Source organism: Lepisosteus platostomus, chromosome 8 (genome assembly GCF_059453375.1).
Source record: "Lepisosteus platostomus isolate fLepPlt1 chromosome 8, fLepPlt1.hap1, whole genome shotgun sequence".
NCBI classification, from domain to species: domain Eukaryota; kingdom Metazoa; phylum Chordata; class Actinopteri; order Semionotiformes; family Lepisosteidae; genus Lepisosteus; species Lepisosteus platostomus.
The window spans coordinates 10,975,243-11,462,829 of NC_142618.1; the positions used below are offsets into that span (position 1 = coordinate 10,975,243).

Here is a 487,587-nt window from a genome sequence, read left to right on the forward strand (position 1 = left end):
TATTGTCTTTTGATGTCACACCTTTTCTGCTCATGAAAGGATATTTTCGATTTGTATTTTTTTTTCTGGTTATGCACTTAAAGGTTAAGGCACTGCACTAACTAGAGTATTAACACAATAGGATTGAAGTCAAAAGCAATCACTTTCAATCACAAGTATCTGTGAAAATGATATTGCACATACAATTTGGGCTTGAAGAAAGGAGTTAAAGTATGGAAAAAATGAATCTGGGGAATTATTTAATCTTTATTGGCTTCGGGGAATTAATTAGAAAGATCTAATTAAACTGATTTTAGAGATGAATATTAATTTGGAGAAGAAAGTAAAAGGCAGATAAAAATGTCATTTTCTACAAAGGCTTTATTCATGTTAATTTTTTTTTAATTTCACAACCTTTACAGTACATTATCATCTAGAGACAGTTTTTTTCAAGTCTTTTCTAATCTGCATTTTATTGCCTGTGACTCTGCAATGTACATATGCATTTATATATCATATTATGTTCTGAATAAGATAACAGATTTTCAGACTCTCAAGTTTATGTCGAAGAGCAAGTCCCCAAAGCTGGCTGATGGATTAGAGGTGATATGTGTACAAAGTACTAATTTCCAGCTGTCAGTTGAAAGAAAATAATATTTTCTTCTTCTTTTCTTTACTCTAACTACCTCTGTCCTCGATGAATTGTTTTCAATTTAGTGGAAATGGCAACAGTGTCATCAGAAATCACACAATGGAGGCACAAAGGCTGAAATGATTCCCCTGGGCATTTAGCTTATTTCCTGCAATGTTGGTAAATTGAGGGGACTGAAAATGTAAGGCAAGATGGCAGTCTGTTTTAGGTGAGTAATATGCGCCTATCACTGAATTGATTTTTATTCCTTTTAAATTCTAGCCCCATGATTAATTTGTCATATGATATCCTTTAAGCAAGAAGAGCTTAAAAGATTTTCACATTTTATTAACCACCTCTGTAAAACTGATATCAGTGGAGCTCTATGGTTCTCATTATGTCACTCAGCTTGGCAAGGTCAGTACACGCAGATCATCATCTTTACTTTAGTATTTATCAGTTCCAGATAACCTGGCTAACTGTGACATGATACGTCAAAGCCTTGTCTTAGAGCAACACATTTTCTAACAGTGCAATATGTAAATGACTTTAATTCAAATTTCACACTGTTGCAAGAACTGTCGGATCTTCCTGAGGACATACCTTAGTAAGAGTTTCCGCTCCCTAATGAAGACCTTACGTGAAAACACATAAAGACATGTTCTTGAAAAAATAACATTTTTAAGCTTCTCCGTCATCTGAAAAGGTTTTGATGTCAGTTAAGCTATTCAGCCATTTCAAATCGCATGACCTAGAATTTACCAAGGAAACCCAGCCAATTGATTGCCTGCTCTTAGTTCTGCCTGTTATTATTTTAGCATTTTTATGTAAATAAGTTGAAAATTATTTAAAATACCCTGCATTCAAGCACAACTATATATAATAGTAATTGTTGTTCAATCTTTTTTCAATGCCTCATTTCAGTGCATCATTATTACTGTTCAATTCTGGCACGGCTCTTGTAAGGCAACTTGCTGTGATATGAGGGCAGGATAAATACAGCTGCTACTGGGCAGACGTGGACTCGTTTTTGTGTTAAAAAGTCTTGTTTCCATCTGTAACATACTCACAACCACTTTAGGAGAACTGGGTTTATGTCCTTACCGTCTTGTGTTCTGAAGAATTCCAGGGCAAACTTACCAATCACGATATTATCATTGCCTGGCACCTAAAGGAGAATGGCACTGTACATTTAAACTAAACTGAGTTGAGAAAGCTTCCTCTGAAATCTTTAAAGTGTGGAGAAGAAAGGAAAGGCTATGAACAAATGGAATCCTTTTAGACCAACTGGATTCATTGGTTTCCTGTGGCTATTCGATCCAAGAATCTCCTCTAGAAAGTTTTTGAAAGAAGCAAGGGATTCAACAACTTGACGTGGTAGCTTGATTCAGACTCCCCAAAGCCTCTGTTAAAATAACTAACACCTGTTTTCAGTTCTAAATGCATTCCCACATATATATATATACTGATGGAAAAAAGAAACGCAACATATTCTGAGAATACTTTTAATTTTCATGAGAATACTATAGTTATAGCTTATGTACTTTCACAAAAGTTGTCAATTTGTTTTAAGCCCTCTGACCAACAATACAGCTTGTGCAGTAAAAAGGCCTTAATTCAAAGCCTAGGTCACTGCAAGAAAAAGGTCACACTTAGTCAGTGCATTCCATAATGCTTTGAATGTCACCAGAAGCAAGGGAGAGGGCCATTGGCATGCTGCAGGCCGGCATGTCATGTGCCAGCATTGCCAGACACTATGGAGTAAGCCCACACACACATAGAGGGGGAATTTAGAGACACTAACTAACCTGGACAGCATATCTCTGGACTGTTGCAGAGAGCTACTGTAAACCAGATTGGGCATGGAGAGAACCAGCAAATTCCATACAAGGAGACTTTAACTGTGCATTCGAACCCAGGAACCAAGAGCTGTGTAACAGTACTGCTTATCACTGTCACACCATATTTCTCCAAGTATCTTCTCTCTTAAGTCAAATTAAATAATGAATTGAGGTCCTTTTTACTCAACCTTTATTGCATTTACATGCACTATCTATAGGAAAATAATCATTGTGATCTACCAAGCTGGCAGAAGGAATGCTATTTAAATGCAATTATAATTTGGCCTAAGGGCCTGGAGTCAAAATAATTCTAGAAACTGCATCGATGATAAGTTAAAACAGAAAGTACTGTATTTGTTTTTGTGAATTAAATGATATTTCATTTCATGACCTTTATGTCTATTATAATGAAACTGTTTTGTTTACAATGCTAATTTAGCTTAAATATAATTAAGCCAAATTATTTTGCATTAAACAAGACAGATAATGCAAAATAACAAGGAAAGAATACTGTGAAAGTATTCCCTGTCTAGCATACTGACCATGTCAGTATCCCATCACTATTATTTAAATTCAGACCTTTAAAGTATATAATACTTTATTTAAAAAAAATATTTGGTAGACACTTGCTAGTATTTATGAAAGTGTAATGTTTATAATTGTCTTCTGCATAAGCATACACACAAACTGAATTCACAGAACCTGATATTGCATCACATCATTTTATATCTATCACATTACAAGGGCACACTCAGATTTTCTAAAGGCTAAGACATTCCATATACTTAAAGGCTGCGAAATATGTAAGACAACACATATTTACAAGTAGACTATCAGATCATAATTTGCCATGGTTAATAGAAAATGTTGTTTTCAAAATGTATGCGGTAACTACACTATGTATATTAATAATTGTACCTTTGAGAATAATCCTTGAAATTGTAAACTTTCAGTCATAACATAGAACCAAGAAATTCCGAAAAGTTGTTCTTCTGTTTGTGGACTAAACTTTAGTCTTACCACTTTTGGTAATTTTAGAACATTAAAAAGGTTTTAATAAAAGAAAACATTGTGATTGCAGACACTATTTGTGACAATCCTCATCCCTCCTCTTAAGGGCGCTCCGACCCTTTCGTATTTTAGTACATTACGTGCACCTGCCCCGTTTGTCTCTCATTATTTGAAGTGGGCGCTCCGGCTACGCCTCGCTCAGCATTGGGAGATGGACACCCGGAAGTCTGCCTAACAGCGGGCTGAGGAGAGACCCAACGGCATAGGATTCATCACAGCATCCTGACCATTTGAGTCCGGGGCTCTGAGCACCTGGCCTCGTAACCCTGGTTTTATTCCCTGTCCCTGTTCTGGATCCTGTTCCAGATTTTAACCTTGTTTGTCTCGTCTTGGAAGAATCCCCCGGTTCCTGGACTTCGGACTGCGATCTCCCCCTTGGACTGTCTGGATCCGTATGCCCTTGCCATGCCACCCGAGCACCGGATCATAGCCATCACACCCCCCAACCCGTCCTGATCCTGTTGTACCTTTCCCTGATGTCCTTCTCCACTGACTTCCGGATTATACCGTCTGCATAGGGTCCTGAACTACACTTCACGGGAGCCTGGATCGGCTCCCTTTACACTATTGTACTGAAGACTCTGCAACTGTATCTAAAACACTTGAGCTAGCTGTAAAATTTTCTTTATATTCAATAAATGTTCTTTGTAAGAAAAATACTCCTCTGCCTGAATTACAAAACATTCCATTTCACTTAGCCAATTTTGGCTTATAATACTTGGGTGTTTAAGAATGATTTTAAAAAATACATTTTAGGAATTTATCATGTACAATGGAAAATGATACTGTATGTACTTATAGCAATCAATATCTTTTCTCCTAATGAGTTAAACTGAATTTTGAGTTTTGTTTAATCAACCACACAATGTGAACATCCAGATCATGGATCTAAATGCTTGCAACAAGGACTCCCTGGCAGCAGTACTTCTAGTAGTTGAATTTGCTAAATCAGTGGTAGAAATCAGTGGAGATTTGTCATGTGTTTAAAAAGTACTCGTATTAAATTTTTCCAAAAAGAGAAAAAATGTTTGTACTATTATCTAGATTCTGCTGTATCTGTGAAAATGAAAACAATTGTTTAATATAAGTAATTCTTAGAGTTTCAAACCTTGAGTAATCGCTAATTAGGCAATACTAAATGTCATGTTGATGATCAGTTGTGACTAACAGTGTGAAGTAGAAAATAATTTTTAATGCATTGATTATTTTTGTTAGAAATTGGTTTTGTAGAGGGTGGAGGGTATTTTATTATTTGTATATTATTAACAATGTTGCTACTCGCACGCAGGCAAATGTAACTTGTAACTTTTAACACATTTAAGATGTAACTGGTGATGAGATTTTTTTCTGCTTCCCTTATTATCAATGTGAAAACCTTCCACTGTTTATTGAAGGGGAAAGAAATCAAGAGCCTGATGTTTTTCCTAATTGCATGGAAGCAATGACTTACAAATTAACACTGCAAGACAGCTTCTTAGCACAATTTGCATATTTGCAAAGTATAGCATATTAGCAATGCAGTTTTTAATCAGCATCATCTGATTAATGATAATGTCTAATGCTGCTGTTGCACTCAGTGTTTCTATGATATAACATTCATGGGGTCTTTAGTAGGCTTGCATTGACATTTTTTAACAAATTAATATACTGTATAAGTACACTTTCTGTAAAAAGAAATATTTAAACTGTTGACCCAGTATTTGGAAAGCACTTTTTTCACCATCTTTGAGCTAGTCATGTATTATCTGTAAACACTCCCTTTCAAGATGGGCATGTTGTTGTATATTCCAGGGAATTGAAGGTTTTCTGGGAGTTAAACTAAAATGTTCAATATCACACGCATTTAATTGCAATTTTATAAAAATTACACTTCTTTATCCTTCCCTCTCCCTTACAGCTGCATCTGAAAAATGCAGATAATTTTTTTAATATACAGCATATCCTGTAACTGCAATATTGTTCTGCATTTAGTCTAAATTGGTTTTCATAAATTATACTATCTTTTGAATCTAGTTTTTAGTATTCATTATTTAAGACCCTATAGATGTTATTGTTACTCTATGAAGGATACAACATTTTACTGTTTTTCAAAATTATAACCCTTTTTAAGTCACCTTGGATAAATACATCAACCAGCTAATAACAAGTTTGTAAAATAATGTGGGAGTCCAGAAAAGAAAATCTGACAATAAATGAGACGTATGCATTCTGTCAAATACACCATGTGATTGTGAGTCACACAAAAATAATTTTGGTCATATTTAATTGACAGAAGGTAAAATTAAATGCATTGTAAACAAGCAAATTATAGGCTTGGAAGTAAAAAAAATCCAGGTGCCACAAAGGAGAAAGTCCTGTGTAATTCTGAATTTCAGCATGATATGTGATCTTGAGTACCTTGTATACAGGTGCACAACAAAAAACTGCTAAATTCATTACATTTGAAATAGCAAGCAGGCATGTCTGATTGTTTTAGTGGTATTTGTGGGACAAAGAACTGATCTCACGTCATGTGATCTTCATTAAAATGCTACAGCAGGTGTTAGTGTTTGAGTATTGGAGTTCATTTATAAAATGCGAGAACAGGTTGTTTGTGAATCTGTATAAATAGACATTCAAGAAGGCAAGATTTTAATTAAAGCAAGAACAGCAAAATATAGGATCCACACCCTGCTTCACCATGGTTTGTGGCTGGGGAGAGTGGTCTTGGAATTATCTGTGCTCAGCATGACATAAGCCTCCTTTTTGAAGAACACATAGAAGAAAGTGATAGAATCCATCTTGATTGAACTGAGCTCTCCACTAGTCTGTGGGGAATTAAGGCACCTTTTTTCCCTGTATTTCCATGTCTGTTCACTTGTTTCCTGTTTCTGTACTGCCCTGCACAGTGCTAAACAATGTTTTACTGATTCTAATTGCACCATATTCACATTCTTTTATCGCAGCTGTAGTAAATGAATGCAGTTGTTTACATCTATTGTACTTTATTTTTAACATTCCTAGTGCATCAGCACATTCTACTAGTTGTAAATCTTCCTTGTATCCCACATGGTCTCAGTCAATCACGGTGTGCTGCAAGGTTCAGTCCCGGGCCCTTTGCTTTTTATTATGTATATGCTTCCTCTAAGTCAGATTATTTTGCAAACCTGGGCTTCAGTTTCATGGTTATGCAGATGATACTCAGAAGATACTTTTTGTGCGTGCAGATCCCCAGGACAGTCCTAGGGATCTGCACGCACAAAAACTCACAACAACTACAGGAGTAAAGTGTAGCATGATTTATTGTAGATTTTTCTCACAACCTTCCTTCTATCTACTACTACCACTCCACAGACTTTTCAGCCTTCTTTTTACTCCAGTGCCTATATTACCTATACCATGCCAGCCCTTTATATTTCAACCCCTTACCTACAATCTAATTACCTACTTTTCACCCATTGAGACAATCTGCCATTACAAACCTTTTGATGGCCCCTTCTGCTGGGTTAGCCACTATTACTGTCTCTTTGTAGCCAACCAGCCACAAGGTGATTTTTAAATTTAAGAGATAGATGATTAGTGCAAACCTTCGATCTTTATTCAAAAAGGCAAAATCAAGATAATATCCCTTCTGCATCTGTCCCCACTGTGCGTTATATTGCTTATTCGTCATTGATTCATTAAGGAACAATACCTCTGTTCGACAAACATATTTCGGTTATTCCTCAACTAATCATTAATCTTTGTGACAGCCAGGGGTCCACCTTATTCTTTGCCACTGTGTTTAATTATTTTCAGATTATATCCCTCTTTCAGGAAGGAACAGTTTTCAGTTTCCTTTGATCTTTTCTGAACGTATGTGTTTTTTTTATGTGAAAGGTACGAGGTGGGGATCAATGAAAACTGCTGCTCGCGTTTTGGAGTGGGTGAAGCGACGAGAATGTATGGAGAAAGAGCAAAACGTTTTTAAAAAGCTTGTGTTTTAAATGTGTTACTATACATACAGATGCTGAAGTCGTTAAGTATGTGAAATGGTACTGTATTTGTATGATGAAATTGTGAAACCTACAGTAACAATCATTTAGTCCATTGTTCATTATGGCATAAAATATCATGAAGGTGCAAAGATCATTCAAAAAGTTCATCAGAATGTACAGTATCTTCTTTTAATTACATTAATTCTAATGCGAAATAAATCCCTGTTATATGTATTTTTGCATTTTCTCACCCTTTTCTCGACAGGATTTATGACAAACAATGAGGAACCTGTCATGATCGCTACTCCCCCTCTTAAGGGCGCTCCAGACCTTCTTCGTTTTCCCCCCATTGCTTACACCTGTTCCTTTGCCCAGCCCCTCTTTAGTTCCACCTTTAACGCGAGACGCAGGCGTTTGCCCGAGGCTTCTCATTGAATCCTGCTTCGTGAGAGCCCGGGGTCCTGCTGCGTCTGGCTCTGTCATGGTTTTAGTTTCCTGTTCCTGATTCCCTAGCCCGCTGGTTCCGACCCGGTCTTTAATTACTTCGGATGGATCCCCTGGCGTTGGATTCAACCTCCCGTTTTGGACTCCCCCTTTGGATATACCCTTGGATTGTTCGCCTTGGATTCACTCCCCCTGGACACCTGCACTCCTCGGACACGCCCCCCGTCTCCAGACCCTTCTCCTGCATGACTATTTTCCCTATTGTATCCTCACAATTCCGGATCGTGTCATCCACATAGGGCTCCGAAAAGGACTGTTCTAAAACGTCATTGTTATTTTACAACACATAATTGCATTTTGTTCTAATGGGTGTAAGTCATATAGCAGGCAGTAGGAATTATATTTGTGGACCCATGTGTTTGTGAAGTGATGCTGCAATTTTATGGAGTTGAATGTTTCCAGCTTTGGCTATGCGTATCGTGGCCCATGCGGTTATCACCCCCATGAACCACATTCCAATCTGTGCACAAACCTTTAAAAGCAATTTAATTTAAAATTATGGTTGTTTTGTTTGTTCGCTCCTTTTAGATCAAAAATTCGTTGATATAAAACGAAAACATTAATTAAATGCCATCACTCCAAATGCTCTGTGTTAATCTTTCTACAAAGACAATGACAAACAATGCTCTGGTTTGCTTAGATGTGTCTCATCTATCTTTACTGAGAGGGCTTGAGTAATTGCCACTGGAGTCTATTTGGATATAAGTTTTTCCTTTTTTTCTTCTACTTAAAGCTTATGTTTAGATTTCCTAATACATCTTGCCAGATACAACTCTCAAGAAACTGTCATGTCCTTGAATTTGACTTTACACTGAAGCCAAAACACAAAGGGCTAACAAATCTATTTTTAACTAAATATAACACTTTTAGCACATTGATTTGTTTATCCTGCTGCTATATGCTAATATAATAAATAAACACTGTTACTATCAAAATGATTTGCTTTTAGTCAAGAGTTCTTAAGATGCTTTGAAGAGAGAAACTATGATAATGTGAATTCTTTTCTGATGTGATTTAAACATTCATAGTGTGCTCAAGGAGATTTAATGGTCAAGCAGATAATTCAATGCAATCAACTGAAATTTGTGTACAGCTTTTTCAGTTAAACCTTGTTCACCTGTAAGGCTCATTAGTTGCAAGAAAAACTTCACTGTTTAAAGTACAAGAGAGGAAAAGAGAACTGTTAGAAATAAATGCCCATTGGAGCTTACAGTAGATTGGCCTCTTGTTACTTTGGAGATAAGTACCAACCTTTTACTGTGATGGACTTGTTAATAATGATCAAAATACATCTTAAGTAGTGCTCAAGGCCTTAGTTACAAAGCTGTTTTGAATTAAAATTTAGGACTTAGGACAAAATGATAAAGCTTTTTTTTTAGCTTCTGCATATTAAATAAATGTTTCAGGCAGTTTAAAGATATTATTAGAAGTTAATTTTATTGCAATACTAAACGTCTTTCCTCTCAAAAAAGCAATTTAACTTACTACTAGTATATTACAGTTCTTGAAAATGGTTGTATTCGATATTTATGATTAGATTTAAAAAAGCTACTTTCATACAGTACTGTACTGTATATGAAATTCCAAGGATCAGAACAAATAAATAATTAGCTTGTGCTATAATTCCCCAACACTTTAAGACATACCAAACTAGCTTGGCATCACATGCATTTCAGTATTGATACTTTCTTCTAGCCTGAAAAAATTCAAACATGAATGCTTCACGCCTGAAGAAGGCTCCACAGCTGAAACGTTGTGTCTCTTTTTTCTTTTCCTTTCAGCATGGAATAAACCTTTTCCTGTTCCTTTGCAGCCTACGCATGCTGAGTTGGCTACCTACTTGAACAATAAGTCATAAGAAGGAAGATTAACACATTGAACCTTGCAGCAGGTAAGCTGAGAGGAGACATGATTGAGGTCTTGTTTGTTTAAATAATTTTAAAATTGACTGTAGAACATTCAAACATGCAGCAGAATGAGAGAACTTGCGTGGGAATAGTAATAGTTTAATAGTGTATTAAATACCAGTGCAAGGTTATGTTGATGTTTAAACAGAGAAGATACAGTGATATTTGAAATAATCATCAAGAAACAGTTAGATGAATCAGAATCACCCATTTTAAAAGAAGGGGGGGTGTTGAATTAGACCAATATAACTGCTCTCATCTTAGCATATTCTTAAGCCTTAATGTCAGCCTGTGGCTTTGGAGTATGATAACTTTACAAAATCCATTTAAGGATCTTAAATTAATGGGGTGTTCATTATATTAACATCCCATTATGTGTCAGTATATTCTATATTTGAATAAAACTGACTCTGACATGGGTTTACTGTATGTGATTTGGAACCACAAAGTGCACCAGTCAAATGCAAACTGGCACTGTTAATCAAATTGTTTGAACAATCACACTTTATAGTTATTAATTATTGACACTTCTATAGTCAACATTTCAATTTCCTGTCTGGCATGGTGCAGTTAATTAAAAACATTCAAGGGATGATAGTAACTAGTTGCTACAGAGCTGAACAAAGAAATAAAGAGAAATAAAGTTCAGAATAGCTGCTCTTTCAAAAATCTTTAGAAATGCCATGAAGTGAAAAGAACAAAAATAAGTGAAAGAAGTAAAAGAAGTTGACTTGTGTTAATAAGGTTGCTTCTTAGTATCATTTTTGTTAGGGTCTTTATAAGGTCTTTATTAGGGTCTCCGCAGGAATGCAATAGCATACCTTAGAGATTATCACGATTCCTCTTCTAATGTGACTCAGTGTGGATCCCATATTTCATTCAACTGGAAAATGTGTAAGATTGCCTAGGGGGAAGTCTTACAATTAAGCTTTTACGGAGATTATATGAAAAAGCCACAAATGAGAATTAAAATATTATGTAAAATGTTAATCTTTCTGCAACCACATAAGTAACATCAGGTCATTACAGAAAATAACAAGGAATCGTGAAAAACAGGATAATTTGCAACACCTTCATATACAGTATGATAAGGTGCTCACAAATAAGAACTGTGTAACAACTTGAAAGGCCTCATTTAGAAATTATCTACAAATGTGGTCGATATGCTATAGAAAAGATTTAAACGTGCTATAGAGGCACGTTTTTACTTCAAGGATGAGAGGAGTGAAACAAGTTACCAGGCAAGTTTGTTGAATCTGTTACCCTGGTTTCTTTCGCGAAATGGCTGGATTAAAATCGTTGGATCAATTAAGCACTGACTAACAGATGGACGATATGGGCCGAATGACCTTCTCTCATGTGTGGTTCTTATTTTACCCAAAATAAAATACTCGTCATTTGTTTTACATAAAAGTTGTTGTTTTATTTAATTGTAAAGGGGATGTTCTCAAATGTTCTTGAAGTTAATTTTAGAACTAGCCATGATTCATGCATGGTAAAAAAAAGTACTTGAATAGGTGAGAGGCTGCAAATTGTGTGGTTCAACGTGGTATGGCTCTTTATGAAAATGTGGTATTTTGTGATGAACTGCAATTTGTCATTTTTGTTGTTTGACAAGTCATCTGGCTTTACCTTGAGCCTGCAGTCTTCCAATAGATCTCTGATTATTGCACATCTTTTAAAATTAAAATTCCAGAGAAAACATGAAACGTTACCAGCAAAGTCCATTCTTGTTTAATAGATGATCAGATTGCATTTGTGATCATGGATTAATTTAAATGATAAGTACAATATTAGCTTTAACCTAACCTTCCTTCAGTCTTTCAAAGTGGACTGGGTCCAAGCTGCAATGCATTATAGACCGTCTGTGCTCTTTTAATTTGCTTGAATTTATTTCAATTACACAATAACAAAAACCTTACCAGCAATAGATACAATACCTGTCAGATAATACTCCCAATAATGTTACTCCTTCCATATAAAGAGGTTTAGTACTATAATTTTGTTTAATTGACCCAAGATGGTAGAACTGAATTCACTTCATTTTTTATAAAATACTGAGGAGTTCTACTTTTTTTAAAGCAATTCTTATTCATTGTGTTGAGAATGAAAATCCCACTATAGACCTCACAATTCCAATACTTTCTGAGGGGTATGTACGGTATATTATAATATTTCAGCATAAACTGTGAAGCAGCATAACTAAGCATGTTACATTGCACATGTAGAGGAGATAAATAAAATGACTTGAGCACATATTTTTTAATGAATCCCATCTGTTCAATTATCATTTCAAAAGCAGTCTCAATATGCTTTTTTCAATTGGCAGTGAATACAATAACAACCTCTCTCACATCTGCCCAGCATTTCTTTAACCTGAACCTGAATCTTTCGCCCACCATTATCTTCACCTCAGGAGAAAACCCACCCATCTACCCTTTTCTTAGAAACTGCTTTATTCTGGAGCCTAAACCAGCCAGAGCAGTGCACAAGCTGGGACTACATTCACCAGTACAATTTAGAAATATGCATTAACCTTCCCAGCATGCTTCGGAACAGTGGAAGGAAACCAGAACACATGGAGAAAACTCCTGTGGACCAGAGGATCACCCAGAAGATGCTCCAGGGTGCAAGCAAACCCAGGAAGCAGCACTAACTACCCTACCCCTTAGAAAACACAAAGCTTTCATTTATAAGCGATCATTTTGGATTGCAAAAGAATTTAAAACCAACTCTCCCAATTATCTTGCAATAAAACTTCATAAGGTGCAAGATAACACTAGAGTTAGAAAGTTTTAATTAAAAAAATATATTTTTTAATTAAATTAAAGTAAATTAGGTGGAAAAAAAGATAAAAAAACAGAGGTAATACAAGGTGAGTTTGCATTTGAAACTGCAACTATATTAATGAGTCACAAATCATGTTTAATGTTAAAACACTTTGGGCTTCCTACCTCCAATTAATTCAATGATTATTTTTTAAAGGCTACAAGAATGTACAGGAACATTTTTCTCCATGTGCAATACCAGTTCATATTTGCTGATATATCACTGTACAGTTATTGACATATTTTGGAGACCTGCAAATAATGAGAAAGTAAGTAATCAAGCATAATATAATTAATGTAAGATAATCAAAAATGTCATGCAAAATAAATCACATTGCACCAATGTTTTTGATAAAGGAAAATTGGGAATCCCTCCTAGTTGAAAAATTTAATTTTAAATTTCTACCGCCAAAGATATGTGAATGATATATTGTGAAATATACTGTACAGTATGATATACTGTGTAGTATGAAACTTTCCACTCCAGCAGTTGTGAAAGTATGTAGTTCCACTTTTGTATGTACTGTATATGCTGAACTGTCATGTCTGTCGTAATCGCAAGGCATAACTGTGATATGTTCCTGACAGTGTTACAAAAACAGAAACTTGCTTAACTGTTTCTTCATGTGCACAGCCAATGTCTAATCGCTTTTATGGACATGTTTTACAGCCTTTCCTGTATAAAGAGACCACTCTTTGGAATACTTCTTTGAGTCTGGCCTGCAAGAGCTAGGCTCCCATATGCATATGTAATAAAGAAGACTTCTGCTACACGGACACCCAAATTGTTGTCATTTGTTTGACACAACACTTCATACTGTAGCAATAATAATCATTAACACCTCTACGTAACACCTCTCAAATTTGTTATGTCATAATATTGATAAAAAGTGTTCAAAAGTAAATATATTTAACATAGAATGATAGAACTATATCCTGAAACTGTTTTAATTGCTTATGGGTAAGTTACTCCTTATTCATGCCACAATGGCCTATTGGTCTCGAGATTATTTTAGTTTCCATAGGACTAACAGAAAAGAGAGCACGTCCCCACCTTGGACACACCACTCGATTACAGACCCTACCCTGAGCAAGCTGGGTGAAGTTGAAAACTAGAGCACAACGGTAGTGGGGACTTCAACCTACAATACACCAGTCATGAACTCATACAATTACCCCTACACTACACAGCTCCTAATGCAATTATTTATAACCCCTTCATCATTCACGAAAAGAGGAAGCATCTTGCACGAGGTTCTTTTTAGGTAAATTTCTGTGATTACAGGTATTTTTACAATGAAGTTTTACATAAGAAATATTACAATTGCCACTTTTCACTTGAATTTATGTGGGGTAATATTTTACCTGAGTCTAGCAACAACAAAAATAAAAACAGTTAAGTCGTGTAGTGAAGTCATGGAATTTAATGCTTTCATGTCAAATTAATTTCTTTTTCTAAGAGTGCTTGTGTTTTTAGAAACCCTTCAGCTATTTTAAGCAACTGTTAATTGTTGATATGCTTATGCATGCCTTTGTTATCTGCATCAGATAACACTCTGTTTGCTTCCAACTCTTCCCCACATTCAGTTGTACCAGGATCAGCCCTGGGATGCATTATGATGATGAATGTTAAACGGCTGAGATGTGGGGATTTTCAAATGAGCTGCATTTTACTGTTAAGTTGACACTGACTTGATTTCTAATTCAACTATGAATTAGGCTCATTAATAAGTGCATCAAATGATCTCACACATTCATCTAATTAATCTAAAGACGTATGCTAATTCAAAAACAAACCAACGTTAAACGTTGTAAGTCATTAAAATATTGTTCTTATGCCAAAGTGAGCAGATTTAAAGATCACTGTTCATTTTATATTATTGTGTACTGGGGGTACACTACTTATATAAATATGGATAATGACATAGCCATTTTAACCTTCTGTAACATTTAGATAATACAGGCCAGTAAATGATGAGAGAACACATACAGTATACATGGAGCTCACACCTGAAGAAGGCTCCACGGCCGAAACGTTGTGTTCTCTTTCTTCTTTTTTTCATGGAATAAACCTATTACTTGTTCCTTTACATGGAGCTCGTTCAGGCCACCTGCTTTGTAGCTTTCAATGTCTAAAGAGCTATGCAAAGAGGTAAACTGTCATGAGCTACAAAATAAAACAATGGTGCTGATCACACCTAGCCATCCTAACCTTAGGGATCACCTCTGTGACTAAATCTACAGCATAAACTGTATTGGGATGCTAAAACTCTCAACCTTACAAAGCCTGAACCTGCTGACACAAATTCAGATTGTCCAAAACCCAGTAATTAAAACCGGATGTAGCCTGGAGTCTGGTTGGGTTTTTTTAAGAAGCTTAACAGCCACTGAATTTCAGTATGCACAAATTGAAAGAGAAGCCTTAGCAGTGACTTTGACAAGCATAAAATTGAGTGCAATATGCTGAGACTTCATTTCCTCAGCAAGATAGACTATAGACCTTTGATCATCTTGTCGCTTCCAAGACAGTTGACTCACAACCAAGAATCTTGAGATTCAGTCTCTGATTGCTTAGATTCAATTGAATAGATCCAAGTCTTGAATACAGCAGACATGGTGTCAATAGCAATATGCAACATGATGGAAGAAAAACCCAAGGGAAATGAATTCCAGGCTGATGCTTCACTTCACATTTCTGCAACCACAAATTGCTGGAACAGCTCAGAGATGAAGGTAAAACATACACAAACTGTAACCACCTGAAGAGACACACAAATCAAGGATGTCCATTGACTGGGAGTGGAGTGCCAATTCAGTATATCTCCTCCCATGCTGACAAAAGGGAGTGTATACTGTATATAAACAACAGGTAATCTGTTGATGAAATGAGACTTTTGGCGAGAGCTGCTGGCAAAACTCCATGAAGGTCATCAGGGAATAAACAAATGCTTCAGCAAGAACAAGAGAATAATGTACGGCTTTTCCCGAGCACAGTTACTTATGGGGAGGATTTAAAACACACAGGTAGCTCAAGCCATGATGGGCACAAATCAGGGTTATCAGACAGAGAAACAGGAGGCTAAATGAGAAACACAATAAAGGCTGACAGGACAAGATTTCCTCGCCAAAGCTCATACCTTACCAAAAATATTTACTGAGGAGAAGATGGTACTATTAATTCAAAGTCACAATGAGTGTTTAGAGAATGTAGCATACTTTCCGCACCTTGGAAGCTACAGAACCTTTGAGAGATGGTTGATATTGATGAAAAAACCCTGCATCACCTGAAATCTTCAGGTCCAGCTTTTTGTTGCCTGAGGGTTTGGATATTTGAGAATTGCAATATTAAAACTGAACTCCTCATTCCTACTTTACTGTATAAGTCTGAACCATGGACAGCATGACAGGAGACACTTAAAAATAAATGGAGTTGTAACACTATCACTGTTCGCAGATGAATTGCATATTGCTTAGTAGGTCAGACACACCAGCCTTAGTGTTCTCTCACAGACTGGGACCACAAGCATTGGAGCTGTGATCTTTTGCCATTAAGCTACTAAGTTGATCAACGTTGACCAACGTTGCGTTGGCTGTGTTGTTCAGGTCTCAGTCTCCAATCTCTCAAAGAAGAGTTGACCTCTCTTTGTGTAGCCAAGTCAATTGCGCCAGTGGCAGAGCAAACATGAAACACACAAACACGAAACACACGAAGGAAAACAGCATCAATAATATCTCCTGGGAGATTATGGCCCTTGACTGAACCAGACGGAAGACGGATATCTTGGAAAGAGTCCATTTCTTTGAGACCCCAATGGTGTCAGAATGAAGAAGCAAAGCATCATTTATAAACATTTATACAGTAAGAAGTCCTTTCTCCCCTCTGCAATAAAACTACTCAATGAAAGGAAGTAAATGTATCCCCCCCCTCTACCTATTTATTTATCCATCTATTTATGTATCAAATACAGTACTGTTGTTGTGATTTCATGTGATTTTATGTGACTCTTGCTTGTGTGTTTTGTACTTTTGTGGGAGAAGCCAAAGACAGATTTCCACAACAGTGGACAATAAAGCATCTATCTGTCAAGGACAGCTCACCATCACTGGATTGCACAGTACACCAGTTGATATCTCCTGAGACTATGCTTTCTCAGTCTGCCAAAGTGTACGTCCCATAATGGTCTTAACATTCACCTTTCCATTCATTGATGACACATCTTCAGTTTCAAGGGATAGCCAAGAAATTAATTTTAAGGCTGTATTTTTATGTATTTAAAAATTCATAATATATTTTGGATTGTATACTTTTGAAGAGTATGTATGAATATTTTATTCTTCTATATGTCAATATAACTGACCACTCTTGCATATGTCCCTGTGCAGTCAGGGGTTATTGTGGTGAAATGACACTTTTTTAATTATTTTTATTTTTGTGTCCATATCAAGTGTAAGCAAATAGTTCAAATCAACATTATTTGAATGTTTTACATTTCTAGATTATTAGACTTGAAATTAAATGCCTGGTGAAAAACTGACCAAAAATATTTATATTAATAACATGAATATTGACTGACAAAGGCTATCACACAGGTTACTGAATGGAGGCATGGCTCAGAAACATAATTTTTCCAAATAAACCACCATTATGAGCATCCAGCAGAAGAGTTGTTACAGTACCTACAGCTAAAATAGCTAATAACACTGTGTCTCTATCTTACACAGCTGCTGAATCATGCAATTATCTTGACCCATCCTGTCATGACAGCAATTGATGGGGCTAATTTGTTTTAACAATCAGCGATCTAGCAAACTAGTTCTTCAAACAGTTCTTGCAATAAATCATTTAAATACCGTCTGTTGCTCTTAAATTTTATCCTTTCACTAAAGATGTCCTTATCACTAGCTCATCTGTGTTTTAATAAACCTTTTATAAGCAGAAAAAATGAGAATATATTGGATGTGCAATATTGAACCTCTTAGTTCATTTGTACACTAATCCTTTTAAATGTAATTTTGCTGTAGGCTTGAGTCAACAGAACAGAATTAAGACTACAGGAAACTTTATTTGTAGTAAAAAAAAGTGATTTAAGCAAGACAAGTTACTGTAGTTCAATTCAAGTTAATTATCCCTAGGAATTTGTCATACAGATTATCCTCTGGTTTATTTATAATTATCGTTTCCATAACTTTAATGTAATATTCATCTTCTGTTTTAGTCTTCTTATTATTTACTGTAGAACATATGAATCGTCTATGATTACTTAATTCAATTTGTCTGTGTGCTTAGTCTGAGGCGTATTGTGTGTTCCTTCCTTGGAAAACACCTGAGTGAAATATTAATTTAATACATCACCCATTTCCCTGTTACCACCTAAACATGCCTGTTTTTATCTCTGAGTTACTGTACTTCATCCTTTACTGTTTATTTTTCACTGCTGTAATATCTCTCTCCATATATTAATTTTGGCTCCATTCATATATTCCTTTCTCTCTTCTGTCCTTTTTAAAATCCTTTTCAACCTGGGTTTGTGCAGTCTATAATAGTCATTTTCATTAACTGTTCTTCTTAAATGCTTTGTAAAGGTCTTTAATTATAATAAATTTAAATAATATCATATTAATAATCAATTAACTGATTCATTAAGAAGAACCCCCACTTGGGTCACCTGTGAAAGGTATGTCATTTCAGCCCCGCTACATAACAGCGCATAGAAGGGAGAAATTGCTTCACCAATTGAATTCATATATTATACAGTATATCTATATTGCACAAGAGCTGACTTTAGCCAGTTCACAAGTGTTAACACCCTGTAGCAGTGCACATATTGGGAGCACGGGTGAATCACCAAGGGGCGGGGTCATCTCATTTAGACGAGCCACATTCTTCGAATTCTCACCGGGAAATCACTGAATTGGCTGCATATGATGTCTGTAGCTTCCTATAAGAGCAGTTCTTGATGCAGTCAGACCTAGCTGTTTAATGAGAGCAGTGGTTTGAGCGATCTTCTTATACAGCAGGATTATAGCTCGATAATATTGGTAGCAGTTTCAGTTGTTTTCTGGGTCAGGATGCTGGTGAACAAGAAGGCAGTTAATGAGCTTACCTGGTCAACAGAAATTGACCAAGTGATGCTCTTGCCACTGCTATCTGGGGAATTATACAGTTCATGTGGAAAACCCCTTGCCATGCTATCAGAAAGTAGGGGTGTATAAAAGATCCCCCCCCTTTTGAAAACTGTGATGGGGGTCTTTATTTGTCCAAGTATGCAGGATGTTGTTTTACTGTGTCATGTGATGGATGGCACCCATTTTAGAACAGTGTATTAGTTTAACAATTGTGTTCCAGAGGGAAGAAGCACCACCAGCCCACAACCACTACTTGCTACAACAACCTGTCACTGGAGAACTTTCACAGTGACCATAGTGACCAGTGCCAGCCTTGCTGAGTCTGTGATATCAGATGAGATCAGGCTGCAAGGTGGTAACACTGCTTTAAAATGAATATAATCAACATGGCTGTGAATTGCTAGAATATATTTAGCCTTTCACTTTGTGGAAAATACAAAAAAATAATATCAAGTGTATTGTACTCCCACCCTACTGTTTCTGTTATTTCATCTTGATTTTAGAAGAGGATGATGAAGGGAAGGAGAACAGCACCTGAGCCACATACACACCAAGTGGGTTTTACTTCTTATTGAAGTGCCATGTAGGATACAGTTTGGTGAATGGAACACTTACAGATATTCTGCTAAAGGAGAAATTCACATGCTGCTGCAAAACGTTTGGATGTAGGAATACAGCCCAGTGGAATATACCAACACAATGTAATTAAACATCTGCACTATACTGTCTGTTATGTTCTTGTGTTAATAATGTAGCACAAATACTATCTTCTGTGGAGGTTTTTTGTTGGTATTCCCTGTTATAAGCGAATGGTGGTCTATATTCTTTTATATTTTCTGTGGTCTATATTTTCTGTTTCTCATAACATTTTTTTGTTTTTCAGGGTTTATGGAAATAATCTTCAGATTGTGCTATTTTCCAATAAAGAATGTTTGAAACTGTTTCCATTGTAAGGTTTAAAGGGTTCAAAATAATCAAATCTGTTGGTAGTCTTTCATTTCTGTTTTCTTTCTATGAGATGTTAAATTGTCAACAGGCTTAATCCCTTGTTCTCCTAATATAAACCATTAAATTAATTGAATTAATATGAAGTCTGTTCACTTCATTGCATTCATTTTTGGATTATTGTGAATATTTTCAAAACCCACTGAAAACATCTGATGATGTTTTGTATAAATTGGTTGAATTCATTCAGAACCAATGCTACATTCAATTAATTCTGCTCAATCTTAAAAGGCATCATTTTGTAAGATTCCATCCTGATGAGTGCAGCAGGTAAGAATTTCCCAGTATGCTTCTGACCCTACAGTAGGTGACCACAAGGGTGGCACTGAAAATGTACTCTTGATTGAGTCGTGTACTGTCTAGGAGACAGTTTCCGTGACTACCAGAATTATTGCTATCAGGGCTGACAAATGTTTCTGAACTTTCAGAATGATTACCAAGACTAGAAAACCACATGCGGCATTTTTTAAATAAATAATACAAAATGTATTTTCAAGCCACAGTTATTTTCACAATTTTCCTTTGAAAGCATGCTTTCCTTTTCCATATAACCCTTACAGTACAGATGAAATACTGATTTCTATGCTTTAACTTTAATGTTAGAATACATTTTATCTGCCAAGAAAGTGTCATTTCACATTCAGTTGAAAAATCAGAAGATACCAGTGAAACTTTGCCTGAAATCGTGCTCAGATATGGCAAACACATGGTAGAAGATAGAACTAGTTTTGCAAGAAAATCTTGCATCGTCTAAGTCTGACAAAAACATTCTTATGAAAAAAACAACAATGCAGATGAAGTAGAGATGTTGATATTTTTCCCTTAAACATTCATATACTATGTAATAAAATATATTTGGTTTAATTAATATGAATATATATATAGTATAAACAAATGTGTATTTCATATACCATGCATCTTATGTTAGTTGTACAAAACATTTGCCATATTATATAATAACATTTATATAGTTGATCACTGAGTATCATGCATGATGTTTGCACTGTTTTTTTATGTGATTGTTCTGCTTAAATATCTTAAATCCTTTCAGCTATCAAGTTGCTCTTACTCTCACAAAGCGAAAATTCTTTCTTTTCAGTCTCCTAAAAAAGTAGCAATAAGATTGATTACCATTTAGATAACTGTACCTTCAATTAAATATGAGACAAGGTTTAAAAATTCACTGATAGATTTTAGATGTTTTCTGCTTTATATTTCTAAAGGTCCTATACTGGAACATACTTCGGCTTGCATTTCATCATTAAACTCTGCCTCAGTACGTTCCCATTTGCAGGCCCATGAACTTTAAAAGGAGGTAAAGGTGGCATTGAATATGCTAATTAATGCCATCTTGTGATGGGACTTTTAAAGACATGGAGGACAGGCTGCATTACAGCATCGCTGCTTAGTTTCCTCAGTTAAAAAACATTGTTGCAAAAAGAGTGGCTGAACATTCAAAATTAACTGTTCAAATATTTAGCAAAGACAGCTATTGGTAATTGAACTCAAATCAATTATGTATGAAATTATAAAGCAATAACATTTAGCAGCCACTGTTAAATTTATACTTTATCATTTTTTAATCAATATATAATTTTCCTTCTAAGAGGTTTACAGCTTGCCCTTGAAAATAATTATGGTAATCTATTCTATATCATTACTTATGTAATGAAATACTGTACTTGCGCCACAGTCGTTTCGTTATTTTTCATTGTTTGTCATTTTGGTTTCTTTTCCAACTTCTGAAGCTATGTTTTCAGAATTCAAGAAATGAAAATATCTCTGAAGCATCACCTCCCCGTGTTCATTAAATTAGATTCCTGTTAAGGCACAGTTGTCAGAAAATGCAAGAATGACATAAAAAAAACTTTTCCTATCTTATTCCTCCTTGCCCAGTTGTTGACTTTTCAAAGATTTGAATCCAGAAATGCTTGAAATGACCTGGATATATTAACATTTTGAATATGAGAAAGTCATTTGGTTTAAAAGATTTGCGTTGCTCGGTTTAAGGTTTATATTTTTTAATGGTTTATGTTTTGGTTTATATTTCTGGTTCTGTATTCTACACTTTCTTCACATTCACTCTGTTTTCTAAGCTGCATCTGTCCTTTGAATATCAGGACGTTTACACCCAGTTATGGTCAAGACATTCGGGAGCCTGTTTGTTTTAGAGACAGATCATAAAGCCTTGAAATGACTGTTTTACACTTTATCATGAAGTTGTATCCATCCATCCGATTCAGTTTGTGGTGGAGCTGGAGCCTGTCTTGGCAAGCTACGGATCCAAGGCAGGACACACGTTGGACAGGACACCAGTCCATCACAGAGCACATACACACACTCACACCTGAACCAGTTTTATTCCAGAAGCCTATTTACCTACCAGTATGTCTTTGGACTGTGGGAGAAAACCCATGCAAACAAATAACAAAAACACTCCAAGCAGACAGCGCCTTAGGTCTGCAATTTAACCCAGGGCCCCAGTGCTGCGAGGGATCAGGAAGTGAAATATCTTTCATTGCAACTCTTTGATTTTCAAGTTCATGATAAGACTGGCTCACCCAATATCAGCACAGATGATGTATCTCAGCTCCCGGGTTCTGAGATTCCAGATGTTGAGGATATTCTCAGATGGATCCCTTGGTGACTTCTGATTGTGAAACATGCTGAAGAATTCATGCAGAGCTATCAGAATGTGCCAGCAGGGATTTTGGGGTTGCTGGGAATTAATTCGTTTTATATGAGGGACACACTCACATGTGTGCATTTTTGTAGACGTACAGTAAGTGTGGGGTGGAAATTGGTATTGTGCAATTACTGACAGTGTAATGGACTGGAGTGGGGCAGATTGATCAATTTATTTTGCTGATAATTTATTGCATCTGTGTGATTGGGAAGAAATACACGGATGTGGCAGAAAACACAAACTCCTCATAATGGCCATTCTGGAACAGAGCTCAGGTCTCAGATGTAGAACTCGCAGCCATTGCTGAAACTTGTTTGAAAAAGCTACTCCTTTTTCAAATGGGTTCAATGTAAAGCTAATACTTTACAATGTTGTGATAGTAGCACCTATGACAACAATATCTTAAGAAATTGGAACAGTGGAACAATACCACTGAATAAAATGATAACTTGGGTGGAATGAAGTAAATATTCTCATGTACTACAAAGACAAGACTGCATTTTCAGTTTAAACTGCATTCATTCGTTGTCTGTCGTTTATTTAATTTCAACACTACCATTGCATCTTCCATTGCTTATTGCGTTATTTAGAAAAATGAATTGTGCAACACAAACAAAAAGTTGTCATATGAAGCGTTCGGTTCCTAAAGTTCACTAAAAAAAAACAAAAGAAAATAGCTAATCCAAACTGAAGACAGCACTGAAATCACAGAGCCACTAATTTATGTTTAGTCACGGAAGCTTCTGGACTGCTGGTCAGGATGCCTTAAACTACAGGAACTCTCCTGGCCAATAATGGTGAGAGCTGCGTGATATTTAAATTGACTGTTTAAAAAATAGGATTTTCTAGAAATTTCTAAATACTTGTATTGATGTCATTGGTCGTTTGATACAGTAAAGAGACTAGCGCTCATTATAGATAGAATTGACGACTTTTATAATAGTCAGGTAATTAATTCAGTTAAATGTTTTCTGTCACTTCCAGCTAGGGCATATAAAATGTTTAAAATTGCTGGACATGCTATTGTAAATTTTCTGAAAGGCCTAACTCAATTCGAAAGGATGATTCGCGCTCAATGACAAATCATGCGTTAAGTACAAAACCTTGAAGAAATGAGTTCCTCACAAATCTTTTGGTTTGAGACTCGCATACTGTAAGTCAAAACATTCTCTTCCAGCTGCTTTCTTGAAGATTACAAAACTAGGTTTTGCTTATCACTGAGATTATGTGCAAGGCGAGACTCCGCTCACTACAATCCTTCAAGATTTACACTTAACACTCATTTTGTTTTCTAATTCATTTATCACTGCGTTACCGCTGATACTACTAGCATGTTTGTGGCAAGTTCAAAATTGTCTTTAAAAAAATAAATTGGTATTTTCTTTTAGACTTCTTCACTGAGCTTACCGAAACAGAGCAGCTGCCTTGGCTTGGTAATTAGTATGTGGATGATAAACCATGCTTTCATCATTTTTACAAAGCATCGTGTTCACTGTTTCTGCCATGTTTTCCTGCAAGCTTTTTTTGTCCGTATACGGACAAATTACTCTGCAACAATCTCACCCCATAAAAAGTGCCTTCAGTGCAACACCTCAATCTCCGTGCACATTCCAGTGCTTATAATGAAATTTTATTGAAAATTGTTAATTATATTTGACAGAATTTAACATCACAAACACACTGACAGTCATCGGTATTAAGTTAGTGCTGGTTTTTATCTATCGTACTAATTAAAAGTTGTTTACATAGCTCATTGGCTGCACTAAATATACGTAATGGACACATAGAGGAAAATCTTTGAATTACCAAATGAAGAGTAATTACTGTCCTTAACACCAGTTAGTTCCCCATATTCCAATTCTTACAGTTCACGATAACCCCAATCGCCGGTGTTTTGTGTGCGTCACCATACGTCAGAAACACTTTTAAACATCCCTGCATGTGTCCCCCACTCCCCTTCTCGTTAAGTATATAAATATTTACGACCCTTCTTCATCTTCAGTTTTAGTCCATTCAATTGTGCATAAACATTACCGACACTGCAAAGTGTGTGTGTCTTTCACATGACAGCTCTTCGTCTGGTTTTTACATAGAGAAGACGTCAGACAGTAAGATTTAGTAGTATTTTAGTTTAATTGCGGGTCATTTCTCTTACTAGATTTTCTCTAGAGGGATTGGCTGGCTCCTGTATAAATATTTGTTGCGCAGCGCAGTTGCTGTCAGTGCAGCTTGAAACTTCGAAGGGTTTGGCTATCTGGCGCGCAAAGGAAAGGTAAGCGCTGAATAGAGCTACAGTATGTTAGCAGAACAGGGTGATTTATAAAAGCGTATTTAAGGTTTTGATTTTAAAAACATTATTTTTTTTCCAAGAGCGTATTTTGCTACACTTTTACTGTTTTACTGTTTCAGTTACAGTGCAGTTGCAGTGTATTGAGTGACTTAAAAGGATTAATACCATTGAATAATGTGTTTCAAAGAACTTTGATTTCACACTAATTTAACTTTTTAAAAGGGTCGAAAACCTAAAATTGAACAGAACATTTGATCTTGGTTCGATTTTTATTATTGAATTCTGAATAAACAGCGTTAAATGACAGGTCGCAGACCTGTTCCAAAACGGTGTTCACATTCAGGAAAACTTTGATGAAGCTCTTGCTGATTTCCAGAGAAATCGTACAGATACACGGCAGGCTGTTAGCGTTATCAGTGTCATTAACTTTTTTCCTGTTTCCTTCTTTTCTTTTTTCCAGCCCATGGCGTTAACAGTAAAATGTTCCTGTTGGATGCTGGTTATGAGTGTCTGTCTCATCCTGTCGGTAAAAGCTGAATGTGGCAAAGATTGTGCGTATTGCGCATACCACCTTCAAGAACACCAGGCAGAAATAAACGCTGTTGTAAGTAAACTTACCACAAGGATAACTGTTATTATTTAAAAAGTTGTCAACTCCAAAAGAAAGCTGTCCTTCAAAATTGTACCCTTTGTATCCCTTTTTCTAACTGTGGTGCGGTGGAGGATCGGCATTGTAGTAGCAGTGATACTTTGTAGTTCCTCGGTATTTTTTCCTCCCGATGACGGTGAAAAGAATTAGAAAGTAACTCGATTTCGTGAATGCCGCTGTCTTGTTGTCGTCTCTTAACATCAATTTCAAAGGCACATTTTAATGAGAAGTAGTTGAAACTAAAACAAGACACGTGGGGTGGGGGGGGCGGAAGCTGGCGATGAAAAAAAACAGTGCATTCGGAGTACTTCATGTTTCAGGACCAAGGGCAGCGTCGATCAAGCGTTTTCTGCTGATCAGTATGGGCGAGAATGGGTAGGGTTTTTACAAAAAAACTAATTGACCTCAATATTAATTGGATCAATTACAAAAATATAAAGCACTATCATGTAAAACTAGCAAAAAAAAAACCTCAGCTCCTTTTTCAAGTTCTGTTTCGAGAGATGTGTTTTATCTCGTGCTACAACTTCAATATGTTGCGCCTATCGACTGTACTTAGACTTTTTTTCACTCAATTACATATTCATTTAATAGTTCAGGTGGGTAGCTGCGTCAGCATGCGTAGGCTGCAAAGGAACAAGTAATAGGTTTATTCCATGCTGAAAAGAGAAGAAAGAGAACACAACGTTTCGGCCGTGGAGCCTTCTTGAAGAAGAAGCACCTGAAGAAGGCTCCACGGCCGAAACGTTGTGTTCTCTTTCTTCTTTTTTTCAGCATGGAATAAACCTATTACTTATTCATTTAATAGCCGAATGACAAACGTGAAGCGTCTAAGAGCTTCTGATGGTGGTCTGTATAAAGGTGAAAAAGCCGATAAAATGTTTCTATGTATGTCGCTGTTTCATTTTAATGATGCTGATCTTCTGCTGTATGGAGAATACATAAATTGTACTTTCTCAGCTCTTTAAAAAAAAAAAAAGCATTGGTAACAGATGAACGGTCGTGCAATTCCTAAAGTGCTTCATAAAATATTTTAAATCTTTTCATGTTCTAATATGTTGTCAGTCAGTGTCTCTTTTATGTGTTTGATGCTAAGCTTTTCTTGAATGCTCGGACGTTTTCAACGTTTATTTTCTATTAGACTGTTTAGATATCAAAGATTTTTTGTTTTGCTTTAAGATTTGCATCTTAAAGATCTATTATTTTTCAGTTGACTTTAATTGGAATTCACAGTGACACCAGCTCTCAAAGGAATGCAAAGATGTTTAATATAGGAGTGGAATTATAAAGACTTGGCTGGAACAAATATAACAGGTATAAGACTTTTAGGTGACTTTAATTTTATAAGAAAACTAAGAAAACATGGTAGTACAGTGATCTTCCGCTTCTAGTAAATGACTAAAACAAAAATTGTAATAGAGTAGAATGTAAAAAAAAAGTTCTAGGATATTTCTAACCACTAGATGGCCCTATATCATTAACAATAGGTTTTCGAGGTAATACGGTTACAAACGTGAAATCACTTTTTAAGTTTCCATTACATTATTTTTAATGCTTTTTCGCGGTAAGCTTTACTGTTTGAAAAGTTCCCTTTTTCTTAATAAAAAGGTAGATGTGCACATAGTGAAAGGAAATTAAACCTATGAACTAAAGCAAAACAGATACATTTTAAATGTTTGGTTTTTTCTAATCTGTTACCTGTTTTCCAAATGTTTGTGTTATTATAACTAGGAAGACCTACTGAGCTAATGCTGTTGTTGTTCATGGTTTAAAACATGCTTCGTTTTGTGATATAACTAGTCTTTATGGAAATGTTAGGATCAGCCTGAATATTGATTGCAAAAAGCTCTATATTCGCAGGAGTTAATCTATACAGTATGTCTTATTAGGTGCAGGCTATCCCTGTGCAATCAATTAAGACCCCTTTTATAGCTTTTGGCTAAACATGTGAACAAGGGGAAAAAAACTGAGCAAGATTGCATTTTTTGTGACAGTTAAGAAAAGGGTTTCATATAAAGATAGAACTCTCATGGATTTCAACAGAAATTGTACCCAACGGAAATAAAATATGATATTTGATCTTTAATATATGATATATGAAGTTTTACAAAACAGAGCAGTCTAATACTTGGATTGACCCTATGGTGATTTGAGCAAGATCCTTAAATATCGCATTCCTAATTTTTTTCCGGTCCGTTCCTATCACAGGGCCACCCTGTTCTATTACATTCCTAGGATTTTAATTGTATCATCAGTTTGAAGAGTGGCCAGATTGTCATTGCATGAACATGAAGCTAATCCGGACACAGAAAAACATTAAACTCATCGCATTCAACTTTCATGGAAATTGTTTTATCAATATGTGTGCATTATGATTAAATGTTAGAAAATTTGAACTGGCAGCTGCTTAAATCGCAGTGGATTGGAGCTCATCTCACATTTTCACATGTGTGAAATCGATTCAATAACAGCACTTTAGGCATTTGATTATTTGCATTCATTCCCTGACAGCTTACCCAGAGGGCTGTGGGGGATTTGAAATGGCATTTATAAAAAAATGTACAGAAAGCACTTTGCTAATCCCAGGCACTGTTCCACCACGGGCCTGTTTAATAAATTGGCCACATGTTTAAGAACAGCTAATGCGGAGCAAAAACTGGCATCAGCAATGAAGTCTTGGGTGATTGCACACAACAATACTTTGTGCTTATGGGCTCTGGCACTACCTGAAATAAAAGCGTGTTTTTCACACTGTTTACAGTTTAAGGGAAAAAACTGCTTCAGAAATTTCGTAAAACCGTGTTTTTGCATGAGGAAGTAACTTCGTCTCTGTCTTAGAAGTGATTGTGAACTTTATTTTACATAGTGCCCTGTGGTCGTAATTTCTCAAAGCACTTTACAATGAGAGAAAAAAAGTTAACAAGGAGAAGGGGTCACAGTATTAGTATGATTAAAGACAAGGGTTTAGTTTGCAGAAGAAGATGCAAGGGGTAGACAGAGAACAGATTAAGTAAAAGCCTTTCTGCAGAAGAAGGTTTTGAGACTGGGTGTGAAAGCATTCAGGGAAGCTGGCTCCTTGGGGACGGAATTGCAGAATTCCATTCTTTGCAGCACAGCGGGAAACGGGCAAAAGTAGCAGAACCTGAGTTGAATTAACAGAAATGTAAATAAAGCCTGTATCGTTCATTCTGTTCACGGCTACGCTGACCTGATTTTCTTTCAGACCTGTACATTAGAATGCGAAGGGAGGCTGGGCCCTACCAAGTTTTGGGACCTGTGCCGAGACGTTCTGGCGGGGAAGAAGGCCGACGCGTCGACGGAGGCCGAACGCGTCGCCCTCGAGACTGACGACCAGGAGAACGACGACCACCAGCTGGCGAAGAAGTACGGCGGCTTCATGAAGCGCTACGGCGGCTTCATGAAGAAAACGGCCGAACTCTACAACCTGGAACCGGAGGACGAGAGCCGCAGCCGAGAAATTCTAGCCAAGAGGTACGGCGGATTTATGAAGAAAGACGCGGAGAGCGGAGTGGACACCGTCGGCCTTTTAAAGGAGATCTTGAACGGCGGTGGCAGAGAGACGGAGAGTCATGGAGACCGTGATGGCGAGACCATGAAAAGGTATGGAGGATTTATGAGAAGTGTCAGAAGAAGCCAGGACCTAGAAGATGGGATAAAAGAATTACAGAAAAGATATGGTGGCTTCATGAGAAGGGTCGGCAGACCTGAATGGAAAGAAGACCAAAAAAGGTATGGAGGATTTCTCAAAAGATCCAGGGATGAAGATGGTGAATCTAACTCTGAAGATGTGCCAGATATGGAAAAGAGATATGGAGGATTTATGGGCTATTAGTTTCCAAATCAAAAGACTTTCTCACAAATCATACTTTATCGTTCTACTGTCTTGCTTGCGATGTACAGTTTTTTACTGTCGAAGGTTAAAGAAGATTTACAAGTTTATCTTTTCTCTTTCTGTTCATCGTGAACTGCAAACCACTGTTGATTGAAATAGATCCTTCCTCTCCCGTGCTTTAAGATCAATGCAGTTTTCATTACATGTTACAAACTGGGTTGTCTCAGACCTGCACGTCGTCTTTATTTTATCTGGTGCTTTCACAGTGTAACTTCAGCATATCAAAATATGTTAAGTTGTCCTTTTATTCCAGCACCATCTTTTTCACTTCCAGATCAGCAAACTGTGTAAGAAACGCTGTGATGTTTCATTCTGTGGACTGTGTTAGTTTAAAATTTTAAATACAATGCATTTCCTTCCCAAAAAAGCAATGTATTTTTCATTTCATGAGAGGGGTTGCAGTAGGCTGCTGAAACAGATTTGTTCATATCCCTATGTGTATGTAGTTCTTGAAGCTTGAACTGTATTTTGTTATATGCTCTCTATTTTTTCATTTGAATCAAAACTGTACCTCCTACTGCTTAGCTTGTACAGATTATAATAAATTCATTTTAACTGCAGAATCAAACTTGTTTGTCATTAGTAATCACTCTTGGCATAAGCTTTTTGAAAAATCCTCAGTATCACAGACTGAAATTTCAGTTTATTAGAATGGCTTCCATTTTCAAATGAAGGTTTTATTTCCTTTTATGAGAGATACTGTATTTCATATACTTTACAGTGAAACCTGCATGGAGCAAATCATTCAGCTGGGAGGTATCTCTTTGATAATAAATGCGTAAGTTCTTTATACTTTGGCTTCACTGATCCAGACGAAAGGCTCAATATAGTCATTGCCACTTGAACAGCTTGTTGAAACTTAAAGTTGTAGTTGAACATTTCATTATACCATAACAGCCACAGCATAAGCATTTGATTTTAAATTAATCGGGACAATGGCACATAGTCCAAAAGAAAATGTTTAGTAATTCCATATTAAAAACAATCTAGGTTTCAAATATGTGGCATATCGTCACAAATCAATGTTACATGTTACAAAAGGAAACTTTTCAACAATCCTGTCTGAAATTGTAAAGCTTTATCTTTCACACCAGGAAAACCAAACACCTGTGAGATACAGTATGCATCACTGCAGCTCTCCTATGCCGCCATTTTATTAATTCGATTTTCTGTATTCTGGTCAATCCTGCAGCATCTCTTTCTTTCTTTTGTAACACCACTAATATTATTCTTTCAATTATCACATTTGACAAAAAAGTTGTGGTGCTTTCTTTTAAACTCTTAATTTCCTTACATCTTGTGTAAGGTGTATAAACATTACATGATACAGAAATAACTTAGCACATACTGTCTACATTTTAAATTGTCCATGTTAGCATCTTAGTATTTTGCTCTCGCATATCAAAGTGTAACCAAAGCAAGACCTTTTGTTGCGTTTGGATCTTGACACGTCATCACAACTGAGTGATCATGATTTCCCAGACTTGTGACTGTTTGAACTGAAATGAGAAAACCACCCAACACCTATTTTGTGAAAGAAAGAAAAACAGAAATTGACTTATGTAAATTTGTCAGACTGCAAACATGAAGTGCCTGATGCTACCAAAAAATATATAATAATTGCTTACACTTATATAGCGCTTTTCTGGACACTCCACTCAAAGCACTTTACAGGTAATGGGGACTCCCCTCCACCACCACCAATGTGCAGCATCCACCTGGATGATGCGACGGCAGCCATAGTGCGCCAGAACGCTCACCACACATCAGCGATCAATGGGGAGGAGAGCAGAGTAATGAAGCCAATTCATAGATGGGGATTAATAGGAGGCCATGACTGGTAAGGGCCAAAATAAATTTGGCCAGGATGCGGGGGTTACACCCCTACTCTTTTTGAGAAACGCCCTGGGATTTTTAATAACCACAGAGAGTCAGGACCTCGGTTTTACATCTCATCCGAAGGACAGTGCCTGTTTACATTATAGTGTCCCTGTCACTATACTGGGGCATTAGAACCCACATGGACTGCAGGGTGAGTGCTCCTGCTGGCCCCACTAACACCTCTCCCAGCAGCATCCTTAGTTTTTCCCAGGAGGTCTTCCATCCAGGTACTGACCAGGCTCACACCTGCTTAGCTTCAGTGGGTTGCCAGTTGTGAGTTGCAGAGTGATATGGCTGCTGGCCATATCAGTTAAAAAAATCCACTTTTATCTGCTTCTATTCTATTGAAAGCCAGAATTGTGAGGCGTTTATAAATACGTAAATATGCCTATCTTGGAAAGTGCAATTCTATTACTCAACATTGTTGCTTCTGCTCTGGCCTGCTCTGCCAATGGGACAGTGGCCGGTGCAAAAGCTCGAGAAGAGCACAATGCTGGCATTGCACTACAGAGACGCAATGCAAAGTGCTCTTCTGATGTCCCCAAGCAATGATTTGCTTAACTGTCATTCCCGAGGCTGTCTGCAATTGTCACGAGGAACCCACTGTTTTGGAACAAGATAAGAAATAAACTGTAAAAGCACACATGGAAACAAAAGTAAGAGCTCAGTTTATTCTTTTTTCCCCTTTAACAAACATGAACAGCACATACAGTACATTTTCACCAAGGTGTACAAATGCCTTTCTGTGACATACTGAACACCTAACAATGAATTTGAGTCTCTTATTCAGTCATTTTTTAATGTGTCACAGCTGTTCACCTCTGCAGAAACCTGTATAACCAGACAATAAGAATACAAAATCTATAAAAATGTACCTTTTAATGAAATATTTTACAATTTCAATCTTGAAGAATATAAAACTGGGAATTTTAGACCATTCTGAAAATGCAAATGTTTTTAAAGCAAGCACAGAAACAATACAATATATATTTACAAATATCCCAGTTCATTTAGAATGTAATGTACTATACCTGCTGGGCTCATCCCCAAAAAACTTTTGTTTTGGAGGATAAAGATTTATATTCAATGAGACTATGGAAATTTGCATATTAGAAATTTAAGTAAAGAAAGGTATATCGTGCTTCCTTTTGCAACAAACTATAACATATTTCATACAGTAGGTAACATATACTGTATAGTTTGTACTGTTTGAACCAGATAAAAAAACTAAACTAAAATAAAAACTATCACAAAATGGCCATTTCACTTATAAGTAACTGTTCATTTATTACTCTTTAATTTTTTGTTTTATTAACTGAACAGGTTTTTTTGCTAATAGATCTCTCTGACATTTAATCTGATTAATGAAAACAGAGTATAGGACTATTTTATCATTTATGAATTACAATATCTCTATCTTGACAATTCATCTTGGTTTTTTTTTAAATTTCATTAATTAAAATGGATCATATTGTTTTTGTAATGGCAATCTGGTTCCTGAAGAAAATGCATTCACCACACCAGCACTTTAAATATAACAAACAATAATTAACCACCTTATCATTGAACACTAACAGTCTTTGTCATTCTTTTCAATGATTGCAATCTCATTGTGCATTTTACACGGAATTTTAAATGTGCAGCTTAAGCAGATCCTCCAGAGAAAGTAGAAGAATTTTATGTCACTACTAAAATGCTCGGCATCTGCTGTGAGCAGAACTGTTAATTTGTAAATTTTAATCACTCTGTTGAAGAAGGATTTAAGTAACATCTGTACAGCACCCCACATTCCATTAGATTTAAGCCATAAATGAGCACTAATGTGCAATGCTGTTCCACTCATTATCATCCAGTGTGACATATAAGAACAGATACCTCTCAAAAGGGGCCGATTATTGTCATTGAAAGTTATTTTTTGGATTGGATAAACAAGGCCTTAATGGAGAAAAAAAGTAATACATCCTACAAAATTTACTTTGCATGTGTTCTCCTGACTCAAAAGCATAGGGATTTTGTTACTAAATAACATTACAGATCTAATTTTGAAGTTTTGACATGCTGTAATTAGTAATCATTGCTAAGATTTGTGCATTTATGCATTTATGCTTTTTTCTTTACGAGTTGGTAATAATGCATGTCAGTAAATCAAATTGATCCTTGATTTGAAAATGTGTGTGTTAGCCTCTATGTGTGTGTTTGAAGTAAATGAGCAAAAAATTGGTAATGATTTGACTCATGGCAGCAGGAGAGTGTCAAACCTAACAATGTAGAAAATGAGATGTTTTTCTGTTTGCAGTTTTGATATTTGGTTTTGTACCTCTTTATTTTTGCTTTTATCTTGTTTTTTGGTTGTTGTTTTTTTTTCCCCCTTTGCAAGAGCATAGATCTAACATGGTAGCCCACAAAGTATTCTGACCTCTCCTTGACCTCTAACAAAAGAGAAATAATCCACAAGACATTTAGTCATCCTCTTTTAAAACTAATGTCTGTATGTTATTCTTCATGAGAAATTATTTTGATGAATTTGTGATCGCATCTTTGGATGTAAGTCATCTACAAAATTACAAAACTCTTTGACATTCATATGAAATGATGCAGCTGCTGTGTTCCTTATAAGCTACAGTATGGTATTCCAAAATCTGTTTCATAGGTATGCAGTTGTGTTGGAATTGTTGTTGTTTTACTGAAAAAATCAATTGTTCCAACTGTTCTCCAGTTGGCTGATTACTGTATGTTAACTGAAAGCTGCAAACCATGAAATCAGTCTTTTTGTGTCTGTGATTACCTTTACTGCCAAACTGTATATTTCAAACCAAGGTCCCTTGTGCCACATACAGTATAGCTTCTTATCCTTTGGTTTAATCTACAGTACATACTGTATAACAAAGATCTGAAAGTAACTTGAAATCACACCTTAGTTGTCATGACAGAAGCAGCTAGAGCACATAATTACCATTATAAGCGCCATAACAGTATTTTTTATCAAATGTTTAGAAAAATATAACAAGATCGAGTCTGTTGTATTGCACATTTTGCTGTTGTCTGATGTGCACTTCTTAATGTCCTTTACTCAAAGTCAATGATCAGTCTTGAAAGCTGCAAATTTATATCATTATATTATTTAGAAAAAAACATTCAGTTCAAAATTAGTAGTAACTTTTCTGATAATGTTGGTATGATTAAAGTATACAGTATATGTTTGTAACCTAAAACAGCCTTTGCAGTGCATATGGAATGCTGAGTATTTTTTTTAATATTTGCAATTTTCTGCTAGTCTGAACTTGTTTTCTTCATCTTGATGGGGAGCCACTGTGTCCTAAGGAACACACTCAAGAATTCAACAAAGCAGATGTCTTACGTTCTCTACAATATGTTTTAAATATGTTTTAATATGTTTTAAAGATCCAAATGTCATACTCTTCTTACTTTCTTAAATAATTTCTGTTCGTTTGTCTCTGGCTCACAGTTTTTATGTTTTTGCTTAAAGTTGTTTACAACACAGTTGTTTATAACTATGCATTGAATGGTGTAATGATATAATTGTAATTATATTGATTTTGATTATTATCAATTGAGTAGATGCACTTATCAAAGACAACTTACGTTAAAAGGAGCTATAAAATATACTCAAAATATTTAAAACAGAGAAGCACAAATTCCACTGAGCATAATAAAATGAACCACACCTGAAGAAGGCTTCACAGCCAAAACGTGATTTCTCTCTTCTCTTTTCAGCATGGAATAAACCTATTACTTGTTCCTACAATAAAATGACCATAAAAACATGTCAAGAGTCATTAAAAATTATAAATTAAAGAGATTACAAGAATAATTTTGTGTTATGCTGTACATCTCACAATGGAGAGGCACAGCCTGGAGAGGTGAGTGTTACTAAGGCGCGAACGGGCGGTCAGATTTCATGTGGGCCTGACGTTTCATGGTGTCTTGTTCAAAAACTGAGGTGAAGAGAAGGACCACGTAAGCACCCAGCATTAGATGATGAGAAGATGAGCGGGGACATAAGGAGAAATGAGGAGTTGGGGACTGAATAGGACATTGTGATGAAGGGAGTGGTAGGTTAATTAAAGCACATGAAGAGGTGTGAGGTTGCATGGGAGACAGGGAGCGGAGAGCTTACAGTAAATTAGCTGCAGAGGTTGGCTTGTTGATACGGGCGGGACAGCTTAACGTTACAGGAGCCTACTCCACAGAGGACAGCTTGAAACCTGAGCGGACGGAAAATGATGTGCATTCACTGAGTGTTGTGTTTCAGTTTCTTATTATTATTTATCAGAAATGAAGGGGATTTGATGGTTTTACAAACAGCAGTTCCGCAACAATAGAATAACATCCACAAACAGATGAAGAAATGATGTTGTGTTTGATAGGAGCAATAGCACAATCCTTAAAAGTTACACGTTAATGAAGAAAAACCATAAATGTAGCTGTCACCATGAAAGACTTGTCCTAATTGTGTTTGACTGGGACCTTTTCTTTACCAGTGCATTTAAACACACCAGTCATAACACTTCAGTACTTAGGCATTTGCGGTTTGACAATGAATTCAGAAGGCAAAGCATCCCTAATAAATTGATAGTTTTTCCCCTGAGTTCCACAAAGGTATCTTCCACAATTACTACTAACTCCCATTGTTTGCTAGTTTACAACACGTTTTCGATGTGTGTACAGAGATTTTTCTCTGCATTTATAAAAAACACACCTCCAGTTATACATTAACCAATGGTAAGGTTTATTGATTTCATTGCATTATCATTGGTGAGACTCCGTACCTGGAGAAATGGTATTGACATTTCACATATATTTGTATTTCTTCTCACTTGTTTGCCAAGTGAAGTACAACCAGATAGGAAATATTTTATCAGGCGAAGCTCGATTGCCCGTTTCCTTTCAACTCATGGGAATAGCTCTTTAGTGGCCATTTTGTCTCAGATAAACTACTGATCGAATGTTTCTTTCACTGCCTTAACAATAGTTTTTTTGTGTCCAATATTACATGAAAATCCTAAGAACAGTATTTTACAACTGTACATCAGTCTTTATACTTACTGTACGTTTTCACCTTTGAATTCTCTAATTTTTTCTTAATACGAAGAAAAACAATCATGCGGTATAAATGGAACTATTATCTAAATGAAGCATTTGAACTTGAAGATGTTCCTTATTGGTTTAAAATAAGTGACTTCTCATCCTTACGATGATTTCTCATACACGAAAATGTCAAAGAAAGGTTTTTATCCACCATAGCTATGAGCACAGTCTCCTCCCTATTGACCTCGGGAGAGGGGGGGCGGAAAGCTCACAGAAAGACGAGTTGTTTCATTTGGGAACGGGGAACATCCCAAACGGGTGTGAAAGGTGAATACAGGTGTAAAATAGAGAAACCAGATGTCTATGTGTCGGTTTCATTCGCACTTTATTTATTATATTAGCAGAAATCTAACCATATAGCAAGAGATAATTCATTTTACTTCAGGATCAGTAAAGGGACGCGACCTCACTGAACGTAAAAAGGGTATGATGCATAACCCACAAAGACTTTTCCAGCAAGACAATGTAAAAGCAGACAATCGAAGCGAAAGCATTCGATAAAAGACCAGATACTAAAAAAAAATGTATGCATAAATCGTATTGACTATTCTCATTCCATATTGATTTGCTGTAAATCCCGATGCTGGTTTAACACATTTCACAAGTCGCTCAAAACCGCACGACTTCAGCTGGTTAAATAACGCCAGCTGAAAAAATAAAAATAATTACTGTTTGATGAAAAAACAACAACTTTAGACACACAAGTTTAGATTAAGATTTATGTTTTGTTTACAGAACAGAAACTTCTTTCACTAATAACGGCAGATCATCTGCTTCCGAGTGCCCACAATGCTGTGCGCCGCAGCGCACTTAGTGTTGACGTAAGGATAGCAGGGCTGTGTGTTCATGGTCATTTCGATTAGTTGTACTGGTGTTATAAAAAGCCTGACGCTCGCAGGCACTAAAAAGAAATATGATTAGGTTTAATTCTAGCCATGTAGCCGAAATCCACACTTGATTGTGTAGTGGTGTGCGCCGTCACATAGATGCAATAAGGCAAATTACTCTCTCATGCTGCATATGAACTTTGATTTGGTTTGAACTCGATAACGCAACGGGCTATTTGCCTTGAACAAAGGTTGTTCTTTTTTAAAAAAAAACACACACACCACTAGTTTGTGTCACTCCGTGTAGCCTGCACCGGTCGTTTGCTACTGGAACGGGAGAAAACTGAAGCACTTGAAATTTGAAGTTTGAAGTCCTGTAGGTTGGTGAGTTTACGAGCACGTTGGCTGTGCGCACAGAATCTATGATTTATTTTAGTTTTTCCAATAATCCGGACATGTAATTTCTTAGAAACTAATCACTGGATTTAAGAGTGGCGGTAATGTAACTTTTACTATGATAGTCACGGCAGGGCTGGTGGAACTTAACCAACTTAAATGTGTTGGTTACATGTTCGCTCACAACCTTTTTTCATTTAAAGCGTTTGGTAATGAAAGCCAACGGACATTTTAAAAAAAAAACTTTGTCCTCTTGATTTGTGCTGTCTGAAAGACAAAGATAAGATTTACTTTTTGGAATAGTTGTCGGAACGTGTAACAATGTCATCCTAATTCTGTGAACTGGGTGTGAATGTGTTCTCTCCAGCAGAAGGCTCAATAGTGCACAAGAGCAGGCATTGACCTCGCTGCACCATGTCCCAACGAGATGTGCTTTTTATTTTAACTTAAAATGTAAGTCCAGAATGAAAAAGTCAGGCTGTTTATATCTGTTTGGTTCCCATAGGCGTTTCGAGACTCGCACAATGAATTTCCTACTGGAGACGCTGCAAGTGCTATTCCTGTCAATATATTACCTCCTGGAGGCATTCGTGATGCTGTTCATCCCTGTTCGGAGGAAAAATGTGGCCGGAGAGATAGTGCTGATCACGGGCGCCGGCAGTGGCATTGGTAGGCTGATGGCACTAGAGTTTGCGAAACTGGGCGCCGCGCTTGTTCTGTGGGACATCAGTAAAGAAGGGAACAAGGAGACGGCCAGATTAGCCAAAGAGAAAGGAGCCTCCAGAGTACATTCCTACCTGTGTGACTGCAGCAATACCGCTGAAGTCTATAGAGTCGCTGATCAGGTAAGTCACTAACTTCAAGTTTTGTTTTTTGTCCTTCTCCACTCAGTTAGAAAACCCGTGAAACTCGTGTTACGTAACCCTTAGAAATCCGCATCCTGTGTATGAGAAGCATCCCTGCCAGGATTCTGGCAAATGAAATGAATAAATGAAATGCTTATAATGTGCCAATTCGAGCTCTGCCTTGCACTGCCGCTGGGGGGCAATTGTAGCGAAAGGCAAAACGTGAGCAAAAAAACAAAAGTCACGGTTTATAATTCCTGAAACGTCCTCATCCTAGATGACAAGGAACTGTACAGTCTAACAAGTGGCAGTTGGTCTAAAATTACTACAGGTCCCTTTTCTTAATGTTTCAGTGCTGAAAAGTCCAGCATGATTTCAGCTGTCAGAATTTCTGTGCAGCATGTCTCTTACATTGTTCAACTGGTTAAACTGAAATGTCAGGTGTCATTGACTAATCAAATCTGAACAAATTTAAGTAAACAAATACACTGACAGGCAGAAACCAACAACCCAAAGGTAAAAACAAATTATTTTCATGGGCCTCTTAAATTGTCTGTTTTCTTTTGAAATTAACAAGGTTTTCATTAAATGTGCAACATGATGACATCTTTGAGGAGGTCAAATGATTTTCTTCTTTTCCAGGCCGATTTCAGTTGACAAAATGCTAAGAATGTACCGTTTGTTTTAAACATTCCATTGCCTCTGCTGTTGTAATTTGGCCAGAAATATGCATAGTGTTTAAAATAGATTTTCTGGAGGCATTCTTAGTAATTACTATGTGTTTAGCTACAGTATGTGTTGCCTTTAGCTTCACGCGACATTGGTTGCCATGGCAGTGTTTTAGCAACTTTCTGCCACGTGTTTGTGTATTGTTACTCATGGAGCCTTTGTGGCCGAAGAGAAGCCATGAAACTGTAGTACAGACCTAAAGTACTGAAAAAGAGGTTTTAAAGACCTTTTCAAAGAAAACTGCAGCTGTAAACCTAAGCAAAACATTTTGCTTCAGTACTGCACCATGAAAGAAATTATGGAAAGGGAAAACCAGTTTTTCCCAAGACAATCCTTGGGAAACTTAATGCATTTATTGTCATAGAACTGGGCTTCTCCTGCTGATTTTATTCCTAACATTGGGAAAGTCATTGCTTTCGATGATTAGTCCTAAAAATGGCTTGTAACAGATTGCTTAACTTAAGGTATAATTTTAACTTCAAAATTGTTTTTAGATTCTAGTTCACTAAGTACATTTTAAAATTATCTTCTTCCATCTAACGTTTTTTCTTCATACAGTTTTATGCATTTAATACATGGGAAAAAATGACATCTTACATTTCTATTGAAATCACAAGATATTCATGTATAGAAATATCTGAATATTAGTGAGTTTTGAGAGGGAGATGTGTGCTTAATATTTGCTGATTTACTTAAAATCTTTCCCATTTTCAAATATTTTTATTTATTTTTCAGAATTATTCACGCTCAAATGTTTTTTTTAATAATTCATTTAGTCACACACAGTACTTTCTATTTGTGTCATATGCACAAATAAATGGTCTTGGGAGCAGGAAGTGCTTGCTTGCCACTAAACTGAAGAAGTGTACTGCCTTGAAACCCGATCCCACTAGCTCTAGCCTAAGGCTGTTTTGCCAGTTTTTATTTAAATCCCTAACAAACACTAGGACAAAACAGAAGAATGTCAGAACAATGTGTTATATAGAATGTGAAGTTAACAAAAAACTGCTTAACAGCTATGAGCCCTTTTAATACAGTACATTATATTATAATTTGCCAGAAGGAACTGCAAGAACCTGATACCTTAAAGTGAGCAGATATTCCTCGACACCCTTGAGTATATTTTTTTCAGCACCATGGACAGATAAGGGGGCAAAGGAAGGTGATCAAGATAGGTTATTTATCTGCGAATTGTAAACAAGTACAAGATCACTCCAAGGTTTATCAAGGAGATAGATGTTACCTGGGCTCTGTGTTTAAAGGTCAAGTGTTTAAGCTGTAGAGAACGTTTATCAATATCAATACCTGCATGTCAAGTTGCCATGTCTGCTCTTTAACTTGTCATGTGTTGTTGGTAAAGGCCTTAGAACACATGGCCACATGGAACTTTCTGAGTGGCACTTGCTGATATATGGCAGGCCAGAATGAAAATGCTATGTCTCAATCCTGCAAAACTGCCATTTAGAATAAAAATGCAAATGTGACAAGGGATAATCATAAAATGGCATTTGCAGTCATTAACATTTAAGATTTGTTTCACAGGGCTCCTGTTTGATCTTCAGTGTATTATAACTTGTGCTAAACGAGTAGGACTGCATTTTGTCTTTCATGTCTAATTTGCTCATCTCTCTCTGACTGTGTTATTTGGAAAGACTCCTTTGCATATCGCGCCCACATATTTGATGGAAACTCTTACACAGAATTCTCAATTCCTCTAGAACAAAGCAGGGTAGGCTGCTTGTGATTTTGGTGTATCCTGTCACTTTTTCTTCTAGGTTGCGTAATATCTGCGCCTATAATTCCAAAAATTAAAAAGAAAATAAAAATGCCAGTTGAGGCCAATTTAAAATATTTTCAGAAAATGGAAAATAATAGCTTATGCTCTTCCTCAAGACACACGCAGCAAAGTTCTTTGTGTTTTATGAAAAACTGGTGGAACTGTTTATGGAACTGTTTTTTTCCTCTTTTTACCCACAGACCAGCAGCTAATCTGAGCAAATGAAAGTAGACCAACGTTAATTCACTTTAATGTTAGTTCCTTGTATAAAGGAAGCAGCACTGACTCACTGTCTGAGATTATAGCTGCACTGGATGGATGCCGTTTTAACTTGTGTTCTAAGTGAATGCTTCTTTTCTGTATTCTCTAGGTCAAAAGAGAAGTTGGTGATGTTAGTATTCTAATAAACAATGCTGGAATTGTGACTGGAAAAAAATTCATTGAGTCACCAGATAACCTTATAGTAAAAACCATGGAAGTGAATACAATGGCTCACTTCTGGGTAAGTTGTCTGCCCCTCCAATATTTCTCCCACCATTCATTAACACCGTCATAACATAATCTGTGATTACAATGTAGTATATATGTAGTATAACAATGTAGTTTTTTAGAAACTTTTCATTATCAGCATAATCTAAAGTATCTCTCACAGAATATTTTGCCACTTGAAAAAAATTTGAAATTTAAATTTCACAAAAGACAGCCTTCACTGTAATTTAAGATTTATTGAAGAAAATAAACAGTTAGAATTTTGAATAATTTTCTGATAATCAAGTTTAGTGTATCAGTATACATTTACAAGATTCATGTTGTTGACTTGTTTATCAAAAATACTTAGTTTATCCCTTTATTTAAAATGAATTAAAATTTTAGGGGTCTCAAATTAAACCTTACAAACGCAGAACAATGTTATTAAAATTGAAATGTCCATTTATATTTGTATGCATTTATATGGGAGAGTGGTCTGACATTAACAGTTGAGCTTTAATTCCTTTCAGGTTGCTAAGATCCTGTTAATGTTTTCTTAATGAGCTACATTTTATAAAGGCTTTATAAATGTAATTTGAAGCCTATTAACTAAAGAGTTCATCCAAATTATGTGTTGTACTCCACTTGGCTTTATCAGCATCAATCTAAATCACATAATTTCAGCAAATTTTAACATTTTATGGTAAAAATAAAAACATCTGTTTTTACTTAATGTTCACTGTTGTGCTTAAAAAACAAATGATATAGTTTGATGCTCTTTTCTCCTTTGTTCACTCAAATGAATGCCCTTGCGTGGCTTTTGCAAGTTAGCGAGTTGTTCCTTATTTGTGGAATGACGTGCAACACAAAATGGCGCAGTGGTTAGCTTTGCTGCCTCGCCCTGCGTTGAGTTCCTGGGGTGCTATCTGTGTGGAGTTTGCATGTGGGTTTCCTCCAGGTGCTCCAGTTTTCTCTCACAGACCAAAGACATACCGGCAGGGTAAATTGGCTTCTGGAAAAATTGGCCCCGTTTAGAAAATGGATGGCCGAACAACCCAATATTTTAGAGATCGAACTCTCTTTTCTGTTTTTTATGTCTGTGGTAGAATTTCACAGCTGTAACATTAACTCCAAATGTCTGTTAGTCTTAAATACTTGTTTGGTGTGTCCCCATGATTGTCAAATTGTAGTTCTTGAGAAACATGCCTTTCTAAAATACGTGTAATGTTAATGAAATTGAAAAGAAAGCTAAACTTTTTTTACATGGTTACTGTGTGTCCGTGCTGCTGATTCCTAATGTACAGTGCCTACTGTATTCGTTTTCATATTTTTTAGAAGATCCTTGTTTTTGCAAACAACATCAAATGACATTTGTGGAATAGTACATATACCATACCTCAGTTTCTAAATACCTTCAGCAATATTTGCCCTTACTTGCTGTTATTATGTACTTTTTTGTCTTATTTTCAGACTTATAAAGCATTTCTGCCTGCAATGATTGCAAGCAACCATGGACATCTTGTCAGCATTGCTAGTTCTGCTGGGATGATTGGTGTAAATGGGCTGGCAGGTAAGACTATTTCACTTAGAGGAAGAAAGTGACTATTTTTCATCTTTCTTCTTGTACTTTGGTTCCTTTTACTGTTTATTCATCAGTGGTACACCTCTGGAAAGGATATCTTAATTTTTACTGTGATATTAAATCCTGAGTTCGTACTCAGTTTTCTAATGTCTCATATTACCTTTGGCAAGTAAGCAGGCTAAACTAGTAGACAAAAAGACAAAAGTACATCCAAATTCTTAAATGGTAGAAGTTCTTTAATAAAAATGTAATAGCTTCAACTTGTCTAAGAATTTTAAATGTTCAGCATTACACAGAGTCAAGGTTTCATTGGTCAAGATATCTTCATTAAGATTCATTAAGTGTACAAAAGAGAATCCGTCCTAAGTATGCTGTTCATGCTTTCTGCACATATTTGTAAAAGTAGATGAACTATTTAACGCTGCAGTATTAAATATTTTGCATACTCGTTAACATTTTAGGTGTGGGTTTGATTTCAATGTTAAAAGACAAGTGGCTTGAAGGTGAGCAGGTTGGAGGGGTCTGCTTGGTGTTTGTAGCCACAAGCTTTTTTTGTTTCTTTTTTTAAGGGTAGTTATTGTAACTACCTTACTAATTGCAGAAATTAACTGTGCTTATAAAGGCTTGCTGGTGTGAGCCTGGGTTATGCAATTACTGTAACTGAGAGTCCTCAAGTGGCGTTGAGCAGTGCTGGATGTCAGATGGGTGACAGTGCCCACACGGCAGGGAGTTCTAAGGACTTGTAGGTTCCATGTGAACCTGCAGCGATGCCAGTGAGAGATGTTCTGCTCCTTCAGCTGGTGCAGACTCACCTGTAAGGCATAGGTGGAAATCATGCAGTACATGCACAGATCCCTCTTCTCCCTTCCTGGTCTGACCCCGAACTTCTCTCCCTGCCTGTGTGCCTCACGGAGAGCAAGTTGGGGTATGCGAAAAGACAAATTCCTAATGAAAGAAATTGTATATGGCCAATAAAGTGATCTGATCTTTTCTTGTCTGATAGGAGTTATAGCAACAGGCAAAGTCTGTCAGTTGAGCCGATTTACAGTTGGCCCTTCCAGATTTAGTTGAGATAAAATCATTATTCTCTTTTTTTCCAAAGACATTCGTATTATTAACACCCCTACAAATGCATATACCCTTAATACTACTGGTTATTTCTATGTAGTAATACACAAAGAAGGAGAATTCTGTTATTTCATTAATGTGTATGGGCTTCTTTGTATAGATTATTGTGCCAGTAAATTTGCTGCTGTTGGCTTTGCTGAGTCTGTGGCTTTGGAGCTGGAGGCAAAAAAGAAGAATGGAATTAAAACCACAATTGTTTGCCCCTATTTCATAAATACTGGAATGTTCGATGGCTGCAGTACCAAGTAAGTCAATTCTCATTCTGCTGACGCTTGCTTGTTTCACGATGTCACAATCCTGTCATGCTGTTCGGGCGTGCTACTTGTCGTGGAATTTTATAAAAGAAGAGTTAGGAGAGGGGTTCTCATTCACTCAGTAAGGTCTTTATTTATATTGCAATATGGGGGAAAAGCCATCACCCGTCTGTGCAGAGAAGTGAAAGCTGATTCAAAAGCAAGCAGGGAGAGCCCTTGTTTTATATCTTTTTTTTAAGCTGATGCAATACTTCAAGGACAGGCAAAGCAATAATTTTCCATTCCTTATAGGTATTTGCTTTAAGCAAAGAAGAGCAGTTATTCAAATAGTTTCTCATACTCCCTTTTTCAAGCAGCAACTTGACGAGTTGGGTGCTATCACACTTTGTATCCAGTATCCAGCTGCTTCTGCAGCACAGCTCTGTCCGGAAACAACAGTTTTAGGATAAAACACTTTTTCTCAGTAACTTTCCATTACATACTCAAGTTACTGTACTCTTTGAAATATGTTTGCTTCTTTGATGCATGAGTTTTGTCAAACCTCAATTCAAATTTAATATTAAAACAATTTTCAAAATGGGTTGTTCCAATATAGAATCTAGCTAGAACCCCATACACTGCTGTAGGTTTGCAAATTGTTTGTGAAGAAGGGGTGCCGAAAGAGAGAACTGTTACAAAGTGTGCTTTGTTCTGGTAGTAAAGTCGTGCGAGTCTGGTGACGTGGTGCCTGTATGGCCTTATTCCCCCCGCACCATCCCTAGGGCCTGCCTGTGAGGCGTCATCGCTACAAAATGTTTGCCCATATCAGCTGATCAATACTGAGCGCCTTGGAACCGTTTTTTAGACTGCAAACTAATACATCCTTTATACAGCCCAATACTTTCTGTTAAATTGGCTGCACTGTCCTAGTTCTCACATTTTACTCCTAAACTCGCCTGCGTGGAGGTATGCCTTTCATCCCGTTGAACACTGGTAGGATTATTCAGAGACTAATGTTTTGCCATTTTGTTTGTACAGTTATATAGGAATGCACATTTTTTTTTCCCAGATTAATTAAAGGCATGGGAGTGGTGAAGACATCCCAAAATACAGCGCTTAACAAATAGAAAATATTCCTCTTTGCGCAGGTGGCTGGGGGGGGCAATGACGGGCCCTTCAGTATGTTTGGCTTCGTAATTTGAACCGGTCAAGATGTATGGTTTCAATCCACATTTGAACAAAAAGGAACTGAAAACTGCATTTAATTCATAGAAGTCTACTGCTATGTCCCCAGATTGTAGAACTACAATTGCTTTTCATCTGTATTTCCTGTAGCTCATGTAATCCAATCTACTAAAGAGTAAATTAAAGTTTACTAAAATGTTTTTTTTTATAAATAGATGGCCCTACTTGCTTCCTATCTTGAATCCCGATTATGCGGCAAGAAAAATTGTGGATGGAATACTGAAGGATCAAGTCTATATTCTATTACCGAGGACCCTGTACCTCTTAATGGGCTTGAAAAAGTAAGTGTTTTTGCTTTTTGTTTCTTAATAAATCGACTGTCTTGTTCATTTGACCTTTTCTTGCAGCTCTTCCTCCACTAGTAATGGATTTGTTTAAAAAAGATCTTCCAAAGGTAATTCTAGAATTAAAAGAATTGGAACTTGTGTTTTTCAGCAATGTTCAAAAAATCAATCCATTTTCAGTTCACTTATCCTGGTGACAGTCATGTTAGTACCTAAATGCATTTAGCTGTCCATTACAAAATGCAAAGGCTTGTGCTTTTTTCATATTTTGATCTTGCTAAATTGGTGCCGTTATTGATGTGAAATGTGGGTAATTACAGAATAAAAACAAAATGAGTTGTATATGATCCCCCCAGGAGTTCAGTTGACATGGAGGTTTTTCATGTTGCTTTAAAGTAGGCTTGATCTAAGATTAAATCAGTTTGAAATCTTAAAGCTGACCATTTGCATTTAATTAACTTAGGGGGTTTAGGAATGATCAAAGGAGGAATAATTACAACTAAGTAGAAGAAATTAACAGCTTTACTCTTTAGATCAGTGGATACTATATAGTTCTGATTATGCATTTGTAAGATAACTTCCTGCTGTTTTCAGGTGTTACTTTTTGGAAACTAAAATGTATTACATTTGTTAATTTTATTCGATTATTAATTGATCTACATTTATTGTAAAATCTACAGGTATGTTTACTCGTCTGCTTCACTGGTTCTTTGACTGTGACCCTTAAGATTGTTGGCACCCTGTTTTGTGTGCCAAATTCCATCTGGAGAATTAATTCCAGTTTTTTTAATTAAAGTTTTTTTTGTTGTGATTCAGTAAAACATCTAGTTTGCTTGTGCTGATTCTCAATCTACTTATCAGGCATGGTTCTGGCCACAGCTCTCTGCGTGGGGCTGGTTTCCAGCATGCCCAGCTCTTCTATATAAAGCCTAATTTACTCTGCAAATTATATAATCCAATACCTATTGATATTCTGAACTATTGTCTGCTTTTGTAATTCAATAAGCAACATGTGTTGAAGACCACATCTGCTGAGTAGATCAGTGTGCTTTTGTGCAGAACAGCAACATTGGATGTTGTTATGGACACAGATTTAGATGTTTGACTCCAACACCAGGTTTTACCTTTCTTAATATGTAACAAATACTTTAGACCACCTTTCTCTTTGTTAATTTGGATTTAATCTGTTTACCTGTGTAAAACGGAGCTGCTTATTCAGGCAACTAATCTTACATTTTCCTCATCTTTTTTTTGGGGGGTGGGTTGTCCCTGCAGTGCTAAAAGTTTAGCATTTCCATTACAGTTAAAACATAGTGTGTTACATGATGTTCCTGTATTATCCATAAGACAAGGTTATCTGCACATTAGAGTTGTTTTCAGTCCACATTGACCTACAACAGTCTTATAAAACTTTTCAGCAATGTCCCCAACTGCCCTGTAAAAGTTGTATGGGCATACCTGCCTTAAGACACTATGGTCATTTTTTTTAATGCGGGAATTTCATGCTCGTCTCCCCTTTTATAGCTTTAAAAACAAAGTGAGTTCATTTAACAAGCAAGAGGACAATTATAATACAGTTAATACAATTAACTCATCTTGCTCGTACGCATATGATCAATGACCAAGATTCAGTAAAACATAGGAAACCTCATATAAAGTTTCTTAATTATCTCCAGGTGGAATGACTAAGTTAGATGACAATGACTACTGAATGTGCATTACAGTATCATTTTAAATAGGAGTTTTTTTAAACACTATACAATTGAATGTTTATCATTAGGGGATCATCAGGAATAAGAAGGCATTATCTGCATTACCACTTACAGTAACCTCTAGTCAATTCTGTTCTTCTCATAGCTGCATTCACTGGAAGTTTGGAGTTCTCCTGGGAAGATATTTTGGTGTTTTTGAAAGCCCAAATCATTGTGAAAGTCATACCAAGCATCATTGAACTCTGTGCTTAGCAGGGGAATGAGGTTGAACTGCAGTTGAAGTTTAACAGCATATGTGCATTATTGCTACCAATAGACCAAATCTGTAGTTTACAGGGTGAAATACGTTATTGGCTGACACGCACTTAAAACTTTAATGACTACTGCAACTACTACTGTTGCCGAAGCTTTTTGTAAAGGGGAAGATATGCTACTTTTCTGAATGTTTCTTCTTCTCCGGGCTGCTTTTTGCACATCTTTGTGTAATTTATAATATATATATATATATGCATGGATTCAGCCTCTGATGGATTTAAATGTATACAATTCACTGAGCAATTATGCTAATGTGCACTTGATGTAACTCACACCATCATTTTCATGTATAGATACATTAGTAGTCTGGATATATAATGAATATTTTGTATGAAATATGTTCCTGGAAATGATATTGTACATTTTGTTATTGTACAACATTAAATTATTAGTTCACATTGGCAAAATATTCACATTTACTGTGTGTGTTCAGTTGATGCTGGGTAATGATTGGCTCATGACATATTATAGGTAACATGCTGTGTAAGAAGCTAATGTGCTTTTATAATAAAAAAAAAGCTGGTAGACATTAGAAAGGTACAGTAACTTAATTAACAAGACCCCAGCTTGGACTTGATATTTCAGTATGCAAATCCTGTCCATGGCTTTTGCAGGAAAGCTGGTATGCTTTTCTCATAATATGGTTTGCTAACTATTTAGAGCTTTCTGAGTTCTACTGTATATGGACAGGTAAACCTTTTGTGGGTATTATGCTAGAATAGATTAATAATTTATTGTGAAAGCTCAAAATTCTGAGGCAAATGGATAAATTTTTTTAAAATGGGAATCATCTTTTTCTTTTTTCATATTACATCTAAATACACAATCATACTAGTCTCGACAAGTACCTGGAAATGCAATATATGTGGTTTATGTGAGTCCACGGAGCTTGTCATAAGCAGAGGAGGTCCTTCAGTTTCCCAGATGTGGGCTAGTTTTCAAGAGAAATGTCAGAAATTTCAAATTAAATGCAACGTTACAAGCGTAGGAGGTGCTTTTACACATTACCTGTGAATGAGCCAGATGTAAATGTTCTTTTTCATGAAATAAATAACATCAGAAATCACTTTACAATATATAAATATTTAAAATAAAGCACTGTGCTTCAAAAGAACATCTTTTAATTTTAGTAAATCTTTTTTGGATTGACTTTCAGGAACTTTGTATCTGGCTTCATATGTATTTATTCATGTAAGAGCATTTCCTAATGTGCTGTTGGATGATTTTGATTCTATGTTCTTTTGACATTTTCTGATAAGCTTTCAGGCATAAAATCCCAGAATTTATATATCAGATCTAAATAATAGTGACATGTTGGTTGTGCAGGGGATTAAAAACATAAGAGTGTGTAATTTTGAAGACTCCACTGTCCTGTAAAAGCAGGAGACAGACTTCTAAGAAAATTCAGTGTTAAAATGAAATGATATTCAGGAGGTCTAAATTTCACTGGTCTGTAAAGATTTCAGGACGATGTGTTAAGGTCACTTTTAGTCTCCGGTTAATCAGCCTTACATTTGCCTTTGATTTACATTACATTAATCTTTACACAATCTGAATTGTGTTTTTTTTTTATTCCCCAATTTCAAATCCCCAGTTGTTAATCGGCTTGACACAGTTGTACGTCTCTCATATCTCGGCACAGGAAGAAGAAGAGCTGTGTGTGCTATCTTTTGAAACATGCAAGGTCACAGTCATGTGCGTCTTATCCACACTGAGTCACGCAGTGTCCACAGCTGAGTTAAGCCAAGATTGGAGCACTAATGCACATTTTAACACATTTGCATTCATGTTTTTATATATTTATAGAAAGTTAGTTAGTTCTGGTTGCTTTATAAGCAGTGATCTGCTAATGAATTCAGTAGAGATGTGAAGGAGTAAATGTATAAAATATGCAGACCTGGGGGAAACTCAGTGACTCCTATACTCCCCTCAGCTGTAGTTGTGCCTCTTTACAGATGACAAGCTTTTGTCAGGAGCTGGGCTCTATTTCTGTCTGTAGGCTGGCAATCAGATATGGTTTCAAATCCTTTGAGCACATCGACTCAGTCACGCATCCAGGAAACTGTTTCCCAAACACAGAATAATCCAACTTAAACCTCCGCTTCACTTACATTAGACTGCTTTAGATCCCACGTTCAAGCTCTTCTCTACCTGAACATGTCTCATTATCAAGAAGAGACTGAAGAAGATATTATTGGGATATGTTTACTGTAACATTAACTTCCCCGTTTGTAGGAAAAAAAGAAACTGTTTTGGTTAATCTGTTTTCTAATTTATTATTTCTTGCTACTTTCTGTTTTGTAAATTAAAAATGTATTAGTTTTAGGACCTCTGGCCTAGCTAAATGTCATTCGTTGTCTTTCAGTAAAGGCTTACAGCTGAGAAAATCAGTTACTTAAATGAGAGGTTTTAAGGTTTTCTAGTCTGATGGTTTGTTCACTTCTGCCTTGTCCACTATTGCTTTACAAATTACACTTATTTAAAGGCCAAAAATACAAATATGTATCATGCTTGTTTACATAATCCAATTAGCATCTGTACTTATTCAAATTGTAAGGCACTCCAAGGGCAGATGTTCTAACCTACTTCCAGCAGGGATCCTGCTGTGTTGACATTAATACAGACGCTACCATCACAGCTGAAGAAAACAGAACCAAACCGGTTGTTTTCTCACTTGCAGAATATATACTTAAGCTAGCAGGTGAAAATCTACTACTTCTGGTGTATAATTTAACAAGTGGAAAAAGAGTGAAAGGTTATGTTAAATATATGGAAATAACTCTAATATGTTTGTATGTTGCAGTTTCGTTACAATGCCTTTGTGTAAATAGGTAGGGGGACACTAGATTATTTTATTCATTTGTGCAGTTAGGTATATGCATGTTATTTCAAAAATAATGTTTTAAAATTAGATGGCACAGCGGCGTGCTGCAGCTTTTGCGTCCAGGATTTGATCCCAAACTTGGGGGACGTCTGTATGGAGTATGCATCCCAATTTTTCTCCAGGTACTCCTGTTTACTGCCACCCTCCATGGACATGCTGCCTACATTATGTGGTGTCTCTCTAGTCTAAACTTTCCTTTGCGCTCATGTGTGTACCCAGTGTATTGTCTAATAGCCTTGTGACCCATGCTCCCAGGAAAGACTATGGGTTGCTACTGTCCTTAACAGGACTACATGGCTGTGAGATGTGTAAAGCTTGTGAAGCAATTAAGTAGATTAAAATACATTGTGTTAATAGAGAATATTTAAATATTTATAAAGAGCAGCACTGTTATTTTAAATACTTTAAATGCAAAGGAAACTTCAGAAATGTATAATAGAAGAGACTTTGTTAAAAGTACAGTACTTTATTCTGAGTCACGTTGACATTTTCCACATGACAAAACGTGTAGGATTAAACATTGTATTATCTGAAGGGGTACTGATGACATGATAGGACTTCTTAAGAAATTATTTTTTTACAATTAATTTACAAGTGGCACTGACAAAAGCATTGTACTCAATGTATTGCATTTACTAATTACTCCTAAGAACAGTAAATGAGAACATGTTTAGTCTAAGAAAAAATGCACATTTCAGGTAAATTCATTATGAGCTGCAGAAAAATAGTGCTGTATTTAAATTATTTTGTTAATTAGCCTTCATATAGAACATTTATTGACCGGACTGTTAATATCAAAACGTGCAGCTTGATAAATGAGGAATGATGATACTTGGTTTAGATTGTTCCCTATAGCAATATCAAATGAGCACATTATTTATATTGGTTTTCTTTTAAATAAGAATATAATGATGTTATACAGATCTTGTTAACAATACAACTTGTATTGCAGGTGCAATTTTTTTATATCTACAGTCACTGGGTACTGAAATGTTGGTACCAATGTTTGAGAATTTGCGCGAGTCTCAAACTGAGGTTGCGATTTTTGTTTCCATTTTCAATATTCTTCTGGATTAACTGCCTGAGGAATGATGTGACAGCTCCATGTTGATAGCTTTCATGCCAGAAAATACTTTTCTTTTAGGATATTTACATAAGATGATTATAAATGCATTTAGGAACCTGAATAAGTAACTCGTTCTGCAAAAGAGCACCACAACAGTAGTCGGTGGCATTTCCTTCTGTTTCTTTCTCTACTCAGCATGTTTAGATGCCAAGTTATTATAAACACTGACTCCTATGTAACCAGCTATCTGGGTCAGGTCCTATCCCCTCATTTAACTTAACGTCCATTGTTTGCCCAGCGGGCATGGACTGGGTGGGATCCAGTAGTGTTATCAGACTGACGTTTTTTAAATGAGCTTTCTTTGTAAGTTAAATGTCTCCACCCGAAAATTACATCTGTGTATTGCAGTAACCTTCTGTTATTTGTAACTAATAAATATTGTGTTTATTCTTATTTGGTTTTGTCTTGTATATACAGTACACTTGAAGTGCAATTCTGTTTTCAAATCATGTGATATCCGCTGGTTAAATGCAAAACTGTCTAAAAGTTCATCTTTACATGTAACTGTATTAAAACATCTTGATCGTTTATGTGCTATTGAAAAATAGGTTTAATTGAAAATAAGTCAAAATAAAATACAGCACATTTACAACAAATGCTTTTTAAATACCCATTATATCCATGATGCATATTGTGAAGTGCTGCATAACACAAATGTTTTTTTTTTCTTACCTCACAATCCACTAGGTCTGTTTTCATTAGAAACACTTATGTTTGAGGTAATTACAAATCAGGTGTGAGAACATAAATGGGAATAAAGTGTGTGTGTGTTTCAGACTGAGGTAGCAAGCACACCTTTACTACAAAAACTGAAGATTTTTTTTTTTTTAGACGTCTCCAGCATTTGAACTGGAAATGAATTCCATCACTGCTTGTAGCCTGCTTACTGAGGTGGACTGCATCATTATTTAGGAATCTGCTTCTGATTAAACACTGCTTTTTGGCCAAATTGATCCTTTTATACTTTAGATTCAAACAGAATAATGTTATGTGAAATACAAACCTCTGTGCACATTAGCCAGATAGACAGAGTTTGAATGACCTGATCAATAAGCCCTCCCTACCACATTTGACATTTGTTTTCATGTGGGTTAGCATTGCTTCACCAATAAACTATGTAGTCCCTCTGTTCTATTTGGGATACGGCACATGTTAGTCATTAATTAAAATAATGGACTTGGTGCCACTTGCACCAGTGTGATCAAAAGCCTAACTTGTAAGGTTATAACAGTATTGTGCCTTTCCATGAAGGCTAGTTCAGAACAGAGGGCTGGTTTGAAAGAAGACCTTGTCCTAGCATGTTGACCACTTTCGTAGAACGACTGATAAGGATGGGATTTATTATCCTTACTACCTACACAGTTTCATGTTTTTCAAAACAAACTGATTACACAAAGGAGTGATTATGAGAATTTCTAAATAACATTTACATGTTGTCGTGGAGTTTTATCAAAGAAGAGCCGGGAGAGGTGTTCTCATTCACTCAGTAAGGTCTTTATTCATATTGCAATATGGGAAAAAGCCATCACCCGTCTGTGCAGAGAAGTGAAAGCTGATTCAAAAGCAAGCAGGGAGAGCCCTTGTTTTATATCTTTTTTTTTTAAGCTGATGCAACACTTCAAGGACAGGCAAAGCAGGTTTTTGCTTTAAGCAAAGAAGAGCAGTTATTCAAATAGTTTCTCATACTCCCTTCTTCAAGCAGCAGAGATAAACATTATTAAAACATCCCGTGCCCTTGACGAGTTGGGTGCTCTCACACTTTGTTCTAAGTATCCAGCTGCTTCTGCAGCACAGCTCTGTCCAACCTTGGGTGGTGCAAATGTGAAAATGTAGTTGAAATATTGTATTAAATATTAAATAAATAGTTAAGTACATCGTTAGTGCCCATTTCCTCTGTCTTTTCTCACCACAACTACATTTTCACTTCCACAAACCACTGTTATTCTTGTAATTCTGTATCTTGTCAATCAAGTTTGTTTAGTGCTTTTTTTTCATTTTCTTTTATTGTAATAAATAGCATTAAAAACCACAATAGCATTCAGCAGTTAGATGTCATCAGATGACTCTCATGATGTAGGTCAGGAGCAGTGCCTCCAGTGTGGTATAGAATGAACTAACTAATGAATTGTATAAGTTGCAGTAGGACCACATATTTGACGGAGAATTGGTAAATATACCAAGCAAATAGTTGCAGGGCTCTGTGAAAATGCTGTAAACCCATAAGAGAAAGGATAGCATAAATTTATATTCATTTCACAGGAAAGAAAAGAAAAACTCTGCAAGACTATCTGTGCTGGAGATTTTTATGTGAAAATATGGTATGCAATAAGAAATAATTTAATAGCCTTCGTGGATAATAAAGTTCAGGAGCATAAAATAACTGAAGCAGTTTTATTATGTTTGTTGAGTTATACCAAACAATGAATTCTTCTTTTTTAATACCAACTCAAGAAACGGTAATTATAATAGATTTGGGGGTCACCGTGATAATAAAATGAAGCACATTTTAAATGTGTAGCCATTAGAGACCTGAAGCAGTAAAGAAGGAAATGTAGGCTAAAATACTAGTGGGATTTGTTACTATCATTATTTTAAAAAATAGGCAATTTTCAGATATAATTATCTGCTGTTGAAGAGTAATTGTGATTTGTTACTTTTATGATGGGTAATTATAATTATGATTGACCTGAGTTGAAATATGCTTAAAACACTGTGTTTATTGACATGGAAGTGTTCTGTTAATAGAATACATTCTTAACGTTATTCATAAAGAGTAGTAAGAACTATATGCATTTTTAATTACAAAAAAAGCACACAAGAGCATTTCAAGTATGTGAAGGCATGGTTATCAATAGTGTCCAGATATAAACTGAGACCTTTATAATAAGCTGGAAACTCATATCAATCTGCACCTGTTTTCTTCTCACACTGATTCAGAGATTCAGTTTTCTGATTACCATTATGATTATTAAACTAAATACTGTATGTTCAGATTATACCAATGTTTTTTTTTTAGTTTCCAAATGCATATACAATATTTGATAAAGCCCTAAACAAACATCACACACCATTTCTATAACTGGTGTAAAATAATCAGAAACAGGGTGAATTTATATTTTAATTCAAATTTAAATTCATTATTGTGTTTGGTCCTGGAACCAAACCATTTGTTAATTTTCTCAACTGTTCCATTTTCCTTATTATAATGTACTTCATAAAGTGACATAACATCTTGTTGCATATGATTGCAGAACTGAAAATAAGTTTCTTCTTTTTTCGATAAAACCAAATAGATCCAGCCGTTCGACCAAATCAGGCAGTTCCTGTTTTCAACTCCTGTTCGAAAAGCGCATTTTGTACTCAAGTTCTCCAGCTGTTTCCTTTATAACACATGTGATTCTCCCGTGTTGTCAGTACTAATTTGTCCAGCGTAAGTAACTCTTGGAAAGATGTCGAAAGTGACTAAGAAAATCAAAATGTGGTTAGGAGGGTGGATCAGTCTTGCACAATTCTTTTACACTCAGATCAAAGGACAGTGCATTTCTTACAACTTCAACCTCACTTGTTAAACCGCATGCTCTGCATACTTACAGATCGGATTTTTAGTTTAAAGGTTTTCACATTCTATTCAAATATTTTGAGCATTGTAAAAAAACTAGAATGAAACATTGACATTTTAAACAGGGTATTTATCGTACTTCCCTTTTGCGTAGAAAGATAAGATAATGCCTGCTGTTTCTCGTGCCCTTTATTACTGCGATGTTGGAGGTTGCTCTGGCAATGTTCTGACGTTGTCTTTATTTTTCTTACAGCATTATACCTGTAAAGCTTGGACTTCTCCTGGGTGAATATTTGGGAGCTTTCAACTTCATGGACCACTTCAAAGGCCGCACAAAGAAGGATTAGCTTTGGAGATAACATCAGAAAGACGTTTCAAGTTTCGGCTATTGCTTTGAGTCTAGTTTAACGCAAGCTTGGTAATTAATGGAAAAAAAGGATATTGATACAAATATAAAAATGTGTTAATTATAGTAATTCTAATATTACAAACTATTGTAATATATTATTTTTGTAATATTACGGCTACTTTACATGCTGACATTGGCTTCAACCATTAAGGCCACTGTGATCATGTAAAGTTCTCTAATTTTACACATTCTCTGTATTTTATGTCCTATGTGTGGACACTCACCTTAAGTGCATTTTAAGATATTTGATTTAATAGGATAAACATTTGGTTAACACCTTTTGGATTACAAAACCAAATTGGATGCCATTGCTTAAACTACTGTTGTACAATTTACAGTACTTAGGTAACGAAGACAGTGACTGTGGAGTACAAAGTTGATATTTTTCTTAACTTTCACAGTTAGATAAAGTGAACCACTAAGGTAGATGAAGACTCGGCCTGTATTCAAATTGAAGGCATCTGGTTTGATTAGCCGATCCCCTGTCAGGTGGCACATATTTTGTCACGCACCAGTTGTAATTGGTTTTAAACTGTCAGAAACTGAGAACGAAAGAAGAACAGTGTAATAGAATGACATTTCCAACCATCTCCTCCCCCGGCATTGGTGCTGACCTCTCTCCAGGTTTCTAATCAAAGAACCTGTGACCACAAATCAGACACCTGTGACAGAAACATGACACAGTCACAACGACCATCTCTGCCACCTCCCCCAGCGTCATGGACTCAAACTCAGTAAAAATGATATGAAAGCAGGACATTTTGGAAATGGCAGAGGAAGGGATGTGGAGGTTTCAAAGAGTACAAAGGTTGAGGACCGGGAATATAATTCATTATTTGCTACAGTAGATAAAGAAGGACAAAACGTAACCAAATCTAGACACTCCCTAAACACACAAAGCAGTACCCACAGTGTCCACTGGATAGAGCATAACACAAGGGACTGGAAACTAGCTGCATATGATGGCGTCTGCGAGGGGCTAAGTTCATTTTGTGAAGAAAATTTAAATGGATCGTCTGATGGTTAGGATTTTTGGAAGATAATTTCCCGTGATAACATTTGGGATAATATACATTTTCTTCATATGTAACGTTCAAGTCCCAGTTTTAAATAGTATGCTAAGATGAAAGTGAACCCACTACAGAAAACATTGATAGAACAAGCTAATCCCCTTGTTTCTACAATGATGTCCAGCAGTTTATGCTTTAATTGTGTAAACTGCCTCACCTCTCAGGCAACGCCATAGGGACACAATGAAGTCGTAAGTGAAAAAGGAAAGAAGAGCCAGGTAGATTATGTTGAGAATTCCATTCCTGGAATAAGAGTGAATACCGTCATTATTAATGCGTTACAAATATCTCCTGTGTATGAAGTTTAACATAAAGTCAAGTATTCATTTTTACCTGCACCTATGTAATTATTGTTAGATTAATGTTATTATTGCAAAATTAAGTTTTTAAGCTGATTTGTTCACTGTTAATATTGCTTGTTTGTGACAAGAAATTATTCCTAACCATGTTCAGTTCAGAAGTTGTTTTTGATCCATGGAGTTACTTAAATTTGAGAATTCTGGATTTTTTTCCAAGCGATGGGTATTTTGTTTTGGTTGCTGTGTTCCATTTCATGTGTCCACAGTGCTCAAAGGCTATTTTCCTCACTAAATAGAAACTTTAATTACCTTTTCTGTTTTTCCTGGTCTCACAGGATAATGAATCACTGTGGCATAAATCCATCTACCTCACCTAGTGGACTTGTCATCGGATAGGACTTATTTCTACCTGTGAGATAAGGTTTTAATCTTGCCTATTGCAATTTTATTTTTTTTACTTTTAATTTAGTTTATAACAAGCTTGATTCAGTGTCACAAAATGTGTGCTTATTAATATTTTGCTTTGTTCATCCTACTACTTGATAGTTCAGGTGGGTAGCTGCGTCAGCATGCGCAGGCTGCAAAGGAACAAGTAATAGGTTTATTCCAAGCTGAAAAAAGAAGAAAGAAAACACAATGTTTTGGCCGTGGAGCCTTCTTTAGGTGTGAGAGAGACAGGGCAGTAAGCAAAGGTAATGGAGCGGGAGAACAAAGGCAGGGAGAGAGGAGGAGCGAGGGGCGAGAGCAGGGGACAGAGAGAGAGGCCAATCAAGAGGTGTGAAGTCAGGATAGGTGTAGAGAGGTGTGAAATTAACTACTTGATGCTTTGTTCTCTGTTTAATTTGAGGTCTAAAACATTTCACGTTTTGCATGATGAAAAGTGTATGTATTTTAAAATGTAGATAACCTTGTAACAAATTACTGTTTTTTTTAATTTACCAGATCAATTATAAGGCAGTATAAAGCTTTATTTTTGTTTTACAAAATGCATTTTGCAGCACTATGTTACAGTGCATGAAAATGCACATTCCATTTTAAATACCTATTAGCTTAAATGCTTGATTTGTATAAAAAAGTAATAACTATTTTAATAATGCCTCCTTAATGCTTTTCTCAATATTTTTTCCACATATTTGCAAAGATGTGCAACATACAGTGTCTTAATATACTGTACATTCTAAAAATCTCACAGTAAATGAATGTGTCATCAAATCTTGAAGCACTGTGATATCAATAGACTGTGAACATTCACAGTGTGAAATGTGTTCCTTGAATGATATTTGCCTTATGCATTTCAGTTTTGATTTTAAAAGATGAGAATGTTTGAGCACTTGATTGTTAATCTACATTAACAGTACGTTGATAGCATTAAAATAATCTTGACGACTCATTTTTGTGTTGTATTACTGTATAATGGTCTTTTAATATCTTTATAAGTCACAGAATTGTTTCACTCTTCTTCGGTTAGTGGGATTATCATTGTCAAAGCTAATCTCTTCTCATGTTAGCAAGGCTGGGGCTTTTTACAGTAAAGTGTACCAGTCACTATACTGGGACATTTGGACTCACATAGCACATTAAGCTATTACAATTACAACATTATTACAACATAGTAGCAGAAAGTATAGTAATACCTTTAGGAGCTTTTATTGGTGTGCATCAGTATTCATTCCATACTTTGCTCCTTTATTTTACAACTAAACAGCTTTTTTAACTATTTTGAATTTTGAAATTTGAATTGACACTTAGTGGAACTGGCTTTCTAAAAATACAAAAGCTTATTGAAAATTAACTGAAATCCTGGTTTATCCTTCACAAAATGCAGTAAAAATAGTACTGAACAATTAACCATGTTTTTTTAGTGACGTCTGCAAACTACTACAGTACTTTCTGTGCAATGTGAAGATTGACACACACAAAAGCCGGTTAGAGGGACCCCTGCTGGCAAAGTAGAGGCACACCAAGTTGGTATAAGAATCTGAAAGGATGAACCAGAGCCTCTTCAGAGGATGTTGGTAATTTTTGATGGTGACAGCACATATGCCCCCTTGTGATGCTGCAGAATGACAGTTGCCATTAGTGCTTGGTCGTTTATCTGTGCATGTTCATAGCCAATAGCTTGCTTAGAGTCTGACATAAAAAAAATATACAAAGGAATCAATTCTGCTTTGCCACGGCAAATTTGTATACCAGCAGGATTTGCAGAATGGAAATGATGGGAAGAGACACCCATATTTGATTAAACTCTGCTTATGCTGGAATCATGCACTAAATATTGGATGACATCAGCAATCCTGATGTGTGGAATCGCAGTGTTTTCTGAAGGTTCACCCAAAATAAACTGAAATCTTGGCCAGTGTATATGAAACAATAAAAATGCATACTTAGTAAATATTGTGGTATTATAGATTGGTTCGTCTATTTTTACAAAACGCTGTAGATATGTTGTGCCTAGTTGACTGAATTGGACAATTCTTATAAATCGATATTCATATATGTTTTTCTGCTGTGCAAAATACACCTTTGAGCTTTTGCAAAGTGAAGTAATACTGCAATTGTTTATTGATTTATATATCTATTTACAGATTCATATATCTCAATAACATGAAAAACCCACCTTCCTTTGCAATTGATTAAGTATGGAAGCATAGAATAATCTCATCCTATAAATTCTATTTATGCACAGTCTTCACTTGAGCACCTATGGTGTTGTGCTGGTTGGTGTACAAAACTTAATTTCTAAAAAAGTCATTCCATTGCCCAGTCAAAACGTCAAAACATTTCCAAAGACACTTAGAATATTTGTCCAATGTTGGCAATATTGGCTGAATTGGCTTCATCACTCTGCTCTCCTCCGCACTGAGAGCTGGTGTGTGGTGAGCGTACTGGCGCACTATGGCTGCCAATGCATCATCAAGGTGGGGCTGCACATTGGTGCTGGTGGAGGGGAGTCCCCATGACCTGGAAAAGGGCTTTGAGTGGATAGTCCAGAAAGCGCTATATAAGTGCAAGGAATTAATATACTGTAGATGCCTCATATTACCACTTCCTGTGCTCCATCTTTCTAGTGATGGTTTGACTGACATGTCAGGTGCTGTCTATGTGTTGATCCTGTTCATGAAGAAAGGTGTAAGAAGGCTTAGATTCATTTCTCATTCCTTAAATCATGCCATTTGTATCAGTCCTGGCATTCGATGTGACAGATTTTAAACTGGGAAAGCCGAAACATTTAAGAAGACTCGTGTTTTCCAGCCATTTATTTTCTAACAGCTTAATCTATTTCAAGGCCAGGTGTAGCTGGAGCCTGTACAGGAAAGCAATGGGCACAAGGCGGGGTACACCCTGAACAGGACGCCAGTCCATCCTAAGGCACACCCAGAAGCAGACACATATACTCACACTAGGGCCAATTAATCTACCGATCTGTCTTTGGACTGTGGGACAAAACCCATGTGAACACAGAGAGAACACACTGTACAAACTTAATGCAGATACTATAGTACCCCAAGTCCAGAATTGAAGCCAGGGCCCCAGCATTTCAAGGTAGCATTGCAAACCACTGTACCACCATGCTGCCCAACTATTCAGGTTTTGTGAGCTTAAAATCCACCACGTGCAAAAAGGTTAAAAAAATGAGCATATACCACAAATTGATACAAGTAATCACAACACAAATCCAATGTTATAACAGGTAGTCTACCTCTCTGCCTTTCAAACATGCAGGAGTTCAGTTTGAATACAAAAACTACATGTTCATGGAGTGATATGTTCATTACAGGTCAGAGGGTTCTTCCAACAGATAGAAACATGCATATTCTACACAGTAATTTTGTTGCAAACACACATATGAGTTATTTATGACTTTGAAACAAAGGTGCCAAAGAAAGCTTTGGTGCAATTTGTGTTGCTGTTGCATAATACTTTGCCAAAGTGAAATAATTCTCTTAACACCATTTTGGAATTTTTTATGGGAATGATAAACCACTTGATCTTTCAAAATTAATCTGTTTAAAGGTTTTACATTCTGAAGCATGTTAAAAAGCTGAATCCAGACCTCCCACTCTTGATAACAACCTGTCTAATCATAACATTGTCTATTGCTGCATGCACATTAAAAATTTTATTATACAGATGAAACTTGACAGAAAACATTACTCACTGGTCTACATGACAGATGAGTAGGTGGGTAGTTTTTTTTTGCATCACCATAGACAACGCTACTTTACAATAAACTACCCGTCATTTAATTGTATATATTATAGAAGTTTATTATTAATTGTATGTATGTAGATTATGATTAAATAAGCCGTGGAAAGTCAGAATATATATTCAAAATATGGTTTATAAATCGGGGTCTATCCTTTTCCTCCACTTGAAGTGATTTGTTATTAATTCCACTCTACAACCACAGCCTCTCGAGCTGGCAGGATTGGTGAAACGAGGGTCGTGCATGTTTTCCTCAAAATGTTGAGGAAACTGTCAACTGACTGTCAAGCCGTCTTCGTCTTATTTACTTTGCAAGACCCACAGAGTCTACAGTGGAGTCGGCACCCAAAGGAGGGATAATACTTCCCTCTCGACAGACTGCAGGCTCAGAGGCTCTCAGGAAGTCTAAGAGATCTGTGACAGAATGCTCTATCCCCTGTGCACTGCAACACTCCCACACACAACCACATGCACTTTACAACTAGGCTATTATTTAAATATACAAACTTTTAATGTATTTCACTAACTTTTACTGCTCCGAATCTAGTGGCTCACGTAATTAATTATACACTTAATACCACTGGAATGTAAGAGTTAACCCAACACACATTACACACATACTTACATGAGAAACAGCATTCCACCATTTTGTAAAAACCCTGGCTTAGACCCCAGGTCCACAGACCCTCCATAGAGGCTGGATTTGTTGCTGCCTGCATAAAAAAATGCTCTTTCTTCCGAAGGGCTTAATGTTTTGAAGGGCCTGCACTCTGGTAACAGAGAGTGGCTTCAGTTTGGATCTCAGGGTAGTGTATTGTAGTGTTGTGTAGTGTGACAAGATCACTGTTGCACAGGAAGCCAAGGAGATCCTGGTCAACTCTGGCGATACTCTGCCAGCTCAGAAACAACTCTTGTGGAATTGTGGTCACATATGGCAAAGGACATAGCTCACACTTTAGCCAGTGAGATCCAGACCTTCCAAAGATGTGCATTTAAAGACTGAAACACTTAACCTCTACCTTAGAATTTCTGGGATGGCACATTAAACTCGGACTAAGCCTTGAGGCTTAAGACCTTGGGACAGTGGGAGATGGGGAAAGTGTTATTTGCATAAACGAGTGGATAACCGTTGATTTATCACTTTTCTAACTACTTTATCCCATACAGGGTAGTGGAGGAGCCTGAGCCTATCTTGGCAAGCAATGGCCAGAAGTCAGGATACACCCTGGAAGAGACACCGATCCATCACAGGGCACACACACACACACACACACACACACACACACACACACACACACACACACACACACACACACACACACACACACACACACACACACACACACACACACACACACACACACACACACACACACACACACACACACTGGAACACCTGGAGAAAACCCACACAAACACAGCGAGAACAAACAAACTCCGGGCAGATAGCATGCCAGGAACTGAACCCGGGTTCTGTGACGGCAGACATAGAGCCAGTACGCTCCTCACACATCAACTATCAGTGGAATAGTAGAGCACTTCTATTTTTCATGAGCCTCCCTTATACAATCTGCTTGCAGTTTGTGGTTTAAAGCAACAGCCCCCTCGGCGCTGGCGATTGTGATTGCTGTGGGCTTCCCGGCTATTGTCTTTGCTTAGCATGCTTCCCTCTTCCCTCTTTTCGCCTTTATTTCCTACTAAGTGCATGGGCAAAGACTCTCGAGGAGCCCCTGGAGACCTTTTATCCATTAATGGAGCTGTAACAGCTATTTCTTGAAAGAACCCCGGGTATTGGCTTCAACAACAAGGCTGTATAGCTTCTTCCTTACTCTCACCACCATAAAGAAGAAGATGTGTAGAATAGTTAAAATAACAGGAGGCGATCTGACTTGTGTCGCTAGTTTGGTAGTTAGTAGTTAAGTGATACAAGGATCTCTTCCAGCTGTTTCTTGAAAGAAGCCTGGGTATTGGCTTTGGAATGGCTGGCTAGCTAGTTCCAAAGCACCACAACCCTTTGAGTAAAGAATTGGCTCTGGTTCCTGATTTTGAATACATTTCCATATACAGTAGTTTCCAATTATGCCCTCTGATTTATGTGTTCCTGTCCATCACAAAGAACGTCATCAAAAGCCTTCTGAAATTCTAAATAAATCATATCACACACCCTGTGTGTATCCATTACTGCTGAAGCTTGTTCAGAGAACTGCATAAAACTGCAACTAAAGGATTTTTTCAAATTTAACTGTAAAATTAAAGTGCACTGCTGGAAAGAAACCTTTTTAGCAATTACAGGTTGTACAGTTGGTGCTTTGGATGTAGGCAAATGGTGCCATCTTCCTGCAGCTTCAGTGTTTAGAACAGAACAATTGTAAAATGAGGCTCTTGAAAAAAATAAAATAACCTATGTAATTTAGACTAAACCAATGTAAATGAGATTCATATCAGATATAATTTGATGAGTATGAAGACTGTTCAGAATCAAATAAATTCAATAAATTAGACTTTACTGTAAAATGTACAATGAAAGGGCAAAGGTAAGCTGTGAACAGTATAGTGGATAAAAATGTAGGGTTATACACTAATTGTAAACTACCACATTGGTATGTACTGTATATGTATGAAACCATACTTGTTATAATAAGACTGTATATTATAATACAGTACACTGTATTTTATAGTTCTGTGCAAGGCAACAAAAATACACTAATTAACATTAGGGCACTGCTCTCTTTTAAGCTTATAAAATATAACTGCATGCAAGTTCTATAAACTACTGATGCAAATTCACTATACAGCCACAAATACACATTTTACAAGGATTTTACAATTACCTTTTAATATATGTAATCTAAGGAACAAAGATTAGAAGTCAAAGTTTTAATCTCATTTTAAATTTCAAGAAAAAATATATTTCACTCCCCCATAACCACTCACAACATAACAGGATTATTAAGATTTAGGTCAATCCCACAACATTGATCTTTTTACTGTTTAGAGATCATTTTTGTTATTTCTCTGTGTGATTCAAATTGGTGTTATGTTAAAATGTGAAGTGGCGTTTAAATATCTAATCATTCGAATGTGTAGGCTCTTGAATGGGCATGTTTCCTTCAATTCTGGGAACATCTGTAGTCCTTCAAAGTAGGTCCTTTAAGCTGTTAGACAAGGAAATTTAAATTTGAATTTTGGAAATTTCCTTTTGAATGTTTATGCTTGGTCCGGAAATCCATTAATCTAATTTTTGGCAGTCTGTTGGTTCTTGGTTTTGAGTTTTCTTTAAAACAAGTGTGCACCTTGAAAAATTGACTACTGTTCAGGTTCCTTGTTCAGGTTTTCAAGTTATACAGCCACGACATTCTATTCTTGCTTGTTTACTCTAGGATTTTAGAGAGGCCTTTTAACATATTTTTCTTCTTTTTAAAATGTTTTACTTCTCAGTAGTTGATCTGTCTGCTCAGAGTAACATTTGATCCATGCTTGTAAAAGATTTGCTTTAATTTGTAGCTACACTTGTCAGTGTATAATTATATTTTGAATAATGGAGTTCAGTTAAAAATATTAGAAACATTTTGATGTCATTTTTTTAATATAACTGAACGCCTTATACATGCAATACTATGTATTTTTTTATTTTCAATTATTGTATAAAACTTTTATAAATCAACACAATATTGTTTCAAAAAAGAATCTTAAAATATTATAAACAGGACAAATAATTCCAAATAATGGTACTGTCTAGGGGGAAATACGTCAATTTCCAAACCAATAAACAGCACATAATTGTTAGTGCTCGGAAGGCTTTACCATCTCTTACTTACAAATCCTAAACACTTAGTTGCTAAAAGGGAATTAAAATGATCTTAAAATCAATTGGTTATATTAAATTGCGTGTTCCGTTGGTACTTCAAAATGTACCATTGCAAACATTCAATTTCACGAGGTAACAGCTCCATCTAGTGTTCACAAAAGACGAAACGTATTTTACATGTTATTATGCGTAGTCTTAGTAATTCGTTTGTAATGACCAAACTCAAACAAGTCAGTCCACCCGAAAACAATAATTTCCAAAGATGTCACTTGACGGTAGATTATGAGGTCTCTGTAATGGCAAGCTACCAATAGTAGATGAACTTAGAATATGTGAAAATTGTGTGTACCTGTTCTTTTTGAGATCTTCTGAATATACAGTACACTGTGCTTTATGAACCTCAGCGTAAAACTACGATTTTCAAATCTGGCGTCCCGTCTATCGTGTACCCTGCGTTGTGCTCGTTGCTTGCAGGGATAGGCTCCAACCCTGACTTGGTTAGAACATTAATCACACATAATTATAATATTGTATTAAATTAACATACTGCACATCAAAGCAGTTTGTAAAATATCTTTAAACACTAGAAACCCATGTCCTGTTTGAAAACATTTTGAGCACGTCTTGTTCCTTGGTCAATATTCAGAGACATTCTCCAAACAATCAGACTCCAAACAATCAGACTCCACCGTCCATTAAACCTGAACAATTTCAGGTGAAATCGATAAGCTTGTTGTTGCGTTTCTGCTTTTAAATCTTTGGTGGTGTGCCAGTCGTCCAACGTGAATGCAAGGGAATTCATTTGAAAGAACTCAGGTGAATTTCATGTCCAAGTTTGTCTTTTCAAATTCTCAACAGAATTCCTGCTTGGATATTAAGAGTGTGTGTAGTATCAAGATAGATACTTGTACCTATCGTCTGTAAATAAGAACAATAAGAAATGTGTCCATAAAAAGGCATAGCATAAAAGGCACACAACAGAAAGTTTCAATCATCAATTTGCTGTAAGCATTCATGGCTAGTGTATGACTTCAGAAGCTCAATAATCATTAGTGAGTGAAAATGTTCTATTGTTAAATAATAAAGAATTTAATAATTACCAATGACAGCAAATAAACCTGCAAGTGATCTATGGTTTTTGAAAACATGCAAAGGCCCCGTTGTGTTCCTGTAAGTGTGTAGAACACCCTTTGCCTCAAGGGTGCTGTTCAGGTTGTTTTTGAAACGTTTTTTATATGTGGTCACGACCAGTGGCAAAACCGTAAGGGGTGTTGGAAACATTAATTGTGGTAATCCAGATTGGTAATGCTAATTTGCAAGACAAATGTAAGAGTTTGCAATAAAGAACATTTTTTTACTGAATTGTATGTCAATAAGAAAAATATATTTAAATGACCCTGGATGGGCTCATTCTTCACAGCAGTAAACTGTAACACCCTGAAGTGAACAGAACAGCGCTGGATACATGCTCCACAAGCAGCACGAATCGCCCTGAATTAGGCATGAATTTGATTACATTTGAATTGCACTCCATACAACGTGCTATAGCTGTCCCTCACCCTTCCCTGCAGGGTGGACTCGTATGTGGAATGTGGGTATGTTATTCACAATTTTAATTTAACATTTCTGTAACTATGAATATCAGGTATGATTTAAAGGGATTAATTCAATCATGCTATCAAGGCAATGTATTCAAAGTAAGAGCACAGGAAGGGTTTAGAACAACAGTGTGCAATTTATCATTTGCTTCATCCACTTGGTATTGTTCTGCGAGCCCAAAGCCATTTTCCTGAAGGACCCAGGTGATTCAGCTTCTGCACTGATATGATAGCATGTTTCTGACCCATAAAGGTGATGGGATTAAAAAGAAATGGTTGTTCTTATTTCTATCTCCACTTCTGATTACATTATGGATGCCCAGTGGCAGGTTCTCATACCAAGTATGATGAAGTGGGTTGGGGTTGCATGTCTCTGTCATTCTCAGGATCTTGAATAAGTCACTCAGATTTCCCAAGTGTTTCTAATTCCAAGTCAGAATGATTCATTTTTTCCCTACAGGTTTTTACAGGTCATATCTTTTGCTAGTGTTGTTCTGATCACTCTTATACTTTCCTCTGCATTACAGAATTGCACATTTGCTGTTTTTTTTAAACCTTCAGTTAACTAGACAAGTGACGTGAAAACAAATTCTTGGTTGTTTGGCAATCTGGATGAGGGTACTCATCTACAGCATGCAGCTGTGTTTAAATGGAATATTCTGATTGACGTTTCTTGCCCAACGGTACAAAGGCAGTGTCTCACCCAGGATTTGAACCCACAACAATTGCAATTTCAAGAAATTACAAATAGCAGACAATTTAGCCTATCTGCTCTAATTGTTAATTCATCCAGGTGGAAGCTGCACATTGGTGGGGGTGGAGGAGAGTCCCCATTACCTGTAAAGCACTTTGAGTGGGGTGTCCAGAAAAGCACTATAGAAGTGTAAGCAATTATTATTCATCCATTTCTTAAAAGTAGTCTGGATACCAGCTTCAACAATGCTGATAAGAGTCCTAACCACCATATTTTAGTATTGAAATTTTGTTAACCACTAAATCAATGCAGTGATCAATTAGTACAAGAAGATAGGTCTAACAACTGTGGTTCAGTAGTCATGGTTAACTGGTATGAAAATCTTATCCAGCCTTTTCTTCAAAGAACCTACTGTAGGTCATCACTTTCAACAACATGGCTGGGGTGCGTGTTCCACGCTCCCACAATCCTCTGTGTACTTACAGTAAGTGCCGCCTGTTCTCACTTTTAAATGCACTTCCCTGTAGTTTCAACCCGTGTTGTCTGGTTGGTGTTTCACTCTTCTTTCTGATTGAAATCCACTAGCTGTGTCCATGCCTTTGAGGATTCCCAAGACTCAAATTAAGACTATTCCTGTTTTTTGTGTGTTCTCACGGCTCTTATGTGGACCCAGAGCAGCAATATTTTTATTATGGTGAACATATTATTTATAAAAGTGATCTTACTAGCGTACTGTACAGTTTTAACAAAGCATTCTTTGATTTCAGTTCTGCATTTTTAACAACATAAGCTTGCGTTCCATCCAATATTGTCTGCTTACAGTGTCTAGATTTCCTACAGTATCTAAATACATACATGCGTTTATGTATACATATTATTTCTATTGAAAATAATATGACAACAGAAACATCTACATTTTTCTCCTTACTAGCCTTACTGGCTTCAAGCTCAGTGTTAAATATTTTTTTAACTTTCTGTTATCATTATATGGTGCCACAGGGGAGCAATGGTTAACAACGCTGGGGCCCCGGGTTCAATTCTTGGAATACTGTACTATTCGCATGGAGTTTGGATGTTCTCCCCATGTCCACTGGAGAAAAACTGGCCCTGGTGTGAGAGCGTGTGTCTATGTGTGTGTACCCTGCAATGGACTGGCGTCCTGTCCAGAGTGTATCCTGCCTTGCTGGAAAAGACTCCTGCTCAACCGCGACCTCATAATAATATGAGGTAAAATAATGAATGGATGTTAGCATGGTTGTGGTTTACCATTTTACTATCCCTAAGAATCTGATTGCCACAAGTACATTCCTTTAATTTAGTATTCTTCTGCAACCTCACCTGTAAGAAGAACTGGGAGTTTGGTCTTGTAAGTGCATGCTACATTAGCAATTTTATTTAGACAGATCTCCCCGCTCTGCTGTTACACCTGCAAAAAGGTCACCCATATCTCTATTAATGCCTGCTCATTGATATACACTTTTGCATTCATTAAAAAAGTCTTTATTTCAATTAGGTCTTTTAATTGCCCTCAGTTATTTATTGTCATTTGTAGAATCCTGAAGAAGTCTCGCAAATGTACAGTGAAGGGCACACTGCCATTTTTTAGAGCCATTATTGGCAAAATAACATGGGTACATCATAATTGTTTGTTATATATCTCCAGAGTCAAACTACCACATGTGGCACGCAAAATTGATAGACCCACACTCTATGAATGCATTTGGTGTCATCACAGAACCCAGTTGTAAAAACTAAAAAAAAAAAACAACAAAACCCAGAAACTAATATGGTTTCCCTCCCAAGGCTTCTAAAATTTTCTGTCTCTCTTCAGCAGCAGGCATGTCAGGTTTCACTCCATCACGTCTCCTCTGAATCATTATGTTGTGCTGGGAAACAGGTGAGAAAACTGTGGTCAAGTCTCTGATTAATCATAATGCCACAAAGCACTTTACTTGTAATAGTAACCATAGCATTCTGATAGTGCTGATCACAGTTGTTTTTTGAATCTCATAAGATCAGTCATAACTGATAACTATATTACCAATCAAGAAAGTATACTATGAATAAAGATAATTTACAACAGCTGCAACTGGTAATATATGGATATATAAATAAATCTACAAAACTGAAATTGCTCATTAGGAAATAACCAAAATGTACACATACAGAGTATTCCTGGCAATATTAAAACGCTACATATAAAAACCATAGAGTACACCACATGCAAGTATATTTCAAACAGACCAGAAATACTTACCCAGAACTTTCTGCAGTTTTTGTATCTTAGGAAATAAGCTGAACACATGTCTCTATTGTAGTTATTTGCATCTAAACATTTTCTAGAACCATCAGTTTCCTTGGATAAAACATAAGACAAAATCACATTTTAAAAGGACAACTATATATTGTACAGTTGTGAGAAAATCTGTTATATGGATTTCTGCATGGAGGCGCCTAAAATAAATAAAATCAATGATCTTGGTTGTTTAAACTATTTGTTCAATAAAGATATGGCAATATACAATGTTGTGTGTGTTGCTTGTTAAATAAGACTGTCTTTATTTAGTATGACTAAGATGAAGATCAGATCACATTTTGGGACCCATTCATTCAGAAATCCATATAATTCAAACCTTCATTCAATTCAAAGGACACTTTTTCTGTTTTCCTTACACATTTCAGTATTTACCTCTATACATGGATTGGTGTCCTGATCTCTAAGTTTGCGTGCATTAGGAGACATCTTCTGTACCATCTGATAAAAGTCTGAAACTAAAAAAGGGAAAAACATCTGTACTAATAAAAGCAAGATTATTAATGGTCACTTCACTCACACTGCTAACACTGAGAGCTTGTGTTTGTAGACCTTATCTAGACACATGAATGCTATGAAGACATGAAGACACATTGACACCTGAAGAAGGCTCCACGGCCGAAAAGTTGTGTTCTCTTTCTTCTTTTTTTCAGCATGGAATAAACCTATTACTTGTTCCTTTGCAGCCTACGCATGCTGACGCAGCTACCCACCTGAACTACATGAATGCTATGCTACCACAGCTATGCCTAGTTAATACATCTATTAAAAATATAATCAATAGACTAAGATTAATATAGATATGCTGATATTTCCGGATGTATAAGGGAAAGTTAGAAGTTTTTGAATGAGCAAGTCGACAGAGTTTCAGAATAAACTAACTCTTTCATTCAAGGTATGAATAAGGCAACAGACAACAGAGATACTCCAAATCCATCAGTGATTTTACAGAGCCATCATACTCTTTCGACAGCACAAATCCTTTAACTCTGATTGCTGCTATCTCTCTCGTTCACTTTATTCTGCACCTTCACTGACCTGCATTATCTGACTCTTCGTATGAGCTCTATAATGCAGCTACATTCCATACAAACTCATAGCCAGGCCGCAGTACCCAACTTGGCAACTCAACCACAATGTTTCCAAGCAGACCAGATTGTCTGAACCGACTCCAGTACTGCCTCACCCGGAGCTGTAAAGGAATTACACAAGGCAGACAGTGGACACTGGTTTTCCACCGATCCTCAGGTATAGGACACTCAAGGACATTCACTTTCTTATTTTTAAGCCACGCCAGTGTTGCTTTGGCCTTGTGCTTTTGATCACTGGCTCCTTGAAAGGTGAGGTTTTTGTTTTTTTTACCAGGGTGTCCTCTACTATTTGCCTGTTCTTTGCTCCGTCCATTTTCCTAACCAGCTTTCTGGGTCCTGCTCAGGAGAAGCAGTCCTATTGCAAGATGCTCTCCTCCACGCTTGACTGTAGGGTTGGTGCTGACAGGGCTGGTTCTGCGTCAGATGACACTTTGCAATCACACCAAGAAGTTCCAGTTCTGTCTCATCACACCACAAAGCCACATGTCTGCAGCATTAGAAATGCCCTGAAGCAACCTACATGTGGGATTTGAGATGGCTTTGCCATTCAAGCCAGATTTCTGGAGTGACTGGGATATCGTTAACTGATGCTCACTTTCTCCCCTCTCAGCCATTGAACTCTGTAGCTCTTTCAAATTTGCTGTTGGCCTCAGTTACCTCCTTGCCTGCTATTCGGTTTGGAGGGAGATCCTGATCTAGGCAGCATCTGGGTGGTACCGTACAATCTTCCTTCCAATTCTTAATGGTTAATTAGATTGTTCTCGTAGGAAAATTCAGAAACTTGCATATCTTTTCAATATTATCCTTCTCCAGAGCTGTGTTTTCAATGACTATCTCTAACCTCCTTTAAAAGCACCTTAGTGTTCATGGTTGAGTCTTTGCTTGAAATACACTATCTGACCAAGGAACCTCACAGACGGGTGTTTTTATTCTGAAATAATGAGAACCATTACCATTGCACACAGAGGTCATTCCACTGATTGTGTCTCATTAAGGTAATTTTGTACCTACATTAATACAGGCCTCCAATGGCACAGGGTTTGAATACTTACACAATAATGAATTTAAAATTTTTATGTATTAATTATCTTTCTTTTTTACTAATTATTGAATTATGTACTTTGCTTTGAATGTGTGGAGTAGGTGGTGTTATTACTCGTTTCTACTTCTAAGTTATGTAATGCCAGGACTGCAAGTTTTAAAGCTGTGCAAGAGTCTGAATACATTCGCAAGGCCCTGTTCATGCTCATGTATTACGAAGCATGGCAGCAATTAACATACTGTACGTCCAATTCATGGATCTCCTAGCAGGTTGTTACCATTGAATTTTCTTAGAAAATACAACAAACCTGTGGTAAATTACAAGACACTAATGTCACAAATAGGTTTCTGTCTCTTTAGGGAAAACAGTAACTTTTAAGTAACTTCTCATTCTTCAATCCCAGGGCAGTGTGGGGTGGTTGTTAAGGCTCATAAATGGAAGAACGTCAGCTCTCCTCATGGATGGAACAGTCTTTTTGTACCCTTGAGCAAGCTAGCTCACCCAATGTCCAGCTGCATAAACTGTTAGAACTACACAGTAAGCTCAGCACATAGGTGTCAAACAGTTTAATAATATGTTTTACACAAGCGATATATGTGTATGTGCTGTGTCAATTACAAGATGGCAGGACCTGTCCATGTTTGTGAAACTTTTCGGAAAAGCAGAAATTGTAGGACAGCTCAATGTTATGGGTCTCTCCAAGCTCAGGGGTTATAATATTTGCAGTTTCTGGAAATATTTGCGGTGCTAGGGTTCAGTGCGACGATCTTGCCAAGTGTCCTTGGAGGGACACTTAACCGCCGGGGCCACCACCAGAGGCTGCGGGTTACCTGCTCATCAGAAAGACCGCAAACTGCCTCTAGTACAAATCACGCGATTAAAGCCCTCTCAGATGGGCAAATAAACTGGAGTACCTGAACACAGCCTACTGTACATGCCAGTTTCCCGTCTTCCACTATCGGCCTTCATTGCACACCGTGTGCCGCGTCTCCTCTAACGCAATCCTGCCGGTTTTCAACACTGTAACCTGCGAGCCCGACAAATCGGATCGCAAAATATCGTCCGATTACCTATTTTTCCGCTCTAATTTAAATTGCATATTGCCTTGGAGATCGGCGAAGTCCACGCAAATGCTGTATTTTTGGAGAGCGCAGCCGACTGTTGTTATCGAACTGATTTCAACGACGGTCGCGGAATTTCACGACAAGGACCATCTTAATTCGCACGAATGGTTGAAATCGTATCGGTAACGAATTATCCGTGTTTGCTTTACAGAACTCGACCTCTGCAACACTGTATTTCAATACTCACGTTCAAACCACACTCAGGACGTCATTTACCAACACAACCACCAGACTTCGCCTTAGATCTGCCCCCTTTTTCAGTGACAGTAACAAGCGCCAACCGCGGTTTGATCAAATTGGAGACTGACAGCCATTAACGTGATTGAAAGGCCTAACAGCCACAAGCGGCTCGCAGCTCCTCTTCTTCTCCCGCCTTTCGCCGCCAATGATCGCAGCGATGCTCAAGTTTGATTGACATGCCCGAGGACGAGTCAGAAGCCAGTGTCGCCGCAACCGTGCCCGCTGTAAATGGCGAAAGTGAAGACTGACAGCACTGTGAGCGAATCAATAAGGCGTGATGGGTGGAGCTACGGGTGGGCGTGGTCTAGAGCCCACGCTAGGTTGCACCGCAGCGCATACACAATGGCTGCTGGAAAGAGGGGAAAGCAAACAATTTTCAGGCCCGCCGCGTCCAGCAAAAAATATGAGAAAAAAATTATTAAAAATTCGGAAAATACTTCAAAGTTAAGAAAAAGACCGTAGAAAGGATGTTAAGGCTCCCGCGGTGAGTTTGAAGCAATTTTAGTAAATTGTTATCTCCATCTTGAATTAAAATATCAGGGTTATTTAAATTATGGTAGAGGGGTGAGCAAGGGGGAAAAAAAAGTTTGTGTTAATCAGCCCCCTGTTTGGGACCTCAGAGAAAGGCAAAGGAAGATCTGAAAAATAAGGAAAAAATGTAAAAAAATATCTAATTAATTGGTGTCATGTCAGGTTACTCAAAAATATAAATCAAGCATCAAGGAAAATTGGTGGAGCAGGAAAAAAAGTTGCAAAAAGTTTTGGAAAGTTAGTTAAATACAATACTTTTCCTTAATATAATCACTGCAGTGCTGGGAAGGGGTCCGGTGGAGAATGCAAACCAAATTATCGGGAAAAATATTTAAAAATGCACGCTGCGTGCATAGCGTTTCAATTTTGACATGTTATGTGTGGTGAACCGAACGAGTATGCAATACTCTATCGATTGAAGCAAGTTGGTATTTTCTTAAGTTTAGCCAAGATGTTTGGTTTCTGTGTTTTAATTTAAATAAAGCGTCTAGATCAAGTAAAAAAATCATTTTATGTGGTGAAAGTTGCACATGAGCAATATTTTGAGACTAGTAATGTTAACAGCAGCTTGGAGTAAAATAGATTAAGAACGAATAAGAGAAGTTGATTGTCAATATCCTAAACAACCAAAATGGAGGCAGACCTGAGGGGAAACTAATTAGGCTAAACATTTGCCTTGAAAGGTGTACGTTTTAAATCTTATTCTGTCACGAAGTATCCCCTGGAACAATACTTCCACACAGCAAGAAAAATCTAGCGGTGTTTTTCAAGTTACTGACGTTTATGCCTCCCTCATCCATACTCTGATTCTTTTATTGCTTGGTTTATCATCTTGGGAAAAAAAGCCCAATTAAATAAGCTGCTTCAAAAGCATTTTTCTAATGCCCTGCATGATGTAATGTTTTATTTTTATCGGTTTCCTAACACTGGTCGAAGTGTTCGTGTCCCGGTGCTTGGTAGAGAAGTGTGCAGGTTCTCAAGGTTGTGTTGCTGCATTTTTAGGTTTTAAGAAAGGATCCGAGATCACTGTGGGGTCGATGTAACATCATGTATATGTACGTTGATTTGGTAGATAAAAGGGTTTAAATGCTAGGTTTCTGTGGTTTGAATTAACATGCATTGTACTACACAACGCGCCCAGTTGCACGCGTTTTGGAGCCACGCTTCCTACAGCCAGTATGCGTACAATCTGTGCTTAAGCTTGTACTTGCATTTAATTTCTTTTGGTGCAATTAATTTTCCGTAAGGTGCCAAAAATATTAAGATATATGGTTTTGTTTTCAATACTTTGAAGTGTGGTGATGTTCATTTCACGTGGGAACGAGCAGAGTTTGGCATCTTAAAGAGACAGCAGCCTCTGAGGGCTACCCTGCACTACTCGGGCCACTTTTAGTTGATCAAGGCTTAATTGTAATTAATTTTAAATGGGAACCTAGAAACGTCTCCGCATTTCCACAGCTACAGAGAATTTTCGGGATGTCCCCAAAACGTTTTAATCTGGAAATAGGCTGAATCGATTTTAAAAAAATGTGTGTAAGGTTCTTTAAAACGAGTTTGAGAATGACAAATACCATCATCTTAATCTGAGGCCTGTTTTTTGCTTGAACATTTATACTTTCAGACGGTGTAAAGTATTGGTTATGTATTTACTCAGTCTTTTCGGTATCGTTTACATATTTCTTCCTTTTTTTGTTAAAAGCTAATAGGTGTTTTTTGAAAGAATAAAATGCATGTCAAAATCCAATACAAAACAGAGGATACACATTTGTGTAATATTTTAACATTTTCATAAGTTTCATTTCTTGTCAATATTGTTTTTCACTTAATTGTAGTTAGAGTTTTTCTTCTAGAATCACAAAGTTTGAAAACATTTAAAAATGTTGACAATCCCTATTGCCCTTATCCACTGTTTTTTGTATTATGACTGAGATAAGAATGATCAATTTTGCAAGCCCTGTAAAAGCTATTTTCATGTTTTAATAAGGTTCCATTGATCTACAAATTTCTTTACATTTTTCAACAGTAAGAAAAACGTTTTAAAATTGTGCATAGTTAATTTTTGATAAATAGCATGTTAATCTATTTGTAGTGTGAAATTTAAGAACTGAAGAATAAAATACTGTTTTTTTCACAGACATTTAACTCCAAATTAATTTCCTGTTTGTGTTGTGTTTTCCATCTGTGTGATATGTTTATATGAAATATTCAAAGGAGTTTGTTGGTCTAGTGGAAATAAGTTTGTTAGAGAGTGAATCAAATATTGGTTAAAGGAAATTGTTCAATAAAGGTACAGACTTTGTTATACAGATTTTGCATTTATAAACACATTTGCTTAGTTTTGCTTTTCCCAAAATATATTCATTTTTTAGATTGGAGATCTAATTAAGTTTGAGGTTCCTTAATTCACTTGTTGAAAATGTCAGAAAAGCTTTTTTTCCCAAGTTTATATAATCTGAAATCACTTTTTTTCCACAGCAGATGGAAATTTGCCTCAATTTGTTATACATTTGTTTTACAAAGATGTTTAAAACAAAACATTAGGGAGACAGATCACTCTTGAAAGAAATGTTAGATACACCAAAATCTAATTCTAATACATTTGCTTATTCTTTTACTCTTAAACATTTTTTTTGTGCTACAGAAGAACCTAACATTTTCTTGTGTATTCTAATTTTCTGAATAAAAAAAGTGAACTGTGTTCTTTCAAAACATAATACAAGTTCTGTCTTATTAATATTCTTGTGAATGTTAACATTCCTACTTTTTTTTATTAAATTTAAAATTGTAGTCATTAACATTTTAAATTATGGAAAAAAATTGTGTGTTAAATGTGCTGCTTAAAGCAGGTTTACATTAAGATCTTGGTGTTTTCTTCTTGGTCATAAAAAATGTGCGACTGTTTTGTTCAGGGATGTAACTTCTTGAGACAGCAGATTCTCATGTGTTGTCTAGTTTTCAAAGTCTTTTTTTATAAAAGCTTTCATTCTTCAACGCAACTAATAGACCTGTTTGTCGATACAGAAATTGTCTGGATAAAATACTCCCAACATAAATTGTGAATCCCGGCTCAGAATTAGTTCTGCATTTCACTGTCAGGATAGCATTTTACAGATAACTGTACAGTAATGTTAATAACAGCATTGCCATTTCTTACTGTAGTCCTGTAGAGGTAGTCCTAGTTCATTAATTCTGTGCTTTTTAAAATGTAATATTTTCATTTAAAGTAACTGGTTGCATTATGAGTCTTGTTAACTTAATAGTAAACAATAAAGTGACGAATCCCCCTTGTATTTTTTTAAGTACCTTATCTGCTTTATTAAAGATTACAAATAGAAGGTATTCATTTTAATTGCTTAGATACATTATTTAGCTTGGACATAAGTTATACATTTCATTAACGCCTGTAGTATCTTTACATGGTGAAGAAGAATGCATTTTAGAAATATTTCAAAAAGGAGCAACAATTAATTTCTCTTGAAAGATTTAAATTTTAATACCTCAGGTGATAGTAATGTAAGATTTCAGAGGACCTAAAATATACAGTCTTGCTTAATAGTCCCAAAAGAATAGGAACATTTATCAGAAAATGATTTGAGTAAACTGCTTCAACACATTTCTGTTCAGACACATGATGAATTGTTTAGAATATGTTTCTCTCTGGGGCAATATTTTATTGCTGTCTTCAGAAATGTAACCAAAATATTCCTAATTAAATCGAACCTTTTAAAGCAAGTTTGCTACATGGCCAGTAGTGATAACTTTGTCAGTTGTCAGCTATGCCTAGTTGATAATTAAAAACTGCATGTTCAAGAAAACACCTCACCTAAACGCCTTTCTTGAAGTCATGTATAGGCTGCACATCGGGATTAGACGTTGAAGTAGGATGAGGCTGATTTTTTTTATCGTTGTTTTAGTAGCAGGTGAGCATTCCTCTGCTTAATGTTCTTTTGTGCCCTCAAAAGCCCTCACTCTGCTCAATTAATTTGACTTGTACAGAGCAAAACACTGGGTTTGTTTTCTTTCTGTTTCTAACCCACAAATATTTGAAATTATTTTTTACCACTTTTGAACTCTTCTTTTATGGGAGATGTTATTTGTTGTGTCATTTCATATTCTAGCCACAAACCATCCTCGATACAACGTATAACGGTTGTTGGAAACTTCTTCTCATTTGGTTGAAGAATGGACTGTTTAGAATAAGGGAATTGGTTAAACTGGGATGGAATGAGAAATGTCACAAGCTCAGTCATGTTTCAGGCCGACTTGCTAAATTTGTCTAAGAGGTTATGATATATGATAGGTAGTTTTGCCAAGAGTGACTGGACTTCAGAGACATCTATGTTGAAGCTGGGTTTGATCCCTACTTTGACATTTAAAGAAGCTAAAGACCACAGAGTTTAGAGCATGGGTTACAGGCATCTTAAGTCTCAGCTGAAATGTCCCAACACAGTTTAATTTGTTTCTGTAGCACCTTTGTAGTTGAATGGTAAGTTTTTGTTTCTATAATGTTAGACTTCATCCTTTTTCTGTTGTAAATTATATGTAGAAATCCTGAAATATTAGCCTAATTCAATATTCAAGTCTTTCTCCTTCATACATTGGGATAAAGTCTTGTAAACACATTTAAAAGAAATATATTAACCATTTTCAGAATGCTACTCGAAGCTCTGATAATATTTTTATACAGTAACTCAAGAAATATTTGTTGGTTTTCAGTAAAAAGCTCTTTGATTTATACTGTCACCGATGTTATTTGGTTGTTGATGTTGCAGGGGCACATAAATAACTAGTTTATATTTATTAAATATAAAAATTTTAGACTGTTTAGACATGCCTACTACTAAGGAATAGAGCTTATTTTAAAAATATTATCAGTAAATTTGTGGTTTAGTTATTTGAATGTTTTATCATTTAAAAAACAATTCTGCAACAATTCTTAATTTTATAATCAGTTTCAAAAGACATGCAGTTGCTTTTTGAGCTGGATTTTATTACTGTAATGAAACATCTATTGTTTTCTCACTTAGCTTCTCCAATACACATTTTATGAATTGGTACTTATAGGCAACAACAAAAAACACCAAAATCTAATATTATGCTGATTTGCAAGACTCTGTTGTCATGATCAAAAGTAAATTGTTAATCTTGAAATATTACATCTGTTAGTGCTTTTTTCAGATTTTGTTCTAGTAAGTTAATTAAAAAAATTACACATTGTTACAAAAAACTTCTTTGAGACATTTATTTAATTGCAAATATGTAATAGCTTTAGAAATTCTTTTTTTTTCAGAATTTTTGTTGTGAAAGAATAATGCAAATGTCTTAGGTTTTTGACATTTTGTGTAATATTACATTTGAATGCATTTTGGAGAATTTTAAATCGGTCTTAATTTAATAGATTAAATTAATCTTTAGGCATTCAATCTGAATTTAAACTCAATTTAAGCATTCATTTATTGTTGCTCTGTTAGAATAGTATTTGGGGAAAAAAATCCCAAAAGCAATCTGAAATTCCAAGTTTTTATAAAGGTTTGAAAAATCTGGTCCAAGTTAATAGTGAAGTAACACCTCAAAATTGCTACTCAAAGAACTCTCAAGCTAACAGTATCAATCTGTTATCAATTATTTTGCATTCATGTACAAAAAAATACTAATTAATGCACGATCGATTGAAGGAAACTTAGATTTGAAAATAAGAATGAATAGTGGGGAAAATGTGGAGATCCTTTTTTTTCCATTTTAATTATGTAGCCATATTAACAGTACTTTGAGTCCAATGGTAACGATTTCATAGTGAAGTAGGTTGGGTGCAGCTTTTCTGATAGGATGAGATTTGATTTTTTTTTTGTCCTTCTTTCTCCCAGTTGCATGTCCATATATGGACATGCTAAAAGTCCCCAGTTGTGTTGCTTTTAAGTAAAATGAAAATGCATTTTTGAATAAGTTTAACATTTCTTTTTTGGCTTTTTGCGAGATCCAGCAGTTGTTATGCCGTACACAACTGTGTTGTGTATTATCAGAAGCATGAAAAGTTCAGCATTTATGTTAAGATGATAGAGAGAACGGGCGGCAGCTCCTTACACTAAATGTTGTGGGAGTCAGGAACAATGTCACTCAGTCTCTCTGTAGAAACTAACATCCTGGGATAATTAAAGAAATGGCTGAATAATTTCCTTGGGTTATTTAGCTACTGCCATTTAACTGCAAAATGTATTTCGTTGAGTGGCCCGTTATTTTTCATGTTGCTGTACATATTTGTCTGGTTTTGCACAGTCAGTGTTAGATCATGACCCCAGGATTGTAATACTTTCCGTGAATACCTTACTGAGATTGGTGTAAATCATAAACTATTAATAATAAACTAATAAGCTACCAATTTGTTACATCTTTAAATAGCTACTAATTTATAATGCATCTAAATAAATCATTATTATTTCATGTAAGTTGTCTTGGATAAGAGTTTAATAATACAGTTGAGTTATTCATGTTTAATAGGAAAATAATCCAGTTTGAAATTTGATTCTTGAATATCTTGATGTTTGAGCTATTCAGGAGAGTACATAATTATAGCCACTAGACTGAATTAATTACAATTTCTAAAAAATATTTATCTTTTTTCTAAATAGCACTCGATTTTATGTAATAAATTGATTAGGCTACACTTCTAAGTAGAAACTTTGTATAATTTTATTTCAGTTCTAAAGACATCACATCTTCTGAAGTTACTGATAGTCTCAGCTGAAAAAAACAAATTTATTCTAAATTAATCTTGTAAAAGTTTGCAAGTATATAGCAAATTCGTTATATTCTTAGTATTGTGTAACTCTGCTTTGTAAGCAGTGAACATTTAAAACCATGAAAATAGATCACCCTTGAAAGAACTTAGATCCCCAAAGATCTAATTCTGATACCTTTGTCCAATTCTTTCTGTATCTGTGTTTGCTTAATGTCGAGTAATCCTTCCTCTTCTGGACTTTGGTTGTCCATAAAATATTTTTAACATTATATTTTTACATTACCATATTATTGGTAAGACAAATTAATTTCCTATTTAAAAAAATTAAAATACTAATTGAACTACAGTTTTCTTAAAAGGTGAAGGGGTACTGTATGCTGGTTTCATGCAGGGAAAACTATTCTGTGAAATTTTAAAGTGAATAAAGAGATGTATATTCTGCCAGTCCCTTTAATTTATGGCATTTTAAGGCATTCTTTGACAAGTGCGGTATTAACCCCATTAATTATGCTAGCTAACTTTTGGCTAACCTGTTTTTGCCACCCTGATTTAAAGAAACAATTTCTAACTTCTAATTCCTTATTTATTTGGCTGATTGCTTTATACAAATCCCCTCACATTTGCTGTTATTCCTACAGTGAAGTATCTTCACTCAAGGATATAAGAGCAGTGTCTCGCCTATGATGTGAACTCAAGTGCTTTCTGTTACCCTGATGTTCCCAAAGGTCTTTGGGAGTCATTGGTATAGAAAGCTTTTTAGAAAAATAAGTTATTTTGAGTGCCTTACAAGTTAAAAAGCCCCATTCTTGACCGTGAAAGGCTTGTATTCTAGTTCCCAGTGGTGTATCAGCTGAGTACAAAGGGGTGTGCACTATTGTGGAATGTGTAAATATTGCTGGAAAATAACATTTTAAGAAACCTAAATGTTACTCATTGCCATTTCTTCTTCCCCCATACACATACACAAAAAAAACGAACTCTAATTTTTTTGTCTCCGCCAATTAGAAATTGAGTCTTAGGTCCATCAAATTTGAAATTAGTCTTTTCAACTAGTGTTGAAAAGATTCAAAGTTAAAGCATGGACCTCTGAATAACTATTTGCATTGTTAGAGGGTGAAAAACGTTTTTCCACATTGTAATATATACAATATAAGTGTTAAATATTGGAAGATACTGTCCCACCCCATTCCCAGTATATTTTAACAGTTTCATTGGCTTTTGACTCTATGAAGGATGCTATCTTTCAGACAGGATACAGAAAATTTACATTGACCATGAAAGTACTGAGAAACCTGCCATAGTTTACATTATGTGCAAATTTCTGCTTTTTTAATGTTAAAATGCCTTCAACAGTATGAATGTAATGGACTATATAGCATTAGAAACATCTGTACAAAAACCACTTAAACTGAATTTACTTGAAGCAGTATTTACTGAAGTCATTAACAATTGTTGTTATTTTTTTTCTTAGATTCACAGACATGGGAAGTGTTACTTTCTGGTCATCATCAAGAATATTTAGGTGAACCGGTTAACACAACACAGAAGAGTGCATTGTTCTGCCATCAGGTGTGCCTTAAACAAATGGTACTATGAATGCAAAAATGTTTGATCATTATTTTTAGTACTGCATTAGTGGTGTATCTCTTAAAATAGGAGAAGCTGAAGAGTACCGATTGTCAGGGTTAAAAAAATGACATTGACAGGACCATTAAATTATTTCAAAACCCTTCGTTTTATTTTTTCCCCCATGGATAAAGTGGTTTGGGGGAAACGCTGGAAGAGTGGTTTGTGTTATATTTCATGCTTCCAGCTGCATCTAAAATGAGACCCGGATGCTTTTATGGAAACAGAATGGCCATTTCAAAGTTGAATGTTAACCTGCCGTTACTAGTCCCCATCTTGTTTTAACTTTTACAGAACTTGTTCATATTATTTTTCCGTAAAGTAGTATTTAAATCGCCTTGTTCCTGCACCCTCTTTGATTTGTATTTTTAATATTGAAGTAAGCTTTTGTTGGTCTAGTTTCATTTATAATGCTTATTTGTCTTTTTCTTTCAGGCCCCCAGTGCTTGCTGTGTTGACCACATGAAACTGGAGAATTGTTCCAGAGCAGAACGATTGTTTGTTGGGCATTGCTTAGCTGTCCAACGTAAAGGCCTGCCTTAGGCTGCGATGGCCACGGTAATACCTGGGGATTTAGCAGAAGTTAAGGATACCCAGAAGGTCCCGTCATCCACGGGGAAACGGAAGCGAGGTGAAAGCAAGCCCAGGAAAAACTTTCCGTGCCAGCTGTGTGATAAGGCCTTTAACAGTGTCGAGAAACTGAAGGTGCATTCTTATTCTCACACAGGAGAAAGACCATACCAGTGCTCACACCAAGACTGCACCAAGGCCTTTGTTTCTAAGTACAAGCTGCTAAGGTACTGCGTTCTCTTTGAAGCTCTGCTTCAGTAACTAGTGCTTGATAGGCATACTGTATGTACCACAGATTAGTCATAATTTTTTATATGGTGAGAAGGGTGCATTTTAATTATGGGCAGAATTCTATGAGTTGTTTTTTCTCCCAGATACAATATTTAGCAACCTAAGACCTACCTCTTTGTGATACATTAGTCGATTTTCTAATGTTGAAACAATTAACAGTTGAAAGAGCAGAAGTATTGTGTTCATTAAAAAGTACTGTATAGCGTTTTGATGTAGGTATGTTCTTTGTCTTGGAATTTTTTTAGTTAATTTTATAAATCATAGTTTTACACTTGATATTAGTGCAGCTGTTGCTTAAGTTTATCAACTGGTACTTTTAAGTGGTTTCTATCTTAAAGACTAGTTAACTACATAGGTTTTCTTTCTAGCTGACTTGCAGAAAGCATGGATGTCTATTTCCACTTAAATGCACACTGCATATATATTTTTTAAACAATAAATGAATAATTGCTCGAATATAACTGCTTACAGAATATATCTGTGTTTAAAGGCATATGGCTACTCATTCTCCTGAGAAAACCCACAAGTGTAATTATTGTGAGAAAATGTTTCACCGCAAGGATCACCTAAAGAATCACCTTCATACGCATGATCCAAACAAAGAGGCGTTTAAGTGTGAAGAGTGTGGCAAGAATTACAATACAAAGCTTGGCTTCAAGCGTCATTTGGCCTTACATGCTGCAAACAACGGTGACCTCACTTGCAAGGTCTGTTTGCAGACGTTTTCGAGCACAGGAGTGTTACTGGAGCATCTGAAGAGCCACGCTGGGAAATCTTCAGGTGGGACCAAAGAGAAGAAGCACCAGTGTGAACACTGTGACCGCCGTTTTTATACCCGCAAGGACGTTCGCAGGCACATGGTGGTGCACACCAGGAGGAAGGACTTTCTCTGCCAGTACTGTGCCCAGCGGTTCGGCCGGAAGGACCACCTAACCCGCCACATGAAGAAAAGCCACACACAGGAACTACTAAAGGTAAAAACGGAGCCGATGGACCTTTTAGACCCCTTCACTTGTAACATCACTGTGCCGATCAAAGACGAGCTCCACTCAATGATGTCGATATCTTCCAGTGAACTTGCCTCCAAGCCATTTGCCAACACGTTGCAGTTGAATATCTACAACACTCAGATCCAGTCCATGCAGAACAGCGGCCCGCCGCACCAAATGGTCTCGACGAGCCTGCCGTTGGGAATGACGTGCCCCCTTGACATGGAGTCTGCTGTCCATCCTTCCCACCAGTTCTCTTTAAAATACCAGCTTGGTTCTACCTCATATGCCATTTCTATGCCAGAAAAAGAACAGCCATTAAAGGGAGAAATAGAAAGTTATCTGATGGAATTACAAAGCAATATGCCCTCTTCATCGCAGGATACTCAAGGCTCGGGTCCTAAATTAGACTTAGAGTCCCAGGTTGGGGCGCTGGATGAAACATCTGATGTTTCTCTGACAAAAATCTCTGGCTCCGCCTCTGCAAGTGAACCTCTTAACTCCTCTTCCTTAGACTTCTCTCAACTCTTTAACTTCCTGCCTTTAAATGGCCCTCCATATAACCAGTCTATTTCTGTGGGAGGCCTAGGGATCAATTACACTCAAGAGGAAGCTCTTTCTTTGTCCCAGCTGCCTTCACAGTCCCAGGAGTCTCAGGACCCTGGGAGTGGTGTGGGCATCGGCCCACTGCATGGGCTGTCTTCATCCAACTTTACATCCAACTTAAGCACAGCTACCACCCTGCCTCGATTTCACCAAGCCTTTCAGTAACCCCTTGAGGCCCCTTGCCAGAAAAAAAGCTATTTTATCAGCCAAACGCATTTAATAAATGTTATATATTTTTTAAGCCAGTAAGAAATTTTAAAATGTTTGTTTAAAATATTTTTTCTTAATCTTTCTTTTTTTAAATGGAAATGCGCTTTGGCTGAAAGGTACAATGCATAGATTGTTTTACATCATCCTAAGAAAGTCTGCCTTTAAACTGGCAGGTCAATACCCTTTTGAAAGGCTTTAATGACGAAAAGCCACCACTACCTGTTACTTAAGAGGGAGATGCCTTTTCAAGGTAGATCTCGGCCGGTAAAATACATGGATTTGTGATTAACTTTGGATTTGGAGAGGTTTCCGATAAAAATGAATGCCCCCACAAATACGATTGCCGTGAAAAGATTGCTACAGGTATCAGCCTCCCTGCTTTTCAGTAGCTTTGCGCTAGAGAAAGTTAATTTTATTTAGTTCGCGCTATTTTCTGATATAGCACTTTGAACTTTGTGTGGCCTAAATGCACTTCACTTTTTGCAGTTTTAGAGCTTATTATATCTTCTGAATGTTAGAGGTTAGTTGTATGAAAGTGTAACTTTTAAGCCCTGTGTGACATTTTAAAACCTATTTGGTAAGCCTCTTCAAAACCAAAGCAAAAATGTATATGTATTATAACCAAGTAGAATGTTCTGCTTTGTTTTTGATTCATTGTTATATATGATGCTGCTCAATTTCCTCAGACACTTAAATTTTGAAATATGATAGCTTAGTAGAAACAATATGATTGCTGTGCTTTTACATTTCAATATAGAGCTATACAGAGACTAGACATTAAGTAGACGTATAAGCTTAGAAGGAGATCCTGCTTGTTCTGGAGCTGTCTCATGCTGTTAAAATGAGTACGAGAAGTTTATCCTTTATGGTGTCATTCATCAAACTATGCAAGGCGGCAAAGTGCTTGCCTTCTGTGTGGACAAGATCAGCAATTCTGACATGTCCTTTTGCAGCCTTTACCTGGCAGATGAATTGCAAGAGGTAGTCGGAGTCAATGAAAGCTTCCATCTTTTTAGGCTGTTTTCTGTGGGGTCACTGCCCAGGCTGTGGCAGAGTGGCGATGTCCCGGCACTGTTTGGTGAAGGTTCATTTTGAGCCATTTGGTGGAGATGGTTGCCAGTCTGTGAAGAAGCTGTGTAACTTCAGCGTTTATCAGCGTGGGATGGATTTTCCAGGTCTAATCTAAAAAGAGAGCAGTGTTTTTGTGGAAGGCGGTTCCCCTAATAGCTCGCACCTTTTGTGGAGCCAGTCCCTGAAGACAGACCCTATTGGGGATAATTGTGGCTTTCATTAACTGCTGCCCAGAAAATACCCCAGTACGCCTTCTTTCCGACAGTGCCTTGTACCGATTCTGGGCCGGAAACAGACCGCATAGCATTGCTTATCTAGTCTGAGCAACGTTGAAGCATTTTGCTACCTTGTGTAAGATAGGTGGCAGAGGGCAGTGCCACACCGTTGACCTCTACTCGCGCTTTGCCAGTGTTGTGTGTAGTTCCAGGATAACCAAGGGTTAATTCCTCAAGAGATCACTTAATAACGTCTCTCCTCTCGTGCAGAGAGAGGTTTATTTTTTTATTAAGTTGGAAAAGTTATAAAATGTATACAGAAATGCTGATCCCACTATTAACATTTGGGAGAATGTGCAGAAGGTTGCAAAACTGTGGTTTGGCCTACCTGCAGTCACTTAGTTTGTGCATGTATGTGTCTGTGTGGGGTGTTTGTGCTTAACCATACACATAAACAGTGGGGGGGGGGAAAGAGTCCCTTTTTTAATTGTTCAACCTGTATTCAGCTAGATATTAATATGTGGGTAGTGTCATCACTACATTCGGACATAGGCAGCACTGCGTACACAGTCATTTGACTGCCTTTTTGCAGTCAAATGACTGCAAATGCTGAATGTTGTTCCATACCCAGGTAGGGTCCACCTGCGTCATACGAGAATTGCGCGTGTGTTCCAAAACACAAGCAGACCAACTTGTGAAGGCAGAGCGCAGGAAACTATGAATTCAAAACACACATGCCCATCACTAAAACGGGCAATTGTAAGCACTATTTTTATAGTGTAAATAGTTTATTTATAATGTTTGCTTTTGAAGTTTAGCACTTTTTTCCCCAGATGGTTGACATAAGTCTGAAAAGACCCGTAGGAAGTGAATTTGGTATTTTCCGAATTTGTTTCTCTGACTTACTGTGTCACTCTTATTATTCAATTAAATAAGCAATATAATGACTATTTTTAAATCAGAATATATCTATTTAAAATGGCATCAGTTGACACTGACATTCTAGTTTCCCTGATGTTAGTCTGTAAATGTAACAAAGTAATAACTAGCGCAAGACAATTTATGGGCCAACATGAAATTATGCATTAAAAATGCAGCTAACAGAATTAATGAAGGATGTTACCTCATAAAGCGTTCAGCTTCTTATTATGTTTTTAAACAGAAAATGATAACAATTTTGATGTTACCAGTTGCATCTGCAGGTTCTCTCCCAGGCTTTGCTCTGAGTTTGTTGTACATCCCTGGCCACTCCTCAGAAAAGGGCCTTTGGGCTGAATGTTTGCCTTTTAAGAGGATTCCTCTGAATAAAGCTCTTTCACTGTTTGTATATCGGAGATCTCAATGACACCCAAACAGTTTTTTAAATTCATTTACATTTGCATTTGTATCAATACATGTGCAAAAAGTGATTCACCGTATCTCACAAAAAAGCAAAAGGGGGGCAGAAGCAAAATGATGCCACACATAAATTAGACCACTGCTTGCACCGAGATACCACATAATAGTTTGTCTAGATCTATCGGAACAGTGAAATAAAATAACTGTCGGTTGATGACACTGCCTAAATACTAATATTCTGCACGTCTATGGGTGGTTATTTACAGGTCCCAAAGGAGCCAGCTTTGTACAGATGAGTTAAAATTGCTTTTGGAAAATGGGTTCCATACCATCGTATCTGCAGCCAAGCAGTAATTAAAAGATTAAAATATTGTTAAAAGGTTTTGATGGCAGAAATTCAGGAACCATGTTTGCTCTGAATCTGAATTTATTTTTTAAGAATCTCTTAATTAGAATAGGAGAGACACTGTAAGAGGACCATTGCTCACTAATGGGTCTTTATAGGGATTGTACTAATGCAAGTTTCAATTAGTAGGTTTTAGATGTTTTCCTGGGAGATTGAAAGTTATTAATTCTTCACTATACTAGTACAGTTCTGCTGTATTTGAGTAAATTGAATTAATCACTTTCCCCAGTAACAGTGATGCCAATTTAGGAAAAAAAAAACATCCTGCCAATAAAGTCCCGTATATCCATCCATAACCAGAAGTCCAGTTATTCCCCAGTAAGAGTCTTGGAAACTCATGTCTATCTTGGAAGCACAGGGCACAAGGGATCCAGTCCTTTGCAGGGTCCACACAAATGGCAAAAATAGCATAACGTCTACAAATCTATTGAGTATTCTGTTTGGGGACTAGTAGAATCTTATTTTTTCAGGCCTCACAGAAAATCTCTCTAACCTATAAATGGCTTAGTAACTTGGCTGTTTTGTGCTTGTAAGAGACATGATGTTTGACTTCCCTGGTCTTTCTTGTGTGAGATACAGTAAGTGACAAATGTACAGCAGGTTCTGCCATCAGACTCCTAAAATTGGAATTGGGCAACAATTTCTGTTTAATTCAGTTGGCTCCTGCTGGATCGTGCCAATTTACATGCCAGAAATATCTGGTACTTCAGGCTGCTATAGTGTTGATCATGCTTTTTTTTTTATTTGCTCACTCTAAAGTTTGTCTGTGTGTGTCTAGATGTTTGTGATTGTTACCTAGCCAGATAATGGCACCTGGGAGACCCAGTGTTTCTGCTTGCAAAATATATATTTTTTTCTTTTTAAATGTATATAACATAATTTCTTTGCAAGAAACATTGCATTGGTAGGTAAATATATAATCAGTCAATTTTTTGCAGTGATTAAATATGAAAATTGTAATATGAATACAATAATTTGACCATTATGTAAAAGTTCATAGAACATGAGATACCCTAACCTGGATTTGGTACTTTTTAAGCTGTTATAGTGTGGTATTTATCCTGTAATGATCAATATTCTGTGTTATCAATGCCATTTGTCAGTGTCTTAGCTTAATATAAAGGGAGGAGGGTTTGCAGGTGATCTGCAAAGAAGGACCTCATACACAACTCTGAACCTCATTCACTTTTAGTGCAGTGGCACAGATCTCACTGTCTGTGCTCTTAGCTTTGCATAAATTTCAGGAAATTGGCAAAAGCAACTTTCTTCTTCCTTTAGGTTTTTCCATGTACAGTACTTTGTTTCTGTTGAACAGATAACAGTAACTTACCACATTCATGTGTATGTGTGTATACAGGTTTAGTAACATGTACACGCACGTCTGTAGTATGCAGGGTAATTCTTAATTAAAAGAGCACTTGTTGGGATCCCGTTCCTGTAGAGGGAACAATGTAGAAAACATTGATGCTTTTTTATTTTGGATGTTTTCATGGACAAATATCTTTCAACATTAAGGATAATATGGCAAGAAAGGGGAGTGTCACTGTAAGGATACTTCTCAGTCATTCTTGAATGACCCTTATGTGTGTAGATTTCTAAATGTTTCATCATCCAGGCAGTATTGTTAATCTAGCACAGCTAAAGGATAACATTACACCATCTATAGCAGGCAGTCAGACTCTCTGCAAGTACAGCTCAACATCCCTAGACTAGTTTCCTCTGAATCTATTACACTTATTCCTTCATGTTCAGAACTCATGTCCTGATTAAATGTTTCTATGTTGTCCCTGTATAAGGTTTTTTTATATGTGTATATAATGAGCCACATCTCTATTTTTAGAAAGGTTTTGATGAATGTTTTTTATTGTATGTTTTTAAAGTGGGTTTTAAATGTGCTATAAGTGTATCTTGTTGAGAGTATGTGGTTTTACAAAAATGCTTGGTAATCCTCTATATAAGGCATATTTAAATTATAGCACTTTCTGAAATCAGATGCCTCATAGGCTTTTAAGAAAAAATAAGATCCTTTATTCTAAATGTTATGTGCCATTAGATTTGGTATATTTAGCTCTTTAGAAAGTTAACATTTGTATATAAAATGCTAAAACTTTTTTTACAGGTACAGGTTTTACAGTGTTTTTACTATCAAAGTGTCATTTTGCTTAACTTGCACAAAACTTCTGTCTCTCTCACTTGAGGCTTTAAAAGTGTATGCTCAAGGTAACCTTTCTCTCCCCATTTAACCAGTTGAAAAGTGAAACAATTTAAGTATAAAATTGTTTAATTTTCTCTGTGCATGAGAAAAGTACATGAAAGTGTTTTATAGCAAAATAGAGAACACAACATTTTTAATGAATAAAAATGGCAGGTTAAAATATTCTGATTTTACATTTATGAATATTCAATCCACAGATTCTTCACTTGAAAGTATCAAATATTTGTCATTTTAATTATTTTACAAATTTCAGTTTTCCTTGCTCCTCTGAAGGGTGCAGTTGGGGATAATCGACTTTGGCACATGGATTCCCAGTCATTACTATATTTTACTGCAGCTAACTAATCAATCGGTGATATGCAGCCCCTGGGTGAATTAAGCAATTGACGATCTGTTCAGTTCTTAGGTTATTGAATAGTTTAAAGTCCTTTAATGGCATGAAATCAGAAGTCAAGTCTACTTCCATCTGTGGGTGAACTTCTGATTATCTCATCATGAAGTGAACTTGGAGAAGCAACATTTGAATTCCAGAATACTAGGACATAATTATAGTGCTTATTGTGTGTCTAGTGTAATGACACCTTCAGATTATTTTCTCTTATTAAATTATTCTTTTTCATTTTACCTTCCTCTCTTCTGTTAGCCTGTCTCTAGAGAAAACTGCCTGAAAGTGTTTATTCTTGCTTTGTGTGTTAGTCGTCTGAACTGTTGCCTCAAAGTTCAGGCAGACTCTGTGGGCTGTCAAGAGTCCTCACACCTTTTTAGTAAGATTGTTTTTACTTTTCACTTTCAAATACATTTTTTAATGTAGATGGTAATGGACAACCCTTAAAAATTAACATTGCTTATCAAAGTCCATGCTGTCTGGAGAAGTATTAAGCAAACAGTTATAGAATTTGGTTTAAGAAATGCAAAGTTTGTTTGGTCTCTAGGTGCTTTTAATAATGCCATGAAAGATCTTAATAAGTTGTCTAATTAGAAGTATGACATTTGGGACTATTTTGTCACATTTCATGTGCTTGTTCTCATGTGAAGCTGAAGTGTTGTCATGAGTTAGAATTAGACTCATCAAAACAGTACTTGTGTAAATTGAAAGAGCAGTGATAAAGATTGGTCATATAATACAAAGTGTGAGATGTCAAATGAAGTGCTACACTTTGGTATTTATTAAAATTATGATCAATGCCTGACTTATGAAAAATTCCAAAACTGCTAAGAAAATTCAGAGGTGAAAAAGGTTTATTTTTTGGAAGATTGTAAGTGAGTTTCACGAAAGAAAATGAACTCGCTTATTTCATTGTGGAGTTCAACCTATCTGAACACTCCTACTAGATTATACTTTGAAAAAATTGGGAAATGTATGTGTTCTGCAGTATAAAGTTATATAATTATTTACAGTTTTAATCGCAGAGCTTTGTGTATCATGCTTTTTGCAAGAATATAGCTTTTTAAAATATTGTGAGCCTCATGTGAGTTACACAGACCTTTAGCAATTCATTAAAACTTTCAGTATAAGCTTCAGTGGTACACGTGAACCATATTGAATGTGTATCTTAGAAACACTCCTGCAATATATTGGTATTGGATCAAGCTGCTAATGTATACTTCAGAATGCTCCTTGTGGTGCTACAGACCTCTTTTTCTTGTTCAGAACTTTATTTTTACAAAATATCAAATTAAGCTGATTGGACAGAGATTGTGCTTAGTTGTATCATATATTTTTGTACTGTGACTTCTTGTAGTCTACTATGGACTTATCTGTAATATCACAATATATCCTTGTACACTTGAGAGGACATCTGTGCATACTGCCCAAAAAGGCTGGGTGTCTGCAAATGGATTCCCTGTTGAAGCCGTTGTCAGGAGGGAATGAGATGGGGATTATTGTGCTAAAGAACTCCTTGAAGAAAATTGAATGAAAGCTTCAAGAAGACCTGATACATGAACATTTCATGGAGTTTGAGAAAACAATTGTGAGATGCAGAGCAATTGATTTAAGAGGGAAACTGCATTCCAGCTGCGTTTTTACTCATCACATTTCAGTAATGCCATCCTGTGATAATGGACTTGTTGCTACTCATGTATATTTTACTTAAATGTATTTTACAAACTACTGTTGTATTTGTACAAATATAGACAAAAGAATTCATATATATTTGTGTATAAGCTGTGTAAAATAGAAATTACATTATAACGCTGCAGCTTTTCATCAACTTCCTAACATTTACATCATCCAAAGAGACAGATTATTTATTGTCTGGCGAATAACATGTTTTGTTTTTGGTTTTTATATAGTATTTTGCTGCTATTAAACAATAGAGCTGCAGATTTTTACAGCCTACAGTGTTCTCACTGTATATACAGTATATGAAATGTTTAAATAAATATACCAGAAGGATTTAGTTAACATGCAGATGTGAAATTGTGCTGTTTGTAGAAAACATTTTTTATGTTTTGTGTACTTGTGCTATTTAATGATCTCCCCCATCAATTACAAATCCATAAAGAGATTACAGAAGGCTCAGCTACTGTTAGGAGAAATTTAAACTTTTTAATCCAATACAAATTAAACTTGAACAAATGAAAGCAATCATCAACGTAATTAGTTTAGAATTGAGCATCTTTTTTTATGTACAAAGCTCATCTCATCAGATGGGAAGTGTTTGATTTTTTTAGAAAAATTAAATTTCTGACAATTCACTGTTATATTTTAAAAAGCTTATAGTTTCTTATTCAAAAACTAGGCTTTCACATAGATGGGAAATTAAATTTAGCTGTTTCGCTGAGAGGAATAATGAGGCCACCAACAAAAAGAAACACATTTAAACAAAGTCACAGTTCACTGAATTGCATTCTAAGCACTGTCAGATAAATTGAGAATGTGATTTCTGAGAGGATCACACTATCAACCAACTAATATCTTGCCTTAAAAGGAGAATATTGTAAGTGTACTTTTAATGTGCAATAAATTTTGAAGAATAGATTGCAATACTAAACATGTCAATTTTTATCAGATGTTACCATGAAGTGTATTAAATTAGTATGTTTGGCAACAAGTATAATTTGACTTTTTTCTGCCTCATAGAAGAATTACTTGCTTCACTTGACAGTGTGTTGCTCTTTGAGTTAAGGAAGTCTTAATTACCATTTGGTTTCTAAATTAACAAAAAATAAGCATAACTTTATTATGTATTAGAATTTCAGTGGTTTCATATTTAACATTTTACAGTAAGTTTAAATTAAGAAAATGATAATGCAAGGTGAATTTGTGTACTTGACAGCACAAAAATGGGGCATTTTGCAAAACAAAACTATTCAGGGTTAATTCACTTTAGTATTACTGATTTAGATAAATGTGTTCTTGTAGGCATGTTTCGAGATATTGGTAAAAGATTTGATGTTAAACATTGAACAGACTGTTTTTTTTTAAGGTTTAGTCTCTTGTAGTTTTGTGCTCTGTTTTTTTTTTCCCTGAATGAGGTAGTTAATTGTCAAAGGAAGCATTGAAATGTTAATTCAGGTAAGTTAATCTAGTTGTCTAATGTCTCAGATTTACAATTTCATGAAGATACTGAAAGTAAATTCAGTTAAAATACAACTAGTTTACATGCATTCTGAAATTCTGAAATAAATAACAATTTAAAAAAATTAACCAGTTTTAAAAAAATAGTATTCCAGTGATTTTGGTGTGGACATTATTTTGCAAAAGGTATTGTTTAGTGAACACACCTTTTCAAATCAATTCTCTTCAAGGTTTTGGTTCTCAAACTTTAGAATGTGAATTCATGTAAACATCTTTTGAACAATAGATTAGTGAGTGTCATACATACCTACTACTTTATAAAATCTGTCAATTATTAATAGCAAAAAACTTGCAAAGATAAACCAAATTGCAAACAAACCTTTGGTCCTTGCAATTTTCTTCAGTTGAGAAATTATCCATTCAACGCACCATTTTGTTGACTATAGTTTTTGTTTCACAATTATAGCTTGGTGCAGTATTATAGATGGTATAGTGTGCTGCAATATTGATATTAATGAATCTGCGTCAATTACTTTGTTTTTTCTAGTTATTCAAATATCCGTTTATTAACTGGTAATTCTTAGCATATATGTAATGTCCCTTGCAATTTTTTTAGATCTAGACACTTTTATGTTGGTTTCTGCCCTAACTGCAGAATAAATAAAATCTATAACTTGTTGATTCTGATTTATATAATGTAGAGTTAAAATTGAACCATTTTGAGGAAGAATTAAACAAGTCACAGAAGGGATTTTCAATCTCTCAGGTAAACAAATTAATAGCTCTTACATGTGAAAGTATCAAATAATCATTATTTGTGGTTTCAATTTTTTGTTTTACACCTACTCTGTATATTAACTGGCTTCAGTTCAAGATCTTAAAAATCATGGCAAATTTATAGAATTTTGTGAGAATTGATTTACTGTTTTACAAAAAAAGTTTCCAGATTTTTGAAAGTATCCTTGCTTGGAAACCCAGGCTTCCTAAGAAAGAGGATTTATTTAGCCTATTTTAGTTTCTTATATGTAATATGTCTTACAAAGTGCGGCAGATATGATGAAGTCTTGATTTCCTCTTCCACAGTGGAATCTGGACATCCCCTTGGGTGGATTCGAATTTCCTGTTCTGACATAATCGCAGTTTAAGGACAGCTGAGGACAAGTTCCTTTGCTGAAGAAGAATGTGGCTTTACTTATCCTCACTTCTTTCTCAGTTAATGTTTTATAACCAAAGTGTACATGGTTGTTTTTCATGGGTATAACTATTGCAGATTTGCAAAGATATTGGCGGTGAAGGTGTTGGGACAACCTGTTACTCTTACCAATTACTGCAAACTTTTCTTGAGCAAACATTTTTCAGATGACAGCATTCATCAATGGCTTTCGTGCCACTGTGTAGAGGTTGCAAGAAGTTATAGTGCCGTTTTCCAAGCAAAGCTTTGAACTGAGCTTAAATTTATGAAAAAGACCACTTTCCGGGGAATATCCATGGAAACGCACATAAGGTGTATCCCCCCATAGTGTTCTGAATCCAATCATGATTTCAATATTTCGTAGTCTTAAGTACAGCTATAGTTATTTTCTATTACTACCATGGATGGATGTTTAGACATGATCATTGCAAAATACAAAATATTTGCACACATGGCACACTGTTGCTGATAAGATGACCCCCACCTTTCAGTTATTCCAGAAAATGTTTCATACAACAGGTGTCTGTTAATTTAGAATGCAGTCAGGTCAGGTCCTACATCCATTACTGCCATGAAACGAGTGTACTATGGTTTACTATTTACTGTTGGTGTAAACAGCTGAAGACTTTGACATTACCGTTTCAAGACAGACACAATGATCTGGCACCCAAAAGCTGGTTGTCGTGGCTCAAAGATGGTTTGCTTTTAATTACACTACATTAAAAAATGTAATCTGGGAAGAAAACTGAAAACCATGGAGTAAAGGACAGAATTGGGTCACTGTACAGACAATACTTGCAGAAAGGGAAATGACAGATGACTCTAAAAGTACAAAACAGGATGGTTTTTAGGGGGGGAAAAAGGTGTGGTGCTATTTTATTTTTTGACGACAATCAATTTTGTTCAATTATTCTGATTCTTCAGTTCTCGTATACAATTGGCATAAGGGTAATGGGTAGCTGTTCATGTTTGTCCGTCTGTGGACACGTGTCTGGATACTTTTACCAATATAAATACTGTGGCAAGAGCAATTTAAGCTGAATAAAAGTGTTATTGAATCGAAATAATTAAATCAAGTGTTTTAATTCAGAAATGTTATTGGAAGTCTCTATAATAATGTGGACTAATACAGATTTTAATAATACACAAAACAAAATATATTCTAATTATGCATTCAATATTTTTTTCTCATTTGAATCGTACCATTTTCACATCACATGAATTAAGTAATTTAAAAATCACTGAATACCAAAAAACAAAGCTTTTGAATATTAATCCTGGAAATGGTACCCAGGACTTAGAACCTAGATTCAGGAAAGTAAATGTTGATGTTGGGAATGATATGGGCACACGGTAGAATTTACACAATAGAATAGCAAAGCACAGGGGTTCTGTGAATCAGAAAGGCAAACAATTGTACTATTCAAATGGGGTGTAGAAGCTAAAGGCGATTTAAAACGACCTGTCAAACCGGAAGTCAAAGGAAACTATTTGACTGGGAGTTTGTGGAATCGGTGTGTTACAAAACATGGACATTTTTAATAATGAGCAGCTCGATGCCAAAAGAGTATTTGCTGGAAACTGCTCTTGGAAGAAAAAAAAAAGCTTCTAAAAACTTCTTTTATCATATTGGCCCATTGAGGGTCAAATTGGAAGTAAAGCCCACAGTCTGTGATGGGGGGGGGGGGAGAGTGGTACTTATTATCATGGATGGAGGTAATTCTATAACAATTAAATTGTAACGGCACAGGGTGTGGAGTCTAGATGCATGTTCTTCTAACACCTGCCTGCAGTGCAGCCAGAAATCACAGCTGATCCCACACTTTAATAGATTGGTTAGGATTTAACATTCCAGCAGAAATGTAAAAAAATAGTGATAGTGTTGAGAAAATTGGTGTGAATACCTTTTTTTTTTTGCTAATATAGTAATTATATTAATGTTTTTTATTCATACAAATTAAATGTGTTTGAAGTGTTAATACCCAATTATTGAGTCCTGTTCAATTGGCTTGCATTCTGTCATATACAGCACACAGTACATATTCTGTGTCATATGTACACAGCACTGCCATCATCATGTTCTGCTTTAATGTTGCATTGCAAAGATGAAGTTCTCACCAGCATTTTTTAGATATTTTCATCCTTCTGGTTACTGACAATGTGTTTAATCTTATAATGGTGCAAGAGGTCCACATGTTCAATTCATTTTAATTTCCTGATCAGTATTTGATCAGTCCAATAATAGTTCATATGTATTGTAAAGAACGTACTACAGTTAGCGCCAAATCAATTCTCATCCATAACTACAATGTCATTGAAATTGGGATTTTTTGGAAAAGATATGGAAGTATGCATTCACTATATGTTACATAAAAATGTTTTAAAACTAGAAATAATTACATATTATTCTAAACTGATGCTGTTCAAAGCTATTGACACTGTAGGGGTTTTGTGCATTTACTGGGACAATTATTAATTGTAGCAGTAAGTCACAAAATGATTCTTTGATGGCTATTAGAAAACCGACCTTGCGGGATGACTCAGCAACACACACACACGGATACTAATACACGACAATACATTAATTAATACATATAAAATGTGCATATAAACATAACAGATCTTAAGAGTGAGGGTTAGCAGAATACAAAAGGTATATATTCAATCACGAAGAGTTACAAATACCAAGAGGGACATACAGTCAGTATACCATTCATTTATACCATTTCATAAATGAACTTTGATTACAACTTCTACACTAGAAATGTAGCGGCAAGGCTTCTTAAAAATACAGGAATTAAGTTTGCTGCTCCTTTGCCAGTCTCTCTCTCTGTATCCCACACCACTGAGATGAGGGAGAGAGAGACTGGCAAGGGAGCAGCAAACTTAATTCCTGTATTTTTAAGAAGCCTTGCCGCTACAACACCAAGGCTATCAGTAATTTGGCTTGAATAGCAATGACAAGGCTCTGCTCAATAGGGAATTTTCATTCTTTCATGCAGAATTTTCCCAGCTCCTGGATATTTTGCAGTTAGTGATTTATTACCTATAGTTAAGGCACAAATGTTCTATTGGATCCAGGTCTGGAGGTGGTGATGCCAATCAATAATTTTGATCATATGCTCCTTTAACCAGTCAATTGGGAGGCATACAGCATGGCATGGTGGTGCAGTGGTTTGTATTGCTTCTTTGCCTCACGGCACCTTGGGTTCAACTCCTGCCAATGCAATCTGCATGGAACTTGTAGACTCTGTTCTCCCAATGGAAGAGTGTTTTTCTTCCGGCTACTCCGGTTTCCTCCCACATTCCAAAGAGGTGGGTTAATTGGTATGAGTGTACTGTATGTGTGTGTCCACCAATGGGCAGGTGTCCCATCCAGGCATCTTGTGCCCGTTGTCTGCCAGATTAGGCTCCAGCATTCCCCTTGATGCTATACTGGATAAAGTGGCTTAGAAAAATGGATGAATGGATTTTGAAGTATGCTTTATGCCAATTTCCTGTGGCAAAGTTCATTTGTGGCCGAATGTGAGCTTCTTAGCAGCTGAATCACGTATTTTGATAAAGTAAAAAAGGAAAAAAACAACATTTCTGTGCTAATCACATAACTGGGCATAATGTACAAAACTCAAATTGTGCTTCATTCAGTTACAGTCGTGTTGTCCCACTTATCATAGGAGCCAGTTAGTTGCTGTTATGTGTCTGTTGTTTCCATGTTGCCATGGAACTTTGCCACAGACACCAAATTCATGAGGTCAACCTCAAACAGCAGTGTTAGAAACATTGCATCCCAGAGATGCCAGAGATTTTGAAAATTCTTCGTTGTTGCTCTTGGGTGTGAGTTTGCCTCCTAAACCACTTTCTAACTTCAAATTTGAGTTAAACTTTCTTATGGCAACTAAACAGTTGGATACACCATTCAAAATTACAGTGCTTTATGGACTTTATGGACTAGAATTGTTGAGGTTGAAAGCTTTTCTCTTCAGACAACCATCTGACTCATGCCATGAAGACATGGTCCTCACTGTTTTACTTCTGTATTAAGCCTATTTTAATATTCTGAGATAATCAAGGTGACTCTTAGAAGTTTCAATACAATTTCTGAGGCTTAGTAAAACTTCCACGTGACCTAAAAATCATCAAAGGATTATATTTACAGTATTTTCAACATGTATACAGACAATGTACTGTTTAACGAAACTTTTCATGTATGCTAGCAATATATTCAGTATCACATTTAATGTTTTTTTACATCTTAAGTCAGAATGATTTAATTCATTTTAAATCAGAAATTTTCATTAATAATTTTTCTTTTGCTAAATGAAATATTAGTGGCAATTCAAGGGAATAAATAGGCTTCTGTATGTATATACTGTATATTCATCCTGATATACATTTAAACTAATTTTGAATTATTCATTTTACATCACTAACCCTTACAGTCAGTGTATCTACAGTATGCCCATCTTTACACATCACAAACATCTTTCAATCACAGCTTTCTATGTTGTGGGAGTTGTTTTTGTAAGAATGCCTGAGGTTTTGCTTTTTGTTGCAGCTGCTTCTGTTTATGTGAATTTGAGGGTTATATATACCAAACCTTCTGGGTTGTTGCAAATACTACAAGGTTTATTGATGTGGGTTTTTAAAAGACTTTAATTTACCACTAAAACACAAAAAGCTGTCTCCAATAAATCATGTGATTTATACGTTTGTTGCACTGGCTTACAATGTACCAGAGAAGCTTTGTTTTTTACACTATAGAAACATGAATGAAAGTGTCTGCAAGTCACTTACAAGCCCCGATACTATGATGAAAGAGAAACCTTCATAACAGCCTTCAGGAATCTCAACGCAGGCCAACAACAAATACAAAGACAGGTAAAAAGTGTTGCACTCTGGTACTGTATGTCTGTAGGAATGTATTTTTATCAAAGGGAAATATAAATGAACTGAAAATGTACTAAAAATAATAAAGTGGAATTATTCCTCAATTATTCCTCAATCACTAGCCCCTGTTTCTTCCTGTAAAAGACCAAGGATGACAGGATGGAAGTAATCTCAATAAAATAGTTTTTTGTAAAATACTGAGCTATATAATATAGTATGCAGTGTATCTCAAAATAATAGTAATCCCTTAAATTATTACATATTTTTTTGAGTAGCAAATAGACTGGAGTAGCTCTACTACTTGATCTTTGTGATCATAAGTTTTTATATTGTAAAGTTTCAGGTTATTCAGATTATGCGGTCAAAAACATTAGAAAAATACTTCTGTCCAGAACCAGAAACACCATGAAAGACATGCAGTATCAGTCCAAGGTTAAAGAATCAACTGTGCAATAGCTGTCAATCACTTTCAAGTTAGCAACAGCATTTCCTTAAAGAGAGTGGGGGCTATTTTGTTCTGTAATAATGTGGTTTTTAACTTTTTAGATAAAGTGATATTTACTGTATCCCACTGATGAAGTTGGTATTTTCGTCCATTCACCCTAGATTGCGTGGTCATCCTAATCTGTGGATAAAAGGAAGGCTTCATTACTGAACACACACACTCCTGTTTGTTTGATTAAACAGATATCAGTGAAGCCAAAAATGTCCAAAAACATTAGCACAGTAATTTTTATTAGTGTCATGTTAAAGGTTATGCCTACAAATAGTGGTTAGTTATCAAATGAAATAACATCCAGTTCAGGGACATTCTCGGCTATTCAATTTAGTCAATCTTTGTTTGTCTGATTGTGGTCTCTTGTTTGTCCACGAAGCTTGCTAACGCTTCATGAGTGATAGAGCCTCCGACTGTGCCCTAGAGCTCAGGCATTCTATCCCCAAGGATATCAGTCACTTGTCCTAATCGACTTAAAACCTTACTCAGAAAGATTGTTCTGTAATTGCTGCCTATTATTATTATTATTATTATTATTATTATTATTATTATTATTATTATTGAATGACTTTTGGAACCATAAATACAACCTAATGGTGTGATTTTCCTTCCTTGATATTAAAACACAGATGCATTTTCACAGATTATTTAAATGAATCACAAAATTAATCAAAATGAATGTCAGAGAAAACCATGATACTCTAGAGGAAACAAATCCACACAAAAGTACATTGCTCCACCTCTTGTGGAACATACCGAAGCACAAAATAAGAAAACAATTTTAAATTTAAAAAACTATATTTTATACAGTGCAAATCAAGGTTTAAGTGTGGTTTTCCTATTCTTGAATTTACAGCAATTACAAAACCAGTTGCTTATAGCTATAGTAGAAATACTTTAAGTATGTGTGCCTGTGCTGTCAGTCATTCCTGTTACAAGGACTTGCATCATGTCATTGCTCTCTAGCACTGATTAAATCACTGGGGTGTATGAGTTGGCACTGACTATATGAATGAGAGGCTCACAGAATTGGACAGTGTTTTCTGTCTTTGATTGATACCTTCTTGATTAGATGCTTCTCTTGCTATCATCGATAAAGTATCTATCTCTTTTATAGGAATGTAACAATTCACAGCCATTACCAGTACATTTAACTGGGCTGTTGAGATTTGTCAAGGAACTTTCCTTTAAATGAAATCTTTTATGATGAACTCCCCTCAGATGTTTTTTTTTTTACTGCGACACAGTCCCTTTCCATTATTAAAGCTATCTGTGTAGATATTGTAAAAACGTTATTAAACTTAACCAATAAAATTATGCTTTTCGAATAACCCAGGTGGAGCTTTAAAATAACCGAATAGGTTCAATGAAAACGTTCAAGACAACATCTTGTTTGAAAAGGGGTATATCATACTATGGTCCCATCATACGGAGACAGACACCATTCTTAAAACATTTCTTAAGATGACTTTCTCCTCTTGAACTGTCACATATATTACTGTACTCTTTATAAAATCCGTTTCAGTGTCGATTTTACATTTTGGGGAAAGAGGCGCGTGTAAATTCATTTGTATTTTTCTGTGCTGTAGACCGCCGAAAACAACGTTTTTGCATACATGCAATTTAGTTTTATAAAGAGACTGAACGTATTCTACGCGATGTATACAAAACTAGAATTAAAGTCTTACCCGTGATAATATTTAAAATTGTAACATATTACAATGTTGAAATATAATTAGAAATGATTATAGATAATTATTATATATTATAAAACGTAATAATGTTACAAAACACACAGTTAAAATTAGGGAGAATAAAGTAAAATAGCAGGATTAAGACAAAAACGACGCAGATTAAAAGATGTGCCATCTTTCTGAAAATGTTTCCATGACAGCTAATCAGACACACGTGTCACCGTATTTTACACGAACCACAATATGGGTACCGACCGCTTTGTCGCTGCCGCTACCTTTCTCCTATTGGTTGAAAATCATCATTTAATTGGATTAACCTGGGAGGAAAACAGCAGCAAGCGGGGCTAGGTTTTTTTTTTCCCTTTAACCGAGTTTTGCTAGATGGGTTTCAAACGATGAATGCTTTTCTGACGGGTTAACGACCAGGGTGACCAGACCGCACAGATGACAGATATTTGTGTGTTTGGGGGATAACAATGCCTTCTCCGATTCCGGTTAGCCGTTTGTTGCCAAAGGAATTTTACCCAAGCATTGACCTAGGACCATGTAGTAGCCCCTTAGAGAAGCATGTGAAAGACTCGACTCTACATTTACCATCGCAAGGTTTTAAAGCTCGGAATGCGCTGAAGCTCTGGTCCTGTGTCATACAGTGGAAACAACTGCGGCTGCTTCATCCCCTCGGCTCGGGTGGCTTTGGGTCGGTATATAAAGGAACCTACTACGGGAAGACGGTAGCGGTGAAGAAGGTCAAGAAATGCACTAAGAACAGGCTAGCCTCACGACAGAGCTTCTGGTCTGAACTGAATGCCGCCCATCTGCAGCATGAGAATATTGTCAGGATTGTGGCAGCGACCACCTGCATTCCCGAAAGCGTGGAAAACCAAGACAACATAGGCACCATCATAATGGAGTTTGCGGGAACAGCCACCTTGCATCATGTTATATATAATCACGCACCTCCCCTGGAAACAGAAACGTGCTTTCGGTTTTCCAAGGATATTGCTAACGGCTTACATTTCCTGCACTCGCATTGCATCATTCATTTGGATCTGAAGCCTGCGAATGTACTGGTCACTGATGGCAACATCTGCAAAATTGCAGACTTTGGCTGTTCCCAGAAAGTGGACAACTACAACGACATATCCCCTGCAAAACCCCAGAATTGTCACCTGGGCGGTACATACACTCACAGGGCGCCTGAACTTCTAAAGGGTGAAAATGCATCTTTCAAAGCAGACATCTATTCGTTTGGTATCACCTTCTGGCAACTGATGACTAGAGGCCAGCCATATACTGGCGACCGCCAAGCTGTGCTGTATGCTGTTGTTGCGTATGACTTACGCCCCGCTGTCACAGACGGTGTGTTTAACGAAACCCCTTTGGGACAAACTTGTAAAGCCTTCATGTGCAGGTGCTGGAACAAGGACCCTAGGGAAAGACCTAGCGCCAAAGAACTGATAGGTAAAGTTGAAACGTTACAGGACCTATTGACGACAATGTGAAAATAAAAGGCGCGATAGCTGGTGTAAGTCGACACCGTCTTGTTTACTGTGAATTGTTAACTTTTTAAATGTCTTTTATTACTAGAATGATGTTATCTCGTTTAAATAAATTATAAAATGGAACACGTGGACCGTTTTGTTTACCTAGGTTTTAACGCATTTCTTTATATTTTCTGTACGGCAAGATTGCTACTGTATATCTTTACACCTTAATAATGTTGTTCTGGGTTTCTGTCCTACGTAATTGTGGCAGATTTATAGTAGAAATTCCAGAAGAGGGCGCAATGCTGTTTTACAAACGGCTCAGCCTTCTTTGCAGCGATTTTAACCAAATTATGGGATGGACGCTTTGCTGCATAAGGAATACAAAAATAACGTTAATTTATGTTAATATTAACATTTAATTCCCTTGGGAAAAGTAGTATTTTTGGTACTATGGGTAGATTGCATCTGTATTTAAATTAGCGTGACTTGTCTTATTCAAAACTAATTTTTAAAACCAATTTATACAGCGATAAAAAAGGTTTTTAAATGTATATTTAAAAAAAGATTTAATAAACCAGTAAGGAACAGGACATACTTTAAGCTTGGGGTTTGCCTTGAAACCACCTCTATAAAGTAGGGTGTCTATACTGTATAACTCGAAGTCTGGCTAAAATGTGATTAAATAAAATAATCGAATCTGCTACTGGAGAAGATGAAACGGGACCCAAGCTGATGGCCAACTTTACTACCTTGCCTAGCATGGTATATTATGTTCTATTAAGAGGAAAGTTCTCCCCACATTTTATTTCTTTTTGCATGCATTCCAATGTGTACTACAAACTATTTTCTTCAAAATGATTAGACCAAATCATTACATATTTTATTTAGAAGAATAACTATCAAAACGTGTTTGAATTAGTTTTAGGAGCATGTATTAAAAGGGGGGCTTGAACTCCCTTCAACATCTTTTAGAAACCGTGCCTGCTTGGTCAAAAACAGACATGTTATCTCTTGAATTCTCCTTGTCTTCTACTCCCCTCCATATTGTCCCATTTGTTTTAGTTCTAACTTTCTAGTCAGACACTACACCAGGGACCTGGATACAGACTAGGTAATTATTACCTTGGTCTCTGCTCTGCATTGCTCTATAGGTTCCAGTTACTTTTTCCCATATTGAAAAATGCCATAACGTTTTGTCTGAGGGAGGAGTGGTATTCAATCTCTTAATGAAGTATACATGCACAAATGCTTAAAGACTACTTTAAGAGAGTCAATGGTTTTGTATTAGAGCAGGGGTCTCCTCAGGGCTATGTGCTGTCCCCCATCCTGTATATTCTTTACACAGGTGGCTGTAGAAGTCCTTTTGAGGACCAACACATCATTAAGTGTATTGATGACTGCCATTGTTAATCTCCTGCAAGGTATAAACACTGGTCATAGGCCTGCTGTGGATTATTTTGCTGACTGGTGTAACTAGTCCTCTCTTCACCTTAATGTGTCAAAACCCAAAGATATAGCATGAACTTTGACTTTAGAAAGCAACCACCTGTGGCAAAATCAGCAGTTGTTGAGGAGCAAGAAATTGAAATTGTTAATGGTTACAAATATCTTGATTACAAACTAATCTTTGAGGAAAATATGGATGCCATATGTGAGAAGAGCCAAAAGTGATTGTTTTTCTTGAGAAAACACTGCTCTTTTAATGTGTGTACTACAACAGTAACTTTATTCTATAGAACCTTTATTGAATCTGTTCTAACATTCACTGCAGTCTCCTGGTTTACCTTAATAGACGCAATAAAAACAAATGATAGTGAAGGTAGCGAACAAAATTATCGGTGTACAACAGCTGCAACTGTCAGGCATTTACATCAAACGAATAGCGTACAGTAGAAGGCCAATATGCAGGAATTATTGACTTTCATGACCACGCCTTGCACAGCAAAGTTGAGCTTCTTCCATCAGGGCATCTTAGAATAGGACTAAGTTATCCTTTATCACCACAGCTATAAAGCTGCTTAATGTGGACAAATGATTGTATATTTTACATGGGTTTTTTTATTCTTATTTGTTCATGGGTTCATATTGTTTTAAATATAAACTGCAAAGGAACCCCTAATGTTAATTCTGTGCTAAAAATAAAAAAAACAAACGTTTTCTCCTGTGAAGCCTTTCTCTTGTGTATAAAGGAAAAAAATAAAAATTGTAATGAGAGTTTTGAAACTTGTTTTCAAAAACATTTTTCTGTTATTTACATGTCTGTAGTGTAATTAGCAGTAAGAGCTCTGAATAGTAGTAGTTGCCTCTGATACAGTACATGCAAAATCCCACACTGAGCTATAATTGAACTTACAGTATTCCTGGTCTTTCCAAAATTTGCACAGTAATCCTCTCGTGAGAGAACTCATTCGGTTTCTTATTAAAAATATAATGGGTGTTTTTAATGGATGTTTTTTGTATTTCACCATCTGTTTGAAACTACTGTATATCTGTGAAAACCTAATAAACATTGATTAAAAACATAATGGAAACAGCAGCTAAATATATTATTTGATGCGACATTACACACACTTGTTCAATCTGTAGCAGATGTGGTCTATTTCAGTTTGCATACATTCATATAAGGTTAAAATTGACTAAGATTGATTTGAACATATGATCTTCATGTGACAGTCGTACTGTAATCAGTATTGATACTCCAAGTCATATGTTTAAATCTTGTTTTATCCTTGTCCCAAAATGGTGCTGTCCTGAAGCTCTTCTTTCAAAGTGTTGAAAAAATATTATTTTCCCCTTGACTCCACACTCACTGCACAGTGTGTTTACAACACACTGGGGTCTATTCGGGGAGTTACACTCTGATAGGGCGGCACTTGCGTACAACTATAACAGGGGTGCGAAACCAGGTAACTATTTACAAGAATCCGGCCGATGTCACCAGACTGTACGCCCATTTTGCAGCGGGTCAGCTGCACTGGTGATCGGCTTTCCTCGTCCCCGCCCTGACCACTGCTACTCCCGTCCTGCCCCTCGCCGCGTACCCCAGGCGATTGCGCTTCAGTACGCTCGCCTCCATTCATCAATGTGTCATAGCCGGCATCAGCTGCAGTGACAACACGCCTGCTGCTTATATACCACTGTTTACACTACACCCGAAGAAGGCTCCATAACCGAAACGTTGTTTCTCTTCTCTTTTCAGCATGGAATAAACCTTAACTTATTCCTATATATACTAGTATTTATTCGTGAGTTGCTATGTGGTTTATTTTTTTCTTTTACTGTAAGGTTACTATTTATTTTTCCATTTCTTTGTCGTATTTGTGTATAGATCTATACATTATCCTAGCTAGCATTATCGCAGCTACCCACCTGAACTATTATCCTATCCGTATCTGCCTTTGTGTTTGTTATTTTTCTTTTCTGTATTAAGTCTTACAATGTTTAAACCTAAGCCTGTGAACAACACCTAATGAATAAGACTTGTAAAACCGTGTCTTTGGATGTTTCGTGCCTCCTGTGACAACGCCAGCCGCCGACAGCGGCACCCGCTGAAAAACTAACCCTGTGCAACTCCCACTAGTGCGCATGACCGGTAACCGGGCTTGGTTTTGGTTCCCTGTTTCCGCGCCCGAAGCGCCTACGTCACATTCCAGACTCCCGCGGTCACCAATAGGCTGAATTGGAACAGCGGCTGACAGAGGACACGGCCGCCGCTATTGGCTCTCCTCGGCGGGAGGGGTCAAAGGTTGCCCAGTGCCCGTATGTGTTGTATAAAACCCTTGGCAGGCCTGCGCTCTTTCCTTTTCTGCAAGCCCGCGTTCTTGTGTCGGGTTACTTTCTGCTTCCTGGCTCACCGCTGTTCGCTTGGATTTCTTTCGAATAAGTCGGTCAGGAACATTAAAACATGGTGAGGACGATGGTTTCGTGTTTTTGTTCATGCAGCTTACTACAATAAACAATTTTGTGTGAGCTTTACAGTTCGAGGCGGCGTGATGAAGGCCTGCTTTCAGTAGCGACACGTGTGGTTTGAGACGAGCCTCCAAAGTTATAATAGCAGAAATGGGTGCAGAAGCTAGGCTTTATCAGTATTAGCGTTATTATGTGGGGTCCCTAGATCGCATGTTGGCAGTATTGTCCGCTGATTAAAAAAAGAAGAAAAACATGGTTATACGTTTTCTGTAAGTTTTGTTTTGAATCCATTCGCGCTAATTTTGTTGTACTCCATGCTTTCTTTTAGTAACTTCTCTCCGATGGGATGTTTTCCCCCGATATAAGAAGTTTTGTCCCTTCTCTCCCTGTAGCGATGTTCTGAAAAGTACGAAACTGGCCTAAGCGTTCGTTAACTCGCAAGCAGTCGGGAATCGCTCGGTCCCACACATCCTTCATACACGTGTTGAAGATGCCTGTCTTTTAAAACAGGCATTCAAGGACACTGGCAAGGCGCCTGTTGAGGCTGAGGTTGCGATCCACCGCATCAGAATCACGCTGACCAGCCGCAATGTGAAGTCTTTGGAGAAGGGTAAGTGAATTGGGTCTGCTCGAGAGGCAGTACAGACCGGAGTGTAGCTGTCAACGGGTGTCAGTGAAATGCATGATGACTGGTTGACTGTTTTTAAATACCAAACTGCTGTAGTTTTGTGATCCGTTCTGTGGGGTTTAGCGTTATTTGCTGTAATGCTGTTGTCTTGGCTATGAGGATAATGTTTACAAATGACATACACTGATTGTGTTATACGCTATTCTGAGCCATTCTCGTATGTTCCTGCCGCCACGTTGGTTGGCGCAGACAGAGGTCTGAAAGCTGTTCCCCCCGTCTTTTTCATGATGTCTAGTGTGTGCTGACCTGATCCGTGGTGCCAAGGAGAAGAACCTGAAAGTCAAGGGACCTGTCCGCATGCCAACCAAGGTACCAGCCAGCTGCCTGCACTGCATACTGGGGTTCCTTGCTTTCCTGTATTGGTGTACAGCCAAGTGGGGAGCAAGGCGTTTGTGCAGGAGAATTAACTTCTCCTAATTTTGTGAGGAATTAGACAGTGGCCTATCTATTTGTGCCATATATTTGAATGTCGTGCAGCACCAATGCATTGCTTGATTGAAAGCTATTCTCATAAGGTGCTGAGCACTTACTGTAATGCTTTCCCTTCATTTTGTGAACTGTTTTGATGGAGAAGGATGTATGAAATAAAGATCCTAAGAAAAGGCATTCATTAAATGCATTGTTGACATCTCTCTTGATTGGATTAAAAGTATAGCACTAAGTTTTAGCCTAGAAAGTTATTCTGTAAATGAGTTAATTGGTGCCAGATTCATACTAAACTTCTATTATTGGTACTGGAGATTTTGGAGAAAAAATCTACACTAAAACTTAATGTAGTAAATCAAGATATTTCTTAATGAACCTCTTCACAATTTCTGAACGGTAATCAGGTTGTGAAGGGCTGTTCTTCATCCTGGGGGTTAACTAGAGAATTTAAACTAAAAAGGGTTGTCGGTGTGTACATTTGATTTGAACAATTTACTGTGCTTATGTATAGTGATCCCTGAAAGGATGAAAGATTTTTCAAATACTCCCTCAAATTGTGAAAATACTAACACGTGGGTATATACCAGGAGCTTGATACTGATTTCAGTTTTTTATTTAACCTTTAGACTCTGCGGATCACAACTAGGAAGACTCCTTGTGGTGAAGGTTCCAAAACCTGGGATCGTTTCCAAATGCGTATCCACAAGCGTCTCATCGATCTTCACAGCCCGTCCGAGATTGTCAAGCAGATCACCTCCATCAGTATTGAACCTGGTGTGGAGGTTGAGGTCACAATTGCAGATGCATAAGGTTGTTTTGGAACTGTAATAAAGTTTTAAAATGAATGGCCTGGGTGTTTTCTTTTTAGTCCGGAGAGATGCTTACTGATACCAAGGGCTCTTAGTTCCTTGCCTTAGAATAAAGGATCTCGATGCATTTTACTTATTGGTGAAGGGGGAGTGGGGGGCGCTTGACCTACTTTTATCAGGTCCACTTCAGTGACCTGAAGCAGGCATTTTGTGCTGACAAACCTATTACACTACAAGATAGTGTGAAATTGCTTCACCAATTCTGTTCAAGTGGCAAGCCCTTACTGTGGGGGAAGTGTGTAGGTATTCCAAGAATTCCACTTACAATACCAATGCAGTTTGCCTTTGAAGTCTAGATCCAGCTTTGGTCACCTGAGATCTGATGAGTGATGGAGATCCCTGAAAGGCTGGAAGAATATGGAGGGTGGGTGTTGAATTTTGAACAGTGCAGTTGTTTTAAATGCCCATAAATTTCAATCCTAGATTTTTTTATTTTAAAAATTGCATTTGCTTTGGTTTAATGTATAACCTTTACAATAGTAAAAACAATTCAACTAGTCTTAATTTGTATGTTAAAATCATGGTTCACTTGAGATGTGGTGCAACAAAAACGAGCAGCTAGGGTTATCAGGAGGCCTTGGGCTAGGAAACCGTGCATGTCAGGCTCGAACTATCAGGTGGAATTTTAAGACTTTTTAATCCTAATAGTATATTATAACATTTCAACAAGTAATAGGTTTATTCCATGCTGGAAAAGAAGAAAGAGAACACAACGTTTCGGCTGTGGAGCCTTCTTCAGGACACACCTGAAGAAGGCTCCATGGCCGAAACGTTGTGTTTCTTTTTTTCAGCATGGAATAAACCTATTGTTCCTTTGCAGCCTACGCATGCTGACTCAGCTACCCACCTGAACTATTATATTTCTCCGAATTACCAATGTTTTCATTTGCTAAACTAAAATTCCCAAAGCATGGAGGTCCGTGACTGTTTTGGTCTAGGTAGGAGTTCTGAAGTTCAGTTTGTCATGCATGCACACGTGCAATGAAATACTTAAACTTTAAACGCTATTTTAAATTTTTGAATTCTACATTTTATTCTTGGATGGATTAAATACCTCACAAATTAACGAAGCTAGCCAAATTGAATCCATTGCACAGAGTAAATTTAAATTTAAGATGTAGTAATCTATTTTACATTAGGAACTATCTACTGTAATTTTCAACGTACTAATTACTGCACTAGGAAAAATACATTTTCTAGCCGCCTCCTCAGGTTCAGGGTCGTTGCTGAACCAATCAACGGGTGCAAAGCGGGGTACATCCTGTACGGACGCCAGCCCATTAGAAAATTATAAATTTGTCGAATTAAATACGTTGCACTTGGTTTAAAATAAGAACGGGATACTATTCAATCTTTGAGAAAAGTATACCGGATTAATTACCCGACTATATTGTGTTTTATTTACTTGAATAAAAAGGTTCATTTTAAAAGTCTGAAGGGGAGTTGAGCGTTAATCGAGGACACTGAGGAAGCAGATGTAAAAAAGTTGTTCAAAGTGGGGCTTATATTGGGAAATGACCTTGCGCACTCAAGACAAACAGTTGTTAGATGACAACACCTGCCTAGTCCTGCAATTACTTAATCTTGAAAAAAACAACTAGGTCAACAAATATTATACACACACTATTTCGAATTAAACACGAAACGAAAGTTATCACATTAAAACAAAAGTAGATTTCACAATCTTTTTGGGACCGTAAATATCTTATAGCCCTTAATATAAGATAATATTGGACAGTCATGTAATTGATGTTGTCAGCTCACGCCTGGAGCCAGGGACGTCGCTCACCTGAATTTAATTTTGCTTATCGTGGGATTTTGGAGCTTGAGGTTCTAAGGTTTGGCTCATTCAATTACATTGAATCGCTTCTCGGAGCAGGAGTTATAACCTCTTTTGTATTTAGATGACAACGCTGAACTTCTTAGAAACCACAGATGAAGGTGAATCGTTCTTTATTTTGTTCGCATATAGCGTATAAATAAGTTTTAAAGTTTTAGATATAGTACAGCAGTGTCTCGTCATTCAAGCTGAGCCATAAAGGGACGTTCGGCGTTTTGTAATTTAATCTGGACTCAATATATTGGTTTTCTTAGAGATGTCCGCGAAAATCGACTTTACTGATGAAAGCTCTGTACTTGCGCATCCAGATAGGGACGCCATGGAATCCACACCGCATGACCATCACTTTGACAATCTTCACAGAGGTGTGCTGTCCGAGCTATCTACAATATCTGTAACGACAGTATCGGCACAGGTGGGTCTTGCTCCAGTCGTTAAAGCTTTAACCTCTTATTGTGTACTTGCGTGATGTATTAATTTAAATACCCAAAATAAAGTTGTTCTGCGGTTTAATCATCTACATGCAATGCCACGTGGAATACATTTATATCACCAAAATTGATGTGGTTTACGCATACAATGTTTTTTTTCCACCCAGAGTATTAGTGTTGCATAGCATAATAAAGAGACAAATTTAAATAACTTTTATTGCTGTCTCATCCCACTGTATTTTATTATGATGATGATATGAGACGTTCATTCTGTTTGTGAAACCTACTGTGTCAACCTTTTACTTCTATCGTGCTTGTATTTGAAGTATTTTTTGCAAATGCATAAAACAAGACTGCCACAACAGCATATTTAACACATTTAAGACCCTTTTCCCTTGTATTTCTTTTAATTTGCAATTAAAATTGCTTGGGTTTTCCTAAGTTAATTTGTTACCGTTTTTTAGCCAGCAAATTGAAAGCTTTTCTGAAACCTAGGAATTTGATTTGAGCTAATTGATGTAGCAGAGGGGTGACAAGACCACCCACTACTGTAATCTTCTTTTGTCTAGCTCTTTTTTTTTGTCCACTTGTTGGGGGGGGGGGGAATTTAAGACCATTTACTGAATGTCCTTCTCCTGATGAGTTTAGGTTGAGTCAGGAGGCAATTTGGAAGAACAGCAGCTGAAAGTCTACCTGCGAGTGAGGCCATTTTCCAAGGAAGAGCTCTCAAACAATGAGGATCAGGTAAAATGGGTAGAAATACAAACGTGCACAGTAAGTTATTTGAATATTATGTTTCGAGTTGTAAGTAGCAGCCTATGCTTTTTCTCCTAGGGTTGCGTGGTTTTGGAAAACTCTGAAACTGCAGTACTGCAGGCTCCTAAGGACTCATTATCAATGAAGAACAGTGAGAGAGGGATTGGCCAAGCTGCGCATAAGTTTTCATTTTCTCAGGTGCTTTTATTGTAAAATCTACACTTCCAGATTTGTAGATTGATGACTAGATTGAGCATGTTCACCAAGAATAAATCTGCATTCCTTTTTTTTTTTAGTGTGCTCTTTTAGTGAAAGAGCACACTGCAGTAGATTTCATTGCAGTGTTCCTTTTGCTCATCTTGTTTTTGTTTGTCTAGATCTTTGGGCCAGAGACAACCCAGACCCGTTTCTTTGAAAACACAGTGAGAAGCCTTGTGTATAGTTACCTAGAAGGACAAAATTCTTTGGTGTTCAGCTATGGGGTGACCAATGCAGGAAAAACCCATACAATCCAAGGTATATAACATTAATATACGTGTTGTGTGTGTGTGTGTACAGTATATATAGTGTACATGAGAGACTGTTGTTAGAGGAGAATGTCGTAATTAAATCAAGTATTTTATGAACAATGAAGGGTAAGACTACTGTTAAGTTATTTAAATTGTCAAACACCAAATGACTACTTTGTAGTATCCGACACCTTATATCTATATATAGGATGACCAGTTTAATCCGCTGTTGAAATTAATTGAAAGTCCTATGATTTTTAATATCATTCTAGAATTCAAGTGGATATTTTTTTTTTTGGGCAGGATCATCAAATGACCCTGGCATTTTGCCACAAGCCCTTGATGTGATCTTTGACCATATCAAAGGGAGGAAATACGAGCACATGGATTTGAAGCCTTATCTTAGCAATGATGTCCAGTATCTAGATCATGATCAGGTCAAGCAGGAGAAGTGCACAAAAGCTGCTGTGTTAGCATTGCTGAAAGAGGTTTGTTGTGCTTTACCTTCCTCATATAGGCATTTTTGGAAAGATAAATTGAATACAGTCTGAGTAAGTGCATTCAATAAAATGTTGTATGACCACTTATACTGTATGTCCTGTAGTTTGTGACCCAAGTGTAATACTGTTTTTGTTAATAGGGCTTTGTGGATGGTGATGGTGCTCTAGAGCCTAACGGTGCTACTCATGAATTCATACTCATTAACAACCCCTCACTAATCTGTAGCTCTTTCCAGTTTCTATCCACAGCTGCTTTGATATACTGTAGATGTATAATGATGCAAAATATTTGGATATAGCTTCTTTATAGTTAGCATGGTGTCTCGCAACAAGCGTAATTGAAAGAGTGATTTCTTAACACAGTTGTTTTTTGAATTTTCCATGTATAAATATTATCTTCGAACATTTGGCACCAAAAATGAAGCAGTTAATTGTTTTCAGTCACCAATGCTGTCGACTTTTTTTAAAGGCAGAAGCGTTAATCTTTATTTTTCTCTACAGTTGTGACTGATTTTGACCTAAATTCTTTTTTTATGTTAAATTAAAAGTTTTACAGGAGGTGTTCCCTAAAACCTCCCACAGTAAGTGGATATGCTTCTAAGGATATCTTACCATCGCGGGGAGACTTGCTTTTTTATGGAGGCACTAGTATACTGCAATGTCAAGGAACAATGTTGACATCCAGAAGTACTTATGGAGGATCTATCAGATTTTGATGATGGTGAAAAGGAACTGCCATTCCAAAATATATTCATTTAGTTAATTTTTAATGTGTCTCTTCAAAACTGAGTTTTCTCCTATGTCTTAACAGTTCTTTGCATTTTTAGAATTTTAAATGCAGCTTGTTCTTAATTCAGCTTTTTCTTTTGAGCATCTAGGAAAATGAACAATCTACAAAAGCCACCAGAAGCACTACCAATCTTAAAGGCATTTTAAAATCTCAACCTGAAGCCAGTTTCTCCTTTTCGTCAGTATCCTATGATCAGACAGGTAGTGCAAGGATTCTTCTTTCTAGGAGGCTAAATATTGCCCGAACTTTGCTTTTGAATTGTACTTTAATCAATTTGTACATGATTTCTCTGTGCTTGTTTCCCCCAATCAGCTGGTCCCTTTGACATGACTGATTCAGCCGCTGAAACAGATTCAAGCCTGTTCTCTGTGTGGGTCTCTTTCTCTGAAATCTACAATGAAAGTGTGTATGACTTACTTGAACCCATCCCCACTTCTAAAAACAAGAAGCGGATTGCCTTGAGGGTGTGTGAGGACTCTTCTGGAAACTCGTATGTGAGAGGCAAGTTCTTTGAATGCATGTCTTTGGAAATACAGGAACTTCTTGCTTCATTTAGAACTTGATTTCAATTTACATTTTTTTTCCCCCCGTTACCTCCTTCTATGCTTTAAACCGTTTTGATGCACTATATACCTTTTAAGGTTAAACTGGGGATTTGATCAGTTATGAGATCTATTGTACTTCATTTGCTTTTAAAATGTTGGAATATATGACTAAAGTAAAAGTGTCTGCTTTGATATTTGTGAGTACATACTGCAAACATTAAATCAAAATGTATTGCATGGGAGAGTATGAATACCTCCAAAAAGACTTTTCCTGGAATTTATAGTGTGGTATTTGTGCAAATATCAGAACTGCTCTGCACTACAACATACCGTATCAAAGTACTGTACTTCTTTAGGTTTGAATTCTGCTGTTAAGCATAATGAAAGATCTCATTTGCTGGTCCTGTAAATAAGGTGCTGAAAATCTCATTAGTGGCATCAGTCAAGTAGTACGTGCCCATTATTGAAGAGTAATTTGTATTAATTTCTGCAGGTTTAAAGTGGATTAATGTCCAGAGCACTGAAGAAGCCTGCAAGATCTTGAGAGTAGGAAATAAAAATCGAAGTGCTGCCTCTACAAAGATGAACCATTCATCAAGCCGAAGGTATGAGGCTTTTACTTAAAACATTTATGGGAACAATTTTTCTTCCTTTTCATATAAAAATTGATGGCCCCCATGCTGTGGTTTTAATAATGACCGATTAACTTATAATTTACCGTATTGTAGTAGCTGTACTAAAATCTGTATACAGTTATTCTTACCTACTCATTTGTACATTCATTTATTTATTTGATCTCCTAGACTACCCTTTTCTCATTTCTCATTTTCTCAGTGTCCTCCCCAACTCTTCCATGCTCCTGATGAGGCTCCATGGTGCTTTTTTGTTTTAAAAAACATCACACATGGATGCAGCTTCTTTGTCAAGCATCTTACAGTTGTTTTATGGAAGCCCTGTCATTCTTCTAGAACACTTTTTAAAAGTATTTTGCACAGCTGTGCGAGAGGTGTTTTTTGTGACCACATCATGCGGTGCAAATAAGTGTTCATAGAGCAGGACTTCAATTGTATCACTAGGGTTGTTCCCAGATGTGTTGGGCGATTGGTTTGACCACCTGTGTCACTTGGAATTCTTTTTTTTCCTTGTGATAAAAGTAATTTTCCACGCCTTATCAATCAGTGGATTGGAGCAAATTAATTGCTAACATCTGTACATTTATTCTGAAACATCTTAAGTTGTTAAAAGATTACAACTGTGTAATAGTTAATTTCTCGAGGTTGGTTTTCTCTTCATCTGTTGACCTGTTGCAATATCAAATGTTTGTCACACCTCCCCTTCTGACTCCTGATTCTTGATTAATTTTGTTAGCCACAGCATATTTACTATCAAACTGATGAAAATTCATGGAACTGAAGTCCGCAGGATGTCTGAGTAAGTCTGGGCAAATTATTTAAAATGGCATATACTGTACTTTTAAAAGGCTATGTGTCAAGTAACTTTTTTTCCCCCCTTGCCTTAGACTTTCTCTTTGTGACTTGGCTGGTTCGGAACGCTGCAACAAAACTAAGACCTTTGGAGAGCGCCTGAAGGAGGCTGGAAATATTAATAATTCACTGCTTATTCTGGGAAAGTGCATAGCTGCATTGCGTCAGAACCAGAACGCCAAGTAAGTGATTTGTGTTGAAGGTTTGTGGGACATTCAGACAAGATCTTACTTTATTCGATGAAATGGATGCAAAATTACATTGGCTTGTAATCTCTTATGCATGCGATGGGTTTCTGAAAGGGCTGCACAGGAAAAATGAGCTTCTTCATGGTTTTCTTTCATTCAGCTTCTACAGTACTTGATTAATAGCCACACAAAATTCAAAGGTTTTAAGATTGTCTTGAATTGACAAATCACTTAAACTGGTATCTTTGCAACTGGATAATGAATAACTTTATGAAGAACGTGGCATTTGAATCCTCTAACTAGCAGTTTCAAATAAGGAATCTGAAATTTACAGCAAATGACTTTGAACAGGAGCCAAATGACAGCCACAGGTACTGGCTCCAGATCACAAGACAGAATAAAGTTAGCAAAAGAAACTTGAACAACCTGTCACCTCATTCTAGTGAAGATGTCCAAGATGTCAGGCTTTTAGTGCTAGTAATGTAACTTTACCCTCAAATTGTTATCGGTTTGAATGAAAATGGGAAGTTTTTTTTCCCTACTTGGAATGCAGTTTTTGACTTCTTTGAAGTCTGGATTTAAAGATTTTGTAGTAATTTCAAAGAGTTATAATCAAAGAATTTTAATCCAGTTAAATACATCACAATTGGAAGGCAGTGCCGATCTTGAACAAAAGAGCATGTTTGTGATTAAGTGTGAAATTGTTTTTCAGTTGTTTGATTGCGCTTCTATTCCTGTTTAAACAATTTATTTTTTTCTCTCCCCTTGGAAGAAGGAATGGTTATGTCCCCTTTCGCGAGAGCAAACTGACACGTCTGTTTCAGTCCATTTTCTGTGGGAAGGGCAGAGCGTGTATGATTGTGAACATTAACCAGTGTGCTTCCACCTATGATGAAACTCTCCACGTGATGAAGTTCTCTGCTGTGGCCAAACAGGTGTGTTGCTCTACTCTAGCCAGTGGAATTCTATTGGCATTGGTTTTGAACAAAACCTTTTCTTCCTTTCAGAGAAGCATCTGGTTTGTGACTCAGCTGTTTTTTTTACCTGCTGTATTTGTTGATCAGCAGCAGTCTGGTTTATCTGAGGTTACATTTCTAAGTTCATTCTAAATTAGGGATGGTAACTGGGTCCTTTAGTAATTACAAAGTAACTGATTTTCTAGAATTTTAAATGTTTAGAATATATTTTATACAATTTGGAGAATACAGAGGTCTTAAGAAAAAGGTTGTCGTCTTTTTTTTTAAGTTGTGGTCTGCTTTTGTTAACGTTGAGCTAATCGAAGACCACTTTATTTCTAATCCACTTGTGGACTGTGTAGGAGCTGCTATTTCGTGCACTCTGATTAACTGTAGCTTACTTATGTGATTGTAGGTTTAACACATGGTAGTATAGTGCTAAACTCCTGGTATTTTTTCATGTGATGCATTCTTTATTCATTTCAGGTGGTTCAAATAATACCTTCCAAAACCCTGGAGAGTATAGCCCCCCGATTGGTGGGGAAGGATGGAAAGCCCCTCATCAGAGATGGAGTGATTGATAATGAAGCTCTTGAGATGTACTTGTCAGAAGAAGAATTGCTTGATGATGATGATGAATCTGACATGTCAGTCCTGCCTCAAGAGGTATTTGTCTTGCTGCCAAGTGTGGTGAAATGCTAAATCATTGAAGGGAAGCGTGAGGAAGGTTTCTCCTTGCTCATCTTCCACCCTTAAAACCTCTTTTGAGGCTTTAGGCTGCAATGTGGTATTTTTCAAAATGGAAGTTAGACTTGTGCAGATTACATGGTTACTTCTTTGCAAAATTATTGGGTGAATTTGATGGATAATCATGTTATCAAAGTTTGAGGTGAAATCAGTTTAAGGAGTAATTAAGTACAGTGCCCAATTACAAACTTTTCCAATGTTATTTTTCCATACCTACTGTATATATATATAGAACCTTGTTAAGCTGTAGTATACTGTATATCACAAGGGCTACTGATGATTGTAATAGATTTAAATTGTTGCATCTTATGCAGCAGTTCATTTACACTTGTATACTTCTGGTATATTATAACACTATATTGAACAAAGGCATGGGCACTGAATATGAAGCCATTTTTTTTTGGAATTGCTGTACAAGTAGCTTTTAATCCTCAAAGACACGGTAGTAATGGTCGACTCTCTGCGCTCCAGACTTTCAGACCTGTCCTCAATTCCTTTCCAGCACCATTAGATGGCAACTACTTCTTCAGTGTTCTTTTTATGGAGTAGTACACCTGCAATTAATTTTCAATAGTCTAATTAACTTTGATCTAAAAAAGACTTTGTTGCCAAATACTAGAAAAACCTGGTTTGCCTTTTTTACCCCCCACCCCCCCTTTCCCCCCAAGGAACTTCTGAATATTATCGAGACCCTTAAAGAGAAGCTGCTTGCTGAACGGCGTAAAAATGTCGTCCAGGAGATTGAAATCCGTAAAGAGATGGGAGACGCAATGCTTCAGCAGCTCTTGGAGAGTGAAGAGATCAGAAAGTAAGGGATGTAAATGATCCTGAATGAGTTTCAGAAAGGGTCCTGTCAAATTCTGTCTAGTTATGTGGGGGGGGGAATACATTGATTTTAGTGTCAGAAGTGGATTTCGCTGGTTTTAATAAATTAATTTCTAATGTGGATATAAATCGTTCACGATTGTGGCAATTTCATTACCACAATATGCTGCGAGCACTGATTTCAGCTCTGTATTAAAGCGCTCATAAATTATTACTGTATGTTTTCACAGCAGCCAGTTCCATAAGTCATCTGAAAAAAGTTTGTTTCCTGTACAAAATGTTAAAGAGAAAACCATTCATTGACTGAGTAACCTGGATTAATACTATACAAGAGCAGAATGTTCACAAACCCACATACAATAGAATTCATTGGACTGTCTCTTTCTCATTTAAAAGACAGTGGCAGAAGCAATCTTTATAGGCTTGAACTGCATGATCCATGTTTCATTGGTTTTCAAGAAGTTTGAAATCTGGGGGATGTTTTGACTAGTTTTATAACAATATGCAATGTAAATGACATGTTCGTATCCTTTCCAGTTAGAATAACTATGAACCTGTTCCCCTTTTTTTTTTACAGTAGGCAGATTGAAGAGCTTAAGGACAGCTACGAAGAAAAACTGGAGAATACTTTTGAAATGTACAAAGATGCCATCAAAGAGCACGCCTATCAGTGTGCTTTAGAAAGAGTAGAAGAGGAGTATGTACCTGTGGATGAATTTCTTGCTGAACAAGAGAGAGTTCAGGTACCTTTGGCTTCACCCAGCCCTTTTCTGTTCAGGCAATCTGTACTTGAAAGAACATAGGTGATTTTTTTTTCACCTTCTGAAAATCTCTTTCCTGATTCTGTTTAAGGTTTATTTGAGATTTGTTTGGTTCTTTTGCTTGTACCACTAGGTTTTTCCATGAGTGTACTTCACTTTACCTTGTTCTAATGGTCTAATAATTTTCTTTACTCCTTCTGTGGTCCTTTGCTTAATAACTGGGCTCTCCGATAAGGAACACCACAAAGGATGTTTGAACGAATACTGAGATTTCAATGTTTTTTTTGATGAATTACTTAAGATGACAGAACATTTTAGATTTTGGTGTGCTGTGTTCTTTTTTTTTGTTGTAGAATTTGACGAAAAAGCTTGCTGAAATGGAGCAAAAGCTTAGAAGTTTCCAGAGCAATCCTTCTGATCCACAGACCATGACAAGTTCAAACCAGTATTCTCTCGAGTTTGAGTCTGGCTCCTCAGGTAATATATTAAAAGTGCAGTTGTGGTGTAAGGTTTTCACATCCTTTGCTGAAGATGGGGGTTGCATATAGTACTACAAATATTCATGGTGCTGGAGAAGCTGTTAATAGGAATGACCTTAGTGTAAGAAGGTATGTTTTATTTACAGCTGACAGATTTAAGAGTAGTGCAAGATTTATTCTTTGTTTTGGCTGTAGCATTTTATTCCCAAATAGCTTTCTGGTGGACACGGCTGAATTTTAAGAAGGTTATTCTCATGAAAGTGATCAGGACCACACATTGTTTCAGTGTGTGCACAACTTTATATTTATCTCTCGTTTCTTCAGACGTGTTATTTCTCCGACAGAGCTCTTATCGGAGATATTCCTTTGTTATTTGTAGTGTACTCATTTTGGCAGAATTATTCACCTCTCTGTACATAGGTGTCACCTTTTGGATAGGATGTTAAACAGAGACCACTTCCTTCACTATGGGGTGTCCTGGTTAAATTCCACTATGGACTAATTTCTCCCTTGGTTCACTGTTTAATGGGGTTGCACTGGTGGTACAGTAGATAAAGTAGATTTATTCCTTTATGCAACACATTATACTTTAATACAGCAAAAAATGTTTAATTTCATCCAGAAGGAAAAAAGGACTTATATGTTCTATAAATAAAAAAGAAAGCATATTATAAATCCATGATTTGTTTTTTGAAAGAGTCAAAGAGAAACGATGCACTTCCTGAGGCAAATGCCTTGTCTGAAAAGCTGCAAGAAGAGAAAAACAAGGTAATTGTTTTTGTAGAAGTTCAAGTGTGAAGCTGCATCAGCAGACTTGACTGCAAAGGAACAGGAAAAGGTTAATTTCCAGCTGAAAGCTGGCAAGATTTTTCAGCAAGGGATTAATCCATCCGTTTTGTGTATGGCTGCCCTAGAACAACTGTTTTAAATCAGGTATTATTTATCCTGAATAAATCAGCCAAGGTTTTCAATTTGTTCTGAAGAGAAGTTAGTTTCCTTCTTTGAAGAAGTGTTAAGAGTAATGTAATGGTTCAGTCACTCAAGTGATGTTGTGGTATTAGGAATCAATGTGTGAAGGATCTTGTATTGTTAAATAACTTCTCATAATGTGATGTAAGCTTACAAGCAAGTTTTCCATTGCCTTAGACAATGGTATGCATTCTCCAGATTAAAACCCTGAGTCTTATCGTATGCCTAAACGCATTTTCAATTAATGAATGAGATTTTCAATGTGCTTTTATTCACTATAACAAGTCTTCTTTCCTTCTTGTTTCATTTACATCCTTTTATATTAGGTAATTAAATCTTTGGAAAAAAAGGTTGTAGAACTGAATAAAACCCTTCAGGAAGCTGCAGAAAGCTTTATGAAAAAACAGACAGAAATTAAGGTCCTGCAACAGAAAATTACTGACCAGGTAAGTGCTTCTTTTCATTTAAGGTTATACTGTCTAATTAATGAGCCGAATTGGATTATGAATTAATTCTAAATCTTCAAGATGATGAAAAGTGCCTTTAAATAATGCATTTAGTCTGATATAGCTTGTCCGATTTTAACAGACGTTCCAGCATGACGGCATGTCCCAAAACGCATGTCCGATTTAATAGAGAAATGGTTAATTGCGCCCTAATTTTTTTCCACTTGCAAAAGTTCCCAGACTTCAGTCCAATTAAAAATGTCATTTAGGAAAGAAATGGAAACTTCAGGGTCTAAAGGATCTTGAGAAATAGTAAAAAAAAAAAATCTGAGCCCCTCGGATGCTACAGGATGTTTTCTAGGTGAAACCCCACCAGAGGGTGCGAGTGAAAATGACCCTTGTGTTTTCTGGATTTGGACGAATATTACTTTGCTCACGGCAGTGCTAATTAGAATGACCTTGTCATCACTAGGTCCCATTATCTAGTCCATAACTCAATTTTTTCAAGACAGAGCAGTGGCTCCCAGTCCAGGTTTTGCTGGTTTTCATTCCAGCTGAGCTCATCTCCAGTGTTAATTTGGGACTTATTGTCTAAATAAGCAAGGAGGTCAATTTAGTCAGCCCCCAAGTGTCACAAATACTCCACTTCAAGCAATAAAAGTGCATGTGGGCACTTCTGAAACTGGTACAGGGTTGATACCAATTACAAATCCCATTTGACCATTAAGGGCTATATCAAATGTACACATATGGCCTGATTTAGAAAACAAACCAGTTAGCCTGTGGTTAAGAACTTAACTATAGCAAAAATAAAAAAAGAACAGACTCTATACCTCCAGGACAAGGATTGGGAACTACTGATCAAGAGCTTTTTTGCTTTAATTCCTCTTGCATGCTTGAGTATCGTAATTCAGAATTTTTGTATGCATTCCACAGGACCAGGAGATCGAAAAACTGCAGAATACCACCTTGGAACTAGAGACTTTGGTGTCACGACTTAGAGAAGAACTTGAGCAGCTGAACAGGATTTCAAAAGAGGCCCCAGAGCAGCCCAAGCCCAAGAAAGGCCTGCTTGCAAATATAAAGGCATCCGTTTCCTCTCCTGTTAAACTGAGCAGAACGTTGAAGAAATCTGCTAAGAGCACTCAGAGCTCCTCACGGAAGAGAGCCTTGTGAAGAATTTGTTGCTGTGAATGTTTTTAGAAATGTTAAAAAGTATTAAAGAATATTAATGTCAAATATTTTATTTTAAATAAAGACCAAACAATGAAATGTGTTGTCGGTTTAGTCTTGTTGCCCCGTCAGTCCTGGAAAGTCCTTTTCTTAACCTGTTTTGCTCTGTTAGATGTGCTACAGCATGAATCCTTGCTCACCTCTTTATTCAACTTAACTGGAGTGATGAAAATACCCGAATGCTTTGGGGGGGGGAGATGAAAACCATAGACCTGTAGTCTAAAATGAGACATCAGACGGTGCTAGAAGTAAAGAAAATTGGTGGCATCTGTGATTCAAGGAAATCTGAATTTTGAAGTTTGCGCTTCAATCTTCCCCCCCCAGAACAACAGTAGAGTTTTAAAATTAGAACAAGAGTGATTACATGAAGCCATTTGACTACCTGGCTGTTTGTTTAAACTGTGAAGCAGCTACTGTACATTTTGCGAGTATCTCCAAAAACAAAATTAGAAAAAGCCTCTTTATTGAAATATTTTTGAGTTCTTTATACTGTGTGCATATTACATTTAGCTCTTCATTTTAAAGTAAAAAATCACCAATATTTACATACATATTTATATAATGACAAACTTGATAACATGAGTAATTTTAGTACAAACTGGAATTTACAATTGTTAAAACAAGGCAGATTAAGCAAACTTTATTAGGTTGGCAATCTCTGCTAATGTGGTAGTCGGAAATGTGAGTCCAAGGCAACTTTTAACAGCAGTATAAAATTAAATAGAAAGTCACCTGTCTTTAATGCACTCCAAGAGGAAGTTACTGTACATACCATTGCTACTGTATATTGGAGGATACTGTGCCAGCCCAGTGGGTTACAGTATACAAGTCCTAAATCAAAAAGCTCTCTCAGGTGTATTTTTGCTCTATTTCAGAAAACTGTAGTGGGTTAATTGTGACATAAGGCGGTTTTGACTTGCTGCTAATGTCGTACATTCCAATTCAATGGTTCCTTATCTAATTAGTATCTAAAGGTTCTCCGGCTTCTGAAACACAGCTGGTGAATTAATGTGGACATAAGACATCACATCACAGATTAGTTGTACAGATGGACAACTTTCTTCTCTCCGGGCAGGATGTTTATCTTTCAAGTGGTCCAAAAAACTTTTGTTCTGGGATTATTATTAGGTCCACTAAAGTATGGTAAGACCCTTTGGGAGTTTTTCTTGGTAGTACAGTATTCGAATTTCCCTTAGTAGCTAATTATTGGAGTATGCTATATTTTTTAAAAAATTAGTCAATAGCCATGCTTCACATGATTCTGGTGCAAATGTAGACATTATCTCTGTTGTGCTTAAAACAATAGGCCTCAGCTGTTGCATAATATCACAAATGTAGACCGCAAGACAGATGAATGATAAACTTTTTGCCACTCAATCTTAAAGTTGTTTGATCTAGCTGTCCTTAAACTTTTTTTTTATAACAGAGTTGAGGGCCCAGTTGTCTCCGTAGGAATGAAATGTAAAAAAAGGCACAGGCTTCATAGTCTTAACTTGGTGTAAAATACAACTCGAACAAGGAAATTCATGTTAAATTAACTTCAATTTGAAGTAGGAAAACCAGCCTCTTTTTTTTTCCAAAAAATGCTTCAAGTAAGCATTAGATTGACTGTCAGGGCTGTCACTGTGAGCCTGCTGCATCACTGAAAGTCACTTCTCCCATTCGTGGCTGTAGCCAGACCATTAAACATCAGAAACCGCAGAGTAAAGCTCAATCACTTTAAGGCTGTTGCTGGTATTGCCCTTCGGTTGCTGTGTAGAAATCATCAAGTACACTCTGCATGTAGTCAAACGTTGGCCTGTCTTCGGGTTTAGTCTTCCAACAGGAAGACATTATGGCATAGAGCTCTTTCGGACAGTTTTCAGGCTGAGGCATTCGATATCCACGCTGGACGGAAGTCATCACATCACTGTTGCTCATTCCTGCAAAAAATAAAGCAATTTTTCATTCGTATCACAAAAAGTTCGAAACTTTGCACAGGACCTGTTTAGCAAAGCAAGGCATTTGAAGTAGTTTCCTTTTAAAGCAAGAAATTAAGCTGTACTAAACGTCTATCAGGCGTTACAGGAAATATGAAAAGACTGAGGCACAGACTTTTAACAGATTGTATGGACATGTTTTTCTGCTCAAAAGTGTAATAATTATTGTATTTTTTATATGTATAAAAAAATTTGCATGGACAATCATTGATCCAGTGCATGTGACATTTTCTCAGGGAAGGACGGACCACAAAACAGTTCAGATTTTAACCACTAGATGGTAATCAAGGACAATGCTAAACAATGTTCTTGTTCCAATTATTTTGCCTGACCAAGTCGATATGAAATATGTTTATGAAATATGTTTATGCAACACCAATATGGCATTGTATGAATGTACCTTAGTAGTATTAAACACAATTAATTAAGGATTCTCACAAAAGCCGTCCAATCTTTCCACACTGGCAAGTATATCTGTCTAAGATACTGTCAAACATAAATTACTATTACTATTACTATTTAGCGATTCTTTGAATGTACCTTGTATGATAATGCTCAAATCTTAAAGAGCAGTTTTCAATAACAAATTAGAAAAAAAAAAAATCAAATTTAATTGGTCCCCTCCCACATATTCTCCTCACTCCAATATCACTTTCTGGTTATTTGAACAAGGAAATGAAATTTTGCTTGTAAGAATTAAACATGCCTTATGAAAAAAATGACTAGCGTTTTGGATACTCATAAAATTAGTTTCTTGACACAAGGAGGGATGAACAATGATTGTTGTAATATGATAAAGCATTTAACAATTAAAGGAATAATTAGCAGAGAACAACAAACAGCATTGGGAAATGATGGAATAAAGTTTCTGAAGTCTTTTTGAAATTACACTTAAATGTTTTCTTATTGTAACGTATGTGACAAAACATTAATCTCTTTCTCTCTACACACTGAATACGATCCCCCTGTAATGTTTTTTAGTGAGTCATTTCACTTAGTTCTTAACATAAAGAGAAACTCTGAAATTAAAATAACAAAATTTACTTCTCATTCAGACGTTTCATATTTAAAAGACTAAGTGAATATGTTAAAACATCAAGCATGCATAAATATAGAATAATTGTTAACAAAAGGGAGAGGTTATAAACAATCCATTAAACATTTAGGTTTCTTATTGATGGAATTGATTTAGGCCTATTTGTGCTTCTAATAAATCACAACAAAGATGTGCTGTTTAACTGATCAAATCGATCACTAAAAAGAAACGAGGAGTGGATAGAAGTTATGCTAAAGGAACAGTTTTGTCTAAAACAAACTCCTTGACATTTTTAACACTTGAAGAGGTTCACTTTATTTCTGCGGATCAGTGCCAGAAAGGCTTATTTAACCTGATGCTAAGGAAAGAATACTAGTTCAAAATCTGCTGTAGGTATGGACAGCTCCTGAGACAAAGTGTCCTTTTCACTTACTAAGTATAGATAAAAACAAAACAGAAGGCCTTAAAGAAAACAAACCATTAGGAAAAACATAAGGAGCTTTCTGAATATATAAAATGAGGTTGCAGTGCAAATAAAGGGAATTAGTTACGTGGATTAGAAAACAAATTGTCTTAGAAGCCAATAGTATCTTCACTATCTGGGCACATAGCAAATAAAGCGGCAAAACATACTGGATTTAAATAAGGACTGTTTTATGACAGAACTGTTCTTAAGGAAACTGTCTTATCGGGACCCTGAATCGGGCTACTACCGGTGAGTCCGAAAGACAGAGAAATTTGGGCATCGGCATGCAAAATAATCCTATATGAAAGTACAATTCTTCATACTATAGAGTACAGAAATATTGTCCGATGAAGCAAGCATAACCTCAGACCTCCAGTCTAGATTGACTATTTTGCTTAGACGTTATTTGGTGCCGTGTTTCCATTTATTCAAATTTCAAATTTGAATGCAAGAGTTTAGTCACAACATCACAGTGTTCTGAGTTCCGCCATGCATACGAAAGCTACGGCAATTTGAATACTCTGTAAATACTGTAGGTGCTGCAGTCAATGTATGTAGCTACGAAATATGCTTTATCTCAACGTGTGCTGAGTGCAGGTCTGCCTGCAATGAAATCAAGGGCTGCCCACAGGCAGGGTCTTGAAGCCTCCCAGTGAATTCTGCTATGCTAAAAGCCCAGCTCTCTTGCTGAGGAAGACTTCAGTGTTATCCAGGTTCCCAGGAGGTGACATCACCTTCTATAACAGGTGTTCCACTGAGTCACTATAGATTTGTGACATTCAATGCACATTCAATGCACATTCAGTCGAGAAATGTGGTTCTACTGTACTTTACAGTATGTTTCGTGGCATGAAAACTTACCAATTTAACCTTAAGTAATGGACTTATACAGAAAGAAAATGCTGGATGAGAATACTGTCTTACAATGTTGGTATATCTGCTAAGCAGCCACTTTTAAAGTCACATGGTCTCCTCCTGTAGCCATGCTAAATACAACTATAGGCAACCAGGCCTATCCAGCATTTACAGTATATACACGACGTTCAGCATGCTGGGATATTCAAGTAGGTAGCTGCAAAGGAACAGCCTTCTTCAGGCTCCACAAACTAAACCTTGTATCTCTTTTCTTTTCCATTCAGCATGGAATAAACCCATTCCTGTTCCTATACTGGGATGGTATTTGCTTAGAACCACTCCTGAGTGGAGCCCATGCTTTCAATATACCTGCGGTCCCTCAGTTGTCTGGGTTCTCTCATGTTTTCTTCATTACCAGCTTATTAACACGAGGGGTGTTTGTAATAGAAGTTAGGAGTTTCTCACGTAACTATGATATTTTTAAAAATTAAATTTGGAAAACAGTTACAATCTTTAAACGTGTTGTGAAAAATTTAGAGCAGTGAATCGGGCCACCAAGATTGCTGCAGATCCCTCACACCCGGGAGATCATTTATTACAAAAGCTTCCCCCTGGAAAGCGCATCAAGGTAATCAAAACCGAACCCAACAGACACTTGAACAGTTTCTTTCCCAATGCCATATTTCTGCTTCACTAGCATCCTCTGCCTACAACTCCCCATTTCAGCTGAAAAACATTGGATTAGTATTATTGCCAACTTGGTTCATACAGTACATCTTGTACATTTTGCATTTAAGAAGTGGTGCATTTTCCCAACATGTTTACATAGTTAGTGCAAAATATACAAGATGTACTGTATGAACCAAGTTGGCAATAATACTAATCCAAAGTTTTTCATCTGAAATGGGGAGTTGTAGGGAGAGGATGCTAGTTAAGCAGAAATATGGCATTGGGAAAGAAATGCAGCTACCCACCTGAACTACTAGTTCTCTTCAGTTACAGTTTTTCATAGGCTTCAGTGTATATAAACAATGTACACTACAGAGCTATTAACAATCTTAAAGATAAGAGAGTTGGATATTCTCACTACACAGCATAGATGCAGTTGCCTGAGCAACAGGGCTGGAATAAGGGAGTGAAACGTTGTTATACTGATGGTAAATTTCACCAAGACAGTTGCCTTGCATTACAAGGGAAATCTGTATAAAAGAAGATGTAAAAATCAAGACATAATTCCTGTGTTTCCGAATTGTGTGGGAACAGATATAACAGAGCCTTTACAAACCTGATGTCCAGAAGGTTACTCATAATTAGACTGTTGTCAAACGTTTTGAAAGCAAGCTTTCACCAAAAGAGCAAATGAATAATACATTTCAACTCTGTAAATCTGAAATGTTTGTCACCGTGCTAAATGGAATTGCAAATGCTCAGTCTTGTGTCATTTATATGGCATGTTCATTAATTGGTGAAAAGAAAGAAAGAGGAAGCTCTTGAATTCAAGTGCAAGGACAACCTCTCATCTCTCTGTGCAGCTGCACACTGTCTTTGATGCACTATATGTAAACATGGGTGTGATCACACTGATGACCTTGAACTGGTATATTGTGTACTGTATTATAGAGTAATAATTTGAACAGTATACAGAATGATTTGCAAGAAGTGACTGGCTAAGCAAGAGCAATTATTTGACAATTTTGTCAGATATTGGTAATAATCATTTTCCCTTAACTGTATTGGATATTTTGCAATATACTGTATGAATGCTGTCAGTGTCCTAATGGCAATGTCTGAAAATAATGCAGTGACTAGGAAAGGGTTAGCTCATCATTTCTGTCCTGTAAGTGGATAAAGTGTAGCCAGTACTGTTATTAAATGGGTTTGTTGCAACATTAAATTTTGTCTGTTTCTCTGAATTCTGCACATGTTGGTGCCATTATATCCTTAATATTGTTATGACATATTGACATATCACAATATGATACACAATATTGTAGGTGACATGATTACAGACATAATGATAAAGAGTGTCCTTACATTTGTGCTACTGAGTGTGTGTGCTGCACTATGTGTGGCAAAGATTATTTTATGAAACTGGTCAACATTATATTATTTTCTGTTATATACAGTATTATTATTATTATTATTATTATTATTATTATTATTATTATTATTATTATTATTATTATTATTATTATTACCTGGATAGGGAATTTTTCCATATGTGATGATTTCATACAGGAGGATTCCAAAGGACCACATGTCTGATTTAATAGTGAATGATCCATAGTTAATGGCCTCAGGTGCAGTCCACTTGATTGGGAACTTGGCGCCTGCAACACAAACATTTGACGGGATTAAACATAAAGGGAAGCTTTAATAAAAACAACCACAACAATAGAAACTGAAAATATACACCAAAGAAAAAAGAAACCTGGGGTTAGATACTTTATGGGCTGCAATTGTGTAGAACGTGCAGCTGCACAAACAGTGTTTGTGTTCATCATTTGCATAAACATCTGTTTTTGGCTTTACTTTTGACAGTCGCTGTGGTGTTTCAGATACTGGGGGCAGAATATGACCACCAGCTCACAAAATACATGTATAGACCGTGATCTCTAGAAGATGATGTGAAATTCAGATGCGTGAAGTCTATTCTGTGATCAAGGTTTGGTATTGATTTTTTCAGAGTTGCTTAGTAACCAGTGTTGCTGAACATTTGAATACAAAGGCAACTTGATCAAAGAAAAACACTCTAGACAGAGACATGGTCAGGACTAGATAAATGGTTCTATGTCATGTCATTATTGCTGAATTAAATGTATTTGATTGAGCATTCTTAAGAAGTATTTATATTATTATAGAATTAATGGAAGAATATTTCAGAATATATTCTGTATTCATTGAACTCATGAATGATGTTCTCAGGAAAAGGAAGCTTTAGCTATGTAGTATACCCTGCATGGGACACCAGTCCACCACAGGGCACACACAGACACACGCTCACTGACACTAGGGCTAATTTTCCAAGAAGCCAATCAATCTACCAGTATGTCTTTTGAGGAAAGTGGAGCACCTGGAAGAAACCCACGCAAACACAGGGAGAACATACAAACTCCACACAGACAGCCGAGGGCCCAAGCACTGTGAGGCAGCATTGTTTATAACTGGGATTCTGTGCCACCTGGATTTCCGATATTGCCAACACTAATTAATACTTTACATACATAAAACCATGAAAACATTAAACATTACAAAGCTTCAAAGTTTTTTGTCCAGTGAAATTTCTCATTAATAATAGGAAATCCATCTTACAATAACTTGAATACTTATGGTTAATGCTGGAAAACTGAATGTTTTGCAGAACATTCCAAATTCTTCTTTAACCAGTTTCTGCACTACTTAGTCTTACCTTCCCTTGCTGTATACTGGTCATCCTCAATAACACGTGCTAAGCCAAAGTCAGCAATTTTGCACAGCAGACTCTCAGAAACAAGCACATTTGCTGCTCTGAGATCCCGGTGGATATAATTCTTTTTTTCAATGTATGCCATCCCTTCAGCGATCTGCAACAAAGCCATAGTGAGTGTTCTTGCATTCATATATTTACATATCTGCTGTAATTCAACAAACTTCCTTGATTCACCTATTGACAAAGATAAACAGGCCAGGATTTACATGGCATTAGGATGCTTTAGTCATCTCACTCAATAATACAACAATTTCAACAATGACTAGCCCATTTTAGCAGTTTTTTTTTCATTTTCTGTCACAAAGAACATTATTGATCCAATTAGACAAAGAAAAAAGAAAGCAAAACAAAACAGTTCTTATACCAAAATTGAAACTGCAAAAAATTTGACAATTCATTTAAAAGGTTAATTTGAAACACCAGGATCACATCTGGGTAAAGTGCTTTTTTTCACTTGGCATAGCAGGGGACTGGAGATGTCCACAGATCAGCCACCCCAAAACACAAAACATCTACGATTTGCTGCTTTCTGTAACTGACAACACCAACTTAAAAGTTAAAAATGTAAAGAGAAATAGAAGCTGATTCAGCAGGAGATAAAATTCAGAAACAGTGTCCTGGACACGCTGAGCATTATACCAAAGGTGGTGATACTTGGTATTAATATTGACCAATGCTGATGACTTTACAGCACTGTACACATACACAAAGAGGCCTGCAAGAACTGATGAAAGTGACTTTAATAACAGCAGAAGTTACTGTGAGTCGCTGGGTATGTTTTTGTCTCTGGATCGCTGGATGTGAATTCTAATCTAAGCTCTTAAACAATCACAGATATATATTGTATATATATATATTGTTTCTGACTATGCTCTGAAGTCGTTTAAGGTCTTAAATAAATTTCCTTTCAATTCCGATACAGTTAGTTAAGGGGGCTGATAACTTTGCAATTCCAAATGGAAATGCATTTTAAGAAAGAATATTAACGATTAAGAGAAAACATAATCAATATAACCTTACTGCAGGTCAACAGCACCAAACACATTTTAGAATTAATTTCACCATAAATCCAACAAAAAAGAGAAGTGACATTCTAATTATAGGAGTTGTATACACTAAGAAAATTTCATCTGGGTTTCAATGTGTCATGAGAAATATCATGTCCTCTTTCAGGTCTGCTTTTCGGTAAATTGAATACACGGTATTCAGACATTAAAAATATTTTTAAGACATCATTAACAGAATTATTGAATAAATCTTTACTCCTGTTTTTGTAATTCTAAATAGTGTACCTACCCATTATGTACTTATTTATTTAAGCCTACACTGCAAAAGTTTGCTCATTTGAAGTGAACTTTTATCAACTCTGCAGCAAAGTGCTTTATAAACGTAAAACGAATGACAGTTGTTGTAGCACTCTTTGAAATGCTGTCAAAGTTCATTAGCCTAGTTCTATAAAAAGATCTTCCTTTTGCAAAAGTCAAGCTGCTATACAGAATGGTTAAAGACTAAAAAAGTAACGAGCATTTGGACAGAGTAGAATGTGCTTAGTGAGTAAAAGCAATTACCAGTTTCTCATCAGTGAATAATGGCCTGGCAGAATGGCTCAAACAGTCCAGTTTATTTACACAACCCCTTATCATTGTACATAATCTCCTATTATCTGCATTTACTGAATTGTAAGATTCTAAAATTAAAAATGTATTTACAAGCTTTTTTATACTAACTGTGTTGGTGTGTTATAAAGAGAAAAACAAACCTGGTCCTTTTTGGACCAAAAAAGGAAAAAAAATAAAATATTGTACCAATACTGGTTTCACTATAATTAAGAGAAACCATTACTGATGTAATATAACACACTATAATTTAGTGTATTGAGAATGTTTATTAAGTGTTTGTACATTTTTTGCCTTAACCTGATTGGCTGAGGGCCAACCCCCTGGATGAATGATTTCTGTTTAGAGCACTTGAGGTTGACTGATATTGGCTGTTGTCTTTTCTCCCAAACATTTGCTGTTATACTGCATACAGTATGTGACAGATCCTATATCAGAGTAGACTCATGAAAAAAATAGAACACACCTACAGAAATTTAAATCAAAAGCTCATCTTCTTATTAAAAATCCCAGGGTGTTTCTCGAAAAGAGTAGGGGTGAACCCCGGCATCCTGGCCAAATTCCCCATCGGCCTTAATCAATCATGGCCTCCTAACAATCTCCCTCTATAAATTGGCTTCATTACTCTGCTCTCCTCCCCACTGATCGCTGATGTGTGGTGAGCGTTCTGGCGCAATATGGCTGCCGTCGCATCATCCAGGTGGATGCTGCACATTGGTGGTGGTGGAAGGGAGTCCCCATTACCTGTAAAGCGCTTTGAGTGGAGTGTCCAGAAAAGCGCTATATAAGTGTAAGCAATTATTAATTATTATTATTATTATTATTATTATTATTGTAAAAGCTGCAAATGCTTTATGTTGTGCGAAGACTTACTGTAAGCTTACTGTCTTCCGTTTAAAGTTCACACTATAATCCTTGCTTAGCTCTACCAACCCACTCCTCTGCCCCGTCTCTCCTGTACCTCAGTCACCTTTGCCTCTGGCTGGTGATGAGTAACCCTTTCCAATGGATGGGAGATGTTGACAAAACACAGACTGCAACCTCTACACCTTTGACAGAACCCTTGCAAAAAAATCTGCAGACGTCCACTGGCATACTAAATTAACTCAATCCTAGCCAAAGACTACTCTCCACTGACTAATTGCAAGAAAGGAAGCTCTGAATCTCACCACAATTCCCACAGATACTGTACTGTGGCAATTCCATGTTGCAAAACCAAATGAAAACTAAATTAAACTGAGTTATAAGTGGAGTATGATCTACAGTAACTTGAATGACTAGATTAGTTATGATCTAACCTACAATTTATTCCCTATGACTAGCCTATAAGATTATAATGAAACTGGTAATTAGGTCCCTTTAAGTGAACGACAAGTGCACTATAAATCCATTTTGGTGCAGATATAACTGCTTTAAAATCTTCATAACTAAAGGTTTATGAAAATAAATGCAGGGTTGTAACACTGGTATAACTACAGTATATTGATCTTTTGGGTTTAAATGTCTGCTATTTTTTCATTCTGCAACACCAAACAGGAGCAGGGAATTTGACTTCATCATGTATTTTCTGACAAAATGTATAGACTCTTCATAATTATGTTTTCATAACAGATAGGTGGTAATGCCTTTTTGGGGCATAAGGGTTTCTTTATTAAAAAGGAATACATCTAATTTATCATATTTCCATTTTTAATTTCATTTGCTCTTCAGATACCGATGTTTAAAATGGACTTTTCATCCCCTTTACAAACAATTATTCTGTAATAACAAGGCTGGACGAATCATAAAATAACTAGAAATACAATTGTGCAAATTGATGTTCCTCTTTTTGGTTTACCAATGGAAAAACTGACATCACAAGCTTCTCTTTGTGAAACACTTCTTTTAAAATAGGAACTTTCTTGGCTATTTCACTCAGAGTGTTCAAAATGGCTCTACTATATTATGTGCCCTATATTTTAAGAAACAACTAAAATATGATTTCTTACCTGAGCAGAAAAATCTATGAGCTTCGGTAGCTGTACTTTATTTCCAGCTTCACTTTTTAAAAAATCTAGCAAGCTGCCTGAAAGAGAAAGAACATAAAACACGTCAAGCAGAATGGTTTTGCAATCAACTACACTGATACTTTTTTTAAGTAAAGAAATCTTATTTTGATTTCTCTCACGTGAAAAAGAAATTAATCATGGTAACCAATATTTTTGCTAAAAAAGAGAAGATGAGACATGTTTTATTTATAATATCTTAGCATGTTCTGTGGTAATATTAAGAATGTTTTTTTTAGTTTATAATATATTCTTTTATATAGTTTATAATAACATTTTGATATAAGAAGGGAAGGACAGAAAAGTATCTATCTATGCAATCAGTAATGAGGTGAGGTTCTCTGCTCCCTCTCTCATGGGGCTTAGGAACTGAACCCTAATGTCTATTCCACATGTCTTCTGGAGGTGTAAACTATCTAGATTACCCAGAGAAAACCTGAAAGAACACGTGGAATGAGCCTACAAACTTCACAGGAACCCAAGGCTGAATTAAATCCCTAGTCACAGCTAGGCATCAGCACCAACCACCACTACACTGTCACACGGTAGGAATATGGATATGCAGTTAAGTTACACAGCATAAAGAAGTTTTTTGAGGTACTACTGAAACAAGCACTTGAGAAAATGGGTACTGTATATTTAGGAAAAAAGAAATAAAGGTAAAAACAACGACTGAAGTACCTTAATGATGCTGAAATGACATTTTTATTTTTAATAAAGTTCTCGTTCTCTCATTCGCATTTACAAAATCCTAATAAGGCCTATCTCTGATTGAACTGATTACTTCCATATATTATGACAAGGTGGGAAGCTGCGCCAGCATGCGTAGGCTGCAAAGGACCAAGTAATAGGTTTATTCCATGCTGGAAAAACGCAACGTTTCGGCTGTGGAGCCCTCTTCAAATGTTCTTCTTCAAGACACTTGAAGAAGGCTCCACAGCCGAAACGTTGTGTTTTCTTTCTTTTTACAGCATGGAATAAACCTATTACTTGTTCCTTTATTATGACAACATCACTTACCATTGGCCATGTATTCAGTTATGATATAAATGGGCTCGATCTTTGTGACGACTGCATAAAGTCGGACTAATCTGTCATGCTGAAGTGTTTTCATGAGGTTGGCTTCTTCAAGGAATGCTTCTACCGACATGGTCCCGGGCTTTAAGGTTTTCACTGCTACTTTTGTTGTGTTGTTGTAGTAGGCTATAATAGAAGAAAGGGAAACACTCACTTCAGAAAGTCAGCTCTAACAAATCACGAATGAAGCAAATTAATTAATTAATTAATTAATTAATTAAAATTCCGATGAACAAGAACATTTGGGGAGGTCAAGGTCTTGTCCTTTAAGAGCAGACCACACTGTTCTAAAACAGAAAAATAAAAAAATATATATACAATGAATAGAAAAGAACAAAATGATTAAATAAAAGCAGTTCAGAGAAAGCATCTCTTTCAGCTTGTAATAAATGTGGTCTGTGCTATTTACAGTTTTGTAAACATATAACACAATAATCAGCAGAAAAACAGAAAATGTTGGTGCTTCCTTTACATTCACAAAGTAACAATGTCATTGAGATTAGATGTATTCTAAGTCGCACACAGATGCACACAGAGGATGGGTGGGGGAAGAGAGTGGATTACACAGAGGCAATTGCTAAAACAGAGTTATTTGCAACAGGATCTCTGCTATACATTGCATGTGTTAGACCGAGCACAAAAATGCAACAGTGAAAGATCTTGGTATCAAGACAGAAATCACCTGGCAACTAGCCTTTACTTTCAGCCACTACACTATTCACAGCCCGCATACAGCACAGGTATGGACATGCAGTTCTGTTTAAAGTCCAGTCCCTTACTTATGGCCATCAGCACACAACTACATTATAAAAACAGGCTTTGTCTAGTTCCTTCTTTGTTATTCAGCAAGTCCTTGGCAACTAAGGATTTAACTGGGTTACATTGTCTTTCAGTGGCTACAGCACAGTAAAACAGGAAGCAGGCTAAGAAAATGATCCACACTTTACATGCTTTGTCAGTAACATAGAACTGGCCATTATTTGTTTTCTGGAAACGGAACTCTGTTCTTAAGCAATCGTACAATGAAAATGATACTTATTCAAATCCCCTGAAACAGCATGTTTTTTACATAAATTAGTGCAAGTGACATTTATATAAACATAAGCAAATGTATACCTGTTATTTGCTTCAGAGAAACATTAAGTACTGTAGGTTAATATGTTTAGAAAAAATAATATGCAGATAATTTTCTAAATGCGTTAGAATGTTAGTTTTATGAGTGGCACACATTCACATTTAAAGTGTAAACCTCACCTTGAGGCCTTGGAGTTACGTGGGAATATTATATTGTGAAGTCTCTTGTTTTCCAGAGAAAAAAAAGCCTGAGCGAAAAAGTAAGAAAGGAAATAGACTGTGCAGTTGCACGGTCCACAGATTTCCTCACCGCGGAGCAGAGGAAAGCATTTCACTTGAAACTAACGTCAAGGGGACTAAATAAACAAGAGGAAACATCTTGAACTCAAAATCCCCTGAACCATTTGTATATTTGCAAAACTGGTTACTTCCTGGAATTCATGGGCAACATGGGTGATCATAAAGCATGAATACTAATGACATTTACTCACTCTATTTTCTTATGTAAGTGAATATGTGTTTTGAGCCCTGTCATAGTGACCTGATACATGTAAGGTCTCTAACTTTGGTCCTGGGAAGCCCCATTCAAATTAGACATATCTGTCACCCTAGATGATTCAAAAGACTGGGAACACTCAATGTGCTCAATTTACTGAATCGTGGATCTTGATGGATACATTTTTGCTCAAAATTCTCTCTAAATTACTTAATTTAAAAAATCGTCTGCAATTGACCACAATTAAGTTGTTCCAAGGATTTGGTTAAAGGGTAACCTATTAAAACCGCTGGATTGAGATTCTCCAGGAGCAGGGGCAGACATTAAATGCATGTAATTGGTTTTGACTCGTATGGGGTTTTCATTGGTAAGTGTAGTCTATAACTGTATAGTTAATACATTAAATTAAATTTCTGCAGATGCTAATTAATTATCGTATCTTCTCAAATAACTAAAAGGCCTGCCAATCCACACATGAACGTAAATATTAGTTTCTCAGAAACAAGAGGAGGATACCATTAGACTAAAAAGGGTCTCAGAAGGTCTCAGTAAGATTCATACTTTAAATTCTGAAAGTTACTTCTTACAAACAGAGGGTGATCCAGATTTTTTTAAAAGTGATTCAGAATAAAAAAAAAAAGTATTTCACTGTTTTAAAATATGAAACTGTGTTCCAGGGCCTGTTTTTTAGCTGACAGGTGTTCCTCCCAGTCACAGGCTCAAAAACATTCTACTGAATAATACTGACCTCAATTATTTTAAACAGTGCGTTTGGATAGCAAATACTGACAGCCCTTAAATGTTGATTCTTTTATTCCGACTGGACACAAATGTATTCTTTTGAGTTGAATTGTCTGAATTGCTAACATTACTATTCAGCTTCTTCTGAATAGCATAACCTTACTTACTACGGACTGTTTAATAGATTTCTTTTAGATGAAAAATATTCAAAGACAAATACATATACACATACACTGAATATTGTAAGACATGTCTGAGGTACACTCACCCATCCACACTTCCCCAAACTGCCCTGCTCCCAGTTTCTTCACCATCTTTATAGACTCCTTCGAGATCTCCCAGGCATCTTTATCCCAAGGTTTCTGTGCTTTGGGTTTAACACAAGGCTTGTCCAGCTTTCTGCAGAGGCCATCAGCTTGTTCTAAAACAGCAAGCAAAGTTTACTGCACTCTGCAGTTTAGAATTTGGGCAACTTTCAAAAGTAATTCCGATAAAGGAACAATAATGGCAACTACACATACTACATTAGTCTATTTTCTAAATGAGTTACCCAGTATAGGGTCGCAGGGGAGTCAGTGCCTATACTTGCAATCAACATTTGACATTTTACCACGTTACTAAATCTGATTTAACGTTTCCATTGTGAACAGATGCAATGACTCTAGATCTGTTGTACAAATTCAGTTACTGAATTCACCAACGCATTCTTTTTGAAAGCAATCTGTGAACAACAGTAAATAACATCGCGTGGCTTAAATTTTAGACTACAGAGTATCTTTGTGCTGTCTGCCGATGGACAATTGGCAGACGTAAATTCAGAAAGGGCCCTTTAATATTGTACTTGTTATAGAACTGGGGTCTTCTTAAAGAGTGTGTACAGATTATTTCATTTGTTTCCTATTTCTGAAAAAACAGATGTATTTGCATGTCACCAACTGTAGCAATGTAAGACACATTTAATTCCAAACAACTGGAATTCAGTTAATCATCTGAACAGGAAAAGAAAAAAAAGACTTACTCTGATAATGCTTTATCATGCTTGTGATGTCAGGGAATGTAATTTTGGGAGAGATGTAGTAACCTCCATTATCCAGAGTCCGTATCTTGTAATGTTTAACTGCATCTGCACCCTGGGCATCAATATCTCTGATTGATAGAGAGTAACTCCCTAAAGGCAAATACAGCATGGTTTTTCATTGTCATTTACAGATCTTTTAACAGGTTACAACACTTTTAAAATCTACAAATGTATATTGTATTAAATGAAACAACACATAATGATAGCTATTTAAAAAATGAGTGAGGTAAAAATGTATGCAGCTACTGTATATATACAGTGGTCACCTCTAGTTTATAACTTTCTAATATTCTTCTCTTCAGTCACCACTAATGTGTTATTGAAAAATAATCTGCAGCATGCAGCACTGCAGAAAAATTTAGAAACTTAGAACACAATAAAGGCTGGGAACAGAGGACGGAGTAAATTGAAAACTAAAATCTGTGAGCCTAAAATAGTGTGCTGCAAGACTTGCACCTTTTGAAGTTTCACTTTCTCGGATGAGAAAATATCCCAGTTTATTTGCTGGTGCTAGAAGCTGTCTCTCAGCATCTTTTCTTGTGATTTCTTTGAAGAACCATCTACATGAAAGAGAAAAAAAAAGTTAACTTCTGCAGTGATTCTCAACACTCGTGCACAAGCTCAGAAAAGGGGAAATTCAACTTAAGGAAAGGAAACCTGTCCCAGTCTGTCCCAGGGATACAGTGAAGTGGAGTCCCACATACGAAATGTAACTTCACTCAACTTACTCCTCAGTTTCCATGGTGTTGACTTGTGCAACATAGTTTGAGGGAATAAATCCCTCTTTCTTGCTTGTGAGAGACTTCGCCTTCCACCATTCCCCATGTCTGAAACAATGAGCAAAGACCAAATAAGTATAAGCAGTTAAATATTAAAACATGACTATTTAACTAACAGCATAGATAGAAACATCAGAAGACCCTGAAGACTGTATGGTACTCTTTGAGAAGGCAAATATCCCCCAGTTTGCAATACTGATGTTAATTTTTTTCAGCCTTACCAGAGTTCTCTCTCTGCTGTCCCAGGATTGGGATATAATCCACCTCTGTCAGCTTTTAGTATCTGTTAGTTTCTAACTGATTACAGAGAAATCATTCGGCACCTAACTGAGCGATTGGGAACTTATATCACGCTGCAACTCACAACTGGCAACCCACTGAAGCTAAGCAGGTGTGAGCCTGGTCAGTACCTGGATGGAAGACCTCCTGGGAAAAACTAAGGTTACTGCTGGAAGAGGTGTTAGTGGGGCAGGGGGTACTCACCCTGTGGTCTGTGTGGGTCCTAATGCCCCAGTATAGTGACAGGGACAACATACTGTAAAAAGGCGCTGTCCTTTGGATGAGACATACTGTAAAACTGAGGTCCTGACTCTCTGTGGTGATTAAAAATCCCAGAGTGTTTCTCAAAAAGAATAGAGGTGTTATCCTGGTGTCCTGGCCAGATTCACCCCTGACCTTTACCAATCATGGCCTCCTAATAATCTCCATCTCTGAATTGGCATCATCACTGTGCTCCCCACTGATAGCTGGTGTGTGGTGAGTGTTCTGTCGCACTATGACTTGTTGTTTCTTAAATGTCTTCATCTGTATTTTCTACTCTAAACAATTTCCCTAGGAAAACAATTTTGTGCCACTCAAAATTATACTTGTAAATTCAAGTTAAAAGAAATGTTAATAATACATAGTTTGGGGTTATTTGAGACTTATCTTTTCCCATATACTAAACAGTATAACTGTAATTGATGCAATAAGTAAGTACTTCAAAAACTCAACAAGGACCTAAAGCAAAGCATTTAGTCAGCAAAGCAAATGTACAGTCTAACAGAATATCATTTTTGACACAGGAAGCAAGCACAATAACAAAAATGGTTTAAACCACAGTAACATAATGTGCTATAATAATCTTAAAAGAGAAGTTCTAATTCAAGTCAAATTAAAGTATATTTAGGTGGAAGAACTCTAGTTTGTACTCTGCATATTGAGAAGACGGTTTATATATGTATAAAAAAACTTCAAGTTAGTACAGTATGATGACTTAATACAAACAGTTTTAAAAAGTAATAATAATTGAAATTTTTGCAACAATGAAAAATGATTTTTATTCCTTGGACTGGTCTATATTTTTAATTATGTGATTAAAGGATTGTATTGCTAAAATAACCAGTGATAATCCAGTTCTCCAGACTTGTGGAAATGATAGATTACACTGTACTGGACTTCTCCAGAGTTAAAGCTATGTAAATTTAACTTAACAAAATCATTCAACAGTCATGTTTGGGAAAATGTTTATGGAGTGAAATGCAATGCAGTATAGTACTTTCAAAATATTTTTTCTGTCATAAACATTGTTAAATTAGTTTAAAGCAAAGAAGGTTCAATTTGCTTCAGTCTGTGCTGTAAAGAATTGTTATGGCTATAATATACTGTACGACTATCATACTGACACATAAAGGCAATGATTTAAATTGCTACACTTACTCCTCAAGCACTTTAAGTTTTTCTCCTTTCTTGAATCCCAAGTCATCCTGATGAATAGCTTCATATGGGTAAAGTGCCACCACTATCTTCCCTGTCTCCTGTTGCTCTGTTGGAGAAAACATATTTTTAAGATCCGCATATTCATGTTCCTTCACTGAATGTGGTTAAATGTCCAATGTAAACAAGAGAAAGAACCTTACCTTCAAGTTTTTGAAATACTTGGCCAGGCAGTAGGCGACTATCTGGGTTTGAAGAATTCTATAAGAAAACATGTTCCACTGAGAACCAGAATATGGTTGAGATGCAGTGTTACAGTGCACTCTTCACGCCACCTTACTGTACTGTATCACTGTATCGCACAGACCTGCTATCTTTCATATGTGAATGGGTATTACACAGCTATCTTTCATGTGGAAATGTATTGGTAACTTGAAACCTGCATTACAAACTAGAAATGCTGCTTCGGCATTATCCGAGTATCTTAGTCGACAGCTTGCAAGACTGCTTCCATAATAGAAAATCATATCTTGCCATATGTGAGCAACATGTGAAGAAAAATGCAGAGCGTTACACCCTTGTTTACTGAAAATACAGTATTTTATGTCTAAAAATCCTCACTATACATTCAAGAAACCATCCCTTTCAATGGCTTGCATAGCCATAATTATCATTTGAGAGTTACAGTGAACAGGTTTATCAGCAAAATCTCCCATAAGTAACACGAGAGGGGTAATTCTCAGGATTATCTCCATGGTTACTGGGCGATTTCCTTTCAGACTCAGGGAAAGTATCTCACCTATATTATTACTGGAACTCATGAATGAGATAGCATGATTTTTTCAAGATTTTTTCAAACACCAAATGCAATTTTCTCTGTGACATTTAGTACAGTATATCAGTATTCAGACAAATGGGACCTAAGTGTTGTTCTGAAGTTGACTAACACACAATTTCAGTCATCATTCAGCAAATATTATAACAAACACATGGACATGATAAGTAAAGACTTATTATTCATCCATTATCTTATCGGCTTCTTCCAATTCAGGTTTGGGGGGGACCTGGAGCCTACCAGCAAGCCAGGGGCGCAAGGCAGGATATACCCTGGATGGGACGCCAGTCCATCACAGGGTAGACAGGCACAAGCACCCACTTACTCCAGGGCCAATTTTCACATAAGCCAATTAACCTGCAAGTATGTTTTAAGACTATGGAGGAAATCGGAGCACAGAGAGAACATACAAACCACACAAAGACAACACTTCAAATAGAAAAGATTCAAAGACAGCATAAGTGTGAGTATAGAGTTACTGTAAACAAACATTTTTAGATAAACTCAATGTATGTATGACTACCCAGAAGTTAAGAAAAGACAAAAAAGACACCAGGCTAACATGGAAGGAAAGAAAACGGAATAGTTTAAAGAACTTCGTCATCATGCAGATCATTAATATGCAGAGGTCATTTTCTCACAATGAAATCCAGCTCATGCAATTAGACTTTTCAAACAGGTGCTGTTCAGAGTTAGTGAAGATTATCTTCCTAACTACAAAACTGTTGGAGGGGATAATTCACTCCCCAGTATAACTCACTACTTACTATCGCATGTTGTTTATTGGAGGTTGGATCTCTCACATATATAGTTCGATCAGTACGTACTGATTGGTTTTTCTTCACAAGTCCACCACCAGTCTCCGGGCCTGTCAGCTTGGATTTTTTACATCCCATATTTTCTATGAAGAAAAGAAAACATAAAATATTAAAAATACTATTAAAGTATTAAAACCAAAATCAGTTAGTGAAGTGGATTGTGGCATGGGAGAAATGCTGTTTTGTGTGTAACTTTGATTTTTTTCTGGCAGATTAAAATTAATGAAAGTAAGAAAGCTTTTTAAACCTTAGTTTAAAAGGCAAAATACACTTTTCCCTTTATAATATTGTGTAAACAGGCCAAGTGTTAGTGTGCCTTTCACTCACTCAAATGCTGGGCTAAGTGCTACTGAATATAGATCATTATTATTGCATAATATTATATTATTGTTATTTTACAAAGAGCAAGGAATATACTCCAAAACAGTAACAAGATCTGAATTGATCATTTTTAAAGTGTAAATGTAAAAATCTACAATCAATGTGCATATACTGTAGTTTCTAAGGAAAAAAAAACTGCCATTTGTTTCTTTCATTTACTGTATATTACTTTCAAATGATCAAAGTAATAAATACATCAAGATGGATTTACACACTAAGTATGTTACTTATTCTCTGGGATTGCTACTTAAAAGTCTTGCTTAATATACTGATTAATGTGCTTAATTTTCATTGTTAAAACTATAAACTATAAACACGCGAAACAAAGAAAGCTGTTCTGTTTCGGGTGGGGATTTATACTCGTGTTAGTGGTACATATGACAATTCTGGCTCTGGAGTGTTCTTAAAAGGAGAGGAAAGTTACTTTATTTGAAAGTGTTCCAGCGCCGCTGTTACTCATCTCACAAGAAAGGCTTTGCTTGAATTAGAAACTAATCCACCATGATGCAGTAAAAACAGCCGCGTAATACGGAGGAGCGCTATTTCAGTTTGGCCAAATTCTAATAACGACTAAACGGGGTGATGAATTAAGTGCTAGTGTGACCGTCGCCACCCGTTTCATCCCACAACAGCTGGGGCGCGAACCCGGGTCTCCGGCGTGATGCAACAGGGAACCAGCCTGAGGCGACCTCCCTCAGGCCAGGCAGCCGAGGTCCCTGCGGCGCGCAGGGAGGGCGGTGACGTCACCGTATCCGAACTAGCTCCGCTACACTAGCGCACTTGATACTTTGACTTGAACTTCGCCTCGCTGAGGAAAGGACAGCCCGCCCTGGTCAGAAATCACATTCCCCCCTTTACTTATGAGGAATAATGCAGGGAGACCTGCTGCAATACTGATGTTGGGGTGGCGGGAGGGAAGCTAGAAAGATTTGCGTTGCGCCGTAGTCAGTCAGGAAGCATTTACGCGCAGAGAAGCGGTAGTACAAGACTACAATTTGACCTCCACATGCAAGTCTTTTCAACAACACCATTTAATGTTCAGTTGGATCCACAGACCTTCGAGCATTTCATTACTCATTGGATTATAGATCCAACGAAAAAAGAAAGCATCTCTCTGCTTATTAATTTGTTCGCTGTTAAATTATCGTGCACTTCCACTTAGGTGCCGCGTCCCCTTTACTCACATGGTCTCTAGCACCCCTGCCTCCACTCCATCTTCACCCTTGTAGCAGACTCTTTGGCTCATTCCAATTGTGGCCATTTCCTCAGCCAAGCGGGAAAATGTCTCCTTGTGTCGTCCCATCTCGTTCGGAATTAGAATTTGACTGAACTGCAGACATTATAAATGATGGTACCACTACTCCAATACTGAGGGAAAGTTTTCACATACTTTGGAGAGATTCTCAAAGAACCTGAGCATCTGATTTGTCAATAATTTTTGTTCTGCAAAATGAGTAAAAATTGTGATGGCGGCTTCCAAAATGTTTAAATCTGTAGCTTGAAAGGCTAACCGTGTGAGATACAGTAAGTGGATTTCTCCAGTCTGTAGTGAAAAGCTGCACTGTGAACCTCGTTTAGGGTTTATGATATGATACTGTTCACCAGGACAGTTTTGGACAGGATGGGATTTTAAAATAGCCTTTAAACCAGAAGAAAGTAATGTAAAAATTAGACTCAGAAATCTAAGATGAAATGCTAATACAGAATCAATGACACTATGCTTAGAACCAAAAATGAGGAAGATATAGAAGGAAAGGTCAGCTAATATAAGATTGACTCTAGGTGTGATTATGCAGCATACTGAGAGAGTTCACTTCACTGGACTGGATTATTAACACTGGCTGTTAAAATTTCAACTTGTTGCAATTGTTTAACAAGGACCTACATGCAATATTCCCCCTTGATTGGCACATTCAAAAGTTATTGTTCATTTATCTTGCTTTGTTTACTCATTTTAATTATGTTAAAAGGATGCAATAGGTATGGACAGATTTATATTGCATCTGATCCTTCTAGGCATTTGCTCTTAATTGAATGAAGTATCTTATAAACTGTCATTCATATCAATGAGAATGCATTACTGAATAATTACATAAATAAAATTCACTAAACTAATGGGTTGTGTATTGTGGCTTCTTCTAAACAAGTTACCTACAGTATTCTTTTCTTAAAACCTACATAATTCTTAAGACCAATTTACTGTATTTACCAAGATTCTAGAACAATATTTGTGTGCAAAATAAAGTATGAGAAAGTTACATTTATGTATTAATATTCCAAAGAAAGGTTACACATGAGATCAGGTTATTGTGATAAAGATATTTTTTCTCATTTTAATACATGATCACCAGAAAAGTGTTAAGAAAGGCAGATTATACATTATTAAAGACTACTGATATAAGCATTACTGTATATTCCTATGACTGTACATTCCCTTCTGATTTATGATATACAACCACATATGTTTCTTTTCTGTCATTCCAATTGATAATTCTTTTTGATAAAGAACATTACAGAAGATAAAAATGCAAAAAGAAACACTGAACCTGCCTTTAACCTAACATACTGAATAAATGACACTGTGCATTATTTTCTTCATAAGAAAAAAATGATGCAACAATACTGTATAGTGTTCAAACAGAACTTTTTTAAACTTTCTACAAAATGGCTAAAAATAGATTTTTGCAAGATAAAAGAAACCATTTCCAAAACTATTACAACTACATCAGTGCAAAGTTCACATGTCCTGATACAAATTAGATACAAACCATCTTATAACTCAGCTATGGGAGTAGAGAGTAATAAGGAAGTCAGGCATGTTTAAACAAATAAAAATCTTTCTTCTTGCTCAGAAACTCAATGTAAGATCCAATTACACTGTTACTTTAAGCAAGTTGGGTCTCAGAAATTCTAAACACTGGAATGTTAGGAAACAGCCTGAGACAATCAAGTTGATGTTTTGGTGTGTTAAGTACCAGTAAATGTCCACTCATGTAAATAAATGCTTTATTATTGTGATTTAAATAGGCAACTTCAATCTACAACAATACATTCAATGGACAACATCAATCAGTTGCAATGTTAAAAGATCTGGCTCAATTCCAACAGGCTGCAAATTATTGGACTGTCAGCCTTTGAAGTTTCAAAGATTTGAAAGATATGAATAAAATAACCCACACAGTCATGTATTTTAAGAATTATAATGATGGTCATCATCTTTGTCAAAGAAACTGGTTCCATATTTAATTTCTAAATCTACTCAACTTGAAAACATTTGTGTGCAATATAGAGAAGGTCAGGGTGTTTCCTACTGTCAGTGCTGAAGCATTCATATTACAAGCACCCACTAATGAAACTAACAAATAAGTAATGCTGCCCTGTTTACTTTTACCAATGTCTTAAAATATACACTTACAATACTGCAAATAAACCTATTTGATTTATACAAAACCCTTTGTGATTTATACAAAAAGATTTTACCTTTCGTATAGGCTCTTTAAAGACTTGGTCAATATTAAAAGACAATCATAACAGGTCAAGACCATATGCAGTACTTTGGGGTTTTTTGTTGGCCACCGATAATTTTATATTATTATTTCTTATCATATTTAATTTATTATCTTATTTCATAGTCACCACAAGTAAATGTTCATTGCTAAGGTGTTTGCTTTGTGAGGTGTTAATAGGACGATTATAGCACAGGTCATTTACTGTAAGTTAACGCTATCAGTTCAGTTTTATTTGACTTTGGTAATAAACGACAAGAGGGCTCTTTGTGAGGTCGAGTGGTACTTGGTAAGGAAAAACATTTTTTTCAAAATTTAAAATACAGTGTTGGTTGAATCATGTGCCCTGTGCCTATTTGAATAGCTATTATTTTTGTTTTTAAAGGCATTTTTTAGTGGTCTGGTTCACACACCAGTGCTCTATCACTGACACACCTGCAGGACTGAGAACACAGACAGCAAATGAAACAGACTGGTGATTTACAGTTGAAGTAAATTTAAAGATTTGACTTCCTGCTGAATGCAGAACAGCCTGCACACAACTAGCTTCACCCCATTCCACATGTAACAAATGGTAACAGAACTACTTGTATATGTTGTGACCTGCATAACAACAAGGTGGAAACTGTATATGGCTCCACAATTGTACAGTCTGAATTTTTCATCTTTATGCAATTGACATTCAGTTAGAAGTTATTCTTCTTTCGCACCCTGTTGATCCATTTCTGTGGTCTTATAAGGCAGATGTGCTTTCAGTGAAGCAGATACCCTACAAGACTGTCCTTGTTTTTCACAAAAGATCATAATCTTTGTACAAAAGCTCAGCATCAACCAAGAAAAAAAACAGACTTGCCCAAAACTAGACAGGACTCACAAATAACAAGGTCTAATGACTTCAGTTGAGTACAAAATTCAGAAATCAATCGCATGGTACAGTATGAGAAAATGAAAAATGGTAGGGGGTTTCCCTGTGTTATGTGTAATGGCTGGTGATTTCAAGCGTAAATGTAGCCATTTGCAGCGTCTCAGGCTGGCCACTGTACCACGAGGAAAATTGTTTTATGGAGAAAAAAGGGGGACTCGGCGAATTGTGAATTTCGAAAGGGGCCACTACACAATTAGTCCAGTTTTCAAGACCTGTTTTCACTGTGCATTATATAGGCATACATACTGTTCTACACTAAGTTTTGACATGGCTGAACAACACTGGGTGGAGTTCCCTTTTGAAAACAGTCCCTGGTGTTTATTTACAAGTTCTGAATTATGATTAGTGATTTAAGGAAAACGCTGTGCTTTTCCTTTTTTGTGGGACGTATATGAAATGAAAGAAGGGGGCGGCATGGTGATGCAGTGGTGAGCATTGCTGCCTCGCAGCCCTAAGGACCTGGAGTGCTGTCTGTGTGGAGTTTGTATGTTCCTCCAGGGCCTCTGGTGTCGTCCCACAGTCCAAAGACATTCTGGTAGGTAAACTGGATTCTAGGAAAACATTTTGGCAATGTGTGTGTCTCTATCTGAGTTTGTGCCTGTACATGTATATGCCCTGCAAAGGACTGGCATCCTCTCCAGGATGTATACTGCCTTGCACCTGTTACTTGTCTGCATTTATTTATTTACTGTGTATTTATTAACACTGGCTTGGAGTGTAATGGACATTTACTGGTACTTAACACAGTAATGGAGATTTAGAGCTTAGCTGCAATGAAAACCAGGAGACACAGTGTTTCTCCGGGAACAGGATTAGGAACCACTCGTCTAAGGAGCAGTGCTGCACACACTCTGAGCCAGAGAATGACCACGATGGACCCAGGGCAAAGACCAGAGCTACTCTTGTTACATAACCTCACAGAAGCCTGTCGGAGGACAGAGGCCTTCCATTGCGTCGCAAGGAAAGGAGACTGGTCAGCTCAAGTCCACCGCTTTCCCCACGGCACACATCTCACAATATTTGATAGAGATACTGACATTGGACCTGGTTTAGGGCAAGTGAATGAATAATTACAAAATAAAATCCAAACACATTTCACAGATTACAGTCAGAACAGACAACTTACCAATGTTTAATATGCAGTTGTATTAATGGTCAAATGTTATGGGCTAGATTTGCCATTTAAAAAGAAAAAAATATTGTAAGTACCGTATATTTGTACAGTATACGACACTGAAGATTGGAACTGTGCAACCTCGACAGAACGTGCTTAGTTTATCGCAGTTTTGTATACAATGTGACTCAAATACAGAAATGGAGGGCAATATGTTGTTGAGTATTCTGTATTTGTGAAGTTTTTTATTAACTCGTCCACTGGACACTAGTTCTGTGCACAGAAGCTTTTTACAGCTTTGGACAGAACCCTTTTAAATATATAAAGATATCATAAGCAAACATTTTCTCCTTCGCATTCGTCTTTTGCATCGCTCATCCAAAACATCTGCACCATTGCAGCCCCCCTTGGCTCTCCCTGCATGGGGGTCCCAGCCTCCTGGTTCAATTGTCAAGGGGCTGTTCCTCAGCTAAACGGGTTAATTCAAATCTCACGGTGACTAAGCACTCACAATAAATACATTCATTCTTGGGTGTTGTTATTCCTTGCAAAATAAGATTGGCAGCAAGTTAGCAGAGCCGCAGTAAAGACCAGCAAAAGAAAAAAGTCAACACAAAAGTTGAAGATTACTGAAATAGCTAAAAGGTATAATGTGTGGTAGGATGTAAAAGAAGAAAAAATATATTTTGAGCAACGAATACTGTAGTTCGTTGACTATTTAAGAAAGGATGCAAAAAACATATCTATGTACAGTACATTAGTTGCATGTTTATCAAAATCAATAAAATTTAAAGGGAAAACATTCCTTTTTGTTGTTTACTACAGACTTATATAATAAAATAATTTTTTTTGTCCCAACAGTGTTACACTACTCATTGTACTGTATTAGTTTGGTGATTTTTTTAAAGTAGCATAAATTTGTTTGGACTTCTACAGAGGAATATTATACTGAGAGAGACGCTCCGTTCAAGGAAAGTGTTTTCCTTTGGATTCGGACTCACAACATTGCAGTTATAATTTCAAAGCCTCTAATTACACCTTACTGCTTCCGAATTGTGATCCAGATTGAAACATAATAACACATCAAGACTGGTGTTAAAAACAGAGCTAATATATTGCTCAGATCACTGCAGAGAAAAAAAAATCAGTGACCATTTTTTTTAAATAAGAGGAAGCTCCAGCTGTAGTTTTTAAATACATGTTCTAAATACATATTTTTAGTATGTCAGTCTGTTTCTATGGTGTCACTCTGGCTTTTAAACAATAGGAACAGCACGCTATTTTTATGTCACAGAATAAAAACTCTTGATGTTCAGTAACATTTTCATATTTAGAAGTGGAAAATTTCTGAATCTCCTTGGCAAATAGTAAACATTTGAATATAAAAATACAATTGACAAATACCAAATCGGTTGACCTCAGAGACCCAAACTAGGTCACACTGGGGAACCCTGCTAGTAAGTATACAAAATTAACAGTAATACCTTTGTGAAAGCTTTTTTTTTTGGTGACTTTATGGCTGAATAAAATAAACCAGAAAACGGAAACAGAATATGTGTCAGAGTCTCCTTTAAAGACAGGCTTAGGTCTTCAAGTTCTCCCTCATGTTTTACTAAGCTCTTGACATGAACAAGGTATTAAATTCACACACTGTGTTTGGAAACATTTGGGATTCTGCCAAGTGATTGTGTTTCCTTTACCTCATGTGTACTTGAAAGCATACAGTATAGCTCTCCCTGGAGCTGTATGTGAACATGTATGGAGAAATTTTAAACATTACATTGACACAAGGCTTTCTGAGAATTTACAGCTCAAATGCATGACATATTTAACTGGTTGTTTATTTCCCTTAGCAACAACACTTCCACATGAAACTGAAACGTTTCCAAAGTAGCAAGAACAAGGTAACAAGAGAATAATAAATAACCAGTAAGTTATCTGGCTAATATGCATTATACAATACAAATAAAACTATGAAGGTGCTTTGCACAAGGGAGACAGGATGAACCAGGTGTAGGAAACCACATTCATAGTGTGCAGGACAGAACAATTATTGTGATGTCACTTCCTGCACTGAAGTCTCCCTTGCAAACAGGCTAGCCTTTAAGCATAGAGGATGTTTCCACTGTTGCTGAACACCAGCTGCTTGGAGTTGGGAGAGGCTTTAGTGGTAGTGATGTCTGGCTGTTGATGAGACACACATGCCCAAGTGACAGTGGAAATGCTGTTCACTGTGTCCTTTCTCATTTTCACACACAGCATAAATTCAAAAATGATGTTCCAGGATGTAAATTCATTAATTAAAGTAAAAGTATAACCATTAATTAGCTAGAGTCCTTTCACATTGCTAAGTTGTTATGCACATTTTGTTAACATAATTCACAGGTACAGTATGCTGTGGTGCATCTTCCCTCCATGTTCCCAGGAGGCCTGTATAAATGCCCCTGATAAACGATGATGCCTCTTAGTGTCAGCAGTCATTATATCATCCACCTTCTCCCTCCTCGTAGATTGCAGTTTGCAAGCTATGATACTTTAAAATTCCACAAAGAGCCTTACTGCCACCTGCTACGCACATATAAACTATTATGCAAGAGCAGTAAATCATACAAAAAGACAGAAGCCTGTCTAACCAAATGCTATTTATTTTTCCCATAGAGTTTTATCTTTACTCAGGCAAAAATGAATTCTCTTTAAAGCATATAAAAAATCTAAACATGCTACTATTGGAGGAAATTCCCCTTATGATATGAAAGCCATGATTGACTTAGGCAGGGCAAATGTCTGCTCAGATATTATCAATCTTTAAACAAACATTTTTGTTCCCCAAGGAAACCTCAGCACTGTTACCACTAGGGTATTATTTCCTTAAAAAGTTTGAGGAAATGTTCAGCAATTTTGCTTCCGAGCCAGTTTTCCCTCTAAGAAGGATGTTATACAGGTTCATGCATGAGAAATTAACTGACACCAAACCTCTTTCCAAAACAAAAGGACTGTCTTGCTTCTTAAAGATGATGATAACAAGAAATCAATCATCATAGAGCAAGTGTGTAAATTACACACTTCCACTTTAAATAATGATAAGAATAATTGCTTTTTACATTTAATATTTACATAATTACATCACTGTAACAATACACAATAAAGAATATTTCAACATAGAGCACAAAATTCTATCAATGCTAGGGATGAGATTTAACGTACAGTATATAGCATGTACGTTATTGATAATCAGCCTGAATTATAAAAGCACTTTTTTGCAATATACTGTAAGTGTAAGTCTTGCAAGGTAAGTCTACATGCCTACTTGTCCCCCTACCCCTAAAAAACAAACCAACCCCAGGTCTTACTAAACAAAGTACCAAATTGTTAGACACAAGAGGATTTTTATTTACAGAAAATATGTAATTTAACTCTGTGTTCAACACATGGATTCTGTATCACTGCAAGAGCATAGTAAATAACCTACCGACCAGCAACTGTTGGCAGATCTCTTTGCCATCACTTAACTAAGGCAATCGGTGCAAATACATACACAACACCGTGTCTTAACTAACTAGTAGGGTGATTTCTGAAAACAAGGGGCACAAAACACAAAACATGGTCATCACACATCTGAGAAATTCACTCTTCTGCAAAAAGATCTAGATCTTACACACATTTTTTTTGGTAAACACTGACCGGAATATCTCCTTCCAAATGTATGAGTAATCTTTCCTGTCCCTTTCAAGGCTGCTTGTTAGCTTCCTAAATTATGTTTGATTTTAAAACTTTAACAGATCCATCCATCCATTTTCTAAACACTTCTTCCCATTCAGGGTGGCTGGGGAGCCTGAGCCTAACCTGGCCAGCAATGGGCACAAGGCAGAGTACACCCGGGACAGGATGCCAGTTCACTGCAGGGCAGACACACACTTGCCCTACAGACCATTTTCCCAGAAGCTAACGTACTGTACCTATCAATATGTTATTGGAATGTGGGAGGAAACCCCCCTGAACATGAGGAGAACATACAAACCCCACACAGAAAGCACCCCAGGTCAGAAACTGAACCAGGGCCCCAGCTCAGCGAGGCAGCAATGCTCACCACTGCATCACTTTCATGCCTGACTATAACAAATGTAGATACAGTAAATAATCATTTTGGTCTGTAAGAAGTTGAAAAACTGTAATTGAAATCTTGTAGCTGAGTGTTTTGGATATATGAGAATTGTCTAGGTACTTTTTAAACATTGCCTTTGTAAATTATAATAAAACAATTAAAAAGTATAGAATGTTCCTCGTTACTAATTAAGGTCACTTTGACATTGTTTAAGAGAGTATGACTCCTATCTTTAAAAAGGAGGGCCCCATTGTTAATTTGAACTGCTGAAGGCTTGTAAAGTCTAAATGCCCATTGTTCCAATGCACTTATTGCCATGAACATTATGAAAGCACCTGAATGGAAAATAATGTTGGGGGCTGTTTCACCTTGCTGAAGATTTGAGTAAATCACTCACTTTTTGATGCAGCTCACTGGCTCACTGAATCCACACCCAAAACACTTTAAATTGTTACATCAGTGTTAACGCCCCGGTGACTTGGACAAATTTCCCCCTGGCCTCCTAATAATCCCCATCTATGAACTGGCTTCATTACTCAGTGTCCCCATTACCGGTAAAGTGCTTTATATTTACAGAAAAGTGATATATATATAGAATATATTCTTCTTCTTATTATTATTAAATTGCAGTTATGGAATCTGTCTGCCTTTATTTACACAAAGAGATACAGTCCCAAAGACATCTACTGTACAAAGAAAAACGTATTCCAACAAGAACATCGATCCCCACCACTTCAATGAGCTGAACCTTACCACTGTTCTTATACCAAACTACTACTAACAAACCTACTTCTCAGTGATGCACCTTTAAATTAAAAAAAAAACATCTGAAAATGTGTTAATGCTGACTGTAAGCCTACAATACCATTGCAGCCTTGTGTACTATACACACCACTATCTTTGAGGATATTTTTGGCTTTATGCAGTAGCAGGCCCATGGTTGCTGCAGCCCTTTCAAGAGACAACCGGCCACAATACCGATAAATTAAAATATATGGTTTTCACATTTAGTTAAATTCCAAATATTAATTCGAATTTAGTTTTTCTAGCCTGATCTGTGATTGGAGTACTTACTGTAGAAATCATCTCACATGGATGAGCACAGAAACAAACAATCCACGATTTATCTTATGCTCTATGACAACTTGTAAGATAAAGAACTGAATTACCAACTATGAATCAGGCCAGTTTTCCAAGAAATACTAGGAATTGTGACGAGAAAGAAAAACTGACAGTCATGAAATCTTAAAATATAAAGTCAAGGTGTCAAAACACTTCTCAGAAGGCACCAAAATGTCTGGAAACCACTTCTTTTTTCTGTCTTAATAAAGAACTGTTACCTCATTACAAAGGGAAAGAAAAGAAAAACTGCAGAGTGCCATTTTAGACTTAGTGTGTATCTTTCAACAACAACACCAGATTGTTCTGTCTCACGTCAAATATGTGATATTTATTATATAAAATGTGGCAGAAGCTGCAATTAAATGCTTACAACATTAATTAAAAGCTAAAAGCACTCCCCCTGTTTCTCTCACTTTATGTTTCTCTCACTGTAAAATTTATTAAGCATTCCCCCAAAAGGAGCATTTATGGACATTTTTAATAGAAAGTTACAATACTGGACATTACTACAGTTATTAAAAAGTGGTCAAAAAAGCCCACAAAATCTGTGCAAACACATATTTATTCTCTCAAATTTCATTTGAGACCAAAGAGAAATGCTCAACGTTTTTAAAAAAATAATAATTGTAGGAACCCAAATAAACTGTCACATCAGAAAGAACAATAAAAAGCCTCAAAGAAAATAGACCTCATAGTTTCTAAACAAAGCTGTTCAAGAGACGATGAAACCACTGACAGAGCTGGACTTTAGATTGAGAAATGCTGGAGCTGAGACGTCACTGTATTTTTAGATGAGAGACAGGAAACAGGCAGGGAGTTATGGTCAGATTATCATGGTAACCCTTCTGCAATTGATGTGCTGTATTTCCTCCTCTGAGCTGGGCCATTTGTGCAAGAACTCTGACATGTCAGGGGAAGACTGCTGATTCAGATAGTGAGCAGGGTCTTACTACATACAGTAGATAACATGCTGTTTAATGTCCAATAAAATAAAAGCTTATGTAGATAACCACCTGAGAGCTAACACCATCATCAACACGTTTTGTCTCTTTTCAAATGCTAATCCCTATTCTTAATGGCATTTTAGCAAGCATTTTCAAGGAACAATGACAGATGACATTCAACTTGTTTGGACATTTTAATGTATGTTTTAAACAAATGGGCACACCTCACAAATGTCACAACGGCACAGTTCTTCTTGCAAAAAGGAAATTCTCCATTTGACACACATTAGCTGTTTAGGACCTTGCAAATCATCAAACTCAGCATTTATAAACTTGGCACTACAGAGGGTGATTGGTACCTCCACTCTTAAACTGTCTGGTTTTGATTTATGTGGCTTATAGTTAAATAAAATGGACACAGAACCAAATTGTAAGGTTTTACTGCTATCTGCATTAATGTAATACTGTATGTGCAGTAAGTGCGTCACAAATTGTGCTGATTGTTTAAGACATCCTCTTATGTCTTATACTATGTTCAAAACACACAAAGTCAAAGCTAAAACTCAAAACATTACTGCAGCCCCACGGCAGAGGACAACCAGCTCAGTCTGAAAATGATAATCCTGCCAAACCAACAAATTAAGACTTGTTCGACGAACGACCCCTGCTACTACAACACATAAAGTAGTATGACATGAAGCGTCTGTACAAAAAGATTTAGACAAAACAAGATACAGGTAGATAAGGTAAATTATTTATTTAAATTGTAGCGAGAATTCAAAGTAGTTGCCCAATATGCAAACTGAGATGGTATATTGATATAGAATACATTGTATATGTAGGCATTGCTTCCATACTTCAGCAAGGTATTCAGCAGCACAAACTAAAAACAGGATTCATTCTTTATCTTATCTGTGGAAGTGATGCTTATGAAAGTACTGAACTAGTGTTAAACTATCAGACAGCACAAACATTTATTATACAATACTATCGTATAGAAAAGTCAATGTGGTTTAGAAAAGATACCAAGCTAAAAGTGTTGAAAACCATCTCTGGGCATCTGTCGCTACATTCTGTTTTTAATCCGCAATGCGTGTCTAAAACACATGACCACCTGTTTTCTTGCATTTCCTGTGAAGTATGTGGGTTTTGCATTAGGAGTTCTAAGCTACTCTCCATTGTTGAAAGGCAAATAATAAGCTACATACTAAAAATTTTACAGAAATATAATACATGACATATTTAAAAACAACTTTGCTGATAAAGTCCACAATATATTTTTAATAAAAGTATCATTCTGCATGCTTGTAAATAATTCATGATGGCATGAATAAAAAACAACCAAAATCCTGAAAGCTATGGTATCTTTCCTTAAATACACAACAAGTATGACACAAAAATTATACTATTTGTGTTTTAGTTTAGCCAGCATTTATTAAAGTACATCTCTAACATTAATTTACCCCATAAAAGTAAAACAATAAAACGTGAACTTAAAAATTAACAAAAGAAGAGTTTCTAAAATATTAACATTGCCCAGAATTCGCTATATTTTGTTGTTTTAAAAAAAAAATCATACGTTGTTTGTTCCATAGAGAAACCCATGATATTAAAAATCTGAAGCACTTTGCACAGTCATAGAAATACAATCTTATTCTGGTAACATATCTAGAAACATACGTGTTGGGAGGCACACACATCGACACCTACAAATGGTTTCAAGACAGCCCTCTACTTCAGTGCTGATTCACGGACTGTACATTAAGTCAGATAAAACACACGCTGCTCCTAGAAGACGTTTATTGCATTTTACTTGGGTTTAGAAACTGTTGCGTTATTAAAAAACGGTAAAAGAATGTACTTTACACGTACAGTGCTTTAAAGATATGGAGCATAATATTTCCATGAAAGATGACAATGATTATGGAGATGATGCAAATACTGTCTTTATTAATAGACTGTAAAAACCAACGGGAAAACAAACAGCTGAACCGAAGTAACGTTTTTTAAAAACTGTATCAAATAGAACTCTTACCACCTTAATTTCAGGTACTATTATTGAAAGAAAATATATATTTTTTTAAATGTCAAGAATTGAGTACAGAATGGTGTTACCACCAAACTAAGTATATTAGTAAATGTTTAGGACTATAACAAAATAATTGACTTACTTTTGTAAATTATAGATCCTTGTTCTGTCCAGTAATTGGCGCCTTTAAATTGTCGCAGATCAACTATTTTTCGAATTTCACGCGTACTGTTTACACATTTATTCTTCTGAAAAATGAAGTCCAGTTTTAATTTCTGCTGTTAACATCCAGCCCACAGAATGAGGAACTTGGTTTTCAGAAATGGTTTGGGAGTTTTTAGTGCAACTTCCTGGTACAATGTTCAGTATGTTTAGCATTTATTTGCATAATACCACTGCGCTCTTCAAATGTCCGGTCTCTGGAGACCTTTATGTTATCTTGAACACAAGCAAAATTTCTGGGGAAAGGAAGAATACTGGAGTTGCAAGTGCCAACCATTAAAAAAGCATTTCAGGAATTAATGCACTTTTTTTTTTAGAGGAGCAAGTTATTAATACTATTTGTAAAAGGATTGTGTGACCGATTACAAAGCGTTCCTCTCTGAAAGTAACGAAATAGTTTTTTTAATGCTACAACAAATCCACGAATTTGACTTCTACAAAATCAGACAAAAACTCATTTTTTTTCTCCCAGTGGCGCATATCTGTAGTGATATAATATTGATACCGCATTGAGAGGTTTTAGAATATGAGATAATTACAATAGGTTACAGCCAAGTAAACTTTGTATGGATTGTAAAATGGATGGAAATTTAAATACCTATTATAAATTATATAAATTAGGAAACACGTGTTATGCTTTTATGTCCAAAATTCAAAGAAAACCTTAGAGATAAAGGATAATTTTTTATAAAAATACCTATTAATTTATTTTTTCGGAATGCTGCAGCAAACTGTTATTTGCTTTTCTGCAAATTTATATTAGGTATAAGTAAGCTGAACAATCGATATAATAAATAGAGTAAACAAAAGCGCCAATCGGAAAACGTACTCATAATGGCCAAAGGCCATAAAAGCAACTACTGTATATGTTCTTCTCTTACAAAACCCTTACGAAGACGAGAGGTCAGCTGGTCTGCTCAGATTTATTGCCACACAACTCAAGAATCTGGTAATTAACGAAGTGAGTAACAAAACTCGAACCGCCTGTTTTGCTTTGTTACTTTATTAAAAACGTTGAAGTCGCTCTATGTAATATGACAGTCTCCTGGAGTGAGAGCGAAGGCGATGGAGTTATAATTCTAAAAATAAATTAACAGACACTGTATGGAACAAACAAGCAACAACGTTTTTAAATATTGATTTATCTGTTACCATCCATAACAGGCACCTTTTTTTTTCTGCTGTAACAGAAGCTGTTGAATCACCAGCATATGCGTGTGTCCAGTACCACACATTTCAAAATCACTCAGAAATGTATCTAGTAATCTCATTTACTGCATCTCTTGCTTCTCTTACATCGGTGAGACAAGAAGAAAACTTGCTAACCGTTTCAGGGAGCACATCAGAGTTGTAAGGATGAAAAATCTCTCCACCCAAATAGTTCTCCATTTCACCTGTCCTGGCCATGATTTCACTGACCGTTTTGTCTGCATCCTTTTACAGGGGTTTCAATACTACTGCTTCAGAAAAAAAACAAGATTATCCTTAAATTTGGATGTCTTCCTACCCCTTTTAATGATAGACTGATTTCTTTTTGAGCCATATCCATTCCGATTTTGTCACCTCTCCCCCGGATCTCTGTTTGTTTGGACACTTTTCCTCACCTGCTCTGTGCATGTTTTAATTTGCTCCTTCCTTTTGTTCTCCTGTTCTTTATATCCTTTCTACCTGTCTTCTCTCTTTCTCACACTAGAAGACAGCTCTACAGTCAGAATCCTCTCTTCTATTTAAGAATGGAACTAACCTTTACTTGTAACTTTAATTATTAATTTCAGTGAAAAATCCTACTGGATAACCTACTGTATGTAGCAGCTGAGGGATTTTTAGCCTCTTGTAGATAGCTATGTGTTAATCACTTGGGTTCACAGTCTCTTTAACGCAGTGGCTTTCTCATGAGTCAGGCTCTTGATGTGGCTTACAGGGGGTTCTATGACTGCTTAGACCCTGATCAATCAGTGACAGAAGTGGCAGCCGATGATTCTTCTAGCACATCACTTGTAGGAGGAGCCTTCTTCCTGACCTCTTCCTCTTCCTAAGAGACCTCAGATGTTGTCTGTTCCAGCAGAAGATGTACTTTACTGGATAGAATAAGTTCTTGGAGTGTTACTCTGGCCCAGTGTAGAAGCTATGATTGGCCATGCATGCTCTCTATCCAATTTCACAGCCACTTCTTCTCTGGGCTGTGCTGACAAGTCTTTAGCAGAAGGCACTGCTTGTAGAAGTGCCTGGGTTGTAGAATTCAGCTTCTTTCATTCACCTGCCCATGCTTCCCTGAGGCTAGGACGTTTTGGACACAGATGTCCTTGCCATGTATGAACACTTGCCTTGGACTCTCTGCCAAACATGAGCTCTGCTGCTTGTTGCAAAACAGGATATGTAGTTATTCCTATCCGACACCTTACAATAATTCTTTTGTTGCTTGTTCCATACAATTAAACTCAACATACAAGCTCAACTGCGACCAGATATCTTCTGCTGATATGCATGAGCAGATTTCCCAAACTGTGCCATTGATCAAACAACTTACTGTGTTCTAAACAAAGGCAGTGAGGGGTTCAAAAGACACAAATATCTGAAAAACACCACCTGCGATCAGCTGATTGATCAGCAGTTACCAGGTCAAAGTCATCCGTGCAATGTTATCAGTAGCACATTGTCTAGCCTTATTGCGCATCTTGCATTCTTGTATTTGTTGTTGATCAGATTGATGAAGGTCTGTTTCAATAAAACTAGTGTTTATAACAGATATAACATGATATAAATGAACAGGTAAAAGCAGAAAGAAGAAACATGATGTTTTGGCTGTGGAGCCTTCTTTAGGTGTGAAGGCTCCACAGCTGAAAAGTTGTGCATCTTCTTTCTGCTTTTCAGCATAGAAAAGAAGAAAGACATCAATGCACTTATGTTGTAATGTTAGTGAACTGTTGCAAATCTCATTTACATATGAGCAACAATTTCCATTACAAGTGCGGACTTCCTAATTCTGGATGGACGTATTGCAAATTACAAAACGAAAGTTATAAATAAGACTGTTACAGTATGTGGCTGTCAGAAAATAAAGCCTGTTTTGCCAGGCAGGCAAATTGTTTAGAAATGGAACCATCTATATCCAGCTGGACATGGGGGTCTAGTTCTCTCCTTCATGAAAACCATTCATGGATTTTCCATTCCTAAGCACAGAACATAACTGCATTAGCAACTATTCATCACACCACAGTGTGACACGTGCCAGCCCACCAGAGTATGTTTATGTGGTTTATCTCTTCTGGGATCCTATCTTATCTTTTAAACATCGGTCTCTTGCAGTCTTCCTAATTCCTCCTGCTCTTCCCTGCTCTTCTTTTCTTCATTGGGTACGTTCAGCTGCACTCACTAACTCTAACCACTCCACCTCCATGGCACCTGCAACCAGAAATCTGATAAATAGTAAATGCCTCCACTGACAGCCTATGCCATGGTGAAGAGAAAGTAAAGATTTTGATGAAGTTTTCCCTGACTAGAGTGAAAAACAGCTGGGAATGAGGAGGAAACAGGCTGCCTACACTATGCCCTGTACTGGTCTGAAAACAATGCACACAGAGATTGGGTGGAAAGTGGATCTGGAAGACAGACGGGGGTTAGACATTCATCGACAAACTAACGTTTGAGGAAAACACGGATGCTGTATGTAAGAAGAACCAATGGCATTTGCTTTTCCTGACTTAACTCCGCTCTTTTAACGTGTTGTACTACAGCAATGACATTATTCTACAGAATGTTTACTAAATGTGTTGTCACCTTCACTGTAGCGACCTGGTTTGGTAACCTGGATACACACGTTAAAAACAGAGTTAAAAAGCAGGAAGGTGGAGGCAGCTAGCAAAGCCAATGGTGTACAACATCTACAGATGGCAGACGTCTACACCAAGCAAGTTATGCGGTGGCACAGAGCTGACAGTCAAAGCCCAGTGATAGGACACTGACACACTGAAATTGTATTTCTTTGCTGTAAGGCAGGGTTTATAATACCTGTCAAATCCAGAATAAACAACATCAATGGCAGTAGAATAGTCATTGTAATATGCAGGCTTGATGCTCCTGAAAAAGGTGCTTAAATCTTTAAAGGCTGATTTGAAACGGTAAGATTATAAATAACAAAGCTGGCAACATCGAAGCACAATGTTGAAAAATCAATGCACGCGAACTACATCCACACAAAGCATCCACTTTGTAGCACGTGGCTTCTGTCCTATATGTCCATGACTGTGAATGGCGTACAGCTCTGGTGGACTGCCAAACAACATGAAGATATTACACACACAGCCTGTGCTAACACAAAGTTTCTCATGTTCCTCCACTGTGCCATCTCTCCTGCTTTAAGTAGAAAACTTACAGCGGTGATGAGATCCTTAAAATAAAACCAATTAAAAAGAATCCAATAGTTTATTCTAAAGACACTTCTGTTATTGAATATGTAAGATTTTTTATCAAATGGAAAAAAAAACTAAAAAATGAAATAGTCCTTTTTTAAAACATGGAATAACGTGTTGGCTATTTCTGGTGCTACATCTATACACACCCCAAAAAATAACTTTTTTTCTTCCATCTCTTTGATCCATTTCAAAAAGACTTGTGAAAAAGCTGGTCTTTGCTAACTTAGTGCTTTTTCCAAAGTCACAAAAACTCACATCCTTAAATTGTACAATGAAAACGTTTTGCGTAGCAACAAATCTAGCTGTTAACATCTGACAACTGAAATATGCTCCACCAGTGAACAAACTACTAGTATTAAGAAAATCTACAAAAATAGTTATGGAATATAATGTTTTAATAGGAACTTTGATCGATATGCCTCAAAAAATATATAACACTGCCAACAGTATAATTCAAGCTTTGTTACCATATACTGTACATGAATATGGGTTCAAAAATCCAATAATCTTTAAAATAATAAAAAAAACAATAATGGGATATAGCATGAGCATTACTGATTCACTTTTATAGAAAAGGTACTTTACACAACAAATACATGATAGTTTCAATATTAAACGCTTCTGAAGCACTTAACAGAACAGGTTTAATATTCACAATTCATCAAGAACACTGGTAACATTTCTCAAAATACTTGTAGGCATCTTCTGAAAAATGTATGTAAAATTAAGTCTTAATATATGACAGTTGTCAAGAAAACAGGCTATTGTAAAGTAATAAACACATTAATAATTAACAGTGCATGTATGCACTTAACCTACGTAGAATAATCAGCTGACACTTCACAGTCAGATCTGATCAAATTGCCAAAGTAAGCAGTGATGGTTTTTAACTTGTTGTTGAGAAAATTCTGCTCCACTTCCACTTTTCCACCAGGTCCTGCTAATGAAGCTATCTGTAAGAGAACAGAAATTGAATTTAATCCCACTGAAAGTTTCACTTTCATTATCATTCATTTCCTCAAATGTGAGTTATTTCTTTTACTTCACATCTTTTCTCATATTGGGCTCATCAACCAATCTGATGCATCTCTTCAGAGAGAAAAAAAAAGGATCTCAGTGATTCTGCTGAAAGCTTTTTCGCACAAAGTCGTGAAACTAAAAGCAAATGTTGAACATCTGAGTAAGGCTTGCATCTGAAACATTTTTTTTCTGTTGTCCAGCATAGCATTAACCTCTGCTTGTTCCTGTGCAGTACATGCAGTGCCCCACTTGAGCCTTAATTTTTAAAACTGCAACTTATGTTAGGGATAATCAGCTGAAGCAGAAATAAAGACAACCCCTACATGACAGTAATCCCTTATGCAAACACTATGCAACACAACTTTCGAAACCCCCTTAAGTAAAGTTCAAGTGCATTTCAGAATCACAGAGGCTCTCTGCGCCAGAGCTCATCCTGTTTCTGGTAGGATTAAGACTAGAGAGCACGTGACTTCCTCTAGGGATGGGACGCTGGTCCATCTCAGGGATGACCCCCAGCAGTGCAGGTCCCTATACAGTATATACTGCTGGGTGGACTGGAGCAACTGTGGATAAAGTATCTTACTTAAGGGTTAGATAGCTAGGACTTGAATCCACATCCTGTCAGTCATCCGGCAATTAAAGGCACACCCACTACACTATGGCACCACCCTTACACAGTGAGTGTAAGGAATATTCAGAAGGTTTTGCCGCTCGGGTATTTAAAGATTTATTTGTGTTTTAAACCAGAGATCCTCAACTACAGATCTCTTCTGTTGGCTTCTTCAACCATTCCTGAATGTCAGGATCCAAGGAATTCTTGAAACTGTAACATGTAGAAAAGACGTCAGATGTCAAAACAAATGTGGTACTTGGGGCTGAAGTTAATAATTAATCTGCTTAAGAGGTACCTCACTGGTGAGGTAGCTTGTGAACCATACAGTAGGTCAACATAACACAGAATTATGTGTTACAGCATAATTTATGGATGATTTTACAAAGGTGGTCCAGGAAGTCAGCATAACATTAACCAGTGATTGTAGTTTTTTCCCTGTGGCTCATAATTGCATAGCACTGTGCTCCTTTTTTGAAGGCCACAGCCTTCTGGCTATCTGAGGCTGTGGTGTGGAACACATCAGATTGGGAATGGAAATTCTAGGTGCTAGCCAGCAGCTATACTGTATTACCCTGCAACTCAAAATGAGTAACCCTCTGAAGCTCAGCAGGTGTGAGCCTGGTCAGTACCTGGATGGGAGACCTCCTGGGAAAAACTAAGATTGCTGCTGAAAGTGGTGTTAGTGGGGCCAGTAGGGGGCAGTCTGTGTGGCTCCTAATGCCCCAGTACAGTGATGGGGACGCTATACTGTAAAAAGGCATTGTCCTTTGGAGGAGAAATAAAACTGAATGAGATGAGAGGGCCTGACTCTCTGTGGTAGTTAAAAATGTTCTTTTCAAGAAGAGGAGTGGTGTTAACTCTGGTGTCCTGGCTAAATTTCCACCTGGCCTTTATCAATCATTGCCTCCTAATAATCCTCATAATCCTCTTTAAATTGGTTTCATTACTTTGTTCTCCTCCCCACTGATGATGCAAACACTTGAATTGCAAGTACAGAATACAGTATGTGCTGTTTTCAGTAATGTGTATGAACCGTACAATAGCCATTATGTTTTAAGTATGTGACTTGCACAACTGTGAACTCAAACCCCTCTTACTTCCCAGCACAACTGCTCAATATAATTTTTTATAAAAAGAAATATACATTTCTGAGATATTTATGAGATGTGGGGATTTTTTGAAAGCCTGTTGTCAAAGTAGGATTTTGTAACATGTGCATTGCGTTTATTATAAGATAGGTCAAAAGAACACATCTGTGCAAAGTTTGCAACCAAATGTGCAAGTCACCTTTTAGTTTAAGCTTAACTTACAGCATACTGTATATAGAGTACATGTTTCTCTTACTAAGTTGTTTTATGCCCTCAAGAAAAGAACAAATTATTCAAACTTACTTGTAAAAATATCCCAAGATCCCACTGAATTTCAGTGGAACATGATATAGCATTAGAACTAGCTGAACTGGCTATGTATATTTTATGCATATTTTTGACTGTTTTGACTGAAGTCATTCTGGTGGGGAAGTGTGATTTCATAGCAATTTGGACTTGGTTTTGCACATCTGACATACTGTACTTATAAACAAGCTTAAATAGCAGTAATCCTCTTATACAGTACATAACTAAGTTAACAACATAGACCGTCACTAATGAAAGGAACAGTATATTTGTGCCGTAATCACATTGTGCATGCATTCATAATGTTTTCCTTATCTACTGAAAACTAAATGCAATATTTTCAGCCCATAATTATACTTTTAACTTCCTCTTTTCTCATTAACAGACATTTTATCATGGAAATATTTAACAAGATGTGTGATCAACCCTGAAACCATAGTATATTTCAAGAAAAAAATGTTTCCCACAAGACATTTTGTAAATTACATACAGTAGCTTTAAACTTGAATTTTTTTGTGCAAATTCCATTATCAGTTGTTTTCTTGAGATGAACTTTAATTCATCTCTAAACTATGGGCTAGTTATACTGTATATTTCAAAATATGTATTTCCTTTGTCCTACAATGACATGCATCTTTATATTTTAAGTAAACTATCAAAAACCAAAATTTTAATATTAGCATGTTGGAACTAAACCTGGGCATTAATGGGAGTAATTTTGATTTAAAATTATTCAGCATGGAATAAACCTTTACCTGTTCCTATGCAGCCTACGCATGCTGATGCAGCTACTTACTTGAGAGTTTATAACTGCCTACTGATATTTTTTAGTTGTTCTGGATTTCTCTAACAAACTATTAATTGTGTTATATTTACAGTATATTCTAAATGCTGGACAGAAGAAATACAGAATCCCTTTCATTTCTTACTTTCAATACATTATTGACTTGATGTCAGAACAGAATCGCACTGTCATGCCTCTATTCATTAACCTTTAGGAGGTGAAACTTAAGAGACAACTTGTTCCAGCCCTTCACCATTCTAGTTCAGAAATACAGAACCATTGCAGAACCACAGCCAGAAAGGGGAACCATTAACACAGCAAACAATCGGCTTGCAATTCAATGAAGAAAATAAAACAACAATTTTGTTTCTCTTTCAACAGACTATAGTGTTCACAGAAGAGGGTGTCATTGGGACTCCATTTAACCTGGTTAGGTTCTCTGTTAAAGCAGAATGTTTGAAAAAATGGGAATAAATTATTGCTTAAATTACTACCTCAAATGAAAGAGAACAATAATAATAATTGCTTACATTTATATAGCGCTTTTCTGGACACTCCACTCAAAGCGCTTTACAGGTAATGGGGACTCCCCTCCACCACCACCAGTGTGCAGCCCCACCTGGATGATGCGACAGCAGCCATAGTGCGCCAGAACGCTCACCACACATCAGCTATCAGTGGGGAGGAGAGCAGAGTAATTAAGCCAATTTATAGAGGGGGATTGTTAGGAGGCCATGATCGATAAAGGCCGATGGGAAATTTGGCCAGGACGCCGGGGTACACCCTACTCTTTTCGAGAAACACCCTGGGATTTTTAAAGACCACAGAGAGTCAGGACCTCGGTTTTACATCTCAGCCGAAGGACGTCGCCTGTTTACAGTATAGTGTCCCCGTCACTACACTGGGGAATTAGGACCCACATGAGCCGCAGGGTGAGCGCCCCCTGCTGGCCCCACTAACGCCTCTTCCAGCAGCAACCTTAGTTTTTCCCAGGAGGTCTCCCATCCAGGTACTGACCAGGCTCACACCTGCTGAGCTTCAGTGGGTTGCCAGTTGTGAGAACAGTATCAGCATAACCATTTGAAGCACTTTCCCATCTAATGTCTCACTGAGAAATGAAAAGCACACTGCTTATAGAACAATGCCAAACTCAGTGGAATACTATAACAATTACAGCATAAAGCATTACAGAATAAAGCACTTTGGAAATATGTTATTCTATGGCATAATTCAACAGTGTTCCGAGGCATCATTTAAAAATATACCATATTTCTAGGTGTATGTGTACTGTATAATGTGCCATATAGGAAGTGTGTGAGGCATAACATTTTGCACTTAGACCAAAAAGTGACATCATATCCTCTGACCATAAAACATCCTGCCACATGTCTGCAGTTGAATATTTAAGGAGAGTCTTTTTTGATAAAGGCTCCTTTTTAGCCACTCAGCTATACAGACCAGCTCTATGTAGCGTGACGGCACAGCACAGCTTACACTTAAGGGAACTGATCCAGGCAGACCGTTCACAGGCCTACCACAAACTGTTGGGTAAATTTTTTCGCCATAACATGAGCTAACTTCCCCTTTTCATGTACTCTTCTCCGAAAGTACATGGCCCCCTTCCGGGGTAATATGCCAAAATTTAAGGTGACTGTGTTTTAATCAAGTTGCTTCCAAATAATTTGTCTAAACTCCATCTGAGCTCTTTGCTCGTGGTTACCCAGGCCCAGAGACGCATCTGCCAAGCTACACCACCCTTGGCAGCATGCCACAACTCTTTCATTTACTCAGCACTAGCTTGTATGTCCCCCTCTGGGGTCATGCTCGAGGTTGAAATATGGGATCACTGAGCCCTTCGCTCACGGTATCCCAGCAACTCATGCACCAATTCCTAGCTTTCGTTGAGTTTGACACTGTCTACACCCCGCAGACCCTCACTCATAGACTTCAGGCATCAGGATACAAACAGCTGTCTCAAACTCTGCTCCCTCATTGGAAGCAGCAGTGGAAACCCTGACACCCGGTCTTTCCCTGTTGGCTGGAATGGCTCTACTGCTTTCTTTACCTTACATCAGTCTGACACGGCAATGACCTACTAGATTTTGGAGCACTGAGTCCCCTAGCGTATTAAATTTGGAGTGCTCAAATCTGAGGTGACTTTACTGAGAACACCCTGCTCCACAATCTAACACCACTTGCCTTAGCAGCTACTGGTTCACCTGATCTTCTACCAGGCTGCCCCTCAACTTCGTGTCGCCATGCGTCCATCAGATCAGACTCAGAAGTTCGTAAATCTTTCAAAGTCAATTCTGACTTCCCAGTTGCAAACCTAACCAGTTTCCTGCTTGCCTAGCTGCTCGGTATGGAAGGGCAGCCTGATGGAGACACTATGTGGGTGGTGTGATGCACAATCCACTCCTTAATGATGGACTTCAAAGTACTCATGGGGACAAGTCATCATCTCACGATCTGTGCTTCTCTACCATTTTATTCCTGATTTGTTTTGAAAGCTCCTTGGTCTTCATGGTTGACTTGTCATATCTTTCTATGAGCTGTCACTTGGAATTCTGTATCTGAGGGAACTAACAGATGTATTTAATCTGATATCAAGTTAAACCACATTGAATTCACAAGGAAACAATTTAGCTATGCTTTTGTACCTGAACCAATTTAGTATTAATGTAGGAAAGGGGCTAAATACTTAATTGAAAGATTTTTTTTGATTTTCTTTAAAAATATAATTGAATTATATACTATCACCATCTATAGCTTTACAGGTTTGGAGAATTGTGTAGATTCTAAATATAAAGTCATATTTAAAAGTTTCATTATTGCTAGCTCAGATAGCAATAGCAAAATGTAGAAACTTTGCAGAAGGGTGAATACTTTTGCAGCGCACTGTATAATAATAATAATAATAATAATAATAATAATAATAATAATAATAATAATAATTCAGGTGGGTAGCTGCGTCAGCAAGCGTAGGCTGCAAAGGAACAAGTAATAGGTTTATTCCATGCTGAAAAAAATAAGAAAGAGAACACAACGTTTCGGCCGTGGACCCTTCTTCAGGTGTGAGGCTCACACCTGAAGAAGGCTCCACGGCTGAAACGTTGTGTTCTCTTTCTTATTTTTTTCAGCATGGAATAAACCTATTACTTGTTCCATAATAATAATAATGTTTCTTTATTAGCCCTATACAATTTCTTGCATTAGGAATTCGTCTTTTCGCATACCCCAGCTTTTCTCCATGGAGACACAGACACAGACAGGGAGAGAAGCTTGGGGTCAGAGCGCAGGGTCAGCCATTGTATGGCGCCCCTGGAGCAGTTAGGGTTAAGGGCCTTGCTCAGGGGCCCAACGGAGTAGGATTAGGCCGCGGGATTTGAACCGGCAACCTTCCAGTCACAGCGCAGATCCTTAGCCACAGAGCCCCAAAATTGCAGGACTAGCCATTAAATTAATATTGTAACGAATTTCTCAGGGCATGTGCCCTCACCGCTCCACCGCCGGGGCTCGAACCCGGATCTCCGCCGTCACGCAACAGGGAGCTTGTCAGCTGAGCCAAAGGTGAACTCCCTTAATATAATATGTAGATCATTAATTATCACAACGTAAGTTATTTCCTAAAGTGTTTGCAGATAATATGCATCATAAATACCAGAGAACTATGTAAATAACACTTGCCTTTGGATAAGATGCAGGATATTTCAGTTTTCTTGCTCATTACTTTCTAGGCCTGTGAAACTTTCCTTGAAGCAGTTAACACTGATCGTACATGCAGAAAGAAAATAGCCCAAGGATGTTTTAGGGATTTTAAAGGACATCTTGTATAGACTGAAAACCTTGAGAAAAGCGTGTAATCCTTTGCCATTTGTGAATATTACCACTAGTCATTAAAACTTGTCTATGCTTAGGAATGATTTGACTATACGACAGTTTGCATTTGATCAGACTGCCTAAGGGCAACTAAACAATCACAGAGTTTCAAAGTACATCTTTTCTAATAATGTGCTTTGTAACATTTTCCCTTAGGGAGCTAAATGAAAATGGACAGTACTGAAAGTATGTGCAGATAACACTCAGAAATTCCTCTGATGTTCAGAGGGAATTTGTCACTATCCTGTTACATTTGTCAATAACTATCCAAAAGGATAAGGGAACTTGAAACAAAATGTCTTTAGGACATCCTTATGATGTAAAACGAGAGAAATCTAACTTCACAAATAAAATGATTATCTGATAGCTATGTGCAGTCGCTTATGAGAAAATGTAACTATTCCTTGGAAAACCTTCATGACTGTGGACCACACAGCGAGAAGGAAAGTTAATAAGTAGACATGCTGCATAATTTCCAAACTTATTGAGACATTGAAGCGTAAACTGGGATTTTCCCTATGAATCCCACTAATTATCATTTCTTAGGAACAATAAAACACGATGAGTACATTGCTTATTTTATTTTTAATTAAGTCAATACAGGTCTACTTTATTCTAAGCTCAATAAAACAAATCAATAATGTTTAAATCTCTTAATTTTGAAGAAGCAAAAGTATTAGGACAATTGACTGACAGGTGCGTCTTTTTGGTGAGGTATTTGTTATTGGGCAGTTGTGTATTCAACTGAAAAAACGAAGAACTGTTAACAAAAAGTTGGCAAATCTGAAGATTAAAGAATAGAAAAAATATTTAATTACAACACAGAGATAAGGCTCTATATCTAATATACTTAAGAAAACATAGGTATAATTACCAATCAGCCAAGACTAGGTTGGCCAAGAAAAACATCTGCAATTCACGACAGGAAAAACTCAGAGCTATCAAGAAAAACTCTAAACCAACTGCCAGTGTAATTACCAACAACGTCCAGAGTGCAAGGGTGAAGGTAAAAACATAGTTCCCCTAAAGACTATGGAATTACAAAGACTACACTGCACAAAGTAAACCTCTCATCATAAGAGAAGTCAGAGTAAAATCTACACCCAAGGTGACCAATAGGATAAAAAAAGTAGAAAGTCTTAGATGCGCCAAGTCAATCTCCATTGTTAAAATCCAATTAAGCATGAGTTTTACATAATAAAGAAAAAAAAAACTGAGTCAGAACACCTGTGCCAAATATGTCAAATATGTCTGTACTTATTGGACTCAGGTATGGGCATACTGTATAATTCACCAAACACATCAACAAAATACAGATGTGAAAGAAGAAAAAAAGAAAATGCAGAAATGATATTTCAAAGATGTCTATATATTTGTTAACCATAGACTAAAATTTAGTGTTTTAAGTTTGCTTTTACAGGAAGGAGACAATCTGAGTTCTTTGAAAACACATGAAAGAATACCCTGAATCCTAACATTGAGGTGTGTTAAAATCAAATGACTCACATTCTGAAGAATTTATGTTCTACACTGTACATCACCTTACATTCTTCACAAGTTAAATTAGTTCAAAGTCAACATTTTACTTTATCAGTTGACTGTGCAAGAAGCAATGGAAAGTTCTGACAGTCTCTAAAAAACCCTTTAATTTAAAATGGTAATTTAACAGGAAACAAAATAATGCTAGCGTAAAAAGGGAGTAGCCTGATTTGGAGGATAATTTTGGGTGATTGCAATTATCTATAGATCTGCAATATTCTTCCACAGCCAAGAAAATATCACATTTTCACTACATTTGAAATTTAGGTGTTTAGACTTACTAAACAACAAAATGTATTAATTTTTTTATTAATTAATAATGTCTTATTTACATACTGTATGAGTCTGGAAAAATATTTGTTTGATATCAACAATGATGTCAGCAGCCTCTTTCAAACAAATTGCTTCTTGAAACCAAGATGTAACACATCTTATCACTTAAACTCAGGTGGGTTAAATTTTGTTTATCATGATCAAAACGATGCCGACTATTTAAAGTAATTTTCAAGGGTAGCCTTTAGAACGAGACTTTTGAGCTTTAACAAGCAACAGTCAAAACACCATACACAACAGAGGAGACACAAACAATACTATACCCTAACACAAGACAGACCTACTGCAAATAAGTCATATCCAAGGCTCACAACTGAACCATGGTTTGGAAATGTAATATTACTGGCGTGTTGATCCTTTTTCCCTACCCACTTCCTTTAATTTTGAAAACCAAAAGATCCTCTGACAGTCTGACTTTTTTGCAGATCTTTCAATTGTTCCGGTTCCAGAACAATGAAGAGTTCTCAGTTTTGCTTGTTCTTAAATTCTTGTCAGCCATTCTTGTGATGCTACAGATACAGTTTACTGGTTTTCTTAAAAAATGTAACAGCATTCTTGCTATTTCATAGTAAAATTAGTGAGACATTTTATATTTTCTATCAAATGAATGGTATGGATATATTTAGTGGCATAATATTCCCTGAACTTGATGTGATGAAATGAAGCACCTACAACCACCCATAGCTGTACAGTAATGAAGCTGAGTCGTACCTTAAATTGCAGAACAGAATGGGCCTAGTTATTGGCAACAGGAAAAAGACAATAATAACTGAGGGTAAATACTTCCTCTGGAGAGAGATGGGTTTCAAATGTTTGAATCTTTTCATTCTGAAGCCACGTGCAACGTATGTAGAGATGTTACAGAATGTAAAACGTAGAGGAAAACAAAAAAAAGCTTGTTAAATTAAAGCTCTTTTGTTCCTTTACATTATTATAATTCTTTATGCACTACAAAATGCTTAAGAAAGACTAAACACCAAAATCAGCATTGTATTAAACAACAAAACCAGCACCTCCCATGTTGACAGATCTAAAAATGACTCCTATAAGAATTTTGATGATTAACATTATAGAGTATACAGAATTGAAAACCTTATAACTTTACATCACACACACCTGAGGTTTAATAACCACATTTCCAAATTCCAGGGTCACAGTGGCCTGGAGCCTATCCCAGCAAGCTTAGCGTGCAAGGCAGGACACTCTGGACAGGACCCCCGTCCATCACAGGGCACACACAGACACAAAAACAAATACTGTACACTCACACCATGGACAATTTTCCCTGAAGGCAATCCTCCCAGCATGTCTTTGGACTGCGAGAGGAAATCAGAAAATCTAGAGGAAACCTTTGCCAACACGGGGAGAACATACTAACTCCACACAGACAGCACCCCAGGGACTGGGTCCCAGCGCTGCGAGGCAGCTACGCTAACCACTGTGTTACTGTGCCTCCCCAAAACCTACATAGCACAAAGACATTTTTCTATGTATGGAACAGTTTGAGCATTTGTTAAGAAAGAAGTCATTCCAACCTGTTTTATATTATAATTACTATTATTTCGTTTCAGCGTAGTTCTCAGCAAGCCACAAACTTGCAGATCTGTATAGTGCTTTGTTTTGGGGATAGATCTCAACAACAATATGGCACAGAAGATAGGGAAGCTGACCTTTAGAGAGAGTAGGTGGAGTGCACTAACAAATGAAACTTTAAAAAGCTCCCCAGCAAGAAATACCTGCATTATTATACAGAAGCATCACAAGAGATCAAATTTGCATGGTTTTCTGTTTGTAGAACACTGTATGTGGTGCAATGATTTTCTTCCTCATAACACACAGAATTATGATATCAAATAATTTGAATTTTAAAGAAGTATTGTTTTTTCCATCATGATTCTAGTAGTAGTTTGAATGCAGAATCTGAACCTATTGCATTCTCTCTACATAATTTACAGTTTATAGTTTTCCTGGCTAAAACATTCCTAAATGTCTCAGTTATACCTTTCTATTACAAAACTGTGCACACTGGTTGGATTAATTCCAAGTTTAAAATAGTTAACAATTTTGTGCTTTAAAAGCATTTCAGTAAAAGCACATATTATAAAGAACGTCAAAGCTTTTTCTTAATATTCAATCTTTAACCATTTTCCTCTTCTGACGAAATACTGCACTACAGTGTATGTTGACACTGTAACCAGCTGGAGAAACAACTCCTCCTAGTGGCCAAAAACCCTTAGACACAAACCAGAACATTTGCGAAAGCGTTTAGCTTGATGTTTTTTTTTCCAGTGTAAAGATAAGGTGCTTACCATGACTTTCATCCATGTGTAAAATAAGCTTTAAAAAATATCAGTGGTATAAATAAATCAAAAGTGTATGTTTTTCCATAAATCACAAAATCAGAACACTCTGCATGTGAGGCTTTTTTTTGTGGTTTTGACAGGCTTGGCTGTTTTTTTAAAGAACAATTTATTCCTAACATTCGGAAAACATAGACCTGCTGCCCCCGATGCTGGTGAATTTGCCTGTCCTCTCAAGTAAAACGAATGCAGATCCCAGTAAACAACAAATAAAAAACGAAACACATATAAATATAACAAAATAACAGAAAGGGTTATTACATACCTGGTCAAAATCAGCATTTCGAGGCAGAAAATAAACAATGTTATCTGAAATCAGTTTGGACAATCTGAAAATTTCAAAAGTAAAACTGTTAAGGAAAACACAATTTTACCATGCTTACACCATGGATTGTAATGCAGCTTCTCGTTGCTAATGTTTCTTTCTTAATATATCGGTATATAAAATGCAGTTCCTCTTAGGGGATTGAGTAAGCTAAGAATAAATGTTTATATGAAATGTATAAAATGTACAAAATAATCACAAAACAAGGAAAAGAGTACATTTAAACTGATAAGTGTTGTTTGTTGTATACTATTGGGGCATAGTTAAGTTACTGGAATGATATGTCCTTATTTCAAAAAGTTTCCTGGAATCTTTAATGTCACTGACAGTCAGAATTCACCATCTCAGCCGATCAACACTATTTCTAGCAGCACATAGGAAATCCACACTGAATGATGAAGCAGGCCCAGTGCAGCAGCTGCTTTTTGTGGCGTCTATCCACCTATCCTTTCTTTGTAGCGGACTGACAGATTAAAAGGTGATAATCCTCATGTACTTCCATGTATTTCCAAGAGCTGTAGCGTTTGCAGGTCGATGTGTTAATGTACAATTGGAATTATGTCCATTCAGTAGCTTTGTCATGATAAAGGTATTATATGACATTAGATGCAAAACATGGGTGACTATGAAATAAGTGTAATACATGCCAAACACTGCTGAATTTGACAGCTTTCAAGTGAAAAAAGCAATGAAACCAAGCAAAGCCCTGCTCTGAAAACAAAGGGGATTTTCATTGTTTCTTTTCATAATGAGTTTTTCCACTTTTTTATGTGTGTCTCTTTTAAAAAAGGAACCTTTGTAATAACTATGATTTTTTATTTTTTATGCATACTCTGCTTTAAAAATAGAGCAAACTTTGCATTGCCAATTCTTAATGTGCTAGATGAATTTCCATTTGTCGTAAACTACTGGAATGCTGGTTACATCGCTCTGAAGTAATTGTAATACATACTGACAGCTAGAGGAATGCAGAACGGGAAATGGAGAACAAGAACAAGAGACTGCAGAACAAGAAAAATGACTGAGATTATCTGATGCTGTTGAGCAAATTGTGTTGCTAAGAAACAAATGCAGCAAAAAACATAAAAGAACACTGTGTACAAAGAACAGGATTTAAAAAAAAAATCAATGGTGACAATGTTTAAAACCGGGCAAAACAATAGTACTGAAAATCCACTGGTAAAGGCATTTAAGCCTTCAGCTCCCTCTCTCAGACTTTTTGTATTTTAACATAACCAAAAGAAGCTTTCATATAGCAGATGCAGCCTACATTTTCAGAAATAGCACCTGTTAAGGGAAGTTTAGTTTTGTTAAAAGAATGGACTTTATCTTAATAAAAGGATATCCATCTGGAGACATCATGGTCTTAATATCAAAAACATCAGCTGTCAGGTAGTCTGGGCCCCCCCATGGGGGACTGAGGAACACAATATCCGCTTTTATGTCCACAGCCAGCTCCATGAAGTCCCCCTGGATGAACTCAATCTGTTGTGCTACTCCATACACCTTTGCGTTGTTCTGAGCCAGGGCTATCCGAACAGGATCGATGTCAACGGCAATAACTGTAAAACATTCAAATCAAGCCGGTGTGCATCATTAAAGCCGAAGACAGTTAGTTACCAACAGTTCATACCTCTCATATACTGGTCTGACTTGTGAATGCCTTAAACAATAAGAGCATTTCTGCTTTCTTAAAATCCTAAAACAGGATAAGATGCATTTTTACTTAGGGCTTACAAAGGTCCTGTCCAACAATCACGAAATTGTAAATGTAACTGTTAATGACAGTACTGCGTTTCCTAAGATTTCAAAACTGTTATAGATGGTATACATGCTGATTAATTCATATACCTGAACCTTTTCATATACCCTTTTACACTCCATTTGCCTTGACTGGACAGCAACAAAAAGAAAAAAGAAACTAAGAAGTTGCCATGGGGTATAGTTTTATACATGATAAAAAAAACAGCATGCTGGGTTACAATGAAAAAGCACAGAAAAACAATTGAGGCAATAAAAATGAAATTCAACATCTGGATCTGAAAAGGAATAGACATTTCACGTCATACTCCCAGGACCCAATAAATAACACAAGAATACACAGTTCCTAAAAACTGGCATTATGATAGAAAAATGTTTCTGAATGACAGAAGAAATTCAGCTTATATACAGTATAGCCTACATCAATGCCTGTGTAAATAACCATGATATACACTGCAGTATTAGGTTATATCAATGCAAATTCTTTACACACACGTGAGTCCACAAGTTGCTGGAGACAGCAGAAGGCATGTAATGCATTATTTTACATTACGCTGCACAATGAAGAACTAAATTTAAAGACAATTACATTCTATCCTAATGTGTGATGTCCAAGTAGCTATCGCAAAACTGAGTCCCTGCTAGCACTTTGACTGTCATTTCAAATCGGGTCATAACAGAATGAAAAACAACAGAACGTCTTGATTAAAAAGTACAACACTCTCGGTGATTGTACAAATATATTAAAATGATGTATTTTGATACAAGAATATAACATCTCATTTTGATAAAAGATTTTCATTAACAATTCCTGAAGAACAGGTGCTAAATTTCTGCACTGTGTCTCTTTTATAATTCCAGACATGGTATAAATCTTCAAAAAAAATATTTTCATCCACCCTTGAATGTACAGTGCTGCCGAAATATCACATAAAAGTACCTCTTTTTCCCGTCAAAGCAAACTGGATAGCATTGCCTCCTACACCGCAGAAAGCATCTACAATGACATCGGAGTGGAAGCTGTTTTGGACTCGCAGAGCAATGTGCTTCGCAATCTTCTCAGGAGTGACAGAAAACCAGCCCTCTGAGGAAGAGAAGGGGAAAAAGCTACACTTAGAAAAATGATCAATTGCCTTTCATTGAAGCCTCTTTTATAGACAACTTCTCACACAACGCTACAAGCCAAACATAAATGGGAAGATTTATTTTGTTCAAAGACGTATAAATCATTATTGGTATGGTGGAGCTCCCAAAATGGCAGAACACCAAAATTAAATATTTTATTCTAAAATAATTATAGCTGCCTTGAATACAAGGTTTAGAATCTGCAGATGCTTGTTTCACCTTCATACAAATATTTTGATTTTGTGGTATCACTGACATGTTCTCTAGCCTTAAACATCAGTAGTTTGAACTTGAACACGTCACAACTTAACCATAGATGTTTAGTCAAAATCATAAAATAATGACAAACCTGGGAACAATATTTCACAACAGGAGTACTGTCTGCTGATGATTCATATGGAGAAGGAGTTACTCAAATCTAAAATATAATCTATTACTTCTAGGAAATAGTTCCTATGACCTTTAGGTTCTTATAGAACCATCACTATTTTAACAATAAATGTATTTCCTGTGATAAGCTCAACAGCAACGTAACAGTAACGCTGACATTGTTCTAAAAGCTGTAGCAATCCACAAAAGATAATCTTCTTATAAATGTATGGATTGTTAAAGATTAAAGAATCATTTCGAAGAATAAGGGAAAGGCTTTAGGATATTTTTAATTGTCAGAAAAAAAACCCTATCTGCACAGAACAACTGTCGACTATGTAACTAAGCAACAGTCACATCTTATTTTACTACCACGAAAAGGGGCAGACGCATTTTATAATTCATTATTTCCCTTGCTTATCAACTAATGGAAAAGGGGCGTAGGTGGCGAGGCAAAGATCCCGATAGTGATAGTGAATAACCATTTATCATACATTTTAGTGATTAGGAGAAAGGGGAAGAAAGACACAGCTACACATTATGCAACACTGTTGTGCTCTGTGCTGCTGGAATGTGGTCACGTAAGATGAGCCACAGAAAGGGCAGAAGGTGAGGTCCCAGGGCCCGATAACTGTAGCCTAGTATAGTCAGGTTGCCATCAATCACTGCCAGTGGATTTCTGTAGCGACTCAACACTCTGCCCAAAGCAGCACACTTGAATCTCCCCATCTACTGGTCTGTTGCACACAACAATTAGTGCATCATTGAGCATGTATGTGTCACTATTAGAGTGATGTGTTTCTGCTGATACTCATATATCAAAGCATGTATCCGATCTTTCACTCAAATAACTGTATGTGTCAACACTTAAAACACAGAACGTCACTATACAGAAGATTTTTTTTTATTTATTGGCTCTTACAAAGTACCTCCAAATGGGATTTTCTACCAGTAAATTGTGGTGTGCGCAAATACTGAGACTTACAAGGGACAAAATTCCTAAGAAACTGATCTCATTTTTATTTACCAGCGAGACCTGTACCATCTGCTTTTATTTTCTTCACGCCATTTCCATTTTCTTGCCTCTTATATTTGGACTTTCCTTTGAGAGCACAACACCTGCCAGCTCATCCCAGGGGAGGTACTTCCTTCTCTCCAGCTCGTTTTAATCATTCTTTGCTCGGTAAACATAAATCTTGAGCATTTATGTTTTGATTAAAATATTTACTTCCCAAAAATGTGTATACAGTATATCATTGGTGATTAATCAATACAGGATATCATTGGTAGGAGTGAATACTTTTGGAAGGTACTGAACATACATCACATGAAAGTTGATGGCAGATGTGGTTTGTGTTTTGCCTGTTTTGAAATTATGCTATTGTAGTTTTCTAATTTTGTGATCTGACTCTTTCACCGTGATTACACTCACCTTTTGCTTTTATTTGTCACTGCTCCCATCTTCTTTTATGACCATTCAAATAAAGTATTTAGATCTAAAATTATATGTATTCATCAGTTTCCTTAAGTTCACAGTATGTACTGCATAGGTATAGCATATAATTGCAGGGTCAAGAGCTACAAATAAGTTTTTGAGAGATTTTGTCTTTTGTTACTTGGAAAATGTAACTCCTGCCATGCGTGATTCCCAAATAGACAGTCTTAGGGGGTACATAAATCAAGGGTTACTCCACAAAACTACTAGATCTAAACAATACTTCATAATTCCTTTTTTTATTTTATGTTTTTATATGCGACTTTTCTAAAATTCTGTGTCTCCCCCGTTAATGGCTGGACAACGGCCAAGAAACGTTGGTTTATGGCAGCAGAGCAAAAAAACGAAAGAGATGCGTGACTGAAAGAAGGGTGTGAAGGAGCAGATACAGAGGGGGTAGTGAGGGCAGAACAAGCTGAAAGAGGCCGGGGTGGGGGGTGAGGAGGGGGGTAAGAGGGTCACTGCAGAGGTCTGAGACTTAGGAGCAGAAGAAGTTCGGAAGGCTGTTGGATGAGACAGATGTAGGGGGAAGAGGGATGTGAGAGGAAGAGAAAAGGGAGAAGAGTTTACAAGGACTGCTGGCAGAAGACGGGATGATAGATTGAAAATCGCTTGACAGAGCTGAGTGCTGAAGCAAGCATGAAAGATACCTACAACAGAACGTTTGGAATACGGGAGGCTTATGAATCACTATTGAACAACATGGAGAATATAATAAAAAACACACTTTATGGATGACACCCTTCTGAGTCCTCATGGAGCCTCATGTTTTAGACAGGCTGGCAAAAAGATATTTCTCTTTAAAAAAAAAAACCTGACAAACATTTTTAACTTGGAAAATGACAACTTGTGAAGGCACACAAATGATTTACTCTTCAGAGTCCAGTGACATGAATTATGTTGCAACTATCATTTTACTGTTGTCAGCACATCTTCCAGGAGATTCTCTCAACTCAAAATCACTGTGCATACACAGAAAGCTTCAACAGGACACATCATTTTTCATTTTCGATCTTTTGACATCAACATGATGGTAGTTAACCTCCTTCATATATTTATACACACACACATATATATATATAATTCTTACATTCATTGACAAGTGGGTTTAACTGAATTGACAAACTTGACCAGATTCCAAAAAAGGATATAACAGTTATTTTGTGGTAAACTGATAGAATGGAATTCCTAAATGTGTTTTGGATGTGGTTACAGCTGCAGTTGCAATTGACAATTGGCAAAAAAACAAAAATGGAAGACCAAAACTGGTCTATTTCCAGAACTTGAACAGATCTTCTCAAGTGATAATTTCATCAGAAATACAGTAGCTCCGTCTCATTATTTTTGGTCACACTCACTTCCTTTCCTTTAAGGTACATTATATTCTCTCTGAAGTCTACGTTTTTCTTAGCGTGAAAGAAAAAGGTTCTTAAAAAAGATTCAACAAATTTGATCATTTGAAATCTCATTCCTGCTGCTCTTAAAGAACAACGACTCCAACAAAAACATAAATACTACAAAAAAAATTAACATGATTGAAATTTGTTTCTATGTTTTCTTTTGTTTCTGTGTTTGATACCCTTCACGCTGTGTGCTAAGTCATCAGTTGACTCAGACGATGAGCACTTACCATAATCGAGCTTGATGCCCTTGTCGAACCTCGAGAAAAGTCGGTATCTCTGCGCCCAGTATTTTGCCAGTTCAGGCTTGGCTGCTATTTCAGGTGGCACTTTGTGGGCCTTCTTTTTTCTCCTCTTCTTCTCCTTTCTGGAAACCTTTGAACTTTCCGCTGGAAGGTAAAAGACAACCGTTAATCTTTCTGTGCTAAATTCATATTTCCCATCTACCAACTATATATCCAACAACATACATATTCATTTATCATGTACTTATCATGCTCAGCATTTGCATTGTAAAAACACGTTTCAAAGGGTGCTTTACTAAATAGTGTATTTAAAAATAACACCTGAAATACGTGTAGTCGTAGTTTTTCCCAAAAATACTCTCAAATATTTGCATGTAAAATTGGAATGCAGGATGTCAACTCCAATGCAAACTCATAACTTACTCATTTCTTCCAAGGTAATTCTTAAATAACAGAATATAATATGCATCACTCTCTTTTGTATTTGTTCAGCATTTTTTCCATATTATATTAATATTAATTCATTTTCTGACTGCTTAACCCCATTCAGGGCTGTGGGGAGCCAGAGCGGATCCCGGCACGCAATGGAATACACCCTGGATAGGATACTCGTCCACAGCAGGGCAGACAAAGACACACACACACACACACACACACCAGGGCCTATGAACCTATAGTATGTCTTTAAACTGGGAGGAAGCAGAAGCATCTGGAAAAAACCCATGTAAACACAGGGAGAACGTACTAATACACTATCAATATAATACCGAAATGGAACAATCTTTTATGTTAATACATATAATAAAAGAAAACTGGAACCATATCTACGTGCTTATCAGACAATCCATATTCTGAGCAGTGTTCTCTTGATTCTGTCACTCTCTCTCCCTCCTCATATTATATTCAACATACTCTTGCCTTAGTCTTTTAGTACATTTACAGCCACCCCCTGCCAACAACATATTTCTTCCTGACTCTGGTCCACACCCCTTGTCTCCTGACTGGGCGTTATTTACTCATGTTCTCACCAACTGAGTCTTTATCTGCTTCAGGCAGAAGATAGGCTGGTATTTCCAGCGACGATGGCTCTCTCTCGAATCTGTTCACTTCAGTCTTTGCGCTGGTCTCTTCTTCAGACTCGCTGCTTCCAGCCAGCTCTACCTCGAGAGACCTTTCCGCCTCATCACTCCCCTGAACCTCTTTTAAAAATTTCTGAACCTGAAAAGTCAACATTATAAAAAGAACAATGATATTTTCTTGCAATACACACATGTAAATACTTATGCAACTGAAGAATATTTTATTTTGTACGGTCCCCCCCCGAAAATAATTCCTAAAACACTGTCTATTCAAATCACATACAAAGAAAAATAACAATGCATAAATATGTTACAACGAGGGATACTCTGTAATATGTTGTGACTTTGTATATACCGAAACCCTATAGATACCAAGAAGCATTATAAGCACAATTCTCTGAGAATAATAATGGCTTGATTACACAAAATCCATGACAAATATATTGCTTGGTTAATCTTAAGAATAAAAGACGCAGAGGGAACACCCATAGTCCATGCTGGTATGGGTTGGATGTGAAGTAAGCAATGTCATGAGGACATACCGTGATCACCAATGCCTAGTAATGCCTTATATCAAGAGGTATCAAACCAAAGTTTTCATATGTCTGTGGGCAGGTTTCCAATGATACTGAAAGACGTGCAAAAACTCTGAGATGTTTTGTGGCTGAGGATATTGCCGACGATCACGCTAACTGTAACCTGTTACACAGATGTTCAGTTGAGTTAGTAATAGGTGACTATAAAGTCCATGAAAGCTTGGGTATTAACAAAAAAAAAGGCCAGCATAACCCTGGATCTGCCAAAACGAGCAGTCTGTGTGTGCCTGGTTCTATTAACAGTGCAAAGAAGAATGGCCCCCAAGATGTTGTCTATATAGGCAGTGAAAATACCCAGTGGAACCACAAGTTCTGATTAGAATAATTTACGTAACTGCTATTTAAGTTCATATTTACAATGTTACCCAGGCCAAGACTTTAAGATGATGTGCAATTAAACCAGCATTCTGTACACCATGTACCTAGCTCCTTACCACATTTTGTGCAGATGAATGACAGAACTCACTTACGTATTGTTGTATAGGACTGTCACATGCACAACAGACATACATCCTGACATCCTTGCATTGAATGACTGAAATTCACGCCCAATAGCATTCATTGCACACCTTTCAAAAATTTTAGAAACAGAGGCAGAGATCTTTTTCCACCAACAAAAACATTGTCTTAGCTTTCACTTTTAATTCAGATTGGTGACAAATGACATGAGAATTTTCAGCATGATTTACCTTATCTACCTCATTGTAGCCAAAATGAATCATGAATCAAACTATTCTGCTCAGTTTGTTTAGTGCTTCCATCTTTTACACCAAATTGGTAATATTAAAGTCTGCTTCTTTTCAAACTTAAAATCTGCAGAAACATTGGCTGTTTTTTTTCTTAGAAACCATTCATTCTCCTGCTGAGATTCCACTTTGCAACGTTTGTAACTACCTACAGGAAGATCAGTATCACAGTGGTACTGTCTGCCTTTTTGTTTCTTGACGGCTAAGGTAAGAAAAAAAAATCTTCAATATCTTCAAAATCAAATGGTTTTTCTCCATCAGAAGCTGAATTTCAGTCACTGCACAAACCTTTTACTGAGTAAAAGCATTTTTACAAGCTGTGATGAAAGCTAAAGAACACTGGTTAGACTGTATTATAAACTGAGGTTCAGGTTAAATGACAAATTCTTGATTACTAATTCACACTTAATGATGACTGAATGTCTTACCTTTTATGGTAAGGACTGACTGGAGAAAATAAATTAAAGAACAAACACCACCAAATGCACCTTTACCAGCTCACAAGATGCTGTTACTCACATTTGTGTGAAATATACTGAAAATCAAAAGATTTAATGGTTTAATGTTAGTTCACGAATATATTTCTTTCGGTCATTCACCAAGTCTATAGGGTGTCGACATCTTTATACAAATGTCTGTGGTAACTGTCTCGTTTTGGCGGGATTCAAGTCTGAAGGACCCATATGGTAACATACCTGCTGCTGTCAACATACTCCTAATATCAAAGATATGTGGACTGCATGGTAAAGACACAAAGCTGAAATTTTCAAAGTCATCTAATTCTTATAATAAAATGTATCATTTTAACCTATGAGCCTAAAGAAATACATTATTGCCTATGTATTAAATGTGTTTGACAATGCTCCTTTAACAACACAGATCAATCATGAAATGAAGTGCACACAAAATCCTGCAAAATAAATCTCTATATTCTAATGAACACTTGACAGCTGGTTTCAGTAACAGACAGTTAATGCAGTCTAACACATTCATGCCAGGAAAGCTCCACTGCTGGAGAGAGACAAGAAGCACAGTTTCTAGACAAGACCCCCTGTGGGGACAGGAGGGCAGTGATTTAAGATGCTAGATTTCCTTTTACCTGACAGAAATCACAGGAGAGTTCCAGAGACTACTGGAGCATGCACACTTAGAAAATGCAGAGTTTCAGAAGAACTTAAAAACAAGTCGGTTAAATTAAAGTATCCTTTATAAAATGATGATCTTGTTGATCATAGTGGTCTACAAAGCCTTTTCAAATCTTAACACATTTAATCAAAATGTGTATATAGGCTTATGTGAAGGTTTAACAATCTGTTTTGAAAGCAAACAGAACAGTATATAGATGTTTCTGATATTCCACCCCAGTAACCCCCACATAATTGTCACGATTGCTGCAGACAGCTTTGAAAACATACACCAACAGATTACAGAACTCCATGTGAAAATCTACGAGAATCTAGCTGTCTGACTGGACAGCTGTTTGAACCAGTCTGTGAGACAGTAGTTGAACGTATGGTACGGTACTGTCTGTCAATTATGACAACTTCAAAGATGATGAGGATAAAATACAATGGACGAGTATTTGAAACTTACCACCGCTGCAAAAACAGTCTGGAAACAAAACCGTCAAAGTCAATATCTGAACAATCGAGACCTGTTCTACAAACTTTAAAGAAAAGGTAGAAAACAAGACCAAAGCTAACCATCTCTAACCTCACCATGTAAAATCAGTTACTGCTGACTTTAACCCCACGCAAAATCTCATATCAAAGGGAAACAAGCAACGGCAACATTTAGAGCAGGCGGAAAAGTGAATATGTTCTTCCACAACTGAATTAAGGGGGAACTTTGGGAAGGCCAGAGACAGGACATACAGTACGGTTTGGACTAGCCTGTGCCAAGGGATCTTCAACGGCCAAGAAGTCAAGACCTCAACTTAAAATGTCTCATCAGAAGGATGGCACTTCCTACAGCACAGTTCCCCGTCTCCACACTGTGGCACTTGATTGGCCATTCAGGTCTAAAGTTCAGAGCACCTCCTACTGCCCCATAAGGATTACAACTCCAGCACACATTGAAAGTTTCCACTGCAAAGAAATAAGTAGCCTGTGGCATACACAAGATTCCATTATGAAGCAGATTTGTAATTTCAAACTGGCACCTTAACTTATGTTTTTTATTTAATAAAGGCCTCAGCTGTATTTCTGTTACGTTTTTTACTATAAGGGTGGCAACCTAAGTATAGAAAGAAGAAATGCTGAGTGAGAGGTTTTGTTTTTTAGTCAGTAATAGCACAAAATCTGACCCACAGAAATAAAAGCTTACTTAGCTTTCAATCCATCCGCTCCAAAATGCTGCCTTTAGACACACTTTTAACATAAAGAAGCAGCTCTTGGCAAATGTCAGCAAAATGTTTTGTGAACATAGTTAACAGTATAACCACCAGTTTTAAAATCTACTGCGTCTTAAAATAACATTCCCCAGTATTAGGTTAGATTTCTCTCTTGCATAAATTATCACAAGATGCTGCATTAAGCAGGTGGAAATGGATTTATTATCTGTTTAAAATCTACAATGCCTTACAAACAGTATTTAGACCCTTGTAAAATGTTTCATGTTTATTGCTTTAAAGCTTGCTGTCATGATACTGAAGTAGCATTTGTTTCATATACACCTACTCCACTCATTCAAAGCAAAAAAAACAACATTTTTAGGCAAAGTAAAGTAAGAAGTAAATAGATTATTAACATGAAATGATAAATGGAAAAGTCATTATTGTCTAGGTATTTAAACTTATTGCTGTAACTTATTTTGTATCAAACCTCAGTTGATTTAGGCACACAAAATGACCTTAATGAGCAATTAATACACAATTAGCTGAATGGCCTCTATCTGTGTACACAATTTCACATGAATTCAGAACACATACACCTATCTGTGTAAGGTTCCTCATTCAGGTAGTAATGTCTAAAGCAAAGCAGCAAGTTTTGAAACGGAGCACTGAGTGTGAAATGAATGGCCTGTTAGTGGAACTGCCTCATTAACTGAATACTGTATGAGTCTGAATGAATGCCTGGGGCATCCGGCTCCATTCATGGTAAAAAGGAGCCTCTTCATTGCCAAATATGCAATGGCAGTGAATAATGCTCTGGATGACGTCCAGGTAATCCCAACAGCATACGACCAGTTCCCCACTAAGGGAGAAGCCTGGCTAAGGAAATGCTGGGATACACAGACACTTCAGGATCGCAGGTGTTCTCTGTTTTGGCAGAAAATGTGCAGAGCCTAATGATGTCAGAAAAACAGTCACATAGTCTCTGCTATCACACCAGAGAGGCCATCTTCTCAATTAAAACGTCCTCTCTGAATAGTCATACAGCAGCAGCAAGCAAGGGTTTAACTGAGAGGCTGTTGTCTTCAAGTGTGGTAACTCAAGGTGGACCCCAACAAGGGAGGTCTCTTAGCAGGGCTTGTTGCAGTCCAACGGTGTCAACAGATTACATCTTGTAGCCTCGGATGCCTCAGTTCTCTGCTTTCGTGTACAGGGTCTCCCTAAGATGTGTAAGGGTTGCCTTCTACACTACTGTGCTGAATTATATCAATTAGATTGGTCCCACAGAGAGACACCTTCTTCTATGTTCTCTTCATATTTAGAGAAACCTATCTGGAACCAGCTACTTTCTCTGTAACAGTTGTGTGCAAATGCCTGACTTTAACCCATGTACACTTATACCTTTCCTCGCCTCCAGTGGCCAAGCTGTCAAAGACACCTCAGAGAGACAGCTGCTCCATTACACTAATAAGTATAGCGCTATCTACAGTGCACAATGAGTAACTATTTTGCACTTTATTCTCCATTTGGGTGTTGACAGCATGCAGATTAGACAAGTTAGCACAAATGTGCAGTGTTACAGAAAGACAGGTTTCTGTTAAAAAGACCAAAATGACAATTCAGTGTTAATCGTGATTTTAATCCTTCTTCTAGCCTTGTATAACCCCTATCAACCTTGAACCCAATTAAATGTTTGAGAATAATTAAATCATTTTTTGTTTTTCTTTGGGGGACTTTCAGAAATTAAAATACTACTCAGAAAATAAGACACCGAGTAGCACTGTCTGTTAAATATGTCTCACAACAGATTCACCTACAGTGGTAACTAAAATTAGCACACACTAAAATAGGATAGTTTCAGTCAGGCAGAGACTTTACACTTCCCGTTGTACCCACCTGCTTGGTCACAACCAAATCATTCCAAAAACACAAAAGAAAGAAGATTGCTTACTTTATCACATGTTTTGCTCATCTTAGGTGCCAGAACTTCTCCTTCTTCTGTAAAGAAGATATGCTTATTTTTACTGCAGGCATGCCTATGTCTGCCCAGGAGTTTTGATTTCAGTTCAGAATCCCTTTCACGCAGGCGGGCTTTGTAAGATTTAATGTGCAGAGTGCTTCTAGATCCGGGACAAAAAAAAGATGTACTTTTAGTCTGGTAGAAATATAAAATGATAAAACATCCACATATATGAAAATAACCTCATATAGTTTAAAAGATTATACCAAGAAAATAACCAGAGAGCAAACCAATGTATAGGCCTACTTACTTTAAAACAACCAATAAGACTTTTTGTATGTCAGCACCAGGCATTTCTTAGAGAAAATAGTGCATGAAAATCCCATTAGACCTGCCTGTATGTTATCGGCACATCTCAGCAGAGGCAGTCATGCTGTGAAAATGATACTTGTGAATAGGTGCTGTAGATGCTGTAGAGTAGATCACAAACTGCCAGAAGCATTTTCAGGTATTCTCATGAGGTATTGATGGTTAACATGTTTTTTTTACAATATAACAATTTTTGGTGCAGTCTTTTCATTTTTGTTAAAAATGCTTCACGCCACTCAGGACAACTGGACACGTAGGAAACATGCAAGTTATTTTTGGGATTGGTGATGAAAATAGACGAAAAGATGAAAATAATGTAAATTATTTATAAAAAAAATAAACAATACTGACAGTTCAGTTATCTCTTATCTCTCTCAATTCTGACAGTTCTATACCTTGCATTATAACACAAATAACCACAATGATACATAATAGTGTCATATTAGAAGAGCGCTTAAAAATATATAAATCACATTAAAAAGTCAACACAGAGAATTTTTTGCAGTAACAACTGTATCAAGATACAAAAGCTACGGGATATTAAGCAGGAGAGTATGAAATGAAAGAAAATACTATTGTTCATTAACCGTTTTCAAAATGTACTACAAAACGTTTAAGCAGCAGTTCTTAGTGTAAAGAAAACTAATGGTCCTGAGGAAAAGGTTACTGAAAAGTACAATATCTGCATGTTCAGTTTTCAGAACTGGTAGAGTGGATTTAAGAGTTCTGTATTGAAAATAGTCATCTATAGCTGTAAATACACCACAAACAAAAAGAGCTACTTTTGAGGGGAATTGACAAATGCCCAAATTCTGCAAATCAGCAACACATCTTTAGCATCATTTTAATGCTTTCAGATATCACAAAGCAGCACCACTTAGTTTCTGTTCTACGGTGCACAACTTCCGTTAACATCATGGTGTATAAAAAAAAGTTCCGAAAATTTGTGTTGGTTTAAAAGTCTGTACTTTTTACACCATCATTCACCAAAGACAGTTCAAAAATTTTTTAAAGAAAATGTAATGCTTTTAAAAATAAAGAGGGTAATTTAAAACTAAATGTCTGCCTCAACACAGAACAAAACAACATTTCATACGTTGCCCACCCTTACGATTCAGCTCTCATAATAAAGCTTTTTTTTTCTTTCAATAGCAAAAGCAGACAACAGTGTGTTCTTATTTACATACCTATCTTTTTCCTTCCTTAAAATTTGCATAGCATACCAGGCACCTAGGACGCCGAGGGATCCTATTAGATGGTTAGCCAAGGATATCCTGGCTGACACCTGTGCACCACCTTCTGGAGAATCACTGTCACAGCAGACTAATTAAGCAGGGCCACTACAATTCCCTTCATCAACTTGCTTTACAAATGGAATTTACTGAAACAAATGTATAAATGCTAGTACCTTATAGTTTTAGGTTAAATAACTCCGACTACAAATATGTTGACAAATATTAATTCACTAAAAGCTCCCTCCCATCCAAAAAATAAAACCAAAACTAAAGAAACTTTAATTACTACTTTAAAATTAAAAAAGTTTAATTACTACTTTAAATCTCCTTTTATCCGATTCTCAAAAATAATGGATCCCACCTTCGGAAATCTGAATGACAGCTGCTAGATATGAATCCTCCCTCCCCATAACTGTGAATCTTTCAAAGATGTACTTAGTGTCAGTTTGCACAAAACCAAAATGTTTTTGCTGCACTGTAAACCACCAATGTGTGAAAAACAACGGCCTGAAAATTAGGGCAAAGAACTTTCAACAGGATTATAAAGAATGCAACAGAAGTGGTTTCACAGAGTTTTGTCATAATTGGAATACACAGAAAAGAACACCCATCCTTACTTTTCTTTTCTGCCACACTTCAAACCCAGCGTTTCACAGGCTTCTTTTAAAGACAACGCAGGGTTTTCTTCAGGATCCAGTTCATGGCTACGGGAAGAGTAATAATAAATCACACACATTAGGGCTGTACTGAATACATCTATCCAGATGGATTCCTTCATGCTGTTTTCATGATTGACACACTGCAATTTAAAGAGGGTTTTGCTTTTTTTTTATAACCCAATTATGCGCTGGGGGGTTCTGTCACCTCCTGGCTTGCTAATTACTAAAAGTAACATTGAATATTTATATTGCGCAATGATAACCAGGTGTGTTGCATCTCAGTCTGGTGCTACATTAAGGTTTGAAAATCAAGATGAATAATAATAGCCATGAATAAAAACTGTGAGAGGGGGAGGTCTTTACTAATCAAATGTTTTAAGTAGAATCATTCTCATCACTGAGAGAATGGTGCAGTATTTAACATGTAGAGTAAATGTAACAAAAAGTGCCAGGTGCTCTATTCTGTTACTGATATTACAAAAAATAATTTAAAAAGTCCCCTAAGTCTCCTTTTACAGATTCTACTATCTGTAACATTTTGTTTGAATTCTGGAGCCTTACATAAAATCATCTAAAAGAAAAACAAACTTTAAGATACAACTTGAAATCTTTCCTTCTTCTTGATTAATAGCAGGTCATATCATTATTATAACACATTAAAATGCCATTAAGACAAAAATAAGCAAAAACAAAATCCAAACAAATTTGCATTCAAGTGCAACACTCCTTCAAGGTAACATGCACCTTACTTCAGGACAGGGCAGCACTGCGAAGAAAAAGTCATCTGACTTCTTAAAAAAAAGCCTGGAGTGCTAAGAATAGACTATTCTTCTTAGAAAAGATTGTTCAATTTATCACTTCCGAAAGCCCATAAATTTGTCAAGCATAGAGCTGCTGAACCATGATGCTTTTATGAGCTTTAGAATTCCAGCATAGAACTCTGACATTAGACATCTTAACACAATTTAGACTTGCATCAGATCAGAGAGATGAGTTAGATAATTATGCACTTCCACAAATCATGTTCTTCTATTACAGATTCTGTCTACTTAACTTATAACAGACAACATTTTCAGTCCTGTACAATCAGGACTTCGAAAACAAACTGCTTTACAATCCTAATTTATAATTCCACTACCTGAGCAAGAGATGTTCTTCTTTCACTTAGAAGTATGGATTTAGTGCATTATTATTGTTGGTTATTGTGGGCTTTTAATTGAATCTATAAAATCTTTGGGAAAAAAAGATGATGTGACTGAGATGAAGTGAACTAACAACACTAAAGAATGCCGTGCACATACATACTTTGTACAGTGAATACGTTTAGTCACATTTTGAAGACAACTATGACACAAACCCATTTCTGTACATTTTCCACAAAGTAGGGAGGACAAGGAAGCATTCAATTTCTGGTTCATTGCAAGCACAATTGAATCCACATAGAATATAAATGTGACTTCTATTTTAAGAAGCTTTGAAATATTTTAAAAGTGCAAAATAATTAGAAAAAGGCAAATCTTAACAATGTCCCAGTGCTTCTGAGAAGAGCACAGCTCAAAATCTAAGGCGACATCTAAATCCCCATGGCTTTGTTTGCAGGAAAAAAAATGTTCATTTTGCTATAAATAAGATTTTATTTCCTTAAATTACAATGCCAATAACAGAAAATGCCCCTTTTAAGTACTTAAAAAAGCATACATACAAACAAATGTTTTGTCATGAAATGTGTCCGATCTGCCTGTATGCAAGTTAAATCAACTTGGCTCAGCACAATAATGCCCACAAGAAAACAACATACACATTCCTCCAAAATATGCACGTTTAGGCTATTTGATACTTTTTACATCACAACCTAGGAACACCAGGAGAAAAACCTGGACCTGAATGTAGGGCTTAGGCACATCAAGCCAACTGAAATCTGTTGGGTCATGTTTGGCCACTTTAATCTGTTTTAAGAGACTTATTCTGTCTGAGAACAAAATCCACTTCAGTATTTCTCTTAATCTGGGGTAAATAGTGCAACATACTACAGTATGAGGTGCTGTAGGACATTGGGAACTCTTTTTATCTGTAGTACTTGCCTCCTTCTTATCTTGACTTGTCTTTGATCTGGTGGGTCATCATCGTCGTTCTCTTCATCCTTTCGAGAACTTTCCCCCACTGAACCACTCTTGTTCTCTGGCTCACTCTGTCTTGACTCTAGTACAAACATCAAGCAGAATTTCAGGATGATTAAACCATGGGAATGGAAGATCATGAACATGCTTTATCACCAACAGATCCTTTGCAGGTAAAAACGACTCAGACAGCACTTGCTTGTAATGTCGGGTCCCTCTCCTTCACAGAATTTTGTTCACTTGAAATGAGGAATTTTCAATAAACAATTTAAAATACAAAATAAAACCAAACCAGAAAACCACAAGCAAATCCCTACCTACTTAAACTGGTTGCATGAAATTCACTCACACAAAGGGAAAACTAAAAGCACCCTTGCAAATGGGAATTGTATAGGAGTTCAAACAGTTTTTAAACAGCAAGTATAAAGTGTTAACAGCTTTGTATCCACAATGAGGAAAATAAATGGTGGTTAGGTAGCCAACTTGATACCTGGAAGTATGCTATTTTCACATACAGTACGTTCATCATCCTGTTGAACGTACTGAACGTACTATAAGAGTTATCTGGCCTAACAGTTTTTGTACTAGAGAAGCTATCGGAATAGGATGTGTTTTGTTAAGCCTTTGGCTGCTTGGTAAGGGCATTAAAAGTATAGCTGCAACACCCAAGGTGCAGTTCTGAAGCAGGCCATGGTACAACGAAGCTAGCCAAGCTTCAGTTAGTGAAATGCTTTTAGGACACTGGGGATTTGAATTTTGCACGCAAAATGGCAGTCAGACAGCCACTGTAATACCTGAAGAAGGCTCCACGGCCGAAACGTTGTGTTCTCTTTCTTCTTTTTTTCAGCATGGAATAAACCTATTACTTGTTCCTTTGCAGCCTTCGCATGCTGACACAGCTACCCACCTGAACTACTACTGTAATATACTGATGACAATGGAAATTCAATTTCACCATATCCTGTGTTGTCAGTCCTAGGTTTGGAGGTGATTAGCCATACAGAACTGGAACAGGAACATTTTGAAATAGAGACTGGCAGACATTCCAGGCAGCTGATGATCTGCCATGGTTGGGCAAATGATAATAGAATCATGCAAGATGCATGTTAGAAGTACATTGCCTGCTCATAACATCTACTAAGTTGCAATTCAATTGGTGTTTCTTAAGCCAAAGGCATCTTGAATCAGAATAAAATGGCAACCCCACAACCATCATGTGGAAGACCACCAGATCATCCAGATGCCAATGTTATACTCACCAGACCTGTTGTAAGTTAAAAACTAATGCAACAAAGAAAAAACCTGTTTCAGCCTGCTAAAGAGTTAACTCTGTTAACAGAGTTGGTAGAGATTTACCCAAAATAAAAAGACTTGTGTCTGTAATTGCTGCCAAAGATGGTTCCACCAAATATTGAGTTCAAAAGTTCAAATGCTTACGCCGTCCACATATTTCAGTTTCATGTATTCAGGGTTTGAATAAAACATTAAATTTTAAAAAATAGTATTAATAATTTTGTAATTGCAAACCATAGAAAGGTTCTGAATGGCTAAGCACTGTTCCTTATGTCTAGTTTTAAAAGAACACACTATTCAAATTGATAATAAAATAATGCATTTTTAATACCTAAGTAAAGAAGTATAACACATTTTGTCTTATAGATGTCCTCATTAGCATTTAATTAGTAGACATACACAGTCAATCCAAACCCTAAAATGACCTCATTTTAATCACTCACGTCAACATTTTCCTTAACATGTAAGATTCCTGTCACAAGCGTGTGTATTTAAGATACTGTAAACAAATCAGAAAACCAAAAGAAAGGTAGTAATATACTCTTTCACTTTTGTTCTTCAGTGGAAAAAATATTTTTCTTTCAAAGACTATATAACCTAGTGCTTGATGTTATGAAGTACAGACCTAATTCCAAGAACCATTTATATAATATGGTTTTGTGTTGATTTCACATAAACTCTAATGTTCTTTTTATTGCTAATTTATGCACAAACAGACTGTAACTGTTTCCGTTTGAAGCACTAATAGATTCCCAACACAGCTAAAGTGGAAGGGAGCTGAAGACACAACGAGCAGACAGTTCAAGGAGGCCAAAACACAAGCCCTCTGGTACAGTCTGCACAGCAAAATCCTTTCAACTTGTACTGGCCTTGCTTTCCATTTATGTAATGACATTTTAAAAGCCAAATTATTAGTTATATTTTCTAGTGCTTTAATGCCTCTTTCAATTCCATAGTTCAGTGAATGCTTAAGGCTATAATTCTTAACATCATGCTATCTATGGAAGTCACTTTAAGAGCAATTTTTACTTATTTCCCAGTATTACTGGAGTTACTTTGCCTTTTACTGCTTACAACTGTTTCTTCTCCAAAAGCACACTGTTTCCCAACTTTGTAAGCCATGTCTCCTGTATTATTTATTTAGTGGCAATATTTAACCAAGGTGGAACATCAGGACATTTCTGTCTGTTACAGTGAACCCTTGAGAAGAGAAGAGCAAACACTAATCTTTTGAATTATATCACGGCAAACACATTTTAGCTTTATCATTATTAAATAATACAAGCCCAGGTAAAGCACAGATATGACAGGTAAACACATTTAAGAAAAGTAATTGTAGAGATACATTATTTTTTTTAAAGAAAAACTTCTTTTAATAGCAGAATAAATTTTTTCATGAAAAAAATGCTTGAGGCTAATGCTAATTCTAATCTGCTGTTAGCCAGCAGCTATATCACCCTGTAACTCACAGGTAGGAACCCACTGAAACCGAGCAGGTGAGTGGGGTAAGTGGGGCCAGCAGGGGGCGCTCACCCTGCAGTCTCTGTGGGTCCTAATGCCCCACTCACTCAATGGTGAGTGGTCTGCCGCAACATGGCTGCTGTTGCTTCATCCAGGTGGGGCTTCGCATTGGTGGTGGTGGAGGGGAGTCCCCATTACCTTTGAAGGACTTTGAAAAAGGACTTTGTCCAGAAAATCACTAATTATAAGGACTATTATAATAGAATTGTACTCTATGCAGTGGCAAAAGGTATTTTATACTTAACAAAGCAACATTACAGATCAAAGACCAGATTCTTTTGCCATTTCAGGGTCACATCTTTTTTTCAAGTAAAAAAGCTCTACTGCTGTAAAATAGCTCCACATTCTCAAACTGCATTTGTCCAATTTTCCTTCTAATTATTTTTAGTCATAACAGTTTCAAGGCAGCAGCTTAATAGTGGTTAGGGCTCTGAACTCCTAACACGAGGATTGTGGGTTCCAATCTCAGGAGGGACATTACTGTTGTAGCCTTGAGAAAAGTACTTCTCTCAAATTACTTCAATAAAAATGCCCAGCTGTATAAATGACTTCTCTGCAGGTTGTCAGTGTAACCCCCCATCTTCTCTGATTAAATAAAAGGTTACAAAATCACATTGTTCAATAAAGTCAGACTGAATAAACTGGCACATCCATTTATCATCAGAAAGCTTGTTTATTTTTGCTGTTTTTATTCCTTGTAAGTCCGCCCTGGTCAAGGAGGGAACCAGGAACCTATCTTGGAAACAATGGGAAAATGTGCAGGAATGTCTGTTGACAGGATCTTTCTACTTCACTGGAGCAATATAGAGACATGAGTTAAGAAAGTCAAGTCAAGAAAGTCTACAAAGAAGGCACCCTGGTCTTAAAACTCAGGACTCACGAGCTGTGAGGAGGTAGCAGTCTTTAAAAATCCCTCTACACATCCTGAAAAAATAAATATAACATGCAAGTAAAATTGTGCCAGCATCTATTATTTTAACAATACATTCTGTAAGAGACTGTACACAAGGACTGATATAAAGACAGATCCTATACAGTACCAATCACAGCAGAGAATTTAACACTTAGCCTTCTAAGTGTCTGGCGGAGCGGTGGCACTGTGGCTAAGGATCTGCGCCTGTGGCTGGAAGGTTGCTATTTCAAATCCCACGGCCGGCAGAGGAATCCTACTCTGTTGGGCTCCTGAGCAAGGCCCTTATCCCCAACTGCTCCAGGGGCCCTGTACAATGGCTGACCCTGCGCTCTGACCCCAAGCTTCTCTCTGGCTTTGTGCCTCATGGAGAGCAAGCTGGGGTATACGAAAAAGACAAATTCCTAATGCAAGAAATTGTATTTGGCTAATAAAGTGATCTTATCTTATCTTCTAGCTCTAAGTGAAGACCAGTTTTTTAGGCAATAGGAATGTGGTCATTACTAACCCTGGTATTTGCTCACTTATCACATGTTTGCCTGGTAATCTATTGAAATGTAAAAGTAAGTTATAGGTTGAAATGGGAAATACTGACCTCCTGTTCCACTGGGGCTAGCACCAGAAGAAGCTGCCCTCTTCCGCTTATCTCCGTCACAAGGCTCGTTTCTGTCAGAACAGGAGACCACAGAGAGATCCTCATGAGTCCGACTTGACCCTGAGCAGGTGCCCTCATTTTGCGACACAGCTGACCCGCTTGCTTCCCCTTCGTCCAAATTGAGAGTTATCTTTTGAATCATATCTGCTGCCTCTCCTGTAAGATCTTCTATCTCTTCCGGATTTCTTCCGGTTTCAAAGTCTCTAGTTTCCCTGGGAGGAAGCTCCCCGCTTACGTCCCCGCTTTGCTCCGAGACAGCAGCCTGCTGCGTTTCACTTGGCACCACCTTCTCCTCGGCAGCACTGCTGCAGGAATCGTCCACAGTCCACCCCTGGGAGGCCCAGTACTGGAACTGTTCCCAGTAGCAGAAGTACACTTCATTAGCATGCCTCTCCCATTCGTTTTTACTGGTGGGGTGATCCCATGGTGGCAGTGACTCGCCTTTGGAATCTCCAGGATGTGCTTCCAGCCAGCTTTGCCAAAGAAGCTCTTCTCCATGCCGTTCCCAGTATCTCTTCCAGTCCAGAGACACGGGATTCCCAGCGGATGAGGCTCCCCCGTCACCTGCAATCTCATCTTCACTCTTTGGCTCACCCATGGTTTCTGAAGTGCACTGCGCATCTCCTCCTTGCACAGCGACATACTCGTTATGACTTTCAGAGTTTGCATGGTTGTATTCCCTGCTCTTCCTGTTTCTTGTGCATTTTGAAGCATCTTGACCGTCGCCACCTTCATCATATACCACCTTATAATAAAATTAAAAAAAACGGTTTTGAGTCCACAGCATGAGCGCTTTGTTGCGAAATATACTTAGATGAAAATGTATCATGCATCTAGAACAGACATTAAAGAGCATGATTCTAGCACGGTACAGCACATTAGTAGAGGGGAAAAAAAAGCCATCAATACAAAGAAAACTCATTATTTACCTGAAGTGTTCTATAACAATAACTACATGTCACTTAAATATTTTTCAATATTTCAACTCAAATATTTTTACTCAGAAAACATACAATTATCAATTCACACAGGATCATAGCTACTCAACCTCAATAAAATACACAATAAAAGTTTGCAAGGCAAGATGGCCTTATGAATGAATAATACAGAATAATTATGAAGAATAAAGCTTTCTTGTCCACTAAGGTCATCGCATTATCTCAGGAAGTATTACAGAGCAAGAACCAGCTCATCCCTCAGATCCATAACTGAAGTACTAATGCAAAGGATCTGAATAATAGATTTAAATTATTTCAAAATATTTACAGTATTTCTAATCCTATATTGTACCCGAGATCCTGTAGTCTTTTTTTATTTCAAATGTCTAAAACAGACATTATAATCCAAAATATAATATAATGTCATTCAAACATGATGCCAAAGTGATAATGTTTTTCAAAAGATTGAGACTGAAATTCGGGAAAGTTTATTTTTGACACTTTGAAACTTTTCTCTTCAGAACAACCTCATTTTCCATGAAAACCAATTACAAAACATTTCAAGATTAGAGTAAGCATATTTTAATTAAAATTTCAAACATAATCTGATTATTTTTTAAAAGAACAAAGCCTAGTCAGCAGTAAAATATGATTAAAAATGAATGAAGAAACCATCAATTACAAAAAAGCACAAACGTAATAAATGCATTGCCGCATATTACAATAAAATGAAGATACGGCGAGATATCCAGAGCAGGAAGCTTGTTCAAAAGACTCCAAATGCAAGGTCTCCTGTTCACTCAATTTCTATCCAATTAAACAAGAACTGCAGATTTTGATGTGATCAGACACCAAAATGTCAGAATGCAAATTCATTGTTTTTCAAACTTGCCACATAGCTTTTAAGATACAACCTTCTGATGGGATGAGACATTTCTTCTGCATGTGGCACAGCTGTTTAAAACGATATGCTATTCACTGCTGACAACAGACAAATCAACAGGAAGCTCCAAGTGTGAAGCTCTCAGCTATAGAACTAGTGACTAATGGTAACCAGAATATACAATACTACACTGATCAAGTCTTTGGACCTCATCTATTATAATCTGATATTCTGGAGAGACAATGCACATCCTTATGGTGCTCAAGTAACAACGGCTTTCTTGCGAGACGACAGTGTTTCAGTTATGCTATGTAAATCCTACCCAATAGCCTTAAGCCTCACTGAACATTTATTAGATGAGCTGGGATAGTATGTGGTATCTAGGGCTCAGGGAGCAGTAACAAGGCACAGTCTTGTCCAGGCATGAGAGAAATGGCCAGTATCCCATAAACAGCATCTGTATCTCAGTCATCACATATGTACAGCCTGCATTGCTTAAAATAGTGACCCCACATGCTAGTAGCCTGAGACTTTCACAGTAGGTACCACATTGATCAATTCTCTTGATGAGAAAAAGTTGATAATTATAATGAATTTTAAATGCCATGTCTATTCACTGTCAGTGCACCTGCTACAAAACTACCATTTTCCTAAAACCTCGGTGAATATGTTACAGTCCAAAGTGCTAAAATTGTTTTGATGCACAATGTACTAATAAACACTGCTAAATAATGTGTTGGGCCCCTATAAGCAGTGACTGAATTTTACGAGGTTTTTAAATTATTTGATGTCTTTGCTTTAGAAAGATGGCCTTCAGCTGAGGCTGTGGTGAGGGTAATGATGTGTAGCATTAAATTTCACATTCCACCGGACTGAGATCTAGAGACTGATCAGCCTGGGGAAAGCAATGAAAATCTGGCTCATACTCATCAAGTCAACCAAACACTGCCTACCATAAAGGTGCCAGTGCATGTTGAGGCTATACTTGTCTACTGCTGTGTCTTCATGTACTATGTATTTATTTAAATCATTACAATATGGTAAGGTTTTGAATGCAAGCAAACCTGGTTATATACATGTAAGACTTTTGTTTTGTATATACAAAGTTGCTTTTTATTATTTTCACATTTAGCATCATAAGGAACTTTTGACTTCAGGCCTTTGTCTCAAACTGAATTCTGTTTTCCTAATTCTAATTCTGAAGTGATCATTATTTTTTAAAAATGCCAGTGTTTTTGGTAACTGTATATTTTTAGGATTCTATGTTGCAGGGGATTACACCTTGGGTGGCTTGCGTTCAAAGACTAGACAGCCACATTTGGGCCGCAAACAGTATCTGGCGTCAGCCAATATAGAGGCCTGACCCACATATTCAAAAACCTTTTGCAAATCTTTTTTTTATCAGCAATTCTACCAGCGGAGTTGAAATTAGCTTATTTCATCAGAAAACTTTTTTCACGTTTGCACCTGCAAATTGTTCTAATTTTTACATCGGCCGTCAGTAATGAAATACGTTTGGAGATATGCTTCAAAACTGTGCCTGATCAAAAACTGTTGGGACAATCAACTCCACGTTTCATTAACGGTTCTAGTGCCAACAAGACAAAGATTTAAATGAGATTCCTTTCTAAAACAAGATGGCAGCCTGATCGTTATTGCATTTTGACTGCTGTTAGAAGGTTGCCCGTAACGCCTTTTGGCCAAAACCTGTGGCCAGTGTCATTTGAGTGTGTGTGCTTTTAACAACTGATGCACTGATATTCCTGCATATACCAAGAGGGCTGCCACTCTTTCTTCAATCACATTATATTATTCTGTCTGAAATATCCTTGTTCACATGAATTAGGATGTCTGTTTCATGAATCGGGCAGTATTTACAGTAATACCCATTTTCATTACATCATAAAACAGTCAAAAATAACAACTTACTGTGCACTGCTTCTTAGTTGAGGAGCTACCAAACTGGAGTGGCAACCCCATGCTGATCATAAGCATGGCCTCCTCATCCAGTTCTTCATTAACCTCTTGCTGTGCTTCATCTACAGGAGACACAACTGGCTCCTCATCATTTCCTTCCAGACCTGAAAAGAAAACGGTTCCTAATTCACATTCTCTCTTTTACATTTATGACGGATACAACAGTGCTGAGATTTCCCTAAATAAAAAATACTCCATTTAAAAACATCAGCAGTGTTGGGCATGATGGTTTTGATTAAAGCTTGCTGCAGCAGAAACAGTGTTTTAAATATTACCACTGTTTTCAACATTTATCAGTCTACAAAAAGACATTTGTGATCAAATTGGGTCAGTTTGAATTAGGTGTTTCTTTTCAGGAAGACAACAGCTGAAGAAATGACTGTCAACTGACTTAATAAGGAATACTTTCCAATGAAATTATTTTTCATTATACCATATATCTGATCCCTTTATTCTAACTTGCCTTTACATGAACAATATTTTAAGTCAGACAGCCACACCTTTACATGTATTACCTAAGTGAAATAAGGGAGAATGTCATAAATATGTGTGGTCGTAGAAGCCGAAACAGAACATGAAACATCACAGAAACAATGCTGATTTGCTGCTTACATTCAAAACTGAATGTTCTCAAAAATGTTCTCAAAATCAGGTAAAAATAACTTAATAACATGACATGACGCATTTTTGACCAGGGGTTTGCAACTTACAGTACTTTCAAATTACAGTACTTTCACAAAGTTTATGAATTTGTGCTCAATGCGAAATTTAATACAATTCTGCTATACCGTCAATGAATATATTTGGTTATCGAGATTTAATAACCGGTCTTTGAAATTGGGACCGCACATCCCCTTAAAATACTACTGCCTGTGTTCGTGCGTGATGCATGTTGCAGCCAAAAGTCAACTTCCTGAGGGTACTGAAGGGCTCACAAGAACAGAATCTGTTGTACTGCAGGAAAGTCCCACAAAAAATACACACTAAAAAGCCACGTAAGATCAACAAAATTTACAACATCATACGAAGCTTGTGCATCACCACAGTTTAACATTAAAGTCTGATCACACGACAAGGGAATCCTTCTTTATTCTCAATTATTATTGTTATTAATTTAGTAGGGGGCCTTGCATTTGTACTCATTTCTAAATCTAGACATTTTCTGAGAAGCGCCATGCTTAATTGTATAATAACAGTGTCCTACCTGGAATGTGCACTCTAGACCTTCAAGTTCCAAGTGCAAATCCCTAACCACTACCCTAGGTTGACCTCTAACCTCCTGGAGCTGCAAGCCACACCAGTCTGCTTATAACCTCTTATGACTGTATCTTTAGCAGTATAATCTGGCTTCTTCGCAGCATTTATATAACAATTGGATAGATTTAAGCTTGTGAAGCACAATATTCTTTCTCACATCACTTCTTGGGTTATTTCTGTCCAAATCAGATCTTTAAAAATGAACTTAAATGTATAATGAATCATATTACTCTAGCATACCTTAGAGCGTACTGGGAAATATTTGACTAATATAACAATGATTCTTGTAGTTCTCAACTGAAGCATTTATAAAAAATGAATGGATAACATAACCTTTAAAACAACTCAATTTTGCCTCATACTGCATTGTTTTGTTTATTTATTATTCAGTCTAGAAGTAGGATATTTTCTGTTGAGCTTGTAAGTTATATATTGGATGTGCTGCCATTACTGAAAGCTAAACCTCTTCAATCACTACTGCAATAAATAAAAATGTCCATTCCTTTCAGTATGGTTCATCGAGGTTTGATTTTTCTTACCTTCAGGCTTGTTTTCTGCAAAGTCCGTGCTCTCACAGAAGTCCTTTAAGCTATACCAGCACAGCTCTTGATCTCTGTGAGATCAAGCAAAAAAAAAAACTATTTCAGGAACCAAGAACAAGTATTTCAAAGAAAAATATTAGAAAGTGAACTAACAATCTCACTATTCTTAGAATCTTGTAATGGTATCTTTCAATAAGGGGTATGTAAACATAAAGCACATATTCATTTCTTTCACAAACCCACACAGTGCATTCCAGTGTAGCTGATATTTCTTTTCCCACAGTATGTCAAATTTACAACATCACTCATTTATTTCATATAGGACATTGTTTTTTTGACAACACATTCTCTGTAGAAAGGCTAAGACACAGAAACTACCTTTGTGTGTGGGGTTCAAGACAAGGGATTATCTAAAGCCTTCTTTAGACACCTGAAGAAGGCTCCACAGCTGAAACGTTGTGTTTTCTTTCTTCCTTTTTTTCAGCATGGAATAAACCTATTACTAGTTCCTTTGCAGCCTACGCATGCTGACGCAGCTACCCACCTGAACTTATATTCTTGGATCCGACTACGCACCAAACAACATTGCAGGATTCTTAAGGGTGCTGATAAGCCCAGTTACTACTACTTTCCCTGAGCTGTCAGTCCTAACTCTTCAGGTGAAGTGTATGAATGAGGTCACAAACCAAGTAAAACAATGATAAACTGTTAATCCATATCTCAGATTCTTTTTACTTTCAGTTTAATTAAAAATTACTCTCAAATATGGACTCTTTGACTACTGTTCAAAGAGGTACAGTTTCCAAATTACTCTACAACCTCAGCAGTCCTTCATTCTATGGCATCACAGAAACGATTATGGTCTGGAATGACTTTTTGTCCGTCCCTGGTGTACAGCATGAGTGTTTTATCTAATAATCTATGTGACAGGAACATTATTAAATTACATTTCCCATTAAACAGTATAATATGCTGTGCGGTTATTAAAGGTTGTTTTCTTAAATGGTTTTATGGAATCTCAGATATACTCTCGACAAACAGAAATGTTGAACAAGTTGAGGGGCTCATGTTATTTGTGCACTTGGCAAAAGATCAGATTCTGCTTCAGAGACACAAGTGTACATCACCAGCTTCAAAAAACAATTTGTGAGTGGAATGCCAATGTGATTCAGATTACTAATACAGTAGTAATCAGTACCTAACTGTTCAAGGATCTAGCTTGATCCAGCTGGTACTTGCAAGATTGGTTTTGAGAGCATGGTTGAATAGTTCGCTCCAGATACCCACAATCCTTTGAGCAAGAAAAGGCCTCCTGTTCTCAGATTTAAACGCACTTCTTCTTGGTTTCCATTTGTGTCTTCTGTTTCAGGTTTCATGTTAATCCTGCAGAAGTCCAGTGGATCAACCGTGCCAGTACGTTCGAGAATTAGAACACCTGAATCACATGCCCTTACAGTCTTCTGTGATAAAAACTGAAGACATTACTTTTTAACTGGTACATACCAGGTTGCTCTTCTGCAGACTGATGACAGAGAAGCAATATATTTTTCTATACTGTGTTGATAAAAAATGCACATAGTATTCTGAAGTGAGGTTTCACTGGTGCATTGTAAAATGTTAAAACACCCATTCTTGATTTAAAAATTATTCTTTAAACAAAACATCTTAACACTCTTTGTCTTTACTTTTTTTCTGAACATTCACTGAAAGGTGAAAATGATGAAGACATATTGTTGTACAGCAGCATTTTTGTTTTTATTGAAACAAATTCCAAAATTAAATAAAAGCAGATCTAATATTGTACAAAAAAGCTGACTTAAAAAGAGAAAAATCAGATGAACACACCATTTTGGTTTTACATTTTCCTTTACTTGCATCCACGTTAAGCCCTACTAATACTGCACAAATCTCTGGGTCTTGGTTCAGGATGTGTGAACTCAGCCCTAATCCCGTCATGCCACCAGAATGAAACTTTTTAAGTAGATTATAAAACCTACTGGCTTCTGCCTGCCCTAACCTTAAAACAATAGAAAACTCCAGAATGGCCCTTTTAAGAGAATATAAACACCTGTCACTGAAGAAATTCATTTATTTACTGCTCAGCAACATATTCACCCACATTACACAAGTACAGGCTTATATTACATCTTAAGTTTTTATAAGGGCAGAATATAATTATCCCGTTGTAAACCGTAAATGCAAAAACTCATTTCAAAACTAAGTGGCCATGGACAACCTGTTCCAATGTATTTAAATATCTTATTATAAGAACCAAGCAAATCATGAGTACATTTAGCTTCAAGCTCCAAGGAAGTAAAAACATTTTAATAAAAGATAAAGAGAAAAGGGACAGATTGGTTTTTTGGAAACCTTTACCTGTTGCCTAATTTTGCTTAATAATTCCATCTATGCAGCATTGAAAATCTCATTAGCTGTATTTAGATTTGCTCTGTTCAGGAAGATGAAATATGTTTGGCACCGAAAATGAAGAAGATTTCTTACAAGCAAATAAACAATTACCATTAACGCAAATTAAAGTAATAATAGAATCTCAAGGAAAATGAGTTATAACAATAAACAAAATGTACCAATGTGTAAACAAGAAGGTTTTGGGTCAAGTACAAAACTATAACAATGCCTAAGTATGTTTATGTGGCAGGTTACAAAGAAGTAATGCATTGACGTATGTCAGGAGAGGACAAAAAAGTGACATGGCACTACAGATTTGTAGTGCGTGACTAAAATTACCCTAATTACACTATCTTACACACACAGCAATAGAAATACTATATATTTCTTCTCAATTACACACAAAGGCCTTGTGCAAGGGAATAGAGAATCATTGGCTTAGAACTCTCTCCTTAAATCCCTTGAACAGGAAAAGTGATGCATAATACTGACTGCTGATAGTGAACAAGCAATACAGTTTTTCAATAGACAGATTCATTGCTCAGCCTTTGCCTAAGAATAAATGTATGATTAAGTTTCAAAACACACACAATCCTAATTCAAGTATACAGGACTTACAAGGTTTAGCAGTACTGTTAACAAAAACACCTACTGTCATAAAGTATATTCCCGGATGTTACTACAAGTCCTAAACCAGTCTTAATTGAATTTTTCTTTCTGTTATGCACATTCATAAAGCTTTTGTACTTTGAGGTCCACCACTTTAGATGTCTACTTTCATTTGTTTGTAGAGGACAACAGGGCTGATGGAACATCTACAAAATTACGAACCATATCATCTGCCTTAAAGGTAGGTGATTAAGGCTTCCAGATGCTCATTCTATTTCAGCCTTATTGAGAGGCACTGCACTATCCACATTCACCTTTTTTCACGCTTGATAAAATGTTTGAACCAGTTCATAAGTCTGCCCTTCCTTCCTGTACTGAATAAAGTGAATACATTTATCCTCCACTACAAAATACTTAATATTAGCTGCTAACCTCACCTTCTACAGTAACATCATCCATGCCCAAAAGTATTCAAACTGTATGTTTGCGAAGAAAAATATTTCAAGGCGCTCAGGGCTGATTTTGAAATTCTGAAAAACCACAATAAATACTACTCAATACAACAATCTGTACACACTCTACTCTGGTCAATCTGTGACAAACTAGAAAACCTGAACTCTGTCCCTGTGACACAGTAAAATCTCATTTCATGTTTTAGACAGTGCATTATGTCTGCTGCTGTTTCAGACTAGAGGTGAAATAGACCTGCGGTGTTTTATTTAATATAGAGTACATTAACTTAATATAGAATTCCTCAATGCAGATTAACAACATTTGGTATTTCTTTATCCTAATTTAAATCAAACTACTCCATCAATAAATGAGCATGGGTTATGGGCAAGTGCAATCAGAAGTTATATGCAAAATGAAGGGATATAGTCCAATGAGAGGCACTCAGGATGACAGTGGAAATGTACAGGTTCTGGAAAGCTCTGCGAATTCAAGCGGAAGAAGGGTGTATAATGATTATGTAAAGGCTTTTGACTTTTTGATTAACTGAAGTTGATGTCTTTTATCATGTCATATTATATTTATTTTAAAGTAAAGCTTATGTAGACTGTTTATATATTTTTATATATCTGTGTGTGCGCGAGACATAGCTGCTTGAATGCAAAATACAATTTGGGCAAATACAAGTATTGTCATATCATCAATGTACAGTACACCTATAAACTACGAGCTATAAACCGTAGCTTGGCATTTAAAAGTGAAAGACCCTCAACTTTGACCATTGAATCGGACTTTCAAAATCAGAATAAAACACCAAAACTGAATAAAGGATCTGAAAAACAAAATGTATTTTGTAACTTGACAAGGATCATAAACTTAACAGTTTCACAATTGTTTAAAAAATCGTGTTTGACTTACACTGTGCTCCCAGAAAAAAACACAACACTGTAAATCAATTTATAAAATGCTGAGAAGGATACCATCTTATTTTCTCTGGCCAATGATAAAGTAAAAAAGCAAATTTCATTTAACTTCTCTAGCACTACAAAACAGAAACTGTGGTACACACAGGACAAAAATGGTCCCTAATTCTCCTGGTGCTGAGCACCAGCCTTCACAAGCAAGATGAAATCAATAAGCTTTCGCTTATGAACCATGCTTTATGAATTCACAACAGTACCAATGATTTGTTGATTCATGAAGAAAGAACCTCAAAACTGAAATGTAATCCTTTTCATAAACCTAACCATGCTGCAAGTATACGTTTAGACCCGGCTGAAAACTTCCATAGTTAACACTGTCTGACACTAAATAGTAAATGTTGTCTCAATTATGGGCAAACAAACATCAAATCATAAGATTGTTGTCACTTACTGTACAAAGGCTCTCGAGCAAAGACAGTGAATAGTATTATCGCCATCCAATCCATCGATGCTGAGAAAAATGTCAGCAATCAAACTGCACTTTCCACTTATCATATTGTAGTTTTTACACTTTCTTCTGGAGAATGAAAAAACAGAATGAGAACTAAACAGAACACAGTGTTGAATTAAACACTGAAACGTGCACATATTAATTTACATGTCCAGTAAGGTAAGTAAGGTAACTTAACGCAACAAATGTCTAACGTGACCAGGCATCAGATATGAAAAGATTTGTAAATAGAGGTAAGTCATAGCAATCTTACGAAAAAAACATTTCCAACAGAAACTTCTGCATGTTGTCGCTATCTGTTGTAACTATCGTACTCTGTTTCGACATTCATTTTAATTTTGTCATTCAACCTTTTCCTTTCCCTAAACTGCGTTATAAATTTATTCTCTGAATCCTCACATCAACAAGAATGACAATTAAACCTTACTGAAATTCTGTCTCGCATACAAATGTTCAATCGTTGCTTTAAAATGCAACATACAGCAACACAACCACCACCACACCATCTATGAACGTCACTCACATGTTTTCAAAAGTAGGAAATCAACACTCCAACAACTTCCTCTTGGTGTCACACTGATCGCCAACCGGTCAGAGAAGGAACTAAAATAAGTTACACTTTCAGGTTCCTAACAGTGCGATGGGGCTATGAATCTTAAGAGCGTTTTGGGTTTAGCCGGTGTTACAGCTGTATTGATGATTTCCCCGATTTTTACAATGTGACAAGCCTGAGGTAATAAAACACTTAACCGCGAGTTGATGTGGGGTAGTATTGCTTTGTTGTCTCTGTTCACTGTATCAGGTCAAATGCCTGCGATCTCCTTGTCGTCGTGTTTCGGGTCTCGGTGCCTTTGCTCCTATAGTATTACTAAAAGGCTTGGGTTTTAAACGAAAACAAAAAGTATTTAGAAAAATACTTTTTCTCATTTCTTTAACACTTTATAAATATAGTCATGTACGTTACTGTTTAGAGACTTGAAAAAACATTTATGTTTAAAACGTATAGAATGCAAGGCTTAAAAAAGTAGCAGGGGTGATGTACTTTATGTTAACAATGGTGAAATATTTTCATATCCCATGATGTTTTTGGCAACTTATTAATTTAGCTCATTTGTTATTGATATTTACGTGAGCTCTGTTCGCGAAAGGTTTGTCATGAGCTCCGAGTTTAAACAGATCTCGCGATTAGTTCTGTTAACGAGATCAAGTGGTTAAACCCGGCGAGTTTCCAGACAGGAGCTTTGCACGGCTATACCGTAGCTGTACTGTATGTGTCAGCCAGCCATCTCTTCTCTCTCACTCTCTGGACATTTGTTTTGTGTCCATTTTAGGTCTGAGAACAAAGAGTTTACTTCTCACGGCAGGTGGGAGGTTAATGCTGCTTAAGAAATCCCTTAACCAAGGCTGTGAGGTGCTCGTTCGTTAACCAGTACCAGGGAAACTGTCAATCAAACGCGCTATCTAGTCGGCGGAAAATGGGACAGAATGCCGCCGGTCAGTCAGGTTTTATTCAAAAGATGCCTTTCTTGGATAAACCTGAAGATAGTAATTTGATTCCTTTCCTATGTGTAAGAGGCGATTGGACTGGTAAAAAAAATAAATTGACGCAAGTGATTTTTAATATTCTATCGCACAAATGCCTCTGGAAATGTTCCAAGACTGATTTACGTTTCTGTTCGTCATTGCGTGCCCCAATTTATCCCTTTATTGTTAGTATACAGAAGAGATCAGAAGCGCTGTATTAAAGTACTTGATTGTACTTAATGTTAACCTAGGCCGTCTGTAATTTAGTAGAAATGGTCAATTCAAATATTCCACAAAAGTTTGGAAATGGGGTCATTCTGTTTCAAATAAAAAAAAACAGGAGACACCTCTGCCTCAGGATTCCCACGGTACTTCTATTTTTCGTAGTGAAAGATAGTCGACAGGTGTGAAACAAAGGCAGATATTAAAGCCCAGTGACACCTGTATTATATCTAATATCGGAATAATTTTGTGGATCTTTCTAAAAACATATATTTGCAACAACAATTGCTCTTTAAATGCTTCTGCATTGATAGTTGAGTGTAATGTCAGCAGAACTGATCATAAGTGCCGTAGTTTTACCGATATGCAACTGGGGACCTTACATTTATAAATTGTCCGTTTGTCATTTTTTTCTTGATTTTAAGAACCCTTTCCTTATAAAAATCCAATATCAATTTTACATTTTACATTTACATTTAAGAAGTTTAAAATTTCTTAATCTTAGGTTTGCTCTTCATTAACTTTCTGTAAGCAGTTATACGGCTGTCTATGTGCTCTGTTTGGGCAAAAAAAACATGACCCCATCCTTTAAAGGACTGAACCACTAGTGGAGCATAAGTTAACTGAATCTTGGTGGTCTTGTTATTGAAGCTAAGCAAGTATGAGCCTGGATGGGAGACCTAGGAAAGGTTGGACCTAGGTTGGAAGCAACCAGTAGGGACCACTCACACTGTGATCTGGGAAGGTCCTAGTGCCTCAGTATAGTGATGGGGACGTTATATTGTAAAAAAGGTGCTTTCCTGACTCTCTGTGGTCATTAAAAATCCCAGGGCATTTCTCCAAAAGAGTAGGGATGTTTCCCTGGTGTCCTGGCCAGATTTCCCCCTTTCTTTTACCAATGAAGGTAATTGCCTACTAAATATCCCTGTCTTTGAATTGGCTTCATCACTCTTGTCTACTCCCCACTGATATTTGATGTGTGGTGAGTGAACTGTCTCACTTTGACTACCTGGTATTATTAGTATAAGTATTAATAATAATATCTGTCACTTTCAGAGTTTAATAAACGTTCAAAGACGATCAACACACTGTTGTTGTGTTGGTTTTATTGTATAGTACTGACAATTAACTTCAGTTTAAACCAAGTGGAAACATGAAAAATAAAGTTGAATTTTGATACTGATGAATATCAACAAAATAAAGTCCGTTTTGATTTTTCACCTCTGTGACAGTGCCGTTGCTGTGTATGTGTTAAACTACGTTAATTTCCGCGGTAGAGTTTTACCCTTCCTGGGCATCTCATATATTCCAGTTTTAGGCTAATGCTTTATTCACAAAGGAAGAAACCAGTAATTAGGAATAAACCCTAAAGTTAACCTGTTTTTACAAGACCATTATTTTTTATTTCGGAAATCCATGTCAAAATGCATTACGAGCATGTCCTGCAGTCATACGTCTGTTAAATATTAACTGTTGAGGGGAGGAAACTTCTTTGTATTGTTTGAGATTTTAAACTCTTTAGTTTACTTATAGGAGGATGAGGCAAGATTCAGCTTTCCGCTAGTGTTGTCCTCTTGCACCTGAGAGGGATTTATTGAAGGTCTTTAAATGAATGTAGTGAAAAGCAGCAAGTAAAACGAGCTTTAAAGCCGACAAAGAGTAAGGATTGAGATTGTAGGGAGAATTTTAATGTCTTGCTGTGACACCTGTTTTTTATTTATTTAAATCTTAGATCTGCCCTTTGGCAGAAGTACAGCGGTCAGAATCTTGATGCCAGGCTGTGGGGGAAACTGGCACGCTCTCCAGCAGAATGCCAAATGGCAATGACTCGTGCGTGAAGGGGCAGGAATCGGGCAGTTACTTGTCCTGCATGTTTCACCTCTGGGAGGAGTGGATCGGGCTGGGAAACCTGGAAGATTACCTCAACTACCTGGACTACCTGGTGTGGGTTTTCACCCCTCTAGCCGTCGTCTTCATCCTGCCCCTCTTCATCCTGCTCTTCCTCTACCTCTCCATCCTCTTCCTCCACGTCTACAAGCGGAGGATTGAGCTCAAGGAGGCCTATTCCAACAACCCCTGGGATGGTGCAAGGAAAACGCTGGCGACCCTGTGGGACGGGCATGCAGCTATATGGCACGGTAGGTATTTTTGTGGTTTCAGCTTTGTGTGTGTGTGTGTGTTTGTGTGTGTGTGTGTGTGTGGGGGGGGGGGTGCTGTCATATGCTTTATTAATTGGTCACAAAATAATCCTGGAGCTCACCAGTGGATTTAACATGGAGTGTTTTACTCATGTGTGTGACAGCCTGGCAGGAAGACTTTAAAAGCTAGTTTGTTCGAAGCACCTCATAAATACAGATTCTTCTGTGCGCATGATTAAGAGCTTCAATCTGTTCACTGTTTTACCACTGGATGGGGTATACTCATACATGGAGGGGCGATTTGGATGTGTCAGTTAACCTAGCTGGCATTGGAAGGAAAACTGGAGCACCAGGAGAAATCCAAGCATACTTGGGGAAAACGTGCAGACTCCACTCAGAAGACACCCCAGCCTAGAGTTGACTGCAAAATCCAAGAGCTGTGAGGTGGCTCACTTGGTTTTTAATGCACAAATTATATGTCTTCATTAAAATAAAACAAAAGTACCCCTTTATATTTAGTGACAGTTTCTGTAGTGGCTGAAGTGTTATGCACAAACTGCTTCTGATGTTACTATTGCCTGCTGCACTTATTTCTTACATGTGCCTTAATGTGCCTCATTGATTTTCCTGCAGTGATTTTAACTGGCCTCAAAACAATATTCTTTATCAATTTCAAAGGTTCAAGTGGGGACCCATAACTGATGAAGGCTTGGCCGCTGAAACTGAAACTTTTTAGCATTTATGTGTTTCTGTATCACTTGTTAATCTTGTTATTCTTCTTTTCAAAAGCTTGTTCATCCTTTTCTAACAGAAGATACAAAACAGTTCTCAGCAGAATACAAAATGCTCAGTGCACTTTATTAAACAATATATTTTGGAAAATGAAAATTAGAAGTGGCATGAATACATTTACATTTAAGTATTGCTATACAATGTGAATTTCATTTAACACATGGAAAGTGGTCTCTTAGCCTTATTAGGCTTTACTGGTGAGTAATAGTCAAATAAATATAAATAAAAATACTGTTTTATTGTTTCATTGTAAGTAATGCTTTTGTACGTTAAAGTTGGAAAATTATTGTCTGATTTTTCTAAGATTCCGGAACAAATCAGAGGGATTTACATATAATCATCAGGAAATTAATTTTTAATTTACAAATATTTGCCTTATGAACAGTTTTTGTGGAACGAGTTACATTTGGAAAATAAACCACATTAAAATAAAAACAAAGGTTTTCCAGTTTTTAGGTCATACGGTAAATGTGAAAAATGTCTCAGTTGTTGTTCATAACAAAACCTACAGTAGCTCAAAGAGTTTCACAACAATAGTTTTTAATACCTGTACTACACATCAAATGAAATATATCACTTTGTACATGTGGGTTTTAAAAATAACTATACTGGTTTTGATATTGATTGATTGTTATGATATAATTTGATTAATTGATGATTTATAGTTGACCATTATACAATCAAACTACTTTTACTGCAGTGTTAAGTATAAATCACGCCATGGACACAGGTGATATGGTTATCTAACTTGTTGAATGTCAAGCCTGGTAAACATCAAGAATGAATAATTTAAAAATGATCTGATCTACCCTGATTACTAAGAGAACCACATCTTTTTGTCATGAGTATGCTGGAGGCTGGTCTGTCAGCATACTGTTTTTTGCTGGCTGTGGTGTTCACAAGATCGCGGGTCAGCTGGAGCCTATCCCAAGCAAGCAAAGGGATGCCAGTCCATCTCAGGGCATGCATACAGTCACACCAGGGCCAATTTTCCTAGAAGCCAGTTAACTTAGAATTATGTCTTAGGACTGTGGGAGGAAAGCAGAGCATCCAGAGGAAACCCATGCAAACATGGGGAGAACATACAGTACAAACTGCATGCAGATAGCACCCCAGGGCCCCACAGCGACACCGTGTTGCCCTCTCGTTATCTTATACTGTATACTAAAGAAACCTTTTATTACTGTGTGTACATAAGCTTAAGCACACATTTAACAGAATCAGTGGTGTAATAAGTCATTTTTCTGAAACATATAAAACATCGGTGTGGAAGTGTGCGTATATTTGAGTAGCCAGTTTTTCTGACTGAAGGCAGCCTGTAATCACCTGGAAAGAAACAGTGCAGGGAAAATGCAAATGTATCATTTAGCATTGCAGCAAATGTGCCTAAGGCTGCATCTTAAAATAGGCTTCTGCTTAATGATTACAAAGGCTTACCTATAATGTGATACAGTCATTTCCTCATTAAGTCGAGACACATAATGGATTTTTAAGAATGAGCAGTGCACCAAAACATACTCTGCTTCTGTTGTTCATTAATGTAGGAAAATGTTTTGACAGCTGCCTTCAGCACCCTGACAGCACAGTATAATGAATGATTGGGAACATTTATAAGGTGCAGTTTTTTGCAGATATATTTAAAATGGTACCTTTTGTAAATTGTTTAAATTTTGATTAATAATAAGATGTAATGTTCTGTAGCATCTCATTTCTATTAATGAAAATCATGTTTCACTGAATTCTTTTTGGAAGTAACCCTAGCACATGCGAGATAACATTTCTTGCATCATATTCACCATACAGTATGATACATTGTGACCCGATCCTGTAGCATATGCTCACAAAAAAAGTGTTAGAAGCTATTGTGATAACGTCAAAAATAAGCATTGATAAAAAGGAGAAGAAGAGTCCAACCATGATTAAAAAAGTTAAACTTTGAAGGAAATTGTGAAAATTCAGTTACAACAAATCTTTTAAAAATGTGTTTACACAGAATCCACTTTAGAGCTGTTAAAAAGACCATGAACAATAGTTCTTTTTCAGATCAGTATTGAAAAACGTGTTGTTAGCAACCAACCTCAGAATGTGATGCTATGGTCTAAATATAAGACTGGTAGTAAGCTTGTAGTTAATTCTATTAATTATTATTATAATATAATTATAAGACTAGGAAACTATAAAAATGCTGCTTGTGGGTATAAAGTATTTTAGAAGAGTTCAGGAGGATGAAAGAATAGACCTTGATTGTCTATGTAGCATCATGGTGTAAAATTGTTAAAGACTCGATTATCTGCCTTTTGCTCATTCAAGTAGTCCAGCTTTAATTTTAGATATAGAAGTTAGACACCCATTGCACATCTGTTGGATCCATACCAGGTTTTATGAAAAGTACCAAATTGGACTGATTTATTTTTTCATATTTTGAAATTATTGACAGCTGTATGAAAGTGAAATTCTATTACAATAATTTATGCCTTTATGCTGCACCATTAAACTTTGCACAAGAGAGTGAAGCTGTTTAAACTTGAATTGGATCCAACTGGTGTACATCCTTGAACTTCGCAAAGTACATTACAGGTCATTAGCAGACATGCACCTTTAGAGTTCAGCAGTTAATATGTGAACCTCTTACACAAGACCTATGACTACTGTAGTGCTGCCTTTATTCTGCTGAAGCTTGAGGTTCTTCATAAGGTACAATTTCATCTAAACATTTCTCTGTATGGGATAATATGGTACATACCATATACCACAAGATCTTTAAACATTAGGAATGTACAGCTGCCTTTTCAAATTTTAAATATCAGTGTTGCAGATATACAGGGGGAGTTTCTTAGCATTTTCCTTCTAATTTCCTGAAATTACTGCAATTATTGATGTATGAAGACTGTAAGAACTGAAATCAACAACATTATTACAATCTTTTCCACTTAAGCAAACATTTGGATTTTAAATTAGTTTTATTTAGATCCATCAACCGTACATAGCGGTTACAAAGCATCAACACTTTGGCTCAGATTGGCTCTAGTGTGAGTATTTTTTTATGTCTGCTTTTTAAATTTCTTTCATAGCATTTACTTAGGTTTGCTAGCTATTTCCCTATTGATTATTATTTATCAGCTCTAAAATAAGACTGTTAGAGATCACAGAGATCTTTATTTAAGCTGAAGGTAATATTTGGATACAGAAACCTGCAGGCACCTTCAAAGCAATATCTCATACTGCTTCTTTGGGTACTCTCCTTATCCTGGTTTCTTTTCCAGCAGGATGTCACATTTTTCTAATAGCCAATGGGGCAAGCACTAGTATCCTCACTTCTGTACGGTTATTTTCAGAACAGTCTAGCTTACCGAAGTCTGCTTACCTGCTTCAAAGAGACGATAAACGGTCCGACACAAGAATGTCTTCACCACCATGCTTCAGCCAAGTTAAACAGATTTTAACTTGTTCTATTGCAGCAGGTTGTATGAATGAAAGTATGCAGTAATAATGTATATAGATGGCTCTGTTTAAGCCTCACTGAATTTGAAAATTCCTGTTTTACACATGGCTGCTGTCCTGCTGTGCTACTCACTGTTAGCTGAATACGTTTTTTGAGGGGATTAGCAAAGAGAAGAGTTTTGACCTGTCATTCTTCCTTTCTTTCAACAGGTTATGAAATCCATGGCTTGGAAAAGATACCAGACAAAGGGCCAGCCCTCATTGTCTATTATCATGGAGCGATCCCGATAGATTATTACTACTTTTTAGCTAAAGTCATCATTCACAAGGGCAGGACCTGCCACTCTGTTGCTGATCACTTTCTCTTCAAGTTGCCAGGTAAATTAGTTGGTGTTATTTTAAAGCCTGCAAAGAAGCAGGTTTGTCTTGATTAAGATTGTGTTAATCCAGGTGAAAAAAGCAGATCAGTTCAGAATAGAATAGAATGAATTTATTGAAAACGCAGTCATTTAGGCCAGCAGTCTCCCATGAACTTTGATAAGAACCTGAATGATGAGCACGGATTGGGTTGGCATGTTTATTATGACACTGCAGAGTCCATGGGGCAGCTGCTGTCCCCATGAGTAAGAGGAACAGGATTTCTAATGTTTTGTGTGAAGGCCCAGATCATGACATTGACAGATATCTGCTATGAGGCAGCTTCTAATTACAGACTCCAGTGATGTGATGCCATCTGGCACTGACATCAGCAATTACATGGGTTAGTGCATGCATATAGGCAGAGATCTTGCTGAGTGTTTATTTTCTTTATTTTTGTTGTTTGTACAGTTTATTAAACAAATAGAAAAGTGCTTAATTTTACAACAGAAAAAAACCATGTCCGATTACCATAATGGTATGGGCTTCCCAGAAAGTTTGTTCTAATTTTTGTCTCTCAGCTGATTTATACCCCAGAGTATCTACAAATATCAGCAGATCAAAATATGTACAATATAGTCTACGGAAGTAGGTACTAGTTTTGTGGTAGACACAGCAGTGTATTCTATAACAACTAAATGTTAAGAATGTGGACTCTAAAGAGCAATAGGCTTTACTCTGCTGATTCAGTGTGTGATTAATTATTTGACATGTATTCTCTAGGCATTCTTACAGTCTGTCACTGTGTTCTTTTTCATTACTAATAGATTCAGATTTAAATAATCTCAGTAGGTGGAAGGTTGTTTGATATGATCTCCTGATCTTCCACTCAGACTCTGAGGGGTTTTCACAGGCATTGACCTGTCTGTGGCCTCCCGTCTTTCTGAAAGAGCTGTCTCTGCCCCAGAAGGGGTGGCCCAAAGTCAACAGCAATGGGGTGAAGGTCCTTGATTTCCAGCAAAAATCTGTTAAGAATCTACAAGTCTGCAATAAGTATAATAACTGCAGGAGCACTGCTGCTTAGCCTTTTAGATGACTATTTAATCAGGTTGTGAATTTCTTAAACATGGGACACCGAGTTTTAGAAAAAAGGTGATCTTTTATGCAAGCAGCACTAAAAAATACAACAGAATCTCTCAAAGAGGCAGATTCATTTTTGTTGTTGTTTTTCATTATACACATCAGCTCCTTGCCTTGTAGTATTAGAATTCATTCCCAAGGTGTACTGATGAGACACTTGCAGTATGTTATTTATAACATCTACAAGGTTTCGCAAGTGCTTTATAATTTCCTCGTATGTATGGAAATCAGAGGCACTTATTTTGAACAGAGGCTGCCCTAATAAAACAAAATAATAAACCAATCCATTGGACTGGTCCTGTTAGTGTGTGTGCCACATGTTTAAAATGATCTGTGTACCTGTACCTTTTGTGTGCTTTGCTCAGAAAATTGTATAATTGTATAATGTGCACCCAAAGAAGAATTGCAACTTAAAAAAATGCTTAATGCTCTTAAGCTTTATACTTTCTTAGATGTTACTCTAAAAAAGAGGTGTGTGCATCTAAAGGGAGGAATAAGAAAAACACTGGTATGTAATGTCAAGCGACCAGAAGCTGCTGTCAAAACTGCTGAAGCTTTGTGCCCTCCCTGCCAGGGTTCAAACTGCTCCTGGAGGTGTTCAGTGTGATGCATGGGCCCCAGGAGGAGTGTACAAAAGCCTTGAAGAACGGACATCTCCTTGGTATCTCACCCGGTGGGGTGCGTGAAGCCCTCTTCAGCGACGAAACTTATGTTCTGTTGTGGGGGAACCGCAAAGGTTTTGCTCAAGTGGCTCTTGATGCCAAAGTGGTGAGTGATTTTGTGTCTGCTGCGGTTGACTGTGTTGTCCATTCGCCTCATTAAATACAAAGGGATTTATGATACTGCAGACTTAGAATGTTTCACTTTTCTAATGTAGCCCACAGATTTTCATGACAGAGTGGATTAATTTATGTTCTTGACAATTTAGAGTTAATTATTAACAGAACAGACAGGTGTTTCTGGTGCTTGGTTTTACAATGTTGATAATTCTTGCTTTTCAAGGTAATAAGATCCAAAGTCTTGAAGCAGGGAATCCAAATGCTCTTATATTAAATTAAAGATGGTCCCACAGGGTTACATCTGTGAGAATAATTAGGGTTATAAGCTATGGTTTGTAGAAATTTTTGTTAACACAAAATGAATAAAAACATCATTACTCATTTTGTAAAAAGGCCTGAGTTAACTTTAAAAAAGATGGGAGATTGACCTCCTAATTTATATCATAATCGATCAATTAAAAAAAATGCCACATTATTTAGTACAGTTTGTATTTGAGATTTTCTCAGAAAACGGAGCCAATATTTGGCAGGATTTAAGAACTGTACTTCTCCCTTGATTGCTCAAAATGTTTCCTAACCAGAGGCAGAAATAGCATCAAAACAATCATACAGGACCATGAGTTTAAACTACTGTATCAGATTATGTATTAATACAGTATTTGCAAAGGTAATGTGTGTTTGTTTCTGTACTCCTTATGCAATCAAAATTTGAAAAGAAATGTTCTGCCCTTTTCTGGTGAAGGATGTTACACTTCAAATAAGTGCATTGACTCAAAATAGCCAAACGACAGTGGTGTCTCTCTTCCAGGACCAATTTAGCCTCCCTCCTATGGCTATATTTCCATTTCAGTAGTCTTTGTATTTCTCTGAATCTGCTAAAGATTTACACATCTCCAATGACCTAAAACATTTCTCAATTCCTTATCAGCATTGGCTGTGACCTTGGTGGTATGTCTTGTTTACTGATCTGTGATCAATCACCATAACCAGCCTCTGGTGTGCAAGTATTCTTTTAGGAATGATTTCTGAGCCTGCATTCTTATCCCTTGAATTCTTATTCTGCATGGTTTGTGATGCACCATGCAGAAAAACTCTCACGGAGAAAAGCCTGAGATGGTGAAGTGTTCATTCAGCTCGACATACTGTACGTAGTTTTCGTGTTTCAGAGTGTTATGTTTATATTTACCTGCTCAGACATACAATTTGTCTGTGCCTAGAAAGAATGCAAGATCCTACAATTGGTTTGTAATCAGACATAACATACAAAATGTGAAGACTTTTATGCATTATTCTCTTTCTCTTAATTACATCCATCCACTTGCCACGGTAATATCAGGAAGATGCTCGTTCCTGCTAAAGGTCACAATTTAGAGACACTAATGAGTGAATTAGCTCAGCTGTTTGGACAATGGATGAAGAAGGAGTTAAGAATTACTATGATGTAAGTGATTAACTTGTCCGATTAAAGAAAAGCTGTTAACAAGTCAGCACTCTGGGGAGAAATGAAATTTATTATCCGGTGAGAGAGAAAGAAGAGTCTATAAAGCCTTGTATAAAGTGTATAAAGCCTTGTTATTAAAGTTGATTTGTAGGTTCTAATCATATGGAAAACACGTTACAGTAAATTTGACTAGATTTCATATTTGAAATAACTTAATAATACTGTAATTTACAGGGAAATCTATGTGATCTATGTTTTAACACTTGCTCCAAACCCATCCCCCAGGCTAAGTAAAAAAATATGCATTTTATGCTGTTTTTGACAGAGACTTTAGAAAGTTTTAGTGGTGGGTTTGTGTGTTTCATTAAAAAAACATTCAATGACAGATGAATTTGCAACCATTCTCTGAGAAGGTAAGTGTTTAGAGTGGAAGGGGAGCGGGGTACAGTGTGTGTGACAGCAGGATAAGAGCCATAGACATAGATAATGAGTGGTGCTTTTTCTAACAAAATATGCATGAAAAGATTTCTCTTCATGGCTACAGTATATGATCATTTTTAGTACTGTTTTCACTTTTTATTTTGCATTGGACACATTTGTTTTTGCAGTTTCTAATACTGATAGTCTTACATTTTGTATGTTTTCATTTACTGTATACAGTATATGCAACAATTAATGTCAACTTGCATTGTTTAGCTAAAACCAATTTTTAGATACAGAGCATCAACCGTATGAATATACAGTAGGGTCTCCACCTTACTTATTCGCAATTCGGTCTGACCTACATGGTCTGGGATGAGAGAAGAGCAGAGCGGGGTGAAACCGAGCCTGAGGTTGTTAACTGCAACATTCAAATTAGTGACATAACAGACTAGGACTGTGAGACGAATCTAGCTAGCGAGTGAGCCTCTCCCTGCAAAGACCCACTACCCAGCACCCGCAGCTCAATGTGCTGCTGTTTCTGTAATGTGTAACACTCCAGGTTCTGTGTCGGCAGTGTGGGGAATGACAGACTGGAGATGACTTTACAGGCCCACTGACAGTTTTATTGCCTGTCTTATTACAGTGGGGTCTTCTAATCACAGAGCCAGAGAGAGAAAGTTCAGGCATCCGCTGGACACAGAGGAGCGGTTCATGTTGTTGATTTTAGCTGTTTACTTTGTTGTCTGATGTTGTTTAAATTAACTTAAAGCCAGGGCATAAGAACTTCAGTTATCATAAACGGAATGGTTGCTCATGTTTTTAAACCATACCTACTCTATACAGTAGTACATTAGGCAACAGTAAAAGGGTGAACTAAGTTATAGTTGAATTTGGCTATTCGCGATGGTTCTCTGCAGTGAACCCTCATGAATGCCAAACCCTACTGTAGTAGTAGCCAACTAAACATAGAAACTGTGTATCCACAACCTAAGAGTTTATTGTGAGAAACTCAGGACAGAGAGACACTCATGTGTGTTCAAAAACCCAAAGCAAAAATTTTCACTATCCAAAGCCCTGTTGTTTTGGGCTAGCTGTGACATTGAGAGAAATCACCATAATTGTAAAAGTAATTTCTTTACCTTCGATGATTAGGAGATTCATTATCAAAATGTGCTTACTGTACTTGCAGCTCATTAGCTCCTACACAAGTAACGAACTAAAAATAACCTTTCTGAAGATGATTCTTTATTTTCCTATTCCAGCCCATAATTCCTATGTTTACACAAAATGTCCGAGAAGGATTCCGATCACTTGGAAGTATTAGTAAGTGATACGTGTTTTTCTTTTTTGGGTGAGAAATGACACGAAGCAAAAAGAAACATAATATCAATGTGTAGCCCATTTGCTGAGAAGCCGATGCATTTTTTCAGTGACAGAAATGCAGTGTTGAGAAAGAAATGTGAGACTTTTTATGGAATGTTGGCAGTATTTAAGATGGAAACTTTCAAAATAGGTAATGTGCTTTTCTTATTACACTTAGAGTCATCTTTCATGAAAGTGATAATGTATGTGGAATAATCTTTAGTATTTTGTGGTTGTGGAGTAATATTGATAGGGGTATAATCATAGATTTACAATAATATACAGTACCCTTGTTCTGTGTTGTATTTTACATTTTAAGGGCTGTATCGATGGCTGTATGAGAAGTTTAGATTACCAATTGTGCCCATCTATGGAGGTTTTCCAGTGAAGTTCCGCACTTACTTGGGTGATCCCATTCCATATGATCCTAACTTAACTGCAACCGAATTAGCACACAAGGTAAGTGTACGGCATTTTTCAGTCCTGCGTTTTACATAGATACATAAAGTTTGATTTCTTAAAAATCTTTCTGATGATGTATCATTTAAGTACTGTATGTGTATAAAAACTAAACATTTGATGTCAAATCAAACATCATTACTAACCATTACTAACAGAGTGCTCTCTGAACATTTGATAACACCATATAAAGACTGAGAGAGAACGGTGTTGTTAATTCTTTTTCACTGTATTACTTCATTAACTAACGTCATCTGTGGCCTTGAACTGAGAACTCCATTATCCTTTATAATATGCTAAAGACATTGATGAAACCTATAGAACTATACTTATAAGAAAGTAATGTCAAAAAACTTTGTGAACTAATATATGTGATTACAAATATTCATAATTTGTTCTCAATTAGTTTTTCTTTCTCCAAACATATTTGAAAAAGGATTTATTCATGCAGACTGTAGAAAACATCTGCTTTAGATATTTCTGCCCGTTTCTTACTTCCTTTTTTGCTTTGTAGTTAAAGAGATACAAGCACATATAGGTGCAGGAAGTTGGATTACTCAGTGTGCATAAAGTATGATATTTTCATTTGGATTGAAGGGAAAAAGTTTGTCCTGGTTTAGTCCTGTTACTGGTGATGAAATAGGTTAAGACATGTTATACATGCCCTTCCGACAAGTACAGTCGATTACCTTCATTTCAGGATTATTTATCATGTGGTTCCTAAATACAGATAACTGAAACTTGGATTTAATGTTTCAACAGAGTAGCTATCTTCATCAGGCCTTAAAATCGAAGGAACAGATCACAGGGACATAAATAATCTTAATTTATTGAAATTGAACGTAATTCATGTCTCTTAGTATGATTATTTCACTTTAAATAGTAAATATACGTAACTGAGAAGCTCAGTTAAGCAATAAAAATAATAAAACAATAACACGAAATAAAATAAATTCAAATTATTTTATAGTATACTTGAATAAAAAAAAATATATATATAAAACAAAAAGCAAAAATGTATGTTATAAAGTTTGGTAGGTTAGTTAAGCACTGTAAACAGTGTTGTTCACAGAACACCTGTCTAAGAAATATCATTTACAATTTACATTATAATTAGTAATATGTAAAGTATATACAAAATATATTTTATGTATGTACAGCATTTGTTTGTGTGCTGGTGAACCAATATCACTTTGTTCGTATGGCATTTGTATTTGAATGTCTTTAGCTTGTTTCTGAGAACTTTTGCCACTTATCTCACGAAAAGGACATACCACTGCACCTTGTGGTGTTTAACATGAACACATCTATGTGGAAATCAGAAATGTTCTAAAAAACGATAAACAACACTCAGAATTTAACTATAGTTAATTTTTTGCTCTGCAGCCAGACTTTGGTATCCTACTGAGTACTCAGTTTATTATTATTATTGATTAAACTGGCTGCTTGTACCCCAGGTTAAATTTGAAGTTGCTCGCCTGTTTTCCCTTGCACTTTGAATGAATGCACTGATGTCATGATCCTGAAGCATGCACTGATGATGTCTTTCCCTTGGAGTTTCATGCTGGCATCACCTTAAACATCTTTGCTCGTGAAATATCAGCAAGTTGAGCTGTCTTGATTGCAAAAGCTCATGCCAAATGCACCACACTCTTTCAGAATCACTGAGGTCGCCTCCTACACACACGCTAGCCATAATTATAGGCAACCTGAGATTTCTTGAGTCATTGCTTAATTAATACATGAGTCACACCTGTATGCAAGCTCTTGCTTTCAATGTACTCTGTGTCCCTCATTTACATGTGTGTTTCCACTTTTATCTACTACCTGTATTGCTTGTTATATAGAACACCATGGATTTTGCACTGTGGTCTAATGCTAGGATGCTATCAATATCATACATTTGTGATGTACATCTCTGCTGGTGAGTGGTTGTGCTACCTATATGCCTAGAACACTCATGATCTGCAGAGGAAGTCAGAGCTGTAGTTGATTTGCCTCACAGCACCAACACAATTAAGCAAACACCTTTCATCCAAACTAAACTTTGTTTTACTGCATTCACTAGTTATACAAATGTCTATGTAAGAGGGGCATGTGGTGAAAACAGGACTTTACAAACTCACGAGATTGGAGGACACTCCAGTTTCAGTCTCCTTTTCAAGATAAGAGGGGACTGTTCTGGAACAACAAATCCCTTATTGTTTGTACATGGCTCCAGTAACTCCTCACCTCACTTACAGTATTAAATTAATTGTGTTTTAATTTTCACCTTCTGGTTTATTTGCAGATGTGTAGACTGCTAAAATACAAAGCTTAACATTTTAAATTGAGAGAAAAAAATGAACGATTTTTGTGTAACAAGTTAGTATTATATATTATGTTGGTCCATTTTTTCAGGCTTTGTCTGGAAAGGTTTGGTAGATCTTTAGAATACTGGTACTTGTATAACAGCTATTTGCAGTGTAAATAGCTTGTCACCTGTCCGTATAATTGTATTTTGCATCAGCCTCAGGATCAGTCTCTAACTCATTCCTTTCAATTCCAGGTGCAGCAAGCTGTGCAGTCTCTTATAGACAGACACCAAAAAATACCAGGAAACATCCTCCGGGCTCTGTTAGAACGATTTCAAAGACAGAAAGAAGACTAGTTTTTAAAGACTGTCAATAAATATAAGAAAACTTTCCAGTGATCAGAATTCTTATAATAAGGTATGATCCTATTCCTAGTGTTAGATGATTTTATTTCATTATCCCTCTGTAGAATATGGTGTTGCATAAATTTAAGGACAGAAATCACAGAACAAAAGCAAAACTTTGTCTGTTCTGATTTTGTGTCTATGTGTGTGTGTGTTTTCTTTAATATGAATTTTAAATTATTAAGTGAATCTAATTAATACTTTTACACCAATTTCAGAAATGGTTTTCAGAGTTGTTGTTGTGTGTACATGCATTTCTAGATGTAAACCCCATTGAAATATTATGACAGGACCTGAAACAAGCTGTCCATGCAAGGCAGCCCTCGAACGTCACAGAGTAAAAGGCATTCTATAAGGAGGAATGGGACAAAATTCCTAAACACTCGTGTTATAGGCTAATCAACTGTTGCAGGAAACATTTAGTTGCAATCATTGCTGCTCAAGGTGGAGCCACCAGTTACTGAATCTAAAGGTTCACATACAGTACTGTTTCACACAAGGATAATAAATGTTGCATCATTTGGGGGTATATCAATGCTGAAAGAGTATCATGTTTTGAGTCATTTGTTAAGTTTGTGTATTATTAGGTGTTAGATCAGGATCTAATAATTTGTTAGGTTCCAAATATGTGAAGTGCATGATAATTGTTCCTAATTGTTTAGCACTATACTGTAGATGCTTTTTGGGGTGAATAAGCAGCCAACATGTTTCTCTAAGCATCAGAATTCATTCTGCAGCTTCCAACAGGAGTTACATCATGTGTGAGACAGGTGCAGACATGACTCTGCATGCACATAGTCTTTTAGGCCAGTGGTCCTCCATTCTGGTCCTGGAGTACCCTTGTGTTTTCTTTTTTTAATTCTAATGGGCCCCTAAACACTAATGCTAATTGGTGTCTGTAATGGATGTGCTTATTGGTTTAGACTTTCTGTACTCTATCTATTGAGTAGCAAAAATACCCTTATTAAAATGCATTATTTCCAACAACTCCAGCACAAATTATGAAGTCTCTGAAGTCATCTTAGGAATTAAAATTACTCCCTTTTTTGACCAAACTGCTCTAAATAGGAGATCAATTGGTGATAAATAGACACAGGTGGGAATGACACTGTTTTAGTAATCTCTCACAGTGAGTCAGTGTTTTTCTTTCTGCTTAACTCCAATTACATGTAGTTATATTTTCAGCTAGCAGGCATGAAAGAAGGCTGTCCTGGAGCTCACTAATTAGCTCAGGGTTCATACCAATTCCAAATCACATTCAGCTTTTTAAGAGCTGAAAGCATTTTTTTGGAACCAATATCTGAATGCAGAACAAAAGCCTAAAAAACAAACAGATTAATTAATGGTGTCATTTAATACTGGTGTTTAAGGGCATAGATGTAACACAAACCAGCAGACACAGAAATACTCTAGGATCAGGATTGTAAATCACTGCCTTAGCTTACAGCAGCCTTAAATTTAGATGTATAAGAATAGTTTAAAATTTCACAAAATTAGTGTAACGGTCTACTTTAATCAAAGTGGTTTAACTTGGCTTCAGTTTAAATGTATCTCTCCCTGTAAGTTACATAAGATGTTGAATTTCAGGGCACAAGTCACATAGTTGTAGGACAAACTGACCATGAAGATCAAGGATTTTCTTTTAAACAAATCGGGGGGAGATAATGGGAGAGAGGCACACTTTGGGATAAAGTAACTTACCCCGGTCACTGAATTTAATGTTCATCTCATGGTTAGGGATGCCAATGTGAAACCAACAGTCTCTCTTTTGGAGACAGGGGTCACTGCTCATATACCAATTAATTCCAGTCCCTACACAACGCTTGCCCTTATGGGTGAGTGGCAAGAAAGAAGACTTTAGTGAAAACAAACTCATCTTCAATTTCATATGAGATGTACTGAAGACAACTGGCAGAAAGTGTGCTGATTCTAGGAGACATAAAGTGAACCTTATGGCCTCAATCCAAAGCCTTAGGTCTGTCACACACTCAACACAATACTGTACATTACCCAGTCAGAGCCATCCCAATCCAAATGTCAAGGATGGTAGCGTCATGTTAATATCCCTAACGCGTGACTAGAACAAAAAGGCAAATATTCCAATGAAGCAACTTCTTAGATGAAGTAAGACTTATTTAATTATTGTGGGATGGAATAAAAACCAGCAGGGTCACCTTAACCAGGATTGGGAACCACTGTGTTAGGGGAAGACCTCTGATCAGCAGAGAGTAGGAAGATGTTAGAAATGATGGAAAAATGGAAGGTGCAAAGGATAGACAAATCAGAGAGGAAAATCTTCTTGAGGCACCCAAAAATCTAAAACTCAGTTTTATTTTTTCCGCGCTAAGCCCAAGCTATGCTGACATTCAAACGAGAGATTGAATGTCCTTAAGTGATTCAGTCAAAGTCCCGATTTGAATGCAATAGAAAATTGATAGAGAATTGATTGCAATCTATCAACGATTCCCATCAAGCATGTCTGAACTGGAGCATTTTAACTTGGAAAATAGGCAGAATTGCACCATACCACTGTGTGCACTGTGTCCAAAAGAACGGATAGCAGTATTTGCTGTTGTAGGTGCTTTGACCAAATACTGGCTTTGGGGGTACGTGTGATCAGTTTCTGTATTTACTTTAAAGAAAGGACTTACCTGCATGTACAACTGGTATACTGTACAGATATAACTTCGAATGTGCCCTTTCTCATCTGGAAAATTACTTGTCTTCTACAAAACACATTGCTCTACAATCACAGGAGTGCAAGAATGTAACTTAACACAGGGGACCTACAGTATAATCAAATAATACAATATGGTAACCATGGTCAGTTTTATTTTGTATTGTTATGAATTTGTATATTTGCTGACAATCTGTATCATAATATACAAAGCCTGTGATGATTTCAGCAATTTTTCTCTCCCTAAGCTATCATTTGATGTTTTTTATATGTGTGATTCTGAAATGTCTCAAAAGCAGGGATAATAATAAATAGATTAGTAAGCTTTCACAACCTTTTCCATAAATATGACTCCAAAATACACGTAGATAAAATAGCTTATATTTTTACAATTACTAATTGTCTGAGACAATCATTTATATTTTGTTGCAGTTCCCTAAATCCTAATACAATTGAGCTTTTAATATGATATGCACATTTTATCTTCAAATAATGACAGTTGTTTGTTTGACAAGTCTGATTAATGATGATAAGATCTTGTACAGTAATCTGATTTATGTTTATTTTGAATACAATCTGCATGCAAATTGGATGCCTACATTTTCTGTTTTTTGGCATTCTGGATGTATATAAAAGTGTAAGAGATTTACAAGATGATGTTTTCTTATGTAATGTTTGTGGCATATGTCAAGTTGCAGCTTCTACGTATTGTGCAACAGATGTACAGAATCTTTTCAAGACAATTATGTTAATTAAAATAAAAACATATTTATGTATTTAATAAGTACAAAAGAGAGGACTGCAGGGAAATGGGGCATAGTGTACAGTATGTACTGTACTTTAGAAAAAGCATAATTCTCTCCAGAACCACAGAGGTGAGAAGTAATTTTCTGTATGTGCATTCACCAGAAAAAGAAAAAAGCATGGTGCAGTTTATAATGGACCATTCTGATCTTTTTCATTGTTATGCATTCCAGTGTTCTTGTATTCCTCAATCAGCTTATTTTTGCCTATATAATCATTTAATATTACACATCTGACACTTTGTCCCCCTTCAGAAAACAATGTAACTTCTGTAATTGGCATTGTTTGAGTCTTACTGATCTGCTTACCATTGCTGATATTCTGCTGAGTATTAGAGCCAACAGACCAGAAATGTGGCAGATTTGCTGCCAAATGAAAATAAATTTAAGTTTGCACATTGTAAGTAAACTTTACTTGGTCAATCACTTTTTGTTATGATTTACGAAACGCAGTATCCAGGGCTGGTTTCATGTTCTTTTAACATTTTGCTACAGTATATTCTGAATTAGTAACCTCATATTGTTACAGAACACAGACAGAATCGTTTGAATTCAAACTGCTGTCACAAACAAGATCTTATCCCCCTTAATTTCCTGCCATGGAAATTCATGCTGTTGACTTTTATCAGTGTGCATTTATACAGTATGTGTGTCTTGATATAAAATCGTGTGGAACATTTAGCTCACCCTGCTCTTCAGTCAAAGCAGAATGCTTTATTACTTCACATTAATGATACCACCACTTTGGAAATGTGAACGAGTAATTACTGTATTTAAAATTTTCTACTCAGTACTTTGGAATGGTGCTAATAACTGTTATGTACAGTTTTTGAATTTAAAATTCTGAAGCGGGTCATTTTTCTTCTGACACCAGTAATGTGATGATCTGCTGTTGGCAGCGCACCATCTCATGTCCAGAAAGAGTCAATCCAGCTGCACCGCTCTAAAGTCGTGACATTGAAGGTGACGGAAAGATAGTTTCACTAACACTATTTTTCAAGTGTACAAATTGTATCAATTTCAAATTGTATCAATCATTTTGTGGCTGATGAATGGAAGTGTTTGGTGGTGATGTGTTCAATTGCAATCTTTTATAGAGTATCCCCTCTGCGCACACAGACATGCACACACAGGTGTAGACACTCAGAGATTTGTCTTTACACACATCTTATACAGTATACTGTATATATATTTCCTAATCCTGTTTGTTCAGTAAAATTGCCAGCTGTATTTCCGCCCGCAGAATAAAATTCTGTCCTTTAACGACATGGCCCACTGTTATTTTTTGTTGCGTGTTTTCTAATTTTGTACTCACTCTTCCCAAACACTCCCATTTTTAGATTTTCTTATACAGTAGGTCACCAGCTGAACTTTTTGTCCTCTTTTACTTGTGTTTTAGGTAACCAGCATATGAGAAGTCGTTTTATTTCTTGGCTACTAAACAAATATAACCACCATGGCATACATTGAAGACATTATGAGCCTTGTGACCTCTGTATTAGTTGTCTTTTCTTTCTACGGGTTATCAGATATGACCACAGTATGGCATTTCAGCCTTTCAATGATCCATTAGGTTTCTGGTAACAACGTTTGGGCAAATAAATGACCAAACTGTATCATTGACGTTTCTTTGAAACTAGGATTTTAGAACATACCTGGATTGCTGTCAAAGCTGAAAGGAAAAAAAGTCCAGGAAAAGCTGGTCATGTATGAAAGAAAGCATTTGGAAAATCGACTGTGGTTTGCACAATACTTTAAAAGTTGTCTTGTCAATATTTAGTAGCTTTTTATTTGCGGCAGTGACAGCTAAGACCTCTTGGGACATGTTTGTCACAAGATGCATAAGGTTGCACAACCAGTCTTGTTCTATTCTTCTACTTAAGTTAGTAGCAGACAGTGAGATAACATCCTACACCCACCACCAAATCCGACAGCTGGTACAATTCATCCATCCATCCATTTTCTCCCAGGGGAGCCGGAGTCTATCCCAGCAAGCAATGGGTCCAAGGTGCGATACAAGAGGATGGAATGGCAGTCCACAGGACATACACAGACACACACACCAGGGCCAATGTTCCCAGAAGCCAATTAACCTATTATTGTGTAGTTGGACTATGGGAGGAAACCGAAGCACCTAGAGGAAACCCACACGAATATTGAGAGAACATCAGATTCCATGCAGATAGCACCCCAGGTCTGGAACTGAACCCAGAGCCCCAGTGCTGAGAGGCAACAATGTTAACCACCTGGTACAGTTCAATGCAGATAAAATGCTTCATCTGCATTCCTCCTTATAATGCCCAGTGTTGGAGTTCCAAAGGTCTTTAAAAAAAACAACCCTCAGATTTATCTGTACAGGAAAATTTGGTACAGCAGTTTCTCAAAGCAGTTTCTCAAAGCAAAGGTATGACCATTGTGATTGGTTTAATTTTTCCTTCAGTCTCCACAGTTGCACTTTTTCCACCACTTAGCTCATGCTAACTCCTTTCAGTGGAAGTCAACAAAAAGTTATTTTTTACTACATGTTCTATGAAGTCATGCATAGATGTATAGATTTTTGCATTTCCTTATACCTTTCACCACGCTCCTCATTAAAAAACCAAAGGGATGACAAATAATATAATTTGACTATGATATTTTGAAAGTTTCTCTCTTCTTCCTGAGTATGAAGTGAGAAAAGTGTTGTCACAGCAACACACGCGTCAGTGTAGTCCCTTAATGATTTAATGTAATCTTCTGCCAATATCTGGAATTGGTTTCATGTACTGGCCTGCTGTGTTGACAGATTTCAACACAATCTGGCACCTGAGTAAGGCAGTCATGAACGTTAATGTCAACCACCACCAAAAATGAAATGTGGCTTATTTACACTTTTAAATGCTGGAACATATAGCACATAAGGTGTTCAGATATGTGACTTTTGAAAGTTAACATTAGAAAGGTGTTAAAAATTATGTGAAAGCCAAATCCAAATAGCGCAAATCTAGCTTTATCCTTTCTGATGTTGTTTTGAAGCTCAAGTTGTGTTTCTACTGTGTTTAAGTATGTTTTTGAGCTCTTTGGTCATTTTCCTTGTCATTGGCATTTCCAAATTATGGAGATAAAACTTTATCAACATTCATCTTGTGTAATTTGTTCCCCAGAGGATCTTAGTTGTAAAGTTAAACACACACTGCTGAATATGAAAAAGCCATCAAGCACAAAACAATATTCTCACTTTGAAGAAAGTGCTGAAGAATAAAAACAACCTTCACCACTAAATCTTGTCAATAACACATATTTTACCATCGTGTAAAATTTTACTTTCATTCAGTAAATCACTGATTTTTAATCAGCCTTTATATCTGTTAACACTACAGTGCAAATGATCCCATCGGGAATCATTCCTTAGGTGATTGTTAAAATCTCTCAAAATAAAGGTTTTAGTTTAAATTGGGGATTTAAACACATATATGATGGGATGTGAAACTATGACACATAATTTATAATTCTGCTTGCTTTTAAAAACACCATAATCTTGAATGATGTTTCATATATATACAGTATACAGTATATGTGTGTTAGAATCTAGAATAGAGCATAGTTATGGAACAAATAAACTAGGTATGAAATGCAAATGACATGACAGAATCCCACCTCGTGTAAAACTGAAATGCACTGAAGAATCATCAGTTGATTTATACAGAACTATGACTTGTTGTCAAGAAATCTGAAAGAGCAACACCCTCTTAAAGAACTATGATGATATATATCACATTAAAAGTACGTCCATCCAAGCAACACTGACAAGCAATTGCAAAACTAGTACTGTTGATTGAAATGATTGTAGCAGAAAGCCAAAGCTTTCTATTAGTTATGTGAAACACTCAGTGTATGTTCTGAATTGTAAATGGCAACCCAGCACAGATCTTGCTAATGATCCAGGTGCAAGTGCTCATGTTATTATTGGGATAGTAAGGTATACTTACTGTAGATACAAAGTGGTCGCAGTGTGATGGAAGTGTTTTTTTCTCCTGCCTGCTTACACTTTCTTGTTTAGCTTCCTCTCCACAAAGGTTTTCAGGCAGTTACACACGTGTTGTGATCACCTTGTGCAGATCAATGAAATTTGTCAATTGTTGTTGTAGTTTTTTGCAAAATGGAAAATTAGTTATTCATTATTTTTATGTATGTTCTTTTGTTTTACTATACATTTTTGTCGCAACTTGGCAACAGGAAATTATTTATACTTTTTTTCTTCTTTTATAATTTCCCAGATGCTTTTATCAGAGATGATCAAGCATATGACTGTGGAATAAATATGATGTGTTTGTTTTATTTTTTTAACATCCAATTATGAATAATGATAATTCATTCTAGTCTGCTACATAAAGACTTAAAAATGGTCTTTAATGTGACAAGCAATCAGCACTTTGTTGATCTTACAATCAAGTAATAAAGAACAGATTTATTATCCTCTCTTTGTCGTAATATTTAAACATGGCATTGTATTGTCAGACTTTGGAGAAAATTGTTTTTAAAATGTTTTATAAAATATAATGAGTGTTATGTAAGTTAACAAATATGATCGGTTTGTAAAAATACGAATAAACTTCCACAAATAACCTGGTTTTCTTGACTGTGTCATGGTCCAAGGAGTATGGAATACTTTGTCTTCAGCACTGTGAAATTTCCAAATATAGAATTGTTGGATGTGTTCATCAATAGAGACCTCCACTGTGTTAATCGCCCATAAATAATAGAGTATGAGATGTATCCAATTATCATTATAGGAAAGGAACGAGTCTCTTACAAAGCCAAATTATTATGTCCACATAAATTACACTGATGAGTACAAGAGAAGGTTTAGAGATGGGGATTGTAATGAACTAGATGGACTGAGGCAGCAGACTGTCTTTTAATTATAAGCAGTCTTGCCAAAGGCTCTCCTGCTATCTTTGAGGCATCATCAGTTATACAATTCTATATCAGGAAAGTGAGGTTCATGCATCAGATTGAGCTATTGACTGCCCTCTAGATTTATTCATACCCCCACTGAAATATGAACAAAATTTGTTGAATATCAGAAAGACTCAGAGGTCGGATCTTTTTGGATACATTTTACATCTAAAAACGTGGTACTGTATTCTTAATGGTGCTGCACAAAGCGACTCCAGCCAGATTTGAAGAGCAGATCCATGATTTATTATAAGGAATTATAATTATTTGAATTAATGTATCCAAAGCTCATTACCTGGAGTTGGGGTAGCCATTTGGCCTGGGACCCCCAGAAGTTTATTTTCATCTACTGGTAGCTTTTGCACAACTGCACCCAGGACAGCCCTCTTTCCTGCCCTCTATGTCCATGCTTTTGCTCACCCTGTCCAACCTTGTACTCTTCCCATAAGAGCCTGTCTGACCAGCAGTGCTTGCTCTCTCTCAACTGGTCTCCAAGATGGTGAGGTGTCGGACCCCAATTCTCCTGCTCCAGACTGCAGTTTAGAAATGACTGATGCCAGACATGCTCCGCTCCTCCTTCTCTTCTAGCTCCTCCGGATGACGTCAATTCTCCTCAGTACTCCAATACATCTGTGCCACTGGTGCTGCTTCCCATCCCCTCCTCCATGCCCATAACGTCTCTCTCTTTGTCTTTCACTATTTCTGTGTCCACTGCACTCGTTTTGATCCCCATTCCACTTTTTCATCATCAGGGAATTTGAGCCCCAGCAATATCTGTCACGCCCTCTGCAGCCAGAGGGCGCTCCTTCTCTGTCCTGTCCCTAGTTTCCTGCCTGGTGTCCTTCCGGTCCCTCTCTTTCCCTTGGGCTATATATTTCCGGGTCTTGCACTCTGCCCTCGCTCAGCATTGACGTGTGGATGCCCTGAGACCCGCCTAGCACGAGGTCGCCCCACGTCCGCTACCTGAGGGCATAGGTTTCTATACGGCACTCCTGAACTCTTTGCACTAACGAGCCCGGGGCTTTTTCCCGTTCTGCCGCTACGCATATGGGTCTTTTTCTGCTCTCCTGCCTCTCCACGGTTAGTCCCTTTGGACGTCCGTGACAATATCTTTTGGATTTTCCCCCTTCCCTAATCCTCTGTTTCTGCTGCCCCCACAGGAGTGCTCTTAGCTGCTAACGCTCAGTCCGCCAGCCTCTGCATTGAGTCTGGACTCCTCATTCAGCCCTCGCTGCCCTTACCACCCAAATGGCACCCATGGCCCAGACAGTGGTGACAACAAGCCTCTTTTTCCCCTGCTAACATCCAGTCAATAGTGGTGTTAGAAGACCCCACATTTTCCACCTGTAGCCTCAGTGGTCCAGGGACATGAACTTTTTTCACCAGTGCATCAGATTCCTATGAGTACTGTACCCTTGCCCCCTCTCTTCTCATCGCTCCCAAATCTCTCCATTCTCACTGGGTCTCAGAAGGGTTTCTATAGATATCTGCCTCCCTGCAAGATCATCTGTTCAGCTCCTACTCAGCACTCCGTACATCTGAGCAAGGCCACCGCTCACTGGCACCAACAGAATGACCACGCCACCCTTGGCTCTGGCTCCACGCCCTCTCCTTTTACCTCTGGCTGCTGCCCACCTGCATCAATGGATGGAGTCATCGCACACCTTTCTTCTCCAGCTCTACACCCCTGACGTTGTATCAGGGCCATTGCCTGCTTGCATTAATGGAATCACTGCACACCTCTTCCCTTTCAGTGTTTTGCTCCAGCAGGATCTCGCCTGGCACCTCATGCTGCTTCCCTGCTTACTCACCTCAGAATTACCCTCTGCAACAGATTCCTCTCAGATGGTAGTGTAGCATGGGGAACCTGCACATAAATCTCTCCCTTTACGTGGGAAACAGATCAGCTCTGATGTTAAAATACCTTCCCAACTCTGTTCCTGTCCATATGCAAAACTAACTCACACTAAAGAAGGTAAGAAGCAGTGGAATGGACTAGGTTGTACTGTGTAGGCCAGTCCGCTCTACCAGTCTTCTTTTTTACCAGCAGCCTTTGTACAGCAAACGATCAATGCTACTACTTAAGGTGAGTCTTAGTTTTTGTTTAGGTGTTAACCCAACCTGAATTTTGAAAATTTTAAATTGCCACAACAGATCTCACCCTGATATTTTGTGTCTCACCATCTGCAAGACTGTGAGGGCCTGGCAGATAACCTCTGTCTGTTCTCCTAGACTATTCATAGGGATTTGCCTTCATTCAGGTGCCCTGATAACCTAGTGAAAACTTCCAATTTTCCTGTTTTAGAAGTCTCTCAATGTCACCTGCTGGTGGCTCAACCTTGATTTTACACTGCCTTTCTGACTGCCTTGTTACATCCCCTTACGTATGGCCTTTTACATATATTCAGGTTCAACATGCCTTTTCATTGAACTCTTTGCTTCCTAACTTACATGTTTCTGACACTAATAAGTCTACTGCCTATCTTCACCTTCATTAACCTTGTTATACCTATACAAACCTACAGGACTAAATGCTTAGCTCACAACGTCAGCACTGTCGATGCCTTCAGATTTATATTATCCTTAAACCTCAAGCACTTCATAGGTTTGCCTAGTATGCAGATGAGATGGCTGCATTTAGATGATTCTCGACTGATTCCTTGTATTGATGTTGCAAGCTCTTAAACCTCCACAGTTACACACATCCTTCACTTATCTACTTGATGTTGCTTCTTCTGCAAAATCTCTTGCCATTTTAACCTGGACGCCAGCTGCCAGAGGTGCAGACTCCACAGAGCCATAATGTCCATAGGCTTTAGTGTTTGACAGAGAAGAAACAGTTCAGATGATTGGTGTAGCGTCCTTCTGCTCATCCCTTGGGCACTGATCTTCAGAGGGTCAGAAGGTTATATCATATTCAAACCTAATCCTCTTTTATGCACCTTGTTCTGCAAATCAGGATTCTGCTTGTGTGATCACGAGTTCTCACGCATTCCTTATTTGGCGTGAACCCTTACTCAAACACTTCTTCAGAGCACTTTTCAAACTTTTCTCTCACGGGTCAATTTGGAAATGCTATCAAAACGCCTTTTGGATCTTTTATTTCTTTCTCACACATTCCGTCAGCTAAATGGTTCCTCAATCACTTTAGGATTCTGCATCAATGTTATGGGCTCTCTTCATTCTTTCGGAGGTTTATGACAGGCTGTTGTTCTGTGCCAGGAGATTTACCCGAATAAAGCTCACAATTAGACTCATAAATATTCACCTAAATGAGGGTTTGACCAAATAGTCGTAGGTGCCTTCTGTAATCAAAATGGCTATGTATTAGAATATGAAATATTTATTTGCACAAGCATCTTCTTACCAAACAGTGGTATAGCACGAGAACAGTTGCTTCACCATCCTCATCTCATATAGATCTCATGTAACATCTTATACAAATTGTAAATACACTTCTTATTTAAGTGTGCCAGTTTGTACTCTTCAACTTCCACAGTCTAGGTTTGCATCAATTTTTTGTTGGATATGTAATCAATTTTATAGTCCATGTAATCATTAATCCAGATCTCCATCCATCCTGTAATGCTTCAATTTGCATCTAAAATAATGTAATGGATTTCAGTGTTTATGTACTGTATATGACCTGTATTCATTGCACTTGTTTACTGGTGTTTAATATTGTATGTATAATTACAGCAGACAGGAAACACTTATACCGTATGTACAGTATGCATGTTTCTAGCATTCTCTTGATTAACAGGATTGTTAGAATGCAAAGAAACAGAAGGGGGGAGGGGGAGGCTATATAGAAAATAGGTCTATCAGCCTATTTCCTTTATGGTTAAATGTATTTGAATTAACTGAGCAGTAGAGGCCGGTAAAATGACCACAGTGTACTTTATTTAATGAATTTGGTACCTTGTGTTGCAGTAAAATAAAAAATGTACAAGATATACAAAATTTTAAGGTTCTTTTGTTTAGAGTTTAATTTTACAACAAAAGTAACCAATAAAATGTGTTTTTAAGCACAAATTCAGACTTTCATCACAAAATGCAACTTACTCAACAGACCAAAAATAACCATGGTAATTTTTTCCTTTTTTTGTTTTTTTCTTGTTTAAATACATCACATACATCACACTAGTTTTATCTTTACTATATCATATATAGCAGCCATCTCCTGGCCACTGCCTCTAGTCAATAGACACCCTTCACAACCAGGATTCAGAAAGGAATGTTGTTGTTCTTTTAACATGGAAATTTGCATACATTTATATACAGTTAAAATATTTTTCAATTACTATTTCAATCTTCCATTGCAAAGAAAATACCAAATACATTTGTACATTATGTTTACACTTCAAGCACAATTTAATGCCATTGTTCCCAGTTTATTAGTTACTGTGCTTGTACTACTGACAGGTGTATATCACAGCTGATATAAATATTCTACGTTTGGGTGCATACTACTACTATACAAAACCAAGAAATAAAGTCCCAAACAATTTACATAAGAAAGTAAAAGATTCTTCATATTGATGCCTTGTTTCCAAACTTTTCTCACCCTGAGCAAAATCACCATTCCATTTTTCCAGTCTCTGGCAACAACCTAAACCAACATTTGGTTACCAATGGGTGCATCTGCAGACAAAAGTCAGTGAAAATAATATAGCTCCCTTATAAAAAAAGGAACGCAAGATTTTCCTGAAGTGGTAAGAGCATTCACAAAAAATGGACAGTTGAAATTTTAATTGGATAAAATGACGTGTGAGGCAGCTGCATTTTTAAAGTCTTCCTGGCTGACACAAAGAAAACGCTGCTCATTTATAATTCTCTGTGTGCAGACTGAACCATGATGCATGACACAAGCCAGCCTCCTACAGACATCAATAGTTATGACCTTCATTTTTCTCTTTCAATTGCATGCTTTGGTGTGCACTGCATGCACCTAACCCAGTCTTGTGTAAGCCAGTTAGGGGGAAATAAACATAAATGTACAAAAGCAACTTCATACTGCAGTCCAAAATCAGGTTACACCTCCTGGGCTCCTTGTTTATGACCTTCTCTTTTGTATCTGGTGGTTGAATGTTTGCTTTTTTATCAGGCATGTTATACAAATTGAACAACTGGAACATAGTATAAACACAGTAACCATCCTGAAACACAATCAATATCACTGAACAGTTTTACACAGAAAAACCGAGAAATCTATCGACTTACTCTGTTCCACATAGCATCAACCATGCCATCAGGGATACTTCAACGAAATGAAAGTGTTTACAAGACAAAAGAGAGACAAGAGCATAAAAGTCTTTTTAAGGCAAATTAAACAGATATAAGCAGCTTATTGTAACAGCAGGATTGCATGGTTCTCTCTAACCAAGAAGTGATCTTGTCCTTAAGTGCAGGTTTCCTGGTTTTTGACAATTTTTGGATGCACTTATATAAATTGACAGAATACCCTTCAGCATGAAAGTCATGTTGACCTTTTTGCATTACCTGTATAATTTTTAAGTTTGGTATTAATTGTATTCAAAACTGAGAATCATTTTATGCATAAAACCTCTGATTAAAGTACTGAATGATAGAATGAAGGATATTCTGTCACTACAAACCAAGTTGAGGTAGATACACGCACAACATACTGTATTAAACTTTCTCCTTAAAACTGCAGACACAAAAGCAAAGCGAAATGTTATAAGAAGACGGACAACTGAGGTGATTAAAAACAAAATTAGCAAAGTAAATAAATTCTATCTTGATAAAATATTTGTATGGTGGTTGACACATTTCTGGTTGATTAAAGAGCTCTGAATGCTGTACAAGTTGAAGTCCAAGTTTGGTAGGATGTATAGTGTTAGTGTTATGTTCCTAATTGTTGTAATGACAATAATTAACAGTGACATTAATTAACTACTCTGCATGAAGAAAAAAAATAATCTGACATTTTCTATCCCGATATTACTCTTGAAAACCATGTGAATTGGCCTGGTTTAGTTCTTCCTTTCCACTGGCTGGATCAAAGCGACTTGGGCTTGTTCCATGGATGCGGTGATTGAGCTCACAAAATGTTTTTGGCAGCAGAACAGACCTAGCCATGTGTTGCAATTTTGAAATGGAAATGTATCTATAATATTGCCATCACATAGGCCTACAAGTCTAGCCCTCATTATGCTCTGTGGTAGCAGCACTAAGAGAAGAGAGGCTGAAATATAATTTTAAACCCTCAGAGTTGTTGTATTTATAGGTACACCCAAGTATTTTGTGAAATATTAAGATATGACAGATTAGAACCTGATTCCTGTAGATATTATGAAGTAAAACTATTCAGTAGCACCCAAAAACAAAAGAAGAAAATGAAGTGATTCAAAATTACCTTGGTTCAGGCTTGACTACAGTCATTATTTTAAATGACAGATTGAGTGCACAAAAACACTTTGAAAATGTATAAATATTGACTGTATGAATCTGTGTGCCATTTGTTCTGTATCACATATTATGAAGCAAAAACATGAGGATGGAGGTATTTAAGTGTGTATAAAACATAATGTAGTTCACAGAAAAACGGCACTTCTTGGTACCATAGCCTTTTTTGTTTTATATTTTATGTTCAGTTTCACTCATTTTCTATTTGACATAAATCAGCTCAAATGCCTAATAAATATATTCATCCTATCCATCTGTATCCATCCTGGAGTCTCACACTAAACATTCAGGGACAGATTGACATTTTGTAAATATATCAATAGCACATCTGTTGAAGTAAAAATAATATAATGACAATTAATATAATATATAATATAGTATATATAATATATTACAGTATATAATATATAATATATAAAATATATACGAGATTGAGCTATACTCTTTTTTCATTTTATGACATGCCCTGACAGTGTTGGAGTTTATTATTAAAAGCACACACCCTTTTCTCTTACCAGTAACAGTATCAGCATATCAGTATACCAGTATTTTCCAAAAAGTATCAGACTGCTGAGTGTGAGTTAAAGTTCTCATATTACAACACCATATGAAGCAGTGATCTAGCTTTAGAAATTAACTGCAATGTGCTGGGGATTCAATCAGATTGACTGCTAAGTAAAATGTGTAAGGGAAAGCACCAGATATACTATTACATAAGAAAAAGAAAAAGAATAAAATTGAGAATAAGAATGTAGCAATGCCATGTTACCACTAGACAAATATTTAGATACACTAATGCTAAAATATGCTTTCACACATGCTAAGTGGGAATTTTGCAAGGTGCACATGCAGACACATTTGTCTGGAGAGCTACAATCCAGCATGTTACTGCTCATACAGTACAGGTCAATGGAGCATTTCTGCATCTCTCCTGCTCACATACTCTTGCAGAACCACTGGAATGGTCAGGGCAGGGCAGAGCAGAAGAAACGAAAAACCTTCGTCCGACAAACACAAAAAGATAAATATGTAATTGTAGCCCTCGAAACTTATCCTTTTGCTTGTCGTAGGAGTCATCCAGACTCATGACTCGTGAGCTCAACATCTTCCAAACACCGACAGGAATAGAACGATATCCCATTCAGCCATTTGACCTGATGTTCTTTGAAATATACTGTACAACAGAATTGAATTATATTAAACCCGTTACTAGTTTGCTTCCAAGTATATCAGTTTTGTTATTGTATATTCTAGATCGGTGGTAGCAGAATACTATCAATAGAATACCAGGTGCTGCTACCACTACTGTTAGTTTTATGTGTTTGTTGATTATTTAATTTGAATTCCTAGCCACTGGGACTGGCACACACCTTCAGCTAATTAGGTAACAGAAATGAAAATTTCCTAGACTAGCTAAGGAAATTTCTGAGCTGCATAAAAAAAATCTATTTTTTTATTGCAACATTCAGATTCTTTGTCACTAACTCATAGGCAACAGATCAGTGCATTGAAAAAATTAAAGTGTCATATTTTGGCCATTTGAAATGTTATGGGATGTGTTTCCAAGTGATGCAGGGAGACTCTAGATTGGCTACTTCTCATTGGCTCTATTGCAGTGAATCCTGGAGTCACTGAGCTTCCAGGCACACCTTCAAACATGTAAAATCCACACACCAGAGACCTATGCATGACTTATTATGATTGGTTATTGAGGATTAGAAAGCAGGAAACATATAGCTTTAGGTGACTATAAAAACAAGTAAAGATCACTGTAACGAACAGTTCTTTCCGGACCCTATGCGGACGACACAGTCCGACGGAGTGGGGAAACACTAGGGAAACGTCATGCAGGAAAACGGGGCTGAAGACAGGGGGGCGTGTCCAAGGTGCGCTGGTGCACGGGGGAGGTGTGGCCGAGGCGAACAATCCAAAAGAATAATCCTTAGGGAATATCCAAAACACAAGGGTAAATCCAAAACCAGGAGATCCATCAGAACAAAGAATTAAAAACCACGAAGGGCGGGTCGGAACCGGCGGACGGGGAACGGGAACGGGAACAGAGGTTAAAACCTTAACGAGACCAGGCGCTTCCAGGTCCCGGACTCGCACGATATGGAAATCAGATGCAGAGCCCGGATGAGCGTCAGCGCCTGGCTTTTAAGGTGGGCTGGGAATAGGGAGCAGGTGCACAGAATAAGGTCTCACGTGAAAGGGCTGGAGCACCCTTAAGGAGGGGGGACTAATATCGTGACAATCACTGGAAACTGTAAGGGTTTACTTTAGTCAGTGCCTTTAATGATGTGCAAAAGTAGAAAAAAAAAGTATTTTTATCATTCCCAGAAAAAATCACCATCAACTTTCTTGTCATTATAATAATGGCCATTACAGAAACAGGATAATACAGAGTTCACTGCACTAGTAAATGACTCTGACATCCTGCACAGTGCCTACGAATATTAAGAGATTATCAGTATCAGAAGGAATAATTTGTTTCTGTTTCTTTTGATTATGTGGCATGGACTCATCCTTTGATACCTAATAAACAGTATTTTAAGCCACTTAAAATTAAAACTACATCAAACATTTTGATATACCCAATGTATAATTTATCACAGCAGTAGCTAAATGCCAACAACAAAAGCCATTTTATTTAGATATTTATTAATCTTAATCAGCCAGGAATTACTGAGAGAAATGTTTCCATACAATGATGTGTGGGGCTGTGGTGTCTGAACACAGATTTGTAGCAGTACAGAACCTGGCAAATTATTCACAACTAGTAATTCAGTCTTATGTCGGAGACAGACTGGGATCTGAACAGTTTGGAAAAAAATATATGGTGTCTCAGATTTTCATACAAAGCAAGATTCAACACTATTTAATTCAGTCAATTGAAAAAAAAAAAACAATGACCTGAGTGAATGTTAAAACAAATACATTGTCAGTATTGCACTGTCAAATGAAAAATGCATAATTCTCAGTCTTTGTGCATTAGCAGGAGCCAACAATGTAACATTACAGAAAACCTTTTCAGTGTACAAACATGACCTCATACTACACTGCTCTGAAGCCGAAATTTCAAAACTAAAATATGTTTTAAAACGGCGTGCAAGAAAGCATAAATATTTGTTGTTCTCTATGATCCTCAGGGTTTTGTGTCTACTTCCTGTTTCTAGCACCCTAACTTCCTCTATACTGTGAAGGCAGCAACCTACTATTGCCCCTGTGCATCAGCAGGTGAAAAGAACAGATCAAACTGCAAAAATAACAGTGCAGAACCTGGCCCTCCCGAAACCTTTGACATACAGTTTGCACTGCAGTCTGCTCCGCTGTGCTTACAAAGCTTTATAGGAGAGCTCTTTTGGTTTCATTTCTGTTTGTTAAAGAAGGCAAGCTGTCACCAGTATCTATCAATCAAAGGTACAGTAAGTAAAAATGACAAAGCTCTCCATTTTTTAGAAGGAGCAGTTTATTTGTCCAGACTTTAAAAAATGAAGAAGCCATCACATGGCAGAGAACTGATAAGGAATGTGTGGCCTTTTGTAATGCATTGGATTACAATGATATGACACGGAACAGGAAGTTTTACTAAGAACTTTTAGGGTCATGATGGAAAAACCAAATTACAGGTAGATGTTTTAATACAGAGTATGTATAATTATATGTACTGTACATATTACCATTAAAGCTGCTATTTGCTCAACCACAGAACAGCAACCTAAGAATGTAAAGGAACAAGTGTAAAGTGTTTTCTCTCTTCTTTTTTTCAGCATGGAATAAACCTATTACTTGTTCCTTTGCAGCCTACGCATGCTGACGCAGCTACCCACCTGAACTACTACAACCTAAGAATGGGACACTTCTAGATACTGGAGATACGTTCTGCTCACTTTCTCCTTTTTTTGGGGGGGGGGCGTTCTGCCAGGTTGATCATGCAGTGTAAACTGAAGTTTATCATAGGAGTGACTTGATATGTGTGTGTGTTTATGCAAATATTAGTGCTGCAGTGTCTGTTGTCTGCTTGTGGAGTGATTTTCTCTTTCTGGTACATTCTTGCAGTATGCGCTTCTCACAAGATGTCATTTTTTGCGAAACACCTGTACGTTGCAACCTACGGAGACCGCAGATTCGAAACCCGATATCCCCAAACCAGCATATTAGAAATACAAGGCAAAGAGGATCGCAGGGTGGTATATATCTTACCCACAACCAGTCCTGGTTCTCACTGAAAGGCATTTGCATGCATTATTTGTGCCACGAAGAGACATTTAGTATGCCCACAAAGTAGAGGATGAGTTTATGAAATACATGTATATTATATTATTCCTCCAAAAACAGTACCTTTCTGAAGAAAAACATTTTGTTTTACAGAAATTTAGCTGGATATTTTCCTGACATTAGATATGTATCGTATGTACATACTTTCTGTGCCTTATCCATATCACATTAACTGGAACCCGATCCACCCTTAGTTCTTTGCATATTTCTCTGGAAAGAGTGTCGCTTGGGCCAAGCACTGATACGTAGAGACTATTATAACCAGGCTGAGTGAATTCTCCAAAAATTAGGCACCAATATTAAAGTAGATAGTCATGATGGGCCAGAGACATATTAATTCAGGTGTAGCAGTTGTTTGTATCTTAAAAAATAAATTATTTTGTTCACATATCAGAATAAAGGTTAGCATCTTGTTTTTAATTTTATAGTTTATGGAACAACTGGGAAACATTACAAAGCCAATTCTTATTCTTCACAAAATGCTTTATGCCTTGATAATAAATGCCTTGTGAGAGGGAACACGACCCTGGTTGGTGTCAATGTGAATGGTCTTTTTGAGGCTCAGACACTTGATTGTTGAACATACAGTACCTGCGTGGAATCAGAGGAAAAATAATGTAATTCCACAAACAAGCAGGCTTAACAGCAGAACGATGTTAAGTTCAACTTTGCAGGGACACCAACAGAGCAATTGTAATGATTTATTGAGCATCACAATACTTCACAGCTTGTAATGCATTTTTAATCCAGCAAACGTTTTGAATTTACAATGCAGTAGGTTACTTCATCACACCTCTATTCCCGGCATACTGTAGGCTCCCATTATATGCAGCCTTAGTGGGCAGTGCAGACTGTCTAAAGTAATAATGTTATGTGCTTATTTTCTTACCTGTTTGAAATGTCAGATAAGGCACAAAGAAATTAATCATCAGTAAAGAATATCTCCAAAGGAAATAAAACATTGCTCATACTGTTGGCTATACGAACCAGCAAGAAATTTGCCACAAAACTAAAGATAGGGTAGAAATGAATAAGAAAGGCCACAGATGAGAAGAGGTCATTTGTCCCATCTTGAGTGCTTTTTAGTTCAGTAGCTAAGTGAATATAAACATTTGTCCAGAGATGAAAGAAGCCCAAAGATTTGGCCTCAGCAACCCAACTAGGAAGCCCACAGTTCAACACAACAGGACATAGAACAGTATTTCCTGTTCTCAGTCTAAAATGAAATTCACTTTTATGGCCCACTAGATACAAAAGAGGATAGCCTAATTGAAAAAAAAAAATCTACTCATCTAATTCATATTTCATGAGGAATAATAATACCCAAGAATTAAGTGTACTGAAAGGATTATTGAGCGTTTAGTGAAAATTTGGCTTAACCCACTTGGCTGAAGGCCGACCTCCGGGCCACAGGACGAGGGGGCTAAACCCCCATATACAGTGAGGGGTGACCCAAGGGCAGATGCAGAGGTGGAGATGGGGTGGAGGTGGGATGTATGCGAGGGAGAGAAGGGGAACACGTACATTATTTATAAAGTTTGAGGTGGGGAAATTACGTTAGGATTGATTATGAATTACAGGCAGCTGAGCCTGATTGAACCTGGCTGTTGTCATCCCTCCTGAACGGTCATTATAAACTTCATTATACTGTATATAAGAAAAGGATTCTAAGAGCATTATATATATCACAATATGGAAATAGTCTAATGACTGACAAAAATGCCAGTTATTTTGGGAATGCACCTCACTGCCTTGTATAAAATATCAGAAATGGTAAATTTACACTAAACTTATTGGAGAGCTCATTGACAAGTCTGTTATTGGAGAAGATGTTTTTATGCTGGTGGAATACAGAGCTAATATGTATGCAAAAGCATGCTGTCACTGACCTCTAAAAGGAATTATGTTAAAAAAGCTGAATCAGGTCATGCAGAGACTACGAGTTAAAATGAGGATCTTTTTGGAAAGTCTGGCTTTAATGGCAGTCAGTGGAGTCCTGGCTGTGTTTAAACAGTTTTATTCAGGAGAAGAGCATATGGTTGCTTTCTTTTTTCTTCTTTTCAGAAGACTGAACACATCTTTTTCTCTAAAAAATACACAGTCACAGGAAATAAGATTTTTCAATAGCACTCCTCCCTGCCACACACACACAACACTGAAACACACACACATTTTTGTTAGCGTTGATCTATTATTAACTGGATTTTGAGATTTGACAAACCTAGGCGCTTCATCTGAAGTTAAAACCATTACTTTAATCACTCAGCATGTCCAAGGATTGCTCTGGCACAACAATGGTTCCTCAATGGTAAACTAGGGTCATGACATTACACATACTGTATGCCTTGGCTCAATTTCATGTTATCATACAACTCTGGAGTTTGAGGCTGATCATGAGTGCTACAAGACAGGCTATTGTAGATCAGAACCATGTAGCAAAGAAGAAGACTACTGAAGTACTATTGAAAATGTAGTTTACAATTCTGTAATAGCCTGTGACTCTACTATAGTATTTTTTGGTGTGGAAAACATTGGTCATTCAGGAGAATAATTTATACTAAAGCACCAAAGGAATTTAATTCACCAAGGAAAGTTTCAGTGTAAAAGAACTCTATGTAAAATATTAATGAAATATAAAAACACTAACTCTCTGTGATTTATTATTTTCTGAGCTGTTGTTTACAGTAGGTCATTTTTCATTGTTTAGTCACAATGAAAGGCCACAGATATTACAAAAAGGTTATGGCCTCCACTGACTTCTCACAACATAAAGTTCCTATATTATATTTGTAAAATAAAAATCTAAACCAAATTATTACTGTTGTATTTTTTCATAACATAATATTTCCATTATTTCATGTTATTTTTTTAAAAGAAAGCAAACATTCATTCTTATTCAGTTAAAACTGCCAATAGAAATGTACCTGTGGATTGTAAACCCTTTTGTTGAATATAGGAATGGTGCTGGAATAAACAATAAATCAGTTGCCCAACAAATACTCATTTTCACTTATTTTATCAGTCTTTGCCATTTTTACAGTGAATGGCCTTATTGTTTAAAATAAACATGAAATATTCAAGTCCAGTAGATTTAGTTTCCTGCTCTTCTTCATAATCATTCCTGATGCAACAATTTAAGGTTGTTTTTTATTATTTTTTAGTAAATCTTTTCATAGGTGTTTCTGAAGACACATACTGTAATAATCTGTTAATGCTGCCACCAGAAACCTCTGAATCATTGACTCTTGAATCAGGAAAACTCACTTTTTAATTTGTATAACTTTTAACTACTGTTCCTGTTTCCCCAAGTTTGTCTTGTTCCTTTAAGGAACCTCTGGGAGTTGTGACTGTTACACCACAGCAGTTCCTAAGACAAAGAACCATATGTTCCTTGATAACATTCTCATGGCCACTGGCTTTAATTGGTCAATTGGGATACATAAATCTCAAGTCTACACTTAAAGGGAAAAGAAGATACATTGCTAGTAAATAATTTTTCAAAAGGGATATTTCTTCTTTCGAACAGAACACCCAATGAGTACTTTTTTCACAGCTAGATCTATCACAACATGGTAAGATCTTTCTACAAAATGGTGATATTAAACTAAAAAAAGAACTGAAATTTATGGAAATTTACATATAATATTATGGTTAATAACTGTATAATTATCATTTGTAATGCAGTACACCGTCAGGACAACTTCCTGCTCCACTGCAAAATCTTCCAACTAAAATACCGATACCACCTCAAATCTCAATACAAGCCCAAAACAATATTTAAATGCATATATATTCTGTATATCTCCATACCATTTTACACATTTAAACATCCACAATTTATTTTAGAGAATTAGGAGAAAATTCAAATGAAGAGTGAAATGTTTTGAAAAGCACCCTGAATTTGTCATATAATACTGTGGTTTGAAGAAAACATTTCCAGAAAATATAACGGTCTTCTCTCCCACTCAAACACAAATGTGAGAAAGGAAGAACTGAAATTCAACTTCTGTTGTTTGTGAGTAATAAAGGACAGAGCTTCTGCTGGTCATGTAGAGCAAGCCCCCTTTCAAAACTGCTTTTTCAACACCTGTACCGATGTGCTTTTCACTCAGTGGAAATATTTACCCTAGAGATGACTGAGAAATGCCCCAACCTAATCAACAGATCTTTTGCAGAGTTTTCATTCACTCTGTGCTACATACTTAAGGTTTCTGTCATGCTAGTTGACTTCTTAGGTGCAGGCAGAAAAACATTAGTCTTATCTTAGGTATTAGTCTTCTTCTTTCTCTTTTTTCTATATAGTAGGATGTACAGAACTAAATCACCTATTAAACAATTGTCTGCTTCACATTTCCAGGTTTAAAAATTATCATCACGTACAAAAAAGTAAAATGGATTTAATCAGCACCCTGTAAGGATACAGTACCACCAAAAGACAAATCTTTGATATTTCCTTTCATTACTGCAAACAAATCCATTAACAAGAAGCACGTCAAGGCAAATTGTGTTGGTTTCTTGTCAGTCTACAGTATATAAACATGAATGTAAAATGCTATTCAGAATTAGGATGTGCAAGGAAAAAATGCAAAACAATTACTAGGAAATCAGGGAAATATGCAACTTAATTTGGTGCGACTAGTTCACATAAAGAGTTTAGAAAAGACTTTGAATTCTGCCTTGTGCATATTTAGACAAGTCAGGCAGCCACGAACGCTCTTATTTCACCCTTAATTCTATCTGCGACAGCTTGCCTTGACTAAATATGTGTAAAAAAGAAGTAAAACTGTTTTCAGACAGTTCTGTTTCTGAAATTGTGAAAGGTTCATACTTGCATATTTCCTATTATTTGTATGTTTGCAACAGGTAATTCATCCAAATCAATATCCACAGTTTGCCTGCCACATGGACAGCAGGCACTGCACATCTGATTTAATCACTGCCACTATAAGTGAAGAAAACTGTTGTTTTTTATTCTTTTCAATTCACATTGAACTGATTGACAAGACAAAGACAACAATAACAGCGCTATGATTTCTCCTTCCGACAGATTTTTGTGCTTGTTTTCCTTCCTTGTGTCACTTTTTTCTGAGTTGGCATCTCAGCACACTAAGCTAAAACGCAGCTATGGAACAAAAGGAAGGTTCCAACAGTTTCAGAATCTTCCTCAGTGTTAAAGATGCAGCATTCTTTTTATGTATATATATATCCAAAACAGTCCTGCTTGGAATTGTATTTATTTGAGTCTCCAATGATTACTCTGTGCTGCATATTCTCTTCCTGTTGGCTACAATCCATCCTCACTTGAAATGATTGCTTTTAAGATTGATGGCTGCAGACAGTCACAATGACATTAGTGCTTTCAGCCCTATGCTTGTTCTTGGCTAAAATAGAGCAGCAAGTTGCACAAAAGTGCTTCAAAATGCATAAGATATTATCATTTGTTTTTTGTACTTAATGGCGGTCCTATACAGTATATATCCTACCAAATGCTTTCAGAATTGCATACCAGGTAAAAAGGAATGTTGCATCTTTAGTCCTACTGTACATGTTTCTGTTTTTGTTATGAGTGTAGTTAGGCCAGTTAGTTAAAAAGACACTTTCCTTGCTCTTGTGTTTTCTGTACACTTGTGGTCTGATTCCAGTAGTCCAGGCCAGGCTGCAGTTAGACAAATGAGGCTTTAATGTATATTCAAGCTGCCAAAAGGTTTCATCTGTCTGCTCCTTTCTTCCAATGTACAGTTAGTACCATGATGAAGTCTGCCCTTGAGCCAGTTCATATAGGCGTTGTATTTTGCGTAGTATCTCCTCAGGACCTTGACCAAGTTGTTAATTCAAGTAATTGGTAATCCAGTCCTACTTTAAGTAGCAGTACTCCATGACAACCCAGTACAGAAATTCCAACAGTAAGAGAACTTTTGGCACTAGTAGTAGAGTGTGGCCGATAGTGTCTTGACAACACACATAGACTGGCCAGCGCAATGAGTCTTGCAAGAAGGACAGAGTAACTATAGTTAACGTTTTTACATACACATTTTCTTTTTATGAATTTGGTCCCCTGTTAGTTTCAAATAACAGTTTTTTTGTTTTGTTGCGTTAGAGTTATCACATTTATAATTCTATCACCATATACTTGCAACTACAGGGATGAGGTTGTAGTGTTTCTGTGCCTCTACTGAGGGTCGAGATGGGGGTAATCCCGATCTGTTTTCACAGAACAACAAGCATCTTGGGTTCTCTGTTATATAAAGAAGATAGCTGGAGTTTGGGCTTCCAAGCTATGGCTTGTGATCTGTAGGAATGACCCTTGTTCTAACTCCCAGGATCACAGAAACACAGGGTCCAACGGAGGGAAACTGCTATGCCTTCCTTTTATCTGGAGTTTTAGGAGGGTGTACTGTATGTATGGATGTGATGGCCTCTTACTGGTTTAAGTATTCCCTGACAGACATATTTTTTAATATTAAAAAAACAGAAAACTAAATTTTAAAAAACCGCTAAAAAAACACCAAGAAATCCTTCAAATCAACTAAGAATTCGTGCCTATTTTTAGTCCATGACAATCAACATCACGGACCAATGCTATGTATAGAGAGAGCTAGTAACTTATTGCCACAGTCCTGCTGTTAACCCAAGTTGATCGTCTAGTGTTTCTTCTATGTTTCTTAAAGTAATTTTCCAAAGTAGGTTTATCCCCAGGGGCTACAGTGTGGTCTCGTACTCCAGCCGCTCTTGAACCAGAGCATCATCTTTGTACTGCAGCCGGGGAGGAGCCGGTGAGCATTCAAAGGCGAGGATGGCCTTCCGTATACTCCTGTCCAACACGTGCCTCTCCCAGGCTGGATACCTGTTCCGGAACAGGTCTATTTTAATGACGGTCTCCTCTATCCGCGGAGCACGGGAAGATGGCGTGGAGGGGGCAGTGGGCCTCACCTGAAACACCGGCACGCAGCCGTCCCTCTCGGTGTATTTGGGATCCCTATCGGGCACCATGACCGGTGGCCCCCGATTGTGTGAAACTGCCCGGAGAGTGTTGGCGGCCGCCTCGGACGGCAGCGTGAAGGCGGCTGCAGGGTCCTCGAGGGTGCAGCTTGGCGACTGCCCGAACCGGGGTCCGTTGGGGTGAAAGAAGGCATAGTACATGAGCATGAAGACTATTCCGGTCAGGAAGCTGCTGAAGATGACACAGAGCGCGGGGATGGCGAAGGCGTCAGTACTCTGTGGCACTCGGTACAAGTACCAGAGGGCACTCAAGGCGGTGTTCTCTAAAAGGATGACAAAGTAGTAGATGAACAATCGGCAGCGGGTCCTCCCCTCCTTCACGTTGAACCAGCTGAAGATGTAGATAATTCCAACCACCATATCGAAGACAATCTCCTCCCACTTGGTGATGCAGAACTCTGTCTCACAGTGGACGATCCAGAAAGTCATGATGCACCAGTGCAGGACGATGAAGATCCCAAAGTAGAGCTGAAACACGGAGGCAAACAGCGCGAAGGTGATGACCCGTGCCGCAATGGTAAAGAAATGCCAGCAGAACTGGATGATGACGGCCAGGTAGCTGATGGGCTTTTTGTCATCGCGAGAGTCACGGAGCGCTTTCTGGTAGGATGCCAAGGCCCAGGCCAGGGATACCAAGGAAGCTGCTGCTGTGAGACCTGGGAAAAAGAAAGTAATGACAACCAGTGAAAATCTCCATACGTGAAACTGGCAGAAATATAGAATCATTTAACATTTTAGTAAAAGTAAGAATAAAGAAGTGATAAAAGTTCTTGGGCTGCATGGTAGTGCAGTGGTTAGCATTGCTGCCTCACGACACTGGGGCCCTGGGATCTGGTCCTGAGGTGCTGTTTGTGTGGAACTCATATATTCTCCCCCTGTTCGTGTGAGTTTCCTCCGGGGTGCCCCAGTTTCCTCCCACAGTCAAAAGTCATACTGGTAGGTTAATTCAAGGTTAATTTTCTGGGAAAACTGGCCCTGGTGTGAATGTATGTGCGTCTGCGTCTGCCCTGTGATGGACTGGCATCCGCTCAGGGTGTATCCTATGTCCGTCGTTGCAAATAGGATTTAAGAGAAATGTATAACCTAGTTAAATACAATGTTAAATAGCAATAATTGTTAAATAGCAATGCCTCAATGTAATTTAATTTCAATAAGCCTTCATAGCCAATATCCTTAATTTATTATATTGCCATGAATTGTTTGTCCTTAAATGCTCATTTAAAGTTATTAACCACCTAAACCACACTTAGTGACAAAGCTCCTACTTAAAAATCCAATAACAATAACAATACTATAATTACTACTCATAATGAATTTGTTCAGTCAATTGTAAAACACTAAACGTTTTATTATGTTATTTTATTTATTTTGCTTTCATCTACCTACTGTACTGTACCATCTTGCAGATCTAAAGACTCAGTCATGTTTCCAACACACATCAGAACAAGAAGCTGGGGAAAAATAATTGTACAAATCATCAGTCACAGCGTATGCAGAGTGTGTATATTTACTAAGTGACAAGACACTTTACATCTTAACAGGAATTCTCTCCAACTTCTTATTAATTAAAAAAAGTTATCCCTTACACATGTAACTGTAATAGATTATTGTACTTTTTAATGATAAATTTTCCCAACACTGCTTTTAACACACAGCAGAAACGTAAAGATACTAAATACTAAGTTCCATACTAAATGGTGCAGTTACTCTACAAATTTTTGCTGCTATGAATTTCAGTTTTTACAGTTAATACTGTAAAACTTAATACACTTTACAACTCTCTAACTCCTTCTATGGAAGTAAAATACCATAAGACAGACCATAAAAAATTACTCACTTTGGGAAATTGAACCGATAAAATGTCCCTATAAACTAATAATTTTAATACTATTATAGTAAAGTACAGTGTAAAATAGACATTTGTGTTAAATACTATGAGATTTAAGATTTAAATTGAATCAGACAAGTTCAATTTGATACAGTTTTAAAAATGTACTTTGTACATGTACTCAAATCTTGACTCCTTAAACTAGAGTTACTTTCCATTATTTTGCACTTTAATACTTATTAAATCTGGACAAAATTCAAGTAAACTATTACTAATCTCAGTCTCATTTGAATGGGAAAGTGCACTTAATAATTATAAAAAAACAGTCTTGGCAAAAAATCATACACAAATGTTGCTGTTGTATCTTAAGTGTATTCTTGCCAGACTCATAATGCAAAACTGAAAAAAAGGTTAAAACGTTTTCAGAGAGTGGGAAGAATATTTTATGGAAAAAACATTCAAACTCTTTAAGAGGTGATAACGTATTGAGTTATAAAGCTGTGTTTTTTGGCAGAAATATATAAATTACATTATTCAAAAAAGAATGTTTTCATGACGTTCAGAGATGTCATCAGAGCAGAGAATCCTCCCATACAGTAAGGAGCATTATAATTACGGCAGGGAATTTAAAGAAGATAATGACCCTAATCACACTTCACACTTGAAGGGTTTCCCGTAGAAGAAGATCCCAAAACTTGAATGACCAGCTCAACAGTCTGATGCAAGTCCTAAAGAATATAACGTACAATAGAACAATGGTTAATTTCACATTAGAAAATTCAGTGCTTTGGCAGTGGAGTCCTCTACCTGAAGTAGGCTGAACTTATAATTATAGTATTTTTTCTCTTTCTTTCTACGTTTCATTGAGAAATTAACCTCTACTTGATCCTTTGCAACTCAGAGACTGATGAAGATTGCCACTTGAACTTCATTATACTCTGTTCAAGAGCTGAAAATAAGGCTTACAGTACCTAAAAGTTACAAGCAAAGAACAATGGCAGACCTGAAACTAATCAACAAATTACTGTGTTTCATCATTGGAGAAATTCATTTAGACCATTCCAAAGAGTCCGTTTCACCCATCCATCCTTTTTCTAATTTCTAACTGCTTTTCCCCGATTCAGGGTCCTGATTCGGGGTTTGTGTTGCCTATCCCGGCAAACAATGAAAGCACGAGGCAGGGGAAACCCTGGATGGGACAAAAGTCCATTGCAGAGCACACACGGACACAAATACAGACACGCACACTCACACCGGGGCCAGTTCTCCCAGAAACCACTTATCCCACCAGTGTGTCTTCAGACTGTGGGAGGAAACAGGCACACCTGGAGGAAACCCACACAAACATGCAAATAGCACAACTAGTCTTGAGTTGAACCCAGGGCCATTGCAGGATGATGAAATCCTTACCAGTGCTTTCTGCAGTAGTAACATCCCTTGATTTAAATTCTACAGTACACCCAGCATTGACATTGATCTTCACATCAGTTCAGTCTGTATGTCCAATAACAGAAGAAAATGTCCCATGACACAAAAGTAATGCAAAGCATATTTATGTTCTACACATGTAACAGAGCTGTAAAGGGGGGAGTAAATACTTTACAATTTAATAGGCAATTAATAATAGAAGATGACAATTTAACATATGGCAGGTTTTAGTTTCAGCTGACCTGCCACTAGAGGTTGTTTAGGCCTCGGTTTTGTGTAAATAGATTCATAAGCGGTGCATTATTGATTAACTAAATAGCTCCTGAAGGGCAGAGTGACATTCTCATATGGGTTTAATTTAGACTAAGTTTAGTACATAAAATAATTTATGTTGTTAGTGGCTGTTGGGTTGGTTGGAATAGGGTCGTTTTTGGTGTCTGTCTTGAAGAGCTTTGCTAGAATCAAATCTCCTTGCACAGTATTTCTGTCATGGGTTTGCAATGTGCTCTGGCCTCATGAGCCCCCTGGGGTGAGGTAGGCCTGTCACAATGATAAAGACATAGTAAACATGTTAGGTGAATAGTCAGTGAAAGTTTTTACAATAGATATCAATAACATGTCCCACGTTAATATACTGCAGAACATGCTCCCTTGGTATTGAGTGGTTTAGCATTAATTACCACAAGTTCCAGAGGGCCTTTTGTGGCTAAAACCAATAAATACCATATCACATTTAAGGAAATGTGGTATAATATTTATAGAGCCCTAGCTAGGATATGTCATCTATTATGCAGAATAGGAGTCACTATTGTAACACCAACTTATAAGAATGTGAAGATCAGCAATGTTTCTACAATTCTACTAATAAACAACAAAAGGATAGTGGATAAAACTAAAGCGTACAGCACAAAATGAGAAATTCAGACCAAAAGTCAGTCAGTCCTCCATGAAAAGTCAGTTCTCAAATCTCATGAAATGTCATAGGAATTCAAGGTCATGTATACAAGTGGATCGAGAACTGCTTAGCTAATGTCAAGATGGTAGCAGATTATACAAAAATAGGGGAGTGGCTAACATAAATAGCAACAGGGGAATTACAGAACAAAATGTATTATTTTAGAAAAAATGTAGTTATAGACACATGACAAATCAAATATAAGGTGAAGAAGTAAAAAAGTTATCCACACTGGCAATAGGAACATATATTACAAACATGTAAGAAACCACCTCTGAGCTCTACATAATGGAGAAGACCCAGTATTTTAGCATGGCTGAAATACTCCTGTGGGCAAGAACATGTCTACAGAGCAGTGCTGTGAATTCTGAGTTTCTGTGCTTTCAAATTCTGCAGCAGCACAGAGTTCTGCACTCATTGGTTTGGAATTCTCATGCTGGTGTCTATCAGGTGCTGTAAAAAAGACTTGCCATATAGGTTAAGGAAGTTCAACTTCCTTTCTAGAACTAAGGTGATGGACAGAAGGTTTGTTCCAGCTAGGAAGATCCTTAGAGGGAAAGATACGGTTAACTCAGGAAACGATTTCACAATCAGTAGCAAAAGCAAGGAACAGGGTTCCCAAACAGGTGGTTGAGGCCCAAACTCTGAGCACTTTAAATTTCATCCAGCTGTTTCTTAAGATTCACGTAGATACTAAATTATCAGACAAGCAAGGTGATATGAATGACTGTCTCTGTAACGAACAGTTCTTTCCGGACCCTATGCGGACGACACAATCCAAAGAAGTGGGGAAACACTGGGAAAACGTCATGCAGGAATACAGGGCTGAAAACAGGGGGGGCGTGTCCAAAGTGCGCTGGTGCACGGGGGAGGTGTGGCCGAGGCAAACAATCCAAGAGAGTAATCCTTAGAGGGTATCCAAAAACACAAGAGTAAGTCCAAAGCCAGGAGATCCATCAAAACAAGGAATTCAAAACCATGAACCGGGTCAGAACCGGCGGACAGGGAACGGGAACAGAGATTAAAGCCTTAACGGGACCAGGCACTTCCAGGTCCCGGACTCGCATGGTGCGGAAACCAGATGCAGAGCCAGGATGAACGTCAGCGCCTGGCTTTTAAGGTGGGCTTGGAAAAGGGGTCAGGTGCACAGAATTAAGTCTGAAGTGAAAGGCTTGGAGCACCCTTAAGGAGGAGGGACTATAATCGTGACAGTCTCTCGATTTGAATTGTAATCTAATTTGTTCTGTAGAACAAAATCATTTTTTATTCTGAGAAAAAAGAGGGAACTGTTATGAAAGGAGAATAAATATACCTCAAAGACATTTTTAGTCCACCAATATTGCTGCATCAACTTCTGTTATTTTTTTCCAAAAACCTGCTGTATTCCTTTATGTTTAATATTTAAGGTAACCACTTTGAAAATATCTTGTTGAACAACTAATTTTAATACAGTAACTTACAGAAACTCTAGAATAGATGGCAGTATGTCTCTTAATTACAAAGTGAGTTCATGACTCTGTTAGATGGACGAGTGTCTTCTTTCTTCAATCTGAATCTAAGGTATGTACTGCAAATAAGTGACATGTAGCAGCTGATGTTTAGACTGGAGTTAGTGGACCAACAGCTTTACTCTCCAAGCAAAGTCTTCACATTCAAATAGGTCAAAGAAGCCCTTAAATGCTAATGGAAAGTACTGTAATAGGAAAGACTGATGAGGAAATCCAGCCAAAATAATATGTATAATTTAATTCACTGTAATGCACTCTATAAATAATCTGGTATCTGTAATTGAATGTCAATATCAATAGTGAAGCTAACCTCGGCGTTATTAATTACAAGACATGATCCCGGGTAGGGTTCATAGTCATATAAAGAGCATCCAACACTGTGATTATTTCCCTAGTGACTCCCCATTAAAAGGAAAAGACTTCAGGTGAAAGCAGGACCAAGCTGAAACTTATTTGCTTGTTTCCTTATCTAAAACTGTCAGTTCCAGCTACCCTCTACCACAGCACATCTAAGTAATTTTGCAATGTGCCCATTTTAAAAAATGCAATGGAATGAATGTCTAAGCATTCCCCCCCCCAAAGCATCATTCCTTGCTATCAGTTTCAAAGAAGTTCATTTTGATTCAAAATATATTTTTATGATGATGTAAATTGTACACCAAAGTGCATTTTTTTCTTTAAAAAGTGTTTGGATAAAATGTATTATCATTAAGTGCTCCCTTCAATTTTGGATTTATTTTCCATTACATTTCATTACATTTAATTTCCAGCTTGACTAAAACTAGTAAAACTGTCTAAACAACCAATGAATTCTACCACATACAGTGCATATAACACATTATTGTAATCCTGCTGCAGTTTTCTGGCACTTCCAGGTAATTCTTTAATTTCTTTCTCATTGCGCCAAAGCATATTTTTTCTCACTATGCCACAGCTGACTGAAGTTTTGATTCGACTGAAATATCATATCTGTGGGGACTTTCCTGACTTACACTTGATTAAGTGCAATAAAGACTTGAGGTTTCAGTACAGAACAGAAAAGCTCCAGCTTAAAGCAATGAATTTCTAACTTCCTTTGAGGAACCTGGCACCATGGTTACTAAGCAGTGGTGTCGCATCGTCCTCAGACAGAGCTTACAGGGTCTGCCTTTTCAAACCAGAAACAGAAATGATCATTAACCAAACCTGCCGTCTGAGATTTGTTTTGAACAGCAGAATCCAGGGAAAGAAAATCTCCTTAGTATCCGTATTTTAGCTGTAAAAGCACCAAGAGGAATAAAAAGGTTAAAGGAACCTAAACATTTCAGACACACAAACTAAAGAGAATTTGCTTAAAAGGTATAGAAAAATGTCAGGTCTGTGAAAATAGCTGTTCGATTAATTAAAAGCCTTATTGTAAGACAAAATTATTTTAAGGTACAAATGATTGGTCTGATGCTGTCCTACTTACAGCACCTACTGTATTGATGCTAGGAAGTCATTAGGAAGAGTCAGACTATGACACTCTGAGTTTCAATACTATTCCCAAACGTTAACATACAGTACATGATGGTTTTTACTACACGAACTGCAGAGAACTTTGCACAGGAAGGCACACAGCAAAGTAACGGTGAAAAGAGGGAATAACTAAAGTTTCATGGCAGATGTCATGGTTATCTATACAAGAGGGTATCTAGAAAGCAACACTGGGTCAACATAAAGGCACACAAAGACACAGACAAGCACACATTCACACCAGGGCCAGTTTTCCCAAAAGCCAGATAACCTTCCAGTATGTCTTTGGACTGTGGGAGGAAACCCACACAAACTCAATGCAGATAGCGCTCAAGGACTGGAATTGAGCCCAAGGCCCCAGCACTGTGAGACAGCAATGCTAACCGTTGTGCCACTGAGCCCTGGTAGTGGCATTTATTTTAAGCCCAATTTGTTCTTTTATTTTTGAGACAAGCTTTCCTCCATGCTCCTTTTTGTAGCAAAGTTTCTAAAGGGGGAATTAAATGAATAAGAACATAGAATTGTTCTTATTCATTTAAGCTAGGAGAGGTAGTGCCATGCTGTAAATGAGACGTTTATTAAATTGAATGTAAAAAAGAAATGGTACAGATGATGTTTGATTTGTAGATACAAAATCTGTTTATAAAAATCTGTGGATTTTGAGAATAGTGAGAGTTGAGAACTTGGATGAGGCCCCTAACAATTGTCTGTGTTCAAGAATAAAATGGTTCAGTGCAGCAATATCTTTTTCACAGTAATGTGGAGATCAAAATATTAGACAATATTCCAAATGAGGTCTTACTAAACCCTGGAATTCATCTGATTTTAAAGAAACAATATCCTTTTTGGAACCTTTTGACAAAATTGTACACAATGTTATAAAGGTGATCTTATCAGCGCATGGTACAATTTTAGCACAATATTCTTTTATTTCTACCTGTTTAAACATATATTGGGAAATAGTATTTATTTTTTATAATGCTTACCCACATTATCTAGAAGATGTTTATGTTGACACATCATTTACACCTATATCTTTTTAAAATATCATCTTCTAGGTGACTGTTTCCAAGTATGTATTTATAGCGTTATTTTTCTTTAAATGTTTGTGATGTTGCTACCTGCATATAATATCCAGCATTTACGCATATTAAATGTCTTGTGTGAGGTGTTTGCCCAGTCTTCAACTTTATTCAAATCTTTTTTAACTTCATTTGCTTCTTCTATAGCATTAGCTAATCTTCTTCTTTTGGTATTATCTGCAAAATTCTTTAGTTTAAAAACTATACCATCATCTAGATCATTGATATAAATGAGTAAAAATAGCAGATCTGGTACAGATCCCTGCCATATACCAATAATGACATGAACCAATCTGAACATTCACCTCTTATTTGAACTGTTTTCTATTAACAAATTCTCAGTCTAAACACTTGTTTTTCCCTGAATGACAGCTGACTGTCATTTGAGAATTAATCTTTTATAATGACGTTCAAAAAAGCTTCTAAAAATCTCAATAGACCAGAGTGTATACTCAGTGTGTGCTACTTGTTTAAAGAACTGTAACAAGTTAGTTAAGCAAGACATACCTTTTCTAAATACTGTACATGCAGACTACCTCCTACAATACTGTTTCCTTATACAGTAGGTGATCCTTCAGTTTAGTTCTAATAGTTGTTTACATAAACTTACAGATAACAGTATTACAGTACATTCCATAACCTTCTATCTAATCCAATCTAACGTCTGACAGAGATCTGTGCACCTCCCTCCCGGGAAGGAGCACTTCATTAAATCAAATCATGCGGACACCAAAACAGAAATACAATGAACAGCAAAACTATCTGCTATTCCCCTCTCCTGTCTGAATGACATTGGTCCATGGTGAACACGCAGTCCTATGAATCACAGATATTCTGAACAACACTCCCCGAACAAAGAGAAAGAGGAAAGCAGCAACTAATTACAACCACCACTACATACCCACGGTTAACCACAAACCAACAGTGGAAGAGAAAGAAATCACACATTTGAAAGTAGCAGAAAAAGTTGGTTTTTGTGGCAGCCAAAACAGCATCAATCACAGACACCCCCACTGCATATACTTGTTAAAGTTCCATTTGACAATAGAAGAAAAAGACATAACACATTTTGACTTGTAACAAAACCAGAGTCCTTTTCTGTGGCAGCGAAACATCAACATTTTACGCCTCAAGATTCGAACTGTCATGCGATGCAAACTGGATCTCAACGCAAAGTGCCTCCTAGCAGGGTCTCTAGAGTCTTGGATAGGCAAACAAGACAGTTCACCACTTACATGGAGGACTCAAATAAGAGCATTTCATTGACCAGTCATTTCTGGTGGAATGTGGCCTTCAACACAGAAAAGAAAACAGATTTTCACTGCCATTAGATGGGATTAAGGAAGATTCCTAGGCAGGACGGTTTTTATAAGAACTTGGTAGAATTAATAGACATTGCATATCAATTTTTGCCTAAAAGTTCAGTAATTTCATGTATTTTCTGAAGAATGGAACATCCTATAGCACACTTTCCTTGGTGACTGTACTGGATCACTGCTTTGGAAATTCTAGGGCATAGGGAAGAGTGCTAGTTATTGGCCCACCAACACTTCATGCAATTTACTAGTGCTTAATCTGAGGATCGCTTCTGGGAATTTTATTGAAAGTTGCCAAGGTTACCAAAACCATCCACTTCATCAACTGCGATTTTCACAAGCCTTGTAAAATGGCCTGTGAATATGGTGGAGAAGCATCAGTGTTTGGGTTGATTAGAATTAGCCAGAGACCCACCACAGATCCTGTCAATCTGAGTCATATCTGAGTCAATAAGAATTAGCTGAGAGATGGATCCTTCAAATAGTCAGGTTTTGTAGTGGTATGATGTGTCTTCAAGATCATTTAGCTAGTCCTGAAATTCTGGACAGAGAGGTCAACATCTTTTTTAGAGTGACGCAGTTCATCACACACAATAAGATTTAATGGAGATAGGCTAGGTTCAAACTAAGTTACAATAGTTATAAAATAAGAGCTAAATTCACATGGAAGACATACAGTATGGAGGGCACTGTATGACACAGTATATTTCATGACTATATTCTTTCTCCAAGCATATCTTTTAAGCTAAATTTATCATCATTTAATTACTCTTTAATAAAGAATTTCAGTTATCTTGACATTTACAACACTGTACAGCTTTAGTATCAGCAGCGCATCAATATATTACACCCTCTAGGTGTGTAAAAATTCTTTGAAACAGAAGACTAAACTTTAATGACACAAATTGGACCAGGCTTCTCTTTTCTTTCCTTTTTTAAAGATAGATTGAACAAATTCTTTATTAATATGATACTAAAGAATTACTGACATTTATTTCAGAGCACATTTTTGGATCACTATTAAGAAATTCCAAAGGAACTCCCTGTGCATTGTGAATACATAGTTCAGATAAAATTGCATTATTGTGAACATACTTTAATGTAAATAAAAACAGCAAACCTCATCTTAGCGGCACTTGTGTTTGCACAAGATACACATGAAATTAAAATTGAAACAAACTTCCAAGACTGTGTTCTTATCCATACTGCAAATATCGTTTCCTGGGGCAAATTTTATTTTAACTGTATGTACAGCCTATGTTCTATGGGCTAGTAGTGCACTATGACACCAGTAGAGATTGTAAAGTATTCCTGTCATGCCCCACACTCTCCTTCGCAAACGGCAATGCATTCCCAAACCCACTGTTTCACAATCTCATTCCTAATTGTACCCATCACATTCCCACATGCACTAGATTCCACAAATTCTCACTCCCGAACCAATTATTCAACCACATCCCTTTCGTTTCAGTATTTAAACATCACTCACACACCTACCCATGCCAACTATTGAGAAGCCTCTAGTAGTATTCTCCTGTGTGTTTCTAAACCTTTTGACTGATCTCCTGGTACCAAATCTTTGCTCTTGCCTTTTGACCATGCCTTTGGATTTTGTTTTTTAATCTTTTACATTTATTACTTGTATTATTCTAGGAAGGGTTGTACAGTTGTTAACTATATAACAATCTCAGGTCATCTTTATGAGAACTATTCTTATTTGCGGTCTCAAAAAAACCTTAAGCATACCTCCACTTTTTCTACAATCATGATAGCATTTGGACAGCAGTGTGAAAATGTATATGATAACATGCTATCATGCACAGACATAAATGCACATATGAAGATCTAACTGTTTTTCCTTTTACTTTTAAAATGAACATGTGAAGTTTACAGTATGACACAACTGAACAAGGCAAGGCAGAATTAATTATTGGACATGAATGTTTATAAATTAAATGAATACACTAAATAACACTTCTCATCTATGGATCCAGGTCTGTGTATAGGGTAATAAAATTGTAATACAGGTGAATGCAGAAGATTATCTGTAACATTAGAACTCAGCAGAAGGGACATTTTTTATCTCTCCAGTATAAGAGGAGAACTACTTTTGGTTTCTAAGCTTGTTGAATATAAAAGAAACTTTTGAAAACAAATAACCTACTACCTGTGGCTGTTACCACTTCCTGGGTGTAACTGATGTAATTATGTGTTCCAATTCAGTAACTAATTTGAAAACAAAACAAAAATTAACAAAGATAGAAGAATATACTGTATAATTATCGCAGTTGAGGTTTTCATGAGCTGCTTATCCTGTTGTTAGTATTAATTGCAGCTCATGTCAATGGAGAAACTTTATTTGTGTTTTATTTCAACTTCAATGCAACTTATAATATTCTCTGTACAATTACTGTACTGCGTATCTGACTAACATCTAAGCTAAGGATTGTTTTGGATTCTGTTTTCTTCAAACGGAGGTGTGACACAGGGATATTTGCCTTCACAGACAATTAACAGCTGCTTTAGTAAGCCACTTCACATTTTTTAAGATTTTGGCACATGATTGTATGATAAATTCTTGGATGGTACCTTCTGTAGAACTCAGATTTAACCAAATGTATAGAAATAAACTTTGGATGATATTAATGTAGGAGGCATACAAACAAAGATCATAAAACATACCAAAATTTACTGGTACAGTACATACAAAATGGTTTATTTCTCACCCAGTGTGAATTTCTGATATAAATAACAAAAATACATCACGACTTTCACATAGCAGATATCATGGGCATATTGCATTTCTTGAGTGAGAATCGCACGTTACAGGGGGTAAAGGAAACTATTTTTATACTTCTATACATGCAGTTCAGAAGCTATCCAAGATACTGTATGGAGTACTTTAAAGCAGGTTTTAGTTGGTGCTGTTTACAGCAGCACTTAAACACACCATTGTTTTGATTTGTAAAAGCTAGATTTGATTTACTGAAGTGAGTCCTCTGTACAAATAAGGTGGAACAGATGTTTTTGAAGGACCTTAGATTGTTAGAATATCTCTAAATTTAGTAAATGTGTTAGTGGTTATATTTTTGTCTTTTGTGGAGAAATACAGTAGGAGTTTTGGTAAATCTGCAGGGTGAATTATACAGTGTTGTTTCTCTGTAAAGCAACCCCTGCACTATATTTCACAGATCAGAACCTGAACAAAGAATATCAGTATCCCACAGTCCTGATCCTGTCCGGGCACATGACCACAACAATATTGTATGTGTTAAAAATGGAATAAATTAAAAAATACCGCACCAAAGAGAAGAAGTACATAAAATTCAATGTCTCCTTCTGTCACTATCTTAATTGAGATTTTAAAATATGTATTACCATTACGATGAGATGTTCAAGTATGAAATATCGACAATTATTTCGCTACCAGAATTCCATTGCAGGGCTTTAATCAATTACACTGAAAAAAACTGTACAATACATCCTAACGAGAATGTAGACATTCCCTGCAAAATGGAAAAAACAAACATTTAAGATTATTTACATTTATTTCATTATATTACAAAAAAATGAGCAGTAAATGGATATTCTATTGCAACGTCTCTCGGAAATTACATTCTGTATTCTCTTGTCATAAAAATAACAGAATTTTATATCTGAAGGATGAAGGAAGCTGAAGGAAAGCTTTTATGCAGATGTATTTTTAGATATGCATTTGAAACAAAAAGCTAGCTGGTATTCCATTTCCCTTGGGAGAGATATTCAATATCATGTTGTTTCCAGGACCTCAATCATACAGATTTATATTTTATAACAGCAATGTCTAGTCGTCTTGTATATATTGACAGTGGTACAACATCATAGCTATGGTGATGAGCAAGGCTATACATTATGCATGCTAAATCTAGTTTTAGTTATATTTATCTCAGATTCCTGCCCTTTAACACTGGGGACCACTACAGTCAATTGCATTGTTATCAGGCTCAAACATATGGCTGACTCTGCCATGTACTTTAATTACTTTAAATTCAAAGCCATACTGGATGGACTTAGAAAAATCTTGCCGTCTCTTTGACTTCTAGGACACCAGAAAGAACTACATGATTTTGCATGACACCCATTAAACAAAGGCAGGGAAACATTTGCAGTTCAACATTTAGTTCACCACAGGCTGATTATCAAATGAGCATGTTCAGAATGGTATTTTGAAAAGTTTTAAAAGAATGTTTGCCTGATAGCTTGTTTGCAGCCTAGAGCAAATGACAGGAGTCTCTTGTGGAAACATTCTATCAGGTTTGGTCTTTACAGGAGAAACACAGAAGTGAGACAGCCTTAAGGAACTCCTTACAGAGTTTCCCAAGGTATGAAAATAACTGTAACTTAAAAATAGTTCCAAAGACTATGTGCTCAAAGAAAGACTTATTCAAGGTAAATAATGAAAACAAGGTAAAAATAATGACACTGTTACACTTTCAGGGGTTCTGTTGTGTGGTAAGTAACCTGTTTCAGGTTTTCACCCTCATGAACACTAAAATATTCTAGCTGCCTGAATTTGGAAAGGTTTGCCAGCATTTATGTATGGTGACCTCAAAATTATTGACAATTCAGAAGAAACATACTCACACAACCCACAGAATCAAGAGTTCTCAATGCAGGTACTGCTAAGATCATTTAAAAAAAAGTAATTCATGACATTTTATAAGGTGCAATGAGACCCTCGAATCAGATACTTTGTGAATGTTTATTGAGTGTTTAAGTGATTATATATTCTGGCTTAGCCCTCTTGGTTAAGGGGTTACTTCCTGGCCATAGGATGAGGAGTCTTGGAACCCAATTCAGAGAAAAGAGCTAAACAAGCGGTAGCTGCAAAGGTGGAGATGGGATAAGGCAGTCTGAAAGCATGAAAAATGTAAGAAGAGATGTGCACAAGATACTGTATATATATATATCTTAAATATTAAATTATACATAGTAAAGGAACAAGTAAAGGTCTATTCCATGCTGAAAAGAAGAAAAGAAACATTACATTTCCGCTGTGGAGCTTCTTCGGGTGTCTCCACAGGTTGACACCCGAAGAAGGCCCCACAGCCAAAACGTTGTGTTTCTTTTCTTCTCTTTTCAACATGGAATAAAACTTTACTTGTCCCTTTGCAGCCTAACAATGCTGACCCAGCCACCTACTTGAACTATTATATATAGTATATTAGTACATAAAGTCCCTAAACTGTTGTGTAATGAACTACAGTATATAGTTGTGTGGTTAGAATACATAAGTAACCCCCCCCACACCCTTATATGATAATCAAAGTACTAATGCATTGGTTTTAATTAAATTTAAATAATATTGATCACCTAAAAGAAACAACAGTCATCACAAACTTACAGTAATTAGTTAAAATTAACAACATGAATCCCTCCCAGTGTCCAGTGGATGCCCGCACTTTCTCTGCCTCAGTGAATAGCACACCCCACTGTAATCAAATGGACAATAAGACTGTCAGTGGGCCTGTAAAGCCGTCTTCAGCCTGACATTCTACATGCTGCTGACACAGAACCTGGAGTGTCTGTTGTAATATAAAAAAGACCACGTAGATGTAGATGCTGCCTAATGGGTAACTGAGCAGGGGGCAGGGAAAGATCTTTGATATCTCACTAGAATTTATATCCAGTCAGTTAATTACACCTTGCAAAAAAATGTTTCATTCTGTTTCATTCAATTTTCATTCTGGTTTTGATTGGACACCTGCAGATAGTTTTTAGAACCTAAATTGGGATACAGAACCATATGAATGTCTGGAACAAGTCAGCTACTGTGCCAGAAATTACCATTATTGGAACTGGATAATAATTATGACTTAGCAATTACTAATTAAATATGTGAGAATGTGCACATGTGTAGAAATTTCATAAATAATTATGGAAATAACTACCACTTATTAACTACCAATTATGAATGTAAGTATAAGAAATGTACTTGATAACAGCCTTTTGTGTTTCTAAAATTAATTTTGGGAGTTTGTGCTCTGCAGGTATTAAAGTAAATAAACACAAAGGGACATATCAATTCATGCTGAGCAGAACTAATACAATTTTCAAGTTCCCAAGGAAAACCTTTTGCTTCATTATTGAAAAATTATTGTGACTCATAGCAAAAGCCTTGCCCTGCTACTATCTCTTTTATGAGTTTTGTTTTTTCCCTTTAGATTTTATGAAGCACCGGCGTTCAAGCCTTTTTCTTAACATAGCTGAGTGCTATTACTCATGAAAGCTTGCAAGGTGTAAAAAATGCTGACAAGTATGAAAAAGGTAATTCAACAGATACTGAGAAACATGCAAAGTTTTAGTTAAGCAATGTCAATACATACACGTTTTGACTTGTCATTTAACACCACAGTCATCTTCACATATGAAGTGAATTACATTATCATTGCATGTTAGAGAATATACAATATACAATATGTACGATATACTCTACATTGTGAGAAGTATGCACTGTCTAGATACTCTTCCAACTTGTTAAGGGAGCAGAGCGTTCAGGAACAGAGAACTATGTGTGGGTTTGTAATTAAGACCCTGTGCGAGGCAATTTATCTGGAAAGTTCAGGAGACAGGCTTCGGGGAAGACACACAAGGTTTATTGTGACAATAGTGATACAGTGGTAATCTGTGCCCTAGTGAAAAGGGGAAAGATCCGATAACATCCAAATCATGGTACAAGAAACACAGAATACTGTAATTAGTTTCACACAAAGAGTTTTTGCAGATTAGCTCACATACTTTAACAGGTTGGTTACAGATTCACGCTTAAACACATTGCTTACATTTAGCAATACTGGATGCAGAAATCACCTGCTTCGCTTGAAAATATTTACAGTAAGTGCCAAATTGGATTTATTCTATAGTGCTTCTTCGCAAAATGGTTCATGTCCATCATGTAACTAAAATGATTGATTCAAGGGGATTTGTTTTGCCATATAAATCTACTAAATTAGATAATAAGAAATTTAATATTGCAAGACAAAAGGGGCAACTGTCTTTTATGATGGATTGAACATATTGATGCTTGGGTATTCCTAGCCCTCCTCGTTGTCGCCAAACAATATTCCATGTTCAATCCAAGAGGCTTTTGATGCAGTCCATCAACTTCAAGACTGATATTCAAAATAAATAGAAATTTCAAGTAGATCAATCTTCAAGGTCAGGCAATAAATAATGTAAAAGTAAAAAAAAAATCAGAGATACATCTCTCCAGAGATTTATTTCTTTTCCCATGCAGCCTATTTCATATAAAACAAGTGGAATTATATCTCAGCATGAAAATCCTGCTGATGCAGTGAAGACTCCTCATTATGAGATAACTTGTTACAGCACTAATCAGATATTACAGGGAGAGCATGTAAAATGATAAAACATGCCATTAGTCACGAAAATGGGAACAATGAAGATATCAGCCAACAAAAGAGAAAGGAAATGCCAAAGCTTGAGCTCTGCTCCCTGTTTGAACAATACCATTACAAATTCATATTTTGTCTTGTTTCAATTTGAGAGATGACATTACTGCACAAGGCTATTACAATTACACAAATCCCAAAATGTCTCCAATCCATTAAAGGCACAAAACTCTGATTCTCTCATTAAAACTATGGCTCCTCAGGCCACCTTTTACAAATACATTCTTAGATTCCATTGGCAGCTTACAAGCTTTAATAAGTTTAGAGCAATCTCATAATTTGCCCTTGCCTTCACATGTACCTCCAATACTTCCTATTACAAATGAAACACTGTTAGCAATGAAAACACAAATATACCTACTCTTTATTGCTAACTGCCTGCTACCTGCAAAAACACCCCAACAAAGCCTCGGATCTCATTATGGCCTTCCTGTGCTCTTAAAGTTGGTGAAATTAATATGCGTAGCCATATTCATTTATACCCATTATCTATACCCATTCTAGATAATGGGTAGCGTTATCTATACCACAGATGAAAAATGTGGTACGCAAATTCTCCACATAAACAATATGAAAGCATTAACTTTGGTTGTGGTTTGGGAAAATCAGTATTTCACTAGTTTTGGAAATACAAAAAAATTAAATTTGAAAGAATTCATGGTAGCATAGAATGGGGTGTCTTCTGTATGTTTTAAATGGAGTAACAGTTTTATTAACAAACATCTAACTCAAATCAAGAGAAGACATTTGTACCCGGATTCCAACATAGTACATGCTATAGAGACTATCAAAACAAGCAATGGGCACAAGGCAGGATACACCCTGGGCAGGATGCCAATCCATCGTAGGGCACACACACTCCCACATAGAACCAATTTTTCACAGAAGCCAGTTATTTCCATAAATAATTTCATTTAGAAAGTTTATAACTATAATCTGCAATTACTCCTATTTCTATATCTGCTTAATAAGAGTACGTACTTCCATTAAGAAGACACGCGAAAAGTATTTGCATTATCATAGTACAACAGTTCTGACAAAATTAACAACTCTTACACTTCTAACGTAAATAGGTGCTTTAAAACGAATAAAAGTTGTTTTACAGTTAATGGTAGGTCCCTTTTTACAGAGCTGCCTTTTAACATTTTGTTTGCTGTTCAACATTATCTGTGTAACATGAAAAGCTGAAATTGGCTTTCATTAAAAAATGAAAACTGTTAATACTAATGACTATTGTGGTCCAAATCAGAAACAAAAAGCATACAGTATGTTCAAGAATAAAAAGAAGAAAGCAACAAATCTACAAAATATCCCATTCTTAGATTACTAAATTGTGCCTTTTGTGCTATAATTACTTCCATGTACTATACACAACTACCATAAACACTATTTGTGCAAAGCTGGTATAATAATTAAATATGTAGTAGCACTGTAAATGCACCTCACATACCCCCTTTAGCATTAATTGCCACTGCTTTGTACAGTATACAAGTACAGCAGCACACAGTTCAGGAATCTGGCTCAACTGCCAATGACTGAGTGGCAATCAAGTTAATCAAAGCGATGTGATTTAACTAAATTATATTCAGCCCATTATATGGTGGAACAAGAAAAAGAATTGAATTGCAGCTTTGTAAAAATACAAAAATAAGGTGATGGAGCTTAGCCATGGCAGGAGACAACAGCTGTGGTTCTTTGTGCAAGGGTTGTTTCCCTTCGACTCCAGTTCGCACATGAATCTGTCTTCATGTGCATGTGTGGTGCATGCTGCAGAGGCTTTTTCAGAGACCTGCTGTGGATGAGTGTGCTGGTTAGTGGGCTGTATAATCAGCTGGTGATGTAATGCTCCTTCGCAGCTCCAGCTCAGAAAGGCTGCAGTAATTTGGGAGAGAAGTTACATAACCATCGCAAACCTCAGCAATGTCTTGATCTCTTTGAACATCCTTGACAGTGAACTTTATAAACATTTACACAGAGGGACTCTTTCGCCCTGTGATCACTTGATTGTCTGAATAAACACTGCAGTTTTTTTTTCCCTTTCAGTCTAATGAAACAAACGTTGCAGTCATTTACAGTACCTCAAAAGTGTGAGATTAGTTGAAAGGCATGTTTCTTTTGATTTTGCTCCACATAGAGTAAATTTTGTTCTTTTTTAAAGCTGAAAGTCTTTTCATTAGCACACATGGAATCTACCTCTTTCTTATATATATTCATTAACACTTTCAATAACCACTTATCCAATTCAGGGTCACAGTGGCCCAGGGCCACTTGGGAAGTATTGGGCACAATGTGGGATACACCCTGATCAGGACACTAGTCCATCACAGGACACACAAACACTCACACACTCACACCAGGGTCAATTCACCCTGCAGCTCATAGCTGGCAGCCCACTGCAGCTCAGCAGGTGTGAGCCTGGTCAGTACCTGGATAGGAGACCTCCTGGGAACAACTAAGGTTGCTGTTGGAAGAGGTGTTAGTGGGGCCAGCAAGGTATGCTCACCCTGCAGTTCATGTGGTTCCTAATGCCTAATTACTGTAAGGCATTTACTGTAAAAAGGTGCCATCCTTTGGGTGAGACGTAAAACCGAGGTTCTGACTTTCTGTGGTCATTAAAAATCCCAGGGCATTTCTCGAAAAGAGAAGGGGTGTAACCCTGGCGTCCTGGACAAATTTCCCATTGGCCCTTATCAATCATGGCCTCCTAATGACTTCTATTACAAGTCTTGGTCCATCATTAATGTTGCTTACATGCAATATACTGTGCTTGGTTTTCATTGATGCCAGCGGTTATGTGCCTATGACATATTCCTCTGCATTTTATTTTGTTGTCTGAGTTTTGCCGAAAAGATTATTTACAGCACCCCAGTTGATGTAAGGTGAAGCATCGTGTTTTATCCATTGTGAACAGAGTGAGGACAGTTACATTGTTTTTACTGTAGATCTCTAATAAACATGATTTTTTTAACAAATGTCTCTCATATTACATATCTTTATTATTTCATCTCTTGTAAATATGCACTATAAAATATTATAAGCTGGGGTATACAGATGCACTACAGAAAGCACACTGACAGGTTGCATCACAGTGTGGTATGGCAACTGCAGTATTGCTGACCGCAAAGCCCTACAGCGGGTGGTGAAAACTGCCCAGTCCATCACTGGGGTTGCTCTCCCATCCATACAGGACGTTTATGACAGACGGTGCTTGAGGAAAGCACTAAGCATCATCAAAGACCCCACACACCCCAGCTACAGACTGTTTGACCCTCTACCGTCTGGAAAACGGTACCGGAGCATTCCGGCAATTTTTACCCCCACACTATCAAACTATTAAACTCCCAGCCTCTCTCACCTACGATCTGAACCTCACAGTGCCTTCTTTCTTACCAAAAACTCACACATTGAAATCTACCTCTACCTCACATGTCAAGAAGCTCACTCCTCATAATTTTCTATCATTCATTTCATTCTGTTGATGTATGATTTTTGCACATCTGATGTTGTTTTGCACATTACCTTTTACCTGTTGTTGTTTTGCACATTGCCTGTTGTTGTTTTGCACACTGCCTGTTGTGCCTGTCTTTCTTTTCTTATACAATTGTATTGTTGTTTTTTGTGCTACTTATCGTCTGAGAGCTAGCTAAATACAGTAGCATTTAGTTATACCATGTACCTGTATATGAGTATAATGACAACAAACTTGAACTTGAACTTATAAATATTAAAGTATAAAAAGTACAAAATAAAGAACTGTGAATAATAAAAAGGGGACCTTATTCAAAGATTCATAGGACTGACAAAGTCAGAAAATAATGAAACACGAACCAGAAGACACAAGTCGAAACTACAGTATGTGTGATAGAAACTAGTGTGTTGACTGTAGTAAGTGTAGTAGTACTTGTGTAGTAACTGTGGATGAGTCTTCTCTGTTGTTTTTTAATTTCTCTCCTTTAGTATAGTTTTTATTTTTATTATACTGCCACACAAAAGAAGCCCTTTAGGAACATTTCACTGTCAGCTTCAATTATATTTCCTGGTGCAGCACCTTCTGAAGAGTTTCAACTTCCTTAAAAGTCTAAACTACACAGTTTACACATTTTGTTGCTTTAAGGCTTGAAGTCATGACACTTTGAAGTAGCACTAAGAATATGAAAGAAAAACAGAAAAGTCATAATTACATAAATATTCAAATCCTTTTCTCTGGCAAGTCTAAATTTTAGGCTGAACAAAATTACCTTAATGAGCCATACAATTAAAAAAATGTATTTTGTTCAAAATAAAGACTATTAAATATGTTTGGAAACAAATCTCAAAATATTGTAGCTAACAAAGCTAATACGGCAAATAAGAAGTTATTTTATAAAGCACAGCATATTTACTCCTTTTGGTACAAAGTATTGCATGGAAGGTTTCTGGCATAGCAGGACAGGGGAAATCTGAACAGGAAAAGCACTTTAAATTCAACTAGGAGCCTGCCCTTAGGGCATGCCAAGTCAGTCTGTAACCAGACTGCACTTTGACTGTGAATATAGCAGTTCTGTGAAAATCTGCCATGATGGATCTGGATGTATCTAAACAGACTATTAAGATGGACTCCTTGAGCCCATGAGACACAGGTTATGTTCTTTTGTGAAGTGAGCACATTGCTCTATTCTAATACTTACTAAAAACTATTTGACACTTCACATTTCTGTTTAACTTACTGTATGGCAGGAATATGACACACACCACAGCATGGTTTATACTGTACTTAATTCTTTCAGAGGATTCTATCAAAGCATTTGAACATATAGTATATTCACAACAATGTGTATGGTTTAATTCTTATATTTTTTTTAAACTGTATACTCATTTTAAGGGGAAATGGCAAAATACAGGGTACCTGTTTCCAAGCATGGATGAACACATACAGTACAATAATTTGCCAGTTTAATATGGCCATGTACTGCAGTTATGTCTTCTTTGCACAAGAATTTCAATTGCTAGGGTGTACATGCCACAGCATGTAATGAGAGAAAAGCAACACAAAATAAAATGTATTGTTCTTTGCCTCATTAAATGAGAAACTGCTAGCCCTAGGCTCAACTGTTCTTTTTCATGAGGATTAAGAGGAAATTTTATTCTGATGATTTACCTTGCAATGTTTTGGACAAACGGGATAATTTTCTCATTGACATTTAATTGGTCTCATTTTCCAGGAGTGGTTGACTTCCCATTAGGGTATACTTTTTGTAAAAAAGATATTAGAGGGCTTGTATTTTATTTGCATTCATAAATACCTATGCCATAATAAGCCTAGTTACTAAAGAACAAAATCATTGGTCAAATGCATTAAATAATAATATTTACAGTCTTAAAATAGGTTAAAAAGTAGAACAGATTGGAATAAATTATTGCATTGTTATCATCAGGTAATCATCAGGTTCAAGATCAGTGTTCATGTTATGTGTACTGTATACTGTATGTAAGAGTGCTGGGATGTGATGAGCTTTAAGTTAAAGCTGTTGATCATTCAATGGCAAAGAATGCAGCCCCCACATTATATAGTTTGATAGAATAGTTCAGAAAACATATCAGGCCTCATAACAATAAAAAAGTCACTGAGGTAGAAACCAGAAAATGAGCACACAAAAAAAACAAGTAGAAAGGGAGATTTAACAAAGGCTGCATGTCAGTATTCTTCAATTACCAAAATGTAACATGCCTAATTTTACCAGCTGGGAGTTTCTTTGGTTGTCAAATCATATTAAATAATGTAATTGACTTAATTTTGCTTATGCAGATGATATAACAAATAGGTTGAAAATTGGGTTTTCTAGCTGTCAAAATCCTTCACTTTGCATTTCTTCCATTGAGATGGTTCCTTCATCCTCACATTTTGTTTAAACAGGAAAAATAAATATATCCAAGGAGACAGATTATAAATTATATTATAAAACATACAGTTATGATTTGGGATTACAAACACAAAATAAAATTAATAATACCATAAACATTTGACTGTGAAGAAGGGAATGCAAAAAAAAGAACCTTCCCATAGGAGGGACTAGAGTGACCACTCAGATTAAAATTTGGACACTTGGGGAAGAAGTACAATCCAAAAGGTTCTTGCCACCACAGGTGGAAAAGTAGAAATGGCAGATATTCAATCCCGTTTAACTCCACAGAAAGAGGAAGAAGCTTATTGAAACTGCAATGGAGGAACGATACCGGGCTGACAGAATGTCAACAGGCAAAAGCAACGGTCTCCATGGTTACTTTGTGGAAAGAGGAAAAGCACACCTAAGAGTTTTCTAACAGAAATTTCTAACCCTGAAAGTGCAGCAATACACAGCAAACACTGCCAGTATGGGAAATCTTATATGATACAGGTGTTAATGTTGAAACTCCCTTTATCTAAAAAAACTAATATTTCCTACCTATTTTGCTAATTATTTTTAAGTTAAACTTAAATGAATTTTTAAGCCAGGACAATTGAGGCCAGCCTTTAAACACAGCCTTTGAACACCTTTGAATTTGAACACAGAAACTGTAGGGTGACATATAAGTCCAATTGTTACTGTAACATACAGTATGCTGTAAAAATACAGAAGAACGCTCAACTGACTGTCTAATCCAACTCTTTTTTTTGTACTCTGAGTTTAAGGTCGTGCATTTTACTCAAATGCCAACCTTTTAAATGTTTACATTTACTTTCAATTTTGAAACACAATAACAACTGAATAGTAAAAGGAAAAAAATACAATTTTTTACTTAAGAGGTCTAGCTGGACGAGATCCTCTGATCAATTCTCTCCCACCAAACAAATAGGGTTCATAGATTGAATGGCCATTTTTTGGATCATTTGGTTTTTATGTTCTGATTCAATTCAAAATTTTTAATCCATCAAATTAAAACTGTGGAATTCAGAGGAAGTATTCTTTGCCAATCAAATGACAAATCAACAACAACAACAACAACAACAACAACTGTATATATTTTATTTTTTATATTTATCCGTCCGTCCATTTTCTAACCACTTCTTCCAATTCAGGGTCGCGGAGGAACTGGAACCTATCCTGGCAAACAACAGGCAGAAGACAGAAGACACACTGAATGGGGCGCCAATCCATCACAGTTCTTTAAATTCAGCTGGATGCAAGTGTATTTCAACATACAGGTAGTGGACAAAAAAATTGAAAAACCCTTGTGAAGTCAATTAATAGAGAGGTAGGGGGAGTATGAGCTATTTGTGTCATGCCACTAATGTCTGATAAGATAAGATCACTTTATTGGCCAGATACAATTTCTTACATTATGAATTTGTCTTTTCACATACCCCAGCTTGCTCTCCATGAGACACACAGACAGGGAGAGAAGCTGGGGGTCAGACCACAGGGTCAGCCATTTATATGTGTCCCTGGAGCAGTTACTGTAGGTTCAGGGGCCCTACAGAGTAGGATGCCTCTGCCAGCTGTGGGATTTGAACCTGCAACCTTCCAGCCACAGGCACAGAGCCTTAGGCACAGTGCCACCGGTCCTCCCATGTCTGGAATTCTGCAGAAGGGATGCAGCCCCATTCTTCCATGAGCATGTCTATCAACTCACACCTGTTGATGGAGGTGGAAAATTCTCTCTCAGGGCTCATTTCTCAATATACCCCCAATGATCAATTGGGTTCAGATCTGGCGACTGAGAAGTTCATGACCCATGGATAACATGGGGGTCTTGCTCATTAAATCACTGGGCAAACACATGTGCTCTGTGGAGGGGGGTATTGTCATTCAATCTTCATTTAAAAAAAAATTGTGAACACATGCTTTTTAATTTACCAAAATGGGACATTAATTGGAAAGGGGTGGATACTTTTGCAAGGCAGTAAGTACAAAAATGTAAAGATAAAGACAGCTTCATTTTAACAGATTGACAAGCAGAACAGAACAGAAGCAAGAGCTTGCTTCCTTTAACCTGACTGAGTGAAAGCACAAAATCCCATAAAACCATATCATTCTAAATCTTCTATTTTTATATGAAGACAATAGTGACAACGGGTTTGCAGATGATATATTTGTATGGAATAAAATATTAAAAAAGCATAAATAAAACCATGCAGGTAGGATTACATCATGTTAAGTCTCTCATTATTCTAGTCTTCCATCTGTTACATTGTCAAGTTTCAAGCTGTACTTTCAATAATGATGGTATATACAGGTACTGTATTTGTCTATGCTTTATTATATGCAAACATCATAACAATTATCAGTAACAAAATGAATTGAAAAATATTAAGAGGAGGTAACCAGAGTCAAGGCTTTAAGCCAACGTTTTTGTAAAATTATATTTTTAAGTGACCTAGAATGCTGACATAATGTAAACTATGCTGTATGAAAGTAAAGTAGCTGTCCTTCAATTGGTGAATGCTCTCAGAGGAGTTTAATGTTTGTTTGTAGAAGTGCTCATAATGGATGTTTTCCGGTTGTTAAAGAACTAATGTTATTGCTCTTTCTGTGTGCTCCAATATTAAATAGATTATAATGCAAATTTTACAAGGGATAAAAAGATAACTTACAACTTCCTGACAACCTTTCCTTTCTACTTACAGATCATGTTATCTTTAGGAAACGCTTAACAGAAGTATCCTGAAAATTGTTTACATAATGTTTTTATCATTTTGATCTCTTCTGATTGATAAAATTATTTCTCTTTCTTGCACTGAGTACTTGACAGACATTAAGGCTACATAACTATTTTAAATATAGCCACCTTCCAAATAAAACAGAAACATTCAGTTACTTCTGCACTATATGCTCTGGAAAAGGTTCAAATCAAATATCTAAATCTTTTTGCCCTGTTTCAATCTTAACAATAAAAACTAAGCTGTTCCACAGATGGAATGTCAGAATTACAAGTATGAAGTTACTGTACCTTGCTAAATGGTTCTACTTCCAAAAATTAAAAACTACACTCACAATATGTCCACCACTTACAACTACTACTTAAACAAAAAAGACTCTGCTATAGTACTGTAGGCATACAGTGTTTTGAGCAATCAAGCATCTTGTATTATCTAGGCTAAAATAGTTCAATTACTGGAGGCATATTTAAAGGTTTCACAACATATCCTGTTTGGGTACTGTAGGCCAGCAGTCAGGTATTCCCAGGAGAAAACCACTCACACTGGCAAGGAAATACATAAAAATAAGACGTCCTGGTTTATTCAGGGTTATATCCTCAGCTAAGCACCCAAACCACCTCTGGGTCTTTCCCCAGGGAAAAATACAAAATAAAAAAAAACTGTGCTCCTCAAAAATTCTCTATCCTTATTGCAAACTGGGTTTTTCCTGCATGCAAAATCAAAGATAAGGTGATTTTTTTTCTTCCGTCTACCTCTATTAGCACTCATTATCTGGTCAGAATACGGTCTTTTATAGTTTCCCCTCTAATCCCTCTCTTTTTTTACAACCCGCGTGTGCACCTACTGGCTGCGAAACGAACCGGTAGCACCAACACATTTCCACCCGCGCCTTAAAAAAAAACCAATCCGCGATCTGAACCAACCTTGTCTGTACGCGTTTAGTTAGAAACAGTAATAGACTACTCTGTCACAACAGGTTTATACCTTTAGTAATTATTTTTTTTCCTGTTCCTCTTATGTGTTTGAGCCGATTGGCATATGTCCGGGAGAGTTCAGTATAACAGTGAAATATTATTAAGGACATCTCTTGAGAGAGGCACATTTCCAGAATGGATCCAGAAGCTTTAAAAAGGAAAATTAAAAGTGATTGGGCTTTTTTTGTTTGGGGTGGGTAATTCGTTTAACAATCCCCTGTACTCTATCTTTTTAATAGAACAAATTCAGAGAAATCGAAATATTTGTGTAGTAAAAGTACGAAGAAGGGGACTGGGAGACAGGCCCTGTAATCTGCAAAACAGTCCTCAATAACTTGTCCACTACAGACTTAAATTCCATACAACAGTTAACAGCAAGGTCTTACCGTAGGATTTGGCTTTTCTTTGCGGGTAATGGTTCCCCAGAGGTGAGAAAGCACTGACAACCTGTGTCCCAAACTATGTGTATAGAATGCAAGTCACCATTAATATCACATCCGCTTTGTTCCAGATTTTTCTGATCTCATTTTCCAGTTTTAATCGGTGCTCCTAGCAATGGGATTTAACCATGGGCTAACTTGATGCGTTGCTCTGGACTTCCAACCTACTGTATGTAACAGTTGCCAATGGCCAAGAAGCTTAAAATGCACTCACTGTATCTGAAATTACTAATGTACCATCTGCTGTATCTCATGTGTTTTCATATGTGTTCACATGTTTAAAGTAATTTTACATGCATTTTGGGTATTTCAACTGCGGTGCCTTTTGTGTTGTATGTAGCGCTGTCCTGATCGAGTCACTGCTACTACAGGTCTTGGCTGGGGCTCCAGCAAGTGATTGGTTGCTGACACAACCTTCTCTGGAAGCCTGCTGTGATTATTGCGGACCTGAAAGATGATTCTCCTTATGCAAGTGCTTGTAGGAAATGGATAGCTGACAGGAGAGTCAGCAAAAACCCGCGGGATGTGGACAAACACGCACCATGAAGCAGAACCAATTCTGCAGATGACATCCGATTCTGGTAAAAAAAATGACATTCTTTCAAGGGAAAACACAAGAATGACTTGCTCAACACAAGGCCACTGCCCTGCTTGCTGTCGCTGTTCTCAAGAGGGAGCAAACCTAGTAACCTGGCAACAGCTCTGAAATTGGAATAATTGGTAAATGTGTACATTTAGAGGAGACTAAAATAAGTCTAAAATAAATATACGTTCGAAGTTTTCCGTATGTAATGTACAGTACCTGCCTGGGGACTCGTGCAGTATGGTTTTACAAAAATCATTTCCAAAAAACTAAAAATAATTCCAGGGGTGTAAAACAGCAGAATAAGGAATACATCAAATATATGCTGTACCAAATAATAATGGAATTTCTTGCAATCAAATGAAGATGTGCTATAATCTTCAAATAACATTAAAAAGTAGTCCTTCACATTGGGAAAAAAAATCAGTGGAGTTAGAGCCGTCAGTTCAATTCCTGACCTGGGGTGCTATCTGCATGGAGTTTGTATGTTCTGCCCGTGTTTGTGAGGTTTTTCACTGGGTATGCCCGTTTCCTCCCACAGTCCAGAGACATACTGGTGGGTTAACTAGCTTCTGGGAAAACTGGCCTGGTGTGAATGTGTTCGTGTCTGTGTGTGTGCCCTGCGATGGACTGGCGGCCATTGCTTGCTATGATAGGCTTCAGCCCAAAACTGTGGCCTTCAGAATGTTTGAGCATTTGTTCTTCACTGGTGGTTTGTGTACTACAATGTGTAAATAATGGTAAAATAAATTCAGCTTTATTGTAACGTATCTTGATTTCAGGCTGTATGTTGGAAAGGGTGTGTTTTCCACTTTCTATAGGTACTGTAACTTCACTGAGTTTACATCTGCTCTATAGGTTGTACTTTATTAGAACACATACAAAAGGCACATCTGATCTGACGGAATATTTGATCTGTTCTATATTTTCAAGTTACAATTGAAATCTACTGTACTGACAAATTCTGATGTCGTGCTTTGCATATGCATCTCAGACTTTGATATATGTTTTGCAAAAAGAGAACTCAGATTATTGTCCTTTTAGACACTGTATTATTATTACCTACTACATTTTACCATAGGTTTTTACAAAGGATTCACAAAGGTTTACTCTTTGTGATGTGCCTCATGATATACTTTTTATGTTCAGTTGGTTTATTGGGTTTTCAGAGAAAACAAAGAATATCTCATGATACCATGTACAATAATGAACAAATGTGAACACTCATCGTGGTATGACAGGCATGGTACCTAAACAAACTGTATAAATCCAACAATAATATAAAAACGGGAACAAAGGACAAGGACAAAAAGGAAACCAGACGTGTGAAAGAGAGTCGAAGGGAAAAAAAAAGTAGTGAAAGGACAGAAGAGATCTACAAGGTCTTCCATAGGTCCGGCTCAAACTGCAGGCTCTTCAAGAAGTTTAAAATGGCCTGCCAGCCAGAATAAAATTTTGCAATTGAGCCACAGAGGGAAAACCTAATTTTTTAAGGTGGCAAAATTACATTACATCCCGGTATATTATATGTTTTTTTTTTAATGAACAATTTATTATGATGCTAATATACTAACATTTCTGTTCAAGGGGTTGTCGTTCTGATTGTGCATGTGGGGTATTTTATGTGATATACCTACTGGATTAAAGATGTTTACAAATCTTTGTAATACCCAAAATGTATTGAGCTGGGATGAACATTTTAAAATAAAACAGGTTATTATCCTGTTGCCAAAGAATACTAAAGTAGTACAGTACTATCAAAGCACCACTAATGTGAACAGTAAAGGGGTATGGTTTACACATCTGTAAAAATGCAGGTGAATATAAAAGCTCCAGATGTATAAAGATGTTTATGGTCACAGAAGGGCTTGCAAAGAACATGCTTCCTAAATAAATTTCTTTCTACCTCTCTCGTGAAAAATGTTATGGTACACCATGCATATTGAACAATCCCTCTAAATATTAGTTCTTTATAAAGAACAGTATTTTTTCCATTGTGTTAGATCTGAAACCCTTGGTAATTATACATTACTGTAAAAGCCTAGAGTAATTCTCAACTACTCTTGATGTGCTTTGATTTTCCAAACTGACGTGTTTGGGTTAACATCTGATCTTTGTCTTCTGCACTACATAACTGAGAATAAACAAAATATACTAACACTAATTCATTCATTCATTACAAACAAGTAATGTAAATGCTCTCACTTTCAGCAACAATCTGTGTTGTAATATTAGGAATATTAGGAACATACAGTACTGTATGTGTTTAACAATTTTGTTGTTATGAAATTACACTACAAACCCACTTGTTTGTTAAATCCATTAACATTTATCCATTGTTCAATGGATAAATTGCTTTTCAGATATGAGGAAATATCTGCTTCATACTGTTAGTATGAGTCCCTTATAAAAGCATGCCTTAATTTCAGTCTGATTAATTAAATTTAATTTTTTTAAGTAATAAAAAAAATCTTATTAAATAAGACACTATTCTTTTAAGTGGGCTTATGCACAGATAAAAGCACATTTCATTTTTTTAATAAATCTCTTATCCAAAATTATTCCGATTCCTATGGTCTGGATGAAAGTCCTACAAACTGACAATCTCTATAGTCCTGTGGCTAAACACAGAAGTGTTAGTAATATTTCGATTAACAGACCTGCAAATCTTCATTAGTGCATGACCCAGGGAATGAACTTACAACCCTTCTCTTCAGGAACTTTTCATTCATTCAGATGGAAAGCAGGGTGGAGGGTAATTGCAGTGTTACTGTTGGAAGGATTGGGGAAAAAGCCTTCACTGCTTATCTTGGTTGAACTGCTTCACAATGTGAATTGCTTGAAGAACTGAGTTAAACAGAGTTAATGATTTTCTCTTGGTATTGTTCCCCCTCAAGTGCCTTGGCTGTCAAAGTAAGTCATAAATTCCAGAAGACAAGAGGTTGATAAATACGCCGGCCAGGAGATTCTTCTAGTCTCTTTTGTCACTTCTGATCTTCATACTTTTTTGCTTCCTCATACTGTAACTCCAGAAGGTCTTATGTCTCCCTGAAAAGATCAGGGAATCTAGGTCTTTGACAGCTCGATCTAATCCACAGCTGATTTTTCTGGAGCACTCTGTTTCAGTAACAAATAAGATGACAGTAGTTCCTGGGTTGGCATTGTCGATAGCTGTCAACTTCTACAGTTGTACCCAAATAAGGTACGATATCATAGGTTTACCAAAAATCACCATACAGTATACAGCTGCCCTACACAACATGCCCATAAACTACTATACAGTACCAAGGACACTGCAACATTTCAAAATCAAATTTAAAAATACCTTTATGGCAAGGTATTCTGATACCTTAAGCTTTGTAAAATGTCATTAGTTGGAGAACTATTAAAAAACTGGATGGACAGATGCCTGCATATAGTATATTCCGAAATCAGGTTCACAACATTTACAATATCATGGATAAACATGGATTGTTTATCCCTAAAATGTCAGGATATTTATTTTGATGGTTTAAATATTTCGTGAAAAGGGGCATTACATGGAAAAAAGATTTAATGAACGTACACTATAAACCAGGCTTTTGTAATTGGAGGACAACATACAAAAAAAACTTACTTCAAATATACAGGAAGTACACATGGGAAATGTTATGTGGTGGTTGCTGTATAATACTCTGTTCATTTCATGCAGATCAGTAAGACTTATGTTTAACATTTGCATGTTAAAATTAAAGTAATAATAACTAACAAACCTTGAAAACATTAATGAAGAATGCCACTATATTCTTGGGGGCTTTGGAAATACTGTACCTTTGTGTAATTCAGTGTTCCTGAGGGCTGCACCACAGGTAAAGTCTATCATGCGATTTATTTTCCCTTAATGAATCAGGAAGTAGTTCTGGTAACAGTGAAAGTAGAGAGCTCCATTAACCATCCTGTATTAATTCCCTTTTTATAAGGCAGAATTCCCAAGATTGTAATTCAACCTGTGCCCATCAGCGTGACAGGCAGCTACTGTACTTAAGAGCTGTGTTTATGCTAAAAACAAAAAAAAGCTTCACAGCATGCTTTGAACGGGATCTTTCATTTTCCACAGAGGAAAAGTAAATTCACCATTTATATGTCTTTGCTCTTTTACTGTCACAACTGATTCTATATTTTTCACATACACTACACTGTTTTCTTTAGAACACAATTCGACTGTCATTTGTCCCATGAAAATGTAGGTGACAACGAATTATCTGCCTGTTTATTCAAATAATAGAAAGGTTTCTAATTCTTTTAAAAATTGATACTATGATTGATGGATTTGCTGAGTGGGATTTGTGGCTGGTTGTTCATTTTTCCAATTATCTAATTTGAAAATTGTATAGTACGTCACCGGAGATGCAGCATGACTGAGCAGTGGTGCGTGCTGTGTGTGAGTGCAGTCGCCAGAGATGCAGCATGACTGAACGTGGTGGGTGCTGTGTGTGAGTGCAGTCGCTGGAGATGCAGCATGACTGAGCAGTGGTGCATGCTGTGTGAGTGTAGTCGCTGGAGATGCAGCATGACTGAGCAGTGGTGCATGCTGTGTGAGTGCAGTCGCCGGAGATGCAGCATGACTGAACGTGGTGGGTGCTGTGTGTGAGTGCAGTCGCCGGAGATGCAGCATGACTGAGCAGTGGTGCATGCTGTGTGAGTGTAGTCGCTGGAGATGCAGCATGACTGAGCAGTGGTGCATGCTGTGTGAGTGCAGTCGCTGGAGATGCAGCATGACTGAGCAGTGGTGCGTGCTGTGTGTGAGTGCAGTCGCCGGAGATGCAGCATGACTGAGCAGTGGTGCATGCTGTGTGAGTGCAGTCGCCGGAGATGCAGCATGACTGAACGTGGTGGGTGCTGTGTGTGAGTGCAGTCGCCGGAGATGCAGCATGACTGAGCAGTGGTGCATGCTGTGTGAGTGCAGTCGCCGGAGATGCAGCATGACTGAACGTGGTGGGTGCTGTGTGTGAGTGCAGTCGCCGGAGATGCAGCATGACTGAGCAGTGGTGCATGCTGTGTGAGTGCAGTCGCTGGAGATGCAGCATGACTGAGCAGTGGTGCGTGCTGTGTGAGTGTAGTCGCTGGAGATGCAGCATGACTGAGCAGTGGTGCATGCTGTGTGAGTGTAGTCGCTGGAGATGCAGCATGACTGAGCAGTGGTGCATGCTGTGTGAGTGCAGTCGCCGGAGATGCAGCATGACTGAACGTGGTGGGTGCTGTGTGTGAGTGCAGTCGCCGGAGATGCAGCATGACTGAGCAGTGGTGCATGCTGTGTGAGTGCAGTCGCCGGAGATGCAGCATGACTGAACGTGGTGGGTGCTGTGTGTGAGTGCAGTCGCCGGAGATGCAGCATGACTGAGCAGTGGTGCATGCTGTGTGAGTGCAGTCGCCGGAGATGCAGCATGACTGAACGTGGTGGGTGCTGTGTGTGAGTGCAGTCGCCGGAGATGCAGCATGACTGAGCAGTGGTGCATGCTGTGTGAGTGCAGTCGCTGGAGATGCAGCATGACTGAGCAGTGGTGCGTGCTGTGTGAGTGTAGTCGCTGGAGATGCAGCATGACTGAGCAGTGGTGCATGCTGTGTGAGTGTAGTCGCTGGAGATGCAGCATGACTGAGCAGTGGTGCATGCTGTGTGAGTGTAGTCGCTGGAGATGCAGCATGACTGAGCAGTGGTGCATGCTGTGTGAGTGCAGTCGCTGGAGATGCAGCATGACTGAGCAGTGGTGCGTGCTGTGTGTGAGTGCAGTCGCCGGAGATGCAGCATGACTGAGCAGTGGTGCATGCTGTGTGAGTGTAGTCGCTGGAGATGCAGCATGACTGAGCAGTGGTGCATGCTGTGTGAGTGTAGTCGCTGGAGATGCAGCATGACTGAGCAGTGGTGCATGCTGTGTGAGTGCAGTCGCTGGAGATGCAGCATGACTGAGCAGTGGTGCGTGCTGTGTGTGAGTGCAGTCGCTGGAGATGCAGCATGACTGAGCAGTGGTGCATGCTGTGTGAGTGCAGTCGCCGGAGATGCAGCATGACTGAGTAGTGGTGCATGCTGTGTGAGTGCAGTCGCCGGAGATGCAGCATGACTGAACGTGGTGGGTGCTGTGTGTGAGTGCAGTCGCCGGAGATGCAGCATGACTGAGCAGTGGTGCATGCTGTGTGAGTGTAGTCGCTGGAGATGCAGCATGACTGAGCAGTGGTGCGTGCTGTGTGTGAGTGCAGTCGCCGAAGATGCACGTTGGCTCAGCAGCAGTGCACACTGTGTGTTGGCTTATATCCTAGCATATAACCTATTCTACTCCTAGGGAATTAAAGGTACAGATAGATTCCTGGTTTTATGTAACTTACAAAAACAAAATGAAACAAACTGAAAACTAACACGCTTAGGCACCTACTTATAACTTGCTTACATAGTATCAGATCTTTTCTAACCTTCCTGGAGGTACTGTACCATCAACATGTCCAACATCCCAATCCATTAGCACTACAATTTCTGATTCCAGATTTAATATAGTCAACCAATTTAGTCAGTGTCTTTGTGGTCTTCCTTTGAGCCCCACTGTCAGTTGTTCCCAGGGACTATCTCACATTTGGAAACATAGTGGTTAACCAAAAACAAAATACCACAAGAGTGCTTACTGAAACACTGTTTTGAGTTTATTTAAGAAACATGTCTGGTGTCGATGCCTTTCATTATAAGCAATCGAGTTCATTCCAAATCCCAGTAGGTTCCAAATGTCAAATTCCAAATTTCTACAGTAGGTTGTTTAAAATGCATAATGTGTACAATCAACTAAAACAAACCACAATCTTTCCCCTGTAAATAACCAAAGTTATTTATAGGGGAAAGCGCTGCATTATAATTGAAAATCAATCTTTAAGAAAGCTGAGGTGTATTTGTTGTGGAAGAGCTGATACACATTATTCTTACCTTGGATTGCCTGTAACCTGCGGGTCTGGATGATGATGCAGAGCTGCAGAACAAGCTGGGGAGCACTCTCTAGAAAGGTGGCCAACAAATGCAGCATACTGACGTCCGCATATTCGTACACCATTTTCCAATAAAAGCGCCATCGGTCATGATCTCCACTCCGACGGCTCCGTATGCCAAGGTATATAGTGTGGAAATACCTATAAAACAAACGAATTGACCTTCTCAACATGATACTTGCAGCAGTTTTATGTTATACACATTGTATGTAATTTCTACATTTGTTCAGAATAACAATTTTGTAATAAACTAGAATAAACAGTACTCCAACACCAAACTATTTTCGCAAGTTAAAGTGTACACAGATTACTATTCAATCTTGGCAGCCACTGACAACTTGCCACTATTACAATTATCAATACTATAGCATCTTCAGCATTTATAGCAGAAAAAAATACTCCAGGCTTTCAGGTTCAGAAACTGGCATCATCAATGAGGTGATGCTGTATGCTGTGCTGAAACTGCCACTTACACATTTAAGACATTCCCCAGTACAGACAAGTCACAATTTAACATTTCTGTATGATTAATATTCCAAGGTGTATAAAATTACAGCCTTGCACAGTACATCAGTACAGCTTCTCCACAATTATCTCCATATCCCCCTGAATCTTAGAATTATTGTTATGTTATTATTTTTTATACTTTCACTCTACAGAGAACTGGGAACCTCTTTCCAGTGTATATAAATGCTCCAATAAATGACCTTATAGCTTCTCTCTAAGGCCAACCAGTGCAATGAGGCAGGTATAGGATTTATGCGTCCCAAGGTGTATCTTTTAAAGCTTCTAACTTAATGTAAACAAATGATGCTTACGCTGGCCTTGAGAGTCACATTGACCAGCATTAATAGACCCCAATTCCAACTGGATGGCAATATTGACTTCCAGCTAAAGGCCCACGTAGATTATCTTTCAGCAGTTATAGCAAATCAATCTATTTGCACCAAGAGATTGGGGATTACAATGATTCTACCAGCACAATGCCTTTGTTCTGCTAAACCTTCTCTTTCAAATCAAGTGAAAGCACAGAACATGAGAATGAAAGGAGAGCAGGCCATTTAACTCGCCATGCTTATTTGTTTTCTAAGTAGCTTATTGATCGGAGGTTCTCTTCCAGCCACTTCTTGTCTTGAGTTTGTAAGGGAACTGGCTTCCATTAAATGGCTGGCAGTTTGTTCCAGACTCCTGCCACCCATTGAGTATCTTTCTTAGGGTCTTCATTATGGGTATGGTTACATATATCTCCTCTATGAGCTTGGCTAGAAATATTACAATTCTGCAACTGTAAATAATTAGACCAACTATGTGGAACAAAAATCAGAAGATTAAATGAGTTGAGGAGCCCTGGTCTAAATTGAGGGGTCTAAAGAAAGCATGACCTCTTTATTATCTTAATGTAAGCTTCATAAATAAATAGTAAGTTGAGGTGGAAAAGGGCATCTACTAAGCAAATAATAATAACAATGTTGCTTCTGCTGACTTCAAAATCTGTCTATTATTGTTTGGAAAAAAGTATTTCTTTATACTCGTATACATTAGTTTATACATTTGCACATACTGTTCATGTCTGTGCAAATGCATATGCAATGCATTATACATGTCTCCACAGTCTTAAATTGTGTCTAAATCTTTTTGTACAAAGGTCTTTGTAGAGCTTCCCTATATTAAAATGCAGTTTGGAAGTCTGTGCTTCAGAGTTAAAAACAGCACCTATGGATACTGGTATCTACAGTATTCACCCCCCTTTCAGCGGTTTTCCTTATTCATGCAATGCAAAAGAAGTACACACATTTTTAAAATGAATATTTTAACACAAAACTGAGCCATTGTATGGGTGAAAGAAGTCAAATTGCAGCAAATACCAACAAAAAAACAAAAGAACTAAAATATTTTGATTGCATAAGATTTTTATCTTCCTTACTACGGTAGACCTAATTTAGTTCATGGGTACAAAATTGCTTTGAGTTGCACAGTTAAGATGAATGGCCTCTGTCTGTATGCAACAATAGTGGATATTAGTAGATAGTGGTTAGATCTCTTTAAAGTCCCTCAGTCAGTGAATTTCATGTAAAGATTCAACCATGAAGGAGGACCAAGGAGCTTTCAAAACAACTCAGGTAAAGCTGTAGAAAGGCACAAATTAGGAGAAGAGTATAAAACACTTTCAAAGACATGGAATATTCCACTGGGAACTCTATAGATGATCATTAATAATAATAATAATAATTGCTTACACTTATATAGCGCTTTTCTGGACACTCCACTCAAAGCACTTTACAGGTAATGGGGACTCCCCTCCACCACCACCAATGTGCAGCATCCACCTGGATGATGCGACGGCAGCCATAGTGCGCCAGAACGCTCACCACACATCAGCTATCAGTGGGGAGGAGAGCAGAGTAATGTAGCCAATTCATAGAAGGGGATTATTAGGAGGCCATGATTGGTAAGGGCCAATTGGAAATTTGGCCAGGACACCGGGGTTACACCCCTACTCTTTTCGAGAAGCGCCCTGGGATTTTTAATGACCACAGAGAGTCAGGACCTCGGTTTTACGTCTCATCCGAAGGACGGCGCCTGTTTACAGTATAGTGTCCCCATCACTATACTGGGGCATTAGGACCCACATGGACCACAGGGTGAGCGCCCCCTGCTGGCCCCACTAACACCTCTTCCAGCAGCAACCTTAGTTTTTCCCAGGAGGTCTCCCATCCAGGTACCGACCAGGCTCACACCTGCTTAGCTTCAGTGGGTTGCCAGTTGTGAGTTGCAGGGTGATATGGCTGCCAGATAAGAAATGGAAGCTGTATTGTTCTACTCAAACACTGCCGGGGATCAGGTTGTACCTCCAAACTTAGCACCCAGGCTATAGACAAGGACATAACTGGTAAGAGATTGCACTTTGAAGCCACCAGTGACTTTGGAAGAACTGCAATGGCTAACTACTTAGCTCAATGGCTAAGATGGGAGGCACTGGCCATGAATCAGCTCATTAAGCCGGCAGCCATATATACATAGCCAGCAGCCATATCACCCTGCAACTCACAACTGGCAACCCACTGAAGCTAAGCAAGTGTGAGCCTGGTCAGTACCTGGATGGGAGACCTCCTGGGAAAAACTAAGGTTGCTGCTGGAAGGGTGGGGCCAGCAGGGGGCGCTCACCCTGCAGTCTATGTGGGTCCTAATGCCCCAGTATAGTGACGGGGACACTATACTGTAAACAAGCGCCGTCCTGCGGATGAGACGTAAAACGGAGGTCCTGACTCTCTGTGGTCATTAAAAATCCCAGGGCGTTTCTCGAAAAGAGTAGTGCAACTCCGGTGTCCTGGCCAAATTTCCCATTGGCCCTTACCAATCATGGCCCCCTAATAATCCCCATCTATGAATTGGCTTTATTACTCTGCTCTCCTCCCCACTGATAGCTGATGTGTGGTTAGCGTTCTGGCGCACTATGGCTGCTGTCGCATCATCCAGGTGGATGCTGCACATTGGTGGTGGAGGGGAGTTCCCATTACCTGTAAAGCGCTTTGAGTGGAGTGTCCAGAAAAGCACTATATAAGTGTTAGCAATTATTATTATTAAAACAGACCCATCTTAATTCCCACATGGAGTTTGTAATAAAGCACTTATACGATACTGCAAATATCTGTTGAATATGTCAGCAGATGAGAGAAGACTTGAACTCTTAACTGCAGTAGAGTGATGGGGACACTATACTGTAAAAAAGGCGCCAGCTTTCAGATGAAACAAAAAACGATGTTCTGACTCTCTGTGGTAATTAAAAATCCCAGGGGCTTTCTTGAACTGATTAGGGGTGTTACCCTGGTGTCCTGGCCAGATTTCCCTCTGATTTCATGAATTGACATCATACATTTCCCTACGGGATTAATAAAGTATTATCTATCTATTTTATCAATCATGGCCTCCTAATAATCCATTGGCTTCTTTACTCTGTTCCCCTCCCCAGTGACCGCAGATGTGTGCTCATCATGCTGGCGCACACTGACTGCCATCAAATCATCCAGGTGGAGCTACACATTGGGGAGTCCCCATTACCTGTAAAGCGGTTTAAGTAGAGTGTCTAGAAAAGCACTATATAAGTGTAAGGATTGTTGTTATTAGTAGTAATAGTGCAATGTTTTGCAAACCCAACATATTTAATCAACTAGTCAACCATCTCTACTAACAGGTGTGGTGGTGAGAGATACTGTATATGCTGTGGGGTTGCCTCACATTTTCGGGGACTGGAAAGTTGTTTTATATTTTCAAATTATACATATGCTTAAGTATATTTGCATTAGAAGAAAAAATTAGCATGAGGGCAGCATGGTAGTAAAGCGCTGGGGTCCTGGGTTGAATTCTGGACCTGGGGTGCTATCTTGTGCAGGGTGTTTGTGTTCTCCACGTCTTTGCATGAGTTTCCTCTGTGTGCTCCAGTTTCCTCCCACACTCCAAAAACATACTGGTACTGTAGGTCAATTGGCTTATGGGAAAACTGCTGTGAGTGTGTATGTTCCTGCCTGATGGACTGGCTTCCTGTCCAGAGAGTTTCTCACCTTGTGCTCGTTGGTTGTATTGGAAAAAGCAAAATGGATGGATTAATTCAGGACTTCTAACCGATACCAATATCTACAGCCTGTAAGATACTCATGGCGACACTGATATTTTATGAAAATATTGAACACATTTATGCTAGCAAGACCTAATTTAAATGCTCCAGTATGATTATTTTATATGTATTAACATTAAAAAGTAAACAGAGCTTTGAGGTTACAGCCCACCCCCACTGTCAAACATCACATTCATTTTTACATGAATGCTAAATATATATATTCACAGCAACGCACTGAGATGTGAGGAATCATCATGAGGAAAGCATCATGAAAGCTTACTTTTCCTGCGTGCTGTTTTATGTGGAAGGTTGGAACACATCATTAAAAGATAAAATGGAACCATGTCATTCTCATGGGGCTTAATGACAAGCATTCATTTGATATTAAAAATAATTGGGAATTCCCAATAATGCATTATAGCTTACTTGTTTACATACAGTATATCTACCTTATATTATGGGTATTAGCAATATACTCAAGCAAGTAATATTTTTTGCAAAAATCCTACAGATTAAGTTGCCCACTATAGTTTTCTAGTTTTCTGGCTGGCAAGTACAGAATTAACAGGGTTAGTATGCATTGTGTTAAGTAACAAATTCAAAAACACATTAAATGCCAATATATGTATATACAGTTCTAGATATTATTCGATTAATCGATAGTAAGAAACTATGCAGAGGGACTAATTCACATATTAATTGAAACAATTCAAGTTCTTGTGTGTCTTGTGTGTGAAAATATTTAAGAATATATAAAAAGAGTATAAATAACAGGAGGCTGTTTAGGTCCTTTGCCTGCAAACAGCTAAGTGATATGAGGATATTAATACTGTTTCTTATAACATAACAAAGTAACTTTAACCATAATTCCACAACACTTTGTCTAAAGAAGTTCCTTCTATTCTCAGTTTTAAAAGCACATTCTGACAATATATTTTCTGTTAAGTGCTGACAAAAATTGTACACAATATTCTGAATGAGGTTTTACAAGTACTGTAACTTGTACAATTTGAACACTCCTTGAGATCATTTCTACACTTTCCATATTTTAACCCATTCCATGTTTGTTATTGCTTCCTCATGTTGTCTAGAGAGTTGTTAACATACACACCTTACCCTTTTTTCAGAAAAAGCTTCTTCAAGCTCAGTGTTTTCCGAAAAAAAGAAATATAAATCTGTGAAAATATATGGAGAATGAAATAATACTTTTTATACATGTATCTGAACACAAATATCAAAAATGTCAATGTACAGTATATCAGAAACTAACAGTTGAGAGAATACAAAGCAAATATTATCAATCAATATTATCAGATCAATTAGAGGTCATCCAGTAGAAGAGGTAGGACGTGTGGTGTGAGAATTGTACTGGTATAAACCATTCTCCATCTCTGATGCCCACTACTACCAGTTTGTGACCATCAACCAATGAACATTCAAATGAATATACTGTAATTTCATTGAGATAATTGAAAAAACAAACAGGGTTTGTTGTAACATTAATTTATATATAATGTTTAGCTGAGGTCGCAGTAGTTACAGCTCTTGGGTACTGGGTTTGATCGTGATTGGAGTTTGCATGTTCTTTCCCTCTTTGCACTTTTTTTTGTCGTTAGGTATTGCAGTTTCCTCCACTTTTCAAAGACAAGCTGCAAAGGTTAACTTGCATGTCTTAATTGTTTCTATGGGCTTGCAAGTGCCCTGTCATTTCTCGTCCAACGTGTGGTGTTCTCATGCTCTGTGGTTCTAGGTTAGGCTGCAGTCGACCTGAACCTCACTAGGATTAAACAGCTTGTTGACTATGAACGGATGGATATTTAGCTGTAAATCCTCCACTGATAGACGAAGGCCTTTGTCAGATTTTTCCACTGTCCTCCCCACTCTGTCTGGCCCTTTGATACTTTAGACCCTAAATGCTTATAACAATATCACTTACTCTTTGTGCTCTGTTTTATTACTCTTTGAAAACAAAAGTTATACAGAATTTAATAATTATGCTATCCCCACTGATGTAAATAACATTAACTTACAAGAGGCCAGCAATTATATGTATTTAGTTTGGATAACATCACCAACAGAAAAGTGCATAACAGGCTGGATTGTTTTGGGAAGACTACAGTAGCTGTGATTCTAATGGAGAAAACAACTGTGCACATCAAATGTAAGGTTGAATCCTGACCCTTTGAAGGTGAGACAAAGCACACGCAAGAAGCATGTAAAGAAGAACAAGAACAGACACATACTGTTGTGTGAATAGTCTGCTGAGTGCACAATGCAGCCACAGCAGAATTCATAACAATAAAGTATGAAGCAGTGAGGAGGCCAGGGCTGTCACGGTAGGAACCAGACTATAATGAGTTGACATACAGAATGAGTTAAGGGCTAGATTTGGAAGTGTCACTTGTCTAATGTAATTATAATTCTTTTAATAAACCTAAAACAATATGTGATATGCGTATGGCAGTCGGCCAAAAGTGTTTTAAGATTTGTCAAAAAAAGGAAAGCATACTGTAAATACAATGTAGTTATACAGTACTTTCCTTTTAACATATGAAAACGAGAGCCATTTACCATTTTCATAAATATAAACTGTCAACGTTTGTAAGACCTTCACCTCAATCTATGCAAAACACAAGTCTCTGAATATTTATAAGTAATGATGTAGAGCTAAGCTTGTTTCTGTGAATGTTATGTGTAATATATTATTTGTTAATACAGCATAAGTCTTTAGACTGACAAGTTTAATAAAACCTTTCCCTTTCGTGTCTTTAGAATGCTTTAACATTTTACTGTTTACAAGCAAGTAATTTTTTTACATTTGAAGGGTCTCAGAAATATCAAATTACAATACAACTTTTGTTAAAGTACAGTGCATACAGGTACAGTACTTCTCTCTATAGCTGAAAAAAGCATATGAGATGCTCAGTCACATCTTTTGAAACTTAAGTCACATGTTTTAAAATCCCAAACTCAGGCCAAACTGAATGTACTGTAGCATATCCCTTACAGAAAGGCTTGATAATGAAGACAGTATTATTGCAAATCATGAAGAGATCACTTACTGTACACCACTTTAAAATTAGACATTAAGAATGTGTGAAGTTCTTGCCGAATCAGCACTCAGTAGATATTGTATCCGTCAACAAATCATTTTCAAACCACACACAGTAACACTGATATTGAAAGAAACTCATTAAACAGAGGTTTTCATTGTTTTCATTCATATTCATAAGCCATGAAAAGCACAGCAGTATACACTTGTTTTTAACACGTGTGATGAAACAAAAGATGCTTAAGAGGTGAATGGTGGAGCAGGGCACCCTGAACAGTGCATTCACGCCACAGAATGAAAGGATGCCACCCAGCTCTCACGAGGAATTATGGAGATTGTTAACACTGCGGGAGAGAGGATTTCCTCGTACATAAATTGAGTAAAGCCAGATAGCACCTGTCATCGACATTAGCTTGAAGACCTGTAAAGTGACGGGTGCAACAACATCTGAGAAAAACGCAAGAGCAGGGAACAGTTTATGAGAAATTTACAAGCTAGAGATGACAGTCATCCAGTCAGTCTGAGAAACTCAGTCAGGTCTTTTAATTCCGCAAGGATCTGTGACACAGGTCAACTTAAGAAACCGCAAATTAACATTCTTTTCTAAGAAAAAGCTCTCTTCATGCTAGTTGTACCATTACTTCAGGGCAGGAATGTTCTCTTCTTGGTTGAGTGGCAATGCTTCAACCAAATGACCATCCCTGTTGACAATTGTTTTGATTAGCTTTGGAGCTTTTCTTAATTCTACTTGTGATTGGTCATGGTCGTAACAGGGTTTATATGAGTCAACATAACGTTTGTCTGTCAATTCCCGAGCTGCTGTCAGCATGGAGTGAGTATGATCTCTCCATGTTCACATGTGTCTCTCTGGGTGCTCCAGTTTTCCAGAGTTCAGAAACATGCTGGTAATGTAGGGTCATTGGCTTCTGGCTAAGCTGGTGCTGGTGTGTGTATGTACTGTATATGTGTCCTGCACTGGACTGGTGTTCCTTTCATCTTGCCTTGTACTTGTTACTTGCCAGGATAGGCTTTTGCTTGTTCTTGGCCTTATATTGGTTAAACCGGTTAGAAAATGGTTGAATATCTACAATGGCTGAAAAATGAAAAAACAATAGGGAAATGCCTGGAGGCGCTGGGAGATGTTTTAGGCTTTTGAGAAAAAAGCTAATTACGCTGTGCACATAATCCACCAGCACATAGTACATAATATACACATGACCTCCATGCTACCTTTATTTTTTTAGTAAGTAATAAATCCCTAAATTACAGTAAACATTCCTTTGAGTAGTGATTGCCTTTTGTATTGATATTGTTGTCATCATATCTAATGCTATCTTTTCTTTTTGCAAAAATCAATGTGAAATTGTAACTTTTCAGTAACTGCACCTGTTCTTAATTTTATAAGTAAGGTGAACAAAATAGTGAGCAAATATAGGTAAGAATATTACCTTTCATCTAATCCTACTACTGATTTCTCTTTCCATTTTTTCACACATCAAGTCAAAGGCAGCCATTATATAGATATTATATCCACAAAAAAGCAGAATGAGAATGTCATAAGACATTTCCGTGTAGTGCTCTGACTCGAGGAGAGCTAATTAACACCAGTGAACTCATCACAACTGCATGTTTTTAACATAATCTAACTTGAAAGGGTGGTATTTACTCTACAATACACACTAGAGTAGAGGAAAACTCTAATTTAAAACCTTGTTTACACTGAATTTTTTGTCTTGCTTTGCAGCCCAAGGAAACGTATTGGACCTTCCATTACCATTTCTCAGGAAAATTATAAAAATATCAATAAAAATATCAAATATAAAATTATCTTATTGTACCAGAAAGATATCGGGCAAAGACAAAGACTTCTCAGACAGAATTTTCTCCTCTGAGACCTAACCAGTTTAAGTTGAAAAAGCAGACATTTTTAATTTAAAAAATAACACAACTTAAAGTTATGTGCCATTGAATATCTCATCTCAATATTGTAAAAAAATATCTAAATGTAAGCCTTTTTGTTTTTTAGATTACTATAAGCCAAACCTTTTCACCATGGAAGACAAGTTTATTTTATTTTTTTACAAATCATGGATAAAGAGGGCAAAGTGTAAAGAAATATAGCTCCAGTTACAGTATGACACCAATGTAGTCTACATTGGAAAATTAGTCAAATATACCTTCATGCATTCAAACATAACAAAAACTAATATTTTTATTAGGTTTCTCTGAAAATATTTCATCACTGTTTAATAAAAGTCCAGCTTGCATCAATCACACTATGAAATATTAATGATGTTTGTTCACCTTTACATCTTTACCTTGTCAATCAAAAGGCCCCAATTAATAATGTCTAGGTTTACTGACAAAAAGATACATCAAAGACATGCTGAATGACATACATTTAAAAGGAACCCCCTGGTTACAAGATGCATATATAAATCTTATGCAACATGACACTGATTATACAAAAGGTTGATGACAGCCCAGCACCACCCAAACAATTCAGAAACAAATGTCCAGTTCTTTAGTTTGGTAACATTGTAGTGAGTGTGTGAGAGAGGTGAGATAGAGCCAGCAGCTACATCACCCTTCAACCTACTGAAGCTCAGCGGGTGTGAGCCTGGTCAGTACCTGGAGACCTCCTGGTAAAAACTGAGGTTGCTGCTGGAAGAGGTATTTGAGAGGCCAGTAGGGGGTGCTCACCCTGGGGTGAGTCACGGGGACACTGTACTGTAAAAAAGCATTGTTCTTTGGATGAGACATAAAACCATAAAACCTTGGTTTTGTGTGGTCATTAGAAATCACTATGGGTGTTACCCTGGTGTCCTGACCCATTAGTGTTCACCAGTCATGGCCTTCTTATAATCCCCTTCTATGAACTGGCTTCATCACTCTGTTCTCCTCCCCACTAATAGATGATGTGTGGTGATCGTACTGGTGCACTATGGCTACTGTCACATCATCCAGGTGGATGCTGCACATTGGTGGTGGTGGAGGGGAGTCCCCATTACCTGTAAAGCGCTTTGAGTGGAGTGTCCAGAAAAGTGCTATATAAGTGTGAGGAATTATTATTATGCAAAGGGACAAGTAATAGGTTTATTCCATGCTGAAAAGAAGAACATGCTGTTTTCTTTCTTCTCTTTTCAGCATGGAATAAACCTTTTACTTGTTCCTTTGCAGCCTACGCATGCTGACATAGCTACCCACCTTTATTACTATGTCCAGTTCCGTAGTTTGGTTGGATCCTAATGAATGTCAGAGAGAGGAGAGAAACAATGTATGAAGTTTTGGGCGTGACTCTCCTAGTTTAGGGAATCCAAGAGAATAGGCAGCCCAACCCCCCTCCTTTCTCTCACTATTGGGGTGAGAGAAAGATGCAAGATAGGAAGTCCTTTGTGTGAGATTCGGGTGAGAGACTAGGATCTACAGTACCCTTCCTCCCAAACTTCTCTTATGAGTTCCATAGAGCACCAGACTCTTGTCTATCCTAGATTGGACGCATCAGCCAACTCTGGACACATAGTTTAGTTGGTCATGGGACACAATCATCTCTGACTACAAGAGATACCAAAATAAAATAATCTGGGACATCATACGAAGAGTATTATACTGAATCATACTGCATTCACTTTTTTTCATTTAACATTGTTAAATAACCTCTTGAGATGCAACAACTCAATACAACATCTTTCTTATAAGGACACTGGATTAGTTAACAGATCAGCAATCTAAACTCTGGTTTTCTGGTTTTGATCTTAATATAAAATGAATCCAGAGAGACATTCATTAATGATAATATGTCAAAATTCATTTCTAAACTTGTTACTTTTGAGAGAAGACAATCTTGCTGATAAAAAAAAAATAGTTTCTTTTGGTAACAAAGATATTTCGCCTATTATTACTGTAGTTCACATTTTGAATATACAAAACATTATTACATTTTGTGTTTCAGCTTCCTTTTTAGGTGTATAGATCATTTTAAACATAAAAGTGGGTGGGAATCATTTTAATTTTTCACTATTAGTATATGAAAATATTAATTGTTCACACTTCTATGTGTTAAAAATAAACTTACAAACTTAACTGTTTATTTGCTGTATGTTTGCTCTACGTTTGTTATTTTAATCCTGTTTATTGGGTAATGTCAATCTGTATATTAGGGTAATATAATAAGTTGATTATCTTTGTCAATACTGTGTTTCATCAGGGAAAGTAGCTGTAAAAAATCTTTAAATTTCTATTTAAAGTATTTAAGATGAAGAGAAACTTCCGGAACATGACAAGATCAGGATAAGTATTTGAAGTACTGTAGTTATGATCCTTCCCAGACAAACTAAACAACAACACATTTAAAGCCAAGCAGTCAGAACAGCTGCCCCAAAAGAAAGCAAGTTTCAGTATTTTGCTGAAGTGCAGACAGAGCAGTGGGCATCAGAATAACAGAATGCCACAATAACATTTCTGCTTTGTCAGATTTTCAGGGACAGATCTGAACAACACAGTGATGAAAGAAATATAAAGGGTGATGACGCATTTTGCCAATGCATGTTACTAGTAACTTGTCATGTTCACAATTTGTATCCTTAAAAATGTGATAACAATTCACTGTGACCTTGTAAATCACCAATTTAGTTTTAAAGAGGTAAAAATAAAACTCTTCATGTGTTAACATACTGCACCATAATATACCTTTATAGGCATGGCTGGTGTTGTAACAGACGAACAAGTTCTGGATCCCGAGATGAAATTTAAACAACTGAGTTTATTGCATGCAAGGAACAATAAGATCAAAGAAGTGTTCAGAGAATCGTTGTAAAGCTCCAGTTTAAATAGCAAATTTCAGCCATTTCTGATGCAAATTGTTATTATGATAATGGTGGGAGGTCACCTGTGTTCGGACATTCTCCAGACCTTGAACACTTTTAGTGGCTGGTCTCTGCTTCCCATGGTTAGGGAGTCTCTAGCTCACACTTGGAATCTCTTATCAGTTAACTCCTGTACCTGCCATAACTCAAAAGTGCTAAGCATGGAATGTCTTGTACCAAAAGAAGTCTTTGTGAAGAAAGAAATCAGTTTTTTCACATCTTACTGTGTATCTTTCTTCAGCTGGTAACCCCAACATTTTCTCAGCTTCAAATCTCCACAAATTAACACATTCAGATACCTGACGCCAACATGCTCTTCAGCAAAGCAGCTTATTAATGCTAAATTAAAGTGAACTTTGGAAATTTGGATCCATATTGTACATATCTGTGCACTCAAGTAAGTATAACAATATTTGGAATTGAAACTACACTATTTAGAAATAAAATGACACAAAGATACACCTTATTGATTTTCCAGGCAACAACCCAAAAGTCCACAAAAATATAGGATACTGTATATCACTCCAACCTAAGGGTATTTGAACAACTTTAAACTGTTAAGAAGTTCTACAACATTAGAAGAGAATGTATTTAGGCAAGCTACCAACATTAAAAAAGGAGCCCAATTAGTGTGTCTGTAGCTTAGGGCTCTACTTAATTTCCACTTCACACTACAAAACATTTTATGTGCAATTCATTTGCTTAAAACAGTGTCTTGCTGTTCAGTCTTATGTTTTTAATGAACAAAATCAAAATAGCAGTTAAGGATTGCGTATGTAAAATGTAATCCTTTAAATGAGAAAAACAATGCACCTGCTTGTTTGTATTACAAAAATAAATAACTTAATGGCATAAAATTGTTTTATGTATTATAAACGTAATCAATTTAATGGCATATAAATCCAAACTGTGTTCGACAGAGGGCAATTTAGAAGGTAAAAGAATGACAAACGGAATAAGGTAAGGGTAAAGTTAGTAAATTATAGTATTTAGTAATTTCTAATTTTTCATAGCAAGTACATTTTTAATCCTCAAATTAAGGTATAAACAGACTTTTGTTTGTTATTTTTATGCCAAATACTGGAAGTTGTGTATTGGATGTTATTTATTAAAATAAAATTAATCACAGTGAGGAATTAAACATACACAGCATACAAATACTATACTGTTACTGTTTGTTAGTATTCATATTTGCAGTAGTGGAAATGGTGGTGGTGTTGATAGTATTATGTTTGTGTCTGTAATCAAAGCACATGCCTTTCCATTATTCTATAAAGAGGAGATCTCCCTCCCTGGTCCTAGAGAGTCCCAGTCCACTAGGTTCTGTAGGTCATCACTAAACCATAAATTTCTAAAGTTCTGGAAAAATTCCAGTGTGGTGAATATTAACAGGTGATTTGATAAATTAGTTGATATACAGATCAGCTTGGACTAAATTGTAAGTACTCTTCGGCTTTCAAGAACCAGAATTCTCTCTATTGATCAGATAATGTCAATTTATATGGGACCAATAGTTTTCCGAAATAGCTGCCAATTTCAGAAAACAGCTGACCTATAAAACTAACCAGGTTGAGGCTAATGACGTATTCTTTGCTGTGCAGACTGGCATTAACTAAAAGAATATTATACTATAAAGAGGAAAATATACTATGGATTTATTTAGCAGAAAAAACATATTATTTCTCTGCATTATTATTATCCACATTAACAGCTTCTTTGATTAAATGTGGGCAGCAGTGTTTTTTTTTTTAGAAAGGTGAAGCTTTTGAAAGATGAGCCAAACATGGAATGTCTTTGCTTGTACTCTAAGTTGACTGCAAAGCCCACCTCAACCGAAAAAAATGCAGAAGAAAATGTGACTCGGGAAATTCCTTACATGGACTTGAACCTAAAGGTGCATCTATTTAATATACCCAGGTAGTGTGCAGCATTAACTAATCTCCAGATATTCAGTGAATACTATAATAATGAGTCCCTATTTGGCAGAGGTAGCTAGGGGTAATCATATCATAGTTCCATAAAACTAGGCAGTGGAAAACAGTATTTAACTAAAACCACATAAAAAACATTGTAGAGCAAGCTCCTAGAAGTGATAAACACCCTAACAGGAGAAATGGCCTAGATTCTTATTTTTATATAACAGATGGATGACAAACTGAAACAATGCAACACTATGCACATAAATCTGAAGGTTGACTATGAATAGAATGACAAACAAATACGAAGTAATTCAGTACCATTGTCCTTAAAAGGGCCATTCACACTTGTGGCCATTTAGCCAAACACAACAGCCAAAGGATGATTTGGGGCTTGTACTGTATATCTGGGAGTCAGTGACTGTGAGTTTCTTACTTGCTGGTTAGTTCAGTGGATGTCTTTGGTCTAATTTGTAGTGATGTGATGGTTTGAATTTACTGGAACAATTAGAAATTGTAACAGTAAATTAAGTGCTTTTATGGCAACTAGGAATCGATCAATATTGGCATGTGGATTGAAAATAGACAAAATGCAGTTTGTTAACACAACAGCTAAATGTATTAAACAAACCAACTAGAGTTTTAATAATATATATGTGAGTCAATCTGTCTTGATACAAGTGGCTGATCATTCACTCAGGGATTGCATTGATTTGATCATTTATATTCATATTATATCATTTTATACTCGTATACTTCACAAGTCAATATCGAGTTACATTTGTGAACAAAACTGTATCATATGTGTTTGGAATAGCGGTTTATTTCATGATTTCTAATGAAGGGCTCTTAAATTATCCAACAACATGGTGTGGAGAATCCTGTGAGGCAGGCCTGGGCTGGGTTCACTGCTGCTGTGTCCAGTCTTATTCTGCTTGCCTGTGGCACAGGGAAAAGAATAACGTTCATTGCCATCCCCATGCTAAGATTTCCTTGCATTTCCTTGCATCCACTTACAGTAGATACAATCTTAGGCAGCTTTCCAACAGTTGGTGCACAAAGTCTGTGCACTGACTGACAAAACTGGGGAGATAAAATGCGACTACTACAGTAAATATACCGTTACTCAGGCTTGTTGACAAAAAGTCCAACTTCATTACTATCTTTAATCAGGCAATATTACTGGTTTGCAAGTTGCAAAATTTCTTTCAGAAAGTCTCGGGTAAAATTCCTTTTTTTTTCTATATAGACTCATTCTCTTAGCCTGGTGTTTCTGGAAGCTTGGACAATGGTGGCCTCAGACACATGGTTGAAGAGCTTGTCAGGTTGCCAGGTCTCAAGTGAGAGAATGAGCACATTTTATGGCTAGGTGATAACTGGTAATCACAGATATTGGTTATGATGTCATCAGGTGTAGTGGTCTTCTCCAACCTGCAGTCATCTTTTGGATGACTGACCAGTGACCCCGAGTTAAGATCCCAGTCCAGATACCCCTCTTTGTGAAGCAGACTGAGAGGTGCTGGGCACCAATCGCTGTAGATGTCAAAGATGGACCCAGCTGATGACATCCTAGATTGTTTCAGAGTGAGGGCATGCCCCTTGTCAGAGGGCTTGATGTCTTCACATTTTTAAGGCCTGGAATCTGAGCTGTGCTGTGCCAGTGTTTTTGTCCATTCAAGACAACAGAAAAAGTATAAAAATGTTTATGAACACTTTGCTCTTAGTGTAAAAACAAGTCTTACTGCTACCCCTTATCTCTTCCTGTATCTGTTGGAGTCCCAGCACCTGACACTAGCCCCTGTGGAGTTCTTCTGAAGCATGTGGAGTCGTACATATGACCCAGATGGGCAGACAGCCAACGCTAAGCCAATAGGCCTGCTAAAGTTGTATTCAGTATTGTCATACACTGCAAATGATATCCAAAGGTATAGAAAAAGTAGTGTGATTTTTATTAAAACAAGTTCCCACACCAAACAACTTGTGGTTATTTGAAACCTTTGTAACATTATTCTACTGACAGATATCCCTTTATTTGTATGAGTTGGTAGTATAACATGAGAAAATGAAATGTCTCCTATATATAACCAAAGAAGAAGGAAGCGCCTGTTCAGTCAGGAAGCAGGGTGATTAAATTAAATATTCATACGAGCCTGACAGAATTAAATATTCATATGAAGCATGACCTTATACAATAGCAGATTAGTGGAAGATCATGCCTATTCCAGATTTTATTTGCCTCAGTCTGTTGTTCTAATAGGCTTTACATTAATTTTAGGATCTTATTTTTCAATGAAGACTGTATTGCTTTAGCATAGTTGATGAATACTGTATATGCATGGTCACAAAATCTCATGATCAGAAAAGGGTTGTGTTACTAACTATACAGGAAAGCACTGAAAGAACTCACTGATCTGTTTCTTATATGCTAACGACATCTCATTTTAAAACAGTGAGGAAAAATATCTGCTTTTGCAGTCTAATGCAAAAGCAGTTGTTTCCTAATCTTGAAAGACGATAAAGATGACCTCGTGTAGCCTGGTCCTTTTCATTACAGGGTTTAATTTTCAAAGAGGAAAATCCCCATAAGGGCTTATACTTAAACTGTAATGTGATATATGAGGCCCACCATCAAGCTCTTCTATTCTGAAATTGTAATTCCTGACAGTGAATTAATCTTATTATGGAGGCAGCATCCCCACTGATTCTTCATCTGAATAAATGCTTGAGTCCCTGCTTTTCTATACTAATAGGATTTGTAAAACTTTTACTGAAATTTACCTTTTTTGGATGGACTGTGTATGAATACAATGGAATGAGCTCTTAACGGATTCCACCACAAGATAGAGGAGCTCAAGAAAGCTTATTGTTTCTTTGTCACTGTCAACTGCCATTTACTCAGTATTGTGCAGTCCTTCAATTTCTTGTCACTGACACAATTTTAGATTCACAGTAGTTAGGTCTGTCACATTCCGTTGAATCCAGGCTGAAATACAAACTTTATGTGTGGGGAAAAAAGATGCCAGCATAGTGTGAGATGTGCAAGATGGAAAATGATTCTAAAATGGTCCCTTAAGGAACATTAAATGTTAAAATGATTAGGAATTACATATTTTAAGGTATCTTTCAATGACAGAGAAGGAGCACACACGCTTACTAATGATAAAGAACATTGTAACTCCGAAACTAATAAAACAGCGGACTTAAAATACATGCTCTGTAACATTGAGCAAATTGCAGGTTTTGCATCCAAAATATCCATCATCATCTCCACAGGAGACTGAGGACTTGTACCAAATGACAGGTGTCTATGTAGTAAAGCACAAATACCCAGAGCCATTAATTAATATCTCAGCTGGAAATTCCACCAGACACAGACTAACCTAGATGTTCTGTATTTCAATAGGTGCAGGTGTCACTAAATAAATAAGAGACTACGGTACATGTTTGAAAACTGTTCCTATTAAGTGTTAATTCTACATTTTGTCTATAAACTAGTTTGTCTTAAACAAGCATAATAATTATGATAAATTATACTATTATAAATAAAACCACTTGATCAATTTATATGGCAATGAAACAAAGGAATCAATACCAAAATGCAGAGATTTAGTATGTACTGTATGGGAATGTAAATTAATGAAAATGTTTAATACTGGGCAAATATTTTATATGGCATCAAAACTCCTTACATATTTGGTGTGACATATTAACCATTATCACATTTACCATTCCCAAAAGCGTAAACACAAAGAGCAGAGTAGATTGAAATGTTTTACATTTTTCCTTTTAGTGTAGACTCATGTAGCAACATTTAAAATGTTAGCTTTGCTTTAGCTAAAAGATGTGAAAAATGGTGTTTATTTTTAGTCAAAATGAAAAGGAAAATTGAAAGTAGATTTTGTATACTTCAAATATGCTATATTTTTTAACATGAAAAAAATAGACATTGTCCTTGCACAGTATATTCATAACTGGAAAAATCAATCTAAAATGAAGCAATAACTCTCACATGGTGTCTGCTTTTAATTTGCATAGGCATAGTTACAAAGAAAAGTAATTCTTATGTTCAGCAATTTACATCATAAACCAGTAGCTGGAATTCCAGGAATGCCTTTCAAATGAAAACATTGTCACGTGAAATGTCAATTCAAGTGATGCATTCTAAAAAGAGTCTGATTGGCAATTTAAGCAGTAATAAGAGGTTGTGAATTAAGATCAAATTTGTCAAAATGTCACAAAATTCTACACAAATGATTTAATCAATTTCCAAAAATCAACTTTGTGATTTTATTGCAGTTATACAGTATAAATGGGACGGTTCTTTTGATGTGATATATGCGCGAGTTAATAAATAGAATTCAAGGAAATACACACAATGGAAACACATCTCTATAGATGAAGATTCTTAATTTTTACTTTTCAGTGTGGAATTAACCTCTGCTTGTTCCTCTGTAACTCACACACTTATGCAGCCACTCTACCCTGTCTAGAATAAGCCATACCTGAATAATGAAACTGTTGCTGTTTCTGTCTGGCATGCCAGCATGCCAGATCAATTGCTAAATAAAATGAAATAAAATTTCCTTTTGGTTTCTAGAAGTTTAGTTCCTTTACTGGTGATATACATTAACACATAATCTGAACACAATCTTAGTCTAATGAAATACAGGTCTGGTAGATTTGAAGCTTTTAAAATCTACCGCATTGGCACTCTTAAAGATATACCTTGACATTGTCTATGTTTCCTATCGTCACAAAAGTCCCCTAAGAGACAGACGCAGATATAGGAATGGTGGTTTATAAAACTACAGAAAAAAAAGGCAGAACTACTAAAGACACCTTTTTTGCCATTAAAAAAAATAATTTCATGGTCTTAAAAATGGAAATTTCTTAGAAAGTAAGCAGGATTTCAGCAAAAATCATTAGCTTAACTTCATATCTCCTTAGTTATTTGTCCAACTGGTATTACAATTTTAACCAACAGTTTATGAATGTGCACAAATTATGGGACGTCTCCCAAATTAATCCTACTGTGCCACAAGCATACATCCTATTTGTGACATACTTCTGAAGCCATGCAAAACCAACTCATTATTCTTTCACTTAGTGCATTTAATCATAGCTGTTCGAATGTCGAGATATCTGAAGCCTGCCAACCATCTGTGAATATCTAAATGAAGGAGAACTGGACCAAATTAAAAACACCCTGATGTCTCCAGATAAACTCAAGCCAAGACAGATTAAATTAAATCTGCTGATACTCTGTAATACAGTAGCCTTCTTATATAATCAATTAAATAATGCAAACATCTTAATAACTCACATTCTCTTCTGCAGTGTCTTGCTAATCCAGTAAAAGACTCTATTCACTGTATTACAACAGAAGTCAAACAACACTTCCTCACCCACTGAGACACACACACAAACACAAAATAAACTGGAATGAGACAATAAACACTGACTGAGTAACTGACCAGGGTAAGAAACAGCAAAGAGAAGCAAGCCCTGATGAAGTACAGGCACAGTGGCCACAATTCGGCCATAGAAACCAGGCAAGAGAAGCAGATTTAGCTGCTTGGGGAGGACAGTGCTCCCATTGCCAGTGGGGAGAAACAGAAACACTTTCTGCACTGTGAGAAATACTCTGGAATTCAACAAACACTCTTCCCTAAAATAACAAATCTAATCCCAGAATTCTCACATCAGCCAGAATCAGAACAGCTCCTATTCCCACAGAGAACTTGGTGGAGCTGGCAGCCCAGAATATGATCACCTGTCATAGCCTGAGGAATAGAGAGTGAGCCTCTCTATCAATAGTTTTATATGTGTTATACTGTATGGTGTATGTACAGTAAATATCCCATGATGTGTTTACATTGTAAATGTCTATAGATGTTGTATTGAGCGTATATGCTTTGTCAACACCGTAATTCATCGATCGTGCAAGTAAAGATGTTTGCATTTGAAATCTGAATTTGAGAGAAACAAAGACACAGGGAGAGAGAAGAAAGTGTGTAGCAGCTGAGACATCCTTGCTCCGATCAGCCTTTAACAGCAGATTCAAAAGAGATATTTGTACCTTGTTAAGAGAACTTGCCATTCTGTTATTTTTGGAAACTCTGACACTTCCCTCATACTTCCTGTATGGAGAATTCCTAGATTAAAATGGCTGATCCTAGTTAGTAGATGCATTTTTAGAATAGGAAGATACATTTCCCATCTACTTTGTAGATTTATGGAGAAGGATTAGCTGTAGGTCATATTCAGTTTAATTTAGAAGACAACTTTATCTCTCTTGTAGGCATGTGTACGTGTTATATACTGTAGGAGCTGAATACTTGGTAGCAATCTGGTATTTTTCTGTTTGGTCATATGCCTCTGTGATGCCTCATTTGGAAATAGAGTAGCTTATATGTTTTATTTTGTGTTGTATGTTCTAACTGTGTGTTATTGCATCATTAATAAATATTTGTTTAACTTAGTGTGCCTGAAATATTAGTATTTTTACCAAAGCTGTGCCAGAGAATAAATAATTCAAATGCCTCTAATTATACCAACAGCATAACCGCTCAAATATTTCCTTGACATTTAATATAATTTATTTAATTATTGATTAATCCACTCAATCACTTTGTGGTACTGTAAATCTCTATTTTTGTAACCTCTATTTTTAACAATATGTTAGCTGTCTGCACTGTATACTCACAGTCTGTCTCATTACTGCATCATTAAATAAAATAATCTGTGAACTGTACAGTTTATAATTAATTTCACTCAAACAATGAGTTTAATAATAAAAAGAATATTGTTTCAAAAGACAAAGAAATATAACTTTGCTCAGACTGTTTGAAGTAATAAGACTTTTGGCAGAGTTTAGACGTTATGAGCACATTAATGCAAGACAAGTAAAACTTTCCTATGAAATTTTGACAATTTTTTTCTTACTTTCTGTAAGAATTCAGGTGTTTAAAAACGTCCAGAACTATTTCATCACTTAAGATTTGTCATTTTTCCAACAGAGGCTTGGATACATTGGTAAGAACATAATGAAAAACTATATACTGACACATTATTATTTTAATAGATTTATTTTTTCTCTTGTACAAAGTGACATAAATCAATTGCTTGGTTTGGGGATATTAATATTAAATATAATAATATTTATATTAAATATCAAAATATCAACATTAAAATCTGCAGAAATTGTCCAGCATTTGTGGCTTTATATGGTTTAATCAGGGAACTCTTGTTCAGAGACCTCTAATATCATGCCACAAAGCTTATAACCACTTTAAAAAAGAAAATAAGGTAAAAGTTAGCTACACTCAGAAGTGCAGCTAAGTCAAGCAGCCAAGTAGCATTCATTATCTACATAGAAATCTAATTCAGCCAGCTGGCGTTTCATTTAGCTTGACTTACTACAGTACATTTATAGCCAGGGAACTGTTTAAAATTTTTTGAACAATGTTGAACTGTGTCCAGCAAGGTTTCACTATAGACTGTATTTCTTTTTTTAAGCAAATTACAGTTTTTAGGAATTACAGGTCTTAAAATTGCTATTGAATGTCAGATTGCTTCTAAGTCAATAGAAGCAAGAAGACTTCTATTTTAATTAGCATTCATCAATGACCTGCAAATAGCTGACTTAATAGATTATGTGAAACTGGTGCAGTACATAGGACACACAGATTTAAGTGTTGTTGTCTAACAAATTGTAAAGATACCAAACATTTGAATGGAGACACCACATTGTGTACACAAATGCAGAGAATGTGAAGGATGTTCATCATCTATGCACTATTAACAGCAATAAACTGCAGCATCTCTATTGCTTTCACATTTTCATTTTAAAAAGTCAAGACTCCACTTTCCATTAACAGAGATGTGCTCAAACAAGCGAGTTTCCATGGTGAAATGCAGAGTAACTAGCAAGGCAGGTAGCGCAATATCACATGACCTCAGATACTCAGGCAATAAGTGGTAATAAGAAAACCAATTCGAACAGACATATAATACAGTATGTTAACTGCTATATAGCAAGATTTTATTTTAACATTAAACTGTCAATCAGCAAAGCATTTCCTTAAGCCACAAGGTTTTTTTTAAAGCACAGGGAATAAGATCAATGACTTGCTGGAAGACATTTGCACAGTTAAACCACTCATCTTCATAGTTTTTTCTCGAATTGTTTTTCGAGTAAGAAGAAAAATGAAATTCTCACATTCTTAATGAGGAAGTCTGAGTCTTGGGGAAACTCATAATGTTAGTTTACAAAATACAATTTTTATAACAGTAAACTTCATACAGTTAACAACAGTGAACACTGCCTTTTTTGCAATGTTTTGTTTATTAAATTGTAATGGCAGCACATTGCTTAGGCTTTTAAGTTTCCTGTGAAGCCTGCAGCAGATAGGAAGTCCAGCCCCAGCAATGTCACTTGCACTAGGCAATACCGACTGAAGGTATAGAAAGCAGTGATACTGTGACATTCTGGCTTAATATTTGTTTCCATTAAAAAAAGAATTTTAAGATCATAAAATAGTATTTTTTTCTGCAATTAGAATACATAACAGGTTTCTACTACAGAATAAAAATAAATGTTATATACTTATTTTAATATTAGTTATTGTATGTGATTAATGTTGATCATTGTAATGATTTAATTATAGTAAGTACATACATGCCTGTTTTATGTGCTATTTTATCATTAATCAAACGGGAATATTTTCTAAGTTGGTCTGCATTCTCTTTGTCTGATAGCATGTACTGTATCACAGCAATAATGACAATGATGATCTCGACTTATAATTTTCCACAGGCATCTGTGGGAAGACGGAAGGATTCAGTCTTCTTAAGCTTGTAAATACCAGGTGTTAGATATTACGTACTGTAGTTAGTAGCTGCATAATGGGCAAGATGATCCAAGGATCTTATACAGCCTTTTCCTGAAATAAGCCAGGATATCAGCTTCAACAGCATGGCAGGGTCTTGACATTAACAAGACAGATGAAGTGAAATTTACTTCTAAGGAAATTCAAGGCACAGCCATAAATACTCAATTATAAAAATAACCCAGAATCTAATGCAGGGCTATGACTGGGATGACTTTACTACACATTAAACACAGGCAATTATAGACTGGCCTATTGATGTGCCAGTTAGCAGACGAAATGATTGTTAAATTACTCTTGATTTTACTTTGTTTCTATTACACATGGCTGGAATGTTTGTCGAAACAGAAGTTCTAATTAATGTTGGCTATATTTGCACATGCTTTACACATATATACTGTACTTATTTCCAAATAACTCTCTTGTGCCACACATAAAAATGAATGCATTTTGAATGTATAAAACCTTGTATTTGCAATGTTACCAAAACATTAAAACTCAGTTACTCTGACAGTCTTGACAGTAAAATTACTTTACTTCAAATAAAAACATATGAAAGTACACAAATAAGAGGAGGTTTATTTGGCCCACTTAGGCAGTCTCGTGTTTAGTAACTAATTGATCAGAGGATCTAATCCAGCCACGTCTTTAAAGAAGCCGACTAACCCACTTCAACAACATGGCTGGGAAGCTTCTTCCAGACTCCTCCTGTATAACCTTTTTGTTACGAACCGCCTCCTATTCTTGATTTCAAGTGTAATTCTACATAGTTTCTACTTGTGTCCTTTTGTTTCATTTTTCACACAATTTCCATTTAATTGACATTGTTTATGCCTTTGAAGATTTTGAATACTTGAAGTAGGTCATTGCTCTAGACTAAAAAGTGTTAACAAAACATTCCTTGATTTTAATTACATACTTACACTATATATCTTAACATTTCCATTGCCTTTTATTGCTTTCTCAGTTTATCTAGAAGATGTAAATGAAGTATCTGCGCCTAAGCCTTTTTAACAAGCAACCTCTTCAAGCTCAGCTTTCCAGTTGCATATTCATAATTCACATTTTACTACCTGCATGCAACATCCTGCGCTTGTTAACATTAAATGAGATCTGCCAGGTGCTTGCCCTGTGTTCAGTTTTATCTGAATCTCTTTTAATTTTTTGCTTCTACAGTGTTTGCTATTAAATTAAATTCAAACTCCATCCATCATCCATCCATTTTCTAACCACCTTATCCAATGCAAGGCTGCAGGGGGGCTGGAGCCTATCCCAGCGAGCAACACACCCTGCAAGGCAGGATACACTCTGGATGGGACGCCAGTCCATTGCACCATCACAGACACAGACACAGGCACACCATGAAAGGGGCACCAATCCACAGGGCAGACAAATAGAAGACCTTTATGAAATTAATTAATAAGAGTTGTTACGACCCCGTGTCTAGGGGTAAAGGGGTGTAACATTTAGGATAATTCTTTTGGAAGCAGATGGGTTTTGGTGAGGGACTAGGAAGCGTGATAACGAGGATAAGGAACGAGAGTGGTGCCAAAGGAAAGAAAAAAACAAACAAAATGGAGCTGGCTAGGACAGTGAGGGAAAGCTAATCTGACTACAAAAGAAAACCCGAAACACACGGTCTTCGGCGTCTTCAACACCCTAGCTAACCTGCACTGACTACCCAAAACCATACAAGACAAACAGCACTCACCCATACTAAACTAGTGTACTAATACAAAGTCAACTAAGTGTATAAAGTTTACCCAACAACCTAAACTAACCTTATATACAAAAGTTCACACAAAAACACAAGTGAACCAGGAATACAAAAAGGAAAACAAGAGTAATCAACAGGAGCAGGGTACAAAAGAACACAAAAGTTGAACATGTAACACTTGGGCAAGGTAATGGCAAAGAAGGATGAACACACAAACAAACAAAAGTACAAAGAAACTCACAAAAAACCAACAAAACAACAAAGCCAAAGCTATACGAAAATACACACACACAAAGCAAAACAAACCAACAAACGAAGCCGAAGCAATAACCAGAAGCGAAGCGAAAACCAAAACCAAACAGGACCAAAGTCAAACGAAAGGCCTTTTCTTCCTGAAAGCCTCCATGGTATATAGTGAATAAAATGAGTTCTGATTGGCTGAGAGCTAATTGATGATGACGTCATACGGAAAGTGTGGTGTAATGGTGGGCCAATGGGGAAGGGAGAACAATCAAGGGTCAGCAGTGTGGACATAACAGAAAAAAAAACACAGAGAACACACACTGGAACGTAACAAGAGTAGAATTAATTATAAAAAGTTATGTACATCACTAAAACTGAGTTGTGTACTCTAAATTATTAAAAGAGAGAATCTCTCTTTAAAATAAAAATTAGATAACATTAAGCAGGTTGCCCAGGCCTGGTCCTGAAGGGTGTGTCTGATGGTCTTCTAAGTCTCTTTACAGCAGCAGCACTTGAAGAGCTGAGAGAAATTCTTAGAGTTAAGTTAGAGTTGAGCTGATTTACCTCATGAAGGTACTGTAGTGATTCCCAATCTCTGGTGACCTCGTGACCCTGTTGGTGTTTATTCTTAGACAAGCCCTCTGTTACACAGTCAAACTGACTTAACAATCAGATGAATTTCACCTGTTTGTTCCCAGCTCTTCAACATGTTGGAGCTTTAACCGTTGTGTTTTGTAACTGAGGCTTCAATTTTGTTTTGAGAAACAGAATGCAAATATTTAACTGAAGCAACTTCATAGATCAAGCAAGGCTTTGATTATCTAATGAAGTGGGATGAGATGAAAACCAGCAGGTGAGTGGGGGTGGGCCACCAGGGCCAGGATTGGGAACTGCAGCACTGACCTGCATTGAAAGCTTGCAGGATCCATACTGCCCGAATCTGATGTAAAGTGAGAAGGTAAAATTCAATCTCATCTTCTTGGGGAGCGTGTGAAGAGAGAACCAACGACTATGGTCCTGGAGTATACAAACCCCACTCAGAGAATGAAGTGTGTCACTCAGCACATGACATCCTTATTTAGTCAGGAGTGGGAGTTTTAAGTGGGACATTGATAACTAGCATTAAAATGGGATTAGACAGATGTTGATTTTCTTCCCCTCTTTGATGGGATTATAACTGTGTCTCAGATATTTATAGTCTAGGAGATGACCAGAATATGTGCTGTGCATGTTGTTGCATAATAACACCAAGATTCAGAATACCAATGACTCAATAACACCCATTTTTAATATGTGAAAGCCTGGAAACATTGTACAGTCTCAAAATTCTAATGCCTGACTTTACTGCACAGGAAATCATTTTGCATAACTTGACAACGTGCTTACGTTTTCTATAATAATCATCGTATTCAAAAGAACAGTAAATTGATTATTTTAAGGATTACTTTCAAAACCTCCAGAATATTTTTTTTCCACTGGGACACTTACTGTACGTCCCATTTCTATTTAGATATACAGTATAGCCCTCCATGATCAGAATAAATTTCTAAATTGTAAGAGTTTTGCCTTATTTATCATAATTTATCTTAGCAACAGTCCATGTACAGTAGATGTTTTCTAAACACATTTTATGTTCTCTGCAATAGTTGATGATGTCATTGAATTGTTTCCAGTTTCACTTGAGTTGTTTAGTAGTGACAGGACAGTGCTTTAATTTTTACATCTTCTCCTTCTAAGCTCCTCAAACACTTGTTTTTCTGTGTATTATGAATCTACAGTATGTGCTTTACCTGTGCATGCTAGTGTTAAACCTATTCATTTTATAATAAACTAAAACTGTTATGAACAATACAGGTATTACAAAACTGAAATAAATATTTATAAAGCAGGGCCACAGGCTGTCCTGGAGGTTCAATATCTGATCCAATGTTTATCAAAGTTGTTGTACACTATCGTAAAATATTTTTAAAGAGCCACAAATCTGAACAATGGTATTCTGTAGCTGTCCAAATGTTAAAAAAATCACTTTTGATTTTCACTATACTCAGTGATTAAGGATACGGTATGCTAACCAATAATTCATTTTTATCATTTTATTAGGCAAATTGCCTAAAAATAAAAAAGGAAACGATTTAGAATTATGTTCTGACTTCTGCTTAATGCTGTGACCTTGCAAATGTTTAACTTTCAAGTGAACAAAAACTAACAAAATCAAGCTAATGGACTAAACTACTGAAGCACTTAAACTCAAACATTTTAGTATAAAGATACACTTTCTATGTTCAAAACATGATAAACATGCATTTACAAAATATAAGAAATCAGTCATACGGAAAAGAGTTTTGAAGGCACTTTTTTTTGTCCAGTATTTCATCAAAACTTAACTTTGATTAACTCAAATTAAATACTGTAAATGATTGTTTTGATTCAGACATCAATAACAAAATATTTATTTAAAAAAGTATTACTCAGTGGTCGTAACTTTTTGTACACCAACATTGAGACTACTACAGTAGTATTCCTGAACTACGTAGTATTTATTTTTACATTATTTTACTATTTGTGTATTTTACAGAGCTTCTTAAAGATTTTGTAAGCATTTAAGTGTTTTTTTTTAAATCGCTAAAACATACAAAACTCAAACAACCATCGTAAGCAATTCGCTTACCGGTATTGTAGGGAAAGCCCGGCATTTACACAAAATTCCCTTTTTTAGATTTTGTACGTTAAACCTTAGCTCCGTTAAAACGAAGTCTCTTAAAACAAGGAATTAATGTACTACTTCAGGTGGGTACCTGTCAGCATGCGAAGGTTGCAAAGGAACAAGTAATAGGTTTATTCCATGCTGAAAAAAAGAAGAAAGAAAACACGTTTCGGCCGTGGAGCCTTCTTCAGGTGTGAGAAAGACAGGGCAGTAAGCAGAGGTAATGTAGCGGGAGAACGTCATCCACTGTCACCGACCGCACCGCAAACCTGAAGTGGAGTAGCTGCCATTTTGCAACGAGCTTGAAAAGCCCGCAAAATAATGTTTATTTTTAGAAAAGTGCAACATACTGTACAACCTTTAAACACACACCCCATCCCGCCGCATTATTTGAGGCAGGAGGTTATAAGTTATTATACATTATTTTCTGCATTTGTTTTCGTGTTGTTTGAAACGATACTGAACAAACACCCTTTAAGAATCTCGCAACAGAAGAGACAGGTTGAGCCGTTAGGTTAAACCGCTAATTTGACTGTTTAATCTATGCGTTTTTTCCTCCCTAGTCATCTACACTAACACGTGAAATATGGAGAGCTGTCCTTGGTCCTGAGTACGCTATCTTCGTGATTGTCACCTCCTTAACTCCTGTTAGGCAAGCACTAGAACTTGCTAATACCATTTCAAGTGAAGAGAAACCACGTGTGCAACTACCGTGTAGGCAACTGCATATTTTTGTTTTAATACTGCTCTTTATGCACTGCTATGCTGAAGCCTTTCAAGCACAGAAATACATTCTGGGGAATTCTTTTTGTATTGTACAATTTTCATACGGTAAAAACGAAAAACACAACACAAAAAAAAACAAGGGTTTTATTTACCCTTAATGTGTTTTCAACTAAATAATAAATTGTTTAACAATGACAAAGAGCCAAGTGTTTGCATAAAAGCCTGTCTTTATTGATTACATGGGTGCTGTGATTTATGAAGCTGTGTGACAATGAAGAACACTATCCTTTAGCTGTGTACTTTCTTTAAGAGATGATTCTAGCAGCAATTATGTGAGAATAACATTGGTAACTAAGAGCTTATTTCTTGCACAGGTACACCTAACTCTGTTAAAAAAGTCCAACTATTACAAAAAAGTCACACATCACTTTTCCATGATTGCTCCAGAAATCGTTATGAATCTTTTGTTTCCCAATCAACCATTTCCTGCATACTGTTTACTTCAAAGTCACAACTAAGTTTTTAGGTATTCTCATTAATATGCACTATTGACATTTACCTAGGCAGTACATTATCACTTGATTATCAAGTTTGAATCTCTAAAATAATCCTGAATTTAGAAAAAAAATCAAAAGTACTAAACATAGTACAATAGTGCACTACATTGACTTAAAGTAGTTACAATGCAAAATGCAATCAAAATACCGGACCTTTCTCTGATGGTACTGACAGCAATGACGGTGTGATCTTAAAATAATGAGATGTATTTTTCTGTAATCAGATTCAATGTGGTAAGTTCACATTAAATGTGATTTCTAAAATGTGAGAATCCTGCCTTTCCAAAATAGCTACAAAATATTGTAGCTAAATACTGTCTACTCAGTAGTGGTATTATCTCTGTCATTCAGTGATAATTATGTCACACTGAATAGTCAAAAGTTTAAAGAGGCAAAGGATTCAAGACCATAAAATATGGATATAATTTGCATTTGGAATTCCAAGAAGTATATTTTTGCAACATACTACTGACAATTCAAGAATCCCGTTGTTTAATAAATTATTAATTAAATCCACCAACAGCATCAAGTAAGCAGAGGAAGAGAGAAATCTAATCTGTCAAATCTAAACTTGTTAGATGAAGTTAAAATTAGTGAACATGCTTATTTTAATATATAGCCTGCACAAACATTTGCAACAACATGGGCTTTGGACAAGGAACTTTCTAGGTTTGGGTTACAAAATTATTTTTCTAATTTTTGTTATAAAACGTTGCTAGAGAACATCTATTGTTTAGTGAAACGGAGGAATGGGTTAAAAGAAGATATCTGTAACTGGCAGATTCTGTTCATATTGCTGGCAAGGACTTTTCAACAGTGAGTTCTGCAGATGATACATGCTCTTGATCTGCTGCCAAGAGGAACTAACATATTCTAAATCAATTGAGCAATTACTAAAAGTTTAGTTTTTTTATGATGCTGTAGAAGAAGGTCAATAGGATACACAATCATAAATAAAAGTAATTGTTGCTAATTTTCTGCTCTTAATTCTTGGCAACAGTATCGTTCTTGCTTTTGCTAATCTCTGCAAAGTCTCACTTGTATGCCTAAGGGAAGAATGTATTTTGAACTTGATTGATAAGACAGCATAAAAAGTGACTTTCAGATATGAATGGAAGGTAATGAATCACAGGAATGAATTACAAAATATGACAAATACTTACTAGTCTAATTACGTTGGTGTTTTCTGGTAATTTTTCTGTCAGTCAGCTCTTTTATTTTTTTCAAAAATGATACATCCTAAACCCATTTACCCATGTATCCAGATAGCATAATGCAAAAAGTGAGGCACAATATTATTTTAGGTGACAACCATATTTTCTTTTTCCTTTTATTCGAGGTTATATAACATTTCCATGAGTTATAAATTGTCTATGTCAAGCATATGGATTGAATGAAGCTTAAGGCCTTGCCTCTCAAAAAATCACCTGCAGTTTTTAAAATTACATTACAAAGAAAACTTACAAAACTTAGCCCTTAAAATCTAGACCCTTTTTCTACTGATTTATTCCTGTTTTTATATTATTGTTTCATTTACACAATTAAGTACTCATTATTCATATTGTATATGGTACCATGTAATATTCTTTCTTTTCCCTGAAAAAAACAATAAACAAATTGAACATAAAATGTGGTCTTTAGAAAAACTGGATATATCACACAGCATTCACAAGACCCTCACCATAGCCAAAAATGGTCCTTAGAACATCCATCTTAAACCAAGAAACACTATTCCTATTTTACACTAAAATCTTTTCTATTCCTAACGCTATTGCGCAAATGTCTTTAGCAGAATGATGTTTTAACTGCACACCTCTTTTCTGAGATCCTCAAATCATCTTACACCGCTGAGCACCTATTTTACACATCTTTCTTTCCTTAACCTCCACTTCCACCAACCATAACAACAGAATTGTATTGCAACAGAGTGGTCTTACATGAATACATACCCAGTACTGTGCATATACAGTACAAGCCCTCTGTGGCCTTTTCAAGATCACTCAGAGGACATTTTGTTTGTCAAGTAATCTCATTTATTGCCACGCTTGCAGAAAGTGCCCTGTCACTTACTTTGGCAGAACAGGAGGAAGAACGGCAGACACTTGCAGAGAAGACATCAGAGCAGTGAGGAACACAGATCTTCCCAAGCCGGTATTTGTTCGGTTTACCTTTCCAGACCATAGTAACTGTACGTTGGCCTTCCTGTCTGCATCTCATTCACAGAGAATCAAAACCTCCTACACCAGAAGGACATAGGAATTATCCTTAAACTAGGTTCACACAAACCACCAACACTAAATGAAGGACTAATTTGTTTTGAAATCTTTCCACTTACAGACAAACTTCCCATGGAATTTGTCAACCAGCTGTCTCATTAGCTCAATTTCTCCTACGCATTCCCAAATTTTCCTTTTTTTGTCATCCTTAACATTACCCTCATCTCTCCCACATTTCCCCACACACTTGAGAATCCCTCCGCAGCTGAAGATGTGTTTTTCTTCTTTCCCCTTGGTTTCCACAGCTGATGACTCCAACCACTTCGTTTTGGAATAAAAACATCCCAAAAGTCTATTTTGTGCTGCTGTGGTGCTTTTAGAATTTTTCCGTTTTTGGTAAACTTCATATCGAATTGGTTTGTACATTTACCTCCCATTTGAGATGTACTGTAAGCGGGGCACAAGAGGTCAAACTAAACTAGATTTAAGAGGTAGAACTGTTTGCAAAAGTACAAGTAAATCAGAACTATTGAAAAGGCAGGGATCTTTGACCTCTGGCCCTGGGTTAGTTGCCTCCAATAAAACTTATTCTTAACCCCAAAAGGGCTGTCTCTAAATTAAATAAAGTCTTCAGTACAAAATTGATTAATAAAAGCCAAGCTGTCAGCCAGTGGGGTCCGACTGCAAATTAGCCTACAGAGTTCTCTGGTGTGTCATGTTGTGTTAACCTCAGTTTTACTGTGCTGTTCTTAAAGGGGGTACTGACATTCCAAAGCAAGCCTGAATGCTTTTTTTTAAAACCTGTGAATCAGACACGGGATTGTGCTGTTGAGTTTCTGCCTCCGGGCCACAGTGACTCAACAGAGACCACAGTGAAAGCTCAGAACAAATATCCCAAAGAACTGGCTGCTGGGAAATTGTTTTCCCCAGCTAATGTGCTCCTCATTAGACACATGGAGCGCCTGCCTCCCAGGATAGTGTCACAAAGAGACATGAAAATATGTGTGCTTGGCTTCCATGCCATATGTAAGAATAACTGATGCTACTACTCCTCACAGTCTACTACTCACAGTCCAGCCCCTCCTCTTATTTGTTGTAGTTGTGGTAATAGTTTCTGTATAAGTATGTAAATGCTTGTATGTAATCTATAATCAAATAAAAATATATACATCAGTCAATTAAGACACCCTGAGAAGGAGACAGCCAGGAAATAATGTGCCAGTTACTAAGAACTGTAATTTTAATACTTCAGCTTCACTGAAAAGTCTTTGTGATATCCAATTTAGGAATGTTTTAATGAAAGTACTGTACGCACTATCTATGCAAGAGATTGATTTTAATTTCTTTCAAACCCAAACCCGTTATTTCTACAAAACAGCCCCTGAAAACCCGGTCTGAATATGACAAAGGGTATCTTATAACATCCTAATCTTGATTTAATTTAGTTAGAATTAATGTGTTTGGCTTTTCATATCATAGTAATTTAAACTGCCTTCCAGATCATAAACAGAGGAAGTGGCTTGGCAGAAGAATAATGTTTTATCTATGAGCTAAAGGATGTCATATTTACAATACCATTTTTAAATGCATTTATTTATTATTCTTTCATTGACATCTTGTATTACCGTGAGTCAGCTGGGATGAAGACGTCTGCCAGAGACATTTATCACAACCATCCAGAACTAGGCCCCAAGGGAAGTACTACACCCAGGGAACTTTAGAGATCCCAACTAGCCAGCCAGCATGTCCCTTAGAGGTGGAAGATAACTGGAAAGGACCTATACAGATCCTGGGAGAATATGAACAGTAATCATATTTCTTTAAAAGAAAGAAGAGGAGTAGTCTAGCTATGGAATCTACTATATTGCTGCAGGATGCTGAAGCTTTCAACTGTAAAGGTGTTAAAAGGCTTGCTGACTAGTCAGACAAGGTAAGGTTATGAATGTCACCCAATTTTCCATTCTCGATGCTTCAGATACCCTGCTAGCTCACTTATGCTTCATCTTGCACACAGTAGGTTGTTCCCTTGATAATTTCTGCACATACACTATCTTTCCAATTAGCCTAAATCACAAGTAAACCAGCAAGAGGTAAAGCAGATTATGGTGTTCAAATGTATACATGACATGCTGTATATATATATAAAATACAGATGGAAGCTAATAGCACACCTGGAGTTTGCAAGAATAAATGGGGCAGGCCCTGAGACTATGTGGCAAAACACTCCTTGGTCTGATGAAACAAGAATGGAACTATCTGGGTAAAATGCAGAGCACTATGACAGGCACAAACTGAACACAGGTCATCACTGTTGTAACACCATCCCTACCATGAAGCATGTTATGTAAATGCTTTTCAACAGCAGGGACTGGGACGTTTGATGGCACAGAGGGAACAATGAATGGAGCCAAAAAAAGGCAAGTCCGTGAGCAGAACCTGCTTCAAGTCAGCAAAGGACATTAGACTGGGACAAAGATTCATGTTCCAACATGAAGGACAATGACTGCAAACATACAGTCAAAATGACACTGAAGTGGCTTTAGAACAAGAAGGTGAATGTCCTTGAGCGGCCTCTGACATGCTTCCCAGTGAGAATCTGTGGAAAAACATGAAGATTGTGGTTCGCCACTGCTCCCCATCCAACCTGACAGCTTGAGCAAAACTGCAAGGAACAACCCTCAAGATCCAGCAAAAGGTGCTTCTACACAGTATTGACTCAGAAGGCTGATTTTTTCATCTTCATAAATGTGTTACTCAGTATTTTATTTTCCTTTACATTGTTATGTATGTTGTATGTACCAAGGGAAAAACAATTTAAATACATTCAAACTTCTGGTCATAAGAATTTCTGCAATTGTTCAGGAGGGGTGAATACTGCCTGAAGGGACAGTACAGTATATGTGTAAGAATAAACTAGACGAGAGTTCTTCACCTCTAGTCTTCGAAGGCTTTAGACTCTTCCAGTTTTAAATCCTCTACATTCTTTTACATAACCTTTTCTAGGTAAATTAATTGACACTAACAGGCTAAAAGAGCAGAACATTTTTGTCTGAAATAGAGACAACTACATGGTTCTTCAAAATCAACAGTAAAATACAGAACACAGTGCACAAATGGAGACTAAAGGGAAGTGCTTTTAGACCCAAGAACGGGAGGCACATTTTTACTCAAAGGGCTGTGAGAGTATGGTACCTTACATCCAAGGCTGATACCTTGGATGGAGGATGTGGATCAATTAATTGCTATCAAACAGGCTAGATGGTCCAAGTGGTCTCCTCTTATTTCCTAATTCTCTAATATCTTTATTTTACTGTTCCCATCAAGTCAATCAATAACATCATCACTGAGTTTTCTGGGAAATGTAGTGTTTTGTCCTGGCCTACAGTCCCAATCCTTCAGTAAAACGCAGGCTGCCTGTACTGACATACCGTGTATCCATGATTTTGCGACACTCAGGACTAACATGTTATTAAAACAAATTTGTTCCTACCTTCATATACAGAATGTGCTTGAATATACAGGCCTCATTGTCTAATGCTTGTATTGTGGCATGTGTTTGCATTTTCACTTGCAAAGTCCAAAAGAATTTGTTCTTCCTCTGACAGTCACTGGGTTGTACAAATCAAGTGTATTCTTTTTGAAATCTTTATAAGATTTTTTAGATCTTTCTGTTCTTTCCTCACCACCCATTCTGAGCAGATGAATTAAGACCTCAAGATCATTTTTATTAAAATAAAGTTACATAATTGTATTTAGTAATATCAGTTTCTTACTATGACTGAAACAGGAAGTGTTCATATCTGCAAGATTACAAGTTGTTAGGGTCCTAAAACATTACAAGGGAGAATTTCAGTGATTGTGCATGTTACCAGTGCAAAATAATTTAATTAAAAATTAGAATAATTATCTAACGGTCTACAGTGAATCTCTTCATTATATTTCATACAGATGTACTGCACATGGATTCAATTTCTACAATAATAATTTTATCAAATTCATGCTCTTTGGAAATGCCACCATGAAGCTTTCTAACACACTACACTGTGCTATAAGGGTGCAGGAAAATCTGTGCTTGCTTAGCTCACAACTGGCTGAAATGCAAACCAGCTTATTAATAACACTTGAGAGGCTATAAATGGAAAGATTCCCTGCGGTTCTCACAAACATAGCTAATCAGAGACATCATTAATATTGCAGGGTGTTGGGGGAGGGGCAGGTGGAAAGCCAGAGGCAAAATTGTTTGGTCTACAGGATGATGCGATTTTGGAGATTTGGGTTATAACTGTCATGAATAATGTAAACGCTTGGTGCTTGCACTAATTTCATTCCATGTACCTGTGTATTTCACATCTATCCTGTCACATATGTTAAACATGTTTAAATTGGCCTGTGTCAGTGACCCTGTGTGACAGACTGGGCCCCTGTCAGTCTAAAGTAGAATCCTGTTCTCTCTTGGCTGTGATGAGATACACACTCACACATATACTCCATACATGCAGGCTTGCAAGGGGCTGCTTTGTTTAAATAAATTACATAATCCAAATATTGCTTTTGGTTTTTGCTTCTGAATCATTGTGTTGGCCATTAAAAACATGTTCATTTCCTTCTGGGACAAATACTGTACCCGAGATAAAAAAAAAATATATATTTTATTCCATACAGTGTCAAGCATGGCAAAAGACTTTTGCACATGAACAAGAACAAGAACAAGTGCACAACACAACAGTATAGTGAATTCACTGTCTAATTTACTGCCTAAAACAGAACCCATTTATTAAATTACTGCTGGAAGCGAGTGTATTGCTGATCATAAACTTCAGTTCTAGTATCATCGTGTCTCCTTGTTCATAAATATTCAATATTATTTTATTGCTTGTGTATAATAGATCAGGAACGTTCATAAAATACTGATCTTTCTTGAAATAGTGTACTAAGAGATAAAAAGCTCACGACTAAATTAAAAACATGACGCTTTGGTTCTACTAATTAATTAAAAAAGATTTCTGCAAAATAGTTAAACATGTAGAAGTGTCATGTATGCTACAGTATGTGTCCAATTTCGATTTGATCTTCTGTCTATCAGACATCCCTTAGGCCTGAGAACAACACAGTGCACAGGTAGGCAAACAAACCTGGTGAGGTGAGAGGCTGGTCTTTCTCTAGATTTTGTTTTTTTGCCAGGTTTTGGGTCATAAGGGTTTTGGTTGCGGTGTGATGCCTATTAAATGATAGATCGAATCCTGGCCAAGGACTGACTGGTCCTTAGACAAAAGGAAACATGACTTTTAGAAATCACAAAAAATGAAGTGGGGGGAAAAACTTTACAAGAAGTTGGATGCTTTGCTTCCTCCGCAGTAAAAAAAAAATGGTGCAGTTACGTTTAAAATGAACCCCCCAGCTTGTGCTCATCACAGATACAGTATATATTCCTTAGAACATGACATGACTTTTAAAAGCTACAATAATGTGATGTGACATGGAGAACTGACCAAACATAGTACTGAACTAATGTGATGTCGTGTTATCTGACCTGTAAAAAGCCCAAATCCACAGTGTCCAATTTTCCAGAATGCTGAAAGCACTGCTCAGATATAAATGAGACATGTCACTTCCAGTTTTAACAGCCTTGTTGTTCCGTAGAATGATTCCCGTTTCAGATTTACAGTTTCTTCTCCAGGATGAAATAAATCAATTCTTTAACGTTTTCATTTCTGTGTATGCTGACACACAGTTAAAGCTGTAACACTCAAAACAGCAGGCTGTAGCCTGTCTTTCCCACTGATGTGTCTTCTCCCACATTATGAGCAATAATAGAACTCGTCCTATGTATAATTGCCTTTTAATTATTATGCTATTAAGACAGAACAACATGTTGACAATTGTTTGTCTGTCATTAATGCACTGACTACCAAGCTCAAAACCAGGCCACCACGTTGTAGAAGCGTCAACATCCATAATGTTGCAAAATGTAGCTACAACTAAACAAGGAAATGGTCAGTGAAGACAAGCTGCTGTGTAGAAGCAGTCATTCAGCGTTTGTAAATGACCTATGCAGAAACACAATTTTGTTGTGAACTGAGTAGAGTTTGTAGCTTGTCCCTGTGTTTGTGTGGGTACTCCACTTTCCTCCCACAGTCCAAAGACATACTGGTAGGTTAATTGGCTTCTGTAATATATGTTTGGTATTTGTATTCTGTATTTATCTTCTGTGCCATGCTATGGAATGGTGTTCTGTCCAGGGTGTATCCTATCTTGTGCCCAGTGCTTCCTGGGACAGGCTCTAGGCCACCCCAACCCTCAATTGGATAAGCGATTATTGAAGGTGATGTGATGAGGTGATGTTGATTGAAGTTTCCATGTGCAGAAGTGATGGTTTTCATTCATAAAAGACACACATGCATGTCAGGTTTCATGAGACTGCAATTATACAGTATCTCACACTATCTTTTAGACCACAAATAACTACTCATTTTGGGCAAACTGAGAGACTGCCTAAGCACATTTAAAAAAATGAGAGAACAGAAGGGCATATCTTTTATGAAAAAAGTGCTTATCAAAAAGTTATTGTTAATCAATTTTTTTTTTGCTCTTCACAACTTGGACCTACGAGAGTTCATATTATTTTGACTTTTAATAAATCTAACAAAAGAGTTATGTGGGAAGGCACTGTACATACTACCTCCTCCCCTCCATAAACACACATACAATATATTTAAAAAACGTGTCTACTGATTGATGAATTTCATTGTACTACAAATCAAGAAAGAAGTTGGATGATAATTGAAAGAACACTTAAATGCATGTTTTAATAGCACATGTATTGACATTAAAACAAACCATGTGTAAAAACAAAAACAAAGTCCCTTCATTTTTGTGGTATGAAAATGACAAACCCTCTCATTCTCCATGCCTTCCTTTGACATATTAAGTAAGCCCATGTTCAGTGGCTCTGAAGAGACAGCTAATGAAAATCAATGTGTCGTGAGGAGCAGAATAAGGTACTTTCACAGCAGGAAAGAAAATTGTTATAGCATGCAGATTGACTTTCACATTGAGCTGGACACCTACCAACTTGTCTTGTTATCCTTCCATTGACTAACTTGACTTGACTGATCCTGTGGTGTTAATATTGAATATTCCTTCCCCTTTCTGCAACAAATGCACACGTGCGGTGTTTCGCTCAGTTTTTATTTAAAGATGCTGAAGGACGACTGTGAGATTTAAAGGGGGTAATACCAATTTGTTTTTATGATCTGTTTTGTGTACTGGAACATGAAAAAATACATATTCTAAAAGAATCCTTCAATGAGGATCTCTGTGTATTATCACACAAGGGTTAAATCTAGTTAAAAAAAATCAAGCTTGGTGTAACTACAGATGATTCCACCAGCGATTAATTGGTTATTAAACACTAATGCAGTTCCAGCCATCAAACTAAGATCTAAACAAACCAACAGAAAACATAAAATAAATAAAACATCTGTTCAAATAAATCTGTGGTCGAGGAGCCCTCTGAAAAGCTAACAGAAATATAGGGACTAATTTGTAAGGTTAAAATATTCACAGCAGTCAGCATTTCTAGGTTTTGTAAAATACAGTGCAACATCTGTTTGCCAAATGGAACTGAAGAGCCCTTCAGCATTTTTTTATTTATTGTAATACTGGTACTGGAACATAAATTACAACTATTTCAAACTAGGTTGACATAAACAACAGAACATCTAGGAATTTACTGAATGGGTTTGCCATTAAGAGGTTCTGCTGGAAACTTGTATAAAACAGATAATCAAAAATGATTTAAACAGTATATATTTAGCCCACCTCATGAGAAAAACACATTTGAATTCAAATGTAAAATTAGGCATGGCCGATACTGATAAAGGATTGTTTTTTATACATCTTTTATATAACCCCATAAGCTCAAAATCATTCCCCTTACTTTACAACACTTTAAAACCTTAACCCTGCACTCGGAGCACTGATGATCTTCTGTAAAACGTTGTTTGCATTCGAAACACTTCTTTTGTTAACAAAATGTCCTTCTGACATAATGCGTAGACGACAGGTATCCACAAATTAAGTTTCTGATAACAGAGAAGCAAGAAAGGAAAGACATGCAGCTGCTGGAATAGGAGGCTGCGTGGGAAAGAGAATGGCAACTTCTGTTATTTGTCTGTAAAAAAGAGCTCTGCCAGAGTAAACGAGCAGAGAAAGAAAAAAGGAGAGAAAAACTTTTTCTTCCTCTCATGCTGCTGTATTGTGTCTTATGTTCAGCTGAAACAAAGGCCTGATGATCGCCTCAGCACTGTAGCCTGGAGCCCTGAATCTTTCCCCGGTCTCCCGAAGAGAGGATTCCCTCACCCATCTGCCTTCGAAGAAAAGAAATATGGCTTTGGATATCTTGGGTATATTTTCGGGTCACCGAGGATTTATGATTGTGAGAGAAGAACACAGCTGGAAATGCAGCATCACATTTTTGTGGCTAATTTTGGAGCAACATACAGTATATTGTGGCAAACCCTGGGATGAACCACAGACGGGTGATAACACCACCGGGCACAACGCAGTAGCATGCCATTTCATGTGAGAATGTAGGTAAGTGAAACAATACTCGTGTGGAATTAGCCATTGCTGCGTAGCTACTTGGGAAGTGTAATGGAGTATGTGGAGACAAGAGCAGGAGCTTTTTTCAAGCCTCAGCCAAAGAAGATGCTAATCTTTAAAGGCTCCAAACCAGAGAACCCCTGCAGGCAGGCATGTCATGTGTCAGTGTTGCCAGACACTATGGAGTAAGCCGCTCTGCTGTGTCCCGACTGCAGAGAAGGTTTCAGCAGACCAGCAGGACAGATGACCGTCCAAGATACAGTCACCCTTGAGTGACCACACCAGAGCAGGACCGACACATCAGACTGGTCCATCTGAGAGACCGTTTCAGATCTGCTACCCGTACTGCTGCTGAAACTGCCAGCAGACACAATGCCTGCATCAGTGACAGGACAGTGAAGCTTTATACTGCTGCCTTAGAGCAAGGCGACCTGTCAGAGGCCTTCTGCTCACACCTCCTAGTCGTCACACCCGACTGGCTTGGGCCAGACAGAGGCTGCGATGGACTCGTCAGCAGTGGCATCAGGTCCTCTTCACGGACGAGTCACTCTTCAGCCTGTTCCACGCAGACGGGAGGGCCAGAGTGTGGAGGAGGAGGTGTTTCTTTTTGCCATCAGTATACACAATGTATACAACACACACACACACATATATTAAAAATTAACCCGTGCTGTACTAACGAAAAATATTTTATAGTCTGAAGTTTATCAGTTCTCCAGCCCTGCCAAATAGAATACAGAAACAGTTTGCCTGCACTTCCACAGAGACCACTTTAACTCCAAACTGCTAAGAGCAGTTTGCAGTAATACAGTCTCAGCATTTTCACTCCAGAAAGTGAACATTTAGTTCTTGTTTACTCTCCAGCACTTCTGTCTCAGATGTGCTGGCTTCTTCATCTTTACTAAACAAGCCAAGAACGCTGCATGGTGTTCTATACTGTATATGATAATAAACCGTATTCATAAATACCTTGAGACTAATGCATATTTACTTTGTGGCATTAATTTTGTATGTATATGATTGCATACTCTTTGATAATCTTGTGTTATGTACAGTATTTGTTGGCACAATGAGCATTCAGCTTTATCATAAAGCAAGCTAAGTCTTGGCAAGCCCATTGTACAGTGTTCAATGGGAGAGGATTGTCTGTAAGCTGCCATGAAATATCACTGTCCCATTGGCACTTTGGATCTGACAGCTTCCTAAGGGGCTTTTCATGGCTGCAATGTTTGATTGCTTGGTCAGATCATATTTTGCCAGCTTTACATTTCTATGTTCTTTGTTTTTTTCAGCGCTAAACCTAAGTGAAAACATATTACTTAAAAGTAAGTACAATGTCACTTTCCAGTTTCAGAAAACTTGTTTTCTTTCATGTATACCATATCCAAAGAATCACGGAAATATTTATTTTTAGAAAGAACTCAGCAACTAACCCACTGCAGGTGGCAACTTATTTAAAATGCACGAACAGGATTACAATTCTAATAATATCAGGTTAACAAAACAAACATGTTCTTCAAACAGTTCTCGTTTATGATAGCAGCAGTGTGTAGCTAGCCTTTATGACCTATTCTCGCAGTGGAAACTTGTTAAAACAAGACAAGATGAAAATGTCAATAACATTAAAGAAGTGGATGTGTTAAAATTTCACAGTCTTGAGTTTACTCCCTGCAAGCCTCTCTGCTCCTTAGTAAGATGTCAGTCTTCAGCAAAGCCACGAATCTCCGATCCCTAAATGCAGGCTAGGAAGTAATAAATGTATCCAGTCCAGGGCCTTGGGGGAGTGGAAGCCTGTGCTGGGAAGCGACAGATGGAAGGCAGGATACACCCTGGATGGGATGCCAGTCCATTGCAGGGCACACACAGACACAAAGACACCAACTCGTTTGCACTCACACCAGGACCAATTTTACAGAAGCCACTTAACCTACCAGTATGTCTTTCAACTGTGGGAAGAGACCAGCCTGAATAATCCGTTTGGGATAAAAGAACGAATTTCACATCTGTTATTTTCTTGTGAGTTATAATTAGTACCAAAATCACATACAGCTTGACAAGTTTGACATTCTTCCTAAAAGACAGGAAACACGTTCCGTGTAACTGCTGTCTATCAGCTTTTCTGAGAAGGGTTCCCAAATCCATTAAAGACATTTTTACAAGGAAAAGGGTTACACTTAGTCCTTATTCACGACACTTTCCTGTTTTCGCAGAACTGTGCCCAGCAACTATTAAAAATCATGCAACGTGAGCTACTGTATAAAAATCCGAACTTTTGAGTGTACGTTTAATGCAATAATGGTGGTTGTTCATTTTCAGTGTATTCCAAGTATTTGCCAATGCTATTTGTGGAATTATAATATGCTACACTGATTTTACAATGATTTCAAGTGGTTATCATTGTCAGGCGTGCCAATTCTACACTACTGTAATAAAAATATTTAATAATTACTAACACTTATATAGTGTTTTTTCTGGACTTGCCCCAAAGTGCTTTACAGGTAATGGGGACTCCCCTCCATCACCACTAATGTGTAGTCCCACCTGGATGATGTGACAGCAGCCATAGTGCGCACAGTATGCTCACTGCAGATGGGCAAATGTGAGGTGCCACACTGTAGCAGCTTGTACTTCTGCTTCTTGTATAGTTACCTGTTACCCAGAAGAAAAACAGGCAAATCCCATCAAGAAACCCACATTTCTCAATGCAGTGAAGGGTACAATCCACTCTGATTCCAAAGCAGTAATTAGATTAAAATGCATTAACGATGAAATGTCCTTTTAATTAATAATATTTTTGTAGCTCACAGGGAGGTTAAACATGACACATCCAATTATACTGAGGAGATTTCTAAGCAACCAAAGTGCAAAACTGGGATTCTGCTAATTACCATATGCTAATCAGTTTGAGATACTATTAAAATGAATATTTCTTCTAACTTTTTGCATTTTCATTCTCCATATTTTGGAATTCCAACTGTCCTGAACAATATAAATGTGTCTTTTAAAAAACATTAGTATAGTTAATTTTCCTGTTTGACAACAGCACAAAATATACAAGATTTCTGTTCAGTGCTAGAATAACTTAACACCTAAAAGAATAAGTCAAAGATTATTTTTTATTATTTCAGGAGTTTTGAGGTGCTAGTACCTAGGACCTCCTATTGTGATTCTCAGAATTTCGTGCTTCTGCATTTCATATCAATATTCAGCTATACCAAAATTCTAGATATTACTGTATCTCTTGACAGATTACTGTAGTTTCACATGACATCTGACTTGCATACAGAAATAATGACAATCTTAAATTAATTAAAAACATAATCTATTTAATAATTATGCACTTTGGTCATGTGAGGAAGAACATGATACTATGAAAGGCAATTCCTGAGCACAAAATGAAGTAACAAACACAAATGCCCAATTGAAAGAAAATAGTTGCTGTTTTTTATTTTAACAGATTTAATATTATGATGTTTTAACAATATAATAAACTATGCAACAATATTTATAGATTCACATTCATTCTCCTGCAGTTTTTCAGTATAGCCACAAAGTGTTGTCTTCATGGGTTCTTGATTTTCAGATTTTAGGATTTTGTTAAACAAACAACAATCCCTTTATTAGCCAATTAATAATCATAAAAGGCTACCATTCATATCTGAGTAAGGAAGTCATATACAGTATGAGCAATTCGTGAATGAAACTCAGTGCAGAATCAGATGACTTCACAGCAGTGATACAGAAGCAACAGAACTGCATCACCTGCCTTAACACTAGGCTAAACCTTACCCCTGCTACTGCTCCTTATGTTTACTATCAAGGAAACAGGCATTATCAGGGAATCATCTTGAGCATCAGCCTTGCATAGATGGAGAAGATCATCCACCCACACTGGTGGTCTTGGCCTTAGTTCATCTGGGCCACTTCTATAATTAAATACAGTTATTCTCCCAGCACAATGCGCATAATAATAAACGACTTTATTTTGTATAGTGCAATACATATTGCAATGTATCCGACTATCTTGTCTGCTCTTATAAAATCGAGTTATTTGACAAAACTATTTTTATTAAATTTATTTAAAAAAAATACAAAACAGCCTTGGATTCTCAATTAGATTGGCTGTTTTCAAATGAGTAGACATTAATATTTTTCCTGCATCAAAAAGTCACCTGCCATTTGGGGTTAATCACATAATCCTATAATCCCCTGTATTAAACTGTATTAATCTCCATGAAAGTTTTGCACTGCTGCACTACACACCCACTAATAACTGCTGCATCAAAAGGGAAGTTTAAGAAGCCTGAAAAAAAGGCTTTACATTGTTTATTAACAGCTTATAAATTATTATGTTTTAAATGGTGATTTTAGAAACTTTTACTATCTGAGGGGATAAAAGCAGAGCAATTATTGAATTTATTCTAAAATCAACTGTCAGATGAATGTGTGCTTATACAGAACTAACACAAAAAGAAAGATTTTCTTTTACAGAAACAAACATGAGATCCGCTTGACAATAATTACAAAGTATTCTGTTAATATTTGGGCCACCCACACCTTTATTTTAGGGGAATCAAAGATTTTTGAAATAGCACGTTTCTTGAAAATCTGCCCTGTAAACCACTGACTGATGTAACAAAGTTGGAATCTGTGTTGACTGCAAGACTGTAGACCAAGGCTGATCATTGTAAGTGCATCTACTTTGCAAAATACATTACAACTCCACATGGAAAGGTAATATCTAAGTAGGGTTTATAGCACAGCTATATACTGAAGAAAGAATAAAATATTTGTAGAAATACAAAAAAATGATCTGAGTATAGTAAACACTAACGCATTTAACCTTCAACACAACCTTGCTGCTGGTTAATGTGTCAGTCAATGCAGCAAAATGGTACTGTAGGTCCTACTGTAAGTTTCTCTAAAACCTTGGGAAACTGCAATTCTGCGTGCTTGTTTCTGCACTGGAATCCTGTACCTATGTTAATATTCTTTAGTAAAGGTATTACATATCAGTTATTAATCCCCATGTGTAGAGTGTGGTGTTTGTTAATAGAGTTCAATGATAAATCCAACAGTGATAATGGTGGAGGTTCTGTGCGTTTGTGCTCTTTTTGTTACATGCAAAGTCTTGAAGTGCACATTTGAGAGAACAGATTAAGAGAATCAGATTTAGGGCAAAAAAGGAACAGCAGAATTGGGTTTCCGTTAATATGGTATATCTTTTCCTGGAAAAGAGCCACAACATCCAACATCATGCAAACCAAGAGGAAGAAGCAGAAGTGATTAAAATTCAGGAGTGGTCTGATGCTGTTTTCTAAGGAAGGTGAGGGAAAATTAGGTTTCTGCACAGAGAAAACATCCTGAAAAGAAATTCTCACCAAGAAAATGGGTTGTCAGGTGACATCCTCTTTGAGTGAAACTATTTAAAGCATAGTGTTAATCTGCTGTAATGTGCTTGTAATTTGTAAATGCCTCCCAGCTGTTTCTTTAATAATTTTTTACAGCTTTTGTTGATGTTGTATTGCCAATGATATTAAATATAATTTAATACTAATGTCGTCTTTGCAATTCATATTGAATCATATTTAATCTAATTAACCTCCTGACTTTTACAAACATATTGGAATTGTTTAAAAAAATATTTATAGGAGGTACATAACGAAACTGTCCAATAAAGATGAGGCAAAATGAAAACTTTGTTTTAAAAATGAATACATCTTTTTTGGTTTTCCATTTCTTCAGAAACTATCCTGCACAAATTATTATCCTTCTGGACTTGCAGAGAACAATGTAGCATGACTGTTACTGTAAATAACGTTCAAACTTTTCATCATCTTTGTATTGTACATTTCACATAACATTAATTTCTAAACAGTTTTTTTTCCACAAGACAATTAGTGATAAAGGAAAGAATTGATCACAAATTTCTTGAATAACACCTGCAAAGAGTAGAGCTGCTACATTCATAAAAACACAAGCAATAACTACACTGTACTTAATTATTCCTGTTGAACAATCATAAAAGAATAACAAAAACTTCTCTGTTTGTACTTAGTGGTTATCCAATGATGAGCACAATCAAGTATTTTCAAGTGAAAAAGGCCCCACAAGCTGTGGAAAACTGCTTCAGATGTCACCAGATCTCACCATTAGCACAATTTCTGAGCTGTTGTAAAGCTAATCTAATCATAACCACAATGACAGGACACATTCAGCATGTTCACTTGTACAAGAACAAAACAGCACAGATGCATATCAGAAACAGCTGGATAGAAAATGTGGTATGAATTATGAATAGAATATTGATAAAAGTATGTGCCTTATTATTTCAGTATACAAATTAATTTGACTGATTTTTGTTATTGCATCTATGTCTTTAGGGTTAATCACTTTTGATGTATTTCACATGCCTTTGAAATACAGACAACTCAGGCTTCCACCAGCTACAGTACGTTGATCCTTGATGTTAACCTATTCACAGCAATATAGCATCACAGTCAACAACACATAGTGCTTTCATTCTGCTCTGACCCTGTGCATGAGAGTAATGGCCCCGAGTTACCCCAGATAAAACAAAGTCTTAGGGACGAATAAAGATGACACTTAAAGCTAGACAAAAGACCAGAAATAAATTAATAGTAAAAAACAGCGAGAGATACTACACATCACATTTCCTGACCATTTTCTGGTAGTATACTTCATTTCACATATAGATCAAAGGAGACATTGATTACCATTCCTGGTTTACATATTAGTATTGGCAGGGACAGTACAATCTCCACTATTGCATGGATTCTAGTTGGAATTTGTCTCCTTGTCAGGGGTGAGGTTTTTACCATGGGTACTTAACTGTAATTACTTATAGACTGGGCATAGAACTACTCACAAAGTGTCTTCCATTCTGCTGTGGTGTGCCCTATCGGTTACAGAAACAATCTCTTGGGCTTGGGCTATGAGTACAATATTTCTTTTTTATATTTAAAAGTGTGAGCCTCAGGAAAAGGGACAGAGAATTCCCTTTGCTACTGCAGTGTAGGGAACTGATGTCACTCTTCTCTGCAGGCCTTTTCATGTTCCTCTAGACACTGCCTCAGCAGACATCTACATGTCATTAACACAAGGAGCTCTACTTGCAAGAAGTGTTCAGAAAACAGTACAACAGATTCTGATATTCATCTTATTGCATCAAAGAGTTCTTACCAAATAACAAAGACAGCTGAAATACGGAGTGAAGCTCTTAAATTATCTACACCCCTGACATAATAATTAATTCCTGCTGGGCATGTGGAATGTTGAGGTATGCCTTTTCAGCTCTGTGGATTTTTGCAATGTTTAGCCAAGCATACCTGTGTGACCTCTGAAAGCAACCAACTGTGATTTAGATCAAATGACTTCCATTTCCTCAGCACCACTGTAATTACGTAACAGAAGGCAGGAAGCAGTTTTGTTATGAAAAGCAAAAGTACCACTACAATCCTATGAGCACCTGAATTGTACAAATGCCCTTCAAATCTTACATGTGGCACACAAATACTAGGTATATTTGAATGCAACTAAAAAATAGCAAAATGCTAATGCTGACAATTAATATGTTTTGCATGTAAAACATATATGATTATATTTACTGTGTTATAATGCACATTTTAGAAGGTGATCCCAGCAAGTTAAGATTAAGTTGAATGGGAAACATGAAAATTAAATTCCTTTTCTTCTGTGTATTTGATTGCCAATGCTGTTATCTGTCTTTGCAGTTTCTTGTAATCAGTAAACACTGTAGCACATGATAGAACTTCACATTCACAATCAGTTACATACTGCTACATGTAAAGTGTGCAATCAAGTCAAAAATCACAGTGTTTTTTTTCTGATACCATAATTTTACTTGTTACCTCCACTGATTACAAGTACAATGCAAACAAAGGACATATGTTATTTTTTTTCTGCTGAAATTCTAACACTGCAGGCAATCCTCTGTAATTGAAGCCCTCTCCTCATGTGCAAGGTGACATTTCTAAAATTTTAGATTAAAAATGAAATACAGTACCTATTATTTCTGTGTGCAGCTTGTTAGGCAACTTAATCTCTTGCCTACGGTAATGAAAAACTCAATGGCTGCTGTTTAAGTCACTTCAAAATAGCAACCCAAATACTCTTAAAACACAAAGAATAAATAAGCGATTGAACAGTTCAAAATATGTTTTACCAATTATATCAAGGTTGTATTAATAACCAGCTTGTTGGGAGTGAATAACACCATGCACAGTTATGAAGATGCAACAGAATGCACTTAAACATAAGTGATACATTTAGTGAGGGTTTATCTTCAAAACACACCACTTTGAAAACCCAGCTTTTTTTTCATAATGTAGACATGAAGTGCAAGTGTATCTACTGTAAGCTTTGTGTGTGATATGACTAAAGGCAGATCTTAGCAACTATAGCAACACCTCTATAGGGAGACCATTAATATTTTTTTATATTTAAATAAATATACATTAACATAAAGCTAAGTACCACTTTTCATACCCAGCCTCTTAAAGGAGGAAGGTACTAGATGAGAAAAATGTGCATTTTTCTGCAGGACAGGAAAATCTTTAATCAAAAGCATCCAATTATGTAATCAAAACATGTATCTATTACCATGGAAACTGATCAACTCCCTGGAAACCTGTGGTAAAGATCATGGTCTCAGACAAAAAAATAACTGTACCATCTATCAAACATATTACAAAGTACAGACCTAGGAAGTACTATCTAAAAATATTTAGCTAAATAAGATTTAGTTACATCATATTTACACATCCAATAGAATGTATCACTATTTATGCTATATGTACAGAAATGAAAATAAAAATCAAAGTATATAGATTTCCATTATCTGTTAAATGTTTTTTTGCCATTTTTGGGTGCAAAGTATGCATTGCAGATGGATGGCTTGCATTGCTTCCAGTGGTGGGCATACACACTACTAGAATGTGACTTTATTTCCACAACCCTGTTGATAACAAAATAAATTTACCCACAATATGTCATATTTCTTCAATAACTTTTTTATCTAGCAAGAGAAGTATGCTTTAAAGTCAAAAGGTTCTGTGTGCAGTTTGTTAGGAATCTTAAACAATCTCAAATATACTGTGGCTTAAATTTGAATGGTGGTTTTGATGAGTTTTATTACAGTATGTCTTAATTCATCACTCAGCTCAAAAGAAGTTCATGCTGTTCAGCACTGTGTGATGCCTACATCAAGTGTTACTGTGTGTTAAACTCATGCAGTTATCCTAGCTATGATGTATTAGGATTTACCAAGATGGCAACAGAGTTTCCTTTCACAGAACACCATGCAGGAGCTTTAAAACCTAAGCATGTATTGAAGGGACAGATGGTCTACATTTGCATACAAAAGAAAAAACACAGTGGATGTACAAAGTATTGTAAATATTTTATTCCTCCGCCATGTTCTCAAGCTAAACACATCATTCATGATGAGGGAAGATCTGAATATATACTGTACATAGATATGTGAAACTTCAATGGAAAGACCCATTGCTTCTGTTATTTTCATTTATTTTGTATCAAACCCCATGTAAATCCAGTAATATGGTCATAATAGTGTGATAAATGAGTTTTACTAATGAATTGAATACATCATTCATATAATCAGCTTAAACAGCAAAAATCTGTGCAGACAATGTGATTTTGTATTTTTCTTTTTTAGTTGGCTTATATGCACCTCAAATATGAAATGCCTACAAATCTGTAGCATGTAGCAGAAGACAAAACATAATAACTAATAAATATATCTAATCCACTACTAACAGCTTTTGCTAAGAAGCAAGACTTTTAGGAATAAAGTATTATATAATATTATGTTATTTAGTGGAGGAATATCATATGTACAGTTGATGTATTAAAAATTGATGCAGACCAAGAAGGCTGCAAAAAAAGTACGTTTTAAGAGTCCCAGTAATCACCATTGCTATATCCTTGCAAAACAAGCATTTGTAGACATTTAGAGCCATAAAACACTGTTATCATGCAAGTCTTTTGTGTAATATAAGCTGCCAACATACCCTTCCATAATAGTATTCAAATACATAGTTGCAATATCTCACACACTGATGGAGGTGAGGCAGGAGATTCCAGCAGAGTCCTAGAATTCTATTAGGTAGACAACTACCGACCTCTTGTCCCACATACAGTACTGTATGGTTAAAAGAGCTCAGGTCAGGAGATCTTCACTCGCTGAGTTTCTCTGTTATTTCTAGATCAAAGAGTAATAACTATGGTCCTTGTTCTATACAAGAACGCATGACGTGGAGCAGAACTCAATTTTCAGATCTGCTGGACTCATCTTTTTAACCTGTAGTAGAAACAAGCTATACAATCTTAACAATCTAGCCACTAGACCTTATACTGTATGTAATTCTGAACTTGTCTTAATCTAGGCAAAGCCATTACATCCTCTCCACCCTCGGCCTCATATGTAATGTGTTGTTGGAAGAACCTTTCTGTAGACTGCCATGAATCCATGTGTAATCAGAGAAGCTAGACTTGTTTGTGGAAATGATAACTAGATAACATCCATATCCCTGCGGACAAGATCCCTAGCTCCTCTGTGTTTTCAAGATTCATCCAGGTAAACTGATCTCACTCTAGTACCAAGGGTATGCAAATTCTGGCATTTTCACATTGCTAACAGTTAATGAAATGTATTTACCTATTTGGTTTCATATATGAAATCCATCACCTGTATATTAGATCCCATTCCCCCCACTTTATTTCAGTCCTGTTTCTTTTCTCTCTGTCCCATTGTCCTCAATATTATAAATGAATTCTTGAGCTCTGGTGTTGTACTGTACCAACGGTCCTCAAAACTGCTGCCATTACCCCCGTGCAAAAAAAAACCTAACACGGCTCTAGACAATCTAAACAATTTTCACCCCATCTCCAAATTACCCTTTCTTGCAAAAATTCTAGAAGCTGCTGTCATATTTCAATTACATAACCACCTCATTGCAAATAACCTTTTCAAACCTCTCCAACCTGGCTTCCGACAGCTTCACAGCACAGAAAGTGCCCTGGTCAAAGTCACAAATGATCTTCCAATAGCTTCTGATTCTGGTTCTCTTTCTATCCCCATTCTTCTTGATCTCAGTGCTGCTTTTGAAACTGTTAATCACGATATCTTACTTTCTCGTCTTGGGACTGTGTTTGGAGTTTCTGACACTGCTCTCAAATGGTTCAAGTCTTATCTCACTGATTCCTGTCACTTTGTCTCTCTTGGTGGATTTAGGTCTGAAAATGAACTCATTAAGTCTGGTGATCCTCAAGGCTCAATACTGGGCCCCTTACTTTTCAGCATTAACATGTTTCCACTTGGTCAACTTTTAAAATCTCAACTGTCATTTCTATGCTGACGATATGGTAATACTCAAATCTACATCCATACCAAACCTGAAACTGATGTGGCTGTCTCTATTCTATCTAATTGCATCTCCAACATAAGAACATGGATGACTCAAAAGTTCCTTAATCTAAACCGTGACAAGACTGAAGTCATGCTTATTAGCACCCCCCATCAACTTTGTAAAGCCAAAGCTACAGTTTAACCCTATCCGTGGATGGTACTGCATTTGAGCTTCAGTTTAAATTGAAAAATTTGGGAGTGATATTTGATTCAGGCTTGACGTGTGCAGCATTTTGTCAAAACATCTTTCTTTCACCTCAAAAATATCACTAGACTATGCCCTATGTCATCACTAACTGTGGCTGAAAAGCTGATCAACACATCTCCCGATAGTGGTGTTTGGTAGAAAACTATTGCACTCTGTCTTACAGAGAAAGCCTATCAAAATATTTTTTAGCAGTTACTTAAAAAATATATTAGGCAACACAGAACACTTGTAATGCAAATAAGTAATATACCACCCGTGTGGAACTGAATCACAAATAGTAAAGCTAAGGGTTTTGACCAAACTTTTTTACTCTAAATGTTTAGTTATTTTTCCTAATCTTCATTTATTACTGTACAATCATTTTGTATGGTCATATACTTGGAGACAGACAATACTTTGTCTCAATGTCACACCAACCCACCAAAAAGGGAACAGGACTGAAATAGGAAACTACTGACCAATCAGTCTCACTTCTGTTACTGGTTGTTATGGAAATGATAGAGTGAACTTAGAAAATTACTTTGAAAACAAGTACATTTTAAGAGACAGTCCAAATGGTTTAAGAAATGTTGGGTCTTGTGTAACTAACTTGCTAGAATTCTTCAAACAAGCAACACGAACATTAAATAACACTAAAGCATATGACAGGATATATAAAGATTTGCACAAAATGTTTGATAACTCACAGAAGGTTGATTCTCCAATTAAAAGCCACTGGAAACCAAGCTAATGTATGTGCAGTACATGGATCAAGAACTGGTTAAGTAAAAGAAAACAGCATGTTATCTTTAGGGGAATAACCTCGAACTGGACAGATGTGAGCAGTGGTGTGGCACATGGAGCTGTTTTAGAACAATTACTTTTCCTGATATCAACTATCAAGATTCTGGTACAAACTAGTCAACATTGCAGATGATACTAATGTAGGGGCAGTGGCAAACTCTCAAGGGAATTACAGAAAGATTTGGATAGAATCAAGGAGCTGGGCTGACACTTGGAAGAATCAAATTCAACACTGATAAGCGCAAAGTGATCCTATTGGTAGGAGGAACATGAACTATACATATCTCACGGGTGCTTTGAAGCTGCAGGTGTAACGAACAGTTCTTTCCGGACCCTATGCGGACGACACAATCCGACGGAGTGGGGAAACATTGGGGAAATGTCATGCAGGAAAACGGGGCAGAAGACAGGGGGCGTGTCCAAGGTGCGCTGGTGCACGGGGGAGGTGTGGCCGAGGCGAACGATCCCAGAGTAATCCATAGAGTATCCAAAACGCAAGGGTAAGTCCAAAACCAGGAGATCCATCCGACGAAGGAATTAAAAACCACGAAGGCCGGGTCGGAACCGGCAGACGGGGAACAGGAACGGGAACCGAGATTAAAACCTTAACGGGACCAGGCGCTTCCTGGTCCCGGACTCGCACGATACGGAAATCAGATGCAGAGCCCGGAAGAGCGTCAGCGCCTGGCTTTTAAGGTGGGCAATGAATAGGGCGCAGGTGCATGGAATAAAGTCTAGAGTGATAGGGCTGGAGCACCCTTAAGGAGGGGGAACTAATATCGTGACAGCAGGAAGTTACACATGAAAGAGATCTGATTTATGCTGATTCTTCCTGTACATCAAGACAATGTGGGGAAGCCATTAAAAATGCAAACAAAATGCTTGGGTATATAGCAAAAAGTGTGACATTTAAAACCAATTAAGTTATGTTTAAGCTCTACAATGCAGTAGTACGACATCATCTAGAAAATTATGTCCAGTTTTTGTCAACATAAACAGCAAAGATATTATAAACATAAAATAACTTCAAAGAAAAGCAACAAAAAATATTTGTCATCAGGGGACTCTCGATATGGACAGGTTGAGGGAGCTACATTTCTTCAGTCCAGAACAGAAGAAAATGAGAGGATGTTTGATCCAATTATACAAAATCCTAAGGTTTACAGACAGGTTCAACCAAGGGGACTGTTTCAAGAGGACTAAAGGGGATTTAATTTAGGACAGAGAATAGGAAACACTTCTTTAGTCAGAGTAAGGGGTACAAGCTTCCAAACCAGATGGTTTATGCAAAAAACGTAGGCACTTTAAAGAAATGGCTAAACAAAGTTTAGATGTTGGAAACTTTCCTATTCATCCATTTTCTAACTGCTGTATCCAGTAGAGGGGCACATGGGCAGACAGAGCCTGTCCTGGCAATCAGTCCATTGCAGAACACACACAGAGAAATACACACACCAGGGTCAGTTTTTACAGGTCAATTATCCTATGAGCATATCTTTAGACTGTGGGAGGAAATAGGAGCACCCACATGAACACTGGGAGGATATAAAAAACACCATGCAAATAGCACCCCAGGTTCAGAATCAAACCCAGGGCCCCAGCACTTTAAAGAAGCTATGCTAACCACTGTGTCACCATGCTGCCCCAGAGTCTCTCTTATAGTTTTGAAAATACAGAGATGGTTGATTAAAATCCCTGTGGTCTTCAGGCAAATAGATAGTTGGTGCTACTATATATTCAATCTTCACAAAGTTTAGCTCCTAAGAAAGTTCATACATCCATATTACTACAGTATATGAGCAAAATAATACAAAAAATTTCCATATGAAGGTGGCTGATCAAATGCACAGAGGAAAACCAGTAAAATAATAAGCAGAGCATGACCTACATGCATTAACTCTACAGTGATTCAATTTCTAAAGCAAGTCTTGCATGATTGGAAACTCTTTCTGATTTTAGGCAACAGAATGGTGGCACAGAATGACACTTCATAAAATAGCCAAATATAATTCATGCAGAACATCAAGGCTTGATTTCTGCAGCTTTTCCTCTGAACTCCCTACCACTCTCATCAATATGCTGCAGTATGTCCAAAACTCTGCAGCTAGGCTTCTAAATCACACTAGACCCTGGCAGAACATTACTCCTACTCTCAAATCTCTTCATTGATTATATAAAGTCACATATTCAATATAAGATCTTGTTACTAACTTACATGGTTCTACACAAACTGGCTCCATCATACATCTCTGAACTCCTACCTGTACGCTCTGTTCAGCTGAGGCTGGTTCTTTGTTCATTGTAACTAGAACTATATATCAAACTATTGACAGCAACTGTGCTGTTGCTGCTCCATTTCTATGGAATGCCCTTCCTGCGTCTCTTTGAGAGGCAGATCCTTTGACTGTTTTTAAATCTAAACACTTGTTTCTATATAATAATAATAATAATAATAATAATTGCTTACACATATAGCACTTTTCTGGACACTCCACTCAAAGTGCTTTACAGGTAATGGGGACTCCCCTCCACCACCACCAATGTGTAGCCCCACCTGGATGATGTGACTGGCGCCGGAATGCTCACCACACATCAGCTATTAGTGTGGAGGAGAGCAGAGTAATGAAGCCAACTCATAGACAGGGATTATTAGGAGGCCATGATACTCTTTACGAGAAACGCCCGGGGATTTTTAATGACCACAGAGAGTCAGGACCTCGGTTTTACATCTCATCCGAAGGACGGCGTATGTTTACAGTATGGTGTCCCCGTCACTATACTGGGGCATTAGGACCCAGATAGACCGCAGGGTGAGCGCCCCCTACTGGCCCCACTAACACCTCTTCCAGCAGCAACCTTAGTTTTTCCCAGGAGGTCTCCCATCCAGGTACTGACCAGGCTCACACCTGCTGAGCTTCAGTGGGTTGCCAGTTGTGAGTTGCAGGGTGATATCGGGGCCTTAGTCTGATTGTTTTATAACTTGTTATGTATGTCCTTGTTTTATTTTTAATTGTAAGTTTATATCCTGTCTCCTTGGGTTTGGAAAGGTGCTTTATAAATAAAAGTTCTTATTAACACAAAGACCAGTTATGAGAGTAACAAATAAAGTCTCCGTGTCGTCCTTAAAATGGAACGCAGTTATAAATTTGTTGCTCAGATCATAAATGGCCAAGTGAAAGCAGAGTTGCTGAGCAACCACCTTTTTCAAGGACCTTCGCCACAATCAGTTTGTTCCAGAGAGGCTTGTAATTACTAAAGATGTCAGGGTCAAGCACAGCTCTTTAAGTGATGGAGTGATAACCGCCTTCTTTAATGCTGAGTGAGTTGTTAATAACCTCTGCATTCAAAGTGCATATATCTTCATAGAAAATTGCCTTCCACAAAAAAGGAAGACAGAAGTACAGAGCTATGACTATCACATCTGTTAACACACCTTACTTCTCTTAATAGAGTGATAAAAATAATCATTTACTCTTGTCTCGCTGTGCTAATTCTTCAGAATTCTCTACTCAAGAGCATGGAAACTGAGAAAAGCAGGGGTCTGTCTTATTCCTTTGTCGGGATGTTTGTCAGCACTGACTTCCACTCTCAGTCCAAGGTAGATCAACCACAGTTTTAATTTCTTAATCAGCTAAAAACATCCCTATGAACTTCAGAGACAGTTTACTGAATATGCAGCAGACTGTTCCAGTATTCCGATATCATAGATAGAAATGGTCTAACTGGCAGACAAAGTAGTAATTAAGGTGTTGGCATTGTAATCTACACATTAACAGAATGGAAGCCTCTTGAGTCTGTAAAGGGCCGGATGTTGTCAGCAGGTGCTCAGAGCTCATCTGGCAGCAACCATAGGACCTGGCAAGAAAGTGCCATTCTGTGCAAAAAGTGTTGCCTACTAGTCCCAGTAGCTTGAGGGCCTTTAGTGGGTTTGACACCAAATGGGAATTTCAGAACAAGCAAGTTAGCTCATGTAAAAATAATACAGTTTTACACAGTAAACAGTATCAACAACAGTTTATCCATCTCCTTCCTGTTTCAAGTGTTAATACATACATTCTGTTCAGTGACGATGGGAAACGAACATTTCGGGAACCTTTTTATAAGTCGGTTTAAAAAATGCAGACTGAAAAAGGTAAGAAGCTGGTATTCAGTTTCATACTTTCAGTAAATGACAGCCAATGTATCTAAGATTACTGTATATACTGTATGAATGCACATCAGATCTCAAAAATTTAAAAATTTATCTCTGTGCATTTTTAAGCTACTAATATGTATACAAATATTTAGTTTACTGTATTATATCCTTAGATTGTACTTGCATTACACAATAGTTTTGTCTATTACTCATATTCAAGAAATGTCCAAACATGGCATGAAGTCAAAGATAATAATAAGCACAGAATATAGAAAGCCATTTTGCACATGAAGCCAGTCTGTTTTTACTAACTTATTGATCTGAAAATCTTATTCAGGTGGTTTTCCAATCAAGAAAATAACCACGTGCAACATTTAGAGACACTTAAGAAATACTGCAGACCTTTGCATTTGAAAATATTTTCCCTTTTACTACACAAGTGCTTAGGTGTTTTGTAGACATACCTTGCTTTTTATGCCATGTGAAATGAATCTTTTCTATTTTAGCATTTGCCATACTGTGCAATGAGGGAGTCCTGCTGTAAAATTAACATGTTGATGTATACACTTTACATGACATTTTCATGACTGACACTTTCTCAGATTTTCTTCGTTCTCAAATACAAAAAAAAGTTCCATGGATCTTTGTCACCAACAGGTTGATAGGTTCCTGGTTAGTAGCTATCCTGTTTGATACTGCAATATCCTCGGAGATTTTCAAAAAAGGATGGGCTCAAACGCCAATTCAGTCCGCATCGCCTTTGGCCATTTTAACCCAGATGTCTCAAATGCCCAGTGGGGAAAAAAAATGCAACGGCGAGTTTTTACTCCTTCTATAGTGGCCTACAAAATAAAGGTCTTGGCACTTTCCAGTTCATTGAAACTGCAAGAACAAATCAGCAGTGATGGGTCCATCTGATATGAAGGTTTTAAAATCCCTTCAACCTGCTGAGCATCATCTGTTCCTTTATAGAGTGGCTGGTGTTTGCTTCATGCACCCCCCTTCCACCTATTTCCCAACCCAAGGCGCTGCTTCAGTAAAGAGCTTTTTGCATTAGACTGCTATTCTGTCAAGATCACCAGAGTCCCTTTGGGGATACAAGGCTAAATAGAGTTTCCTCCCCGACACATATAACTTTTATTGACACACTGTTAAGCTTGCAAACGTGACAGTGACTGAGCGGCGCTGCAATCATACACAAGGAACTTAAGGAATAAATAATGCACATGATTGTTGGCTGGCCTCTCACTTCAGAAACAAAGCATAACATATTTAAAAAACTTCGTAACACAGTTATCCACAACACCTGCCTTTAGATGTACATTTAAATGAAAACAAATAGGGACAGTAAATAGTTAAAGCTTTGCAAAAGCATTAAGGATATGTAAAGTGCTAATTATATATTTGTGTCATATCCATGTGAATATGGTCATTCCAGATTTACCATCCATTCGGTGTAATACAGTTCAGCTTATATGTTTTCTTTTCTAGTGACCTACGTATTTTTAGGCAGGTTCTGCTCATTCAGGCACAAAAAGTGAATAGAATCAAACCTTGAGCCTGCACCAATTTTATGACACGGTATATGATGGCTTGAAACAACTTTGTTGGTGTTAACTGAGTCTCTGCCTACACAACTCTGCAACATAAAAATGCAGTGGTCTGAGTGCTTATACTTAGTCCTTTACAGCTAGAACAATAGCCCTATTCATGAGTTATTGAAATAGTTTGTCCCTTAATGGACAGAGAGAAAAAGAAAAATGAGAATGTATTTTATATAAGATTATGCATTATTATCCATAGGTGGAAAAATACAGAGGTACATTTCCTTTTTGAATAACTCAATATGCTGAATATAACTTGGCTCATAATAATGTTGTGAATAGAACTCTTTGTGCAGCACCACACAAAACATGTCTTTGACATGAACTGGGCTACTGAGTCACTCAGGAAATGATAAGAAATCAGATTGATCTGAAATGCTGGTATAGTGTTAGTTACCTACCCTCCAGTTTGCATGTTACTTTGACATACTGTAGGTTCTGTCTCTCTATATTATTGTAAACCATAATAGAATTTGTGGTCTAATATTAATGTAAGCAATAACTTGGCTTTGATTTATATCCTGTATTAAAACACTGATAACAAAAATAAGAATGTTATGCTATATACATTTTGAAAAAATACGGAATGTTGCAGTGTCACCGGCCAAGTGACAAGGTTTGGCTCAAAAGAAAAGAAACGTCCACACAGCAGTCTTCAAATGCAAACAAAACTGGATTTATTGCCAAAAAATAAGGATAACAAAAAAAAAATCCCCCTCACAGGAGTACTCTTCACACCTTTCCTCCAAGGCACCCTCCTCCATACTGAGCTCTCCAGTCCCTTTTATAGGACCATCCTCTTAAAGGGACTCGCTCACAATTTTGTTAACAGAGATGGGTAGATCGATCAAAAAGTATTTAGCCATCCCAAAATAACTTATACATTTTAACAGAGTCATGCAACTGTGATATATTCACTCAAACAAAACAACTAACCTCACATCGGTTATTTATAGATGGCTCACCAGTCACCTTTCCCTTTAAGATCATTTGTGTGATACTACAAACAGGAAAGGTGAGTAGTGGCCATCTTGATCAACACAAAACAATACTCCAAATGGGGGAAAACGCTGCAGTGATTTTTGGGAAACAACAAAAGGGTAAGTATCATTCACACTTCATTCGTATCACATAAACTCTTTTAAACATACCAGAAGGGTAGAGGGAAGTATTGGAGTATTTCACATTCAAAAAGAAATAAAAAATAACAAGCACTCTGTCACGTGCAGAAATGACCAGGTGCAATCATACACTCCCAAGAGTTTGCACTCTGCCAACATTTATTGATGTATTACCTCCCATGAGTACAGGACAAACAACAAAAAGCTTCATTGCTTCACTTGAAAACATACCTTGCAGAATTCCAGTACAAGTAAACATTTAAAGTAACCTATTAACAGGATTTTTTCTTCACTGATACAGAAATGGAAAAAATACATTTACTTTTGCAGTTTTTCTAAAAAATAATACATTAAAAATACGTAAAATGGGTCTTATAGTATTATATTTTTTGGAGGAAAACACCAACATTCAACAATAATTCCAACATTCCACTGATTTTAATGTCAATCAACATCCTGAGGTGTATGTGGTTTGTATTTAATTTGTCAATCAGTTGCAAAAATAATCTTTATTTACTATAATCTAAACACTCCTGGAATAGTTATATTACATTTAACAATGTATTGACTTTTTTTTTTAATTGTATGTACTTAAACCATAACTTAGATTTGAAATAGTAAATGCTGTGATGTAGTGATTGTGACCCTGTGAAGTAAATGGAAATTATATTACATTTCCATGTGGTTATAATATTTAATTAACATGTGGTAATATGAAATTGAAAGAAATAGGCTTTTAAGCAGATGTATAATGTTTCATACCAAGAAAATAATTTTCAGTGATAAAATGATAGTTATTAAATATTACTTAAAACTTCATGGCCTGTTGTGCTCTAAAGTTGTAATTTACCACACATTGGCAATTTAATTGATGAACATCACAGTTCAGGCAAGTATAACCACAGGGATATGTAATGTCATTTTATTTTGAAAAACAATCTTAAACGTGTACACGTATTCCTAGACTAACATGTTTACGAACATCACGAATGGGGTGTAACATTTCAGATATACAGTAGGTCTTGTCCACGACTAACAAGCTTGGTTTAACCTTTTTTTTTCGTCTGGTACACCGTAGTCAGAGGCGTGGTAGCGGTTATCGTAAAAGAACTAGAGAAACGGGAGGAAACGGTGAGCGAACACGTGATATCATCTGTGCTACCATTTAAACTGAGTGGTTTTGTCAAGAAGTGGTGTAAATGCGGAGAAAATACACAGAAAAAATGTTAAAATTGGTTCATACTTTAATATTAAACAGTGAAATCCGTAGGCGCTTAGCCAGGTAATACCAATTTTAAAGCACGGCATATACTGTACTAAAGTAATTATTAAAATAATGCCATAATGAAGCAGTAACACTTATATTTACATATAAATGTGTAGATTCTAAGATGAGGCTAGACCGTTTCAATTGCTTTAGTTAAGGTTTTTCTTCAAACTTTGTTCCAAACCTCTCCTGGCACATCTGGGTAATTCTGAGCCAAATCTGAAACCTGGTGGAGGTAATGTCACGACCAAGGCATGCAGGGCCACCTCTGAAACGCATATTTACACAGCGTTGTGGTATTTAGTAATATAGTGTATAATTTCTAAAAGCTGACCCAAAAAAGTCATTTTAATTAATCAGCAGTTAAAATGTACTTCACGTAAATAGGTTTCACAATAGCAATTAAGCAGTCAGTCAGCAAAATGCAGTAGGTGTCAACCTACCTACTTCAGCAAGAAAAGGAAGACAATTACTGTGCACTGTACAGATATAAAGAAGAATCTTATAGCACCACCTGCACAACAGTATTCCCTCTTACAGTTTGTATCAACATACATCAAGCTAAAGTTTCTATTCTGGCAACATGAAGTCCTCATGTAACGATGTATTGGGGAAAGATGGAAACTGAGGACAGGTAATAAAGAATAAAAGATGCCAGCATTTGCCAAACAATAAATTGCATTGACATTTTCTCAACCGCTTTTTAAGTCAATGGGTTGGGAATAATTCATTTAAAATGCACATCTGAAGAAAGTCAGGCAAAATCTGTGCGACATATAATCGATACCAGGCTGCTGCCTGGTTCTCCTGGGAGGCGTGTGAGGTGCTGAGCTGTGTGCGTGTTCACTCACAGTCAATTATTGACTTCAGCTGCGGGTCGTGGTTCTCTGCCTCTCCCAGTCCTGGGCAGCGGAGGAGGAGAGGGGGCAACGCCGCACAGGGGAAGGCAGACAGCTTCTGCAATTAAAGTTTAATGGAGGCAATCTGCTCTACTTGTACCTTTGCAGCCATTTCTTCTGTTAGTCTGCTGCTGGTTCTGTGCAGTCAGTTTCAGGCCCCACAGTCAACTGGAAGATGTAATGTCAACACAGAGGACTGTATCGGATGTAGACAGGGCAAAGAAAAGTGGTTCTAAGTGCTACTCACTCACAGCAGAGGCTTTTGAAAATACTGCTTTCAGGACATACTAAATTCCTTTTGTTATCATTATTAGTATTATTATCATTGTTAATTATTATTATTAATGCAGCTGCTGCTACATTACAATGGATTGGCATCCCATCTAGGGAGTATCCAGCTTTGAAACCACTGTCCGTTGGCTAATTATTGCACGAGCAATTTCTGGAAAAATACATAAAAATATTCAGTCTGCATTAAGTAGATTCCATTGGCAGGTGTTTTGTTTTGCCTAACTTTAAAAAAAAAAACTGCAAAATGAAATCTCCCTTTCCGGGGGAAGTTCAAGGGGATTTATTATTGAGGGAATGTTCTCAGTGTAACCAATAGTGGCTATGAGACTAAAAAAAAAAATATGACGCATTATGCTGGGCAAGATCCTCTCGTCTGCGGCCTTGCCAGGACGTGTCAGCTGCAGTGCACAACTGGAAGCTTCAGTGAGTGGCAGGATCCAAGGTGTTAGAGCAAAGGACGGGGAGGGAGGGGTTCCGCAGCTTCCTTCCCTGGTGGTCAGAGCCATGCAAGGAAAAATAGCTAAGGTACTGCCTCGCAAACAGGGACTATCTATCTTGCAATGTACAGGCAATAAGCCATTGGAAAAATAATCAAATAATCAAGTTACACAGTAAGTTGTAAAACCTCCAATTTACACCACAAAATAGGCAAAATATCCAGCTACGCACAGCGTCATCTTCTGGGATTCAGAATGAGGAAAGAAACATGTGACGAGATGTGGCCTTATTACATTGTAAACAAGCAGGCTTATGAATAAATCTCTTTTAATACAATAGAAATATTGCTGTTGATTTCCGGCCGGTTTTATTGACAAATACTACTTACTTGTTAACTCTGCATGCAGATCATGTTGGAACAATTCTTCAGTGAAATGTCTGCTGCACAGCTTGTACTTATTCGCTCGTACATTACATTATTCATTACAGGGACTAGTGAGCAGGAAGGGCCATGTTAGAATTCATGGGAATTCTCACTCTCGCCTGTGACAAAAGCAGGGGTTTGCAACTTAAAGAGTATTTTCACAAAGTTTACAATTTTGTGCTTATATCAAAATGTCAAATAATTTATTTTGTTACCGAGATTTAATAACTGGTCTGATAAATTTGGACTGCAGTTCCCCTTTAATATTCATTTAATAGACAACATACTCCACACATTGAAAGCAAAACAAAAATAAAGAAGTAAACAGACAATTAAAATGAAAACAAAATGGAAAAAGCATGATTGAATAAGTATTCAAAAGCCCTGCTGTGGCAAAGTGAAATTAATTTAGGTGCATAAAATTACCTTACTATGCCTTACAATTAGATGTGTGACCTCTGTGGGCAATCATATCTATAAGGTTTGCGTTAGTACTAAGTTTAAAGAAAAGATTCAACCATGAAGAAAAGAACATTCAAAACAACTCAGGGATAAAGTTGTGTAAAGGTGCTGATCAGCAGAAGGTTATAAAAACAATTCAACGATAGTATACAGTAGTTTTGAGAATGGAGAAGTCTGTCATCAAGAAGTGGAAGTCACCCAGACACTGATTAGATTAGGCTGTCTATGCTGTCCCTCCAAACTGAGCAGCAGGGAAAGGAAGAAACAGGTAGCCTATCATGAGGCCACTTGTGACTTTAAACGAGTTACAGAGATCAGTAGTTAAGCTGGGAGAAAATGTCCATCAGTCTCCAATGCTTTTCGAGACTGATGGGAACATGGATGGAACAAATAACTGGCAGGTCTAAGAGAAAAACCTATAAAACTGGAACAAAATTCACCTTTCAGCCGGACAGCGATCCAAAGCACAAGGCTAGAGCTACGCTGAAGTGGCTTATGAATAAGAGCTGAATGTCCTTGAGTGGTGCAAGCAAAGCCCTGACTTGAATCCTATTGGGAATCTGTGGAAAGATGTGAAATCCACTGTCTATAAGTGATCCCCCAGCACCCTCAGAGAGCTTAAGCAAATCTGCCAAGAAGAATAAGCAAACCGTCTGTGTACAAAGTTGGTAGAGACTTAAATATAAAGACTTGTGGCTGTAGCTGGTGCCAATGATGCATCCACCAGATACTGAGTTTACACGTCTATGCAATCAATATATTTCATGTGTTATTAAGTTAAGTTATTCATCAGGCCAGGGCCATCTCAAAGGGTGGGGTGAATCGGGTGACAACCCAGGGGCCCAGCGCCAGCCACCCAACCCCCCCCCCCAATCCCACTTCATACACGCATAAAAATATAAATACATGTTTAAGTCTGTGGGAGAGCAGGTGCTTCATTCAGAACTGCAGGCGTCTCCTGTACTCACTACGTCACAGCCCATCAGCTGCGAGCTAAAAATTATTGCGGCATTCATAAACTAGCTTGGGAAAAAAAGTTAGCTGCTGGAAAAATGGCGAGCACAAACCAAGATAGGGACACATCTCGAAAATACTACAGTGGGTGCGAGAAAAAGAAAAAGGAAGCAGAAGAGAGAGGATGCAAATGTGGCTCTTACAGGGTCTGTGGAAAGGTTTGTGGTAAAACCCAGGAGCGAAGAAGAAACGGACACGGGTGATGAGATCTCGACGACGACAAGGATGCTGGCAGTGAGACACCTGAAGGTACCGATAGCATTAGCAACAACGGCAAGTAGTAGCTCTGTTTGGTTCTGTATGTCTGTTTGCGCAGGCCAGGGAGGTAGCTATTACATCACCACCCCTTGAGGCGGCCCTGCATCTGGGAGGTGAATAGTGGCTGTTAACAACACTGTCTGTCATTCAAGTGATTTTATTCATCCCTGCACAAAAAAGCTGCGCACATTCATAATGTTTCCTTCCCGTTTCCTGTTGCTGGCTGTGCCAAATTAAGGGCACATCAATCAAGAACTCTCTGTATGTCACACTGCCGTCTTTCCGGTTTCCTCTTTTCTTTAGGTTTGTATTCATTTAATCAAACAATAATATTGCTCTTCACGATGGAAATGAATTGAAGGTCTTAACTGACATTGACAAAGCTAATTTTATCCAGCTGTAATAAATCTTAATCATTACCAAAGTTCGCTACATCCAAAATCTATCCTACCTAAATCACTTATTCACAAAGCATCTGATACTTGGATGTTGTTGTTCCTCATGAACATATAATATGTAAGTTATTTTAATTCCGTGGTGATGCAGTGATAATGATGGAAGTGACATATATTGACCAATAAATATGCTAATTACACTAGTTAAAGCCCTAAAAACTTTTTTTGGACCACAGTATTCCATTTTCAAGAGGCAGACATACTTTGTGAAGTGTTTAAATGGTTTGGAGTCAATAAATAAACTCCCCTTGCATGACATCATTTTCTCAGAAATAACTTACAACCCAAACTGTCATAAAATGGGAAGGATTAATTCACTGCATTCTGATCTCATTAAAAAGAAAAGCTGTGCAATTACTGATTCATGAAAGAAATGCAAAAAGATATTTAGCCAACAAAGCAAACAACAGCAGGCCTTTTCCAGAAGAATTTAAGCTGTGCCAAGAGGGTGAACAAAGACAATCAGCCCAGCAGGAGTTTATCTTGTGAACACCGTGTTCGTCTCAAGAGTTGCCATTAAAGTGGTTTTGCAAAGTAAGCCCCTACTAGCCACATTGTTCCTTCGAGTTCATGTAAGGTCTTCTTCTAAGAGTATCTCTTGATTACCTGTCTGAGTGTGAGCAAGGTACACTGCTTTCTTTACTCATCAATCAATTTAGTACCAGAAAACACAATATGTCTGTAGTGTCAATAAGGTAAAGATCTATTTTCATTCTTTTTCTATCAGATGGCAGCCTAAATATGATTAAAATAAATGAAAATGGGATGTTCTTCAGTTAAATTCAACTGTTAAACACCTGGACATCTGGTGTCTGGCGCAATATCTACAGAACCAACCTGGCTTATTCTAAAATTTGAGATTTCATACAAACAAAGTCTTGCAAAGCACTTAGACCCTTCCTATGGTGTTCTTCTGTTGCGAAACCACAAAATGATGCATACTTATTAAATGTAATGTTAATATCACCTAAAAAAAACTTTAATATCACCTATATTCTTCATTATAAATCCATGCAGGATTTGAGACTTTTTTTCAGCAATGGTGTACTTCTTGCCACTTTGCCATATAGGCTAGCTTTGACCCATGATTCCCCACGGACATTTCCTCCCCATGAACATCCCAGCCAATCTGTAGCTTTTGCAAAGTTGCTGTTGGCATTTTTCCTTTGCAGATTCCTTCTTGTTTTCACTGGACAGTTTTGGGAAGTACAATATACCTTTCTCTTCTTAATGGTCGACTTCATTGTGCTCAAAGAAATGTTAATTGGGTCTATGACATTTTTGGTATCCTTCTGTTGGTCTTTGTAACCTGAAATTCACTACCTGACTGAGGGGCTTTACAGAAGAAGGTGAAATGTATTGTGAAATCATGAGAACCCCTTTATTTTCACACAGTCAGAGGTCACTCAGCTAACTGTATGGTTTGTTAAAATAATTTTGTGCACAGAAATTAATTTAGGCTTGCCACAGCAAAGGATCTGCATATTTATGCAATCAAGATTTTTCCATTTCTCGTTCATATTCATTAACCTTTCTTTTTCTTTTTTGCTTTTGTGGAGTAGGTTGTATATATAATTGTATTTTAAATCTGAATTGATTGTTCAAAGTGACATAACTGCAGCCTTTAATGCATTTGATGACAGCAGTTATATCACCCTGCAACTCACACCTGGCAGCCCACTGAAGCAAAGCAGGTGTGAGCCTGGTCAGTACCAGGGATGGGAGACCTCCTGGGAAAAACTAAGGATGCTCCTGGAAGAGGTTTAAGTGGGGCCAGTAGGGGGTGTTAGACATAGACACCTTGTTGTCTGTGTAGGTCCTAATGCACCAGTATAGTGACGTGGATACTGTACTGTAAACAAGGCGCTGTTCCTCGGATGAGACATAAAACTGAGGTCCTGGCTCTCTGTGGTCATTATAAATCCCAGAGCGTTTCTCTAAAAGAGAAGGGGTGTAACCCTGGTGTCCTGGCCAAGTTTCCCTCTGACCTTTACCAATCATGGCCACCTAATAATCCCCATCTATGAATTGGCTTCATCACTCTGTTCTCCTCCCCACTGATAGCAGATGTGTACTGGCACACTTTGGCTGCCATTGCATCATCCAGGTGGGGCTGCACATTGGTGGTGCAGGGGAGTCCACATTACCTGTAAAGTGTTTTGAGTGGAGTGGAAGTATTATTATTAAAGCATAAAATTGTGAGAACTGTGGAAGGTTCTGAATATGTAAGAATGATGAAGCATTTAATAGATTCTTATTCTCATTTACATCATGTGATCTAATAATAAACTTAGCTTTCTCCCATTTCTTAAAGTAGACGTTTCTGTGCTTTGACACATTTAATTCAGTGCTTCTCCTTTATGTTTTAATGATCAACCAATTATCTTATGAATGCACAAACTGCCACAGATTAGCAACAGCAATTAATTAACCTACATTAACATTCCAAGAACAATTATGCCAGATACAATCTTCCATTTAATATTGTGCTAAATTAAAAGTGCATAAACCAAGGCAGAAATAATGTACAGATTTTAAGGTGATACCTTTAAGAAAATATGTGTGTCATTAGAATTATTACAACTGCTACAGTATAGATTTGGAATACAATTTAAAACACATTTTACATTTTGACCTTATATTAAAGAACATCATTAAAAAGTACCACTTTTCCCCTTTTTAGGAATAGGTAGTATGAAAAATCATAATTTGAGCAAATAAGCAATAATAGAAACACTTGTAATCATTGGTGCAACAAATAAGGTATAAACTATAAGGAAATATAGACTAATGTTTTAACATTGTGAAATAATAGCACCACTTACACTGGCTTATGGTTATGCAAATTTGTTTTCTTTATTTGTTCTAGAAGAGTATTGGAAATACGTAATCCTAGCAGTAATTCACTATAATTCAAAACATATTCTGCTTTTTCATAATTTATAAGACTAATCTAAAATATGACAGAGAAAAACTAAATGTTAGATTCATTGCCCGATGCCGTATGACACATTCTTCAAACCCTGCTGAGAACATAAAATGGAATTCTTTTTGGAAAGACAAATTAAATATATCTAATTCTAATTGTTTCAAAATCTGATTATTTCAGATTCTTTTCTGGTTTTAATAATCTGTACTTTGTTTTCTTTTTCTATGGATTATTAAAATATGTAGTATACTGCACTCATCTCCTTAGGCTCAACAAATCAAAGCTAACTTCCAAACAGCAATTAAGCTTTGTGCTCACAGTAGCTGTGTAGCAGTACATACAGTGCTGTACAGACTGTCAATAGGCACCATGAGAATCAATAGATAAACAAAAAATCACAGATGCAACATGATTTTCCATTAAAAATCTGATGCAGTTTTGAATGTCAGTACAAAAAGAACACAGATATATTTTTAATCACACGTCTGAAAGTCCAATAAAGTATCAAATCCTGGTTTTACTTGGTTTTATTTCCAAGGCATCTGTATTCACGAGGACCAAGTAACTACAAGGGAAAATGCATATCAGATCTCATACTCAATTGGAACAGGTTAAGCACTCAAACTCTCATTCAGCTATGCAGAAATGTTTGTTTTTTTGTCGGGAGGGGTGTGAAGTCACAAATGTAACGTACACATACAGTAACTGCCTGCTGTGGTTTAGATGCACAAAGTCAAATTAAATGCCAAAGAAATAACTATAGCAAATGCTTTAGTATGATAGGAATATTTTGAATACTATGCTGAATTGTGTGACTTCATAATTCCTCACACTTTCAGTATATAGCACTTTTCTGGACACTCCACTCAAAGTGGCTTTACAGGTAATGGGGACTCCCCTCCACCACCACCAATGTGCAGCCCCACCTGGATGATGCGACAGCAGCCATAGTGCACCAGAATGCTCACCACACACCAGCTATCAGTGGGACCAGAGTAATGAAGCCAATTCATAGATGGGGATTATTAGGAGGCCATGATTGCTAAGGACCAATGGAAATTTTGGCCAGGACGCCGGGGTTACACCCATACTCTTTTCGAGAAACACCCTGGGATGACCACAGAGTCAGGACCTCGGTTTTACGTCTCATCCGAAGAACAGCGCCTTATTTACAGTATAGTGTCCCCGTCACTATACTGGGGCATTAGGACCCACATGGACCGCAGGGTGAGCGCCCCCTACTGGCCCCACTAACACCTCTTCCAGCAGCAACCTTAGTTCTTCCCAGGAAGTCTCCCATCCAGGTACTGACCTGCTTAGCTTCAGTGGGTAGCCAGTTGTGAGTATGACCACAAGCTCATTATCTTGGGAACTTACTTGGACTGACACGTCTTTGGAACAATTCTACAATAATAGTGAATAGCATCCTGTTCACAGAAATCCTTTGGAAATTTTGAGAGCAAATTTTGAGCAAACCAATTTTGTTCAAATTTATAAGCTGCCCAATCAAATATTTAATCAGCCTCTGTGCCTTGCTCACTGACATATTTCAAAACATTGATGACTCACAGTAAGTATGCATGCTTAAAATCTTTAACCTGGAAAAAGCGGTAAACTTTCATGTACCCGCAAACCACTACATACAAACGTGGGAGCAGAGACCGAAACTTCTGACAAACAAAAATCCACCATCAAGATCATCAAAGTGTTGTTTCATTTAGCCCTGTATTTCCACGCTTTCTGGAATTATGAAATTTGATTCTAACTCCAACTGTTTTGTAAAATCATGAAATCAGTAAGATAAAACAGCAATTTAGCACAGATGTAACTCGGTTAAATTTAACTCAGTTTGGAGGCAATGCTAAAACTCTAACCTCTCTCCAAGTGTCAGGTTATTATCACTTGGCAAACATACTGCAGAGAGACATGGGGCCTAACACAGGACTTCAGTTAGTGTGAGCAGCTTGACATTTGTAGAATGCTGGCTGTTCATCAACACAGCTCTTGTGACCAAGCCAAAGCAGTACCATTGGATAGAAACAGGTGGTGCTCAACAACTTCTGAGGTCATGTTTCCTCCTGTTACCATGGAAACTATTTTGCTGCAGGAGGAATGCATGCTTCGGATATTGCACAAGTGAAGGGTTCAAGAGCAAGATTCATTTCAAGCACAAACATAATTTTTTTTTTTTTTTGTACGCAGGACAGTAAAGAAATGTAAATGTTTAGCTTCATGCTGTGCATCACACTGTCATCTACCTACTCCTTTTATAGTTAGTTTGTTTGTTAAATGAGCCATTACTTTTGCATTTTAAAACATTAATTAAAATAAATCTTCTAATTGCCATGCTTTAAGAAAAAGAACAATCTGTTTCAGTGCATAGCAATTATGAGAAAAGACATACCAGTTGTTTCTACTTGTTTGTTTAAAGGGGGGTTGTCAGAGCCCATCTGGTGATCTGTTTCATTTTCCCTGGAGCACAGTAAGCCTCCACTGACAGTGGTTTCTCCCTGTCCTTTTTTTCACTGTTTCACTGTACCAAAGTGTAGCTGGGAAATCCCCCCCACAAAAACAATCTATACAAACACAGTCTTCTCATACATACAAGCTATACTTTATATACTCTACAGTGGTGTGAAAACCAATTCTAATGCACCATTACTTCTACCGTTGTGATTTGTTGTGCACAACACTGAAACTCATAAGGTTTGCCACAAACTCCCATCCAATCTCGACTACAGTTTGCCAGACATCATGTGGGGGTTTCTACGACCAAGTGTAAGAAGATTCTATGGCGTGGTGAGACCAAAATTGACCATTTCAGCCTCAACACTACACGCTATGTTTGGCGCAAGCACAACCCCGCACATCATCCTGAGAACACCAATATATACTGTGAAAGCCACACTGCAGTGATATAAAAACAAAAACCAATACTACCAAATACTGGCTCAAGGCAGGTGAATACTTATTCAATCAGTTATTTTTGTTTTTATATTATATATTATAAACAAGTGTTTTGTGTCAGTTAATGGCAAAAAATCCCATTTAAATACATTATGATTCCATGTTGTCAAAATAAAATGTGAAAAAGGACCGAGGGGGATGAATACTTCTGAAAGCCACTGTACAGTATCTTCTTCTGGGAGTGAAATATGATCTTCACACAATAGTAACTATAACAGTGAAACAGTAAATAGTGAAAATAGTTGTTTCACTTTCATTCTCAGTTTAGAATTGTTGGCATTGTATCAAATCACAAAAGTCTTTCTATGTATCGAAGTCAATCTTATGTTAAAGGACATACTGTACAATATTGCAATCATATAAAGAGTACAAATATTGCAAAACCCGCTTGAAGAACTTCTAACACAAAAATTACCTATACTGTAGATATTGATAAAAAATAACTGTCTATAAATATGAGGTGGAGTTAGTACCCAGAAACAGAGTTACTGTACATAGAAAGTTAAGATGAGTTTGGCCAATATAGCATATTTTTAGAAACGAATTTCAATACTTTAAATTATTAATTAAAGTATTACTTACAAATACAATATAATATACAGCATATGCAACATAACTATTTATGTAGTTTGTATAGTACATCCACTTACTCTCAGTTATTATATTTTTAAAATCTCTCGTGAATTCTTTTTATGTACCTTTCTAACTTAAAATAAATTATTCTACTTAAAATTAATGTCTCTCTTTCAACAAAAGTCAGAAAACTGCCATTCTTAGAGCTGCTGACGTGGGAATTTTGTTAAACTAAGACACAAAACAGTATACTAATGAGGAACGAAAAAATCTGATGGTGTAATAGTGCCTTTAAAAGACTTCTAGGTTGAACGTTATTTCTTAGAATAGGTTTTGTTATGTTATTTTAATGATATCCAGTTCAGATGCCACTATCAGCTTGAAAAACAAATCAAGTATTCACATCTCCTTCCGTCACTGTTATTTTAAGTTGAGCTCATGTCAAGCACAAGCCAGAGCTCTGCAGCACATGTCACGGTTTCAAGCAGGGCATTTTTAGATGTCTTGCAATAAATTTCTATTATTGAATATCTAAGCTAAAAGACTTTATAAAGAACCAAAGACTGAGAGTCTTCCTTAGGGGAACAAAATCACTGTTTGGCAAGATGTTTTTTTTTTTTTTTTTAAGAGATGTAGTTGTTTCTTTTCTTTTCTTTCTGAGCAAATCTCTAAAGAATCTGCTTAAGGACTGAGGTTTTGCATTCCTGCATAACAGACATTGATCAACTGAGACAAATTTGACATTGGGTTACTTTCAAAGCTTTGACTGGGCATGGTTATAAGGAGCAATAACCATTTCAAATGAATATCTTGTCATTTTTTTGTTCATGTCTTGTATTGAAGATTATAAAGACACTTCCACCATTGTTACCTGCAAAATTAGCGAAATAAGCAAATTTCATAACAAGCAAGGATACTTAATTTATCTAGAGTGCTTTTACCACCCCATGATACTTCATCTTCTCCAATGCTGATAGTTTAATGCAGAACCTTGTCCTTCTGCTGTCTGGTTTATGTTGTGGACTTTCACGCCTGAAACAGGTATGGGACTACGCGGGGGCGTGCCCAGTGTGGGGGCGGAGCCCTGGTAGAAGGGCAACGCCTCAACTTTGTAGTCCCAGTAGTCCCGGCTTCTAGATGATGAGCCACAGCTGGGTAGGTCCTATAAAGGCATCAGGACAAGCAGGGCCAACCCCGGAAGGGGAAGTTTGACACCGACAATTTCAGAGGGGATTGCACCCGCGGAAGGTTTTCTTTTTCTTTTTGCACTTCCCATCATGCACTTCCACCGGGTCAGGCCCACACACATACTGTACACACTTGTTTTTTTTACACACTAAGTTCTTGTTTTGTTCTTGCCTTACGTGCCCTACTCACCAGACTGGACCCCGCTAAATAGTATACGCCCAGTGTTACGACCCCAAGTGTCTAGGGGTAAAGGGGTGTAACATTTAGGATAATTCTTTTGGAAGCAGGTAGGTTTTGGTGAGGGACTAGGAAGCGTGATAAGGGTAAGGAACTAGAGTGGTGCCAAAGGAAAGAAAATAAACAAAATGGAGCTGGCTAGGACAGTGAGGGAAAGCTAATCTGACTACAAAAGAAAACCCGAAACACACGGTCTTCGTCTTCAACACCCTAGCTAACCTGCACTGACTACCCAAAACCATACAAGACAAACAGCACTCACCCATACTAAACTAGTGTACTAATACAAAATCAACTAAGTGTTTAAAGTGTACCCAACAACCTAAACTAACCTTATATACAAAAGTTCACACAAAAACACAAGTGAACCAGGAATACAAATAAGGGAAAACAAGAGTAATCAACAGGGGCAGGGTACAAAAGAACACAAAAGTTGAACATGTAACACTGGGGCAAGGTAATGACAAAACAAGGATGAACACACAAACAAACGAAAGTACAAAGAAACTAACAAAAAAACAACAAAGCCAAAGCTTTACGAAAATACACACACACACAAAGCAAAACAAACCAACAAACGAAGCCGAAGCAATAACCAGAGGCGAGGCGAGGCGAGGCGAGGCGAGGCGAGGCGAGGCGAGGCGAGGCGAGGCGAGGCGAGGCGAGGCGATAACCAAAACCAAACAGGACCGAAGTCAAACGAAAGGCCTCTTCTCGTTGAAAACTTCCATGTTATATGCTGAATAAGATGTGTTCTGATTGGCTGAGAGCTAATTGATGATGACATCAACTGAAAGTGTGGTGTATGGTGGGCCAATGGGGAAGGGAGAACAATCAAGGGTCAGCAGTGTGGACATCACAGAAAAAACACACACAGAACACACAGTGGGACGTAACACCAGCTTGGAGGTTACAAGGCACAGCTGTATGCGTTCTTTTTGCTTTTTGTTTATTTTTCCACCTCTTTTGTGTTATTTTTGGTCCCTGCTAACCTCACACCGGTGCTTTCCTCCCCTCACCTGGAGCGTTGACTTTTTACCGATGCTCGCCGCACTGTCACACAGGGAAAGATGTGTTTAGCATTTAGCCATTTCCCTTTCACTGTCTAGACATTTTGTACCAGATATATTTTACTTCTTTCTTGATAGTTCTTTTTTTTATCTTGTAGGAATGAAAGTACTTTTTATAATTTATTTTAGCCTCCTTTCAACTTCTCTGTTGGGCCTTTTTCAAGTAATCATCACATTTTATGACGTTAAAAAAGCAGAATTCGATGTGTATCTGGAGGGTTGGAGAGGCAATTGATATTCTGTTTTTTGGCAACCTGAAAGAAATTTCAAATACCGGCTAAGCAAAAAAAAAAGCTTTGGAAAGAATGAGACCTGTATCCTTCCTCTGGAGAACAAAATTGGTATTTGCCACGTTTTTGTGCTAAAAGCCATGTTTTCTTTTTCTTTTTGTGAGCAACCCTCTAAAGAATTTACATCAGGGTCAACAGGAGGTTTGCAGTCACCTGGTTGTAAAGGAAAGATGGTCTCCCATGTGAACACAGTCTGAACATCAGATGCTGAAACTTTTGTATAATAACTTTAGAAGGGTACAAATGAGAGGAGACTGTTTGATCCATCTATCGGCTAATTTGGTGCCTAGTAGCTAGTAGTAAGCTATTGATCTGAAGATCTTTTCCAGCCTTCTCCTGAAAGAAGCCAAGCTATCAGCTTTGACAAACACTTAGGTAAGATGTTCCAGAATGCCATAACCCTTCAGGTAAATACCTTCCCCTTTGGACTCAGACTTAAATCTACTTCTTTTTAATTTCCCTTTGTGTCTCGTGATAGTGTATGTGTTTCACTGTTGATTCTAAAAAAGTCCATTAGATTGACTTAGAATGGCTAGGTGGGACAGTACTTCCTTTGAAGGAAGCATATTCCTCTAACACTAATTACCAAACACTCATACGAGTAGTCTGAAGACAAGCAATGAAATTTTATGATAAGGACAGCCATTTTGAAATTACGCGGGCAAAATGTTTCAGTTTCACAACTAGATGAGCACTAATGTGCCAATGAAATACTGATCTCAAAGAAGGCACACAAACCGAAAAAGATGAATAAAATTCAGACATAACCATAAAGTGGCCACCGAGGGCTCACTGAAAAGGGGTTGTTAAACCTGTAAAGGTAATGATTTCATAAAACAGACGGTGTCCATTTGAGCACAGCTTGGGCAAGGACAGAAGAGACAGCATACAGGCTGTTGTATTTGTAACAATATACTTCTATTTTATAAAACTGCACTTTACTATATAATTCAAATTATACGAAAAATATCATTTATTTTTCTTAAAGATTACTATCAAAACACTTTTCTGTTCCTAAGTAGTGCTGTAACTGGCATCTTAAATAAAGCCACGTCACTCCCACACATGGTCCAATGAGACATTCAGATCTGTGTATTTGCTGTGGTAAAGTTTTCTTAAGGGACTGTTTGTCTGATGCAATAGTTCTCCAGGAGACAGTACAATGGAATCAAATACAACAGAATCAAGGTAACTCCATCCATCATCAATTTTTTTTCAATTAGAGAAGGAAAAAGCTTTTTTTTTTTGCATAAGTCAAGCCTTGACCTTTTTATTTATTTCTACAAGACAGCATCAGAAAAATAAAGACAATGACAGCTGTAATGGGCACCAAGACAATCAATAACCCTAAGCGATATATTTGAGCTTCAGAGAGAAAGTGCACATTCACAGACGAAACGTGTCTAGTAAAAGAAAGTGATAAATACAAAATTTCATTTTGGAATTTATATCAGCCTAAATGTTATTAAGTGGATCTGTGTATGTTTTTACATTCAACGGGACAAGTACAAACTAGTTAAACATAGTGGGTCTTTTATTTTAAAGAAAACCAACTACTTTAACAGACATTAGTAGTTCAGGTGGGTAGCTGTATCAGCATGCGTAGGCTGCAAAGGAACAAGTAATAATAATTGCTTACACTTATATAGTGCTTTTCTGGACAGTCCACTCAAAGTGCTTTACAGGTAATGGGGACTCCGTTCCACCATCAATGTGCAGCCCCACCTGGATGATGCAACGGCAGCCATGGTGCGCCAGAACACTCACTGCACACCATCTCTCAGTGGGGAGGAGAGCAGAGTAATGAAGCCAATTCATAGATGGGGATTATTAGGAGGCCATGACTGGTAAAAGCCAATGGGAAATTTGGCCAAGACACCGGGGTAACACCCCTACTCTTTTCGAAAAACACCATGGGATTTTTAATGACCACAGAGAGTCAGGACCTCGGTTTTTCATCTCATCCGAAGGACGGCGCCTGTTTACGCTATAGTGTCCCCATCACTATACTGGGGCATTAGGACCCCCATGGACCGCAGGGTGAGCACCTCCTGCTGGCCCCACTAACATGTCTTCCATCTTGGTTTTTCCCAGGTGGTCTCCCATCCAGGTACTGACTAGGCTCACCCCTGCTTAGCTTCAGTGGGTGGCCAGTTGTGAGTTGCAGAGTGATATGGCTGCTGGAAAACAACGTTTCGGCCGTGGAGTTTCACAGCTTCCCCCTTCTCTCAACGACAGACTACTTTTCCTCTAAATTTTCTCCATTCATTGGAGGTTTCATTTCACACCTCTCTACACCTATTCTGACTTCACACCTCTTGATTGGCCTCTCTTTCTGTCCCCTGCTCCCGCCTCTCGCTCCTCCTCTCTCCCAGCCTTTGTTCTCCCGCTACTTTACCTTTGGTTACTGCCCTTTCTTTCTCACACCTGAAGAAGGCTTCACGGCCAAAACGTTGTGTTTTCTTTCTTCTTTTTTTTTCAGCATGGAATAAACCTATTACTTGTTACTTTAACAGACTTTCAGATTAAGAAAAATGATTTATTCCTTTTAAGTGTGAATTGTATTGCATTGAAGATTTTACAATGTACTGTAGTCACTATCATCTGCTTTCCTAAAATGGAGTCAGACACAGGGTATGCAATCTTTGATGAGAAATAGGATATCATATTGTAAACACTCTGATGATTCCTACTTTAAGCTATTAGTTGGCACCAGAACCTTTGGAACACTGACAAAGAACAGAATTGGAAAGATATTCTTAAAGTGAACAAAACCATGTTCAACTGATATAATATTCCCAATTTTACACTGGCTCACCCAGACTGGTGGAAATAACAGTGACAACTGACAGTATTACAGATTTGATTTAAAACCAAAAATGATTTCTGTACATTGTTAACAGGAGAGCACTATACAAGCTAGCTCACAGGCTTCTGCCTTGTCAGCAAAGGCAGAAACAAATCAAGTCCCCCTGCTGCTTAAAATATTAACTTTTCCAGAACGCATTCACATAGGAATGCAAGGTGCAAGCTGAAGAATGAATATGAAACTATAAAAACGTGTGTGAACTTTATACTTACTTTGAAATATGTAATTTGAAGCTAGTGTTAAGGCCACAGTGACAGCACAGGTCTTTATGAGTCTTGACATTTTGGACTAGCTATTTACATAAGAGCTTAATGTGGCTCTATTGATTGTAAATAATTGTGCTGTCTGTAGGCGTTTTATAACTGTATCATAAATTGTATTGTGGCTTAAGTGCCTTGTGTGGTTTTTCACCTGTGTTTGTGCTGGGGTTTGTTAGTAGGGAAGAGTGATCAACTTGCTTGTCATTGAGTCTCCCAGTATATCTTTGCTGCACACCGCAGAATAGCAAACAGAATAAGGTCATTCGCCACATGGAAACAAATGAGAAATAACTATTTTTCACAATCTTAATCAGGTTGTTCTTTTCATAAACAAGGAAGACAAATATCAGGAAAGAGATTTATTCTAAAAAGACCTTGTAACAAATATATCTATATAATTTCATACTTCAAATTATATCTATTATATCAAATTCTATTCTATTATTTTCAAATTATACATTATATCTATATAATTTTCTGACTTGTTCCAGTATGTGCAGTTTATGGAACACTTGTGCTGATGGCCTAAAGAACACGAGGAACTGTGAATTAATACTGCTGTTTTGTTCAAAGAACAAAATCTAGTAACAGAGAGCAGGTGATGGGGTCTGCTCTTTCCATTTCTTGATTGAACATTGTGCAAGAAATCCTGGCAATGCAAGAGCACTAAATATACACAGAGCTGAAAAGAAAGAGTTATTGAAAGGGGGTATATTTGACTTTTATAATCAAGCCCTTTTAAAAGATATTTAAGAGCAAATTAATCTTTACATAAAGTAGTTTTATTATCCATTTCATTTTCTGTACGCTTTAGGGACAAGCAATCAAAGCAAAGTTATTAAAAATGTATTCAACATTGAGCTTACCATAAAAAATTGGAGTCATCTCTTTTCTTTCTAATGATTGTTTGCACTGGTGTGATTTATAAAATAAGCCTAACTACAGCAAGAAGCAATACAACAGTTTCTTCCTCTGAAAATAATTGAAATTATTATTTGTGTTCCCTGTCTAGAGCATTCATTTTTTATAAAAGGCTATACAACAACAATAACAATCCTTTCATCAGGGGCAGTGGTTAGCATTGCTGCCTCACAGCACAGGGGCTCTTGGTTAAACTCCAGACCTGGGGTACTGTCTGTGTGGAGCTTGTATGTTCCTCCATGTTTGCATGGGTTTGCAGACTGGGTGCTACAGTTTCCTCTAACAGGGCAAAGACTAGTGTGAGTGTGTGTATGTTTGGATCTGTGTGTACCCTATGATGAATCCTTTCCCATACATGGTATGTCCTGCCTTGTGCCTGTTGCTTTCTATCAGTGACCATGTACTGGATAAAGCAATTAAAAATTGGATGGATTGACAGCTGGGGCCACATTAATATTGAGCAAGCCACCTACTGTATTAAAGATGGTATTTTAAGCAGAAAGAAATTTACAGTTACTTTCATTTACAGAATTGATTTTGTCAAATATTATCAATGTTTCAAGCCCTCATGCTCTAGAGAAGTTAATTGCAACAGGAGAATCAAAGCTCGAGTTACATTAAGATTTGACATCATGGCTAACATCAGGATTGACAACGATGTTAAGATTTACATGGCCTACATCATTACTGACAGCAGCTTCACCACCCAGAAGCCCAAGCTCATAAGATCTAAGAAGCCAAGCAAAGGCTGGCCAGGTCGGTAGTGGGATGGGAGAACGCTGAAGAAAAAACAGGCTGTGAATGTAACTGGCATTGGAGCACCAGTAGGTGGCACTCTTTCCTATTGACAGGAATTCCCAAGAAACAATCCCACAGCACGATGTGTGGTGACAGGAGACAAAGTGCTGCAGGAGGTGCTGTCCTTCTGATGAGAAGTTAAACTGAAGTCCACACTACTTCGGCATTAAAGATCTCAGGTCCCCTGTCTAAATTCCCCTGAAACACTTTCATCGGCTTGACTGAAATTGTGATTCAAACGGAAATGTATATAGTTTCCCACTTTTGCACCTAAATGGCTACCATATGTCACCCAGGTAGACGCTGATGGACAGTGGTGGACAAAGCAGGTCCTCTCCTATACTGTTTATAAGACACTTTGGGATCCTTTTGGCTCACAATGCTACATAAATGCAAGGAATTAATTCATAAAACTTTGCTAGAAAAAAACAAACAAAGGTCATACATTTCACTAACATTACCCGAGTAGGTGTGAGATGCTCAACTGCAAAAACAAACCACACTTAAGTTTTTTGTACTAAATAAAAGGTTAAGTGTTTGAAAGAGACCATTTCCTGCACATATGATACAGTAAATACAATTCAGTGCTCAGGCACAGAAGTGTCTGAACTGTTACAAAACAGTTACGGTAAAAATGAATGCTGCTGAAAAATGAAACTACTTTACGGCCCCACAAACAGGTCAAGATGTGTAAACTTGGAAGCCTCTGGTCAGCGTGCAAATAGCAAAATATCAAAAAGGCACTCCAGACATTTAACCATGCTTTACACAAAGAATGGAATTCATTTTTACAAACATTTAATCAATTATTAGCTTTATCAGTAGAGTATAAAACTACAGTATACAGAATGCAGTACCTATTTATACATTATATGTAATACAAAAAACCTCCATCAATTTTGCAGAATAAATTGTAAAACAAGTGCCCATCATTCATTACATCATCCAAGTGGAATATATAGTCTACATACTGTATCAACCAAGATGGATAAAAGCTCTGAGGATTATTTCTTGCAGGAACCAAACTAGATACAGTAGCTCAACTTCCCCCTTTCCCCTTCAAATCAGAAAAGAGAACTTTCTCATAAAACACCAATACACTGGGTTGTCACCAATGTTGGAGGGAGTGTTATCTTGTTCTGTTATACTGTTTCCTTTGATATTGCCTTCAGTTTTTGAAAATTGTCATTATAAAACCATGTTCACCGGACTACATAAATAAAATTGAAAGCCACTGAAAGTTACTCAACTTGCTGTGATGCGTTTCTCTGGACCTTTCTCTTGCGACTGGATTTGATTAACTTCACTAGTACATGGCTATTTTTATACAGTACATCGACTTTGTGTAATTTCCCCAGACAAACTAGTATTTTTCAGCACATTGGAGAAATAATCTAGCCTAGTCTTTTGGGAAGCAGAGTCCTGTTATCTTATTATTAGCATCCAAAGATATGACATGCACACACAAAAAAAAATAATCTTGATAAATGTGCATTTGTACACTGTTAAGCATTTGCCATTTTTCTGTTTCTGTGTTTTCAACAAATTAAAAAACATTCCACGCACAGCACAACAATATTGAGTTAAAAAAGTGAAAACTGAAGAATACCTAATCTGTATCATCCTGACACAAAATGTGCTATGCCATTTGCTGTTCATTACATGTGAATTCAATGCTGTTTAAGGGTGCAACAACACAATACCTCAAAAATGTACATACAGTACCTCCTGGTAATATCAATATCAAAATCCCTTCAGGTATTTCACCACATCTAAATACATGTTTTCCTGTCTTTGTTATAAACTAAGAAAAAAAAACAATTTTAAATTGACTTAATTATTTGAAACTTTCATGTAAGTAAAGAAGAAAATGAATGACCTCTCTCTACACCATCTACAGTAGGTAGGGAAACCAGTATACACCTTATGACCTTACTCCACATTACTGAGCCCAGCAGTATGAAGCTTAAACCGACTGATCTCCACAAGGCCAAATCACAATCCAGTAGGCGAAAGAGCAGCTCAGCAAACAATACCAGCCTCTTCAAAGGTACCATCCTTAACTGTGGAAAAACTCAACACTGGTTACCTTCAGTGTCCTTTCCCGCAAAGATTAGCAGCTACTGAAAACAAGAAATCAATTTAAATGTGCTGGGATAATTGTCTCACATCACAAGATTTGTTTATTGCTATATGTATTGCTATAAAGACAAAAACGTGTTGACTTTATTTATACCGTAAATAATTGAGTGTGTTCTGTCTTGGAAAATACAAATCTGAAAATTAAGATAATGTCCAGTTCTTCTTGTAAATCAAAGAATGCTAGTCTATCCTCCGTAGAATTTAAGAAGACCAATAGTTTTGGAGCAGACTGGGTTTCATACCATAGATCCTGCTGTCTATGCACTTTCAAATATAAACCCAACTTGCTTCTGTTACAGTTTAAAATAGAAAATAGTATGTTTATAGGTCTCAGTTTTAAATATGCATTAATCATTTTTTCTAGTTGAATAAGCATTTAAAAAAAACAATTTGGAGCTTTCCTCATAGAACATTGTTAAAATGAATAAAAATGTGTTGTCTTAGATTTACTTACTGTGTGCACATTTCACATTGTACTGATATATTGAGTAATAGATCACTAGACATGAGTACATATTAGTAAAAATATGGAAACAATAATTACCTCAGATGAAAAAATGTTTTCTTCTGCACAAGCTCCTCTTACGTTACGCTTGGCTATTTTGAGCTCAGCATCAAATAAAGATTCTGGGAAACTATCAAGAAAACTTACCATAGCAACTCATTTTTTAGTCAAGATCACCTGAACAAACACTTGCCACAAAAAGCTGTTGTTGTTAGGCTCAGAGACCTGACAAGATATTCCTTCAAGGTGAGATAATCACAGAGGCTACAGCACAAAATAATATGGTACAGACTTATTATGTATCTCTTAACTGAGCTTTGTGCTGTCAATACTATTCTAAAATGTAGCTTTTCAAGCAAATCACCTACAGCAATCGCAATGTAAACTTAAGGGAGGAGTACAGTCCTTGGAGATAAAATCTGTGAAAGCATATGTATGTATGCCTTGGGCTTCAGCTGACAAATAATTGCCATAAGACAATATTTTCTGGTTTTACACTATATACTGTACCAGCACACTTTAGGAATATACCCAACAGTAAACAATTTGTATGACATTAATAAAGGAAGCCTAAGAAAAATTCCACATACTGTAGTTTTTAAGAAATAGAAAATGGTGTTATATTCTTAGTAGGACAATCTTTGCTACTAAATGCACTATCTGTTTTCCACTGTATATGGTCTCCAATGCTGGCCATTATACTGCGATGCTCCAGGGATAGAAGAAATCAGAATATAAGAATTGCTCTTCATCAGTGAAGCACCAACATTATGAAAAATCTACTTCACGATTAAAACTAACACCTAAAGGCACTCTCAGCGTAAAGATTAATCACACCACAGTGACATTGAAGAAATGTGCAACAGCTGGAAATTTACACCTTTCAGTAACCATAAAGTTCTACTAAAAACATCATGTAATACAATTCTTAGCTGCTCATAGACATGATGTGGCACATATTGCAAGTACTATACCAAAGTCAACTTTTCCTCTGGTCAAATAAAGATGAAATGATTTCTTCATTTTTATTAATACTTAACAAATAGGCATGTTTGTTGACCTTGAGCCATTCAATACTACAGATTGATAAAGATGTTTTTGTGCATTATCAACGAGGAACGTCTCCATTGCAGATGTCCAATTCAAATGCCAAGAGCACTGGTAGCCCGACTTTGTAAAACTGACGTGAAATGTTCCATTTATTTCCAGTTCTTTACATTCAACAATCCTAAACTTTGTTCCAGGTAAGTCAATCTCAGCAAACCCATGACTTTTTTCAATCACTTCGCCATTTCAGTCCTCGCTGGTATTGTAAGCCTACAAAATAACCTCATTTTCTTTTTATATATATACTGTATGTACACTTAATCAAACAATCTGTACCTTCATAGCAGTAGTTGAGCCTAAATGTGATGTGAATCTACAGTAAGAGAGTGGCATGAGACCTTATTCTATGTGTTGAAATATAAACTCAGGAATAAACAGTGTTTTGTAAATCAATTGGTGTATTCATAACTTCATATCAAAATGTGCAGTAAAAATAAAAAAAATATGCATTTTGTGATATCTTTTTTCTTACACTTGAAAATGTTTGGTAAATTTACCTAATCACATTTAAGGGTTTAAAAAACATTTATGGTTTTAATGGCTATAGGGGGTTTGGCACTACAAGCTCCAACTCTGATCCACTGTGATTTTGTAGTAATAATTAAATGCAGTACATGTGCTTGAGCTGTACAGTGTATCTTAAAAACACTTTTAAAAATTGAGTCTTATAAACATTCATGCAAATATCTTAATAAATAAATTCAGGGACAGCCTAGCAGATCATGTGATCATGTGCTCCAAATGTGTAATCATCCTCACTACTTTACATAAGTTAGAATTATTTTAAATGTATTGCTACAGCCTAAGGTATTGGAAATGTACAGCAAGGGATGGAGGCCTGTCCTTTTGACACCGTTTTAATCCCTATCTTAAACTCTCCCCATACCAAGTTGCAATGGTCAACTATTCATTCCATTGCAAAGCATTTCCCCCAAGCGATCCGATACGTAGTATTATTTTTACACACACATACACATGTAAAGAGGAAGCATCAAGACATTCTTCACATTAGCTTGAATGTCTACGAGAAAATAAAACTGCTCATGTCCTAACCACACACACATGCAGTACATCTAGAAAAGACTACTGGAAAACCAGCAAACAAACCTGACATCATTTGTAAAGGTGTCTGTTTGCTTCAGTGGTCATAAAATGTAATCTTCCCGAAATCATCCGTTTAAGGATTTGAGAATAACTGATACACAAAGCAGTTTTGTTCTGACGTCGTCCCATAAATTGGAAACATGAACACGCCGATATCTTCTAAGACTACGGACCACAGTTAAGACTGAGTTCTGGTTAGGAAATATTGTATACACACCTCTGTCTCCACTTCCACATTTTGTGGGATGAGAGTTTAATGCTCGTTAGTACTATCAGCATATCACCACAGTGTACCAGCACGACACGAAACTGAACGCTTTAACCGACTATGCACTTGCATAAATTCGGGATCCTCTTTAATTTAACCCCCTAACAGCGGCTTACCTCCAAATCTGACCCAGCTGCAGGATGTGGATGACGGACTGCAACAGACAGATGCAGAAAGAGCAGGACGCCGACCTTTTCTTGCTAGTCCGGGTTGCGGTGCTGCTGTTGCTGCTGTTAGTTGTGGTGTTGCTCTTGCTGGCCGTGGAAGCCTGTCTTTGAGGTGTGGAAGGGCGGGCATCCACGTCTGCGTGCGAGGCAGAGCCGCTCATGAGCTTCCCATCCATGTGCGTGCAACTGGCAGCACTTGCAGCGGCAGCGCTGTCCTCGGTGCTGAAATCATGGACGAACCACCTAAAGCTGAACACCTGCACCGAAAACGAACCGAGCACCACAAAAAACAAAGTAAGCCCGAACCACCAGTAATCGCGGCGGAGGTAATAATCGACCGACAGCCACACGTCTGTGCCCACATCGGCGAAATAGACGGTCACGGCAGCGAGGATCCAGAGGCAGTCCCACACCGAGTAGTTCTGCTGCTCCCTGCCCAGGCGGAGACACATCGAAGAGGAGCCGCAGCAGCGAGACTCCCCATTCACAAAGTCCCCTTCTCCTGCTCCCGAGTCCGGCTGTGATCCTGGGGCGAGCCCCTGCACGGATCCCGAATGGTCGGAATTTTGCAGAGGGGTGAACGCAACGTCGCTTTTCTTCATTTTCAACACCCCATCCGACTTAGCGGCCATTATAGTAGCCCTCCCTTTATCTAACTGATACCGTCTTTTTCCTTCTCCTTCCTTTCTCTCCTCCTCCTCCTCCTTTCTCTTTCTGATTCTGTGTACCAGTGAGCAGAAACTGGGCTGGGCGACCTCCTCTTCCGCCAGCTGCAGCGCCTCCTGTTCATAACAAAGCAACACTTCCTTTCGGCAGCGGGTACGAACCATATGCTCTCCCATGGCACACATTTAGACTATGACATCATTGCTTTGCAACTCTTCTACGGGCACTTATCGCAGTTTTCCTTATTATCTATGGCTGCAGCGAAGGCTACAACGCTTTCATTTCGACACCGTCTTTTTAATGAAAAAAAAATCCGGAGTCTGTCGATCATATAGATTAAAAAATACAATAATGACTAAAGCAAATAATTGTTTTAATTGACTTTTTTTTTCGAGACACGCCCTTTTAGCAAATAATCCAAAATCTATCAGAACATCATAATTAACATCCATTAAAGGAAGTAATTGTATTACAATTGGTAGGATCGAGATCATTATCAAATTAAAAATGGGAATTATTTTTAAAAAATTCGGAAATCAATATGTATCTGGTTTCACATTTAACAGTTCTCAGACTAGTTTTACACCGATGCTAATGCAGAGGAGTCATTGACGCGGCTGCCACTGCCGAAACCTAGCTGGTTTGTCTTAAGGTGAAGCAGTCAAAATAATACCAGGCAATTAAGTTATCATGTTTTGCCTATAACACAGCAATATTTACAGTATCTAGCCATTCTAACACGAGCTGCTGTTCACAGAATACTATTCAGTAGTTATGGAGTAGCAGAAACTGTACACTAACCTATATAATGTAAATTAATATACTGTACATCCATTTGCAATTAGAGGTCTTCTGCTGTCGGCAAAGACTGAAACCATCACCCTCAGTTCCGATCAGATGCTGAACTAGATATAGAGGGTGGCCAGTGGCGAGGAATTTCATTTTATTTTTTAAAAGTGTTTACGTGTTTAAATGTGCCTTGAGACTATATTATTGTGTTTTAATTTTGAGCCTTCGAGAAAGTTGTCTTGATTACGCCCTGTCGTAGATATCGCAGTGAATTAAGAACGGTTAAAATCAAGAACATCTGACCTGTTCCACACATGCACAGACACAGTAATTAAGACTGGTATTTAGTAACTAATTGTTTCAAGGAGGTAATCCAGCTGCGTCTTAAAGGAAGCCACATAGATTTCACGTGTCCTCTGGTTCATGATACACTTTTCATTTTGTGCTTGTTTCACAAAAGACGTTTTGGGGGAAACCCTCAAGTTTAATTAGTAGCATTTGTATCATGTATTTTGTATACTGTAATGTTAATGTAAAAGTTCAAATGAACCACATACTTGTATAAGAAGGAATTGTTTACTTTTTCAGAAGTCTGAATTGTTAAAAGGGATATACTTGATGTTGCACAATGAAATACAGTATACTGCATTGCAAAGTTTGTTTTTGCCTGAAACATACAAAAAATATATTTTAAGAAATATAAAAATAGAAGAAGAAATGTATTACTATAGTAACAACAGTTATTAAAGATTCACTGAGCTATGGCAATACATCTTAAAATCTTAAGGTCTTCCACATGATACTTACAGTAAGTGGTACTGAGCCAGTTTCAACAGAATATAGAAGACATTCTTACTATTATAAGACATCATTTGGAAAAAAGGTCAACTTAACTGCAGTTTTGATTGTCATTGTAGTCAATAAACCCAGAAAAGACAAGACAGAGGCAATGTGATAATATTAATTTTATTTACCTGTGGACACATACTGTACAGTTCAGTACTTCATATTGTGCTGGAAATCAAAAAGGATCATCACATAAGACTTTACTTATGGAAGTGTTCTGACATTGAAGGTCACATTCAAGGTTGCTTTGGCATTTGCTTCACTTGCTGTTTAAGCAGAAGCTTGGAATAAGTGACTCAGATGGTTTCCAGCATTTTATTGGAATAAAAATAAGTTTTAAATCTTGTTTTCAAAGTCAGTCTGAACTAGTACGATAATTTTGCTTACGTGACAAAATGTATACATGAAGGAGTTCAGAAATGGATGATGGGGCCAGATTATTCAGAGCTTTATAAGTCAGTAACAAGATCTTATGTTCAATACGTGACTTTATAGGCAACCAATTAAGAGATATGAGAGTAGGAATATGCTAGCAGAATCTAGTGTAAAAGAAGAAATCAAGCCTTGATGTTATAAATGCATGACTCAAGCACTCGGCATCTGACATAGATAGAGATCGCATTCAGGCCATATTTCTAAAATGAAAAAAAATTCACTGCTGATTTTGAAAAAGTCCATTGTGTTGACTTGTCATAGGGTGCTTTTTCAATTCTTGAATCAGGTCCCCTTACAAAGATTAAGATATTTTAACCCATCAGTCTACACCTGTAAATTTACGCAATCTCTTTTTTCTGTAGCATTATCTAAATTGAACAAACCATATAGAAACTAAATTAGATCTTATTATCACATTGTGTAGTTTTATGGTAGTACCCCTATACCATATCTGAATTTCCTTAAATAATTTCAAATCCTCATATCCTTATATTCTCTTTGAGCTTTATTGATTTCCCACCTTGTCTAGAAAACAAAGAATAAACATCATATTCATGGGTAGCTTCTTCAAGATCCTCAAGTGTTTCTCGTGTTGTATCTATAGTTTGTGTTTTTGTGTAAAACTCTGAACTAATGCCATTGGCCAGATGTTTGCCCAGTCTTGTTTTCAGTCTTTCTCTTGAATTTCCTTTAGAGCTGCTGTAGTGTTTGCTAGTCTTCTGATATTGCTGTTTCTTGTAAACCCAACCAGTTTTCCCATTATATCAGAATCTAGATCATTGATAAAATTATATAATTAGGGCTAGTGTAATACTAATACTTTGTTAAGTACATGACCCCACTGTAAAACATAACCCTTTGCCTTTACTGGTGTCTATCCATTAAAATGTATTTTCTTTAATGCCTACTACTTGAAATTTGAGAATTAATATTTTAGAAGGAACTTTATCAAAGCCTTCAATCAATATGCAGTGTGGAGAACTCCATTGGGAATGTAAGGATACACTTGTTACTTACAGTTTATACTACTTTTGTGGTTCCTTTATTTAAAAAAAGCTTAGAACAATTAGACCACTGAATATCACGTTTTCCACTTGTGCACTGCCCATATTTTCATTTAAATTAATATTATAAAAGTGTATTAACACATATGAATTGAATTATTCAAATAGTTTTATTCATGAAGCATGGGTTGCTATTACAATAAGACACCTTCCAATAAGACAAAATCATTGTACTAGTTTTCACTGTATTGTATGGAATCACACAATGATTGATTATATTCATTTCTATTTAATATTGCACAAATATTTGGCACTTTTAAGTTCTGAACTTATACAATATCACATTTTTACCACCTTTAGATTGTAACTGTTAATAACATCTCTGTGGAAAATAGCCTGTCAAGCTTTTCCTTCTTTAGCTAAATTTGTGATAAGTTCGAACAACTTAATTTTCAAATGTAATTTGTAAGATAAAGGAATATGTCTTTAGTTGTGATGATGATATTTTATGAGATTTTTAATTTAATAATAAATATTGAAATTTCTGTGAGAAAATTAGACATACAGAGGAGATTATTTTATTTAAAAAATAATAATGATTCAACTCAAAGTCCATATTGCAAACTGTATCATTTCTGTAGTAAATAGTTTCTTCATGTTCTGAGTTTTGTGTTTTCAATTATCATTAATGGTTTCAGTTTAAAAATGTAAAAGAATGTCCTGTAACATACCATTTTCATGCTGTCTATTAGCCACACTTATTTTTTCTTGTTATATTTAAAAAGTTAAAAACCTTCACAGTGGAGCTGTACTGTGGTTGTCCTGTCACCTTCATTTGCTGAAAGCCACCTGTAAAACAGAGTATTACCAGTAGATGTAGATGTAATGTCAACAAAATCTATCACATTCTTTACTTGTTTTATAGATATATTATACCTATGATACACACATACTGTATATACAGTACAGTATGTGTCCATAGAGATATTGGAGTAAATGTTAAAGGGGAACTGCAGTCCCAATTTCTCAGACTGGCTATTAAATGTCGATAACAAAATAAATTAATTGATGATATAGAAAAAACGGACAAATTTTGAGTTAAGCACAAAATCGTGAACTTTGTGAAAGTACCATATGGTCCCCATGTTGTCGCAAACCACTGGTCTCGCCACGTATGAGAGTGAGAGTTCCCACGAATTGTAACATGATGCCTCCCTTCCTGCTCACTAGTCACTGTAATGACTAATGTGTTGTATGAGCAAATGCATACAGGTTGTGCAGCTGACATTTCACCACAGAAATGTTCCAACGTGATCTGCATGCAGGGTTAACAAGTAGAATTTGTTGGCATAACTGTCTTGAAGTCAAGAGCAATATTTCTATTGGATTAAAAGAGAGGTATTCACAAGCCTGCTTGTTTACAATGTAATACGACCGCACACGTCACCAGATGTTTTGTTGCCTCGTTCTGAATCCTAGAATATTGCACTGCACATACCTGGAAATATTGTCATTTTCAGATGTAGATTGAAGGTTTTACAATGAAATGTTACTGTGTACTGTACATTTTACTTTCATCGAGATTCGAAATACACTCATCAGCGCCGATTCTTTCTAAGCCAGAAATAAAAAAATAGCGTTGCAGTTCCCCCTTAATTAGCTTTCACCATTTCACAAAGCTGAAAACAGAGCTGTCTAAACAGACATCTTACTGTGCTAACTTCAAAGTTAACAGGCACAGACAGCTATTTTGCATTTATTAGAGCTCATTGGCATGATGTTGCTAACTTTGACCAGTGAAACTGTTGTTTTAAGCATTGTGAAATGGTGCAAGCTACTCAACATTCATTCCCACAGTTAATTTTGACTACTTGCTCTTGAAATGCACAATAGCCCACAAAAGTGTTCCTTGTAAGATATTCACAGACATAGAGGCAGAGGTAGGAGATGTAGACCTATATCAGTGTATGAGGAGCAAAGGAATGAGTAGTGGTTATGCTGAAAAGTAAGAAGAAAAACAACATTTAATCTGTGGATCATTAGTTAGGTGTCTACGGAAAAGATAGAAAAAGCACAAAAAGGGTGAAAGGCATAGTCTAGTTGAAGGTGTTCTTCCTGTTTCTCCAGTATATGTGGAGGGCCCCTTTGAAGCAACAAAAGCCAATTTGTCCAACAACTCACATTGTATACTCTATACTTGGCTCCTTTGACCATTTTAAGATCACCCACAGGGCATCATGCTTGTCCAGCAATTTAATTTATTGCCTTTGTTGCAGAAAGTGCTCTGCTTACACTGGCAACAAATTACTTGTTGCCAATTAATTACTTCTCCTTAACCTGATTGCATTGCCCTTTCTGTGTGCATCCTTTCACAGGGATTCAAAGACTCCTGTACCAGAAAGATACCAGAAGCCCAAATGATCCTTACGCTTGGTTTAAGTTTAACATTTAACATTGCACTAGCATTCAACCATAGATGAACCTTTTCTGAATTCGCCATTCATTTACAGATATCAGGCTTCAACACCACCCCTGCAATTCTTCATCTACTTTTCCATCTTCACATGTGTTCTGTCTTACCTACAGTTCACCTGATATTTCGTCTCTCTTGCCTACCAAAATAAATCTTCCGAAAAGTTTTATTACTTTTCAGCAAGGATTTAAACATATGATAATGTATTATTTTAGCTTTAGATCCAAACTGCATGTTGAGGGTTAGTACATTAATGAAAATCAAACCCTTCACCAATATCATCTTTCTGAGGGTATTGTATAATACTGAATTATTTTATTCCTTTATCAACTGCCTGTCTTTACTGTAAGTCCTGTCTGAAGATCAGCAACACAGCCTCAATCCATTTAATTCATTACCTCTTCCAGGTGTTACTTTTAGCAAAACAGAACATTCTGAACATTCTGTGGTCTTTGTTATTACAAAATGTTCTCATTTTAAGCTAAAAAAAAATCAATATTGTTTCATATGTTTATAGCTTTCATCTTATTTTTCCATCAAATATTTCTGCTTTAGTATTTATTCCAAGATTACTCTTGTGGCAGGTTGGTTTAAGAAGAGACTGCAATTACAGGAAATCTGCCACTAGAGGACGGCATATGTCTCTTATTACTTGTAAATAGCCACACTAGGGGTTATTGACTTATTTGTAAAACAATTAGACTTTCACATGATCATATTTTGATACCATTGAGCTGTTCCTTGTTATTTATAGGACATGCACACTGATAGTGGTGGTTGGATGATTTCTGAGAGCTGGTTTTCTGTAGTTTTGTCTGAAATAGGTTTACAACAAAGCCTGCTGGACTTCACGTTTTCTTGCCAATTTGAGTTTTTGTGAGAGTAGACCCTTAGCACTGCCCTTGATCAGGGTAAGGTCTGCCACAGATTTCTGTTGACACATTGTGGTTTTGTATGGTTTTAAAATTGCAAAACATACAATTATGTATATGTGACTTCCCACAAATATGGTTTTATAAAAGTAATTATGAGAAAACAATGACATAAACTTAATGTTTTTAAAATGATTTAAAATAGTCAAAATTACAGTATCTACTCAGAACACAATCCTAGGGTGCATATCAAGAAACTAAGGCAGGATAATGTAAAATACAGCTTTTCAAATCTAAATAGTAGAATATATATAGATTTTTAAAAAACTTTCCTACCTATTACATGGAAAAACCAACTTTAGATTTGATTGTGGATGTACGATCTCTACTTTTTCCAGAAACCACCCGCTTTCTGTCAGCAGAAGAGGACATCTCAGTTAGACCGTAAATATTAAACAAGGGTCAGCATTGTATAACACGTGCATTATTTCTTTATAGGGCTGCTGGTCATATCATTCTAGCTCAGATATGTTCAGCAAAGCAATTGTTTCCTTCTGGGGAGGGAGATACAGTCAAACTGAAATATTTTAAATGCATTCACTAAATAATAAACATGAGACAAGAAGGAATTCTATGTATGAAAAAGTCTATGTTCTACAAAGGTTTCTCCTCACAAAACCTTTCTCCAGCTGGCCTGTATCCCACCTCCATTCCCTCCCCTGTACTTACAGTAGTTCTCACCACTGGGAATACGAAGCACACTTGAATCCGTTTCTGCTGTGTTGCACTTGTGATATGATTCCTTCACAGCCTAAGTACTCTGAGAACTGAAATTGTATGTATTGGGTACACATCTCTTATGAGTATAGGGTTTTTTGATGTTGTTAAGGTGAAAAGATTACTGAGGTTATTGAGAAGACCATTTTTTTGCTAGCACAAGAAGGGAAAATATTTTGCTTTCCTTATAAAATATGAATGCACTGTAATATACATTTTTTTTTACATTTTTACAAATTATTTTATGTTAGTATTATTTAGTGCCAGTATAAGAATATATTTGATCAATATATCAATATTTATAAATATCAATATAAAAACCCTGGTTAGCATTTGCTTTTTTATAATAAGCTATGACAGACTTATACTGTAACCTCTACCTAGGTCAACATATACTAAATAAAGAAAAAAAAAGCCTTTTTGATAACCACAGGTAAAGATGCAGGATGTGGGCACCATATCATTGTAGTTATATACAGAACAGAAAAGGTACAGCATTTAATTTTGTACACTCTGTTCATTCCTGAATATTAGAGCCAGGTGTCCTGTGAGGAAGATGAGTAAGCAAATGCAAATATCAGAGTATAGAGTGTCTAAGACAGATTACTAATTACAGTATGTGTCTTCTACATATAATGGGTAAAAAAATAATTGTTAAGAGTGTTTAGCCCTCTATTATATTAAATCCAAATATTTTTCATTAGGAAATAAACTTTCCCTGGGATAATGTAAAAAAACTTTTTATTTAATTAAAATCCTAAAAGAGTGGCCCATCGTCTTTTGTACCTCACACAACTGTAGGTGCACCATTATATCAGAATTAAGCTGTTCTAGTTCAAGAGAATGGTGGATGGAGAAAATATGGAGGTTCTACATCCCAGAAAGGAAATGGAAATGTCCTGCCACCCCCTGTCACCTGACAATTTCAACAAAAACAATTGGACAGCTGATGATATAAAAACCAGAAAGCTGGAGCTTCTGGGTTGTTCCACATCTGCTGTCTGGTGCCAAAGGGCAGATCCACTGCTAAGAATGATGCAATAATCAAAGGCTTATTACATTTACTGAATAGCTACCTCTGGGGTTTTTTCTGTTGTCACAATATAGTGTTGATTAATGATTTATATAGTGTAGCTTTACTGTCTACATAATACTGCAAGAGGTACATTAAGGTCATTTAAATATAACTGCAACATAGGTTGTTTAAAGTGAATGAATGATTAACATATTAAGCCAAAATTCTATCATTGTGTTGGTATGGAATGTGAGAGCCAAGGTTTGCCATGAGGTATTGTATGAGAAAATGAATAAAGAACTGTTTAAGCAAATGTAATGGAACACTTACCAAGTCCTCTTCCATCATGACCAATCTCAATTTTGTGCAACGTTCCAACTGATCTTGTTTTAACTTTGAATGTGTCAACCTATGAAAAAGACTAAATTACCTTCTGGAGATTCAGACAACCTGAAAGAAGTATTCCTTCTCAGCAAGAGACAAGAAGATTTAAGGACATAAGCTGGACTGAGTACACTTGAAAGACAACAACCTGTCCAAGAGCATGAGGAAGGTGGTACCATCTAATAAAGCCACATAGAACAGGAGATTACCAGAACCTGGGGTTTGTCTTGAACTCTTTAATGTATTGTGTGGCATCTTCATTGTGAGCACCACAGAGACTGGTATTTTAGTCATTATTCATTTAAGGCAACAAAGTATATTTTATTTTCCTCAGTTGCAGGTCTCCTTAATCTAGTTCTTAAAAATATAAGTAATCAGCCTTGTATACTGTCACTCTGGAGTGCATTTTGAAAAGCAAAACAATTCTTGAAAGATATTTACTTACAATACAATCTACAATCAAAGAGGACTTTCCACCATGCTTTATGCTCCAACCCTATTTTAACTCACATTTCTCGTGTCACCACTGATCTTGAAAGACCTCCATTTTAAATGACAGTTATACTGTGTGTTGCCCGACAACATTACTAGAATTTCAATGACTTCACCTGGCCTTTTTCAAAGGGATCCCATTTCTCCTCAGTTGCCGAGAGAGGAATTGACTCTGAGGAACCTTGGTTACCAAAGAGAACAATGTGAACGCGTGCATTTGTGCCTGCTCCTGCCACATCTCCTGTGAAGGTAATGACTAAGAATTCAGCCTCATCGTCTTTGTCATCTCCATGACTATTTACTCTTTCCTTAAAAGGTGTGACTTTTCTCTGTCCCTTGCTCGTGACACTGGAAAGCTTAATTTCCTTCACAGTTGTTTCTTGATCAGGGCCAACATTAAATTCTCTAAAATGGTAGAAGAGAAAAACAAAAACGCACTTCAGTAAATAAAGTACTGTAATATATAACAGACATACTTGTATTTTACGTTTATTGGACCTTCTTAATATTTCATATGAGCTAGTTTTTCATTTACTGCCATGCTACAATGGTTATGTGACACATTTCTTGGGATCTTTTTTTAATGAAAATTCCTACCTTTGCCCTTTCACCTACTGTACATGTTTAACAGAAAGCTCTTTAAAAGCAGTTTAACAACAAAAAGTAGACAAAAATGACCATGAAGAAGTGAAGATGACTTGGGAAGATACATACACAGGAGAGACCCACTAGGCGCCTGCCTTAGAAAACCATTAAGATTAAGATTAAGATTTTCCAATTACTTTAACTTATCTGAACATTTTATTTTTAAATTAAGTGCTTAACAGTATTATTTGGCTCAATCTTTCCTAAAAGCCAAAAGTGCCAATAGGAACTGAACTCAATAAAGGTGAAAACATCACATTAAAATTGAACCGATACCGTATCTACTAGAAACAATGTGCAACATTATTGCTTAAACAGCATAGCATTGTGAAATATAACATAAGCCTTACTTTTTACATAGGAACCTTTTTATTATCATGTCTCTCACCATGAACAAAATATAAACACACAAAAATAAGAAGCTCAAACCACTTTCGGTGAGCCCAGAAAATAACCTTTAAATATTTTCTTGTATAAGCCTAAAAATAAAAAATAAAGTACAATATTTTTGCTTTTGTTTCTAAAAGGAAATAAATCAAAGCTGCAGTACTAGAACTAACAAAATATATATCCTTTTGTGTAATTTAAGTGTTGTCCCAACTTCCAGAAATAATTGTTCTTCGTATATTGATCCCCAAATTGTTTTGAGAACTTGCCAAATACTCTTAAATACTGTAGATTCCACCTGTTGTGAAGATAAGCAATTTCCATGACATTTTAGTCGACACGGAAGGATTAGCAATATCTCCAAAAGCAAACAGGTCAGACATAATTTTGTCGGAAACATGCACTGGAGACACGTCCCTTAATCTGTGTAATCTCACACAATATTAGCAAAAATGTCATACATGTATCATTAAGACACTGAGTCTTTAAATATTTGTGATCAAAGGGAGCATACTCTGACAGTGTGAATTGCAATGATTGTTATCAGAAAGGAAACAAGAATAGGGAAATACGAAGCACTTGCAATGTTATTGGGCACATGGCTATTGTGATTCTGTAGCCCTTCCAAAGGGCAGTTACAGTATGGCCTCACTTTCCTAGCAGTTTTCCTCCTTTCTTAAGTTGCAAGGGGACTGGCCCATAAGTATGTGGGTCTAAAAGCCAGTCTTTGTGGCAGTAAAGGAACCACAGATATCATTTATTTCTTTTATTTCTGTTGAATTGCCACTGCCTTGGTCCACCACCTGTTTTTCGTGTCACTAGTTCTCTGTCGAACCTCTGTGTTTGTTTGTTGGTGAACCAGCTTCCACTGCGTGAGATGGGATTTGCTTTGCTACACGTAGAAAACCTTGCATCTTGCATTTGTGATTACTCTCATCAATCATTCTGTCGTTTTCAGTAATTTCATTTTATTTTTGGTGTTTCCTGGTTTTGGGGTAGATCCAAGTGCCTGTTTACACAAATATTACAGGCATTGGTGGTGTTTGTCTTGATGTCTGCCTAAGTGATATGAACACATTTGTTCTGTTCTTGGTAGGGTCCACAGACCCCTTCCATCTCTCCAGCTCTTTTTTTAAACTTCTCTCTTTGGAACATTTAGTTCAGTTCCAAAACCGTACCTATCTAGAGGCCATTAAGGCAGCTCAATATGTTGTACAGTATGTGTAAGTATCATACTGTACAACATACTGTACTTGTTGTGTTTTGATTTTTATCTGGGCCACTAGCAGTCTTGCACTAGAGCAACTTTGTTGACACGGCAATAAAGCATGAAATAGAATTGAAATTGTAGTGTCCTGTATTAAATTGCATTTAATACAATAAGCTTACCATCATTGTATTAAATAGTCTCTTTATGACTGCAGCCTGTCTATGGACACAAACTAAATTAGGTCCACCACAAGATCATTAAAGATACTTACTCATTCACATTAAATACATAGAGTTTTTCTTTGTCCGCTTTATCCCTTAGGTGTATTTCATCTACATGTACTGAAACACCTAGAAAAAACATGCAGCCATTAGCCACTAAAGGAAGCTTAATGGTTCTAATTAAATTGTAATTTGATAACTGCTATCAGATGTTTAATTTTATATTACTGTACCTATGCTTTTAATATACAGTTTAGTGAAATAATTTATTTAGTGTGGTGTTAAACTGATTACAATACACATAGTTCAAGTAAGTAGCTGTGTCAGCATGCATTGGCTGCAAAGGAACAAGTAAAGGTTTGTAAAGGTCAGCATGGAATAACCTTTACAATACACATACTTTGTGGTGTGAAAATGTTCATGGTCACATTCTCAAATGTTTCCTACATTATGGATTTTGGAAACGGACATTATAAAAACATTATGTAAAAATGATGCATTATTAAAATAACATATTGAAATGTAAAATTTCACTTTCACGTTGTAGTTGCACGGTATCTTAGCAATGTACAATGGAGAGATTGCAGTCTTTGAGCAGTACTCTCAAAATTCACTTTACTTAAAGAGCAAATAGGTTTCTTTCAATAACCAGTCAGCATTTTCACCCACTGCAAGCTTATACATGAAATATAGATGTCCTACCTTTAGATTACATGTCAGGGCACAATCAGTAATACATAAAGTGGAGGCTTACAAAATGTCCAATAAAATAAGCAGACATTCACTCATATGCTTTTAGACTTTTTTCTTAACAATAAAAGATGTGCTTAATATTTCGAGGATACTTACAGTAGTAATTGATGACAGCTACACATATCTGCATTAATCTAAGTATAATATTATAATAAAGCAGAAGAATTGTGATAGGCTACTTTTCCTTTTATAGGAAGTGTATTATTTTGATTTTGTTTTGAGAGGCAACCTACAGTATACACTATCTTTTTGGTTTCTGCTAATCAGATTTATAAGATATTTTTGAACTAACATAAATGTAAATACTTACTCATTTTACTGCTCACAGTTAGCACAATCTTGCTCAAGTCACCCAGTTCCACAGCTTCAATTTCAAAAGTAGACGCCTTAAAAAAATGAATTGAAATACAAAAATATGAACTGAGCATAAGAATTGCTCTTCAAATACTTATCTTTCTACTGATTGACTATTCTGGAAAGCAAATAGTACTGTATGTGTTCTTACGCAATGGAAATACTGTACAAAGGCAGTACAGCAATGTGCAAAGAAAGAAAAAAAGCAGAAGAATACAATGGTAATCCACTTTTCAATGAAAGTATTTTATACAAATTCAGTTTTTGGACTAGAATTTATATGGTTAAACTATAAGTGGCTTTTCGCAACTTTTCATTCTTACTCCTCCAATTGCATTGTAATTTAAAATAAGAAAGGTTACAAATAAGAGGAGGCCATTCTGCCCATCTAGCCGCCTTGTTAATTAGAAGAAATCCACAGATCTAATCCAGCCTGGCTATTGTTCTCAATAACATGGTTGGGTAGCTTCTTCCATAATCCTTTTTGTAAAGAATTGACCACTGTTGTCTAGAATCTTCTTGGTCTAAAACAATTAACAAATTAAGTCATAAATATTTCTTCTTGAATTTACTTTAATGGTCTTGAATTTTATGTACAGTTCTTGTGTTTGAATTACATTTTCTGCCTCTATAGTATATGCAGATCTTCCTATTTTCTAGCATCTGGAATCTTGACTAGTTTACTAATTGTACTAATATGTAATAATTGATATGAATTACAAAGAGCAGGGGCCCTAGTATAGACCCCTGTGGTACCCATTAGTTACACCCTCTAAGACTTGTTTTTTTTTTCATTCATTCATCATAATGTTCACTTTTCTGTTGTTTTTTTCTTTGTTGTCTGTGGCTTTCCACTTGCTACAGTATGTGCCATGTTCATGAAACTCCATGTTCTTAGCATATGTCTCAGAGCTGGTACCCAAGGTGTAGGGAAAGCACCTTCTGTATAATGTCCCTGGCAAGACATTATGGATTCAATTGACAGGAAAACTGTGAAATATTTACTTAGATAATTTCCTCTCTTTCAGCTACGAATTTGAAAGATTTGTTTTCTGAAATAGTTAGATACAGCAACACATGAAAGATTAGTTGGCAATGTATTGCAGGTACACAAAATGAAACAAAGATCCTTGCATTCACGTAACCAGAACTCACTGTAAAAGACAGACCCACAAAAGCCACTCAGGGATAAGTATTGAGATGGTGAGCTGCACTGTATTTCTTATGAGGATAAAACCCAGGCGAACAATGTCGAGAAGCCAACCAAAGCTGACAGGCATGCGTTCGGGTGGGGGGAAGAAAACACTCTGCTTATCACATACTGTATGTGAACATAAGCAGACCATGAATGCTAAAATATAAAATGTATGTTTTCATTAAAGGTGCAGTAGCTGGATTCTGCAACATGACGTGACCAGTGGTACCATTTTTCACCACTGCGATGTACCTTTGTGCCATCTTTCTGGTCCTGTGTGTGCAAAGGCCAGAGAAGAGGCCTCTCTCCTGTGTCTCCATGGTCACCATACACACAGAGAGCAACCTGTGGTGGCTGCCTGATCTTGTAGAAGTCACTGGAGAACAGTGTTGTATGATATACAACAACTGCAAAAGACAGAAAATATATATTGTTTTATTCACTGAAATAACAGCATTTGATCTGACAGCAGTGTGCAACTGAGCTCCCAAGCCAATAACTGCAACACCATGTAAAACACTGAGTTGCACATTTTTAGCATTTCAAAGGCCTTAATAAACAAGTGAAAGGGAATGCACCATGACTGAAAATGCAAACTGAAAATGGCCTCATTTACCATTAGTTGAGGAAATGAATAATAGACAAATGAAATTCTCCAGTACATAGGTTTTAATACCCAGCTGTCATATGATTGGAATTCCAACCAATGATGTTTAGTTTTGTAGTGCTTCTGTGGAACGCTATGTCTCGCCTCACCCAACTACGAACTTAGTAAACACTGCTGCATCCATTTCTCTTATTTAAATATATAATTCTCTTATTGATTGATTTAATTACTACATGTTTAAGTGACAGTGTTTACAGAAAATGGGGAAATAACAGAGCTATGTGATGTCTCAGATAGGATCTACACCCACACACTAATAAATGGGAACACATCCTGTTTGTCTTCATCATTGACAAGAGGCTTGAAACCTTGCTAATGGTATTCTAATGGTCTCATTTACAAAAGGTTCTTAAATGATCAGAGGCATCTTATTTAAAATAAGGAGCATGAAATGTTGCTTTCATTAACCACAATTTGAAATGACTAAATGTGCTTAGAACAAATGTCTGAATGCACACATGATGGAAATTCAAGTCAATGTATATAGATGTCAGTGGTACTGAAAGAAGCGAAGAGGTTAACAAAATCTGTGTGGTAATACTTTTGCTTGTTAGGTGTCCTCTCATGCTATTTTGTATGGATAAAAACCTGATGGAAGATATTGAGATCTTTTTTAGAAATGGGTGTGTTTCAACACATGTGATTGATCAGAACAAGGGAGATCTTCTTGCACACAGGAAAACTACGGATGGATTATAGCCAGAGAAACATTAATATCCAGATTTTATTCACATGACTCCACAAAATGAATACATTCTCAAAAGATACAGATTAAAAGAGGAACTGTAGCCCCATCTTCTCAGACCGGTTGTTAAATCTCGGTAACAAAATACATGATTTGACGGTATCACAAAATTTGACAAATTCTGAATTAAGCACAAAATCATGAACATTGTGAAAAGCTTGGCTGCCGTGGTGCCCAAACCGCTGGTCTCACCACAGTGGAGAGCGAGAGTTTGAGTTTGTGAGAATTGTGACTTAAACCAGCCCTTCCTGCTCACTAGTTACCATAATGACTAATGTAATACTATGTATGAGCGAATAAGTAAAGGTGCAGAAATGTTCCAACGTGATCTGCATGCAGAGTTGTGAAGTCGAGAGCAATACTTCTATTAGATTAAAACTGATGTATTCACAGGCCTGCCTGTTTACAATGTACAGTAATAGGGCCAATTCACCTCACCTCGTTCTGAATTGCAGATAATGATAGCAATATGGTGCCATGCAGACCTGGAAATTTTGCCTATTTTATTACGTAAATTGAAAGGTTTGACACGTGTACATTTTACTTTCATTGTGGTTTGAAATGCACTCATCAATGCCAATTCTTTCTAACCAAGAAATGTATACTGAAATATACAGTATATACTGCATATCACCTTTAAGCACACAATACCGGCAACTACTGTATTCATTAGCAGCTCCACTTCCTATGTAGTACATTTTGGATTCTCTACCTGTTTTTAGCTTGTGCAGACACACAAATGTCCAACATTTTTTTAAATTAAATTTGTATTTACTGTATAACTGTAGAGACCAAACAAAACAAGCCACTTGTCCTTTCCTTCTAAGCCTGTAAAGAACACAGAAAAGGCCATGATCATTTGACCTAAAAGCATGCAGAGGTTGATAACCAGACAATTCTGAAAAGTACTCTGGTGCCATTCTGTCTAGTACTTAATACGCAAGCAAGAAGATTTTCAAATTAATCTTATTTCTCACTAGTGGCCAATACAGAGATGCCAATGCAAGAGTTAATAGTAATCTTAAAGCTGCTTTTTTTGTGTAAAATGTAACTATAAATAGTCTTGTCTTATAATCCAATCTACATAAAGAGAGAAAAGATCTAATTTTGGTAATATTTGCTAAGAATATACTGTTGTAATATTTTAAATGAGGTGGCTTGAAACCAAGCAGAATCAATAATTCCTTGCATCTATATAGCACTTTCCATCCTGAAGGATCCCAAAGATCTAAACATATAAGGGGCTACATTAACCATCCACCACTGAGGTAAAACTCCTGGCTGAATCACCCGATGCAGTGCATCTCTGCATTTTCTGGGCAATGTGCTGTAGACATTATGTGTCTGCAGCTGTACTACACATCAGTAAAGGTGGAGAAGTAAGTAATTTCTTCAACAGCTGAATTAAAGCATAACTGAATTTATTCTGGAAAATAGGTTTAACACCACTACTCTTACAAACAGAGGCAGGGATATTTCATGACCAAGTAGTCAAGATCTTGGTTTAGTCTTATGTGAAGGATGGTACTTCCTTCAAAAATGTCGTGTCACCAGAGGAGATTTTGGGAAAGACTGGACCAACAGAAAAAGTGCCACCTACTGGTCGAGAGCTCTCCATTTGGATTTGAAATTGGGTACTATTTCCGCAAAAGTTTAGTTGTAGAATGTTTTTTTTTGGTGCCAGTAAATGCACTCAGTTGAGACTGACACTGGTAGGATAGTGAATTTGAAATAATTACCTTCAAGAGAATACATTACAAGTATCTGTTATGCTCATTTACATTGAAGATGAATTAACCTTAACTTTTGAATTAAGATGCATTATCCCTATCACAAAATATTAATAACACCTACCACGCAGGGATGGCCTTAATGGCCACTCCACTGGGACTTCAAGCCATCTGTCTCCACTGGAACTTAAGGGAAGTGTTTCATTTACACAACAGATAAATGAGTCCAGAGTGTCTGCATTCTGCATCCTGAAAGGGCAGATAGACACCTGGGCTGTCTTATTCGTTGAACTGTTAAGCCCCAGACGGACTTTATAGATCTCACCCAGGTCTTCCTGAAGTTCAATCTGAAAATATATTTTAAAGAGGCTGACTTTCAGAGTGATTTTTTTCTAAATTATACTTCAGTGACATGTTTATTGAGCTTCTTTTATCACAGACTATGCCTAAAGCGTTAGTTACGCAGACTTCAAACATTAACTTTCAGAAAACTAGCGGGAAATGTTGCTGTGCATGAAAAATTGGAAAAAAAGTTTTTCCAATCATTGAAAGTATTATAATGTAAATTAAGGTATTGCTACTTCTGACAGTTAGTATTTATAGGATTGATGTTGAAAAACTTTACCATTTAGTAGTAAAGTTGGAACATAAGCACATGAGCATGCTTTTCAAGGTAATGTGCTTTAAGCAAAACTGTGAATTTTTATAATTATACTAAAATATTTAAATTTAAAAAAAGAAATTTAAAATTTTAAGAAACTTTTCATAATTAGCAGACAATGGTAGTCACTCACATACAGTAATAACTTTTTTTTTCTTTAAACGTGTTGGTTATTCTAGGGACAATGATTATGAATTTTGTGCCCTAGTCCATTTTAACTAATGTCATAAACCACTGGAAGAAAATCTGAAATCAGTTCATACTCATACAGTAGCTGTTCAGGCTTTTTTCAACTGAAAAGCATTCACATAGTAAAAATAGCTACGGTACATTTAAAAAAGTAGAAGCACTTGCATTGATCTACACAGTGTTTAATGTAAAGTGGGTAATACCCATTATTTAACACATTGAAAAAAAATGCTCACTTCATAAACTGTTGGATCTTCAATGGAATAAGACTCCTTTGGTTTCCAAAAAAGAGGTTTTGACTTTCCCTTTGACCCATACAGTATCATTACTAAACAACTAAAAAGGGATGGATTTCCAACCTTTTCTTCCAATGGTGTTATTGGATAAACACACCACAATCCATCTGCATGAAAACAAAAGTTTACAATGACTTTTCTGATAATACAGAATGAATGTTTACAAGAAATTGAGCAGAATATGGACATGCATTTTTGGTTTGTATAAAAATGTAATTTGCTTCTGGACAAAGGCTAACTGTTAAGCGTCTAATTTGTAAGCACATCTCAGCATAAAACATACAGTATGTTTTATGCTGTAAGTAAGTCTTTGTAAAGGTCTTGGAAGCACGTTAGTTTATTTATTAACTCTGTTTCAGTTGCTGTTAATATGCTTCACACCTCAGTTGTACGTTAATTTATTGAATACATTATATATCAGAAGGAGAGCAAATTGGAGAGAGAGAGAGAGCTCCATCAAGTGAAAACAATTGTCAGAGTAGACCCCAAGCTGTTGAAGAGAACATGACATCTCTGAAAACAAAATAAGGAATTGCATGAACTCAGAACAATAATATTTTAACAACCGTTTAATCATAATTATAGTGGTTCATAGCTATGATATGCAATATTAAATTCAATATTTGAAATGGTAAAATTGTTCATCCATACATTATCAGTAATCCACTTTTCCTGGATAGCTACAGCAAGATGGATGCTATTCTGAAAGCACAGGGCAAAAGGCAAGCCTGGGAGCACATGTAATGTATATTCCATTCCCTAGATGGAACACCAGTCTATCACAGGTTCAAGGGGAAAGGAACTATTCTGAGCAGTCAACGTGACTCTGAGACACCAAAAGGAACCAGTTGTGAGAACACCCACACAAACACGGGGGGTGGGGGGGGGGGAGATACAAGCTCAATACAGAGTAAAGCCAGTCAAATTCCACACCGTGTTTACAATCCTTCAGATACAGTGGATTTCATGTGTATGCCTAAACATTTCATTTTATACCTTAAGGAATAAGGTTATTGAGATGTTCAAAAAGTAGCAACAAATGAAAGAAACCCAAAACTGAATTACGTCTTCAAATTACAAATGAAAATGATGCTGATCTTGACTGAATACCTAAAGAGATGAATGGAATTCTCAGTTATGGCATGTCCCTTTCTCCTCAGCAATAATTCCAAGAGATTAAGCATTGAATGTTTCCTGTGAATCCCTGAATATTGCTTTACTTTTCTATTCATTGCTAAACCTCCTGTATGTCATGTTTTTGAAAACAGAAATACTGATTTTGTATGATATAATAGAGCGTAATCAAGGTGGAAGAACTACTTATCCAGATGAAGGCAATCCAAAAATGTCAAAATGTGCTGGAAAATAAGTGGTTTCATTCACATTACAGGGATGTTTTTAAAGCAAAACAAATTTAACTAGCAGAAATGATAAGAAATGTAAATATAACCCCTTTCAATACATACCTGATTTCATTTCCTTCTCACCAAGACCAGTTAGTGGCATAATGGTGTTTACTTGAAAGTCTGTTTTGAAAAAAAGTATTGTACAAAACAGTTTAGACTTCTGAATTAATGTTCTGAATGGAACATTAACAGTTGTCAAATACATTTACACTGAAATCTAGCCAGAAAACCTATATTAAAATGCTGTTTGCTTGAGATGGAAAAAAAATAAAAAATATTTTGTGGTCCTTCGAATACCAGCAGGTCACTCTTAAATCATCAGATTGTTAAGGCTTTGAACACTTGGGGTTTGATCAGTTTAGTAAATTAATTGGTCAATTAATAGGCAACTAGAGATCTCGAGGTCTTTAGAACCTAAATTTAATAGTGACTTAGAAAACGTGCTTACCAGGGACTTCTCAGAACTGGTGTTGAAGACTCCTGACCTAAGCCCTAAAGACTTACCTAGTTTCAGCCCAGAAACTTGAGATATTTATTGGCCTGTAAAATCATTTACAGTACCTACTTACAGCCTGATATGACAAATTAAGATATTAGGTTAATAGTACATGATAGATGAGGTATTGAGCATTATTGGATAGAATACTACATGTGTGCCGTATATATACCCCACACAACGTTTTTGTTGTTCATATTGCCTTTAATATTATAAAAATCTTGTAAAAATGTTGGAAAAACAGGAATTGCATGCAGTATGCACTGTCTCTAAAATTGTAATTATCTGAATTGTTAAACTCAGAAATATGCATATAAAATTAGCATACAAGCCCTGCAGGGCTGATATTGATTTACAGCAGATAAAGCTATTTAGCACATGATGACAGCAATAGCATATATACTGAGAGTTAGTAAAAACACAACAAATATCTTTTGGAAATAATTTCAATTTTCCATCTTTACATGTCTACAGTGATCATCTACTGAACTTTTAGCCATTTTGTATTAACTCGCAGTCAATACAGTTAAACAAAGCAGCCTTTCATGCTTATGAAGTGTAGAAAAGAACATAAGATATTCATGGAAAAATAAGGTAATATGGCATATACATTTTAATATGAGCTTCTCTACTTGTGTATAGTTTACCTTGAGTTATTGTAATCATGTATTTTGAAGATTCTGATCACTGTGGATTGCTAAATGACAAGTCTCCTCTTAAAACATGCTGAGCTAATAACAAATCAATAAAGCTTTGAGTAAACTGTTGGTGCTCATAACATACATTTAAACATCTGATTGTGTCTAAAACGTGCACAGCTGTGTAATAAGAGAGAGAGGAAGAGAGCATAAGAAAAATAATCACTGCAGCTGTTCAGTGCTGCATGTAACACAGAGTGAAAAAATGGGTGTTGGACAAAGGGTCTGGGGCTATGGTGATCTTAAACTGCATAGATTAGTCAGTGTCTCTGTAAGCATGGTATATTTGGACTCCCTTGTCTTTGATTTCAGGTCCTTGGGCAGACACTTATTAATTACCACAGTTCAAAGGTGATGTGGGATGGCGAGACAGGTCTGAATGGGCCTTGGACTAAAAGTGCATGTCTGGAACAGGGTGCGAATACATAATGCTTCATTACACCTGGGCCATCTGTCTGCAACCTGTTTCTCAATGGGCCCTGAGCAGTTACCGTAACTGTGCTCACACTCAAGGCATCAACGAGACACTTCCAGTCATGAGTCATGAGCCCTGGTTAAGGGAGCTTCAGAAAGCCCCAGTCAGGAGATCTCAGGGAGAGTTAGCAAAGGAAGAGAGCAGACAGAGAGACATAGATTACAGCGATGGACTCAGACACCAGAGACTCTACAGAGAGCAGCTGAAGAAGGCTCTGGCATCATCTTCCTCTCCCACCTACCTGAGATGAACATGAGGGAACACATTGTTCAGGACAGCTAAGACCAGAGATTATGCCTAAGACTACAGTACATGGAATTGCTTTGCTGTGGCAGAAGGAGACACTCCAGGACACCAACCAGAGCTGGTTCTGGAAAATAATTCTGCTGGACTTTCCCATTGAAACATTGGTTTTGTAACTGGGGTCCATGGGGTTCTTGTAGTGCTCTATGAGTAAGTGTCTCTTGTGGATAGATTGTGTCATGGGTTCTGCATGATTAAAGACTAGGTAGACTGAAGTAAAATGAGATACTGTGTAGGATGGGTCCTGTCCAGTCCGAGGAAGGATTACAGGTTCTGGGCAATTTAAAGAATGTGTTCTGTGAAAAAAAGGGTTATAGCACCTTTTAAAATTGCTAGGTGCTGTAGTTGGCTACAAAAACTGAAATTATCTTGCATTTAGGGGATCCCATACATGACACAGGTTTCATCAAATTATCGCAGATTGTGGAACACAAAGACCTACTGTATAAATTGGAATCGCAAGCTATTTCACATTCCTCATCTTAGAATCAAAACCTCATTTTTAATTTGCAGAGTTAGATCTGTGCATCTGCTTGAAAGAGTTTGTTCTAAATTTGATTGAGCTCCGTGCCTGCTGAACGAGTAAGACAGACACATTGTGGCATGTGGAACCTGCACTGTGTTAGTGCTACAAATATTCTAGCACCATGCATGTCTTTCTTTCATTTTGTGTTTAGGTATCTGCCCAAAACTCTACTCCTAAAAACAACATTCATGGTAACACAAAAGGTTATCCCGATGTTTAAAAAACCCTTTTTTATGCCATTTATGCCACTGCTTTGCTCTCTGGAGAGAAGAAACTCATTTCAAAACATCACTCTATAGCACTCAGTAAAGAATCCCAAATTTCACTGTCAAAATATGAAAGACTTAAGGATCTTTTCTATGGACCCCACCCAAAGTTATACACATAAAGGAATTTGTGGGTTAGAGCTGAGAATATGAACATATACTGTACCACTTGGTAAAACATAATTGACAGCTTTGTATGTACAGTATGTAGCTTTGTAAATACCACTGATTCATATCACTTCTCCTGATGTGGTAATTTCTGTTCTCTTCACCTTCAGTATTTAGTACTCAATGGGTTTTTTAGTCATTTTATGGTGTAGTAAGCATTTGTCATATCTGCGTGAATAAGTTATGAATACAATTCAGGCCATTATCTCTACTTATCATTCTCCTTTGCATACATCATTTTGTCATTTTCTGCAGAATAACGGGGAAGGGTTATTCAGGCATTACATAACTAAAAGTAATAAGAAAAGAAAATCTCTTCAGTGTGGTCAGACTAGTATTGTCATTGAGAAAAGCAGTCCTTCAGTCCTCATCTTACTCTTTTTCAAAGTCCTGCTGTAAATGTTACTCCATTGTGGTTAAGATTTACTTTTAATGAATCAGCCTCAACCAGGTAACCTTGTCTCTCAAATTCATCAACGAATTTTGTGGGGTGTACCTTATTTCTATTGCCCATTGTATCCTTTTGTTCTGGATAAAAAATATCAATGTCAGCATTTATAAATATCAACCTTTAATATTTGTTGAAGTTTTATCAACATTTCACACCAGAAACTAAAAAAAAGAACCAAACTTCATTTTAGACAATTCCAGAAGGCAGCTGCGTCAGCATGCGTAGGCTGTAAAGGAACAAGTAAAGGTTTATTTCGTGTTGAAAAGAGAAGAAAAGAAACACAATGTTTCGGCCGTGGAGCCTTCTTCAGCATGGAATAAACCTTTACTTATTTGTTTTAGACATATTTTTAAAAAAGTGTTGTTTTACATCAACTCTGTTGGTAGAAACCTAAGAAGAATATATATATAAAAAATAATATATATTTCAAAGCTTTCAGAAAGAGTCTTAACACTCACCATTTAAAGGTAATTTTAGATTTCTTTTTCTGTTGTCCAGCCATGTCTTTGTCACACAGACAGCCTCTTTCTCCACGTAGACCCCCTCCTTCACTACGATCTGCTTGAGGTACCAGTCTGAACCTCGTCCCTTTTCCACCTCCACTTCTTCTAAGAGTCCAATATCCACTGCTTCCACTTGGAACACATACACCTGGAAATCAATAACTGGTCATATTCATGAACAAACGAATAGGACAAATTTGATTAAATGTTGAAAGATAAAAAAAACACTTCATTTGGGTTGTGGAGCCTTTTTCAGGTCTGTAGGGTCCACAGCCAAAATGTAGTTTCTTTTCTTTACCTTTCAGCATGGAACCCTTTACTTGTACAGCCTGCAAATGCTAATGGAGTTCCCTACACAAGCATATTCAACAAGTCTTATAAGATAAATCCTGCACCACAGTGCTCTTGTTAAACCAAGCAATTTAAACAGAGGGAGAGGAATTTCAGTCTACTGTATATAAGATAAGGGATCAAAAAGTATAAAAAAATAGGATTCCTAGCAATTTGTTGGAATGTTGCTACTGTAGTGTTTAAGTGTATAGACTTATACACTACAGCATATTTGCCTATGTATAATTTAACATTATAATGAAACAGTGTAGAAGTGCAGCACCAAGAACAAAAAAATAAATGTATTAGATATATGTTGAAGTTAGGTTTATTCAAAAAGTTTTAACTGTGCTATTTTTCTTTATTTGAAAACATTTTGCTCTCACAAGGACATCTCCAAGTAATGTGGGGGTTGGGTCACATCCTACATTCAAATTACAGTAGTAAACACACTATGTACAGTTAGCATAGTACGGTGGCTCTGTGGCTAAGGATCTGTGCCTGTGGCTGGAAGGTTGCCGGTTCATACCCCGTGGCCGCCAGAGGAATTCTACTCCGTTGGGCCCCTGAGCAAGGCCCTTAACCCCAACTGCTCCAGGGGTGCCGTATAAATGTCTGACCCTGCGCCCTGACCCCAAGCTTCTCTCCCTGTTTGTGTGTCTAATGGCAGAGCAAGTTGAGACCAAGATGGGGTATGCAAAAAGACAAATTCTTCATACAAGAAATTGTATATGGCCAATAAAGTAATCTTAATCGTAAAGTGTTGAAATCCCTATCAATACTAACTCTGTCTGCCATTGGCATGAGCACATGCATTCAAACATTGTGTCACAGACTGCATGAAACATTGCACAAGGACCAAGGGAATAATCTTCTACTCAATCTAATTAATCAACTACCAGAGAAGTTAAGGCATGACTGACATTTGTACTACCAGAGAGATAACCAGTGAAGTTAAGGCATGACTGACATTTGTGGTGGTGAGATAGAAGTACTGTATGCAAACACATACAGTATTTCTGTTATCACATGTTCTGTCATTTCAACTCAGAAGGCAACAATCAGTGAAAATCATGGGGATGAGAGCACTGTTATCTTCAATGGGTATTTCATAATCATATTCAATCCAGAATTGCATAATTAATTATTAAAATTTCAGGATTAGGATGATTACACTGTATTTTTTCATAGGGAAGTTTTAATATGATGTTTTAGAAACAGCATTGTGTCTCTAAAATGTGCCTTCAGATAAAATACCAACCTTTAAATTTATATTTTATATACATATTTTTTTTAAATGTTAAAATCTAATGATTGAGCATTTTATATTTTCAGATAGAATGTATTATTTTCTTCAAGATCCTTTCACTTCCACATGGATTTATAATGAAACACATTTACCTTTATTTTAGGACTGTTGTCTACATGAATCATCAGAAATCTGTTGACTGAAAGCCCTATGGATTGATTTGGCTCTGTATGACTACTACTTAATATAAAAGAAATAATAAAATGATTTGAACAATAAAATATTGTCTTAAGTAAAGAAAGTGAGGTCTAAATGCTATCAATTCTTTACAACCTTCACCCTTTACTTTTTACTGTAAATACCATATAACTATTTCAGACCCTCTTTTTTATACATTATAACTATCAAATTCATCCATCCATCCATTTTCTAAACCACTTTATCCGATTCATGATGTTGCAGCCTATCCTGGCAAGCAGCAGGTGCAAGGCAGGAAACACCCTGGACTAGAAGGCAGCTCACTGCAGCACACAGACAAAAACAGTCACACACTCGCACCAGGGCAAATTTTTACAGGAGCCAATCAACCTACTGTCCAAGGGAGGAAACCAGAATACCCGGCAAAAATGGGAAAAACAAACAAACTCTAAGCAGATACTGTAGTACATCAGTACTCCTCCCCACTGATAGCTGATGTTTGATGAGCGTTCTGGCGCACTATGGCTGCCGTCGCATCATCCAGGTGGGGCTGCACACTGGTGGTGGTTGAGGGGAGTCCCCATTACCTGTAAAGCGCTTTGAGTGGAGTGTCCAGAAAAAGCGCTATATAAGTGTAAGCAATTATTATTATTATTATTATCAGGAATTGTTCCCAGGCCCCCAGCTATTCTGATCACTGTACCACACCATTATCTAATTCAGTTATTAAATGATAGCTTTCCTCTTTCCTCTCCTGAAAACAAAATGTGAATGGCAATTACCAGTTTATCATAAACAATAAGATGTGTGTACAATACAGTTTCTGCCAGTAAACAATGTGTGGTTGTCATGCTAACAGCATTTATTATGAAGAGCTAGCTTAGCTTGAGTAGGTCCTTTACTGGGAATGTAAAAAACAAATCAGTGCAGATTACTTTGCATGTTCGTAAATCATTCATATTTGAGTTCAAGAATTTGAAAATGGGAAAACCTAAAACATGAAACGGTAAAGCATTAATAATCATATAGTGAATACAAGAGCACCCACTTTAAACACATTTTTTTCTGAAAGTAGAATTATAAATGAAGTGAAGTTTAAACTGGATTTTCATTTTGAGCTCTAATAAATTAATGTTTCTCATGAATAAATAAATTCAATTCTATATCTTGGGTCAATTAAACAAATTGTTCATCTTAAACCTGTTTATTTTGAAGAAACAAACGTTGAGGGTCAAATGGCTGTCATGTTTGTCAGTGTTTATTGTTGTTCAAATGTTTGTTGTTGGGTAATTAGGTTTACAAAAGAGATGCGAACAAGAAATTGTGCATACATAAATCAACAATTTGATATACTGTATACTGAAGAAGAAAGGCAACCACAGGTATAACTACCAATAGGAAAGGACTTGGTTAGCCAAGCATACTCTGCAGTCGATGACAGAAAAAAATACCAGAGCTTCCAAGGAAAGTCCAAAACAACTGGGTGTGAAATCACCAACAACCTTCTAATTGCTGGGGTGAAAGTAAAAAAGTCCACAGTTTGCCGAAGAATGAGACAGTATAAGTTGTGAACCTCTTATCAGCACCAAGAACAGAAAAAAACGGATTAAAATTTCCTCTGAAGTGCAAGTGAAGAGGCAGTTCTGAAACTATGTTTAATGGACAGATGAGAACAAGATAAATCTTTACAAAAGTGAGGGAAAGATTCAAGTGTGAAAAGGAAAAGGAATTTTGGATGTGCAGTGGAGACCTGCCTCCTCTCTGAAGCCTGGTAGAGGTAATGTTATGGCCTGGGTATGCGTGGCCATCTCTGAAACGAACTCCCTTTCTTAAGTAAAAGAAAATGTTTTGAACTGGTTGATGCCAAAACTGAAGTCAGAACACCCCTTGAATAGGCAGGAATTCACAGTGGGTTCTTAACACATCTCAAAAAATTACACAAGGACCTTGGTGACTTGGGTTGCACACTTTTTTTACACTGAAATTTACTTAAAGTGAATGTTTCCCAATACCTGACATATTAAATCAAAGGGTTGAACTAGTATGGTTTTGTTCTCAAATTATAAGATATATACATAATAATCAGCCAAGATTATTTGATGACCACATGATACTCAAATTGCTTGCCTGTGAAGCAAAACTAATCATTCTGTCTTTACTCTCCCAATATTTTAGAGGGCGCTGTAGTTCTGTGGTGTATTTCTTTGCAAGACTTGAAAGAGATGTCTCTTTCCTTAAAGTAATGAATTGCCTTGAACTAAAAAAACAAAACACTGATGGAAGAAGGCTCAGTTTCTCATTTTGGCCAACAGCCCAAATCTTCTTATTTGTCTTTGTCTGTATCTTAATATTTGAGTGATTCTCTTCAAATACCTTTTCTTTGTTAAAATGAGAGCTGCCTCTTCTTCTTGGCAGTTGTCTTTTGCCTGTGTCCCCCAGTGACCCCCAGAGAGTGACAAATACGTCTGGTTCTGTTTCATACTCAGACGCAGGTCCAGAAGTAACAATCACAGTGTAGTCTTTCACTGTAAAACATTATAACAAGAACAACAATTTCAAATTCATTATGGATAATGTTTGTAACATATAATAGGCAACACCAAAAATTAAAAAGTAAAATTCTGCACTAAAATGTAAACTGTACCTTTTAGTAAATCACTGTCTTTCCTTATCACAGGCAGCTCTAGCACAAGGTTTTCTTCCTTGTCACCCAAGTATCGAAGCACAGGGAATTCAATTTCTTCATTTGTATTTCTGTTCTGAAGTTTAATCTATAAAGGAAAAAAAAGAAACATACAGCACATGAAAATATGAAAATTGCAAAAATACACTGGAAATAATCAGAAAAGATGTGTAGAATTCTGAGGTTTTCACAACACCCAAATATTTTTAAAAACTAAGTATCTATAATCATCCAAGTTCATTTTTGTAGAAAAATATAGATTTTCTTTTGCTTTCATTATGCATTTAAGAATATTTTCTCTGTTGCTAAGCTGAAACCATTTCTTTCACATTCACAAGTATATTTTAGAAGAATGAAGTTTTGATTCATACTTTCAGTATTTCAAAGTTCAATCTTTACTTTCTTCCTCACAACCATGCAGAATTTAGGTACTGTGGCTAATTACTCGAGGAATGTGCATTTCACTATTGTCTTGTCTGTTTTATTCCTGAAGTCTCTGAAGTGCAGCTGTTCCTGTTTTCTTTTAAATAGCTCCTGGCAATCAGGAAAAAAACTCTTCAGTCCACCTGGGCTCTCTTGAACACCAGAGAGCTGAGTGCTGCCAGCAAAGAATGAAACCAAACAGGCCACAGGTTAGAAGTTCAGCTGCTTAGAGAAATCATGTTTTAGGACAAATATCTGTTTTTTTATCTTGCACATTTTCCTGACCTCTTATTGCTACATTAAAAGGCATAGAGCTTATTCTAGTTAATTATTTTATTACTAAGGACAAACAATAACAACTTATTTTCCTGCTTCTGACTTTCTTAATAAACACACTAAACATAATCAATTTTCTTTAAACAAACAGGATTACATCTTATACATGTGTGTAATGCTCGCAGATTAACACTAGAATTAAGTTTTGTATTTCATTCCATTGTAATACTCCAGAACTGAATAAAAAAGAAACTTATCAAACATTCATTGGTAATTTTGGACAGTATGTTTCTAATAATCATAATTTAGTTGACATTTATTACAATGGAAGTACTTCCTACTTTTAATAATTGTTGGTTTCGGCTATTCCCAGTAATCACACTCTTCCATCAAGTCTTTTAGAAGGATAATTGGAATCAGGAACTTATGTTGCTACATTTGACAGTTTTGTTTGCCTGATTGAATTTGTCATCCTAGTGAAGATTGTGAAACTGATACTAATAGACTCGTTAGTCCATTTAATATACTGTACTGTATATAAAACAGTCAGGAATGAGGTTGAAATATGTTAGATAAGTATTTTAAAGATTTATTGTATTTATTTGTGAAATGTATGAGGTAGGATTGTTGCTGATATGGAAATTTAACCGTGTTGAAATTGTGTTAAAAGAAAAAGATGATTAAAGAACTTTATAATCTAAGGATTTTAATGCAGATAGAATTATAATATTACATCAACTTTTGTGGAACTTTTGAATGCTGAAATACTGAACCCAACAGTTTTAAATTTTTATAATATTTAACAAATGGAAAGAATGTATAAAAAGATGATAATTTTGCAAAATGTTTTTTTTAAGAAGGGGTTCTATTCTGCTCAATTATGCTTTATTTTACTGTCAGTTGATAATACTTTTATGATAAATTTACAGACTTTTATATAATAATAATTGCTTACACTCTTTTCTGGACACTCCAATCAAAGCACTTTACAGGTAATGTGGACTCACCTCCACCACCACCAATGTGAAGCCCCACCTGGATGATGCGACAGCAGCCAAGGTGCACAAGTACACTCACCACACACCAGCTATTAGTGGGGAGGAGAACTGAGTGATGAAGCCACTTCATAGATGGAGATTATTAGGAGGCAATGATTGGTAAATGCCAATGGGAAATCTGTCCATGACATCAGGGTAACACCCCTACTCTTTTTGAGAAACACCCCAGGATTTTAATGACCACAGCCAGTCAGGAGCTTGGTTTTATGTCTCATTTGAAGGACGGTGCCTTTTCATAGCATAGTGTCCCTGTCACTGTCCTGGGGCATTAGAACCCACACAGACTGCAGGGTGAGCGCCCCCTGCTGGTCCCACTGACACCTCTTCCTGCAGCAACCTTAGTTTTTCCCAGGAGGTCTCATATCCAGGTACTGACTAGGCTCACACCTGCTGAGCTTCAATGGGTTGCCAGTTGTGAGTTGCAGGGTGATATTGCTGCTGGCTTAAAAAAGCTGTTTTTGAGTTAAAAAGTGCTTGGTTCCACTGGGGCCCGAACCCTAGACCTTCTGCGCGTAAACCAGAAATGATAACCACTACACTATGGAACCGCCTAATATATACAATTTTAGGCACATTACAAAAAAATATATAACTTGCATAGAGGCAGTTCAGAGAAGAGTTATCTAAGACATTCCTGGGATTAAAGGAAGTGATATGAAAGGCTAAAATAAATTAATCATCTTTTTACTACATGGGAGCCTTATTTAAATATCCAAAATCCTTAAAGTTACTGGCAAACCCAGTGGGCCTCTTAAAGATCAGCAGTGGAATGTTAACCAGAAAGCATAGATGGAAACTACTACTCGCAGTATGTGGGCTAGCTCCACCAGACTCTGTAACAGCTTCTTCCTGCAGGCTGTCAGGCTCCTCAACACCCTGGAATCTACTTGCACCTGCCCCAATTCCAGAAACAGGGTTTAAATCCCCCCAGTGTGTTGTGCATATTATATTATGTTTTGCCTTAGTAATTTGCACTTTGCACTATGTGTATCCTGTCTACAATGTCTATGTCAGTGTCCTGTCTGTATTTGCACTGTGGACCAGGAGGAACGATATTTCATTCCACTTTATACTTGTATAAAGTATGGCTGGAATGACAAATAAACGTGAACTTGAACTTGAACTTGAGTGGAAGTGCATTTAAAATTAAGAACTGGAAGCACTTTCTACATAAACGGTTGTTGGAGCCTGGAACAAGCTACAAAGGCATGTTGCTGAAGTCAATATTCAATATCGAAGTCAATATTTCAAAACCAGGATTCGAAACTGGACTTTTACTCAAAGGAATTAAAAGTGAATCTAAAACGGCTGCTAAGAATAAGGAACACGAGTACCAGAATCGTGTAAAAAAAGTGCTGTAGCTACAGTACCTCTTTGCAGTACCAGACTCCACCTTCCCTGGCCTCAATGGTTTGGAGACGTATTTTAAGGATTGCTCCATTTTTCCGATCAATTTCTGTCACGGTCTGATACATCTGTCCCGGTCTGAGCTTGTTCCCTGGAAGAGTGAGGGAAGAGCACATGCCCCTCTCTCCACACACTTCCAGGATTACCTCTGAATCCACTGCAATGCTGGAAGAGGCACCAGTGAGAACATGGATGTCCCATGTGCCTGTGGAAAATAAAGTAAATATAATTTCAAAAATGGTAAGACATAGAACAAGTACATTTCATGCGCAGTTAAACTATCCATTCAAAATGTGTTTTTAATAGCTGGGCTGTGATGTATTTTTTATGTTTGCACTTTATTAAGTTCTCTTTCAGTCCTGGAAAATCATTTGGGAGAGACTGGATCAAAGACATCTTTCAACTAATAATTAGGGTGAGGTGGACTGTGTGCATGTTTATGTTCCATATAAGCATGTAGATTAAGGCAAACAGTAATTTGAATTAGGTCTCAGTTACAGTCATAAAAAAGTGTACCTTTTAATAATCCTTTATTTAATCAGATATCTCAGCTGAGAACAAATTCTCATATACAATGACAGCCCTGGCAAGAAGCTTACACCAATGAAGAAAACAGAGCAGTGAGAGAAAAAGGAAAAAAAATCAATAAAAATAAATAACATAACAGACTTTACTATAACAGGACCTGACAGTGTTAACAAGTGCTAGTCTCAGGCAGAAAAGATTTAGTTATACAGATGAAAATGCCCTCTGATACAAAGATGTATAGTTGCAGCTTACTGTACGGAGTGTTAGTTCCTTTTCTGTGCTTCAACTGTTCTGTCTTCCTAACCGATGCTGTTTTGTTCCACCTTGCATGCACATGAATTGGTCATATTCCAGTCGGAAGAAGAAAATTCTGAGTTACCAAATCACCTTTTGATTAATTGCCTGATTTGTATTTTTTCTGCTTTAGAACCTCCAAACTAGAAGAAATCTTGTCAGACGACAATTTCTTGTTATTTTTTTAGAGTAGCTCAACTGGTAAAGCCACTCTTCTGAATGCAAGTGAAGCTCAAAACTTTTGGACTCAGGTTTAAGCCTGGCTCATACCACTAGTTAACTGGGACAGGCACTTTTCATGCTGGGCAGAACACTATCAGTGCCCATCACTGAGATCTTAGCAGACTGACAATTTCTATCCAACCCTATTTTTCAGCGCTGTAGGTGAGGGACTCTCTCAGCTGATTGTGTTGCTTACAGTAGATGGCAGCTTTGCTACCTCGCATCACTGGGCCCCTGGGTTCAATTCCTGGGGTGCTATCTGCATGGAGTTTGTATATTCTCTCCTTGCTGACATGGGATTCCTCTGGGTGCTCTCGTTTCCTCTCACAGTCTGAAGACCTGATGGCAGTTAATGGGCTTCCAGGAAAGCTGGCCCTGGTATGAGCGTGTGTTTGCATCTGTGTGTGCCCCTGTGATGGACTTGCGTCCTCTCTAAAGTTTATCCTGCCTTACGTCCGTTGCTTGCCGAGATAGGCTCTGGCTCAGCAGTGACCCACTGGATAAAGTGGCTACAAGACAGATATCAGAAAAAAAAGAATATGTAATCCTTCAGTCCTTCAATGTTATGAGGATTTAATGTTAACCATGTGTGCTACATTTCGAACCTTGAGGATACAAGATCAGTTGCCTTTTAGTTATTTCCTGCTGCATTTTAAGCTTATTCAAAGCATGTACACACAAAGATTTTAGACACACACCCTGAGGATCTGCTGTCATTCTGCTGTGGCGGCTGACTTTTCCAAGGAGTTTTATTTCTCGTTTTGTCCATCTGTCACCAGTTCCGCTGTCTAACCACTGTTGGCATGGAAACACAAACTCGGCGTCTGTGTCTGCTGAGGCCTGCACCGTGATTCTATCCAGGTAGCACCCGGCACCATAGCCTTCATTACTGTGCTCAACAGTCAGTTTGGTGGGTAAGCCCAGCTCCACTGCTCTCAGGCAGAAGACGTTGACCTGTGAGAGTAAGAATCATGAGATAGATCATGCTTGTATGACAGGTTACCTTTATTTGGCGAGAAAAAAAAAATTTCAAGCACATCTCATATTGATTTCATAAAATAAATTACTTCCAAGTGAAGTCAGAGAAACCTGTTGCATTTAATGTCAAATTAAGAAATATACTTTCTAAAAGTTTATCTACTGAAGGACAACAGCATCACTTTCACGTAAATATTTCTCAGGACCTATTGTACTTACTGTACAGAACATCTGCCCAACATTAAGAACAGTAACTCCCTGGATGAATGTGCAAATCTGTCTCAATGAATTAGTCTACTGTAGCTGCAGGGTTGGTCCTTGTTTTTCTGAATTAGTCAGCAAGCTTTAAACTTATTCATTAGGGGTTTAACTATAAACAAAGGTGTTTTCAATGTAATGGGTCATTTTCTATTTAAATTACTATAAATGCAATTTATGTTTAACCATAAATACCACGAGAAAATATGATTAAACAGAGAAGATCAAGCGTAGTATGCGACAGTATCCTCATTAAGCGATGATTACGTTTTTTCGTTCTCCCATATCGTTTTCTCCCGTGTGCTTTTCTTTACACCGCACCACAACACTATCAGAATGCTTCATACCCTTGACACTCATTGGAACCATATTTATAGTATTGTTTCCAAAGAACGAAAACACACTAGCTGAGCACAGATGCGTGATCCGCATACGCCAGCTGGGCGAAGGCCGTGTCCCAGTTCTCGCACTGTGCACCAAGACCTTCCTCCAAGTCCGCACTTCTGTGACGTAGCGAAAAAGGGGAATGAGCCGCCCTCGCGTGACGTAATTCTCTGGTTACTCGGCTTACGGTGAAAATGCTGCCTGTTGTTGAAGCTGCTTTTCCAGTGGCATTGTGCATATCCGCAGATATTTTTTTAAAGATTTTTTTTTCATTCTCCACTCTCAGTCTGATGCAATTGAATTTTATCTCCTATGTGCCCGCACAAGAAGTAAGTGACACGTCGTGTTCATTCATGTTAAGCAGGCTCGACTACAAAACGGGCGAACTAAACTAAGGAAAACTTGGCAATACCACTCTCTGATTATTCAACGCTTTGTACTACTAAATGCATTTCATATCGTCTTTCCCAGTACAACAATTACAGTACGAGCAACATAACGCGTTCATTCACAGTAACCTAAATAAGGTAAACTTGGCAATATCTCAAAGCTTTATACTGTTAAATACGTGTACTACTAAATATTCGGTGTACAAAATACATCGCAGGTAAACAATTATTCATCAGTCGAAATGGGGTGACGAAATAAACTCTTCATGCCAGAAGTTCGTACCCAGAATACATACAATATAAAACTAAAGTAGCCTATTTTTTTTACTTTTATGAGTTTTAAAACGGTAAAAACGTTCATTTTTACTAAACGTGAATATTTGTTCTCCGTGGCAACTTCTCTCCGCTTTGATAGTCTAGAACATGAAACGACTGATGACTGTTCGTTTACCTGCGAACACGCTTCTTCAATCACTGCTCTGTGTAAAGACACAAATGAATTACGGTAGCAGCACAAATCTTGCCTGTGGGCTTGTTAATATCTCACTATCTCAACAGTACACTACACTTCGGCTCAAGTAGACAAGTCATATTACGGTGAGTTTGATATATCTCCAAGTGAGGTAAAGATGACAGTCTAATTAGTTTGCTTCGTAATATATTGCTGGAAAAGCACAAAAGTTTTGATTGTCTACGAAGAAGGCGCGCAGCTGGACAATACCGTAGTATTTTCAAATGCAACACGCTCTACTATTCCACAATTCTTGCCAAATCTTTTTTTTTTTCAATAACAATGTGTGAAGAAGCACTACTCCTGGGGCTGTAGCACCCTGCTGACTGTAAGCTAAAAAACAGCCGGCAGTTTGGCGTCATTACCCACCTTCCCCTTGTCTAGAAGTATTCGAGAAGCACTATCAGTCAGCCTCCGCACGCCTGTGTCTCCGTTTTCGCCAAACAGTGCAATGGAGATGTGGGCATCAGTGGCAGCGGCGGGCAGGTCGCCTGTATGCACTTTCACAGAGTAAATCAAATCTACAACACAAATACGAGAGGTACATGATCAAAAATGATTGAATGAAACTTAGCACAACACCTTATCTTAATACTTGATTCCCAGTTTATAATGCACGACACGTTCTCGGTAATAGCACACTTCTCTAATATGTTTCCCCTCTGTTGGAAGTGTTCCTTATTTGTAAGCATCATTTACAGACTCCTCTACGGCCAAAATTTTGTCCAGGTTGGGCAGTGAATAGAAAAGAAAGGAAAAACTCCTGTTCAAATTATCTAAATTTAAAAAAGCCATACATTAATAACCCACATAGCCAAATAAAGTGAGTTATTAAGGTTATGTAAGCAGACCCATTGCTATGATTTGGATTCAAGGAACAGATACTCAAGGACAGAATGGATAACCAGCTGCCTCAGCAAGGAAGCAGATCCTCCTGAAGGGTCGACCTGGAGGCAAAATATGAAAGCTGAACGATAAGACCAACTACTGTAAGTCAGCAGAATGGTCAAGTATGGCTTTGCACTTGTGAAGACTTTTATATTCTCTAAGCAGCTTAGCCTGACAGGGTTTTATTTAGATAGGAACTGAATAAATTTGCTATTACTCTGAACACAGCTCGAAATGTGCGTCCATTTCCCTCCGCACTGTGAAATTAAAGCAACCTTTCTGCATCAAGTCACTTTCCTTGTGTTCCCATGCACCTGATTCCTTTAAGATGCCTGTTACCCCACCCCTCCCTCACAGTGTCCCTTTCTGTAATACAAGCAGGTTTCTTAGCTTTTGCCATTCCCTAAACATTTCTAGTCTCTGTTAAAAAACTAATCTGATAGCATTTCAAGACATTTACAGGTAATTGACCTATTCTGTGTCTTGTAACTGAATTTTGTTAAAATCTGTCAAACCCTTCATAGTCGTATACAAGTAGAACGTACAAGCTGCATGCAATTGAGACAGCACAATTTAAATGAGCAACCAGTCTGAATGTAATTAAGAAAAGGTTTCATGTTGGACACATGCTGTTACCATAGCTATTTGTATCAAAATTGCATTAATTGAAATATGCTGCACCCATCTGCATTTTTGTTTCGCCTTTTCTATAAATAAGGAGAAACGAGGGTTGGTTTGTGTTACAAGACAATGTAGTTGATATAAGGTAAACGTACTGCTAGTACATGAAATACATTGCTTTATTAGTATCAATTTCATTTGTAGTGGAGATGAAGAAATGAAACAAGTCATTTTAAAAAGAGAGTCAAAAAGTTACACGTTACACGGAGATTTGGTTCTGAAGGTATAAAACCAATTGCACATTCAGAGCTAGACTGGATTCTGTTAAGAGACAGTATATTTACTTCATTATTTATACATGATCACAAAGAATCAAAGGGAATGCGAAACGACATCTTTGTCCTTCAGAAGACATTTACTTATCGTAAAATGGCAAACCACATGTCAATGGAGACCTTTGTAAAATACACCAAAATATTGCAATGCAGACAGAAGACATTCAGCCTTTTTGTTAATGCGATTTGGTTTGATCCAATCTAATTGTGGACTCAAAAAGAAACAGCAGATTTCTACATCCCGAGGCAAGGCACATTTGAGGCCAACAATGGAACTACTTTAGATTGATTTCTGTACTCCCAACCAAAGCTTTCTAACACAACGGGCACTTTAGCTGCACTATTACAAATCTGCATGGATACCGTCTTCTGTTTGACTATTCCAGGCACATATATCGCTGAACATTAAGTCACTTTTTATTTATGTGCCATACCTCTGAGAGGGGGCCTGTCAGGTCTGACAGCTGCCAGCTCCGTCACGGTCTCCAGTCTCTTCTCCTCAAACAGCCACCGGTCTGTAGTGTCAAATCCCAGCTCTTGCTTTGTAACACTGTCCTTCATGCGCAGCTATTGGTGTCATGAAAAAGAATTAATAACGCTCCTTTTTTTCCAGAAAAAAAGCAGTAACGTAAAAACTTTAGTCCTGCAGGTGCCGAAAAAGTACCCCAACGATTCAATTTGAAAGGAAAAACAATTGACTTATGAAAAAAATAAATATCCAGGATGCTGCCCGTTTTCACATTGCTTTATTACCTGTCAGTAAGAATGGGACAAAATGTAACTCTGTTAAGTAGCAATGTTCTGAAAAAAAAATAAAAGGGTTTCTTGAAACACAATTCTCAACTTGCCAGCAGCTATGTCACCCTGCAACTCACAACTGGCAACCCACTGACGCTCAGCAGGTGTGAGTCTGGCCAGTCTGGAGAGACCTTCTGGGAAAGATAAGGTTGCTGCTGGGAGAGGTGTTAAAGGAACCAGCAGGAGGCGCTTTCCCTGCAGTCAATGAGGGTCCTGATACCCTGTATCGTGATGGGGACATTATACTGTAAAAAAGGGGCTGTCCTTTGGATGAGATGTAAAACTGAGTTTCTGACTCTCTGTACTTATTAAAAATCCCAGGGCATTTCATTAAAATAGTAGGCCTGTTACCCTGTTGTCCTGGTCAAACTCCTCCATGGACTGAAGTTTCCCATTGGCCCTTACTAATCATGGCCTCCTAATTATCTCCATCTATAAATTGGCTTCATCACTCTGTTCTCCTCCCCAGAAATAGCTGGTGTGCAGTGAGCGTTCTGGCGCACTATGGCTGCTGTCGCATCATCCAGGTGGGGCTACACATGGAGGAGGTGGAGGGGAGTCCCCATTACTCATAAAGTGCTTTGAGTGGAGTGCCCAGAAAAGCGCAATATAATTGTAGAGAATTATTATAAATACAGTATATATTGTTTTATGTAAATCCAGCTATGTAAGTGTAAGTATTATTATGTATTATATACGGTATGACAACTAAAAAAAGCCAATAATGTAATAGGTGACACTGCCACTCTTTCCCAATACTAATGTTATACTTTTATTTTATTCTAGTACAAATTTTAACATTTTCTATTCCATCTGTTTGTATACAGGACTTGCTTAGTTTTCCCATGCCATTTGTGTTATGCACTTGTATCTGACCTTCACTTTATTCCTTTATTTAAAAGGTGGAATTCATCACCCAGAGTAGATATTACTGTTCCATTTACAAAAGAATATAGATACAATTTATCTTTATTTTGGATTAGACATTCTGATTATTTTCCCTTCCTTTTTAGAATTTATTGAGTTTAACCTAGGACCTATGGTAAAGACTAAAGGTTAAGACTATTTTCAAAATAAGGTTATTTTAGACCTTTCTCTAAACCTTGGAATAGTTACAACAGATTAGTTATGATAAATGATATTTATACTGATGTAATCTTTACTGCTCATTATATTCAATCCAATTTTAAACTTGGAAATGAAGGTCTTTAAGTGGTGATATCTGCAGGTAGTCAACCAAAAAATTTATTGTTATTTCACTCTCCAGCAATTTAAGTCCCTTAAAATCTGCAGTCATATAAATTTGTAATAAGTAATTTGCAATAGCATATGCAAATATAGTGTATACCTAGTCATATAATTTTTCTTACAGTGATAACATTTTGGTTTAGGGATTGGATATTACACTTTGTAAATGCAAACCAATCAGCTCTAAGTACTTAGGACATTATTATTATTATTATTAGCCATTATACGTGGTTTTGAATGACCCATTAAAATAATACAATATAATAAATATATTTATCACTTAAGAAATATTTCCAAAATAAGATTATTTCTCTTTATTCAATGCTGAGAAAGTAGTTCATGCCTTTATTTAATCTAGACAGGATTATAAAACAAAGGGTACTGATAGCTACAACCAGCTCAGATCCAAGAGCACCTGTAACTCTTAGCAGATTGCATTGACCTCTTTGTATTGGCTACCAGTGAGAAACAGGATTAATTTGAAAATCCTTTTGCTTACATTCAAAGTACTAGACAGAATGGCACCAAAGTACTTTTCATGATTGTCTGGTTATCAATCTCTGCGTGCTTCTAGGTTGACTGATCATGTCTTTATCTTGTAGTGTTCAGTTTCCTCTGATGTACAGTATGCCTCATTCAAAAAAGAAACTGAACAGCAGTTATGTAAAACATATGGTGAATAGAAAATCCTATTTCTAATCTAATCAAAACAAACTAAAGACACTAAAGATAATAGTGCTGTGTCTATTTAATCACAGATTAAATTCAAGGATCCAAAAGATTGAAGAAAAAGCAAATATCTCCATTAAGCATCACAGAACAATTGGACCTCCTCATTAATAAAGCAGGTCAATTCTATTCTAATTAAAACACAAAATGTTTTTATGTATTCACACCTTCAACACCCACCTTCTTGCTTGGACACCCTTATTTTAAAAGATAAAAATGCGTTTATACAGATAACGATTTGTAGTTCGAATGTGAGTCTGTCTGTGTTTAATAAATAGAAATATGGCTGTTGAAAGGAATTATAATGGAGACGATTTAACTTTATCTCCCTACCTTCTCTAGCTTCAGACCTTTCATCTTCTCTGGACTCTTGCAGAAGAATGACACCTTAAGAATGGCACCTATTTCCCCAGTGTGCACCTGTGAAAGGAAAGGGTCTTTGAGCAATTCAAGCTTTGATGGTAAAATGAAGTCGATCACATGACTGTAACCTTGGGCACAGAATTTTAACTTTAATTTTACTTTAAGGAACCCCATGAGTGTTTCAACTTCTAAGGGTGCTCATACCTATTGCAGGCTGAGCTCTGTAATCCCAGGTTCAAGCCTGGGTCAAGGCACAAATTAATTGTGACGTTAGGCAGCCTGGGCTCTCCACAACAGCTGTAGCCTCTTGGACCTGTTGTTGAGGGACACAGCTTCTTTTTGATGCTGAACCTGTGCTATGGGGCTTGTGGTGCTTGTGACGTGTAAGGATGGTGAGTGGATCAAAGCAGTCCTGCCACCCTTCCTCATTCAATCCTTTGTAGCTGCGACTGGCAGGTATGACAAAATAATTGTTGATTCTAAATGTAAAAATATATACTGTGTATATATATCTATCTTAAAGATTTCACTTTGCTAAAAAAAATGGTAGTTTGATTACTTACCAACAGTATATATTTGGAATTTAAATTTTGTAAAATGCAAATTTTATAGATATACTATGACACAAATAAAAATAATAAGGGTACATTATGAAACTGCCAACACAATTTCACACTGCAACGTTTAATTTTGAACATTTTTTGAAGAATTTGTTTTGTTCATTGTTTCACATAGAACACAAAACAGGCCACTTACTGGAAATGGCTTATCATGGAAGTTTTCAGCTCTTAACAGGGGTGATTTTCCTTTCTCCCCAAAGATAATGACTGACACGTCTATTGGTCTTTCTGGTACTGGCGAGCACTTCACCCACATGTTCCAATGTCTTGCTTTTCCAGCTTCAGGCTCTTTAATGGGGTCGGACCTGATTTCAACAGTTTCTTTTGGATTACAAGAAGGTGATTCAGATTTATTTTAGGAAATTAAAGCTTATGAATAGACTACATAAAAGTCTTAGGTTTTACCTTGTTATAAAAGGCAAAATATGAGCTTGAAGGTTAACATTGTTAGTCCTTATCATCAGTTAGTTTTACAAATTGTGGCTACGAAGACATTAAGGGTATGTTTTACGTTAAATATGGGTCTTCCTTTTAATATTTATTGTGATATTCACACGTGAAATATATCAATTCGGCTCCTACATATACTGTACTTACCAAGCTAAAAATAAAAGTTGGAAATGATGTGACAGTAAATTCTAGACACAGTAAAGCTGTAGTTTCAAATACTATAAAAAAATAAGATGTGGGAAGTTTTTGTGTGCATATAGATGGCTAAACAACCAATTCAAGCTAAGAACACTTGGAAGACAGGACACAAATGTTATAAATGCAGACAAAATGCAGTGGAATTTGATTCACCAAGATTATAAAGAGCAAGTTCACTAGCAACAATAACAAGCATCCTGTGTACAACACCTGCTCTCGTTTTTAGCCTTTCATGTATTCTTAGTCGGTTATTAATGGAAACCAGCTTCAACATTCAGTTTAATTTCATTCGATGCAATTTGTCATTTTTCATGCTGTGCAACTTACCAAAATGTCTTGGGAGATGCAACTTTAGTTCGATATGAAGGCTTGCATGTAAAGGTGAGAAAGGAAGGCGCTATAAAAAAGGGCTGAGAGAGTTTTGAATAAACTACACTGCCATGTTCTTAAAGCTGATACCACGGCTCCCTTCAAGAAACCGAATTAACAACAAGAAGAGTTAAACTGATCGAATGACTCTCTTTTGTAACCTTTCTTATGTTCTCATGTGGCGGCATGATGGCACTGTAATTTGCATTGCTGTCTCACAGCGCTGGAGCCCTGCATTTAATTCACTGGGTGCTATCTTCAGTACGTGGAGTTTGTATGTTCTCCCTGTGGGCATGTGGGTTTCTGCTGGGAGTTTCCACCTACAGCCCAGAAATATAATGGGAGGTTAATTGGATTCTGAGAAAACTGGCTCTGGGGTGAAGGTGTCTGTGGCTTTGCGAATGCAGTCATTCATTAGAGAGTATTATTGGAACTAAGAGAGAAGATGAGGTCTCTTGATTGGCCATATACAATTTCTTGTATTAGGAATTTGTCTTTTTCCACATACCCCAACCTGCTCTCCACGAGACACACAGACAGGGAGAGAAGCTTGGGGTCGGAGCGCAGGGTCAGCCATTTATACAGTGCCCCTGGAGCAGTTGGGGTTAAGGTCCTTACTCAGGGGCCAAACAGAGTAGGATTCCTGTGCCAACTGCGGGATACAAACCAGCAACCTTCCAGCCACAGGCGTAGATCTTTGGCCACAGGGCCACCACACCGAACTCATGCCGTCAGCAGGATTCGAACCCCAGCTTCCAGAATGTGAGTCACGCACTGAAACCATTATGCCAACAAACCGCTCGGCAGCAACTAAAGGCATGACTTTTTTCTGGCTCATACACCCAAGCCTAGAGAAACGGGCTCATATTGAAAGTGGTCAGGAAGCACTGGTTTCAGTTTAATCCAGCAACTGATTTGCATGTTCAGTCTTTCTTGTAAACCCAGCTTATTGTATAAGGCCTGCAGGAAGTTTAACTAAATGTAAGACAAGGCAAAATGTCTCAACACTGATAGATTACCTTTCACAGGCATGACTACCTCATAGACATCTGGCTTCTTTGGGTGAGCATCAATCCAATCATTGTGCATGAACGTGTGCTGTGTAGTGGGCATATCTCCTTCCGCCACTATCACCTTCTCCAGAAACCAACGATCTGTGCAGTCCATTAAAGCTGACAATGAATATTTTAGTTACAGTAGGAACACACACTGCTGAAGAACCTAAGAAGAACATTCTTTTATTCCGCAAAATAATTGTTTTTATAATCTTGAGGTAATCTCCATTACAAACACTGAGAGATGGCATTAATTCATTGTTCAAAATTCACTGTGGTCAAATTAACTAACCTAATAATGTGGAACTTAAAGTATGTAATGCATTTTCCCAGTCAAGTCAAATTAAATTCACATTTAGAGAATTGCTAAATATGCTATTCACATATTTTATGTAATGTAACACAAGAGATCTTTTACATAGAAACTGAAAAACAATATTTGAAGAACACATGCATACTGTATAGTAGACAAAATATATTCCATTGGATATATTCACATCCAGTAACTGGAGTATTTAATTAGAAATGTAATTAGAAATTAATTTGAAATGTAAATCAACAATAATTTGAAATCAAGAAAGTCTCAGTCTTACACTTATCATATATGATCATGACTTTTGTGACTTACTGACTTTATAAAATGCATTTCACTTGAACACTTGGGGTCATTGAGATGTAAAGATAGTTTTAGTGTTTTTATTTATTTCTTCGTAGATCTAGTTACAGGCTTGTACATCTTATACTTCATAAACGTAGCATCTTGCTATTCTGTTCACATGTTGTTTTTGTTATACTGCACATGCTTAATTCAGTGTTATCTTTTGCCATGGAGATCTCCAGTCCTGGTCCTGGAATGCCCCAGTCCAGTCAGTGTTATACAGTAGGTCACTCCAATTCACCAGAATTAAACTGGTATTATTTGTATTAATTGCTACAACCATATTATCAACACTTGGAAGTGAATGATCAGTTAATCAAGTCTGGTCTTCCACGGGCAGAAGATCATTCTGATTTATGTTCCAAATGATTTCTAGATGACTAAATTTAACAAGTGACCTGTTTGATCAGACTTCAATTGTTCTAGGTCTTTTACATTGATGATTTAATGACTACCTATAAAACCTGCTTGATTGGGGCTCTCTGGGATCAGGGTTGAAGACCTCTGCTTTACAATTATCCTGTGATATGTGATTTGGAAGGGGAAAATACAAAGTCATAATACATTTCTTTACCTTTGCGCTGACTTTTATGTCCGATAACTAGCTCTTTCATTTCCCCAACATTCACTGCTGTGATTTTAAAAACGTCCACCTAAAAGATGCATAATAAGATATTAATGCAAGCCTGCTGTATATAGGGCTTCACCTTCTGCACCAAATTAAGGCCAGAGAAGACCTATATTACTTTTATGAACATTCAACAAATAGTACTTTGATTACATTTTTCCCTTAATTGCACATGGTGTTCTATGGACAAGATTTTACAATTAAAATAGTTTTTTTCTGCTGTAAGGGCAATCTGAATGATTACACAGTTGTTCACATTTCCATATATTTCTACCTTTTAAGCAATATAATTGATCTTTCCTTATAATTTTATATCAGGTGTGGGGTGTCATCTGAGATTCTTTCAAGAGTAAACTACTGTTCCTTATGATCTATTTGCACCATTGCACTTTGCCAGATTTTCTTTTCCTTGCAACAAAAGGAAGCGCACAGTCTTCATTGTCACATACAGTTGGAAACTTAGAGCACTTGGTTTCCCAGAAAACTGGGTATTAGATTACCTTTTTCCAGTAACTCATAAATAGGATGTTGTTATAACATAACAACAACACAGACATAAGAATCACTACTGGTCAATTTAATGTTGGGACACAGCAGAAAATAGTGCAGTTGAAACAGGTTCAAAGGTATTTTGCATATCTATAAACTTTGACGTATATGAAAGCATTCTATCTCAATTAATTCCCTCATATTGCTTTCCATATGAAATGAAAGGTGAGTGGGTCATATTAAGCCATTTCTATTTCTATGAATCAGAAGCAAGATCTCCCAATTTTAAGATGAAATATCTTCTGTATTTGTTTTCCTAATGGGTCTTACCTGTCCACGACAAAAGGTGTTTGGTGTATTTTGGGATTTTGATAGCCACCGTGTTCCAGTGTTGCCTCTGTGACCATGGAGACTGACGTATACTTCACCAGTAAAGCCTGCATTTCTGACATCTCCCGTATACACATTAATCCTGTACTCCACAACTAAGGAAAAAGGGCAACAGATGGAAACTAACAAGACTGGCTCAATTGTCTTTGGAAACTGTTTCTTTCCAGCTTAGACAGTATTTTCCATGTCTGTCAGTTAATGTGTGACAGATGTAGTGATCCTGAAATCTGAAATAGACAGCCTGTCACAGCAGAACTTAGGGAGCCATTTTCTTTGGTGTGCTGCATCATTTGTAATGCTTGTTCTCAAAGAGATTTCTCTTTCTTTTATACATACAATTGTAAAAAAGGAACAAAGAGAGTAAAAACAGCCTAAGAAACAAAATGACAGCCAATGGCATCGAATAAATGTCATCTGAGGTTCTGAACTGTCAGTTCCAAACAGAAATAAGAATAATACGAAATCCAAACTGCCTTACTGTATATGGATAATTTGTGTTTTGCTTTTGTGCATGTCCAAAGAATCATGTAAGGCTGTAGTCTAAATGTATCAGTTTTAATGGTTAAGAACGAAATTTTCTGCTTACAGCTGGGATTTTATCATCTTAGTCATGCTTATTGCTTACCAGGATCAGGATCCTGATCTGGAAACAGTGCAGGAAGTTCTACATAGTTATGTGTATTTGAAACAAACAGGCAATCGAAGTTCAAATGCATTTCCAGCTTTGATTCAAGATTCTTCATGTCAATTGTTTTAAGCCTCCATGTCTGCTGCACTTGGTCAGGTTTACTGGACACACACACTTTGTAGATCATACCAACTTCTGGAATTTGTTCCTATTTTGACGATAAAAAAAGTTAAATTATAAATGTTATTTACTTTTCTGTGGAGCATTTTTGTTCCATAGCGATATTTTAACTTTCACTGAAGGAAAGTTTAATTGATATTTGCTCTTACAAATATCATAGTGTCTCTGTGTATTAACCTTGATCTGAAGGGTGGGTCCAGTCACATACAGTCTTACTTTTTTGTAGCCTTTATCTCCACAAACAATCAGTGTAAGCCAGATGAAGCCTTCATTATGTTTGATTTCAGAGCCACAGATCTCAAAGGTCCAGGTGCCAGAATGTTCCTGCAGTTTCTGGCTGACCACTGACCTTGCACCTTGAAACAATTAACAATACCAACTTCAGAAGCCATTCTTAGCAAAAGAGCACATAGTTTTATTTAGGAATACTTTTCCATATTGGCGGTTAATTTATGGATTCATTTTTAAATGGCATTTCAATGGAATAATCTGATTAGTTGGTGATCTCTTTAAATACAAATGAAACAATAGTAATTCAAAGTTACTTATTTGGTCTTTCCCCATCTGAGCTCATACATGTAACATTGCATTATTAGAATATAATATAGATCATATATGTATGTACAGTAGGTAACAGAATTTTAAAAAACAAAATCATGACTTTGCCTATATGAAGGCTTTATTCTGTGAGGGACCAAATTCACAGAGAGATACTAAAAACACATTATGATGCCTTCATGCCTGATCTGTCTTGTGCATTGGGGAGACGTGATTTTATGTAAATGCTATCAATGTTGGATCATTGTTTTCCTCTCAAATAGTCTTACACAGGATAGAGAGGTCAAAAGACAAAATATGGTCACTCAAATCACTTATTTTGACCCAGTATATTTTCCATACGTCTGCCACATCTTTGTCATTGCTAACCTTACCATGGAACTCTGAAAAATATCTAAAAAGAACAGTCAGGGACAGAATAAGGGACCAACCAATTGACTTCAGACTGCAAACAGTGCTCTGGTCTCCAATGTGATCATCTAACCATCTGAAGCAGGGGAAAACCCACTCCGTTCTCGACGTTTTAGATTCTTGCACAGTGACCATCTTGGGGTACAGTCCTGCACCATATCCCTCTCCATCATGACCAAGGACAGCCCTTGTCAAGCGCCCCAGAGAGACAGATTCCAGCAAAAAAGCATCCACCTGCCAAAAGTCATTACATTCAGGCCTTATATATGTGGTAACAAATAACTACAAAACATTTTAAATTATATTATTTAATTAATATCATATCACTTTAGAAGCAAAGAAAAATAATTCATCACAAGAGTTAGAATATATTTGATTCCAGATTATATCTACTTCCTACAGGCAGAGAATAAAAAATGCACACACTAATGTAAAGTCACTTAACAGAGAACTGGGCCACCAAGTGTGACCAGAATGGCCTGTACGCACAATGGCATAGAGTGTACCAGTGTCTGGCAATCCTACAGGAGAAATGTGACACCATTCTTCTGCAAGAAAGTCAATCAACTCATGCCTGGTGGAAGGAGGTGGAAAACACTGGTTCAAGGAGCATTTCAGAATATCCTATAATTAGCTTGACTGTGTTCAGATCCCCAGTGACAGTGAAGACAATGACATATGGATGATTTCAGTCTAGTGCTCATTAAACTACTGGATGGCCAATTCAGAAATGCTGCAAATTGAAGATGATCAGTCACTACTAATAAATAGTGACTACCAGGAAATGTACCGTAAAATATTAGTGGTAGTGTACTGTATTAGCTGTAGTGTACTGTGACCACAGAGAGTGACAATATCATATTTCTCAACTACTTGGAAGTCCGTTGCCTGGGCAAATTCTACAAACCCTTTATTGATCCTGACAATATTCACATACTGTGTTACTTGTTGGTTTGGCGACATCATTACCGCAAATTATAATAGGTTAGAAAAAATAGTAAACATAAGCTGCAAAACAACTGGAGCAAATCAGATCATCCTACAGTAAATGTCCACTGCAAAGATATGGATTTTAAAGATAAATAAGAGAGTTGTGGAGTCTGAGGCTCACCCCTACCACAACAAATTTAAACCATTTCTGTCTGCAAAGTAAAGTAACTTAACTCCTGAAACATTTTTGTACTGAATGTCTTGTTGGTGATTTTTGCTTGTTTTTGTTGTGTTGTTGCCTTGGATTCTGCCGTAAAACAAATTTCCCCCACGGGATAATAAAGTGTGAATTTAAAATTGAAAGAAAGTCCACTTTGCATCATGGGACTCACAAATGTGCAGTTCCAGGTGTGACGCGCTTCTTGTGCACAGCAAAGCAACTAAGGTATCCTTGCTCTTTGGAGACTTCAGCAGACCATTTCTGATTAAAATGGCTGCTCATGTCCCAGATGGAAATTTGCAGTCAATTGATCTGCAGTTGTTTCTTTCCTTGCACTTTGCAGTGATGCAGATATCGTGATCTTGGACTCTGCTTTTTCCTATTATTGCCTTTTGCAGATGATGTCTTTCCCTTGGAGATCCAACTTGACACATCACCTCAGACACTGTTACTTGTGAAATATCAAATATCAAGTTGATTTGTCTTGGTCACTGAAGTTCCTGCCAAATGCGCTCTAACAATCACCACTCTTTCAGAGTCACTGAGGTCTCCTCTTGCAGCATAACTATAGGCATCCAGGCTTGTCCAGCATTTTTATGCATGTCTCTAAGCATGCTGGGATGTTATTTTCTTAATTAATGCATGAGCCACTCTTTTGTGGAAGTCCTTTGTTTCAATAAACCCCGGTGTCCCTGATTTTTACAGGTGTTTCAATTTTTGTGTCCACTATCTTTCCATGATAGGAAAGATAATTCCTTTTGAATATGTATCCTTTGGATTCTTAACATCTCTGGTTTCGTAAATTAAAAAGATGATAAAAGATAAAGATTTATTACAATAAATTTACCTTGTTTTGTTGAAATGGTGGTCCTTTGACTAAGGAATGGCGAAGTTTCCTTGCTCCTGAGTCACCTTGCTCTCCATAAAGAGTTAAATAGACATTTGAATATGTTTCAGCTCCCCAGTTGTTCCCCATGTGAACTGATACAACATATTCATTCACTGAAATTAAGCAGAAACAGGAGACTTTAAGGTACCATAATCATTCTGTGGTCTTAAAATCTGCCAAAGTCTTATTCTGATGCTGAAATGCTTTGCAAAGTCAGTTTGCTTTAATATGCTTTCCGTTCACCAAATGCCATGGAAACCAGGATAAGTTCTGGACCATTGTGGCTCAAATAAGGAACTATTTACCTACCTGCACCATGTTCAAACCATCCAATAATCTCATTTCACTGTAAAAAATGCACGTGTTGGCAAGAGAAGTATATAATCAACATATGTCTACAAATAGCGAACTTAAGGCGTTATTTACATATGCATGATATGAATACTAACACTATGCAGTTTTATGCATTAATATTATTTATACAGACACAAATACTGAAGCAAACCTTACAGCTTTGTTACAGTAGTTTTCAATTTAACACTGTTGATACACAGAAAAAGTTAGACATTATTTAATGTGTTCTGTTTGCCTCTCTTACCCCGGAGGGATGGCCGACCTTCTATGACCACAGGGAATTCTTTCACTGGCTCTGTGTGTTCTGAGCTCGGAGAAAGCCAGCAGTTACAGTCAAAGTGCAGCTCTGTTCCTGTGTGCTGCTCTTCTATCTGAATAGACTTTAAATGCCAGTTCTGAAAACCCAGCAGCCCGTCACAGCTGACCCGAATCTTGTACACTTTCCCGACATCTCCAGCATCAACCTGAATTCAGCATCACAAAGCAGATCTTCAACTAAACTGCATAATTCTCAATAAAAGCATTCTGTCTCTGCCATTGGGTTTGAATGCAAATAGATGCCCCATTGTCTCTGTGTAAATAACACCGAATGGGACACAAATATACTTTAGCAGGTTACTAAAGTAAAATGCAGACTCTGAAATATCAAACAATACTACTTGAAAGGTACTGGTCACCAAATTAATAAATTTGTCACATAAGCAAACAACAGGTATATCAAACTTTTTCATACTAATGTAAACAGTGCTTACTTTTACTCCTGTTATAAGTGGTCTAATGTGATTTTAAACTGTTATATTTAACAAATGATTAAACACAGCAGGCTTTAATATACAGTATACTGTACCTTAAACTGTGATCAAGCATATTTTATGGTATAGACTAAACACTTTTGATCTATTGCCGTTATTAATTATTTTTATTATTAGTTTTGCTCTGAAATGCCTGCTATAGTGTATGTGCATGTTTGACATTATTAAAACCAAAAGAAAATGTTTCAATTATGTGATTTAGTTAAACCATAACAAAATATCCAATAATATGAACTATTAGTTCCCAGTAATTAGACAAGGAATTAATGTTCATGGGTAATTACCACAAATCATTTGATTTCCTGAGGATTAAAGGTCTTTATGTCAGTTAAATTAGATTTGTCTCTAAAAGTCACAAACATATAAAAGCAGCATTTTTGGAAAGTAATTTGGTTATTTTAAATAAACAATGCAGTCATCTTTTATCTTACAATATTATTTTAAAAATCTCTTCTAACCCAGGAATGAATCAACATTTTGTAGTTAATGTATGTACTTGTGATTGCTGTAAGTGAATATATTTCCATCTCATAAAACACTTTTCTCAGAAATCATAACAGGGTAAAGGAGAAATATTAATATACATGGGAAACTTTTACTCCACATTTTCTAACTAAAAAATATCCACCTAATTTTCCAAAACTGAAAATATAAGTAGCAAAAAAATCTGTTTACCATATTTATGATGCTCCTTTATAGATCTGCACATAGAAACTTTAATAATTATTTTAGAAAACAGAAGGCAATTTTTAATCAGGATCAAACACCTTTTAGAATCCCTTTGTTGAAATTATGTCTATTTATTGGCTTTTACAATGAAGTGTCACTCGTCCTTTGAAAATTCAATAACTTTGCATAGATACTGAATATTTACTATTCATATTTACACTATCCACTGTCCCTGGCATTATGCTAGCACAATTGCATTGCTAGAGGTAAGGACAGCAGGTTTTTAAAATGTTGTTTCCAAAGCAATTTTGTCTTTGCTCTAAAATTAATCCAAACAGGATCTGAACAATGGCTCCTCAGCATGAGCAAGAAAGTCAGTACTGTTGCCAAGCGTTTATCATCTGTAAAGACTTTAGAAAAGCCAATAGATGTGTTGCATTGTCTTGCAAGAAGTCCATCATATGCTTCAGTTGGGAGATTAATAGATTAATGTACAATTGTGAAAAAAGCATAATTTAGGACTAGTGTTATCCCATCCATCCATTTTCTAACCGCTTCATCCAATTCAGGGTCAAGGGGGAGCCAGATCTTGACCCTGCAAGCTGTGGGCACAAGGCACAAGGCAGGATACACCCTGGATGGGACGCCAGTCCATCACACAGACACAGACACACACACAGCAGGGCCAATTTTCTCAGAGATCAATTGACATACTAGTATGTCTTCGTATTGTGGGAGGAAACCAGAGCACCTGGAAGAAACCCACACAAACGCGGGGAGAACATGCTATACAAACTCCACATAGATAGCTCTCTAGGTCAAAAACTGAACTCAGGGCCCAGCACTGCGAGGCAGCAATGCTAACCACTGTGACAGCATACCACCTTCTAAAATCCCATTTCAATTTGACTAATTTAAAGGTAATTTATCACAATTAATATTAATATTATTAATGTAATATGAATGTTAAATACTATTATAATTGTAAGTGTTACTAATTATAATTAATTTATTAATGGAAAATTACTGTGTATGTATTTAAGAAAAAGTGGGGACTATTTTTACATTTATAAGTCTCATGCTGGCCATGTGAACCAACTCCTATTTTCCAGTATACTTAAGTATTCATTACATGTGGTTTCCTCAATCACAGGACAATTCCAGGAACAAAACTCCCTTGTAAAGCAGGAGAACGGTGTAGAAAAGGTGTTGAGTAGTGGCAAGAACATGAGAAAGCCACATAAGATTCAGCATTTTCTGCTCAGACACCCAGACAGTTAAAATTGAACTCTTTCCTCAAAAGACTGGTCAATACACATAATGTCTCATGTTGCTAGTTGCTCTTCTTTGCTAAGAGTAAACAATACACAAATAGAAGGTGAGAAGGCGATTTTGGAAAAAGTCAGGGTTCATCTAATCACCTGCATGTGTCAGTTTCACCCATTGTGTCAAGAAAAGCGGATCAGGAAAGCTACATAAGGGCATTGTACTGACTTTACTGGACATTTCCTCATTTTCTTTAGTTTGTCAGCTCTTAAAACATTTAGTAAGATGTCTTCTTTAACATAACAAACGAAGGAGGGGAGCTGGACTAAAACATCATGTAATTTTAATGGGTAGAATGTGTAAGTTCTTTAAATTATATTATACACTACACTACTACATATCTGTGAATATTTCCTAGTTTACATTTTAATATTGTAGCTTTTGTGGCATAACATTCAATGGCTATACATGTGCACAATGAGACACTATTCTAATTTGAACTTTTGGTATTTAAAGTGCATTGCCGAATGGCCTGTGACATTATTAAAATTCCTGAAAGACAGTCAAATGATTTAAACTAAAAACCTGTTTTCTTGAAGTGTAATCAATTCAATATTTGACAATGCTTCATGAAACAATGAGGAGCCTGACAGACAGTGGATTCAGTGAAATAGTGCCGAGATTCCCTTTAGTCCTTGAAAAAAAAATGGAAACATCTGTCAGCTCATCATTTACCGCAGGAGCACCAACTGTTGTAGTCAGTCCATTTTGTGGGAGTTTTGTAACATTCAAAAAGCAAAAGACTTTGTCTGACTGCTTCAGATTTCAACATTCTGCTTGTTCCTTATTTAGATGTTCTTGTTTTATGTCTGTTTTTACTTTTACCATGTGTTCCAATGAGCTGTTATAGTCAGTAAATGTGTATTTTTACATTTTCACCCAGGTTGTGACCTCAGTTTTCACTACTAATGATTTGCAATTGTGCTTTAACACAATTAATATATAGACAACTTAAGTACTTTCTTGGCTAAATTTATATCCTAAAAAGATCATATGCTGTCAGAGGTCGATTTATACATATATGCATGAACACGAACAATTGTTTTTAGGGAACACGAATATGCATAATACAAACGTCTTTTGAACTTGGACCAGGTATCATTTACAATGACTATGAAGCAATTTTCATCATTAAATTATTTTCAGAATGAAAGTATTGATTTCAAAAACAACAATTTCAAAATGACAAGTAGAATTGTAATGTAAATGTGATATGATGTCAGAGATACACTGCGGATATCCACACAGAAACAAAACTTAAATAAGCACTGAACTACATCTGAATCAGTTGCATTGAACATCTAAGACATTTCAAATGAAGCAGGAATGCAAAGAATTGTTCAAATTCACGAAACAGCGTAGCCATAACAGCATTGAATGTTTTTCTCCCTGAATTTTCCAGACTTCAAATGTTCTTCAATTTCTTCAAGCTACATTTTACATTTACTTATCAGGCTTGAACTTACTCTAGCTTGTTCAGCTGTAGGCTACGCAGGTGGTTTTAGAAAAGCACTTACATTTCTTTTGCAGAATCTTACCAAAAACTCATCTCTTGCTCCAGGAAGAAAACATACAGTTCCAGGGTTGTTTGGGAGAAGAACAATGTCATCACTTTTGCCCTCTGAACCATAGATTACAATTGAAACTTTCATCTCTTTAGGCACTGGAGAATCGTCAGAGGTTTTCACAAAGACTTTCCACACTCCTTTAACAACAACAACAACCATTATCATCTAGATTTTAATAAAAAATAATAGACACTAATAATAATAATAATAATAATAATCTGAGAAATGTGAAATGAAGAGGAAGATTGATTTATTTTAGGAAGACAATCCGATTCTATTCTTATATCTTTCTCATACGGTGCTTTGTTTAAAACTGTGACTGTTTTTTACAGCTACTCGAGAACAAAAAAAATTGGCAAGCAAAAAAGCAAATGAACTACAGGTATATATTGTATGTTCAAAACGTAATACTGAACAATAATATCTACTTACCTTTCTGCGATTCTTTCTTGATTTCCTCATATCCTAAGAGATAATAAGTAACAACATGTTTTATTGTTAATGTATTCAATTTCAAATACAGCTAAAACCACCATCCAAGATCAAATACATCTGAAAAATTAAAAAGCTTTAAAATAATTGTTTCTGACGGTGACAAAAAATGAAGTATGACATATAAGAAGACATTAATTATCATTATTATTGGAGGTGGTGGTGATAAGAAGAAAGGGTACAAATGAAGAAAGGCCATTCAATCCATCAACAGCATTGGTTTGCAAATATCTGACACAAGGATCTTGTTCAGCACCTTTTTGAAATAAGCCAATGTAGTGGCTTCAACAACATGGCTGGTTAGCTGGTTCCACTGGTTCCAAAGTGCCTCCTGTTTTTCAGTTTTAAATGCATTTACATGTAAATTCTTTCATGACTTCTGGCTTATTTTGTATTACTGTATTAAAAAGCAGAACGTCTATTTATTCTATTGTTTACCCATGAAATACACATGGATTGTGTGACAGAGGTGTTATCAGTATACCCTGTATGCAAGAATATGACTATTTTGTAGCGTGAATAATGTCACCCCTGCACTATATCATGAAGAGAGGGCTATTTCTCCCATGGTGCCATACAACTTAAAAGGAATAGGAATACGTCGGCTAGTTTGTCAGAGAAAAACTGGAAGCGACCTTAACTAGTCAACTCCAGTGGGATGTAGATATCTGTCTGTTATCAGATTTTGTTTAAGTGATTCTTGTTTTGTGTTTGGAAGAAAAAGACAGGAACAAAATATCATAAATACAAGTATCATCCTTTTTCTTTGCCCTTATTGATAAAGAACCTAGTCAAAACTATACAGTAGAACTGGATACTACCGCTGCTTGGAAACAAAGAAATACCATGCTAGTACCTCTGATTTAACACACTTTAGACTGAAGAGTGCCTATAAATCTTTGCTCTTGCCAGTGCTACTTTGACTATGGTCTGTGATGTACCTTTTACCTTACCTGTGTCCCAGACCTGTAAGGACTGCCCTTTTCTTTTGTGTCTTGTGTGTGGTATCCCTTGTGTGTGAGTTAGGGATGTGAGAGTGCAAGAGAACAGTTTTGTTTCTCAGCTGTGTCAGTCATGGGGCTAGGAAGCTAAAATCTTTGAACAAGCTTGTCATGATAAAGTACACTTCATTCTATCCCCGAGTGCTTTATCGCTTGACCACCTGCAGACACTTACTACATAATTGCCACAATATTTTAAAGATACTATACCATAAATCTTTTAAAGTATGAAACTTAAATTCTATTTGTTCAGTTGATCCAATATTAGGAAGTTATTTAGAGCTTTATTTGGAGAGAAAACAAATGTGCCATGCAGCCCTGCAGAAAATAAAAATACACCGTATTTCTCAGCTTGCCTTCAACAAAGAGCTCCCTTTCAGTCTTCCCATCATCCTGGTACACATCCAGCCAACTGAAATGTAAACCATGAGAACATCTTAAACAGTTTTAAACATTGGGAAGGAGTTTAGAAATCCCTTAGATTTTCAGCTTTTATAAAAGACGTTTCTGTTACTGTCATCAATAATTTTGTTATAAAATTTCGATACTGCAGATATAAAAGTCTCAACATCACAGTGTGTTTTACAAAACAAAATCCACACACAGCTATAAAAGATCAAGCTTGCCTTTTACCTCAGATGCAAATAAAGGAAATAGAGAAACAGGCAGTAATTGAGTTAATGTATTCTTCACTATTCATAGAATGTAATTAGTAATCATAGTCAGCATCGGGCTCCTGACATACAGATGGACAAAAAGAAAAATATTGACATGAATCAATGAACCAATCCATATATAAAGCAATTTTTAAACAATTTACATATAAAAAATGGTTGTGCTCCTGTGCTCCTGAAGTCAATGTATTTACATCTTTCTGTATGCAAAATATAGACAGAAAAGACTGTTTCTGTTGAGAGCCCAGTGCTAAAGAATACCTGTTGCAAAGAAATACACTTTCGTGCTTGTCCTCTTCTTCAGCTTTGATGATTACTTTTTCTAAAAACCATCCATCTCCTTAGAAGAAAACATAAAAAATGATGCTTTAGGATTTTCTGGTAGGCAAAAGTACTAATTGCAATGTATTCTGTTTTCAACTAATGTCAGTGTTCAATGATTTTCTATAGTTTTGCACTTTCATTTGGAACATAAATTACTGTTGGAAAACTGATACATTCAATAAATCAAACATCTCATTCGTGCATCTCAGTGGATTTACCATTTAAGCACCTAAACAGTTTGCAAATTGTCTTGCAATGTTGATGTTTTAAATTTTAGAGTATTTATAAAAACATTGAAAAATGTGTTATGAAATTGTATTTTTCATAGCATTATCATGCACAAGATATATAATGTATTAACTGTATCATTTATCTTCTGAGACCATTTTATTCTACTGATTGTTTGAAACGTGCAGAATCTCAAATTGTATTAAAAATATTCCTCTGTAAAAAAAAAATCCTTCCACTAACATTTGGATGTGATTCAGAAAACAATGCTGTAATTACATACATTTTTATAAAAGAGTACTTTAAATTGTAGTGCTGTAGGCTCGTAGGTGTCTCTCCTGATTGAAGAGTTTTTCTTTCCTTATGTTAGAAGTGTGACTTGAAAACAAACAGACCCTGCTGTAGCAGGTGTGCTTATAAAGTCACATCAGGCTTAGAGATGGAAACCTGTGTCTTGTCAATTGTAGTTAAGGAAACAAAATATCTTATTCACATTTACTTCTGCAACCTTTTCTTTTTTTGGTTAAAGACAGTGGTAATGTTTGTGGACTGGGAAATTACTAATGTAGTCTCCATCCACAAACATGGTCTCAAGACAGATCTAAGTATAGACATTTACATGTTTCATGTAAATTTATGGAAACAACAATCAGAAATTAGAACCTAGAGTAACACATATTTGTCAGTAGCATTGTAGGGGATAGTCAGCACAGATTTTGAAAAGGTACAGTAGGTCATTTTACACACTTCTGAAATTTCTTCATAAAAGATTGATTCTCAGATTAAAGATGGTAGTTATTTTGGGAAATGTATGTTTGGACTGAATAATGGTTAATGGGAAACAGTCCAGAAAAGGATCAAATAGAGCGAATACTAAAGTTGGGGGTGCTATCATTAGAGGAGTGCCACAAGGATCTGTACTAGGACCACTACTTTTCCTAACATACAGTATATCAATGATAAAAATTCTGGTATGTTTGGTAAGCTTGCCAGGTGAAACAAATGATGCCAAAACAGGAGGAGTGACAAACTCCAGGGTGTAGGCAGTAAAAACAAATTCTAAATACAAAACGGGAAATGCGGAGACTACTTATGGAAAAAGAAAAAAGATGTTTCTGATCACACATCATATACATATTCTATACAATATGGGTAAGCAATAAAAAGCAACCAACATATTACTGGACAGATAGTTAAAATCACACAATTTGTATCAAGGGAAGTTAGGTTAAAAATGCTCAATGTACATGTAATACCTCATTTAAAATAATTTGTACCGTTTTGCTCACCATGTTATAAAAAGATACTGCTGCTCAGGGATCAGCCCATAAAGGAGCAATGAGACATTTCAGGGTTTAAAGGAATGTCCTACACTGATAAGCTAAAGGCACAGAATCTTTATATATTCCTGGACAGAGACATGTTTCTTGAACACACTTGTAAGCATTTTCAAGGAATACAATGGCTGTGAGTCCTTGGAGTTGAGGATGAAATGAGATACGCGTCAGACCATTGGGAGTTCAGCTGTTGAATACAGAGCTTTTTACAGATTCTGAAGTATTCTAAAAATCCTGCTACAGTTCTACTAGTGTTCAGACATGCATTCATGGAATTCTCATTGCATTACTTTCTGTTACATTCGAATAGCTTACAGCTGTTTTGAGTTGTATTCTCACTCAGTTCAATAAATAAATACACTTCTCATCCGATTCTGTGCGGTTCATGTCAAGAAACACAGCTCGGTAACACTGCACAGCAAGAATGACAGGTTCAATTTTATGCTCGACTTGAAAGCAGTGACAAGCTGCATGGCCGGAACACACAAGTTATATGGAGAAAGAGACCATTTATTTATTCATGTGTGCTTATATCAGCAAAAGTGAGTTTACTTTAACAAAGAGGCCCCCAGACCTACTCCTGGAGGGCTGGTTCGTCAGCATGTTTTATAGATTTATTTAAAACTCCATCACCTGAATAGCTGGAAGAAGCTGCTAAACTTATCCAAGGAACTCAAAAATGAACCGATTCAGGTTAAGAGCTGGAGTGAAAACCTGTGGATACACCAGCCCTTCAAGACCAGGATTGAGAGATGCTGAATGAATGTATCAAAATCAAACTGATTTCTTTTTAATAATAAAAGCAATTATTATAATCTCAATCAGGCAATTTATTGAAAAGGCTAAATGCACGGTTCTTAAAGCTATGTTTAAGGCATTCTTAATAAATTCCACTCATTGTAAATAGTACAGCTGTATCAATTTTCTATCTTACAACATCATCCAAATGAGATCTCATTTAGTCTATCCTGTTTGTTTGTTTTCCAGTTGCCAAGAATTCCATTCCATCAAACCATATTTTAAAGGGGAATTGTCATCCCAGTTTCTCAATCCGGTTACTAAATATCTGTAATAAAATAAATTCATTGGCGGTATAGAAAACTTTTACAAATGTAGTAACCCTTGTTCTTGCCAAGGGCGAGAGCAAGAGTTCACACAAATTATGACATGATGCAGCCCTTCCTGTTCGCTAGTCACTGTGAAGACTACTGTAGTGCAAAGTTCAAGTGAATAAGTACAGGGTGTGCAATAGATATCTCACCACAGAAACATTCCAACATGACGCGCATGCAGAAATAACAGATAAGTTCCAATTATCGTCAAAACCATCTTGAAGTCGAGATCAATATTTCCATTGGGTTAAAAGAGATGAATTCACAAGCCTGCATGTTTACAATCTAATAGGGAAGGCTTCACATAACAGGAAATGTTTTTGCCTCAATCTGAATCGCAGAATATGGTGCTGCATGTAGCTGGACATTTTGTTTATTTTGTGATGTAAATGGGAGGTGTTACAAGTTAATGTATTTGTGCATTTTGCTTTTACTGCGGTTTGAAATGCACTCATCAATGCTGATTCTTTATAATCCTGAATAGAAAAACAGTATTGCAGTTTCCCTTTAAGGAGATACAACCATCACATGAACTTACAACAGTGCCCTCCAGAATTATTGGCACCCTTGGTAAAGATAAGCAAAAAAGGCTATGAAAAGATTTATTTGTTGGTTATCAGCTTGATCTTACACTGAAAATATGAAAAAAGAAAAAAAATCCTTATAAAAAATAAACACATTTGTCAAAAACAAGGATTTTGTTTTCTTTGAATAATTTTACCTCACTGAAAGGTTAGATTTCTCTCATAGTTTCAGTGTAATATCAAGCTGATAAACAACAAAGACATTTTTTTCCACAGTCTTTTTGGCTCATTTTTACCAAGGGTGCCAATATTTCTGGAGGGCATTGTATATAGAGGTGTTTCTTTTATTGCTCTGAATGTTCCTTGATATAAATTCCAAAGGAGTTTTCCCAAATTATTGTATTGTGGCAGCAGCATTATCACCTTCTATATGAACCTTGTCAGTTATCAGAAGTGGGGCATGGACGGACTATGTTATTACCAAGATGAGAGACTCTAAGGAAAGTCATGTTGCAATTATTATTAAGTGGTAATGGTGGGTGTGTATGTGGTACTTTTCCCTCTCGACTGGTACCGGAAGCTCCAGTCCAGTGCCTCAGTATGGGACAGGGCACACAGCACTGAAGGGGGCCATCCTTCGAGTGAGATAATAAAGTGAGTTCTTGACTTCTTGGCCATTAAAGATCTCATGGAACAGGGGCAGTTTTGCAGTTTTGCAAGTTCCTGAACTTCATGGTGGATTCTTTTTTATAGTTAAACCTGATTTAGGATTATGTGGAATGCGTTACATACTGTAAATGCATTATTATTAATGCTACTGATCCTGAAGATGTTGATTTATTTAGTTCTTCAGAATTTTCAATACCTGAATCAAATGTACACAATCTCAGCTGTTCAAGATTAACCTTGCCATCATTTAAGATAATGAAAATACGTTTCCTGACACCAGGGATTATTATGCGGTAGAGAAGTAATAAAAGGCAAATCAAACACAAAGTTCAAAGAGAAATCCATGACATTCGTACCACATACCATGATGTGCTGGTATACTTACAGACTAACGGGAAAAAATGTCACATTCACACAGAAAATTGAATTAGTTATAACAAACATGAACAGCATTGGTCCAAAGTATAATCATATTGATAATCTCACATTCTTTTGTGTTATGGCTCAATTTCCTTACAACTAATAGTGATATAACCAAAACAATTTACTAATCACTAAAATGATATATAAAACTAGTAGCACAAGCTCAAAGCTGTGTCTTGGAGATAGCCATGCTTATACAAAAGCTTATGTCAGAAGATATTATACAAGAAAAGCTTTTAATGGAACAGCTTAATTAACTCAATAAGTATACTGGAATATTAATTAAGAATATTACCTGGACCTGTGCCATTGTGCCCTATCACAACCTTTCTCAGCTTCTCCAGTGAAACAGCTTCAATGTTGAAAATGTCAACCTTATCAGAAGACAGGACAAACACACACCCGCATGACAATATTCCTTCCAATAAAAGGCTTTATAAATGCTAAAGTAATTAGCTTGCTCTGTCAGTCCCACACGTAAAGCTGTATTGAACAATTTAAATATAAATGTATATTAATGAAAGTAGCAGATAAATATATAACAGTAACAAATAAAATGCAGCATTATTTTTTATACTGAACAGTTTTACATCTAAATTTAGTCAAGATGTTTGCTCATAAAATTAATTTGAGTTATACAGTATGAGTTATAGTAATAAGTGTGAAAAACAAAATATAGCACATTGTATGAGTGGTCCCAAAAAATGTGCTTTGAAATTCTTTACTGCATAGACAAAAAATAATACAAGAATATGTTAAGTGAGAAAACTGTATCATAGCAACAACAGTAAAAAACGTAGCTCTGAACCATTCGTGAAACAAATTAAAAAGAAGAACATTCAGAACTTGTGATTAATCAGAGTTTTGTCTTGGCATAGGAGTATTCGGACTGTGCCTTACTTGACCTTGTTGAAATTTCAGTTTATGATTCAGTGATTGATGGAGTTTTCTTTTTCCAGTGTCGCCTCTGGTCCCGAAGATGTTAATATACACAGAAGCATCCGTCTCAGCTCCAGGCTTGGACCCAGTATGAACCTGAACCTGATAGACAACCACTGCAGACCACAGAATATGATACTTACTCACAGACATTGTAGTCTACCAACCACATTTTCACTAACTTACAGTATGCTCATTTCAGCAAAATAAAAATTGTCGAGTCACCATTAAATAGACATCTAGGCAAAAAAGATTTTTTAAAATTCTACCCAGCGATAAAAAATACTGGTTTTCGTAGCTTATGGGAACACATATGTTTCATATGCAAGATATGTGTCCACTGTTCTTATATTAAATATGTTTAAAATGGCTTTTTCCCCCCATACAATCTAGAATTTGAGCATAATACTTTATGCCATATTCCTATAACACTGTTTGCCTCTGACTGGAATACATAAAGAGCAAACAAATTCATGTTATTTTCTTTTACAATTACTGCAGAAAGTTTAATTGATGCCAGGTGCTTCCACTAAGGAGATAATGGTTTGGTGTAAAACTTTTTTCTGTGCTGCAGGTTACCAAGAGGGCTATTAAACTGATTGACCATAAACACATAAAATGAAGCATCAGATGCCTAATAATATATTATATTGTCATGTTATTTAAATCATGGCTTTCTTCATCGTAAAAGTTTATAGACCAAGGCCCTCCCTAAGCTCCAAGCCGTGAGTATCAACAAGGCTCCTGCGTGAAATAAAATAACAATTATTGACTTTCCCATCATTTTAGGCTTTTACCATTATGGAAAATAATGGTTTTGATTCCAGAGCTAAGGTAAATAAATCTATTTTTTAAATTGTTCAGGAAAGTTTTGAGTATCTCTTTTAAGATAATGTCAGCCTATTAGGCACTTAAAAATACTCAGGAAGGAGGACAAATATAAGTCAACAGGAAATTTAGTATAACAGGTACAGTAGGTTGTGACAGCAAACAAATCTCTACAAGAAAATGTTATACTGATGAATTCTGATTGTCCTTTTTCTAAGCCGACTGGCATTCCTATAACCATCATAAACATCTCTTTGATGTGTCATAAATATGGCAATGCATTTAAACACACACATGCTGCATTTAGAAATGTAGTAAATAAAGTCATGTCTGCTTGTGTAGTAAAAGAACATTACATTAGTACATTATAAAACAACCTTAGTAATTCTTACTAAGAACTGTGACTTTTATTAAAGATTAGGCCGCGTCCCAATATGCACACTTGCGGTCTTATGCCCTTCACGTCACATTGCAAGGGCCTAGGCGGTCCCATTTCTAAATTTGTTTCACAAGCGTGCCCTTTACGCGCCCGCCTCTGAAGTCCACATCAGAGGGGACTTCGCTAAAGGAAATCGCCCCCCCCCCCCCCGGTTCCTTGCGGAATGGCGACGATTCACTTTCTAACCCCTCAAAGTGGAGAGAAGTTGTCATGGAGAAAAAAAAATATTCACCTGTTAGTAAAATTTAACTTTTGTTTTTTAGTTTTAAAACTCATATTTTATGCAAGACCAACATTTTATTAGTTGGCTTTAGATTCTAGGTACGAAGTCATAACTTTTTCGTCTGATGAATATTCGTTTTCTTACCCTGTATTTTGTACACGGAAATACAAAAGTATTTAATAGTATAAAGCTTTGAGATATTGCCAAGTTTATCCGATTTAGTTTAGTTTTACCACTTTGAGTCAGTCCTGTTAAGCGAGAATGAGCCTGTTATGTTCCTCTTACCGTCATTTTTGTACCGGGACAGATGAGATAAATTGTATTTAAAAGTACAAATCTTTGACTAAATCAGAGAGCAGTACTGTAAAGTTTTCCATAGTTTACTGCGCCCGTTTTGAGTTGAGCCTGCTCAACAAGATATGTGACTACTTTTGAGCAGGGACAAGAGTTAAGAATTATCTTGTGTACTTAGCCACTGGAAATAAAGCAACAACTCAACAGAAAGCATTTAGACCATGAGCACATTTGACCTAAGGATGAAGAATAAAGAGGACCAATATCACTAGCAAAAATATTCTATTCGATTTCCAGAGTTGACATTTTCCAATCGCAATCTCCCGTTTCCAGACTCCCCAGGGCATCAGGGCTGTTCACCTGAAAGAGAGTCCCCTCCGATAAGGGGAACAGGCACCTCCTTCCAAACACGTCCATCTTCATTTTCCCCGGCCAGCCACTGGTCCACACGAAGTGCAAACTCTTTCCCTGTGGCCAGTTCATGCAAAATCACTTCTTCCAAGTACCATTTAGGATCTTCCCCGCTGTTGTCGTGGCCTAGCCTCAGTTTGTACAACTCCCCGATGCATCCGAAATCTACCTACACACACACACACCAAGCACAATGTTTTTACAAAATCAGCACATACACATGACATTCATTATCCTGGCAAAATGTTGCACTCTGCATCAATATACAATCAGTTTAGTATAAAACATTTAAAATGATGTGTGGTATGTTCTGTTTCACGATGCCAACAAAAAAAAATGAGGATACTAAAATATGACAGGTAATGACGATTTGTATTGTCCCATATGTTTACTCATTTTGATGGTCAATTTTATGTTTTGTGGGTATAGTGTTTTGATCTGTGATTTATAATCACAGATTCCAAAATGTTCTGAATTCTAAATGTTCCGAATTCTATGGGTAATCAAAACATCTGCTGCATTTTTGTCAGTTATAGTAGCAATAGCTATGGAGCCTGAATAATCTTTAATTTGGTAAACTTCCCCTTTAATTACTTTCCACAGGCTTAGGGAAAATATACAATACACCATCTCTAGGGGTTACTGTCAGTTTAACAATTTTTTTGGAAGTTGTGCGTTATGAATGCAGAATGGACAGGCGTCAAGGTAGAGTTGTAAAATGTTTTTTTACAAGGAAAGCTTCAGTCCCGTCATATTCCTGTAGTGTATTGCAAGCAGAAAATTTCCCCATGTTACAAAGACATATAAATGCACAAAACAGATCTTGATCCATTCTTAGGAGAAGTAAATTCGGTTTGATTTTATTGTGCTACGTCTTCTCCTACAGCTTCACTTTCAATAATTGTGTTTTAGTGCGAAGAATCATGTTCAAACAAAACAACATGACAAGGTGATTCTGTTCCTGATAAAATGACTCACTAGTGCCACAGATACAAAGTAAACAAGCAGCACATTTGGCAGCACAAATCAAAAGGCATCAGCATAAGCTGCCATTATATTTAAAAGCATTCAGAAATAGTCAGCACTCATATCTGCAATGTGAAAAGGTTTTACAAGGTGTCTATACTACCTTTGGATGCATACTTGTTATTCCGAGCTCTGTAGAAATTGTTTTCCTGACAAGCAGTGTATTTTCCATAACAAAATTAAGTTATACTGTATATTATACAACACCTTTGGAAGAAAACATCTCCAAGCACTTTGCAATACAATGTGATCCACAAAATATATGGAGAAAAATGCAAGACTGCAAAGTTACTTAATTGCAGCAAGCAGAATTATTTACATCTACGTTGATGAGCAGAAAAAAAATGAATTGCAATAAACTTCCAGATCTGTAAAAAAACTGAGTTGATATGCTTTTAGCGCAATTTAAAAAAAACAACAACATTCTGCCTCATTCCTGCCATTAGCAAGTGTAACATCAAACTTCAGTCACGGAATGAGTTAAAAGTTGTACAAGAGAAGGAATGATCAAATGCTGAAACGTTTTTTTTTACTTTACAACATGGGATTAAGCTAAACTCTGTGCTGCCACAGCTCACCACTCTAAGTCTTTGGCTCTTCTATTCTGTTTGTTGATAAATCTCAAAAGGGATTTAGCTAAGTGGGATGTACAAATTATACCTGAAATGTGTCAGCGCTGTTTTGATTAAAAAGCTGATGCTTTCCGGAGCCCAGAATGATAGGACCTGATTCTCCCTTTTCCCCATAAGCATGGAGGTAAACAGTGGCTTCAGTGCTGGCAGAATCAAAGTCTCCAGTCACAACTGTTACTTTCCAGCCTCCATCTGCGTAAGGACACATTTACTTTCATTAGTGACCTTTTTCATTTTTTTTTTAAACTACACGCATAAATTAATCAAACAATAACTTACTACATATCATTTTAAAAAGGCAAGCAAATGACAAACGCACACCTGAGACAACATGTTGTAAATGTACTGTTATAGGAATTCCTAGAAGTTCCTCTTCCAATGACAACCCATTTTATTAAATTAAAAATAATATATACACATTTTTGACAAGTAAGTATTTTTAATTAAAAAGTAATTGCGAATGCAATTGAATACTTCTGGGGAGAAACCAAATTAACAAAAACTGCAAAGAAAAATAAAAAATTGCTGATTGTATTAACATTAAGACCCTTCGTTACAATCTGAATTGGTTCAGATGCACACAATTACTTTGAGAAGTCATACAATTAGTTGTATTTCCGTGTGAAACAGCAGTGGTTCACATGCTCTCCTAATACAGACCCCTGTCTCTTTAAGATTGTTCACTCAAGTAGTGAAACTTCAAGCAAATAGTCAACCAGGAAGAGCATTACCCTTCCAAAAATCAACTCCTGAATAAAGCCGTGTAAAGGCAAGAATGAGGACAATTGTATAAAAAAAATTCAAAGACATTTAAAATCCCTTTGAGCAAGTCGATCATTAAGAACCAGAAGGTCTATCATACTGTACCACTCAAACCAAGCAAAAAAGAAAAGTGTTCAGGAATATCACTGTGAGGCCAACAGTGACTTTGAAAGAGCCATTACGTTCAATGGCCGAGAGTAAAGGTACAGTACACGAGTCAACAATATCCCAGTCACTCCACAAAGCTGCCCTGTATGGGAAAGTAGCAAACCCATCTCAAATCCTTCTCCAAGTTTACAACAAAACACATTGGTGATATTGCAAAAATCTGGCAAAAGGGTTTTTGGGGGCAGAAGAGAGCTGAGCAAACTGGAACTCTTTGGTCTAACTGGAAAGTAGCATATTTGGCACAAAACCAACACACTACATCACACATTACGTCAAGGTTCACCTGATTCAGTCTACTAAAGACCAAAAACAGACTAAAATTCACTTTTTAACAGGACAATAACCCCAAATGCAAGACCAATGCTACACTGTGGTGGCAGAATAAGAAACTGAACATTCTGGAGTGGTGCAGTTAAAGTTTGGAAATTTGACTTGAAAATAGCTGTATATCGATGATCCCTAAGTAGCTTGACAGAACGTATACAGTTTCAGCAATGATGAATGGCCAACCCCATCCCAGTGTGCAAAGTTGGTAGAGACTCACCCACAAATACTAGCAGCTATAATTCCTGCCAAAGGTGCTTCAAACAAATATCGACTCATGCAATCAGCATATTTTACCTTTTGATTTTTCTTTACAGTTCTTGCTAATATGTAATTTCTTCCCCCATAAATGTGTAGAGAATGAGTATTCAAGTTTTGATTAAAAAACTTTTCAGATTATATTTACACATTATTTGTATAATTCAGCATCATTGGAAGGTGATGAATACTTTTACAAAGGACTGTATATTTTACATTTTCCATCAGTTTCTTTAAATTAACCTCTCAGATGGTTTCGATGTTATTCGTGTGGCAACTCAGGAATGAAACGCTAAGATAAAAATAAAACCACATTGCTTAATTAACAGTGTCTATCCTTACTCATTTTTTCAAAATTAATTTGCACATACTCAGACTGCTCAGTATAATTACCATGTGGCATTTCCTTCTCATTGTGTTGAACACTTATGCGAATCTCTGTAAAGATAATACAGTTTTATTTTAGAGTTACTGTATTGCAAGAAATACAGGTACAAGTCATTTTCTCTGGACTGAAAATTGAAATGAATAAAATACGAAAATTTTTGTGTACTGTGATTGAAGAAGGACTCCTTACTTAGTTTTTTGGACAACACAAAGAAAAAAAGAAAGACGTTTTCATCCACCTGCAGCTATACTTGAACCACACATCTCACAGATGTAAACCTAGACATTTTAGTCAAATGTAAAAAAATGTTTGTACTATAACAGAGACATCTTAACTGTTAGTTTAAATCAGAATGGCTAACATTTCTGTACAAGATAGCTGTAAAACTGTTTTTTTCCTGCATAAAGGAGAAATGGTAGATCCGGAAAATACTGTATGTCTGTATATAAGCATATTCTCTTCATCATGTCTCAAGATAAAACTATTAAGAGATTGTTTTTCCTCTTTAAAATAACCAAATAAAATCGGCAGTGGCACAGTGCTCTGGGAATTAGTGCTGTGCTTTGCATTTTGAGGGGACCCAGTTCTGGACTGCAGTGCCTTCTGTGTGGAATTTTCAATCTGCCCTCTGTGGGGAGCATCTAGGATTGAATCCTGGCTGCCACCGAGCTTACCACAAATTAGCAGCTCCCTGGCAATGGATAAACGCGTTGTCATTATTAGGATAAATATTAGCAGGTGGACTGGCATTTTCTATTAGTTTGGGGAATGATGAATTCTAATGCTCAAAGGTTTTGCAAGAGCAAGGGGCTCTTCTTCAAGCTAAAAGCAAAATACACTGGAATTCCTTTCTTCCTTGCTTAGAATTACTGAAATAACTGGTTAACAAAAAGGACATCCTATCACCACTCTTAGCTATTTCATCATTCGGATCCCTCTAAGGACCACACTGGATTATCCTGTGAAAACAGCTGATCCCATCAGCAATTTATACAATTCTTAAAACCATGCGTCTCAAAACAGGACATAGAACAGCTACCGGCATTAATGTCTTTCATATATTATGTTGCCACCAACTTCTAGGATAATGTAGCATAGCTGTTTTTCTGGACCTCTGATAATTCCTTCTTACATGACTCTTCCTTTATCTCACACAATCCTCACTACGATGATATTGTAACATACAATAATTCTACATTACATGTAAGAGCTTCATTAATCCGAACCCTAATTAATTTCCTAATTTACTGTACGTTAAATTTTCTTCTTTAGTTTTTCTGCATACACAGACAAAACCACCAGTTTACCTTCAATTCAAAACAAAGGCACGCACGCATGGATTAATGTATGTATTAAATAGAATAAATAATTATTTGGTCATGTGTTCAAAGTCAAGCAAGGAGGTCAAGAAATGAAATCTGAAGTCATTGTAACCTTGAACCTGCAGCTCTATCCCAGTCTTGACAACACCTTCGGATGAAAAAGGAATCCACCTTTCATTATAAGAGAGACAAAACGTTATGTTAATGCACAAAACCTTCTCTGCATTAATGGGTTTTAAACAGACAGAGTGCATCTTTAGACAGAAATGTTGAAACACTATTTGAATGAAATATTTTCAAATATCAAGAAGAAAGAAATTAGCTGATAAACTCAGGTCAAGTTAAAAGCAAAATCTAAATGCACAGTGGATTTGTAAAAATGGAAAAAGAAAACAATTTTTTTTTAATTACCCTTCAAATAAAAATTACAATAATTACCAAAAACTCACCTATAGCCATGTCACAGCCCACGTGGAATTAGTTTAATAGTGAATAAATTAAAAATAAATGTTTAATACAAATGTCAACAATTTCCATAGTTATGGTTTTCCTAAGCCCTGCTGTTGTAACTCATTGTAAATGAGGGATTGTTCTTAAATGGATCCGGTCAAACAGATTTAATTAGAAATACTGCAACATGACTACTATTATGCTGGCTTTTGTTCATACATGATCAGGAATAGAATTAGGAAATGAAAGTAAAGAAACTCTTTGAGAAAATCAAATTAACTTTGATAAACCATTAAACAAAAACTGGCAGCACAAAATAACTAATAAAATGTATGTCATATAAACCCCTCTAGCCACTTGCGATTCTTCTGCTTGCCCCCAGGAGAATGCTGATTTTGGTTTTAGCTTCCCCTAAGAGGCTTATGAGCCCGAGCCATCCTCCAGATGAACCGGGAACCTCCTTCAGTTTTTTCCCAGCCACATGGATTACAACTCCTTCCCAATTGAAATCTAAAGTATGGGACTTAGATTACATACTGCATTACATAAGATGTTACATAAATTGTATAATAACGATTCACTGAAAGTTCCTCTACAACACAAAACAATAGTCATTACTTTGCATAACAGAGGCAGAACTTTCCAGAACGTTCTAATATCGGAAAATGTTCCTGCCAAACCTCCTCAAAAAGACATATTGTACATTAGCGAAAGCATCAAATACACCACAACATTATTAATGTCTTTCATACCTTGTGGTTTTGTACTACCATGCTGAACATGCTATTATTCACAAGCAGTAACCCCTGCAAATGTTACCTTTCACAATTGAAGATGTATTCAGAACCTCCTCCCGGTTCCCCGATGATGACTTTTTCGCAGTACCAGTAGTCTGATTTATTTTTCGCTTCACAGCACAATAGTACCTTTTGAAGCTTGCCAAGGGACACTGCTTCCAATTCAAACACATCAACCTAGAGGAGGAAAAGCAAGAATGCTAAACTGCAGACCTCATCTGTCATTGAGTGAAAAGATTCTGTATTTTGTTCATTGACATTTTAATTAAATAAGCTACAAATCTATTTAAGCTATTGCAGGTGTTGCATTTTCTAGTATTTACTAGGTACCACATTACATTTCATACATAAACTTCACGGAGGCTTCAAATAACCTTCTTTCTTCAAAAATGTTCATGGGGTTAAAGTTCAAGTGTTTTCAATGACAAAGGAAACAGAAGCCAGAGCATATCCCAGCAAGCAACAGGCACAAGGCAGGGCACACACGGACACAAACGCACACACTCACACCAGGGCCACGCTTCCCAGAAGCCAATTAACCTATCAGTATGTCTTTGTACTGTCGGAGAAAACAAGGGCACCCAGAAGAAACTCACATGAGGAGAGAACATACTGTACCAATCACCACACCGAAAGCACCCCAGGTCTGGAACTGAACCCAGGACCCCAGCACAGCAAGGCAACAAGACTAACCACTGCAACACCATGCCACCAGGAGTAAGACACCCTGGCTATTTGATTGGGAGAGCAGAAAGGAATCAATAAACAAGACAAAGAGTAAATGACACTAGAGATTGCCAGAGAAAGATGAAATAAAATGAATAAAAGGAATCTTCTGGAAAGCCAAACGGAGGCATTGTATTTAACTGAAATGTTACCTGTCCTCTCCGAAACGTGTTGGCCAGCTGAGCTTTATGGAGAAGACGCAACCCTGAATCACCTCTCTCACCATAAAGGCAGATGAGAACAGGAGACTGAGTTTCAGCATGATTCAAATGCCCAGTGTAGATAGTCACTTGATATTTTACAACTGTTGGAAGGATAAAAAACACATAACCTGTTACATATACTTATACAGATATATTATAACATACATCTAATGCCATCATTTCCCTAGCATACACCCATCTTTTCAAACCTATAACTCTATTCTGTTCTTAAGTTTTAGATACAGCAATTGCATGGGCTGACTAGTTTCACAACTGGGTGCAAGCTCAAGTTTATTAAGTCATTCCAGCCATATGCAAGTATACGGAGGAGTGGGATATCAGTCTCCAGGTCTAAGGTGCGAATACAGACAAGGCACTGACAAGACAACGCTATAGACAATGTAGACATAGACAGCTCTGACAGGGTACAGGGTGCACTGTGTATAGTACAATAAGGGGGGAAGGAACCAGAGCACATGGCAAAATCTCATATGGACATGCGGAGAACATGCACATCCCACACAAAAGGAAAAACCACACCCAAGAAACGATGTACTCTCCTGTTAGATGATGCATATTGTTCACAAGCAGGCCGGAAAAGAAAAATAAACTTTACAAATACGTTTTCTTTTCCTGCATTTCTTGTTTTGCCTTCGCAGCACGTCTCACTCACCTGCATCAGAAGCGAAACCACACCCAGCCTGGGGGCTGAATATAAAGCCTGGGAAACGTGAACAGGAATACCGCCTGTGTGGTTCTACAGCGCCCTCTTGTGGTCTGGAGAGAAGCTGGTCTTGCCATCTATTTAAATTTAACCATTGACCCCCAAAAATGCAATATTTACACAAAACAATTATTTTAAAAGCCATTTTCGCTGATTATTAGTCTTTTTGGTGCTCCTTCTGGCTGCATCATAACTAAACGGTCATCTTTTTCTTTTTGTGGGCTTGCTGAGCCTAACATCTCTTGTGACAGTTCACAAAGGGACAATACTGTATGTAAAGGAAGTTAATTTTTTGTGAAAACCGTAACTAACATTTTTCGATTGCACACGTATCCACCTCCCCTTGATTCCATACTTGTTTTCAGCACCATTGGCAGCAATTACAACTTAATAAGTCGACAAACACTGCACTATGAGATGGTGCAGTTTTTTGCTGATTCTTCTTCTTTTTAAACCTGCTCAAGTTCTATCACGGTTGAGGATCACTTTAACTGGGTCACTCTAAAACATTACTTCTTTTTAAGCCCCCCAAAATAGTGTTACCAACACCCTGCTTGACAGCTGAGGGGAAGGCAGTATTGGTTGAATATTTGCTTGACATGCACTACCAGACTGTTGGAACCTTACAATTTAGTTTGAGCTTTCAACTTTTAATGTTTCAATATTCACTTTAAAAAAGTGTATAACTAATTTGTCACACAACAATATGGGACTTCACATTAAAAGTGTTTAAAAAGTTAGGTTCATTTAAGTGAGCTCAGAAAAACGCTCAGACAATTATAGACCGCTTCCGGATTGCAGAAATAAGTATTCACATCCCGTTTGTTGAATCTGATGATCTATTACTAATCTAAAATATATAGGTACATTTAATATTTAAGTCATGTCTCTTCTGATTCCTCTTGTGGATAGAAGAAAGATTAACTACCTGTATATTTCTGTAGACTTGCGACATCTAGTGTACAGAGTACGCTATGCTTTGTTTTGTAGACAGAATGTCTGTATTTTCATTTTTTAATGATTTTTCTGAAGACCGTATTAATAAATTCTATGAAAATGATGTATTACCTGAATCCATCAAACTCACACACTGGCGGTTTGCCTTGCTGTAGTGCAAATACAATATATACAAAAATGTAGCATAGCATACAATAGATTCCTAGTGATATATAAATTCATAAATACAGTCCTCCCTCAATAAATCACCAACTGTGGGACAATTTTGAAACCCGTAATACATATACACTGTACAAATGTTATAAAAGAGAAATTGTACATAAATAAGAAATAAAATATATGGTTACATTCTTGCACTAAAATATTATAGAATAATATGGATGATTATATGTTTAGGTGGGTAGCTGCGTCAGCATGCGTAGGCTGCAAAGGAACAAGTAATAGGTTTATTCCATGCTGAAAAAAAGAAGAAAGAGAACACAACGTTTCGCCCGTGGAGCCTTGTGAGAGCCTGTGATACCGGAAGAAGGCTCCACGGCCGAAACGTTGTGTTCTCTTTCTTCTTTTTTTCAGCATGGAATAAACCTATTACTTGTTCCTTTGGATGATTATATGTCATACAGTAGCACAGTGCTTAGCATTGCTGCCTTGGGTTCAAGTCTGGATCAGGGGTGCTATCTGAATGGAGTGTGAATGGTCTCCCTGTATTTGGTGCTCTGGTTTCCTCTGATAGCCTAAGATCTGGTAACCTGCTGGTAGGTTAATTGGCTTCTGCCAAAACTGGCCCTTGTGTGATTTTGTGTGTGTGTGTGTTTGTGTGGACTGGTGTCCTGTCCAGGCTGTACCCTGCCTTGTGCCTGTTGTTTGCTGGCATAGGCTTTGAATTGGAAGAATTGGATAGAAAATGGAAGGATTATATGCTATATACACAATAAATGTAATTTAAGCACTTATGTGTGATCCTCACAAGAGTAACCAATTCTCAGTTAAATGGAAAAAACCCTAAGAATTTTCCCTGGAGATACATAGAGCGATTGCCTTCGATTATATGTGTTTTCTCTCAATACTATGTCAAGTTCTCTGCACAAATCTCACTAGATTAATGAACGGGACACATTCATATTTTTATTACTTTACTTTCTCATGGCAAAATAAATTTGCAATGCCATTTTTACACAAAAAAAAAGCTAGAAGGGCACATGTGAAAGGTTTAAAATCTATACCTGGAAAAATAGGTTGTCCATCTTCTTTCATTGCTGCAACTTCACACAAAATATCTCCATTTCCATGATTTCTTGACAACCAACGATTTACACTGAATAGTAGTGTAGGGCCATCTTTATTTTTTCTCAGCGATACCTGAGAAACAAGAATCCACAGATAAAAAAATCTAAAATTCCCAGTTTAGCATTAAAATCTTTTAGTCATGTAAACCCCGTTTTTTTTTTTTGCGGTGTTCTTTAATAGTATATATATATAATGTGTTACCCAAAACCAGACAACGTTATAAAAAGACAACAGCAAAGTTTTTTTCCACTTGTAAAGAGAAAGTGGGTACATGTAGCACAATGATGGAAGTAATTAAATAAAGCTTACGAGACAGTAGCATTAATGTAGCTCCTCTCTGTCGCTATTCAGATTCTATCACGCTTGGTCCTGCAGTGGAACAGCTGTTCCTCCACAGCTGAAACATAGTGTTTCTTTTCTTTTCCTTTCAGCAGGGAATGAACTTTACCTGTTCCTTCGTAGCCCACCCCGGCTGATGCCTCTACCTTCTCGAAAGCCTTCTATCAGATTTTACCAGATTTGTGGATGTGCAATAGCTTTACCATACGGAGCGGAAAACTACTCCAAATCAAAACAGCGTCTTCCGCCACCGGATAGTTATACTGTGTCTAGGTTTCAAGGGAATAATGTCCCTTCTGGTAAAAAGTTCGCTGCACGGGCACTGGACGGACTGATAATCACACAAAGGCTCATACAGTGTTCTATAAATTATACTTCGGACTTGAAGTTGATACAATTTAGAGAAAAAGCAAAACATGTTCAAATAAATTCAGAAATGTTAACGTCAAAATAAAGATAAGTAATCTTAGCAAATGCAGCACCTCTTGATAGCCTGAAGCTATTTTTGGCAAAATGATGTGGAAATCACACGTAGGGATCAATATTTCGCTTACAGTGATTTCAGAACGGTCTTTTGAACAAAGTTTAAAAACACATAAGCACAGTTCAGAACTTACACTTTGTAGGTTCCAATCAGGATGATGGCTTGTTCCGTCATGTCCAATTCTTATTTTGTAAATTTCGCCAATGTTAGTCATGGCGAGCTGCCAAACAATTATTGATGGGATTATAGGATACATATTCTTCTTTGCTCTTACCTGTGCTCAATTATTTTATATTTCATAGAAGTATATGGTTAAAAAGATAAAGCTGCTTTATAAAATGATTTCTTAAAATACATTTTAATGTTTTTTTCTTTTATCTATCTTGTACAGTAAAATATATGTCTGAGGTAATTTATCCCATAAAGCTTAAAACCAAGACCCAGATGGAATTATTCTAATATTTTATGAGGGGTTTTAAGATGTGAGTAATATAATATACAGTAGGAGCATATTATTTTATTATGAGGGAATTTTAATTTGAAATGTCGTCATTTGAGACATGTATTGTTTCTTTATAGCATTTGAAAAATAACCCACTAACACAATAATCCAGAATTTAAAGAGACGTATTTTATCTGCATTGTCAACCTTATCAAATACACGTCTCATTCGCCTGATATTGCTCTTTGCTGCCAGAGGGGACCAGAAAAAAGACAATTTAATTTCTCAATTTAATAACTGTTCACTGCATCCACGAAGCACAGATTCCCATTTTTTTCCAGAATCTAATGGGCTTTTGTGTGTTTTTACTGTACAGATGATAACAAACTACCATAACGCAAAACTATCCATTAGTTAGCAAATTAACATATGCAGAAATTAGTCATATCTGGAGAAGTTTCAACAGCCAAAAGGTATATTTTTTCTTTCTTCCTGTCAGTATAGAGAACTAACCTGTATTGGATCATATATAAAAAATGACACTGTTCTTTTTTTTTTTTTTTACCTGAAATTCGTCTTCTTGTTTGGGAGAGAACAATGTGTCTCTGTTGGATTTCTCCAGTAATATGGGCCCTGCATTTCCCTCACTTCCATATATCCACAGAGACACCTGGGCCTGAGTCCCTGGATAGCCAGTCACGACTGATACTGTCCACTCATCATCAGAGGACACAAGGGGCTCCAAACGCTTCGTTTTCACCTCTGTTCGAAAAACACCGGCATTGTCAATTTTTTTCATTCAGTTACAAGACAAAATAAGTTTGTTCCCTATACTTCCCTTTCATTTCATTTTCTTATACTATATCTGTGTTTATATATACTGTAATTAGTCTATTGTTATTTATTACAACCTTTTGAATTTTCTAACTGTTCACAAAAAGAAGGGGTTCTGAAGGGATTCTTCAGGACTGAATGTGAGCGAATCTGGTAACAGTTAAAGACTCCCATTCTCCAGAGTCTTCCCAGAAAAGAATAATTATCTGGGTTTTCTGAGAAGAAGGATGTTGAAATGTTTGGAAAAGAAGATGTTTTACATTATATTATCCTAGGTGTCATATCCTTTGCACTAGTAAAATAAAAAAGTTAGTTTGGTTATTGCATTTCAAATCTATGATGTATAATTACAGACAATGATCAATTCATGTTTCTATGTATATATTTATCTGTTATTTTATGTGCAAATGTCTTACTTTTTGCCCTAGTTTTAAACATATATGACATATATGACTTCTGGTTAGAAATCTTCAAAAGCTGATTCATGTAACCATTAATTAGCTCCAGAGGACAAACACTACCAATAACAGAGCTATTGAGTTGCAGATGTATAATTTCATAATTGATTTAACTGGATAATGTTCATTTTTCCCATGAGGTATATTCAGTAGCAATCACTGAATACATTTTTAAGGGTTCTATCCCATTAGAATGCATATGCACCAGAGCTGTTCTCAACAACAAACAAAAGTGCTGCTTTTAACTTAACTGAATTGTTAAGATGGCATTTTATGTTTTACAAAAACAAGTACTCATAATACATGACTGGGTTTAAGGATATTAAAATATATTTTTTATTTTTTTAATCACGATCTACGTGAGATTTATTATGGAAGCTGTAACAATGCTTGTAAGAAGAAAGGCAGGGCATCTCCTTTGAATTCAATGCCCATTTCTCAGCTTACACTGCCATCTGGTGGAAAGACGTGGTAATCAGAAACATTGTATTCCTGAAAGCGATGGGTAAACGACTTACTCTTGAATGGGGCAGGAGATTTTCTGGGTATAGGTGGTACTGGCGTGACATGCCTGATCGGTGTTGCAGACGTACCAGTGGGTTTTTCTCTACCATCTCAAATAACAACAGAAAACTAGTTTAAAATTCAACACTTGAAACCCAACTTAGGCCGAATGCACAGGAATTCCTTCTGAGTATTGGCACACCTGCTGGTCAATTTATTTTTTATCAGTACATAAAAGAGAGGGTAAATATTGTGTGCACATTGGTCTGTGCTGGATGTCCATATTTCCACAACCTATTTCAAGGAAGCAACCAAGCAAAACAAACAGCATGCTAAAAAACATTGGAGCTCATCAGAAAGAAAAAAGGGAATAAATGAAGGCTTATTAAATAAGTTGTGAAGATTAGAGCCAGCTTCTGCTCAAGCTGTTACAGGTTTTGCACTAGTAAAATGTTATCTACACTAAATGTATTTTAATATCCATCCAAACATGTTTTTTTTAGCCTGGGTTTTGAGACTCATTTAGACCCAGAAACACAAGGCATTAAGTGATAGTAACTTGAGAAGGAGCAGTCAAGAGAGGAGTAGCATACACACATATGATTGTCACGTACATATGCAATGAGCAGCCATTTTACCCTGTAACTCACAACTGGCAACCCACAGGATCAAAGCAGGTGTGAGCCTGGTCAGTACCTGGATGGGAGACCCAATAGGAAAAACAAAGGTTGCTGCTTGAAGAGTTGTTAGAGGGTCTGTGTGGGTCTTAATGCCCCAGTATAGTGACGGGGACACTTTCTGATGAGATGTAAAACCACGGTCCCGACTCTCTGTGGTCATTAAAAATTCCGGGGTGTTTCTCAAAAAGACTACCATATCACCAGTCACCCCGGTGTCCTGGGCAAATTTCCCATTGGTGTTTACCAATCATGGCCTCCTAATAATCCCCATCTATCAACTGGTGTATAGCTATAGTTAGCTAACTGATAGCTAGTGTGTGGTGAGTATACTGGCACACTATGGCTGCCATTGCATCATCTGCATTTGTGACAGAGAGGGTCAGAATCAATACACAGCCTTTGCTTTTTACTGTTTGTGAAACAAAGAATAATGCAACTTAGACAGGGAGGAGCACCTTTTCCAATGAATGCAACTTCGACTGTTGAACCTGTTTCAGGTGAAGGCTGAAGAAGACTCAACTGCCAAATCGCTGTGTTTCTTCTATCTGCTTTTCAGTATGGACTTGAACCTTTGCAGCCAACACACACTGGCATAGCTCCCCACTCCAACCTCAAAATATTATATTGGACCCTCTTTATTAATACACTGTAACAACTGGTGCCTTACATTGTATAACCTGTGGATAGAACATGACATTGGAGACTCCAGTGTGAACCAGTGGCTTGGCTGACCCGTCCGGGAGGAGGCCTAAGAACATCCCGCTGCATTTCACCGATTCCAGGCTCAAGGAGCCGGTTTGATAATTCTTCTCTACTTTGAAGTGGCTGTAGCAGTCTCCCGTGCCCTGCATGAAACAAATAAACAGAACTGTGCAATGAAAAGCGCAGAACAATGAGTCAGCAGCCGGCTTCTCCGCCCATCTGCAATGGAATAGTCGCACTTACTCTTCCATTACATTGGCCACCCTTGACCTGCAGGTACATGTCTGGACAGTGGAGGCTCTGGAACATGCAGACGCCAGGGCAGACCTTGTGCACTCGAAAGTAAGACTCCTCAGCTTGCCTCCCGGTGCCTACACACCGACCGTCTCTGGTGATGCACAGAGCCTGACTCACACTGCTGTTGAGCATGATCACGGCCCCATCACGAAGCATACCCTGACACAAGGAATGCAAGGACTTTTTAGCAATAATAATAATAATGTACAATTATGATACTCAATATTAGGCCTTCACTGCAATATTTGGGTCACAAAATCACATTCTGTGTAATTGCAGAACTGCTTGAGGTTTATCATGAGGGTGCAAATTGGGAAATCAGTGTGAACATGCTAATCAATAGTTATTCAGTACAAGGCTCGTAGTCATACTGTTTGGAAGTGAAGAAATGCGTTCTTTTTCAGGAGCATAGGAACAAGGAATCGTGTCCCAAATCTCTCTAACCATATGGTTTGGTTTGTACAGAGGTCAGGCCTACCTTCACATGAACCACAAACTCTTTGCAAAGGCCAGAGTATCCTGTGGCTCCATCAGCTGGGTGCCCTTCTGTGTCAAAAGTCACTAAGTATCCTGGAATTTGAACAGACTCTAAACTGACACAGCGGTTGGGGTGAATCTGGACTTGTAGCTCGCAGAGACTTCCACCATTTTCCTAGAATCAAGAAAATGTGTAAACAGACAACACATCTAATGTGAATATTTCCAAAAAGATTAGCAGAACATTCAGATTGAAGTTATGTGGTCATTGAAACTACTGTGTAGTATGAGACAAAAAAGTAAGAAAAGCAATTCATCCCGATGAGCCTGCATTGTCAGGGTAATACTGTAATCACAGTCTGCTAAAAATGAAAATAGAACAATATCTATCTTTGCCCACTGCACATGTATACACTTAAAGAGGTTTGTTTGGGGATATTCTAATGATAAATAAACAAATAATAAGATAGATTATTTTGGTTCAATCCTTTTTTCATTTTTAAAATTGTAGTTCTTCAGGCCATGAACCATAAATTATTGTAATTAATGAATCACTAATGAGTGAATCAATATTAAATTAATGAATCGTGTCGAATACAGTACATTTTACCTAAATTTTGTTAAATACAATATGTGAGAATAATCTACACATCTCTGTGGCTGACACTCTACTCTTTGGTTTCTTGCTTCAGATGAAATGTTAATTGGTTAATATTGAATTTAACAGAAAATATTGTCCTGTCTTCCCTTTCTGTTTTGTACACAATAGCTGGTTGATTCTTTGACAGATATGGAGGATTCATTTCTATGTAAAAGGTTTGACTGATTTCATTGTTGTTACTTATTTTACCATTGTCTTCTACAGACAAGACAAAAAAAGTAGAGAAAAATGTAGATAAATAAGATATCAATTATCTAATTATTATAATAATGTAATTATTAATGTAATTAATAAACATATTGTTTTAGCACAGAATTGAACAAAAAGCAAAGAACCAAACACACTGGAATTCTTTATGATGCACTATTGAAGGCCCAGGAAATGGACTGCCTATTAGTCATGTAGGATGTTGAGCTGAAACAATCTAATTAAAACATTTTTAGTTACCCTCCAAATCCAGAATTGATTTATGAATGATTAATTTGCTTCAATTATCTTGTTTATTATTTTTTGTAATTATTTTTATTATTTGTAATTATTGAGGATGTTAGCTAAAATCCACAATCAAAACATACAGTACACTATTGTAATGAATGTGTCATTAATGATTTCCAATCGATTTTGTCAAATTTCAGAATGGCATTGTGCAATCTACTAGAGTTTTTAAAGGAAAATTATTTTCTGGTTACCAGTGCTGTGACTCTGCCTTTGTCAATAGCGAGAGTGAGCGGCTGGTGGGGAAGACTGCGAAACACTCTGATATTTCCTCTCTTCAGTCTCATGTCAAAAAAACCTTCATGAAATTAGAGAAATTTGTGCAAACAATAATGATGTCAGGTTAGAGGCACAAGACTATCGGCTAATTAAAAGTTAACCCTAATATGAAGCTATCGAGGTGATAGCTCCAGTTATTCAAGTGTAAGGTCTTAGAGAGACAGTGAAAAAATAATTAAGTTTGCATAACACCTTTCATCCCAAGGGATTCTAAAATGGTTCACATAGAGAAGTGAATCTATTTTATCTATCCTTAAAGTGAAGCAATCAACCCCCCAACAAAGAAATTAGATTTGTGATGCAGATTATATTAATAGTACTGAGGAGAGTATAAGCCCTACAACATACTGCAGGTATACCTGAAATCTGGTAAAACTGTTAACCATTTTACTTAATGAACAATCATTTATGAAGATTTAATTTTATATACTGACCCTTGTGTAATGTATATGTACAGTATGTGTGTGTTGTATTCATTATGTAATGCTTTAGTTTTTAAGTCTTTAACAGCTGTCAGATTTTATAAATGGAATATTGTATGAGAGTTTCTTACAATAATATTAATAATGCTATTTTATTTATGAGCATCTTTCAAGAAGCTCAAAGCACTGTACCTTGTGAAAGAACATTTCCACACACTGACATGAAAAGTGAATCTTGTTGAGCACATTTGAATGGAACAGTAAGATGTGACCCCATGGTTTCTGAGCTGTCATATTACAGTTAAGCTAGTGACATCTTCTTACGTGTTAACAGGTGAGACGGCTTTTTCTGAACAATTCATATAACTATAAAACACATTATATTATTTATATCATGTTTATACTGCTATATCTGTGTTTTTTGAAGTATGTACAGTATATGTGTTTCTTAAATTAATTAAATAATCAGTACATAAAACTTGACAAACATTGTCTAATAGACAAGACAATAATGCAAAGTCAGGCACTGATTAATATGGTAACACTAGTTATTGAAGGTTAAGACAAGGCAAACTAAATATTGGAGATAAAAAGTAATTAATATATACACCACGTATAAAAACTGCAATCATTATTATCATCACAATAGTAGTAGTAGTGGTAGCAGTAGCAGCAATACTATTAATTCCAAGTGCCAGCAGTATGTCAGACTGTCGTTACCTTGTTTATCCCTCTTATCTCCAAGAGCATCAACTGTCCCATCTGGATGTAGTCGAACACACTTTCCTGTCAGCTTACAGAAGAGCTGCACAATGTTTCCTTTCTGGAATTTCCATCTCTCCACAGCCCACTAATTAAAAAGAAAAGAAGGGAAAATCAACTAACACCAACAATTGCTCCATATTTAATAACATTCCTTAGCAAATGCTTTTAAAGGGAAAAATTATTACTTACAATTTCCATTCTTTTGTGTTCCAGTTCTTGCCCTGAAGAGAGGTGCACAGAATATGCATGAAAAAGCTATGATTGCACAACTCTAACACGAACAGAAGGTTATTCTGGAATATTTAAACTCACTTGTGGAATAGTTGAGGCCATCTGATACGTAAAGCTCCGTCACTATTTTACCATCCATCTCACCTTGGTCCAGCCATCTGGAATATAAGTGAAGTAAAAATCAAGATGTATATCTAGTCTAGTTTTATAAGTTTGGTATCCGTAAAAGCACAAGAAATGTCACGGACGAATGGAAGTTAATGGGCCACTCTAGCTCGTTAGACTGCTTGTAGCTAAACGATCCGCAGACATCATTCAAATGCTTTACTTGAATGAGGCTTAAAACACAGTGCTAACTCCTCCATAAACAACACCCGACACAATATAACAATGTGCATCCGTAACAAAGTACAGTACATAACCTGAGCCAATTACACAGCACTGCCTCCAAAATCTAGAACAGCGGTTGAGCAACTATCAGGCAGTTCAGTATTGGCCAGAACATGGATTTTTTTTTTATATCGGTACATGCAATAAAAGAAACTAAGTTAAGAAAAGCTCGCAATCCGTGCCGCTGATAATATTTTTCATACTTAAATGCAAAGTCAAACATTTTGGACAATGCGGTGGATGCTAAGAAAGCGAAGTTACATTTTCACACATTTTTGCCCTTTTGGAGATGTATTTGATCAACAGAAAGACCATGTTTGTGCTCTGCGTAGCGCCCCGGGTTGCACGATGAAAAACAGGTCGCAAAACGAATCTTCCTAGTCGACCTCACCACGCATATGAATGAACTCAGCCTCCGTCTTTAGGGTGTACAGCAAAGCGTTAAAGGTCTTTTCGAGATATAGAAGGCATTTCTTGCAAAACATGTCATTTTAACTCGGTTCGTTGACTTCACTTCAACTTGCCGCTATTTCTGATTTAAAGAACTTTCAGAACATTGCACAATCCCTGCTGCTCAGTTTGGGGTGTAAACGTGAAAACTGGCATCAAGATTTACCATCAGATTTCACGATTTTCAACCGTTTGTCCCATGTTTTCTTCTCCTATTTAAACTGACGGCTTTAAAACCAGTGACTCGATCCTTACTGAATTCTACAGCAAGGATCACACTAAATGGTAAGACGTATTTTTCCGTTTGTTCATTTTAGATATTTTTATATTTTAATATTATTTTTATTAACCAAAATGTAGGTAGGGCAATTACGGACATTCGAAAAGTATCAACGGCGCGAAATCTGTAAAAACAAGTGCATGGATAATTCTTGGTACGCTCCTTCAGAAAGGCTACCGAACCCTGTTCTGTTTGTGTAGTGTGTATAGATCCCTTGCGTTGGAGTCCAGTCATTTGGTGTATTGTCCGCTGTCAGGGAGTGGCGCTGTGCGTACTCAGATTGACCGAGATCAAATTCCTCTAGGAGTAGGGAGAGCTGCCCTTGGCACCTTTTATAATCCTTTCCTTGTCTTGTGCAAGTTGCTATTCAACTGAAAGCGAAGAGCAGCTGCACGCAGAGAAAATGTAAAACCATCACCCTGGATTCTTTCAAGAAATGGTGGGATGAGATCTAAGCCAGCAGTCATATCACCCTACAACTCACAACTGGCAGCCCACTGAAGCTAGGCAGGTGTGAGCTTGGTCAGTACCTGGATGAGAGACCTTCTGGGTAAAACTAAAGGTTCCTGCTAGAAGAGATGTTAGTGGGGCCAGCAGGGGGTGCTCACCCTGCGGTCTATGTGGATCCTAATGCCCCAGTATAGTAACAGGGACACTGTACTGTAAAAAGGTGCTTCGGGTGAGATGTAAAACCGAGGTCCTGACTCTGTTGTCATTACAAATCCCAGAGTGTTTCTCAAAAAGAGTAGGGGTGTAACCATGGCGTCCTGGCCAAATTTCCCATTGGCCTTTACCAATCATGGCCTCCTAATAATTCCCATCTATGAATTGGCTTCATTACTGTGTTCTCCTCTCCACTGATAGCTGATGTGTGGTGAGCGTTCTGGCGCACTATGGCTGCCGTCGCATCATCCAGGTGGGGCTGCACACTGGTGGTGGAGGAGGGGAGTCCCCATTACCTATAAAGTGCTTTGAGTGGAGTGTCCAGAAAAGCGCTACATAAGTGTAAGCAATTATTATCATTATTATTCTTTGATCCATTAATTAACGCCTACCAAATGGCCTTCTCTCATTTGTAACCTTTCTTGTGTTCTTAGAAGCAAGGTTGGAATGACAGAAGACAACAATAAGGATTCGAGAGCTAAAACTTTCTCCTGAAGCAGTTCAGTAACAGTGATCATGGTATCTTTATATATAACATTTTATTTTTCTTTATTGTTTTTTGCATTACATATATGTTTTACCTTGTTGTGCACAGTTTAATATACTTATAATAGTGCCACAGCTGAGGTATTTGTCAGATCTGGACAGTATGTAACAAAAAATAATGATTTTTTTAATGTTATAAAAATAAACAAGAGGCAATCCTACTGTAGGCCTTCCATAGTGCATCATGAATAATTCCAATGTATTTGTTTTTTTGCTTTTTGTTCTCATCTGTAATGAAACAGTCAATTTTATGCATGAAACTTCTTTTTAAAATACATTATATAATTGATATTTTGAAATTATTCAAACCTGTTGCACAGAAATGTATACTCCACATCCTTCAAAGAATCAGTTAGGACAACTTTCTCTAGAAACCATCCACTACCTAGGAAAGCAAAAGCACAAAGCTCTGTCAAATTCCATAATTACCTTGTCAATAATTTCATTTGCTGCCCAACAAAACTAAAATATATGCTATCAGTCACAGAAATGTGTAGATTACTTCTGATATTTCACACACCTGTTATGGGAAAGTCATTGCATTAGAAAACTCATTCATCAGTGAGTGCCAATTTCTTTTTCTTCCAAATGCAAGGCTAGTGTTAACTTTTCAAAGATTGTTGCAGGAATCATTTTGGATACAGAATATTTTCTATAATGCTGTACTCTACTGTATGTATTGTCATTTAGAACATAACAGTAGTCTGATGAGATGCCCTATCAAGATCAAAAGACAGTGACTTAAGAGATCTGACAAGATCAGACAAAAAACACTTATAGGCAGGTCCATAGGCTGAAAGACTTTCTTGTGAGGCACACTTTCTTGTACATCTCTCTAAATCTTTTCTTAATTTTGTCCTTACCTTCCCCGAGTCCATCATGTCCGATAACAACCTTTTCCAAGTGCCCAAGATAAACAGCCTCAAGGGTGAAAGTGTCAACCTAAATCAATGCATTAAAACACATGAGTATAAAACTGAGAAAAAAAAATGCTAGAGTATAAAACTGAGAAAAAAAATGCTAGAAATACCTCTTGTGAATATTTTCAGTTCAGCAATTTGTCAAACATTCTGTTCTGAGATGCTACAGTTCAGCATGGTACAATTAAAAGCATTACACACATACAAAATAGTAAGCATTAAATGGAATAATTAAATGTGAATTTGCATAAATGTGTTACTGGTAATAGATGTTAAAAAAGAAAAATTAGAAATGGCAAACGTCATGAGAATCACCTTAGCTGTTTAGTGTATTTTCATTTCTTAGAAAGAAAATAGATAAAAAAACAAATGAAACACATTGTTCGGTTGTTCTTCTCTATACTGTACCTGTCCTTTACAAAACTTTGTGGGCTTCTTTGAGTTTAAAAGCTGTCTTGACCCTGTATCACCATTTTCCCCATAAACATTGATGTATACATTGGCCCCTGTTCCTGCATTCCACAGGTCTCCTGTCACAACACTGACCCCGTACAGAGTAACTTGGAAAAAAAACAAAGATGTTGTTTAAACAGCACTCACTCGTCTATTTATGTAAGCAAACTGAGAACATTAAAATGGCAAAAGAGAAAAAACTCTTCATTTTATACAACACAAATCTGTTCATTGATGTCTGAAAGGAAGAATCACTGAAAATAATCTCTTTTTTTAAGGAATGTTCTTTTGTTATGGTAATTATATGTGGAGATAGGGAGAAAGGTACTGTATGTAGTGTGTTATACTAGGCCATTGACTAGAGTCAGAATCAGGTTTGAGGCAAATGTTACCCTCTTTTTGGTTGTTTTGTGTGGCAGGGATGTCTATCCCTGGTCCATAGTCCCACAGTCCAAGGTTTAATAGATCACCCTAAATCACCGATTACTTATTGTTTTATGGTATTATTACAGTTCTTAATGCAATTGGTGCATTGAGAAAAGAGTTTTTCTAAGATTATGATGCTGCCGTCATTTCGTCCGGTCTTGTGTTAATGATAATTGTGCATGTTTACCAGGGAAAACAGGGTAACCATGATGTAACACTGGCACTTCTCTGCATATCTCCCCACCCTTCTCCTCCTCCTGAGAGAGCCAGCGATTGACAGGAAGATAGAACATCTCTTCAGTGAACAGATTCTGCAGTCGCACCTAAAAAAGGACCCACTGTTACCCAAAGGCCAAGGTGAAATAAAGTAATATACAGCACAAAAGTCTCTCTCAGCACTGCAGGGGAACTGCATTATCATTAGAAGTCTGTACACTGGTGGTATAAATTATGGGGACCCCAAGGGTGTGAATTTAAACCTGGGTCACCAAGTCAGGTGGGGCTCACAATCGATTCTTTGGATTGACAGGACAGGCCCCCTCTCTTTAAAAGAGGGATTTCTGAGACTTCCAAACAGCATACGCTCTCCAGTAAAAGACACTATGGAGGTTGCAATGTGTCACAACACGTCTGGATATGAGAACAGATCAGAAGAGCATACCAGCCTGTTCTTATTCTCCCTGACTAGGTGCAGGCCCCGTATCTGTGAGCTCAGACATGAATCTTTGGTGATTCCAAAGTGGGGAGGAAGCACCACTCCTTTTAATGATTTTTAAGTCTAAATCATTTGCTATTGATGTCATTTCACTGCAAATGATTTCAAGATCTCCCCTTTGAACACGCAAATACTTCAGTAATTACCACAGCAGCACAGGTATACATTCGCCAAGCTTTACTGTCTCTTGTCTCCACTGGGTCTCAATCATCTCCAATTCAAGCTGTGACACTCTTTTTGTCCTGATATACCATATAACATACTGCTTGCATTCAGTGTGTAATATTTGAAAAAATATAAATCTATGTCCTTGATGTTTTAAAAATGTATTGCGTTTGTGTTTATTTCAAAATTCTTTCTGAGCCCGATCCTTTTGAAAGGAAAAAAAATGACATCACGTAGGATGTACAGTAAGTGTGACAGGTGCAGGTTGGCTTTGCCCCTGCTGGGATGTGATCACAATCACTTTTGTACCATCTCAGGCTCACAGCATCACTCCTTAGAAAGGCAAAACTCAAAACAGCAGCTTTTCTGCTGCAGGAGAATCCTACACTGTCAGGGTTTCAGGAGGGTGGCATCATTTCTCAGCTACATGCTCAGTGCCACTGAGCTTTGTCGTATAAGGACAGAGTAATGAACTTCATTTTTTTGTCTCAAATCTTTTATTTGTTATCAAGGACGCAGCAAGCCAAAATTGCAACAAATGGAGGTTATAACAAATGTTAGGGAGGGATGACAACAACCAAGTTCAATCAGACTGAGCTGTCACTAATTCAGATCATTCCTGACGTAATTTCCTCTCCTACAGCACTATAAATACTGCACATGATCCCCTTCTCTCCTTCACATATGTCTTTTTGCAGCCCACCTCCACCCCATCTCCCCTTCTGCAGCTGCCCCTGTGTTACTCCTCACTCTGTATGGAGGTCCTAGCCTCCTCGTCCTGTGGCCAGGAGGTCGGCCCTCAGCCAAGTGGGCCAAGCCACATGTTAACTAAAACACTCTATAGTCCTTTCAGTACACTTAACTCTTAATTCACTTAATTCTTCTTTATTCCTAGTGAATTTCAAACAAAACAACAAACACAAAATGAGTTATTTTATCATGTTAATCACTTTGTTCTGATTTGATAGCTGTAATACTTCATCGTGGCTGCTGTGCAGAATTGTGGTCCCTGCAATGAATAAAGAGCTTAGCGATTCTTAAGGATGAAAAGCACTACAGTATATAAATCGCAGGATATATCCCCTTTAATAAACAATGATAGTGTTTCTCGGTGCAATGGCTTCTTACCTCTTCACAGTGCCATCCAGGGGACTGTCCAGAGCTGTTGTGTCCAATACGGATTTTGAAGAGCTCACCGATATTACCAACATTTATCTTCAATTTAGCCAGAAAGACACACATTGTGGGGACAAAAAATAAAAATGAAAGTGTTATTACATTAGTGAGTAAACTATGCCACCTGTACAATAAGATCACAATTGAGATGTTCCGCTTTAGCCTTTAATCTTTAATTGAAACAACATACAAGAAATATGCGGCAAAACATCCAAATTCAATGCATAAAGTGTATAAAAACATAGCTTTATGGAATTAATTTGTCAAACAACTCCCATTTTCACTGACTAAAAATAAGAATTTGTGTTAGAAATTTAGTGAGAGAGAAGTTTGTTCTCAAATCTCCTGGAGCCGGTGTCTCTAATCATTTGTGGAAACACTGTTGGCAGTCATGTATAGTTTCTGGAACTGTGACTCGTGCTTCTCTGCTTACAGCTTTTGAAACTGCTTTGTCTCACCTGCAAATGCTTATGACATGCCCTTAATTTTAAAAATGGAACAACTCTCTGGCTTTGAACACTATGTAAGAACAAGTATCCTGCAATAATATTGACCTGCAGTAAAAAATGTCCCTGTTAGATATGAACTAACAAAGTCCATGTTTAGTACGCACATCAAAATTGTCTTCATGGCCACTCTGGAAGAGGTCCCCCTCTCTCCCAAGCAGAAAAAGAGGTCCAGAGTTCCCCCGGAGCCCGTACAGTATGATATAAACTTGGGAACTTGTACCAGCCGATGGCAGGGAGCTTGTGACAACTGACACTCTCCATTTTCCTCCTGGTATAAAGCCAAAATCAAATCAGTACTGATTAATTAAGTGTTTAAGATGAGACATTCAGACTGTACATTCATTTATATCAGAACAATCTGAGATTTGCTAGTAAGTATGATCAGATATAAGTAAGGATTGGTTTCTAACAGGTTATTGATACTCCATTAATGTTCTGCCGGTCTCTTATAGAGTATAAATCAATTGATCAATGGAAGTTTCCTCCAAGTGTCTGACTGATTACTTGTGGACATGTTGACTATTGAATCCAGTAAAAGATTATGAATGTGCTAAACAATGATTGAGGGTGTTATCCTTTTCAGCATTTTAAATATCGATGAATGTTTGTATTTCAATGCTGACTAATGTGTTTAAAACATGAAGCACACGCGTTTGTATATTTCAGCCTTTATTGAACAAATTGTTTGTAACTGTGTGACACAAAGGAACAAACTGAAACAAAATAAAATTTAAATGAAAAAAACAAGTTAGACAAAACACACAAAACACAATATATATTAGCTGCCAATAACCTCTCTTTAGAGATAATTCTACAGAAACTTACATTGTATTGCTAAATTATGTAAATGTGTCATTTACATTTGATAAATAAATATCAAATTTTGTAAATAAAAATCAAAGTTGTAAACCAACCCCAATGTTTTGTTACAGTGCCAGGTTTATGGTTTGTTTTCTCTTGCAAGTTTTGGATCGCTAAGAAACCGTATTTTTTGTTTTTTTAAAAGCAAGATCACAGATCCTGCTTGATATTTTCCAAGGACTTTCAGAAGTTTAGATGGATGTGCAGGATTTGCATAGTCTTTGCTACAGAACAATTCAAATTCATTTTTGAACATTTTTTAATAAATGAAACAATAATTGTACTGTATTGAACTGTTGTAAACCTGTTCATATGGAAATGTGTGCTTGAAAATGTTAAGTTAGATTCCAGCAGCACAATGAGGCAAGGAAGGTTCAAGAGTGATTTGTGTTAAATTGTAGTAAGCATGTTGCTTCTTAGATAGCAAAGTTCTATCATATGGAATGCTATTTGAATACCATTCAGAAGTTAGTAGAAGAAATTAAGGATATTAAAATCATAGGGTCTAGTGTTATAAAATACCAGTATTTAATTAATTCTATGACATCAACAGGGATTTTTACTTTACAACTAAGATATTTTACTTATAGAGTACAATAGAGTTTATATAGACTTACAGAGTTTACACTTGACACAAAATGATCTAACAATGATGTAAGAAAACATTAAATTTAGTGATTATGTTCCATAAACTATACTTTATATGGTTCAAACAATGATTTAGTCAAAATGATGTTGATACAGAGCTATTTGTCATGGCTCTTGGTAGTCACTGTTCTGTGAGTTGCTAGATAAATGGATGAATGTTTTAGTTGAATGTGCAGCAAACATTTTGACCTTAGCCAAAATTATGAAGAAAAATGATACATTCTTGGTACATATTATTTACTACAAACACATAATAAAGTCTTATGTTTTATGGAACACCAGCACTCCACTGTCAACCTCCAGCTTTTAAGTACCATTTTGATCTTGCTGAGAAGTAAAAATTAGGGATCTTAAACTTATGTAATTCGTAAAGTAGATCAGGCACCAATTAATCTATATAGTCATTTTTACTTCTGCAGTAATTGTATGAGTAACTTATTTATTTGTACACTATACACAGTACATACATATTCTTTAGTTGAAAGTGTAACATTCTTGGCATACAGTATATGGCTTTTAACCCTAACAACAAACAATGGTTCAGACAAGCTCTGTGCTTTTTGATTGTTTTTTAGTTATTTTTCCTTCTTTCGTTCATTTCCTTCATTGTCTTCTTGCTCAGCAGTCTGTGTTTTATTTGCTGGTGTTTCAATAAGAATATCAGAGACCTCTGAGACAGCCGACGGTTTTCCATTCTCTGTATTTTCATCATCTTGCAACAGTTCTGATTTAAAGATGTTATGTAATCTTCCACAATGCGCAGATTCTATGCTGCCATTTCTTTTGTTTGCTAACCACACCCTGTAGCAATCCTTTGCTGAATAACAGCATTCTGGAAGGTCTTTGATTATGCTGTTGTTCTCATAATGAACATAAGTAAATCTGCTTTTTTTTCCATACTCCTGTGCCAGATGTTTTTTCTGCCTTTCATTACTCTTAAAGATGATTTTGAATGCAGCGCTCCCCTCTTTTGCATCCTTTACCTGCTTTGAAATCACACGTGAGGACAGCTCTTGTTTGACTTTTGCAATATCTTGTCTAATAATGTCATCTTCGAATATTTTTGTGATTTCGTATATCATCTTGTCCATGTGTTCTTCATCCATTTGTGTGTCTTTCATTATGGTATCTGGGAATACATGGGGACGAATGCTAGGTCCTGTCTTTAGTGAACGCATTATCCATTCGTTCTCAAGATCAGATGGCTTTTGATAAACATATCCTCTGTTTTCCTCATGTAGAGGTTCTACTTTGACTGTTAGTATCGGGCAGTGTTGGCCACACATGATATGCAGCTTTTCCAAAGAGTCTTGCTCTTCAAGAGATCTGCCATTTGTACTGCCTGCCCTAGCAGGCTGTGAAATTACAGGATGAGCCACTGAAGGTCCCTGTTCTGGATGTACTTTGTTGTCGGGTAACCTAAATTCTACTGAGGCAAAAGAAGGCAGGCTGCCATTTTTCTCTGCCCACATTTTTGTGGGTTCACCAGATGGATCAAGACTGTGCAGGTCTTTCTTTTTGTTTGAGCCATCCACTGCACCTCTACAGAGGAGGCTGCCTTTGCTTTTTATGCTCATGTCATCGGGGAAAGGTTCAGAGTCGCTGGCGTGTGGCATGTTAAAGTACGTACACTTGGGTTCCCCTGGTTTTGCAAGTTCTTCAAGCTCAGAAGAAGATATAACAGCCAGGGGAGGGTGATGGCTTCCGAAGTATGAGTAAGGAGCATCTTCACTTGTATTGTCCAGCCCTGTCTCAGCAGATGTGGTTTCAATATTTCCATACATCCCCAATTTTTCTGGTGGAGATTTTCGTATTAAATGATTTTCTTTAAGAAGCCATCTCCCTTTGTCAATCAAAACTCCATCATTGGGGTCAGACAGTGCAGTATTTGGGGAACTTTGCTTAGATTTATTATTTAAGTCCAAAGAGCTTTTGGCATTGAAGTATAATAGATCTGAAGTTGCTTTAGGCTTTGTGTGTACTGGAGATGAGATGCAGCCTGTGCTGTTCTCTCCTGGACTTTCTTTATGCTTTTGTTTTGGCGCAGCTGGTGGTCTCGTCACAGAAAGCACCTTGGCCTCATTGGTCCCATAAAGTCTTTCAATTGTTTTTCTTACATAGCCCTTAGAAATAGACTGTCTCCCACTAATATCTTCTCCACTTTCTGTGGTTAGTTCGCATGATGCCTGTGATCTATATCCACTGCCTGAACTGTCTGAAGTCTCTGGCCTGTAGTCAGACAGGTCTGATGTGGATGGGCTTGGTAGCCTCTTTTTTCGGTATTGCAAATCTTGAGTGCTTTTGGCCATAAACATTTCTTTTATTGACTTGATATTGACTCCACCAGTCTCCTTTTTCATGGCAATTTTAGAATCATAACTAAAAGCTAATGAGGAACATAATGAATCCTTACTGGAAGACTCAACCATATCATCCACGGATTTGACAGATTCAGCTATCCCAGGTTTTTTACGTTCATCATTTAGAATATCTTTAGCTATGGAGACTGAGGAGCTGTGCTCTTTTGCACAGCCATTGTCATTTGTTAAGCATCCATCAAGGTTTTCACCCATAAATTCTTCATCGGCTTTTTGCTCAAAAGAAATGTGTTTTGCCTCCTTAATACCACCTGACTGTGACATTTGAAGCTCATCATTTGCTGAACCGAGCTGCTCTTCTACATAGCTAGCTTCTTTGAAAGCTGTAAATTCCTCTCTATGAGGAATTTCTTCCGTGAGCAAACATGACGGCTCATTTGAAGAGAGTTCTCCATTCAAAGAAGTCTCATCTTGATGAATTGATTCATCATAGCAATGTATTTCCTCTGACTTGTGGTTTTGCTCTTCTTTTATATTAACCTCTTTGCTCTGCTTATCCACAGGAGCCAATTCCTCAGTTTGTAATTCTTCAGGAATACCAGGTTCTGCAATTGAATCTTGAATGTCAAAAGTATGATCCATATTTTTATGGTTTTCATCTGTGTAGGCCTCGAGCAGTGTATTTGTTTCTGAAAATGCTGCTAGAAAATCATGGCTTTTCCCCTTTCCAGTAATTTCCTGATGATCGCTACAGGGGTGTAATAAATGGGAAGATGTAGTCTGTTGAGAATCTGAGAGACCAATTGTCAGTTCTCCCTCAGTTTCAACGCTAGCCATTTTCTTCAAAGACTCCATAAGTTTTAAAGCTTCAGTGGAGCTTCTATTTTTTGTCAATACTACAGTGTTGTCCATGTCTGTGATACCTTCCCTTAAAGCCAACACAGACAAAAATGCCAAAATGACTTTGGAAGAAGCTCCAAGAGTAGAAACAACATTTGAAGAAAGGTCTGGCAGGCTAGAAGACTTTTCTAAACTAGAGAAACGTTTGCTGTTGGACGTCTGCTGTTTTTGGATTGATTTTACTGAACAGCACAGCTGCTCTAATACAGGTTTCAAGTCAGGTTGTGAAGGTGAATTACCACAGATTTCCCCAAACTCCGTTTGAATTGCAGCTTCTGTTGTTTTCTGTGTTTTATGCTGCTGTTTTTGGATTGATTTTACTGAACAGCACAGCTGCTCTAATACAGGTTTCAAGTCAGGTTGTGAAGGTGAATTACCACAGATTTCCCCAAACTCCGTTTGAATTGCAGCTTCTGTTGTTTTCTGTGTTTTACGCTGCTGTGTCAATGCTATTGGATTAGTTTCCGTATTTGGAATTGAATCATGTAAGCTCTGCTTTTTATTAGAGTCTTCATCAGATGCTTCCTCCAGCTTCTCCATTTTAGAAACACTTTCGATTTGCCTTTTGATGGTGTTAATTTTACCAGCATGAAGGTATTCAGTATGGTTCTCCTTTGTTTCACCAGTTACTTCTGATTCCTCTGATGGATCACTGCCTATTTGAAAGATTACTTTATTGTCTGTGTCTGCTTCATTGTGTGATACATTCCCCTGAGATGATCTGGATCCTGACTGTAAATTTTCCAGCCAGTTTTCTACTTTCTCATTAACTAAAGAAGGTGAAGAATAAAGCTCAAGGAGTGAGGCATTCTCACTAAGTTCTCTTGTCTCCTTTTCAGATGAGTTTTGTTCGGTCTTTTTCTGTTTTTTCTGTCTCATTTTGTCTTGCCCTGATGAATCAATAGGTGGCAAGACAATTTTCTTAAAACATGTGTGTTCCTCACTTCCATTCAGGCATACCATCTGGTTGTCTTTGATAGATTTGACTTCAGAATAGTTTAGTTCTTTTTCAGCCATTAACCCTTTGGTGTTCTCAATGTTTAATGCATATGCATTTTCAGACAGACTCAGTACAGAAAAGCTGTTAATATTTTCCTCTTCCATGCCTTTCTTTTTCTTGTTGCTTTTTTTAATTTTGTTTACCTGTTGGAAATTGCTTGGGCTTTCCTCTGTATGTTTTATCTGTTTTTCACCACTGGTTAAAATGTCGGAGATAGCTTTCCTGGTGTCTTTCTGAGAGGTCATGTCTTTTTTTTCTCTTCCTTTGCTATATGAGCTCACGTTTGTTGGCACGTTTATCTTTTTGACTTTTGGCTTGACCTGCTTGTTTTTTTTCCCTTGGATTGAAGGTGAAACGTGATCCTTTGTATAACCTCCTGAGCTGAATTCAGAGCATTCTGTTTTGGGGGGTAATGCTTTTGAAAGTAAATTAACAGAAAACCCAGTTTCATCATTTCTGACAGAAGACAAGTCGTTTCTGCTTGTGTAAGAGTTGATCATGAGATCTGACGAAAAAGATGTGTTACCATTTTTTCTGCCATTGAGTGATTCTGAAGCAGTGGATGGTCTCTTGTAATGCACTTCATATTCATTGCCTAAGGAACACAGGGGTAGGTCTGAAGAAGCTGGTCTACCACAGGTAAATTTTCCTTCAAGGCCACATTTTAGATTTGCAAAAAAATTGTCATGGCAACTTTGATGTTCAACTATGTGTAATACCGTTTCCGTAATTTCTTCTCCATTGTCATGTAACTTTAGTATGTTGGCTACTCCCGAAGATTTGACAGAGGAGTGTACATCATTGTTATTGATCTCTACAGACCCTGTTTTCCTGGGTTTGGGTATGGGTCTGCTGCTGCACTGGCTAACCATGCAGTATTCTTTTTTGACATCACCATTTTCAGTTTCCTCAATGTAGGCATAAGTACCAACTACATTTTCCTCTATTTCCTTTTCTAACACAGTTTTGAGACTTTCCAGTGAGGTCTGCTTTTTTTTAGTGCGCCTTGGCCCAGGGGTCGGTGGTCTTCTAAAGAAGACTTTATCTTTGCTTTCGGTGTCATGCTTATTTAGTGCCAGATCTTGCCAAAAGTCATGTTCTTGGGTTTCTCTGAAAGCAGGAACCTTTTCATCTCTTCCTTCTTGAGACGTTTGATTCGTTCCTTTCTGAGAGAGATCATTTTCCTCTTTAGACGTATATTCAGTTGCACATGTTAGCTCTGTAGCAGCAACCAGGTTGGGATTGGAAGAACTGCCACCTGGCTCTGGGTGCGAGATGCAAGCCACATTGATTTGGTTGGAGACACTAGACCTGCTGAGCGTGGTGGTCCATTGTATCGTTTCCTCCTGTTTTATTGTTAATCGCACTTTCATCTCTACTGTCATGCTGCCGTCTTGATTGACACGAAAAGACTTTTCTATGTCCTCATCAAGAGGCATCACAGGAATGTCCTCCTCGACACATGTGCAGGTCTCCGCTGATTCCATGGTATTACTGGGAATGGGCATGTCATACAAGCTTCCAGCTATGGAGCCATTGATCTGGTTTACAAAGTACTTTTCTGAAGACAGAGAGAAATTTCTAGACCGAGTGCTGGAGACTGATTTCTTTTTCCCTTTTAAGGTTAATTGTTCCAAAATAAAAAAAAAATGGAGGAGAAGCAGCAAGAGTGAAGAAAAGGAAAAGATGGGGGGTTTGTTGTGAAGCAGTTGCCCATATTCCATTGGCAGGGAAAGCATTGAAAGAAAGAAAACACAGAAATTAGAAAAACAGTTGAAGCAAAAAAGCAGTTTTAATCATTCTAATATATTCACTTATCACCATGTCTAGTAATAATGAATAAGCAGAAATATTACCATTGTTAATGCTTCATGCATTTGCTAGACTGTATGCAGAATGACCTACAAAGCAGCTAATGCAGGAAAGACATTTGGGTCAGTCAGGGAATTACTGACATCATTGAACACCTCAGCAAATTTCTTCATCTTATCCCTTTCATCTTAAGAGATTGAAATGATTAGTATTGGGTGACTGTAGCATAATCTAGCATTCCGTCTGGTCTTCTTTACATTTCTGAAGGCATCTAAACTGGCGTCCTAGAAACACTGCAATTTATGTCAAAACTATACACAAAATTTATTGTTATATAATCCATTGTTATATGTTATATGTTATATGTACTTTCTCTTCCATAGATTCTTCATGGAACAACAAGCCTAGATTCATCCTAAACATAACTCAGGTTGAAGTGCTGTTTGTGTACCTGTGCTTTACTATCTCACTGTAAACAGAATATTACAGTATTAAATATTCCTCTACATGATATTTCATAAACATGACAATATTTTTGTATGTAGTTCCATTGTGTATGACTGCAACAGCAGTCAAAATTACAGGGAGAAATCAAACACATTTAAAAAAATACTGTATAAGACAGGATATGCTTTTAGTGGACAACTTTTCTTTTCTTGTTCAAAATTACAGATGTACAAGCATGAACCATTGTGTCACACGGCTTTCCCAGAATATCAGTATTTTTTAGGAAGGTCAGAAATAATCTGAAAGAACGCTAAAACTCTTCTTTTTTTCACATTCCTCCCAGGTTCACCCTACAGCTTTTTATGTTGTTATTAACGGCAAATCTATATGCAGGACTAACAAATGTTACTTCTAAAAAGGTAGTGAATTACTGTTATAAGTTACATCAAGATTTGTTTTTATGAATTAATAACAAAGGTAACAAGTTAGTGGAAATTAATTTGAGTAAAATACAGTAGTAAAATGTGAGTTACTTTATATAATAACCAATTACAAAGACTAACTTTTCATAACTTTCTAAAACTATTTTCCACCAATTTGGTGCATTACCTTAAGGACTATGGACAATGTCTGTACACAATATTTGGAAGAAGTGATCAGTAAAGTTTAGTGAATGACTGAAATGAAATTGAAATAAACATTAATCTGGAAGACCTATGACTCTAGAGTAATGTAAATCTGTTTTACACTTATTTGCAGGATAGAATATAAGAACAAGTCCAAATTGTGTGAGAAAAATATCTCAACTAATCCTTGGACACCTTTGAGCAAATGGAGAGGTAAAAAATGAAATGGTTAAATTCAATAACAAGGTTACTTTGCTTATCTGTTCTTTTGCTTTGATCTTTTGTGGAGATTTTTCGTTAAAAAAACAGACTTACGATTCCTTCGTCCCAGCCTCTCTCTGTGCTTTGGCTGAACGTGACTGGAGACTCCAGGCAGCTTTGCAGGCAGAGTCTGTGTTTGAGGATCATAGCTGCCTGGTTTGAACGGTTCTCGTCCTGAAGCTACAACAACCCCTGAGCACAGAATCAGAGACTGGAGACTATCAACCTGCAATTTTAAAGAAAAGGCAATGACATAAAAATCCATCAATAATCCAAACAAAGCATCATGCTGTTCAGTGGCTAGTCTGAAAATAGTCTGAATTTGCTGAGATTGTACAATTATTCTGTATTTATCAGTTATTTATTATTAATAATTGCTAAATAATTTAATAATTATTTATTAATTATCCAGTAGATGTTTTTCTCTCATATTTAGCAGATTTCTTGATAAAACATGTCATACCCAATGATGGCTTTGAATGCAACTTTACAAAGGGGCTGTGTTTTTTTTTTTTGCTTTTTTGTTTCAGTACTTGTATTTTAATTTAAGAAAATCTTTTGGTTTCCTGCTGATATACATGTACTAATTACAGTAAATGTATTGTTTTTAGATTATATTTTTAAGTGAATCTTAGTGAAAGCTTAGTGAAGCATCTTGCTTGGATACAACAGTGTACCCTACCTGGAATATTAATCCATAACTTTTCCTTTATGAGTCCAGAGTTACAACAACTAATTGACACTACAAAGCCAAGGCTCTGTGTGCTGCTCACATACTAGCTTTGAAACTGACCTTAAAATTGCTATAGGGTGCTTAGACCAGTCGTTTTGGCAGCGCTCCTGTTTATTTTGAATGCAAATCAGAAGGTGCCAAGAATATTCTTAAGGTGTCAATAAAATGTTTTTTTTAAATATTCTAGAACATTTTTAAACCATCATTTTAGATCAGATGTGTTCAAGAAATTGTTCTACCAGAACCTTAAAGATTAAATTTAAACTGATTTAAAACTTATTTTATGTCTGGAACATTGAAGATAATGAAAACGTATTTTGCTCTATACTTTCATTTTTGATCAAAAATGTGGGTAGAGAACTGATTTTCAGTTTATCATTGGTATCTTTTAGCAGTGTCTCTGAATGTCCTTGAACACTTTCAGACATTTCTCTCAGAGACAAAAGAAACAGACGAAATTGTAAACTTGGTGTACTCTTTAAAATATATTCTTATAGGCTGAAGAAAGCCACACATTAGTTTTGACTTACATCTCAAAAGAGGGCACCACACAGAAATCCAATAACGGCACATTACCAAGATACTGGCCAGTGTGGGTATGAAATATGAGGCTTACTGTATGCTTTCGTGTTAGTTATTTGAAATATCTCCCCAGCCTTGGCTAATACTGTTAGTCAGCTGATTTAATGGGATTCTAGCTAAGAAGCTTAGATTTTGTTTCCCCTCTCCTACAAGTTATTTTTGGATCAGTCACTAGGTAGTGCTCATTAAATGGCTTTGACCCTAGTTCCTGGCCTGACATCATACAATGGGGCTCTCAGGTAATGTGTGTCCTCATTCTGCTTCCATTTCTTAAATAAATATACGATCACAGCACAGGTAATTCTATTCAAACAAAAACTTGTGGCCCACAAGAGATTGAATCCTGCAGTCAAAATCATTCCAATGCAACACCTAACAATATCTTGATTAACCATACCATTATGATTTCAACTTAATAAGGTAAACTGTACTAAGCATTAACCACTTTTTGTATACAAAGTATATTTCTGTGTCTTTTACTATCCTCCCATTATATCTCTACTTTCTAGTGGATGAACTGTTTAATACATAGTATTCAGTCATACTGGGACACTGTCTACTTATCTAAAAACATTTACAATTGTGTTCATCAGACTCATAACTTAACCACAGAATAAATCTACTTAGGCCTTCTCGAAAGTCTTTGTACAGTTTTTACATGTTTACAAGTCTTTTTGTACACAGTTCAGGTGAGGCAGTAACACATCCACTTTTCTTCTATTCACTACACATCTACTATTTTTAAAATAAGACTGACAATCTTCAGTTAAAGAAGTGCAACCATTTTTCTGCCAACAGAAACAGTAAGATGATATTCTGGCAAATGGGTTTCTAACAGTTATTTCTAAGGAACTTGTGGACGAACCACATAGGTTTATATTAAGCTATTTTTTTCCAAGCAATGAAAATGTAATCTCACAGTGTGGTATTTTCATTTAATACAGGACCACACTCTTTTTTCTGGGAAGTCCAAAAAACAGCAAACTAGAAAGGATTAACACTAGTGTATCTACAGTATGTAGTATCGATGGTTATCCTCACCATCACAGTAGAAGAGACTGAATTAAAATCCTTGCTTCTATCAATACATTTCCTCTAATGTCCCCTAAGAAAAAGTCAGGCTTGAGAAACAGATATTCATTATAAATGCTGTATGTTGCTAATGTCCTATAGCCATTGTCGGTGGCACGATAATAGAAAAAATATATATTCCTAAAAAATGGTAAAGATGTTTAGTATTCAAATTATGGATTTTGTTTTTCCTCAGGAGTTCTTTTACTGAAAGATTACTAGGATCTTGGCTTCTAGAAGCAATAGGAACATATCTGGTTGACTGGTCTCACCACAACTAAAAAACTTGGCAGCGCATTGACACTCAGCTTTTGTTCTCCCAGAATTCCTGGAATCTGCCCTGTCTTGATATTACTGTAGTTTTTTGCAACTTTGTGCTGTGTGGGGGAGGGGGGAGGGGAGGGTGGTGGAGAAAGTGGGGTTTTGGTGGGCTATTGCTGATAGGGCTGAATTCTTCTTACATAGTGGACTATGCTGTCTAGACAGCTTGAAGTTGTCCAATTGCTCTAGGATTCTCTAGCTGAAAACTTGGATTGAGTCCATTAATGCTGGGATATGCTGTGGTGTTCTGATTTCTAAATTTCAAACCCGGTTCACAAAAACAAAATTGTATGGGTCTTTGCTGGAATGTTCTTGCCTCGTGACTTCTGTAACTACTGTATGGAGAGGATCATAAACAGATGCTTACCCTTCTGCCATCTGGAGTATACAGCTTTACTACAGGAAACTGCATCACCTCTGTCACGTGACCGAGAAGTGACTCAAACGTCTGTGATGTTTTCTTTTGCAGCATTATGGTGTTCTTGATTCCAGAGTCTCCGTTTTTGAAGACAACAAGTTTTTTGGGTGTGCGCACCACCAGTGAGTTTTCGCGTTTCATAATCCTGCTGTCATTTTGCCTGGCCAGGTGTACCGCACGGCGGCGGGCGCTCACTGGCCTGGTGGTATACCAGGGTACTGGCTTCTTACTCGCCACATCCAAATCTATAGGCTTGACTTTCTTTTGATCTGAGCAAATGTATGACTTCCCGTCCTCTAGCTCGTCAAGATGGTTGATACCATGGATTCCACGAGGGGTGGTGATGTTTCGAACCCCGAAGGGCAAAGGAACTTTCTTAGATAAGGTATCCAACAGGACATCAAACGATTTAAAAGTCCGATTGTTGATGACCATCTTTAGCCCACTGAACTGGGGGTCGCCGCTCTTATAGAAGCAGACGTGTTTCGACGAAATGGGGTCTGTGATTTGAGGGTGACGGGAGATCATTGTCTGCCCACTCTCAGAGAAATGATCCGGTGGCTGTGAGGGGTTTCTGGGGTCAATATCACTCATGTTTGCCCATCAACTGAAAAACAGAAAAAAGATGAGAAAGAGATCATGCATATATAAAGAATACATAAATTGTTGTCCTCTCCTACATTAAAATACAGTAGTTGTGACCTTTCATTCTCTAAAGTGATGCCCTGCTTTATTTCATCATTATTATTTATAAATGGCAGAGAATGTTTAAAATTTGGTTCTATTAGACAGGCATCCTTTATCTGAGTAAATTTCTGCTTTATAAATCAAAGAATGTGATTAGATAATAAAAAAAATAGTTTTAGTTCCAATAAAGAATTACAAAACCAGAAAGCAATTAACAATATGATGGTCAAGTGCCATATTGCCACATGTTGTGCTAACAAACGCCTAGCTCTTTGTAAGTACCTGCTGAATGTGATCTATATTGAAAGAAACAGGTCGACAAACAACATTTGAGCTCTTTGAAACTACAATGATGTTCTCCTTTCTCTTTTAATCACAATTGTATTATTTTTTTGGATCACAGATCCAAAAGTGAGTTTTGTAAGTGAATGTACTGTGTGTCAGATTCCAAAACAATTATTGATTATATTAGGAAAAAGGCTTCTCCATTGAGGACATTTTCTCTGAACTAGTTAATCCAATCCAATGTATCCCATCATCACGTAACCTAACATCACAAGTCAGTTTGAAAAGGCCTTTCTACATGGACCTTTCTTTGGAACTCATTATGTTACTCGCTACCTGATGCATTCTGTAACCACAAATCTTGTTTACTTTATGTCATCCTGTCCAGGATTTCCTGACTCTTTGCCGCTGGATTTATCTGACATTTGATCACATTGGATTTAAGTGACAGTTGTCTACTACAGTTTAAAATATTTTGTGAATCAGTGACATAGAAACCTGTTGAATGATCTTGTCACCTTCTGTCTTGCATATTTAGATGCTTACAATAACATACTCACAAGAAAGAATGGGACAAGCCTTCACTTTTCTGTGTAAATAATTTCTTGTGCCAAAGAATTTGTGAAAACTGTAATCATTACTCTTATATTACTGGATATAGCATCTTTGATCCATTTCACTCCTCTGAGTGACAGGCTCCTATCCTAAGTAAACACACAAGTTATGCCTCAAATTTGAATGCCTCAAACTCCCATAAAAACAGAAAATTAATCTCTGCCATTTTCTGAAAAATTGTCATTAGTTGACTTTCATCTCCTCTTTCAGTGTGAATTTGATTTCTGTGAGATGCTATTCTATTGTTATGTTTCCACTCTTTTTTTAAACTAAATTGCTACTGGACAGGACACAAGAAAAGTGCTAAAAAGAAAGCTTAATATTTGACTAATCAGAGTACAATAGTATATCTGTAAAATAAATAAGCACGTACATAATCTCTCATACATAAATAAAACCACTTCAATTATGAGCTGAGAAAAATGAAGACGTAAAACTATTAATACGGCTTACCCAAAGAAAAAGTCATGATTTTTTTTTTGTCAACATACTGTAGAAGTAATTATCGCATATTTTCTAACCTGAAAACACCTACTGAAAAACATTTTTCTTGGGTGTTTTCTGAAGGGAGGACAGTGAAAAAACAAAATTAATAATTTTTTTTTATTCCTCTGAACCTCTGAACCACATTATGCCTTTTTAGTAAAATTGCAAAGACAAAATTTCTCTAACATATGTTTCAGTAAATACATTACTTACATGTTTCATTTTATTAGTTTTATTAGTTTTCAGTTTCAGCACTTCAGGTATATTAGAATAATATTGTAATATCTTTCAGTTGAAATACAGATAGATAGAATATAATCTGTCCTTTTTTATTCACCTACCTATCATTATTGTACTCTCAATGATTTACAAATCCACAAGACCAACAAAATTTGCAAGTAACAAAATACGAATGACTTACTTACTTTTATATTTTAAGAAAACCGGGACCAGCAGAAGTACACACTCCATAGTCTTTGTAAGTAACCTCAGATACAGAAGCACAATTAGATGGACTTGGCAGGTTTATTTCGAGAGAGGGAGCATCAGGGTCAATTTGCTTAATCTTTGCTCACAGTTAATCAATGTCACTGTGGTACTGTGTGTTAGGACTGTGAGCTGAGCTGTGTAGATTCCATGATAATATAACAGATGTCATCTTTGTTTTGGTCCTTAAAATTTTTCAGATTAAGTAAAATTAAATTGGAAAACAAGGAACTCTCCTTCACACATTTACAATAAAATCAGAGATTTACATATTAATGCCATTTACAAAGTGGTGCAGATTCTAAACTAAGACAATGTTTCACTGAATGGCACCTAGTTCGTTTCTCAGTGCTCCATGCTTTACTTTTAATTCATACTGCGTAGATTTCCTACTTCACATAAACATCACATTTGTTAAGTTAACAGGACCCAGATGGCCTGTACTGTTTCTAATTTTCTAACACAGGTGTAATCTGATTTGAAAAGTCTTTAGGTAATAAGGATTAGAAGAGCTTTTAAATATTAACTGGCACTGTGAAGGAAGGTGCCTGGTAAGAACCACCTAATTCACAGCATGTACACTTTTCTGATTGGCTTGTACAAAACAGATTAATTTATTTAAATTCCTGACCAGGATTCAGGAAACGTCTCTGATTGTTGTGCTTGCGCTGATACTGCATGTGAAATCTTTGCTGGATTACTGCCTACCTTGCAATGTGGAATAAATATTCTATCCATCTATTATACAGTATCTACATTAGAGTGTGTCTGAACTTGATGCTGCTTATGTGAAGCACGTGGTGCACAACATCTTGATATTTTTGGATAAATCTGCCAAGCCTTCACTCAAACCACCATCACTAATACTAGCTAAATAAACTGAGGTGTAAAATTTTGGCCCATGCATCTCCATCCTGCATTTCGAACAAACGTACAAATGCTACTGGTTTGGCAGAGTATTCTTCTTTGTGATTTACTCCTGCTGTTGTCTTTGAGAGTTAGTTCTTACGAGGCATTTTAAGAAAAACTATGTCCACATTTACAATGTTATTTCTTAACAGGTAGCCATCTGACACTTCGTTAACGTAAGAAAATAGATGAACAGATTTTTTTCATGAAGTTCCAAAAAGGATAAGGAATATTGCCTGTTTTTGGAATTCTGTTGTGGTGGTTCCTATAAGGTTTTTCCATTAAACATATGACATGACGTCTTGCAGACAGGTTCCCTGATAATCATGGTGGAGAACTACATTAGATATCCATGTCTCCTGATCTCAATCACATTCACCATTGGGGAAACTGGAAAATAGGCAATTTAAGGTTAATCTACATCAGAGAGTATGGTGTTTTAATGCCTTAAATACAAATTTAAAAATGAAAATTAAAAAACTAACCTTACTTTTGTTTAACCTATACATATATTATATTATATTGCAAACAAGAACATACTGTAATCATAACAGACTTAATGAAAAAAGTCAACTTGGCCTGAGGCCTCATACACATCTCAGACTACCCCACTGTCAGAGAAATAAATAGCCATACAAAACTAAAAATAAATATGTGTAAATTAAGGTAGGCAAATGGTTGTATGTTTGTCAAGACTGGGCAAACACTTGGAAACTGACTTTTATTGTAGACATGAAATGGTGAAACACAAAACACAGAACAAAAGTGAAAAATATGTAGAAGTGCAATTAAAACTGAGATCAGAAGGCACCACCCAGATGGTTGTATGGGGATGGGACAAGTTATCTGATTGTATCGTTGAAACTTATAAGATTTCATATCATCATTGAATCAATTGGCTACTATGCACACAATAAGTTAGATGGGTTCAACAGCCTCCTCTCATTTGTTACAGTTCTTATGTTTAATGATATATCTTCAGGAATTGAATATGGTGTTCAGTACTATGCTAAAAATCATAGCAGTATTGCAGATTTGGATAAGGTATTTTTTTATTTATGTGTGTTATTTACAGCAGAGTGACAGAGTGCTGGGTCCATATTTAATTCTAAATTTCACCTACTATAGAAACAAACTCTGTTAATACTGCCTTAATATTTTAATATCTTAAAACAATAACTGAAAGCAAAATAGTCTTGAATTATATAAAATATAAAAAACACTGGCTACCATTCATGAATATAGTATCCACAACATTTACCGAGTACAAAAAATAAAACATGGAAGTATATCTCTTAAATGCAACTTCAGTTTTAGCTTCTCCTAGGTAATTTCCATTATGTAACCAGCTGCAATGCCTAAAGCTATGACCACGTTCTATTTTGAGATGATTGAGCTAATTTTGTAGCCCCTTCCAGCTTTAGTAATCCTAATGATCCATGAAGAACCATAAATAAAGCTGAAACATGTTACAACTGTTTGATTACAGTGTCTAAAATATATAAATGTGAGGTGTAATATACTTACTCTAGTCACTGTGTGTACAGAGTAGGCAGAAAGTGTAGTGGTACAGTGTGTGGAAATGTCCCTGCAACCATTGAACGCTTAACCCATTTTTTATTTTAATTAAAAATAGTAAAAGCATACAAAAGGAATTCACTGGATCAACAGTTAATAAATGTGAATATGTTTAAATAATTAATCCATTGGTTTTCTAACAGCTATATCCAAATCAGTGTCATGGAGGAGATGGAGCCAATCCCAACAAGTGATGATACAAGGCAGGATACACACTGGAAGGGACACAAATCCAACACAGGACACACACAGACACAAACACACGCTCACAGCAGGGCAAGTTTTCCCAGAAGCCAATTAACCTACCAGTACGTCTTCAGACTGTGGGAGGAAACCCACACAAACAGAGGGAAAACCTACAAACTCCAAACAGAAAGCACCCCAGGAATTGAACCCAGGGGCCAATACTGACAGGCAACAATACTGACCATTGCCCCCACAATAGTTTGTTAAATTATTATTTTTTTAAAGAAAATATAAGATAATTTGAAAGCAAAACATAGTAATGCACCTACATTTTGAGTCCCACACATAAAGATATTTAGGAATTATAATAAAAAACTGAAGCTTATCCATAATTTAAAAATGTCTCAGTATGTGATCTGAGCTCAGTACTTCAGATTACAATGAGATAAACACTTACCATATGGCTGTGGAATATGCTTCAATTTTTAATCCCCTCATTTCTTATTAAAAGGATGTATTTAAACAATTTCAGGTTGTTGAGAAATGAAAGTGTGTTAATACACAAGGCAATATGTTTTGTGGAAAAAAAGTCTGAAACTGTTTGATATTTCCTATTGAAATTTGAGCCACATGGCAACAATGAAGAAGGTGCTTAGACTGTTGAGTCATCAATCTCTGAGGGTGAAGCAGTGAATGTCAGGAATGAGGCTATGATTGGAAAATGACCTCAGCACCTAAACTAAATAAGAAATGCAGAGCGAGTTCAGTCCCAAGAGGAGAATCATTGACTTCATCGTCAGTCACACAAAGCTTAAATCTGGCCCATCAGGAAGCATCTGCCCAGGGAAGGCTCAGCCCCTAGCTGGCATGAGGACTTGAGAGCATGAAGTCCTGAGGGAATACACATTTCAGTTCAGGGCAGAACCGCACTAATGCAGGAAGTCTGCAGTGAGGAATGTGCGCACTATGTTATTGTACCCTGCATTGTAGTGGCCCAAGGTGACCACACTTGTGCAATCTTTAGCTTTATACTTTTATATATAGAGCTCCTTATGACAGAGCACTTCAAATGCCACACACGATATCTTATGATGCCCACAATTAATAGAAATATTTCTTATCCAGCTCTGTAACAAGCCTTATATCTGCATGTTTTTTTAATTATTCATTAAAAATTTTGAAGAGAACAACAACAAAGGGGACAGGCTACATAAGATTTCTGGCAATTGAAGACAAAATTATTGTACTGTACATTATTCACACCTAGCACCATTACACCTTGGGGACATAGAGGCATCTCCCAAATGGGAGTAATGTACAGTGGAGATGGTGTACCAAATGCTCCGTAATGCTGTTGGCCGTCTTTAGACCCCTTGTCCTGTAAAGTACATGTATATTGATATTACCAAACTAACAGATAAAATGGTATGTTAAAACTCCTTCAATAAAAAATGTATAGAAAAGTGTTAGTTCTGTCTATCTTTAAAACAACTAGTTCTATCTATCCCTCTTGGCCCTTTTTTATCATTTGTCTCATAACATTTGTCCAATCATTATTTTTGTATCTGTGACTAGTCCCACAAACTTTGACCATTTATTACAGTGGGATGGAGTGGGACTACATCTTTAAAGTCTACTTATATGTTTAGAATTCTACTGTATCCATATTGGAAAAAAAATGTGTTCAGTTTTTTTTTTTAAACCTAACATCTCATTTAAGTTTTCTTTATGGAGTTCATCATTTTTATTAGAGCTGGCTATCAATCTGGAGCAGATGATGTGCAAAACAACTGCAACAAAAGAAAGTGATATAAACCGAATAGGAATTTTTAGGACAGACATGCAAATCACCAACTGTAAATCACTGTAACCCATTTTTCATCAATGTAACCTGAAGCAGTACTGGTGTGACTTTTGTGATCATGGATTGTTCCCTGGCCAAGGTCAAACATCGACAAAGTCTTCTGAAGAAACCATGACAGAACAATGGAGAAAAACACCTAGAATAAACAGGTAGGCATCAGGTCTGCTCTCCTCTATCTTTGCTGATAAGCAGTTCAAGAGACTTAAAATAAATCACTGGGGACAGACTGCGGAAACAAAGCAGCAGGGCAGATCTTTCACTGTGTTTTTCTTAGCTTGTGGCCATGGCAAAATAGAACATGCTGGAGGATGCCTGGATAGTGCTGTGAAAACTCAGATCTGAATTGAAGAGATTACTGAAGAGTCTTAGAAGGATTGTGTCACGCAACTACGGAGAAAACATTATCTGTAGCAGCAAGGGATTCAGATGATGACAATCTGTGCTAACCCATGAGCAAAATTCTTTTACAAAGAGCAATTTTACACAAGTGCGTGAATTCAAAATGTAATATTGTTATTTGTTTCTTTTCACTACCATTTTGGTTGGTCCTGTTTTGATGTCTATTCCTGGAAAACTAAGTCAAGCCTGATTTGATGTTTTCTGCTTACTTTGACTTAACAACACTCTTAACAACAGTGTTTAATGATTATATAAAAAATACTGTCACACTGACACCTCAACTAATCTTTTGGCAAAGATTGTAATCTTTTATCTTCTTTCATGTGAGCTCAGCCCAGAATTAGCTTTGAAATTGGAGTTTCAGATATGAAATAATGCAAATTCAGAATTACCTTTAAAAGGCTCTTTGCAACGCAGCTTTGATTATACCCCAGACTTTATTTTTAGTCCTTAAAATCTATAGCCAATCAGTGCCAAGTTAAAACCAGAGGTGCTAATGGAAAAAAAAAGTTTATATGTTTTGGCCTCCTTCCTATCTATATCTGGCCGTGTCTATGCAATGCAGCTGCTGTCAGTTGTCTGGCATGTGATCAGCAAGCCCACACCTCTGTTTCTATAGTAACGCCCACTGTCAAGTGTGCTCTCAGCTTCTCCACATTCTCAAAGACAGATTAAAACTGATAACCCCAGACACAACACAAGGATTTCTAATTGATTTTTAATTTCCTTTGCTTCTTCTCCCCCCACCACTTTTGTATCCCAAAGCACCAAAAAGTATCACAAGATTTGTGTCTTGTGATACAACAGACCAGATCACCAAGTGATATTTATGGTACACATGATCAATATAAAAGCCACACAGAGGCTGTTAAATATTATTATCTGTGTTCCTTATCATCTTTGTTTAACAGCATTCTGTAATTAATATACACAATTTAGCTACATCAATGTATTAGGATTGACAGAGGATAGCAACTGTTAATCTGCATAATGTTTGAATTACTTCTTCTAAAATTCCCATGAATGTCTTACATTTATAACTTCTTATTGGACAGAAAATGAAATATTTTTCATAGGCAGTTTTTAAATGTGTCCTTCAGAATCTAGTTGCTACATTATCACATCTCCACCCATTCCATTTTCAGTGCTTTCTATCAAATTTCAACTCATGCCAGTGTTTTAATCATCTGTGACAGACCATGCCTTTCCGCTACAGGGCTGGAAAAAGATTAGCACACTCCTGGATGGTGATAAATCACCTCCTGGAGATTTCATTCAGTAATTTTAATATATTTCACCACCATTTTCCAGTGAATGGGTAGAACTGAAACCATGCAAATAAGCTTTGTCCATTCTTGTTAGTCAAACAGATTGGTCTCTCGTATCTCAAAGACACTAATGAAAAAAAAAGTTATACAAATAAACAATATTAAATGCACTTGATTCGAGTAGCCCAGTGTTTTGATGTAGCACTGTAAACTGACAAAACAGACAGAACTAGAAACTGTAAAAATCTGGATCCTGACTCTAGGGGAAAAAATGGATCCCTTCACAGCAAAAGTAAACTCCTTTTTTTTCTCATGTTGCTTGTTATTTCAGCAAGGATAAAATGGGGCATTACAGCACTACAACAAGTTACTTTAGCAACATATCAAAACATAGTAGGACAAAGTTTAGTGTATAAGTTAACGTCAGCACTGTTCTGAATCTTTAGATAAGCCACTAGGCTTAAGCCTACAGCAACACACTCTTCTTAATCCAAACATAGTTGCTAAGATAGTGCTGTGCAAAAAATCAAACAAAACAAGGCTCCTTTCTTTGGGCTGCACATTTCCTCAAAGTTTAAATAAAACACAGGGAAACCTAGAATTCAGGATGCCAGGAAAATCAAATCATTTATTTGTCATGTATACGAGTCAAATCAGTTGTTTGAATATAAAAAAGAAAAATCAAGACTTAGAAGTGTCAAAACATTTCACAGTTGTATACCAGGAATATTATTTACAATAAAGGTTTCACTATACAAATGATTTACACCTCGGAATATTAAACCACAGACCTAGGAGTTCAGAAGTTTGAGGTACTGGAGGTATTTTTTTAAACATGGAGGCAAAGACATTTATATACTATATAATATAAAATATATAATGTATACAATATATATATATATTTCCGCTACAGGGCTGGAAAAAGATTAGCACACTCCTGGAGTCAATAACATGAAAGAGTTTTCTGAATAATTAAAACGAAGCAATTTGCTTCATCGAAGATGATAAGGTAACTTCTGTGTAAAGGAGAGGTACAGAGAATCTGTATTGTTGTAAGGCAAAAGAGCTGTCAATTACTGTAGTTTGGGGATATATGGAAGAGAAGCGTCAAAGCCACCTAGAGACTAGCACTCTTCCTCATTAATTTTATCCTTTTTCTACAGTAATGATTTTAAAATAGCTTGTGCTCTGCATCTCCGTTTTTCCTAAGACAAGCCCTAGGGTCCTTGCCCTTCACACCAGCTGATACAACAGAAATAATGATTCAGAAGATCAGGCAGCTATTAGCTTTGGAAAGACCTGCCGGAAAGCAAGTCTGCAGGACCGTCCAGGCTGCTATGTGCTGTACTGATAGCGATGAAGGTGACGAGTGATTTATCCGCTGTCGGTCAGGACATCGGGAACATTAGACAACCTCCCACTAATTAGGGTCACCACTCCAATTATAACAATTTGCTGTGCTAAAGGAGTAACAGGCAGTTTAGAAACTAGTACGTGGCACTGCAACATCCGAAATGGGCCAAAAATGAAATTTCCATGTTACAGCTGATGAAAGAGTACATTGAGCCCCCACTGTTTAAAGTCCAAAAGTCAATGCTATTGAACTAGCCTTGACACTTTTCAGCCAGACAACAAAAGATATTACGAATTTCTATCACCTACTGTCAACGTTTAACCCCTCAAGTGCCTTTAAACACTTCTTTTTATTATGAAGTATGAAGTTCAGTTGTAGGTTAGTACCACAGATTTTTAACCATAGCCAAAAGCATGGCCTTATTTAAAAAAAAATAATAATAAAAATATACAGTACTACAATTCTTTCAAAAATTAATAATTGCAATGTATCTTCAGTGTATACTTGTTGTTTTTTTCTGAAAAATCTTGTGAATATGTTATGGAATTCCTGATCAAACTGACACCTGAAACAGAAAACAAAGTTTTAAAATTCTTATTATTGTAATACTATTTTCAGCACAACCGGATTACAAAACACCTGAATTTTCCCACAAAGTACATTAGCTAATATGGGAGAATATCCTGTAGTGACAAAATACTGTTGAAATCAGGTTTTATCTTAACTTGGAGATGAACACCTGATATTTTTGCTTCACATTGTTGGGAAGTGAAAAACATAATTTTCACCAGACATCAATATTTAGTGGCATAAATCAATGTAACAAAGATCCAGTGCTAGGCTGTGTGACTTTGGGTTCAAGATAGCAATACCACAATTTTGTTTAAAAAAATTGTGTTTACTATTTTTGAACATATAATCCAAAGAGTTAATGGTAAGAATAAAACTAACCTTACTTTATTATGGTGAAAAAAGCTGCATTTTTTAAAATCGAGCTTTGTTCATAAACCATAAAAATCTATGGCACTGAATATGGTGGATATGTTGGAAAGGACAAATTTTCTCAGTTTTATTATATTCACAGTGACAGCAGTTAACATTTTGAGGAAACGACTGCTAATCAGCATAGATTAAGAAAGAACAATACATTTCTAAACAATATCTTCAAAACATTTCTCAGAACGATTCCCTTGTGATTAATAACTCAGAAAAGGATTGCCACAGAACAGCACTTGTTTATACTCTGCAATAGTTAAAAGGAAAAGTTTGAGACAAAAGCTGGAAACTAAATTCTTTAAATGTATTGAAACAAAACCTTATTGTGTCATAAGCAGCTCCTTTTAGAAAACAGGACAATAAGCTGTGATTGATCATTTCTTATTGCTAGCCTTTGTTTGTTAAAAAAGAGGAGAGATAAATTGAGTGATGCGTGGGTGCTGGAAATAATATAAAGCTCTTGAAAAGCAATTGTAATTTGTATTGCTGTCCAGACTTCGTAAAGCAGCTCAGAAATGTCAAGAGTAATATGGCAATTCAGCAAAAAGCTCTAACAGAGGCAGTCAAAAGCAAAATACGTGTCTCAATAGTGACAGTCTCACTTTGCCATGGAAGTTATTAATATGGAAAGTGACTATTGTGGATTCAGACTAAATACTAGCTGTGGATCCTGCAATCAAGTTCTAAACATACAGACCAGGCCTTACTTGGCCATGCCCTTTCTTCTCTGTGACAGTAATTCCCCATAATAATAATAATAATAATAATAATAATAATAATAATAATAATTAATAATTCCTAACACTTACATAGTGCTTTCTGAACACTCCACTCAAAGCACTTTACAGGTAATGGGGACTCCCCTGCACCACCACCAATGTGCAGCATCCACCTGGATGATGCGACGGCAGCCATAATGCGCCAGAACGCTCACCACACACCAGCTATCAGTGGGGAGGAGAGCAGAGTGATGAAGCCAGTTCAGAGATGGGATTATCAGGAGACCATGATTGGTAAGGGCCAATGGGAGATTCGGCCAGGATACCCTACATTTTTTCGAGAAATGCCCACAGAGAGTCAGGACCTTGGTTTTACATCTCATCCGAAGGACTTTTCCAGTATAGGGTCTTTTTACAGTATAGGGTCCCTGTCACTATACTGGGGCATTAAGACCCACATAGACCACAGGGTGAGCGCCCTCTACTGGTCCCATTAATACCTCTTTCAGATGCAACATTAGTTTTTTTTTCCCAGGAGGTCTCCCATCCAGGTACTGACCAGGCTCACACCTGCCTAGCTTCAGTGGGTTGTGAGTTGTGAGTTTCAGGGTGATATGACAGCTGGCTAAATTGCAGTGAATTGCCACTGACAAAGCGCAGTTAAGGGATGGCTGGTCTTCAGATGGAGATGCTCAGCTAGTCTTGGCTTGCCTGCTGGCTTGAAGGATCGTCAATGAGAAGCCAATCGGTGCTACCCCTACTGTAGTTTTGCTGGATTCACAGTGTCAGATGACGAAGGCCTCTCGCTGTGGGTGTGTCAGAGGAGTACATGCACAGACCCTATGGTACTGGTGTTGCAGCAGTAAACTCAGCTGAAATTCAGCTTGGGCGAATGAAAATTTAATGTAGCTGACAAGACCTGATGTGAACAAGAAAAGCAGTAGGTAGGAATTTCCCAAATTTTCTGCTGGGCAATTTCAAATTACATTTTGATTTGTTTTCTCCAAGCAAAACGCTGCTGTAATCATTTCTGGGTTTGACTCACAGGAATTCACACCAGGATTAAGCACCTTTACCACTAAAGTACAGCTGTGCATCAGTGATGTGTGCGCCAGGGGAAATTACTTGTTATTTGTCAGCCAGTTATTACAGGGGTACCAAATCCTATTACTAGAGGCCCATATGCCTGCTGGTTTTGGATCCACCCGGGCTATTTACTTAATTGAATCCTCATTGAAATGCAACAGCTTCTAAAATATTTAAGAGCTGAGAACACAAAAATCAAATGATTTTTATCATTAGTTTAGCTAACATTTCAATTATGTAATTGCAAATCCTGCTGGACCACAAACCAACAGGTGTGAGGGCATCCATGACCAGCATTGGATACCCCTGTACCAGCCGACTAATAAAACTGAGTATTTCCCCATTTGTCAGAAGTGTCGTGTGACTCAAGTGGTCACATGTGTCAGCAACTTAGGTGTACGTGACAGCTTAAAAACCTGAGATAAAGCGGACCAGCTTCCTCTAAATGGAAGGCATTTGTAACACAGACCCCTGCTGCTAGAACGATGTATGGCATGTGTGCTAATATAAAAGACTGCATACAATCCGACTACATGTGATATTGCTCTTTAGCAGAAGTGTGGCATGCCTGACTCACAATCAGGAGGCTGGACTATCAAATCGCAGCCCAGATGGGAAATATTCCAAATCCTAACACAGGTCACTGTTCATTTGCCATTGAAGAATGCATTTGACCTGAATGCTGCCTGATCCCATCTACAGTCACATAAAGGTCACACTCAGGATCACTCTGCCTCAGCTTGGGCTCATGTTCTGACTCATTGAAGCTCTATTCTGGCAGGAGCTCAGCACTGTTGTCTATTGTCTGTTGTTCTAGCTCAGTCTGGTAGCTGCATCTTCATCTGCAGCAAACTAGTCATTGATTTATTTACCATTTATTTTTCATTGGTTTCTATGAAATTTTCACTGTTAGAGCTTTTTTATTGTTTTTTTGTTTTGGTATCATACTTCGGATTAGCAATACTTATTTCTCAGATCCCTGTCTCACTTGTCTACCTACTTAAAGAGCCAACCCAAGTCAACCATGTAACCTACAGTATTATTATTCCTTTATAAACCAAGCACAAAGCATACCAAACACAAACTATGTAGTTACTCCTATCATTAATATGCCCCACGTAAACTAATTACAGCAATAAACAATGGCACCTTATAAAAGTACTCAGGTATATTGTGCGATACCTATGTGGTACAGGCCTCAGATGACCACACATGCTTCAGTTCCAGTGGTAGTCATTTCCAGTGTCTAATGAGGTGGAGTCAATGGGTTCTCAATACGATTACAGCATTTATGGCAGAAAAATTCACAGGATGTATACTTCCCACTCTTACTAGATGTGCTTCCTCAGGTTTTGTACCACTTCATAGTCAGAAGGTAAGAACAAAAGAGATGTGTGCTCCAATGATTTGCATAGGCTTATCAGAACCTGTCAACACAACACTTCCAGAGAGGATAATTGGTCAGTGTTGCATGATTAATAATCAAAACATGTGTTATATTCCTAAGTGTTTCAGCATTTTGCTCTTGGGAATGTTTGTTTAAATTAACCCTTCAGAATTAAACACACTAGGAAAAGCGTGCAATTTTCTTAACCTCTACCAAAACCATATGAACTTGGCTTTCAGTGCATGGCTGCAGGGATTACAACTTGCACTTACTGCCTCCTCAAGTTATATGTTAATGTGAGTTTCTGAGTCTGTCATTATAAACCCTGATCATGTTTACATTGTGTGGGCTATGAAAAAGGAAATTATATAGAGACAGACATAAGTACCCCTATAATTAAACTGCATTATATTTATGCAACCAGAAAGAGAAAATAAAAGAAAGCAAAAATAATTCATGCCTGGGAAAAACCCAAGATACAAGCCATTAAATTGGCTCTCACATATTTCAAATGATCTTCACATATTAAAGGAGCTCTATGGTGAAATTGGGAACATCTTTATGAATGCCATTTGGAAAGGAAAATGTTAACCTCATAAATTGCCTCATCCCTCTTTCGCTGTTTCTCTTTCCATATATCTATTCCCATATACATACCTTCATAAATCCAGTATTGTGCATACATTTCTATATGTAATCTCTAATATGATGTACAGAACTGTTTTTTTTACTACTGTTGACTACATTAAGATTACTTCTAAGTTTTCCAATTGTCCTCCAGTTAGCTGGAGAAGGTACTGTTCTTTTTCATTACATAGATTAAAGCCAGAGCTGCCTTCTCCAGAGATTTAAATTTGCCACTGCAAGCGTTGTTGTCAACACACTGACAAACTGCACACCATCTTTAATTAATTCCATATCTAACAAGTTCTTCCACAAGAAGAGCTTTCATCTGCAGGGACATCTGTAAGGTGTTTCGGTTTTTTCCCAGTGTCTGACAAGTTCATGTCACTCAGTAGATAGGATCTTAAATGATGTTGTTTATGCAAAGTGTGTTTGATCGCATATTTTGTTCACGAAGGAGGGTAAGAGGGCATTAGTTCCTCAAAAAACGATTCATAAAGTTCATGGGACTGAGTGGATGACCCATTTTGAACATTTCATTGATTGAAGAAGTTTAAAGATGAAGCAATATAAGTAGTGTGTGGCATACTGGAAGTCGTAAGTTCAAGTCTCGGGTGAGACTATGCCGATGTACCCTTGAGCAATGCATTCAAGTCAGATTGCTTCAGTAAGAGGCCCAGCTGTACAAAGGAGTGTCCATGTACAGATATTTCCAGACTGCTGCTCTAATATATTTACCTGTTATATGCTGTTTGGTTTCACATATACAGATACATTAGGACACATGGCTTCTTCTGCTGGAGAATCAAGGCAAGATCCAAAGCCATGATGATGGAAGAAGACAGGAATGAACTGTTCCAGAATTATCAGCACTACACTCCAAACAACTGAGCAACAGACATTTTTAACAATGATTATTATGTTGTCTTTTATATGATACAGTTTAAAACTGGCCTTTGCTACATAATATGTACTGTTCATTCTGAAAACGATTCCCGCTGCTTGGCTTCACTACACGTGAACAAGATATGAGCTTGCTGCCTTTTTGATTTTGACCCACCTTAGAAGAACCTTCTAGTAGATGAAGCAATCAGGATCCCCTTGACAATAAGACTCCATTATCTTGAAACACCTTATGATCACAGACTACAAGCCTGACCACTAAATCTTGTTGAAGTTCTTTTAGCTGCTATAGAAACAGTTTGTATCAAACATATCTCAAAGCATAAATCTTCATTTCAAATGCGCAGCAATGCTTATCTTTTAGTTTACAGTTTCTAAGGGCTCTCCCTCATGTTGTTTGCCTTCAATCAATAAATAAAAGGAATGCCAAGCAAATGGAGGACTCAGCAAGGAAGTAGCAATGCAACACTCAACAGTGTGGTGCATGTTGTGTATTCAATCGTTTTATGTTACATCAAATACAAGGATAATGTCCCTCTGTTCATATGTGATACATGTACCTACATGTAGAGATATGTGTTTCCTAAGATGATCTTGTGAGCATTTTACTTGTTAATGACAGTTGCAGAAGCTGTCCCAACTGAATGAATCTTGATACATTAGTGGCCTTCATGGCCTCCAAATGCTAACAAGACCCAAAGCTTCTACATTTAATGTAGATCAGCTATTAGAAATGTGTTTACCAGCTAAGGATTACTGTTCACCAATGAAATTAGAGACTCCTATGTTTGTATAATGAACCATATAGTCTATCTAAGCAGTATAATAGTTTGATTTAAGGAAAATCGTTTTTCTGTGTATAAAATTAAAACAATAATTAAGACAGACAGATTAAGAGCAAAAAGACATGCAAACAAGTGAAAGAAAATGTTTCTGAAATGAATATGAAACAAATAAATCTCAATAATGGAGACCAATTGCAAATTAAATTAGGTTGTATCAATTATGCTGTTTTATCTGCATTTTTAAAACAGCAGCTCTTAGAATGAACATGAATCAATTATCAGAAATAAGCTACTGGCACTAATGAATTAGATTCAGTCATTTAAAATACATTTACTATATTGCATTGTTATAATACAACATCCTTTGAACTGCACTACATATTTAAGGTATTGTTTAATAATTTTGCCAAAGTGTCAGTGGAACTTCCCAAATTTTACATTGACAAGTCTTTGAAGTGGATCACAACACCTTTTTATTCTTTAGAAAATACACATCGTGTCTTTAACTCTAATAAGAATTTCACTTAGTGACAAAAAAGAAGGTAAATAAATGTTCTTACCACAGCCAAAATGTAGATGCGGGACACAATAAAAAAAAAGTGAAAAAAAAGTGTTTTCACAATAGAAAAACAAATTGCAAAGAAGCCGCTATTCACCACTGTCAAGTAGTCTTTAGAAACCAGACTTGTGTTTGGCAACTGCTTGGTGCAAAGTGTATGTGAGTGCAGCCAGGCTGAGCTTCAGTCTGTAGAGTCTAGCAACTCTAAACTGTCTGGACAACACTGAGTCACGCCGTACTGTTTCTCTGGGTTGACTGTATGGGCATTACAGCTCTGTGCACCTGACACATCAGTCCAGATATGTCAAAGATAAAAACACATTCACACTGTATAGGAGTGATTTTCTCAGCATTGTGTCCACAAATTTGGAGAATTAAAATTGTTTTATTATTTGAATCTTAAATCCAAGTAAATTAAATAAAACATTAATATTTCTATTAGTAGAAAATATTGTACCAGCTGTATATCATTGAATGTGGAATTTCCTTCAAAAAGGAGACCTGGGACCTTCACTCTCACAAATTCTCATAATGTCATGGTAAGGTAGTCATACAGCTTTATTATTGAATTGTATCACTGGATTCTGAAACTGTATCACAGTTTATTTTTGTGAGGGACAAAGTGCACACTGGCTATTTTCATTCTTAGTGCTGACTGGAGTGGACAATTCAAATGAAAGACTGAACTACAAGAGCTGAGTAAAAACGTGATTACCGCCCCACCCACCCACATACAGTACACACACGCCTGGCATCAGTCAGGTCAAAACTGGACTTAATGGTTTGACTTCTCAATTTATTTTATTAATGATGTACCTTTTAGCTTTGTGTGATTTTGGGCGGCTCTGTGGGTAAGGATCTGTGCCTGTGGCTGGAAGGTTGCCAGTTCGTATCCCGCAGCCGGCAGAGGAATCCTACTCCGTTGGGCCCCTGAGCAAGGCCCTTAACCCCAACTGCTCCAGGAGCGTCGGATAAATGGCTGACCCTGCGCTCTGACCCCAAGCTTTTCTCCCTGTTTATGCGTCTCATGGAGAGCAAGTTGGGGTATGCAAAGACAAATTCCTAATGCAAGAAATTGTATATGGCCAATAAAGTGATCTTATCTTTGTAACAGGAGCCAGTCCTGACTCCCATAATGTGAGCAGCAGATCAGGTAGAAAGGTAAGAAACTGCCTCAAAAACTGGATCAGGAACTTTTGCAGGCCAGATTGTGCAAACCCACAGTAATCCATCCAGAATTAAGACAAAATGGGAGGATTAACACCCCTACTCTATTGAACAGTGCCATGGTATCAAAGTGCTTGGTCACCACACTGGGGCATTGGTTTGGAAACTTTGGTGTCTCCTGTTGCTCCGATACATTTTATGACATACCAGCTGGAAAATCCTAACAGATTTCAGTGTAGTTTATTTATTCAAACTTAACATTTTCCCATTCTTTTCCTCATACATTGTGGTATATTATATTATCAGAGAGAGAGAGAGAAGCCTTTAAAACCAACTCTTTGGATTTATTAAAATAGAAAATTGGGATTATTTTATTCATTTTGATGGGCAAAAAATTTTAATTACCTAACTGAAAAAAAATAAACTTTCTTTTATACTATATAGATTTTTAAGATAATGATGGTTGACCCTGTTGACAACCTATTGTATAACAAACTATATGGATAACTGCAGAAGGGAGCCATCTAGTGGTTGAAATGTATGAGTAAATAAAATGTGACCTTGATGCGCATTTTGTGAACAATAAACGTCAGTATAGTTTTGAGGAAATATAATATTTAACTTCGTACGTAAGATTCATTTTGAGAATGATTTATTCGCTAAAATTAATTGAGATCACATTTACAGTAAAAAAAACACGTTACTGTTAGTGATCATATTAT

The 487,587-nt window shown here is 36.9% G+C and overlaps 13 protein-coding genes and 1 non-coding gene across 32 annotated transcripts; 8 read left to right on the plus strand and 6 right to left on the minus strand.

The window, feature by feature from the left end:
- Window positions 1-23,948: 23,948 nt before the first annotated feature.
- penkb (proenkephalin b) lies at window positions 23,949-29,954 on the plus strand. The gene is made up of 4 exons (XM_088642408.1): window positions 23,949-23,967; window positions 24,693-24,806; window positions 25,285-25,428; window positions 28,697-29,954. The coding sequence occupies exons 3-4, from the start codon at window positions 25,288-25,290 to the stop codon at window positions 29,324-29,326; spliced, it is 771 nt and encodes a 256-aa protein (XP_088498534.1). The 5' UTR covers window positions 23,949-23,967; window positions 24,693-24,806; window positions 25,285-25,287; the 3' UTR covers window positions 29,327-29,954.
- A 7,228-nt stretch (window positions 29,955-37,182) lies between these two features.
- Window positions 37,183-58,654, plus strand: sdr16c5b (short chain dehydrogenase/reductase family 16C, member 5b). 3 transcript variants are annotated; one of them, XM_088642410.1, is made up of 7 exons: window positions 37,183-37,587; window positions 38,105-38,444; window positions 41,321-41,452; window positions 42,889-42,988; window positions 44,229-44,373; window positions 45,762-45,887; window positions 47,748-52,320. In XM_088642410.1, the coding sequence occupies exons 2-7, from the start codon at window positions 38,124-38,126 to the stop codon at window positions 47,839-47,841; spliced, it is 918 nt and encodes a 305-aa protein (XP_088498536.1). In that variant the 5' UTR covers window positions 37,183-37,587; window positions 38,105-38,123; the 3' UTR covers window positions 47,842-52,320. The 3 variants fall into 3 exon arrangements, with proteins under 3 accessions (XP_088498536.1, XP_088498537.1, XP_088498535.1); XM_088642411.1 differs by lacking the exon at window positions 47,748-52,320 and adding an exon at window positions 55,740-58,654 and having other exon boundaries at window positions 37,184-37,583; XM_088642409.1 differs by lacking the exon at window positions 47,748-52,320 and adding an exon at window positions 55,740-58,654 and having other exon boundaries at window positions 37,185-37,587.
- Window positions 58,655-69,047: 10,393 nt separating this feature from the next.
- chchd7 (coiled-coil-helix-coiled-coil-helix domain containing 7) lies at window positions 69,048-73,509 on the minus strand. 2 transcript variants are annotated; one of them, XM_088642413.1, is made up of 4 exons: window positions 73,329-73,509; window positions 70,260-70,342; window positions 69,828-69,926; window positions 69,048-69,456 (listed from the first exon to the last, which is right to left on the minus strand). In XM_088642413.1, the coding sequence occupies exons 2-4, from the start codon at window positions 70,323-70,325 to the stop codon at window positions 69,352-69,354; spliced, it is 270 nt and encodes an 89-aa protein (XP_088498539.1). In that variant the 5' UTR covers window positions 70,326-70,342; window positions 73,329-73,509; the 3' UTR covers window positions 69,048-69,351. The 2 variants fall into 2 exon arrangements, with proteins under 2 accessions (XP_088498539.1, XP_088498538.1); XM_088642412.1 differs by lacking the exon at window positions 73,329-73,509 and having other exon boundaries at window positions 70,260-70,361.
- A 198-nt stretch (window positions 73,510-73,707) lies between these two features.
- Window positions 73,708-95,972, plus strand: plag1 (pleiomorphic adenoma gene 1). 3 transcript variants are annotated; one of them, XM_088642416.1, is made up of 5 exons: window positions 73,708-73,865; window positions 82,120-82,217; window positions 82,710-82,905; window positions 83,002-83,071; window positions 83,626-95,972. In XM_088642416.1, exons 3-5 carry the CDS (start codon window positions 82,824-82,826, stop codon window positions 84,893-84,895), a joined length of 1,422 nt encoding a protein of 473 aa, XP_088498542.1. In that variant the 5' UTR covers window positions 73,708-73,865; window positions 82,120-82,217; window positions 82,710-82,823; the 3' UTR covers window positions 84,896-95,972. The 3 variants fall into 3 exon arrangements, with proteins under 3 accessions (XP_088498542.1, XP_088498541.1, XP_088498540.1); XM_088642415.1 differs by having other exon boundaries at window positions 82,120-82,235; window positions 82,710-83,071; XM_088642414.1 differs by having other exon boundaries at window positions 82,710-83,071.
- A 6,235-nt stretch (window positions 95,973-102,207) lies between these two features.
- Window positions 102,208-103,602, plus strand: mos (MOS proto-oncogene, serine/threonine kinase). Its single transcript, XM_088642417.1, has one exon. It carries the CDS (start codon window positions 102,454-102,456, stop codon window positions 103,477-103,479), a length of 1,026 nt encoding a protein of 341 aa, XP_088498543.1. The 5' UTR covers window positions 102,208-102,453; the 3' UTR covers window positions 103,480-103,602.
- Window positions 103,603-107,213: 3,611 nt separating this feature from the next.
- On the plus strand, window positions 107,214-109,332 carry rps20 (ribosomal protein S20). Its single transcript, XM_088642426.1, has 4 exons — window positions 107,214-107,371; window positions 107,884-107,983; window positions 108,297-108,370; window positions 109,114-109,332. The coding sequence occupies exons 1-4, from the start codon at window positions 107,369-107,371 to the stop codon at window positions 109,294-109,296; spliced, it is 360 nt and encodes a 119-aa protein (XP_088498552.1). The 5' UTR covers window positions 107,214-107,368; the 3' UTR covers window positions 109,297-109,332.
- Window positions 108,151-108,216, plus strand: LOC148655657 (small nucleolar RNA U54). The gene has a single exon (XR_015941109.1). It is a non-coding gene; the product is annotated as a small nucleolar RNA U54 (small nucleolar RNA).
- Window positions 109,333-110,801: 1,469 nt separating the features above from the next.
- Window positions 110,802-122,854, plus strand: LOC148655658 (kinesin-like protein KIF20A). 4 transcript variants are annotated; one of them, XM_088642421.1, is made up of 19 exons: window positions 110,802-111,194; window positions 111,505-111,611; window positions 112,276-112,371; window positions 112,462-112,581; window positions 112,761-112,899; window positions 113,196-113,380; window positions 114,271-114,382; window positions 114,495-114,683; window positions 115,221-115,332; window positions 116,096-116,158; window positions 116,247-116,393; window positions 117,172-117,334; window positions 117,842-118,021; window positions 118,771-118,910; window positions 119,505-119,670; window positions 120,042-120,165; window positions 120,865-120,935; window positions 121,463-121,582; window positions 122,519-122,854. In XM_088642421.1, exons 2-19 carry the CDS (start codon window positions 111,516-111,518, stop codon window positions 122,756-122,758), a joined length of 2,463 nt encoding a protein of 820 aa, XP_088498547.1. In that variant the 5' UTR covers window positions 110,802-111,194; window positions 111,505-111,515; the 3' UTR covers window positions 122,759-122,854. The 4 variants fall into 4 exon arrangements, with proteins under 4 accessions (XP_088498547.1, XP_088498546.1, XP_088498544.1 ...); XM_088642420.1 differs by having other exon boundaries at window positions 111,172-111,297; XM_088642418.1 differs by lacking the exon at window positions 110,802-111,194 and having other exon boundaries at window positions 111,304-111,611.
- Window positions 122,855-123,261: 407 nt separating this feature from the next.
- Window positions 123,262-157,299, minus strand: lyn (LYN proto-oncogene, Src family tyrosine kinase). Of its 2 annotated transcripts, none has more exons than XM_088642423.1 (13): window positions 157,140-157,299; window positions 142,884-142,957; window positions 141,425-141,482; window positions 141,225-141,330; window positions 139,476-139,574; window positions 139,204-139,307; window positions 138,688-138,837; window positions 137,938-138,090; window positions 135,302-135,484; window positions 134,225-134,301; window positions 130,561-130,714; window positions 129,350-129,481; window positions 123,262-124,737 (listed from the first exon to the last, which is right to left on the minus strand). In XM_088642423.1, the coding sequence occupies exons 2-13, from the start codon at window positions 142,950-142,952 to the stop codon at window positions 124,535-124,537; spliced, it is 1,488 nt and encodes a 495-aa protein (XP_088498549.1). In that variant the 5' UTR covers window positions 142,953-142,957; window positions 157,140-157,299; the 3' UTR covers window positions 123,262-124,534. The 2 variants fall into 2 exon arrangements, with proteins under 2 accessions (XP_088498549.1, XP_088498548.1); XM_088642422.1 differs by having other exon boundaries at window positions 142,824-142,957; window positions 157,140-157,298.
- tgs1 (trimethylguanosine synthase 1) lies at window positions 157,146-206,759 on the minus strand. Its single transcript, XM_088642427.1, has 14 exons — window positions 206,672-206,759; window positions 206,185-206,310; window positions 201,340-201,413; window positions 199,496-199,647; window positions 195,686-196,490; window positions 191,331-191,448; window positions 189,208-189,294; window positions 186,978-187,146; window positions 181,302-181,491; window positions 180,259-180,417; window positions 176,580-176,723; window positions 175,224-175,440; window positions 173,819-173,897; window positions 157,146-162,584 (listed from the first exon to the last, which is right to left on the minus strand). Exons 2-14 carry the CDS (start codon window positions 206,286-206,288, stop codon window positions 162,447-162,449), a joined length of 2,436 nt encoding a protein of 811 aa, XP_088498553.1. The 5' UTR covers window positions 206,289-206,310; window positions 206,672-206,759; the 3' UTR covers window positions 157,146-162,446.
- A 58-nt stretch (window positions 206,760-206,817) lies between these two features.
- tmem68 (transmembrane protein 68) lies at window positions 206,818-227,763 on the plus strand. 2 transcript variants are annotated; one of them, XM_088642425.1, is made up of 8 exons: window positions 206,828-206,977; window positions 207,576-207,738; window positions 209,723-210,128; window positions 214,572-214,739; window positions 216,433-216,626; window positions 219,764-219,824; window positions 220,183-220,322; window positions 222,871-227,763. In XM_088642425.1, the coding sequence occupies exons 3-8, from the start codon at window positions 209,801-209,803 to the stop codon at window positions 222,970-222,972; spliced, it is 993 nt and encodes a 330-aa protein (XP_088498551.1). In that variant the 5' UTR covers window positions 206,828-206,977; window positions 207,576-207,738; window positions 209,723-209,800; the 3' UTR covers window positions 222,973-227,763. The 2 variants fall into 2 exon arrangements, with proteins under 2 accessions (XP_088498550.1, XP_088498551.1); XM_088642424.1 differs by lacking the exon at window positions 207,576-207,738 and having other exon boundaries at window positions 206,818-206,977.
- Window positions 227,764-248,320: 20,557 nt separating this feature from the next.
- Window positions 248,321-369,101, minus strand: xkr4 (XK related 4). The gene is made up of 3 exons (XM_088642437.1): window positions 368,099-369,101; window positions 283,761-283,960; window positions 248,321-249,800 (listed from the first exon to the last, which is right to left on the minus strand). Exons 1-3 carry the CDS (start codon window positions 368,998-369,000, stop codon window positions 248,845-248,847), a joined length of 2,058 nt encoding a protein of 685 aa, XP_088498563.1. The 5' UTR covers window positions 369,001-369,101; the 3' UTR covers window positions 248,321-248,844.
- Window positions 369,102-372,040: 2,939 nt separating this feature from the next.
- LOC148655663 (lipoxygenase homology domain-containing protein 1-like) lies at window positions 372,041-485,907 on the minus strand. Of its 9 annotated transcripts, none has more exons than XM_088642432.1 (59): window positions 485,700-485,907; window positions 468,472-469,129; window positions 465,452-465,623; window positions 456,629-456,792; window positions 455,968-456,054; window positions 454,147-454,282; window positions 453,489-453,640; window positions 453,024-453,102; window positions 452,470-452,545; window positions 449,913-449,989; window positions 449,790-449,821; window positions 449,556-449,685; window positions 448,329-448,432; window positions 446,980-447,153; window positions 446,448-446,660; window positions 446,170-446,347; window positions 444,837-444,932; window positions 443,592-443,788; window positions 442,718-442,804; window positions 441,698-441,833; window positions 438,743-438,894; window positions 437,887-438,041; window positions 436,730-436,788; window positions 435,301-435,345; window positions 433,424-433,587; window positions 431,687-431,906; window positions 429,504-429,658; window positions 428,899-428,977; window positions 424,248-424,326; window positions 423,669-423,724; window positions 422,252-422,284; window positions 421,790-421,956; window positions 417,689-417,908; window positions 417,049-417,203; window positions 415,072-415,285; window positions 414,260-414,438; window positions 413,900-414,110; window positions 413,215-413,369; window positions 412,342-412,420; window positions 411,074-411,208; window positions 409,174-409,358; window positions 408,388-408,474; window positions 405,714-405,846; window positions 403,805-403,956; window positions 401,614-401,869; window positions 399,835-400,076; window positions 396,669-396,795; window positions 396,398-396,549; window positions 392,203-392,395; window positions 388,422-388,481; window positions 386,896-387,062; window positions 385,934-386,156; window positions 382,920-383,074; window positions 381,429-381,504; window positions 380,416-380,494; window positions 378,019-378,307; window positions 377,357-377,435; window positions 375,571-375,646; window positions 372,041-372,738 (listed from the first exon to the last, which is right to left on the minus strand). In XM_088642432.1, exons 2-59 carry the CDS (start codon window positions 469,114-469,116, stop codon window positions 372,675-372,677), a joined length of 8,442 nt encoding a protein of 2,813 aa, XP_088498558.1. In that variant the 5' UTR covers window positions 469,117-469,129; window positions 485,700-485,907; the 3' UTR covers window positions 372,041-372,674. The 9 variants fall into 9 exon arrangements, 8 of the variants coding, with proteins under 8 accessions (XP_088498558.1, XP_088498554.1, XP_088498557.1 ...); XM_088642428.1 differs by having other exon boundaries at window positions 411,074-411,226; XM_088642431.1 differs by lacking the exon at window positions 485,700-485,907 and adding an exon at window positions 474,212-474,314 and having other exon boundaries at window positions 411,074-411,226.
- Window positions 457,177-463,759, minus strand: LOC148655664 (oxygen-regulated protein 1-like). The gene has a single exon (XM_088644383.1). The coding sequence runs from the start codon at window positions 463,757-463,759 to the stop codon at window positions 458,609-458,611; it is 5,151 nt and encodes a 1,716-aa protein (XP_088500509.1). The 3' UTR covers window positions 457,177-458,608.
- Window positions 485,908-487,587: the final 1,680 nt, after the last annotated feature.

Coding starts and splice junctions, on each gene's coding strand:
- tmem68 (XM_088642424.1), top strand. CDS start 209,801: ATGCCAAATGGCAATGACTCGTGCGTGAAGGGGCAGGAATCGGGCAGT. Junction 210,129..214,571: donor GCATGCAGCTATATGGCACG/GTAGGTATTTTT, acceptor TTCTTTCAACAG/GTTATGAAATCCATGGCTTG. Junction 216,627..219,763: donor TGGCTCTTGATGCCAAAGTG/GTGAGTGATTTT, acceptor TTCCTATTCCAG/CCCATAATTCCTATGTTTAC.
- penkb (XM_088642408.1), top strand. CDS start 25,288: ATGGCGTTAACAGTAAAATGTTCCTGTTGGATGCTGGTTATGAGTGTC. Junction 25,429..28,696: donor AGGCAGAAATAAACGCTGTT/GTAAGTAAACTT, acceptor ATTTTCTTTCAG/ACCTGTACATTAGAATGCGA.
- xkr4 (XM_088642437.1), bottom strand. CDS start 369,000: ATGTGTGCCATGGGAGAGCATATGGTTCGTACCCGCTGCCGAAAGGAA. Junction 283,961..368,098: donor CAGCTGGGTCAGATTTGGAG/GTAAGCCGCTGT, acceptor TTTGTTTTATAG/GTATTTCCACACTATATACC. Junction 249,801..283,760: donor CAGGTTACAGGCAATCCAAG/GTAAGAATAATG, acceptor TCTTTTTCCCAG/GTCTCACAGCAGCAGCTTCC.
- tgs1 (XM_088642427.1), bottom strand. CDS start 206,288: ATGATAAGTGGAAAGTGCAGTTTGATTGCTGACATTTTTCTCAGCATC. Junction 187,147..189,207: donor AAGTGTGGCAGAAAAGAAAA/GTAAGGATGGGT, acceptor TCCCGGATCTAG/AAGCACTCTGCACATTAAAT. Junction 176,724..180,258: donor GGGCATCAAGCTCGATTATG/GTAAGTGCTCAT, acceptor TCTCTTCCTCAG/AGGGCTGGTTTTCTGTCACT.
- chchd7 (XM_088642412.1), bottom strand. CDS start 70,361: ATGTTTTTCCCTTTTTTAGTTTCAGACTTTTATCAGATGGTACAGAAG. Junction 69,927..70,259: donor ACACCAATCCATGTATAGAG/GTAAATACTGAA, acceptor GTTTTATCCAAG/GAAACTGATGGTTCTAGAAA. Junction 69,457..69,827: donor AAAACTGCAGAAAGTTCTGG/GTAAGTATTTCT, acceptor CCTGTTTCCCAG/CACAACATAATGATTCAGAG.
- rps20 (XM_088642426.1), top strand. Junction 107,984..108,296: donor TGTGAAGTCTTTGGAGAAGG/GTAAGTGAATTG, acceptor CATGATGTCTAG/TGTGTGCTGACCTGATCCGT. Junction 108,371..109,113: donor CTGTCCGCATGCCAACCAAG/GTACCAGCCAGC, acceptor TTTAACCTTTAG/ACTCTGCGGATCACAACTAG.
- mos (XM_088642417.1), top strand. CDS start 102,454: ATGCCTTCTCCGATTCCGGTTAGCCGTTTGTTGCCAAAGGAATTTTAC.
- LOC148655664 (XM_088644383.1), bottom strand. CDS start 463,759: ATGCCCATTCCCAGTAATACCATGGAATCAGCGGAGACCTGCACATGT.
- plag1 (XM_088642415.1), top strand. CDS start 82,824: ATGGCCACGGTAATACCTGGGGATTTAGCAGAAGTTAAGGATACCCAG. Junction 83,072..83,625: donor TCTAAGTACAAGCTGCTAAG/GTACTGCGTTCT, acceptor CTGTGTTTAAAG/GCATATGGCTACTCATTCTC.
- sdr16c5b (XM_088642410.1), top strand. CDS start 38,124: ATGAATTTCCTACTGGAGACGCTGCAAGTGCTATTCCTGTCAATATAT. Junction 44,374..45,761: donor TTCGATGGCTGCAGTACCAA/GTAAGTCAATTC, acceptor TTTTATAAATAG/ATGGCCCTACTTGCTTCCTA. Junction 45,888..47,747: donor CTCTTAATGGGCTTGAAAAA/GTAAGTGTTTTT, acceptor TTCTTCTCATAG/CTGCATTCACTGGAAGTTTG.
- LOC148655658 (XM_088642418.1), top strand. CDS start 111,453: ATGTCCGCGAAAATCGACTTTACTGATGAAAGCTCTGTACTTGCGCAT. Junction 113,381..114,270: donor TGTTAGCATTGCTGAAAGAG/GTTTGTTGTGCT, acceptor TTGAGCATCTAG/GAAAATGAACAATCTACAAA. Junction 118,022..118,770: donor TGTCAGTCCTGCCTCAAGAG/GTATTTGTCTTG, acceptor TTTCCCCCCAAG/GAACTTCTGAATATTATCGA.
- LOC148655663 (XM_088642428.1), bottom strand. CDS start 469,116: ATGAGTGATATTGACCCCAGAAACCCCTCACAGCCACCGGATCATTTC. Junction 436,789..437,886: donor TACATCTTCAATTGTGAAAG/GTAACATTTGCA, acceptor TTATAATGAAAG/GTGGATTCCTTTTTCATCCG. Junction 431,907..433,423: donor ACAGCGCTGACACATTTCAG/GTATAATTTGTA, acceptor GTGTGTGTGTAG/GTAGATTTCGGATGCATCGG.
- lyn (XM_088642422.1), bottom strand. CDS start 142,952: ATGGGATGTAAAAAATCCAAGCTGACAGGCCCGGAGACTGGTGGTGGA. Junction 138,091..138,687: donor CATGATAAAGCATTATCAGA/GTAAGTCTTTTT, acceptor TTGCTGTTTTAG/AACAAGCTGATGGCCTCTGC. Junction 135,485..137,937: donor GTTTGGGGAAGTGTGGATGG/GTGAGTGTACCT, acceptor CTTCTATTATAG/CCTACTACAACAACACAACA.